The sequence below is a fragment of the Giraffa tippelskirchi genome, chromosome 14 (assembly GCF_054371585.1).
Source record: "Giraffa tippelskirchi isolate mGirTip1 chromosome 14, T2T-mGirTip1v1.2.pri, whole genome shotgun sequence".
NCBI lineage: Eukaryota > Metazoa > Chordata > Mammalia > Artiodactyla > Giraffidae > Giraffa > Giraffa tippelskirchi.
The window spans coordinates 22,869,901-23,446,616 of NC_137288.1; the positions used below are offsets into that span (position 1 = coordinate 22,869,901).

Consider the following 576,716-nt stretch of genomic DNA (forward strand, 5'->3'; position numbering starts at 1 on the left):
GGAGTGTTCCAGTTTCATTCATGTACATGTAGCTTTCCAGTTTTCCCAGCAATACTGATTGAAGAGGCTGCCTTTTCTCCATTGTATATTCTTGCCTTCTTTGTCATAGGTTAGGTGGCCATAGGTGTTTGAGTTTATCTCTGCGCTTTCTGTCTTGTTCCATTGATCTATATTTCTGTTTTTGTGCCAGTGCCACACTTTCTTGATTACTGCAGCTTTGTAGGATAGTGTGAAGTCAGGGAGCTTGTTTTGTCCAGCTCCAGTTTTCTTTAAGATTGCTTTGTCTATTTGGAATCTTTTATGTTTTCCATACAAATTGTAAAATTTTGTTGTTCTAAGTCTGTGAAAAATGCCACTGGTAACTTGACAGGGATTTCTTTCAATCTGTAGATAGCTTTGGGTAGTATAGTCATTTTTACAATATTGGTTCTTCCAATCAAGAACATGGTAAAGCACTTCATCTGTTTGTGTCATCTTTGATTTCTTTGATTAGTATCATGTAGTTTTCTGAGTACATGTCTTTTGCCTCCTTAGGTAGGTTTATTCCTAGGCTTTTTATTCTTTCGGTTGCAATGGTAAATGGAATTGTTTCCTTAATTTCTCTTTCTGATAGTTTGTTGTTAGTGTATAAGAATGCCAGAGATATTTATCCAATTTTGTATCCTGCAACTTCACCAAATTGATTGATTAGCACCAGTAGTATTCTGGTAGTCGCTTTAGGATTTTCTTTCTATAGTATGAATTTGAGCAAACTCTGGGAGATAGTGAAGGACAGGGAAGCCTGGGGTGCTACAGTTCATGGGGTCACAAAGTGTTGGACAGGACTCGGCAACTGAAAAACAACAATATATAGTATCATGTCATTTGCAAAGAGTAACAGCTTTACTTCTTTTCCTGTTTGTATTTTTTTTTAAATTTCTTTTTCTTCTCTAGTTGCTGTAGCTAGGACTTCCAAAACTATATTGAATAATAATGGCAAGAGTGGACATCCTTGTGTTGTTCCTGATCTTAGAGAAAATGCTTTCAGTTTTTCACCATTGTGAATGATGTTCGAGTCTATAGCCATTCCACCCTTAATATGCCTGATCTCAGAAGCAAAGCAGGGTCAGGCCTGGTTAGTACTTAAATGGGTGACCACCAGGGAATACTGGTTGCTGGAGGCTTAAAAAAAAAAAAACACAATGTTTGTTGTGGGGTTTTTTTTTTTTTTTTTTTTATAAATTTATTTATTTTAGTTGGGGGCTAATTACTTTACAATATTGTAATAGTTTTTGCCATACATTGACATGAATCAGCCATGGGTTTACATGTGTTCCCCTTCCTGGACCCCCCACCCACCTCCCTCCCCATCCCATCCTTCTGGATCATCCCATTGCCCCGGCCCTGAGCCCTTGTCTCATGCATCGAACATGGAATGGTGTTCTGTTTCACACATGATAATATACATGTTTCAATGCTATTCTCCCAGAACGTCCCACCCTCACCTTCTCCCTCAGAGTCCATAAAATTGTTCCATGCATCTGTGTCTCTTATTCTGTCTCGCATATAGGGTTATCGTTACCATCTTTCAAATTCCATATATATGCATTAGTATACTGTATTGTTGTTTTTCTTTCTGGCTTACTTCACTCTGTATAATGGGCTCCAGTTTCATCCATCTCAGTAGAACCGATTCAAATGTATTTTTTTTAATGGCTGAGTAATATTCCATTGTGTATATGTACCACAGCTTCCTTATCCATTCGTCTGCTGATGGACATCTAGGTTGCTTCCATGTCCTGGCTATTGTAAACAGTGCTGCGATGAACATTGGGGTACACGCGTCTCTTTCAATTCTGGTTTCCTCGGTGTATATGCCCAGCAGTGGGATTGCTGGGTCATATGGCAGTTCTATTCCCAGTTTTTTAAGGAATCTCCACACTGTTCTCCATAGTGGCTGTACTAGTTTGCATTCCCACCAACAGTGTAAGAGGGTTCCCTTTTCTCCACACCCTCTCCAGCATTTATTGCTTGTAGACTTTTGGATAGCAGCCATTCTGACTGGTGTGAAATGATACCTCATTGTGGTTTTGATTTGCATTTCTCTAATAATGAGTGATGTTGAGCATCTTTTCATGTGTTTGTTAGCCATCTGTATGTCTTCTTTGGAGAAATGTCTGTTTAGTTCTTTGGCCCATTTTTTGATTGGGTCGTTTATTTTTCGGGAATTCAGCTGCAGAAGTTGCTTGTATATTTTTGAGATTAATTGTTTGTCTGTTGCTTCATTTGCTATTATTTTCTCCCATTCTGAAGGCTGTCTTTTCACCTTGTTTATAGTTTCCTTTGTTGTGCAAAAGCTTTTAATTTTAATTAGGTCCCATTTGTTTATTTTTGCTTTTATTTCCAATATTCTAGGATGTGGGTCATGGAGGATCCTGCTGTGATTTATGTCGGAGAGTGTTTTGCCTATGTTTTCCTCTAGGAGTTTTATAGTTTCTGGTCTTACGTTTAGATCTTTAATCCATTTTGAGTTTATTTTTGTGTACGGTGTTAGGAAATGTTCTAGTTTCATTCTTTTACAAGTGGTTGACCAGTTTTCCCAGCACCACTTGTTAAAGAGATTGTCTTTTCTCCATTGTGTATTCTTGCCTCCTTTGTCGAAGATAAGGTGTCCATATGTGCGTGGGTTTATCTCTGGGCTTTCTATTTTGTTCCATTGATCTATATTTCTATCTTTGTGCCAGTACCATACTGTCTTGATGACTGTGGCTTTGGAAGAATTAATATAGTGAAAATGAGTATACTACCCAAAGCAATCTATAGATTCAATGCAATCCCTATCAAGCTACCAATGGTATTTTTCACAGAACTAGAACAAATCATCTCACAATTTGTATGGAAATATAAGAAACCTCGAATAGCCAAAGCAATCTTGAGGAAGAAGAATGGAACTGGAGGAATCAACCTGCCTGACTTCAGGCTCTACTACAAAGCCACAGTCATCAAGACAGTATGGTACTGTTGTGGGTTGTTTTTTTTTTACATGGCCTTTAATATGTTGAGGTAGGTTTCTCTACGCCCACTTTCTGAAGAGGTTTTTTTTTTTTTTTTTATCATAAATGGGTTTCAAATTTTGTCAAAAGCTTTCTCTGCATCTATTGAGATGATCATATGGTTTTTATACTTTAATTTGTTAGTATGGTGTATCACATTGGTTTGCATATATTGAAGAATCCCTGCATCCTTTGGATAAATCCTACTTGATCATGATGTATGATCCTTTGAATGTGTTGTTGGATTCTGCTTTCTAGTATTTTGTGGAGGATTTTAGTGTCTATGTTCATCAGTTGTACTGGTCTATAATTTTCTGTAATTTTGGGGGGAGTATGTTTTTGGTTTTGGTATCAGGGTGATGGTGGCCTTTAGCATGAGCTTGAGAGTATTCCTCCCTCTGCAATTTTTTGAAAGAGTTTGAGAAGGATGGGTATTAACTCCTCTCTAAATTTTTGATATAATTCACCCATGAAGCCATCTGGTCCTGGACTTTTGTTTGTTGGAATATTTTAAATCACAGTTTTCAACTTCATTATGTGTGATTGGTCTGTTTATATTTTCTATTTCTTCCTGGTTCAATCTTATAAGATTGTACCATCCTAAGAATTTGTCCATTTTTGGCAGGTTGTCCATTTTATTGGTATATAGTTGCTTCTAGCTATCTCTTATTAGTAGATTATCAAATAAAAGCATCCACGTTTATGGTTTTATAAATACAATATGAATACAGAAGTCAATACAAGAGTATAGTGATTCTCATTTTGTTATACACTATAAACAATGTAATAAATTGATACACATGGCAAAGTATGAAACATGGAAATTTGGTTGAGGTTTTATGGCTTACAAAAGGAAGTTTGTGCATGCACACACACACACACTCATACACATGAGCTAAATTTAATGAATTTTCAGGAAGAAGTGGTTGGGATCATAGCATGTCTAGCAAATGCCTTTTAGGGAGTTTTCATTCATTTGGTAGGACTTAATGTGGGCTTCCCCAGTGACTCAGTGGTAAAGAATCCACTTGCAAATGCAGGAGATGCAAGAGGCTTGAGTTTGACCCTAGGTGGGGAAGATCCCCTGGAGAAGGAAGTGGTAATCCACTCTAGTATTCTTGCCTGGGAAAGCCCATGAACAGAGGAGACTGGTGGGCTACAGTCCATGAGGTCACACAGAGTCGGACGTGACTAAGCATGCATGCATACACAATGGTTTGTTCTCACTGAGATAAATACCAGCCTTCCTTCTTGCCTTTTGGGAAGAACTAGAAATACTTGAGGCTTAAGTTGTATCCTCCATCTCCTGATATCTGAAAGGATGCATCGTTTGAGTTTATTGTAGTCAAGTATAACCTCTACAGATTTATATGGCAGATGCTCAGTTTTGGCAAGACTTCAATCTAGGTATTCATGGCACTTCATTTGAAAACCTAAAAATGATCTCTTGGTTTGAGCACTAGCAGGCTAAAGATAGAGAAATGACCTCCTAATTTTTGCAGTGAACCTAAGCCTGGGACCCCTGGTAGCTCAAGATCTTAGAGACTTATTGGTACAGTGTCATGGGGAACCAATTATATAATTTATTTATGCTAGAGATTCAGTGTGATGTCTTTTACTGTGGATAGTCTCATTTAATATTTATAACAGACATATGGATATGGTTCTTTTTTATTTTCCTTTTCTTATGAAAAGTCCAGAGTCAGCAAGATTGTCACTAGTCCAAACAGCATGCCAAGAAACAAGAGTTAGAACTTGACTAAGTATTTCACGTAATAAATGCTAGTGCTTTAAAATGCACTATCCATTAATTGTTCATTTGATCATTTGCTTCCTTGTTGTATATTTGCATATTTATTCATTGGTTTATATTATGTTTTGCTGGCTTTCCTAGTGTGATAATTGGATAATCTTTGATACTCAGACAAACACACACACGCACACATATATATTTTAACGAGGGTGGTAGCTTGGTAATTGGGTTCATGTAAAGGGAAATCTCCAAAAGGTGCCCATCCCCAAATATACACATTATAGATATATTTTGTCTAGTTAGAATGTATATGGTGCTTGATTAAAGATTTTTCAGATGACCTGTTTAAAGTTTCCATTCGTGCCCAAGAACAGAGAATAGGTATATAAGGAGAGGTTGTCAGGAGGTTGTCAGGAGGTTTGTCAGAGTTCCCTGGGTACCAGCTGTCAGCCAATAGGATGAGAGGGACCAGGAAGCTGCTCAAAAAGATGCTTCTGTGCCACTCTGCCATGTCCCAAGATAGGAGGTAACATAGGGGCTGTGAAGCAAGGGCCCTGTGGTGCCTTATTATCAGCGTGCAGACCTAGTCTTGGACCAACACTGCCCAAGGCTTACTTGCTTCCTCTAGAACATTCATTAAAAAGGTGCACTGGTTTGAAAGTGTTGTGGGAACTTTTACCAGGGTGCTGTATACAGGATTCAAAAAGAATAATGTGGAAAGGTACTTGGCAAAAGTGTAGGAGCAATAAACTAAACTCAGTTTCCATAAATGGCTACCATCCATTTATAGTATAGTATTTTTATTCCCTGCAGAAGCTGTAATTCAATTTCTTCCACAAGATTCAACACATAAAGGTGGCTGGTTAGCTCAGTTGGCCATCACATGGTGCTAACAACAATATGTAAAAACTTGAGAAAATGATTGAGAATATTTGAGAAGTAATAATCTTTAAAGGCAGTTTGGGGGAAGCTGAAATACTTATTTTTATTAAGTGTACGTGTTGAAGTAAAGAATAATCTTAGAAGAATGGCAATCTTGGTGTTGCAATGAAATTTAGAGGCAAATAAATTTGAAACAAATGCACTTTTTCTATCTTCTAATTAAGATAAAACTCTTAATCAGGAAAATATTACCAAATAGACAAAATTATTTCTATGCAAAGGCTACTTTAAGTTTCTTTTGTGTAATAAATTTTGTGTAAGAAATAGTCCTTAATTACAAGACTGGTTACATGCTTTGTCAGTATCCAAGACCTTTGGCCACTTTTTGCTACTTCCTAAAGCCATTATGGGGTTGTGGGGGTGGGGGGCTGGCAGAAACTGCTTATAAACAACAGTACACAGAAAAAAGAGTGGATAAAACTCAAATTCATCCATTTTGATATTTCATTAAAGATAGCAATAGATTTCTAACAATACAGACAATTGACAGTTTAAATGAATTTTCAGATATTTTGTGACTTTCAGTTTGAAATGAATGGAAGAGAAAATTCCTTCAAATCAGTTTAGAAAAGAGTATTATATAATAAAATATGCAAATATATTTCACATTTGTCATCACTGGTGCTAAGAATTCAACTCAAATGAGTGTTCCTACCTGTGGTTTGACTCTGCACACAGGAATTCAAGCATCTGTTGTTTACAGCAAAGATAATTTTACTCAGAGAATATTAACAAAGTTCATACTTCTCGAAAAATAAATTAGTACAAGTTGCGAACGTTTTATTTTATACTGCCGTATCATTTTTGTCCTTCTCAGTAGCAAAAAAGAACTGTCATAAATAACTTGCGAAATTTTTTATTTTTATGTTTTCCTACTGCAAGGAAGCACTTATCTAAGCAATGGAAACTTCCAATTAATACTAACGCATTTCTAATGAGGAAGTGAACAAATAATGGGGCACAAAAGTTCAAAAAGTGATTAAGTGAGCAGGTAAGGACTGCATTTAAATAAGGGACTACAAGGTCCCCTAAGATATCAAGCAACAACACACATCCCTAAAGGATATCACTACCCCAGTAGTGCTGCTAGGAGTGCCCGGGAACCCTGAGATGCTAGGCGTACAGTAGATGGTAGTTCTTGTCATGTGACAATCCTCCCCCATCTAGAGATGATGGACTTATTGATTCAGTTATTTTCGTTTCATTTTCAACCTTTGTTGATATATAATTAACATGAAACATTGTTTCAATTTAAACAATGGTGTCAATTAAACACAATGAAATGTGTACAACATGATGATTTGATGCATGTATACATTGTGAAATGATTACTGCAGTAAGGTTAGCTAACATCCCAATGAATTTCACTGTCACTAAAACACGGTCAGTTCAGTTCAGTTCAACCGCTCAGTCGTGTCTCTTTGTGACCTCATGGACTGAAGCACGCCAGGTTTACATGGTATTATGGTTCAACCTAGTCCATTGTGTTCCCGTGGCTATGAAACAATTACTCTCAAATTAGTGCCATCAAACAACCATCTATTTTATTCAGATTCCATTGGTTAGGAATTCCAGAAGGGCACAGAGTGGGAATTGTCTCTGTTCCTTGATGTGTGAAGCTCCTTCAGAAGGTGTGAAGACTGAAGAGTGGAATTTTACGACTCACTCACTTGTGTCAACGTCTGGTTCGGTACTGATGTGCTAAGACACAGGTGAAAGCTGGGCTGCTGGGGCATCTGTCTGTGTTTGCGTTGGTCTCGGGATCTCTCCAGCAAGATCGCTACAAGGTCACCAGATTTCTTACACAGTGACTCAGGGGTCAAAGTTGTATTCCGAAAGAGGGAGTCAGGAGGAACCTCAATCACCTTTCCTAACCTGGCCTTAAAGATGGCTCTCCTGTATTTATTAAATAATAATAAAAGATGAGAACAAACACATGAGATGTTTTTCAGTGTTTATAACGTGTGCTCTTTTCCAACCTACTGAAAGAGCAAAAGTAATGGCAGGACATCCCTGACAATCTTCCTGAGATAAAAGTGAGGGCGAGTTATTTTGAGACCAGGAAGCTGTGATTAGATCATGCACAGGGAGAGGAATGCGTTTTTGTCTCTCCTTCCTATCATGAACTTGGGTGGGAGGATAGGAAGCCTCAAGTTCTGCTGGAAATTAAAAAAAAGAAACATTTCAAGGAAAACAGAGGCTTAAGAAATCAGAGTAATATCAGAGACTTATTTTCTGTTACTCAAAACAGAAAATAAAGGGAATTTATTCAAACAAACTTGCCGGACAAATATAACTCCCAACTTTGACTTTTTAATTCATTGTCTTTAAAATGTACCCATTGATTAATTTGTAACTTGACAACTAGACTGGAGTTTCTCTTCATGTTTGGTGGTAAATTCCCATAGAACATGAGGAAGTGTGGCTAATATAAGTATCAAAAATTTGTGCCCAACTTTGGACATTTCTGTGTGTCATGTTTCAATATCTAAGACTTCACCTCTATCTCTTGTGCTATTTAGTAAGTAATCATTGATTACACATGCCTTTCAAGACAGGGAAATGTAGATGTATATCCTGATCATTTTTAAGTTCATTGTTGTTGCTTAGTGGCTCAGCTGTGTCTGACTCTTTTGCAGCCCCATGGACTATAGCCTGCTAGGTTCCTCTGTCCATGGGATTTCCCAGGCAAGAATCCTGGAGTGGGTTACCATTTCCTTCTCCACTCTAAGTAAACATGCTATTATTATTTGGTTAATTTGTATCTCAAAATAAGCAGTAGTATCTGAGAAGCGCTACAAGAGCATGATAGCTTAAAAATTCAAAAATTGCAAGGGCATTGCAAGTAAAAAAAAAAAAAAAGTTAAATGTAGATACATAGGCATTTACACAACTTGAAAATTGATAGCAAGTTCAATTATATGCCCTGATAGTAGAATAAAAGGTAAGATAAATAAAATTAATTTCTTTAAGGAATTTATTAAGAACATAGTTTATCCTCAAAGTGAAATCCTGCTACACAAATATTACAAGTAAAAAAAAAAAAGGGATGCTTAAGGAATTTTAATACAAATTATTGAGTGTAAGTTATTACATAAATGCAGCTTCTAAAAAATCCCTATATAGGTTGTATTTTTAATGTATCATATGGCCTTTGCCATACTAAATTAAATATCAGAAATGTGGATAATTTGGGTCATTTAGTTTTGCTAAAGGAATACCTGTGTATACAAACAGGTGCCAAATATGCCTGTATATGTCAACTTACTTTAAATTACATTTGTTTAAGTGATTTTTAGATTTGTAAAGAATTCATTTTCTTAACTGTCAATTTTCAATTAAATAAAAAATGTAATAGTTTATAAGAAGTCATATTGAAAAATGATACCTCTATAGGAAAGGATAGCATTAGTCCATCTGACACTAAATTGTGGAAACAAAGACCAAAAATCATGGCATTTTTTGCCCACAAAGTGCTAAGTATACAGGAGACAAAATAATATTGAAATGAAAGCATTTTCAATTGAACTCTTTAATTTTATGTAAGGATACAAAGTCTATAATGACTAAAGTAATATTAGATAGTATTAGGTAGTAATCTAATACTAGATTATTAGATAGTAATCTTCCTTTTGATAGAAACAGTGGAAAACTCAACACTTAAAAGGAGAATTTCCAGGATAACTTAAAGTGAGCTGACATAACCCAGGTTGCTTAGTTTTACACAAGGGTAATCTGAGTGTTCCATCTTCCTGGTGGCTCAGATGGTGAAGAATCTGTCTGCAATGCGCTAGACCCGGGTTCAATCCCTAGGTCGGGAAGATCTCCTGGAGGAGGGCATGGCAACCCACCCCAGTATTCTTGCCTGGGGAACCCCATGGACAGAGGAGCCTGGAGGGCTACAGTGCGTAGTGTCACAAAGAGTCAGACGCGACTGATCGACCAGGCACACAACCTGAGGGTTCCTGCAGAACTGACACCCTGCATTTTTAACATAGAGTTCCTCTCCTTCAGTGAGTTGAGATCCAAAAAGTAATAGAAAGTACAACGTTTTTAATGTCAGATCACCTGGTGGTGAATAACTGCTCTCACTGTTATGCACCCATCTCTCCCTGTGTTACCTTCACCTCAATGACCCCTGTCTTTCAGCTTAATGGAGCACTCAGATTTCCTACAAAAAACTAAATTGACCAGATTGAAAACCTCTTTGCAGGTAGAAAGTGAAGTTGCTCAGTCGTGTCTGACTCTTTGCGACCCCGTGGACTGTAGCCCACCAGGCTCCTCCATCCATGGGATTCTCCAGGCAAGAGTACTGGAGTGGGGTGCCATTTCCTTCTCCAGGGGATCTTCCCCATCCAGGGATTGAACCTGGGTCTTGCGCATTGTAGTCAGATGCTTTATTGCTAATAAATACTTATAATGACTACAGAAATAAACTTAAAATTTAGCGTATTGTGAATTCTTATTAGGTTTCTGAACAGAGCTTGGTTTGTTGAAAGTAGTTTATGTGTATATTCACCAGAGATGTTGTCCTATGATTTTTGTTGTTGTTGTTGCAATGTCTTCACCTGGTTTGGTATCAGGGTAATGATGGCTTCATAGAAGGAATTTGGGAGTGTTACCTCCTTTTCAGTTTTTTTGAATACTTTGGGAAGGATAGGTGTTCTTCATGTATTTGGTAGAATTTCCTTGTGAAGCTGTCTGGTCCTGGACTTTTGTTTGCTTGGGATTTTTTTTTATTACAAATTCAATCTCACTGCTAGTGATTGGTCTGTTCTGCTGTCTTATTTCTTCCTGATTCAGGAAGGTTTTATGTTTCTAGAGGTTACATAAAATAAACTGTGTAGTATGAAAACTTGAGCTGAAATTCTGCATCCCCATTTGGAGCACAGAGGAGCGTCTCTGTCAAGGAAATAGCCTTAGGTAGCCCTTCATGAGGAGAAGGCAATGGCACCCCACTCCAGTACTCTTGCCTGGAAAATCCCATGGATGGAGGAGCCTGGTAGGCTACAGTCCATGGGGTCGCTCAGAGTCGGACACGACTGAGCGATTTCACTTTCACTTTTCCCTTTCATGCACTGGAGAAGGAAATGGCAACCCACTCCAGTATTCTTGCCTGGAGAATCCCGGGGACAGCACAGCCTTGTGGGCTGCCGTCTATGGGGTCGTGCAGAGTCGGACACGACTGAAGCGACTTAGCAGCAGCAGCAGCAGCCCTTCATGATGATTACAATGAAACAGTGAATTTTTCAAAAGACCACAAATTGAGCTATCAGTAAAATTTACCTAAATATCATGTTCCTTAACTTATCTCTTTTTTGCTTTCACATAATATGGAATTACTCTTAAATGTCTTTAATAAAAATAAATGGCCAAGTCCATAGCCCAGTGTGGGCTGCAGGCAGAGGTGTTGTTATCATACAGGTCACTGATTCACACAAGGGGATCCCAAAGGACTGTTTCTAGAATTGGAATTTTAAGAAACCAAACTTTTAAATAATTGAATAAATTAATTGCTGATAGATAAAGTAGAAGTGATATTTATGATAGCAATGGGTTTGTTGTCTAAAGCTTTGGATCCTGATACATATTTTACAAAAAAAAACAATGAACAAAATAGATGATTAGAGAAAACTCTCTCTTGTATGTTGTCTTTATATAGGGATAATTCAAAACTACTACTTCAGATTTGGGCAGAAATGTGCATGTGTAATTAAAGACCAAGGATGTTTCCTGATAATAAAATGCTTGGACAGCTTCATTTTTGGTCTGAAACATATTTTAGACACATACACCCATTTCACATTTTTGTTAATTTTAGTTCTATTAGTGGTAGTGAAAGTCGCTCAGTTGTGTCCGACTCTTTGCAACCCCATGGACTGTATAGTCCCTGGAATTCTCCAGGCCAGAATACTGGAGTGGGTAGCATTTCCCTTCTCCAGGAGATCTTCCCAACCCAAGCAAATAGCACCTTAACATATCATCACTCCGCTGTGGCAGTGTTGATTTAGATGCAGACATTTCTTCACCTCTTTTCTTTACCAGGGGATGAAGTAGGATGCTAAATGACCAGCAGTCTTCTAGGAAGGAAATAATGTATGAAGATCAAGTATTTGTATGAAGTGTTTACAGATAATAACAGTTAGTGGGAAAATATCTCAAACTCATCATATTTATCGTATGAGTATCTTATATAAAGAATATCTTATGGTTCCTTCTGACAACTTTCCTGAATTGCGTGGCTGACTTTGACATAGTATCATTTTAACACTCTCTGCAGATAAAGCTCAAGCCTCTTATCTCTTGACCAAAATTTCTTTAAAGGGAAAGAAAGCAGTAGATTCCTTGATTATAGAGCTGACTTGAAAGTATCTGCCAAAGAAAGGCATATATTGTATGACTACATTTCACTCTCATAATTAATAATTCCATAAGTGCTCTGTTGTCATGGGTGTTAAAGCATGGAAGGATAAAGAAATGGCTAAGAGGGAAAATAACCAAAAAGAAAAATTGGGAGTGCTGATAGACTGAAAGGACTTCTCAATGTTCAACATTGAAAATATTGTTCAATCTTTTGAACATTCAAACAATGTTCAATCTTTTCAAATGCTTCCTTCATTCAATCATGTCTGTGAAGACACACACATGCACACATGCATACACACATGCACACATGCATGCACACACATCTGGAATGACATTCACCTGATATTTATAAAATTATCCCTTGATGACAGAATTTGGGTTTTATTTGTTTGGTGTGTCTCAGCATTTTAGAATACTCTTATGATTTTAAAAGTGCAGAAAACTGGTATAAGAAACACATATTTCTCTAAAATTGTATGATTTTATTAATCTTAAAATTTTCATATGAAAGAAGCTTGTTACCCATTATTGTGTGCTAATTTTCATGGTACTGTTCTCTAAAAGTTTTCATAAAAACTAACACAAAATTCATGGACAAGCACAGAACATACCAAACAGGATAAAGATTGTAGTTTTAGAAATCTGTGGACCTTTCAGTGTGCTTGACTTTCAGTGAAATAAATGTGCTTCTATACTTTTGGTTAGTAGAAATCTTGCATATCTAACTAAATGTAGTCTTAACATCTTTGAGATATAATTAACGTATTGTAAACTCATATTTAGATTGTACAACTTAAACTTGTTTTGTCATATGTATACACTTATAAGGCCATTACCACAATCTGCTAAATGAATCTGTATATCATTCCCCCAAATGTCATGCTCCTTCCCCCAAACACCCACCTCTACCCCCAGGCAACCACTCATCTGCTTTATTTCTCCATAGATTAGTTTGACATTCTAGAATTTTATGGAAATGGAATAATATGTACTTCAGTTTGTCCGACTATTTCACTTACCAATATTTAGCATAGGTTAGCAACATTTTTTTCAAGGCAGGCCTTTAATGTTATTGAAATAGACTAATGGTAACCTTATATTGCCAATTGCATATTACTTTTTGTGTGATGGATTTTTGCAGTGGGCAGAAAATGTCATGAAATGTTTTTCTCTTGGACAGAACAAAGTATTGAAATAAAACAGTTTCATAGCTACCTTACAGGCTATAATTACATTAAGAAAAAAATATCAACTCTATTAGGGGGTGAAGGATTCATTTGCCTTATAGCAGTGACTTTTTTTTTTTTCCCCTTAAAGCTCTAAGGTATTTCAGAAAAAGGTATGTTATTGGAAGGCCAACATATATAAATATATTCGGGCTTACTTGACAGTTAAACCCACAAATATATAAATGATGATTAAAGACTCTTCCTATAATCCATAATTTCTGTATAGTTATAATCCTAAATTGAGGCTTGCTGGGTGGCTCAGACAGTAAAGAATCTGCCTGCAGTGCAGGAGACCCAGGTTTGATGTCTGGTTGGGAAGGTCCCCTGGAGAAGGGAATGGCTGCTGCTCTAGTATCTGTGTATCAGTTCTTGTCTTTGCCCTGCTAGCGGGCATTTTCTCCTGCCTTGCCCCAGCAGCATCCCAAATAGACCCTCTGCACCTGCGTTCATCCTCCACGCTCTGTTCTCATGCAGACGAGTCCCTCTAAAATATGTTGTTGGGTCATGTTGCTGCTCAGCTCAAAACTCTGCTACAAGAGCTCTTCATTTTTCTCTGGATAAAAGTCAAATTTTGTCACTACCCTTGCTTTCACCTATATCAGTTGTGGCAATAAGATAGCCAGATTTGACAGAATCATTTTATCCAAAGATGTATGGATCTTAAACAGGGTTGAAGAACTAGTATCATTTCTGTCAGATGAGATTTATTACTTTGTGCTTTTCAGGTGCATTGAAACAAAGCAGAAACATAATTTTACAACTTTCAGAGAATTCCCTTAGCTTGCCCACAGGTGAACAGAAAAGTTCATTATGCAAATCAATTCACTTTTGATTCATATTAAGTATTTTCCCCATTTGCAGAATGTTGGAAGCTAGTTTTAAAGCCATGAATGGTGACCTGGTTTTAAGAACGTTTCCCCAGAAAATGTTGCATTTTCAATGATTTATTAACAGAATACAAGAAAGAAATCAGTGCCCTTTAGAATTAATATGGCCTCTACTATGCTTCTCCCTTGTAAGGCATTTGGAGATTGGTAGCTGCATGTTCATCAGGTTAGCACAATTACTTGGAGGTGAAAATGAAGCATTGAAGTGGAAAAATCAAAGTAAGATCGAAAACCTTAATAGAAAATGCCATGCAGCTTTAAGGTTGTTTATTGCTTGTGTGTTATCAAGGTGTAAAGAAAAACACCAGTTTATGAGTGAAAAGCAAACACCATCTTCCTCCCTAATTTCCATTTATTTACCTCTCAAACGAGATCGGGTGTATTCAGAGTGGTATGCTCTTGTTCAATTGCTCAGTAGTGTCTGACTCTTTGTGACCCCATGGACTGTAATACACTAGGCTTCCCTGTCCTTCACCATCTCCTGGAGTTTGCTCAAATTCATGGCCATTGAACCAGTGATGCCATCCAACCATCTCGTCCCCTTCTCCTGCCTTCAATCTTTCCCAGCACCAGGGTCTTTTCCAACGAGGTGGCCCTTTGTATTAGGTGGCCAAAGGATTGGAGCTTCAGCTTCAGCGTTAGTCCTTCCAATGAATATTCAGGGTTGGTTTCCTTCAGGGTGGTATGGCCATAGACTATTTACTTACCTCTCAGCACACATGCTTTCACATACACACATGTGCTCACACTTAGTATACGAACATGCAGACTGAAACTGGAAGGAACGCAGTTTTCTTCAAGAGGTTTAACTTCACATGTCAGTTGAAGGACTGATACATACAAGCTCACACACACACACACAGAGCTTAATTTTGTCTTTTTACTTTTGACTAACCCTTTTTTCAAAATTCCTCATTTCAGTAATTCACATGATTGTACTAGAACAACAACAGAAAATGCACATAAGAAACATTCAAATGTAAAAATTTACTGTGGTCTCTAATACAACGAAGAGAGAAGTGATTTCTAAAGTTGGTAATTAGAGAAAGAGTGAAAGAGAACTGAGTTCCAGTTTAAGTGAAGTTACAAACCCACAAAATGCTTGAAGTTTGCATGGGTCATTTACTTTCTCTGGGTCTTTGTTTTCATACTGATACACCTTAAATGACGGGGGACAAGTGGTCTCTAAAGTCCAATTCAGCTAGGATACCCTCATGTCCCTGGTTGTGCTGAAAAATGACTTAAAACCTCAGCCTGTGGTCTGCGCGAAAAGTTCCCCAAATTCCTTGACTCCTCTAACTTCCTTGTGATCTTTCTGATCAGAGTAAGCATCTCAGTGATGCTGCCTGAATATATCCATGTCTTCTTTTGTTAAATGTTTTTTTTTTTTATTGGCGTATACTTGCCTTACAATGTTGTGTTAGTGTCGCTGCACACCAAAGTAAATCAGCTGTATGTACACATATATTCCCTCTCCTTGAGCCTCCTCCCCTCAATTCTGACCTTCTAGGTCATCACAGGGCATTGAACTGAGCTCCCTGTACTGTACAGATGGTTCCCATTAGCTATAAATTTTGCACATGGTAAGGTATATATGTCAACCCTAATCTCCCAATTCATCCCACTTCCCACCCCATGTCTGTTCTCCATGTCTGTGTCTCTAATCCTGCCTTACAAATAGATTCATCTGTACCACTTTTTTAGATTTCACATACATGAGTTAATGTACGATATTTGCTTTTCTCTTTCTGACTTACTTCACTTTGTATAACCGATTCTAGTTCCATCCACATCTGTACCGATGACCCAGTTTCATTCTGAGTAGTATCCATTATACATATGTTATATATCTTCTTTATCCATGCACCTGTTAATGGACATTTAGGTTGCTTCCATGTCCTGGCTATTGTAAATATTGCTGCAGTGAACATTGGGATACATGTTTCTTTTTGCTTCTGGTTTTTTCAGGGTATATGCCCAATAGTGGGATTGCTGGGTCACAAACAGTAGTTTTAGTGTTTCGAGGAACCTCCATACTCTTCTCCATAGTGGCTGTTATCAGTTTAGATTCCCACCAACAGTATAAGAGGGTTTCTTTTTCTCCACACCCTCTCCAGCATTTATTGTTTGTAGATTTTTTTGATGATGGCCATTCTGAGTGGTGTGAGATGATACCTCATGGTCATTTTGATTTGCATTTCTCTAGTAATTAATGATGTTGAACATCTTTTCATGTGCCTCTTGGCCATCTGTATGTCTTGTTTGGAGAAATGTCTAGGTCTTCTGCCCATTTCTTTTTTTTAAATTTATTTTTTAATTGGGCGAAATTGCAATGTTGTGTTGGTTTCTGCTGTGCCATTTTTTTATTGGCTTGTTTGTTTTGATATTGGGCTGTATGAGCTATTTATATACTTTGGAGGTTAATCCTTTGTCACTTGCTTCATTTGCAAATGTTTTCTCTCATTCTGAGGGTTGCTTTCATCTTGTTTATGGTTTCCTTTGCTGAGCTGAAGCTTTTAAGTTTAATTAGTCCCATTTGTTTATTTTTCTTTTTATTTTTCATTACTTTAAAAAAGATCTTGGTGTGGTTTATGTCAAAGAGTGCTTTTCCTATGTTTTCATCTAAGAGTACTGTAGTGTCCGAACTTACATTTAGGTCTTTAATCTATTTTGAGTTTATTTTTGTGTATGGTGTTAGTGTTCTAATTTCATTATTTTGCATATAGCAGTCCACTCCTCCCAGCACAACTTATTGAAGAAACTGTTTTCCATTGTATATTCTTGCCTCCTTTGTTATAGATTAGGTGACCATAGGTGCTATCTGTGAACCTTCCAACCTGTTCCATTGATCTGTATTTCTGTTTTTGTGCCAGTACCATACTGTCTTGATCACTGCAGCATTCTAGTATAGACTGAAGTCAGGGAGCCTGATTTGTCCAGCCTTATTTTTTCTTACTCAAGTTTGCTTTGGCTATTCAGGGTCTTCTATGTTTCCATACAAATTGTAAAAAAATGTTTGTTCTATGTGAAAAATGCCTTTGGTAGTTTGATAGAGATTGCATTAAATCTATAGATCGCTTTGGGTGGTATAGTCATTTTCACTATCTTGATTCTTCTAGGCCAGGAACATAGTATATATTTCCATCTGTGTCATCTTTGATTTCTTTCATCAGTGTTTTTTTTTTTTTTTAATAAATTTATTTTAGTTGAGGGCTAATTACTTTACAATATTGTAGTGGTTTTTGCCATACATTGACATGAATCAGCCATGGGTTTACATGTGTTTCCCATCCTGAACCCCCCTCCCACCTCCCTCCCCATCCCATCCCTCTGGGTCATCAGTGTTTTATAATTTTCAGAATACAGGTCTTTTTGCCTCTATAGGTAGGTTTATTACTAGATATTTGATTCCTTCTGTGGCAATGGTAAATGTGATTGTTTCCTTAATTTCTCTTTCTGATCTTTTGTTCTTGTATAGGAATGCCAGAGATTTTTGTGTGTTAATTTTGTATCCTGCAACTTTACCAAATTCACTGAGCTGTAGTAGTTTTCTTGTAGCATATTTAGGATTTTCTGTGGATAGCATCATGTCATCTGCAAACACTGACAGTTTTATGTCTTCTTTAGTCTTATTCTTCTGATTGCCATGGCTAGGACTTCTAAAACTATGTTGAATAATAGTGGAAAGAGTGTACCTCCTTGTTTTTTTCCTTATCATATAGGAAATGCTTTCAGGTTTTTTGAGAATGTTGTTAGTTGGGGGTTTGTCATATGGCCTTTATTATGTTGACGTATGTTCCCTTTATGCCTACTATCTGAAGAGTTCTTTTTTAAATCATAAATGAGTACTGAATTTTATCAAAAGCTTTTCCTGCATCTATTGAGATGATTATATGGTTTTTGTTCTTTAATTTGTTAATATGGTTTATCACATTGCTTTTCATATATTGAAGAGTTTTTGCATCCCTGGGACAAATCTCACTTGATCATGGTAATCATAATTTTAATATGTTATTGGATTCTGTTTGCTAGAATTTTGTTGAGGATTTTTGCATCTGTGTTCATTAGTGATTCTTTTCTGTAATTTCTTTTTCTGTGATATCTTTGTCTGGTTTTGGTATCAGGGTGATGGTGGCCTTGTAGAATGAGTTTGGGAATGTTCCTCCTGTAAATTTTTGGAAGAGTTTGAGAAGGGTACGTGTTACCTCTTCTCAAAATGTTTGATAGAATTCGCCTGTGAAGCCATCTGGTCCTGCACTTATGTTTGTTGGAAGATTTTTTAATCACAGTTTCAATTTCATTACTCATGATTTGTCTACATATATTTTTATTTCTCTGTTCAGTCTTGGAAGGTTGTACCTTTCTAAGAATTTGTCCCTTTCTTGCACGTTGTCCATTTTATTGGCGTATAATCACTTGTAGTAGCCTCCTATGATCCTTTGTATGGTGTCAGTTGTGATTTCTCCTTTTTCATTTCTAATTGTATTGATTTTAATCCTCTCCCTTTTCTTCTTAATGAGTCTGGCTAAAGGTTTATCGGTTTTGCTTATCTTCTCTCAGAGAACCAACTTTTACCTTTATTGATCTCTGCTATTGTTTTCTTCATTTATATTTCATTTATTTCTTCTGTGATCTTTATGGTTTCTTTCTGCTGACTTCGGGATTTTGTTTTATGTTCTTTCTCTAGTTGCTTTAGGTGTAAGTTTAGGTTATTTATTTGAGACATTTATTGTTTCTTGAGGTGAGATTGTATTGCTATAAACTTCCTTCTTTGAACTGCTTTTGCTGTATCCTGTAGGTTTTGGGTTGTCTTTTCATTGTTTATCTGTTTTTATGTACTTTTTATTTCCTCTTTGATTTCTTCAGTGATCTCTGAAGAATAAAATTAGCTTTTATTTAGTAGTGTATAGCTTAGCCTCCATGGGTTTGTGTTTTTTATAGTTTTCCTATGATTGATTTCTAATCGCATAGTGTTGTTGTTGAAACAGATGCTTGATATGATTGCAATTTTCTTAAATTTACCAAGGCTTGATTTGTGATCCAAGATGTGATCTATCCTAGAGAATGTTCCATGTGCACTTGAGAAGAAAGTATATGCTGCCGCTTTCAGAACTGTCCTTTAAGTAACTGGTCTGTTGTTTGCCTATTTATTTTCTGACTGAATGATCTGTCCAGTGGTGTGATGGGGTGTTAAAGTCCCTCACTATTATTGTGTTACTGTCAACTTACCCTGGGTTGGCTGCTAGCATTTGCCTTATGTATTGAGGTGCTCCTGTGTTGGGTACATAGGTATTTACAATTGTTATGTCTTCTTCTAGGCTTGATCTCTTGATCGTTATATAGTGCCCTTTCTTGTCTTTTGTAACAGTCTTTATTTTAAAGCCTACTTTGTCTGATTTGAGTATTGCTATTCCAGCTTTATTTTGATATTTGTATGAAATATCTTTTTTCCATTCCCTCACTTTCTTTCTGTATGTGTCCCTAGGTATGAAGTCCCTATGTCTTGAGCATGTATACAAATCTTGTTTTTGTATCCATTTTGTTTTGTGTCAATTCCATTTTTGTTGGAGCATTTAATCTATTTATATTCATTGTTATTATTGATATGCATGTTCCTATTACCATTTTTTAACTGTTTTGGGATTGTTTTGTGGGTCTTTTTCTTCTCTTGTGTTTCTCATCTAGAGACGTTCATTTAGTATTTGTTATAAACATGATGTGATGGCATTATATTCTCTTGGCTTTTGCTTGTCCATAAAGCTTTTGATTTCTCCAGATCTGAATGAGGTCTTTTTTGGTTGTAGGTTTTTCTGTTTCATCACTTTAATCCTGCCACTCCTTTCTGGTCTGCAGAGTTTCTGCTGAAAAATCAGCTGATTACTTTATGGGGATTCCCCTATATGTTTTTGCTTTTCCTTTGCTGCTTTAAATATTTTTTTCCTTGATTTTAATTTTTTTTTAAATTTGATTCATATGCGTCTTCACATGTTTCTCCTTGGGCTTATCCTGTATGGGACTCTCTGTGCTTCCTGTACTTGGGTGGCTATTTCCTTTCCCATGTTAGAGCAGTTTTCAACTATAATATCTTCAAATACTTTCTCAGACCCTTTCTCTTTCACTTCTTCTTCTGGGACCCCTATATTTCTTTTTATTACTTTCAAGAACTGCTCATTATTATGGCACATGAGGACATGGAGTTGATAGAATTCTATTATTCTAATCTCTGAATTAGAATAATAATATTCTCATGTCTGGGTAGGGCTGTTTCCTTACATAAATCTTCATACTTGAATACCTAATTGTCAGACAATCCACATTCCATATTGTGTCAATGTCACTGGTTGAAAACATTCTTACTGACTCACATCTTTAAGGGACCTATAAAATGTGAGATTCAAAGAAGCATAAAAATGTAAAAAAAAAAAAAAAAAGTAAAAAAACCCCTCAACAAAAAATGTATAGTTTGGCTAAATTTTAGAACCCAGTGTATCTGCAGGAATCACAAAGTCATAAGAACCACTTTTTTGTTCAATTAAAATGATGAAATATATAAGAGTTGACACCTCCTTAGAGGTGGTAGGTGCTGCAGGCATGCTATAATTTTATTAATAGTTGCACTGTGTTACAGATGTAAATTCACTTAGTCTGAGTTCAATATGTATAATGAAGACTTGTAAAAAGTTATATCAAGTTCTCTAAATCCTAGCCTATACTCTTATTCTGAATTTAGATGGCTGTCTCCATTGAGAAATCATTAGATCTAAAACTGATTCAAGAAATGGCATCTTTCTTTGTTTTTGCTTTTGTATGGTTGTTACTTCTTAATGATCATATATATTTTTTAAAAAATTAGAAATCATCCAGAGTAAGCCAATCCATCTCATTTTGCAAACTGGAAAATGAGGCTCCAAGATACAGCTTGGTAACTATTCTGTGTGGCTTGTTCCTAGAATGTGGGCAAGAACCCAAACCTTATGCAGGGACCTTGCTATCATGCTCCCTCACCCTCCCAACATATACATAAGTATTTGTACACATGAGCCATTCTCCTTGGCAACTTTTCTGCTCACACATAGTTTACCTTTATCTATAGCTATAGTTATCTATCAAATATTGTTCTTATATGAATACATTAAATTTGCCAAATGTTTACATACATGTTTAAGATGAACACACTTATGTATTGATCTGCTTTTAAATACTCATCAACTTACCTATTTTCTAGAAGATGCATTTATTTATATGTTTAATCTTATCATAGGAAGTATCCTTGAGGGAAACATTTAAGCCACCTGCAAATATAGGCTGGTGTAATATTTTGTTAAGATTAATACATATTAAATATATAATGTCCCTATGCATATACATATACACAGGAATGCATGCACAATTATAAGCCGGCTATCAAGAAGAGTAATAAAAATGCTGATCATGCTAAGTGGCACTCTATATCAAAGTATATATTCTTAAATTTATTCACACAGATATTTCTAGCATCTGTTTTCTTATAGCAGATCTGCAGAGCAACCCAGCTAGTAGGGTTTGCTTGGATTACTTGGGTTTACTTTGCCTGCTTGGACATTCGCAGACCCTGGGGTACTGTCTTATGTGCACAAAAAAAATCCACATGTTGGATTTACTTAGCTTCAGTGCTGAGGAATGATGAAAAAGCACAGACCCTGTTCATTTTTTTCCCCATTTCATTCTATAAAAACTGAGCACAATAATGCAAAATACTCTCTGCTCTGTGACTAAGTTAAAGGAAAAGATAGCAGAACAGACTTGAAGGAATCAGGAACCCATTCCCTGCTATGTAAACAAACAGGCATGATTGTTCAAAATACATTCATTTTCAGAGCAAAGGGCAAGAAAATCACAGCTTTGAAAGGTGTATGCGTTGATAATTCCCCCATATAGACACATCTCTCTAGTTAAAGCATCCAGAGAGAGACAGAGACCTCAGAGCAAAGAGGGCACATTCTGGCTCATAGGGAAAGGTGTTCGTAGAGATTGTTTATGAGAGATGACATTTCCATTTTGAATTGGAAGAGAGGGAAAGTTATTATTTAAGTGGAAGTAGTGAAATTCTTTGATAACAAAATGTGGGGGTTTGTAACTGATGTGGAAAATTTGGAACCATCTCAAATGTTAGTTGTGATTATGGCATTTTAATATTAATTTTAAAAATGCCAAAATGGAAGAAATAATTCCTTTGTGGTTTTGAATAAGTTTTGATTAAGGTTACCACTACATTTTACAAGCACTGGCTCAGAGAGTAAAGCATCTGCCTGCAATGCAGGAGATCTGGGTTCGATCCCTGGGTCAGGAAGATCCCCTGGAGGAGGAAATGGCAACCCACTCCAGTATTCGTGCCTGGAAAATCCCATAGACAGAGAAGCCTGGTGGGCTACAGTCCATGGGGTGGCAAATAGTCAGACACGACTGAGCGACTTCACTTTCACCACTACTGTATAACAAAAGAAGAGGGGAGCAGAAGACAAGATGGTTGGATGGCATCACCAACTCATTGAACGTGAATTTGAGCGAACTCAGAAATAATGAAGGACAGGGAAGCCTGGTATGCTGCAGTCCATGGGGTCTCAAAGAGTTGGACATGACTGAGCAACTGAACAACAACAACAGATACTAAGAGAAGACATATTTTGGTTGTGTCAGACTGCTGTTGCCTCTCAATATCCATTTTCACTTTCTTTAGTAATAATAATATCCCAGCTCTTATTCCTGTGTGTTACTGCTGTAATGAAGGCAGAATTTCCAGGCCACTTGCTGTTCTCTGTGGCCTGTGTCTAAAATCTGGCCCCTGAGAAGTCTGTACCATTGTCAGGGGTGGTCCTGAGAAGGTCCCTTAGAATAGGGCACCTTCTTTGGCATTTCCCACCTCCTTCTCTATGAGACAGACACACGACAGCTGTGTCTAGCAGCTCTCGAAGATTATAGAGATGGAGAATTTTGGAAGCCTGATTTCCTGTCAACAACATGAAACTACTTTGCCAGGAGTGGACTGCCAATCTGCCAGAGGTTTTCACTGTAAAATGCTCTTTCTTGTTTTCTTATTTGAGGGTTCCCTCCCTGCCTGAAGGTACACCTGTCCTAGTTAGGTGTTACTGTTGGTATCTCAAAAGATATCAACTTACAATCAGATGATAGTAGTTTTATAACAAGTTCATAAAACAACAGGGCTTCCCTGGTGGCTCAAATAGTAAGCATCAGCCTGCAATGTGGGAGACCCAGGTTCGATCCCTGGGTCAGGAAGATCCCCTGGCGAAGGAAATGGCAACCCACTCCAGTACCCTTGCCTGGAAAATTCCATGGACAAAGGAGCCTGATAGGCTACAGTCCATGGGGTCACAAAGAGTCGGACACGACTGAGAGACTTCACTTTCATACAACAATAATATGAGAGTTTATATTTTTATATTTTATATATATATAATTTATAATTATATATAATATATATATTTTATAATTATATATAATATATATTATATATTTTTATGGGGCTTTAGATTTTGAGTTAGGTTACATGTGATATCTTTAAATTCCATATTCAGTCACTATGGGAAACTGGCAATAATACAAATTTATGAAAATGCACTGAAACTTTACAGATTGTTTCTTTGGAAAAAATACCCCTCAGAAGGGAAACTCAAGTCAAATCTGAATAATTTCCTGTTTGTAATATCAAGAGTATTCATTCTAGCAGATAAATCTCAATTATCAAAACTAGGACTTTTTTCCTCTGGAATCTACTAAAAATACCCATTTCTATTCTGTTGGTAATACCATTTAATTTTCAGTATAGTTGCAAATCCCTATAAGTGGAAGGAATTGCCATTCCTTATAGATACAAGTGAATTAGGTCATCATGCACAAAATACTATTTATATAACTGGGATTAAAAAACAAATGCTGAATCTTGTGTCAAGACCCTAGACACTAGGATATTCGTGGATACCAATTCAAGTTAATCATGAGGCATAATATAAAATGTGAATGTTGACTAAAAAGATAAACACTGTGAGAGTGCTAGTTTTATTTGGGGCCAAATGAGGACTTCAGCCCAGGAGGCAGCACCTCAGATAGCTCTGAGAGACTGCTTCAAAGAGACCGTGGGGAAAGGTCAATGAGAAAGATTTTGGTGATGGGAGAGTTCAATACAGTCACATATTTTACCAAAGTTTTTTTTGCTAGTGATGAGGAGCTCATGTCACCATGAAGGGATTTAGTGCTTTTCTAGATATGAAGAGATTCAAGGATTAGGATCATGAAATCATTTCCTGAAAATATCTAATTCTCTAAAGATGTGTTCCACCAGTTTCTTGGAGCAGAGTGCCTCCCTCTCCACCCTGAGTTCCCTCAGGGGGTGTTGAAGGTCAACAGCTGCAGCAGCACAGGATTCAACTCCTGCAGAGGCAGATGGCAAATGCCCTTGGCAAGCGCCAATCTGTAGTTGACATTAAAAAGAAAAACTAGCTCTGATACTAATGGGCCTAGTAAAATAGTAAAATGTGGCTGCCTTATATGCAATTTGCCTGCCCCTATTAAGGATAGCAAAAAATGTTTTGCTGGAGATTCAGTGCAAAAGATAAAAGGGATTTTTGTATTGATTAATCTTAAATCTTCCTATAATATGTTCACCATTATCATTAAGGTTGTTTTTAACACCACGAGCAGAAAATCTCCATCTTTTCTGTTTTAACAAAGAGATCAATATTGTGATGCATATTTACATTTAAATTGACTTCAAAGACCCATCACCACTCAAGTGTTCTTTTACTTAAAAAACTCTTATCTCCTTTTTAATTACTGTGATTCTTGTGCTATTAGGAAAGGAGTACAGTGAATTAATTAGTCACTTTAATAAAATATGACTTTCTTAAAAGTTAATTATTAAATGGAAAATCAGGGCTGTCAGCAAAGTATCAGCTTTTCCTCTTGATATTAATTTTAAAGTTGATATGTGTTAAAAAAGATAACTGAATACTTCATGTTATATTAGTTTTATTGTAATTTCCATTCTAAAATTAGATTAAGTTTTTTAATCCCTCCCTAATATTAATTCAAAGACTGTACATCTTCTTAAAAACACACATTCAGTCTCCTTATCTTTATTGAAAAATTCTGTTTACTAGTTGTACCAAGTGAAGATTTCCAGAAAAACTGGTGAAGGATTAATAGGCATGAAATTTTTTCTGTAGCTTTAAAAATAGTTAATTTTCACTTTTTGGCAAATAAACTAAATTCCTTAACATTCAAATAATTATTTCTGGTCATTCCAATGATTCCTAATGCATATCGACATTTAGAAAAAAATACTTGTTATATAAAATGAAACACTGATTTTTCAAGCTATGAGAACAATATTTAAAGAGAAAAACAAGTGTGTATACCAGTGGTCCCCAACCTTTTTGGCACCAGGGACCAGTTTCATGGATAACAATTTTTCCATGGAGACGGGTCAGGGGATGGTTTAGGGATGATTCAACCACATTGCATTTATTTTGCACTTTATTTCTATCATTATTACATCAGCTCCACCTCAGATCATCAGGCATCCGATCCCGGAGGTTGGAGCCCCTGGTGTACCCAATGAAATTTTTTGTTTCTTGACTTTTTAAAACAACTTTATTGAGGTATAATTAACATGCCATAAATTCTACCACTTGAAGAATAGCAATTCAGATTCAATAATATTTAGTAAATATTGAGTCATGCAACCATGGTTTTATTTGCCAACACAAAAAGAATAATGTGGCCAAGGACCCAGGTTATTTCACATGATATTAATAGAAATACATGTTAAAGTGTAGTCCTGGAGAGATAGGGAACAATCTTCACTTGATAAATCAGTATATCTAATTAGAAGTTGTACTTCAGTGAATGATGCAAACTTAAATTTTATGATGAAAACCTTATGGCCAAGTCTCATTTAAAGATTAAAATTTAAAAAATAAAATCAAATGGTAGACTCCTACTTTCATGTAATGAGCTTGGAAGGGGCCACTTTATCCTAACAATAAGCAGAGAGTTGAACAGACTGGAACATCTGCAACTCTTTTTTGGTTCTGTGAGAAAAGTAGCCATGTACAGATGTGAGATTTGGATCAGAAAGAAGGCTGAGCACTGAATTGATGCTTTTGAACTGTGGTGCTGGAGAAGACTCTTGAGAGTCCCTTGGACTACAAGGAGATCCAACCAGTCCATCCTAAAGGGTAGCCTGGAGTGCTGCAGCGCATGTGGTCTCAAAGAGTTGGACACAACTTAGCGACTGAACAACAAGAAAAGAAAGAGGTGAGGTCAAATCACTGCCCCCAAGACTGAAGAAATCAATGACTACGATGAGTCAGAGCTTCTCAGAACAGAGAGGCAGAGGCAGAAACATTCTGGAAACCCAGGTTGGGGCATTGTACTTGATGAGCCGCTGGAAGTTCAGTGCAGTAAACTCAAGTTTCAAAAACACCAGGAAAACCCAGGCACCAGAGGGTTCAAATAGTATTGTGAGATTTACCTCTGGACTTGACCAGATTCCCCTCAGACTTCCAGGGGGAAAGGGAAAAAGGAAATGTTCAAAGTATACCTGGGGGCACTCTTCTTCCTATCAAATCCTGCCCTCAGGAGAGACTGGTTAGATCCTGACTGCTGGGTGTTATCTGACCCTCATGCACCTTTGGAAAGACAACACCCCACCTCCAGTCTTTCTGTCCCACCTGAGTGGGGAGGAAAAACCTGAGAAAACTGAGTCTTACATTGCAGAGGCCTGTCAGGCTCACTGAGGACTGAGACCTGGTTGCAGGATTATAGAATGTGTCCCCTCCATGCATATCTTGTTGTTGTGCTTAGTCACTCAGTAGTGTCCGACTCTTTGTGACCCTGTGGACTGTAGCCCCCCAGCTCCTCTCTCCATGGGGGTTCTCCAGGCAAGAATACTGAAGTGGGTTGCCATGTCCTCCTCCAGGAGATCTTCCCAACCCAGGAATCAAACTGAGGTCTCCTATATTGCAGGCAGAGTCTTCACCAAGCTGAGCTACCAGGGAAGCCCCTTTGCACATCTCATCACCATGTGACTAAAGGCTTATTTATGGGCTTCCATGGTGACTCAGACAGTAAAGAATCTGCCTGCAATGCGGGAGACCCAAGGTTGATACCTGGGTTGGGAAGATCCCCTGGAGAAGTGAATGGCTACCCACTCCAGTATTCTTACCTGGAGAATTTACCAGTGCATCATGTCCAGTGAGCAATAAAAAATTATAAGGCAATGTGAAGAGGCAGAGCAAGCCTCAGAAACAGATATGGTAGGGATGTTAGGCGTTATCAAAGCAGAGATTTCAAACATCTATGATTAATAGAGTGAGGGCTCTCCCAGAGCAAGCAGACAGCATACAGAGACAGGTGAGAGAGGAGAGGATCCTAAGAAAGAACCAAAAAGATATGCTAGAGATTTATAAATATATATATAAAACAAATGAACAAATTTCATGGGCTTATTACTGATTAGTAGCCTGGACATAGCAAAGAATCTCTGATCTGTAGACTGCATGAAAAAAATCCTCAAACCTAAAAGTAAAGAGAACAAAAACTGTAAAAGCTTGAATAGAAGATCCAAGGACTAGGAGATTAACTGCAAAAGGCTTACTATACTGGTCATGGGAATACAGGAGGAGAAGAGAGAAAGGAAAAGAAGAAAAATATGATAAAATAATGCCTGAGAATTTCCCAAAATTAATGTCAGATATCAAACTACAGATCCAAGAAGCTCAGAGAATACCAAGCAGGATAAATGCCAAAATAATGAAAATAACAAAAACCAACTATACCTGGCTCATAAAGCATAAAGAACTTGCCTCTAGGCAAAAACAGGAAAATACTGATCTTCTGTGTATTTAATATATTCCTATTACATAAATTTAATTTTATATAAAAATGTCAAACTCCAAACCTCAAAATAGTGAAAAATGGTATATTTAATGAGATAGTCCTTTTAAATTATCACACTTAAATAGAGGTGGACAAGTGTTTTTATTAAACAGTTACTGTTCTGATTTCTGGCTCCCATGAGACCCCATGGCTGTTGATAAATGAAAGGGCCCTAATGCACTTTTAATTGATTCTACTAGAGAGGGTTTGTGCACCTGGTGAAATTCTAAGCAACATTTGAATGGTGTGAATCTTCAAGAATACAGATTGACAACAACTGCCTCCAAACACTAGTTATTAAAACAAGCTGATTCACACAATTCTAGCACCTCCGCACTTGTACCACTTGTGTGCTTGTCATTTATTCTTTTTGTAACAAAGTAGATAAAAATAAATTAACATTTCATCCTCTAACTTTGAATTTATAGACTCTGTCCATGTGTCTTATATTATTTAGATACCTCTATTTTAACATCTTGCATAAAACATGATCTAAAGAAGGAAATGGCAAACCACTCCAGTGTTCTTGCCTGGAGAATTCCATGGACAGGGCAGCCTGGCGGGCTATGGACCCTGGAGTCCAAAGAGTTGGACATGACTGGCTAATGCTTTCCCATTTCACAAAGAAACATGTAAGAATTTGAATAGGATGTTATGAACAGCTTCTTAATACATGGACGTTTTTCTTACAGATGTCAACTCAAACATTATGAATATATTTGTGTTCATTGGAATGTGCTTTATAAGTGGAATTGGAAAATATATGCAATCTTGTGTAGATTAAGTAGGGAAATCTCAAAAACAATTAATTAAAAGTGTAGGTAATAATAGGAAACACCAAATAAATTGTTTTGATATAGGTTTGAATTACTGAGAAAATCCTGAGAAGCAAGACTGGGTGTCTTGAGAAAAATACAGGCTAGTTGACCTAAACAGAATAACCTGGAGAAAAGAAGGCAAGGCACAGGAAAGGCTTGATAAACAAAATAGCATAGGGGCTGGCCTGGGTTTCTGAAGACATGGTGGATAGCACCCTAACAGGTGCTAAGAGTGGAAAGATGGAATAACTTGATTGAACAAGCAGAGAAAGTATTTCAGAGAGACCATCTTTACCAGCTGAACCTAACCAAGCAGGTTTCTATGAGTAAAATGTGTCTATTTATGGCTCATAGCACACTTTGTCCATCAAAAAAAAAAAAAAAGAAAAATTGGTTCTTGTGCTCTAAATAAATAACTGCATGAAAAATAAAAAAAATAAATACTACACCTTCTAAATTTGAATTTATAAATCTGGCAATGTGTATTGTGGCTTGTTTGGACCCTCTATTAAAATATGAACTGGGTAAACAAATAAGAACTGAGATGGAGTTGATATTCATTAAGGTTCAGTTTTCTCTTAGGGTAGAGAGAGCTCTGCATGAAAACAGCTCTCCCAATGCAGGGAAATAATTTCTACTTGATTGTTTATGGGGCTGACACTGTTTACAGGCTTCAAGCATTTTAGCATTTAATTAGACAGGTACATAAAAGAAGAAAATGTAGGTGTATTGCTTGATGGCTATTATTGGATGTTTTTATATACCATTCAGTGAAATGATGGAAATGCAGTTAAATTTCAGAAATGATCTGTTATGACTGCATGAAAAGAACAGATGGCAGGTACAGTGTGAATTCATACTGATGCTTCTGAAGGTTGACAATGACTGCTCAGTTTCAGGTTCTGAAGTAAACAGTAATCTAATTACCAAAATGCCTGCCCATTACAATGGGAGAAAATGCAGTGGGACAAAGCGACTTCATTTTCAGTAACAGCTGCAGACGCTAATCGAACCAAACGGTGCTAATTAAAACTGGAATAGAGTAGAGCAGTGACTAAAAAAAAATAAAATAAAATAACTGTAGGATAACAATCACTGAAAAATGGACTCCTGACAAAGAGATAGCCAAAAATATCATATATAGAGGAATAAAGAGTAACATATTTATAAGTGAGTGAAATGGATTGAGCAGTAGTCTATAGGTAGGAAATTCTTTCAAAGAAGACAATACTCATTACAGAAAAAAATTTGAAGATTGAAGATAGCACTAGTTGTAGCTAGAATTCTGTAAGCATTGAGATCATCAGAAGGCTTTAGAGAGTCGTAGAAAGAGAGAGGCTTCAAGAGAATCATGCAAAGAAATTTCAAGTCTTCAATAAACAGCCATGCAATTCTCAATTAGATTTTCTGAAAGCATGATATTCAAATCATGGATTGCAGATTGATGCTGGTCCTTCAGTAAGATAAGAAATTTGTGCCAGAATATAAAGCAACTAAGTATGGTGTTTACTTCAGCTCAAAAAGTAGTTTATTGATAAAGAAATTAGTATGTTGATTTACATCCTAGAAGATCCCTATCTTGCTGCAGAGAATGTTTAAGCAGTTGCCTCAGTAGTAGCTGGTGGGCTGCCGTCTATGGGGTCGCACAGAGTCGGACACGACTGAAGCGACTTAGCAGCAGCAGCAGCAGCAGTACCTTTAGAAGTCATTTTACTTTGTAATGACAGTAATAATACTGAAATATAATGCTCCTTAAAATATAGTCTTTATTTTTAGATAGCCGATTAATGCTTTAGGTACTGTAGCTTTTGTTACCCATCAGGGTTTATTTCAAAAGCCCCATTGTGTGCTGTAAAGAAACAGGATGAGTAGTAAGAGATAACATTTGTTGAATAGGTGTATTGGTTAGAGTCCAGTCAAGAGACAAAAAACACCACCAGTATCTGAACAGGAAATTTAGAAATTCTAAACTTTTATGCAGTATAGAAGTAGGAATAATTTCCTTTTGGGTAACTACAAAGAAAATAATTAGGATATGTAACAAATTTAATTTTTTAAGAAAATATTGACCGTGAGGTTAAAGGTTAAGTACCTTTAACTCCAAAAGTCAGCATCATTGTAGAATAGCTTCTCAGAGAAAATCAGAGTGACACCATTTTCAGTACTGCCTCCCAGGTAAAATTTAGTAGCTATGGAATTAACTTTTAAGATCTTTTCTATGCCATACACTGAGCTTCACTTTTAATACCTTAGTATCTCCCAACCTGGCAATTATTCTCCATCTGCACTTTGCTTTAGTTGGAAGATCCTACTACATAAGGTCAGTGATTCTAGATCCAGCAAAGACATTCATTATATAAACTCAATATCTATTTGAAAACAATCCATGACATTCTCAGTCCTTATACTTTTTAGCTACCTCAGATTTTGTACTGGAGCAGATAACTCATTCACAAACAGAAAACCTTCCATATATTTATTGTAAGCCATCATCAAGCCATATAAAATGAATTTTCAGTGATAGGATTTTTTGACAGACATCTCCTTTGTATCTAATTAATCCTCTTAGATTAGAAATTATCAAGTAAAACTTATGCATATCAAATGAAGTACAAAAAGATTGTTTTGGTTATGCAGTCACTATGACCACATATGTGTAACACCTATTCCTTAACTAAGATATGTATAGACTTGGATCAGCAGGGTTTCTTTTGAAATCAGTTACTGAATGAACATGCAAGTGTGTAACTCATTCTCATGATCTCATCTAACCACACAGAAGAGGAGTGTCCACAATCTTATAATAAAACTAAGAACACATAGGGTAACTGCCTTGTTCCGGTCCATTTGCCCAAGGCTCACTCTTTGTTCAAACACCAGCTGTATTATTCCCTATTGATTCCTGTACATCATCCTTTGATAAATTTACCATCCCCTCACACTTCTTAATTCTTTAAGAATTCTTTGAAACTTTTCTGAAGAGTTTGCATTCTGTGGATCAGAATAGACCATGGGGCTTTTAAGGCTCATATACTTTCTATGTCACATTATCCCCCAAGGAGCTGTGTTGTACATAGTTCACATATGGTAATCATCATAGGGCAAAGCGTTGGACAGATTATCCCACAGCTAAACTCAAACTAAGAACCAAAATACTCTTAGATTTCTATATTGACCTGTATGATGGGAGATACTATACTCATCACAGACAAGTGGATTTTTTTGTTTTTACCCACAATGATAATATGTAGCCACTGCTACAGCCATTGTAAGCACAGTACAAAGCGAAAGAACCTGTGGTGTATCACTAGTCGTCATTACGTTACAGGAACTTGAAGAATAGCAGTAGAAAAAGACAGTAAATAGGGATAATTATCTCTCCATGTAATCAAGCCAAAATGCTTGTGTTAAGCAATGAATTCTGAGTGCTTAAATAATTCCCAGAACTTTCTCATAGCATAAAGGTTCTCTCAAAGCATTCCTTCATATAAAAATCTGTTATCTTTCTAAACACAACAGAATTTAGAGGAATATTTTGAAGTGTTTTTTGATACGTATTAGGTCAGTTTCACTGGTAGCTCAGATGGTAAAGAATCTGCCTGCAATGTAGGAGACGTGGGTTCGATCTCTGGGTCAGGAAGATCCCTTGGAGAAGGGAATAGATACCCACTCCGGTCTTCTTGCCTGGAGAACCCACAGATAGAGAAACCTGGCAGTCTGTAGTCCATGGGGTCACAAAAAGTTGAACACGACTGAGTGACTAACACTAACAGGTGTTATATAAGGGGCTTCCCAGGTGGCGCTACTGGTAAAGAACCCACCTTCCAATGCAGGAGTCATAAGAGACATGGGTTGGATCCCTGGGTTGGGAAGATCCCCTGGAGGAGGGCATGACAACCCACTTCAGTATTTTTGCCTAAATCCCATGGACAGAGGAGCCTGGTGAGCTACACTCCATAGGGTCAGAAAGAGTTGAACACGACTGAAGTTACTTACCATGCACACACAGGTGCTATGTAAACAGGATGAAATCATTGTGTTATTTTCTATTATTGAGAAAAGACAAAAGCAAATTTATTGATGTTAGATATTAGAAACCTAAACCAACCAAGCAAACCCCATCATAGCATGGATTTAATGAGGCCCATTTACCAAGCTTCCCTCCTAGCTCAGTTGGTAAAGAATCTGCCTGCAATGCAGGAGACCCCGGTTTGATTCCTGGGTCAGAAAGATCCCCTGGGGAAGGAATAGGTTACCCACTCCAGTATTCTTGGGCTTCCCTGGTGGCTCAGCTGGTAAAGAAACCACCTGCAATGTGAGAGACCTGGGTTCGATCTCTGGATTGGGAAGATCCCCTGAAGAAGGGAAAGGCTACTCACTCCAATGGTATTCCGGCCTAGAGAATTCCATGGACTGTATAGTCCATGGGGTCCCAAAGATTCAGATACGACTGAGTGACTTTCACATCACTTATTTACCAAGCATTGTTAAGTGTTTTGAAGTGTTTTTGGTTATGTATTAGGTGGGCCTCCCTGGTGGCTCTGACTGAAAAAAATCTGCCTGCAGTGTGGGAGACCTGGGTTCAGTCCCTGGGTCAGGAAGATCCCCTGGAGAAGGGAATGGCAACCCACTCCAGTATTCTTGCCTGGAAAACCCCATGGACTAGAAGCCTGGTGGGCTACAGTCCAGTTCAGTTCATTCCGTTCCGCCGCTCCGTTGTGTCAGAAGTCCATGGAATCACAGGGTCAGACATGACTGAATGACTAACATATCAGTGTGTATGTATTTACCAAGCAACTTCCAGTGTCAGAATACACTGTGGTTTTACGGTAGCCATGGCAGGAACTGCATTACTTGGCGTAGATCAAGCCTGCTGTTTCAGGTTTGGACACTCTGGGAAAGACTCTATAAACTTCTGATCTTTTTTATTAAAGAAATGAAGACAGGATCAGAAAACGGAAGTGATCTCCAGTTTAAACGATGCAGCTTCAGTCCTGTTGATAGTGTGCTGTTTATAGTGACCAAGTCCATCATTTCAGAGTGTGGTCTTATAAGAAACAAAAAGAAAATTAAAAACAACTTGATACCACCCCTCCGTTCTGGGAAGACTTCTGTGGGATACGTGCAGAAGGTATATATTTCGTAGAACAGACTGTATCTCACCCCCAAACACTCTTTCATCTGCTTGTGGGTCTTATGTTTCCAGCTGCATGCTGGAAGTGTTCATAGGACAAATGGACATTTCTAATATCAAGTTGTTATGCATGTGTCCATTCTCCACATAGAACTTCATTTGTTACATCTCCATCCATCTATCCACATCCATTTTGTTGTTCAGTTGCTAAGTCGTGTCTAACTCTTTTGAAACCCCATGGACTATAGGGGCCTAAAATACAGGTTAATAATGTAAGCTTGGTATATTACTTCATTCTGTCATGTTAAAGTATTTTAAAATAATTTGAGTCAGTATTTATTGATGGAGGTAGCAAATACAAAAAAAAAAAGTTTTTTCATTAAACCACCTAAACTAACTGCTGCACGGAAGACTTCTAGCTATATAAATATTATCATCTGTTTTTCCCTCAGTAATCTTCTACTCCTGGGACCAAAACCTTGAGACTGGATAGTTCTTTATAACCAAGTTGCATTGATTACATGGGGATGCTGCCATTATTGAGTATAATAGAGTCAAGAGGATAAGTGTTGATTTAGGAGCACTATATATATTCAGAATCAAAGGCACGTGTGTGTTCTTTATGGGCATTGCAATATAAGATTGGATTTTGCTGTTGGTCAGATATTTTATCTGAAAACTGGAGAACTGGTGGAAAATATACTTTCCTACTTGAGGATATAGGGAAACATAATAAATGCAAATAATTGAAATAGTTACAATATTCTTCCAGTTCTTCATACATAGTTTTATTCTCAAAATAATGTAAGGTGAATTCATAAACTTTGCCTCTAGATATAGAAATTAGATTCTATTACATTCGACATATTTTTGCCAAATATCAGGTATCTTAAGTGCTAAAGTAATACTGTTTAAGTATAATTAAAATGTGAGCAACATGATTTAATTTCACATTAATTGAAATATTATCAGAATGTTGAAACAGAAATGAACTTTAAAGGCTCAAATATCTACTACAAGAAAAATAAGGAAACATTTAAAAAGAGAAGACAGAAATGCCATATGACCCAGCAATCCCACTGCTCGGCATACACACCGAGGAAACCAGAATTGAAAGAGACGCGTGTACCCCAATGTTCATCACAGCACTGTTTACAATAGCCAGGACATGGAAGCAACCTAGATGTCCATCAGCAGACGAATGGATAAGGAAGCTGTGGTACATATACACAATGGAATATTACTCAGCCATTAAAAAAACATTTGAATCGGTTCTATTGAGATGGATGAAACTGGAGCCCATTATACAGAGTGAAGTAAGCCAGAAAGAAAAACACCAATAGAGTATACTAATGCATATATATGGAATTTGAAAGATGGTAACGATAACCCTATATGCGAGACAGAATAAGAGACACAGATGCGTACAACAGTCTTATGGACTCTGAGGGAGAAGGTGAGGGTGGGACATTCTGGGAGAAGAGCATTGAAACATGTATATTATCATATGTGAAACAGAACATCATTCCAGGTTCAGTGCATGAGACAAATGCTCAGGGCTGGGACAATGGGATGACCCAGAGGGATGGGATGGGGAGGGAGGTGGGAGGGGGGTTCAGGATGGGGAACACATGTAAACCCATGGCTGATTCATGTCAATGTATGGCAAAAACCACTACAATATTGTAATTAGCCCCCAACTAAAATAAATAAATTTATTAAAAGAAAAAAAGACAGAAATGATATTATAATCATTATTAATGTATACTTATCGTTAAAAAAGGAAATGACCTGAGGAAGTTAACCCCCAAATCATTGATTCATCTTCTGTCATGTGCAGTCCGAGGTGTGTATTTTGTGAACTCCTTTTATTGGTTTCTGTTCCTTAATTTGATTCCAGCTTCAGCAATACGTGAACCGTGAACTTCCAGATGTTCAAGCTGGTTTTAGAAAAGGCAGAGGAACCAGAGATCAAATTGCCAACATCCGATGGATCATCAAAAAAGCAAGAGAGTACCAGAAAAACATCTATTTCTGCTTTATTGACTATGCCAAAGCCTTTGACTGTGTGGATCACAATAAACTGTGGAAATCACTGAAAGAGATGGGAATACCAGACCACCTGACTTGCCTCTTGAGAAACCTGTATGCAGGTCAGGAAGCAACAGTTAGAACTGGACATGGAACAACAGACTGGTTCCAAATAGGAAAAGAAATATGTCAAGGCTGTATATTGTCACCCTGCTTATTTAACTTATATGCAGAGTACATCATGAGAAACGCTGGGCTGGAGGAAGCACAAGCTGGAATCAAGATTTCCGGGAGAAATATCAATAACCTTAGATATGCAGATGACACCACCCTTATGGCAGAAAGTGAAGAACTAAAGAGCCTCTTGATGAAAGTGAAAGAGGAGAATGAAAAAGTTGGCTTAAAGCTCAACATTCAGAAAACTAAAATCATGGCATCCGGTCCCATCACTTCATGGCAGATAGATGGGGAAACAGTGGAAACAGTGGCTGACTTTATTTTTCTGGGCTCCAAGATCACTGCAGATGGTGATTGCAGCCTTGAAATTAAAAGACGTTTACTCCTTGTAAGGAAAATTGTGACCAACCTAGACAGCATTTAATATGCTTTTTAATAAAGCAGAGACATTACTTTGCCAACTTTGCTGTTGGTCAGATATTTTATCTGAAAACTGGAGAACTGGTGGAAAATATACTTTCCTACTTGAGGATATAGGGAAACATAATAAATGCAAATAATTGAAATAGTTACAATATTCTTCCAGTTCTTCATACATAGTTTTATTCTCAAAATAATGTAAGGTGAATTCATAAACTTTGCCTCTAGATATAGAAATTAGATTCTATTACATTCGACATATTTTTGCCAAATATCAGGTATCTTAAGTGCTAAAGTAATACTGTTTAAGTATAATTAAAATGTGAGCAACATGATTTAATTTCACATTAATTGAAATATTATCAGAATGTTGAAACAGAAATGAACTTTAAAGGCTCAAATATCTACTACAAGAAAAATAAGGAAACATTTAAAAAGAGAAGACAGAAATGCCATATGAAATGCCAGAAATGCCATTACTTTGCCAACAAAGGTCCATTTAGTCAAGGCTATGGTTTTTCCAGTAGTCGTGTACGGATGTGAGAGTTGGACTGTGAAGAAAGCTGAGTGCACAAGAATTGATGCTTTTGAACTGTGCTATTGGAGAAGACTCTTGAGAGTCCCTTGGACTGCAAGGAGATCCAACCAGTCCATCCTAAAGGAGATCAGTCCTGGGTGTTCATTGGAAGGACTGATGTTGAAGCTGAAACTCCAATACTTTGGCCATCTGATGCGAAGAGCTGACTCATTTGAAAAGACCCTGATGCTGGGAAAGATTGAGGGCAGGAGGAGAAGGGGACGACAGAGGATGAGATAGCTGGATGGCATCACCGACTCAGTGGACATGGGTTTGGGTGGAATCAGGGAGTTGGTGATGGACAGGGAGGCCTGGCGTGCTGTGGTTCATGGGGTCGCAAAGAGTCAGACACGACTGAGTGACTGAACTGAACTGAATCATATTTATATAATATAGGAGATACTGAAATACAAGGGGTAAAATAAATTTCCTTAATGTTATACTTCATTTGTTGATTCATCTTATGTCCAAATAAATAAATGATGATTCTTACAAAGTGATAATGGTTTTGTTTAATTACATCTCTGGGGGAAGAAATGTTCTTTGCCGCTAAGCAGTTTGTACAAACCTGGGCTGGGAAGAGAGGGTTTAGTAATAGAAAAGGTGTGGTGTTTGAACTGCATGAGTCCACTGTACAGATTTTTTTCAATAGTACATGATACAGGACTGCCTAATCCATGGTTGGTTGAATCTGCTAGTTCAGAGAGCCAATGTAAGTTACACACATTAACCCAGTGGATGGCTGGTGTCCCTAAGCCCTGGGTTGTTCATGGGACAACTCTGTTTAAAAACACCCCAAGTATAACCAAACACACACAGGTTTGGGACCAGTGTTCTGTGCAGACTTTTTATCACATTTTATTGGAAGTGTTAGATGACATATCTTCTTCTTGCTCTAAACTATGAATTCCAAAAGCATCAACATTTGTTCCCTGTTCCTTCCTCGTATGTAAAAACATCTTGGCTTATTGTAATCTCACAACAGTTATAGAAGGATGAATGGAAGAATGGAACATATGAATAAATGAGTGGAATGTATTATGAATTACTCACAAACCAGATGCTTCCCACATAGTAAGTGTCTAGTAGATTTTTTTTGACCTGTTTTTGGGTCTTTTATCCAAACTGAAAAATCCCAAGTTGCTTATCAAATATGTAAAGAATAGGACATTAAAACACAGCTTTAATTTCATCTTTTTGCTTATTTGTTTTTTAAAATGTTTTTTGGAGTATGGTTGATTTACAATGTTGTATTAGTTACAGGTATACAGCAGAGTAAATCAACTACACATAAACATTTATCCACTGTTATTAAGATTCTTTTCCCATATAGATCAATCAGAGTATTGAGAAGAGTTCCTTGTTCTATACAGTAGGTCCTTACTAGTTGTCTATTTTAGATATAGTAGTGTGCATATGTCAGTCTCAATCTCCCAATTTATCCCTCCCTGCTTCTTACACCCTCGTAACTTATAAGCTTGTTTTCTACATCTGTGGCTCTGTTGCTGTTTGGTAAATAAGTTCATTTGTACCATTTTTCTAGATTCCGCTTATAGGCAATATCATGTATTTGTCTTTTTTATTGCAATATAGTTCCTTTACAGTGTTGTTGTTAGTTTCTGCTATACAGTGAAATGAATCAGCTACATCTGTACATATTCCCCTTCCCTTTTGGGCCTCCCTCCCACACCCCTCAATCCCACTCCTCTAGGTCATCACAGAGCCCTGAGCTGAGCTCCCTGTGCTGTACGGCAGGTTCCCACTAGCTATTTATTTAACACATGAGTGAGTGAAAGTCGCTCAGTCGTGTCTGACTCTTTGTGACCCCACGGACTATACAGTTTATGGAATTCTCCAGGCCAGAGTACTGGAGTGGATAGCCTTTCCCTTTTCCAGGGGACCTTCCCAACCCAGGAATCGAACGCAGGTCTCCTGCATTGCAAGCAGATTCTTTACCAGCTGAGTCACAAGGAAAGCCCAAGAATACTGGAGTGGGTTAGCCTATCCCTTCTCCAGGGGATCGTCCCAACCCAAGAATCAAACTGGGGTCTCCTGCATCTCAGGAGGATTCTTTACCATCTGAGCCACCAGGGAAGCCCTATTTTACACATGATAGTGTATACATATGTCAATCCCAGTCTCTCGGTCCCACCCTCTCCTTCCTTCCGCTGTGTCCACAAGTTTTTCCCTATGTCTGCATCTCAATTTCTGCCCTGCAAATAGTTTCATCAGTACTGTTTTTCTAGATTCCATATATATATATATATATATATATATATATATATGTTAATAAACAATATTTGTTTTTCTGACTTCACGCCATATGACAGACTCTGGGTTCATCCACATCTCTATAAATGACCCAATTTTGTTCCCTTTATGGCTAATATTCCAATATTCCATTGTATATATGCACATTCATCCATTCATCTGTCCATGGACATTTAGGTTGCTTCCACGTCTGGCCTATTGTAAATCGTGCTGCAATTAACATAGGGGTGCATGTGTATTTTTGAACTATGATTTTTCTCAGGGTAGATGCCCAGTAATGGGATTGCTGGGTCATATGGTAGTTTTTAGTTTTTCAATGTCACCTCCATACTGTTCTCCATAGGATCTGTATCAATTTACATTCCCACCCACAGTACAAGAGGGTTCCTTTTTCTCCACATTCTCTCTAGCATTTATTGTTGGTAGATTTTTTATGCTGGCCATTCTGACTGGTGTGACGTGATACCTCATTGTAGTTTTGATTTGTGTTTCTCTCATAATGAGTATTGTTGAGCATCTTTTCATGTTTGTTGGTCATCTGTATGTCTTCTTTGGAGAAATGTCTGTTTCGATCTTCTGCCCATGTATTGATTGCGTTGTTTGTTTTTTCGATATTGAGCTTCATGATGAGCTGCTTGTATATTTTGGATATTAATCCTTTGTCAGTTTCCTCATTTGCAAATATTTTCTCCCATTCTGAGGGTTGTCTTTTCACCTTGTTTATGGCTTCCTTTGCTGTGAAAAAGCCTTTAAGTTTAATTAGGTCCCATTTGTTTATTTATTTATTTATTTTTTATTTTCACTACTCTAGGAGGTGGATCAAACAGGATCTTACTGCAATTTATGTAAAAGCGTGTGCTGCCTATGTTTTCCTCTAAGAGTTCTATAGTGTCTGGCCCTACATTTAGGTCTTTATTTTCTCAGGAATATTTTGCTGAATATAATGTGTATTTTTAAGTGTTGCTGTTGGGTTAGACATCTATTATTTTCTTGGTGCCGTCAATTTATCTGGTTGAGTCTGTAAATTGGAGTGAACGATGATTAAAACTGACTTTTTACAAATGCTTTTTAAGAACAACAATTTAGGTGTTTATATATTAATGTCAGCTTTATCAACTAGCTTGTTAAAAATTATTTACTCTAGCTGGGAGAATGGATAATATGTATTTGGGGAATTAGGAAAAGATGCATAGAAAAGCATTGGCAACATTTTGATTCCAATATTAGGAGGTAAAAATAATGAGTAGAGGGAAATTGTGTAAGTTTATTGTATATGTTCAAAAATTGGGTTTGAGAGAACAAGATGGTGGACGAGTAGGTGGATGTGGAGTATGTCTCTCTTCAGGGATGCATCAGAAATACACCTTCAGAAACAGAAGTGCATGCAGAACAGCTGAGACTGGACAGGAGTACCAGATCCGCAGAAAAGAATATATAGACCCATGCACACCTCGGTACGAGGAAGGAACTAGGGGAAAAGTGAGGAGTGTTAGTAGGACTGGACCTTGGCGGGTGGGGAACTGAAGCAGGGTTGTGATCCCCACAGAGGGGCAATTGTCTGAGTCAGAGGAGAAACGTTTAAAGCTGAGAGTGAAAGAGCTGAGAGATGGATCAAGGGGATGTGAGGGAGGAGATTGTGGTGGGAAATGCCTGTGGAGGAAAGCCAGGCAGCCATGGAAGCAAGGCGATACTGCTGAGTCACATGTAGCGGGTGGAGCCATCAGCATAGCCTCTCTCTCCCAACATGCCAGCATCAGCAGCTGAACAATAGAGAGGATGGCCCAGCAAACACCTGATGCAGTGAATTACAGAGTAGGACCCCAGCCAGGGGGGCCCTCCTATATGCCTGATGCACTGAACAACAGAGAAGAACCCCAGGCAAGGGAGCCCTCTAAGTGCCTGAATGGGCGGAGTTACAGAGAAAGACTGGCCAAAGGGGCCTTCTGATCGCCAGCTACAAGAGGCTCAAAAAAAGACTCTGAGAGGGCCGTAACTCTTGCAGCAGAGACAGTCGTGTCTCTGCACACTTTGTGCTGCCAAGGTCCCCACAAGCCAAGCAGCTGCGCCACAGGCAAAAAAAATCTTGTGTCTATGCGCTCAGGGTCACTTTGGTTGTGTACAACTCTTTGCATCCCTGTAGACTGTGGCCTGCCAGGCTTCTCTGTTAGGGGAGTTCTCCAGGCAAGAATACTGGAGCATATTGGCCAATACTGGTTGCCATATCCTTCTAGAGCACTATATTTCCTGCTGCCCTAGCTGCCAACTCCCCTGAGTACCTGGTGCTGCCACAACCCCTGTGACCCAAGCAGCTGCACCACCTCCATGCCTGGCTGTCACAGGGACAAACCCAAGCCCTCCAGGGCAGCCTCAGGAGCAAACCCCAATGGACAACCCACATGCAGAGGTGGAAATAAAACCACAATTGAAACCCAGGGTCAGTGTGGCTAAGGAAAAAGATCCAAAACCTTCCCGACAGGTGTACAAGCTGCAGATTAAATCCACATGGTCAACTAGACAGGCTCTGTGTCTATGGAACATATAAAAGGACATTGAGAGCTCACACAAAAGAAAACGCGCTAGTTCTGAGATGTGGACATTGGAGGCGAGAACACAGAGGAGTAAGGCCAGATTAGAATCTGAGCTGCCCCCACAGCAGGTCCAGAGATCAGCACAGTGTTGGAGAGCATCCTAGGGAGGTGAGGTGGACTGTGACTCCCAGCGAGGGAAAGGACCCTGATAGCAGTGACTCAAGAAAAACATTTATCCTTATGTTTTGACTTGTTCTGCAAATTCTTTTGGATTTTTTTTTCTTTTTTTCCGTTTTTATGCCCCCTCAGTTGTAGTTGTCGATTTTATTGGCACTATGAAATTAAGTTTTTAAGCTTTTTTTTCCCCTCAGTCACCATATTTTATTGTTGTCATAAACCTCTGCCTCTACATTGGGTTTTGCAGTTCTGTGGACTTTTCCTTTTTTCTTTTCTTTTTTTAATTTAAATTTTTAATTTTTTAAAACCTATTATTTTTTCTACATTTATTCCTTTGTTTGTTTTCCTACTGTTCTTTTCCCCTTGCAGTTAATCTTTAATGTATATAAATCTTCTTTATCTACCTCTATTTAACTTTGCATATCTAATCTTTCTTTCCTTTCCTTTCCTCTCAACATATTTCTTATTTTCATTGCTTCATTCCCCACTTGGCACCTTGCTTTAGTTTTGTTTTCCAGTTTGTGCTTTAGTTAGTTTTATTCTTGACTGGTAGACATAATTTTTGGTTTCCTTTGTTTGCGGGGTCAATCTATTTTGCTTTGTTTTTGTTGGACTGTTTTGATTTTGCTCATGGGTGCATATGTATGTGTGTATATTCAGTGACACTTTTTATTGCTGTTATAAACCTCTGCCTCCACATTGGGCTTTTGCAGTTCTGTGGAGTTTTCCTTTTTTAAAAATTTTTTTTCTTCTTCCTTTTCTTTTTTCTTTTCTCTTTTTTTTTATAATTTTAATTTTTAATTTTTTGAACCTATTATATTTTTCCTACATTTGTTCCTTTGTTTGCCTTTCCTAATGTTCTTTTCTCCTTGCAGTGAATATTTAATGTACATAAGTCTTCTTCATCTATCTCTATTTAACTTTGCATATCTATTCTTTCTTTCTTTCCTTTCCTCTCAACATATTTGTTAGATTTATTTTCATTGCTTTATTCCCCACTTGGCACCTTGCTTTAGTTTTGTATTCTGGTTTGTGCTTTAGTTAGTTTTGTTCTGAACTGGTAAATATAATTTTTTATTTCCTTTGTTTGCCTGCTGTACTTTATTTTAGTTAGACTGTTTTGACTTTGCTTATGAGTGTATATGTATATATTCCATCATTTTAACTATTATTTGCCTGATTTTGTAACTGCCATTTGTCTGGCGTTCATCTTTGGTTTCTCATTTTGGGTATTTGTTTTAATCTCACTTAATGCCATAACACACCACTTGTGGAATCTTTGTTCCTGACCAGAGATCACCCCCTGAGCCGTAAGAGTGGGAGCACTGAATCCAAGACCCTAGACTACCCGAGAACTAACCCTAGGGAGTATCAAATAGTGAGAACTCACACAAAGGAAACCACTTGAATACAAGACCCAGCATCACACAACCACCAGTAGCACCCTGCACAGTATGCCTCATCTAAATAACAAACAAAACTAAAATACAAACTCAATCATCGGCAGACAGGATTACCACCTCACTCAGCCTTGCCCATCACAGCAAAAACAAACAAACAAAAAACCCCAGCACAACATAGGAGCACCACAATATATAAGGCAAATACTAACAAGTATGAAAGGGGAAATTAACAATAACACAATAATAGTGGGAGACTTTAATACTCCACTCACGCATATGGATAGATCAACTAAACAGAAAATTAACAAGGAAACACAAACTTTAAATGATACAATAGACAAATTAGATTTAATTGATATTTACAGGAGTTTCCACCCCAAAACAATCAATTTTACCTTTTTCTCAAGTGCACATGGAACTTTCTCCAGGATAGATCACATCCTGGGCCATAAATCTAGCCTTGGTAAATTCCAAAAAATTGAAATCATCCCAGCCATCTTCTCTGACCACAATGCAGTAAGATTAGACCTCAATTACAGGAAAAAAACTATTAAAAGTTCCAACATATGGAGGCTAAACAACATGCTTCTGAATAACCAACAAATCACAGAAGAAATCAAAAAAGAAATAAAATTATGCATAGAAACGAATGAAAATGAAAACACAACAACCCAAAACCTATGGGACACTGTAAAAGCAATACTAAGGGGAAGGTTCATAGCAATACAGGCGTACCTCAAGAAACAAGAAAAAAATCAAATAAATCAACTAACTCTACACCTAAAGCAACTAGAGAAGGAAGAAATGAAAAACCCCAGGGTCAGTAGAAGGAAAGAAATCTTAAAAATTAGGGCAGAAATAAATGCAAAAGAAACAAAAGAGACCATAGCAAAAATCAACAAAACTAAAAGCTGGTTTTTCGAGAAGATAAACAAAATTGATAAGCCATTAGCCAGACTCATCAAGAAACAAAGGGAGAAGAATCAGATCAACAAAATTAGAAATGAAAATGGAGAGATCACAACAGACTCCACAGAAATACAAAGGATCATAAGAGACTACTGCCAACAGCTATATGCCAATAAAATGGACAACTTGGAAGAAATGGACAAATTCTTAGAAAAGTATAACTTTCCAAAACTGAACCAGGAAGAAATAGAAGATCTTAACAGACCCATCACAAGCACGGAAATCGAAACTGTAATCAGAAATCTTCCAGCAAACAAAAGCCCAGGACCAGACGGCTTCACAGCGGAATTCTACCAAAAATTTAGAGAAGAGCTAACACCTATCCTACTCAAACTCTTCCAGAAAATTGCAGAAGATGGTAAACTTCCAAACTCATTCTATGAGGCCACCATCACCCTAATTCCAAAACCAGACAAAGATGTCACAAAAAAGGAAAACTACAGGCCAATATCACTGATGAACATAGATGCAAAAATCCTTAATAAAATTCTAGCAAACAGAATCCAACATCATATTAAAAAGATCATACATCATGACCAAGTGGGCTTTATCCCAGGAATGCAAGGTTTTTTTAACATCCGCAAATCAATCAATGTAATACACCACATTAACAAATTGAAAGAAAAAAACCATATGGTTATCTCAATAGATGCAGAAAAAGCCTTTGACAAAATTCAGCATCCATTTATGATTAAAACCCTCCAGAAAGCAGGAATAGAAGGAACATATCTCAACATAATAAAAGCTATATATGACAAACCCACAGCAAACATTATCCTCAATGGTGAAAAATTGAAAGCATTTCCCCTAAAGTCAGGAACAAGGCAAGGATGCCCACTTTCACCACTACTATTCAACATAGTTTTGGAAGTTTTGGCCACAGCAATCAGAGCTGAAAAAGAAATAAAAGGAATACAGATAGGAAAAGAAGAAGTAAAACTCTCACTGTTTGCAGATGACATGATCCTCTACATAGAAAACCCTAAAGACTCTACTAGAAAATTACTAGAGTTGATCAATGAATATAGTAAAGTTGCAGGATATAAAATTAACACACAGAAATCCCTTGCATTCCTATACTCCAATAATGAGAAAACAGAAAGAGAAATTAAGGAAACAATACCATTCACCATTGCATCAAAAAGAATAAAATACTTAGGAATATATCTACCTAAAGAAACAAAAGACTTATATATAGAAAACTATAAAACACTGATGAAAGAAATCAAAGAGGACACAAGCAGATGGAGAAATATACCGTGTTCATGGATTGGAAGAATTAATATAGTGAAAATGAGTATTCTACCCAAAGCAATCTACAGATTCAATGCAATCCCTATCAAGCTACCAATGGTATTTTTCACAGAACTAGAACAAATCATCTCACAATTTGTATGGAAATATAAGAAACCTCGAAGAGCCAAAGCAATCTTGAGGAAGAAGAATGGAACTGGAGGAATCAATCTGCCTGACTTCAGGCTCTACTACAAAGCCACAGTCATCAAGACAGTATGGTATTGGCACAAAGATAGAAATATAGATCAATGGAACAAAATAGAAAGCCCAGAGATAAACCCACGCACATATGGACACCTTATCTTCGACAAAGGAGGCAAGAATATACAATGGAGAAAAGACAATCTCTTTAACAAGTGGTGCTGGGAAAACTGGTCAACCACTTGTAAAAGAATGAAACTAGAACACTTCCTAACACCGTACACAAAAATAAACTCAAAATGGATTAAAGATCTAAACGTAAGACCAGAAACAATAAAACTCCTAGAGGAAAACATAGGCAAAACACTCTCCGACATAAATCACAGCAGGATCCTCCATGACCCACCTCCCAGAATATTGGAAATAAAAGCAAAAATAAACAAATGGGACCTAATTAAAATTAAAAGCTTTTGCACAACAAAGGAAACTATAAACAAGGTGAAAAGACAGCCTTCAGAATGGGAGAAAATAATAGCAAATGAAGCAACAGACAAACAATTAATCTCAAAAATATACAAGCAACTTCTGCAGCTGAATTCCCGAAAAATAAACGACCCAATCAAAAAATGGGCCAAAGAACTAAACAGACATTTCTCCAAAGAAGACATACAGATGGCTAACAAACACATGAAAAGATGCTCAACATCACTCATTATTAGAGAAATGCAAATCAAAACCACAATGAGGTATCATTTCACACCAGTCAGAATGGCTGCTATCCAAAAGTCTACAAGCAATAAATGCTGGAGAGGGTGTGGAGAAAAGGGAACCCTCTTACACTGTTGGTGGGAATGCAAACTAGTACAGCCACTATGGAGAACAGTGTGGAGATTCCTTAAAAAACTGGGAATAGAACTGCCATATGACCCAGCAATCCCACTGCTGGGCATATACACCGAGGAGACCAGAATTGAAAGAGACGCGTGTACCCCAATGTTCATCACAGCACTGTTTACAATAGCCAGGACATGGAAGCAACCTAGATGTCCATCAGCAGACGAATGGATAAGGAAGCTGTGGTACATTATACACAATGGAATATTACTCAGCTATTAAAAAAAAATACATTTGAATCGGTTCTACTGAGATGGATGAAACTGGAGCCCATTATACAGAGTGAAGTAAGCCAGAAAGAAAAACAACAATACAGTATACTAATGCATATATATGGAATTTGAAAGATGGTAACGATAACCCTATATGCGAGACAGAATAAGAGACACAGACGCATGGAACAATTTTATGGACTCTGAGGGAGAAGGTGAGGGTGGGACGTTCTGGGAGAATGGCATTGAGACATGTGTATTGTCATATGTGAAACAGAGCACCATTCCATGTTCGATGCATGTGACAAGGGCTCAGGGCCGGGGCAATGGGATGATCCAGAAGGATGGGATGGGGAGGGAGGTGGGTGGGGGGTCCGGGAAGGGGAACACATGTAAACCCATGGCTGATTCATGTCAATGTATGGCAAAAACTATTACAATATTGTAAAGTAATTAGCCCCCAACTAAAATAAATAAATTTATTAAAAAAAAAAAAAAAAAAAACCCAGCACAAATCTCACCCTATATGAAGCTTACACAAACAATGGAACCAAACTTAGGAGGGCAGAAACCAAAAGGAAGAAAGAATTCAACCTTGAAACCTGGGAAAAGGAGACCTCAAGCACAATAAGCTAAAAAAAAAAAAGAAAAGGCAGAGAAACACTACACGAATGAAGGAACAAACTAGAAACACAGAAGTCAAAATAAATGAAGAGGAAATAGGCAAACTTCCTGAAAAAGAATTCAGAATAATGATAGTAAAGATGATCAAAATCCTTGAAAACAAATTGGAGAATATGCAAGAATCAATTAGCAAGACTTAGAAGAATTAAAGAATAAACATACAGAGACAAACAACACAGTGACTGAAATTAAAAAGACTCTGGAAAGAATCAATAGAAGAATATCTGAAGCAGAAGAATGAATCAGTGAGCTGGAAGATAAAATGGTGGAGATAACTTCTGAAGAGCAGAATAAAGCAGAAAGAATGAAAAAAAACTGTGGATGGTCTCAGAGACCTTTGGGACAATATCAAATGCACCAACATTTGAATTATAGGGGTCCCAGGAGAAGAGAAAAAGAAAGGGTATGAGAAAATTTTTGAAGAGATTATAATTGAAAATTTCCCCAACAGGGAAAAGGAAATACTCAATCAAGTCCAAGAGATGCAAAGAGTCCCATACAGGATAAACCCAAGGAGAAACCCGCCAAGACACATGTTAATTAAACTAACCAAGACTAAACATGAAGGAAGAATATTAAAAGCGGCAAGGGAAAAGCAATAAGTAACATACAAGGGAACCCCATATGATTAACAGCTGATCTTTCAGCAGAAACTCTGCAGGCCAGAAGGGAATGACAGGATATATTTAAAGTACTGAAAGGGAAAAATCTACAGCCAAGATTACTGTACCTGGCAAGGATCTCATTCAAAATGGATGGAGAAATAAAAAGCTTTTCAGACAAGTAAAAGTTAAGAGAATTCAGTACCACCAAATCAGCTTTACAACAAATGTTAAAGGGATTTGAATAGTCAAAAAATACAAGAGAAGGAAAAAGATCTACAAAATCAGCCCCAAACAATTAGGAAAATGTCCATAGCAACATGTATATCAATAATTACTTTAAATGTAAATGGATTAAATGCTCCAACCTAAAGACACAGACTGGATACAGAAACAAGACCCATATATATGCTGTCTACAAGAAACCCACTTCAGACCTAAAGACACACATAGACTGAAAGTGAGAGGATGGAAAAATGTATTCCATGCAAATGGAAGCAAAAGAAAGCTGGAGTAGCAATCCTCATATCAGACAAAATAGACCTTAAAATAAAGAAGATTACAAGAGATAAAGAGAAAGTGAAGTTGCTCAGTCGTGTCCGACTCTTTGTGACCCCATGGACTGTAGCCTACCAGGCTTCTCCATCCATGGGATTTTCCAGGCAAGGGTACTGGAGTGGGTTGCCATTCCCTTCTCCAGGGGATCTTCCTGACCCAGGAATTGATCCTGGGTCTCCTACATTGCAGGCAGACGCTTTACCCTCTGAGCCACCAGGGAATGAATAAGGGATCAATCCAAGAGGAAGACATAACAATTGTAAATATCTCTGCACCCAACATAGGAGCATCTCAATACATAAGAAAAACACTAACAGACATAAAAGGAGAAGCTTACAGTAACACAACAATAGTAAGAGACTTCAACACCCCACTCATACCAAAGGACAGATCATCAAAACAGAAAATAAGGAGAAACAAGTCTTAAATGATATATTAGATGAGATGGATTTCATTGATATCTTCAGGACATTCCATCCAAATGCAGAATACACCTTCTTCTCAAGTGCACATGGAACATTCTCCAGGATAGAGCACATCTTGGGTCACAGATCAAACCTCAGTAAATTTAAGAAAACTGAAATCATATCAAGCATCTTCTCTGACCACAATGATATGACACTAGATATCAATTACAAGAAAAACAACTGTAAGAAACACAAGCACATGGAGATTAAACAACACATTTCTAAATAACCAACAGGTTACTGAAGAAATCAAAAAATTTCTAGAAACAAAAGACAATGAAAACACAACAACTCGAAACTTATGGGATGTAGCAAAAGCAGTTCTAAGAGTTTATTGCAATACAATCCTACCTCAAGAAACAAGAAAAACATCAAATAGACAACCTAACTTTACACCCAGAACAACTGGAAAAAGAAGAAGAACAACAACAACAAAAAAAACTAAAATTATTAGAAGGAAAGAAATCATAAAGATCCAAGCAGAAATAAATGAAAAAGAAATGAAAGAAACAATAGTAAAGATTAGTAAAACTAAAAGCTGGTTCTTTGAGAAGATAAACAAAACTGACAAGCTTTTAGCCAAACTCATCAAGAAAAAAAGAGAGAAGGATCAAATCAACAAAATTAGAAATGAAGAAGGAGAAGTTACAACGACAATGCAGAAATACAAAGGATTAGAAGAGACTGTCATGAACAACTATATGGCCATAAGATGGATAACCTGGAAGAAATGGACAGATTCTTAGAAAAGCTCAATCTTCCAAGACTGAACCAGGAAGAAATAGAAATTATGAAGAACCTAATTACAAGCACTGAAATTGAAGCTGTGATCAAAAATCTCCCCAAAAGACAAAAGCCCAAGACCTGATGGCTTCACAGGAGAATTCTACCAAATATTTAGAGAAGAGCTAATGCCTATCCTTCTAAAATTCTTTCTAAAATATGCAGAGGAAGGAACACTTCCAAACTCATACTATGAGGCCACCATCACCCTGATATGAAAACCTGTCAAAAACAATGCACAAAAAGAAAACTACAGGCCAATATCACTGATGAACATGGATGTAAAAATCCTCAACACAATTTTAGCAAACAGAATTCAGCAACACATCAAAGTGTTCAAGTTGGGTTTATTCCAGGGATGCAAGGATTCTTCAATATACACAAATCAAACAATGTGATTCACCATATTAACAAATTGAAAGATAAAAACCATATGATAATCTCAATAGATGCAGAAAAAGCCTTTACAAAATTCAGCACCCATTTACGATTAAAACTCTTCAAAAAATGAACATAGAAGGAACTTACCTGAGCATAGTAAAGGCCATATATGATAAGCCTACAGCAAATGTTATTCTCAATGGTGAAAAACTGAAAGCATTCCTCCTAAGATCAGGAACAAGACAAGAGTGTCCACTTTTACCACTATTATTTAACATAGTTCTGGAAGTCCTAGCTACAGCAATCAGAGAAGAAAAACAAATAAAAAGAATCCAGATTGGAAAAGAAGGAAAGCTCTCACTGTCTGCAGATGACATGATACTGTACATAGAAAACCCTGAAGATAGTAACAGAAAATTATTAAAGCTCATCAGTGAATTTAGCAATGTTGCAGGATACAAAATCAATACATAGAAATCACTTGCATTTCTATACGCTAACAATGAAAAGTCAGAAAGAGAAATTAAGGAATCAATCCAATTCACCTTTTCAACAAAAAGAATAAAATATCTAGGAATAAACTTACCTAAGGAGACAAAAGAACTGTACACAGAAAATTATAAGACACTAATGAAAGAAATTAAAGATGACATAAACAGATGGAGAGACATTCCATGTTCCTGATTAGGAATAATCAGTATTATGAAAATGACTATACTACCAAATACAATCTACAGATTCAATGCAATCCATATCAAATTACCAGTGACATTTTTCACAGAACTAGAACAAAAAATTTCACAATTCATATGGAAACACAAAAGACCCTGAATAGCCAAAGCAGTCTTGAGAAAGAAGAATGGAGCTGGAGGAATCAACCTTCCTGACTTCAGATTATACTACAAAGCTACAGTCATCAAGACAGTATGGTACTGGCACAAAAACAGAAATATAGAACAATGGAACAAGATAGAAAGCCCAGAAATAATCCCATGTACCTATATTTTTGACAAAGGAGGCAAGAAAATACAATGGGGAAAAGAGAGCCACTTCAAGAAATGGTGCTGGGAAAACTGGACAGCTACTTGTAAAAGAATAAAATTAGAACACTTCCTAACACCATACACAAAGACAAACTCAAAATGGATTAAAGACCTAAATGTAAGAGCAGAAACTATAAAACTCTTAGAGGAAAACAGGCAGAACACTCGATGACATAAAGCAAGATCTTCTATGACTCAACTCCTAGAGTAACAGAAATAAAAGCAAAAGTAAAGAAGTGGGGCCTGATTTAACTTAAAAGCTTTTGCACAGCAAAGGAAACTATAAGCAAGTTGAAAAGAGAACCCCCAGAATGGGAGAAAATAATAATAAATGAAACAACTGACAAAGGATTAATTTCCAAAATATACAAGCAGCTCATACAACTCAATACCAGAAAAGCAAACAATCCAATCAAAAAGTAGGAAAAATATCTAAACAGACATTTCTCCAAAGACATACAGGTGGCTAGCAAACACATGAAAACATGCTCAACATCACTTATCGTTAGAGAAATGCAAATCAAAACTACAATGAGATATCACCTCACACTGCTCAGAACGGCCATCATCAAAGTCTACAAAGAATAAATGCTGAAGAGGGAGTGGAGAAAAGAGAGTGCTGTTGCAGTGTTGGTGAGAATGTAAATTGATACAGCCACTATGGAAGATGGTATGGAGATTCCTTAAAAAACTAGGAATAAAAGCACCATATGACCCAGCAATCCCACTCCTAGGCATATACCCTGAGGAAACCAAAATCGAAAAAGACACATGTATCCCATTGTTGACTGCAGCACTATTTACAATAGCTAGAAAATGAAAACAACCTAGATGTCCATCGACAGAGGAATGGATAAAGAAGTAGTGGTGCATATACACAATGGAATATTACTCAGCCATAAAAAGGAACACCTTTGAGTCAGTTCTAATAAGGTGGATGAACATAGAACCTATTATACAGAGTAAAGTAAGTCAGAAAGAGAAAGATAAATATCATATTCTAATGCATATATATGGAATCTAGAAAAATGGTACTGTAGAATTTACATACAGGGCAGCAGTGGAGAAACAGACATAGAGAATAGACTTATGGACGTGGGGAGAGGGGAGGAGAGGGTGAGATGTATGGAAGGAGTAACATGGGAACTTACATTACCATATGTAAAAGAGAGAGCCAATGGGAATTTGCTGCATGGCTCAGGAAACTCAAACAGGGGCTCTGTGTCAATCTAGAGGGGTGGGATGGGGCAGGAGAAGGGAAGGAGGTTCAAAAGGAAGGAGATATATGTATACCTATGACTGATTCATGTTGAGGTTTGACAGAAAACAACAAAATTCTGTAAAGCAATTATCTTTGAATTAAAAAATAAATTAATTTAAAAAATTGGATTCTCTGCTCATTTCCGGCTCCATGTATTTTAAACAGCACGTCTGTGGCCAAATTATAATTCTGAGCCAAACAAATACTGTGGTGGAAAGGTCATTCTGCAGAAATAATATTTTAACTTTCTCTTCTCTGGGTGAATTAATGCCGTGATGTGGATACCTTTCCCATTTAGATAAGAGAAGATAAAAGAAATTATATTGCAATTTTAATATTTCCTTTGTCACTTTGAATAAAACCCATTAATGCTTGGGCTTTACAAAGATGTCCTACGTGAACAAAAAATACAGCCAGGTTATTAACTGAATGTAATTGCCTGATGATAACAGACTCTTTGAGTCTCTATTTGACACTATTTCACTTGAAAAAGGCTATCAATTAGGACCCCACATTTAAAGCAAGTGGGGAAATTATGCACAGACACTTTTAACAGAAAGGTGACGCTTGCATAAAATAGTACATGTCATTTTCAGAATACCAAACTCCTACTGTAGCATTGTTTAAACAAGAAAAACCATAGTGCTTTTTTTTTAATGTGTCCCCAAGTGCCAAAAGACATGAGGTAGCTAAGTATGCCCGGGCCTCAGATGCTGTGTAGAATATGTACCAACAAAGTCGTTTCCCTTTATCCTGGTGAATCTGCTCACATAATTCAGATGATGCCGATAAAATAAAGTGCGTGTGTGTGTTCTAAGGGTTCTTAGTAATGAAGCATACTAATTAGAACACTGAAAGTATTATTGGCTTTGTAAGTCAAATATTTAATTTTGAAGTCTTGAATCCAGAGCATGTTGTGTTCACAGATGTCATTCATATTTGGATTCCTATTGGGGGAGGCAGCAGAAATTCACAGAAAGGCACTGACTCTGGTAGAAACCTGGGCCCAGACTATTAGCTCTACGGAATGCCGTTTTAAAAGTTTTGAGAGATTTGTCTGTTACCAGCACTTTTGTAAACACGTAATAAATATTATATTCTGAATTTAGGTGAGTCTTTCTAAGTATGAGTTTCTTTTTTTATAAAGGTGTAAGGATATGTGAAGGGAGACGTTCTGAGTCCTGCTCAATGTGATTCTTCCTCTTTGCACCTGTTTCCCCCTACCTCCCTGCCCCACCCCATGAAACAGGGAACTTAATCAGACCATCCTGATGGGCAAGCTTCATATTCAATAGACACACTATATGTTTAGAGATCAGTCTGAGGTAATCATTTCCCTCCAATTGTGCCATGTCCTCTATTTATTGTTGCTTTTTTATGACTAGGCATCTTGCTCATCATTGGCTGAACTGTGATGTGATCCATGCCTTCATGGTCTTGGGGTCTCTGTGTCACTCTCTCCCTTGCAATCAGATTACTTAGTTGACCCCTGCACTGTTTCTCTGGGACAGAGCTGGCGTTACTCTTTCTTCTCTCCATCCCACTGAGGTACACAGAGTGAAGGCCACTCCTTCATCATGTGCTCTTTTTATTCTCCACAGGCCAGACCGTGAAAAACAAATCCGAGAATCCTTATCTTGAGCAAGTTTAACAAAAACAAAGATCTTAATAAATATTTTACTCATAAAATTGGTAGTTTTATCAAGCCATAAAAATTGAATGGGCAACATATCAAAGCGGTAGTTTGAGATACATTTTATTCTAAAATCATTTTATGTTATTCTTTCCTTTTCAAATCTAATTTTGGATTGACACAACACCTTCATTTTCTTTATAAGAGAGAAAATAGGGTCTGTAGTTTTGCAGCTGAACAGTTTTAGACTTGGTCACAAAGAAAAGTTATCTTCTGGAGATGTCTAGAAGAACATGTCAGGGTCTTGTAGGGAAGAGCCCTCAATCGAAAGGGGGTTAGCAGCAGCTTCCTGAGCTAATGATGAACATTGTAACATATTACCGTTAAGGGAGCTTAGAAGTGTAAACCATGATGGCCTGCCTATTGGAGAAGGAGCATCCCTTCTTCTTTTCCCAGAAGCCTCTGCAGGGATGCCCAGCCCACATTTAGGAGCAGGATGATCTATGACCTCCATATGCCTTTAACATTCCATCCATACAACCCCATATCCTGCTATTGCTCCAACATCACACTGGAACGGTCTGTCGTCCCTTTGTCATGCTTCTGCATTCTCACCTCATCTTTGCTGCAGGTTTCCATCTTTTTATTTACCTAAAACTTTTCTTATATAAATTTATTTACTTATTTATTTTTGGGTATTTGTTGCTGTGCATGGGATTTCTCTAGTTGCAGAGACTGGGGGCTACTCTCCAGTTGGTGGTACAGGGGATTCTTACTGTGGTGGCTTCTCTTGTTGTGGAGTGAGGGCTCTAGGTGCATGGGTTTCAGTGGTTGCTGTGCACAGACTTTGTTGCCCTGCAGCATGTGGAATCTTCCCAGACCAGGGATCGAACCTGTGTCCCACCCCTGCATTGACAGGCAGGTTCTCAACCACTGGACTGCTAGGGAAGTCCAACCCAAAGCTTGTTGATACTTAAGCATGCCATTTCATCTCCCTTCCTCCATAGATCCTTTCCAAAACTGTCCATTCCACCTCGACCATCTTGTCTCTGAACTCCCATAACACCTGTTCCATTTATTTGACACACAGTAACCTATTTCTGTGTGATGTCTCTTCTCATTCTGCCTCGTGGCAGAGTTGCTGGAATGTCATGGGAACATACACACCCATACAGCTCATCTTCTCTGTCAGCAGCAAAGGAACTCCTCAAATCCTTCAAATGAGTGCCTAGAATACAACTCCACTGTACCCTGAGACTATTGATAGTAATTTTGTTTCTGATTCCAAACAACATGTATCCAACTGTTTTGGATAGGCCATCTTCAGTATTTATTTCAAACATGTGAGAGTCAGGCACAGACTCACAGTCAACATAGTAGCAGAACCAATGCATGCCTGTTTATTATACACTGAGAGAATACAATTCTCTAAACACTAACAGTAAAAACCAACATTTATTGAAAAGGGACCCTGGGCTAAGCTGTTACCCATTTTTAGGAATCTGAAGCTTCATAAACTTTAAGTCATGTCTCTAAGTCATACAAACAAGGAGGAGGCAGGACTCGAACCCAGGTCAGACTTTCTTCAAAGTATTTGCTTCTCCTTGAAAACAGTTCTCTAGGGCATAAACGTGGTGTTGAGACACAGGACACCAGTTCTCCTGCTGACACTCAATCCACTAAATCTGTCTAAAATCCAAGCTGATTTTTTACACTGCTGGCTGTTACTTACTAGTGGCTGCATAGACAGCTATCATTAATGCACTTTTGAACGTGAGGAAACTGAATGATCAAGTAGCCACAGAATATACCTACTCTGACTTTTCAATCTGAGATGAAATCTTTCCATAATTCTATGCAGTTTTTCCAACAAATTGATGTACTTCACGTATGTCAAAAGCCTTTTCCAACCCTGCTTACCCTGACCTAATAATTGCCTCTTAATTCCCAAAAGATTAGTCATTTTCATTTTGTAATTTTTCCTGAACATTTGCTCTACAAAAAAAGTGTCTTATTTATTTTGTATTGTCAGCATACAGCAATTCCGTAATAAGCTTCTTGGGTTAAAAATGATCCTGTAATTTCAACACTGTGTACTTATTTAAAGTTCGTATTTCTTTTTACTTATTTATTTTTGTGGCAAAGTCTTTTCTTAGTCACAGCTTTCAAGTTTAGATGAGGGCTGATTTTCCCCTTTAAACATTACTAACATTTTATTCAGGGATCTTTTCCCTCAGTGAGAAACAGTAGAAATTGGCAGCATACCAAGTAGTCTGATTCAGCAAGAATGCACCTGGCAAACTCCAGTAATTTTGTTTCATCCTTTAAGGTTTTCTGCTCTGAAAGCTATCAAGGGTCACATAGTAGCTGGAGACAGAGTGCTCATGCAAATTTGATTTTAGTTCTTAACTGTCTTATATCAACTATGCTGATTCTTTCATCCATATAGAAGCCATACGTGTCTCTTGGCTATATGAGTCACGTAAGCAAGACTTTTAATTATCTCCCTATATACATTCCTCCCTTTGTAGAATTAAAAATTAAGCCTACACATAGAAGTCAATGGATAGGTAGTTGATTTTAAATATAGAAACACTGTTTTAAATACAGGGTTAACTTCCATAAGAGACTGAGCTTTAAAATACATTTATACAGGCATATTCTAAAAGTCAAAACCCTAAAAAGCATTATCTGTCGTTATTGTATACAATAGTTCAAATATTTTCACCAGCTTTTGGCTACTATATAAGAGTGAGCTATAAGTCCTCAAAATAATCAACAGTAAACTAAAATGTATTGGGTTCCTGCAGTGTCCCAACAATTAGGCTACAATTTTTATATTTTTATACATTTCACTGTCAAAATAATTCATTGTAGTAGATATGATGTTCATATTACAGACAGAGAAGAAGTTAAGATTAACTTCTTAAAATCTTGCATTTTCTAAGTAATCAAGTATGTTGGACTCTCGAGTCTATGCTTTATGCCCTCAGTTTGTTAGAGAAAATGTGATACAGTTGTGAGACTGTTTGAAAAGTTTTTGTTTCATAAGCGTAAAGACTGTGACTCTGAGATTCACCTATTTTTTTGGAAATATGATCCTTAAAATGGTCACATAAGATAGTGATAAACACTATGCCTTGGAATCCCATTATTTCTTTGCTGGAAGAAGTGCAAATTCAGTTAAAGACTCTTAGTTAGCAGCACCACCAGTAGTGCTGAAAGTGACAATGTGTGTGTCACAGAATAAGATGAATGAACCACAGTCTCAACAATATAAAGACTGCTAATAGTTCTTAACATTTCCAATCAGAAGTTAAGTATAGAATGGTGGCTTAAAAGTTAAACCTTTCAAGGTTAGCTGTTTTTTTATTTTTTAAATGTGTCTGAGAGTGATGGTAACAGGTGCTCGGGGCTGGTGCACTGGGATGACCCAGAGGGATGGGATGGGAAGGGAGGTGGGAGGGGGGTTCTGGACGGGGAACACATGTACACCCATGGTGGATTCATGTCAGTGTATGGCAAAACCAATACAATATTGTAAAGTAAAAAAAAAAAATCACAGGGCGATAGGTTTCCATAATGTCTAAACAATTTATGCATTTGGCTTCCTTCACAATGGTCAAATTAACACTTTACATTTTATTATGTAGCTGATAGAGAACTAATACCACTATTTTGGCCTACTTATTTTATATTCATATGTAAATAATCTCCTAAAACAAGGGTCTTGGCCTCTAGCAGACTTGTGAATTGAACAGCAATTCTGAAGAGTGTGGCAAACACTAAAAATATACCAAGTTTACCAAGGAAGTATATCAAGATTCTACTTAGAAAAGTCATAATGTGATATACATATATGCATACACACACAACATAGATAATATATTGACTTTCAAACGTTATGTCCATGTAAAGTCACAAAAGCAAGTGTTTTACATAGACACATTTTGGTGTACCTCCATCAGTAGTACAAAATCACTGTGAAGTAGCCAGACTATGTTTCAAAAATAAAGTACCCCAGTCCTGACTTGCATACATAAAAGCTTCATGCAGCTTAATGCAGCATTTATAAACAGGAACTCTGAGGTCAGAGAGTCCAGGGTTGGAATCCTGGATCAGCCACTATCTTATACCCTGGAGAAGGAAATGGCAACCCACTCCAGTACTCTTGCCTGGAAAATCCCATGGATGGAGGAGCCTGGCAGGCTACAATCCATGGGGTCACAAAGAGTTGGACACAACTGAGTGACTTCACTTCACTTCATACAAATTATTTACCTCTTTGGGTCTTATTTGCCTTAGCTATAAGCCTGGGATAATTATTCTTGTCCCACAACACTGTTGTGAAAATACAATGAGTACAGAAGGCACTTAGCACAGGGCTGAGCAAATATTAATTATTCAATAAATAGTATCTTATTATTACAGATAGAATAGAAATTATTCTAGTTATGATAAACTCACTTATACACTGAAAAATTTTGGTTTATTTGCATTATACTATTGAAGAAATTTCCAAAGTCTAGTCCAACTGAAAATATTTGATGTAGGCTTAATGTGAAAATAATATGAGAAAATCATCTAAAAACAATGTTTTAAAGGAAAAAGATTTTGAAAAAAAAGTAGAGGGATTTAATGTTGGTATCGAAAAGAGCAGGTAACTCCTTGCTACAGGGAAGAGAGGATTTATTTCTGGGCAATGGGAAAGAATGTTGATATATATTTTGGTATTATACTACTGAAGAAAAAAGTGTCAGCTGGTTAAATTTTGAATAAGCAAGCCAATCTTTTTATGGTCCTTAAAAAAAAGTGCCCAATAATGCCATAACTATCAAGTTATTCTTAAGTTTTATCAATATGAATTAAAAACCTCCTTGCCAAAAAAATACATTGATTTCTAAAATCCTTTTTATAAGAAAAAACTTAAACTGAATATAATTTGTTGCTGTTTTATTAAGAAAATCTCCATTTATTTAATGTAACTTCCCTTATGAAGCTTTATGATTTTAAATAGATCCTACGTAAAAGTAATACAGAATGTGAAAATTCTAAAAATAAAAATTTGGTATAAATTAATGTAAAACACCAAGGATTAGCAATGTAAAAGATGATAAAATACCATTTATTAAAATTACTAATCACAGACCTGAATTCCATGCTATTTATATTTTAATAGTTTGCATTACCTAATGTTTTTCTGGCTTGAAATTTTAATGTTGAAATAAAGGCTGTATACATTTTTGTATGTTTATTAAATGTAAATTTTGTTGGTTTAAAAGCAAGATAGAAAAACAAAATCATAGGTGAGCAGCTAAGTCTAATTTTAATGGAGGGTCATATCTATGACAGATTGTTTTCAATAATTAGAAAATATTCTGAATCAAAGTAGAATTTTTTATTCAGTGGCTACAGTGTCACAGGGATGGATACCTCTCATAAAAATAAAACTGAGCATCAGATTTCCCACATTTCTTCCTCACATGGCAGGGTCTTTATACTGGACCCAGAGTTGTAGTACAACAACATGGATAGAAAATGAGCCATGTGGTCTGGAAGACATGGACTTGGAAGTCCAGCTCACAGTGTTCTACCCATCTGTAGCTGGCCAATTCCAGAACATTTGTGAACCTTGATTTATTTGTCTCCATAACTATTATGTTATGTACAGTAGACAGTAGCCTCACTCCATGAAACCTACTGAGTTCAGTGGGCAGCACACAGAGGAATTAAATAAGGGTGGCTGCTTTTAAAGCCTGTTGCAAAGTGGTCTTTTTATGTGATGAGGTCACCTTGCTGCACAGGCATTTCATACCTATGGCAGCTGTGAGAAGCATACAAAGGACTAACTTGGTTACTAGGTGAATTCTTAGTATGATCCTTGTTCCCAGGTCTTGCCATATAAATACATTTTTGTCTGAGTCTTTCTAGTAGAATGTTTATGAGTATAAAGTGAGCTTTATATTTGTATTTGGCATGTGTAGCTGGAAACAATTTCCAGAAAAACCTTTTGGGTCATCTCAAGGCTCGGTGATCTAAAGGGAAGGCAGATCTAATGGAAGCCATGATTGTCTATTGGTTAAGCAATATACATATAATCAAATACCAAGTCAACTGTACTCTGCTTTCAAAGTAATACATGAACAGGCTTATAAATTTTTTAAATGTTATATAAGTGTGTTATGCCGCATGATACAAGATAGAACATCTGCTTTTCCAAGCAGAATAAGATGATTAAAATAATTCAATATGATAGATCCATGGTACCCTTCATAAAATATTATAGAAAGTGAAATAAAATAATAACAATAAAGTTAATTATTGAGACCCTAATATAAATCATTAAACACACAGAAAAACTCTCAACAAGTTATTGAACATAAGTGAAGGGGGCTTCCCTGGTAGCTCAAATGGTAAAGAATCTGTCTGCCAAAGGCATCATCTAAAAAGAAAGAAAAATGTTAATGCACTTAAGCCAAAACATTAATAATGAAGTAGACAAATATAATTTATTGCCTTCATGAGTCAATGTCAAACTAAATTTTGCTGTAGCTTTAGCATGTACATGCTCACAGAGACAGCTAGTGTCTCATCTAGAAAACATTCTCCAACAGGGAATATGGTGGAAGTAACCTGGAGGACATGCTGAATTTTAGATGAATTTATAATTGTCTATTTTGCAGATAGATATATCTAGCTTTGGATTTTAGCTCTCTCAAAATCATGTGTCAGAACAAAACATAATCTTATGCATACATATAAACAGCCTGCTTGTGCTTTTGAATACATCATCCAGGCAGGAGTAAAGCTGCTAGTCAGAAGATGGGCCTGGGACCCTGAGACAGAGGCCCTGTGAGTTCTAGCTGCGTGGTAAGAAGAGATGCGTCAACCCAGAAGTGGCGGTGTCAGAACAGGGCAGGAGTTTGTTTTGGCCTCTCTATTTTGGATCTCAAATGACAGGTCTATTGAACTTCAACTTTAATTGGCATCGTGCAGCTTCTTTGAAACCACTCAGTTTAATGTCGGTCCTGAGGGGTAAGAAAGTAGAATAAGAAACGTTAAATTTAGGGAAGATGTTGCTATGATCTGAATGTTTGTGGCCCCCAAAACTCACATGATGGAATTCTAATGCCTATTGTGATGTATTAGGAGGGGGGACCTTTGGGAGGTGATTGGAGCAGGAGAGTGGAACCTTCATGCGTGGGATTGTTGCATAGTCGCTCAGTTGTGTCCAAATGTTTTGTAACCCTATGTACTGTAGCCCACCAGGCTCCTCTGTCCATGGGATTCTCCAGACAAGAATACTGCGGTGGGTTGCCATTTCCTTCTCCACATGAGTGGGACCACCACCCTCTTGAGAGAGACCTCACATTGCTTCCAGCCCCATCCAGCCCACAAGGAGACAAGTTTGCCTTCCCTTGACCATGTGGGCACTTTCAGTTTTTACTTCTATCTTCCAGAACTGTGACAAATCACATTTTGTTGTTGTTCATGAGCCGCCCAGTCCGTGATCATTGTTATAGCAGGCTGAGCACATTAAGGCAGAAATGGAGGTGGGGCTGTTGAACGTATTTTCAGGAATGAAAGTAGAAAGAAAACGGGATGGAATATATTGATAATTTGTGCTAGCTGGCCTTCCCTGCCCCCCAGGATAGAAACAAAAGCATGAAAAAGGAAAAATGATTTATTTTTAATGATACTAATGCTCTTTCAATTCGATCTCACCTTATTTCTTTACTAAGTTTCACTTTAGATTGAAGAAAACTCTACTCATGTTGTCACTAGAGTGATTTGAACACTGAAATCTGGTTTTTAACTGGAGGATGATTGCTTTACAATGTTGTGTTAGTTTCTGCCATACAACGTGAATCAGCTGCATGTATGTGTGTCGCCTCGCTCTTGTGCCTCTCGTCTACCCCCCATCCCACCCCTCCAGGTCATCACAGAGCACTGAGCTGAGCGCTCCGTGTTACACAGCCTCTTCCCATTACCTAGCTATTTTACACATGGTAGTGTGTATATGTCAGCCTTACTCTTTCAATTTGTCCCACTCTCTTCTTCTCCTACTGTGTCTGGATAAAGAAAATAAAACTAGGAAAGGAATTGGTGTACTAAGACTGATTCTGTAAGGCAGAGCATGTGAGTTTTATAAAGATTAACAATGTCCTGTGTTCTAATGGTACATCCACAAGCTATTCCTTCCTTTAGTTTGATCCAGATTACTTGAATTCTTTACTTTTTGTAGTTCTGTTGTTCTCTATTTTTCTCTGCCTCCCTAAAAAATAATTTCTGTATGCTCAGTCATGGCAGAGTGTAATTTCCTTACAGATGGGAGCTTGTCTTCTGAAGAAATTAAAACGCGCTGAGCAGACTCTCACCCATAATAAAAAGCTACCAGAAGGTCTAACTGCAGTCACATACTTAAGGAAGTAGATGAAGCATCACTTCCTCTTTCCACTTAGTATGTAGGAATCCAGAATAGTTTCTTGCTTCATGACTCTGAACATAAACACCATTTTCCTTTACAAAAAAGTCTACAAAGGAAAAAAAAAACATCGCTTTTCAAAATACTTTTTGGTAGTGGACATTTTATTAGTCTTGGGATGAATGTTTTACTTCCCTTGAATTGGGAAACCACTCTCAGGGAATTTGAAAATAATTATTTCAATACAAGGATGTAGAGCTCCTGAACTTGCATAATTTCCCATAAGAAAAATTAAATCAGGATTATGTAAGTAGATCACTACAAGTCCAGTTGGCCCTGAGGCAATGCCTGGTAAGAAGTAAAGAGGCCTTCAGTGAGCCACCAAAGACAGGCTAGCCTCAAGCTCAGCTTGTCCCCAACAGTCTTACTTCAGTGATCATTTGCAGTAAGACCACAAATACATATACTATCCATGGTGTTGAAAAGATTTAAACATGAAAAGCAATAGACTATTTTAACAAAACCCAAGCATAGTGTAAGAAAATGAAAGGGAAGAAAATCACTATATTAAAAGCAAGAGAGGCTGAATAATACCTAATCCATCTAGACTTGGCCTTCAGTGGAGCCAAGTGATTTGTGGAAGAAAACAAAATCAGCAGTGAGGCTGGGATTACTCGAATCAATAGCCTACATTCATCAGATTTTTCATATGGATGGTCATTTTTCCTTTCCCAAGACACCCCAGGAGGAATTATTAGAAGCCCTTCAGATTTCCTAGCCAAACTATAGTTCTTAGCCATGATATTTGTATGTCAGTACAAGTAATATACGGAGAAGGCAATGGCACCCCACTCCAGTACTCTTGCCTGGAAAATCCCGTGGATGGAGGAGCCTGGTAGGCTGCAGTCCATGGGGTCGCGAAGAGTCGGACATGACTGAGTGACTTCATTTTCACTTTTCACTTTCACGCATTGGAGAAGGAAATGGCAACCCACTCCAGTATTCTTGCCTGGAGAATCCCAGGGACGGCAGAGCCTGGTGGGCTGCTGTCTGTGGGGTCGCGCAGAGTCGGACACAACTGAAGCGACTTAGCAGCAGCAGCAGCAGCAGCACAAGTAATATAAACCATCAGCTAGCTTCTCCTCTCTCACTATTGTCTATTCAGTATACTGATACTTCCTGATACTTCCTCAAATAGTATGGGATCCTACTCATATTTGCATCTATTTTTTTCTCCCTTGCTGCCACCCCCCCACAAATGCCCCCCACACTGACTCACTAAAATACCCAAACCAGTGACTGTGTTTTGTCTCCTCTGTCCCCAGAGTATTCTTGTTAATAATGAAAAATTAGAGCAGAAATTTATATGCATAGATGTTTATTGCAATAATATGTACAATATTTAAAGATTTGAAAGACAAATGTCTAACAATGGAATAGCTTCCAATAATATAATCATACCTTAGAATATTATAATCCAAAAATGGTGCTTTAGTAATTTTAAATAGCAAAATATTTAAAAATAATTTTGGATAAAAAGCAGGATCAAATCTGCATAGATATAATTGTAGTTATATTATGTAATCATGCAATTAGCACATAGATATATATTTAGTATATGCATAAGTCTAAGAGTGTGTGTGTCCGGAGAGAGGTTGTATAGAACAGACATTGTATACATGAGTATGGACTCCGGAGTCTGGCTGCCTGAATGTGAATCCCAGCTTTGTCACTTAATAAGCAAATTACGTAAGCTCTCTTTTCCTCAGTTTCATCCTTTTTGAAATGGGGAAAATAAATACATGGTTGATATTGAGACTAGATGGCTGAATTCTACTTGCTGTTCCTTCGCCAAGTTGTGTCTGACTCTTTGTGACCCCATGGACTGCAGCACAGCAGGCTTCCCTGTCTCTCACTATTTCCTGGAGTTTGCTCAAACTCATGTCCTTTGAGTCAATGATGTTATCTAATCATCTCATCCTCTGTCACCCTCTTGTCCTCCTGCCCTCAGTCTTTCCCAGCATCAGGGTCTTTCCCAATGAGGCAGCTCTTCGTATCAGGTGGCCAAAGTATTGCAGCTTCAGCTTCAGCATCAGTACTTCTGCACAGAATTCTACTTAGAACAATGCATAACAAAGAGTAAATATGCAATTCTTAGCTCTTAGGATCATCCAAATACATACACACATTATAAGTACACAAAATGAACCTATGCATACACATAGACACTTGCAAATCTATGCAAAATCGAGCAAAGTGTTATCAGTATTTCTGACTTTTGAGATTGTGAATAACTTTTGTGATTACATGTTTTTTCTATTTTCTGAGGTTTTCTGGAATGCAAAAATATGCTTTCACAATCAAAAACAATTTTGCATGGTATTTAAGAACAGATGGATTGAGTTACACATATATGGTACATATGCTTAAAATACAATATTGTATTAAAAATACAATACTGCTTAAAGCAATGCTCAGCATATAGGATGCCTTATAGAAACATGTATTAAGTTAATATAAATGGTAAATTGAGGAAATGGACATAGTAATTAGTAACTGGAGAATATTTAGCCTAAGGGATGTGCAAGAAAGGAAGTTAAAAATGGAATTGTAGAAGGCGAAATCAAAGACTTAAGTATATATTTGATAGGCAGCGTCGAAGAAGCTTGTACAAAATCAGAAAATCTGTGACAAAAAAAAAAATAAGCTTCATGGCCAAATTTAGATTCCAGATAAGCTAGGGAAAATAAGATCAGAGTAAATGGGATAAATTTGTTTTAAAAGAGGAAAAACTTTTACATGATCCTGGAATAAGGGATATAGGGTTGGGTGTCGGTATGTAAAAATTTATATTTTAAAAAGCAAAAAGGTAGTTGTATTTTTAATTTTTTGAGGAACCTGCACAGTGTTTTCCATGGTGGCTTCACCAATTACATTCCCAGCAACAGTACTAAGTTTCCTTGTCTCCATATCATTGCCAATGCTTATTATTTCTTGTCTTTTTGAAAATAGGCATCCTGACAACAATGAGTTGCTATATCATTGTGGTTTTGATTTGTGTTTCCTTGATAAACCAACATTTCCACTCCTGGGTATCTATCCAGAGAAAATGAAAACAGTAATTCAAAAAGATATATATATGCCCTGATGTTCATAGCGGCATTATTTGCCATGATCAAGATATGCAAGCAACCTAAGTGTCTGTCAACAGATGAGTGGTAAAGATGTGAAACACACACACACACACACACACACACACATACACACACAGAGGTGTGTATTACTCAACCATAAAAGAGTATGATGCCTGCCATGTATGACCACACAGATGAACCTGGAGGGTACTATGCTTAGGGAAGTAAGTCAAACAGAGAAAGACAAATGCAGTGTATTTTCACTTATATGTGGAATCTAAAACATAATACAAATAAATATATCAGAAACAGACTCACAGAGAACCAACTAGTGGTTACCAGAGATGAGAGTGAGTGTAAAGGGAACACATGTAAACCCATGGCTGATTCATGTCAATGTATGGCAAAAACTATTACAATATTGTAAAGTAATTAGCCCCCAACTAAAATAAATAAATTTATTAAAAAAAAATAAATAAAAAAAAATTAAATAAAAAAAAGGGTGACAAGATAGGCAAAGGGGATTAAGAGGTACAAACTACTAGGTATAAATTAAGATACACGTATATAATATATAGCACAAGGAATATAGCCAGTATTTCATAATAACCTTATAATCTATAAAAAAAAAAAGTCACTGCTATACTCCCTGAGACTAATGTAATAGTATAAGGCAACTGCACTTCAATAAAAATAAATAATAGAGATATTGAAAATGAATAATCCATACACTCTGAGAAATCAAAAGGGAGGTTGATGGGTGCAGGTTGCCTCTGGAGAAGGGCGAACCTGCAGAGAATGCTGGTGGCTCTAGGTGAAGACTGTGGGGAGTGGGCTAAGGATGCATGAAGACCCTCATCTCCAATAAAGGTCACTGGTCTAAACCAATATACTTCAGAAGTGGTAACTCACGGATACATACATACATATGAAGAAAAGACATAAAGGCAAGGCTGGACTTTCACAGGGTGGGTCATTTCATTCCCACTTGTATTTCCCTGATACAGTCATTCTGTAGCTAATAATAGTTTTCAGGCTCTCAATATCTCATATGATGCAATGAAAATTTAGCAAAGTTTGAAATTTTCTCAATAATTCTAATTCTATTTGTTGATATTACTGACAGTATAATATTTTTATAACAAGCAAGTACCTACATGTATTTTACATTTAATCCCCTGTCCAAATAAGTTTCTCTAATATATGACTAGGTATGAAATAATTTCAGGAATTAGATAAAAAATATCAGTTGGCCATCTACAAGTTTTAACATAGTAACGTTATAAAGTCTCTTAGTATCCTAACCAATGTTTATTAGATCTGTAAATATAGTGTTAATAAAATCCACCAGATACCATTGGCCCCTCAATGAAAATATTTGTGGGAATTCATGGGTCCATGAAATTATGTCTGAAAATTTTATTAATGCTAAGTCAACATTTCAGATTTTTAATTTAATAAAAAAATACACAATTTTAGATTCTATGGCAAAACCTTAAAATTTAAATTCTGTGGCCAGAATTAATATTTGATTATATGACTTAAGTGGATGAGATATTTATCTTTATATATACAAAGGTAATAGATTTAATAAATTTAGTAAATAAAGCTAACATTACTAAAAATATTGTGGAGAAAAGGGAACCCTCTGACACTGTTGGTGGGAATGCAAACTAGTACAGCCACTGTGGAGAACAGTGTGGAGATTCCTTAAAAAACTGGGAATAGAACTGCCATATGACCCAGCAATCCCACTGCTCGGCATACACACCGAGGAAACCAGAATTGAAAGAGACGCGTGTACCCCAATGTTCATCACAGCACTGTTTACAATAGCCAGGACATGGAAGCAACCTAGATGTCCATCAGCAGACGAATGGATAAGGAAGCTGTGGTACATATACACAATGGAATATTACTCAGCCATTAAAAAAAATACATTTGAATCGGTTCTACTGAGATGGATGAAACTGGAGCCCATTATACAGAGTGAAGTAAGCCAGAAAGAAAAACACCAATACAGTATACTAATGCATATATATGGAATTTGAAAGATGGTAACGATAACCCCATATGCGAGACAGAATAAGAGACACAGATGCATAGAACAATTTTATGGACTCTGAGGGAGAAGGTGAGGGTGGGACGTTCTGGGAGAATAGCATTGAAACATGTATATTATCATATGTGAAACAGAACACCATTCCATGTTCGATGCATGAGACAAGGGCTCAGGGCCGGGGCAATGGGATGACCCAGAGGGATGGGATGGGGAGGGAGGTGGGTGGGGGGTCCAGGAAGGGGAACACATGTAGACCCATGGCTGATTCATGTCAATGTATGGCAAAAACTATTACAATATTGTAATGTAACTAGCCCCCAACTAAAATAAATAAATTTATTAAAAAAAAAAAAAGTAGAATTCAGGTGCATTTAATGAAATGAGGTATAATAGAAGAAGATTTGGTAGTGTAGGTTGATTTTAATTCTTAAATATCTTAGAGGAGTTAAAAACAACTTAGCTAATCTTCATTCCTTCTCTCTCCCTCCCAGAATCATATTTTGTTCTTTGTTTCTGCACTAGCAATTCTATTGCAAATAGATAAATGAGGCATGAATATTATAGCAATTTGGCTGACCTTATTTTCCATAAAGAGATAAAAAGTAACAAATACAATAAAATACAATTTTGTGGGAGTTCTATCACAAATAAGCTGGCATTTATGAGGTTGGTATTATTTTCAACCAAAGGGGAAATTCAGATTTCTATGGGTCTCTGAGATTTTTCTTTTCTGCTTGCAGTTAAAAAATGCAAATTCTGTCAACTTCCTGCTTACACACATGCAAATCAAACTATATAGCTTAAACTACTTCCTTTTTACCTAATCTCTTTTCAAAATGGGAATTTCTAAAAGCAGAAGACATGTTCTTAAAAGTTGAAATGGTGTGTCATCATTAATTTTTGCTATTTGAGGTTGTCAACTGCATATGTCATAGAAATGATTAATCATCAAAATTTAATAACCAGAAGTAAACACGGAACATCAACTGTGCTACTAGAAAATTATCTGTGATTGAATCAATATTTTTGTCTTCACATTTGAATGTGTAAGCAAGTTTTACAGCCAGAGTTCTATAGTGTTCTTGACAGACGTGGCAATAATAATAAGATAATATTGTAAATCTTGAAGAGTTGTGTGACTCTATTACTCAGTTTCTTAGGCACTAATTCTGAGGTGCCAATTGATGACATAAAACTCAAATACAAATTTGTGCAGTATCAATGTCAAAGTTAAATCTTAAATCATGAAAAACACACCAACAATGGAGATCACTTAAAATGTAAAATTCAACAGAAATAGTATAGCTCATTGACATGATCTGCATTTTCTCCTCATCAGGACAATTTCAATAGAAACATTTTCAAAATTATAATTAAAGTTATCTAGAATGTAGCTATGGAAGGAAGAAAATACCTTATGTAAAATATTTAAATAAGGAAGTTGAAGTCTACACATAAAGGGCATTTTCAAAGTGCAACATATGGAATTTATCAGAAAATGAAATTAGATTGTACAGAGTTTCAGCTTAATTTTAAAAAGATAAAAATATACCAAAAAGATGTTCACAAATATTATATAATGATTGCAATTTAACAATACACATTCTAGATGCCTTAAAGGATGATAAAAAATATTTAGGTGCCAATGATTTATATTAGAATTGAAGAACAACATAGAATCTAATTGTTCCATATCCTGCATAATTTTTAGTTACCTTTATCTGGTTATTGTGAAGAGTTAGACACTTACCCTTGAATTCTTGTCTTTAAAGGTCACAATGGGTACAAAAATGGGGAGATATTCCCTTAGATCAAATGCCATGCTTTCACATTCTGAAGCATATTTCTATGCAAAAATATATCAGTGAACTAAGATATTATAAAAATGAGGATAATATATAGAGCAGTATTTAGTATTTAGAGGACATAAGTAAATGAGAATACCATAGAAGACAAATAATATAAATGATAAATTATATTAATCTAACTATAGAAATGTTACATACTAATTACGTATATAAAGATCTTTTGTTTAAATCTTTTACCTGCCTCCAATCCTTCCATTATTTTCACCAAGTTATGCTTTTATATGTTAAAAGAATATCCTGGCTATTGTAAACAGTACTGCAATGAACATTGGGGTACATGTGTCCTTTTGAGTTATGGTTTTCTCAGGGTATATGCCCATTAGTGGGATTGCTGGATCATAGGGTAGTTTTAGTTTTTCAAGGAGTCTCAATGCTGTTCTTCCTAGTGGCTATATCAATTTACATTCCCACCAAGAGTGCAAGAGGGTTCCCTTTTCTCCACAGCCTTTCTAGCACTTATTGTTTATAAATTTCTTGATTATGGACATTCTGACTGTTGTGAGGTAATACCTCATTGTACTTTTGATTTACATTTCTCTAATAATTAGTGATTTTGAGCATCTTTTCATGTGTTTGCTGGTCATCTGTATATCTTTGGAGATATGTCTATATAGGTCTTTCACTCATTTCTTGATTGGGCTGTTTTTTTGAGACTAAGCTTGTATATTTTGGAAATTAATCTTTTGTCAGTTGCTAAGTTTTCAAAAATGCTTTGGATCTAATGGAAGCAGAAGATATTAAAAAAACAGGTGGCAAGAATACACAGAAGAACCACACAAAAAAGATCTTCATGACCCAGAAAACCATGATGGTGTGATCATTCACTTAGAGCCAGACATCTTGGAATGCAAAGTCAGGTGGGCCTTAGGAAGCATCATTACAAGGAATGGAATTCCATGGAATTCCAAGCATGGAATATCAGTTGAGCTATTTCAAATCTTAAAAGATGATGCTGTGAAAGTGCTGCACTCAATATACCAGCAAATTTGGAAAGCTCAGCAGTGAGCCACAGGACTGGAAAAGGTCAGTTTTCACTCCAATCCCAAATGTCAAAGAATGTTCAAACTACCACACAATTGCACTCATCTCACACGCTAGCAAAGTAATGTTCAATTCTCCAAGCCAAGCTTCAACAGTATGTGAATCGTGAATTTGCAGATGTTCAAGCTGGATTTAAAAAAGGCAGAGGAACCAGAGATCAAATTGCCAACATCCAATGGATCAGCAAAAAAGCAAGAAATTTCCAGAAAAACATCTACTACTGCTTTATTGACTACACCAAAGCCTTTGACTGTCTGGATCACAACAAACTGTGGAAAATTCTTCAAGAGATGGGAATACCAGACCACCTGACCTGCCTCCTGAGAAATGGTCAAGAAGCAACAGTTAGAACTGGATGTGGAACAACATATGGTTCCAAATAGGGAAGTAGTACATCAAGGTTGTATATTGTCATCATGCTTATTTAACTTATATGCAGAGTATATCATGCAAAATGTCGAGATGGATGAAGTACAAGCTGGAATCAAGATTGCCAGGAGAAATATCAATAACCTCAGATATGCAGATGACACCACCCTTATGGCAAAAAGTGAAGAAGAACTAAAGAGCCTCTTGATGAAAGTGAAAGAGGAGAGTGAAAAAGTTGGCTTAAAACTCAACATTCAGAAAACTAAGACCATGGCATCCGGTCCCATCACTTCATGGCCAATAGATAGGGAAACAATGGAAACAGTGAGAGACTTTGTTTTTTTAGGCTCCAAAATCACTGCAGATGGTGACTGCAGCCATGAAATTAAAAGACGCTTGCTCCTTGGAAGAAAAGCTATGACCAACCTAGGCAGCATATTAAAAAGCAGAGACATTACTTTGCCAACAAAGGTCCATCTCGTTTAAGTTATGCTTTTTCCAGTAGTCATGTATGGATGTGAGAGTTAGTCTATAAAGAAAGCTGAGTGCTGAAGAATTGATGCTTTTGAACTGTGGTGTTGGAGAAGACTCGTGAGAGTCCCTTGGACTGCAAGGAGATCCAACCAGTCCACCCTAAAGGAAATCAGTCCTGAATATTCTTTGGAGGGACTGATGTTGAAGCTGAAACTCCAATACTCTGCCACCTGATGCAAAGAACTGACTCCTTAGAAAAGCCCCTGATGTTGGGAAAGATTGAAGACTGGAGGAGAAGGGGATGACAGAGGATGAGATGTTTGGATGGCATTACCGACTCGATGGACATGAGTTTGAGCAAGCTCCAGGAGTTGGTGATGGACAGGGAAGCTTGGCGTGCTGCAGTACATGGGGTCACAAAGAGTCACAGGACTGAGCGACTGAACTGAACTGAAGTTTGCAAATATTTTCTCCCATTCTGAGGGCTATCTTTTCATCTTGTTTATTGTTTCCTTGACTGTGCAAAAGCTTTTAAGTTTAATTAGGTCTCGATTGTTTATTTTTGTTTTTATTTTCATTATTCTAGGGGGTGGGTCAAAAAGGATTTTGCTGTGATTTATGTCAAAGAGTGTTCTCCCTGTGTTTTCCTCTAAGAGTTTTATAATGTGTGACCTTACATTCAGGTCATACAGAGTGAAGTAAATCAGAAAGAAAAAAAACAAATATATTAAAAGAATAGAAGTAATGACCACATGTGTATGTATATTTCTGTATGTCTGAAAACAGAACATTTAAAAGTGTTTCAGTTAGCTGCTTTAAGAATGCTCTTAAAAACATAGCTCCACTGAAGTGTGAATGTGAGTTTCTTAGCTATACTATGAAATACAAGTAAGATAAGATTTAATGTACAGTGTAGTTATTCATTCATGAGGTTGGTGAAATTTAGCTTTAATTTCCTTTTCTCACTGTACCATGAAGAAATAAACAGTCACAGGATGATTTCATATTTTATAACTTCTCATTCATGGAAACAAGAAAAGATTTAGAAATATACAGGTTATATAGAAAAGAGCAGATTAGTTCATTCACATTGAAGTTTGTCATCTCTTAATCAAAATAAGAGAATGATGAAGAAAATCTATTAAGAAATAATTTAAATCAATATTAAATGCAAATAAGTAAGTGAGATGATTACCGGCTCATGTTCTTGTAAACGATGCAAGCGTTTGTGTGCAAACACACACGGCCAAGAAAGACTAGAATCTTTGTTTGCTGTCTTGGAATTCCATCTTTTAAAATGTCAAAGCTTTCGTATCACAATATTCACTTTACCTTCAAAAGTTAAATATAAGGCTTTACTCACATCAGCATTTGGATTCTGAACTCAGAAATAAAAGAACAGAAATTGTGCCGCTATTTCTATAGGTCTTATAAATACTATTACATTTTCAATCTGAATAGGGTAGGTTTCCAATATCTCTTAACTTATAAGTCTAGAAAAATTGGTAAACTGTCACTGAGGTAACATTTCCTTATTCCTACCATCTAAAATGTCTTACTCAGTTTCCCCACCAAAAAAATTACCTTTTGCAAATGTGAAATACACAATATGACCTCTTTTATGAAATTTCAGCACAAAATTATCTAATCCAGATGCCATGATAGTGTTTTTAAATAAAGGGAATGCAGTTAAGTATATAACTTATTTCGTTAATGGTAAATTAGTATTTTTATATTAAAGAAAATATTTCTTATGTATCTGGAATGTTCCAGACATTGTTCTAAGTATTTGGTATAAAGCAATGAGCGAGACAAACAATATTCTTGAAATAATGGAATTACCTTTCTTTCTTTTTCCTTCTACCTGTCTGTCTATCCACCCATCCATTCATTTATCTATGACATATATCTGTGGATAACTGTTTATCAAGATAGCAAAAAGATTACAGTCACAGGAAAAAAGACTGGGTGTTTAGTTATGTTCACTGTATTATTTCACTTTTAAAGTAATATAAATTGTCAGAAGACATAATCTCACCATCTGGCCTTGTTTTTAAATTTGTGATTTCTAAAATAGCTAAAAGAAATGTTTGTTGGACAATGTTGTGGATATTCTTATAATATATTTGATTTTATAAGAAATACTGTTCAGGGTTTTTATCTATGAACAAGTTGAACACATTCTACTTGCTGTGCAGTTTTCCACAAGGTCAAAACATGGCTTATGATCTATGAAGCCAACATCCATTACCTTAATTATCATAGCTCTAAATGATTATCAATATCTGATAATGATTGAAGGCACTTCCTTGTTTTTTTTTTGCTTTCAGAAATAGTATACCTACTTTTGAAACTACTTTCTTTATTCTCTTCTATGTGAATATCAATACAATTTGATAAATTCCATGCAGATTTCTGTTGATATTCTGATTGGAAATGCATGAACTTAAAGATTAGTCTGGAGAGAAATGATATCCTTATTATAACATGTTATCCATTGTTTTGGTTTGTTCAGAGCCATATTTTAAATATTTTGTTCATAGATTTTGAATTGTTATTGGAATTTTTTCTTATATCTTTAGTTAATTGAACTTTTATCAAGAAAATTTAACTTTTTATATAATGGGTCTGTACCTTGTCTTGGATATGTATTTTGTCTGCATATAATAGCAAGATTGCCTCTTTTTTCTTGCTTATTCATCTACTGTGGTACAACTTTGAATAGCAGATTTACTGGTTATTTTTTCTATTTGGTTTGTTTCTGAACTTGTGAGTTTAAATGATTCCCTGTAAATAATAATATTTGATATCTTTTAAGTAGAAATTCTAAGTAGAAAATGGAACTTCTCAGATATTCTTAGTTTTAACCATGAATATGGGTTAACATTTTAAAATTGTTTTATTATTTTTTGTAATAATCATTCCATTTTGTGAGTTGAATTGGTAGAACATATTAATACATTTTTGGTAGAGAACCTTTCTTGAATTTTAAGGATAAATACCATATGGTCATGATGAATATTTTATAACACTTCTAGGTTCCATGTGCCAAAATTATCACTTAGAATTTTTTCACGCATAGTCATACATAAATCTATAATTCTCTTCTCTACTATTTTTATCAAGTTTAAGTTTTAATAATTTCCTGTCTCATAACATATGTTAGGAATTGTGCTCTTTTGAATTTCTCTAAAATGTTTTTTATCTGTTTCTTAAAGTTGATTAAACTCACCTATAAATATAGGTGTTTCCTCCTTTTTCCTTGGTCAGTTTTGTACAGGCTTTTGATAATGATGAGAAATTTGGGAGATTCTTCAGATGTCGTGAATATCTTTTCTCCCTTCTTCCCTTCACTCTATAAGGGGGGAATTTGATTCTTGCCACTCTGAGTCATATTCATCATGGCCCACATTTGGATCCAGAGACAGGCAAACTCTTGCCTGCAGCTACACTGCTGTTTTATGTTTCTCTGTTGTTTCTGGCTAATGGAGAGTTTTATCTGTACCACTAAACATGCTTAGGTTTCTTAATGACTTTATAAAAACAGGTCTTATTTCTTACTGCTATGTTTAGAGAAAGCACGATCAATGTATAATCTTACCATAGCATTTTGAAAAGGACTACTTACATATTCTCATGTCAGCATTTTACATATGAATGTGTAAATGATTGGTGCTATTAGATTTTAGTATGATAGCTAAAACACCATTATATCATATATGGTTTCTATTTTTACTTACCCAGAATCTTAAAAGGACCCATTATGTAATTATACCACCAAACACTTCCATTTCCCCAGATTAATGAAGATCCATTGGCAGAACTTTGGAAAATGTAACTTACTGTGCTGAAACAATAACTTACATAGTGACCCATAAGAGTTAATACAACTTTAGAAGGGCCTAATCTAGTCTCAGAGAAGAGCTGGGAGAAAGTGGGTCACGCTGTCAGCAAGCCCAACAAATACATCCCAAAGAACAGTGGTGATAAAAATGATTCAGAAACAGGGACCACAGTATCAAAACAATTCAGTTTTGCAAATTGCTTCATGCATATAAAAGCAAACAACTGTGTCTATGATTAGTCTTTCATTTTACTTATTTCAAAAATATATATAACAGTTCTTTAAAATTATTTATGATTACTGTGGGCAGTATTAGAACATTTCACTTGAAAGCTAAAAATGCGTTCAAATGTGTTTTCTCATTTGACCATTTTACAATTCTGTGAGACACAGTATAGATGTGTTTCTAAACCATGCACACACACTGAGCTAAAGTGTGTTAAGTAGATTTTCTATGTCACATGAGTCTTCTCATTCAAAAGTTATTGTTTACTGTAATGTATACATATACACAAAGATTTTCATTTCTATTTTGACAATAATGGGCAGATGTGAACATTATAGTTAAAATTTTTCATATATCTTTGTTAATGTTAGCTAAAAGACTCTCCTTCCATAAATTTGTTTTTTTAAGTTTATATTTTGACTCACATTCAAAATTTCTTACTTATAGTGTATGCAAACATGAATCATTAACTATTAACAGTGATAAATAGATCTAATATATAGCTCAAAGAATGCCAATAATGTTAAAGCATCCAAAATGGAATGTCACTTTGTAACACAGTAAGATGTAAGAATAATTTTCATTTTTAATTATGACGTTGAGTAGTTTAATTTCAGAAGAAATATAAAAGGAAAAAAATGTGTGTATCATTGTTGTCAGAATTCTTCTGTGAAAGTGAGAGACCACTTGCCATAAGATTGTAAGTAAAACATTTCAATGGAAGGCTTAAATTATATAAATTTTAATAATTATATAAAATTTAATAAACTATTTAAATTTAAAATAATAAGAATTGTCTGAAAATAGAATATAATTCCTTGTGAAATAGTGAGTCCCTGATTCTGGAATGATTCAAGTATAGGTGATGTTATCAATTTAGTTCAGTTCAGTTCAGTCGCTCAGTCGTGTCCAACTCTCTGCGACCCCATGAATTGCAGCACGCCAGGCCTCTCTGTCCATCACCAACTCCCGGAATCTACCCAAACCCATGTTCATCGAGTCAGTCATGCCATCCAACCATCTCATCCTCTGTCGTCCCCTTCTCCTCCCGCCCCCAATCCTACCCAGCATTAGGGTCTTCTCCAATGAGTCAACCCTTCGCATGAGGTGGCCAAAGTATTGGAGTTTCAGCTTCAACATCAGACCTTCCAATGAACACCCAGGATTGATCTCTTTTAGGATGGATTGATTGGATCTCCTTGCAGTCCAAGGGACTCTCAAGAGTCTTCTCCAACACCACAGTTCAAAAGCATCAATTCTGTGGTGCTCAGCTTTCTTCACCGTCCAACTCTCACATCCATACATGACCACTGGAAAAACCATAGCCTTGACTAGACGGACTTTTGTTGGCAAAGTAATGTATCTGCTTTTAAATATGCTATCTAGGTTGGCCATAACCTTCCTTCCAAGGAGTAAGCGTCTTTTAATTTCATGGCTGCAATCACCATCAGCAGTGATTCTGGAGCCCCCCAAAATAAAGTCTGACACTGTTTCCACTGTTTCCCCATCTATTTCCCATTGAGTGATGGGACCAGATGCCATGATCTTAGTTTTCTGAACGTTGAGCTTTAAGCCAACTTTTTCACTCTCCTCCTTCACCTTCATCAAGAGGCTCTTTAGTTCTTCTTCACTCTCTGAAGAAGAACTAAATGTTATCAAAGGGGTTATTAAATCAGCATGGTGGCTGGATAGGTAATCTTTATGATTTCTTCCAGTTCCAATTCTTAAAGATTCTTTGAACGTTTCAATTACTAAACTTCCAGATGTTGACTTTGAAGCCTACTTCTTTCTGAAGTTAAATATTATATATTTTTCTTTAATTCAGTGAATATTTCTGTAACACCTATTATGTACCACATACCATGTAATATCACTGGGAACAGAGTGGTAATTAAGACAAAGACATAATCCCTGTCTTTATGATGCTTACATAGGGAAAATATAGATATTACAAGCATACACCTGTATATAAGTGGGAAATCACATTATGGTATGTGGCTTGAACTAAAAGATTAGGATGCCGTGAGATTAAGAGTAAAGTTCTATGGGATCAGGAAATGCCTCACCAAGAAAGTGACACTTAAGCTGTCACCTGAAACTAGAGAAAGAAGTCAGGGAAAGAATGATGAGCATGTCACGGTCATAAAAAATAAAATCAGGCTGCTAAAAGTATAGCTGTGGGTAAAATTTTGGAGATGCAGAAATTAAAAAAAAAAAATCAGTATTGCTGAAACATAAAGAAGAAACAGAGATGTGCATAGAAAACCATTTAGAAGGCTTACATCGTCCCAAGTATTGGAAGGAGTCCAAATATTTACTCTCTAGTTTAATGAGAAGCTACTGAAAAATTTCACCCAGAGAGGGACATAATATGTTATATTTCTAGAATTCCACTAAAATATGTGCTGAAACAGGGGCTATGAGTTGAAAGCTAGTGTAGGAATTTAGGGAAGAGTTTATGATAATTTAGACCAGAGTAGTATCAGAAAGATGGGGAGAAAATTTGAACATAAAAGATTTAATTGAATTTTCTGATTTATTGGGAGTGGCTAAAGTATATGTGAAGAACTAATAGTTTCTGAACGAGATGAAGTAGCTGGTATCAAACTTACCCAACTGCTGTAAATAGTTATAAAAATGGGACAGAATGTATAAAATATATATAAAAACACATTTGAAAGCAATGGATTATGCCATGAATTTTAGAAGGGAAGTATTTGAAGTGGGACCTACACTAAACCTGCATTTCTCACGGGGAATATTTTTCAAAATGCTGCACAGAGAAATAGAGCCCAACAGGGAACACGGGTCTCAGTGAGTGCAGGAGACACAGATCAGAGTCTGGGGCTGTGGGAGTGGTGGGGTTTAGGTGGCAAAGTCTCAGGAGAAAACGAGAGAGACACACTCCAGACGTCTGCATAGAATATGTCCTAGGTCCTCTAAGAGGTCCTGTGTTGACCATGTGCAAGACTCGATTCTGGAAGGTCCTGCAGAGAACAGACACTGAGGAGCTGAGAGCTTTAGAGACCCCACTGTTCTGGGGATAAGCTGAGGTTCCTTCCTGGTTGTACTGGAGAAACCTTGATAATACACATTAAGACTTGCACTTGAGACACCAGAAACACTTCCTACAAGCAAAACCATGCGTTAGTAGTAAGTTGTTGTTCAGTCACCAAGTTGTGTCCAACTCTTTGCGACCCCATGGACTGCAGCATGCTAGGCTTCCCTGTCCTTCACCACCTCCTGGAGTTTGCTCTAACTCATGTCCACTGGGTCATCCAAACATCTCATCCTCTGGGGATCAATTAAAATACACTGGAGCTAAAATGGATTAACACCTGGCTCCAGCCATGTCTTAGTCTGTTGTGGCTCCCATAACAAGATACCACAGGGTAGCTTACAAAAAACACAGTTACTGAGATGCCTTATAATGTATGAATATTATACAATTTGAGGGGCATGCAGTAAAATAATGAAATGGAAATACACTTGAGTGTGAGTAACTCAAAATTTAAATAATTCTGCATTTAAATTCGTATTTGTAAGGGATGCACTGTAAAATGTTGTTGACATACATAACTTCCTTTTCCACACAACGTATTTCTGTTTTTCAGAAGACAGACATTCCAGAAATTCACCAGTCACAATCAAACAACTAGAACAGTGTTATGACTGATATTTTCAATAAAATATAAGTAATCTCTACAGAATTTATTTACATGCTCACATTTTGGAGGAAGGGCACTACAGACAAACTTTAACAAAACAATGGCATATTTTTTTTATAAGCGGTAGAAAGGGACCATTTTAAGTTGCCCCAATGGAAGCCAAAATTAATAATAATTAAGGAACATAAACTTTAAAAAGGTAATCCCAGACAATAAACTTCCCAAACAGGAAGGATCAGGTTGTTAAGACTGTGGGTCTCCATCTCTCACCTCTTCAGTTCTTAAATAAGACAGTTCAGTTCAGTTCAGTTCAGTCGCTCAGTCGTGTCCGACTCTCTGAGACCCCATGAATTGCAGCACGCCAGACAAAGGTCAGTTAAATCACAATTGCTGAACAGGGAAAATATATTTTCACCTTATGTCTTGATGATATCCATTTAGTATTAGTGAAAATACATTGTCGACAAAAAATAAGGGGAAAACCTATAATAACATGATCTCCAAAAACATATCTAATTGTGTTCAGTGATGACTGACCCAGAGACTTCTGCTCCACCATAGCTAAAACATAGGAAGAATAAACAATATGTTTCATATATGCATTCACTGAATAGAAATATTTTTAAGTTCTAAAGATTATTAACATTAATTTATATAAAGACATTGCTTCACTGTCTCAATACAGAGCGGACAGTAAGTGTTAGCTCTTACTTCCTCAGTTATAATTGCAATTAATTACATATATTTGAGATTTTAAAATGTGTGCATTTTCCTATTACAGATGCCTAGAAGTACTATAATACTTCAGAAAACCATTTAGTTAATTTAGTTTATCTAGAATGGAAACTGACTGTGCTTTCTCTTATATGGAATATGAGAGTTAGTACAAAATAAATTTTGCTTTTCTTCAAATGTTTATTGCTATTGCTAGAAGGAAAGGATTTAAATACTCTGCCTTACAGCTTACTTCTGCACTTAAAGTAGTGGTCATTAACCCTATTTGTCTTTCAGGCAACAGTCATGAGGTAGTATAAATTGAGATGTATTGCTCTAAGTATAAAGTAAGTATCAAAAATTTACAGCAACCTTTTGTTATTAAGGTACAACTGACATATTAGCTTCAGGTGTACAACCCATGATTCAATATTCATATATATTATGAAGTAATTGCCACAATAAATCTAGTTAGCATCTACAACTACACATAGTTAGAATTTGTTTCTTTTGATGAGAACTTTTAAGATCTATTTTCTTAGCAACTTTATTTATTTTTTGTTTATCTTTATTTTATTTATTTATTTTTTTAATAAATTTATTTATTTTAGTTGGGGGCTAATTACTTTACAATATTACTTACAATATCTTAGCAACTTTAAATGTGCAGTAAGTGTGCAGAATTATTAACCCTAGTCACCATGCTGCACACTGCATGCCCATGGTTATTTTATAATTGAAAGTTTGTACCTTTTGACCCCCTTCACCCACTTGACCCCTTTCCTCACCCTTAGAATCTGTCAACCGCCAGTCTGCTCTCTGTATCTGTGAGCTTCATTTGTTTGTTTAGATTCCCATCTAAGTGAGACCATATGGTTTCTGCCTTTTCTGACTCCTGTCACTTAGCACAGTGCCCTCAAGTTTCATCCATATTGTCCCAAATGGCAAGATTTTATGTTTTATGAATACATGATAGTGGATTGTATATTTGTATATACAGTATTTTCTTTACTGCCTCATCCAGTGATGGACACTTAGGCTATACCCATATCTTGGCTGTGCTTCCCTGGTGACTCAGACGGTAAACAATCTGTCTGCAATGCAGGAGATCCAGGTTTGATCCCTGGGTTGGGAAGATCCCCTGGAGAAACGAACTGCTACCCACTCCAGGATTCTTGCCTGGAGAATTTCATGAACAGAGGAGCCTGGTGGGCTACAGTCCGTAGGTTCACAAAGAGTCGGATACAACCAAGCGACTGACACTTTCTTTTACTTTCCTATCATGGCTACTGAAAATCATGCTGCGGTAAACATAAGGGTGAAGAAATTCTCTTGTTAGTGTTTTCATTTTCTTCAGATAAATAACTGGAAGTAAAATTGTTGGATCACATGGTAGTTCTAAGTTTAATTTTTTGAGGAATGCCATTATTAATTTCCATAGTTTCTGTGCTGATCACATTCCTCATACCAGCAGTGCACAGAACTCCCTTTCCTCCACATCCTTGCTGGCATTTGGTGTTTCTTGTCTTTTTGATGGTACCACTCTAACAGATGTCAGGTGATAACTCACTGAGGCATCTATTTGCATTTCCCTGATGATTAGTGATGTTGAATAGTTTTTCATGCACCTGTTGGCCATCTGTATGTCTTCTTTGGAAAAATGTCTATTCAGATACTCTGCCCATACTTTAATTGGATTGTTTGGTGTTTTGCTATTGAGTTTTACGAGTCCCTTATATGCTTTGGTTATTACCCCTTAACAGAATAATGATTTGCAGATATTTTCTCCCATTCCCAGACTGCCTATTTATTCTGTTGATGGTTTCCTTTGTTCTGCAGAAGCTTTTCAGTTTGATGTAGCCTCATTTGTTTATTTTTGCTTTTGTTGCCTCTGTTCTTGGTGTTAGAATCATTGCCAAGACCAGTGTCAAGGTGGTAACTGCCTATGTTTTCTTTCTAAGAGTTTTATCATTTCAGACACTTACATTCAAGTCTTCCATCCATTTTAAGGTACTTTTTGTGTATGGTGTAAGACAGAGGGAGGAGAAGGGGAAGACAGAGGATGAGATGGTTAGATGGCATCACTGACTCAATGGACATGAGTTTGAGTAAACTCTGGGGGTTGGTGATGGACAGGGAAGCCTGGCGTGCTGCAGTCCATGGGGTCGCAAAGAGTCAGACACGGCTGAGTGAACTGAACTGAAGACAGAGGTCCAATTTCACTCTTGCATTTGACTTCCCAGTTTTCCCAATATCGTGTATGGAAGAGACTGTTCATTCCCAAACATATATTCTTGGCTTCTTTGTTGTAAATTAATTGACCATATATGTGTCAGTTTATTTGTGAGCTCAGTATTCAGTTCCATTGATCTGTGTCTGTTTTTATGTCAAAACCATTTTTTTTGCTTACTATCACTTTAATATAATTTGAAATCAGGAAGTATGATGCTTCCAGCTTTGTTCTTTTTTCTCAAGATGATTTTGGTTATTCAAGGTCTTTTGTGGTTCCGTACTAATTTTAGTTTTCTGGTGTGTATTTCTGTGGAAAATGTCAGCGGAATTTTGATAGAGGTTACATTGAATCTGTAGATTGCTTTGCGTAGGATGGCTGTTTTAACTGTTAATTCTTCTAACCCATGATTTTGGACTATCTTTCCATTTATCTTTTTTATATTTATTGTACGTTGATAGTTGGCAATGTGTTGGATATGTTAGGTTGAGTAAAACATAATTTCAGAAACTATTTCCTTTTTAAAATGCAACTCATATTTGGCTCACATTGTATTTCTGTTGCATGGTGACATTTGAAACTTTAATTTTTAATACTGAAAATAAGGAGAAGCAAGGATAGGTGTTTTTCCGGTCAGCTCCTTTTCAGGAAACTCTTAATATTCTTTAGGAATGCTAATCTGCTGATCTAATCCATTATGGAAGCCACATAAAGTCTTAGAAGCAAGAGCTGATGGTGTACATTAAACAATTTTCTGTATTTATTTTTAAGGTAATTTATTACACTGTTTTATTATCTATTATTTGGTATTGACAATGCACTGCATTAAATCCCAAGTAACATTTAATTTACCTACAGCAACCACAGTACAATTCTAGACCATAAACCACAGAAAAAAAAAAATGTCAGCAGTTGACTGTCATTGCATAACACACATTTATGGCTATAAAAGACTTTTACTCCAAGTACCGACTGGGATTATTATACCATAGTATAGCTGTGGCGGTATAAAGCATACCACAAGGAGAGTCAAATAGAAAACCTTGAAGACAGAGGGTCTAAAGTCAACTATTTATGCCATATATCCTAAAGTCGTTGAGAGTCTTTTTCTTTCTTGCCAAGAGTTCCTGTAAGAATAGGAGAAGAGAATTATTCTGGCAGAAAAAAAAGATAAAAAGCACGGGTGGGAGTTGGAAGCCATTCATTGGGTGAGAGCAGAGCTGCCAAACTAAATGCTGCATATGCTCCTCTGATATAAAGGGTGGAGAAGAAATTAAAAGTAGGGCAGAAAGCAGACAGACTAAGTAGGGCTGTGTGTGAGCCAGAACTACCGAGAAGGAAACCAAAGATCCAGATGATGCTTGGGTGGGCAGCTGGGTCCTGCCATTTCCTAATGGAAACCCTGTCTTCTCTCTGCACCAAACATTACCCTTTTCCAGTGCTGCTGAAATGCTTTAAAATTTTGCAATGTTTAATAGGTATTTTAATAGGAAAGTGTCAGAGTATTTCAAATATGACAAAGACAGTGCTCCCAAATTGCTATAGATCTCCTTGCTTAAAAACCAACAGCTGGAACAATTTTTATTGTTCCCCTCAGTCTCTGTGACTCACTGTTTAAATTGTCAAGGTAACTGTCATTTTGTGATAAGTTGAACTAGTGATGTTTTCTCTATTGTTAGGATCACATGTTATGAAGGCTATGGAACTTTTAGAAAATGAATTGATAATAGTGTAGGTACTTTGACCTGAATTAATATCTCTTTGTATGGGAAAAGTCAACAAAACACTTAACAGAAAAAAAAAAAAAACAAAACAGTGAGAACATTTCATCCAAGGAAAAAATATCAAGAAAAGGAAAGGATATAATATTGTGAGAAGTTAGAATAAAATAAAATAAATACCCAAGGAAGAGTTAAATTTTGAAATTCCATATATGTGTGTTTAATGCTGTTAGGCATCTCCTACAAGATGTGATGTGAGATGACCTTTATGATGGAGACATGGGACATTATTAGGGAAGCTGTTGAAGTTAATGATAAAAATGGGTATAACAAAAAACTGTCTAACAGAAAGACAAAAGCAAACCCATAGAACAGATTTTAAAATTGTCTTGAGTGCAGAGTACTAGCAGCTATGAAAACTGAACAAAGTTGAACAAAGTATCTAAGAGTTAAAAGTGCAGGGAGATAATGTAATTGATACAGTGAAAAAACATGGCAAAGCAGACATCTACTGACATTTCTGAAGGAATAATTAATGATTTTGAAGTGGAAAGAAAACATAGAAAAATAAAAATACATGAGAAATAATATCGCATCTCATCTCTTTCTCAACTGAAATTTAAAGACTTGCACATGCAGATTAAATGTACTCTTCACAATTACAACTAACTTAAATCAACTATACATCAATTAAAAAAAGCTACATCTAACTTATTAGCTACAAATTTACCTTGGAATAGTTTCTTTTCACAGAGTCAAAGAATAAGACTAATGTTAGTACTTTTGCAGCAAAAAAAAAAAAAAAAAGACAAACATTAAATTAATGACAGATATCTCTTGTATAACACCAGCATAGCGGAACGGTGTTTACTGATGGCACTATTTTGTGAACCTAGAATTATATTCAACCCCAAGTTGTTTTTCACGTGTAAAAGCAACTGGAGCTGCTTATCTTTCTTGGACAAATTTTATGAGACCTGTCTCCCAGAAAACTGAGTGAGGAACCAAAATAAAGAGATCAGTAAGAGCCAGATCAAATGTCAGTTAAACTTTAATACTAATTAAGAGTGCAAGTCAAAATAATTAAATATGCTTTCATTTAAAAATGCAAATCTCAAAACATCTTAAAAGTATGGTCAACACAGAAAATATGAATCTGAGTCAAATCCCTGGTAAACAAATTAGCAAATATGAATTGGGAAGCATGACACTTAGTCTAAGTTTAAATATATATGAAATTATGACTTTATTTAGCTGGATGGAAAAGATAAAGGAATCGTCTCTCACACAGAGACCTCAATCACCTGAAAAGTGACATAAATTTAGGGGCTCAGGAATACTGAAAGTGTGGAGTAGGTTGACTAAAAACATCAAAAATGATGAGTCATTGATTTAAATATAAAGTGTAAGAGTTACACGGGCTTCCCTGTTGACTCAGTGGTAAAGAATCTTCCAGCCAAGCAGGAGACACAGGTTTGAGCCCTTGGTCAGGAAGATATCCTGGAGGAGGAAATGGCAACCCACTCCAGTATTCTTACTTGAGAAATCCCATGGACAGAGGAGTCTGGCGGGCTACGGGCCATGGGGTCGCAAGAGTCGGACAAGACTTAATGAGCAAACAACAACAATTATAAACTGAAAATCAGGGTAAATGTATTGAATAAAACTATAAATGTATATCTCTAGTTTATGTATTTTTACTTAAGTAATTTCTAGAAGGGCAGGAGGAACAAAGCCAAATATTAAGACAGACAATTCTTCATGAGGGGGATATTTAAAAATGTAATTTTATTCTTCACTTTAATTATAGAGATGTAATCAAGGGGGTCAAGACTTTAAAAATAACTTAAATGACTTTTGTAGAAGTGAAAGCAGGAAATATAACTCCCAAGCCCAGTGCAGAGGATAAAACATAAAAGCAATACTGCGTGGCATGATCCCTATAGGAAAACACAGAATGCATAGACAACATCAAGCATGCCAAAGTAATAAAGAAAAGAACTCATACTGATTTGGGAGTTATGACATTTTTGATACTATTTCAAAACCTGTGGTAAAGGATGAAACATTGACTTCAAGTAACACCATTTATATTCTGTATAAAAGAGGCACAAGAGTGGATCTGGGGAAAGATGACATCTTACAGAAAAACCCGAACAAACTTTGGGGCCGCCCCAATGTGATGAGACAGGGAAAGAGTGGCTGAAGTTGTGGTGAAGAAGGGATTAAGTCTTCATCCAGTAATGAGTTCTCAAGAGTCAATATAAAAAGAATAGTAGGAAAATAATGTAATATCGGGCTTTTCCTTGTGGCTCAGCCTTTTCATACTGTTCATGGGGTTCTCAAGGCAAGAATACTGAAGTGGTTTGCCATTCTGTTCTCCAAGGAGATCCAACCAGTCCATCCTAAAGGAAATCAGTCCTGAATATTCATTGAATATTCATTGGAAGAACTGATGCTGAAGCTGAAACTCCAATACTTTGGCCACCTGATGCAAAGAACTGACTCATTGGAAAAGATTCTAATGCTGGGCAAGATTGAAGGTGGGAGCAGAAGGGGATGATGGAGGATGAGATGGCTGGATGGCATCACCAACTTGATGGACATGAGTTTGAGTAAACTCCGGGAGTTGGTGATGGACAGGGAGGCCTGATGTGCTGCAGTCCACGGAGCTGCAAAGAGTCGGACACGAATGAGTGACTGAACTGAACTGAACTGTGGCTCAGCTGGTAAAGAATCCACCTGCAATGTGGGAGACCTGGGTTCGATCCGTGGAGGAGGGAAAGGTTATCCACTCCTGTATTCTGGCCTGGAGAATTCTATGGACTGTACAGTCCATGGGGTTGCAAAGTCAGACACGACTGAGAAACTTTCACTTTCACTTTCATGTAGTATAGATACATGAAGATAAGTAGCAGGAAAAGCACCTAAAATACTTAAAAGTAGTTGGCTCTGAGGATTGAGCCTTTGATTAAAATAAATATTAAAATTTCACAAGATCAAATGTCACAATTTATAGCTTCTGAGATGTGCATTTGCTTAAAAAGGCTCATTTTCTTATAATACTTTCACTGTTTACTTTTGTTCTCTCTTTAAAATTTATTTGTAGTTTATTTTGTATGGTTTGTTATTGATGCTTCTTTTAAAAAATTTTATCTAACTCTTTCAGATTTATTTTTAATGTTACTAATTTAAATGATCTTAGGTAGAGGGCTAATGAACTCATTCTCTCTGTCCAAAATCATAACTCCATTATGTTACAATGAGGAAAATATGTAAAATTTATTCTTTAGTGTTCAGCATTATTTTATTGGTATCATAAATATCACCAATGACATTATCATTGCCGAATAGATTTAGTCAAACTAAAGCATATTTTTTTTTTTTTGTAGTTGTGATAGAGTTTGAATTTTTAAAACATAAAGGGAATTTCATACAAGGGGGATTAGTAATCCTTCCTCAGAGGCTTACCTCTAGGTCTCAGTGGATTCCTATACACGTTTCTCACACTGGCCGTCAGTAGAATGATATAATCCTACTGAGATCCGTGTTATTCATACTTTCCTTCTAGATCTTTTCCAGTCTCTGAGATTGGAGCATTTGGCGGCACTGCCAAGCTATCCGGTCACAAGCATTGACACCTCAGCACAGGTGTACTGAAAAACACCAAATTACTTGGAAGCAGTCAACAAATACTTGTACCAACTTTTGCCATTTTGGGTGTGGTCACTGAGATAAAACACCAGGTTATAACTGGAATCAAAGTCCCCAGAAATTATTCTCATTCCTACCATTTGATGAGAAATAAGTACAGTTGATCAAACCAGTCAATCCTAGAGGAAATCAACCCTGAATATTCATTAGAAGGACTGATGCTGAAGCTCCAATCCTTTGGCCATGTGATGCAAAGAGCCAACTCATTGGAAAAGACCCTGGTGCTGGGAAAGATTGAGGGCAAGAAGAGAAGGGGGTGACAGAGGATGAGATGGTTGGATGGCATCACTGACTCAATGAACATGAGTTTGAGCAAACGCTGGGAGATAGTGGAGGACAGAGAAGCCTGGTGTGCTGTAGTCCTTGGGGCTTCAAAGAGTCAGACATGACTTAGCAACTGAACAACAACAACAAAAGTACAGTTGATCCTTAAACAACTCAGATATGAACTATGGGGTCCATTTGTACAAAGAAATTTTTTTTGGTAATGAATAGTATAGAACTACAGGATCAGTGGTTGGTGAAGCTACTGATGATGAGAAACCAGATACAGAGGGCTCACTAAAATTATACATGGATTAACCCTAGAGCTGTTCAAGGGTCAATTCTTACATTTTCAAAAATTACCTCAATATTTGTTACTAATGTGTGTACAATGTGTAGGCTCAGGGTGATTGTAACATTTGAAAGAGTATTTTTTAGCTTCCAAATAAGCATTCATATTTTCCTTTCATAAATAATGAGTCAGATTCTGGAAAACTTAATCCCCTCATACCACTGCAGGAATAACTATTAAAATTATATATCAAAGAACTGAATTCTATTCAACAGTTAGACTGAGAGCTGTTTCTTAGATGTCACATTTAATCTCAGAGAATTTAGGCCAAAATATATTTAATACCTAGAGAAATTGTTAGATTTTGTATAAAAGCAGTATTTTCACTCAATCATAATATTCTGAGTTATCATTCACAGAGAATAAATAGACCTAAAAGCAAGCTAAAGAGAACTGATAAAATCTGATTTTATGTAACTGAATTGATCATACCTCTAAGAGTATAATAAAATGTTCATTCACAAAATTCCAATTTAGAGATCCAAATACTATTATCTATCTATCCTAAATTATAGCTTAATGTTAAAATGTCATTTTAGTTTTTAGTTCAGATTCATCTACTTAATCATCTCTTGCTACAGAGGATTGCCCAGCATCTTTCTGAAAAATATTTCATTTTGTTTGATGGTAACAGACAAATTGGAGAAACTGTTAAAAGTAACGAACTTAATTCCTTCTACTATCCCTTTATAGAAAAATTCTGAAACCTACTCATCATTGCCATTCTTTCTGAGATCCTCTTACATTTATTTGTGGTGACCAGAACCAAACAGTATGGTTAGACTTAAATATTAAAGAAAAATGCATTACATGAATAAATTTAAAAAATTATTACTGAAATCCTGGCCAATGAGAAACATTTCATTGATGTAGTTCTCATCTTTATTTAAAATCTTTAATTTAAACCTCATGAAATAATCATTAAACACGTTGGCCTTCTTTAAAAATGGCACAGTTCAGTTCAGTCGCTCAGTTGTGTCCAATCCTTTGTGACCCCATGGACCGCAGCATGCCAGGCTTCCCTGTCTATCAACTCTCAGAGCTTATTCAAACTTATGTCCATCAAGTCAGTGATGCCATCCAACCATCTCATCCTCTGTTGTCCCCTTCTTTTCCCGCCTTCAATCTTTCCCAGCATCAAGGTCTTTTCAAATGAGTCAGTTCTTCGCGTCAGGTGCCCAAAGTATTGGAGTTTCAGCTTCAGCATCAGTCCTTCCAATGAATATCCAGGGTTGATTTCCTTTAGGATTGTGATCTCTTTGCAGTCCAAGGGACTCTTGAGAGTCTTCTCCAGCACCACAGTTCAAAAGCATCAATTCTTCAGTGCTCAGCCTTCTTTATGGTCCAGCTCTCACATCCATACATGACTACCGGGAAAACCATAGCTTTAACTATATGAACCTTTCTCAGCAAAGTGATGTCTCTACTTTCTAATATGCTAGGTTTGTAATAGCTTATCTTCCAAGCAGCAAGCATCTTTTAATTTTGCGGCTGCAGCCACCATCTGCAGTGTTTGTGGAACCCAAGAAAAAAAAAAGTCTGTCACTGTTTCCACTTTTTCCCCATCTATTTGCCATGAAGTGATGGGACTGGATGACATGATCTTAGTTTTTTGAATGTTGGATTGTAAGCCAGCTTTTTCACTCTCAGCAAGAGGCTGTTTAGTTCCTCTTCTCTTTCTGCCATTAGAGTAGCATCATCTGTATGTTTGAGGTTGTTGATATTTCTCCCGGACATCTTAATTTCAGTTTGTGCTTCATCCAGCCCGGAATTTCGCACAATGTACTCTGCATAGCAGTTAAATAAGCAAGGTGACAATATACAGCCTTGACATACTCCTTTCCCAATTTTGAACCAGTCTGTTGTTCCAAATCTGGGTCTAACAGTTGCTTCTTGTCCTGCATAAAGGTCTCTCAGGAGACAGGTCAGGTGGTCTGGTATTCTCATCTCTTAAGAATTTTCCACAGTTTGTTGTGAGCCTCACAATCACAGGCTTTAGCGTAGTCAATGAAGTAGATGTTTTTTGGAATTCTCTTGCTTTTTCTATGATCCAGCAAATGTTGGCAGTTTGATCTCTGGTTCCTTTGCCTTTTCTAAATCCAGTTTGCACATCTGGAATTTCTCTGCTTACTTACTTACTTCTGAAGCCTAGCTGGAAGGATTTTGAGCCTTACTTTGCTAGCATAGGGTTTACAATAGGATTATTGAATATAGTTCTCTGTGCTGTGCAGTAGGACCTTACTGTTTATCCATTCTATATATAAAAGCTGATATCTGATAACACCAACCTCCCACTCCATTCCTCCTCAATCCTCTTTCCCTTGGGAACCACCAATCTACTCTCTGCATTTGTGATGCTGTTTCATAGATAGATTCATTTGTGTCATACTTTAGATTTCACATATGTAGTATCAATGGTATTCATCTTTTTCTTTTTGACTTACTTCACTTAGAATGATGGTCTCTAGTTGCATTCATGTTGCTGCAAATGACATTATTTCATTATTTTTATGACTGAGTAGTATTCCACTGTATATATGTAGCACATCTTCTTTATCTATTCATCTGTTGGTGGACATTTAATTTGTTTCCATGTTTTGTCTATTGTGAATAGTGTGACTATGAACACAGAGGTGCAAGCTATTTTTTTGAATTATAGTTTTGTATGGATGTATACCCAGGAGTGGGTTTGCTAAGGCATATGGTAATTCTATTATTATATTTCTGAAGAACTTTCATACTGTTTTCCACAGTGGCTATGGGTTACCCTTTCCTCACATCCTCTCTAGCATTTGTTATTTGTAGACGTTTTAATGATAGGCATTATGACTGATGTGAGGTGATAACTCACTGTCATTTTGATTTGCATTTCTCTAATAATTAGCTACGTTGAGCATCTTTGTCTCCTGGCTATCTGTATGTCTTCTTTGGAGAAATGTCTGTTTAGGTCTCCTATCCATTTTTAGATAGGGCTGTTTGGTTTTTTGTCATTCAATTGTCTGAGCTATTTGTATATTTTGGAAATCAAGCCTTTGTCGGTTGCATCATTTGTAAACATTTTCTCCCATTCTGTAGGCTGTCTTTTCATTTTGTTTGTGGTTCCCCTATAGTGCAAAAGCTTGTGAGTTTGATTAGATCTCATTTGTTTTTGTTTTTATTTCTATTGTCTTGGGAGAGCGACCTATGAAAACATAGGTGTGTTTTACGTCAGAGAATGTTTTGCTTATGTTCTCTTCTAGGAGTTTTATGGTGTCATGTCTCAGGTTTAAGTCTTTAAGGCATTTTGAATTTTTTGTGTGTGTGTGTGTATATGATAAGAGGATGTGATTTGCATGTGGCTGTCCAACTTTCCCAGTACCACTTACTGAAGAGACTGTCTTTTTCCTTTTTGTATATTTTTGCCTCCTTTGGTGAAGATTTTGACCATAGGTATGTGGGTTTATTTCTGAGCTCTCTATTCTGTTCCATTGATCCATATGTCTGTTTTTGTGCCAATATCATGCTGTTTTGATTACTGTAATTTTATAACGTAGTCTGAAGTCTGGAAGGGTTATGTTTCTTGCCTTTTTTTTTTTTTCTTCAGAGCTGCTTTGGTAACTCTGGGTCTTTTATGTTTCTACAAGAATTTTAGGATTATTTGCTCTAGTTCTGTGAAAATATCATGGGTAATTTGGCAGAGATCACATTAAATCTGCAGATTGCTTTGGGCAGTATGGCCATTTTAACAATATTTCTCTTCCAATATAAGTGCTTGGGGATATCCTTCTATTTCTTTGAATCAACTTCAGTTTTCTTTATAATGCTTTATAGTTCTTAGTATATAAGTCTTTTACCTCATTGGTCAGGTTTATTCTTAAGTATTTTATTTTGGGGGTGCAGTTTTTAAAAGTTTTTTTTTTTATATTCCCTTTCTAATATTTTATTGTTGGTATAAAAATGCAACCAACTTCTATATGTTAACCTTTATCCTGCTACATGGCTGAATTTATCAGTTTTAGTAGTTTCTATGTAGCGTGTTTAGGGTTTGCCGTACTTAGTATCAAATCATCTACATATAATGACAATTTTACCACTTCCCTTCCAATTTGGAAGCCTTGTCTTTGTCTGATTGCTGTGACTAGGACTTCCAGTACTGTGTTGAATAGAAGAGGTGAGAAGGGCCTCCTTGTCCTGTTCCAGACTTTAGTGGGAAGGCTTTCAACTTTTCACAGCTGAGTATTATATTGGCTGTGGCTCTTCCATAAATAGCTTTTATTATCTTGAGATACGTTTCCACTGTTTCTACTTTGGTAAGCGTTTTTATCATAAATGGATGTTGAATCTTGTCATATGCTTTTTCTGCATTTAGATGATCACATGGCTTTAGCCTTTCCTTTTATTTATGTGGTGCATCACATTGATTATTCTGTGTATGTTGAACAATCCTAGTGAACTTAGGATGAATACCACTTGTTCATGGTGTATGATCTTTTATATATGTTACTGATTTGACTTGCTAATATTTTGTTGAGAATTTTTGCATTTATAGTCAAAGATACTGGCCTGTAATTTTCTTCTTTGGTGATGTCTTTGTCTGGTTTTGATATCAGGGTCATGGCGGCTTCACAGAATGTCTCTGGGAGTGTTCCCTCCTCTTCAGTTCTCTGGATGAGTTTGGGAATGATCAGTATAAGTTCTTTGCATGTTTGGTAGAGTTCGCCTATGAAGCCATCTGGTCCTGGACTTTTGTTTGTAGGGAGTTTTTAGATTACAGGTTCTATTTCATTTTTAGTGATTGGTCTATTCAAATTACCTATTATTGATTCATTTTGATGGACTGTATGTTTCTAGGTACTTGTCCATTTCTTCTAGGTCACTGAACTTCTTGGCATATAATTGCTCATAGTATTCCCTCATAGTTTTTTGTATTTCGGCAGTATCATTCTGTGTCTCCTTTTTCATTTCTTGTTTTATTTGGATTATCTCTTTCCTTCTTGGTTAGTCTGGTGAGAGGTTTGTACATCTTGTTTATCATTTAAAAGAACCAGCTCTTTGTTTTATTGATTTTTTCTCTTGTTCTTTTAATATATATTTTATTCCCTCTCTGATCTTTATCATGTCTTTCCTTTTTTGACTTTAGGTTTTGTTTGTCCTTTTTCTAATTCTTTTAAGTGGTAGGTTAGGTTTAATAGGCATTGTTAACTCCATTTTACAGGTGAGAAAACAGAAACTGCAAAGGATGAAATGAACTGCTTAAATGTCTTATGCATGTCTGACAGTTTCCAACCCTCAGTTCTGTAATTCTGACAGGTCTAAAGTGAAAGGTCTTTTCCAGTCCACAGATTTGCATATGACACTTAAGTCAGTCATGTATTCATTAAAGCCACTGTTTCTCACCTGTAGAATAGAGATTCTAATTTCTGTCTCACAAAGTAGGTAAGATAGTGCCTATAGGGTGAAAAATTAAATCCAATGTTAATATTTTATTTGTGTTTCAGCAGCCCTTTCTTATATCAGTATATTTTATTATGTGATTTATTCTTTAAATTTTGCCTGATTACATTCTCTTCAGAACCATTTTTATTTCTACTTCTAACACAATAATGTAGAATTATATATTTGCTACTTTTGTTTATCTGAGGCATCAAGGTAGCTGCTGAATAGGACAGTCTCTTTCACATTACATTTGCCAAAGATTGACACCTCACTCTAATAATTATGGTTGAAGCTGGACTGAGGAGTTTTTTCCCCCAATAGAATACATTCAAAGGTGAGATATGTTCAAATAAGAACAATATTACATTCAGTATAGAAATTAGTTTCCTAGTTACACTTGACAAGCTGCTTGTAGAAAATAATTATATTGGTCTGTCAGTTTGCTTATGAATAAATCTTTGTAGTGTTTTTGTTTCTTTGGTGGATATATTGCATATAATAGATGTATGAAGACATCTCTAAAAATTATTCTATTTTAACCAGCAGAATCTTCCTCCATGAAACTAGAAATTTTAAAATATTCCTTCACTTGTTATGTTTCAAAATGAATATAAAATTTAGCCTTCATTTGAAGATATAGAAGCCAGATATTTGAAGGTAACGTTAGAAAATATTACTATCTTCACAACAATTTATACGGCAGAGAAAAATAGTCTGTGTATGTCTTTAGAAATGGATCATGCCACCAAGATGAAAATGTATTCAGATTAGAAAGAGTATCCTTCTCGTGCTTTTCACTGCACCATACCTGAAGTTCAGCCACAGTGAAGAGAGTAGTACCAAGGCTATCCCTCCAGTGTTCGGGCCTGGAGAATTCCATGGACTATATAGTCCATGGGGTCACAGAGTTGGACACCGCTGAGCGACTTTCACTTCACTTCACTTTCCAAGGTGACAAGGCTTTGGAGATCATTTCCTTCCCAGACCAGCCACAGTTCTCAATTTTATTCTTAGGAGTAAGTGAGGGCCAGGCCAGGGGGCACACAGAAGTTCTTTGCATTTTAGACAGAAATGTGTACAATGTGTATGTTAGTTGGACACCAATCTTTAAAGTCTACCTTTTAAGCTCCTCTTGGGATCTGAAGACAATATTATATTTTCAAGTTTGATTTAAAATAAGCTAACAACCCATTTCCTATATTTCTATAAACCTCTCCAAGAGCACTGTAATAAGAAGTCATATATTCTGTATATATCATTTCATATTTGACATAAATCAATGGTTTTGCAATATATTACTAAACATTCCCCATTGTGATATAATTTTTTTTAGGTTGTTCAATATAAACTATGCTTAAGTTACTATAGTTCTATTTTTAAATGTTTATATTTAAAACCGGTTGATATTACAATTAATGTAAAGGGGTATTTTTTAAAATAGTACTGAGGTTTCTTCATTAATGTGATTATGAGTGTTCTAATTAATGAAAATATTTATGTTTCAATTTTCTTTTATTCTGAGAGTTTTCTGATACAATTCTAAACTTTTCCCTTACAATGAGAGTTAACAATATTTAAACAGAAAAATTTGACATTTATTTTACTGGTTAATGCTTATCTTTTTATATCATAATATTGTTCCTGGCATTTTTCTAGCCCAACATATGGAGTTTCAGGTATATAATGTCAAGATCATTATTACTATAAATGCTGTCTAGTGAAAATGTGAATAATCTTACAAAGACATTTCAAAATCAGTAAGAAAACATACCCAATAGGACGTTAAGATTTATGTAGTTGAAGTCAAGGGCAAGTAGTATTAGTATTTAACATTTTTTGGGAGGTGTTTCCAAGATTTCTCTCCATAAAAATTTGCTTTCTAAATATATTTTCTCTGGAGGAAATTGCCTCTTAAAAAGTAGAGTGAGAAGAATAAACTAATATTTATTGCATATTTATTAATGTCATGTGCTGTGTCAGATGTTTCTTATACATTATTTTTATTCAGTCCTTAAGGGGGTGTTCTAGAGTTCTATAATAAGTAACATGCTCAAGGTCACAGAAATAATAATAGCAAAGTGTATCTGATTTAGCCAGAGGAATGTGGGTAGGGGCAAAGTCTAATCAGCTGGGGACTAGAACTGTGAGTTTTTGTAGGTCTGATAATGCATATAGTGATTTTGCAGAAAGATGTTTTTTAAAGAGATTTATAAAGTATTTGGGGATAAAATGTCATGATACCTATGCCGATAGAATCTGGAGGAAGGGGCACTGTGAAACTCCCCAGGGCAATTCCTCAGGACAAGGGAGAGACCCAACAAACAGTGGCCATTTCTCACCCCTGCTGAAGTATCAGGTATAGGAGTGAGGTTATTTTGGACATTCTAGCCCCAGAGAGCTCTCTGTGGAATGGAGCTGCCAGAGTAAACCCCACCTCATCTACATGAAGGAGCAAACCCAAAGAACTGTGGTAAATGTTTTAGGCAATTAAATACTGAGGTTAATTCATTTTGCAGCACTAGAGATCTCAGACAGACATTGGTATCTGGAAGTGAGACGCTGCCACAACAAAATAGGTGGCACTGGTTTAGAGACATCAACAAGTAGACACTGGAAAGATGGTGAAGAGGCTATTAGCGCTGGTGTAAAAGCAGTGAAGCCATTGTCACTGGAGCCGGGGAGACATTTATACATTGTTGCAATGATGAGCAACAGCGTCATCTGTGAGCACATGGAAACTAAAACGTGATCAACCTGTGGGTCTAATCAGCAAGATTCCCAGGCAGAATGTCAAAGCCTGTAGGATGAGTGTTTGTAAGAGAAAAATAAGTGAAAAAAAATAAAATTTTAAAGCAGATTTCAGAGGAAATAGAGAAAGCAGTCTCAAAGTAAGAAATTGTCTCCAGGTAAAAATAAAATCAAATTGGCTGAACAGTTTTTGTTAAGAACTAAGCAAGACTTAAGTAAGGCTTAATAGAACTTTACGGGTTGTGGGGGCCCGTCCTGGGACCCCCGCCCTGGCCAGTGCATATGCAGTGGTCAGCAGAAGGCCACTGACTGGCCTCTTCGTCCCTAGGCCTAGAGGTAACAATACAGTCTTTTACAAAAAGACAAACTAGATGATCAGACAAGAGAAAGCTTTATTTACAAATCGATTAGTAAATGTTCATTCCCACTAATGGGAAAGGAGGAAGACCAGGTATACTATTGACAAATTTTACAAGTCTGCTTCTTTGGAAATACCTATGTAGGATTACATAATATCATTTAAGTAAATTTCTTTACCTAAAAACTAAACAAATATGAATGAAGCAGTAACCTATACTATATAAAAGTCTCAAATACTCCTCTATGTGCAATTTTCCACTTTGCTTTTGTTCATACAACTAAAAGGAAATCACAGTTTATTTCCACCTGATTTATACCTAGATACTACTTTCCAATACTGGAGGACTTTTCCACTACTTTACTGCAAACTATTTATCCAGATGAAAGTCAAAAACCCTCTCAGTCTGAGGAACTTTGCTTTTCCTTAATGTCAGTCCCAGGTGATTCATTACTTTTCTGAGATTATTTGTATCAGTTGCAGTGCAAATCCATAGTGTCTGACACCTCTGTCCACTTTTACCTTTTATGAAGAACTCTACCAAATTGATTGATATCTCTCTGGGCTGAAAACATTTTTCACAGAACTTACCACTCCTACCATATAGATTATGCATATGTGTTTATTGTCTATCAGTTACTTAAACCACTGCTTTTCTTAATTACAGTGAATCTTTTATCGACTGTCCAGCAAACTGAATGGTTTATAACTTATATTTTTTTGCAAGTATTATAACTTCTTCTATTTATGTAAAATGTATTGTGAAATCTCCTTTTATCTTTCAGGAATTTTATTCCTTTAGAACTAAAATTGATTTGTGTGATATTTAAATTGTCTTTATCGTAATGTAACATTTATTAGGGAAAATATTCATAATAAGAGCTAAGTAACCTATATATTTAAGTTTCTTTTAATGTTTCTAATATCTATAACATATTACCTTTTTTTACTGGAATATAATTGCTTTACAATGTTAGCGTCTGCTCTATAATGAAGTATACATATGTCCCCTCCCTCTTGGGTCTCCTTCCTTCCCCACCCCATTCCACTCCTCTAGGTCATCACAGAGCACCAAGCGGGGCTCACTGTGTTTATAGCAGGTTCCCACTAGCTAGCTATTTTACACATGGTGGTATGTGTATCTCAATCCCAATCTCCCAGTTTGTCCCACCCTCCCCACCCTGCCTTGCATCCACATGTCCATTCTCTATGCCTGTGTCTCCATTCCTGCCTTGGACATAGGTTCATCTGTACCATTTCTCTAGATTCCACATATATGTCTTCATGTATGACATTTGTTTTTCTCTTTCTGACTTGACTTCATTCTATATGACAGATTCTGGGTCCATCCACACCTCTACTAATGAACCTGTTTCATTCCTTTTAGTGGCTGAGTAATATTCCATTGTATATATGTGCCAAATTTTCTTTATCCATTCATCTGTTGTTGGACATTCAGGTTGTTAAGGAAATACAAGAGAGAAAACATCAAGATTGCCTTATCTAAGATCCCAATCTTGAATTCAACATGTTTTATGAAATAATTACCGATTTTGTAACTGCCTGAGTTTAACTTCCAAGTTTCCATTTGTTTCTTTCTGTTCATTCAAAGATCTCTGGAGCTTATGGATCTGATTCAGGAAATCATCAAGCTGAAAGCAAAATAGAAAAATGCTTCAGGTACGATGACTGAAATAAGAAAATCTCTAAAAACAAGCTCTGTATTTTGTATAACACATTCTTAGGCATGAATTTATTTTGTATATATGCATGAATACATAGTAATAATATTTTTAATTATAAAATAGTTCACATATTTAATAATAAACATCCGCATGGACTCTGGAATATTTGACAGGATCTTTTCTGTCTTGGCAATCTTCCTTGTTTCTAAGCTGCACTCTGCTACCTTATCATCACCATGACCTTGAAAATGGTTTTGTTTTCATGTGTATATTTATACATATGTTTAAGTATAGCGTATGTGTGTGCATATACATATGCTAAGTGTATACAAATAGACATATATATGTGTGTGTGTGCTAAGTTGGGTCTGCCTCTTTATGACCTCATGGACTGTAGCCTGCCAGGCTCCTCTGTCCATGGGATTTCCCAGGCAAGAATACTGGAGTGGATAGTCATTCCCTTCTCCAGGGGATCTTTCTGACCCAGGGATCGAATTTGTGTCTCTTGCATCTCTTGCACTGGCAAGTGGATTCCTGACCACTGCACCACCTGGTAAGTTCATATAGATAAGGTACAAAATGGTACAAACAGAAATATCCTTTAAAATATGTTCTTTTAGTTGTTTTTAACTTACACATAAAAAAAATGGGTATGATGCTGTTTGTAATCATCTGATACTTCAACTGCTAAGACTCATCTACATGAGCATCTCACTGTAGCCTTGGTCTATTTTACACGATTATACTGCACAATAATGCTAAGACAGTAACCACCCTCCTGTTCATGAGTAGTAGACTGTTTGCAGCCTTCAGCTGCTGTGGACTTTTTTGTGTGTAACTCCTAATGTATATGTGCAACATAGTCTCTGAAGACATATGTAGGAGGAGAATTGCCAGGTTATATTTTTTTAATGTTGAATTTTATAAAAGTAAAGCTAAAACGTCTCCCAAAACAGTTTACTAACTTACCTCCCAAAGGCAATTAGATGCTCTCCTGATTGCCAAGTACTGGCAAAGATGTGCTCAATGTGAGATATTAAAACTTTTGCCAATCCTTGCTAAATAAGTTATGGTCAATACCTCTTTATATTTTTATTGGTTCAGTGTTTTTCTCTTCTTCCTTCAGGTCTTCTGCTCACAACTCTATTTGGAGCTCTTTTCTTTTTTTTAACCTGTACATGTTTATGTTGTAATTTGTCAGTTGTAAGTGTTCCAAGTATCTTCAAGTATTATCAAGTTTATAACGTATTTTTTCCATTTTATTTAAAAGATCTTTGGGTGAATAAATGTTATTTTACTAAACATAATTTATCTATTTTCTTTTACAGTTTTAATGACGCTAAAAATACTTTCCTAGTCAAAGACTGGAAAAGGCTATGGCAACCCACTCCAGTACTCTTGCCTGGAAAATCTCATGGACAGAGGAGCCTGGTAGGCTGCAGTCCATGGGGTCACGAAGAGTGAGACACGACTGAGCGACTTCACTTTCACTTTTCACTTTCATGCATTGGAGAAGGAAATGGCAACCCACTCCAGTGTTCTTGCCTGGAGAATCCCAGGGATGGTGGAGCCTGGTGGGCTGCCATCTATGGGGTCGCACAGAGCTGGACACGACTGAAGCGACTTAGCAGCAACAGTATTCAAAGATTAGAAAAATATTAATCTTTATTGTCAGCTAAAATTTGTTAAGGCTTTGTAATTGTTATTTAAGTCCTAGATCAAGGTGGGATTAACTTTTCTATATGATATGGATTATTGTATTATTGATACAATTTTATTTTTTCTCTAAATAAGTACATTTTAATCATCAGTTAATTAAGCTGTCAAGTTGTTAGCCTGAGTGGAGTTTCCATGGGGTAGGTTTTAGATAGTTTTACTGTCATCTTTTCTTCACAAGGTCTAGCAACCATATTCATCCAGTTGAATGTTTGAAAATCTTCTGGACATTTTCATGGATACACATACAACTTTAAGACAAAAATCTTACCCCTCCAAGCAGACTGCTGAGCTATGGCACTATAGTAAAATAAGGTCAGTATGATAATTTTGATTATTCTTACTTTATTAAATACAAAATCTTTCTTAATATGTACAGAGTCAAAATACCACTAAATATGAAAACTGATCCCAATTCTGATTCCTTTGCCAGTGTTATTCAAGTTAAAACATTTTAAACAATAGAATTCTATAGAGTTGAGATGGTGTTACTATCTTCTAGGAGTAAAAAGCTATTTCTTTTCATAACTTCATGGAGTAATACCATTCTATAAACCCTTTCATATCAATTATTTGTGCCCATGAAGTAAACATTGTTAAAGTATATCAAAATTAACTCTGAAATAATTTTTTATATCTGAATGTAAATCATTGAGACAATTTTAGTTAGTAATACCCACACTCTTTTGACATCCACAATTCTTAAGTTTATATAGACACCTAATGGATTAGTGTATAAAAGTAATTCTAAGTTTATTTTCTTACCATAAAAGTTCTCTTATCTAACCTGTGCAGATTTTTGTGGACTTCACTTTTTCTTGTTTCTACTCTATATAAATGTTGAACCAGAAATTTTTTTTTTTACAGATCTTCTACATTTCTCTAGTTCTCATTTTTCTGCAGTTAATGTAACATGTATTTAATATATTAAGCTTATGTTGGATTTAATCATTGTATTTTACTTGAAGTCATTCAAATCAAGACAGTGTTGTCTATTTTGTTAGAAAAATGTTACAGAAGTATTTATTAGAGTATAAATATCTATGTATCACTTAAAAGTTCTTATAAAGTTCTAGTTCAGTTCAGTTGCTCAGTCGTGTCCTACCGTTTGCGACCCCACGGACTGCAGCACGCCAGGCCGCCCTGTCCATCACCAACTCCTGGAGTTTACTCAAACTCATGTCTATCGAGTTGGTGATGCCATCCAACCATCTCATCCTCTGTCGTCCCCTTCTCCTCCTGCTTTCAGTCTTTCCCAGCATCAGGGTCTTTTCCAATGAGTCAGTTCATCACATCAGGTGGCCAAAGTATTGGAGTTTCAGCTTCAGCATCAGTCCTTCCAGTGAAAATTCTAGTAGGCCCAGACTATTAAGCATACAAAATTATTTGCCTCTTCAGATACAGTCTTAAATCATGTCTATCGAGTTGGTGATGCCATCCAACCATCTCATCCTCTGTCGTCCCCTTCTCCTCCTGCTTTCAGTCTTTCCCAGCATCAGGGTCTTTTCCAATGAGTCAGTTCATCACATCAGGTGGCCAAAGTATTGGAGTTTCAGCTTCAGCATCAGTCCTTCCAGTGAAAATTCTAGTAGGCCCAGACTATTAAGCATACAAAATTATTTGCCTCTTCAGATACAGTCTTAAAACCAATTTCTTTAGGGAGGAATCAATGCTCAACATTCATGCCTCATTAAATATTTTCTATCAGGATAAAAATTACAAGAATAAAGTAATAGGCTAATAACGATTGACAATTATTATTCTGGACTATTTGGTTATTTCACATTTTCGTACCCTTTCAAATATCTACTTGGAAAAAACCTGTCTATTTGGCATTACCTGGGGCAATTCCCAGATGATTTAATGAATCAATGAGAAATATTACCTTTTTGTATTTTTTCGGTTTATAAATTTTCAGCTTTTATTCTACCCTTTTGGACTACAGGAATGCCAATGTGGGAATGGATGGGAACTAACTGGAAAATTTAATTACAGATAGGTATTATTAGATATTTAAGGAATATTTTGGTACAACTAAGAATAAAGAGCTTAATGTAATGAAATTGGGATAGTCAGAATAAATCTGTAACGCATTTTGGAAATATATGCCAAAAATCTTGACATTCATGTTTTTAAGAAGTTATCATGTATTGAAATGTCTGAAAAATAATACGAGACACATAAAAGCTCTTTTTGCACAAATATTTTTCATTATGTTCATGAAAAAGTCAAATTGACCTGAATGGTTACTGAAAGTTTCATGTTTAATTATAGTTCATCATTCTGATAGAACATTCTGCTGACATTAAAATGTTTAATTAGGCTTCATAATGCTGTTTTATGATATTTAACTTCAGAAAAAAAGTTCACAATATTATGAGTAATGCATGACATTTCTTATATGAAATAACATATAAAGAAAAAACAAAAGGATACAAAATACTGGCAGAAATGTTGTTTTTCTAAATCTGTGTTAAACTTTTTTATAAAATTTACAATAAAAAAAAGGATGTTGAAAATGCAATGGAAAACGCCCAAGGTGGAATTCAGTCCTTACCTCAAAGACTTGGCTAGCATCTGACTCTAATCACATGTGCTATGCCGCTTCAGTCAGTCTGACTCTTTGCCACCCTATGGACCATAACCCACCAGGCTCCTCTGTCCATGGGATTCTCCAGGCAAGAATACAGGAATGGGTTGCCATGCCCTCCTCCAGGGGATCTTCCAGACTCAGGGATTGAACCCAGGTCTCTTAGTCTCCTGCATTAGCAGATGGGTTCTTTACTACCTGTGCCACCTGGACTCAAAATGGATTAAAGCCCTAAATGTAAGACCTGATACTATAGAACCCTTAAAAGAAAACACAGGCAGAACACTCTTTGACGTAAATCATGGCAAGATCTTTTTTGATCCACCACTGAAAATAGTAAAAATAAACAAATGAGATCTAGTTAAACTTACAAGTTTTTGCATAGCAAAGGAAAAAATAAGCAATAAAAACACAACCCACAAAGTGGGGAAAAATATTTGCAAATGATAGGATGAACAAGAGATTAATCTCCAAAATATACAAACAGCTTATGTACCTCCAGAGCAAAAAAAAAATAAAAAATGGGCAGAAGATCTAAATAGACATTCCTCTAAAGAAGACATACAGATGGCCAAAAAGTAAGCACATGAAAAGATGCTCAACATCTCTAATTATTAGAAATGCAAATCATTACTACCACGAGGCATCACTTCATACTATTCAAAATGGCCATCATCACAAATTCTACCAACACTAAATGCTGGAGAGGGTGTAGAGAAAGGGAACCCCCTTACACTGTTGATGGAAATGTAAACTGATACACCCACTATGGTGACAGAATGGAGGTTCTTTCAGTTCAGTCGCTCAGTCGTGTCCGACTCTTTGCGACCCCATGAATCGCAGCAAACCAGGCCTACCTGTCCATCACCAACTCCCGGAGTTTACCCAAACTCATGTCCATCGAGTTGGTGATGCCATCCAGCCATCTCATCCTCTGTCGTCCCCTTCTCCTCTTTGCCCCCAATCCTTCCCAGCATCAGGGTCTTTTCCAATGAGTAAACTCTTTGCACGAGGTGGCCAAAGTATTGGAGTTTCAGCTTCAACACCAGTCCTTCCAATGAACACCCAGGACTGCTTTCCCTTAGGATGGACTGGCTTGATCTCCTAGAAGTCCAAGGGACTCTCAAGAGTCTTCTCCAACACCACAGTTCAAAAGCATCAATTCTTTGACGCTCAGCTTTTTTCACAGTCCAACTCTCACATCCATACATGACTACTGGAAGAACCATGGCCTTGACTAGACGGACCTTTGTTGGCAAAGTAATGTCTCTGCTGTTTAATATTCTGTCTAGGTTGGTCATAACTTTCCTTCCAAGGAGTAAGCGTCTTTAATTTCATAGCTGCAATCACCATCAGCAGTGATTTTGGAGCCCCAAAAAATAAAGTTTGACATTGTTTCCACTGTTTCCCCATCTATTTCCCATGAAGTGATGGGACCAGATGCCATGATCTTAGTTTTCTGAATGTTCAGCTTTAGGCCAACTTTTTCACTCTCCTCTCTCACTTTCATCAAGAGGCTCTTTAGTTCTTCTTCACTTTCTGCCATAAGGGTGGTGTCATCTACATATCTGAGGTTATTGATATTTCTCCCGGCAATCTTGATTCCACCTTGTCTTTCTTCCAGCCCGGCATTTCTCATGATGTACTCTGCATATAAGTTAAATAAGCAGGGTGACAATATACAGCCTTGCCGTACTCCTTTTCCTTTTTGGAACCAGTCTGTTGTTCCATGTCCAGTCCTAACTGTTGCTTCCTGACTTGCATACAGGTTTCTCAAGAGGTAGGTCAGGTGGTCTGGTATTCCCATCTCTTTCAGAACTTTCCAGTTTATTGTGATCCACACAGTCAAACGCTTTGGTATAGTCAATAAAGCAGAAATAGATGTTTTTCTGGAACTCTCTTGCTTTTTTGATGATCCAGCAGATGTTGGCAATTTGATGTCTGGTTCCTCTGCCTTTTCTAAAACCAGTTTGAACATCTGGAAGTTCACGGTTCATGTATTGCTGAAGCCTGGCTTGGAGAATTTTGAGCATTACTTTACTAGCGTGTGAGATGAGTGCAATTGTGCGGTAGTTTGAGCATTCTTTGGCATTGCCTTTCTTTGGGATTGGAACGAAAACTGACCTTTTCCAGTCCTGTGGCCACTGCTGAGTTTTCCATATTTGCTGGCATAGAGAGTGCAGCACTTTCACAGCATCACCTTTCAGGATTTGAAATCGCTCAGCTGGAATTCCATCACCTCCACTAGCTTTGTTCGTAGTGATGCTTTCTAAGGCCCACTTGACTTCACATTCCAGGATGTCTGGCTCTAGGTGAGTGATCACACCATCGTGATTATCTGGGTCATGAAGATCTTTTTTGTACAGTTCTTCTGTGTATTCTTGCCACCTCTTCTTAATATCTTCTGCTTCTGTTAGGTCCATATCATTTCTGTCCTTTATTGAGGTTCCTTAGGAAACTAAAAACAGAGCTACCAACTGATCCAACAATCCTACTCTCAGGCATATATCCAGAGAAAACGATACTTTGAAAAGATACATGTGCCCCAATGTTCACTGCAGCACTAATTACAATAATCAAGACATGGAAGTAACCTAAATGTCTGTAGGTTTATCCGTAGACAAATGGATCAAGAAGATGTAGTACATATATACAATGGAATATTACTGAGGCATAAAAAGTGAAATAATGCCATTTGCAGCAATATGGATAGATCTAGAGATGATCATATTAAGTGAAGTAAGACAGAGAAAGACAACTATCCTATGATATCACTTGTATGTGGAATCGAAAAAATCATTCCATATACAAATGATTCCACTACAAATGAACTTATTTACAAAATAAAAAGACAGTCCTAGAAAATACACTTATGGTTACCAAATGGGGCAGGGATAAATTAGGTTGGAATTAACATATTTATCCTATTATATATAAAATAGATAATCAACAAGGACCTATTGTATAGCACAGGGAACTCTCCCCTGTAGAACCTATATGGGAAAAGAACCTGAAACAGAGCAGATTAAATACACGTGTATGTGTAACTGAGTCACTTTGCGGTATACCAGAGACACAATATTTAAGTCAAATATGCTCCAATATAAGATTTTTTAAAAGCAAAAGCACTCTAATTAAAAAACAAAATCTCTATCAAATAAAAGTGACAGAAGTTATTTTCCTCATTCGCAGTTATAAATTCTGATATTAAGTAAGGAATGAACTGTTGATGAATCTCTCAGAGACTGTGAGCTTCCTGATGCTGCTGCACGCACACACTCTTTCCCCGTCCCCACTTGTGCACCAGATCCCATCCTCTTTCACCTACTCAAGGACACACACACTTTCATCAATACAGGGTGCTCTGTCATATATTATCCTGTTGTTTTCTCTATTTGATCATTCCCATCAGGGACTTTGTACTCACTGTTCTTTTTTCCTGGAACCCCTGTTCAACAGTTATCTGGATGATTAACTTTCATTAACATCTTCCATGTATTTATTGAATTCTGAGGCCAGACATCATATTTAATATTGCAGCCTGCACCGAAAGCAAGAACACTGCTTTTTTTTCCCCCAGGAGTCATATGATTTATATATGAATTGTCTTGGTCTCTCTCCACTGGAATGAAAATTCCTTGCAGAAGGGATATTCATTTTATTCATGTATAGATTTCAAATGCTTAGCATAGTGTTTGTATGTTTAAAAAAAAATAAATGGATGCTGGGTAGGCTAAAGCAACAGATGCCCTTCTACTTTTGTTAAATATATTTGCCAAGAAAGCCCATAATTTGCAAATTCTATAGCAGTGGTGTCCTGAAACTTCCATATGCCAGATAAATTCAATTCAATATTTACTGTTGAGTACATAATAACTGCATTGTTTCAATTGCTTCTCTGGTAAGGCCCCAACCAGTCTGGCTGAAGTCTGGGTAGATTCCCACAAATTTATGATTCAAGAAAAATATGCTTAAGCCATGTATATAAGCTGATCAAAATGAGAATATAATAAGGTCTGGCTACAGTCTAAGACTTGGTAATATGGAGGCAATGACTTCAACTAAAAAGGACTTGCAATTTATGTAAACTATTTATCTCCATCATTAAAAAGAGAGGAAAATGAAATAAAGGAAAGACCAGAAAAGGAAAGCCTGTTGGATGCTGCAGACAACAGCTCATAGATCCATTTTTATTATAAATCTCTACCTAAATCTAACTGGAAATGATAATCAGTTTTGATTCATCTTTCCATTAGTAATTGAGCAGGACCCATTCCTGTCACAGAAACTGAAGTGACATGTTTAGTATTGGGTCTTCTGGCCAGTCTGCTCCAGGGCATCCATGGTGGAGTGTCTTCATAATCTCTCCAGTTTAGGATTTGATTGAGGTAATGAAGGATGGCACAAATTCCGGTAAGTGTTATTGCTGTTCAGTAACTAAGTTGTGTCTGACTCTTTGAGACCCCATGGACTGTAGCCCACCAAGCTCCTCTCTCCATGGAGTTTTCCAGGCAATAATACTGGATTGGGTCGCCATTTCCTTCTCCAGGGGATCCTCCTGGGCCAGGGACTGAACTTGGGTCTCCAGCATTGGCAAACAGATTCTTTTACCAATGAGCCACCAGGGAAGCCCTCAGGTAAGTGACCTGTTAACAAATTCCCTAAACTCAACTCATGTAATGAAGAGTCTTTGTAAGGAATAAGTGAGCATGACAACTTGCTGACTATAAATGATTAGTACAGACTAATTTTCCAGATATTTTTAATTGGAACTGAAATATTCTGAACCACTTAAGGAATATACCACAATATGCTGTTTACCTGGGAAAAAAAAAGATCAAAATCAATAGGAACATTTTACTGAAACTTCTTGATGATCTCTGATGGAAAGTGGTTGTTGCCTTTTGAGAATTTTGCTAAGGATATAGCTTATGTTACATGATTTTACATATTTTTCAATATCAGAATTAATTTCAACTTATGAAATATTGCTACCTATATGAAAATGAGTACATGATTTACTGCTTACTAGAATTGTTAAATGTTTAAGAAATGTGAAACAAGTAAGCTGTGCATTAATCGTTGAAATAATTTGTTGAACTTTGTGGTCTGTAAGCTATAAATTTGCTAATGAGCTAAGGTAACAGTGCAATTGCTATAGGGTTCACAAAACTAGTATATCTCAAATGAATAACAACTAAACTCTTTAGAGCAAAAGGAATGTTCACTTTTAAGTGAACAGTTCAACTGAGTAATTTAATAGAGTGACACAAGGTTCAGATTTGAGAGATTACCATTTTAAGGAAACTATATTTTGGGAAACCTGGAGACAGTTTCTCTAAGTGAATGAAAAATAAAAATTATATTCCCAGTAAAAAATTATATTCCCAGTGATAAAAATTCATTACAGTGAATGAAAGATAAAAATTATATTCCCAGTAATTTAAATCAGTTACTTCCCCAAAGGCTTTATTGTCATCTTAGTGACAAAAACAGGGGAGCCTGGTGGGCTGCTGTCTATGGGGTCGCACAGAGTCGGACACGACTGAAGTGACTTAGCAGCAGCAGCAGTGACAAAAACAAACAGACCAAAAAAAAAAAAAACCCAACATCCAAAAATACCTACCAAGCCAGAATAACTTTCCAAGTGACTATATTTCTTTCTTTTGGGGAACACATGTGGATATATTGGTGAAAACACTCAATATTCTCAGCAACAAAAAAAGTATAAAAACAGTAATAGAGTTAGAAAAGAATAAATTTGGAGAACTGACACTTTCTGAATTCAGTATTTACTAAAACTGTAGTAATCAAGACAATGCCTTACTGGCAGAAGGACAGACATTTAGGTCAGTGGCATAAAAGTATATCAAGAGACCAGATAAAAAGTATTACATTTAGGGTCAACTTGATTTTGACATGAGTGTCAAGATACTTCAATGGGATAAAGAATTATCTTTATAAAAAATAGCTCCAGGCCAACTAGATATTCACAAGCGTAATTTTGAAGTTGAACTCCTACCTCACCTCAGTTATAAAAATTAACTCAAACAGGCTTCCCTAGTGGCTCAGCAGTAAAAGAATACACCTATGATTCAGGAGACAAGGGTTTGATCCCTGGTTCAGAAAGATCCCCTGGAGAAGGAAATGGCAACACACTCCACTATTCTTGCCTGGAAAACCCATGGACAGAGGAGCCTGGCGGGCTACAGTCCATGGGGTTGCAAAAGAGTTGGATATGACTTAATGACTATTAATAAACAACAACAGCTCAAAATGAGTCATAGACCTAAATATAAGATTCAAAACTATAAAACGCTAGGAAAACAGAGGAGTAAATCTACAGGGCATTGAACTATTCAATCTTCTTTTACACAAAACACCATGAGCAGAAGCAACAAAAGGAAAAAATAAACAAATTGGACTAGATTAAAATTATTTCTAAAAGTTTCATATCAGGTTGAAAAGATACATAACAGAAAATATTTACAAATCATGTATCTGAGAAGGGGCTTACATTTAGAGGATACAAACAAAACAAATCAATTTTTTAAAAATGGGCAAAGAACCTGAATATAAATTGTTCCCAAGAAAATCTACACATAGCCAAAAGTCATTAAGGAAATTCAAATCAAAACCACAATAAGATACCACTTCACTTTCATGAGGTTGGCATAATAAAATAAAAGATGAATTCTGATAAGTGGTAGTGAAAATGTAGAGAAATTGGAACCCTCAAACATTGCTTGTGAGAATGTAAAATGGCACAGTCACTTTGGAAAGGAGTTTGGTGGGCCTTAAAAATGTAAACACAGTTACTATCTGATACAGCAATTCCAAAGGAAATAAAAATGTACATTAACACCAAAGCTTGTAAATAAATGTTCATATTAGCATTATTCACGGTAGCCAAGGTGTATAACAACCCATATACTTACCAACTTAGAAAGGAAAAGCTGTAGTATAGCTATTCAAAAATGAAGTACTGATCTACACTACAATATGGATGAACTTTGAAGATAATACATTATGCAAAGCGAAAGGAGTCAATTACAAAAGACTATCTATTCTCTGACTATATGGAATGTCTAAAATTCCACAGAGATAGAGAGTAGACTGGTGGTTGCCAAGGGCTGGGGATAAAGGGAAGATGGGGAATGACTGATAATGGAAAGTTGGATTACAGTAATTGTTAGACAACTCTATGATTTACTAAAAGCCATGAATTGAACACTTCAAAGTGTAATTTTATGGTATACGAATTAGATCTCAAAAATGTTAAAATAGACAATAAGAGTAAATATGGCATATTCCCATTGCTGTAATATTTATATATTAGGCCAAACAAAAATACTAGGGTAGCTATAATAGAAATAAGTCAATTGAATATATCCGGTAATTCCAGATCTCTTAAGAATGTTATCTTAAATAATTGTATCACTTGAATCTAGAATATTTCATTGCTTTACCTCTATATAATGAACTTTTAAAATATTCAAGAATTGGATGGATTTGATGCCTTAAAAGTCTTATAGTTATTGGCACTGCTTTAAGATGTATTGACCTACATAATCTTATGTGACTATTTATTTATATACAAAGCATTCTACTAAACAGTTCATTTTAGCTCAGTTATTTTTCTTTTCAATAAATTAAAGCCGCATGATGGTCAGTGAGAGCTAAGAGTTTGGCATCCTACAATGCTGATGAGTCTTAATTTATGCCCTGAGGGACTAATACTGAGAATTTGTTCAGAGTACCATAGCAACTGTAGAATCAAAGCCATGATATTATGTGACAAATTTGTAGTTGAGAGAACACTACAGGATTCCATTGGATCACCTGGGGCAGCAATATTACAAGTGTTTACGGTGTAGCATCTTGATAAGGGAGACTTAATTGGTGTTAATTTTTTCCAAATTACAGACAACTATAGAGCATCTATTTCCATAGAGTGGAATAGTCTCATCAAAATGTGTGACAAAACACTAAGGGTATTTAATTTGTAAGCGGTATCTCACAAGGGTTTTGATATGGATCTTTATTAAAATTGACTTCAAGTTGCATTAACCTCACCAATATCTAATGTGCACAGAGAATAATAATATCTTGTCTAACAACAGAGGAAGACAAAACATTGTCAAATAATATTAATTTTCATGACAACAGTGCTTGTACTGGATCAGTGTCTTGATGTATATATTTCCCACTTTCCTCTTTTGAGAATCTCAACAGTTGAAAACATTATTGAAGTACCCAGGGAGCCAACAATCCTTCCCTCCCTATTGTAAGTTACTTAATTAACACACAACAGATGTCTACTTTCAGAAAGAAGCTTTTCAAAAGCAGTGGACTATGTGCCTATTTGCCCTTGGGTATTGGAGTGAATTCCAGCATCATGAAGCTTAATGAAGAAAAGAAATTGCCACTTTTATCCCAAGTTTTAATATCTTATCACAGGTATAGAATCAGCAGGTTTAAACCCCAACTAATGTTGAATATGGGTACAAAAATACAATTATTCCTCATTATTTTAACTGAAAGAAAAGGAAATTGCAGAAACATTAGTTATAGAAATGCAAAGATGAAATGTGATTAGAACTGGAGAACTCTTAAAGTAATATAAGCATTAAGAACAAGAGAATTCAGTACAAAACTGCTCAATTTTACCTAACATCATTTGAAAACTCTTCCTTACCTCTTTATACTCAAGCAATTTAGCCCAACAGTGCCTGCCACCCTATCGGCCACATATACAGGTGACAATCAACTATTAGTCAGAGAAATCTGTTTCTGTTAATACAAATGTGTGGTGAGTCCTTCATAAAACATAGGCAATGGCAATCTTATTAAAAGCCACATGACTTGTATCCAAAAACCCAAAATGAAGAAAAACTGAGAAACTAATGGAATGTTTAAAAACCAGCAAGTACTCTTGGTTAGTTGATTACAACTCAGGTTCAAACTCTTATTAAAAGTAATAGATACCCAAAATTAGAGAAACAATGTTATTTCAAAAGAAAGTTTAATTAGAAAAGAAAAAGCCTTCAAAAGATGTTTTATAAAGACTACAAAAATATATATAGTAAGACTTATAAATTAAGAGGAGAAACAAGTGATATTTTAATTGCTAAACCGAACGACTAATGCTTCATTTTCCACAAAGCGTAGGGGGACTATCAATCTGATAACCAGTTTTGCTAATTTAGAAGAAAACTTCTAAGTGTCTGAAATGGACTACAAGGCTTAGAGAGATAACTATAATGATAGAAACAAGTAATATTTTCCTCTGTGATACAAACACCTTTCCAGATTACAAGTTTTCCAAAAAGACAAAAATGTATGGAGAGGAAGTTACTTATCCTGAAACTTCCCTAAGAATGAAACCAGTTCACCAATATACACCTAACTATATGGGTTGTGTTCCTGGCATAGAAAATATGACCAAACAAATGAAATCCTTCTTTAGTAAGATTCAAATAAAAAACTTTGTAATTAAAATTATACTCTTCCATTAAGGAAAGATTCAAGCTGACTAGGGCATGAACTTGTGCATATATTACCTATAAACATGGTTATTGGCCACTTCTTATGAAAGTGTCAAAGAACTAGAAGAGATTCCAAAAGTGCAGTGTTTCTAAAAATGTTTCTGAAACAGAAATGGACACCTCATTATTTGTTGAATTACATTTAAGTTTCTGAGTTCCAAACTTCTGTAATTGCCTACATTACAATTTTGGTTTATTTTGTAACTGAACCAACAACCATATTGTTCCAGAAATCTCTTCACCAAGAAACTTTAATTTCATCTGAATAATTTTGATGATTATTATCTAAAATAGCAGTTATATCTACAGTTATAGCAGTAGCTGAATTGTTTAACGTAAGAAAAAAGTTTAATGGCACATTAGGATAAGTGTTTAAAACATAGGAAAATATTGTATTTTATGTATTTCCTAGTAGAAAATAAGTTTATGATCAACTTAGCTTCACAATGATGATAGGGAAGTAATTATTTAAATAACAGCAAGGAATAAGTACATGGAGATATAGTCATGATTTACAAAACTTACACAATATTGAAATATAAAGACAACATTTCTTCCATTAAATAGTAAGTAGAATGAAGTTAGCAGATTTTGATTGCAATGCATCATTACCACCATGGCCTTAGTAATACTACAAAAGTCAGTGGAGACTTACGGGTAGTGATGGAACACAGATGGGAAACCGATATTTAAGGCACATTCCTTAAAACAATATTCTAATTCTGTACATATGAAAACCAATAATACAGTAGTAAGCATTCTTCCACTAGAGTAACATTTAGATTCCAAATTTTCAAAATATTTTTTTCACCTTTCTTTGAATAGAATCACTGCCTACCATCTGTGTCACTGAAACCAACTTTAAACAGCTTTACTCTCTCAATCACTGCAGATGGTGACTGCAGCCATGAAATTAAAAGATGCTTGCTCCTTGGAAGAAAAGCTATGACCAACCTAGACAGCATATTAAAAAGCAGAGACATTACTTTGCCAACAAAGGTCCATCTAGTCAAGGCTATGGTTTTCCCAGTAGTCATGTATGGATGTGAGAATTGGACTATAAAGAAAGCTGAGCACCAAAGAATTGATGCTTTTGAGCTATGGTGTTGGAGAAGACTCTTGAGAGTCCCTTGGACTGCAAGGAGATCCAACCAGTCCATCCTAAAGGAAATCAGTCCTGAATATTCATTGGAAGGACTGATGCTGAAGCTGAAACTCCAATACTTTGGCCACCTGATGCAAAGAACTATCACATTGGAAAAGACACTGATGCTGGGAAAGATTGAAGGGAGGAGGAGAGGATGACAGAGGATGAGATGGTTGGATGGCATTACCAACTCAATGGGCATGAGTTTGAGTAAACTCCGCGAGTTGGTGATGGACAGGGAGGCCTGGCATGCTGCAGTCCATGGGGTTGCAAAGAGTCAGACACAACTCAGTGACTGAACTGAACTCTCCATTTATATTGTGCTGGTGGTGGTGTAGTCACTAAGTTGTGTCCAACTCTTGAAACCCCATGGACTGTAGCCTGCTAGGCTCCTCTCAATACAAAGTCATTTTAAAATCCCAAAGATTCTTACATGCTAAAAATCTACAAAGTCTGTAGTCAAATATTTCTAAGTCTTAGGTTAAGACACATGCAGAGCTGAAGACATGAAGAGAAAACAGGATTGAGATCAAGAAGCACAGCAGAAGGTGAAACCCAAGAAACACTGATTTTTCCAGAAGTCTGGAGAGTAAGTTACTTTAAGAATGGGATTGATTGTATCAAATTAGTATGATATTTTGAGGAAGATGAAACCCAAGAATGGAGCTCTGCCTTTAAAAATGTGGAGCACATATGTGACCTTGACAAGTTTGCATTAGTAAAGAGGCAGAGATCAAAAGTATGACTGTTATGATTAGAGAGAGAATGCAGGCTCTGGAGATAAGAAGTTAATATCATATATCTCTTTCAAGGATTTGCTGTAAAGGGAGGGAGTAAAATTTAATAGTAGCAGCAATAAAGTGTGTAAAGGAAGTTGGTTTATTTTAAACATTATATATAGAAAATCTTTATACATGCATATATATATATATGCATGTGAATGTGTACATGTATATATGTATGTGTATATGTAATCTGTTATAATAAGTATATATATAAAATATTTGCTGACCACATATAGAAATTGAGAAATTTCATCCATAGTACCAGATATCTAGTCAGAACGTAAGTGTTCCAGTTGATATAAATTAGTTGAGTAGATGTGATGGTGAGTGCATATTCTGTACTCCACATTCCTGTTTGTCTTTTTCCCTCTGTAAATTCAGTGGAAAGATTATCAGCTCAGAATGTGGAGGAGTGAGGAGGGATTAAGAGAGAGAGAGGAAGTGAAACAGTCATTTAGAAGAGCAGGCTCTACTACAAAGCCACAGTCATCAAGACAGTATGGTACTGGCACAAAGATAGAAATATAGATCAATGGAACAAAATAGAAAGCCCAGAGATAAACCCACGCACATATGGACACCTTATCTTCGACAAAGGAGGCAAGAATATACAATGGAGAAAAGACAATCTCTTTAACAAGTGGTGCTGGGAAAACTGGTCAACCACTTGTAAAAGAATGAAACTAGAACACTTCCTAACACCATACACAAAAATAAACTCAAAATGGATTAAAGATCTAAACGTAAGACCAGAAACTATAAAACTCCTAGAGGAAAACATAGGCAAAACACTCTCCGACATAAATCACAGCAGGATCCTCCATGACCCACCTCCCAGAATATTGGAAATAAAAGCAAAAATAAACAAATGGGACCTAATTAAAATTAAAAGCTTTTGCACAACAAAGGAAACTATAAGCAAGGTGAAAAGACAGCCTTCAGAATGGGAGAAAATAATAGCAAATGAAGCAACAGACAAACAATTAATCTCAAAAATATACAAGCAACTTCTGCAGCTGAATTCCAGAAAAATAAATGACCCAATCAAAAAATGGGCCAAAGAACTAAACAGACATTTCTCCAAAGAAGACATACAGATGGCTAACAAACACATGAAAAGATGCTCAACATCACTCATTATTAGAGAAATGCAAATCAAAACCACAATGAGGTATCATTTCACACCAGTCAGAATGGCTGCTATCCAAAAGTCTACAAGAAATAAATGCTGGAGAGGGTGTGGAGAAAAGGGAACCCTCTTACACTGTCGGTGGGAATGCAAACTAGTACAGCCACTATGGAGAACAGTGTGGAGATTCCTTAAAACCTGGGAATAGAACTGCCACATGACCCAGCAATCCCACTGCTGGGCATATACACCGAGGAAACCAGAATTGAAAGAGATGCGTGTACCCCAATGTTCATCACAGCACTGTTTACAATAGCCAGGACATGGAAGCAACCTAGATGTCCATCAGCAGACGAATGGATAAGGAAGCTGTGGTACATATACACAATGGAATATTACTCAGCCATTAAAAAAATACATTTGAATCGGTTCTACTGAGATGGATGAAACTGGAGCCCATTATACAGAGTGAAGTAAGCCAGAAAGAAAAACAACAATACAGTATACTAATGCATATATATGGAATTTGAGAGATGGTAACGATAACCCTATATGCGAGACAGAATAAGAGACACAGATGCATAGAACAATTTTATGGACTCTGAGGGAGAAGGTGAGGGTGGGACGTTCTGGGAGGGTAGCATTGAAACATGTATATTATCATATGTGAAACAGAACACCATTCCATGTTCGATGCATGAGACAAGGGCTCAGGGCCGGGGCAACGGGATGACCCAGAGGGATGGGATGGGGAGGGAGGTGGGTGGGAGGTCCAGGAAGGGGAACACATGTAAACCCATGGCTGATTCATGTCAATGTATGGCAAAAACTATTACAATATTGTAAAGTAAAAAAAAAAAAAAAAAAAAAAAAAGTACAGAATACAAAAAAAAAAAAAGAAGACTTAATGCTAGAACACTAAGATGCTACTTGAGATGAATTTAAACCAAGACCTGTTAGCATAGCACTAGGTTCTCTAGTGCCATATGCAGCTGCAGACAAAGCAGAGGGTTGCATTCAACCCGAGCTTGAGTTTCACAAGTGAATGTCTGCACAAGATAAGGAGGCAAGGAGATGGAGGTATAATGCAGAGAAAGGACTGTAATGTTGAGACATCACATTTACGCATAAGGATTGAAATAAAAAATGGAGGTGGATAAATGACAATGTAAAGATGGTATCAATAGACTGTATGCTCCAAGGGGTTGAAGTTTTGTGCTTGGTACTGTAGAAATTAAACTGGAAAGATAAGTTTATGTTTGGAGAGTTTGAGACCCTGAAGAAAGTGTAGTAATTGATGAAGGCAATGTCAGGTGTGACCTTGGGAGTAGGTTGGTAAAATCGAGTGAAGGGCAAGATAATCGGAAAGGAAGAATTTGAGGAACTGAGAGGGCAGAGAGCTAAAAGCTGTTGTTTGGGACACTGTACTCAGTGACAGAGTCAAAAAGAAGAGAGGAGTGACATCACCAAGATGGCGACAGAGGGTGTTCCTGATTTCACACCCCCTCACAGGATGAACCACTGGCAACTATTCATGGACAAGGCACCACCAGAGAGAATCCCAGGAACAGAAATGAGGCTGAGGTGTCCCCTGCACTAGAGAGGCCGAGACAGACAGTGCTGGAAGGTGAGAGGACGGGCTGCACACTGCCCTGCCCCCAGGCTGCAGCAATGCCGGGTTCCTGTCATCTGAGGCTGTGACTGGCTCGTGACAACCTTCCCCTTCAAAAGATCTGCCCCCCAAACCCCACCCACATGACTGCAAGGGCATTTTGTGACGGGGATGACTGCGCACCAACTCCAAGGACTCCTGGATGCTTTAGAATCAGGCTTAGAACACGCATTTTGGATTTCTCTGGTGTAGACTCTGTACTAAAATGGTCTAAATCTAGACCTGACATCCTGGTTCTGACTTCCCCCCACCCCAGCCTCCAGAGAAGATTCTGGATCTCAACTCTGGCTCTGCTCTACCTTCTACTGCTCATTAGAGTCCTGTCCCATTGTATTCCGAAATATGATGATCACCTCTGAAACATACAATTCAGGCATTTGATGTACCGATTTAACTCCCAAAAGTGACTGCTTTCAGTCAAACATACGATTCCCAAGAAGGAACAGAATTATACTTCTTCCTTTCCTATGCTAATCAGGTACTTGAAGCAAACAAAACACCAGAACTCTAGTGTGCTTTTTTAAATTTATAACTTTAACCAAAAATAAAATATTTTCTGCTAATTAAAGCAATAAAATATGAAGATATAGTAAGAACATAGATATTATATCTTTAGGGGATGGCTAAATTTATTCATCTTGCATCAAAAAACACTCATTTTTCCTCCATGAAAGGAAAAATAGACCTGTTTGTTGAAAAATAGACCTGTTTGTTGTGCCACTATAAATTTTATTTTTGTATTTATAGTCACTAAGTTTGAAATGCATCAAATTAAAAATTTAAATATGCCTAATTTTGTGTGGTTTATAGTTTATCTGATTTTTGAACTACAGCAGAGCCACCGAAATGAATAGCTATAGATCTGGTTTGTGTATCTTTTTAAGCTTCCCGAGTTGTTAATTTATTATAGCATGATGGAGAAATGACTCATAAGAATTTCATAGCCTTAGAGTTCTGAGTGTTTAAATACAAGTAGTTATTTCTTTTTTGATTATTTTTTTAGAGTTGCTCAAACTGGAATAATTTAACTTTCCACATTAGTAAATAACCAAAATGTCTTATAATAAATGACTTATTAAATGTCTTTTAAATGACAAAAATTCAAAATAAGACAAGTTCAAATATCATAATTCTTATTTTAGAAAGATAAAAAGCATGTATACTTAAAAGTAATATAATTCCACTCTTGACATTTGTTTTTATAAACGTAATGTTAATACCCTAAATATGTCATTTTTCTCATTATATATTCCATATGAGAAAATTTTAAGGATTTTAATTCCTTTGACACAATAGAATGTCCCTTGTTTTAGCTTATCAAAATATTTGGAATGCTTTGCTATTAAGCTCAATTATGATTTTTGCAAGGAAATACTATTCTGATTAGAGCAGAAAAAAAAAAAACTTGTTGCTGAATGTTCCCTTTGAAATGGCTCACCAGGAACTTGCAACACTAAGCTTTTATCAAAATGTTTGGTAGTCCAATATAGAAATCAAGATCCTAAATAAAACTCTCTCTTTGTTAAATGTTTATTTACCGAGAATAATATTGAGTGCAGTGTTGCAAAATTACTGTGCAAAGAATACGAAACTGTATAAAACCAGAGGATTTATTTTTAATATGCATTTTAGCACCTGAGTTGGTATCTTAACTCTTCCTCTCCATGTGTGACTATGGTCTTGTCATTTACTCACTCAGTTTTCTATAATTGCCGTAATTACAGTGTCTAATTTCAGGATTGTAGTAAGATTTATATGAGATAATATAATTATATTAATATCTATATTAATGAATGAGTATAATTGATGTTTTGAAGTTTATAATTAAGATTAAATATTATAACATTATGTTAAATACTGGAACATTCAATTAAGCACTGCTATATACTATAAGATTATAGACTGAATATTTGATATGAGACATAGATCATGCATAATTTTTCACATTTTAAGAAATGGTGTTTTACTTTCCTCAAAGGTTTCATTAAATCAACTACACCCATTTCAGTGGTTGAATTTATGTAATACCACACATTATTCTTCACAGACAAGGAAAGGGTATCCATCCCAGAGAGGCTAAGTGATTAGCTTGAGATCATGCCACTTGTAAATGCACATGTCAGTTTATTTCAAGCTCTGAATCCAATCCTTTATGTTGCCCACTCTACCATACCTGGTATCAAATATTCACACTAGATATGAATAGTGTTAAGAAAGACAGGTGAAAAGGATATACTCAGTCATGGATCAGAAAGATATCTTTTATAAAATCATCTGCATCTCTTTTCATTTCACATGACTTAAGGTCCCTGGGCATTATGGCGGGTTTGTGTCATCTGCTGTTGAGCAGAGTACCCCCCGCTGCCCATCACAGATGTGATGTGTCCACACACCCTGTGACCAAAAGCCCAGATGCTCCTCTTCTCAGCCCCCAGGAACAACTAACACCCTGTACCAATCCCCTCTTAGATCTGTGTGACAACCTCCCTGGGGTATGGACCAGACACCAAGTTAACACAAGTTAAAACACATACACACGACACAAAGAACATAATGTACAAAAAACACGTTTAAACAAAAGCATTCACAAAATCTCATTAAGTGGCTGCATATGGAGAGAAGGGGATGGGAGTGGGATGTCAGTATAAAAGGAAATATGTAAATAGAGAAGATAGATTTGCATGAAGAATGAATGGTGCTGAGAAGTGAGACTAACTCAACCAAAGAGGAACAAGAAAAGTGATGATTCTTTGCTGTGTTGTCTATTGGTATTTTTTTCCTAATGAGGTTTATACCACTTCCATTTTTTAGAGCATAAATGAGTGGAAACAATAGAACTGGATGAAAAATGCTAATAAAGTATCAGACATTGTTCAAAAGAAGAATAAAAATATATTGTTGTTGTTCAGTCACTAAGTCATGTCTGACTCTTGGCGACCCCATGGACTGCAGCACGCCAGGCTTCCCTGCCCTTCACTATCTCCCTGAGTTTGCTTAAACTCATGTCCATTGAGGTGGTGATCTAAGAGTGTTGCCTAGAGTTAAGAGGAGAGGGAAACACTAAAAAATGATCATGCTCTAAAGTCTTCCATATAACCTGTCCTTAAAACATGCTGATTTTACTGAGTTCTTAATCTCACGCTACATTTTCTATACACAAGTCGAAAGAGTTTCAGCTTAGAATATACAACACATGATGCGTTTGGTTTGTTATTAACTTCTGAAGGGGATCTGACTTTCCCTTTTTTATTCCGCTCCTAGTTTTTTGATTGGCAAATAAAATAATAGAAGGTAGTTAACATGAGAAAATACAACTTATAATATGCATGGCACAAATCGACCTAAGTATAAAGAATTCCAAAGCAAGGCAAAGTGAAAGTCACTCAGTCATGTCTGACTCTTTGTGACTCCATGGACTGTAGCCTGCCAGGCTCCTCTGTCCATGGGATTCTCCAGGCCAGAATGCTGGAGTGGGTAGCCATACCCTTCTCCAGGAGATCTTCCTGACCAGGGATCTAAGCTGGGTCTTCTACATTGCAGGGAGATTCTTTACCACTAGTGCCACCTAGAAAGCCCCAAAGCAATGTGAGGTATATATTACTTTGGACTAAGGAGATGGAGCATTACTAAAGTAATGCTCAAAATTCTCCAAGTTAGGCTTCAACAGTACGTGAATCAAGAACTTCCAGATGTTCAAGCTGGATTTAGAAAAGGCAGAGGAAGCAGAGATAAAACTGCCAACATCCATTGGATCACTGAAAAAGCAAGAGAGTTCCAGAAAAACATTTACTTCTGCTTTATTGACTATGCCAAAGCCTTTGACTGTGTGGATCAAAACAAACTGTGGCAAATTCTTCAAAAGATGTGAATACCAGACCACCTGACCTGCCTCCTGAGAAAACTTTTTGCAGGTCAAGAAACAACTCTTAGAGCTGGACATGGAAAAATGGACCGGTTCCAAATTGGGGAAGGAGTACATCAAGGCTGTATATTGTCACCCTGCTTATTTAACTGATATTTATTTTGCATTTTGATATCATGCAAAATGCTGGGATGGATAAAGTACAAGCTGGAATCAAGATTGCTGGGGGAAATATCAATAACCTCAGATATGCAGATGACACCACCCTTATGGCAGAAAAAGAGGAACTAAAGAGCCTCTTGATGAAAGTGAAAGAGGAAAGTGAAAAAGCTGGCTTAAAACTCAACATTCAGAAAACTAAGATCATGACATCTGGTTCCATCACTTCATGGCAAATAGACGGGGAAACAATGGAAGCAGTGACAGACTTTATTTTCTTGGGCTCCAAGATCACTGCAGATGGTGACTGCAGCCATGAAATTAAAAGATGCTTGCTCCTTGGAAGAAAAGCTATGACATACTTAGACAGTGTATTAAAAAGCAGAGACGTTACTTTGCTGACAAAGGTCCATCTAGTCAAAGCTATGGTTTTTCCAGTAGTCATGTACGGATGTGAGAGTTGGACCATAAAGAAAGCTGAGCACCAAAGAATGGATGCTTTTGAACTGTGGTGTTGGAGAAGACTCTTGAGAGTCCCTTGGACTTCAAGGAGATCAAGCCAGTAAATCCTAAAGGAAATCAGGATTTCCTGATTATTCATTGGAATCTGAATATTCATTGGAAGGACTGATGCTGAAGCTGAAGGTCCAGTACTTTGACCACCAGATGCAAAGAACTGACTCATTGGTAAAGACACTGATGCTGGGAAAGATTGAAGGCAGGAGAAGGGAATTACAGAGGATGAGATGGCTGGATGGTTTGAACCTTCTCAAACTCAATGAACATGAGTTTGAGCAGGCTCCAGGAGTTGGTGATGGACAGGGAAGCCTGGTGTGCTGCAGACCATGGGGTCACAAAGAGTCAGACATGACTGAGTGACTGAACTGACTGAAGGAGATGGAGGTAGGTGTCTAAGGCTTCAGGGGAAAGTAAAGCCCAGGAAGAAGCTACGTTATATTCTTTTAGATAGTAAGGGGGCAGTTCAAAATTTCTGAGTCTTTGGGCTTGTTATCAGTTCTAAATAATACACATGCCAGAGTGGCACATCTTGGGATGGCTTGTCCTAAACCCCATTAGAGACAATCTAGGTGGTTGGTAGGGTAAAGAAAGAGCAAGATCATGATAAATGATTGCAGGAAGTGGTACCCTTCAAACTATCCACAGAAAGAGGATTTATTAGGATTTAGATTAGCTGTGTACAGCGACTAGGATGCAAGACTTCTGCTCATGTTATAGTGCCATGATGTCTTTATTTTAGGGGCACTTGAGACAGTTTTGGGCTTCCCTGGTGACTCTGATAATAAAGAATATGCCTGCAATGCAGGACACCTTGGTTCAATCCCTGGGTGAGAAGATCCCCTGGAGAAGGAAATGGACAGTTTTACTGAAAGCTGGCCCAGTTAGGGGCACAAACTATACTGGTCTTTGCCCATATATTACAGTTGAGGTGTCAGATGATAATTAATTAAAATGAACACAAAATTATAAATAGCCCTTAAGCGCTGGAAGGAAAAGAAATATGGCCAATTGCTTCTTGCATCCTATTAATACCACCATCTTGACACTGATTTTGCACATTTAACATCAGACATTTATGTTGGGCTATCCCCAGCGATACTATAAACCTCTTCGGGGGAAGAACTCAAGTGTATTCTAACATCTAACACAGAAATTCAGTTCAGTTGCTCAGTCGTATCTGACTGTTTGCGACCCAATGGACTGCAGCATGCCAGGCTTCCCTGTCCATCACCAACTCCTGGAGCTTGCTCAAACTCATGTTCATCAAGTCAGTGATGCCATCCCACCATCTCATCCAGGAAGTAATAAATGGACTGGGCTGGTTTTTGCAGTTCAGTTCAGATCCTGAGTCAGTGGTCACCGCTTTTGTCCCCACATGAACCTGAAACTGGCCTCTTTATTCTTTATTTTTAACCTTAACCTGAAACACTTACCATATCTTTTTCACAGATAAATGCAAATTTCAGTCTATCACCATTCTCACAGTCTTAAAATTAGCAGAGTGTAAGTTAATGAGATTTCACCAAAATATATTTAGGGCTAGGAAAGAAGGTCTGTATCCTTCCAAATAAAGGCTTATTTAAAAATCAGCTGTTAATTTAGATAATTAATGTTCTGTAGGTTTAAGCCAAGTGTCTCTCACATTCATCATTGTTGATGATATCAGACTTTTGAAAAGAATATACCTTTTTGACACCAAAAACATTAAAATGCAAAGCCAGAATTAGCTAAACTGTAATAAGGTGATTAAGGTGATAATTACTAAGCGTAAAGCCACACCGACAAATGCGTTTAGCAAAACACTAGCATTCTGAGTGTGAACTTACATTGTTCATAGTATCTTATTCTTTTCATCTGTTTACGTGATTTCCCATCTTTTGAACTTCTCTTAAAACTAGAAGATCATATCAATTAGTTTTGCAAATTACTATGATACTGGTACAAACTACAATGGACTAAGAGCCTGGTTTCTGTAACAAGCCGTTTCATTTATACTCTACTGGTAAAATCTGTTACTGTAAATGTATGTATTTGGTGGGGACCAAAGTTATGAATTTGAATTTCAATGGTTGCAGTCTTTTCTCCTTACACCAGTGGTTCTGATAAGTCACTAGAAAACAGAATCATTTAAGAAGTATTTTAAAAATTCTCATGCACAGGCCCCACCCATAAAAATTGACTTGGCTACTAGAGATAAGTCTTGAGTATTAATATTTTTGCAACCCAATCAGAAAATGAGAAGACCTAAATAGACACTTCTCCAAAGAATATGTACAGATGGTCAACAAGCACAAGAAAAGATGCTCAACATCACTAATTATAAGAGAAATGCCAGTAAAAATTACAATGAGATATCACCTCACACCAGTCAGAATGGCCATCATCAACATCTACAGACAACAGATGCTGGAGAGGGTGTGAAAAAAGGAACCCTCTTGCTCTGTTGGTGGGGATGTAAATTGGTGCAGCTGCTCTCAACAGCAGTACGAAGATTCTTTAAGAAACTAAGAAGAGTTACCATGCGATCCAGCAATCCCACTCCTGGACAGTTATCTGGAGAAAACCGTGGTTTGAAAGACTACACGTACCCCAGTGTTCACTGTAGTGCTGTTTACAATACCCAACACATGGGAGCAACCCAAGTGTCCACTGACAGGTGAACAGATAAAGAAGACACGGTATATTTATACAATGGATGTTACTCAGCAATTAAAAAGAATGGAACAATGCCATTTGCAGCAATATAGATGGACCTAAAGATTATCATACCAAGTGAAGTAAGTCAAATATCATATGACATTGTCTCTATGTGGAATCTTAAAAAAAAACAAAACAAAACTTATTTACAAAACAGAAACAGATTTACAGCCTCAGAAAACAAAGTGATTACCAAAGGGAAAGGTTGGGAATTTGACATTGACATAAACACACTATTATATTTAAAATAGATAGCCACCAAGGACCTACTGATGGCTCAGGAAACTCTACTCAATATTCTGTAATAAACTAAATGGGAAAAGATTTGAAAAAGAACAGATACACGTATATGTATAACTGAATCATTTTGCTGTATACCTGAAACACAACATTGTTATTCAACTATACGCCAATATAATTTTTTTAAAAAAGATCTAAGGTTGAAAAAAATAAAATATTCCAAAGGGTTTTTATTGTGCAGACAGGTTAGACAATCATATTAGACTGTGACCTTTACACTGAGAATATATTTGATCTATAGCTGAGTACTTACACCAAATCTTAGTTCAATGAAGAACTCCATGAACTCCCGGAAGCATGAAAGTCATCTTGAAGTTAATTGATTCCTCTTTGTCTCACCACAGAGCTTTTATTTTTCAGTTACCATAGGTTCCTTCTCACCTGCTTTGTTTGTGAATTGTAGGTATCTAGGGTTTCTCTGGTGGCTCAGAAGTAATGAATCTGCTGGCAATGCGAAAGAACTAGATTTGATCCCTGGGTTGGGAAGATCCCCTGGAGAAGGGAATGGCTATCCAACCCAGTATTTTTGCCTGGAGAATTCCATGGACAGAGGAACCTGACAGGCTACAGTCCTTGGGGTCACAAAGAGTCAGACACGACTGAGCAACTAACACACAGGGACTAAGAACTACTTGATCCCTGATTTGCATCTCTTTTAACACAGAGGAGTCACTGAATATTTTCAAAGTCCTCTTGTTAATAGAATCTATTATTAAAATATATATAGAAAGATCAAGAGTAGGTATTGAGCTATAATAAGGGAATAATCACTGCAGATGGTGACTGCAGCCATGAAATTAAAAGACACTTGCTCCTGACAAGAAAAGCTATGACCAAACTGGACAGCATATTAAAAAGCAGAGACATGGGGTTGCAAAGAGTTGGTCACGATGAGCAATGAAATGAATGGAATAATATAATAATAATATATAAAATATATAATATAATGGCCACACTAAGGAAAGAGTTTAACAAAAAGAAGCAGCTTAAATTGAGAATAAATCCAATTAACAACTTGGCAAACTGAGTAATTAAATTCTTAGCTTTATAAATACATCATTTGAGATTTGAACTTACTTTTGCAACAGTTAAGATGCAGTTAAGATTTTACATAACAGCCTATATTTCCATAATTTGACCTATCATTTAGAAGCAAAGAAAATTTGTAATTCTGAATGTATCAAGAGCCATATTTTATTCACATCCTTTAACTCAATAATCCCACTTCTGTTCATTCAGTTCAGTCACTCAGTCATGTCTGACTCTTTGTGACCCCGTGGACTGCAATACGCCAGGTTTCCTTGTCCATCAACAACTCCCGGAGCTTCCTCAAACTCATGTCCAATGAGTCGTTGATGTCATTCAACCATCTCTTCCTCTGTCATCTCCTTCTCCTCCTGTCTTCAATCTTTCCCAATATCAGTGTCTTTTCCAATGAGTCAGTTCTTCCCATCAGGTGGCCAAAGTATTGGAGTTTCAGCCTCAGCATCAGTCCTTCCAATGAATATTTAGGACTGATTCCCTTTAGGATGGACTGGTTGGATCTCCTTGCAGTCCAAGAGACTCTCAAGAGTCTTCTCCAACACCACAGTTCAAAAGCATCAATTCTTCAGCACTCAGCTTTCTTTATAGTCCAACTCTCACATCCATACATGACTACTGGAAAAAGCGTAGCTTTGACTAGACGGACCTCATTGGCAAAGTAACATCTCTGCTTTTTAATATGCTGTCTAGTTTGGTCATAGCTTTTCTTGCAAGGAGCAAGCGGCTTTTAACTTCATGGCTGCAGTCACCATCTCTCACTGTTTCCATTGTTTCCACATCTATTTGCCATGAAGTGATGGGACTGGATACCTTGATCTTAGTTTTTTGAATGTTGAGCTTTAAGCCAACTTTTTCATTTTCCTCTTTCACTTTCATTGAGGCTCTTTAGTTCTTTGCTTCTGCCATAAGGTAGGTGTCATCTGCATATCTGAGGTTATTGGTGTTTCCCCCGGCAATCTTGATTCCAGCTTATGTTTCTTCCAGCCCGGCATTTCGCATGGGTACTCTGCATATAAGTTAAATAAGCAGAGTGACAATATACAGCCTTGACGTACTCCTTTTCCTATTTGTAACCAGTCTGTTGTTCCATGTGCAGTTCTAGCTGTTGCTTCTTGACCTCCATACAGATTTCTCAGGAGGCAGGCAAAGGTGGTCTGGTATTCCCGTCTCTTTAAGAGTTTTCCACATTGTGTTGTGATCCACACAGTCAAAGGCTTTGGCATAGTCAATAAAGCAGATGTTTTTCTGGAATTCTCTTGCTTTTTTGATGATCCACAGATGTTGGCAATTTAATCTCTGGCTCCTCTGCCTTTTCTAAACCCAGCTTGAACATCTGGAAGTTCATGGTTCACATACTGTTGAAGCCTGGCTTGGAGAACTTTAAGCATTACTTTCCTAGTGTGTGAGATGAGTGCAATTGAGCAGTGGTGTGAACATTCTTTGGCAATGAAAACTGAATGAAAACCAACCTTTTCCAGTCCTGTGACCACTGCTGAGTTTTCCAAATTTGCTGGTATATAGAGTGCAGCACTTCAACAGCATCATCTTTCAGGATTTGAAATAGCTCAACTGGAATTCCATCACCTCCACTAGCTTTGTTCGTGTTGATGCTTTGTAAGGCCCACTTGACTTTGCATTCCAGGATATCTGGCTCTAGGTGAGTGATCCCACCATTGTGGTTATCTGGGTCATGTAATCCCACTTAGAAGACTTTTTTTTCCCCAGTGGGGATAAAAGGTCTGTACCTTTGAATCTTGAACTTGGAATTTAATCATCATATAACTTACAGTTGGCCCTATATGTCTGCACTTTCAACCATCCATGGACTGGGTTTTACTGTACTATTTACTACTGAAAAATATCTTCCTATTAAGTGGACCCACACAGTTCAAACCCATGTTGTTCAAGGGTCAACTGTACATGACAATAGTCATGGTAAAGTTATGTGGAGAAAAAAAAAATCCAAATGACATTCAGTAAAGAAGAGTTGGTTTATTAAATTATTTATATCCAAGGAGATAAATATTACACCCTCCCTTGAAATACCAAGTATGAAAACTACACAGCAGCAAGAAAGCTATGGTAACTGACTGAGTATATTATTTGCAAATGATGACTGCAATTCTGCATAAAATTGCCTGGGTGTTTGCAGTTAATATACACTGAAGTAATAGGATATGATGGTAAGATGATAGATGATTTTTTTCCTTTTTTTTCCTTCTTTATATGCTATGGTATTGCTTTGAAAATTTAAAATAGTCCTTGGCAAGCCTTATCTCCTTCAGTCTTCTTGATACTAGTCATACAGTGTAGAGTACCCATGTGTCCTAGTAACTGTTTATATTATACTCCTTGCTGTTTAGGTACTGCCTTTTTTGTCTCTACTAACTTTGGTTATTGCATCATTATATTATTCATTAGGCTACTTTTCACACCATATTTATTACAGTGGCCAGACATTTTGGTATTTTAATGTGGATATATATGTAATTATTTCTGCCTTACAGTAGTGAAGTCTCAGTTAAATTTTACCATCATATAATGTAATATATATATTCACAGAGAGACTTCAATGAAATGATAAGAAAAGAATGTTTAACTTCTAACAAACATATGTCAAATTAGATTTGGGGGGTAAATTTGCTTAAAGAAAACCAACTTGTTCAAAAAAAGAATTTTTTAATTTGCTCTTTCCTTTAATTAGACCCTGGATTTCCCCTCATGGGCCTCCAAATATCTATTTCTCTCTACTATATAGAGGATTAATATCTCATTTTCATTTATTTAAAATTTGTTGACTTGTGGGAGTCGGGAACTTTGTATTTGACAGTTCCAATTAAACATTAATCTCAACTAATTGCAATTTGAAGAATTTGCTACTGTGAAATTAAAAAGCTCAGCAGTGAAACTGACAGAATTTTCTTTGCTTTTCAGTGATAAGTCAAATTATAGAAACATTGACTGCTATCTAATGCGAAACCTTATTTCCACAAGGAATATTTTCATGCCCAGCCATCAGAAAGAGGGATGACCTTTAACCAGAGACAAACTGAAGACTGACAAGAGCAATTAAATAATCCAGATTACAAAACCCATATGAGCTGATCCTGCTTTGGATCAGTCACCTCCAGTGATCAACTGGCTGGATGTAGAGGTGCAGAACATTGAACTATTTTATGTTTTGAACGTGTATTTTTAAGCTTCAAACATGAAATATGTGTAAATACTTATCCACATGGAATTATAGTTCCAAAAGATTCCATTTCAAAACCCCACAAACTCCATTTGCCAAACAAGTCACAGGACCATGCCCACCATTTATGCTTGGGAACTGTATTCCTTGCACAGATGGGCAACAAATAGTAAAATACATACACATATCCTTTCACTCCTTCCCCAAGAGAAATTACCCAAGCAACCTTCCAACCACAGCCTAGGCCTCGAAGAGCTCCTATCTATATCACATCTCAATATGCCTTCTCTTGTTCCAGAATCTGTGTGCTCAAAAGGCAAGTAATTCATACATTCAACAAACTAAAATGCAACTAGAGCAACAAAATTGCAATAAAAACTTTCATATTGATAAGAGAAATAGAAACTATTTATAAAATCTAAATTAGAATTTAATTTAATCTAAATTAAAAGACGCTTACTCCTTGGAAGGAAAGTTATGACCAACCTAGATAGCATATTTAAAAGCAGAGACATTACTTTGCCAACAAAGGTCCGTCTAGTCAAGGCTATGGTTTTTCCAGTTGTCATGTATGGATGTGAGAGTTGGATGATGAAGAAAGCTGAGCACCGAAGAATTGATGCTTTTGAACTGTGGTGTTGGAGAAGACTCTTGAGAGTCCCTTGGATTGCAGGAAGATCCAACCATTCCATCCTAAAGGAGATCGGTCCTGGGTGTTCATTGGAAGGACTGATGTTGAAGCTGAAACTCCAATACTTTGGCCACCTCATGCGAAGAGTTGACTCATTGGAAAAGACCCTAATGCTGGGAAGGATTGGGGGCGGGATGAGAAGGGGATGACAGAGGATGAGATAGTTAGATGGGATCACCGACTCGATGGACGTGGGTTTGGGTAAACTCCGGGAGTTGGTGATGGACAGGGAGGCCTGGTGTGCTGCAATTCATGGGGTTGCAAAGAGTCGGACACGACTGAGCGACTGAACTGAACTTAGCAGATATTTCAAGAAGCTCATATCCTGTTCATGGGGAAAGCTGTTGTGTTTTGCCTGGGCCTTCCCAGGTGGCTCAGTGGTAAAGAACCTGCCTGCCAATGCAGGAGACCCAGGAAACACAGGTTCAATCCCTGGATCGGGAAGATCCCCTGGAGGAGGAAATGGCAACCCACTCCAGTATTCATGCCTGGAGAATCCTGTGGACATAGAAGCCTGTCAGGCTACAGTCCATGGGGTCACAAAGACTTGGATACAACTGAGCAACTAAGCTTAATGCGTGCTGAGCAAGCCTCCTGATGATAGTTGCTGTCACTGGTTTTCTAATGTCCTTGGCTTTGTTCTGTAGTTGGTCCTTCCTCACTATACACTCTGTCCATATTTGAATACAGCTCGTCCCTGTTTCTGGTGTTGACAGCATTGCTCAGCCCACAAACTGTGGAGGAATTGAAGGTTCTTTTAAATCTTGAGAAATCAGTCTCTTTTATCCCAAGCTGGAAAATCATTTGTCAGCATATTTTTCATAAAAACATAAAGCCTTTTTGTTTTTCTTTTGATTTCAGTAAATTCCACAGGTCAGCTGTCCCATGTATAATTCTTTGGGAGACATTGATTATCTCTGAGCTATCAGTAGTTGCCTTGAATCTGTGGGATATTCTGGGAGAGGCAAAATCTGTCTTTGCCCTGTGCCATTTTGTTCAGCTTCAAGGATTTTTAAGAAAACGACCTTAATAAGAGCTTTTAACAACAGGCTTGAAGGCCATACACACACATTGAATTGGCCCTTGCCTAAAAGCTCAACCTTAAATAATGTTCATTATTCAAAACCATGCTAGTTTTCTGTCTTAGCATTTGCAAATGAAAATCAGACCCTGGCAGTCACAGTACAGTACAGTTCAGTTGCTCAGTCATGTCCGACTCTTTGCAACCCCGTGGACTACAGCACACCAGGCTTCCCTGTCCATCACCAACTCCTGGAGTTTACTCAAATTCATGTCCATTGGGTCAGTGATGCCATCCTACCATCTCATCCTCTGTCGTCCCCTTCTTCTCCTGTTTTTAATCTTTCCTAGCAACAGGGTCTTTTCAAATAAGGCAGCTCTTTGCATCAGGTGGCCAAAGTATTGGAGTTTCAGCTTCAACATCAGGCCTTCCAACGAATATTCAGGACTGATCTCCTTTAGGATGGAATGGTGGGATCTCCTTACAGTCCAAGGGACTCTCACGAGTCTTCTCCAACACCACAGTTCAAAAGCATCAGTTCTTTGCCGCTCAGCTTTCTTTATAGTCCAACTCTCACATCCATACATGATTACCGGAAAAACCATAGCTTTGACTAGATGGACCTTTGTTGGTAAAGTAATGTCTCTGCTTTTTAATATGCTGTCTAGGTTGGTCATAACTTTTCTCTCAAGGAATAAGCGTCTTAATTTCATGGCTGCATTCACCATCTGCAGTGATTCTGGAGCCCCAAAAAATAAAGTCTGCCACTGTTTCCACTGTTTCTCCATCTATTTGCCATGAAGTGATGGGACTGGATGCCATGATCTTTGTTTTCTGAATGCTGAGCTTTAAGCCAACTTTTTCACTCTCCTCTTTCACTTTCATCAAGAGGCTCTTTAGCTCTTCTTCACTTTCTGCCATAGGGTGATGTCATCTGCATATCTGAGGTTATTGATATTTCTCCCAGCAATCTTGATTCCAGCTTGTGCTTCATCCAGCCCAGCATTTCTCATGATGTGCTCTGCATATAAGTTAAATAAGCATGGTGACAATATTCAGCCTTGATGTACTCGTTTTCCTATTTGGAACCAGTCTGTTGTTCCATGTCCAGTTCTAACTGTTGCTTCCTGACCTGCATACAGATTTCTCAAGAGGCAGATCAGGTGGTCTGTTATTCCCATCTTCTGCTCTAAGTAGAGACTCTCCTCCTCATATGGCCCTACGCCCTACTCTGGTAGTCACAGAAGTACTTAAATTTCTATATTACCTTGCATATCTCTTTGAAAATTCAACATGTCTTTTTTGAGTTCATCTTTCCTTTGGGCACTTGTAAAATGCAATAGTAGCAAACAAACAAACAAACAAAAATATTAGCCACATACCTATTCATCTAAAAACCACAAGCTCATTCTGTCCTTCATCTGCTTTCTAAGGTATTACAGGAAATAATGTACGAAAGCTTTAGAGACTTCACAAAATGGGCTGTCTTCATTCTCACCTGCAATAAGCTTTCTTACCACCTGCATATAGCACTGGAGCCATTGTCATGTAATTTTAACAGGCTGTTTTTGTTTGAAGGACTATACTAGTCAGCCTTAGCTAAGTTTTCCTATAGTAACAAACAAATCCAAAATGTCAGCGGCTTACCACAGTAAATATTGATTTTTGCTTTACCCGTGTGGATCCATTTGGGTCCATAAGGGCTCTGCTCCATAGCCTTCCTGTTTCAAAATTTGTGCTGAGAGAATGATGTCAATTTTGGACCCGCTGGCCTCATGGCATGAGACATGGCAGGAAAAGACACATGGGTGGAGAGGCATGTTGGGTTCACAAAGCTCTGGATGGTGAGTGGGACACAGAACTTATGCTTCTTGGGCAAAGCAAACATCACACGTGCCAAGACTGACATTGATGATGGAGGAGACTGATTCTCTTACATGGGAGGGGCAACTAAGATAATCCTTCTGAAGACCACAGCTGTTTTTAACATTCCACAATTACACGGCTGAATCGCATCTCTGGGAACTAGTACCTCATTAGCCCTGGAACACTGCGTATTATCACAGTTTCCTTCCTGATGATTCAGTCCCAAGCAATTTCTTAAAGCCAATATTGGCAAACACAAAGGTTTATTTATCACCTCCTGCAACAAATGCATGTATATCAAAACTATTCCCAGGAATAAAGGCTACAACCAAATAAAAACCCCAAACCACTCTCTTGAGACTGCCTCTATTCCTCTCCTGACTTATTCTTCCACAGTCCAGCTACCACCCATGTACATCATTAAAAAGAACACGCACATCTTCATAAAGAGAGACATCAAGGATAAAATGCACACAGACAAGTCAGCCATAGTAAGATTGGCGGGGGGTGGGGGTGATATATGAGCCTCACACTGGTCAAATAATTCTATTTTCATGCATGTTATTAGATAAGAAGATCTGGTTTGCTTGACTGCAACAGATTGGATGAAAAATTAAATCTTCAAAGGGGGATTGTGCTCTGTTATTGAATTACCCCTTGGAAAACAATTTCCATTTTCTTTTCTTAATTTCCAACTGTTTGGCAGTATCTGCAAACACTCTTTTTAACCAGGGAACTAATTATTTTTGCCTTGAAAGTTGGCCGACAGGAGCAGATGCAGCGCCTGGAACCCCATCTGAAGTAGCTGCCACCATGGGTGATGGACGCTCTCACACTGACAGTGGGGACCGTTTCTCTGAAGAAAAATCTCTTTGTTGTTCATAACTGCAGCTGAAATCCTCCCGGTCACAGGTGTACCATCAAGGTACCACATTCTTAAACATGCCATAGACCATTAGGTAGTTGACATTTCACGACAAAACTGAGATGCCTACGTTCTTTGAACATCAGAAAGCACTGGAGAGACTATATATATCATAACATAATCACAACATACATCATGTTTCTATAATATGTAAAATTAAAGCTTAAAACACCTCTTTTTTTTGCAAAACAAATAGGAGATTCTTATTATGTGAATGTTTAGGAAGGATGGGAGGGACTGTAAAAGGGCTATATTTTAGTAGACACATTTGTCTGCAATGTGGGAGACCTGGGTTCGATCCCTAGGTCAGGAAGATCCCCTGGAGAAGGGAATGGCAACCCACTTCAGTATTCTCACTGGAAAATTCCATGGACAGAGGAGCCTGGCGGGCTATAGTCCATGGGGTTGCAAAGAGTTGGATGCAACTGAGCCACTAACACTTTTTGTTCAAAGAGTCCCAAAGATTTTATCTATTATTTGTTCTATTAATAATCTCAGCCAGCCTTGTGGTTTTAATTATTGTGTATTAACACATGACCACCACCAGATTTATATATCCAGCATTAATTGCTCCTCTGGATGCCTCTATAGATCTGATTTCCACTAAAACATCAAGTTTTAATGATACCAATGATACCACGCCCACCCACACACACCCCCAAGCTGAAACGTATTTGAAGCTATAGGGCATATGTAACAAATGCCCAACTAACACTACAAAAAACAAGCATGTTGTCTATGTAATATTTTCCTCTTTCCTTATGCTTTTTAGTTGATTTCAAATTTAAAATGTGAAGTTTTTATATCAAGTAATGCCATTTGTTAGTAAAAAAGAAAATGCTTTCTCTATGCTATAAAATGCTATTTTGAATCTAAAATGTGTTTCACTTAAAAAGTACCTTGTCTTCTTTTTGGTTGAGTCCCCATTTCAGTTCTTCCACTCGAAGTCTCAGTTTCTTCACTTCGGCTTCATTTTGAACCACAAGGTTGTTGGCGTGAGTCAGTTCTGCTGTCTTTGCCTGGTACTGTCTGCTTAGCTTATAGTAGGCATGCTGAAGGTCCAAGAGTTCCTTTCAAAAGAAAACAAGGGTCCCATTATTTATAGCTTGCTCTGATAAAATCAGAGGATGGGCAACTTCTTTTGAAAAAATAGGAAAACACTTGAGGAAGAATTCAGACGGGCATCTTTTCATCTGGAACTCTACATTTCTGCAGTTAAATACTATGATTGTCATCATTCAGTCACCAAGTTGTGTCCAACTCTTTGTGACCCCATGGACTGCAGCATGCCAGGCTTCCCTGTCCTTCACCATCTCCTGGAGTTTGCTCAAACTCCTGTCCATTGAGTCAGTGACACCATCCAACTATCTCATCCTCTGTCACCCTCTTCTCTTCCTGCCTTGAATCTTTTCTAGCATCAGGGTCTTTTCCATATTTTCTCTATTATGATTAGCATATAATGATAGGTGGAAGATGTATTTCTGTATGGATAAAATACAGTGCAACTTTTTATGCACTTGAGCGAATGACCCATTTTTCATGTTATGCAAATTTAGTTTTTATGTATGCTTTCCAAAAGAGGGAATCTTGTACCCATAAATGAAGAATAAGATGTAATAAAAATAAGAACAAGAAGAACTCTTCATCTGATAAATCAGTCTAAGTATTAAAAATTAGCAGACTATCTGCTTTTAATTATTTCTCTAAGAAAAAAGTTTTAGTGCTGCCATATTCATGCTGAAAGCACGTGAATCTGGCTCAGAGATTTGAAGTAAGGGACCCATTTGGGAGGAAACCAGAGTGAATCCACCATGAAGGGACTGATTCCTAATCAACTTTGTTATAATCAATACTGTAAAGAAATGAATTAACAGGTTACATTAACTGGCCTCAGACTGGAATTAAGGTAGCTTTTCATTTTTAGTTCAAGTTTGCTGTGCAAAATTAACAATATTGTTATTGTTGAAAACATCTTTATTAATACTATGAAGAAAAAAAACCCACTAGTTCCTCATAATGTTATAGTACTTTAGGAAAGTCTTAGAACATTTCTTTAACTTCCTGAAAAACACTGTCATAGTACTGATAAAAAATAATGCATACAAAATACAAATAATATATAATACACATAGAAAAGCACAGGAGAGGGCACTAGTTAAAAATGTATGGTCAAGGGAGGCGGTATGCTCTGGGCGAGGACCAGCAGGTGTAGGAAAAGGGTTTGTGTGCATCTTCCGACGTTGACAGTCCCTCTCCCCGTTTCCCTAGATTTGCTGGGGCGAATCTTTCTATGAGGATTTCGAGAAGGAAGGGGGCCGCCGGCTACGCTACTGGGTCAAGTGACTGACACCGGGTCGGCTTCCTGGGCCGCCACCACTTAGACCAGCGCGGGGCCGGGCTCGATTGGCAGTTTAGAAAAAGAGCTATATTATATATAAAAGTGGATATTTTCCATGATAAATGAAAATGGCCAATTCTTTAAGAGGAGAAGTATTGAATCTTTATAAGAATCTGCTATATCTTGGACGAGACTATCCAAAAGGAGCAGACTATTTCAAAAGGCGTCTGAAGAATGTTTTCCTTAAAAACAAAGATGTGAAGGACCCAGAGAAAATCAAAGAACTTATTGAACGGGGAAAATTTGTAATGAAAGAACTAGAAGCATTATACTTCCTTAGGAAATACAGAGCTATGAAACAACGCTATTATTCAGATATCAACAAAACTAAATGATCAGTAGTACTATAATTAGACTGAAGATCAGTGCCAGCTGTTTATGTACCAGCTATGACAAAAATAACTTTAAAGTGTCAAGATATACATTGTGTTAAAAATACCTGAGCCGCCTTACTGAGCTAAAACAAGTTTCAATTTCTATTGCTTTATAAGCAACCTTTATGCTCAATTTTTATATAACAATTAATGTTAAATGTCAATTTTATAGTAATTTAGCTATATAATGTTGCCAACTACTTATTAAAAATTGATGAGCACCCAATTTTGAATGAAAATATAATGTACTTAAGTTTTAATGAAAAATTTGCCAATTATTCTTAGCCCAGTTCTGCATTTTACTGAAAAGAGAATGCTGTTTAATGTACACTTAAGCAGAATAATTTCTTGCAAGTTTATTTCCCTTAACTTTTAAAGGAGGTCATTTTTGACTGCATTTGAAACATTAACGCACATATCCAATGTTCACTGCAAAAGAAGTACAATCTGGTAATGATTTAAGTGCAGTTAGTAGAAATAATGTGTAGAGTTAAGAACTTGAAACACCCTACCAGTGACTGGCATCACATAATATACATATTTAATTACTTCCAGTATTAATTTTGCTATTGGATGCCTTTGGGCCTTAAATCACCCGTTGTATATCAATTACCTTCTTCAACAAAAAGTAATGATTAATGTTATTCTAAAAAAAAAAATGTATGGTCAAAAATTTTGGGGACAACTAAGTAGACATTTGGAGACCTTTACTCATATACTACTACTATTACTATTACTAATAAAAAAGAATCAGATTTAATAGTTTTAAAAAGCCATAAAGTATTGGAAAACACTGGAAAAATATTTAGATACTTGCTTTAAATTACCATATGGGAGAAGGTTTTCTATATACCATCATGAGATCACAGAATAATAAATTTAATCATAATAGGTATACAGTGTGTGTATAGCAAATAAAATAGTCTGTCCTACACAGAAAATGCTGTAACAAAGGACAGGTCTCTTACTAATAAGTTATATGAAGTCTATACCAGTTAACTTGATATCAAATATGGAAGGTCAGAGTTCACAGGAAAGCATACAGAATATCTTAAACATTGAAAGCCATTCATCCTCACCCAAAACTCGGGAAACACCTTTCCAATTTCTGTAACATACTGACAAGACAAAATTATAGAAATGGAGGAGAGATTCATGGCTGCCGGGGATCAAGGGTGGAGGGGAGGGGAGTTTCAGGGGAGCAGGGGGTGTGGTAAGGGGAGATTAGAGATCCTCGCCTTGATGACAAGTTCTGTGTTTTGACTGTATTGATGTCGATATCCTGATTGTAATATCCGACCGTAGTTTTGTCAGGTGATACCATGGGGGGAAACTAGAGAAAATACACCCAGATCTCTCCATACTATGTCTTATGTGAGTGCATGCTAAGATGCTCCATTCGTGTCTGACTCTTTGTGACCCCATGGACTGCAGCACGCCAGGCTTCCCTATCCTTCACCATCTTCCAGAGTTTGCTCAACCTCATGTCCATTGCGTTGGTGATGCCATCCAACCATCTCATCCTCTGTCACCCCCTTCTCCTGAACTCAGTCTACAATTATAAAAAAAAAAAAAGTATAATGAAAAGGAACACATCAAGATGCTATTCCTCATGTCTTCAGACTGGCAGGATTAAGTGTGATAAGATAACCTGTTGGTAAAATGTCAAGAAACCATAATTCGTTAATGGAAAAAGTTACTAAATTCTTTAAAACGAAAAATGTATGTAAACCCCAACCCAGCCATTCTGCTTCCAAGAATGTGTTCTACAGATAGACAACATGGTTGGGTGAAGTGCTGTGTCCATGTGGATTTGTAATACAGCATTCTTTTTAGGTTAATAGTGAATGATTAGAAATTAACATCATATCATCATATAGAGCTAATTCAATAAAAAGCTATTAAGCCATTAAATATAATATGGCAGCCTTTTGTATATGGACATGATATCTCCAAATATTCTATTATGTAAAGGAAAATACAAAAGAGTGTGAAGCAAATGTTATCACAGGGAAGAAAAGCTGATGTGAACTGTGTCATGACACCATTTATTACTGGTGGCCTCTCAGCCTCTATGAGATTTAGAACTCCAAATCAGTTCAGTTCAGTTCAGTCGCTCAGTCGTGTCTGACTCTTTGGGCTACCATGAACGGCAGCACGCCAGGCCTCCCTGTCCATCACCAACTCCCGGAGTCCACCCAAACCCATGTCCATCGAGTCAGTGATGCCATCCAGCCATCTCATCCTCTGTTGACCCCTTCCCCTCAATCTTGCCCAGCATCCAATGAGTCATCTCTTCGCATCAGGTGGCCAAAGTATTGGAGTTTCAGCTTCAACATCAGTCCTTCCAATGAACACCCAGGACTGATCTCCTTGTAGTCCAAGGGACTCTCAAGAGTCTTCTCCAACACCAGTTCAACAGCATCAATTCTTTGGTGCTCAGCTTTCTTTATAGTCCAACTCTCATATCCATACATGACTACTGGAAAAAACACAGCCTTGACTAGATGGACCTTTGTTGGCAAAGTAATGTCTCTGCTTTTTAATATGCTGTCTAGGTTGGTCATAACTTTCCTTCCAAGGAGTAAGCATCTTTTAATTTCATGGCTGCAATCACCAGCTGCAGTGATTTTGGAGCCCAGAAAAATAAAGTCAGCCACTGTTTCCCCGTCTATTTGCCATTAAGTGATGGGACCAGATGCCATGATCTTCGTTTATTCTTTGCAGCCAAAGATGGAGAAGCTCTATACAGTCAGCAAAAACAAGACCAGGAGCAGACTGTGGCTCAGATCATGAACTCCTTATTGCCAAATTCAGACTGAAATTGAAGAAAGTTAAGAAAACCACTAGACCATTCAGGTATGACCTCAATCAAATCCCTTATGACTATACAGTGGAAGTGAGAAATAGATTTAAGGGACTAGATCTGATAGAGTGCCTGATGAAATATGGACGGAGGTTCATGACATTGTACAGGAAACAGGAATCAAGAACATCCCCAAGAAAAAGAAATGCAAAAAAGCAAAATGGCTGTCTGAGGAGGCCTCAGAAATAGCTGTGAAAAGAATGGAAGCAAAAAGCAAAGGAGAGATGGGGGGAGAGGGAAGATGGCGGAGGAATAGGACGGAGAGACCACTCTCTCCTCCACAAATTTATCGAAAGAACATCTGAACGCTGACCAAACTTCACAAAACTACTTCTGAAGGCTGGCTGAGGACGTCAGGCTTCCACAAAAACTGCGCATTATCTTCAAAAGAGGTAGGAGAAATTATAAAAGATAAAAAGAGAGACAAAAGAGTTAGGGACGGAGACCCGTCCCGGGGAGGGAGTCGTAAAAGAGGAGGAATTTCCAAGCACCAGGAAACCCTCTCACCGGCGGGTGTGGGGGAGGATTTTTTATCTCGGAGGGCAACGTAACTGGGAGGAAAAAATAAATAAAATCCACAGATTACGTGCCTAAAGCAACTCCCAGCAAAGAACCCCAGACGCTCGCATCATCCGCCACCAGCAAGTGGGGGCTGAACGGAGAGGAGCGGGCGGCATTGCCTAGGGTAAGGACCGGGCCCGAGTGCCCCGAGGGCAATCTGAGGGAGCTAACGTGAGATAGTAACCTAAACTGTGGGACAGCGAGAGAGAGAGAACTATCCCGCGAAAAGCCCAACTCTAAGGCACTGCCGGCCCGCTCACAGAACAAAGGACTGAGCGATACCAGAGGAGAGCTAGCCGGCTGTGGACCGCCCCATCCCCCGCCGGACACAACGGGCAGGCGGGGCCCGCCAGAGCCTGAAAGGGGCAAACTCCGCTCCAGAGAGGGCACCCCCTACCAAACTGCAAACAGGCTCCCAGTTTCTAAGCAAAGACTGCCTGAGATCCCGGAGGGTCGACAGCCGCTGGGAGGGTCGCAGCCAGAGACCAGCTCCCCAGAACCGACACAAAGCACACCGGAGCCGGGCGCGCCCGTAAACCGAGGCGGGGACCAGGGAGGTGATAAGCCGCACCGCCCCAACAGGGGAGAGCGCCCTCGCCAAACTCCTGGCCGCCTGGGCAGCTCCGACCGGGAACGGCACAAGCCGCGGGCGAAACCGAGTCTGCGCCTTTGTGGAGTAACCGGGAGCCTGAACCTGAGCGGCTTAGACCTGGGAAGTGCACGCAGCTCAGGGCCCGCTCCCCGGCCGAGTAACCTGAAGCCTGAGCAGGGTAGACGGGGAAAAGCACACACGCCGTGAGCGGGGGCGAACCCAGTGCGGCCGAGACACTGCGAGCTTACCACACACACGCCAGAATTGCAGTGTTCCTTCCTCCCCACAGCACGATTGAACAAGCGAACCTAAAGAGATCACCTCCACCGCTTTGTTGCAGGGCGGAAATTAGATACTGAAGAGATCTCCAAACAGAAGCCAAATAAACAGAGGGAAGCGCTTTGGAAGGGACAGGCCAACAGATTAAGATCCCTGTAGTTAATACCGACTGCATTGAAAAGGACCTATAGATCTTGAAAAGTATAAGCAGGAATAAGGATCTATCTAAAACTGAGCAGATCCCACACTGCTCACAACAGCTCCAGAGAAAGTCCGGGATATATGTATTTTTTACTATTTTTTTTTTTTAATTAAAAAAAAAAAATTTTTTTTTCTCTTCTTTCCTTTTTCTTCAAGTCCTCTATTACACCTTTAACTTTCATTTTCATAACCCACTATTAACTTGCAAAAAAAAAAAACCCTATTTTTGAAGCAAACTACATACATATATCTTATACCTTTTGTGTTTTCTTTTTTTTAAGTTTTTTTTCCTGTTCTACATTTTTTTTACTGTTTCTTTTTTTTTTTTACTGTTTTACTGTTTTTTTTTCTTTTTACACTGTTTCCTTTTTTTCTTTTTTCTTTTTTTTTTTAGATTGTAAGTTTTATAAGAGTCTAACCTCTACTCTAGATTTTTAATCTTTGTTTTACATATTTGATATCAACTTTGTACATTTAAGAACCCAATCTTTAGGACCCATTTTTACTCAGGAGTGTGATCACTGGCCTGATCACTCTCTCCCCCTATTGATGCTCTTTCTTCTCCCTCAGGGAACCTCTATCTCCCACCCTCCTCCTTCTCTTCTCAACCCAATTCTGTGAATCTCTGAGGGTGTTCTGGGTACTGGAGAACACTTCAGGAACAGGATACTGCCCAGATCTCTCTCTCCCCTCTTAATTCCTCCCTTTCTACTCATGCTCACCTCTGTTACCTTCCTCCCCCCTCTCTATGTATCTCTGTGAACCACTCTGAGGGTTCCAAACTGTGGAAAGCACAGAGGGAAGTGCTTACTGGCTAGATTGCTCTCTCCACATTTGAATTCCCCTCTTCCCCTCCTGGTCACCTCAACCCACCCCCCCCACCTCATCTCTCCATGTAACTCAGTGAACCTTTCTGGGTATCCCTCACTGTGGAGAATCTTTTCACCATTAACCTAAAAGTTTTATTATTGAGGCTGTATGGAAGGAGAAGTCTTCAGGCTACTGCAAGAATAAGACTGAAAGCCAGGGGAAACATTAATTAATAAGAGACCATCCAATAGCCTCCATAAATTCACTGAAACCAAGCTCCACCCAAGAGACAATAAGTTCCAGAGCAAGACATACCACGCAAATTCTCCAGCAACGCAGGAACATAGACCTGAGCATCAATATACAGGCTGCCCAGAGGCACACCAAATCCATAGACATCTCAAAAATTAATACTGGTCACTCCATTACACTCTAGAGAGCAGAAATCCAGCTCCACCCACCAGAACACCGACACAAGCTCCCCCAACCAGGAAGCCTTGACAAGCCACCTGTCCAACCCCAACCGCAGTGAGGAACCTCCACAACAAAGAGGAACTTCATACTACCAGAATACAGAAGGGCCACGCCTAACACAGCAATCTAAACAAGATGAAAAGGCAGAGAAATACTCAGCAAGTAAAGGAAAATGAGAAATGCCCACAAAGCCAAACAAAAGAGGAGGAGATAGGGAATCTATCTGAAAAAGAATTTAGAATAAGGATAATAAAAATGATCCAAAATCTTGAAAGCAAAATGGAGTTACAGATAAATAGCCTGGAGACAAAGATTGAGAAGATGCAAGAAATGTTTATCAAGGACTTAGAAGAAATAAAAAGGAATCAATATAGAATGAATAATGAAATAAAGGAGATAAAAGACACCCTGGAGGGAACCAACAGTAGAATAACGGAGGCAGAAGATAGGATAAGTGAGGTAGAAGATAGAATGATGGAAATAAACGAAGCAGAGAGGAAAAAAGAAAAAAGAATCAAAAGAAATGAGGAAAACCTCCGGGACCTCTGGGACAATATGAAACGCCCCAACATTCGAATCATAGGAGTCCCAGAAGAAGAAGATAAAAGGAAAGGCCATGAAAAAATACTCGAGGAGATAATAGTTGAGAATTTCCCTAAATTGAGGAAAGAAATAGTCACAGAAGTCCAAGAAACCCAGAGAGTTCCAAACAGGATAAACCCAAGGCGAAACACCCCAAGACACATATTAATCAAATTAACAAAGATCAAACACAAAGAACAAATATTAAAAGCAGCAAGGGAAAAACAACAAATAACACACAAGGGGATCCCCATAAGGATAACAGCTGATCTTTCAATAGAAACCCTTCAGGCTAGAAGGGAATGGCAGGACATACTTAAAGTAATGAAAGAGAATAATCTACAACCCAGATTACTGTACCCAGCAAGGATCTCATTCAGATATGAAGGAGAATTCAAAAGCTTTACAGACAAGCAAGAGCTGAGGGAATTCAGCACCACCAAACCAGCTCTCCAGCAAATGCTAAAGGATCTTCTCTAAACAGGAAACACAGAAAGGATGTTTCAACACGAACTCAAAACAACAAAGTAAATGGCAACGGGATCATACTTATCAATAATTACCTTAAATGTAAATGGGTTGAATGCCCCAACCAAAAGACCAAGGGTTGCTGAATGGATACAAAAACAAGACCCCTATATATGCTGTCTACAAGAGACCCACCTCAAAACTAGAGACACACACAGGCTGAAAGTGAAAGGATGGAAAAACATATTCCATGCAAACGGAGACCAAAAGAAAGCAGGAGTCGCAATACTCATTTCAGATAAAATAGACTTTAAAATAAAGGATGTGAAAAGGGACAAAGAAGGACACTACATAAAGATCAAAGGATCAATTCAAGAAGAAGACGTAACAATCATAAATATATATGCACCCAACATAGGAGCACCACAATATATAAGGCAAATACTAACAAGTATGAAAGGGGAAATTAACAATAACACAATAATAGTGGGAGACTTTAATACTCCACTCACGCATATGGATAGATCAACTAAACAGAAAATTAACAAGGAAACACAAACTTTAAATGATACAATAGACAAATTAGATTTAATTGATATTTACAGGAGTTTCCACCCCAAAACAATCAATTTTACCTTTTTCTCAAGTGCACATGGAACTTTCTCCAGGATAGATCACATCCTGGGCCATAAATCTAGCCTTGGTAAATTCAAAAAAATTGAAATCATCCCAGCCATCTTCTCTGACCACAATGCAGTAAGATTAGACCTCAATTACAGGAAAAAAACTATTAAAAGTTCCAACATATGGAGGCTAAACAACACGCTTCTGAATAACCAACAAATCACAGAAGAAATCAAAAAAGAATAAAATTATGCATAGAAACGAATGAAAATGAAAACACAACAACCCAAAACCTATGGGACACTGTAAAAGCAATACTAAGGGGAAGGTTCATAGCAATACAGGCGTACCTCAAGAAACAAGAAAAAAATCAAATAAATCAACTAACTCTACACCTAAAGCAACTAGAGAAGGAAGAAATGAAAAACCCCAGGGTCAGTAGAAGGAAAGAAATCTTAAAAATTAGGGCAGAAATAAATGCAAAAGAAACAAAAGAGACCATAGCAAAAATCAACAAAACTAAAAGCTGGTTTTTCGAGAAGATAAACAAAATTGATAAGCCATTAGCCAGACTCATCAAGAAACAAAGGGAGAAGAATCAGATCAACAAAATTAGAAATGAAAATGGAGAGATCACAACAGACTCCACAGAAATACAAAGGATCATAAGAGACTACTACCAACAGCTATATGCCAATAAAATGGACAACTTGGAAGAAATGGACAAATTCTTAGAAAAGTATAACTTTCCAAAATTGAACCATGAAGAAATAGAAGATCTTAACAGACCCATCACAAGCACAGAAATCGAAACTGTAATCAGAAATCTTCCAGCAAACAAAAGCCCAGGACCAGACGGCTTCACAGCGGAATTCTACCAAAAATTTAGAGAAGAGCTAACACCTATCCTACTCAAACTCTTCCAGAAAATTGCAGAAGATGGTAAACTTCCAAACTCATTCTATGAGGCCACCATCACCCTAATTCCAAAACCAGACAAAGATGTCACAAAAAAGGAAAACTACAGGCCAATATCACTGATGAACATAGATGCAAAAATCCTTAATAAAATTCTAGCAAACAGAATCCAACATCATATTAAAAAGATCATACATCATGACCAAGTGGGCTTTATCCCAGGAATGCAAGGTTTCTTTAACATCCACAAATCAATCAATGTAATACACCACATTAACAAATTGAAAGAAAAAAACCATATGGTTATCTCAATAGATGCAGAAAAAGCCTTTGACAAAATTCAGCATCCATTTATGATTAAAACCCTCCAGAAAGCAGGAATAGAAGGAACATATCTCAACATAATAAAAGCTATATATGACAAACCCACAGCAAACATTATCCTCAATGGTGAAAAATTGAAAGCATTTCCCCTGAAGTCAGGAACAAGGCAAGGATGCCCACTTTCACCACTACTATTCAACATAGTTTTGGAAGTTTTGGCCACAGCAATCAGAGCTGAAAAAGAAATAAAAGGAATACAGATAGGAAAAGAAGAAGTAAAACTCTCACTGTTTGCAGATGACATGATCCTCTACATAGAAAACCCTAAAGACTCTACTAGAAAATTACTAGAGTTGATCAATGAATATAGTAAAGTTGCAGGATATAAAATTAACACACAGAAATCCCTTGCATTCCTATACTCCAATAATGAGAAAACAGAAAGAGAAATTAAGGAAACAATACCATTCACCATTGCAACAAAAAGAATAAAATATTTAGGAATATATCTACCTAAAGAAACAAAAGACTTATATATAGAAAACTATAAAACACTGATGAAAGAAATCAAAGAGGACACAAACAGATGGAGAAATATACCGTGTTCATGGATTGGAAGAATTAATATAGTGAAAATGAGTATACTACCCAAAGCAATCTATAGATTCAATGCAATCCCTATCAAGCTACCAATGGTATTTTTCACAGAACTGGAAAAAATCATCTCACAATTTGTATGGAAATATAAGAAACCTCGAATAGCCAAAGCAATCTTGAGGAAGAAGAATGGAACTGGAGGAATCAACCTGCCTGACTTCAGGCTCTACTACAAAGCCACAGTCATCAAGACAGTATGGTACTGGCACAAAGATAGAAATATAGATCAATGGAACAAAATAGAAAGCCCAGAGATAAACCCACGCACATATGGACACCTTATCTTCGACAAAGGAGGCAAGAATATACAATGGAGAAAAGACAATCTCTTTAACAAGTGGTGCTGGGAAAACTGGTCAACCACTTGTAAAAGAATGAAACTAGAACACTTCCTAACACCGTACACAAAAATAAACTCAAAATGGATTAAAGATCTAAACGTAAGACCAGAAACAATAAAACTCCTAGAGGAAAACATAGGCAAAACACTCTCCGACATAAATCACAGCAGGATCCTCCATGACCCACCTCCCAGAATATTGGAAATAAAAGCAAAAATAAACAAATGGGACCTAATTAAAATTAAAAGCTTTTGCACAACAAAGGAAACTATAAACAAGGTGAAAAGACAGCCTTCAGAATGGGAGAAAATAATAGCAAATGAAGCAACAGACAAACAATTAATCTCAAAAATATACAAGCAACTTCTGCAGCTGAATTCCCGAAAAATAAACGACCCAATCAAAAAATGGGCCAAAGAACTAAACAGACATTTCTCCAAAGAAGACATACAGATGGCTAACAAACACATGAAAAGATGCTCAACATCACTCATTATTAGAGAAATGCAAATCAAAACCACAATGAGGTATCATTTCACACCAGTCAGAATGGCTGCTATCCAAAAGTCTACAAGCAATAAATGCTGGAGAGGGTGTGGAGAAAAGGGAACCCTCTTACACTGTCGGTGGGAATGCAAACTAGTACAGCCACTATGGAGAACAGTGTGGAGATTCCTTAAAAAACTGGGAATAGAACTGCCATATGACCCAGCAATCCCACTGCTGGGCATATACACCGAGGAAACCAGAATTGAAAGAGACGCGTGTACCACAATGTTCATCGCAGCACTGTTTACAATAGCCAGGACATGGAAGCAACCTAGATGTCCATCAGCAGACGAATGGATAAGGAAGCTGTGGTACATATACACAATGGAATATTACTCAGCCATTAAAAAAAAATACATTTGAATCGGTTCTACTGAGATGGATGAAACTGGAGCCCATTATACAGAGTGAAGTAAGCCAGAAAGAAAAACAACAATACAGTATACTAATGCATATATATGGAATTTGAAAGATGGTAACGATAACCCTATATGCGAGACAGAATAAGAGACACAGATGCATGGAACAATTTTATGGACTCTGAGGGAGAAGGTGAGGGTGGGACGTTCTGGGAGAATAGCATTGAAACATGTATATTATCATATGTGAAACAGAACACCATTCCATGTTCGATGCATGTGACAAGGGCTCAGGGCCGGGGCAATGGGATGATCCAGAAGGATGGAATGGGGAGGGAGGTAGGTGGGGGGTCCAGGAAGGGGAACACATGTAAACCCATGGCTGATTCATGTCAATGTATGGCAAAAACTATTACAATATTGTAAAGTAATTAGCCCCCAACTAAAATAAATAAATTTATAAAAAAAAAAAAAAGCAAAGGAGAAAAGGAAAGATATACTCATTTGAATGCAGAGTTCCAAAGAATAGCAAGGAAGGATAAGAAAGCCTTCCTCAGCGATCAATGCAAAGAAATAGAGGAAAACAATAGAAGGGGAAAGACTAGAGATCTCTTGAAGAAAATTAGAGATACCAAGGGAACATTTTATGCAAAGATGGGCTCAACAAAGGACAGAAATGGTAGGGACCTAACAGAAGCAGAAGATATTAAGACGACGTGGCAAGAATACACAGAAGAACTGTACAAAAAAGATCTTCATGACCCAGAGAACCACGATGGTGTGATCCCTCATCTAGAGCCAGACATCCTGGAATGTGAAGTCAAGTGGGCCTTAGAAAGCATCACTATGAACAAAGCTAGTGGAGGTGATAGAATTCCAGCTGAGCTATTTCAAATCCTGAAAGATGACGCTGTGAAAGTGCTGCACTCAATATGCCAGCAAATCTGGAAAACTCAGCAGTGGCCACAGGACTGGAAAAGGTCAGTTTTCATTCCAATCCCAAAGAAAGGCAATGCCAAAGAATGCTCAAACTACCGCACAATTGCAATCATCGCACATGCTAGTAACGTAATGCTTAAAATTCTCCAAGCCAGGCTTCAGCAATACGTGAACCATGAGCTTCCAGATGTTCTAGCTGGTTTTAGAAAAGGCAGAGGAACCAGACATCAAATTGCCAACATCCGATGGATCATTGAAAAAGCAAGCAAGTTCTGAAAAAACATCTATTCTGTTTTATTGACTATGCCAAAGCTTTTGACTGTGTGGATCACAATAAACTGTGGAAAATTCTGAAAGAGATGGGAATAACAGACCACCTGATCTGCCTCTTGAGAAATCTGTATGCAGGTCAGGAAGCAACAGTTAGAACTGGACACGGAACAACAGACTGGTTCCAAATAGGAAAAGGAGTACACATCAAGGCTGTACATTGTCACTCTGCTTATTTAACTTATATGCAGAGTACATCATGAGAAACGCTAGGCTGGAGGAAGCACAAGCTGGAATCAAGATTGTCGGAGAAATATCAGTAACCTCAGATATGCAGATAACATCACCCTTATGGCAGAAAGTGAAGAACTAAAGAGCCTCTTGATGAAAGTGAAAGACGAGAGTGAAAAAGTTGGCTTAAAGCTCAACATGCAGGAAACTAAGAACTCCAACTAGAACGGTGAAAGTCCTGCAGAGGTGGGAAGAGAGTGTGGACTGCAGGGCAGGACCTGGGGAGAAAGTACTGACCACTCTCAGGAAAAGGCAGCGAAGGGCTCCATGCCAACCAGTCACCCATCACACCTTCCAGGGACCCCTGACAATGGGAAGATCAGACAACTGAGAGATTCTTGCAATCTTGCTGCTGTCCTGCAAACCCTGGCTCCTCATAAGAGTCAGAATCACAACCAGTGATATTTAAACCTGAGCAACGCCAATGGGCAGCTGGAAACAGACCTCGAAGGGCAGCTAGACACCTGCTGACAGGGCAGACCCTCGAGCCCTTCCCCTGCCTCACCGTAACAGTGCAGTTTATGGCTTCACAGCAGTGTTTTATCAAATGATACCCCAAATCACATTTATTAATCGAATGCAAACAGACTTCTCCTTTCTTCTCTTCAGAATACATTTTCCCGATGCTAAATTATATACCTGATGCTTTCACATTGAGATATGCAACAGGGGATGCAATTCTATTATTTGGAATGAAAATGGAGCATTTAATGAAAGATTTTCTTGATCTGTCACAAACATAAAGAATCTGCCACAAAAATAACGCAGAGCTTAATGGAAGAGTTGTCACAAATTTGTAAAAGGATGGCTTTTTCTCAAGAATTATGCAGCTAGGTGCAGCTACCTAAATACCTTTGCAATTTAGTAAAACTATTTCTCCGTCCATGCTGTGGCTTTAGGCTTGTACAGTTCACTTAATTTGGTTTAAATGGAGTTAAGTAAACGTAAGTGGCTTCCCAGGTGGCACTAGTGGTAAAAAATCTGCCTGCCAATGCAGGAGACTTATGAGACACGACCCTGGGTCAGGAAGATCCCCTGGAGGAGGAAATGGCAACCCGCTCCAGTATTCTTGCCTGGAAAATTCCATGGACAGAGGAGCCTGGTGGGCTACAGTACGGGGGTCGCAAAGAGTCAGACACAACTGAAGCCACTTAGCATGCACAAGTAAATATAAACAACCTTTGAGATGTGCATATAGGGAGAAAGGAAAGAAAAACATTGCTGTTTGTCAAGACAAATTCCCCCCAAGCATCTGTCACCCTTGTAGGTAGACATGTGGCCTTCACGCTCCACTGTATGGCCATTTGCTCAGGGAAGGTCACCTTATTCTCAGGCCGAGGAGGTGGCTGTGTTAGTCAGTGTCTATTCTCTGTGAGTGGTCCCCAAGCCTGCAGCATGGGAATTGCATCCAAAATTTACTCAATTATTAATAGAAGCTCAGGACTTGGGACCCAGCAACCTTGGGTTTTAACAAGCCCTCCAGATGTTTATGAGTCAACATCAAGTTTAAGGACAGCTAGTATATGCCAAATGTAGTAAGCTTTACTCTTACCAGTAATTGTTTTAGAAAGGTAGACAAAACGTAAGTGAGCGATGAAACGCGAGCAGTCTCCTCAGATGGGAAGAGGCGATGTAGAATTTTTAGCACTTAGAAGGAAGATATGTGCCTGGAGGTACAGCAGTCTGGGCCAGTAGGAGAATCCTGTTTACAGCTGAGGCCCAGCAAACCCAGCCTGGCCTGGGGACAGTTCATTACAAAAAAATACATCAAGTGGTATCTACAGTCAAAAGATTTTAACTAATTTCATAGGATACATTTTACTTTCTGTTCTAAAAAAAGATGAAAACTGAATTTCACTTTGGGAGAAAAATATTTCATTATTAAAGATATTTTTAAAAAATCGGTTTAAAAATACAAATATAAAAAATCAGTTTAGGGTGACTGTATGCTCAGTCAGGTCCGACTCTTGGTGAGTCCATGGACTGTAACCCACAAGGATCCTCTGTCCATGGAATTTTCCAGGCAAGAATCCTAGAGTTTGTTGCCATTTCCTCCTCCAGGAGATCTTCCCCACCCAGGGATTGAATCCTAGCATCTTGCATCCCCTGCATTAGCAGGTGGATTCTTTACCATTACATCACCTGGGAAACCCAACTCCTAGACTATTTACTTAGGGTGAAAGACTTTAACTACCTCCAGAGAAATCTGTATGCAGGTCAAGAAGCAACAGTTATAACTGGACATGGAAAAACAGACTGGTTCCAAATTGGGAAAGAAGTATGTCAAGACTGTATATTGTCACCCTGCCTATTTAACTTATATGCAGAGTACATCATGAGAAATGCCAGGCTGGATGAAGCACAAGCTGGAGTGAAGACTGCCAGGAGATATATTAATAACCTCAGATATGCAGATGACACCACCCTTATGGAAGAAAGCAAAGAAGAACTAAAGGGCTTCTTGACGAAAGTGAAAGAGGAGAGTGAAAAAGTTGGCTTAAAACTCAACCTTCAAAAAACTAAGATCATAGTATCTGGTCCCACCACTTCATTGCAAATATATGGGGAAACAATGGCAACAGTGAGATATTTTATTTTGGGGGGCTCCAAAATCACTGCAGATGGTGACTGCAGCCATGAAATTGAAAGACACTTGCTCCTTGGAAGAAAAGCTATGACCAACCTAGACAGCATATTAAAAAAAGAGACATTACCTTGCCAACAAAGGTCTGTCTAGTCAAAGCTACGGTTTTTCCAGCAGTCATGTATGGATATGAGAGTTGGACCATAAAGAAAGCTGAGTGCTGAGGAATCGATGCCTTTGAACTGTGGTGCTGGAGAAGACTCTTGAGAGTCCCTTGGACTACAAGGAGATCAAACCAGTCAATTCTAAATGAAACCAGTCCTGAATATTCATTGGAAGGACTGATGCTGAAGCTGAAACTCCAATACCTTGGCCACCTGATGCGAAGAACTAACTCACTGGAAAAGACTCCGGTGCTGGGAAAGATTGAAGGCAATAGGAGAAGCGATGACAGAGGATGAGATGGTTGGATGGCTTCACCGACTTGATGAACATGAGTTTGAGCAAGCTCCGGGAGTTGGTGATGGACAGGGAAGCCTGGTGTGCTACAGTCCATGGGGTAGCAAAGGGTCAGACAGGACTGAGAGACTGACCTGTTATCACTAAATTCTTCACATACCTTCTCCTTTTTGTATTTTCCCTATTCAGTTTCTGAGAGGCTATGCATAGCATAGCAAACTAGCTGTAAATGTCCCCTGCTCTTGTCATTGTTTCAAAATAGTATCTCAGCTGGCTGGCTTTAATCTTGTTATCAGTCCTTATCTTTCTAGACTTCACAAATTCTATGACATTTAATTCCATTAATTCATCACTTCCCCCATTTTACTTTCTGGAGAGAAACTGATTTTTTTCTGTAATTTTCAGAGCTATGACCTTTGCTGCTATAGACTCATACTTATTTTTTTTTCTTGAGATGAGATTCTCCCACCATCTGTTCTCTCTGAATATGTGTTGCAGTAAAGGCACTCAGGATCACAAAGCATATAATCCCATGCATATGTTGTGTTTAATACTTTTAACTGACATCTCAGTTTCCCCTGTGGTTGCTGACAGGCCTTCAGTTGGAAGGCATCCAAATGGATATTCTTTAAAGAGTTAATAATTTGCATATTAAAAGAATAAGTCACTAATAAAGATCCGTATGGACTTTTAGAGCAAGCTTATTCTAATTTATTTTTAAAGGTAGAAATACATAAAAACCTGATGTGATATATTCGTATTTTATTTTGGCAGAGAAAATTCTGAAAGGAAATTAAACATATGTAAAAATATACAGTACTAGCGAATATCTGTCAGTATGTAATCCTCCATAAAGCCAAAGTGATAATACTGAACACTAAATAATTCATGATCGTTTTATAAGTCGATATGATTAATAATGTTGGGTCTCAGTACAGAAAACAAGCATACACAATATTTTTGTATACATATATTTTTGATAGGGTGACATTAGTTCCTCAAATAGATTGACTCTATTTCTAACGGTGTGAAAAATTTGATAGCAAGTTTAACATTTTGTATATGGCTTATAAAATCATACATTAGTTTCTGCTCTTGTAAGTAAGGATATATTGCTTTCTGAAAGTGAAGTGTTAGTTGCTCAGTCATGTCAGACTCTTTGTGACCCCTTGGATTGTAGCCTGCCAGGCTCCTCTGTCCACGGAATTTTCCAGGCAAGAATATTGGAGTGAGTAGCAACTCCCACTGAGAAGAACCAAGGAAGAAGAGCCGGGAAAGAACCAGGAGCTCTTCCCGACCCAGGGATCAAACCCAGGTCTCCTGCATGGCAGGCTGATTCTTTACCATCTGAGCCACCAGAGAAGCCCATAGTGCTTTCTACCTAGCATTAATATTGTAGTTAATACATGAAATGTTGAAGCTTGACTGATTTCTTTTTTTAAGATTTTTTTTTTAATGTGGACCATTTATAAAGTCTTTATTGAATTTGTTACAACATTGCTTCTGTTTATGTTTTGGTTTTTTGGCCATGAGGTATGTGAGATCTTAGTTCCCTGACGAGGGAACCCATGCCTGCTGCATTGGAAGGTGAAGTTCTAACCACTGTACAACCAGGGAAGTCCCTGAAGTTTAACTGATTTTGATTGTGCCAAGCTGACAGAATTGAAATGCATTTTCTTATAATATTAAATAACAAGTGAAAGGCTGGTATAAGCTCATCAATTTGAAGGAAAAACAAAATGACATCGGCAAAATTTTAAAGTATTATATGTTATTTTTGTTTGATTTTTAAAAATAATCATAGAAAATTAGAAATTTTGGCATCTGTAATTTCAAACATGCATAACAATAGTGTATTGATATGTAGAGAACTTGAAATTCACAGTAGAATATATGATTCAACTATATTTAAAAGAGAGAAGCACTTAGAAAATTGGAAATAACTTGCTCCTGGTCTGTTGATAGCCTTGTTAGACTCCAGCTGTGAGTAATAATGCTATCAACAAGGACAGATTCTCTCTTCTCAAAAGTTGACTCAGACACTGGATGGTTATTAATATCAAATCCATCTACTTGAATAAAGAATTCACATGCTCATCCAAATTAAGTACATTATAAAAATATCTTGCACCACCTTCTTTCAGAGACAATCAAACAAGCAAATTTTCCCATTGTGACAAGTGCTAAGAGATAAGCCAATAAGTGGATAAGAGGGGATGATTTATGAAAGGTGGTTGCGAAGCAGGGAAAACCTAGGGTGAGAGGATACTATCGTGGGCCCTCCAGGTCCGCCTTCAGGATGGATTCTACCAGTTACTGGAAATGTCTAATCAATGCCTTTTCCCCTTGGCTGGAAGAAACCTCCTTCCTAAGCCACACCCTCTTCCCGGGGCAGCTGGTCATTTTAGAGTATGAAGAAACCACTCTTCTCACCCCAGTTTGTCACAGCTCCAGAGATCTATGCGCTGCCAGTTGACTCAGATGGTAAAGAATCCACCTGCAATGCAGGAGACCCAGTTTCGATCCCTGGGTCGGGAAGGTCTCCTGGAGAAGGGAACAGCAACCCACTCCAGCATTCTTGCCTGGGAAATCCCATGGACAGAGGAGCCTGGTGGGCTACAGTCCATGACATCACTGACGCAATGGACACGAGTTTGAGGAAACTCTGGGAGACAGTGAAGGACAAGCGTGTTGCAGTCCATGGGGTTGCAAAGAGTCAGACACAAGTTAGTGACTGAACAACCACCACCAAAGATCTACCCCAGCTTCAGAGGTACGCAGAGGTACTACTGTTATCGCTTTACCCTGGTCCTAGTTCTCTCTCTCTGCCCTTTGCCACCTGGTCTCTTTCTCCACAGGTGTTGTACTCCCTAATAAACTTCCTCCATTCTGTTATCTGTCTCATAACCTGCCTTCCAGGTGGCACAAACGCCAACACTCATTTTCCCATAGCTGTCACTTGGGGAGATATGATTATAGTCAAAATACATATTATATACTCAAGGTTGCTAAGAGATGAGATATTAAATTTTCTCACCACAAAAGCTAAACAATTATGTAATATAATGTTGGTGTTAATTAACACTATGGTGGTAATCATATTGCAATACATAAATGCATAAATCAACACATTGTACACCTTAAACTTATGTGAAATTATTAAGTCAATTATATTTCAATAAAAACTACTCTTTCTACAAAAAAGGAAATATAGTACAAACACCATGGATGGAAAATAGATGATGGAAACTTTCCTGAGAAAGTTAGGCACAAAGAGTGCAAAGCCACAGTATAGTAGCTACATGTAACACCAGTCTTTTGTATGTGTAGATGTGTGTGTGTGAGGTCCACGGGTTGAAAATCAAACATTGGGGTTTGTGTGAATTCAATGCCATTTGTGCTTATTCAGTACGACAGATAACTAAGCAACTGTTCAAAAAAAAAAGTGTTTGCTGAGCGTCTATTAATCAGCATCTACTAAATAGTTATGTCAATATCCCCAATATTCATTTTTTTTAGGAAATATAAAAAAGCTTCATTACCTTTGACTTCCTTCTAAATCCTAGTTTCCTCATCTGTAAAATGCATACAACAGCAATTTCACAGAATTGTAACCTTTAAATGACACAATAGGTGTAAGTCAATTGTGAAACATTAAATATAACAGGATAGGAAAACAAATGAAATAATAAGGCGAGGTGTCAGTAATGCAGAGGGAATAGAACAACTCAGTGATTGCCACCAGAGGCTGGGTTCTTTTCATCTTTCTGCTTGGTCACCCTTAGCTCATATGTGGACTTTGTTCTTAAGCTTTATGTATTATAATCCCAAAATATCTGTTGAATCTTGCTGGGAAGGAAAAGAACAGGATAAAGGTGGTTTTCTCCAAGTGAAATTTTGCCTTTTTTTATTGACAGGGCACCCTCTCAATGCTAGGTTATAGAGGGGAAAAATGACCAAAAAAATTTGCACAAAAATACTGAGCAGAATAAAAATATAAAAATATATTCAAAGTTAGTCATATTGTAAACAAACTGAGAAAAAAAAAAGCTAGGAGAGATTATTGAAGCACAGACAGATCGTGGGAAATAAAAACATATAAAGAAATGAAGAGTAGACTTATAATCTGCAGCAACAAGAAACTTTATTACAATAAATACAATAATGTCTTTAGTTGCTGAGTAACCTAGAATTCTAAATCCAGCTAAACTAATATGTGAGAGGCAGGGCAAAATCAATTTAATTTTAGGCAGAGACAGGGTTTTCCATCCACATTTTCTTGACGAAAGAACACAGACAGGATGTTCTTTGGGAATTTATCTTTTCACAGTTCTTGGAATTCATCAAATCCTTTCCTGTCTCAGAGTATTCAGAGATGCTTTTCCTTTTGCCTACAAAGAGCTTTTGCAACTCCATACTCATCTGCCTCCTAATTATCATTCAGGTCCCAGTTTAAATATGATTTACTCTGAAATGCTTTCTTGATTACCCAAATGTGAATAATGACTCACAGTATTATTTTCACTTGTTGTTCATTTCCTTTATAGTTTTTATTGCATGTTGAAACTTATGCCTGTTTTTGCATTTACTTAAGATTCTTTTACCCTACTAGGTAGTCCCTGGTGGCTCAGACAGTAAAGAAGCTGCCTACAGTGCAGGAGACCTGGGTTCGACTCCTGAGTTAGGGAGATTCCCTGGAGAAGGAAATGTCAACCCAATTCAATCCCATGGACGGAGGAGCCTGGTGGGCTACAGTCCATGGTGTTGCAAAGAGTCGGACATGACTGAGCGACTGACACACACAGTCAACATATATGTAATGCATCTATATGTGTAGAAAAGAAACAATTCAGAGTCAGGTGGGAAGGTGAAAATTAGTTGTCAGGTCAACAGAAAACTGGAACTCTAACTGTAAAATTTTGGAAATAATGAAATACAATACAAACTTTTGAGAGAGAGTCAAAGCTGTTACTAACAGAAATATATGATCTTAATTTAACTACAAAAAGATATATATATATACACACACACGTATAAAGGTGTGTGTATATATATATACCTTTGTATATAAAAAGCAATCAATTCACACTGTTGGATACAACATACCAAATCATCTGAGGAAAATTGAAGGAATGAATTATTAAGGACAAAGGTACTCTATTACAACAAAAATACAAAATAATAGATTAATGAATAATTACCATATTCAAAACAAGCAGAATATTACAGAACAAGTATGAGCTAACCTAAAGAAAATTAAAAAAAGAATACCTTGGGAATATTCAAAATTGGAAATGAACTGGTATCTATATCAGCTTAATAAAAATAGCAGTTTTTTGCCTTTCAGTGAGACACCAAGACTAAAGTCTGGCTGATAAAATGTGGAAGGATGTGGTTTCTATCTCTTCTAGCTCTAAAACGGAGACACCCCATGGGAACTTCCTTACCTAAATACCTGGAACTGAAGGGCTATAAAATGATGAAGCTAAGAAGCTGACAATTACAGATTTCTGAGTCACTACATGGGGAAGACACACCAAGGAGAGCCTCCTGACTTCACTGCATTAAGAAATGAGCAAAACGTAGGCTTGTATCAGCTGCAGAGATCTGGGCAGTTGTCATGTTCTGGACTAATGCATGAGTGTGTGCTCAGTCGTGTCCAACTCTTTGCGACCCCTTGGACTATAGCCCACCAGGCTCCTCTGTCCATGGGATTCTCCAGGCAAGAACACTGGAGCAGGTTGCCATTCTTCTCCAGAGGATCTTCCCAACCCAGGGATCGAACCCATGTCTCCTGCTTCTCCTGTAATGGCAGGTGGATTCTTGACTGCTGAGCCAGCTGGGAAGCCTCATCCTTACCAACAGTCTAGCACAATAATATTAAGTGAAACCAACTGACATGTTTAAGAAATTTTTGACTTAATTCACTGGCAGGGAATCAATTTAGTGCACATCAAAAGGTACTAGGCTTTTAGTCCTTTTTAAATTGACTCATTCTACAAAAGAAAAAAATGTCTCTCAGATACACCATCAGGGTTATTAGGAAAGGGCTTTTTCTTTTTGTGGTCTTTCCCTTTTAACTGTCTAGCCCATCAATTATCTGAGGAGTATAAAATAGTGTCTGGAACAAGGAAGGTGCTCAATAAATGATAAATGAGTGTATGAACAAGTGAATATATTTACAATGTCTCATTGATTGATGAAGCAAACAACAAAATGTGTTTTTGATTCTAGACTGTATGCAGGCTGGATTGTACAGTGCAGGGGAAAACAAAGAGGTTTTCTCTTAGATGGTGTGAGGCAAGTCAGAAACAGTTAGGTGGTGTCTATCAAACCTGAAGAGGTTTATACACAGCTGGTCCTAGGCCAAGTGAAAAGAAATAGAAGAAGCAGAAATGAATGTTAAGAGCCCAATCAGAAGGCTTCTGAGCTAATCTAAGAGGTGACTCGGATCATCTCCCTCAGGTTATGTCAATATATTTTTTATTTGGTTTGGCATAAGGATAGCGGCCAATAACCATTCAGTATCTGCAGGAATGAAACCATGAATGAGAGTGATGGAAGTACAGCGGCCCCATTCCTTCCCGTGGGCTTGCCAGGTGGCTCAGTAGAAAAGAACCTGCCCGCAACACAGGAGATGCCAGTTCCATCCCTGGGTCAGGAAGATCCCCTGGAGGAGGAAATGGCAACCCACTCCAGTATTCTTGCCTGGGAAATCCCATGGGCAGAAGAGCCTGGTGGGCTACAGTCCAGGGGGAAAAAAAGGAGTCAGACATGACTGAGTGACTAAACAACAGTGGTGACAGGTAATTATCTTTTAGTCAGAGAACCAAATCAAGGAGAAAGTAGCAAGAAAAAAATATCAAGATATTCTATCTGGAAAAAATAAGGCCTCTGTATTGGTGTTCAAATATACCTAGAAGAGTTGCAGAGAAAAACTGTAGGACCTAGTCAGTAAGAATATACTTATATTTGTATATGTGTACATCCTGAGTATATCTCTAATATAACTCATATGCAGATACAAATTAGTTCTTATGACATAGGCTGAATAAAAATGTCTCCTTAGACTCATTTTCTCTTAATAGCAGGTGCTAATCACCAATTCAATCTACATAAAGTTTTGTAATAGTAGGCAATATAATATCTATTATAACATATCCTAACTCTGTGATATTTAAATATTTCCAAAGTATTGCAAATATGACTATTTAAACCCTAGAGCTAAACCATAAGTTGCAAATATAATTTAGTACTCATACAGCATTTCGTGTCTCTAGAGAACATACAGATATTAAGTTAAACCCTTAATGGTTAGTCACCAAAATTGTAGATGGACTCAGAAGTTCTTTTTCTATTTTACAGGCCCCCATGGGGGAATAAAAAGATCACTGACTCACTCTCAGTGGGGAATGCTCACTCCCACACAGTTTTTTCTTAAAGCCATGCACACTTAGCTAAGTAATGCTTTATAATCAAGTTTCCAACCTTCTCTCTGAGAGCCCTGTAATTGCACAAAGCCACAAGTGTTCAGAGAAAATACTTTCCTGTGGAAAATGTTTAATTTCATTTGATAAATCAGGCTTTCTCCAAGTCCTCCTTGCAGCCCTTTTATATGAAAATGGCTCTGCACAAACTCTCCGGATAGATAAGGCTATTGCTTTTGCTCATAATTCTAGAGAAATAAATTATTTAAATAAAATAAATAGGCTTGTGTTTTGAGATTTATAGGCCCAATAGCCAAACAACTCTTCCTTTCATTTGTGTAAGAGAAAGAGCATAAGAGTCAATAACGGAGAGAAAAAGGAGATGATCAGAAAGGCCAGTAGACCGACGGGAATTTGCTGTGTGGCTCAGGAAACTCAAACAGGGGCTCTGTGTCAGCCTGGAGGGGTGGGGTGGGAGGGAGGCGGGAGGGGGTTCAGGAGGGAGGGGATGTATGTCTACCTATGGCTGATTCATGTTGATGTTTGACAGAACACAGCAAAATTCTGTAAAGCCATTATCCTTCAACAAAATAAATAAATAAATAAAAAGACAGGCGCGGGGAGTCAGAGTCTGTAGTGGATGTGACAACAGAAGCCACACAAGCAGATACCAGGGAGGCGCCACAGTCAAGAAACGGAGCATCTCTAGAAGATGGAAGGACAAGGAAGCAGGTTCTCCCTGGAGCCCTCCGGAGGGACTCAGTCCTGTTGACACTTGATTTTAGCCCTGAAGATGCATTTTTGGACTGTAAGAGGAAATCTGCCTTGAGTCACTAAGTTTGTAGTGATTTGTTACAGCAGCAGTTAACACAACACTGTAAATTAACTATACTTCAATAAAATAAATTGCAAAAAAATAGGAAAGCCCAGGAGAAAGAAAACCATAGTAAGTGTTCATAAAAATTAATAGGAAATAACTTAAGAGTTTAAGATAAAGATAGACAAAGGAAAGAAAATTCTCAGAAGAGGAAATCCAATAATCCAAGAAATGAAAAAGTAGTAATAAGAATGTCAATACAGAAACGGTAAGAAAGACCGTCTCTTACGCTGATGAAGGGAAATGTAAAATATCAGGACATTTTGGGGAGGATAACTTACCAAAATAGATCAGCAGGTCTTAACTCTGTCCTATATTTTATAACAAGAAAATTATTCTAGGAAAATACTATATAATATACATACATATGAATGAATGTGCATATAAATAAAAGGTTTGTGTTCAAAAATATTCACTCTGCATTCGTCCTAACAACAATAATATGCTAGAAATAACCTATATGATTGGGTTCTTATTGAATAAGTAATAATCCTTATACTGTAATATTATGAGCATTTATGGTAATATTATGAGCATATATGGGAAGAATTTTGATGACACTAGACTAATGAGGCTAATAGAATGTGGAATAACAAAGCACAGTGTGTTTTATGTACATAAGGATTCCAATGATGTCTGTATACGCCACAAACACACAGTAATAAGATATACATGAAACAGGGGTTTAACTTTTGTCCAGTTTGGCCTAAGACCTCAACCCTGAGATATTCTTAAGTGCCTTTCTTTCTAAAAGAAATGACCAGAAAGAAAAATAAAAGTGCAGTAGAAAGCTGATCCCACACCCATCAGGCCCTGCCCACCTGGAGGGTCTGTAACCCACCTGGGTGGGTTACAGGTGGGCAGGGAGATGCTGAGAAGGCCTGTTCCCCGTCCCTGGGGCAGTTTCTGTCCTGAGAAGTTCTCTGCCCCACGTGAAGACAGCGCGGGGGTGGGGAAGCAGAGAACCATTTCACATGTGTCACCCAGCGTCTGGGGGACAGAGTGATGCATACTAGAAAAAGTACAAGTGGCCTGTTGCCACGGAGCAGGGAGAAGGTGTCTCGTTGGCAACTGCCTGTGCTTTCGGAATTTCTGGAAGCAGGAAGGCATGAATGTTTGGGATAAGTCTGAGCGAGTGGTTCCCAAGAGAGGAGCTAGAATTGCTTCATTTAAAAAAAAAAAAAATCCCACCAACCCAGTGGGATGAGTGAGATGACACCAGCAAAACAATCCCCCATGAAAGGGACGGCAGGAGCACTCAGGGTGACGGCTGGTCAGGGACTGAGTGAAGAGGATCCGAAGCAGAAAGAGCCGCACGGAGCACCAACTCATAGCCTGCCTGCTCCTCTGTCCTTGCTTCCAGCCCTCCACCACAGCCCTGAGAAGTGTCAGGCAGACTGGCGAGGGGGATGGAGGGGCCACCAGACCTGTCCATCCTCACTGCGGGGACTGTGGCAACGCAGCTCTGACCCCAACAGCTACAAATGGAGGGGATGTTTTTTTCACGTTTTAAAAAATTGGAATATAATTGTTTTGCAATGCTGTTAGTTTCTGCCATACAATGAAGTCAAGTCAGCCATATGGTTCCATATACCCTCCCTCTTGGACCTCCCTACCTCCCCATTCTAGATCATCACAGAGCAAGGAGCTGGGCTTCCTGTGCTTTAGAGCAACTCCCCATCAGCTCTCTGTTTCACACCTGGTCGTGTGTACATGTCAATCCCAATCTCCCAGTTTGCCCCACCCTCCCCTTCCCACTGTGTCTGCCTTGGAAATAGGTTCATCCGTACCATTTTTTCTAGATTCCACATACATGTGCTAATAAATGATACTTGTTTTTCTCTGACTTCCTTCACTCCATATGATAGATTCTAGGTCCATCCATGTCTCTACAAATGGCCCTCTTTCAACCCTTTAAGTGGATGAGTAACATTCCATTGTATATATGTACCACATCTTCTTTACCCACTCATCTCTTTACAGATGGCCAAGAGGCACATGAAAAGATGCTCAACATCATGAATCATTAGAGAAACGCAAATCAAAACTACAACAAGGTATCACTTCATATCTATCAGAATGGCCATCATCAAAAAAATCTATAAACAATAAATGCTGGAAAGGGTGTGGAGAAAAGGGAACCCTCTTGTGCTATTGGTGGGAATGTAAACTGATACAGCCACTGTGGAGAACAGAGAAGAAGTTCCTTAAAAAACTGAAATAGAGCTGCCATATGACACAGCAATCCCATTCTGGGCACACACCCTGAGAAAATCATAATTCAAAAGGACACATGGACCTCAGTGTTCACTGAAGCCCTGTTTGCACTAGCCAGTGCTCTGTGATAACCTGGGATGGGGAGGTGGGGAGGTCCAAGAGGGAGGCAATACATGTATACATATGGCTGACTTACTTCATTGCACAGCAGAAACTAACACGATATTGCAATGGAAGCTACCTAGATGTCCAACAGAGGGGATTTAACAAAGCATTTTCCATCTACTTGGCCAGGCCCTCACGGATACGAAGTGTACATTTTATGACGAAAGTGGTTTCCTTTTAACTCATTTTTGAATTTTTGAAATCTCTTTCAGTGCCTACAATGTATTACATGTGGATGATATTTCAAAAGGTGTCTATCAGGTTGAAAAATGAATTGCTGATGTAGAAAAGACTGAAATGGACTTTTGCTATTGCAGTCCTAAAAATATTGTAAAATTTGTTATTAAATAAATATTACCCTCTAAAGTTTTACTCTTCCCTGGAATACCAATGCACCATCATTTTTGACAGGGTATTTGCTTTAAGAAAGATGAGTGATCACAGGTGTACAAATTGAGTGTGCCTTTTACTTTCTGTTGAAATAACCAATCATAGATAAAGAAGCCCAAAGCTAAACTCAGTTTTCCAATCTGATCTGAGAAAGAGAGCATGTTTTATTCACAACCTCCGATTGTCTCAGAACTCGAGAATTAAACACCTATTCATACCGTTTATTAATATTTAATTCTCAATTGCCTCCAAATCCAGAAATCAATATATATTGACCTACATGAAATTATCAAAACTACCCTATAGGTTAACATTAATTGGCACGTTAAGGTAATCTCACAGGGGGTCAGTAAGTATGAACCTGTTTAATCGGTGATCAATTAAGGCACACAAATAAATCCTTCAGTGTGGAACAACTGAATTGTTTCTCTTCTCTCATTGTGTTGGTGTTTCTAAGAGAGAAGCATTAGAAGCTAAAGTTAGGTACGTTAAAATAAAATTAGGAAAACAAATAAGTTAGCTGATCTAAAACTAAAATTGTCACCATACTTTATCCAAAGGTTGCCTCCTATTCAAAGAAGGTCCCTTTATGGTGGCTGTCGTGGGTCATGAACTCAACAATGCAGTGTTGCATGGGTTAATCAATAGAGTTTCTTGGGGAAGGAGCAAGTTAGAAGGCTTGGATCAAGAACAGAAGAAAAGGCACAGGTCCCACACATATCAAGGGAAACCTCTACAGCTAGCAACACTGTTGGGACAAGTCCTCCAGTCAAGGGATGGCACTTGCTTCTGCCTTACTCAGCGGTGTCTGGCAATAGGAACCTGCGTGCTGGCTGGTGACACAAACAGTAAGTGCCAGTTGCCCAGACATGGCAAGTTTGGGTGTCTCAGAGAGCTAGTTGGTAACTTTGGAAAATGTAGTCAGCCCTAGGTTATACATGTTGCACATTTCTGGCTTAATGGAGCTCACATTCTATTTGAAAAATGAGATGAGTCAACATACATGAAAATAGAATATGGTTGAGAGCTGTGTCAGGGCTGAGAATAAACACAGTGGTCGCTATAAATACAGTGGAGAAAATCTGAATAGCTTTGAGCTTCCTTGGTGGCTTAGACAGTAAAGAATCCACCTGCAATGCAGGAGACCGGGATTCCATCCCTGTGTTGGGAAGATCTCCCTGGAGAAGGGAATGGCAAGCAACTCCAGTATTCTTGCCTGGAGAATTTCATGGATGGAGGAGCCTGAGAATGCTTTCTATAAACACAGTGGAGAAAATCTGAATCACTTTCCTATACAGAGAACTTATTCTAACTCCTGTTACTTATGTTAAATTTACCTCTGTGACTGGTAATAATCATCTCATTTGTTCTTTTTAAATTTTGATGCTAAAAACAGGAATTTGAGTAATTTTAACATCTGTCACCACTACCTGATAAATGTGCTTTCTTTGTACATGTCATCTTTGCAAGATGAACCAGTCCTAAGTCTCAGGAGGGAAAAAGGGATTATGCAAATATGTTCTTGATTTCTATAGGACACTTTAAGTATTCTCCCAAGTTCACAATTGAAAATTAGGCTACAGATATTGTTTTTATGTTCTCTTTTTATATTTTCATGCTATAGCTATTCAACAAAACTCAGGCAAAGCTTATGTAACACACTTTTAAATATAACTCTTTACATGTAACATTGAACAAGGTTCAAGGGTCCCATACTGAACATTATACAAAGCATTCTGAGTTCTGGACACTGCTTTATATGCCCTGTTTATATGAGCCTCCCAGGTGCTGCAGTGGTAAAGAATCCGCCTGCCAATGTAGGAGACAGAAGAGGCTAGGGTTCAATCCCTGGGTGGAAAATATCCCCTGGAGAAGGAAATGGCAGCCCATTCCAGTATTCTTCCCTGGAGAATTCCATGGACAGAGGAGCCTGGCAGGTTACAGTCCATGTGTTTATAGCAACCATTCTCAGGCTCCTCCGTCCTGTTTATATGGCATGTCTTAAATACACATTCTCTGAAAATAATTTCTCAACTAGCTATGTTGTCAATAGACTCAAGATTTTTAATTTCAGTGGAATTCTGTTCATAATTTTTAAATAAGTGAAATATATTAGGAGTTGTAAGCCCAAGTGTTACACATACAGATACTAACACAGTCTAGCACAATTGCAAGAGTTCCTGGTAGGGTAGTTTGAGTCAGCTGTAGTGAGGTGGATGAACCTCATACATGATAAGTGATGATGATATCATACAGAATGATATGACATCATACAGAATAATGTCAGAAAGAGAAAAACAAGTATCAGATACTAACATATATATATATACATACATATATATTCCATATACATGTATGTATATTCCATATGCATATATGGAATCTAGAAAAACGGTACTGATGAACCTATTTGCAGGGCAGGAATAGAGACTCAGATGTAGAGAACAGACTTGGACACAGCCTGGGAAGGAGAGGGTGGGACGAATTGAGACAGTAGCACTGACATATGTATGCACTCTATGTAGTAGCATATACACGACCATATGTAAAACAGACAGGTAGTGGGAAGCTGCTGATTAGCACAGGGAGCTCAGCTCGATGCTCTGTGATGACCTAGAGGGGTGTGATGGGCGTGGGCTGGGAGGGAGGCTCAGCAGGAAAGGGATATGTAACTACTTACAGCTGATTCACACTGTCATACAGCAGAAACTAACATAACATTGTAAAGCAAATATCCTCCAATTAAAAATTTTTAAGAACGGTAAAAAAAGAAAAAAGCTCCTTCTACCATGAAAATGGTATATTCCTGCCAAAGGCATAAATGCCATTACAGATGCAAAAGTAATGCAATGATAAGTGCAATTCTGTTACACAGGAAGGCAGTTTTCCTCTAAACTCCTTTATGTGGAAGATTTTCTTGAAATGCTATAAAATCAATATCATTGGACTCACACTGCTTTGATTATGCCTTTGTGTTCTTCTTCAGAATAATTTTCACTCTTTCAAAAATATAGCTGTAATTGTTCCCCAGTCAATAATTGCACAAAATCAGTTTTGTACCATCCAAAAATCAGACGACCAATTATCTAACATTTTATGAAACTAACTTCAACTTGTAAATATGAAATGAAGTTCATTTTAAGGCTAAAAATAAAAATCAGTGAACAGGTTTTCTCTTGTCAATAATAAATGTTAGCTGCTAGTCAACACCTGTTAATTGAGTATTTTAGGTGATCCCTCCATAATAGATTCTTTTCAGAACTTTTCACTTTAGATCATGAAAGAAGAGAACTGTGTTATGTTGTTTCACATGTAGTTGAAAAAGAAATATGCACATCATTGCAAATGTCCAACTACCCTCATTTTCTGTGAATTTTATAGGGTCAGTTCATCTAAGATTAGGAATAAACTCTCCCTGCAGTTGCATCAAACCATTTGGTCCATTAAGACCTGAGTTTGGCTGCCAAGTGACATTTTTCCCTGCATAATGTTGTCTGGCGTCTGAATTGATCAAATTAACTGGTGACTTGCCAAATGTCCACTTCACTTTGGCACGGAGATAAAGACTATGAGAGTGAGAGAATGATTTACTAAATATCTGAAATTTACTAAACGTCTGAAAGAGTTTATATATTCACCCAGATTACATAAATTAGACTCAAAAATAACGATCACCTGATTAGAGTTTCTCTCAAACTAATGAATGCTTCCAATTCTAAGGAAAAAAATACTAAAAATGGAAATTGAATATTCTGGACACAAACGGATGATAAAAAGTACTTATTTTAAAAACTGTATTTTTTATTTATGGTGCAAATCTTTGTGGTTTGTGACGCTAAGTAGAAAAGACACGCATCCATTTATCTAAGGTGGTTGTTACTGTCGTTATTATTATTCTTTACCAGCGCAAAGGCTACCATTACCATTTAAAATGGGTAAGTTTTGTGGTAATCGCACTTTACTGTTATTATAAGGTTTGTTTCTTTCATCTCTTCCCTTCTCCTCCTTCCCACAATGTCCATGCTGTATTTTACATTATTTCAAAGAGTTTAAGTGCACCTGTATTTTCATCCAAAGCAATTATAAGTTTCAAAGGACTGTAGCTAATCATAATAGAGTCTAAAGAAAATCATGTTATATTAATTCACTAATTTATATAAAACCAAATCATAATTCTCCTTTTCAAAAAAGTAATCAAGTACATTAAAGGGTTGCTATAAATAGTATCTCAGGTACTGTCACATCCAGAGTAAATTTAGCTGTTAATGTGATGATAAAATGCATTTTCTAAGCTATTCAACGAATATTTCACATAAAAATAAGCTTTTCCAGTTGCATATGGAAGTAAATTAAGTACAAATTGATAAATCCAAACTAAAATAGTAGCAAATTGAATTCATCAGTAAATTAAAACATGGCAAAGAAGCGCTTACTCTAGGATGGCAGAAATAGATTATTACTATTAGGAGGTTATTTAATTTATTATATCAAATTCTAAATGTGAAAGAAAAATCCTAAATTATCTAAATATAAGCCCAACAGCATTTGATTAATTTTTTTTTATTTTAGCCATGGACTTTATTGTTTGAATATCTGCAATTATTATTTCTATACACAAATGTTAATTTCTTACAGAACTCTGTATTCCATATTGCTAGGTCATTTCACTCTTCATTTTATGCCACATTTCCATCAAGAATTATTTCTCCAAATCACAATCTGCCTGATTGGGTGTTGTTGTTGTTCAGTTGCTAAGTTGTGTCCAACTCTGGAATGCCACTGACTGTAGCCCACCAGGCTCATCTGTCCATGAGATTTTCCAGGCAAGAATACTGGAGCAGGTTGCAATTTCCTTCTCCAGTGTGATTAAATTTTTTAATGATAGTTTGCACAAACATAAACTCTTTAGTATCAAACAAGCAGGAAAAAAATCCAAATTTCCAGCAAACATTAGAAAGACAGTCTTTTTTGCTTTGTTTACAAAAACAAATCTACATCAAAGGCATCACAAATGCCTATGTTCTAGCATTGTATATACATTAATAGTGATCACTTTTTAGAGAATGATAAAAATTATTTTTTGGGTAAAAATTCCAAAAGCTATTGGCCACAACCTATCAGTTTCCAAATCACTAGACTAGTATAGAAAAGGATATCATGGTAGCCGCAGACCAACAAAACAAAATAAAAAGTCAACGGATGTGGATAAGACAACCCCTTTCAGCAATTAAGAAAATTCCCACAGCAAAACTGATTGTCCTTTACATTAAAAAGGAAATTTAGTAAAATAATTTTCATGCCACCAACTTCTGACATAGCCAACAAATGCAAAACAAATGATTAAAAATCAATATAGTGACTGAGAAATTTGTTCAAAGAAAATACAAGGCATTGTTTCCAGTTTTACTGCTTAGTCTTTAATATAAAGTCCTAATTTAGCACTGAAGCTATTCATTTTCCTTTTTATCTGTTTTGTGTGATCTCATATTTGTCCTATTTCATCAGGATTTCTTTTCTGCACCATCTTGCAGGTGTGAAATTACAAAATTCAAATGACTTGCACTAAAATTCAGTGTCAGTCCAAAATATAAAAATACAGTAAATTAGAAATAGGATATTTAGACTCATAAAATCTCCATAGAGAAAAATGTGTTAGTCACTCAGCCATGACCAACTCTTTGCAACCCCATGGACTGTAGCCTGCCAGGCTCCTCTGTCCTTGGAATTCTCCAGGCAAGAATACTGAAGTGGGTAGCCATTCCCTTCTGTAGGCGATCTCCCAAACCCAGGGATCAAACCTGGGTCTCCTGCATTGCAGATGGATTCTTTACCATCTGAGCCACCAGTTCAGTTCAGTTCAGTCGCACAGTCGTGTCCGGCTCTTTGCGACCCCATGAATCACAGCATGCCAGGCCTCCCTCTCCATCACCACCTCCCAGAGTTTACCCAAACCCATGTCCATTGAGTCGGTGATGCCATCCAACCATCTCATCCTCTGTCGTCCCCTTCTCCTCCTGCCCCCAATCCCTCCCAGCATCAGGGTCTTTTCCAATGAGTCAACTGTTCGCATGAGGTGGCCAAAGTATTGGAGTTTCAGCTTCAACATCAGTCCTTCCAATGAACACCCAGGACTGATCGCCTTTAGCATGGACTGGTTGGATTTTCTTGCAGTCCAAGGGACTCTCAAGAGTTTTCTCCAACACCACAGTTCAAAAGCATCAATTCTTCGGCACTCAGCTTTCTTCACTGTCCAACTCTCACATCCATACATGACCACTGGACAAACCATAGCCTTGACTAGACAGATCTTTGTTGGCAAAGTAATGTCTCTGCCTTTAAATATCAATCATCAAATCACCTCACCATCATATTTGCTAAAACATAGTGGGAGGGAAGCTCAAGAAGGGATATGTGTATATTTATAGTCAATTCACAGTGTTGTACAGCAGAAACTAACCCAATATTGTAAAGCAATTACCCTCCAATTTAAAATGAAAGAAAAAAACATTATAGCTAGCCTGAAATACCAGGGAAAAGCTTAGAATGTCCATTTTCAACCCTAGTAGTATTACCATTTAAACTTTGGCCAAGTAAATATTTAAAAGTTACAAATATTAAAATATGAGGAAAAATCACCATTTTTTTGCCTGAGAGAATAAACCAGCCAACCACAGATTATAAACTGAACAACATGAAAACACATTAGGATCAGTCTGATTATATGTTAGAAAATAAATATATACAAACCATACCATTTCTTGTGATTCTGAACTGACCTGAGAGGAACTATAATTAAAAGAAGATACAATTAATATAAGCCAAAAAGGTATAAAATACCTAAGAATAAATTGAATAGGAAATTCATAGTTTATGAATAAAGAACCTTCTCTAAAGGGGCAAAAAAGACCTGAATAATGTAAACAGTTATTAATGATGTATACAGACAATCTCCAAATTCACAAATTTACTAAACCAGTCAATTCTAAAGGAAGTCAGCACTGAATATTCATTGGAAGGACTGATACTGAAACTGAAGCTCCAATACTTTGGCCACCTGATGTGAAGAGCTAACTCACTCGAAAAGACCCTGACACTGGAAAAGACTGAGGGCAGGAGAAGTGGGTAACAGAGGATGAGATGTTAGATAGCATCACTGACTCAATGGACATGAGTTTGAACAAACTCGGGGAGATAGTGAAGGACAGGGAAACCCGGTGTGCTGCTGTCCATGGGGTCGTAAAGAGTTGGACACAACTGAACAACAACATCCAAACTCTAAATTAATTTACAAACTTAATGTCAACCATATCAAGGGGATCATTGTGGGATTTTCTTTAGAAACATAGAAGGATAATTTGAAAAATTAGCTGCTAATATGAGTTGAGAAAAGAACCAAGAAAATTGAAAAAGAAATACACTGCCACCCTCACCATGAGTTAAAATGTAGTGAAGTCACAGTGTTAAAACCAAGTAGTATTATGACAAAAACAGACAGATGAGTTTAAAGAAAGGAGAAACCCAGAAATATGTCTAAACAGTCATAAGATTTATGTTAGTTGTCTGGTGCTAATGAAAGTAAATTAATACTTTTCAAGTGACAATTTGGCAATGTAAATGTAACTAAAATGGATCCAACTTTTGATTCAGTCATGGCAAAAGTAATAATCAAGTATATGCTAAAGAGAACCTAAATATTAATATCACTTACTGAGCTTTAGTTAAATGCATTACTCTATGCACACTGTGGGGCTTCCCTAGTGGCTCAATATGGTAAAGAATTCGCCTGCAATGGAGGAGACCTGGGTTCGATCCCTGGGTTGGGAAGATCCCCTGGAGAAGGGCATGGCAATCCATTCCAGTATTCTTGCCCGGAGAATCCCATGGACAGAGGAGCCTGGAGGGATACAGTCCATGGGGTTGCAAAGAGTTGGACATGACTGAGCAACTAAGCACAGCATAGCACATGCACACAATAAGGCATTCATTATAAATCATTTTAAAATCATTATAATTTCAGAAGAAAATGCAATGATTTTATAAAATATTCCTTTTAATTAATGTTAGTGATATTTTCTGTATTTTTGAAAAATTTCTATTTGAATTCACATTTCTGTTATCGAAATAAGAAAATTTAAGAGTTGTTTAAAAATAATTACTATTCTGGGGACACTTAAGTAATTTTTTAATGTTGACACTTCAGATTTGTAAAAATGTGTTAGATTTTTAGTACGATATTAAGTTTCATTAGTAAAATAGTTGGCTGTTTTTGTACAGATTATGTGCAAAGTAATAGGAATCCAAAATCAATTATTTGAAAGCTAAACCAAACCCAAAGAGAAAATATTTTATACTTTATAAAATTTATGCCATTTAGCAATGAAGAAAAAATGTGCTTTAACTAAGGAAAGGCAATTTTCTACGGGCAGTGTCTCTTCAGAGCAAACTTCTCTGGAAGGTATCTGTATTTCTACTGGATCTTAAGAACATAACACTTCAATCATTGCTAAATATCCCAGGGAAGAAAAGAAAAAATATTGATTATGAGAAAGTTTGAAGAACTGAGGTCCCATGGAGTTAGTCAACACAGATTCATGGAGGGAATTTTTTTTTTTAATGGGCCACTTTAGGAGATGAGATGTGCTTTTCTTCTGCACATAATAGGTAAAGGGTTATTGAATTACTGAATGAAAGAAATAATTTGTATAACTGCCAAAGATAAGTGAGTGCAAAGTTTCTAGGCAACTGCTTATGAAATCATATTATTAGGTAAAAATGATGGTACACAGAAAGCCCATCAACCTCAGAAAATATTCTCAAACCACATACATGAATTTGGAAACAGACCTGGAGTTCATAGCCTTAATTTATCATGTTAGCATCCTCTCCACAAAAATATCCAAAATATCCCAATGATACACTTCAAAAGACTCAGAATCAGTTTGACTACATCTGTGATAATAACTGTTGGATATTAAGTTAGAAAAATTAATTCAGAGAATTCCCAAACATTATTACAAATTGCACAGTAGGTATCCGCTTCCCTCCTCCAACATTTGGTGAGAGTCCAGATGCACAAGGCTTCCCAGGTAACTCAGTGGTAAACAATTTGCCTGCCGATGCAGGAAATGCCAGAAGCACGGGTTTGACCCCTGGGTCAGGAAGAAGATCCCCTGGAGGAGGAAATGGCAACTCACTCCAGTATTCTTGCCTGTAAAATCCCTTGGGCAGAGGAGCCTGGTGGGCTACAGTCCTTGGGGTTGCAAGGAGTCGGACATGACCGAGCAACTAAAAACTGGATGAATGTACAATGAATTGCTCTATAATCTTATTATTGTTTTCTTAAGACACAAGTAATAAATGAAGTATTTCATAACCAAACTTCTGCTTTCCCTTGACCTATGGAATCCTCATGTGAAAATAGTGACTACAAACTTTAGCAATAAGAAGGCAGAGGCGTTCAAAATTCCCAGAATTAATTAATCATGAAAGATTAATCTCACAGTATAAAAGTATAAATAGAGCTGGCATTGGTGCCTTGGGTAGATGCTTGTACTTCCCATTGTAATTTTGGGGCACTGCTTCTTGTAATCTTTCCACGATGACATGTTTTCAAGTCACAACTAATTTGTATATCCCTGGAGGGATTGTGATGTCTTATAAACCTTTAAATTTCACATAGCTTTTAGCACCATGCTTTACAACATAGTGTAGGGATGAAGGAGATAATTTTGACAGATTATATATATTGTCATTAAAAAAAAGCCTATTTAAATGTTTTAAATGATTTCTGTTAAATTTTACTTTTAATAATGATTTCTGGAAAAATATCTGACTGTTTATTTCAGATCAACAACTTTGATATTTTCTTTTTTTTAAAAAAAGTATCCAGTAGTTGAACTTTATTTTAAATTTTATTAATCAAATGGTTAAATATAAATCAACTTGACAACAAAAATGACGATAAAAGTTTGTAAAGTCAGCAGTGATTCAGAGCTGGTTCCTTGTAATAAGCTTGAGGTTTCTTTCGTATCTTTTATATAGAGTGGCTCAGACCTTGCAAAGATTGGGTGCTGCAGAAGTTAAAGATGCACTGGATTCAATGTTTCTGGATTTTGCAAAACAGCAAAAAGCAAATCTGTGACTATTTTGTGTTAGAAAAAAAAATTGTTAGCGCTCAAAAACTAGTTCCAAAACAGTAGGCATCTTTGTCATGATTTTGAAGGTTTTTTTTTTTTAAAAAAAAAAAAAGAAGTAACCTCTGTGGGGGAAAAAATGCTATTTATGCAAAAATAAAAGGGCTGAAAGAATCTTAAATGTTATATATTTGTGACAACTAGCAATTTAAGGTCTTGTGAAATAATAGTTACAAAAAAATCTTAATAGTGTGTTATATTAAGAAGTGTAACTAAAAGCAGTTTTAGGTCTCCTGGACTGATTGATATCAGATATCTTGCTTTTGGTTGCTCATCTTTATGTTGTTTTCTTCTTAGACTTGTTGAATAAACAACAAGCCAGCTTTGAGACTGGTTAATCCCAGTCAACTACATGCCGCAGTATTATAACTATTGCTAAGATAAAAGCAATTTACTGTATCTTGTGGCTGGATCAAAGAAATATATTATTTATTAAGACCATGTCTAATTCTGGATACAAAGCAAACTGGAAGATAAGGATCAAATATGACTCAGAAATATATAAATGGTTGTATGCTCAGTTGCTAAATTGGATCAGACTTTTTTGCGACCTCATTGACTGTAGCCTGTCAGGCTCCTCTGTCCATGGGATTTCTCAGGCAAGAATACCAGAGTGGGTTGCCATTTCCTCCTCCAGGGTATCTTCCCAGCCCAGGGATGGAACTCATGTCTTCTGCATTGGCAGGAGGATTCTTTACTGCTGAGTGACCAGGGAAACCCATTACCAGACTACTACTATGCAAATCTCACTAAAAGAACATTAGAAGTATACTGCTTGTATATTAAATCACTTTTTAAAATGAACACAGTCCATGACTAAGGAATTCATAAAAGTCCTACATGAGATTGCAAATATATGTTCATTTTCCTTTACTATAGGAGATCTTCTAGTTCTCCCTAACCTTTAAGCAAAGAGACAACCTTTTTGTTCAAAGAGCTAAGAAAACTATACAAAGTAAAGAGATAGTGCTTTCAAAAAGAGCAAAATTCACTGTCAATATTTTTTCAATTCAATACGAATATGATCAATATAGAATCCCTAAAATTTTTATTGTTACTAGCATTAAGTTAAACTTACAGTAATATGTATTATGCCACTAATACTGAATGTCTTTTCATGCATATTTCTGAATCAAAGATCAATTTAGTGAAATCTATTGACAAGTTTGCTCAAAGTATTAGCACTTATTGGGTTAATGGTATTTTTAAGAGGTGTAGGGCTTCCCAGGTGGCTCATTAGGTAATAGGTAACATACCTTTCTCAGTAGTTCACAGCTAACTGAGACTAACAAGTTTGGACAAATGGAAACCAAAATGTTTGAGAACTCTGTTAGGGAATCTGATTTAGTTGTAGGGTGATAATGGAATTCCTAACATATGTGGAAACAAAAGTCCACAGTGTTCCCTTGAACTAGGAAGTGTAAAGGCATGTTCCTTTATGGCTCAGCTGATAGGTCAGGACAAGGGGCTGTGAGGCAGGCAGACCAGGGGAAGGGAGGCAGGGACCTGTGGGTGCCCCTCTCCTGCTGCCAGAAGTGACCATGCGATGACTTTCTCCTCTTCTACGACTATGGAAACTTACAACAAAACATGAACTAAGGATAAAGAGTCCAGATCCCAAATTCCAACACTGTCTTTGAAGAAAGAATTCAAAATACTATTCCAAAGTTTGGCTATGTTTTCAAATATTCACCTTTCTAGTCACCATTCTCACATTTCTAATGACTTTGTTCTGTGACAAAAGGAGGAGCATCACCTGCATGTTGACTTATCTTGGTCTTGGGTACTGCATTAATTTTATCAGCTATATTTGTTGGAGACAGTGTACTGAAGGGGATAGAAAAAAAGGGGAGAGAGGAAGACAGAGAAGAAAAAACTATTTTTACAGAAAGTGATCCTATATTTTCACAATTGGCAGGGTCAAACTTCAAAGTTTTGACTTTTTTCCCATGTGTATTTGTGTGTTTCCTAGTATTTGTGTGTATTTACATGTGAATTTGGGCTTCCCTCATAGCTCAGTCAGTAAAGAATCTGCCTGCAATGCAGGAGACTTGGGTTCAATTCCTGGGTCAGGAAGATCCCCTGGAGAAGGAAATGGCACCCCACTCCAGTATTCTTGCCTGGAGAATCCCATGGACAGAGGAGCCTGGCGGGCTACAGTCCATGGGGTCGCAAGAGTCGGACACAACTGAGTGACTTTCACCACTACTACTACTACATGTGAATTTAACTTCACTAGATAATTGCTGGGAAGGACAGAGAGACAAATAGATGAACATATGAAAGAAAAATTGTAAGCAAGTAGAACGGAATGTTAGTCTAAGAAGCAATAATGAATGAAAACCAGTTTCTTAAAGCAACAGTCAGATGAGGAAGCAATTCTAATTACTTAGAAATTGGTAATTTGAAAATACTATAATTATATAATTTGAAGATACTTTTGCAAGCACACATTTAGGTCCATTTACCAATAACAAAAAGAAGTATGGAAAAATTGGAGCTAATCAGAATGAATTTGATTAAAAGCTCATCAAGAAAAAATTTTGATAAAAGGTATTTTAATATGACATTACTATCCCTACAGTGTTCCTTTTAGAAGTAATGTTTTATATTCCAGGTACTTATTTCACATTGTTTTTCTTGAATATTGCTTCCTTGATTGTAATATTTGTGTTTATATTTATATACATATTTTGCTGCACACTAAAATCACATTTAGTTTACTTCCCCCTTGAGTCAAATTATGAGACTCATACATAACATTTTTAATACTGCACCTTTAAGATGCAAGGATTATCCTAGGTACCTACTGCCAAAATCATTACAAATTCCACACATGTTGCATTTAGCTTATTGAAGTATTTCATATTAAATAATTTTAAAAAGCATATTGCATTCAGAAAATATTAACATTAATATATTATTAATCACTATGTGCTAGAGGCTACTCTATGCTAAATATAAATCGGAAATCATCTAATTCTCAAAAAAGAATCCTGGTACTATTAACATCACAATTTTACAGATGAGGAAACAGGTAAAAACAACTTAAACATTTCCAAGAGAACACTGAAATTTTATAGGAAAGACAGGATTAGAAACCAGCAGAAAAAATAAAGAACACAACTTGAAAGATGAAGTCTATATGTAGACATTTTTAAAGAATAACATATAACAATCTAAGAACATTATTTTCCCAAGTTTGGTGTAAAACAGAAGCATCAGTTGTTTTTCTAACAAGGTATAAAAAATATTTTTAAAAGAAAAAATATGTAAGACAGAAAAACATGAATATTTATACTACTTCTAATTTATAGAAGCTCTTGTTCCTTATGTTTTGATTTATTTAATCTAAAAATATACCCCTAGCTATATTCTTCTCATAAGAAATGGGATATCCAAAGAACCTGAAAGATAAAGAAATAAGTGCTCTTTAAAGATTTATTGCTAATACTGTATCTCTGTTTGCTGTTGAAATACAGTCAGTCTATGATTACCATAGCAATAAATATGCTAAGTATTTCTCATTTGCTAATATATTTTATGAAAATCTCTCATCCTGACAGCTTAAAAGGAACCTAAATTTCTCGTTCTCAAATTCAATAAGGGAAATAGCCAGGGCTGATGGATTTACATGATATAAGATTTGCTGAAAAGTAATGAAATTATATTTCAAGGCTATATAATTTGCTCTTATCAGAATAAACATGTATATGTAAGTTACAAAATATTTTTATTCTTGTTGAATTATATAATTTTTATACCTATGGATAAGGGGGGACACTAATATTTTTGATGATTATATATTTCTCACACTGATAGATGAAAAAGATCATTCATCCAAAAAAAAGTCTTGTTATACAAATTGATAATACAAAAGGAAAATTCTAAAGTACTAAGAATAGTTTTTGTCAACCTATATGTATGGGAAAAAATAAGACCCTGAAAAATAACACCCAAAAAATGAATCTGTGGCACATATTTTATCACTGTATATACTATGGTAATTAAGAGATACTGTTGGGACTACCCTGGCGGTTCAGTGGCTAAGACTATGCTTCCAACGCAGGGGGCTTTCCCCTGGTCAGTGAATGAAGCTCTCACATTCTATGTGAGATCACACACACACACACACACACACACAGACCACACACACAAACACACATACACACCTTATTTACTGGGTTAACAAGTATTTAGGCTGCTACTGTGTACCAAGGCCTGTGTCAGTTCAGTTCAGTCACTCAGTCGTGTCCGACTCTTTGCGACCCCATGAATTGCAGCACACTAGGCCTCCCTGTCCATCACTGACTCCCCGAGTTTACCCAAACCCATGTCCATCGAGTCGGTGATGCCATCCAACCATCTCATTCTCTGTTGTCCCCTTCTCCTCCTGCCCCCAATCCTTCCCAGCATCAAGGTCTTTTCCAATGAGTCAACTCTTCCAATCAGGTGGCCAAAGTATTGGAGTTTTAGCTTCAATATCAATCCTTCCAATGAACACCGAGGACTGATCTCCTTTAGGATGGACTGCTTGGATCTCCTTGTAGTCCAAGGGACTCTCAAGAGTCTTCTCCAACACCACAGTTCAAAAGCATCAATTCTGCAGCGCTCAGCTTTCTTCATCGTCCAACTCTCACATCCATACATGACTACTGGAAAAACCATAGCCTTGACTAGACAGACCTTTGTTGGCAAAGTAATGTCTTTGCTTTTAAATATGCTATCTAGGTTGGTCATAACTTTCCTTTCAAGGAGTAAGCATCTTTTAATTTCATGGCTGCAATCACCATCAGCAGTGATTTTGGAGCCCCCCAAAATAAAGTCTGCCACTGTTTCCCCATCTATTTCCCATGAAGTGATGGGACCAGATGCCATGATCTTAGTTTTCTGAACGTTGAGCTTTAAGCCAACTTTTTCACTCTCCTCTTTCACTTTCATCAAGGCCTGTGTAGTTATGAACAAGATAATAGGAATTGACTTTTTATAGCTAATGGCTGCTGATAGGGAATTGGGAAAAAACAATAAAATACAAATCTCTGCTGAGGGAGAGGCAGGAATACCCGTGACTCCATTGTCTTTGGAGAAAGGACAAGAACCCTAGAAAAAGTCACTTCCCTCATACTGAGTTCTCAGGGTCTACCTGAAACTGAGGTTCAATCAGAACATTACCCTTCCGTTCCTCAATACCACACATAACAAAATAACAGTCAGACACAGCGGCGAGAGCTGAAAAATGCAGACTGTCTCTGGGGAGCAGTTCAGAGGGATGGATCAAAGTCAAGCATTGATTAGATATTGAGATGAACCTTCTGACATATTAACCAGCACCCAAAACACCCCAAATCAGAACAGATTAATATAACACACTATGTATGTATGTGTGTGCACTCACTTGCGTCTGACTCTTTGCAACCGCATGGACTGCAGCCCACCCGGCTCCTCTGTCCATGGGATTTTCCAGGCAAGAACACACTCTGTAGGACTAACCAAAGGAAGGGATTGCTCATCTCCAGACATAAGAAAAACAAGAAGGTATGTGTCTATTGTGCTACACAACTTGTCCATAATTCAACAAAAGATTATGATTTATATAGAATGGCTAAAAACGCAGTCTGGAGAGAGAAAGCAATCATCAGAATGAGACTCAGCTAGGTATGACAGAGTTGTTGGAACTATGGAAAGAATCATGACACTGAAGATAGGTCATTAGAAATTAACTGAACTGAAACAGTAAGATTAAAAATAAAAGTGGGAAAACAACAGAGTATCCAAGAACTGCAGGAAAGTGTCAAACAGTATCAAACATCAAAGTGTCAATGGCAACCACAAGGTATTTGTGTGTGGAAGGGTGGGGTGTGTTCAGTTGTGTCCCACTCTTTGCATCCCTGTGGACTGTAGTCTGCCAGGCTCTGTGGTTCATGGAATTTTCCAGGCAAGAATACTGGAGTGGGTTGCCACTTTCTACTGCAGGGAAAATTCCTGACCCAGGGGTCAAACCCATGTCTCCTTCATCTCCTGCAATGGCAGGCAGATTCTTCACCACTAGCGTCACTTGGGCGGAGAAGGCAATGGCAGCCCACTCCAGTACTCTTGCCTGGAAACTCCCATGGACGGAGGAGCCTGGTGGGCTGCAGTGCATGGGGTCACTAGGAGTCGGGCATGACAGAGAGACTTCACTTTCACTTTTCACTTTCATGCATTGGAGAAGGCAATGGCACCCCACTCCAGTACTCTTGCCAGGAAAATTCCATGGACGGAAGAGCCTGGTAGGCTGCAGTCCATGGGGTCGCTAAGAGTCGGACACAACTGAGCAACTTCACTTTCACTTTTCCCTTTCATGCATTGGAGAAGGAAATGGCAACCCACTCTAGTGTTCTTGCCTGGAGAATCCCAGGGACGGTGGAGCCTGGTGGGCTGCCGTCTATGGGGTCGCACAGAGTCGGACACGACTGAAGCGACTTAGCAGCAGCAGCAGCAGCGTCACTTGGGAAGGCCCATCAACCAGAGTAAAACCTTACCAAAGCATCAATGGAAACCACAGGGTATGTAGTAAAAATGAAACCCTCCACCCATCAGTGGACGCTCACAGAAGAGCCCTTATGGGAAGCCTGAATTTCTACCCCTGCTCAGCAGTAATGTGGAACCTGTCACAATCCCATGTGATAACAGGGGCTGAAAAGGGAAACTGGACTCTCACCGAAACTTGGAAGTACTAAGGTGGTATACCCCTCCACCTCCTGAGGCAGTGAAAGAGAAAGCCAGGTAAAACAAGTTTAAATTGAGATCCAGAGTCTTATAACATGCCTCAAACATTCAGATTTCAATAAAAGAAAAATCACTCATCCTCCCAAGAACCTGGAAAATCTCAACTTGAATGAGAAAAGATCATTAACAGACATTGGTACTGGGATGACAAACAGAATTTTCTGACAAGGGTTTTTAGATACCATCATAAAAATATTTCAATAAGCAATTACATACAGTTGAAACAAGTGGAAAAAAATAGAAACTCTCAATAATAGAAAATCTCAAAAAAGAAATAAAAATATAGAAAATAATCTAATAGAATTGTAAAGTGAAATGTATAATAAGTAAAATTAAACATCAATGGATGGATTTGATGACAGAATACAGGGGAAAAGGGGGGAAAAATTATTGCACTTGAATATGGAACAACAGAAATTGACCCAGTGAACAACAGAGAGAAAACAGACTGGAAAGAAATGAACAGAGCCTCTAGAACTTGTGAGATGAACATGGAAGGTCTAATATTTGTTATCATTGGAAGCCTAGATATGAGGAGAAAGAGATTGAGACTGAAAAATCACTAAAAGGAGTAATGGCAACAGTTATAAACTTAGAGACTCAGGAAGGTGAGCAAAGACCAAACAAGATAAACTCAAAGTAATTCATGCCAAGACACATCATAGTGAAACTTCTGAAAACTAAAGATGGAGAAAACCTTAGGAGCAGCCACAGTAAATAACCCCTTGCCTATCGGGGGAAAACCATACAAATGACAGCAGATTTCTCAGAAGAAATCATTATACAGATAGAACAAGGCTCAACATTTTTCAAGTGCTGAGGATAAAACAAAGATTTGTCAGTCTAGAAATCTATTCTAAGCAAAATTATCCTTCAGGAATGATGAAAAAATTCTCAGATAAAAGAATTTGTGTGCAGTAGACCTATGCTAAAATAAGGCTAACAAAAGTTCTCTGAAAAGAAAGAAAATAATTTTAAAAATAAATCTTAGAACAGGAAGATAGAAGAAACCAAAGAAAGGGGGGAAATGTGAGTAAGTATCATAGACTTTTCTTCTCCTTCTGAGTTTCCTAGATTATGTTTGACAGTTGAAGCAAAAATTATAACTGTCCAATGAGAAAATATTCAGAGTTCTGCTATAAATGGACACTCATACAGGGATGTAAAGGTGAGTTTCTATACCAATTGGACTTTAAATGGTGACACCAATAGATTATGTTATATATGCATATGGTTTTGTTATTGTTGTTTGGTTGCTAAGTCAGGTCTGATTCTTTTTGCAACCCTATGCTCTTCTGTCCATGGGATTTTCCAGGCAAGAATACTGGAGTGGATAGCCATTTCCTTCTCCAGGGGATCTTTCCAACCCAGGGATCGAACCTGCATCCCCTGCGTTGGCAGGCAGATACTTTCCCAATGAGCCCCCAGGGAAGCCCTTTGTTATTGATAATTTCACCCAAATAAAATTATTATGAACCGAATGTTTGTGCACCTCCCTTTCCCAAATTCATATGTTGACACCTTAACCCCTAATGTGATGGTACTTTTAGGCTTAAATGAAGTTAGAGTGAGGCCTCATGATGGGATTGCTGGCCATATAAAAAGAGTAAGGTCTCTCCCCTTGCCCCGAGCCCAGGCAGAGAGGAAAGGTCACATGAAGACAAAAGAAAGCTGCAGTCTGCAAGCCAGAAGAAAGAGTTCTCACCAGACCCCAATCACACTGGCACCCTGATCTGAGACTTCCAGTCTCCGGGGTGATGAGAAACTGGTTTCTGCTATTCGAATCACCCAGTCTATGGTATTTTGTTATGGCAGCCTGAGCTGAATAAGACAAGGATGAAACTGGATATCTTAAAACAAAAACTAAATTCACAACTGATTCAATTTTACTGAATTCAGTAATTTTACTGATTCAAAAATTTTACTGATTCAATAATCAGTAAAAGCCAAATCATATAAAAGAAGCACCACATTAAACACAAAGTATTCCATTCAAAGAAACAGAGTTAAAAGCAGAAAAATTTAGATTAATATTAATAACCTCAGAGAGATGCAAGAGAAATTTGTATCAATAAAAATGCTAACCTGAGATTTTGGAAACTGGGATTTGGTCATAGAGTTTAAAATGATATAACAGATGAGCTGAATAACAAAAAGGTACAGCTGAAGTGTACACTTGTTAGCTAAAAAATCAGGTCAAGGAACTCCCCTAGGATGTCCTGAAAATGACAACTTGTAGAAAGCATAAGGTGAGATTTAAAAGAAACAGAGGGTTATTGTTACCATCTTTCAAATTCCATATATATGCATTAGTATACTGTATTGGTGTTTTTCTTTCTGGCTTACTTCACTCTGTATAATGGGCTCCAGTTTCATCCATCTCAGTAGAACCGATTCAAATGTATTCTTTTTAATGGCTGAGTAATATTCCATTGTGTATATGTACCACAGCTTCCTTATCCATTCATCTGCTGATAGACATCTAGGTTGCTTCCACGTCCTGGCTATTATAAACAGTGCTGCGATGAACATTGGGGTACACGTGTCTCTTTCAATTCTGGTTTCCTTGGTGTGTATGTCCAGCAGTGGGATTGCTGGGTCATATGGCAGTTCTATTCCCAGTTTTTTAAGGAATCTGCACACTGTTCTCCATAGTGGCTATACTAGTTTGCATTCCCACCGACAGTGTAAGAGGGTTCCCTTTTCTCCACACCCTCTCCAGCATTTATTTCTTGTAGACTTTTGGATAGCAGCCATTCTGACTGGCGTGAAATGGTACCTCATCGTGGTTTTGATTTGCATTTCTCTAATAATGAGTGATGTTGAGCATGGTAACGATAACCCTATATGCGAGACAGAATAAGAGACACAGATTCATAGAACAGTCTTATGGACTCTGAGGGAGAAGGTGAGGGTGGGACGTTCTGAGAGAATAGCATTGAAACATGTATATTATCATATGTGAAGCAGAACACCATTCCAGGTCCAATGCATGAGACAAATGCTCATGGCTGGGGCAATGGGATGACCCAGAGGGATGGGATGGGGAGGGAGGTAGAAGAGGTGTTCAGGATGGGGAACACATGTAAACCCATGGCTGACTCATGTCAATGTATGGCAAAAACCACTACTATATTGTAAAGTAATTAGCCCCCAACTAAAATAAATAAAGTTATTAAAAAAAAATAAAATCAAAGTACGTTACCAATAAAAAAAAAGAGGGCATATCAAGAACTTTAAATATCTACCTAATTGAATTTCCAAAAGAAGAAGCATTGGTGGTTATATAACATGTGAAGCAGTAGAGATAGAAGCTTTCTGTAACTGAGTACAGACATTACTTTCTGTTCTGAAAGAACCTTCCACATTTCAGATTTGACATCTCTGCCACAGCATATCTGGTGTTCAGGGCCTGAGAGTCATCAGCAACACCTGAATCTTCTTGGAGCAGTCATTCAGCTCTCAGGTAGAAAAAGAAAGACCTTTGTGAGTACTTAGACTGTACCACCCTGGATGACACCATCTACGTAATTTATCCAGAAAAAGCAGTGGAAGATTTACTAAAGATAGGCACGTGTATGAGAGAGTTTGTATCTCCAAATATAGTTGTTAGATGTTACTGCAACAGCTGCTATTTTTTTTTATTATAAAAATATATTCTCTAAGTAGAATCCCAGATGACTGATGATGAAGAGCAACAGAGAACAATGGAGAGAAAACAGGAAGACGTAAATGATGTCGTGGTGGGCAGGAAATATACTTATTAATTAACATGGGGTAATAAGAAATATACCCTTTATGTTAATATTTAAAGGTGATCACTTATATATATATAGGATATATTATTTGCCTATTGTTAATAAACATATTCTATTTCTATCTTTTTATCTGGCTAACAGGAATTCCCTATATAGTCTATAGACACTTTTTCTTATTGACTTTAAAACGGCAAATATCTTGTCCCAATCTGTGGATGTGTTTTAACTCTCACTGAAGTTTCATCCTACAGAAATCTTTCATTTTTATTCATACAAACAGACCATGTTTTTCCTGTGATTTTTGCTTTATAGTTTTCAGAATTTCCTCCTCATGACAAAGTCATGAATATATTCAACTAGCTTTTTATAACATTATGGTTCTGCTGTTCATAATCAAGTCCACAATAAATCTGGATTTTCATCTTCACATACTGTATGACATGTTTTCCTCCACACCATCTCCTGAAGAATCCTTGCTTGTCCCATATGAATCAACTTATCAATTTTATAATGTCTCAAGTTTCCATATATACATGATCTGTCTCCATTACCTTCAGTCTTCTCTCCAGTCATGAGCCAGCACTGTAGTACCTGACAAAGGACAAAAGCTAATTCTCAAGGAGGGAAAAACAAGACGGGTTGATCTATGCCTGCAGAAAACCCAGTGGATAAGACAGGAAAGAATCCACCCACATACAGGAGATTAATCCCTGGGTTGGGAAGATCCCCTGGAGGAGGGCATGGCAACTCACTCTAGTATTCTTGCCTGGAGAATCCCATGGACAGAGGAGCCTGGTGGGCTACAGTCCATAGGGTTGCCAAGAGCTGGCCACAACCGAGAGACGAACAACTTGTTCAACTTTCAGAGAAGAAAATTCAAATTTACTAGTCATCAGAAAAACCCAAGTAAAACAATGAGATGCAGTTTTTGTTTATATAGAGAAAAGGTCTGAAAAGATGCAAAACAAACTGAAAATAGTGGTCAACTGTTTCTGAAATAAGAATAGAATAAAGAGTATTATCAAGGGTTAACTTTTGTTTAGTCTGTATTATTTGAAGTTCTTAACAAAAAGTGTGGAGAAGGCAATGGCACCCCACTCCAGTACTCTTGCCTAGAAAGTCCCATGAACGGAGGAGCCTGGTAGGCTGCAGTCCATGGGGTCGCTAGGAGTCAGACACGACTGAGCGACTTCACTTTCACTTTTCACTTTCATGCATTGGAGAAGGAAATGGCAACCCACTCCAGTGTTCTTGCCTGGAGAATCGCAGGGACGGGGAAGCCTGGTGGGCCGCCGTCTATGGGGTCGCACAGAGTTGGACACGACTGAAGTGACTTAGCAGCAGCAGCAACAAAAAATGTTGATGTTTGACTTGCTTGATTACATATAATATGAGATTAACTCAGAATTTCTCTCCCTCCCTCTTTCCAATCACCCCTTCCCACCCTACAATTCATCCTCCCTCTAACCTCTCTAGTATGTAAGACTAATACCTATTTTCTCTATATTTACAACGTCTTACCTCCTGGGAGCTCTCCATAAACTCCTGACTTATTTAAGTCACAGCACTCCGGATTTTATGAGCACAACCAATCTCTCTCTGACCGGGACTATGGGTTTACAGATCTTTTCCCCAGTTGAACTGGAAAGTCCCTGAGAAAATATCACCAATCCCCACGCCCGCACCTGACATATGTATATGTACTAAAACAAATGTAACAAATGAATATAAGGACACAAGAATACAGGAGTGAGTCAAGGAAACAATGCCTTTAAAAATAGAAAGGATAATTTGGATATGTTGGCAGGGTAGGAAATAGAGAGCCATATAATGCCTTTGAGGACTGCCCTGGTGGTCCAGTGGTTAAGAATCCGACTGCCAATACAGGCGACATGGGTTCATTCCCTGGTCCGGGAAGATCCTGCAAGCCGAGGAGCAAGTAAGCCCGTGTGCCACAGCTACTGAAACCTGCTCTGCACTCAGAGAGGCCACCACTAGGAGAAGCCTGTGCCCTGCAATTAGAGCAGGACCGCATGCGGCCATGAAGACCTAGTGCAGCCAAAAGTAACGAAATGGCTTAAAATAAATAAATAAATGTTTTTGATTAGAGGAAAAGCACCAAAAACAACTGCTGGAGCCAGAGTGTAGGAATCATCAAAAGCAAGCCTAGATCTTGCCACCATAGATGGGCCTGAATTATTGATGGGAAGATAAAGAAAATTTTGACGATTGACACCTGACATGTAAGGAATATAAAAACAGGATTTGAACTGCACTTCCCTATTTGACTCTAAGTTCCATGAAAGCAATGACTTCATTGGATTTACTATTACGATCAATAGATACCAGGCCTAGTCCAGGACCTAAACGTACGTGGCCAATATATAATTATTGAACACTGACTGGAAAATGTGGATAGATTGGCCAAAATAATCATCAGTAAATCAATACAAATCCAATCAATTTCTGCAGATAGGCAATGGTATAAAAGGATGTTATAACTAAAATATTTTGAGTCTGAAATAAAGAAGAGTATCACTGTCATTGAAAAGCATGTTTTGCATGGAGATAGAAATAAAGAATAGATCGTGTATTCAGGTGTTAGTGAGTCATGCAAGGACATTCACTTCTTGGATAACTTGAGGTAGGGGGTTGACCTGAGCATGAGAAAACCAGACCGAGGACATGGATTTTTAAGTTGCCTTTGTAGAGTTCAGCTTCCCAGGTGGCTCAAATGGTAAAGAATCTAGCTGCCAACGCACGAGACATAAGACTCAGGTTCGATCCCAGGGTCCAGAAGACCCCCTGGAGTAGGAAACAGCAACCCACTCCAATATCCTTGCCTGAAAAATTCTGTGGACAGAGGAGCCTTGTGGCTACAGTCCATGGAGTCACAAAGAGTTGAGAACAATGAGTGACTGAGCACCCGCAACTTGTAGAGTTCAGAGCTAAATCTAAGGGGACTCCAGAGGGTAAATGGAAAAAAGCTGTGTTTGCTTTTCAAAACTACATCACAAAACCAAGGAAACACATTACCTCAAAATACTTAAAAGAAACGAAAGTAAAACAAATCTTAGGATGGGATACATTCTGGAATACATTAGAAAATATGAGAATTTTAGAAATGATTTAGAATATCACTTCAAAATAATACTTATGGCCGCTCTTTGGAAAAGCAAATTCTCCAGGACACTGTAGCAGAAACATCTAGTGAAAGAAATGTTTATATGACATATACTCAATATACAAAAATAATGTTTGCAGTAAAATGTTCAGAGATCCTACATCTTATGAAACTTAAAAATAAGCTTCGAGTCCCACAGAGGGTAGATAAATAAAATCAGGTACAACTCGACTAAAATCAATAAAGAAGTATGTTAGTTGATATCAAATTATACCCTTTTGGAGAATTTAAATTACCATAATATTTCTTCAAAAATGCAATTCTTTTATGTGCATACACATAACACCATAGGCATAGAACATTCTATTTGAAAAGACAGCTACAATTTGTAGAACGATCAAGTATAAGACGAATTTCAAAGCCTCCTATTTAAGAATTCAATTTTGTCGACAGAATAGCTTGATTATTTTATAGGTACATTCTAATTTTTAACAGTAAATGCTATCCTAAAAATTCATATAAATTTAATCACATACTAAGAAAGTATTATGTAAAGAATATTGTTGTAAATTCATTTTAAAGAAATTAATATTTGTCTTAATACCTAAGTGTGAACGTTTGATAATAACTGAAAATTTTCTCATCCTATTTTTATCTGTTTGAAAACATAAACATTGTTATTTCCACGTTCATGTGAATTATCCTGTACACAAACAATTCTGTATGAAAAATAATCCTCATATTTTGAAAGCTCTTTTGAGAAAATCCAAATTTGCATTTATTTCTATGTGTGGCAATGCATTTAACACATCCCTTTTGAGTTAACAGCAAAATACATTTGTTTTATAACATCAGTTAGGTAGTAATTCATTTGTTTTCTAATATTTCAAGCTTAGACAAGAATCTTTCACTCTTAAAAGGCAATGGAATATTTGTTTTGGGGCTTAGTTCAGTGAGGTGAAGTTCAAACAAGGAAAATGATGCATCATCATGTTTTTCTCCACTAATGGAAAATATGGCCTTGTGCTCCTGTGATGAGAGGCAGGTGAGGGTCAGTGTCAAGGAGAAACATCCCAAGTCAGGCACTTCTGCCAAGATTCAGGGCAGTGGCAATATTTATCACTAAAGGGACCCGGCAACTTCATTAACATTTCACTCCCAAGATATTTCAGGAATTCAGTGAAATTCATAAGAACATTTTCCATTTAAGTAAAAAGGTAAAAACTGCCCCCCACCAACTTCTAAAATGGTTAAATAAAATTTGTATCATTATATTCAAATATAGAAGGTTGGGGGTAGAGACATGAAAGAAAGAATTAATTTCCTACATAAGCAGCCAACTGGAGCCCATATATTCACTGCATGAAACTTATGTGTGTGTTCAATCGTCTTCTACTCTCTGCAGCCCCACGATCTGTCACCAAGCTCCTCTATCTATGGAATTTTCCTGGCAAGAATTCTGGAGTGAGTTGCCCCCCATTCCCTACTCCAGATGATTTTCTCCAACCCAGGGACTGAAACTTGAGTCTCTTGTGTCTCCTGCATTTTAGCAGGTGGATTCCTTACCACTAACACCACTTGGGAAGACCCTATTGTATAAAATGAATTGGTAACTGATAATGTGTAATACAAAGCTGCCCTCGTGGCTCAGAAGATAAAGAATCTGCATGCAATGCAGGAGACCTGGGTTTGATCCCTGGGTCTGGAAGATCCAGGGAGAAGATCTGACTGGAGAAGAGAATGGCTTCCCACTCCAGTATTCATTCTTGCCTGGAGAATTCCATCAACAGATGGAAATAATAACTCACTCCAGTATTCTTGCCTGGGAAATCCCATGGACATAGGAGCCTGGTGGGCTACAGTCCATGAGGTCACAAAGAGTTGGACATGACTTAGTGACTAAACAACAACACAATTTACTGATATACCCCATTGACTTTCCTATATGTGCTTTAAAATGCAAAGTAATTGCTTCTCTGCCCCCCTATGCAATCCTCTGAAAGTACACAGATTTTTAAGTAGTATGCTTCCCTAAAATGAAGTACACTTTTGTGTGACTATCTAGAGTACACCTAGTAAGCAAAATCATTTTTTAAAAAGTTGACTTTAAACAGTTTATAAAGAAGCAACATGCTTTGCTACATACCTGAAACTATCACAACACTATTAATCAGCTATCCTCCAATATAAAACAAAAAGTTAAAAAAATAATACTAAATGAAGCAGCAGAATGAGCTTTAAGAATGTTTCTAAATCAATATTTGCTTTACAAACAGGTGACTTTTCCAGTTCTAAATTAAAAGCCGTACAGTATTGGCTGTGCTTTCGAACGAAGAGGAAAGAGAGCTATTAGAGGCATTTAAGTTTGTCTTTGCAGGAGTTATCTTGTCTTATAATATAAACTAATAAAATAGTGAAATATAAACTATAAATGAGTATAATATACTAAATATAAACTATAATATAAATACTAAATATAATGCTATTTATAAATATAAAATGCTATAAATAAAATATGAACTATAATGTAAAATACTAAAATACAAACTATAATATAAACTAATATATACTAATATAATACTGAAATACAAATTAATCCCAAGTAGAGATTCTGGAAAATTATTTTATGCAGCAACAAAGATAGCCTCACAGTGTTTAAAAAGAAGATATACAAATTCTGGTTACTAATATTAAAATCTACATAAATAAATGAAGGGGCTTCCCTGGTGGCTCAAAAGGTAAAGAATCTGCCTGCAATGTGGGAGACCCAGGTTTGAGTCCTGGGTCAGGAAAATCCCTGGAGAAGGGAATGGCAACCCGCTACAGTATTCTTACCTGGAGAATTTCATAGACAGAGGAGCCTGGTGGGCTACAGTCCATGGGGTCACAAAGAGTCAGACATGGCTGAGCGACTAACACTTTCACTTTACTTTCATACATAAATGTACCAGCATTTGGAAATGCTGCTTTAGCCACTGGTTACCATGGTAGGGCAGATGGTAACTAAAGCATTTCAAAAAAAAAAAAAAAAGCTGAAAACATTTAAGTTTATAAATTCCTTAATCAGAAGCGAATTCCAACATCTCTCCCACAGTGGCATGGAGAGCAGAATCCTAATTGGATTTAGCAGGGAAGACTTCGTTCAGATGATTCTTTTTCCATTGTGTGAACAACTGTTCGCATAGGTCATTACTGTCTCTAAATCTCAAGTTTTCATTTTGTAAATCAGACTGTTAACAACAGATCCACAGTGTTATTATAGATTCATAAATATTAAATTATATAACATATGCAAAATGCCTACAACAAAGTATGGAAGACAATGGATGCCTGAAAGTGTCTTAATTTTTATGTCTTCTTCGATGTGAATACTATTTCTGTATTATTGAATGTAAATGTACCTTTGTTATAGTCTTCATGCCTACAAAAGGAATAAATAAAGGTTTATATTTTAATCATTTTAAAGTTAAATATAAATGCTGTTGTTGCTTAGTCACTAAGTCATGTCTGATTCTTTGAGATCCCATGGACTGTAGCCTGCCCATGGGATTTCTCAGGCAAGAACACTGGAGTGGATTGCTATTTCCTTCTCCAGGGTATCTTCCCGACCCAGGGATCGAACCCATGTCTCCTGCTTTTGCTACATTGGCAGGTAGATTCTTTATTACTGCACCACCTGGGAAGCCCCAAAATACAGCCCTTTAAAAGTCATCATATTTGATGTTTCAATTTATAGATATTGTCTAGTATGTTTTTATTAGTTTTCAGACACATGGAGAAAGTGAAATAAAGCTGTGAGAGTTGTTCTAGTCTTTGTTAGAACAGCTGGCAAGATATTTCCCCAGATCAGCATTTCCTGTGGATGTTATGTCATTGCTATAAAGAGGCACTTCATATCAACCCTGTGTCACTGATGGGATTGTACTCAAGGGTTATGATGTTTCCACACAGAAAAAGTACACAAATATCACTGCAAATATTCGAGTAAAGAATGCCAACAAGGAGGCAAAGACGTCATAAGTCAGACATTAAAGGGTGAAGCAATTCAATGAAAACCACAGAATTTTAATGCCATGTAAATAGATTCAGATAATGCTCCAGAAGTTATGAAATTATCCTAGAAGTCAATTTTCTCCTTAGAGCTTCATGAAATCACCATTGTTAATGGTGGGAGATAATCACAGGAAAGTAACATTTCTTCAGGCATCAACTGGTGTTCTTCCCCTTTGAATATCATAACTGGTTCTTCGGAGGAAGCATTTTTATGTTACTTGACTTATTCCACAACAGCTAAGTGGCTCAGATGGTAAAGAATCTGCCTGGAATGCAGGAGACTCGGGTTCAATCCTGGGGATGGGAAGATCCGCTGGAGAAGACAAAGGCTACCCACTGCAGTTTTCTTGCCTGGAGAATTCCATCCACAGGGGACCCACGTGGGCTACTGTCCCTGGAGTTGCAGAGTCTAATACGACTGTGGATGACTAACACTTTCATTTCAACTTACTCTGCAACAGCAAGTAAAGGAATACAAAACAAAATTTTTGTAGGCAAAAATAATGAATCCAATTGATCTAAGCGAAGCTTAGAATAGATCCCAGAACAAGATTTTAATTACTTATTTCATTCTATCTCTTTCCTAGGACACAAAAACTGATCATTTAAACAAAAATGAATTCCTAAATGTAAACATGACTCCCCTTTAGTGAAGACTCAGTTCAGTTCAGTCTCTCAGCTGTGTCCAACTCTTTGTGACCCCGTGGACTGCAGCACGCCAGGCCTCCCTGTCCACCACCAACTCCTGCAGTTTATTCAAACTCATGTCCATCGAGTTGGTAATGCCATCCAACCATCTCATCCTCTGTCATCCCCTTCTCCTCCTGCCTTCAATCTTTCCCAGCACCAGGGTCTTTTCAAATGAGTCAGCTCTTCACATCAGGTGGCCAAAGTATTGGAGCTTCAGCATCAGTCCTTCCAATGAATATTCAGGACTGATCTCCTTTAGGATGGACTGGTTGGATCTCCTTGCAGTCCAAGGGACTCTCAAGAGTCTTCTCCAATATCACAGTTCAAAAGCATCAATTCTTCGGTGCTCAGCTTTATTTATAGCCTAACTCTCACATCCATACATGACTACTGGAAAAACCATAGCCTCGACTAGACGGACCTCTGTTGGCAAAGTAATGTTTCTGCTTTTACATATGCTGTCTAGGTTGGTCATAGCTTTTCTTCCAAGGAGCAAGTGTCTTTTAATTTCATGGCTGCAGTCACCATCTGCAGTGATTTTGGAGGCTAAAAAAATAAAGTCAGCCACTGTTTCCACTGTTTCCCCATCTATTTGACATGAAGTGATGGGACCAGATAACCTGATCGTAGTTTTTTGAATATTGAGTTTTAAGTCAGCTTTTTCACTCTTCTCTTTCACTTTCATCAAGAGGCTCTTTAGTTCCCCTTCACTTTTTGCCAGAGGGGTGGTGTCATCTGCATATCTGAGGTTATTGATATTTTTCCCGGCAATCCTGATTCCATCTTTTGCTTCATCCAGCCTGGCATTTTGCATGATGTACTCTGCATATAAGTTAAATAAGCAGGGTGACAATATACAGCCTTGACGTACTCCTTTCCCGAATTGGAACCAGTCTGTTGTTCCATGTCCAGTTCTAACTATTGCTTCTTGACCTGCATACAGATTTCTCAGGAGGCAGGTTAAGGTGGTCTGGTATTCTCACCTCTGTCAGAATTTTCCACAGTTTGTTGTGATCCACATGGTCAAAGGCTTTTGCATAGTCAATAATTCAGAAGTAGATGTGTTTCTGAAACTCTCTTGCTTTTTGTATGATTCAACGGATGTTGGCAATTTGATCTCTGGTTCCTCTGCCTTTTCTAAATCCAGATTGAACATCTGGAAGTTCACGGTTCACATACTATTGAAGTCTGGCTTGGAGAATTTTGGCATTACATTGCTGGCATGTGAGATGAGTGCAATCGTGCGGTAGTTTGAACATTCTTTGGCATTGCCTTTCTTTGGGATTGGAATGAAAACTGACCTTTTCCAGTTGTGTGGCCACTGCTGACTTTTCCACATTTGCTGGCATATTGAGCGCAGCACTTTCACAGCATCATCTTTGAGGATTTGAAATAGCTCAACTGGAATTCCATCACCTCCACTAGCGTTTTTCATGGTGATGCTTCCTAAAGCACATTTGACTTTGCATTCCAGGATGTCTGGCTCTAGGTAAGTGATCACACCACTGTCGTTAGTAAAGACTATTACACAGTAAATGAAATTCTTTCTACCATTTAAAATGATACATAAATACAACAAGTTCTCCCATGACATTTATGGTGGTCAGTCATGAACCTAATGTGATTTTTTTTAATCTAAATTTTTAAATGTTATATTACTCTTTTAAAATATAGGAAAGATATGATACCAAGGAGATCAAACCCATCAATCCTAAAGGAAATCAACCCTGAATATTCATTGGAAGGATGATGCCTAAGCTGAAGCTCCAATACTTTGGCCATCTGATGTGAAGGGCAGACTCACTGGAAATTATCCTGATGCTGGGAAAGATTGAAGGCAGAGGAGAAGGGGGCAGCAGAGGATGAGATGGTTGGATGGCATCACTGACTCAATGGACTTGAGTTTGAGCAAACTCCAGGAGATAGTGAAGGACAAGGAAGCCTGGCATGTTGCACTTCATGGGATCACAAAGAGGTGTACATGACTGAGCGACTGAGCAATTAATGAAGCATATAATGAAATGAATACTCATGAACTCAACCAGAGGCTTAAGAGCTGGAACATGACCAGTACTTGTATGTTTTTACCTGTGTGCACGTGTGTTCCTTATCCTGTCTGTCCACTTTCTCCCCAAAGTAAACATGACATTCAATTTTATGGTGATCATTCTTAAGGTTTTTAAGCACCAGTTTCTCTCTATGTCTATTACATGTTACTAACAAACACTGCTGATATTGGGTTGACCAAAAAGTTCATTTGGGTTTTTCTGCAACATCTTACAGAAACCCAAAAGAACATTTTGGTCAACCCAATATTTGTAAAACTATAATTATCATGGATGTTGTATTCTGAGACTTGTTTTCTCACTCAATGTGTTTCTAAGATTCATCTATGTTGCTGCACCCAGCTTTAGTTTATTTTGTTCTCAGTAATCTAAAATGTCCTGTTGTATGTCTGTATCACTATTTTTCCACTGTATTTTTAGAGGCGTTGGGGTTGTTTCTATGTTATGCTACTTTATACAGTACTTCCACATCTGCGGTCTCCATGTGCAAGGGTTTTGGTATGACTTGATGTCTAATGCCCTAATTGTTTTCATGAGTAATGCAAACTGAAACAAAATGATGAAAAATTTCTCCCAAGTGGTTGCACAGTTTTAGCTTCCCAACGACAATTATAACAGTTTGTTGACATAAATCCTTGACGGCACTTGGCAATAATTATAAAGCTTGGTAATGCCAAGTCCTGATAATATTGTATCTCACTGGGGTTGACCAGGGAGTAACAATTACCCACAGTTTTTTTTACCAATTGAACTTCAGCTTGAGCAAACTTGAGTCCAACTTCTCTCCTCACCACAAGCACCTAAACTTTGGTTTGTCGCCAAATTTGATCAAGTACTGAATCACGAATGGGGTAGGTCATACCTGCTCCCCACCCTCAACAACAGCTCATTCTGAGAACTTTATTTCTTCCTCAGTGATTATTTTATCTGAGACAGATGTGTACTCTGTTTCTCTGCTCATTTTTGGCAAGTGTCTTAAATGGTAGCTAATACATTAATAAAATGCTTAGAAATATGTTAAGTATATAAAATCTTAAACTCCAAAAGATTATAGGAAGAGAAAACACACAAAAAAAAACCCGCTAAGAAACTGATCTGAAAAAAATTTTATCTATGTGGTGGTTTGACATTTCTTAACAATGGAGTCAAATTATTACATCACTGACAATCAGTATTTTGTTTATGTGTTGATGAACTTAATTCAAAGATGAATTTGGATGAAACAAATTGCTTTTAAGTGAGAAAACAGTGATGTCCTCTTTTTCTTATTAAACTTGATTAATTTCCAGTTATGGAAAAAATACACATAGTATCTCTATAAGTTCAGAACAATTTCACTTTTTAAAAATATGAGCTAAAACTATAGTCCAAGCTTATATATAACAACAACAAAAAAATTTGGTGGGGAGAAGGGGCTTTACAAAAGGACCTTGCTGGGTTTATTTTTTCTTAATACTCTTGCAATTTAAAATTAAAATTTGTAGTTTTAAATTGCTGCAAATAGGGTGATAAAATATTTCATTTCCACCCCTATTGAATGACCTCATCACTATATCTATAGGCATAGATTTAACAGTTGATAATTGGTCCAAAATGCTTAATATAGAATATTAAAGTGAAGCAGTTATCCTCCAATTAAAAATAAATTTAAAAAATAGAATATTAAAATTACTTCATAAAATGTATCCAACATTTCTCTAAAACTGAAACTATAAACACTTTATATTTTTTAAAACAACTTATAATTTAAAATATTTACTAGATTGTCAAAATTTTAAACAGTTAAAGTTAGCTGTGAGTAACCCCCATTTTAAAGAGGGCATACAATCTGCCATCCTTAAAGTTACACAGTTTGCTGAAAACTACTTCATGAGTCAGTGGAGAAGCAGAATTAAAATTCAAGGTGCTTACCTCTTAGCCTAATTGATCTATTACAGTATAACAATATAGTCAGTTTTTTAAAGTTTACATGTATCTATGGATACTGGTAGAAGGGAAATTAAATGATAAAAATCAGTATCTTCCTGACCAAAAAAGAGTTTCAGTAAACATATGAAGAAATTAAATGTATGTACCTCATGTTGTTCTACCTGTCAGTTTTATGGTACAAAAGAGAAAACATTAAATGTTGCATTTTAGAATCATTTACTCTTTTCAAGGGGCTTCCCTGGTGGCTCAGACAGTAAAGAATCTGCCTGCAATGTGGGAGACGCAAATTCAATCCCTGGTTTGGGAAGATCCCCTAGAGAAGAGAATGGCTACCCATTGCAGTATTCTTGCCTGGAGAAATCCATGGTCAGAGGAACCTGGTTGGCTACAGTCCATGGGGTCCGAGAAAACAAAAATCATCCTTGTTTTAAAATATTTTACAAGTGAAATACTTTGAGTGCTTTCAAGTATTGTATTCATTAAGTGGATAAATTAAAACCTGAGGTGTGCTTACCACTCAAATTTAATTTCCCAAGGTAGACTGAATTCTCAAGTAGGACCAAATCCTTAATCAACTGCTTTCCAAACACCCTGTCTGAATTTCTCATTTCTGCTTCTTTCTTTATATTGTACATTTTTTCCTGGGACCCTCTTCCCATCATCTGTGTTTATTTAAATTCTAACCATCCCCCAGGCAAAGTTAAAACTGGCTCCTTAACAAAATCTTTTAGCTAATTCTCTGTGTGCCCATTCCATCCCTACAATGTTCTAACTCGGCACTGTCAACTGCACTCATCTGACTAATCACTCTTTGAAATTTTTAAAATGCTGTCACACATATATTTACATTTCCAATACTAAAAGAGTATCCTTACTTAGCTGATGATGATTGTCTATATTTTATTGTGTGGAAGTATGTAAATAATTCAAATTAGCTTATGCCTTATGTCCATAATTTATCATTAGCATGTTTAATTTTCACATAAAAACATACTACTTAAAGAATGAGTTTGTTCTTTTAGGTGATTAGCACATCACTTCTGTAATAAATCAACCTAGGATCTGTTATTAATATATTGATAAACATATGAGGTTTATGCATATTTTTTTAAGAAAGTAGACAGACTATAAGAAGGATATTGCTTCTTTTACTTTTCCCACACACCTAGTTGTTTTTCAGGTGCTAAGTTGTATCTGACTTTTTGTGATTCCAAGAACTGTAGCCCACCAGGCTCCTCTGTTCATGTGATTCTTAGGCAAGAATACTAGAGTGGGTTGCCATTCCCTTCTCCAGGGGATCTTCCCGACCCAGGGATCAAACCTGGGTCTTCTGAACTGCAGGTAGATTCTGTACCACTGAGCCACCAGAATATATATATTCAATAGTTACCTAACATATAATGGAAAATAATTACATATATATATATATATATATATATATATATGAATCACTTTGTTGTACACTCTAAGTTAACATGATATTGCAAATCAACTTTTTCAAAAATTTTAGTTATCTTGAATACCCTCATAATCTAATGAGCCAAGTAGAAAACTGATTTAGAATAAATAGTAAAAATATCATCATACAGAAATATAACAGAAATTCCAGAAAAGAAAATTAAAAGGCAAACTTTAAAAAAAACAGTTCAGTCCCTCAGTCATGTCTGACTCTTTGCAACCCCATGGACTGCAGCACGCCCAGCTCCCCTGTCCATCACCAGCTTCTGGAGCTTGCTTAAACACATGTCCTTCGAGTTGGTGATGCCATCCAACCATCTCATCCTCTGTCGTTCCCTTTTCCTCCTGCCTTCAACCTTTCCCAGCATCAGGGTCTTGTCCAATGAGTCAGTTCTTTGCATCAGGTGGCCAAAGTATTGGACCTTCAGCTTCAGCATCAGTCCTTCTAATGAATATTCAGGACTGATTTCCTTTAGGATGGACTGGTTGGATCTCCTTGCAGTCCAAGGGACTCTCAACAGACTTCTTTGACACCACAGTTCAAAAGCATCAATACTTCGGCACTCAGCTTTATGGCCCAATTCTCACATCCATACACGACTACTGGAAAAACCATAGCTTTGACTAGACAGACCTTTGTCGGCAAAGTAATGTCTCTGCTTTTTAATATGCTGTCTAGGTTGGTCACAGCTTTTTAAAAGTTATTTAGCTCAAATACATTTTTTTTAAAGTCTGGCATTTATCTAGTAGTATACATGATATCTGGAGAAGGAAATGGCAACCCACTCCAGTATTCTTGCCTGGAGAATCCCATGGACAGAGGAACCTGGTGGGCTACAGTCCACGGGGTCACAGGAATCAGACACGACTTAGCAACTAAAGCACCATACATGCTATCGGGCTTCCCTGGTGGCTCAGTAGTAAAAAGACTGCCTGCCAATGCAGAAGAATCGGGTTTGATCCCTGAGTCAGGAAAATCCCCTGGAGAAGGAATTGGCAACCCACTCCAGTATTCTTGCCTAGAGAATCCCATGAACAGAGGAGCCTGGCAGGTTATAGCCCATGGTGTCACAAGAGCTGGACATGACTCCACAACTAAACAACAACATATATGATATTACACTTTCTTCAGCTTTAACTTTTACTACTTCTATAAGTTATATTGCTAAAACTTTGTCTCTTGATTATAATACAGAAAGAAGTTTTGCAGCTTTCAAATGCTGTGAAAACATACAGAAACCCAGGTATAAAGCCTGTGGATGGAGGCTTTTAGCTTTTGATATTTTGAAATTTACTACTTCTCACATATTAACACCTCTGCACATTCAGAGGTGTATACTTTGAAGTACTTCTACAGTCTGCAAAACTTTCTCATATCTACATTAGATAAAATATTTTTGAATAGAAAACACGGCCAAGAGCATTCAGCAAGATCCAACCACATCCAACCCCTGAAAGTAAGGATCATAGGACTTAATGTCATCTCTCTTGCACAGAAAAGAAAGTGAAGTCACTCAGTCGTGTCTGACTCTTTGCAATCCCATGGACGGTAGCCTGCCAGGCTTCTCCATCCATGAGATTTTCCAGGCAAGAATACTGGAGTGGGTTGACATTTCCTTCTCCAGGGGATCTTCCCGACCCAGGGATTGAAGCTGGGTCTATCCTTGCATAGAAACCAAGTACTTTATAGTTAACGTAACTATTTTCTAGGTTGTCAGCTTCTTAGGTATCATCATGTCATTATGAATTGATAGAAAATCAAAATACTTTGCCAATGACAAAACCAATAAACTGGTTAAGGATATTTCTCTCAGATTTTGACATCAGAAATGCTTCCTGTACTTCAAGAGGCACTTGGAGTTAGTATTTAATGTGAAATATATGTGGTTAGTCGAATGACTTATTTAGTAGCCACAAATTCATAATGGATGCTCAGTCAGAAGTGCAATAGTGTGAACGAGGTATAAGCTTTTTAACATTTTATTTTTATGAAAGGAGCATTAATAGGAAATATAGAGAAGAAGAGGATAGCATATATAAGACAGAGAGAATTACATATGAGTGACACTTCTTAGTTAAAAAATAGAGAGAGAGAGAGAGAGAGAAATAGTATTCCTGGTGGATCATGCCATCTAGTCCCAAAATTTCAAGGCAAACAGAAGGGGAAAAAGTGGAAACAGTGACAGATTTTATTTTCCTGGGCTCCAAAATCACCACAGATGGTGACTGCAGCCATGAAATTAAAAGATGCTTGCTCCTCGGAAGAAAAGCTATGCCAAACCTAAACAGCATATTAAAAAGCGGAGATATCACTTTGCCAAATGTCAAAGTCAAAGCTATGGGTTTTCCAGTAGTCATGTACAGATGTGAGAGCTGGATCATAAAGAAGGCTGAGCGCAGAAGAATTGATACTTTCAAATTCTGATGCTGAAGAAGACTTGAGAGTCCCTTGGACTGCAAGGAGATCTAACCAGTCAATCCTAAAGGAAATCAACCCTGAATATTCATTGGAAGGACTGATGCTGAAGCTCCAATACTTTTGCCACCTTATGAGAAGAGCCAACTCATTGAAAAAGATTCTGATGCTGGGGAAGATTGAAGGCAAAAGGAGAAGGGGATGGCAGAGGATGAAATGGTTAGATAGCATTACCGACTCAATAGATATGAATTTGAGCAAACTCTGGGAGATAATGAAGGACAGGGGAGCCTGGTGTGCTGCAGTTGGACATGACTCGGTAACTGAACAACAACACATTTCTCCTGGAGGGACTGGCTTCTGATGGAAGGGTTCTTCTGTCATCATAGCAGAAGGTAAAGAAGAGAGAGTGGATGGCATCCATCGCGAACTTGGGAGATGAAGAGATGATTAAATACTCACCTGAGGGAGCCTGTTTTCTCTATGAAATATAAAACATCTCCTGTTGCTCAGATAAACCAAGCATGGTCCCACCTCATAGTATCAGTACTTGGCTTCTTTCATATGAAACTACCCAGACCTGGGTAATGGCATGAATTGCTCCCTCCCTTGACAACTGTACTCAAGTGACAAGATGCTTTCCCTCACCCTCCTATGCAAAAGGCATGATCATCTTACCCTATCTCCTATGACTTGTCTTCATCTCCCCTGATTGATCACCACCTAGTATATGAATGGACCATGAATGACCTTATGAATGGACCATGAATGACCTTATGAATGGACCATGATCTGTATGGGAGCACAAACTCCCTACAAAGTTTGAGTCACCCGTATACCCAGCACCCAGAACCATCAATGCCTGACCAATAGGTACTCAATAAATATTCTGCTAATGGTAGAGAGGATACAGAGAGAAGAGAAGGGAGAGGAGGCTGTTCAGAAGAGTTGAAAAGGCTTGAAATGGAAAGGTGTGCAGGCAGTGGGAAAGCAGGAGATCTGGGGTCAGTTTTCCAAGCAATTTGAGGACTGATTTGAGCCCCTGCTGATACAGTGATCACGCATTGATGGTAGCACCATTTTCCATGTTTCATTAATTTCTCCAGATATACTTCAATTATTTGGCTCAGCATGGATAAGGCCAGAAATGGAAGAAAATAACATAAAGTGATAATACAGGATAGCATAGGTTAGATAGCAAATAAAAGAAAAAGGCATTATCACTGAACAGTAAAACCTATAGTTGGTAGAATTTAAGTAGTGCCTTAAAGGAAGTTATGCATTTTAGTTTTAATAGATGAAGGAGACTGGTATCCTGGGTTTAAGGGCAAAAAAATAAACAAGTGCAAAGCAATTTCTCTGTACATCAACAATGGGACTTTTATTGTAATTCTTTTTTTTTTTTTTAAATTTTCACTTGAAAGCAAATGTGCTAACTTCTTTCATATTGTCATGTGACAGTTCAGAAGCCATAAATTTCTAGTTTAGTTTAACACATACACACGCATACTCACACATGTTCTAATTAATCAAAAATAACTTAAAACATGTCGAGCTCCTCTTCTTGCCAAAAGAAAAATAAATATGTGTGAAGTTACTGGTAGCAGGTGTGGGAGCTTACAGAGGAAAGGCTGAAAAATGGTTATTTGTCTATTGAGAGGAAACCATTTAAGCAAATTTATCACACTTAATTTCCTGAATTTTATATGACCAATAAGTAACTGTTCAATAAACATAGAGTCAAGAAAACTGCTGCATCTGCTGTAAACTAGTGACACATGACCATCTCTTGTCTTTTCCTTATTTTTAAGCTCCATAAGGTAATTCCAGTGTGTGTGTAGTCACTATATTTTGGACCCTATAAGCAAGTCAAGTACCAGGCATGTTGCAGTGGGAGCTATAAATTCCATTCAGAACTCCTAACCTTAAGTCTCTTTACTTACTCCAGTGATTCTATGACTTGATCACCTATATCATTGACTGTATGTGAGTGACAGGTAGCATTAGATGAAATGACTGTTTCAGAAAGTGTAGATCACTGATACTCCTCTTTCTCTAGAAGGGTGCAAAACCATATTACCCCAAGGTCAGTTCCGTTGCTCAGCTGAGTCTGACTCTCTGACCCCATGGACTGCAGCACATCCATCTTCCCTGTCCATCACCAACTTGTGGAGCTTGCTCAAACTCATGTCCAGTGAGTTTGAGAAGGCTCACACCATTCACCCATCTCATCCTCTGTCGTCCCCTTCTCCCCCTGCCCTCAATCTTTCCCAATATCAGGGTTTTTTCCAATAAGTCAGTTCTTCACATCATGTAGCCAAAGTATTGGAGTTTCAGCTTCAGCATCAGTCCTTCCAATGAATATTCAGGACTGATTTCCATTAGAACGGACTGGTTGGATCTCCTTGCAGTCCAAGGGACTCTCAAGAGTCTTCTCTAACACCATAGTTCAAAAGCATCAATTCTTCGGCACTCAGCTTTCTTTATAATCCAACTCTCACATCCAAACATGACTACTGGACATGACTACTCTGACCCGAAGCTCAGAGAGAAATACATGCTTTGGTGGTGGTGGTTTAGTTGCTAAGTCATATCCAACTCTTGTGACCCCATGAACTGTACCCCGCCACGCTCTTCTGTCCATGGAATTTCCCAGGCAACAATACTACAGTGGGTATTTGCTCCTTCTCCAGGGGATCTTCCCAACCCAATTATGAAACCCAGGTCTCACGCATTGCAGGCAGATTCTTTACCATCTGAACCACCAGAGAAGCCCATTAAATGCTTTACTTCACGTAAAAATGCCACACTTATTATCAATCCTTTTCTCAAATCAGTGTTAAGGCATTGTTCATATTATGTTTATATAATAATGTGGATTTTTTCCTGAAACACACATTATGTATCTAATTCTACATTTCCCCTAAAAATACTGCATCATGTATAAGAATTGACTGGCCCATGGTGTATCCACCGGGGATTATTATTGCAATAATTAAAGTGTGAAATGCAGATGACACCATCCTTATGGCAGAAAGTGAAGAAGAACTAAAGAGCCTCTTGATGAAAGTGAAAGAGGAGAGTGAAAAAGTTGGCTTAAAACTCAACATTCAGAAAACTAAGATCATGGCATCTGGTCCCATCACTTCATGGCAAACAGATGGGGGAAAAGTGACAGACTTTATTTTGGGGGGCTCCAAAAATCACTTCATATGGTGACTGCAGCCATGAAATTAAAAGACTCTTGCTCCTTGGAAGAAAAGTTATGACCAACCTAGACAGCATATTAAAAAGCAGAAACATTACTTTGCCAACAAAGGCCCATCTAGTCAAGGCTATGGTTTTTCCAGTGGTCATGTATGGATGTGAGAATTGGACGGTGAAGAAAGCTGAGTGCCGAAGAATTGATGCTTTTTAACTGTGGTGTTGGAGAAGCCTCTTGAGAGTCCCTTGGACTGCAAGGAGATCCAACCAGTCCATCCTAAAGGAGATCAGCCCTCGGTGTTCATTGGAAGGACTGATGTTGAAGCTGAAACTCCAATACTTTGGCCACCTGATGCAAAGAGTTGACTCATTGGAAAAGAGTCTGATGCTGGGAAAGATTAAAGGCAGGAGGAGAAGGGGACGACAGAGGATGAGATGGTTGGATGGCATCACCAACTCGGTGGACCTGAGTTTGAGTAAACTCCGGGAGTTGGTGATGGACATGGAGGCCTGGCGTGCTGCGGTTCATGGGGTCTCAAGAGAGTCGGACATGACTCAGTGACTGAACTGAACTGAAAGTGTGAAAGCAAAAGGGTTAGTCGTTCAGTCATGTCCGACTCTCTGTGAGCCTATGGACTTAGCCTGCCAGACTCCTCTGTCCACGGGATTTCCCAGGCAAGAATACTGGAGTGAGTAGCCGTTCCCTTCTCCAGGGGATCGTCCCGACCCAGGGATCAAACTCGGGTCTCCTTCATTGCGAGCAGGTTCTATACTGTCTGAGCCACCAGGGAAGCTCAGGCTCTCCTCCAGAGGATCTTCCTGACCCAGGGATCAAACACACATCTCTTGTGTCTCCTGCATTGGCAGGTAGATTCTTTACCACTAGCACCACCTAGGAAGCTCAATAATTACATATTTGAATACAAAACTACTGAAGCATAATTTCAGTCTCAGAATGGATTTTCCAGGTAAATAGTATATGATTCGGCGGTCCAGTTTGGAATGAAAATCTTTATCTCAGTAGTTTAATTTTTACTTTTAAGAAGCCATACTGATATATAATACAACAAGTATTTCATCTTCAGAGCTCTTATATTCAGCCAGATAACAGTTTATCAGATGGGAACATCTTACCATAGGTATATCCAAAATGTAACCTTGCCATGCTTCAAATAATCAATAATATCTGGTTTGATGGATTATATAAAAATTGAGAAATTTTTCCAAAGTACTTAGATATATTCTCTCTGTAATTTATAAGTTGAGTTGAAAGTTATTTTAAATGGTATTAAAATAAAATGGAAGATCAATTTATACTTGTGTGTGCATATATATATATTTATGTGTGTGTATAAAGCAAGTACATGAATTTTGGTTACAGGAATATATATTGCTAACTGGAAATCAGAGGCTAAACTCTCTAGTTTTTTTTGAGTATGTGTATATGTACATGAGAAATAATTTGTACACGTCAACACAGAAAAGTCCTAATAGCATATATAACAGTTTAATAGTGGTTCGGTCTACATGACAGGATTATGTATGAGTTTCACTTTTGCTTCAGTGTATTCTGATTTTTACTCTGCTATAATTTTGGAATGGAGAAGGCAATGGCACCCCACTCCAGTACTCTTGCCTGGAAAATCCCATGGACGGAGGAGCCTGGTAGGCTACAGCCCATGGGGTCGCTAGGAGTCAGACACGACTGAGCAACTTCACTTTCACTTTTCCCTTTCATGCACTGGAGAAGGAAATGGCAACCCACTCCAGTATTCTTGCCTGGAGAATCCCAGGGACGGGGGAGCCTGGTGGGCTGCCGTCTATGGGGTCGCACAGAGTCGGACACGACTGAAGCGACTTAGCAGCAGCAGCAGCATAATTTTGGAATGTGAAAAGTCATAAAGTCACAGAAAAACTGCAAAGTGTTTATCGGCCAAAAATACTTAAGAGCAACTAAGCCACTAAACCAAAAATTCAATAAAATGTATTGGGGAAAAAAAACAGGAAAATGATTATATACACTGTGTGGTAGAGAAGCAGAAGAGTGATCATTTAGGGAAGCCTATATTTAACAGTGCCTTTCCTCCAAGGCAGCAGTACACAAGGTCAATCGTTTTAATATCTATGAATTAGATCAGAAAATAAAGTGGTATCAGCAATATCAGGGCCCAATTACAATACTGACATTAGAAAGGACAATTCTGAAAGGATCCTCTCATAGGAACAAAGTGTGTGGATGTGCTCTCTAGGGAATAAACAAGGACAAATTGTTCTACTGCTGTTGTACAAGAGGTTTTCCACCACATTTATGAGGGTACCTTGAGGTTACATTGTAACCGCATGCTTCAGTAACCAACACTATTAAAAACAGTTTCAATCCATTATCTACTGAGAATCAACAAACTATAAAATACTCTGCCAGGCCACAAAACAAAGTCAGGTCAAATAAACTGGGTGGCCAACTTTTATATTCGTGTTTCTTAATTGTGGAATTAAAATGGTCAGTAAGCAATGATTTGTTCTGCATCAGAGATGTGGGTGGTGAAAATGAAGATATGGCTTTTAAAATTTTCATTTGCTCATGATAAGCAAACCATACGTGTGACCTTTAAAGTACTCATTTTGCAATTTGTGTTTGATTATTTACACTGATTATTAGATTTTAACTTAGAATAGAGCTTACAAAGCAGATTATTTAGAGTAGTTTTTTAATCAAAAGAATTTTCCCATACTTTTTCCCTAACTCAATTTCATATCTGTGAAATATGATACTAATACTGATTTCACTGTTACTATTGATATGATTAATCTTAGATGATTGAATCTATATAATGCACTAATAGCTGCACTCAGTAAGGTGGATGTATGGTAGCTTTCATTTTTGTGCATAACTCAAAAGGTCTGTTTTATTCAAATTTTTGAATAAATCCGTGTCATGTTATAAAAGAGACACCTATCCCCCCCTAAATTTTATTTATGAATAGCTGTAAAGTAAGCAGGAAATGTGTCCTGACAGTGTAAACATACTCTAGAGCCTAGTAAAGTACCATACTAGACATTCAATAAAAGTTAGAGAAGTGGCAACACAATTGTTGGCACAAAGATATGGGTAATATCTGCCCAGTAATATAACAAGCCACTCGAAAATCAAATTAATGTGTTTCTGATTCTACCAGAAACTTTATAAGTCATTAAGAAATACATGTACCCTTCAAGTTGAAATACTAGTAACTCATTATTTGGTTCAAAAAATATGTCTCTACAAAATCAAGACATCTCTACTGGAAATTGAAATTGCTTTCTGCCTTTTAAATTTTATGTCCACAAAATCATTTCATGCCTACATAGTTCACTCCACTGTATGGTTATTTTAACAAATAGTAGGGGCTTCCCAGGTGGCCCAAGTGGTAAAGAACCTGCCTGCCAATGCAGGAGACATAAGAGACACACGTTTGATTGCTGGGTTGGGAATCCCCTGGAGGAGGGCATGGCAACCCACCTCAGTATTCTTGCCTGGAGGATCCCATGGACAGAGGAGCCTGGTGGGCTATGGTCCACAGGATCGCAGACTCAGACACAACTGAAGTGACGTAGCAGGCACACAGGTGACCTTTTTTAGTAGGACCTGGCAAGTGTAGGGGTCTTCTTTTATGGTAAGAGGCAGAACAATTAACAAGACATTGCCCTTGCCTTAAGTAGACCACAAACCACTGGGAAGGCAGAAAATATACAAACAAAGGTCTAATAAGGTAAAATCAATAAAGGAAACATGGTCTTTTTATCCTTTCATGAATCATCCTCTTGAGTATAAACTGCTGTTATGCTGGTTATCCTGCATTGTGAGAAAACGGGGCAGCTCCTCTGTATTTCACATTTATAAAATTATACTGCATTTTGATTTTTTTGTATCTAATCCATGATTTCTCAGAAGTATCTATGCTGTCTATTGAGTATGCAACAAGTAAATATGTCAATACTGAACATCTATCTAAATTAAAACTAACTTACAAGAGTGACTTCTGAAATACCCAACAGATGCTTGTTCACGGTCAAGTATACTATGATTACCAAGGAGTTCTGCTACCTTGGGAATTAATGCAAGAAACTTGTAGAAGCAGAACTATGTAAGAGGTAACAGATACATTTCACAAGTAGTTTGTTCACACTTTATTATACAAAAACATGTTTGGAAGAAATGAATTTAGATTTAGCTTTTACCACATACTCTATTTAACCTTTGGCTCACATCTTTAATAAGGTAAATTCTAATTTAATTAACTAAATATTATGCAGTGATTTACCTGCCAAGTGAATTTGTAATTATCTGACTTATAATTAAAGCAATGGTTTAAATTTCTAAACTCTTTAAACGTTTGGCTCACCTCGTCATAAATGAATTTCTTAGCTTTCCTCACCTTCCTACAACCAGTTTTAAACACCATGTGCTTTCTTAAATAGAGCTTAGTTAATAGGCCCATGTCTCTCGATTTTTACTTTTTCTTCGTATTAAAAATTACACATAAATATGCATAAAAGTAATGCTAAGCACAGGCCACAGTGACTACTGCTATGATTTGAAGGAACAGAAGATAGCAGATATTTTCTCCAAGTTTCAGAATTTATTTGTTAAATGTAATATAATTATAATGATTATAATGCTCTCTGGTCAGGAGACTTGGCTTTTTTAGCACTTGATCCAACCTGGATGAATCATTAATTTCTTGAAAAAAAGGTTCGGCCTTGGGAAATATACTGACCTCCAGTTTATCTCTGTTATTCAGTCACCTGTGCTTTCTATTTTCTGTAAAATGTACTTCATTAACTACTATAAGCCAAAGAAATTAGCCAATTTATAATAAGTGCAATAAAATTAAACTGTATACTTTGATCCCAAGCTTCTATGTCTCAAGTGTCTTATTATATTTTTTGTCATTATAAAGGTCAGTGTATACCCTTTTCAAATGCCCATTGAAATAATAATTGTCAACTTTATAAATCTATAAATTATAATAATTTAGATTAGGTTATGAATTATAATTTATAAATTATAATTATAAGTTATAAAATTTTATCAATTATAAATTCTGCTCCAAGTTTACAAAAGCAAAGAAAATTCTTATTTAGTGAGGAATGACCAACTCCTAATGAGAATTCATTAATTTATATATCACAAGCTTCTTTTGTGAGACTTTTCAGAGCAAATTTATATATAATCAGAGTTAGTAAGCATTTCCTGTAATGGACTATGTAATAATGTTAGCTTTCATAAGATAACTTTCCTTGTGTACAGTATGATTCATTAATATAAAGAAATAGCTTTGCTGAAAGATGGAATTATCTGTGGAATGCTTTTGACTATAAATAAAAAGATGGAATAGAAAAAGAAAAGATAAAAGTATGACCAGTATTATTTTCTGCTTTACTTGTAATACACTTGAAAATTTAAGCAGTTCATAAATATATTACAAGGGATAAATATTTATGATAATAAATGCTTAATATATAAAATTACATAATTTATGTGCCAAGCAAATATTCAGTAAATCATGATTAAGTGTACTTTAAAAAATTGTGCCTCTTTGTAGAATTCTCATTTCACTATATTTTTTTTGCAAATATTTCTAAATTCCCTTACTTGGTGTCATCTAAGCTTTATTTCTCTATTTCTCCAGAAAGATATCTAAAGAAATATTGAAAATAGTACTTGAATTTTGACCTGGAAAAAACAAAAATAAAACTTATCAGATTATGTCACAAATAATGTTATCCATATGATCACTAAATAAATAGATATATTTTGTGGTAGGCAAAAATATATGTGAGAATTGGCAAGCTGGTATGTTCAAATGATTCATTATTACTCAAGGGTTTATGTACACTAATTGAGGGACTTAGTGAATCCTGCAACTTAATCATAAAATATTAAGAGTTTGCATGTTGAGTGCATTGGGTTAATTTCATTCAAGTTTTAAACTATTGAAAAAGCAACTTAGAAAAAAATGAGACTTCACCTCAAGAATGACTGCCCCAATCTTAAGGACCTGTGGCTAAATAGCCCATCAAAGTTACCCACTTGCCCAAGAAAGTCAAATGTTACCAGTTAAAATACTAAGGGATCTAAAATTTTCTCAGGAGAAAAGTAAAAACCCTATATTATTTTGTTTAAAATTAAGAATATTTGTTCTCCAAAACTCTGGGTAAAAATGAATTTATCTCCTTAAAATTCAACTTTAAATTGTGAAAAATTCACAAAAAAGAAACATGAGAGTTGCCTTTAAGTGCTTACAGAAAGGTTATGGAGGAATCATTCAGAGTTATAGGGAGAGTGGCCTTTAGGATCAACCAGCCTTGAATCCAAGCTTCTCTCCTCTCGCAAGATCTGGGTCTTCCTTCTACCTCACTTTTCTCCTTCATGAAATGATGATGCTCAAAGAAAAATCTCTCCAGAAGATTTTATGAGGAGTAAATAATACTTTTTAAGTATAGAGCTGAGGAAACTGTAGTCATTCAACATACATTGGCAGAAATACAAAACAAAAAAGAAGGTGCACTATATTTTCAGCTGAAAACACTGAATACCTAGCTTAACAAATAAGACTAAATGTCTGCCCTCAAGATGCTTAGTAGGCTCTAAATTTATTTGTCTTACCATCCTAAAGCAGAAAGGAGATTTAGAAAGAGAGGATCTTTCTGTGTCACCTGTCAGTATAGCAGTGTGAGTGTCCTCAGTCATGTCTGATGCTTTGCGATCCCACGGGCTGTAGCCCCCCAGGCTCCTCTGCCCATGGAATTCTCCAGGCAAGAATACTGGAGTGGGATGCCATTTCCTTCTCTAGGGAATCTCCAACCCAGGGATCTAACCCATATCTCCTGAGTCTCCTACATTGGCAGGCAGATTCTTTACCATTCTGCCCCCTGGGAAACCCATTCAATAAAGAGGAAGAGATTATAAAGCTCATCTGAGGAAGGTCCTCCATTTTCTTGAGAAAATTAAGACTGATTTAATGATCTGTATGGTTCATAGTGAAGGCAGGTCTAGAACCAAGGTTTCTTGCTTCTCATAACAGTGTTACTTATTTTTCTCCCCAAACCCCATTACCTCAAATCTAATCCTAAACTTTTTTTTGAAATTGATAGAATTAGTCTCTAAAATTTTTTTCAGAAAATTGTGTTACATAAAATGGAATACAGGAGAAAGAAACATTAGTCCAAGAAATACACTTGAAGCAATTACATGCACCAGTATGCATTTTAAGGCATTCAGGTGGCTTTAACTACAATTCTCTCCAATGTAACTAATCCACAAGTACAATGTGGTATAGGAATTTTTATCATTTGGTTATTGTAAAGAAAAGGACTGCTCCTCCATTCAAAGTGGTTTATCCTATATCTACACAAATATTGGTTCAAAAAATATTTTTAAGAAGAATTCAAGGTGTTTGTACATTTAGTAATAAGAGCCACTTAATAAAAGATAAATGCATATTTAAATATTAAAATAATGTAACTCAAAAATAAGGGACACAAAAAAAATCTAGACTAAACTCACAAAAATACCAACAGATCATGTAGTGTCAATATTGAATAAGAAAGAAAAGTAAAATGGATTCGATTCTCCATAGTTGGTCAAAAACCCACCGACATGCTTTACAGAGCTGGGATCTGAATTATCTTAGAAGGAGCTGACACAGAGATGTACATCAGCTCAGCAAACAGATCAGGAAATATTCACTGAACATCCACCCTGTGATAGGTGCACGTCATTGAACTGAGATTTAAAGGCCACTAGCTCCTCACCAAAATCTGGTTTTGTCTTGTTCCTGGACACACAGCTAGACTGTATTTCCCAGCTTCCCTTGCATTAGCCACAGTCATGTGAATGTTTTAGCCAATGGTTACAGGAAGGCGTGTTCCAGGCCCCTTTCATGCTTGGTCATAAAGCCCTTCTACACATACTCCTGCTCTCTATCATCTTCTGTCACTCAGATGGAAGCAAAAAAAAAACCAAACAAACAAAAAGACAACCCAGGAGCAAAGCCCTAGGATAGTGTTTCTCAAACACCCAGTCCCATTAATACTTTCCCCAAGGAGCCTTTTTAGGCCTCATTTTTTCTTTTAATACCATGGACATATATCTGTTTACATACTGTGGCCATTTAGAGGGCTACAAACTATTTTAATATTTAAAATATTTCACCTCCACTCCCCAAAAACAATTTTTACCACTTTGAGAATGCATACCTTATTAAATCACAAAACGGAAGGTGTCAGAGTCCAAGTTAGATGGCTGGATGAGCATGATGCTCACACCAATAAGTCATTATACTTTTTAGGTCCAATATGTTAGAGCAGTGTAGACTGCCCGAAGTAGGCCAGCACAAATGGGAGAAATACCAACAACCTCAGATATGCAGATGACACTATCCCTACAGCAGAAAGCAAAGAGGAACTAAAGAGCCTCTTAATGAGAGTGAAAAGCGAAAAAGCTGGCTTAAAATTCAACGTTCAAAAAACTAAGATCATGGCATCTGGTCCCATCACTTCATGGGCAGTAGATGGGGAAAAAGTGGAAACAGTGACAGATTTTATTTTCTTGGGCTCCGAAATCACTGTGGACAGTGACTGAAGCTATAAAATTAAAAGACACTTGCTCCTTGGAAGAAAAGCTATGACAAACCTAGACAGTGCATTAAAAAGCATAGACATCACTTTGCTGACAAAGGTCTGTGTAGTCAAAGCTATAGTTTTTCCAGTAGTCAAGTATAGATGTGAGAGTTGGACCATAAAGAAGACTGAGCTCTGAAGAAATGATGCTTTTGAACTGTGGTGTTGGAGAAGACTCTTGAGAGTCCCTTAGACAGCAAGGAGATCCAACCAGTCCATCCTAAAGGAGATCAGTTCTGAATAGTCATTGGGAGGACTGATGCTGACTCCAATACCCTGGCCACCTGATGCAAAGAGCCAACTCACTGAAAAGACGCTAATGCTGACAGAGATCAAGGGCAGGAGGAGAAGGGGGCAACAGAGGATGAGATGGTTGGATGACATCACTGACTCAATGGAGATGAGACTGAGCAGACTCCAGGAGATGGTGAAGGACAGGGGAGTCTGGCATGCTGCAATTCATGCAGTTTTAAAAAAGCTGGACATGAGTTAGTGACTGAACAACAAGAACAAATGTCTTTAAAATGTATTTATATAAAGTGCAATAATATGCCTTGTCTGTTTATTATACAATCTAACAGTTGGCCAAAAATAAACTGTAAAGCCTCTAAATATAAAACAAAGAAAATATAATTTTTCTGGATAATATTGACTTACAGATCACACTGCCCTTTAAAAGTTTAAGTCTGTCTACAATATCATTAGGCTATTAGTTTCTCCATTCAAACATAGAACTCGCTTCAAAACTAATATAAGGGGAAGGTGCTTTGGGAGTGATGAAGGTCTTAATTACTACCCAGTAACTTTGTTAATCTCACTGTCCTCAGAACTGTCTCTATGGAGATGAATCATCATTTCATAGACTTATCCAAGAAATTGTTATCATAGTAGTAAAAATATTCTGCATTCTGAACAGTTAACTTTTATATTTCCATAAAAACATAGAACAAAATTAAATAAACTTATGAATTCTTTAAGTTCACATTTACATTAGTTTTGGAATATAAAATAAATGCAACATTTATAGAGATTATAGAAATGAAAGTAACTTATTATTTTTACAATTTAAATTAAATTGTATAATCTAAGCACAATGAATGCTTTCTGAATACAAATTGTCCTGATAAATTTAATTAGGTAATGAAATATTATATCTTATTACTTTTGACAACTAAATTTCTGTTATTAATGTTTTCCTACATCATTTTAATTTTTCAAATAAATAGGCATATGAAAGTTCAGCTGAAATTCTATCAACTAATGGTAATTTATGTCATTTTTTTAATTGGGAGAGAGGAATGGCAGATTTCCCAATTCATCTATTACGACTTCATGAGTGTGAAAAAAAAATATTCAGCTTAAGAGCATGTGTCACTTAAGGAACTAAATTTATTGAATAAAAGTGACCCTTTGATTTTCCAAGTATACAAAAATGGTGTCAGATTAAGATAAGAAAAATCTATACCAAGAATTTGTGTTATGATGAAGAAAACTGATAATCTCAAGAACAAATGGTAGAACCTACCTTAAATTGTAAGATGGCTGGACTATTGGCATGTAAAAAAACTAAATTGATTGATCATGTTTCTAAATGAGCTATGTGATGTAGATGTAAAGGAAAATCAGAATAATTGGAGGGTTCTCTAACTGGTAAAATAAAATAGGCTTTCCAAATATATCACTTGTTTGAGAAAAATAAAGTGTGTGTATACATGTATACAATTGCTATAGTGATTAGTGTTTTCTATAGATTTCTTGACATTGTACCTAATCAATATTCACTTTTACTAGGCTTTAGTAATACAATACCACTAGTTGTAACCAAAGAGCCATTTCTGGGATATAGAAAAATGAAGTAACCATCCAAAATGCTGATTTCTGATAATTTTCAAAGGAAATCCCTTAGTCAGTGATAAAATATTTTGACCTTTATATTTTTACAATTTGACAGCTATGGACAGGTAGCTGACATGGTGCCTTCACATTGATTAAAACAAGATCTTCCCCAGACAACACAGAGTAGAAGCCCTGAAACCATGACATGAGAAACTCAGTACATCCTTAATTTAAGCCCCTTCACTGCCTGGACCAGGTGTCCTACCACAGAACCCAGCCAGTACAGCGACTCAAAGCAGATCCACCTGCATGTCAGTCATCACCACCTTTTTACAACAGTGGCATTCACTGAATTATTTTCCTCCAGATAGTGACTGTTGTCTGTTTATCATACACTGAACTATTACGATCCACCTTTACTAAAGTCCTGAAAATATCTGTAATTAAAATAACCTGTAAAAATATGAATATATGTCTTGCATACTTAAATGTCATGCAAATATGAATCAAAATATTCAGGTCCTTTGCAGCTTGCATTGCCCTAAGTTTACTCATGGATCTTTCCAGCAAGGCCCGTGTCATAATCACAATTCAGCCCTAGGAAACTTCTAATGTTAGAGGAGAAATTAAAGAGCAAAACAAAAACGATAAACCAGACAAGTAAAAAAACTAATGCTGATGTAGGAGGCAACACGATTATTCTTTTGATTTTCAGAATTGTGTGAAACTATAGTAATAAATTTTGTCACAAAATATTAAAGATATGGTAGATTTGGGGATTCTAGGTATACTATATACACACATAATTTGTTCACTTTTAGAAGCCAAACTATGTTCCATATATTCCACCCCTAGTTGGTCTAACAAAGGTAGGATACAAGAAAATTTTATCGAATTATCAGAAACTCATTGTCTGAAATACTTAGCTATTGAGATGGTTCATGCTTGGAAATTTAAAATCAAATTAAGTCAACGTAATTGACCCACTAACTTCCAGAAGTTTTCAAACAAGGTGGAAAGAAGGATTTAAGTTGAAATACCAACTTAAATTTCACACTGTTTTAATGCTTAAAATACTCAGGTCTCCTGGTGTTTCTGACTTGCTGAGGTGGGAACTGAAGCTTCACCAAGTCCACCAGCAGGGGCTTCCATAAAAGCCACTTTCTTGCCTCAGTAAGGCCAACACAAAGGCAGTCTGATGGAAAAACGGATGCTTTTATTTTATAAAGTGGAAAACTCGGTGGAAGGTTAAAATGGTTCCATTTCAGGTAGAAACTCTTTATACAACCTTTCCATCCATTTGTTCAAAACTGAAGTTTTTAGTCTTCTGAGACACTGAAGGGTGAAATTAAGGCTTTATTAGGGCTTGACACCCCTGCTGGGTGGAATTTTTGAGAGAGAAAAACCTTCTGCTAGGCTAAATTTTCTTCTCAAATTAAGACCTCTGTTCCAACCCAATACTATTTTCACTGAGTTTTCAATGTCCTTCATAGGTTTGAAAAATGTATAACTTTATACCTACTAATCTTTAGTTGTGATGATTTCAGATATATTTGATTAAAATCCTAAATAACTCACTGAAAACCAATTTCTCATCTTCTTGATCTGCCTTATTGCTCTCGCCACCACCACTGAGCACACACCTATTCTGCCATTTCACCATGACCTCTAGCCCATCACCCTGTAATTCCTCCATTTACATTATTAAGCTTAGGTACCAAAAGCCATCAGTTCAACTATGTGCCCTAAAATAACGGTTGTTCCTTCTATTCCACATACTCAGAGAGGCATCAAACTCTTGATGGAAAGATGCCTGCATCAGCAAGGTCTGCTTTTCCTCCCAATTCCTTCAATAGGACAGGTGACAGCATCTGACTGGGGCCAATGCATCCATCTATGTTCAGTAAACTTGAAAGTGAAAGTCATTCAGTCGTGTCCGACTCTTTGCGACCCCATGGACTATACGGTCCATGGAATTCTCCAGGCCAGAATACTGGAGTGGGTAGCCTTTTCCTTCTCCAGGGGATCTTCTCAACCCAGGGATCGAACCCAGGTCTCCCGCATAGCAGATGGATTCTTTACCAGCTGAGTCACAAGGGAAGCCCAGGAATACTGGAGTGGGTAGACTATCCCTTCTCCAGTGGATCTTCCTGACCCAGGAATCAAACCCGTGTCTCCTGCGTCACAGGCAGATTCTTTACCAACTGAGCTACCAAGTTCAGACAACTCGAATTCTTGGTTATCTCCTTTCTGCCCCATAATTCTAAACACTACCTCTCTACACATCAGCATTAAAAAACTCACGTCTCTCATAAAAAGTTACTGTACTACTCAATATAAACTGTTTCATTTCATTTCAAATTGTTTTCATTTGGTAAAACTTCACAATCAAGGGCTTCTCTAGTGGTTCAGTGGTTAAGAATCTGCCTTGCAATGCAAGGGACACCAGTTCGATCCCTGATCCTGGAAGATCCCACATGCCACAAGGCAACTACCCCATGCACCAAAACTATTGAGCCAGTGCTCTAGAACCAGCAAGCTGAAACTACAGAAGCCCAGTCGCCTAGAGCCTGTGCTCTGCAGAAAGAGAAGCCATGGCAATGAACAGCCTGGGTACTGCGACAGAGAAGCCCCCCTCACCTCATCTAGAGAGAGCCAGCATGCGCAACGAATACCCACTGCAGTCAAAAGAAAATCTTTTAAAAAATTTCACAATCAAATATCTTCAAATAGTGGTCTATAGTAGTTTCTTCCACTTCTTCACCTCTGCTCCAGTCTATTCCTTTTCCATTCCAATGACTTCTGCCCCTGCTCACTCTCTGAGAAGCTCCCACCAAGATCACCATGAACTGCTAAGACCTCAATCCAGAGGACATCCTTGGGTCCCCATGTTGTCTCAGCAGCACTTGGCAGAGGTGACCACTTCCATTTCCTGGTATCAGTGTTTTCCAAGCAAACCCACCTTCTTCAGTTTGCTCCTGCTTCTGATGCTCCTTCTTAGTCTCTTTGATCACCTCTACTGCAAAAAGAAAACATCTCCTGCCATATTAACAAACAAGAAATGTCACTGTCATCAGCGATTTCTGGCCTCCAAATGTGAATGAGGGCTTCCAAAACTGTGCTACCAGCCCCCAGGGTGATCGTTGAGAACCTGGGGGGATGCGAGAAGCAGCCATCTACCACTCCTTCAGGTCAACAGGGAAACAGGATTGGCCCCAGATTGCCCCTGAGGTGCATATGAAAGGAATGAATTCAGTGAGCCCAGAGGCTTGCATCTTCCCATATACAGAATGCTAAATTCCTTCATTTGATATATGACCTTTGATGTTCAGACCACCTGCTCCCTTTGTTACAAACTTGGATATAGCCTGACTTCCCCCCTGCCTCCTCAGAGCAGTCTGTCAGGGCTACTGAGATGCTGCTTCCCAGGCTCGGAGTCCTTACCACTCCCACCAAACAATATAACTCTCCACTTGCAGGTTTTGACTGTATTTTTTAGTGGCCATTACCTCCTGTAACTTATCATATATGATTTCTGCAGGATCAGGGTCAGCCTCTTATTTTTGCTTCCTCCATGTCAATTACTAACCTTTTCAACTTCCCATAGAATCATCACCTGTTTGAGTCCAAAATTCTGAAATCCATACTTATCACCGAGACAATACTTCTGATGTCTAAGCCTATATAATACAATGATAACTTCAGAGCCAAAATATTTTGAGCCCTTTGTTTCTGTTTAATCATGAAGTCATGTCCAACTCACTCCGACCCCATGGACTATAACCCTCCAGGCTCCTCCGTCCAAGGAAATCTCCAGGCAAGAATACCAGACTAAGTTGCCATTTCCTCCTCTGTGGAATCTTCCTGACCCCGAGTTTGAACCCACGTCTCCTGCTTTGCAGGCAGATTCTCTACCACTGAGCCCTTCCTCTGTGCTTACTGAGAGGATGAGCGCTCTGAAGTCATCTCGTGTAATCCTCACAAATGCCCTGTAAGGTAAATGCTATTATCCTCCCTTTATAAAGGAGAAAACTGGGGCTCAGATCAAAGATGTTCTGGTGGAGAAATCAGAATTCAGTAGCATCGCAAGTTTGAGTTGTTAACAAAACCTAACCGCCCACTTGTCTGCAAATGAGATGTTTGTTGTACTCCAAACCAAACCCACCTGCCTTGATCCCCTCCCCATTCCCTCAGAAAAAAATCCACTGCCGAGTCCCGTTCTTGCCGACAGACCACTTACTTCTCCATCCTTAAGTTATCTGCAGGTTATATAAGACCCTGCTTCTCTAGCAAGCTTTACTAACCAATAGTGAATTTTCTTTCTTGGTCACCATTATATTCCCAGAGGGAGGGAAAATATTTAGAATTATTTGACTTACAACAAAAAAAAGTCTAAATAATCAACAGACTAACTCTGTTTACTACTGATGTAACTATATACGTGTAACTATAGAAAAGTAGAACTACAAACCTCTCGTCGTTTTTAAGAGCTATCAGGCCATTTCTCAGGCAGGAAAATTTCGGCACAATATATCATACACTAGATAAAATAGACCAGCTACATGAGGACAGGGAACAGGGGAGGTAGAAACCATTGAGTACTGTCCTCTAAATGCTCTTAGGCAGAAACTAAGTTTATCTTATTAACACAGAGCCTTTTGTGCCTGCCACAGGGCTCTTGCATTAGAGACTCTCACATCTATTGAATGAATGAATACATGCTTACACAAGTGAATGAAAGAAACTTTGTGGCAAGCATTACTGGTGTAATAGACATGATCTTATTTCATGCTCACAATATTTCTATAAGAATTTTTAATCAGGTATCTAAGACTTGAGGTTTAAAAAAATCTACCCAGATTCTAAAACTAATATATGTCTGCCTCTCAAGTCTACACCTTCTCAGGCACCACACTGCTTTCCATTCCACATGCTACTCCATTTATCTTACCCAAATATTTCCAGGTAGTAGAAACAATTGAAATGTCAAATAAACTCTAACCTTTGACTTGTTTATCGTGCGGATTTTGTATCGTAAGCCATTGGCAGGAGAATATTATTTGACCTGTAAAAATCTTAAAGAATGAGCTAAAATTGAATGCTTTCCAGATTCGTTTTTTTTTTTTTGATCTTCCAAATGCTTTGTGTAATAATTTGTCATTTAAATTTAGAAACAAGCATACATACTTCACTCTATAAAGAAAGATGAACACAAATTAAACCTGAAAAACCTTAGAAGGAAAAGTATTTCAAAAATGAAATGCACCTTAAAGAAGATATGGAAAAAAGGCAATACCACAAAGATATTCATTACATAAGGAGATTTAATAATAACAAAACTCACTCATGGAAATAAGGGCAATCATTTTCATTATGGAAATATTTTCACAGTACCACAGGTATTTATTTATGACTTTTAATGTATGTGAAATAACACTCAGACACTTTCTAACTTTAAATCAATTGAACAATTATGCCTATTATTGTTCTAAAAGAGAATTATATACTCATTAGCTCTTATCTCCTTTAAAAGAGGTAAGATTATACGTTTATAATCTTATCTTATAATCTTATAAATTTAAAAAATTATACGTTTTTTAAAATTATATGGATACCAAGAGCAAGTCAAAGAAAAAAATAAGAGATTTTAAAACACTCCCTAACATCATACACAGAAACTCAAAATGGAATAAAGATCTAAATGTAAGACCAGACATTATAAAACTCTTTAAGGAAAACATAGGCAGAACATTCTTTGATATAAATCACAGCAATATCTTTTTTGACCCACCTCCTAGAATAATGAAAACAAAACCAAAAATAAATAAATGGGACATAATTAAACTTAAAAGCTTTTGCACAGCAAAGAAAACCGTAAGTGGGACAAAAAGACAACCCTCAGAATGGGAGAAAATACTTGAAAATGAAGCAACTGACAAATTATTAATCTCCAAGATATACAAACAGGTCACGAAACTCAATATCCAGAAAACAACCCAACCAAAAATGAGTGGATGATCTAAATTGACATTCCTCCAAAGAAGATATACAGATGGCCAACACACACATGAAAAGATGCTCAACATCACTAATTATTAGAGAAATGCTGATAAGAGTGACAATGAGGTATCACTTCACACCAGTCAGAATGGCCATCATCAAAACAGTCTAAAAAACAAATGCTAGAGGTTGTATGGAGAAAAGGGTACTCTCTTGCACTGTCGGTGGTAATGTAAATTGATACAGCCACTATAGAAGTTCCTTAAAAACTAAAAATAGAACTACCATATGACTCAGCAATCCTACTATTGGGCATATACCCTGAGAAAAGACAAGTGTACCCCAATGTTCACTGCAGCACTATTTACAATAGCCAGAACATGGAAAGCACAAACATCCATTGACAGATGAATGGAAAAAGGAGATGTGGTACATATATACAATGGAATATTACTCAGCCCTAAAAAGGAACAAAATTGGGTCATTTGTAGTGATGTGGATGGACTTAGAGTCTGTCATACAGAGGGAAGTCAGGAAGAGACAAATATCATATATTAGTGCATGTATGTAGGATCTAGAAAAATGGTACAGATGAACCTATCTGCAGGGCGGGAATAGAGACCCGGATGAGGGGAACAGACATGTGGATACAGGGGCATGGAGAGGGGTGGGATGAACTGGGAGATTGAAACTGATGTATGTGCACTGCCCTGTGTAACACAGAAGGCCAGTGGGAACCTGCTGTACAGCACAGGGAGCTCAGCTGGGGCTCCTTGATGACCTAGAGAGTGGATAGGAGGGGGGGGTCCACATGTACACATACAGCTGATTCACTTTGTTGTATAGCAGAAACTAATGCATAAAGCAACTATACCCCAATAAAAAATAATTAAATCTACTTTTACCTATGCCTGTTTTATATAGGTATTTGACCTCCTAATCTGATTCATTATTGATGATATAAAGAAATAATCACCATTTTAAAAGGTAGAAGCACTAATTAATATAAAATTGTAAAGATGGGGACATTTGACTAAAAGGCAAAAAAAAAAGTTTACATTTCCCCTTAGTTACCTTTCTAGGTTAGAGTTTGAAACTTTTCTAGCCCTTATATATTTAAAAATAGTCTACATTGTTACAGCCATTATTATAATGTACAATATTTAAGAAAATATAATGAAATATTCCTGCACTACATTTCTCACCAAATGTTAGCAAAAGCCATAATATATTTGTCTTGGCTTGCTTTCTTTTCATCCTTATTTTTCATCCAGTTTTAACAACATTTTGTTAATTTATTATTCCCATTGGAGGAAACTCTAAATTTATAAATGTAATATCAGAATGTTTCTGCTTTAAGTGGTTTGTTTATAAAATGCAATGTGTTAAGACATTGGTATTTTATCAGTTCAGTCTTTTAAAAATGTCTCATACCTTTCGTATAGCCAGCACGCTACCAAAATAACTGAATGATTAGAACAGACGTGTGTCCACTGCAATGGCGCTCCCCAGTTTAACCAAAATTAAATAAAACAAAAATAAAACTGTTAAAAAATCAACGTGTCTCATCTGAATTAGTGTAACCAAGGAGGACCCTATGGGACCATCTCAGAAGACTCCCACCCACGTGCTCCCCCTTCCTTTTGTCTGTAGAAAAACATCAGACAAAAATAAACTTGAGAGAAAATGCAGATAGAAGAAAACAGTCAAGCAACCCGAAATAATAATACTTTAGCCATTAACCAAAGTCAAGGGCCTTTACTTCTTCCTCAAGGAGTACAGATAACATTCTGAGCCATGTCCTTTGAGCTATTTTGCAGATGCTAAAACCCCCACCAGGTGGAAGAAGCTCACTGTGTGCTTCTCCAAAGCACGTAGAGCCCAGGTGGATCAGAAGGGAAGGTTGAGGAGGCTGACCCCCTCTTACCTCACCACCAGCCAATCAGAACAATGTCCACGAGCTGATCATGTCCAGCTCCTCCAACACAAGACTCCTCAATACCTGCTCCCGGGTGGGTCATACAACCTTGAGGGCACTAGCTCGCTGGGACTCCCTCTGCCTGGCAAAGCAATGAAACTCTTTCTTCCTACTTCACCCCAAACCCTGTCTTTGAGATTTGACCTGAGACCAGACTGGAGCCGAATTTTGGCAGCATTAATAACCACACATAAATACAAAATGGAATACTTGACGCTACAGTCTGGGGAAATCCTGGCACATAATAGAAGCTCAGGAAACAAGAATAAAGAGATGTTATTAACACACACATAAGGGAGGATGCTTTGGGGTCAAGAACACCATGAATTAAAACTGGAATGAGGACATAGCTTACCTGGGGCTCCGTTTCTTTTTCTGATTTGACGACTCCCCCCATCCCTCAGTGGAGGATGCAGTGAGTAGAGAAAAGCAATTCTGGAGAGGAATAGCGTCTGAAGACGCTCACTCAGAAGAGGGCTGGAGGGACAGGAGAGCCGCGTCCTGGGTTCTTTTCAGCCCTCTCCTGCTCCTCCCTCCCAGTGCGCCTGGAGGGCTGTCTGCTGGGCGTGGTGTGGTGATTGTTAAAATCAAAACAAATGGAGCCCGGCCTCGAAAATTCTCTTGAGCAGACAAAACCAATTTAGTCACACAAACAAGCTTAATGCACCTTATTTGGCCAGATTAGCAAGTCTTGGGTGATTTCTTGTTTATGTGCCTGGAAACCATAAGGAAAACTTAAAACTGTTCCCCCCAAATTGATACAAGGTAACCACTAACCAATTCCCTATCATTTAAGAAAACTCTGACAGTATAACCCACCTCAGTGAAGCATCAACCTTCACCTTCTTCTCACTTACAAGAGCTGCTTTTCAGACGGTAAAGAATCTGCCTGCCAATGCAGGAGATGCGGGTTCGATCCCTGGGTTGGGAAGATCCCCCAGAGGATGGTGTGGCAGCCCACTCCAATACTCTTGCCTGGAGATTCCCATGGACGGAGGAGCCTAGCGGGCTACAGTCCACGGGGTCTCAGAGAGTCAAACACAACTTAGCAACTGAGCATGCATGCATCACAATATACTCCTGAAGCTCCATCCATACTGGTTTGAGGGCTCTTGGTTCATGAATGGTCTCTGGTCTACACAGTAAGCTTTTACTAATTACTTCCTTGGTGATGCATGGGTTTTCTTCTGCTATTACTAGACTTTTGACCTGATATGTGGTTATACCTTTGCAGATGAGCTCTGCACTGAGGAGAGGGGCAGAGTCTCCTTCTGAGGTCATTCACTGCTTCATCCTTTAGGGAAGAAGCATCTCTAGGGAGAGAATAAACAAGTGAAAAGAACATCAGCTTGGGGAAACCTTGGAGGTCTGGGCCACTGTGATGGGAGGAGACCACGGAAGGGCCTCCAGGACAAAGGAGTAGGAGGGCTCATTGCTGGAGGTCCCGGTGTCAAGTCAGGCCTCCGTTTCGGGGTCTACCACCTGGCTGTACACTAACTAGAATCCCTCGGTGGAGGAGGGGTGCTTTAAAAAAAATGATTGACCGGATTGAACTAATGACTATCTGGGGAGCGGTACCTGAAACGTAACCCCTCCAAGTGAGTTTCATATGAAGCTAGGGCTGAAGACTAATGGGATGCAAGACATTTCTCTGAGAGGCTATGGGTTCGTGGAGGGTGGGAGGACTTAAAAGAACGCTTATCTGTGGCAGGATCAGAGAACTGTCACGCGGGGGAACATTTGTTCTTCCTGATTTTTCCATGCTGCCTTCCTGGGTGCTTCAGCTGTAGCAGTGGTTCCTAATGTGTGGTCTTCAGACCAGCAACATCAGTGTCACCTGGGACCTTGTTAAAAACACATGTCCAGTACCCAAGCCCCACTACACACCTGAGCAATCAGCACGCCTGGGGATGGGGACTAGTAATCTGGCTTTCAGGTGCTTCCCCGGTGGCTCAGTGATAAAGAATCTGCCTGCAATGCAGGAGTCGCAGGAGATGCAGTTTTGATCCCTAGATCAGGAAGATCCCCTGGAAAAGGAAATGGCAACTGACTCCAGTATTCTTGCCTGGAGAATTCCACAGACAGAGGAGTCTGGAGGGCTACTGTCTAAAGGGTCTCAAAGAGCCAGACAGGACTGAAGCAACTTAGCATGCACACACGCACAATCTGGGTTTTAATAAGCCCTATGGGTGCTTCTGCAAGGAGATCCAACCAGTCAGTCCTAAAGGAAATCAGTCTTGAATATTCGTTGGAAGGACTGATGCTGAAGCTGGAACTCCAATACTTTGGCCACCTGATGCGAAGAGTTGACTCATTGGAAAAGACCCTGATGCTGGAAAAGATTGAGGGCAGGAGAAGGGGACGACAGAGGATGAGATGGTTGGATGGCATCACCGATGCAATGGACATGAGTTTGAGTAAACTCCGGGAGTTGGTGATGGACAGGGAAGCCCGGTGTGCTGCAGTCCATGGGGTCACAAAGAATTGGGCACGACTGAGTGACTGAACTGGGTGCTTCTGGGCATCACTAAAACTTGAGAATCACTGGTCATAAGTAAGAGGTTGATACAACTCAGCCAGGTTAAGGGAGAATAGGCTCAAGAAAATAGTTCATTTCTGCGGGGCTTGGCCAGAGCTCACAGGTAGGTAAAACCCAGTGCGAGCTAACAGGTAACAGCAGTGGGACTCAACATCAGAGACCAAAGTGGGGGCCTGGTGGATAAGAGTCAGTGGATCTACCTGCATCCTCTTGCATGAAAATGTCCTTTCCAGTTTGAAAAGCTGTTGATCCAACATGTTGTGATGTTTTCCTATTGCTGATGTTGTTGTTTAGTCGCTAAGTTGTGTTTGATTCTGCTATCCCAAGGACTGTAGCCCGCCAGGCTCCTCTGTTCATGGGATTTCCCAGGCAAGAATACTGGAGTGGGTTGCCATTTCCTTCCCTGGGGGATCTTCCTGACCCAGGGATCGAACCCACGTCTCCTGCATTGGCAGGCGGACTCTTTAGCACTGAGCCACCTGGGAAGCCCTTACTATTGTTGGTATCGCCAACCAAATCAGCTATATAAGGAAAAACAGGAATGAGTCAGTAGAAATAGAGAAATCTGGTAAGTGTTGAGGAGAAGGAGGGGGAGAGGAGGGCAGAGACTGTATCAGAAGTTATAAGACTAATTTTAGTAAAGGAGGAAATTCAATAATTTCACTCCTAGGAGAGCTTCCTAATGGTTATGATGCCACCGACAGCAGTTAAACATGGCACAAAACAAGCACGTCATGAAGCTAACTCTGCACAAACAGCAAGTTTTGCTGATGAGCCCTTGTCACGGTCAGTAATTTAAAAGCCTCCCCCTGAATCCACGTATTCATTACTATGAATCCATCCACAGCACATGCAGGCAAGTCAGGTCCCCGGATGCCATGGACTCTGTGTTGGCAGCTACTCATGTGTGATATCATTTTCCAGGTGATATAAACACAGCAAGAATTTTGAATTATGGGATTTTATTAGGAACTCAAGTCATTCTTAAGTGAAGAAGAAAATTCTTTGCCCAAATCATTGAAAATCCCAGGAACATCTTTGTTTAAGTGTGGTGACCTCTGTTCCAGGCCAGAACCTGGGAGACACTCATCTTCTCCTGGGTTAGGGTGAATCCTGACAGTAAGATGCTTGGGGAAGGAGGGCAGACTGCTTTCTTATTTTAATTTTAATTATTTTTAAATTAATTATTTTTGGTCTTGCTCCATGGCATGTAGGATCTTAGTTTCCCAACCAGGGATTGAACCCGTGCCTCCTGCAGTGGAAGCGCTGAGTCTTAGCCACCGGACCCCCACGGAGTCCCCCACAGACATCGTAATGCAGACAACGCTGAGGCCAGAGGCTCAGTATGTCTCCTGGGCAGGTCCCTCTTCCGGCTCCTGCTCTTTCTTTCCCAGGTGGCTCCATGTGATGGTAAGATGCCTTTTACAGCTCTAAATCTACATTTCCTTTCAGGCCTAATTTTAACAGACAAGAAAATGTGTCTCTCTGAAAAATCTAAGCATCATTACACTTAATCGTCTCTGACATGGTTACTTGCTCATACTAGTGTGTGCGCCCAGGAAACTTAAATATTTTAATTAGCTAAACATGAATCACCTACTCAACCTGGAGGAAGAAGGGATACAAGTCCTAATCCCAGGTTTGGGGATGGAGTTGAACCGAGAGGAAAATCAATGCATGTTTTAAGTGGAAGCCGGTGAATAGAGATGTTGTTTACTCGCTAGGTTGTATTTGACTCTTTGGGACCCCATGGACTGTAGCCCACAAGGCCCCTCTGTCTTTGGAATTTCCTAGGCAAGAATACTGGAGTGGGTTGCCATTTCCTTTTCCAGGAGATCGTCTGAACCCAGGGATCAAAAGTGTGTCTCCTGCATTGGCAGGTGGTTTCTTTACCACAGAGCCATTGGGCAAGCCCGAATAGAGGTGAGAGGTCCCAAAATACCAACCATCCCCAAGGCTTTAGAAAATAGAATGGGTGCTGAATCTGCAAATGTTTTTAATTTTGTAATTTTTACTTTGATAAAATAGAGATTTATATGTACATTTTATATCTTCTGATCTCAGATGACAATATCATCCATTATGTTAACAAAAACATTAGGAACTTCCTAATTGTCTTTATCATCTTAGATTTATTAATATTTGGCCTACCGCATTGTCATATGCATATGTGATGATTTCTTGTGTATATGTAGCAGTGCATGTCTGTGTATATAAAGAGAGGGGAAAATGTAATATGTGTTTCCATAGAGTGAGTGTGGCAAACAAAAGGGATGGGCACATTGTTACACAGTAAGTGTCACCCTGTCCATTTTCTACTGGAGATTTATCTTCAGGTTGTATACCAATAAAAACAACTGTATTTTCAGAGTAAGGCAAACACTGATTGTACTTTAGGATGTTTAGAATAAAAATAGATAAGGATTCAGAGCAAAACATAGCCATTCTTACGTAAAGAAATAATCAACAAGTATTTTGCAGAGCATGCTAACAGAAAGCTTTCAAAATAACCATTTGACACAGGCTTGATAACTCAAGAAGCTATGCTATGTCATTATCATACTCCAAGAATAATCTGAATTGATGGAGAAAGTCCCTAAACCAACCCAGAAAGGTGTGCCAATTTCAGTGCTGGTATATTTACACAGAGGAACAACGGGATCTAAGGGTAAAGTAACTTGAAAAGGTCATAAAGTGACAATTCCTTAGCTGCACCAACTAAGTATAACTGCTAGATCCTCCAAGGGGAGCATTTAGGAGCTTAGTTTACAAAATCCCACAATCCTTTCTTTGGGCTTGCCCTCCACTTCCACAGCACGTGAACTTGGCTGAGCTTGTCTCCTCCCTACACTCACCAGCCTTCGCTGAAATTCTGTCACCCACTCGGGGACTTGGGAGGGAGTAGACACAGATTGTAGAGCCTCAGAGCCTCAGTTTTCTTCCAAGTTCAAGTCGTCAGCTTTCTTTGGGGAAAGAGTCCTCAAATCCAGCGCCCTCCCCCTACTCCTGAGACAAAATGATATCAGGAAAGAATATCCGTAGTCTTCAAGGAACTTGTTTTCTCCCCAAAGGTATGAACTTTACCAGTAGCCAAGGAGCTGTTGCCCTTCTTCACTTGGTGTGGAATGCTCTCATATCACTCTTCCAGGTAACTATTTCCTATCATCTTTCTCATCTCCATCTGAATCATCACGTCCCAGGAAGAAGCAATGACATGAATCTACTAATTTGCAGCATTTAACAGAGGTGCCGATTCACCATTGTAGATGTCTTTGTTGAGGATTTGACTTGGCTGTAGTTTTCAGGACAGCTGTAACAGCTGTAACATCGTGTGTCTTGCCACCCTTAAATCCCCATCTAGGCTGTGTCTGTCTGAAACATACAATAGATGATGATACCTACATTTTTTTCCAGACTCCTTCTAGTTCTCCCTTTTGAAATGCCAAACATATGTATTTTCCTCAACCTCTTGTAGCTAGAGCTTCAGATTCAGATTCAGATGCTAGAAAAGAGATGCATTCAAGCCAGACTTGGGTTTGGAGTTGATTTCCATAGAGAGAGAGGCAATAAAAGTTATAAGACTGGCAGGCCCGGTTTTCTGGGAAGTCCTCTGACTTCCAACCCAGCGTGTAGCTAAGTGACTGATCATGGAGGGGGAGGATGAAACAGGGACGTCCCACCCCTGAACCCTCCAGATACCTTCCCAGCAGTGGGGATGGGAGGCCAGGTTTCTAGTTATCTCTGTTGCCTGGTGGTCTACAGGGAGTCTTTCCTGTATATCCATAGCAGACCTGCTTCCTCAATCTTTTAAAATCACCTGATTCCTTGCATTATGTACTTTTCTGTTATTTAATCTATTTTCTGATATCTACATTCAAACTCTGAATGACACAGTATTTGGTAAATGTTTATTGGGTAAATCAATAGATTAATGAAATGGTAGATGCTACCTGACTTAAAATGAAATATACTATACTAGACGAGATGAGATAATTTGAACCTTTTATAAGGTTGTGTCTTAACATTCTTCTTTTATTCTTTGTAAATTATGTCTCAAACACATAAAATAAGTAGTAAGATGGATTACAACATTTGAAATTCGTAGTCTCCACATCACAGAAAAAGCTGAAAATCTTTTAAACGCATTTTTAAAAATTCTTCATTTATAGTTTCCTTACAACCATTAAAACTAAAAGCAGACTGGAGCTGATTTTTTTCTTAAAATGGATTACATGCTAATAAGCAACAAGTGAATAAGACAAATCTAATAAGAAAGAACAAAAGGAATATTTCCATATGGTATGAGTTAGGCTAATAAGCAGTAACTCATTCAAATATAAAGACTAGAAAGCAATAAAACTCAGATAATTATCTGAAGAGTAGGACACATTTGGGTTTTAAAAATTTGTAGATCTGAATTTTTTGCCTATATTGTGTATAGATCCAAATAATAGGTCTAATTATAGGATGCTTGTTAATATCAGTTAAAAAAAACAAGCACTCCAGCTACACCCTTTTCCCAGCCATCATGCCAAATAAAGTTTCTTTGGGGAGAAACTGAATTAATTTTATCTGTCTTAAAGTAGGATAATTAATTTCATCTGGCTTAAGGTAAAGTTATTCTTGTACTACAGACTCTGCCACCGAATTATTTCTCCATACGCTACTGCTCCCCTACACCAGCCTCAGCGTGGCACGGTGGGCGTCTCCCCGTCTCTGCCCGTCCCCCACACTGTCAAGGACACGACGCTGAAACAGCCACTAGCCAGCCTGCTTCCAGTGCAAAGAGAATCGGGTTGTCAAGCAGTGGTGCAGTAGATCAGGGAACAAATTCCATTTGTGGTGTTTATTTCAATTAACCATAACGTGTCTACAATGCCCTTGAAAAGAAATAATTTAAAATCACCATTAACAGAAGATATTTACCCCAACTGCCTTCCTTCCTAAAGTTATACACACACATACACATACATACATACACATAAATACACACACATGCACACACTCTTGCACACACACACACACACACACATTTCAAAATGCCATATCACAAACTACCTGGTCATTTACAGTTATTACAAAGGGTAATATTACAAAGTATCTTGGGAACACTGATGTTAATGGTGATTTTCCAAATCTTAGTGCACATAAAAATCACCTAGTTTATTGTTTTAAAATATATACATTTCTAGTTCCCAAGTCATATGCCTATTAATTCAGGATTTTTATTTTCAGACAGCACCCTATCTGGGACAGATAGGATCAGGATCCAACGTTAAGAAACACTGTTCTAGGAGATCAGGACATCTAATCTATTTTTAAATTCCTTCTTTTCACCATGTAAATTCTACCAAGCATACATGGAATAGCAAGCTTTCAGAATAATAGAAAAGAAGTGAATGTGAAATATGAATGTGATATGTAATTATTGCTTCCTGATTGATTTCCTATTCACTTTGCACTGAAATAGAACCACCCACACAAAAGAAAAAAAAAGGAACTACGTAATGGAAAATTAATCAAAGCTAGTTTAAAAGCAAAGAAATGATTCTTGTTAGTTACTGATGTATTGGTGCTTCCTCTCCTCTTTTTTCCTAGAATTTAGAGAGAATTAGAAAGGCTGCCAAATGCTGTGGATATTTAAACACCATTAAATTAAGCATAATAAAATGATAGGGAAACAAAGTGATGGCCAGTGGCAGAGAAATATGAAATGAAAAATCTCTCAATTATGTCAACAACCATATTAAATTTAACTGTGTGAATTAAAAAGAAATAAATCCAGTAAGTGGAAAGAGTACACTAAATTGTACTAGGAGCCAATAGTTATTTTAGTAAAACTAAACTGAAATTCCAAAGAAATATTACATTGTCCTCATGAATCTGAATTAATGTCTTTATTTAAACCAGTAGCTAAATTTTCAAAAACATAATAGGATCGTGAATTTGGGTGTTGGAAGCATCTCAGGTATTTTTTCCAAACTTTTCTTTTAAAAGTTTAAAAAAAACTAAACCACAAAGATTATTCCTTGATCAAAATCACTCAAATATTGAGCATGGACCCAGGATAAGAGTTTCATTCTTTCACTCTTTAATATTTGGTCCTATTTACCTGTTATATATGAGTTGAATCACACATTTAACAGTTACCACTTTCATTGAATAATAATGCAACATGCTCTCTGGAGCCTCTTTCATAAGGGAAATAATTCCTTTCATGAGGGCTCTGCCCTTGGACCTAATCATCTCCCAAAGGCCCCACTTCCAACACCATCACATCAGAATTTAGGTTTTTATGTCTGAATTTTGGAGAAACACAAATATTCAACAGATCTCAATATTCCCACAAGTCATCTATAGATCCAATGGAGTCCCTATCAAAATCCTTGTGGCATTTTTTTGCAGAAATGGAAAAGCTCATCCTCAAATTCATAAAGAATTTCAACTGTCCTTGAATATACAAAATGATGCTGAAAAAGCAGAACAAAATTGGAGAAACCACATTTCCTGATTTTGAAACTTACTCTAAGGTGAATTCTCTGATATAATGGTAAACTTGTAAACCAATGGGATAGAAGTGAAAATCCAGAAGATAAACCCATACGTGTATTAACAACCGATTTTCAACAAAAAGTGCCAAGATTATTCAATAGGGAAAAAATAGTCTGTTAGACAAGTTGTGCTGAGGTAACTGGAAATCCATATGTAAAACAAATAAGTAGGACCCCTACCTTACAATCATACATAAAAATTAGCTCAAATGAGATCAATGATCTAAACATAAAATGTAAAACTATAAAAGTGTTAGAAGACATAGGAGTAAATTATAACCTTGATTTAGTGATAGATTCTTAGAAATTACACCTTAAAAGTATGAACAACAAAAGAAAAAATAAACTGGCACTCATCAGGATTAAAAACTGCATACATCAGAAGACACTACCAAGAAAATGAAAAGATAAGCTAAAGACTGGTAAAAAATGTTTGCAAATCATATATCTGAGAAGGGTTTAATATCCACAATATACAAAAAGCTCTCACAACTCAACAACAAAAAGGCAAACAGCCTCATTTAAACATGGACTAACGGCCTGAATAGACATTTCTCTGAAGAAAAGACAGAAGTAGCCAAGAAGCCCATGAAATATTTTCAACATTGTTAGTCATGAGGGAAATGCAAATCAAAACCACAGCAAGATTTACCACTTCACACCCAGTAGGATGGGTATAATTTTAAAAAGACAGAAATGAAACCAAAAAAGAACAAGTGTCACTGAGGATATGGGGAAATAATAATTCTCATATGTTGTACTGGAAAAGCAATGGCTCAGTCAATGTGAAAAAAACATTGCTGGTCTCTCCAAAGTTATATAATTACCATATGACCCAGAAATTCTACCCCTATCTATACCAAAAAGAATTGAAAACAGGTACCCAAATAAATACATGTACATTCCTATTCTTAATACCTCTGCTCACCAGAACCAAAAGATGGAAACAATCCAGGTATCCATCAGCCCATGAATGGATGAGCAAATTGTGGTATATCCATACAATCAAATACTATACAGCCAAGAAAGAAAGAAAGTGCTGATGCTTGCTGCACAGTTCAGGGACCTCAGAAACCTTATGTTAAAGAAGCCAGATACAAAAGGTTATATGTTGTAAGTTTCCATTCATATGAAATAGCCAGAATAGGTAAATCCATAGAGACAGAAAGGAAATCTGTGGTTCCTGGGGTCTTGGGAGAATTCCTATATAATACTGGATTTCCTTTGGGAATGATGAAAATGTTTTAGAATCAGAAGTGGTTGTATAACATCATGAATTATCAAATGCCACTAAGTTATTCACTTTAAAATGGTTAACTTCGGGGCGTTCCTGCTGGTCCAGTGGTTGGGACATCGCCTTCCAATGCAGAGGGTGCTGGTTCGTCCCTGGAAGGGAGCTAGGATCCCACATGCCTTGTTGCCAATAAACCAAAAACAGCTAAAGCAGAGACAATATTGTAACAAATATAATGAAGGCTTTAAAAAAATGGTTAGCTTCATGTACTGTGATTTCATTATAAAAAAGAAACGAAATTGGGAATGTCTCAGCCCTATTAAAGCTATTTGAGTTTTCCTCTAGTCTTATAGCTTTATTTTTAATTTGTTTTTTAATTTTAAGAAATATTATAACCATAGCATTTCACCATTTTAAATAAGAAGCTAAATATTATTCTTATCACTGTTTTAAATCAAACTAATATATAAATCAACTGATAACAGCTATGGGAACTGCCAATCATTTTATAATAATATAGCAGATTATTAGTAGTATGCCAGTCATATCAAATACAGAATGAGATATAATTTCATATCTGAATATCACAACCTATAAAATTTCATGAAGTTCTAATTCTGTAAAATATAAGTGCCCTAAAGAGTCAAAATTTGCATCTTAATTTTAATTGGTTATGGGATAAATGTTATTTATCTGATACATAAAAAGGAGGTTTTAAAGGCTGATAAAAGATCCTATTAACCCTACAGACTTTGTTGACCTCTCACATTTGCCTTGTAATAGAATAAAAGAGAGAGGGTGAGAATTAAAAATAAATAAAAATATACAGTAAAAATTTAAATAATGAAAATCAAAGCATAAACACATACTTTCATTTAATGATCTGCCACACATTTGTGAGGATGTGCCAAACACGTGGACTGAGATTTAATATTCATGATTTTAATTTCACAAGACATGACAGCATTTGGTGTTTTAATAAGAGAAAGTAGAACTCCACCCGCAAATAATTTATTCCCAGAAATGCTGCTTCATGCATACAAAATCTTATGTGTGCACTTTTGCTCCAGCAGAGAATCACAAAAGGGGAAGAAAACTAATGCTCCTAGTTTAATATTAATTTTGTAGAAATCAATTCACTGTGTGTGTGTGCACGTATGTGCGTGTGCCTGCATGTGTGTGTGTATTTGAGAGGAGGTGAAAGCAATCATATTATATTAAAGTAAATGCCACCCTATTTTGCAGTATATTGATTTATTTCAATTCAGTGGGGCACTTTCAGTAGATACCATCCTTACGATATTTGTAAATGGTACTTAAGTATCTTTACCTCTTCAATCTACATAATTATATTCACCTTTGTTAAAACGTACACAAAACCGTGGATATGTTTTCCAGTTTCATGAGTAAACAATTTATTTGGAAGAATGTCATCTGTGTAGCCTAGGGTTTAATAGTGTGGTATACATGCTATTCTTCAAAATAAATTATTTTCATTTTTATTAATAAGATATAGCATATTTAACATACTTTTATATTTTTCCATGTGTCTAAACATCTCTATAGTTATATAAGTATTTACATTTGATCTTAGCCAAGGCCGAGAAGCGATACAGTTATATGAGTATTTTCTAATAACTATTTTAAAAGTTGAAATTTCTAGTGTATCTCAGAGCAAAGCGGAGTAAGAACAGCTAAAGAAAAACATAAAAGATAATATAATGAATCTAATAACATCAAATTATAGTGTTGTTTATTTATTACTCTAACAGTAAAAGAATAGGTATAATTATTGTTTGTTCTTAAATGGTTCAACAAATCTATGAGTAGAAGAAGGCTTTGGGAGAATGATAATGAATAGAGGAAAGTTAAGAAAACTGCCTGCTCCACCACTGAATGGAAATAATACGTTTCTGAAGACAAAGTTGCTAAACAAAATATGCATAATGCCATTTCTGTTCAAAGAATGGACACTGTCAGTAAAGTAAATTCATTAGGAATTGACTTTGATGGCCTTTCCACTTTGGGATGAATTCATCATTTTCCCAAGACACATCAATTACCACTCTGTCACATTAACTTTCTGAGAATGACCTCGTATGTGACCTGAATGAAGGGAATCAGTTGCCGGAAAGATTTAAGAAAACAGGCTTCCAAAGCGTTTCATGAGAGGCATGTTGACTAGCCATGGGGCCTTGCTCAGTAGAATACTGACCACTTTTTCCAATAACGTTTCACTTGAAAAAGTATGGTTTGCAATGGAAAATGCATATATGCCCATCAAGAGAATTAAGGCTTCACAGGCACAGAAATCTCTGCCAGACACTGAAGAGACCACATGAGCCCTGCAGGGCAGTCTATTTTCTAAAATTGTTGGGAATTGCAATTCTACGTTTCTCCATTACAGCAAAATCATGACACATTTTGATAAATGTTAGGTAATACGCGCTCGTTTCCTCTTTGGTTGTTTTGTTATGTTTCATCACATCACGGTGGTCAGGAACCCCACTTTCCCTTTCCTTTCCTTCAAGTTCTCTTACCTTATTCTCTGTCCTAAAGTTCAAAGAAGCGAACAGAGCGAGAAACAGGACAGGTAAGAGCCCAGAAAGGGATCTGAATTAGTGAAGTCCTTACAGCTGTTTTTTGTTTTGTTTTTCTTTTCTTTTCACCAAGCCCTGGGAAAGATGGTCCTTTCTAACACCATTCTCGGCCCTGGGTGTTCATTGGAGGGCCTGACGTTGAAGCTGAAACTCCAATACTTTGGCCACCTGATGCGAAGAGCTGACCCATTGGAAAAGACCCTGATGCTGGGAAAGATTGAGGGCAGGAGGAGAAGGGGACGACAGAGGATGAGATGGTTGGATGGCATCACTGACTCAGTGGCATGGGTTTGGGTGGACTCCGGGAGTTGGTGATGGACAGGGAGGCCTGGTGTGCTGTGGTTCATGGGGTTGCAAAGAGTCGGTCACGACTGAGCGATTGAACTGATCTGAACTGAACACCATTCTCCAGCTAGGGTTTTATCACTCTAAAGGGACCTGAAGCTTTCAGTGTCTGTAAGCTATTGTACACATGACCACATAATTTCTAGATAACCCACAGCAATGCATATTATTCTCATCCACAGAGATGCAGACTAATTTTGCCTGGTGGAAGTGCAATCTATTTCTTTATCCCTTGTGGGGAAAAAAAATCAGTTTTGCATCTGATAACCAAATTCATTTATGCATTCCTGGTTGCCCAGTTGTCTTGTTACTCAGAGCCTTCATTCAACTGGCTATATCATCTTACTGGTTGATTCAGGAGTGGATGAATTAAATAAAACCTTTCACAGGTGTTCATTTTATGTTTGTATGAGATTTATCAGTTTAGCATTTTAAAAATGACCATATTGATAATCACTCAGTCATGTCCGACTCTTTGCCACCCCATGGACTGTAGCCCGCCAGGCTCCTCTGTCCACTGGGCTCTCTAGGCAAGAATACTGGAGTGGGTTGCCATGCCCACCTCCAGGGGATCTTCCCGACCCAGGGATCAAACCCAGGTCTCCTGCACTGCAGGTGGATTCTTTACCGTCTGAACCACCAGGGAAGACCAAGAATACTAGAGTGGGTAGCCTATCCCTTCTTCAGGGGATCTTCCTGACCCAGGAATCAAACCAGGGTCTCCTGCATTGCAGGTGGATTCTTTACCAGCTGAGCTACCTGTTAATCTAATTATAGAGAGAGGCTATTCTACTAATTTAAAATATATAATAAGCCATCATAAGATGGAAACTGGAGATGTTGGGGCTAAAAAAAGTAGCAGTAGGTACCTTGCATGCATGAGTGACATTTACAGTTGCACGTCTTATATGTGCTTGCTAAATTGCTTCCGTCATGTCCGACTCTTTGGGACCCAATGGACTGTGGCCTGCCAGTCTCCTCTGTCAATCGAATTCACCAGGCAAAAATACTGGGGTGGGTTGCTGTGCCCTCCTCCAGGGAAACTTCCCCACCCAGGGATTGAATCCGAGTCTCTTATGTTTCTGGCATTGGCAGATGGGTTCTTTACCACTAGTACCACCTGGGACACCTTTCGTTTAAGTAGTGAGTCTGATTTCTTAATGAAGAAAGTTAAAAAAAATTTCACTAACACCTCCTCCCAGCCATCAAAATGATATACACTTAAGGAATAGTCTTGTAATTGATGAGCATACTCAATGAGTTATTCAGATCTTCCAAAATCTTCCTGGTTTCCAAGCTCTGTCTATTTCTAGACCAAAGAACTACATTGGTCCCAAGAGCTCAAGTCTAAACTCAGAGTGGTCTGCTAACATGATAAGGCACGCTGGCATATATACCAGCTCCAAGGGCTTCCCTGGTGGTTCAGTGGTAAAATCCGCGGGCAAAGCAGGAGCTACAGGAGACGTTGGTTTGATCCCTAGGTCAGGAAGATCTCTGCAGGAGAGCATGGCAACCCACTCCAGTACTCTTGCCTGGAGAATCCCATGGACAGAGGGACCTGGTGGGCTACAGTCCACAGGGTCTCAAAGAGTTGAACAAGACTGAAGCGACTTAGCATGCACGCACACACAGCTCCAAACAGGCCCCAATCAGCCCTCATACTTCCTAACTGACACACTTTATGTTGTAACAGCTGGATATAACCAGAAAGGCATCAAAGTGGAGTAGAATGAAGTACTTCTTCTTTCATGTTCCCATTCCACTTTGCTCTTAGCATCATCACAATGTATTATTGATAACAACGGATGTGTAGTATCTTCCAAGACAGACTCTAAGCCCATGCTGGGCAAGGATAATGACACAGTCATCTTCACATCACCAGCATCCAGAGCAGTGACTGGCACAGAGTATAATATAAATAAATGCTTGCTCTGTTCAGTGAATCAAAGGGAAACAGATATTTCGATGATTGAAACTTGCCCCATAATTGAAATAATTCTGTACTTTCATGAGTGGCAAGCTGCAAAACATTCTCTACAGATTTATCAGTTGTGTGTATGTCAAAAGCACACACCATTACGGATGGTTTATGAATCTGTACAATAGCAAATTATGAGCACTGACTATAACATTTAACTTCAGATATTTGCATCACCAAGTCATGAGACACTAGTCCAATTTAATCTTATATTTGCAATAAATCCCTAAAATCACAAAGAATAAAGAAAAGTAACATGGAATTCAATTTTTCTGCCCATTTAGCTTTGACAGCTGATAGGAGTATGAACTACCTATATGACTCAAAAAATATGAACTTTTCAAACTCATTTTTAACTCACTGTTAAAGGAATTGAGTGAAAAAAGCAGAAGGATGCATTAAGGGACCACAGCTACTTTCATGGGAGGAACAGAAAAAAGTTGTATATGTTTTGCACATATTGATGCTAACACATATAAATTACAACTGCCACTGGGAGGACGTTTCAAAAATCTTAAAGCCATGTACCAAAAAATTACATCCACAGCAGTGAATATGTCTGTTGGCTTTAGGACAAAATTCCAAAGCAACCTAACTTTCCCAAAGTCAAAATTTGACTGTAATTCTGGGTTTAACATTTATGTCATAGCCTATAAAGGCTGTTTGTAACATGATGTGTTTAATTGACTTAAAAATAATTTTTCTGAGACTAAAAAGAAACCAAAGAGGAGTGAACTGGCTATGTTTAAATGTTTATGTGGATATTTACCTTAGCCACCAACAAATCCTAATTGTATAGTTGCCCAAACTAATGGAGAAAAACACTCACTGAAAAATAAGATCAACTGCTTAGATAACTGAGACAAAACTATAACAGGAGACCAAACACACAGAGGTCCTTTCCTAACTTCATGCTTTTCTGCCTTTTGGAAAAGCTTGAAACTCTCAGATTTGTCCTACTCTAACATGTTCACACAAAATTTGTCACGCTCTCTTTTCCTATGCATGAACAACATTTTAGATATATTTTATATTACCATGGGAAAAGATCAAACTGTCAGATATGAGATAGCACAAAGAAAAGTGTATTCAGACTTGAGGCTGTGAAAGCTAAGGCAGCACCCACCAGTCCTCAGGGCAGAAATACAAAGGAAGTGAGGACATTTGCTTCCAAAGAGCTCCCATACCTTGTTTTTTCCCTGTAGTTCAATGTCTGATGTCTTGAAAACAGGACCTTCAGAGTTTTCACTTAATCTATGTCTCCTGTGCAGGCGTTCTTCCATTTCTTTCACCTGGACCTTTAGCCTCCTATTTTCTCTCTCCAGTCTTTGTTTTTCTGTCTCGAGTAGCTCCCTCTTGTCCCACTCAGATGTATTTTCAGCCTGCAATCTCTCTAGCTAAACACAGCAAACACAGAAAAGCAACATGTAGCGTTTGCAATTGCCAAAGTGAATATGTCCATTTACACATTAATTTTTCTATTTTTGGCCACACCCAAGGCATGCAGGAAGTTAGTTCCTCGACCAGGGATTGAACCTGTGCTCCCTGCAGTGAAAGTGTGGTGTTTTAACCACTGAACCACCAGGGAAGTCTCTACACAATTTTTAAAAAGAGAACTCTATTTGCCTGAAGAGTTGAGAACAACACAAAAGCCCTAAGACCAGATCACGTGCTAGATAAATTTACCTTTTCTCTTGGTTCATGGGACTATTTCTAGAACCAAACAGACCATATTTGTCAAATAAGTATATTAAGTGAAACACTGATGATATTTTGCCATCAATCTCCACTCAGTTGATGAGCATTTATCAGTTGAGAAGGAACAAAATCATTTCTTGGGCAATTTTGATTGGATGGATACAGTTCATATATTAATTCACCCATTCACTTATTTACCATACCTTTCAACTTCCAGGCACTATGCTAGTCACTGCAAATATAAACAAGTGAATATAATAAAATATCATAAATTCCATGATTAAAGTACTGTACAATATAGTCAAACTCACCTGAATGAATGGACAATTTGATTTTCAGGGGATGGAGGCTGGCAACATGATTAAAATCAGAGGTATTTTAAAACTATTTGTTACGGATCAAGGTTGAAAATTACTTATTTTTACATTGTTAGTTTTAAATGGCTCGATGGCAAAGTATTGAATAGTATTGCACTATTATAAAGTAGTTTCCATGACTTTAAATTTTAAAAGAGAAATCAACATTAAGAAAATGTTAGACTTCAATAATATCTTTGGGAGTTAATTTTGATTAGAAAGTCTAAAAACTGCTTTTTCATACACACATAATTGTGCCATTATTGTAGAAAATGTTCTGTTCCCAAATCTAAGTGAGGCTCTGGGTTTCTAAAAAAAAACAGGAAACTAAAATTACATTCTTGGCACTAGACCTCCTCTATCAATTAAATATAATAAACTAAGGGATCAGGTTTTAGATGATGTGATTTGACATTTGGGGTGCCTGTTTGGGATATGAGGTGAAAACAGTATTTCACAATCCAATTTAGAACATGACATGACTTTAATTATTAGGATTAATGCTTAAAATTTTTGACTAGCATCACATCACTTATCAGAATGAAAATAATAAAGTTGTAATAAAAAGTCATCAACTTAGTGATGAAAAATTAATTTTATGAGAATAAATGTATTCTTGGTCAAGGACAAATAGTATACTATGTCAAGTCTTTGTAAAACTTTAGGCATTTAAAAGACATTGCTGAAGTTGAATTTATACCTAATAACAGATAACAAGCAGAAATAGGATTTTAAATAAATAATAGATGGCTTGAATGAAAAAAATCTGAATTAAAAAAGTTGAAAAAAGGAATTATATTAACAGCAATAACAACAAAACTTGAATAATGATGTGTTATTATTTACTATTTGAAAGTTTTTATTGCCATATCAATTATCTGATAAATTTAGGCATACAATATACATCAAAAAAGTATGGGTTTGTGAAAACTGGACCATAAATTTTAATAGCAGTTTTATTTTTTATTTCATTTTTAAAGATTCTGTCTTGTCAGATTATTCTTCTCTAAGAATCATACAAAATCTACTACCTTAAAAGCCATTCAATTAGATGTGAGTTAAAAGTATGAAAGAAAGATCAGGTACTACTTTAAGCTTTCAGAGTATTTTGTAAGCAGTTCTAACAACTGATCAAATTGAAACGGATTTCTATTGATTCACTTCCAATGATCAACAGAAAAATTCTAAAACATTTTAATTCTAACTATAATACACAATGAATTTGAACTAATATTGAAAGTGAAAGTGTTAGTCTCTTAGTCATGTCCGACTCTTTGCAACCCCACGGACTGTAGGCCACCAGGCTTCTCTGTCCATGGAATTCTCCAGGCAAGGATACTTGAGTGGGCAACCATTCCCTTCTCCAGGGGATCTTCCCAGCCCAGGGATCGAACCTGGGTCTCCTACACTGTAGGCGGATTCTTTACCATCTGAACAGCCAGGGAAGGAGAATCAAGCTAAGAGTATCTCAATAAAAGGAAATGGGAGATAGATGTGAATGTTCTAGGAGCCAAGAGTCTAACCATGACATATTAGGAGCTTAGGAGAGTAGGTATGAAAGCAAGTTAAACAAGCAGATACTTACACTTAGAAGTAAGTGTGATTTAAAGGATCATTTGAGTTTCTTATGAAAAAAGGACCAAATATTGAGTCATTTCTTTCATTCATATGTATGTATGTATGTGTTTATGTATTTGCTTCCTTCCTTTCAGTTTTATTGATATGTGAGAGACATATGTGTATATATCCTAACAATTTGGTCATTTCTAATCATATTCATCTACAAACTCAATCTTCACCAATTGTCATTGCTTAATACTGCTGAAAGGACATCAGTAATAGATTGCAATGAACAAAATAACTAGAACGTAAGTTTTATGAAACCAGAGTTGGGCCATTTTGCTCACCATCTGGCACCTGACATATGTGAGGTCAGTGCTTCACAAGGACCCGTTGAAGGAAGGAAACCAGACATACTGTGTCTCTAGGAAGAAGCTCCTTTGTATTTCAATCATAGCAATTGGGCACAAAGTGAAATTAAGATAGCATCCTAGCAGAGCCAGTTATGCACTCCCCAACTCAATTGCCAATAGAATTTCTCAGCACATTTACCCTTAACTCTTATTACCGTTGTCATAGTTGCTTTGTATTTTGTGATAGAAGTGAGGTAAAGACAGGATTTTTCAGTAGAATGACCTAGAGTTGAGTCCCAATTCTTTTTATCCCAAGACACTATTTTTCATTTATAAAATACGGAAAGTATTTCCTACAACTTAGTATTATGAGACAGGAATGATTTAGGGAAAATAGTTATTAACTTTCAAACTCAACATAAATATTTCTTGTCATAAATATGTTTTCTAAAGAACAAAGTATATCAACAGCCAATTCAAATAATAACAGGTGAAATAGTGTATTATTTTTCAGCATATTTTATCAAGACAACAATCATTTTGTAAATGGACCCTGTTGACTGAGAAAAACTTCCAAGAGAATCCACTATATGGCGTTCTTCAGGCCAGTGAGTGTCGCGTAAAAACAAGGTGCATGTTCAGTAATAGATTTGCAAATATTCAGAGTTTTCACTTCAGACAAGTTAGCTTTAAAACCTCATTACAATCCCTGTGCTTTTGGGAAGAAGTGATAAAAGGCAGGAAGCTTGTCACTCCCTAGCAGTAAAAGATGATCACCTTTTCACTGAGGACCTAGTATGTTCCTGGTAAATTGCTATATGGGTTATTTCTTATCCTTACAACCATCCTGTAAGTTTGTGTTTGCTACACATGAGGAGGGAAACGGGTTCTAACAGTAGAAGTAACGTCAAGGTGGACAGAGTCCAAGCCACGGTTCACCTAAGGTTCCTCTCTGATTTCAATATGAGTTCATCCCACCCACACAAGCCTAACAGACACTCACTTATATATGGATACAACCACATTCGGAATCCACCGTGCTGCACTGTAGTAAGGAGACCAAACCTGTCCATCCTAGAGGAAATCAACCCCGAATATTCACTGCAAGGACTGACGCTGAAGCTGAAGCTCTGATATTTTGGCCCCCTGATTCAAAGAGCCAACTCATGGGAAAACATCCTGATGCTGCGAAAGACTGAAGGAAAAAGGAGAAGGGGGCGACAGAGGATGAGATGGTTGGATGGCATCACTGACTCTATGGACATGAACTTGAGCAAACTCCAGGAGACAGTGAAGGACAGGGAAGCCTGGCATGCTGCAGTCCATGGGGTTGCAAAGAATTGGACACAACTTAGCGACTGAAAAACAACAACTAGGAAAAACTGTGTAAATATAAAATACCTAATAAGAAAGTATGTGGGAGAAAGATTCTGCACTAGGAAATTAAGCAAATCATAAAGGGTAGATCCTCTTTATTTCCAAAATCTCTCCTAAAAGTAATTTTATAAGTAGACAAACTGTCTTGGCCCCAGGGATGGTCTTCTCAGAGATTTTGAGAGTTCTCAGTGTCTAAAGAACTCGAAATCTGTGGAAATTGCCTAAAGTAAGGTTTTCCACTCAACTAAGATTATGTTTCACGTTAATCAATGTATTTATTTTTTCTAAAGGATTACCCACCATTTTAATTAAAAGTTACATTGACTATTGTATTATACTCTGATGGTTCAAATAAAATAGAAACTTAATTATTAACATTGTGCTGTAAAGAAGGAAAAAGTACATAGTACATGATTTATATGAGGGAAATAGTAGAAAAGGAGATGGCAGAATGAATTAGATCTAGAGGATGATGATAAAAATGAAATAGTGGCAAAAGTATTAATGAGAACCCCCTAAATCACTACTTCATGTCAAGAATGACTTAGTGTAACAATTTTATGCTTTAATATTGCTTTTTTAATATCTGCTTTGGGAAGAAATTTGACAAAAGAGATATATTGATGAATTCTTTCAAAAAACTTAGTGAAGAATAAAAAATGAGTTTGTTTCATTGATCAAACTAAAATCACACAAACTTTTTAAGTATTAAAATAAGATTGTTCATTAAAAAGACAAATATTAATATTATAATAAGCAAGTTAATTCCTTCCATTCATCTTTAACCTAAAGTCAGTACTTTTTACTGCCTCCTCTACTTACCACTGGCTTCCAGTGATAGCTGCTGATAGATCACCTGTCCATGTGTGGGTGACTCTGAGTCTGGGCTCTTCCTCTGCTGTTTCTCTAGTCTCCCAATCCTTACCCAGGTACTGCTCTATTTACAATACATATATATTATATTTATAAGTATGATTTTTGCTGTTATATATATATGTATACTTATTTGGTCTTATATTCAGCAGCATCCTTAAATTCTCATGACTTATATTTTATAGGTTAGCTTAAAAAAAAGAAAGAAAGTGAAGTTGCTCAGTCATGTCCAACTCTTTGTGGCCCCATGGACTGTAGCCCACCAGGCTCCTCCATCCATGGAATTTTCCAGGCAAGAGTACTGGTGTGGGTTGCCATTTCCTTTTCCAGGGGATCTTCCTGACCCAGGGATCAAACCCAGGTCTCCCTCCTTGTGGGCAGAGGATTTACCATCTGAGCCACCAGGGAAGCCCATAGATTAGCTTGTGTTCTCTAAACAGATTATTACACCTTCTGCGATCATTACAATTTTGTATCTTTCCAATTCTTATAACTTTATTACTTTTCTTCTTTTGTTGAACTGCCTGGCATCTGAAATAGAATATCAAATAAAAAGTGGTACCATGCTTCTGATTTTGTTGTTCACTCGCTAAGTTGTATCCAACTCTTTGTGACCCCACGGACACACCGGGCTTCCCTGTCATTCACTATCTCCAGGGATTTGCTCAAATTCATGTCCATTGAGTCAGTGATGCTATATAAACATCTCATCCTCTGTCGCCCACTTCTCCTCCTGCCCTCAATCTTTCCCAGCATCTGGATCTTTTCCAATGAGTCAGTTCTTCACATCAAGTGGCCAAAGTATTGGAGCTTCAGCATCAGTCCTTCCAGTGAATGTTCAGGGTTGATTTCCTTTAGGATTTACTAGTTTGATCTCCTTGCAGTCCAGGGGACTCTCATGAGTCTTTTCCAGCACCAGAATTTGAAAACATCAGTTCTTCGGTGCTCAGCCTTCTTCATGGTCCAACTCTAACATCTGTACATGACTATTAGAAAAACCATAGCTTTGACTATACAGACCTTTGTCAGCAAAGTGATGTCTCTGCTTTTTAATATGCTGTCTAGGTTTGTCAAGCTTCTGATACTTCATCATTAAATAAAATATTTGCTCCACAATTTTGTTATTCTATCAGGTTTAAAAAGTTCACTTTGAGTCCTAGTGTGCTAAAATGTTTTTTCCTATAATCATGAATTGAGTTGTAGCAACTGTTTTTTTAAGCAACTTTAGAGATAACCACATAATTGATTTTTTTCTTGTACTCTGTTTTGTGCTGACTTACACAATAAAAGGTCTAATGTTATAGCATACCTTGTATTCCTGTGACAAATTTTTTATTCATCATCATATTAAGACTACTCATATTTGGTTAATACTGTTGCCATTATATTTATCTGTGAAATTGATTATAATCTTCCTTGCTTTTATTACCCTTGTCTAGATGAAGTATAAGGATTAAACTAATACAATAGAAAGAATCAGGAAGTTTTCCCTCTTTTTTTCTCATTTTTGGAAAATGCTCTATAAAATTGGAATTATCTACTCAGATGGTAGAACTTAACCATAAAGTATTCTGATGCTAGAGTTTTATTTTAAAAAGAGTTATAATTCATTAATTTTTTATTTATTTAATGTTATAAATCAATTTCAGCTTTCTATTTTTACAAGAGTCATACTGGGTAAGTTATATTTTCTGGTCAGTAATTCATTCCATGTAAGATTTTATTTTTATTAGCATTCTCTCTGTAACATGGTTCCTTATCTTTATAAACCTCTGCTTTACCTAAAATTTTGTCCCTTTTTATTACTAGAGGTTTTAAATTATAGCTCTTAATTAATTTTGCCTGAATGTTTAAAAAAAAAGCTTCTGTATTTGCAAACTCTATTCTATTTTTTTTTGTATTAATTCCTAATATTGACTTTCCCTCTTTCTACATTCATTGTGTTTTTGTTTGTTTTCTGCTAGGATTTAGTTTGCCAATTTTTGTCTTTGATATTGGGTTAGTCTGGATATTTCAAGAGGCAACTCTTACAACTGGCATTTAAAATACCATAAATTGACTGCGGGGACTGCATATGAGAGAGAATGGGGGAGAGACAGGAAAGGCCGAGAACAATCAGATTGGGATCAGGAATGACTCTGCGTAAGGGAGAGACAGGGAAGGGAGGCAGGTTGGGTCTGATCATCTCAGACATCAGTGTCTTCCTCGGAAAGGTAGGTGAGGACACAGAGGAGTTTTTGAGTCAAAATCATCAGTGAGAAGGGTTGCATGTCCCCCCACCAGGAGGCCTGTCTTTGGCTGGGAATTGTCTACGAGAAGCGCACTGTCATTCCCTGGATTTCAGATGACAGCAGCTGGGGTTCTGGGTTAATTACACTCATTGTAATTGAGATCTGAGAAGCACTGTCCCACGGCAGACATAACTGTTTCCTAATATAGTCACTGATGATAAAAATATCCCTGAATTCTGCAGCATCCCTCAAGATTTCGGTGTTTTTATCCTTCAGCCTTAAATTCCATTAAATTTCTCTCTGACCTATGTTACTTAAATGTCTGTTTTACAATATCAAATAAATGAGTTTCTTAAGGTTATTTTTCTGTAAGCAATGCTATGATAAATGACCACCTGGGGTCAAAAAAGAGTATCCTTTGGGGATCACATCGTTCAGAAACGTGACCATAGACTAAACCTTTCTTTTTCAGCATAGCCTCCAAAAATCAAAAATGGAAAGAAATAAAATCACCTATTCCATGAGTATAATTTAGAGATGGTATAGAAACCTTGATTCACACACAACAGGGGGAATAAATATCCAAGAGTCGCAGAGCATTCTCTGGAGACCAGGTGGCACAGTCAGAGAGAAACCGTGCAGAAGAGAGGCACACCCATCAGGGTGGACATCCTGCAAGAGGAGACACACCCCCTACAGAGGGAAGTACTGATACTGACAAGGGATTTGAGACCTCGAGGATCAGAACTAGCCACTGGTTTCTTGACATGTTTGGCCCTTAAAACGTTATACTCACCAGGTTGTATTAATAGGTACATAGGAAACCAATGTATTTTGAACACATCGTGCATGCTTGCTCAGTTGCTCAGTCAAGTCCGACTCTTCTGCCATCCCATGGACTGTAGCCCACCAGGCTCCTCTGTCCATGGGATTTCCCAGGCAAGAATACTGGAGTAGGTTGCCATTTCCTTCTCCAGGGGATCTTCCTGACCCAGGGATCGAACCCAGGTCTCCTGAATCTCCTGCATTAGCAGGTGGATTCTTTACCACTGCACCACCTGGGAAGCCCATTTTGAACACATTAAATGTAGTCAAATATAAACACATCAAATCATACTCCCAACGAGCACATTATGCTCATTATGCCCTCCTCCCATTTTGATTTATTTTTTTTCTTTCAACCTCGCAGAAGTTTGAAGCAGAAGGCTCTCGTCTTTTTGATATGTACATTGTCTTCTTCTCATCTACTCATCTAGTTTAAGGCACATGTTTCCACAAGGTCTCTCTTGATATGAAAGCATGTTTGCTAAGGGAAGCATTTTTGAGGATGATAACAGGAAAGTTCTCAATCAAATGCCTCTAGCATGAAACAGAATATTTCTCTCTACTGGAGATTTGAATCCTGATTCAGAGGAACTAAACTGTAACACATGTAGTAAAGCCATTTTGAATTTGAAGCATTGAGGGGAATACTTGATATGATGACACAAAAGTGTTAATAGCATTTTAAAATGAATTAGCTAAATTCCGTTATTGCCCCCATGGAAAGCAGTAAGCAGGATCTTGAAAAAACTGTACAGAACCTGCAGGCCAAAGGAACAGAAGTCCCAAAAGCACGCGTGTGAACCAAAGAAAATAAGACCAGAGAGCATCACAGCAGAGATCTTAAGAAGCCAAAGGACACTGAGAAAACCCAAGGTGCCTTGAGGTTGGGATTTCAGAAATGTGCAGGGATCTCTGAGGACATAGGCTGATCCCGAGACTCTAACATTTAAGAGTTTTGACTAACGCAATTTCTTCTATTACCTCCCACATCCCAATCTTCAGTAGACTGTTTTCTACCCCATGAAAGTTAGTAAGAAATTTACAGTTAAAGACATTAAATCTCAGATTGTAATCAAATCACCAGCTCAATGGGTGTGAATTTGAGCATACTCCGGGAGACACTGGGCTTCCCTGGTGGCTCAGACAGTAAAGAATCTGCCTGCAATGCAGGAGACCCTGGTTTAATCCCTGGGTCAGGAAAATCCCCTGGAGAAGGAAATGGCAACCCACTTCAGTATTCTTGCTTGTAGAACTGCATGGACAGAGGAGCCTAGCATGCTGCAGTCCATGGAGTTGCAAAGAATTGGACACAACTTAGTGACTGAACAACAACAATTAAATCATCAATCTAACTTAGCCAGAAAACTTTCCGAAAGACCTAGTCACCCAGAAAAGATATTGCTGTTGAGATACCCAAGCAAAGACATTCAAATCCTGCATTTCACTCCACATCATTTAAAACCCTTTCTGAAAAAATAAAATCTGTTACTTGAGGCACTTAATACTTCCCAGATAAATGATCACTGGTTTTCATCCATTATTCGGTTTTATATTTATCAGCTTTCTGTAACTCCAGGACAAGTGACAGGTTTCATCTTGGATAATTGAACTATTTAGACTTTTATTTGTCTAAATAACCAGAATGCATATCCATGTGTGACAGTTTGATTTTCACTTTTCCCAGAATATTATTTTTCTCTGATGGTTTACTCATATCACATATCTTTTTATAGATTCTGTTTCCTGAGTTTCATCAATAAGAACTCAGAATGTGCCAGAATGCTTAAATCCATAACACTAACAGGCTTCTAAATTAACCTGCTTGCAAACATCAATCTCCTCTTTCAAAATTATATAATCATTTCTGATACATTCATCGTATTCTCAGTAATCTAGGTTTCTTTGCTAGAACATGTAAAGTCAATAAGAGGTATATGATACAAGTGATTTAAATGAATTCAAATCAACACCTATTGTGGCAATCTCAGAAAATTAAATTATGACGGCACCAGATTTCTAATTATATGACACCCTTCTCATTAAAGAAGATTCCATTTAACTATGTCAGTAAATAAAGTCTCAGGCATTTCTTCATCTAAAATTCCTAACTAGCCCAACTCCCCCACCATCACACACATCTACTTTGTAGCTCCCCTAGAGTTGAACATATGCAATTAACTGTATGATTTTTTGATGAATGCTGTGTCTCTCATTGAAGGTAGTTCTCTGAGGTCAGGCTTATTTCTACTTTGGACACCACTGAATTACTATTAATAGATCCTTGTAAAGTGTGTGCTAAGTTGCCTCAGTCCTGTCTGACTCTTTGTGATCCTAAGGACTGTAGCCCACCAGGCTCCTCTGTCCAAGGGATTCTCCAGCAAGAATACTGGAGTGGGTTGCCATTTCCTCCGCTAGGGGAACTTCTTCACCCAGGAAATGAACTAGTGTCTCCTGCCTTGGCAGAAAGATTCTTTACCACCAGCACCACCTGGGAAGCACAATGAAAGTGAAAGGCACTCAGTTGTGTCTTACTCTTGGTGAACCCTTGAACTATACAGTCCATGGAATTCTCCAGGCCAGAATACTGGAGTGGGTAGCTGTTCCCTTCTCCACGGGATCTTCCCAACTCTGGGATGGAACCCAGGTCTCCCTCATTGCAGGCGGATTCTTCACCAGATGAGCCAGGGAAGCACAGGAGGACCGTACAGTATTTCCAGAATTAAAAACAGAATTTATAATTTAAGAAAACACCTTGAAAACATTTTCTCTTTTAAAACAGAGAACAAAACACTCTCTACCCTCTGCATTTCCCCACCGGTCCCCACCCTACCTTGAAAAAAAATTTGGGAATGAATTGCTTATTAGACTATGTTCCTCTCCTAGTAATCAAATTCTTCGCACAAACAACATAATCTATGGTTTAGTAAGAAGAAAAGGAGAAATTTTTTATTTACTGTCAATATCCCAATATGTTAAAAAACAAAACAAAACCCAACTCTTCAGTATATTCTCCTACTCAACAAAAATGCTCTAATTTTTTTTTTACAGGTCAAATTATGAAGTTAGACATGAGCAACACAGGGTGGTCTAACAGAAAAAGATTCAAGATAATCTCTAAACCCTACCCCAGACACCCTGCAATGTGGCCCAGGAGAGCTCATGGATAGGGTATTAATCCAGAATAACCAGAGACTTTTCCAACTCCTCCACTTCCTAGGCACACAGTGGATACAAACTAACCACAGAGGCTTCTCCACCTTGGGCACATGATACCTTGATGCACCGCTGTGTCCTCAAGTGACCTTAGGCATAAAGAGCTCATAAATATTCTATACATGCATACATCTAATTAGAAAAGACTGAATTATGGGAAAGACGTGAGCAATAGAGCCTCTTGCTTGGCAACTTGCAACAATCAATCAAAACTGTCATTCCACGCCCACCTAGATGAATATGTAAAAGCCCTGTCTTGAAAACCATGTATCTCATCATTCCATTGCCAGTCCCTCTCCTGGTTTGGCCCACTTCTTCCTTGAGGTGTTCTTCTGTTCTTTCTTCAATAAACTAGTTTTTGCCACTGGTGAGACTTCAGATTTTTCTTTGCATCCTTACTAAGAACAGAGGCCCAGGAGGAAGGGTCCTCTTTGACCCTCCCTGCTGGGTAACAGTCAGAACATTCTTTAATTACATTTATTTGCTGGCAATCCTGCAGTCTTTGGCTGTCTCACCTGCTACTCCCTTTACCACTCACAGTCCTTACCTCTACCTTTCCTCTTTACGTAAATTAGATGCTATTCATCCTTCACATCTCATCCTCAACACCTTTTCTATGAGCTCACACAGATCACTATTCTCCACCCATCTAAGCACATAACACCCTGGGTTCAACTGTCTGGGTTGGTTGGTTTGCTTCCCAAGGTGGCAACCACTCTATTGAATCCCCAGTACTTAACACCAGTACCAAGCACACTGGATATTGTTGATAAATATTTGCTGAATAAATGATTGAATTAGACAATGAGTGGATGAGCATATAAACTACTATTTCATTGCCTTTTTCACTTCACTGTCATTTTGAGAATCCAGTTGGTACACACACATGGAGAAAATTTCCCTTAAACCCCAACAATGACACAACTGCTAAACACGAAAAAAACTTATATTACAAAATGTTTATGTTTTATCCTGCATAAGCAAAAGAAAGAGGACTACTTATATAATCACAAGTTAAATTTAACATGTTACCCATCTGGGTCTTTTTTTCTTAATAAGCAGCATTTTAAAAGCAGACATTTAATAAGCAGACATTCTTAAAAAGAGAAAAATGAAAATATTTGGTTTCTTCAGCTTATATCATACTGCATTCAGTTAGGATTAGGAAGAAAAAGAAATCATTTAAACAGCATTGGTGGGAGGGAGGCTCTAGAGAGGAGGGATATGTGTATCCTTATGGTTGATTCATGTCGTTGTACTGTGGAAACTAACACAACATTGTAAAGCAATTATCCTCCAATTAAAAATAAAAAATAAGGAGCATATTCTCATATGATGTGAAAAGATTTTTATCCTAATGAAGCATCAGAGACAATGTGTCAAAGGCGTGGGGAGGGGGACACATCCAGTGCCATTGTGGGTAATTCACTAACGTCAGAAAGGGACCCTGTGAAACGAAGGAGTAGGTGGTAAGTTTTTAGGTTCTTTCCAGCTCCAGACTCTCATGGTCTTTGTCCATATAATCACTGAAGATTTGCCTACGTGTCAATGCGTGAAGAGATATAATTCAAAACACTTAGTGATTCAAGAATGGGAGAGGATTCTACTCCTTTGGAAGGTATACAGACTAATTTTGGAGCCAGATTATTCACATAAAAGCCATCTCCCAGCAGTACCCCCAACAAACATTTCCTGGAGACCTATTTGGCACCAGAAACTGTGGTCAGTGCAGTACTGTAAGACAATGCCCTTAAATTCCAAAAAGTTTACAGCTGAGGAGAGGAAGAACACACGCATATTATAGAAGTATTCAGAAGTCTTCTACGGGATATCACAGAATTATCTACAGTGTTACTAATGCGTAAAAATCTGATTGTCATTCCAATATAGGATCTACAAAATGAAACTAGAGTGATAAGAGAGAAAACATGTATTCCTTACATGTCTACTACATATATACAATGTACACTGTTCAGTACTTCACATATATGGATGAATTAATCCTTTAGATGAACTATTACGTAAACTCTATTCTGCAGACAATCAAACAGACTCAGAAAGCCTACGTAGGGACTTCCCTTGTGGCTCAGAGGTAAAGAATCTGCCTGCCAATGCAAGAAGCATTCGTTTGATCCCTGGGTCGAGAAGATCCCACATGCCATGGAACAACAAACACGAGCACCACAACTAATGAGCCTGTGCTTTGGAGCCGGGAGCCGCAGCTACTGAGCCACGTGCTGCAACTACTGAAGCCCGTGGGCCCTGAGCCCATGCTCCGCAACAAGAGAAGCCACTGCACTGAGAAGCCTGTTCACTGCAACTAGAGAAAAGCCCTCGCAGCAACAAAGACCCAGGACAGCCAAATATAGATAAATAAAATGTATTTTCTAAAAACAGAAGAAAACCTATGTAGTTGTTAGGAAGCCAGATGGCAAGAAGGTATCAAGATAAGAATTTGGACTCAGGTCTCTGGGGCCCCCCAAAATGGAAATAAAGCTAAAGATGCCTATTTTCAGAGGAGTATATATAAAGGGTGGAACTTGTCATACATGCTGAGAGAAGACTGGAAGTTTTTAACTGTATTTTTGAGATAATTGTACACTTTTAAGCAGTTGTAAGAAATGATCAAAATAAATCCCAAGTGCCCTATATCCTGTTTGGCCCAGTGGTAACATTTTATAACTCTATAGTTGTAACAATGTAACAACCAGATGTCAACAATAATATAATCAAAATAGGGGTTGTTTTCATCACAAGGATGTATCATGTTGCCTCTTTATAGTCACACACACTCTCCTCCCATCCCTCCTTCATCCCCTGAAACCACTAATCTGCTCTCTGTTTTGAAAATTTTGTAATTTCAGTACTGTAATACAAATGGAATTATGGGCTTATGTTACCTTCTAAGATTGGTATTTTTCACTCAAAATGCTTCTCCAAAGATGCATCCAGATTGCTGTATAGATCAAGAATTCATTCCATTTAACTGCTGACGTGTATCCCAAGGTATGGTTGTAAAGGCTTATTGTTTCCTCATTGAAGGTATTGTTTTTCTATCCAAGTTTTGGCATTTACAAACAAAACTACTTTAAAGATCCATGCATAAGTTTGTGTGGATATACATTTGTGGGTATACATTCTCATTTCTCTGAGAGAAATACCCAGGAGTGCAACCTCTTGGTCGTTCGAAAGTTGTTATTTGGGAACCCACCAGACTGTTTTCCAATGTGATTGTATCATTTACGCTTCGCGCAGAAAGTTGCATGGCCAGTAGCTCTGCATTCTCACCAGCATTGCTGTCGTTGCTAATTTCTATTTTAGCCATTCTGATAAATATGTAGTTACAGGCTCACTGTGGTTTTAATTTGCATTCCCTTGATGGCTCATGTATTGACATCTTTTCATGTGCTTACTTACTGGAGACAATTTATCTTAGTTTTCTTTCATCTGAGAATGTCCTAAAGGACACGTTGACTGGATATAGTACTTTGCGTTGACAATTCTTTTAGAATTTGGACAAGTGTGTGCTACTTTCTTCTGGCCTCCATGATTTCTGATGCAATTTTCACTGTCATTTGGATTATTTCTTCCCTATAGCTCAGGTGTAATTTCCTTCTTGTTGTCAAGACTATTTTTTCTTAATTCTCCACACGTTGACGAATGTGTCTTGATATGGACCTACTTGAGGTTATACTGATTGGGGTTTGCTAAGCAACTTGACTGCAGATTTGATCCTTTTTCTAAATTTGGAAAAATTTCACTCTATTTCTTTGAGTAATATTCAGCCCACATAATTTCTCCTCTCACACTGGCCTCCAGTGGCTTAAGTGTTTGATATTTGTTAGCATCCCACAGGCCCGCTACCACAATCCTTGTTAGCAAAGGCTTTTTCTCTTCCAGACTGCTTCAGACTGGATCCTTTCCCCTCTCCCTTACATTCATAATTTTTTTAAAAATTTTGGTTACTATGCTTTTCCCTTCTAACCTTTCCATTTGTTTCTTTGTATTTTCTATTTCTCTGGTGGGACCAGTGGTAAAGAACTCACCATCAATGCAGGAGACGTAAGACTTGGGTTCGATCCCTGGGTTGGGAAGATCTCTGGAGCAGGGCGTGGCAATTCACTCCAGTATTCTTGCCTGAATACTGGATGGAGGAGCCTGGTGGGCTACAGTCCATGGGGTCGCAAAGAGTCAGACATGACTGAGAGCTAAGCACAAGTAGCTAAGCACGGCTACTTTTTCTGTTTGTTTCAAGCATGGTTACTATTGCTGATTAAAGCATTTTTATGATGGCCACTTTAAAATCCTTGCCAAGGAATGCAAACATCTCTGTCTTTGCAGAATCGGCATTTGTTGCTTGTCTTTTTCATTCACTCTGAGATATTTTGGTTCTTGATATGATGAGTAATATTCAGTTGTGTTCTGAACATATTCGGTATTATCTTATGAGACTCTATTTTATCTAAACATAGATGGGTTCCTCTGACACAGCATTCTGGAAGGTAAAGAGGCAGCACTAACTCATTACTTCCAGATGAAGGTACAAGTCCAGGTTCCCCACAAACCTCCTCTGATACCTGGGTGGGGATGACCTTTGATTCCTGCTGGAGGGGGATGGGAGTTTCCGCTTCCACTAGACCTTGTTAGCTGGGAGAGGATGGAGGTCAAACTACAGGCTCCCCACATGATTTTCACTGACACCAGTGAAAAGGTCTGGGAGTCTTATTACTGCCGAACGGGGATGAGACCCTGGCTCCAACTCAGTCTTCAATGCCACCACTTCAGAAGAAAGTTCTGAGCAACTTTCTACTGCCTTGCAAGAGTGGACGTGTAGGCGCCGCAGTCAGCTTTATTAACGGGAGTTGAGGTAGTGCACCATTGTTTTCTGTAGTTATTTGGTGGGTTAGAACATTTCTCGTCTAGAAGTTTCCTGTCTTGCTAAGCTGGCCACTCCCTAGTCCTTTGACTGGAGCAAACGGATTTCAGCTGTGTTTTGTTTTCATCTGGTTCTATTGTATTTCCAGGTTTCTGGCCTCTTCAGCTCCAGTTCCGGGATATATGCACAGAAAAGAAAATCAGGCAACTCGCCTCGTGTCATTTCTTAGGTTCCCAGGTACCTGGCTGAATGCCACTTCCCTTCAACTTGGAGAGTCCATTATGTGTGCTTTACGTATAGTGTTCAGAGTTTCTATGTGACTTACTGAGTTAAGTAGGGAAAAGTAGGGGAAGATCCCCTGGAGTGTGAAATGCCAACCCACTCCAGTGTCCTTGCTGGGAAATTCCATGGACAGAGGAGCCTGGTAGGTTACAGTTCATGGGGTCACAAAACAGTTGGACACGACTGAGCGACTTAACTACAACAACTAAGGGAAAAGCATATCTACTTGATCTTTCTGAAATGAACCAGGAATAGGATATAAATGTGTGAATAGGTGAGAAGAGAAAACAACAAACCACAGAAAAGAAATATGAAATCAAAACTCCTGAAAATTTGAAACTGAAACATTATTTTTTGGAATAATACGAGATAAACTAACTATTTTCTCTTGGAAAATAATTATCCCAAAAATTTGGCCTAAAAAATGTGATGCAAGTGTTTCCTGATTATGAGTTTGTTTTCAAGCAGGAGCTAGGTTGTAGAAAGAAGTAATGATTTCCTCACTCGGAATGCCAGTCCATGTCCATTCGAAATAAACTCTGCTTTCTAGTTTAAGGGGTGTTGATCTTAAATGTGGAGAAAAGATGAAATACATGCATATATGCATGGTGGTGTTAGTGTCTCAGTCGTGTCCGACTCTTTGTGACCCCATGGACTGCAGCTAACAATATATTAACTATATTACAATAATTATAAAGAACGTATTTATCAAATGACTCCAGGCTTAGAGTATACACCTCATTACAACACTGACCAGAAGAGTCAATTATTTAAATACTGTGGAGCCTTTTTTTAAATCAGGGCTGCATTTTTAATTTCTTTGACCAATCAGATCTCCAAGATCATCATCAAACCACTTCTGAAAGAGGCTGGGCAGATTGAACAAGAAAAACACACTCCTCAAAGAGTCGGACACGACTGAATGACTGAACAACAGCCATCTCTGACTCAGTGGACATGAGTCTGAGCAAACTCAGGGAGAGAGTGGTGGAGAGAGAAGCCTGGTGTGCTGCAGTTAATGGGGTCACAAAGAGTCAGACACGACTTAGTGACTAAACAACAGGTGAAAACAATATTGTTATCAGATTGGTGGGTGTTAGCAACAGTTTCAAAAAAGGTGTCCATGATATGTAAGAATCATCAATGGTTAGAAAATCATGATATTTGATATGAAAATACTAATTTTTAATTCCAACAATTAAAATCAATCACATTTCCAGAGTCATTGCTTTAGTAAATCCACAGGAAGAAGAGAGACCAAAGCAGCAATGTCAGATACTGGCTGCTGCTAACGCTTGGCTTTAGGATTTAACTCAGAGCTAGTAACCTTTGCTAACTAAGCTCCTAACCTACTGAACAATCTGGCCTGAGTGTGCGCTCCTGAGAAATTGGAACTAGAGGAGAACAGAGGTAAAAGACGATCTCAATAACGTTTGAAGTTGTCTTTGTAACCTTGAGCAAGGTTAAGTTCTCTAAGATGCTTTCCGTTAAAAGTAGCTAAGAATACACAGAACCTAAAAGTGTTAAAATATGAAATGAGATTTTATATTTCAACAACCCAGCAATACATATTGATGTATGCAGTAAGTTCTCAGCAAATGGTAGCTATTATAATAAACATTATACCAACAAAAATGAGCAAACAACTAGAAGTGTATATTTAGTTCAATAACATACAAATTAAAATGATCTTTTTGGCCTATCAACCAGGGAAGTATTAAAGAACAATAATAGATATTGTTGGCTATACAGTGAGCCTGCTTATACATTGCAGGTGAGTACGAATATAAATTGATATAATTTTCTAATGGACAGTTTGGCAGTGTGTATAAAATACTGAAAAAAAAAATAAACATTCTTTTGAAAAAGTCTACTATTTCTAGGAATTTAACCTAAGCCATTTTTTAAATGTCTAAAGATGTATCTGCCCATGCATGTTTACTGCAGTGTTGATTACATATGAAAGTGAAAGTGTTAGTCTCTCAGTCGTGTCTCACTCTTTGAGTCCCCATGGACCATAGCCTGCCAGGCTCCTCTGTCCCCAGAATTATCCAGGCAAGAATATTGGAACAGGTAGCTGTTCCCTTCTCCAGGGGATCTTCCCAACCCAGAGACTAAACTCAGGTCTCCCACATTGCAAGCAGATTTATATATCTAATAATAAAAGTAAGCAGATTTTTTAAAAAATAGATTATATTACATTTCAGTATAATCACCCAATGACTTTTACGCAAACATAAAAAGTCATGATATGACCTTAAGACCTAAATAAAACCAGAGTAAAAAGTGAAACAATGCAATGGTTATGTCTTCTTTTCAAAGGAAAGATCATAGCTTCTATCCTGGTTTAAAATTCAAATGAACACATATCTCCACCTACACAACACATACACAGGGGCTCACTGTTTCTCTAAGAATTTGTCCCAATATTTCTTTTGAACAAAGTCTTCTTTCTTCAGTTTAATTCAACTGAATATAGCATTCAAGTGCACACAGCCAAAGACATAGCCAATTCATGTCTACATTAGCTTTCAGCATTAAGAGCTTCACTAAGAATTTCAAAATAGCAAAATTATGTCTCATAGTGCTTGAATGTCTTGTGGGCAAGTGTCTTTAGGTGGGCAAACTGTATACGAATTTAAGATATATAATTGAGCTCTATAGAGGTGAAATGGCTTCCTCAAATGAGTCTCAGAACTGTCTATTACACCAAACTAAAAAAGTTGCGCATCAGAGATCCTGTATTGCTATGGTTCCCAAAATATCCTGAAAATGAGGGTCTAAGACAAAATTGCCAGCTTTTGAGGAGAGTAATAATACCCATATGTGACTTCCATGCATTTGTCTCTGACTCCTAAATAAGCCTGTATTATACGTGCTGTTCAGTGCTTCATCAAAGATGCTTCTCAGATCTCAGGGCCAAGGAGAAGTGGCATTTACCCTGATGGTTTGGTTCCTCTTAGGAAACAAAAGTTAAAAGAGCCATCGTTTTTTTTCCCTTTGACGTAATTGTTAGGAAGAGATGTTTTCAACAGTTCAGTCTTTCTCATCAGGGTGTCTCCATATGCCCTGCCTCACCCAACACCCCTTATATGACTCAGAAGAGGTGACAAGGGAAAAACTAATCTCAGGCAGAGCTAATTATCTCAGCTCATTCCCCACAGTAAACCACGCTGCCTCCAACATTTTTTCCCCTGCAGTGTAATCTTCTGAAAAATCCTGCATGGTAACCAGTATTCCCTCTTATTTCCTTTATTACAATCTGTAAACTGAGACTCAGAGGCTTAAGCAGTGGACCAGGATAAAGTAATCAGTAAGTGATGGAGCCATTTTTGCTCCAAAATCTATGCATTTTCCATTGTGCTATGTTCATCTGATATAAAACATACCATGGTATGAATTTAGTCTTGACAGAATTTTATAAGGGAGAAATCTTCTAATACAAATTACTTTCCTCCCAGTCTATTTTTCACTTGTTTAATTCCATTTCCTGAATTGTTCCTACACATTTGTATCTAAGACATCTTCCAGAATTACCTGTTACAAAATAAATAATTTATGATTTCCCACTTTTAATGCACTAACACAATGTTCTATAAAGTACAAACAATTTATTCTCCCCTCCTAAGGATGATTCCTTCTTTATCAACAAGGCAAATAAAACAGAGTGTATCATCTGAAAATTAATTTGTTGTTGGTGGTGTGGGAGTGGAATATAGATATTTCCACTATTTTACTTGGTATATCTAAGAAATGGATTAACTATAACCAAAATGACATTGTTCTGCGTACAGCTAGTTGCCAAAGGCCATGTGAAATTCAACCAGGAACTACATTCAACAAATCTTGTATGTCATTGTTCCAGACAATACCTTAACATATCAGATCCCAGGCAGCTAATCAAAATTTTAATAAGTGTTTATTTACAGTAAAATGTATCAGCTATAGGGTGGTTTTTTCAGTCAAATAATGTCTTTGTAACATTCAGATAATTCAGACATAGTGTTGGGCCAATATAATTCCACAGCATTTTAAATCACATTTTAAATACTGGACTTCCCTAGTGGTCCAGTGGTTAAGACTCTGTGATTCCACTGCAGAGGGCGTGGGTTCGATCCCTGGACACTGAACTTAAGATTCCGCATGCCTTGCACTGTGGCCAAATAAATAAGTAAATTACATGCAAACTGACGTATTATTTTTTTATTTTCAGCAGCATTCTTTTTCATAAAATAACCAAAGACTCCCCAGTTATACTTCTTAGGACAGCATATCATTTAATAACCTTCAGATATGTTTTAGTACACTAGCCTTTATCCAAAATCTTACCTCTGCTCTTAACTCACAGATCACTCTGTCATTGCTGTTTTGAGATTTTGATTCTTCCCTTATGAGTCCTGATATTTCTTCCATTTCATTTTTATGTTGACCATGAAGAATGTCCAACTGCAAAAAGAAAAAGTCATAATCCCAATCTACAAAGGCTGGTTCCAGGATAATTCATATTAGTCCTTCATTTTGCTTTCAGTTTCTTTTTTTGCTATGTGGAGTCTGATAGGTTTTGTTGTTGCTGTTATAGTTTTTGCAGTTGAACCCTGTATTTTTTTACACTTGCAGCTGAAAAATCCTGTGTTGTTAGAAAAGCAAATCAGCAAATCTTCATTAATCTAAATCCACCAATTGAAAATTAGACAAATCTTCGTTAACTCCACAAATTCTTAATAATTGACCAACTGGATTCTAAACTAATCCAACTAATTCTGATCTTTCAGTCTTGAATATTGGTACCATAGTACTCTTTGTAAACCTACTTATGTACATTTTCTATGAAATATAAATAGTGCATAGGTCGTAGCAGAGATAAATTTTGGCACTGAAAACAATACATCTATATGACACTCAAGTTTGTAAGACATATGTAGAACACCTATAGAACATGCCAATTAATTGCCATAGAAAACTACGGCAGGAAAATAATATAAACAAACTCTGGCACATGCAGACAATGGAATATTGTCCAATACTAAAAAGAAATGAGCTGTCAGACAAATGAAGAGACATGGAGGAAATTTAATGCATATTACTGCGATTCATGGGGTCACAAAGAGTCGGACACGACTGAGCGACTGAACTGAACTGAAGTGAAAGAAGTCTATCTGAAAAGGCTTCATACTGTATGATTCTGACTTTATGACATTCTAGAAAAGCCAAAACTATGGAGACAGTAAAAAGATCAGTGGTTTCCAGGGACTGGGGGAGGAAGGGATGAATCAGTGGAGCATAGAGGATTTTTAGGGCAGAGAAATTATTCTGTATAATACTCTAATGATGGATACACGTTGTTACAATAGTGAAAGTCACTCAGTTGTGTCCAACTCTTTGAAATCCCATGGACTGTAGCCCACCAGGCTCCTCTGTCCATGGGATTCTCCAGGCAAGAATACTAGAGTGGGTTGCCATTCCCTTCTCCAGGGGATCTTCCTGACCCAGAGATCGAACCTGGGTGTCCTGCATTGCAGGCAGATTCTTTAACATCTGATCCACGAGAGAAGCCCATGAAGTTACACATGTGTAACATGTTGCTATATATTTGTCTAAACCAATAGAATGTATAACACTGCTGCTGCTGCTGCTAAGTCGCTTCAGTCGTGTCCAACTCTGTGCGACCCCATAGACGGCAGCCCACCGGGCTCTCCCATCCCTGGGATTCTCCAGGCAAGAACACCGGAGTGGGTTGCCATTTCCTTCTCCAATGCATGAAAGTGAAAAGTGAAAGTGAAGTCGCTCAGTCATGTCCAACTCTTTGCGACCCCATGGACTGCAGCCTACCAGGCTCTTCTGTCCATGGGATTTTCCAGGCAAGAGTACTGGAGTGGGGTGCCATTGCCTTCTCTGGTATAACACTGAGTGAACCTTAAAGTAATTTGGGTGACTCTGTGTCAATAAATGAATAAATGGGGTGAAGGATTTTGATAATGGGGGAAGCCACATACGAAAGTGGGGTGGGAATTATATGTAAGTGTAAGTGAAAGTCACTCAGTGTGTCCGACTCTTTGCAACCCTATGGACCATTGTCTATACAGTCCACGGAATTCTCCAGGCCAGAATACTGGAATGCGTAGCCTTTCCCTTCTACAGGGCATCTTCCCAACCCAGGGATCGAAACCAGGTCTCCCCATTGCAGGTGGATTCTTTACCAGCTGAGCCACAAGGGGAGCCCAAGAATGCTGGAGTAAGTAGCCTATTCCTTCTCCAGGGAATCTTCCTGACCCAGGAATCGAACTGGGGTCTCCTGCATTGCAGGCAGATTCTTTACCAACTGAGCTATCAGGCAACACCACCTTCCATTCAATCTCACTGTAAACCTACAACTACTGGAAAAAAACAGTCTATAAAAAGAAACATAAGAATGAGAAAAATCCTAGAAATGCAAACAATGATTTTTCCCGTAGCTGTTCTTATAATTGGACGTTTTCAGCAGAATCATGACATTTGGTATACATTTAATATGTGGATATACACACATGTGCTTTTTGTTTTATTAACATGTTTTCCCCATAATATGTAGGTAAATGTTTCCAGAATTAAAATTACATAATTGGTGTACAATCAGACAATAAATCAGAATATAAAAGCTATCATTATATCACTTATGTAAAATTTTAAAATAGTGTTACTCATGTTATTATTGTTAATAGTAATATTGCATGCTTAGTCGTTCAGTCATATCCAACTCCTTGTGACCCCATGGACTGCAGCTCACCAGGCTCCTCTGTCCATGGAATTCTCCAGGCAAGGATACTGGAGTGGGTTGCCATTTCCTACTCCAAATAGTAATATTAAGCATATACTAATCTCAAGGAACCAGGCTTGAAATATAGTTCCTTACTTAATGTTGACAGTAATCCTTTGGGTTAGGTCTGATTATTACCCCTTAAAAAAAAATAAACCATATTTTTACTAGGCTTAAGTAACATTCTCAAATTCACAAAGCTAATAACTGGAGGAAGAAAATTTGAGAACATTCCTGCCAAATTCATTACCTGAGTTATTAATCATAAACCAAGGCTTCATCTATAATTATAAAACTAAATGTCTTAATAATTTTCTGAAAGGCAATAAGCTTATAGAAATAGATAACAGAAGGAGCGTAACAGAAGACACCATCACCCCAACATACTAGAAATGGACTACAGTGAAAGGAGAGGCTGATTTGCCAACTACATAGAGGCTTCACGTTCAGAGCTGGTAATGTGGAAAATACACCATGCAAGGCATGAGTGAAACAGGACATCACGCAACAAAGGCCACTAAGAGGCTGTCTCCACATGTTTCCCTCCACTTTCATGTTGGTTAAATAGCGTGGCGTTAATCTCTGGCCAAAATAAAATAAAAGTCACTTTTCTAATAAAAAAATAACAAATTGCAAGCAACAGGTTTGGGACTGTGTTCACCAGAGTAGAATTTAACTCATGCTGATAACTGACTGCCCCTCACTTCACTTCTGAAATCTTAGCCATTACTTCCCAGGGAACTAAATCAATCACGAGCCCTCCCATTGTCAACAGAACTTTCAATAAACCTCTCAAAGGAGAGAAAAGGTAGGAAAATACATTTTCATACACGGCAGTAGAGAGAATCCACATCAATTACCTAAAATAATTCCATTTTCATTCATCTCTCTGAGTGGAAAATCGAGGATCTTTGGACATACGTAGAACCTCAAGAGTATGAAAAAAATGTGACCAGGACTAAGAAATAGAATGTCTGATGGAAAAAACAAAACAGGAAAAATGATACAATGTAAGACATGAAAGAGAATGTTTTATTAAAAATTTAATCACTATCTTGAGGAAACAGTGAAAACATAATTGTTGTTGTTCAGTCCCTAAGTCATGTCCAACTCTTTGTAACCCCATGGACTGAAGCATGCCAGGCTCTTCTGTCCTTCAATATCTCCTGGAGTTTGCTCAGATTCATGTCCATTGAGTCAGTCACGCCATCTAACCATCTCATCCCCTGCCGCCCCCTTCTCCCCTTGTCCTCAGTCTTTCCCAGCATCAGGAAAGAATGCTTTTCCAAGGAGTCAGCTCTTCGCATCAGGTGGTCAAAGCATTGGAGCTTCAGCTTCAGCATCAGTCCTTCCAGGGTTGATTTCCTTTAGGACTGACTGGTTTTTATCTCCTTGCAGTTCAAAGGACACTAAAGAGTCCTCTCCAGCAGCACAATTAGAAAGCATCAATTTTTCAGTGCCCAGCCTTCTTTACGGTCCAATTCTTATACTCATATATGACTACTAGAAAAATCATAGCTTTGACTATATAGACTTTTTGTTGACAAAGTAATGTCTCTGCTTTTTAATATGCTGTCTAGGTTTACATATTTAATATGCTGTCTAGGTTTCAGTTCAGTTCAGTTCAGTCATTCAGTCGTATCTGACTCTTCGCGACCCCATGAATCGCAGCACGCCAGGCCTCCCTGTCCATCACCAACTCCTGGAGCTTACCTAAACCCATGTCCATCGAGTCGGTGATGCCATCCAACCATCTCATCCTCTGTCGTCCCCTTCTCCTCCTGCCCCCAATCCTTCCCAGCATTAGGGTCTTTTCCAATGAGTCAACTCCTCGCATGAGGTGGCCAAAGTATTGGAGTTTCAGCTTCAACATCAGTCCTTCCAATGAACACCCAGGACTGATCTCCTTTAGGATGGACTGGTTGGATCTCCTTGCAGTCCAAAGGACTCTCAAGAGTCTTCTCCAACACCACAGTTCAAAAGCATCAATTCTTTGGCACTCAGCTTTCTTCACCGTCCAACTCTCATATCCATACATGACTACTAGAAAAACCATAGCCTTGACTAGATGGACCTTTGTTGGCAAAGTAATGTCTCTGCTTTTAAATATGCTATCTAGGTTGGTCATAACTTTCCTTCCAAGGAGTAAGCGTCTTTTAATTTCATGGCTGCAATCACCATCTGTAGCGATTTTGGAGCCCCAAAAAATAAAGTCTGACACTGTTTCCACTGTTTCCCCATCTATTTCCCATGAAGTGATGGGACCAGATGCCATGATCTTAGTTTTCTTAATGTTGAGCTTTAAGCCAACATTTTCCACTCTCCTCTTTCACCTTCATCAAGAGGCTTTTTAGTTCTTCTTCGCTTTCTGCCATAAGGGTGGTGTCATCTGCATATCTGAGATTATTGATATTTCTCCTGGCAATCTTGATCCCAGCTTGTGTTTCTTCCAGCCCAGCGTTTCTCATGTTGTACTCTGCATGTAAGTTAAATAAGCAGGGTGACAATATACAGCCTTGATGTACTCCTTTTCCTATTTGGAACAAGTCTGTTGTTCCATGTCCAGTTCTAACTGTTGCTTCCTGACCTGCATACAGGTTTCTCAAGAGACAGGTCAGATGATCTGGTATTCCCATCTCTTTCAGAATTTTCCACAGTTTATTGTGATTCACACAGTCAAAGGCTTTGGCATAGTCAATAAAGCAGAAATAGATGTTTTTCTGGAACTCTCTTGCTTTTTCAATGATCCAGCGGATATTGGCAATTTGATCTCTGGTTCCTCTGCCTTTTCTAAATCCAGCTTGAACATCTGGAAGTTCACAGTTCACGTATTGCTGAAGCCTGGCTTGGAGAATTGAGCATTACTTTGCTAGCGTGTGAGATGAGTGCAATTGTGTGGTAGTTTGAACATTCTTTGGCATTGCCTTTCTTTGGGATTGGAATGAAAACTGACCTTTTCCAGTCCTGTGGCCACTGCTGAGTTTTCCAGATTTGCTGGCATATTGAGTGCAGCACTTTCACAGCATCATCTTTCAGGATCTGAAATAGCTCAATTGGAATTCCATCACCTCCACTAGCTTTGTTCGTAGTGATGCTTTCTAAGGCCCACTTGACTTCACATTCCATGTATAAATACATATTACATTCATAAATTAAGGACAAAGCAATTTCAAATTTTAAAGAACAATAAAACAACATTTTTAGCATATGTTTAGTCATCCTTCCTTCAGATAAAATTTACTAGAAGAGTTAGAAGAAAGAGTTAAATATTGGAGTGAACCCATTCCCTTGATGCATTCGGTCCTTTGGACAGCTCATGCACACTCATGGTATTGCACATCAATCAGAACAACCTCCAAATGTCTAGTTCCATCCTGAAGGTGTTTCCCTGAACTCCTGATCCACACACCCAACTTTCTACTTATCACTTCCATAGGATTGGAAAGCTTAGCACTTTGAAAAGACCAAGTGTGTCTCCTTCAAGTGTTCCTCTGCTGTGCTGTGCTTAGTTGCTCAGTCATGTCCAACTCTTTCCGATCTCACGGACTGTAGCCCTCCAGGCTCTTCTGTCCATGGGATTCTCCAGGCAAGAACACTAGAGAGGTTGCCATGCCCTCCTCCAGGGGATCTTCCCAACCCAGGGATCGAACCCAGATCTCCTGCATCACAAGCGGATTCTTTACCATCCAAGCCTCCAGGGAAGGGCAAGAATACTGGAGTGGGTAGCCTATTCCTTCTCCAGGGGATCTTCCCAACCCAGGAATCGAGCCAGGGTCTCCTGCACTGCAGGTGGATTCTTTACCAGCTGAGCCACCAGGGAAGCCCTGTTCCTCTGCTAGTCTTTGCCATCTCAGCAAATATCACTTCCATCCTTCCCTTTGATCAAGCCCAAAATATTTCATTTATGCTTAATATTTTTTCTTTGATGTGCCACATTCAGACTAAAAACAAATCAACTGAACTTAGCCTTCACATAATTTAATAAATCCATTCACTTTCTGACTTCACCACTACTGCCCTGGTCAATCACCGTGATCTCGGTTATTTTAACAAGCTGCCACCCTCTCCGCTTCTTCTTGTGGATCTGTATTTCCTTTCTCAAAACAGCAGTCAAATAAAGCCTTTTATAAAGTAAGTCAAATTATGTAATTCCTGTATTCAAATCTTTCCTCAGGCTTCCCAATCCATTCAGAATATAAATCAAAATCTTTATTAGCCTCTTGGTTCTATAACACTCAGTTCTGGTCTCCTATTGCAACCCCTGATTCTAAACCAGCCACTCTGACCTCATGGTTCCTACAGACTTCCGACAAGCAAGAACAAAAGAGAAAATAAAAACAACAAGTAAAACATTATAGAGCTAAAGCAATTAAAACAATATAACAGAAAAAAATGATTAGCATATTAATGAAACAACTATACTCCCTCCTATTAAAACAATGAGTTATTTTCCTTAACAGGTTCTTGCTGGAGGCAAGTCACTGAATTCTTCCCAGGCTTGTTTCAAATAATGAAAACAAAAAGAGTGGAAAACAAAACTGAACACTAGATACCTTCCTACTCTAAAAGTTTCTAGAGTCACGGTATTTAAGTTCCCCAACCACTCCTTGCTACATTATAAATATCTTTGTTACACATGTTTAAAAAAACGAGTTATTTTGATCATTTAAAAATATTTTGAATTCAAGACCACCTTAATTTTGCCCCTTAGCTCTTCAACTTAAGGTTTAAAGTAATGGTGTGTGCTTAGTCTTTCAGTCTTGTCCGACTCTCTGCAGCTCCGTGGACTATAGCCCACCAGGCTCGTTCATGGAATTCTCCAGGCTAGAATACTGGAGTGGGTTGCTATCTCCTACTCCAGAGAACTTTCCAGACACAGGGATCGAACCCACATCTCTTGTGTCTCCTCCATTGGCAGGTGGATCCTTTACCACTGGCACCACCTGGAAACCTTTAGATTAATGGAGCTGTAACTAAAAATCTCTATTTAGCAACTGAAAAGTTAAAAGTCATGGACAGGCAGATGCTAAAGGTTATTAATTCAGCAGAATTATGAATGTCATCCACAAATGATATATCACATTAGTTAAATTGGATATGACAGAAATAGGAGGTGTCTGATGAAGTGAATGAGTCAGCATCAGAAAACATTTTCCAAGTTTATGTCCTTTTATGTAAAATTCATTTAAGTGTAGTCTCTTGCTGCAATAGCTTTTTTTTGAAATTGCATCATAATATAATTCCAAAATTCCTCTTTAAAGTTCCTCTTTCATACTGCAGTATTTGTGAAAGGTTAAACCAGGCAACTTATCATATCTCTGACTTCAGAAATATCTGCCATAATTTGCTTCTGGAAAATCAGCAACATTACATGTAAATATTTACTCTAATACATTTAGATTAGCATAGAGTGGAAAATCTTTCTGGGGACGATGTCTAGAAAACAAAAATATTGTGTAACATAAATTAAAATATTTTCTCATTTAATGGGATAATACAGGAGAAGGAAAATGCATTCAATGTTCAGTTAATCACCAAACATGATTTCTTTCACTTGTGTATTTCTCAACTTTCCACATCTATGCACATCCCCCCACCAAGCTTAGGGCATCTGATTATTTCTTTCTGGATTACGTGACAGACTCAGAACCGTTTTTTCATCACCCATGCCTCCCATTCTCTTCTTTACACCTAACTTTGAGTCATTTTTTATTATAATCAGATTGATCTTGGTCAACACATTTCAGTGGCTCTTCCCATTGCCTTCATGTTGATACATACATTTATAATTTGGCTTTGGGGATAAATATTGAGTATCAACTAGTTCAGAATATATGGGTAAGTGTTTGACAGTTAGGCAGGTGAGGATACCAGATTCTCATGAAAAGTGAGGGATGTAGGATGGAGACTGCCCCCAGTAGAAGGTCATGCGGGCACCTCCCTGGTGGTCCAGAGGTAATGACTTCACCTTCCAACGTAGAGGGTGTGGGTTCCATCTCTGGACAGGCAGGTAAGATCCTACATGCCTCAAAGCCAAAAAAAAAAAAAGCAAAACAAAAACAGAAGGAATATTGTGACAAATTGAATGAAGACTGAAAAAAAACTAGAAGGCGGCTCTCCAAATTCCATGGACCCAGGGACAGCTAGCAACAAGGTTCAGCTCATTCAAATAACTTGAACTAACCATAAGCATACAGAGAAACCTCCAAAATTTCATCACTTATAGATTCAAAACTTAGTCAAATATTCTTTCAAGTAAACTTTACCTAATGCCCTCCCTCAACCGGAAAGAATGGTAGTAAACAGACTGAAGAATGTGTAACTACCATTAACACAAAGTTTACTGTACCTTTCAAGTCAAAATAAAACACTGATTTTAGTGGTATTTAAACTCTTTTGCTCTCATGCTAAGGTATCCTTTACCTTTATAAAGTGTGTCTTAAAATATTATATTTATTTAGATTCAAAAAATAAAATTTCTGGCAAATTTTAACTATTGACATTTTAAGTAAAATGGTTGTATCATGCTTCACATAATGACATCTAAAAACCACAGAAATGTTATATTCACTCTCATCTGTTAAAAAAAATTATATCGTTAATTTTATTTCTTAAATTTATATTTCTATTCCATCTCTTTCATGTCATCATACTGTAACATATGTTTATACTTGAAAAGGTTTTTACTCTATAAGATGCAATAGAAATATGTACATAAAATATGTATGCATATATTACAATCATAAGGTTCCAAATGTTAAAAAGTGTATTTTGGATTGAATTATTCTAAAGATTATTTCAGGTACATGGTTTCATAAAACTCAGATCAGAAAGCACATATTGTGATACATAATTGTTAAATATAAATTAATCATTTACTCAGCAGTGGCCACAGGACTGGAAAAGGTCAGTTTTTGTTCCAATCACAAAGAAAGGCAATGCCAAAGAATGCTCAAACTACCGCACAATTGCACTCATCTCACATGCTAGTAAAGTAATGCTCAAAATTCTCCAAGCCAGGCTTCAGCAATACGTGAACCGTGAACTTCCAGATGTTCAAGCTGGTTTTAGAAAAGGCAGAGGAACCAGAGATCAAATTGCCAATATCCGCTGGATCATCGAAAAAGCAAGAGAGTTCCAGAAAAACATCTATTTCTACTTTATTGACTATGCCAAAGCCTTTGACTGTGTGGATCACAATAAACTGTGGAAAATTCTGAAAGAGATGGGAATACCAGACCATCTGACCTGTCTCTTGAGAAACCTGTATGCAGGTCAGGAAGCAACAGTTAGAACTGGACATGGAACAACAGACTTGTTCCAAATAGGAAAAGGAGTACATCAAGGCTGTATATTGTCACCCTGCTTATTTAACTTATATGCAGAGTAAATCATGAGAAACGCTGGGCTGGAAGAAATACAAGCTGGAATCAAGATTGCCGGGAGAAATATCAATAACCTCAGATATGCAGATGACACCACCCTTATGGCAGAAAGCAAAGAAGAACTAAAGAGCCTCTTGATGAAGTTGAAAGAGGAGAGTGAAAAAGTTGGCCTAAAGCTCAACGTTCAGAAAACTAAGATCATGGCATCTGGTCCCATCACTTCATGGGAAATAGATGGGGAAACAGTGGAAACAGTGTCAGACTTTATTTTTGGGGGCTCCAGAATCACTGCTGATGGTGACTGCAGCCATGAAATTAAAAGACGCTTACTCCTTGGAAGGAAGGTTATGGCCAACCTAGATAGCATATTTAAAAGCAGAGACATTACTTTGCCAACAAAAGTCCGTCTAGTCAAGGCTATGGTTTTTCCAGTGGTCATGTATGGATGTGAGAGTTGGACAGTGAAGAAAGCTGAGCGCCGAAGCATTGATGCTTTTGAACTGTGGTGTTGGAGAAGACTCTTGAGAGTCCCTTGGACTGCAAGGAGATCAAATCAATCCATCAGAAAAGAGATCAATCTTGGGTGTTCATTGGAAGGTCTGATGTTGAAGCTGAAACTCCAATACTTTGGCCACCTCATGCGAAGGGTTGACTCATTGGAAAAGACGGTAATGCTGAGTAGAATTGGGGGCGGGAGGAGAAGGGGACGACAGAGGATGAGATGGTTGGATGGCATCACTGACTCGATGGACATGGGTTTGGGTAGACTCCGGGAGTTGGTGATGGACAGAAAGGCCTGGCGTGCTGCAATTCATGGGGTCGCAAAGAGTCGGACACGACTGAGCGACTGAACTGAACTGAATCATTTACTGGCAATGCATCTTTTAATGAGATGGACACATTTTTCCAATTAGTTTGTGTATTCATGGATGAAATTACTTACTGATAGAAACGAAGTAAGAATTATCATCAGTTTTATTTGTTCTTTTTTAAATATGAACCCTGAGAAAGTTGATCACACATCAGTTTGCTAGTGCTACGGGGACATCCAAAAACCATGTGCTTCTTACAGGAAGAACACGCTGCCTGAGAGAACACTCTGGAACAATTACTTACATTCAACTTATTGATCCAACCAACATTTTATGAGAAATACAGAGGACAGAGAAACATATTAAATAGTGCCACAGGATACAATCTCTAAAATCCAAAACAAAATTTTACAAGATAAATGACTTGGATTTTTAAGTAAATTATAAGAAGGAAAAAAGGAGAAAGAAATATAAAGAAAAACCTACATATTAGAACACACTTACAAAGATATATCCAATTAAAATGTCTGAGCTTCATTTGAGTTTTTATTCAAACGAGTCATCTGTGAAAATAAAATTGATGTTTATTTAAGAACTGGACATTTGAACACTGAGTATTTGATATTACCTAAGTAATGTTACGGAGAAGGCAATGGCACCCCACTCCAGTACTCTTGCCTGGAAAATCCCATGGATGGAGGAGCCTGGTGGGCTGCAGTCCATGGGGTCGCTGAGAGTCGGACATGACTGAGCGACTTCACTTTCACTTTTCCCTTTCATGCACTGGAGAAGGAAATGGCAACCCACTCCAGTATTCTTGCCTGGAGAATCCTAGGGACGGCAGAGCCTGGTGGGCTGCCGGCTATGGGGTCGCACAGAGTCGGACACGACTGAAGTGACTTAGCAGCAAGTAATGTTAAATTCTTAGGTTTGAAAATGATATTGCTGTGTTTAACAAAAAAAGAGGCCTTATTTTTTGAGATATAAATGAAAATGCTTCCAGATGGAATAATACAATTAGGAATGGGGATGAAGATCATAAAGGTAAAAAAAGTCTGACCATGAGACAATAATTATTATATATAGTGTATGGGGTTCACTGGGGTTCTTTATAGTATTTTCTGCTTTTGTATATAGAATGTGAAACTACAAAACATTAAAGTTTTTAGGGAGGCAAAAGCATGTTTTAGATTTTTAATTGTAGAAAACAGGATTTTTAAGGATTAGCATTGTTTAATTCTTAATTAAATATTGCCTGAAGCTGCACATAATTACCATAGTGTAAGACTAGGAAAAATCAAATACTCATGTTTGAATAAATTTTATTAGGGTTAAACTGTGATTTAACTTCACCAAGTAAGAAATTAGTACCAACTTTGGTAATAATGAAAGAATATATTATTTTTCTGCAAAGTTTTAGAAATTGAAATGTTTTTCTTTGTTTTCCTGTTTAGTCTCAGTCTCTTGATGACCTATACAGCTTGATGACCTATGTATCTGACCCTGGCAGCTCAGCTAGTAAAGAATTCGCCTGCAATTCAGGAGACCCCAGTTTAATTCCTGGATGGAGAAGATTCCCTGGAGAAGGGATAGGCTACCCACTCCAGTAATCTTGGGCTTCCCTAGTGGCTCAGACGGTAAATAATCCACCTGCAATGCGGGAGATCTGGGTTCAATCCCTGAGTCAGGAAGATCCCCTGGAAGAGGGCATGGCAACCCACTCCAGTATTCTTGCCTGGAGAACCCCCATGGACAGAGGAACCTGGCAGGCTACAGTCCATGGGGTCCCAAAGAGTTGGACACGATTGAGCAACTAAGTATATGCACCCAAACATCTGTCAAAATCAAAGCTTTCATTTAGAAAAATAATATAATTTTAAAATGTTAATCTCTTGCTTCAGACATGCATAAAACAGCTAAATGTTACTATATTTTCTTATGGGAAACAGATGGAGTAGGAAATGGCAACCCACTTCAGTATTCTTGCCTGGAGAATCCCATGGCCAGAGGAGCCTGGCAGATTATGGTCCATGGGATCATAAAGAGTTGGACACGAAAAAAAAAAAAAAAAAGAGTTGGACACAACTGAGCAACTAAGCATGCATGGGAAACAGAAAATTATGCCTCCTAATTTTTTTTCTAAATGAGGTTTCCATTAAAAAAATCAGCATGTTTATGTTCTTTATTGAGTTGTCATAGGAATAATTGGTAGGAAGGCAGATTATAGAAACTCAATTTAAAAATCTACATAAGTTGAAAGAAGCCATTTAAGGTTGCATTTCTATGAGATGTCCAGCATGGGTAAATCTACAATACTACATTAGATCAGTGATTACCTAAAGCTGTGGGGATTTTAGGGAACTAAGAAGTGACTGCTGAAAGATCTGCTTCCTTGGTGGCATAGATGGTAAAGAATCCGGCTGCCAACACGGGAGATGTGGATTCGATCCCTGGGTTGGGAAGATCCCCTGGAGGAGGAAATGGCAACCTACTCCAGTATTCTTGCCTGGAGAATCCCATGGGCAGAGGAGCCTTATGGGCAATAGTCCATGGGGTCACAAAGGGTCAGACAACACTGAGCATGCATGCACGTTAAAGGATCTAGGGTTTCTTTCTAAACTGATGATGATTATGGTGACAGTTGCACAAGTCTGTGAATATATTAAAAACCATTGTATTATGCTCTTTATAATGAATTGCATGGTATGTGAATTATATCTGTTGTTGTTGTTGCTTAGTTGTTAAGTCACATATGACTCCCAGTGGGCTTCAACCTGCCAGGCTCCTCTGTCCATGGGATTCACCAGACAAGAATACTGGAGTGTGATGCCATTTCCTTCTCCAGAGGATCTTCCCAACCCAGGTATTGAACCCACATCTCCTGCATTGGCAGCTGGATTCTTCACCACTGAGCCACCTGGTAAGCCTGAATTATATATAAATAAACCTATTAAAATATGTAAAAAGGAAAGATTAATTTAATCAAAAGAATTACAGCAATTAAATCGTCTAAGTCACAAAGAGCATATGTTAGAAGCATTCTTAATCAAACAATCTGAAACACAATACAAGTTTTCACCTCTTTATTTGTCTCCTTGGCATCCCTATTTTAGGAAGAATCAAGAAGCCTCCTCATCCACTTCTCTTTGTAGATAATTTATCATTGTGAATGTGATTCAAAATCAATTCAAAGATTTCATACTGAAACTCTGTCAATATTAATATGGCACTTGAACTTTTGCAAGTGATGCTGTTTGTAACGTAATTACGCTACTCTTGGAAACATTCCATTTTACATGATTTTTCACTAATTTGGTGACTTGAAACTTGTTAATATGTTCTTCATTCCCCCTAACATATGGCATTTCAAAATCATTGGAGATTTGAACCTGATCTGTATAAGTCTTTCTCATGATGAAAGAGCTGACAAAATCAGTTTTCTTCTTTGGGACTTTGTGGCTTTTGTATAAACAATGCATTATCTAGAATCAGCGAAACCCATCTATATAGTGAAAAAAACGTCAGAACAATGGAAAATAGGCCAGAAGTAAGATGTCATAAACTATATAAAATATTTATTTCTTCTTATTATTGATGTGACTAACTAGGAGTACATGTAGCTCTTTCAATGCCAGTTATATTAATACAACTGGAAAAGAGAAAAAAAAAAAAACACTGAGCAGAAAGGAACTAGGACTTGCAGAGAGAAGATACGGTCAGGTTAGAGCTTTTTTGGTAAAGTTGATGTATTAAGGTTCTTTAGAGAAACAGACCAAGATTTGTGTGTGTGTGTGTGTGCGCACGCACACGTTTAGTCACTCAGTCGTGTCCGACTCTTTTCAACCCCATGGACTATAGCCTGCCAGGCTCTTCTGTCTATGGGGATTCTCCAGGCAAGAATACTGGAGTGGGTTGCTGTTTCCTTCTCCAGGGGATCTTTGTGACCCAGGGATTGAACCCAGGTCTCTTGCATTGCAGGCGGATTCTTTGCCATCTGAGCCACCAGGGAAGTGCAAGAATACTGGAGTGGGTAGCCTATCCCTTCTCCAGGGGAACTGCCCAACCCATGGATCGAACCAGGGTCTCCTGCACTGCAAGCAGATTCTTTACAAGCTACCCTGGGAAGCCTATATATATATATATATATATATGTCCATATAGTCAAAGCTATGATTTTTCTGGTAGTCATGTACAGATATGAGAGTTGGACCATAAAGAAGGCTGAGCACTGAAGAATTGATGCTTTCAAACTGTGGTGCTGGAGAAGACTCTTGAGAGTCCCTTGAACAGCAAGGAGGTCAAACCAGTCAATCCTAAAGGAAATCAACCCTGAACATTCTTTGGAAGAACTGATGCTGAAGCTGAAGCTCCCATCCTTTGGCCACCTGATGCAAAGATCCAACTCATTGGGACAGACTCTGATGCTGGGAAGGATTGAGGGCAGGAGGAGAAATAAGCAACAGATGATGAGATGGTTGGATGGCATCAATGACTCAATGAACATGAGTTTGAGCAAACTCTGGGAGATAGTGAAGGACAGGGAAGACAGACGTGCTACAGCCTTCAGGGGTCTCAAAGAGTCGGACATTACTGAGCAAATGAACTGAACTGATACATACATAGAATTTCATTTATTTTTATTTTCCATAAAAATGTTTATCATATGGAATTGGCTCACTTGATTTTGGAGGCTGACAATTCTCAATATGTACAGTCAGCAAGCTGGAGACCAAGGAGACCCAGTGGTAAAAGCTCCAGTCCAAGTTAAAAGACCTGAGAACCAGGAAGGGTCATGGTGGAGCTCCAATCAGAGTCCAACAGGCTCGAGATCCTGCATGAAAACTGGTTTCCATTTTAGTCCAAAACTAGAGAAGAACTCGGAGAGGGCAGTGGCACCCCACTCCAGTACTCTTGCCTGGAAAATCCCATGGACGGAGGAGCCTGATAGGCTATAGTCCATGGGGTCGCTAGGAGTCGGACACGACTGAGCGACTTCACTTTCACTTTTCCCTTTCATGCATTGGAGAAGGAAATGGCACCCACTCCAGTATTCCTGCCTGGAGAATCCCAGGGACGGCGGAGCCTGGTGGGCTGCCGTCTATGGGGTCACACAGAGTCGGACACGACTGAAGCGACTTAGCAGCAGAGAAGAACTGGTATTCTAGGTCAAAGACAAAGACCAAAGGAATTCCCTCTTACTTGCATGTAGGTCGGACTTTTTGTTCATTTAGGCCCTAAACTTATGAGATGAGGACCATTCACATCAGGAAGGGCCATGTGCTTTACTGAGTCTACTCATTCAAATGCTACTTTCATCTCGAAACACCCTCATGGACACACTCAGAACACCATTTGACCAGACAGATGGGCACGTGGTGGTGGCCAAGCCAAATTGAGCTTTAATGTAAAATGATCACAACAGGTTTTGGGATTTTCACGCTTCCCACCCTCCTCTCCAGGTCATGTTTTAGAGCAGCAGATACCAATTTAAGGTGCACACCAGGATAATGAGCTTCTAAAAACACAGATATATAATCAGCTCTAACCAATTAAATCAAAGCCCTTCAAGAGATACCTGGACATATATATTTTTAAAAAGTATTTTCAGTTGAATCTAACGCATTTTGCTAACTTGGTACAACTGAAGAAAAAGATTATTTACTATTCTTTTTATAATATCCAGATTATTCATGTGAGAACCCTCATGAGATTTCATCAGCACCTCCTTTTGTGTATACTAGATGATGTTAACGTGAATGTAGAATTATATATTCCACTGGCTTTGATCGTAACCTCAGAACTATATTACAAAAGAAAATTGCCTCAAGTGACAATTACACGTTCTAAAGTGCATTTCAAAGAATACTCTTTGTTCTAGTGTGTCATCTGTGCCTTTTCAGTTCTCCCATATGATCTCTGTAAAAATACCAGCTAAAGGAGCCTTCTGTCTTTATGATTTCTCCACTCTCTTTAAAACTACTGGTACTAATTAGGATGCACCAGAGCCCAGAAGAGGAGTGCATGATGCTCTGAGTCTCCACCACGTCCAGAGCCCTTTCTCATCTGAGCAGCTACACTCAGTTCCTCCCACATAACTTGCCAGACTTGGAGCTGCTATCCTGGACACAACCCTGAGGATGCTCATTCAGATGCTGCTGTCTAGAAGGTGATCAGTGACCTAGAAAATAATCTAAGACAGGAACCCATTTCAGCAGGGGGTTATAATTAGGGGACACAGCAGGGGAAGGAGAGGGGGTACCAACTGAGAGAATACCATTGAAATATATACATTATCACGTGTAAAATAGATAGCTTCCCAGGTGGCACTAGTGGTAAAGAACATGCATGCCAATGCAATAGATGTAACAGACTCAGATTCAGTTCTTGGTTGGGAAGATACCATGGAGGAGGGCATGGCAACCCATTCCAGTATTCTTGCCTGGACAATCCCCATGGACAGAGGAGCCTGGAAGGCTACAGTCCACGGGGTTGCAGAGAGTTGGACATGACTGAAGCAATCTTGGCTAGTGGGAAATTGTTGTACGACACAGGAAGCTCAGCCCCACACTCTGTAATGATCTTGAGGGGTGAGATGAGGGGAGTGGGGTGGGAGGGATGATCCAGAGAGAGAGGATATATGTATACTTATGGCTGATTCACGTGTGTTGTACGGCAGAAATCAACACAACACTGTAATTATTCTCCAATTAAAAACAAATTTTTGAAAAATGAAAAGGGATTGTGGAGGTGGTGGTTTAGTTGCTAAGTCATATCCAACTCTTGTGGCCGCATGGACTGTAGCCTACCAGGCTCCTCTGTCCATGGGATTTTCCAGGCAAGAATAATGGAGTGGGTTGCCATTCCTACTCCTGGGGATTTTCCCAATGCAAGGATCAAACATGGGTCTCCTGCACCACAGACAGATTTATCAGTACAGTCCATGGAATTCTCCAGGCCAGAATACTGAAGTGGGTAAGCTGTTCCCTTCTCCAGGGGATAGTCCCAATCCAGGAATCAAACTGGGGTCTCCTGCATTGCAGGTGGATTCTTTACCAGCTAAGCTATCAGGGAAAAGGGATTGAAAACCACATAAAACTGTGGACACCGAAGTTCATACCAGCCTTATCCATAATTGCTAAAACTTGGAAGCAACCAAGATATCCCTCAGCAGGTGATTGATAAACTTTGGTACATCATTTCCATGGAATATTATTTAGCACTAAAAAGAAAGAAGCTATTAATCCATGAGAAGGCATGGAGGAAAGTATATCATTAAATGAAAGAAGTCAATCTAAAAAGGTTCCATACTGTGTGATTCCAACTCTTAAGACATTCTGAAAAGGCAAATCTCTGGAGACAATAAAATATCAGTGGTTACCAGGTGTTGGAAGGGTGGGGCAAGGGAGGATGAGTGCACGGAGCAGAGGGTTTTTAAGACGGTAAAAACACTACATTTGATAGCATTATGGTGGATATATATCTGGACACATTTGTCACAACCCATAGAATGTATCCTAAGGTACATTCACACTGGGTAAATGGTAGACTCTGGGTGATTATGTGTCAATGTACTTTCATCCTTGGTAAAACGTGTATCATTCTGTTGCATGATATTGACCATTGGAAAGGCTTGTATGGGTAGGGACAGGAGGTATATGGGAAATTTCCACTATGAAGAACAGTTCAGGAGTTCCTTCAAAAATTAAAAATACAAGTACCATGTGATCCAGCAATCCCACTTCTGGGTATATAACCAAGATAATTGAAATCAGGGTCTCTGAGAGATATCTGCATGCACACATGTGGATGCATGCGTGCGTACTGCCGCTTCAACAGTGTCTGACTATTTGCGGCCCTAGGGACTGTAGCCCACCAGGTTCCTCTGTCCAAGAACACTGGAGTGGGTCGCCCTGCCTTCCTCCAGGGTATCTACCTGACCCAGGGATCGAACCCACAGCTCCTGGATTGCAGGCGGATTCTCTACTGCTGAGCCACCAGGGAAGGCCATCCTCATGTTTACCGCACCATGATTCACAACAGCCAAGACAAAAAAACAAGCCAAATGTCCATGGACAGTGAATGAATAAAGACAATGAGGTATACACATACAGTGGAATCTCATTCTGCCTTAAAGGTAAGGAAATTCTGCCATTTGCAACAAGATGAACCTAGAGGAAATTATGCTAAGTGAAACAAGTCAATAACAGAAAGACAACTACGGCATGGTGCTCATATGAGGTATATCTAAAACAGCCTGATTTACAGAAATATAGAATAGAATGGTTACCAGGGCCTAAGAGCTGGGCAGGGCAAAATGAGGAACTGTGTTGAACTGAACAGAAAGTTTCTGTTGAGCAAGATGAATAAGTTTGAGAGATCTGCAGTACAACATAGTACATGTAGTTAACAATACAGTATTGCGGTTGTTGTTGTTTAGTTGCTAAGTCATGCCCAACTACTTTGGACTGTGGCCCGCCAGGCTTCTCTGTCCATGGGATTTCCCAGGCAAGAATACTGGAGTGGGTTGCCATTTCCTTCTCCAGGGGATCTTTGTGACCCAGGGATTGAACCCAGATCTCCCACTTGGCAGGTGGATTCTTTACCACTCAGTCACCTGGGAAGCCCAACAATATGGTATTGCGCCCTTTAAAATGTTCAGGTTTAAATCTGAACAAACCTTTAGGCCAACGCAACATGTTAAAAGGATAGATCTCATGTGAAGTGTTCTTACAACAAAGCAAGCACACACACATAAGAACACAAGAAAAATGCTGGGGGTGATGGACAAGTTTAGTGCCATGTTGTCATGACGGTAACATGAATGTGTGTCCAAACTCACCAAAATGTATACATTGTGTGCAGTTTTTTGCATATCAATTATACCTCCATAAAGCTAAACAAAATCATTAGAAATACTTGGAACTCCCCCCACCAAAAAACATGCCACCTTCTACCCCCAAATATCATGAATTCCTAACTCCAGTCCTTGTCTTTAAAGTGTGTATTTTAAAAAAAAGAGAGATGTTTATAGAGTTATGAAATGATAATGTAGATGAAAATAATGGACACAAATTTTTCAGATTTTTTTATATCACAATTTTTTAAATGGTGTACTTCGCGTTCCTGTTTTATAGCTGCTTCTTTCACACAAGTGTATACAATCAATACCTTTGGTGTCACTATATACCTAGCAGAGCTGACATGAGCAGAATGCCTTGATCCAATCTCCTTTTCAACATGAAAACTGCCTTGCAGGTAAAAAAAAAAAAAAAAAAAAAGCTCATGCTATTTACTAAAAGCAGGCTCCTTATCTCCAGAATGGTCTTAACTGAGTATCTCTGTATAGGGATTTCTTCTGGGAAAAGATAAAACCAGAATTTTTGGATTTATGAGGCATGCATCTCTGGAAAGTGTCCTGTCAGCTGGAATAGAGAATAAATATGTTCACAGACAGACTATTCCCCCCTATGTGGGGCCATGGCCACTGTGTAACTCCCTTAGAGACCTTATCTTTTATCTTTTCAACCTAGTTTAATCATTATTCTCAAAGTATTCATTTGTGTCGATTAATTAAATATCAGCTGACTTCTTTGCAGTATATTTAAAATTTTAAAATAGTATTGGTTAACTTAACCAGATGCTAAAACATCTGATTTAAACCTATCATTTTTCTTTACTATTTTATGTTTCTATTAGTACAAGTAAAGTAGGTTCTGAGTAGCCTAATTTTCTTTCATAATACTTATAATAGCCTCAGAGTTAAGTCAGTCATCTCAGTGTTCTGAGGGTTACCTTGACAATGTCTATAAATTATCCACTAGTAGTTCAATTAATTCTGACTTACGTAATTTAGTGCTTACATTATTCTTAACTACATTTGTTTAAAAGGTCTTGAAGGCACTTGTATGAGCAAAGTGGTGTCCCATAGGCTTCATTGTTCTTATACATTTAGAGAATTCTAATATGGTATTTTATCAGTCTCACTCTTTCTCCTGATTAGCTAATTTACGTTTTGCAAAGAACAAGTGGAACAGATTTTCATGATGCATGGGACGATAGATGTGAAGGTTCACTTCAGTGCCCTGGAAAATCTAAAATCTTCAGCAATGTAGGGCAGTAGCCTCTTGGGTAATAAACAAACTAGGCTAGAATTTCACCTCCTCTCCCCAGATGTTGCAGTGTTCAAGAATCTGCCCGCCAGCGCAGCAGGCAGGAGAGACTGGAGTTCTATCCCTGAGTCGGGAAGACTCCCTGGAGAAGGAAATGGCAACCCATTCCAGTATACTTGCCTGGAAAATTCCGTGGACAGAGGAGCCTGGAGGGCTACAGTCCATGAGATCACAAAGAGTCGGACACGACTGAGCGACTAACCCTACAAGTATTTAAACAAATATTTATAAAAGAACACTGTAAACGATAAACTACTAGGAACGTTGCTATTATCACAAGAAGATAGAAGATTTCTAAATAAAGTCCCTAAAAAGACATCAGGTAAAAGAACAAAATTTTCAAAGAAAGATTAAAAAGTTACAATTTCATATTTTAGCTTAAGGCCAATTTTAAAATACTAGCAGTTTTCTCTACATATGATAAAAAAAAAAACAAATTTCAATTATGTAAAGAATCAGTCACTTATTGTTAAAGCAAAGTATCATACTTATTTGTAATTGATAATACTTATCTGAATATTTGATTCTCTATGAGTTCCATAAAAATGGTCATTACAACACTCTTGGAATTCATAATCTAATTTCAAATCAATATTCACAGACTCACAGAGGGAGAGCTGACTGAGTATTAAATAAAGCATGGGAACAGCATTTTGAATATAGCCATCTCTACTGCTGCTCATTGTATAAGTTGCATTTTAAACACCTATTAGATTTTACAATTAAATTCTCGTATTTACTCTTCTCTAAATGTCAGTGATTTAAGAATGATTTCCCTCTAAAGCACACCACACTTTCAAATACATTTTTAAAAAACTTTATCTATTAAGCACATCTGTTTCCAACTCTAAAACCTGCTAATCTCTCCATTAGCAGTTTTTAGCCAGCCATGTATTTGTTGTAAGTTTCAGGCATTTAAAAAGAATTATGCAATATTCAAAAACTTTTATAGATAAAAAGCTACAGTGAAAGGAAGGGTCAATTATCAGAATTGTTGAGAAGTGGAGTAAGAAAGGAGAATTCACATGAAGTTCCAGAGGATGTATCATGCTAACTTTATCTGAATGTCAACCAACTTATTTGAATTTTAAATATTTCACACTTATAACTACTGTACAATGACCTTTCTAAATGTACCATAAGATTCCTGTCTCTTACAATCTATTATAAAACAATTAAACAAAGAATATATAAAAATTACATGTGACTAAATATTTTTATTGTCTAAATTTTTTTAAACATTCTATAATGTCTTATAAAAGTAAATTATATGTGTATACCACATGACTTCCAAAGTCTCTGAGTATCACAAATTCCCTTTTAGGAAGCGGAAAGAAATATTAAAAAAAATAAAATCCCATGTAGGGATTTCTCTGGTGGCCCAGTGGTTAAGACCGCTCCCAAAGCAGGAGGCCTAGGCTCCATCCCTGATCAGGGAACCAGCTCCCACATGTCACAACTAAGGCCTGCCACAGCCAAATAAATAAATAAACACATTGTAGAAAAATAATTCCGTAAATAATTTAAACAATATTTTTTAAATCTCTGTTAACTTTTCATCCTCTGCAATAAAAACTCTTTTTTTCATTCATTGCCACTTTTCTTTATTTTTCAGATTTTTAGTTCATTTACCTGAAAGATGCATTCAAAAGTTCAAACATTTAAACAAATTTTCCTCAACAATTTTGAAACTTCCTCTATTCCAGACATTCTACCATTTTATCTAGTAAAAGGATCACATATGTTTTAATATACATTTCTGCATGGGCATCAAAATATAGACCCTATTTACACTGTGAAATGCTACGTTGGTTTTATTTTTTCTCATCTATAAAGCTGTGTTAAGCAATTTAAAGTAGACATTTTCCAATTTGATACCCTCAAATATCATCTTTGAATAGAAATCATTAAATGTTTTAAAATATAATTATCATTTTGTAAACCAACTGAAAACCATGAGCTTTTTCAAAAACAGTTGCTTTGGAAAAGCTAAACTGATGTTATCAAGTCTACACTGCCCACTAGTGGCAGGAGTCTGTAACTGCATGGTCTCAATTAAAGATGCATTCTATGTCAAGGATTAATTTTCTCAATCAGATTTAGAACTCATTCTAAGGCAAATACACAAACATCTTAAGCATAACATGGTTTCTGCATTATGAGATATTTTTCCTATAGAACATTAATTTATTGTCAGTGTTCACATCCAGAGACATCATGTTCTCATACGTACCCGTGAATATAAATATGGTGAATCCATCATAAATGTGTGTTTGTATACACGCATACATAACATACACACCCACGGTTTAAGATGGAAACAAAACCCCCTGACAGTATAACATGAATTGATAAGGCAGAAATAAACTTTATCTAGCCTAACTTTTAAAAATTTACATCTCATTGAGAAATGTTCCCAAACTGTCTGTGGTTCTCACAGTTCGAAATTATCTTTATTTTAAAAAATGATGTTTAGGCAGGAGATGTTGGGTTGATGCAACAGACTAGTTGTAAACCTGTGAATGATGATAACTATGCTCTACAAATGTCAGGATGCCTGCAAATGACCCATAATAAGGAAGGCTTGCGGGGGCAACAAAGGTTCGTGCATATTCCCTCACTGTGTTTCTGCAGACTTGAGTCGATGACTCTACACTTTATCACTTGCTGAAAACAAACCTGCAGCAACATTCATATGGAATTTCATAAACAGAAACTATTGCTTCCGATACAACTGGTGGAGGAGTGTTTTAGATTAAGGCATGGTTACATAATATTTTGATACACAGCTTCTTTAGACAGCTGTCAGCACACCAACAGATCGTATGTGTATTTGTTGCTGTTCAGTCGCTCAGTCGCTTCCGACTCTTTGTGACCCCATGGACTGCAGCACACCAGGCTTCCTCGTCCTTCACTATCTCCTGGAGCTTGCTCAAACTCATGTCCATTGAGTTGACGATGCCACCCAATCATCTCATCCTCTGTCGTCCCCTTCTCCTTCTGCCTTCAATCCTTCCCAGCACCAGGGAGGGTCTTTTCCAATGAGTCAGCTCTTTGCATCAGGTGGCCAAAGTATTGGAGCTTCAGCTTCAGCATCAGTCTTTCCAATGCGCAGTCAGGGTTGATTTCCTTTAGGATGGACTGATTTGGTCTCCTTGCAGTCCAAGGGACTCTCAAGAGTCTTCTGCACCATATATGTGTATGTATGTATATAGCATACATATGAACTAAAGTGTAATTCATTTGAGAGCATTTAGCGTGTCAGTCGGAGAAGGCGATGGCACCCCACTCCAGTACTCTTGCCTGGAAAATCCCATGGACAGAGGAGCCTGGTGGGCTGCAGTCCATGGGGTCGTGAAGAGTCAGACACGACTGAGTGACTTCACTTTCCCTTTTCCCTTTCATGCATTGGAGAAGGAAATGGCAACCCACTCCAGTGTTCTTGCCTGGAGAATCTCAGGGATGGGGGAGCCTGGCGGGCTGCCATCTCTGGGGTCGCACAGAGTCGGACACAACTGAAGCGACTTAGCAGCAGCAGCAGCAACAGCGTGTCAGTACTTTTGCTCAATATTTTGCTTCACTTTGCTCTGCTTATTATTCTATCTCACACACTTGCCTAGCACAGTGTCTTAGTACACAGAATACACACAATATTATTTAAATAATGAATATTAATAAATCATGGAAAGCATTCATGACAGCATTGTATTGATGAAAGCACAAAGGAATTTTATAAAGGCTAATGGCTAATTCTGAATAACTATAATTCCAATATGGAAAGAATTTAAATACATTTAAGATAAATGAATATTTTCAGACAGCTTTATAAAAAAGATAAAGCTGTTTATTATAGATGCTCTGATAAGACAGAATCTTCAGCTGTCTGTCTCCTCATATGTGCCAGAACTGGATAGTTAATTGTGCCATGTGGTTGATCATTAAAAATGTGTGTTATTTTAAAAATATTATTTAAAATAAAATAAAAATGAATACATTCATTTTTAATGTATTCATTAAAAATGTTGAACAAGATTTCTTATGGCGCAAGTTTGATTCCACTATTGATTCCACTGATTCCACTATTGACACAGGAGTTAAAATCTCTCTCTTATAGAGGCAATTCAATCTGTTAACCTCCTTTTCTCTGTCTACTCAGTCTTCTGCCCACCAGATTACACATGGAACAGAGAAAATACTTCCATGCTCCCTCTACATTGTACACCTCCCTACCTGTTTCAGACTTTTTGCCTTTGATTCTTTCAGCTCTTCATACTTCCATTTCCACACAGACAAAGCCGACTCCAGTCGTTCTATCTCTTTTTCCAAAGATAAGCGCATTCTAAATAGAGAACCAAAAGCAAAATAGTCTTACAATTTAAAAACAGTTTTAGGAATGCATTCAATGTTAGATTTTCTATTTTCCTAATTTTTGATATTTGCATACGATCATTGTCATGACAGAAAACTTTCTTTTAGCTTATTAAAGATTGCAAATATTGGATAAAAGTCAGTTTAATTTGTTTTTCTGCCAATTGGCTTTACAGTGGTTTGAATATGTTTAATTTGGCTTTGCCAGTATCAAATAATTGACTTTCTGCCTACTTTCTCCTGCATTGTTCATTCATTTCTTTCAACGCTTCTTATTCATATTGTTTCCTTACATAGGAGGTATATATGTTTCTAAGTTTAACATGGTTTTAATCCAACTTCATATTGTGACTGTGTACGAAGAATTTTTTGATATGACAGAGAATACTAAGGAGCCCACCTAACGATTTAAGCAATCAATCATTTATTGGAGATACAAAAACACTTTTTAAATATCTGCAATTCTGTTTCAATAAAGCAATGTCCCTGGGATTTTTAGTTAAAATAACTGAAATTAATTTCTCTATTTGTAGAATAAGTGACAAAACTTGAATTAAAATCTGGTCCTTTAGTATCTCATCACTGATTATTTTTCCCACGCCCACATGTCTGTTCGAGTGAATCACTGAAAATAATTGTTTATTTCCGGTTGTAATTAACAAAGGTCAACCTTTGCAAACCCAGTCCTCGTCCATGTAGTAGATTGTATGGGGTGCGTGGTAAATCGCTTCAGTCGTGTCCGACTCTTTGAGACCCTATAGACTGTAGCCCACTGGGCTCCCCTGTCCATGGGATTCTCCAGGCAAGAATACTGGAGTGGGTTGCCGTGCCCTCCTCCAGGGGATCTTCCCCACTCAGGGATCAAACCCTCATCTCTTATGTCTCCTGCATCGGCAGGCACGTTCTTTACCACTAGCGCCACTGCTGCTGCTGCTGCTAAGTCACTTCAGTCGTGTCCGACTCTGTGCGACGCCAAAGACGGCAGCCCACTAGGCTCCGCCGTCCCTGGGATTCCCCAGGCAAGAATACTGGAGTGGGTTGCCATTTCCTTCTCCAGTGCATAAAAGGGAAAAGCGAAAGTGAAGTCGGTCAGTCGTGTCCGACTCTTAGCGACCCCATGAACTGTAGCCTACCAGGCTCCTCCGTCCATGGGATTTTCCAGGCAAGAGTACTGGAGTGGGGTGCCATTGCCTTCTCCTCTAGCGCCACTAGATTACTGTTATAAATACTCATTCTCTCTCCTCTACTTCTATGGACAGAGTTGCTTTCCCCAGCCCTCAGTTCTAGGCTTTGACAATGAGATATTAGCCAAAGTGACGGACTGCAGAAATTTGAACTGAATTTGTGTGGTTAGGCTTCTTGTCTGATGCCTCAGCCATCACTGTGGAAAGAGCTTCCCCGGGAACTTCTGTCCCCCAAATAAACATAGGAAGCAGATCTGAGTCCAACCTTATCAAGAAGCCGAGCCCAGCTGGGCCAGTGGAGGTCAGCTGACCTTGCATCCACCTGAACAAAATACATTGTTGTCTCAAGCCACTGAATCATAATTATCTTTTTATGCAGCTGAAGAGAGCTGATACAGGAAATGATACTTACAGAGGGTGGCTGCAATAACAAAATGAAAAATACCTAGACTTAATTTGGGGATCAGATGGTGGATAGAGGCTGGGAAAAAAACAGTGGTAAAATTTAAGAAGCTAGAAAAATAATGATACATGTTATTTTGTGGTGAACACATGGCAAAATTGTCACTTGCAGTGTCTTGGAAATAGAAAATGTGCCTGACATTACCAACAGAATGTCATTTCCATATTTACAAGAAATATGAATCTTCTAGCTAGCAATACTATGAAAATAATTTAAGATACAACTAGGCTATAAACATATTAGTTTAATTCAGTCAGTGGGTAAGAAGCCCCCTGAGGGTGCTCCCTGATAACTCAGTGATAAAGAATCTGCCTGCCAATGCAGGAGACGCAGGTTCAATCCTTGGGTCAAGAAGATCTGCTGCAGAAGGAAATGGCAACCCACTCCAGTATTCTTACCTGGGAAATTCCATGGACAGAGGAGCCTGGTGGGCTACAGTCCTTAGGGTTGCAAAAGCAAAAGCAACTAAACAACTAAACAGTTGTTCATTATTATGTTTGCATGAATCAAGTCATAAAATAAGAGGACGTAAAAGAATTTGTTATGGCTTTACTTCACCTCAAAAGACTCAACTGTAAAAAAAAAAAAAAAACACCAGCACCATTTATAGGACTATATTTTGGAATCCCTTATTAACATAGCAAGTACATTGCAATGAATAAAGAAAAATGTTCAATATTGAAGTTGAGGTCCCACAAACACTCCAAAAATTCTGACAGATAAACAGACTTAGCCAACTGATGACACCCTAGTTGCTTACCATGCTATGATTTTTGCCTTAGTAACTCTGTCTGGGATTTCAAGAATAGCACTAAGTACAGAAACAATGAACAAGCTTCCAAATACTAATATTTTGTGCTGAATATAGAAAGAATATATAAAAGTCAATTGTACCTCAACATATATGTTTGGCATTTAGCTTTTGAAGTTTTAGATGATAAGGCATATTTAAATATTTAGAAGTATTGACTTGAGCTTGGAAATTTAAGTTGAAAATATAATAAAATTGTACTGTTTATGATTTCATTGAAATGTTTAAGAATCACTGTATTTACAATTTTAATTTATTAGAATTACATGAGTAGAATATGTTTTTGTCAGTAATTGATAATTTTTAAAAGGAAAAGGAAAACCTTAAATTAATAAAATAAGTTTATTAAGGGATATTAATCAACTTTATTTGTGTAATGAAGTGTACAGTGACAAATTTTCTCAAAATTAATTTTGAGAATTATTGTATTTATAAACAGAATATAAAAATTATACTTGAAAATTTGAGAAAAGTCTAAATTTACAAATTCAAAATTACATGTGTTGAGAAATCATTGTCAGCTTGTAACATCATTCTTTAATAAATCAGATTATAATGTTAGTAAAAGAAGCTCATATTAACATTAAAATAATTTATAATTACTGTAGAATAAATGCTGATCCTCAAAAACGTCATCAAAATTATTGGGGTAACTATTCTCTCAAGAGTTTTATAAGAAATTCAAGAAGAGCCTTTCAAATGATATGTCGAACTTTTAATGTTAGTTTGATATATAAAATATAGATATAGTCTAAAGATATAATTATATTTAGATAATATCTAGACTCAGAATATGTAATCAAAGCCAGTTCATGAAAGAAAAATAATTGAATTTTACAAAGTATATTAAAATGAATATATAACCATTTGTATTCTTTATTTAAGGTAGATTAGTCACATTTAAAATACTGCATTATTTCTCTCTTTAGATATGCATCTTAAATAAAAACACTAATATTTATTAAAAGTTATTATTATCTACCTATTATTTAGTAAAAAATATAATAAATAGAATAATAAATTATTTCTATTATTTAGTAAAAGAAAATTATACATTTTATTATGTAAAATGGTACAATTTACTCAGAAAAGTGAGAGAACGGGCAATTCATTAAAATTTATTTAATAGTAATGTGATGCTTGGATTTTTTTTTAGCATAGCTTTATTAAAAAAATCTGTGACTCTTTGTTTCTAGCATTACAACATAAGGGCAGTGAACACTTCAATTTATGCAACAAAGGGCATTCTTTAAATCCTTAATTTTCTGGCCTAATCCATTTAGTCTACATTTCAGAGATTTTTTCAAAATTGATATTTTTCAGAGATTTTTTTCAAAAAAGTGGAATTTAAACTATCATCATATTATTTGAACTACAAAAAGGCGAAAAAGTAAAAAAAACAAACCTAATTTACTTCAAAGGATATTGCATCTTTTATGCACAGATTCTTTAAAAAAACAAAATTACTAAGACAAAGCTCAGAAAAAATACAATATTTTAATATGATATAAACTTTTAAAAATCAAACTGCTAAAATATATAATATTTCATGATCTAAAAATAATATATGAATCAAAAGGGTTTTATAAACATATATGAATATATGTATTTCCATGAAATCTTTTGATATTTTGTTAATTATCCCATGATGATCTCATAATAAGTGAGCATAAATTTTAAACATCTAGATAAGAAGATTAATCAAAATATTTTTCAGAAACAAAATCCTTGAAATATTACTATCTGGCAATAGATATTAATTCATTTTTGAAACCTGTGTGAAATTGCATTGTGAAGTATCTAGTCAGTATTTTCTTAGAGACCTATAAATGTCAATTATTTTGCCAGGCAAAAATAATTAATTTGTAATAAGATCAAGATATCCATTTTCCATTAGTCTAAAAATTAGAGTTAATATTACATGATGAATAATAAAAAATTATACAAGTATACTTTTAATAACCAACATGTTTGTCACTTTGTGATTTCACTAACATTTCTCAATATCTTTCATTTTCAGCATTTTCAGCATCTTTCAACAAACAGCCAAAGCCATATATAGGTAATTTAATTAGAAAAGAGATGACTTTAAAGAATATTGTTAAGCTCGGAGATGCCCAAGAGGATCAGAGACCAAAGCGTGGAGGCCCACAGCCAGGAGAAAAACCCACCTCACATCACAGAACTGGTCCTCAGATGACCCCACTGCCTGTTGCCTTACATTATCCCGATATCAACTATGTGATTGACAAACAATAGGCTCAAATCAGCTCATTTAAGTAGAAAGGGATATTAATAGCACAAGGAATCTCTGGGAGAGCCAGAAAAGCAAATGGGGAACATGTGGAGTTAGGAACACCAGAGATAAAGCCATAGAAAATCTTCCCATCGGCACTACACCGCAGTCACATTTGAGGCACAGACATCACAATACAACCTCAGTGCTCCCAACTCAAGTCACAGGATGCTGTCACCAGACACAAGAGATCACTTTCGGCTCTGAAAACAAGATTGACCACATCCACTGTCTTGCCCCCTCACCAGGTTGGATTTTGTAGCACTCTTTTTGGAGTAATGCCACCTGCTAAAATATCCAGATGGCTATGTCAAGGGCCTGCAGCCTTCCTGCAAAGGAAACTGAGGCAGAAATGCACTGGCATTTTTATAGTCTATCCAGAGAGAGAGATTCTCTCATAGGTACAGGGCTGCCCAGACACAAAAGAGACACTTTACAGTAAAAAACAACAGAAAAAATGCAAAAAAGACACAGGACTGCCCAAACACGAAAGAGACACTTAACAGTAAAAAAAAAAAAAAAAAAATTAACTTGAAATGGATCAAAGGCTCAAATTTAAGTTGAACTTAAAGAAACAGAGATGTACATATATAACCATGGCTGATTCATGTTGAGGTTTGACAGAAAACAACAAAATTCTGTAAAGCGATTATCCTTCAATAAAAAAATAAATTAACAAGAAAAAGAAACAGAGAGGAGAGTGGTGGCTGCCCAGAGCTAGGAGGTGGGCAAAGCACGGTGATGTGGTCAAAGGGCACAATAAAATAGGCTTTCCCTGATGGCTCAGCAGGTAAAGAATCCACCTGCTATGCAGGAGACACAGGAGATGCAGGTTCAGTCTCTAGGTCGGGAAGATCTGCTGGTGGAGGAAATGGCAACCCACTCCAGTATTCTTGCCTGAGAAATCTCATGCACAGAGGAGTTTGGCGGGCTAGAATCCAGGGGGGTCGCAAAGAGTCGAACACAACTAAGCACACACACATTACCAGACTTGCATGAAGTTGTTCATCGTGTTGACTGAGGAACACACATGTATATTCACATCTGTGTGTGTGTGTGTGTCTATATTCCTATCTCATGCTAATCACTGGAGCATTTTCAACTTGGGACACCATCTCACCAAAATTCAAAATCTAATTTTATTAAGGAAAACCACAACATGTAATGAAGCAAAGCAAAACTCTTCTTATATTGAAAACAAATCAAGAAACATGGGTAAAACCTATGGCTGATTCATGTTGATGTTTAGTAGAGACCAACACAGTACTGTAAAGCAATTATCCTTCAATTAAAAATAAATTCGTTAATTAAATTAAATTAAAAGGGAGACTAAAACTCAGATTAATCAACACAAAGCCAGCATTTTCTAAGGGATGCAGGTGCCATCTGCAGTTTAACTTTAGAACTAATTCTAAAAGCTAAAACAGTGCATCAGAATAGTTCATCTCATCGTCTCTCTTACTTACAATGTGATTTGCTAAAGTTCCTCTTCCTAAATGTTTAGGTACATCTACTCTACGCGAGGATCAGTTTTCCCTCTCTCATCTCAAATTTCCTACCTGGGAAGTCATTCTTTAAAAGAGATCATAAATATACAAGTTCTCAGTACACAAGCAACTTCCAGATACTAAGTGACTATCAAACTGAACAATACTCAGAGTACAAATAATAGATAAACGTCAGTGTTTTCGATGAGGGGGTTCTAGTCAGTGACGATGTTGGGAATGAGTCCCTGAGTTCTCTAGGTTAATTGTTGTACTCTAGTCAAGAGAAGTTTCCCACTAAGTGGGAACATAGAAAAAAATACATTCCCATCTTCTAAACTCCAGCCACCCACTCACTGAGATTCCAGGGGGAAGAATTTAAAAGATTAGACAGATTTATTGTAACAGTGTATACTATATCCTTGGGAAACATTCTCTTATATAGAAGAAGAAGAAAAAAAAGACTCTTCAACTTCCTCCTGTGGATTGCTGGCTAATGTTAATTCATGGACTCTTGGGACTATTTCTTAAATGGGAGAGTAAGGAAGCAAAATGGAATCAAAAGTCCTGTTTCCACCTTCATTCTCTCTAGCCTGTCTACAGTTTATATATGGAAGCTGCTGAGAACTGGAGGATTTACTTACCATGGGAATTATTCATTTATCCCAGGAAGTCAAAACATAAACAATGTATACATGAGTACATGTGTACGAGTGAGAGTGTAAAGACACAAAGGTGTATCATTCAAGCTGGCACCTTGGGGAGTTTATATATTGGAAACACCATTTTCACATTATTCCTGTTAAGATATGTTGGTGAAGTAACATTGTGAGTGGGTTGGAGAGAAGTCTATAACCACTAAAAAGTTAAATCCTTCAAGAAATGAAGCCCAGAGGTTAGAGCTTGACTGAGACTTGTAGTTTCAGAGTACATTAATTGTTAATATGGGTGCAGGATTCTTGCCTGGTGAATCCCCATGAACAGAGGAGCCTGGTGGGCTACCGTCCATGGGGTCGCAGAGAGTTAGATGTGATAGAGCGTCTAAGCACAGCACGTGGGTGCAGGCACAAAATTCAATTTTATTCTCTTTTGCTGCTAATGTTGATCACTTCTGTTAGGAATTTACACTTGATAGTAGAATAATAAATATTTATTACCTACACAGATACTTGTGTTATCACAATCTGTGCATACACTGAGATACAGAGAAAGAATCTGAAACAGGGAATAGCGGTAGGAATAAATTTCAGAGGGACTCCCGAGAGACTTGTGGCTGACAGGAAAGGATTGACGGGTATAGAGCTGAGAGTATTTGTGAGAGGTCTGTGTGCATACTCAGCACTGTTTCAATCCATTTAAACCAGGGGAATTAAAACCAATATATAATAGATAGCTGCACACTATAGATGCACACTTAGTCATAATATATATCACTTCCAGTTTTTTTTATTCTGTCCATTAAGAATCTTATAACAAAAGAGAATGGAAAAATAATTGTTTTCAGATCCAGGGGCCACATTTTAAAGTACTATCGAATACTCCACACAATGCTAATAATTCTCTAGGGTAATCAAGAGGGAACAACAACAAAAAACTCATGTGGGGTAATGCATATTAGAGGCTGCTTTCCTAGGCATCCTGTTTGATCCTCATAAGATTTCAGTGCAGAAGGCAGAAGTGATACTATGTGACTTGTGAAGCAAAGTCATTAAAATACCATCTATTTCTCTCTGTGCCCTTCCGATGTTCACTTTCAGCCAAGCCATTATACCACGAGGAAGCCAAGTGGCCTCACAAATAGGCCACGTGAAGATGTTCCAACTAAGACCCAGAGGAGAAAAAAAGATCAACTGCCAGATCTGGGAGTACGTGAGGCTTCTTCAGGTGATATACTACACCCCCACCCACCTAAAGTCATCCTGTCCTTGGAGCCATCCCAGCTGAAGGCACATGTAGCAAGAGATGAGCTGTCCATACAGATTCACGCTCAAGATTCATGAGCAGAATACCTGGTGATTGCTATCTCAGTAATAATCATCACTGGGGAAGTTCTGTTATAAAACAATAGACCGTTGGAACACAGGCATCACTATCCATATTTTTATGAAGCTGACAATAGCACACTCTTGGCTAATCCAATATCACATATTTAGAGTATGTCAGAACAAGATGAATGTCAGGGTATATTAATCTCAAGTCTAGTGTCCTTCCTCTATACCCCAAATGGTCAGTGAAGAAAGCATCTTTTTTTGGCAATCAATACCTCACAAAACTGTGAGCTGTCCATTATGAATATTAACGTATCCAGTTTTACTGACTCACTGAAATCTATGAGTGCTGTAAAAGTTAGACAATACACAGGCTATTTTAACCATATACATTAGTAATTCAAATATAATAAAGGTGAATCTACCAGAGATGATGAGAACAAGGCTATGATAAAAAAATGATAAAAACTAACATGTTATAACTTTTCAAAATTCAAAAAATGAATACAAAATTCAACACATTTTTAAATATTAGTAATTAATATTTTAGTCATAGGTAAAATACTTTACCAAATGGCCAGCTTACAAGACTTCACAATTTTAAGAAGTTTGAAAGACAGACTTGATTAAGGAAGACAGTGATTAGTACTTACTCCCTTTCTTTCCATAAGACTTTCTGGAAATCATCCAAATGCCCCTGCAAAGCTGAAATTTCAGGCACTTCATTCTCCAGAGGCAGATTTATTGCCTGCAGTCTTAATCCCGGTCTCACTGTACAATTTTCAGAACCGCCATTCTTGAATAAATCAGGAGAGTCTAGACTGAGTTTCATCTCCTCACTTAATTTTAATGGGTCAATAATCAAACTTCCTTCCTGAAAGAAAAAAAAATACAAAACAATGATTAGTGTTGAATTTTAAAATTCAATGTAGAGAAATCATGAAAAAACATTTTTGAAAGGAAATAAAATGTTATGATTCAACATCAAATTTTTATTTTCATTTATTTATCATTCTCTAATAGTGGTATATGGTCAAAGTTTAACTTATAATTTCTCAGGCTTTTTTTCCCTTTCAATGTTCTACCTGTTCTAACAAAACAAGTATCCCCACAGTGTTTTAAAAGTTTTATTTACAATGAAATCTGCATTATATCTACCATAAACCCTATACATCATGGAAAAGCTTAACATTTTAGATAGAATCATAGAAGAGCAAGGTATTATTTTATTTTTTTGTTTAAGAGGTAGAATTAAATAGAAGCGAGTAATAATATAAGGAGTAAATTGTATAAACTATTTAAAGAGATAATATGAATTCCTAGTTTCCTTAAGCATGTTCTGTGAGTTGTTAATGAAAGAAAGCGAAAGTGAAAGTCGCTTAGCCAAGTCCGACTCTTTGCAACCCTGTGAACTATACAGTCCATGGAATTCTCCAGGCCAGAACACTGAAGTGGGTAGCCTTTCCCTTCTCCAGAGGATCTTCCCGACCCAGGGATCAAACTCAGGTCTCCTGCATTGCAGACGGATTCTTTCACCAGCTGAGCCAGAAGGGAAGCCCAGTATTTATCAAATTTACCATATGACCCTGCAATCCCACTCCTGGGCATATACCCAGGTAAAAACATGCCCAAAATGATACACCCACCCTGATGTTCACTGCAGCGCTGTTTATGATATCTAAGGCATGGAAGCAACCTAAATGTCCCTCGACAGAGGCATAGATAAAGAAGATACATGTATACAATGGAATATTACTCAACCATTAAAAAGAATGAAATAATGCCATTTGCAGCAACATGGATGGACCTAGAGATTGTCATGAAAAACAATGCAAGTACCTAGAGATTGTCATGAAAAACAATGCAAGTATAACTGAATCACTTTGCTGTACGGTAGATATTAACACAACATTGTAAATCAACTATACCTCAATAAATAAATTTAAAAAAAAAAGAAGAAGAGGAGGAGGAAATTTGGACAACAGACACACACAGAGGAAAAAGGATGTGAAAACACAGGTAGAAGACGACTGTCTGTTAGCCAAGGACGAAGGCCTCAGTGGAAGCCAGCCCTGCTAACACTTTGACCTTGGACTTCTAGCCTCTAGAATGTATGAGAAAATAAATTCCTGTTTCTGAAGTCACCCAGTCTGCTGTACTTAGTTCTAGCAGCCCAAACAACAAATCCAGTCACCACTGGTTTTGCTATCTTCTCCCGCCCCTCCTTGTGACCATACACAGCATTCACATATGCACATAATCTCTGGATTCTTTTCCTGACCTTACTATTTGCGTTCTCCTTGGTGGGAAATTCTCTTTTTCCCAAACACTCTCTGATGGACTCACACGTTTTGGAACCAATTTGCAATGGGTCTCTCTGTGCACGGGCCACTTCGAGGACACCGGGAAGCTTCCGGTCCTGGGTGGCCTCCGCCGCATGCGGCGAATGCTGCTTCTTTTTCAGAGCACTCAGCTCCTTCACGGCCATGTCTAACTTGATTCTGAGTTGCCTGCCTTCCTCCCTGGCGCTGTTCCTTTCGGCTCGAACTTTACTCCACTTTTCTCGCCAGTTAGCGGTGCAGTCCGACCACCACCGCATGGTCTTCTCCATCTGAGCGGCGCGGGCCTTGACCTCCTCCAGCTCCCGCAGGCGGAGCTCCGCGCCGATGTCCCATTCGCTGGTGCTCCAGGAGGGAGCACGGCCCCTGTGAGCGGCAGGAGACTGCGGCCCGAGAGGAGACGAACAGGAGCTACCGGGGTCCCCGGGGGGCCGGGCAGGTGCCGCCAGGTCGCATGGTGATCTGACCCCCGACTGCTGCATCCCGAAGATGTGTGTTTCCTCGATTAACCGATGAATGGACTCTAAATTCATGTTTATCTTTTCAGGCCTAAGAAAGGACAGAGAACATAATTGCATTTGAATTTCCTCTGCAATGATAAGAGCAAGACCTACCTTTAAAACGAACGTTGATGCAAACAAGGCATCTTTTCAACACTGCCTGTTTTTCTTTCCACTGTAACTAAAAATATAGAGAAATTCGTGCATACGTAACTATCCTCAAAGAAACAGAAATTGCTCCCATTTAATTTTGCCGAACAAATACAGATAAATACACAAAGACCCAATTGGGGCTGGCATGGGACATGAATAATTCATTTTAACAAATTCGGTTCTTTTCAGGTAATATTTATTGCAACATACATTGTCCATTAACTGCTCAATGGTCCCCTTTTCTCTGCTAACTAAAGCACGATTTGTTCAAGTAGAAGGCAGAAGCTATTGATCTCTGGAAGGGTAGAACTTCAATCCCAGGGGCTAAATCATGAGTGGTCTAAGTCTCCCATGACAGACCCCCATTTAACTCTTAAAGCAACATATGACTTGGTTCTGGCTGATGAGATGTGAGGGGAAGTCTGCTAGAAAAATGTAAAATATGAGAATGAGAACACTTTCATTCTGCCTTCTTCTTTTTTTTTTTTCTGCCTTCTTCTTACCCGAACAAAGTCATGATCTAGAAAGACAGCAAGTGTAAAAGGCATCCTGCAGCGTTAAAAATGGTGGAACAGAAGGAGAAAAAGCACCTGATGTAATGATGGCGCTGCAGCATGGAACATAGAAGCCATGCCTCTAGTCTCCTTGCTGTGTGAGAAGGATTACCCGTATTTACTTAAGCTATAATGAGTTTTCTGTTACTTGCAGTCATAATGACACCTAACTGATACATGGGTTAATTTCCTACCATGGCTCATATCATTATAAGTTCAAAAAATAAAATATTATGAGTAAGATGTAGTCTTTGTCCTTAAAGATTTTATAGTCCAAATTTAAAATACATAATATGCCTATAAAAATGTTTTTCATCAAATTTAGGATTACACTATGTGTCAAATCAGTGTTAGCCTCCTAGGGTGTTTACAGGGTCGTCCTCTAGGGAGCACCGCTAAAGAAATGATGGACTGTTTTCCAGAAATTAAGAGGCTTCACAGATGACACTGAGCAGAGTCTCAGCAATTTCAAAGCTTTAAAAGGGAATTAAAAACATCTTCATGTATAAATAGCAAAGACAAATTAATTGGTAAATGCAAACCTTTCTTATCAGTATATACACCCATTACCTCATTCAATATAGCAACATAGCCACATTGAGGATTTAGCAAGTGGAACATTTTCTTTAAAATAAATTTTCAGAACATGCAGGTTAATTTACAAATTCATAAAGTTCTGTGTTTGTATAAGATCACCCATTTTTATTATCAAAGAAGATTTTTCTGGTGTAAATAATCTTAGATAACATTTTATATTCATGATATTAGTTACTCCCTTTTTCATTTCCTTTTATATAGTTACAGATCATAAACTGCCTTTTTATGAACCATCTATTTAATCAACTGAAGGGGTTTCATTATCTCAATTAAATTACAAAATAAACTTTGATTCACTGGAAAAAAGACAATATAATATTAAATGCATATTACTTTCAGTTGTAGAAAAAAACACATTTTAATAAGTATTCTGTAGAGATGCCAAATCAATTCACTCCTTATTATAATATTTATGATAATAATACAGATTCATGGTAATTATTTTTGTTAGCGTTAGTATATGTCCAATCATATTTGAATTAGTGCTGACTTGGAGTAAATGTTCCATTCATTCACTATAATTCAGAGGCAATGGTAATATAACTGATCAAATTTCTTGTACCTTTAGTAAACCAAGACCAATATTTAAAAAAAAAAGAACTCTTAATTACAGTCCATGCTCACTTGCTCAGTCGTGTCCGATTCTTTGCAACACCATGGACTGTAGCCCGCCAGGCTCCTCTGTCTGTGGGATTTTCCAGGCGAGAATACTGGAGTGGGTTCCCATTTCCTTCTCCAGGGGATCTTCCCAACCCTGAGACTGTGTCTTGTGTCTCCTGCATTGGCAGGTGTATTCTTTACCACTGAACCACCTTGGTATCTGTATATGTATATTTTTATACATATAAATATTTAATGCTGTGTTTATTTTGGTAGAAATTTCAAAATGAAGACAGAAAATTTATTTCAATATATTAAACTTAAATTTAACCTTACTATTTTAAAAAGTAAATCCATATCATAAAATTGTAATGTCTTTAAAATGTCTCATTAACTTTTATCTCACTAGTTTTTTGAAGACTCGATAATTGGATTCTGGTACATGGAGATCTTACCTGTCAATTAAGTCTGTATTTTTTCACATCTGACTAAACAAAATTGAGTGGGATTTAATTATTCAGCCCTTGAACTTGAACAATATTTCCTGTCCTAAAGTGTCTCTCAAGCAAGTGTAAGTGGTGATATGTAATCCTTATGCGTATTTATTAAAGCATTCATTTTTCTCTATACATTTGTACCAAATCTTCATGTTTTATTTCAGATGACTATGAAAGCATTTGCCAGTGTTTGTAGCACAGAGCCTTTGATATATGGGAAAATATTCTAATGCTATTGAATCTGATTTCTTATATTGATTTTTGCATCGTTTTTACCACAAATAAAGGAGCGGGGAGCACCAGGAAACTCTTGGAGGTGATGGACATGTTTATTATCTTGAAAATGATGGTTTCGTGAGTGCACACATAGAGCCAAGCTCATCAAATTGTGTACAGTAAATACATGCAGTATTTTATACCAGTGACACCTCAGTAAAGCTGTTTTTAAAAATATCAGGCTGCCATGATTACTGCAAGTAGTTTTGAATGCAGGGTATAGCCATACTAATAAAATTTGGTGGGTCCACAATGTATAGATTATATTACTAAATGCATTATTTCTTGCCCATGAGGAGTTTTATGTACGAGACATCGGACTTCAGAGTCTATTGGTGCAAGTTCTGACTGTCATTTCCTAGGTAGGTGATCGTGCACAAATCACACAAATTGCCTTTGACTCATGTCCTTATTTGTAAAGGAAAATAGAAATTATCATGTGCCTTGTTAAGTTCTTGTGACCATTAAATGGGAAACTGCCTACGGATTGGCTAGCCCAGGCTGTCTCTTAAGCAAGGTGACTGTTATTCTCAGTGCCATACAAGTCACTCATATGTCACCGTGGACAGTTGTACTATTTAATTTTTTCAGTTTCTTTCCTCTATTTTGGTTTAGTTAAAAAAAAAAAATTGGCCACATTGTGCGGCATTCAGGATCTTAGGTCCCCCACCATGGATCAAACCCATGACCCTAGTACTGGAAGCAAGGGGCCTTAACCACTGGACTGCCAAGGAAGTCCCCTCCTTCCCTCTCTTCTGAAAGAGAAAAGTGAAAGTGAAAATCGCTCAGTCGTGTCCGACTCTTTGCAAGTCCATGGACTGTAGTCCATGGGATTCTCCAGGCCAGAATACTAGAGTGGGTAGCCTTCCCTTCTCCATGGGATCTTCCCAACCCAGGGATCGAACCCAGATCTCCCACACTGCAGGCGAAAAGCTGTGCTTTAAGATTAGGGATAGCAACAGATAAATGTGATTTATAAAAAAGGTCTGAATATCATGGAATAAGGGTATATAATCTCAATTTTTACAACATATGAATATTATTCAGTGAAATGTTCAGTACTATAATTATCTCTATCCCAGATATGAAGAAACTAGGGCTGAGGGTCCTGATGCAAGTCAGACTTGGTCCCAGTCCAAATCAGACACTCAGAAGGAGTCAGCCACAGAAAAACATACGGTTATCAAAGTGAAAAGAGAGCCAGGGGAGAAATAAATTAGGAGTATGGGATTAGCAATACAAACTACTATACATAAAACAGATAAGCAACAAAAACTTACTGTATAACAGAGGAACAATAGTGAATATTTTATAACAATGTATAGTGGAAAATAATCTGAAAAAATACATGCATATACATATAACTAAATCACTTTGCTGTGTACTTAAAACTAACTCAATATTATAAATCAGCTATACTTTATTAAGTAAAAAAATTAAAGAAAAATTAAAGGAAAGATAAAAAAGATGTCAGTCTGTTTGGGGAATTAAGGAACTTTGAATCCAGGGCCAGTGCCTTTCCATACCCACTCTGTTGAGATCATCTTTTAGGTTAATTCATAAATACGTTGGGCAGAGTTCCATTCTGGATATTTTTATGTTCAGATAGCTCCCATTAAACCATCCTACAAGTAGTCGGCTGATCCTGATGTTGTGTTTCGAGTGAATTCATTCTCTTCCTCATTGCTTAAAGGAGCTGCAAGGTCCGGCCTTGTCCACTGCTCCGTGTTTTGGCCACACTGGTGTGTCTGTTCCTTGCACAAACCTCGCCTCAGTGATCTTCTCTGTGCAACCCCATTGCTAGGCAGGAGCCCGGTCCCCTCTCCCCACACACCCACTACCCCATCCTTTGGGTAGCAGCTCGTGGGACCTATGCTTGCCTCTCTCCCATTGCCTGGAGGCCCTACCTCTGAGGTCCTCCCTTTGGCCTCCTCTGTGATAGTGACAGTTCTTCTGCCATCTTGGGATCTTGTTAATTACCAACACCAACCAATCAAGCTAACCATCATAAATTTTAACTCTTTTTGAAAGAAATAAGCAGTGTATTGTGATTTAACACACACCTACGTACTGAAAAAAGTCTCTCTCATATGATGTCTTATGTTATCAGAAGAATGAGGTGGACCAGAAATAAAAGCATTTTTGGCAGAAGTTACTTTATCAGAACAGAACAAAACCACATCCAAAGAGATTTTTGTTTTATTGTTTATACTTATTGTTTTCCATTAACCTATAGGAAATGATTTCTAAATGAAACCTGTCTTGGGTTTTTTTTTTCCCTAAGAAGTATAGGATCTCTAATGCACATGCAATAATGTTACTAAAAGCCATAAGCAAGGAGAAAATAGATTGATTCAGATACTAAAAATAATGTTAAAGAACATTTGTTGCTATATACATGACGCCATTCACTGTGGTAAAAGAGAAAAAGAAGAACCAGATTTTAATATTCAGGAAAGTAAAACATCATCTTGCACTATAAAATGTGGCCTGTTAAATGTGCACAAGTGGTTAGCAAGAAAACCTATGCAATTTTCACAGGCCAAAGCAGAAAAATATAAACATTTTTAGGAGTGTTTTGCAAGAGAACACTAAATATTAAATGTGAAGGTTGCAGGTGTGATAGTCAGGTAAATGAAACAATTACAGTGAATGACAATATAACATCACATCAAGATAGATCAAGTGTTGCCCACAATATTTTTAAAATATAATATTTAAAAAATCCATACATTGACATGAATCAGCCACGGGTTTACATGTGTTCCCCTTCCTGGACCCCCCTCCCACCTCCCTCCCCATCCCATCCCTCTGGGTCATCCCATTGCCCCGGCCCTGAGCATTTGTCTCATGCATCGAACATGGAATGGTGTTCTGTTTCACATATGATAATATACATGTTTCAATGCTATTCTCCCAGAATGCCCCACCCTCACCTCCCTCAGAGTCCATAAGACTGTTCTATGCATCTGTGTCTCTTATTCTGTCTCACATATATTGTAAAGTAATTAGCCCCCAACTAAAATAAATAAATTTATTAAAAAAAAAAAAAAAAGGAACCAGAAGCAGTCCATAAAACTCTCTGAACATAGAAAGTATTTCATTTAATCTTAAAAAAAAAAAATCCATACACTGTGTCAAATTATACAGACAGTTATAGTCTACATTTGTTGATGTGAATGCAAGATTTTAGAATCATATAGAAGCAAGAAATACTTGCACAAAGAAGGCAACTAAATAATATAAAAGAAATATGTACAGATTGCCTATAAAGCATACTTTATTTTCTAAAATCAGTATAGCATAAAATAAGCACAAATGTAAACATTTTGAAACATGTATATATTTATGTTTTCCAAAAGTCATTATTGAATTTAAATTGCATTATCTGATCAAACAGAAATTATCTTTATTTTAAAGAATTGGAACTCATGTGATAAGCCCTGCCTTTTCTTAGCCAACTATTCATTGCTTCCTATCTTTCTAACTTATTACTATTCCTTAGAATTGTTGAAGCCATGTATGACTGTTTTATGTCAGTGAAATGTCTTTTCTTTAGGTTTTCAGGAAAAATTATTTGAGAAAAATAATGTTTCTAAGATAATGCCCATGATAAAAAAATTAATCTCATTTCTTATAAAATAAATTGAGAATAATCTCTCCACATAGCATCTTGATATTATTGTTACCATTTCCAGACAATATCAATGTTTGCTACATTTTTAGAGGCTAAAAAATGAATTACTGTTACACATTAAAAGAATAACCTTTTGGGTCACAGGTAAACTTATCAATCTTACTTCTTTGGAATGTGATTGTAGAAATAAAGAAAGATCCACAATCCACAATCCCCTTTATAAAGTACCAAGGTATCATTTGTAATGAGTCTTAGAAAAATAAAATTTCTGGGGTTTGGCAGGCTGATCACCTTGAAGTTTTTGTAGTGCTCTGCCTGCCAAGCACAAATTTAGGTTCAGATAATTTAGAATTTCTTGGAGGATATAGCATAATTTAACTACTCTTCTATAGTACTGGGGACATCAATCAGGTTCAAGAAAGTTCTGGTTTAAAATATTTATGAAATGTCTCACTTGTAAACAAATATTAAGATAGATACTTTATCTAAGATTTGAGCTCATAGCTTAAGTATATTTCTTCTAACAATACATGTAAAATCTATGCTACTTACTACGTATTTGTATGGAACCCTGACACTTGTTGAATTCCTTAGCATTTTTTAGTATTTATGCTTATTTCAAGGTTGCAGTGAAGGAAACCACAAACTACCCCAATTTTCTCATGTCATCTAATCCAATTTAATAGTGCCAAATAGATAAGCCAAAATAGCTGTTGAGATTTTGAGCCAAAAACTGAAATTAGTATTAGCTGCAGCAGAACTAGAGAGCCCAGTCAAATTTATTTTCATGTAAGAATAATCTTGCTACAATTTCCAGGTGTCTCCAGTGGCTAACAGGGTGCACATTTTATTGGAAAGAACAGCAAAAACCTGGTCATGTCAAAGATCCTACCACCTTCTAAAGCTGAGCAGGTGACTCTGAATCCAGAATTTACATCGCAATGGACATGAGTTTGAGCAAACTCCAAGGCCTCCTGTCCAGTGAAGGACAGGAAAGCCTGGTGTGCTGTAGTCCATGGAATTGCAAAGAGTCGGACACAAATAAGCAACTGAACAATGGCAACAATGTTTATACCATTTTGTGTAATTTCATAGAGATTAAATAGTGTAGAAGACAATAAAGCTGTGTCTATAAATATTAGTTAGAAAATTAAAATACAATCCAGAAGAGCATGTACCCAACAACTCAAAACTCTAATTATTAAGTCACAATGTGAGAGCAAATGAACCTATGAAATAACTCCTATCAGTTTCATGACAAGCCAAGTGGTACTAAGAGGCCTTATGACTTTGTTTGTTTGTTTTTTCTGTTTGTTCTTTATTTAAAAGCTATCCCTTTGTTAAAATTGTTCTAATAGTTTACATTGTTAAATTTTCTTTAATATAGGCTTCATCAATATTTTCCATTATTTATGTTCATTTTGCAGTGAATAAGACCACAAACATCCCAATTTTGCTGTGTATTTTCTAAGCAAAATTCCTAAGCCATTTATGCCATTCCCATTTGCTCTTAAAGAATGTGTGTGGCTAAATCAAAAATTCTTCATGGATCTGGTTACCAGTTTGTCATGAACAAGAGAAAGCTCTTCTCATGTCAGTAAGATTCAGTATGTTTTCTCACACCCATTTGATGGAATGTGTATAGCTGCCAAATTGCTCTGCATCAGCTGACCAGCAAGTTTTCACAGGCTTAATAATGAAATTTGGAGCATTCAACCCAAATGGCTGTCATATTCACTTTTGAAATGCAGCTATAAAATTGTTTAATAAAAATATTTATTCTTAGTCTGTCTGTTCATCGCTCAGTCATGCCCAACTCTTTGTGACCCCTGTTCAATTTTCCCAACAGTATATTCTTTAATATAACAGTATATTCTTTAATCCAAATTGACTAAAATGTATCCCACTTCAAAAAGCCAAGAGGAAAAATAGAAATCAGAAGCAGAAATGTCCTAATGTGTCTGCATATTTGTGAGCTATACCTATACATGATATTCCCAAATACTTAGTTTCACTCACCCTATTTCTTACTAAAGGCTTCCCAGGTGGCTTAGTGCTAAAGAATCCACATGCAATGCAGGAAATGCAGTAGATGCGGGTTCGATCCCTGGGTCGGAAAGATCCCCTGGAGGAGGACATGGCAACCCACTCCGGTATTCTTGCCTGGAGAATCCCATAGACAGAGGAGCCTGATGGGCTACAGTCCATGGGGTCGCAAAGAGTTGGACACAACTGAAGTGACTGAGCATACTCGCACACACTTCTTACTAAAGCAAAACAATATTCACACAAAAACTTGTATGATATTGTTCGTGAGGCTTTATTTCTTAAACATGACCTGGAATTTAATTTTCAGTGTGAAGATCTATGACCATATTGGTGGCAGAGATTAAACTTCACCCTTTTGAATGATCAAATAAAAAGTCTTAAAAAGTCCAACTCCTGGAAAATACAATACTATCTATTCATCTTATGCTATAGGGAGCATACAGGAGAGATGGGGCAAAATTAAATTTTATTCCGGACAAGAGAAAGGCCAGACTTAAGGAACCCACACCCCCTAGAGTTCAAAAGGTAACTTATCAGCCCTTGAATTTGCAGCTACTCTTTCTAAGAGCTAATGAGGACCTCGTACCCAAAATATTTGCCACAGTAATCTTCAGAAGTTTCAAAATTACCCCCTAAGAAGTTGTCAAAGGTTGGCAAATATTGCCATCTTTACCTTGAGGGTCAAGTAAAGCAATATTTTAAATACAGAACTTTGTATTTAATTTTGGGCTTCCCAGGTGGCACTACTGGTAAAGAATCCACCTGCCAGTGCAGGACACACAAGACACCTGGGTTCGATCCCTGCATCAGGGAGATTCCCTGGAGGAGGAAATGGCACCAGTATTCTTGTATGGAAAATTCCATGTGCAGAGGAGGCCAGTGGGCTCCTGGAGTCCAGGAGTCCAGCCCATGGGGCCACAAAGAGTAGGGCACAGCTGAGCACAATTTATTTACTCAGTATAATCATTAGACAGTGCCATGATAAAATACACTTAAGTTCAGCTAGGGGGTAGTAGACAATTCTTCAAATAACTCCCATAGTAAAGGTGGTATATTGGGGGCTTCTCAGGTGGCTCAGGGGTAAAGAATCCACCTGCCAATGCAGGAATCACAGATTTGATCCCTGGCTCAGGAAGATCGCCTGGAGAAGGAAAAGACAACCCACTTTAGTATTCTTGCCTGGGAAATCCCATGGAGCGAGGAGCCACTGGGCTACAGTTCATATCGCAAAGGAGTCGGACATGACTTACCAACTAAACAACAACAACAAAGGTGGTATATTAGTTTTCTGTTGCTCCTGTAGCAAATTACCACAAACAATGCCTGAAAAACAACACAAACTTATTATCTTACATTTCTAAAGTTCGGAAGCCTGAAATAAATCTCTCTAGCTAAAATTTCCACCCCTATTGGATCGTTCCCTTTCACACACCAATCACGTCTTTACCACCTTCCTCACCAAGTAAGTGTCCTATTTCTCTCACCCCAGGACCAAAGAGACAATTAATCACATGTGTTTGTTTCCACTCTTTTCATCTCCTCACATCCCGTTTCCCACCTACACATTTCAACTGGAAATCTGTACACACCACTCCATAGAAATCCCACTTGTCAAGATCACAATTGCCAAGTCAGATAATCATCTTTTCCCTTGCCTAATGTGACTTCAGTAACTGTGAGTGGAATGCACTTCCCTAAATCCTTGGCTCTCAATATGTGCTGCACTGAACATTTAAAATTTTAAAGGCATTGAAGCGTGTATACACACACACACATACATACATGTTATACATATATATACGCATATAATAAAATGATTTTAAAAACACTTTTTTTAATGCTAACTTTGTTTTTTTTTTAATTAGTTTATTTTCTATTTTTTAACTTTACAATATTGTATTTGTCTTGCCATACATTGACATGAATCCACCATGGGTGTACATGTTTTCCCCTTCCAGAACCCCCTTCCACCTCCCTTCCCATCCCATCTCTCCAGGTCATCCCAGTGCACCAGCCCTGAGCACACTGTATCATGCATTGAACCTGGACTGGCAATTCATTTCACGTATGATAATTTACATGCTTCCATGCCATTCTCCCATATCTTCCCGCCCTCGCCCTCTCCCATAGAGTCCATAACACTGTTCTGTTTATCTGTGTCTCTTTTGATGTCTCGCATACAGGGTTATCTTTACCGATTGACCAAATACCATATATATGCATTAGTATACTGTATTGGTGTTTTTCTTTCTGGCTTACTTCACTCTGTATAATAGGCTCCAGTTTCATCCACCTCATTAGAACTGATTCAAATGTATTCTTTTTAATGGCTGAGTAATGTTCCATTGTGTATATGTACCACAGCTTCCTTATCCATTCATCTGCTGATGGGCATCTAGGCTGCTTCCATGTCCTGGCTATTATAAACAGTGCTGCGATGAACACTGGGGTACACGTGTCTCTTTCAAGTCTGGTTTCCTCAGTGTGTATGCCCAGCAGTGAGATTGCTGGTCCTAGAGGAAAACATAGGCAAGACACTCTCCAACATAAACCACAGCAGGATGCTCTATGACCCACCTCCCAGAATATTGGAAATAAAAGCAAAAATAAACAAATGGGATCTAATTAAAATTAAAAGCTTTTGCACAACAAAGGAAACTATAAGCAAGGTGGAAAGACAGCCTTCGGAATGGGAGAAAATAATAGCAAATGAAGCAACGGACAAACAATTAATCTCAAAAATATACAAGCAACTCCTGCAGCTCAATTCCAGAAAAATAAACGACCCAATCAAAAAGTGGGCCAAAGAACTAAACAGGCACTGCTCCAAAGAAGACATACAGATGGCTAACAAACATATGAAAAGATGCTCAACATCACTCATTATCAGAGAAATGCAAATCAAAAACCACAATGAGGTACCATTTCACGCCAGTCAGAATGGCTGCTATCCAAAAGGCTACAAGCAATAAATGCTGGAGAGGGTGTGGAGAAAAGGGAACCCTCTTACACTGTTGGTGGGAATGCAAACTAGTACAGCCACTATGGAGAACAGTGTGGAGATTCCTCAAAAAACTGGAAATAAAAACACTTTTAAGGTATGTTTTACATGATGCTTATGGAAGTTCTATTCAGTAGGTATGGGTGTCTTGACCAATGTCAAAAAACCCGATAAGTTGAAGCTGCTGCTGCTAAGTCACTTCAGTCGTGTCCGCTCGGTGTGACCCATAGACAACCTTTACCCACCAGGCTCCTCCGTCCCTGGGATTCTCCAGGCAAGAACACTGGAGTGCCATTTCCTTCTCCAATGCATGAAAGTGAAAAGTGAAAGTAAAGTCACTCAGTCGTGTCCAACTCTTCGTGACCCCATGGACTGCAGCCTACCAGGCTCCTCCGTCCATGGGAGTTTCCAGGCAAGAGCACTGGAGTGGGGTGCCATTGCCTTCTCTGGATAAGTCAAAGACACAGGACTTAATTGAGATCTTTCATCTCAAAGTGCAGCACTATTGCCACTATATTGAATTGTTTCTTTCACAAACGTTCAGGATAAACATCAGCACCCGACCCAAACACCACAGCAAAAGTGTGATCACATTTAAGAAGGCTGAGGGCTCGGGGGAAGAATTTAGTTTCAACCCACTGAGCCATCCACAAGGCTACAGAACTTAGCAGCCAATATCACTTTCTGTGTTACTTGTAACAGAAAGATCTAAACACCAGGAGGACTGTTTGAAGAAGAAGGCTGGGTCGTGAACACTCCAAGCCCCGTTCTCACAGCCTAAGTCTCAAAACAAGATTTTCTTTTGGAACTCAGCTTTCCACCATCAATGTTGCTTTAAATTGCTTGTTCAAAAGAAGAAAATTAAGGTATTTAGGCCTCAATACCTTAAGGTGCTTTTACAAGCCACCTCCAAAAATATATACCATATACGTGAGTGTTTATGTATATACATGTGTACATGTGTTCATATACATATATGTGTACACATGTGTGTACATGTATACACAATGTACATATGCATATCTATACATACAGAAAGCACATATTTTAACTGCATTGTGTATGATTTTAATAGTGGTATTTAGGAACTTGGACTACAATTTTGTGTGTATTTAGGTATATCAACAGTACTTGGAGAAAATGATTTCTTCATGACAAATCACTTTTCTGTTTAATATATTTTAGCTATAATTATACAGGGGCAAAGACTTAAGGGAAAATCAAAGTTACTTTCAGTATATTTTGGATATGAGTTTCTGTTTCACTATTGTTTCCAAAGTTTATTTCACATGCTTATAAAGTCTTTTTCAGATTAAAAAAATAGAGAGCAACTGCAGAATCTGCAAAGACTATCAAACTTAAAGAAAGGCAATGCCAAAGAATGCTCAAACTACCACACAATTGCACTCATCTCACACTCTAATAAAGTAATGCTCAAAATTCTCCAAGTCAGGCTTCAGCAATACGTGAACCGTGAACTTCCAGATGTTCAAGCTGGTTTTAGAAAAGACAGAGGAACCAGAGATCAAATTGCCAACATTCGCTGGATCATTGAAAAAGCAATAGTTTCAGAAAAACATCTATTTCTGCTTTATTGACTATGTCAAAGCCTTTGACTGTGTGGATCACAATAAACTGTGGAAAATTCTGAAAGAGATGGGAATACCAGACCATCTGACCTGTTTCTTGAGAAACCTGTATGCAGGTCAGGAAGTAACAGTTAGAACTGGACATGGAACAACAGACTGGTTCCAAATAGGAAAAGGAGTACGTCAAGGCTGTATATTGTCACCCTGCTTATTTAACTTATATGCAGAGTACATCAAGAGAAACACTGGGTTGGAAGAAACACAAGCTGGAATCAAGATTGCTGGGAGAAATATCAATAACCTCAGATATGTAGATGATACCACCCTTATGGCAGAAAGTGAAGAAGAACTAAAGAGCCTCTTGATGAAGGTGAAAGAGGAGAGTGAAAAAGTTGGCTTAAAGCTCAGCATTCAGAAAACTAAGATCATGGCATCTGGTCCCATCACTTCATGGGAAGTAGATGGGGAAACAGTGGAAACAGTGGCAGACTTTATTTTTTTGGGCTCCAAAATCACTGCTGATGGTGATTGCAGCCATGAAATTAAAAGACGCTTACTCCTTGGAAGGAAAGTTATGACCAACCTAGATAGCATATTTAAAAGCAGAGACATTACTTTGCCAACAAAGGTCTGTCTAGTCAAGGCTATGGTTTTTCCAGTGGTCATTATGGATGTGAGAGTTGGACGGTGAAGAAAGCTGAGCACCAAAGAATTGATGCTTTTGAACTGTGGTGTTGGAGAAGACTCTTGAGAGTCCCTTGGACTGCAAGGAGATCCAACCAGTCCATCCTAAAGGAGATCAGTCCTGAGTGTTCATTGGAAGGACTGATGTTGAAGCTGAAACTCCAATACTTTGGCCACCTCGTGCGAAGAATTGACTCACTGGAAAAGACCCTAATGCTGGGAAGGATTGGGGGCAGGAGGAGAAGGGGACGACAGAGGATGAGATAGTTGGATGGCATCACCGACTCGATGGACATGGGTTTGGGTAAACTCCGGGAGTTGGTGATGGACAGGGAGGCCTGGCGTGCTGCGATTCATCGGGTCGCAAATTGTCAGACATGACTAAGTGACTGAACTGAACTGAATATACACTAAGATTATATTTTACATCCAAACCCTACATGTTTACTAAGCGTAGTTTATGCTATGATAGAAAAGAGAAGGGCTTATTTGAGAAGAGTAGACTTTTAAAAATTACTTGACAGATCCGGTTAAATAGAGGCAGATGTGCAGTTGAGATAGTTTGCTGAACATTCATTTCTGTTAAATAGTAAGTGATAAGACACAAATTATTTTAAGAATTAATAAGAAACCTAACAAATTTCAAAAATCAAGTATAACTTAAGATTAAGAAAGTTTATTGACTCTAAATTAACATTAACCGGAACTGTTTTCAGTGTCTTTCAATGCCACTGTTTATCTTCAACTCTGCATTGATGGCATTTAGATTCGAAATGAGAAAAATTCTTGGCATGATACAGAATATACACATTATTGATGTATGTTGAAATCCAAACTGAAAACTTTGGTTTCTGACTTAGTCTAATCTTGCCAAAAGATCCTTGAAAGAAGTAGTTCAAGAGAGTTCTCAGACATCAAATATAATAAAGAAAAGAAAAAAGAAGTCTAACATATTAAATTATAAACATGTGGATGGAATTTCGTTTAAATTACTCCTGAGTCTAAACCTTAAGGGAAAAAAATTTTTAAAAAACACATTTGAGGTTTCCATAACACAAAACACTTGAAAGTTAGACAGGGAATTCAACTACCCTAAAGACAGGAGAGATTTCCACTCTAATATTGAGTAAACTGAACCTTATTGCCTAGTATTTTGAAATATCTGTACTTTACAATTAAAATGTCAATCCCTATTATGTAACTTTGTAATAAATATTAATGAATCTCTATGTTAGTTGAGAGGCTTCTATTTGTTATTTGCTTTTACATTCTGGAGCCAGAAAAACTAAGAAATCAAGAGAAAATGCAAAATAAGAAAGGTATATACTTTGTTTATAATTGGATTTTTATTGAGATAATTGTAAATTCATATACAGTTAAAGAAACAATACCAAGATAACCCACATACTTGTGAACTAATTTCACCTACTGATGACATCTTCCAAAACCATGTGCAATGTCCCAAACAGGATACTGAAATCAAAACAATTCACTGATCTTATTCAGGTTTTCTCAATTTAGCTTGTACCCATTTGGAAATCAATCCTGAACATTTATTGGAAAGACTGTTGCTGAAGCTTAAGCTCCAATACTTTGGCCACCTGATGCAAAGAGCCTACTCATTAGAAAAGACCTTGATGCTGGAAAAGATTGAAGGCAAAAGGAGAAGGGGGCAGCATAGGATGAGATGGTTAGATAGCATCACTGCCTCAATGGACATGAATCTGAGAAAACTCTGGGAGATAGTGAAGGACAGAGGAGCCTGGCGTGCTGAAGTCCATGGAGTTGCAAAGATTTGGACATGAATTAGCAACTGAACAATAATTTTGTTTGTGTGTTTTTTCTATACAATTTTATCACATATATGGTTTGTATATCCACTCCAGTCAAGACACAACCCACCATCTTCATGTCCTTCACCCTGTCCCCAATCCTTGTAAACCACTAAATTATTTCCACTTCTAAATGTTCTCATTTCTGAAAGTTTCTCATCACCAAAACATTATGAAAGTTTGAGGATGCATCATGCAATCTTTAGAGACTGACAGTTTCACTCATTTACTCTGTGCAATAGTTTATGAATTCTCCAAGCTGCTGCAATTGTGCATACTCTGGGTTTGGGTTTTTGTTTGTTTTTATTGCTGAGGAGTATCCTATGGTAAGTATGGGCCACTGTTTGTTTACCCTGCTGACCTACTAAAAGACATCTGAGCTGTGTTCAGTTTTTGGTTATTAGAGACAAAGCAGCTATAAACTTTGATATACATAGTTTTGTAAGATCATAAATTTTCATTTCTCTAGTATAAATGGCCATGAGTTCAACCATTGGGAAATAAAGTAATAGATATTTAGTTTTATCAGAAACTGCTAAGCTGTTTTCCAGAGTGTTTGTACCATTTTACACTTTCATCCTCTCTAGCATAGGTGTTGTCACTAATTTTTTTTTCATTTTAGCCTTTCTGATAGGCATATCTTAGTGTCATTTTAATCTGCATTTCCTTGATAGGTAAAAAATGTATTTTTGTGTGTTTATATACTATAATGTATATAAATTTTGATGAAACTTCCTTTCATATCTTTTGTTGTTGTTGTTCAGTTGCTCAGTCATGTCGGACTCTGCGGCCCCATGGACTGCAGCACACCAGGCTTCCCTGTCCTTCAGCAGCTCCTGAGCTTGTTCAAACTCATGTCCATCAAGTCGGTGATGCCATCCAACCATCTCATCCTCTGTCATCCCCCTCTCCTCCTTTCTTCAATCTTTCCCAGCATCAGGGCCTTTTCTAATGAGTTGGCTCTTCACATCAGGTGGCCAAAGTATTGGAGCTTCAGCATCAGTCTTTCCAATGAATATTCAGGACTGATTTCCTTTAGGATTGACTGGCTGAATCTCCTTGCTGTCCTAGGGACTCTCAAGAGTCTTCGCCAACACCACAGTTCAAAAGCATCAATTCTTCAGTGCTCAGCCTTCTTTACGGTCCAACTCTCACATCCATATATGACTACTGGAAAAACCATAGCTTAAACTATACAAATCTTTGTCAGCCAAATAATGTCTCTGCTTTTTCATATGCTCTCTAAGTTTGTCATGGCTTTTCTTCCAAGGAGCAAGTGTCTTTTAATTTCATGGCTGCAGTCACCATCTGCAGTGATTTTGGAGCCCAAGAAAATGTCTTCACTGTTTTCACTGTTTCCTCATCTATTTGCCATGAAGAGATGGGACCAGATGCCATGATCTTTGCTTTCTGAATGTTGAGTTTTAAGCCAGCTTTTCACTCTCCTCTTTCACTTTCATCAAGAGGTTCTTTAGTTTCTCTTCGCTTTCTGCCATAGGGTGTTGATAGTCATAACTATATGTAATTCCTTCCCATGCACTGGACCTAACCCTAATGACCTCATTCTAGTAAATATAACCTTGTAAAAGTGATGGGGTACCACTTCTGAAATTATGTTAGGAAAGGACACCACCTCCATCTTGGTAGCTCTCTACCAACCCCTTTCTTGGTCATTCTGATGAAGCCAAGAGCCACAACATAAGCTTTCCTGCAGAGGGACTCACACAGCAAGGAACTGGGGGCTCATCCTGGTCATCAGTTCATGAAAAATTTAACCCTGCCCACAACACTTTGAGGGAGCTTGGAAGCAGATCCACCCCAAGTTGAACCTAAATATCACTGCAGCCCTGGATGACACTTTAACTGAAGCCCTTTGAGAGACTCAGAGACAGGACACAACTGAGCCACACCTGATTTCGAAGCCACAGAAACGGTGAGACAATAAATGCTGTTTTAAGTCACAAAATTTTGGTACAGTTTGTCACGCAGCAATACAGAAAGACAACCCATGACTATTAAATCCCTTCCTCAAATCATCAATTATTATGGCCATCCATGACAATTCAGTGTAACCTCACACAAAAGTTTAAGTACTTAAGAAATAAAATGTTAAATTTTACCAATTAAAGTCAGTATTAATGGAAAATTTAAATCATATAAATGAGGGAAAAGAAAACAGTAAATATTAATCCAAATGCCAATCATATGCTAAGAGAAAACACATTTTATGATGTTTCTTCAGATAGTGCTAAAATGCAAAGAGTTTTACAGTACAGATGGCAGTACAGATATATTGTATTTAAGGAAATAAATGTAACAAATATTATATTATGTTTTTCCTATTATACTTCAATTGAAACAGTGCAACTTTAGAACCTATAGACAGCTTCAGTTTATTAATCACTTTTCTAAAGTTTTGGTGTTAGTTTGACAGCAGAGAAAAGTTTCTTTACAGATTACATTGAAATAGCTAAAAGACTGCAGTCGGCACAAAAAAATATTGAATTGTCTGAAAAATCAATTTTTAGTCTCTGTTGATATTTGGGAAGTCAAAAACCACAAGGGAGAAATATTTGGGGTTTTCGGGTTAGTATATTTTGGCCCTTTGAAGAGGTAATGGTAAAAGGAAATATAAACTGACATTCAACAATGTCTTTAACAAGTTAAAATTAGAAAATGAGGGCAGAGTACAATTCACTTTCCTAAAACGTTTCTCAAGAGCACATGACTGTCTACAATTACAGAAGACTTGAAGTTGCTAGCACGTTTAATTCAGTGCACATAATTTTCTTCTCTAGTGATAAGTAAAAATGGGCATGCTCATTTTTACATTGTAATATGCTGATAAGTTAAATTATTAAAAGTATCTTTTCCAATTGACAGCAAGATATTGTTTTGCTTTTGGAGAAAGAAAAATTGTCTACTAGTTGTTTAGAATTTTTCTTTCTTTTCTTTTTACCACACCATGCAGCATACAGGGTCCTAGTTCCCTAACCAGGCATCCAACCTGTGCCCCCTGCAGCGGAGGCACAGAGTTTTAACCACTGGACCACCAGGGAAGTCTCATCCATTTTTTGAGTGTGAAGTACAACCATATGAGAAAATCTTTCTATTCGATAGCACTTTTTAAAGTCCTGTAGTGCTTATTTTGAATGCATAAGGCAGCATTAAAACCATGAAGTTTTGCAATTTCATTCATCAAATTTGATTTGAGGATAATTGGTTCTCTAATTACTAACCACTTAAAATATTTTATAATTATCTTTAAATAAGAAAAATTTTTGCAAATCAAATGATAGATAAACTAAATTATTTGCATCTTAAATTGAAATTTGGAGACAGAAAAAGAGAAAATGTGAAATTGTCAAGAATTTTCCTAAGTGTTGCACATATATTAGCCTTTTTAGTTTGACTATTCTGTATTATTAAAACGATGACTCGGGCACACTTCAATATTTTTATTTTTCTGGATCAACTTTTTCCAATAAAATCTACTATATTTTAGGAATGTGATTAAAAATCAGTTTTTTAAAATTCCCTATTTCTAACTAAAATGCCAATTTCACATGATAAATATTTTTCCATTTGCATCTGTAGAATCTGTTTTAAACAATAAAAATATCCATTGTTGGAAAACCTCACAGCAGTTTTTGTGATATTTGGAATGGCTCCACAGAAAATGACTATCCACGCTGGGTAATCAGTTATTCTCATTTATAGCATTCTAACTGTATGAATTAGATGCCAGTTCAAATTAATTGATCTATTTCTGACTATTGGCTTCCTCAGGAAGCTTCCATAATCATGACTTTTATCATGTCCCCTCCTGTGATTTCTGAACTTTGATGCTCATCCTTCATAAATGTATAACAGAAGTGTGGTCCATGTTTTAAAATGACTTGATCACTCTCTATCTCCCCCACTTCCCTGGTGGCTCAGATAATAAAGAATCTGTCTGCAATGCAGGAGACCCAAGTCCAATCCCTGGGTCAGAAAGATCCCCTGGAGAAGGGAATGGCAACCCACTCCAATATTCTTGCCTGGAGAGTCCCTGGACAGAGGAGCGTGGCAGGCTACAGTCCATGGGGTGGCAAAGAGTTGGACACGACTAAGTACTAACACTTTCTTTATTATCTCTCCCACTGAATAAGCTGTGAGTTCACTATGGTTAAGGACCATATTTGCTTATCATTCCATTCCCAGGGGCTAGCACAATGCCTGAGTTAGAATGGATTTTAAGTAAATATGTATTGTATGAATGAATGAATGAATGAGAGATATTTAAGAGAAAAGAGTCTCTAAAATCCAGCAAAGTTTATTTACGATTAATTTATAAAGACAATATATTCATACCAGGAAATGACACTAATTTTTCACAAACTTTTCCAGATAAAAGAAACTAAGTGAAGACACCCCAATAACTTTATGAGGTCAAAACAACCTTGATATGAAGACCTGATAAGAACTTTATGACAGATAGCTCCCACGAAAAACATACACAAAAACATTAGCAAGAAAACCCTGGGGGTTAACAGGACTTATATAAAGCAAAGGAGTTGATCATATTCCAAGAATATAAAAGTGACTTAGCATTTGATTACCAATCATTGCAATTCATGTAATAAGTCATATTAACAAAATAAACAAGAACAATCTCAAAAGATAAATAAAATGCATTTGAAAAAAAATTGAACATCAGTTGATATTCTTTTAAAACTTCAGCAAACCAAAAATAGAAGGGAAAATATATGAGATGACGGTTATCTGTCAAACCTAAAGCAATAATCTTTAGTGGTGAATTATTGAAAGCATTCCCTGGCAAATCATAAATGAGATAGGGGTACCTGCAAAAACTACTACTGCTCAGTATAACACAAGAGAAGAGGTCTTAGCAAGTGGAAAAGAAATCAAACAGAAGTAGAAAGGCAGAAATGAAACTGTCATTTTCCTACAATATAATGTATTATAAGAAATTCTCAAAGCAGCCCACAAACTATAGAAATAATAAGTGAAATTAGTAAGGTTACTGGATATAAAGTCAACACATGTATTTCTCAATTCTAGAAACTAATACTTATATATGGAATATCCAATGTTAAAAACCAATATTATTTTACAATAACATCAAATACATCAAAATAGGGATAGAACAGAAGATGGTAAAGCATATGTTCTATAAACTGCAATATATTATTGGGAGAAGCTAAAGGCTAACTAAATAAATAGAGGAATATATCATGTTTATGAATTGGGAAGCTCAAAATTGTAAAAATAGCACAATTCATACAATTTAACCTGTAGATTCAATGGAATTCCAATCAAAACCCTCAGAAGGTTTATTTTTTTGGAAATTGAAAAGTTGATTCTAACACTCATTTGGAAATACCAAGAGTTAAAAATAGCCAAGAAAAAGTTAAAGGAGAATAAACTTTGAGGAATTAAATGACTGGATGTCAGAACAATATCAACCTATAGTAATTATGACAGTGAGGTTGTTGGCCAGAGGGAAGACAGATGAATGGAAGAGAGAGGGTCCAAATACAGACCCAGACCAGTGTGGTCCATGATTTATGGCAGTTCTGTTTGGAAATTTATTTCCTTTTCTTCAAAAAAAGTGCCAGCTCAAACATCTATCCACAATGAACTAATTCCTACATCACACCAAATAAAAGATCAATTTCAAATAAAGCACCGACCTATAAATGTAGGAGAAAACAATAAAGCTCTGAAAGTTAACTCAGAAAAATCATTACCTTTAAGTAAGCAAAGATTTCCGACTAAGACAGTCAACACTGACCATAAGGTAAGTAATTAAAAATAAAGCTTTATTAAAACTAAGAATTCCTGTTTAAGAAAAGATACTGCCAACAGAATGAAAAATGCAAACAATAGCTTGGGAGAAGGTATTACCCTTAGGTATTCTTACTAGGGATTCACATCTAGAATGAATAATGAATTACTATAAATCTTCAAGAGAAAGTTAATGTGATTTCTTGAGATGTGCTAGCTGGGAAAGATTGAGGGCAAGAGAAGAGGGTGACAGAGGATGAGATGGTTGGATAGTATTGACTCAATGGACATGAGTCTGAGCAAACTCCAGGAGATAGTGAAGGACAGGGAAGCCTGGCATACTGCAGCTCATGGGGTTGCAAAGAGTCAGACACGACTTAGTGACTGAACAGCAATGGGAAATTTAAAAATATATACTTCATGAAAGATAATATTCACATAGACAATAAACACATGGAATGGTCTGACATCATTAGTTATCAAGGAAATGCAAATTAAAACCACACTATAAAACCACTACCCATAAGAATAATTATACATTATTCCTAAACACTGAAGCTTCCCTGGTGGCTCAGATGGTAAAGAATCTGCCTGCAATGCAGGAGACTGGGGTTCAATCCCTGGGTCAGGAAGATTCCCTGGAGATGGGAATGGTAACCCACCCCAGGATTCTTGCCTGGAGAATCCCATGGACAGGGGAGTCTGGTGGGCTACAGTCCATAGGGTTGCAAAGACTGAAGCAACTTGCACACATGCACAACAGCTCAAAAGTGATCTTGTTTATAGTCTGCAAACTAAAAATGGATACATAAATTTTGCTATAGTCATGTGATAGAATGCTGTATAAGGGTAAAAATGGATTCATGAGTGCCAGGGAAAGAGGCATCTTACAAAATGGTAAGTGAAAAGAAGCTGGTACAAAATGATCTGTTCTGCATGATCCCATTTATAATAAATTCAAAAAGAAGTAAAGCTACACTCATGACAGGGGTCAGAATAGTGTTTACCTCTGGGGAGAGTGGGAATGACAAGCAGCAGGCATGAGGGAAGGTTAGAGAATGCGTACAAGTACCTGTTGTTTATTTGAGCTGGATGGTGGCTAGATAGGTATGTCCTTTCTAAAAATTCATTGAGTGGCTTATGGTTACAGTTTGTCCACTTAACATGAAGTCATCAAGGCCGAACGCCATCATTCAGATAATCAGAAAGAAGCCAGTGGCCAGGTGCTATCTTTCTACATCTACCTAGAGTTCTAGGTGTCAGGAAGCAGCTTTTAGGTGAGGCAGCAGAAGAAACACAACAAAGAGAATATTATCATCACAACAGAGTAACATGAGCTCTAACGGGAGTACGGGAGTACGGAGCACAGGGACAGCATAGGAGAGGGGACATGTCACTCTAGTTGCTGGCTGAGGAAGGAGTATTATTGGGTGAGTAAGAATTTGTCAGTCATACAAGGGGAAGGAAATGACAACACGGACCAGTCCATGTGGTTCACAGCCCTCGCAAATGTTTTAGTGTGGAGATTTAAAATGGGCCTAAAATACAGAAATGTCCTGTAAAGTCACTGTTTAATACCAATGAAGCGGTTGATGACGTTTGTACCTATAGAATACAACTAAGGCGTTCGCCTGTTTTTTTCCCCTCAATCATGGCTCTTTATTACAAGGGGACATACTTAGTAATGCACTAGTTGACTCCTAGTTTAGTTACCTAACTATTCAGATTAAGTTCTTCAGATGTTTCCTTGCCTTAAGAAACCAAGTCTCATTAAAGCAATCATGTTCAGATGATCAGAATTTCATTATCAATGGGAACAAAGACACAAGTGAGAGAAAACAAATGGTTTGTAAAGTCCTTAGCAAGTCGCATGACAGAGTAGTCATTCAGCCTTTTTCCCCCCCATACACACACATACATACACACACAACCCCCCACACCCTTATGATCATTTGCTTGATAACATCTCCTCAGTTATCTTTCTTGCATTTTTAAACTATTCAATTTAAATAGATCACCAATGAAATTATCTAGGCCTGCTTTGAACTGGTGTGTGTTAGCAGCCCAAAGATAACTGGACTCGAGGGAAAAAGAAGAAAAAGCAAACTCAAGCACTTCCTCCATCTTCTTGGAACACACTTCCTTTCTCAAACATTTGGGAAACATAAAAACAGAATCCAGATAATTATTTTGCTATTCAAATGCTAAAATCAAAATGGAAAATGTGAAAAAGAAAGTAACTGATATTTTGGAAGAAGACTAAATTCAGATGTCAATTTCCGTTTGTTCATCGTGTTTACGATGGCCAGATCTACTTTTAAATTTCTAGTAATCTTTAACAGCATAAAAAAAAATCTAATCTCAGAGTCCCTGGTTTCCTGGATCTCTGTTGAATAAAATCTAGAGAACTAACTCATATTCTTTTCCACTTTGAGACTATCTGTACTATTACAAGTCAAAAGAATTCTCAAACATAATAAGCATTTCATAAAAGTAATAATAAACAGAAGTAGAAAATAGAAAAACACATGCAACATTTTATAGTAACAGATTGTCCCTACTAGTAAAATAAATTCAAGATAACAATTTTAAAAAACTGCTTTTTTTTTTCTAAACAGCAAAGGAATGTGTTCTGATTACCTTGGGAACTGTGCTGGCTTGAATACAATGCACAGTTTTTTGGGTTTTTTTTTTTTTCTGCCACAATTGGGAAACAAAAGAGGAGTCAAGCACATCTTGTTAATCATAACAGAAGAAGTTAACATGAATACAAAAACATTTTCTTTCTAATTTTGCTATACAATAAAGTCAGACCCACCTCTTTTCCCTATTTCCTGCTGCTTTTAGCCATTATTCCTGATTTTAAAATAACTATTGGCTCTCAAAGAAAATTTCTGCAATTTCTTTTGTTACTATAAAAGTGAGAAGGAAACAGGCCAAAAGGTAGTGAAAAAGGACTTGACTTAAGTTCTGACTGGGTGTTAAAATTTTGGAGAATTAATTAACTTTTCTCAGATTCAGTTTTAGCAACAAACCTGAAGAATACCTTATCAATTTTCTGTGAGAATGCAACACTATCATAATATGTAAAGATCTAGGCATGATGTTGACATTCAATAAATGGTAGCTATTATTTTATGATTCTTTTTACTACATAAAATTTCCTTTCTGTATGTCATGAATTTGTGACTGAAATGAAGATGCATGATATAGAACACATTTCTATATTCACACATTTCTAATCGCTTAGTACCAAAACTTCAGTTGAAGCTGGAGGATATTATCTTGAGAATCAGTTTTTTGAACAATCTATTTTCTATGCTTCCTTTGAGCAATAACATATCTGGTAAAATGAAATCAGGGGAAATGATTAAAATTGAGAAAGCAAAGCACTTAAAGACGAAACAAAGAACAAAATATAGGAACGTAAATAATCCCACTTCTGAATTACCGGAAGCTATGGGAACAACAAAATGATAAATTGAAGTAAGTTAACTCAAACTGTTTTTTCCTTGGTTCCTGCCCAGATAAAATTCATGTTTCTCAGAGAGTGTATAAACAGAGGCAAGGCTACCCTAATCCTGTCATCAACAATCAGCTTACACTTGTACTCTATGAGGTATGCTGTCTAGATAAAGATACAGGTTTTGTGCATTTAAAAAATGTGGATGAAGAAGTTGACAATAAACATAGAGACATAGAGTTCCCTTGTCTGTGTGTGTAATGATGGTGAAGGCTGGCTAATATAATGAGAGAACAATGATCTACACTAGATTTCATTGTCAGACTATTCTTCCTTTATTGGTGGCCCCACACACTGGTTAATTACTTTATTCTGGATTTATGATACCACAGAATAATTTTAATACATTTGTTTCTACCACTGTCTATGAGCTTGCATCTTATTTATTCTTGTCCTTATAGTGACTAGAATATAGAACATATTCATCTAATTATTCCAGAGGGGACTAATGCTACTCTTTTCATTCTATTAGGAACGAGTTTACAACAGCCAAAATGCATATGCATGCGATTATGTTTATGCATGTCCACTGTGCCACAACAAATCTTATTTCATTAATATGGAATCCTCAGGCTTGTTGGAAATGAAAAGTGTATTTCTTGTGTGTGTATGTGTGTGTATTTATGTGGAAATGGAAAGTGTGAATTTTCCTGCTTCAGGGAGGTTAGAGAAAACTCGATATTTCTTATTCTGTAGAAGATTAACTCTGGCTCTCCTCCATTTTTTCCTGTTAGTTAATGTCACCAATACCCCTTCAGTTGTGCAAACCAAAAATTCAGACTTCCTTACTAATTGTTCGTCATCATCCCCTATACTCAATCAATTACCACATCCGGCTCATTTTACTTTCTAAGAAGTTTTACGTCTATGTTCACTTTTCTCCATCTCAGTCCCCTTGGTCCAAGTACAGTCATCTCACTCTTAGGTTACTGAAATAGATTTGTGACTGTTTTCCCTTTCACCACTGTTCACCGCTCAATAACCGGAGAGATATTTTTATATTTTCCATTTGATTATTTCAGCTTTGCTAAAAATCTTTCAATTGCTTTCCCATTATTTTGCATTGAAGTATAACTGATTTACAGTGTTGTGTAGGTGCTTTCCCATTACAGTAAGACCCCTTACATATGAATGGGTTCTGTTCTGAGATTGCATTTGCTTGAAAGTCTGATTTGTTTATAAGTCCAACAAAGTTAGCCTAGGTACCCAACTAACACAATAGGCTAGGTAGCACCGTACTATAACAGGTTTATAATGCTTGTTGCACAAATAATATGTAACAAGCACACACACAAAAAGAAAACACATTTATTCTTACAGTACAGTACAGTACCTTTAGAAGTACCATAATACAGAACAACAACTGGCATCCAGGGGCTGGGATCGAGGGAACACGTAAGAAAAGTTACTGACAGGAGGAAAAAGAGGAGGTTGGAGATGACAGAGCTGAAGGAACGTCAGCAACAGGAGACAGAGGGCAAGCTGCAGTTTCACTCACACGGGAAGTGACTGGACATACGAAGACATGCTTGCATCTTTGAAAGTTTTCAACTTGAAGGTTCATAGGTAGGGGACTTACTGTATTCTTAGGATTAAGTTCAAAGTCCCTTGTACAGCTGCACCTGTCTTGCCTGCTTGTCTCCTTTCTATTCCTCTCCTTTTCATAATTTCCAAGTTTCCTTGGCTTGATTTCACTTCTCATTCTAGCCAAGCTTTTGGTCTTGGATTATTAAAATAAATTCCTGTATGTCATCTGTATGAAGACATACAGATGGCTAACAAACACATGAAAAGATGCTCAACATCACTCATTATTAGAGAAATGCAAATCAAAACCACAATGAGGTATCATTTCACACCAGTCAGAATGGCTGCTATCCAAAAGTCTACAAGCAATAAATGCTGGAGAGGGTGTGGAGAAAAGGGAACCCTCTTACACTGTTGGTGGGAATGCAAACTAGTACAGCCACTATGGAGAACAGTGTGGAGATCCCTTAAAAAACTGGGAATAGAACTGCCATATGACCCAGCAATCCCACTGCTGGGCATATACACCGAGGAAACCAGAATTGAAAGAGACGTGTGTACCCCAATGTTCATCGCAGCACTGTTTACAATAGCCAGGACATGGAAGCAACCTAGATGTCCATCAGCAGACGAATGGATAAGGAAGCTGTGATACATATACACAATGGAATATTACTCAGCCATTAAAAAAAAATACATTTGAATCGGTTCTACTGAGATGGATGAAACTGGAGCCCATTATACAGAGTGAAGTAAGCCAGAAATAAAAACACCAATACAGTATACTAATGCATATATATGGAATTTGAAAGATGGTAACGATAACCCTATATGCGAGACAGAATAAGAGACACAGATGCATAGAACAATTTTATGGACTCTGAGGGAGAAGGTAAGGGTGGGACGTTCTGGGAGAATAGCATTGAAACATGTATATTATCATATGTGAAACAGAACACCATTCCATGTTCGATGCATGAGACAAGGGCTCAGGGCCGGGGCACTGGGATGACCCAGAGGGATGGGATGGGGAGGGAGGTGGGTGGAGGGTCCAGGAAGGGGAACACATGTAAACCCATGGCTGATTCATGTCAATGTATGGCAAAAACTATTACAATATTGTAAAGTAATTAGCCCCCAACTAAAATAAATAAATTTATTAAAAATAAATAAATAAATAAATTCCTCTGGTGTCAATGCTCAATTCGTATATGTTGATTCTTCAGAAGGAATATTTCTTGTATGAGAAATGCAGTTCTAGTTTGAACTAAGATATGCATGTTTCATAATTTCAAAATAGAAAATTATGCACAGATTATGCAGGATGTTTGCTTTAGTTTTTGCTTTTATGCATGTCCCCCAATATTCTGTAGCAAACAAAAGCAGAAAAAGCCTGGTGAGTCATTAGTATTAATGTTCTTCCTTTTTGTATTTTGTGCTAAGTTACTTCTGTCGTGTCTGACTCTTTGTCACTCCATGGACTGTAGCCCACCAGGCTCCCCTGTCCACGGGATTTCCCAGGCAAGAATACTGGAGTGGGTTGCCATTTCCCCCTCCAGGGGATCTTCCCAACCCAGGGATGGAACCCAGGTCTCTTTTGTCTCCTGCATTGACGGGCAGGCTCTTTCCCACTAGCGCCACCTGGGACAAATTTATTCAAAACATTAATCTACTCAGTTAATACTCATCATCTGAAAGACATAACAGGTTCTACATATATGTGATACTAACATGTAGAGAGACTATTCAAATTATTTATTCTGTTCTTTAAAACCTCTTCTATTATTTTAACCTCACCACCACATGAAAGTTATTTTCTAATGTTTTGTAACATCTATAGTCCAGTGATCAGATATAGTCATCATTTCTAAATGAATATAAAGCTCAGTGAACTTAAAAGGAAAAATTTTTCTGAAATAAATGCTTTGGTTAACATTTAAATTTTTGTCACAACATACATTTTAAAATATAATACTTATCATAAAGTAGAACAAAGACTATTTGACATGTTAATGTAATGCAGATTTTGAATCTATTTTAAATGAAATTATATTTTCCCGTTAAAATACTGAACCTTCCTCATGGAAATATGGAAAGCTTCTTTTCCTTTCTATAAACCCCAACCATGACTTAAGCTTTTGCAATCTTCTTTATTTTCTACACTAGAGTGTTGAAGAATAAGAGATTAAGCGTTCATCATGTGATGATGAAAATCTAATACTATATTTTTGCCTATACCTCATGAGAGTTTTACTTTCATCTGGGGTCAGTAGGAGAATCTTATATTTATTTCCATCATGGAAAACTTAAAACGTACCTACATTTGGTGACTGAATCATTTACCTATTTACGTGAATATGCTCAGTTATTTAAAGCCAAGCGCAGTCTACTATTTGTCTCTTCCAGATCCACACACTCATTATCTGATTCAGCTTCTCTCTCTACCTGTGAGAGTCAGATGACTGTCCTTCATGCTCCAAGAAACCCTGTCATCTCTCCCAAAAGCCTTGTACCTTTCAGTCACTTAATCACCTTGGCTATTCCTTTCAAAACTCCCCCTTTCTTAAAGCTTACATCATATCAACACAGAAAGAAAACTCTTCTCCTGAACCTTTCCGTGGGGCTCTATACAGTTTTATACATTTAGTCTTCCTAATGAAGAAAATTCTTTAAAATAGTCTCTCTAAAAATTGCTCAATTTATACGTACCCAGAGAGTCACCTGCACTCACTAAGCACCCCAAAATATTGCAGAACTAAAACATGCTTGGGAGAGATTGAGAGCAGCAGGAGAAGGGGCGACAGAGGATGAGATGGTTGGACGTCTTCACAGACTCAGTAGACATGAGTCTGAGCAAACTCTGGGAGATACTAAAGGACAGGTGGGCTACGGTCCAAGGGGTCGCAAAAAGTTGGACACGACTTAGCAACTGAATAACAATAAAACACACTAACACTAGAGATTTTATTTTCTAGGTTGTTAAAGCAGATTGGGAGTAAATTCTGCCTCAATTTTCTTTCTAATGACATTGTAGAACTGAAAAAAAAGACAAAAAACTTTGGGGAATTTTGTTGTCCCATTTTCATTTTAAACAGATAAAAGCCATATGTGATGCATAACCACCTCTGAACAGGGCTTCACCACCTGCTGAGTACGTTGATGCAATCGCCTGTTCATTATGAAAGTTCTTCACTGAAGTTTACAAATAATTTCCTTGGTTAAAAAAATAGGTACGTAGAATCTAATTCCTCTGAAAGATGCTGCTCACTACTTCTTTCCAAAGTTTTGGTCCTATTAGGGTTTTGTCTGTTTTTTGTATATTTTCAGCGTGACACACCCTGTTCCAAAATGAACACTCTCCCAACAGCTCTAAATGTGACTGGAAAATTATTACACAATCTAAAATACACATAATTAAAAACAAGCAGTGGTACATAAACAGTGTTAAAAGATAAACTGAAGCATATTAAAAATGTTAAGACTTTATCTGAGCAAAATTTAATTCCAGTCAGGTAGTACAAAACCAGAAGATTTCACAGACAGAGGCTGAGGAGAGACTTTTATGAACAAAAAGTGGAAGCAAAATAAGGAAATGATTGATTAGCTGTAGTTTATCCCAAGTTGCCTGTTTGTGATTAGTTGTCCTTATGTTTCAATTCAGTGACCTTGAGGTATTAATGGGCTTAGATTTTGTTTGACGTCCATAGGCCACCACGGCATTTGAACCCCTTCATCTAAAGACCTCCTTGTTTAATTAATTTAATGATAGTAATTTTAAGATTTCTGAAGTACCATATTTATTTCCAGTTGGCCTTACTTTTATTTTCATTCAGTTAAAGGTTTTAAAATTATTTCTGCAACTTATATGAAGCAAAGGCAAAATGAGACACACAAACCAGTAAATGGATGTGAAGCAATACACTTTGAGGATCGTTTTACTAAAAACATACACATGCTTATGCAGTAATGTCTACTTATTTATGCATGCTGCTAAAGTAGAACAAGGTAATTTTTTAGCTTTTGAGCCTTGAATATTCAGGCATTCACTCACCTAACTGAAGTGTTAGTCGCTCAGTCATTTCCGACTCTTTGTGACCCCATGAACTATATAGCTTGCCAGGTTCCTCTGTCCTTGGAATTCTCCAGGCAAGAATACTGGAGTGAGTAGCCATTTCCTTCTCCAGGGGATCTTCCCAATCCAGGGATCAAACCCAGGTCTTTTGCATTGCAGGCAGATTCTTTACCGACTGAGCCACAAGGGAAGCCCATCCATTTACCTAATATTTACTGAATTTCTACCAGGTGCCAGGCACACTGTTCCAGGGGTTGAAGATGTATCAGTAAATAAATAGATTTAAATGTCCATCCTCATGGAACTTACATTCTGATTACACGTGAAATATGCTCATGGAAATTCAAGTCAAATTCAAGTATATTAAATTTTTGTCTCCAAAGATTTACTTGTAGCAAGTGACGTAGATGCTTCCACTCTTTTTAATATAACAAAAAGTAGGTCGTGAACCAAACAAAACTAATTACTTTGAATATGTTGAAAGAACTGGAAATAATAGAATTGCATAAACTATAACACAGACCAACCCAATTCTTGGAGTTTAATCACATATTCCTGATTAATCTTCCAAATATAAATATTTACACGTGTTCAGTTCTTCTTTCTTGATGGAAAATGAAGAAACTTTGGGATGAGAATGAACTGAACTTTCAAAAGTTCTCAAAATATTTTAAACAGGAAACCAGCTGCCTCCACCCACCCATGGCAATATGTTCAAAGTGCAGAACTGCAGGAGTTTAGTGAAGGCTCTGACGGCTCCAAATTACTACAAGTCAGATGTAGTCCTTGAATTGTATGCCCATGCAAATAAGATTACAAAAGACACTGAGAAAATAAAATTATTAGTGAATATGGACCCCTCTACTTTCACAATGATGTTGTTTTCTTAGAACACATGATTAATTTGGTTTGAAATCACAAGGTTCTGAATAGGAGTACTGTAAACTGCAGAGAGTATATTATACCTCTTATGATATGAATGGAAAAAATATAAAAGGAACATGAAAAATTGATTTTGTATATAATTAAAACTATGCATTTATAGTACTATATTTATTTATGGTGTTAAGGATGTTAAACCAACTGTTTTTTCTTGCTAAGGAGTATTTTAACTCTAAGAAAAACTGAATTGAAATAATATGTGGTTTAGTCACTAACTCGTGTCCAACTCTTGCGACCTCATGGACTATAGCCTGCAAGGCTCCTCTGTCCATGGGATTCTCCAGGCAAGGATACTGGAGTGGGTTCCCATTTCCTTCTCTAGGGGATCATCCTGACCGAGGCATCAAACCAGGGTCTCCTGCATTGCAGGCAGACTCTTTACTGACTGAGCTACACGGGAAGCCCCTGAAATAATATAGAAAAAGCAAAGCAATGAATTTGCTCAAAACTGAACATTCTTATGTAACAAACTGAGATATATTAATGTAGGCATATATTTCATCACAAATTATCGAAACAGCAGCTAATAAGATGTTGACGTTTAGAAAAAATGTTGACTTCTTTCTTAGTCACTGTCACTAGATTTATAGCCTATAGATCTATGGACTAAACTAAGATAAAAATAATATCAATCATACATTTTGTTCTAATTCTTTAAATTTTAATTAGTATAAAACAAGTAATCAGTTTTCAGATATATCATTGGGGGGAAAAACCCTTAGCCTCAAAAAACAGATATGGTGGTTGTATAATACTTAAGCTACTCTTACAATAATATATCCAAAATCTTGATTTCACTGAGAATATTTCATTTATAAGGTTCTGTAATCTTAAGAGGGGCTATGCAGTGGCTCAGCGGTAAAGAAACCACCTGTCAAGTAGGAGAAGCAAGAGATGTGAGTTCGATCTCTGGGTCGGGAAGATCTTCTGGAGGAGGAAATGGCAACCCATTCCAGTGTTCTTGCCTGGAGAATCCCATGAACAGAAGACCCTGGCAGGATACAGTCGATAGGGTCCCAAAAAGTGGGATGTGAGTGAGGATGCACGCAAGTAATCTTAAGAAAGAAAAGACATGAACTATTTAAAGATATAAATATTAGATTTGTATTTGAAGATCAGTTACTCTATGAGATTGTGTAACTTCTTGCCTGGCTACACTTTCTCCATTTTAGCCAAAATGTATTAGTGATTTGTTTAGACATAGAGTCTCTCAACTTCTCCAATTATCTTTCTAAGGGTTGATGATTCTCATTTTTTTTTTTTTTTGCTCCTTTGGCACAAAAACAGATAACACTAAAGAAAGAAACAATTTAACCATAAAACAGTTCTTAGCACAATTGCTAATTGATCCAGAATCAGTTTTCATGTGTTTATTTTATTGTATGCTTAGCTTTCTTACTTCCTTAGTAAAGATAAGTAAGGAATTAGATTAAAAATGTCAAAATAACAGGAAGTTAATAGCCAGTGTTTATATTTCTCAAAAGATCTGGCATTCCAGCCCCTAAAATAGAAAATGTAAGACATATGCAAGGAAAACTGCAAAGAGCTGAAACCAGATTAAACTCATTTTTTTTAAACTTGCTTTGTTTATATTTATCTTTCAATCATATAAAAATTTTTTTCTTCAACTCTTTCCCAGGTAATCCTGATGATGCCACAATTTTAGATCTTCCTCAAAAACTCTATTGTTACTTTTTTTTTCTTCTCTCTGCTTTCCCACATTTTTCTCTTTTGCTTAATTCATAAAAAGAAGGAAAAAAAACTAAGAAATGTGTGGATTCCTAGAAACTGTGTTTCATCGTTTTTATCATTTCCTGCTCTTCACACCAATTAGGTTTTCTTAAATTGTGGCAAGGAAAGAACATACTGGCACCAGTTATTTCCATGGGTCACCATATGTCACATACTTCTCAGCATAACAAAAATATAGCTATGGGACATCGTCAGAATGGTATAGTGAAACCCAGAGAATACTGGGTTCAGAAACAGAAAACCTAAGGTAAACCTGTTCCTTGAGGTCACCCAAAGACACATCTTCAGTTGTTTACAACACAGACATAAATATAATGCCTAAATATGACCTAAATAATGCCTAAAAATGAAATAAATATGGTTGCTATGGGAACACTTGGTTTATACTTTGAGGCCTGCGCTGTCCAACATGGCAGTCATTTGGCCAGACAGAGCTGACAAACCCTTGAAATGAGGGTCATCTGTACAGAGATGTACTGTTTGTGTAAATTAGGCACAGCATAGAAAATTAAAATGTAAAATATCTCATTCAAAATTTTGTATTGATTATATTTTAGAATAATATTTTAACATATGAGTTACAGAATTTCCCACATTTAGCAAATTAGGACTTTCCTGGTGGCTCTGTCCATGATGTGGGAGACACAGGTTTGATCCTGAGTCTGGAAGATCCCCTGGAGAAAGGAATGGCTACCTACTCCAGTGTTCATGTCTATAGAATTCCATAGACAGAGGAGCCTGGTAGTCTGAAGTCCATGGGGTCTCAAAGAGCTAGACACGACTGAACAACTAACAAATTCACTTCCATTAAGTAAACTATACTATTAAATTACTTCTATGTTTATTTTATGACTTTTTAATGTGACTTTAAATTCTATATGTTGCTTGAATGATATTCCAATTAGACGGTTCTACTCTAAAATATCTAAAAAAAATCTAAGGGGTTTCTTTTACATAGAGAATTGTACAGGAGTAGAAAATCACATTTCAACTTTTTTTTAATTAAAAAAAATATGTTCTGTGCCTTTTGGCAATGTTTTTCTATCTTACAGAGGTTTCCAACCTATGCTTCAAGTTACACGATTAATAACAATGGTATTTACAAATATATGCTTAGAAACTGCATTCTATCGATAGTGGAAATACAGATGAAAGAACTAATGCCTGTTGTTGCTCAGTTGCTCAGTCATGTTCGACTCTTTGTGATCTGATGAACTATAGGACACTAAGCTTCCCTGTCCATCACCAACTCCTGGAGCTTGCTCAAACTCATGTCCATTGACATGAGTTGGTGATGGCATCAGTGATGCCATCCAACCATCTCATCCTCTGTCATCCCCTTCTCCTCCTGCCTTCCATCTTTCCCAGCATCAGGGTCTTTTCCAATGAGTCAGTTCTTCGCATCAGGTGGTCAAATTTGGAGCTTCAGCTTCAACAATATGCAAGCCTAGATCTCTACAAAAACAATGACTTCCACATTGCTAAACCTAATTAATGTTTAATTCCAGGCTTGAAATTCCTGTCTTACTTGACCAGTTAGTAGCATTTGTATAACTGGCCATTCCAACTTTCCAGATCACTCATTTACTTGGCTTCTAGAAAACCCGTTTCTCATGGTTTTCTACCTTGCTGATGGTATGTGCTCAGTCATGCCTGACTCTTTGTGACCCCATGGACTATATAGCCCACAAATCTCCTCTGATCATGGGATTTTTCAGGCAAAAATAGTGGAGTGGGTTGTCATTTTCTCCTCCAGAGGATCTTCCCGACCCAGGGATCGAACCCACATCTCCTGCATTGGCAGGTGGATTCATCACCATTGAGTCACCTGGGAAGCCCCCCCTTGCTGCTTCTTATCCCACTTTAGCGAGTCTGTCCCATCACACACTCCTGAGGCGGAAGTGCTCCAGTGCTGAGCCTGCATACTCTTTCCTCTTCCCCAGCGGCAGTCGGTGTAGCTGAATGCATCCAGTCCTTTGCCTTCAAATCCACCTACTTCCTGATGTGTACCATAATTATTTCTCCATCCTGAGATCTTTTAGCTCTTGATTCATGTATCCAGCTGACAACATCAGCATTTCATTATTTAATTGGCATCTCAGACTTCACACGTCCAAAAACAAATTCTTATCTAACCTACTCTTCCTCCTGGTCTCCCTCTGTCAACAAACATTTTATTATTCCAGCATCTTGGATCAAGCCAAGAGATCATCTCTGATTCCTCTTTTTTTCCTCCTGCACATGTAAGAGTGTGGTCCTGCTTATGGCTGCATGAATACTGGAGTCTTTCCCATCAAGCTGCACTAATGGGTCAAATTTATTGTAGTCCCACATCCAAGGTTCAGAAGCTGGTAAGTAGATTCATACAGTGTCAACATCCTTAGATCCATTTATTAAGTCATAGTTGCCACAGTCAGTATTTTCAGTCCACGCAATCGTAAGTTTTATAACTTAATCTTTGTCGTTGTAAAAAGAACAGAGAAGCCTGGGCAGCAGCTGAGAATGAGATGAGAGTAGCTCTATGCTGTCTGGTTTGGGCCGGACTCAGCTCTGCCGTTAGGTTAACCTCCAGGAGATCCTGAACTAAGGATGAAATGAAGGGCAGTCCAGTGGTTAAGAGTCTGTCTTGCAATGCAGGAGACGCTTCGGCCCCTGGTCAGGGAAGATCCCACAGAGCAACTGAGCCCATGCACCACAGCTACTGAGCCCACGCTCTAGAGCCTGTGCTCTGCAATGAGAAGCCCACTCACTGCAACTAGAGAGCAGCCCCTGCTCACCGCAACTAGAGAAAGTCCACACACAGCAATGAAGACCCAGGGCAGCCAAAAATAAATAAATAATTAAAAAAAAAAAAAAGATGGAATGAAGCACACCTGAATCCTTACACAATGCCTGCAATTACTCAAGCTTCTACCTAGGAAAAGCTTACACATAGAACCTTCCAGAACTATGTTAAACTCCAGGGCTTGGCTGTTGCTACCACTGTCACCCCCCGTCTTTGCTACAAAGGGTTACTATCCTCCAAGCACTTAAAATATGTGAGTTATGTTTTTACCTCGTTCAGATGATGAGCAAACAGAAGAAAGGAATCTATGAATATACACTGAATAATAAAACCATTAGATCTTTGGCAGCCATCATAAATTCAACTTTTGACATAATGCCTTCATAATCCTAAATTCACTAAGGGAGGAAATGAAAGACTGTGAAAAACCCTCAGAACTATTTCCATAAAAACTAAAGTTGTTTCAGGCTCCTCTTCATTGAAATATTGTCACTTTACCTCCTGTTACATTTCTGAATGGTTCCTGCATCTTAGAAACATATGTTCATGAGTCAGTGGCTGAAAGACTCACTTCTATTTTTTTTGAAACTTCAATTCTACAAATTAAAAGCAAGCATTGGGATAAAATATCATTTGTAAGTTCTGCAATGAGCATCTTTTTCCTACCCAATACTAAGGATATCTCTGTCTTCACATATCAAAAAAATGCTTCTATCAGAATTTTAATTTCAAATGTCTTTATATCTTTGTTACACCTAATAGCAATTCTTGGCAAATGCCATTGACTATAAATCATCCAGGTAATATTTACACATAAAGATGAATAATCCTCTGCAAAGCTATGATTTCAGTGAAATGACCTTGAGCCCAACCCATCTTCTCTTTGATGGTCTGATTTTCTCCAATAAAATACCTATTTAATTTTCTTTTTTTTTATAACCAAATTCTCCATTCACAGTTGATCACAGATGAGCATCTATAACTGGTGAGGCCACAGAGGATGGGGCTATACAAAATCCCCTCTTTGAGAAACAGTCTTGGAAGTCAGCCTAGATCTAGTTACTTAATTAAATTAAATAATTATAATATCATAAAGCCAGTGACCAAAGCATTTGAAATGACAAATTATTTTAACAGTGAAAAGTTTAAAAGGATGAATCTTTACATTTCAACTATCTTTATCTCTTTGGATGCTTGGCAAAAGATATTACTTCAATAAAGCCTACTTAAGTGATAGCAAGTTTCTAAAATAGTACATTTCTAAAATGATATCATAGAAATTATACATATATATTCAAAATTCATTATTATAACATAAGGAACTTTTATAATTTTATTTCATTAAAAATTATGAAAAATAGAAAAGAAGAAAATGAATGCTATTGAAGAGACTAGTTCTGTGATTTTCAGAGGAAAAGCAAAATAATACATTTAAGGTTTGGCTATTTGAAGGGGAAAGTGTTGCTAATATGTTCTATTCTTTTTACTACCTGTACACTGTTCTCAACATAATCTATTAGCATAAATTTTATATATGCTCTTCACCCACTGAAATAAAACTTACAGGATAATTTTCTTTAGTAATAATTGTGTCTCCATAATTTTAGGAAGATGTGGTCACTAGGCATTCATTCATAGCACACATCAAGAAAAAAAAAGGAATGGCAGTGTGTTCCCAATATCATTTCATTTCCAGTCACTTCATTTATTTCATTTGTGAATAAGTAATATTAGATGAAAATCAGAGATGAAATTTCCTTTGAGAAATCAAAGTATATCTTCTTTGAGTATGAATACAACATTCAAGAAAATAACAGAGATAAATAAAAGAGCTGAATACGAGAACAGCCAACTTAAATGTAAAGACTGCTTATTTTTTTCTTTCTATTCCGAAGGCGAGAGCAGGCCACCTGAGGGGGCTGTGATTGGCTTGGTCTACAGTTGCTGGAACTGATCTGCCTGTGGTCTCACCACCCGCTCCTGGGGCTCGCTTACCCCAAAGCCCACTCCCCACCATCTCGCTAACTCCTGCCAGATTCACATTCCTAAAATACCAGTGCAGCAGAGTGGAAGGACTCTGGAGCCAGAAAGACATTGTTTGGAATCCTGCCTCACTTACTATATCTGTGGCTTTAAAGAAATCATCTAACATTTTTGAACATCAGATTCTTCATGTATAACATGAAGATACTGTGTAAAATGAAACTCATTTGATTGCATAGCTGTCAAGATTGTAGACATGTATGTAATTACCTTGTACACAGAAGCACACTTATATGTTGAAAGTATTCCAATGATGAAGAAGAAGCTGATGGTTAAGAAGAAAAAGATGATGAAGAAGAAGGAAGAGGATGAGTAGAAGAAATTTGCATCTTCAGAAATTTGTAATTGCCATCTCTGTGTATTATACAAGGACAAATTTAATGTGTGAGTTGTAAGATGCTCCATAGCTCTGTCCTGCTCTTTCTATGAAGCACAGTGTCTACTATTCACAAGGTGTACTTTTTTCTGCTCCAGTGAGATGGGTTACTCATCCCTAGCCTACCTGGCTCCATATTAATTTTTGCCTCAAAACCCCTTGCTCCAACCACTTCTACATCGTAGAGGAGTTTTTTGGGTTTTTAGCAACTGTTCAAGTTCCACTGATTATTTTTCCTTTATAGATTATGAAATTATGATAACAGATTTACAGGAGACTTGGAAAATACAGAACAAAGTTACATGTAGTTCCACTATATATTACAATCATTTGTTTAAGTAGATAAGATTTTTAATTGGAGTCTCATTATCAAATGTTCAAAAATTAACAGAAAGAAAAGTAGAAGGAGACAGTAGACCTGAAAAGTACTCTGAACCAATTCAACATAATTAAGGTTTATACAATTGTCTCACAACAGTAGGATACAAATTCTACTCAAGTTCCCATAGACTATAAACTAGGAAACACTGGAACATATCCAGGGAGATAAAACAAGGTGCAAAAATTTCATGGTTTAAAGGTATTAAAATCCTACATAGTCTGCTCTCTTATCACTGTGGAAGTTCCACTGATTTTTCAAACCTCAGCTCAGGCATCCAGACATTTCTTTCAAGGTGTCTCCAAAATCTTGCTAAAAGGGGGGATTTAGAAGGTTTTGGCTTTATGGCAGAATTCAACTGATCTTGTAATACAAGTAGAGGAGAGACGATGCTTCTCCAAATAGAAGTGACCTGAGATCATTTTCAGTTGTAAAGAATTGCTGCCATTATGAGTATAGCTCTAATAACTAGATGAAACCCTCATACATTTCAAGGCTACACCCATAGTGAGGCACCAAGAGCTATGTCCCCATGTCAAGCAAATACTGAATCCAATGAAAACACATGAAAGCTTCAAAAGAGACCCACTAAATGATGTTATCTCACAAGGGAACTATTTTTTAAAGTTTTTGGGGGAAATGCAGTTCATATAAAGCATTTTTCCAAATACTCAAATAGACATTGATATTTTAAATCAATATTGCAAAATTACACAAAACTTATACAACTGTTGTATCACTAGCTTTTCAAGACTCCTTTCTAATCTAATGCTTCTGTAAAAATATGGAGAAAAGTCAGAATTAGAAACTAATTTATATGTGAGAATATTTGACAATAAAATGATTAACAACAAAATATTTAATCAAAAGTTGTAACAATAGTCTATCCCACAAAAATATTAGCAAAAGTGTATTCAGATGATTGTAGAAAACAGGAAAACTAGTGCTTCTGTAAGCAAGAATATCTCCGTGCATTTCAAAGCTATGTTACACATTTATAATTATATTTTTAAAAGAATATCTCCTTTTTATTTCTATTTAACAGCTTTGTCCACTCAACCTTCATTTCATAATTTATCTTTGCAGGAAACATTAGCAAATACTTCCCAGAGGCTATGTTCTCTTCAGTTCTGTAATGACTTTCTCTAAATATCCATTTCCTTTTATTTTATATAGCATTGTATTATTTTATGTCTCTTCTCCTCCACACTACCCAGGTAAGTTACATAGAGAAATCAATATTAATGCTAAGTTTAAAGTATACTTTTCTGCTAACAGTGACAGGAATTCAGCACAAGGACCAGCAAAATGAAAATAACTCTAAATGCATGAGACATACGTAGGAGGATTTGCATAGCAATTCTACTTTATTTTTACTCTAAGAGTATAAACTACTTCAAATACATTGGCTAACTCATACTCTTTTGGAACTACAAAACAAGGTCTTATTATCAACATATTATCTTACTGTCTAAATTTACAGTTGAAAAATCTTACCTGAGTTTTGTTAGTATACAGTTATTCTTTTTTTTTTTTTTTTTACAAAACTGGAAATGTATGACAAGCTGCCAGGAGAAATAATACCAACGTGGGAAATAGAAGAGGGAGGGAAGAAATCACGTCCACTTTAAGAAGACACATCCATTCTGTTTCCCAGACCTATGGTAGTTTTGTTCTGGATCTTATAAGCAACTATCTTTTTCTTTGCTCCGAGAACAACACAGGTTCTGCCCCAGCAGGAAAATATAAAAATTAAATAAAAAGCCACAAGGTTATTAAGCATCTTACCCTCTGGGCTGGCTGGGCTGCTCCGGCGGCTCAGAGTTACAGACACATGTGTAAACAGGAGAATTCCCTGTATCCTTTTCTCATCTGTATGGCTCTGGGGTCCAGGCCAACAGGATTATTTCCAGCATTAAGGCCACTCCGCACTAACTCGAAGAAGATTCCCATTGGTTGTGAAGTTTTATCAAAACCAATACCACAACACCCTCCGTGGATCATAAGTGAGCGATCCAAAAGGAAATCGGTTTATTGTTCCCTAACTCAGCACAGTAATCCAATGCTTCTACACAAGCTATTTGAAATTTTACTGTGCATAATAAAGGGAGAAACATTCACCCCTTCATCATCCACCAGTGTGTTTAATGTTTAATAGCAATTTGCATAACTTGCTGCAGTAACAGAAAAATTGGCAAAGCAAAAAGAATCTATATGCAAAAGATTTAAAGAAAGATTATAATGCAGATGACAGGAACAATAGGAAGCATCATTGGTTCAATCTGATCTTTATTAGATTGTGCCCCCAAAGAAAAAAGAATATGTAATTAACTACTTGGGTATAGAAATCAAGATATAGAAACTGTATGTCAGAACCTTTGATTTCAGTCGTGTAGGCAAAAACTGTGAGCTGCAGTCTCCTGGGCCCCCAAAGAGAGCTCTCCGGCCCTTGCCCTGGGGGGGTGGGGAACAAACGGAGTGACCTTCCAGCGACGTGATGCAGCTGTCAGGAAATGTCCTGATGAATGGGTGATGGCAGACCACACACACACACACAAAGAGTTTTTCTAGTTGAACTAACAGCATAGAATGTCCGAAGTTTTTTCAGAGGAGAGGGCAGAAGAAACAGTCACTGTATTTTTATATTAATAAAGAGCATGAAAACAGCATTTGAAAGTTAGGGAGTTAATGCTTTCAAATGATTTTATTCTTTCTCCCTTTTCAATCCAGAGAAATATTCTTGGCTGTATAACCTGCTTGTGCTTAGCTGCTCAGCCATGTCCGACTCTTTGTGACCCCATGGACTGTAGCCCGCCAGGCTCCTCTGTCCATGGGATTTTCCAGCCCAGAATACTGGACTGGGTTGCCATTTCCTTCTGCGGGGGATCTTCCCGACCCAGGGATCAATCTTGCATCTGGTGTGTCTCCTGGATTGCAGGCAGATTCTTTACCTGCTGAGCCATCGGGGAAGTCCCAGCTGTATAACAGATCCGTCGCCTATTTTCTAGTGAAGAGCATCTGTTCGTTCTTCCTGATACGGTGGAGGGGTGACCGCTCCCCCACAGAAAGTGGACCCTCTGAGGTTCCCTTTTGTCCTGTCTTTTTAGAAGATGTGCTCAGTTACTATACCCTTCTCTCACTGAACTCTCCTTTCCTCTGGGTTTTCCCCATGAGATCTTAAACACCATCAGTTCTTCGGTGAGTTTCAGGTATGCCAATGGATCTTGCTTTCAGCTGGGTCATTTTCCCTTATAGTTAGCGTTCTCTTCTGTTTCATGGTGAGATGACTGAAAGACCTCTTTCCAGCCAAGAACTCCACTTAATCTGCCCACTACTCCCTTTAGCTCACCAAAGGGACTGTCTCTGCAAACACACACTTGTCCCTCCACACACACAGGCACATGCATTCACACACAGGCACACGCATTCACACACAGGCACTATTTTTCTTTTTATTTCATAGACTCCTCTCAGCCTCCACGCTATTGGCATCTATGCAGCCTTTGATATTGTTCACAACAGCACTGACATGAAGACTTCTCGGAGCTCAGCACTACATCCTCCTGGTCTCCCTTGTGACCACTCACTTTTCTCTCCCCTCTCTGGAGGTGTCCCTTTCCCCCTCATCCTAACACCCTTCAGTGTGTCTTCATGTAAATCTATTACCTCTCTGGATAATGTCACCCATTCTAATGGTTTCAATGATCACCTTTCCTTCCAACTGATTTCCAAATACTTACATTTGGATCCAATCCTCTTCAGAGTCTACAACACTTATACATATCAACACACTGTACTCTGCTACTAGAAAAGATGACAATATAGCATCAAGGTATTTAAAACTGAAATCATCATCTCTCCATGGACTAGCTGCATTGTTTGTCTCAGTAATGCCAACTTGTCTTACACTTTGCTAAAAAAAAAAAAAATCTTCTGGATGTCATCCTTGACTTCTATCTGTATTCAATGCAGCATCACTTGCTTTTGATTTTACTTCAGTAATTTGCCCAATCCTCTCCTCCCTGCAACAATCCTGATTCAGGCAACCATCATAACCTGTCTGGATCACTGCAGTATCTTCCTAAATGATCTCTCTTCCTCCAAGCTTGTTCCTCTACATCTTTAGTAAGAGTTCATGTTGTGTGTGCTAAGTCACTTCAGTCGTGTTTGACTCTTTGCAACCCAGTGGGCTGTAGCCCACCAGGATCCTCTGTCCATGGGATTCTCCAGGCATGAAAGCTGGAGTGGGTTGCCATGCCCTCTTCCAGGGGATCTTCCTGACCCAGGGATCAAACCTATATTTTTTATATCTCCTGAGTTGACAAGTGGGTTCTTTACCACGAATGCCACCTGGGAAGCCGTTAGTAAGAGTTACAGTTGCTTATTTATTAGTTACAGTTGCTTATACTCCTGCTACTTGAAATCTCTAATGATTTTTAACTGTTTTATCAAATTCCTTCTTCAAAATACATTTGCCAGAATGCAACTTTTCTTGATTAATTTTTACATCTTGCACACCACCATGCAGTCTCTGAAACAATTTTATTATTCCTAAGTCCTCATTCCTCTTCACCCTTTCAATATAACAACACAGTTTCACGGCAAATCCTGAAAGAATGTCTGTTTGTCTATCTCCACTTCCTCTCCCCCAGCTCTTTCGAATTCACACCAATCAGATTTATGCTTTAACACATCAATTTTTTTACTTGCAAATTTGTAAATTAAGCCAGTAAAATCTGGCTGTGTATGGAGGGCACTGTCCAAGTTTGAACTGTCAAGTGAAGGCCCTTTTGTTCCACACAGCTTTACTTTCCTTGGGGTCAGAAAGTGGAGTAGGTGTCCTGCTTTGTCCTTATGGCCAAACCTGGCTCACAAATGCTTTGTTGACTGATAGCATAGTACCTTTTAGCATTGTAGAAACCAGGTTATCCCTCACCTCCGTCTTAGTTCAGAGAGTGCACTGCCACGATGACTTATCACACACACACACACACCCCATTATGCTAACATTCCATATCCCATAAAAAGGAAGAGGCACCTAATTAAAAACTAAGAGAAAATTCAGCCTTGGAGTTTTCATAATTTGCTGGCCAGTTCACAATAGCTTAAGGCACTCTATACACATCATTGAAAGCTGATTTTTGTGCTCATTCCAGTTTCACTTCATATGTTAGGTCTTCCCTGTGAATTCTGATATGTGCTCACCAGTATTATTTCTCTACTTCCTCCCTATGAACCGAATTTTTATTTTTGTTTGGGGCACAGTGTGGTCATCTTAAAAAGCAGAACAAAAAAAAACACCTTATGTTACGAAGACTCCCAGTATAAACACGCTCAGCCACATGGTACAGTTTTACCAGTGAGATGCAAGTGAGAGTCTGAAGAACGTTTTGGGGAAGCTTTGTCTTGCTGATGGGGCTGCCTCTTCATTCTTTCCTCTTCTTCCTTCAGCGAACAAGGACAGGAGGCTCGAAGTGGAGAAGCAGTCTTTTTTTTTTTTTAATTTTTACCTATTTATTTAATTTTAGCTGTGCTGGGTCTTCTCTGCTGCCCAGGCCTCTCTCAAGTTTCGGGGAGCAGGGGCTTCTCGGGGCTGGCTTCTCTTGCTGTGGACCCGGGGTGCTAGCGCACACGGGCTCAGGAGCTGCGGCTCGCGGGCTCTAGAGCACAGGCTCAGTAGTTGTGGCGCTTGGGCTTAGCTGCTCTGAAGCTTGGGGGAATCTTCCTGGATCAGGGATCAAACCTGTGTCTCCTGCATCGGCAGTGGGATTCTTTGCCACTGAGCCACCAGGGAAGCCCGGAGAAGCCTTCTTTAACCGATTGTAAGGTCACGAGGTCAGGACTTGGATGGAAGTCACAGTGGGAAGGGCAGGAGGAGCGAGGACCACGGTTGGCTCGTGTCGACTTTGGGGATGGGAGGAAAAGAGAAGTCATCTGTGCAAACCACTGGTATCAGGTTTCTCCTCCAGCCTTCTTTATGAGCGTGGGAGCTGCAAGCCAATAAAGAGCTGCAACGGCATCTAACTGCAGGAACCATGGGGAATAAGTCCTCATCAGAACGGACTTTCCTTGGGATCCTTATCACCTAGTCGAGGAAGGCTGAAGAAACCATGAAACTGAAAACCCCCGCAGCAACCTTTACCCAGTTTTACAGCTGTTTCTCACCGTCTCTGCGAGGCCTTCCCTGATTCCCACGGAAAGAGTTGACGCTACAGCCAAAGGCAATGTTCATGACATTTACAAGTGTGTTTCCTCAGCGAACTGTGAACTTTTTTAAAGAATTAGTTTTTCTTTATTTTTTAAAACATTTTGTTTATTTCTGTCGTGCTGGGTCTTCTTTGTTGCGCACGGGCTTTCTCCTGTTGAGGTGAACAGGATCTACTCTAGTTGCGGTGGGTGGGCTTCTCATTGTGGTGGCTTCTCTTGTTGCAGAGCAGGAGCTCCAGAACGTGGGCTCAATAGTTGTGCGGCATGGGCTTAGTGTCCCCAGGGCATGTGGGATCCTCCCCGACCAGGGGTCGAACCCATGACCCCTGTGTTGGGGGGTGGATTCTTAACCACTGGATCACCAAGGCAGTCTTGTAAATTTCTTAAGGATATAATGCTGTGTTTGTCTTCCAATCTTTTGCAAACAGGAAAATAAGTCAATGAGTAAATGAACGAAGGTATAAATGGGTAGGTGAATAAATGTATGGATGATCTATAAAAGCAATGAAGAAAACAAAATTAATGAGGTTATCTCAAGATGGGGCCACTTGTAGAGAAAATGAATTAGAAAGATATACTTTAAAACACTGAACTAGTGTTTGGTGATTTAAAATTTTTTTCCTAACTTTTTTTCTGTTTTTATAATTGAAAAAATAGTGCCAAACATTACACGTGTATGCCTCTCACTGACCGAGTAAGAAAAATAGAAAATTGACAAAGTATGACAAATGGAAAAGATTCTCCTGTGGACCTTGGATTCAGCTCTTAACTTTAAAATGTTACAATTTTAATATCATTAACAGTATTTGTAGATTACCCTAAAGCAACATATAATTGCCTCAGTAAGGTTTTATGAATGAAGGGACTCGTAAAATTCAGAGATGTGACTTTGAGGTCTGTCTGATATCAGGGCCTCTTCTTTTTCAAATATATTCTATCAGGGATCTGATTTACTTTTATTACATCTTTTGCCTTAACTTTTCCCTCAATTGAAAAAAATATAAATAGAGTTGTCTTTGTATTACAAATTGTACATTGTGCTTGTAAAGAAATTCTGGACAGTGAGACAGTAATTTCCATTTCTAAAATAATGAGAGAGAAGTAATACTTTCTCTAACTCAGCAGTGAGACTCACACACTGACATGCAGATTTATGTGACTGATGGATGTGGGTAGGCACAAGTTAGTCTAATAAAAGATGCGGCTTCCCAGCCTGTCTCTTGATTGATGGAAGGTGTATTTGTGAAGTGACAGTGCGCTCCATGATTTTGTGCATACACGTTTCTAATCTGTGATTTCAAATCACCTAGTGCATTTCAATCAAAACCAAAATTGGCTTCCTTGCAAAAAAAGGACACTGTATATAAAGTGCTTAAAACAGACCCAACATTAAATAATTAAAGCTATCATTCGTGCTAATTATTTTTTAAACCTTTTATTTTCTATTGGGGTATAGCTGATTAACCAACAATGTCGTGATAGTTTTAGGAGACCAGGGAAGGGACTCAGCCATACACATACCTGGATCCATTGTGCCCCAAACTCCCCTCCCATCCAGGCTGGCACATAACACTGAGCAGAGTTCCACGGGCTATACAGTAGGCCCTTGTAGGTGATCCATTTTAAATATAGTAGTGTGTACATGTTCATCCCAAACTCCCTAAATATCCCCCTTGTTAATTATTTTTTAAAGTAGTCTGTTGACTTAATTCCAATGTCTTCAAAATATTTTAAAGCAATTTTTTATACTCTAAATAGGAGCGGGAAGCAGACATGAGCACAGATCAGTTTGATGATATAATTTATTTTGTTGCTTCTCTGCACAGGAGCTTCATGGTCATGATCTTGCTCTGGTGCCCAACTCATAGGCCTAATGAAAACGATTAGATATATTACTTGGGCTTGTATTAAGAATGTGGTGAACTTCTCAGTGAGACTTTGTGAAATTATAATAAATTCATCTTTGTGAGACTTTGAGCAGTCCTTGGGAATGCCTACTTATGAGACAATGGTCCAGAGACAATACTTTCCTTTTAATCATCAGATATATCTTATATAATTAGGATTAAACATTCAGTCATTGGATTTTGATCAAGCTTATAGTAGAAGTCAGTTTGTCACCTCTTCTTACTTAATCACAGTGTGATGTACTTCATATTTTGGAAGGATTTCTCAAACTCAGCACTGTTGACATTTGGACCAAAAAACTGTTACGTGGGGCGGTCTTGTGCACTGTAGGGTGTTTAGCAGCATCCCTGGCTTCTGCCTATTAGTTACCAGTAGAACATCCAAATTATAATGACCAAGAATGTTTCCAGACATTGCCAAATGTCCCCTAAGGGGCAAAAATTCTGTTGGTGGAGATTCTTTGTTTAGAGCGATGGAGCAGTGGGAGGGTGAGACTAAGACATGGCTTTGCCCTGCGAATAACGAGCTGTCAGCTGTGGATAAAGGGACTCTCTCATTCTGAGCCTTGTTTTCCCTATATATACAGCCAGGAAATTAGATACTCTCATTAAGCTTCTTAATCTCTTTCTCTCTCACACACAGAGACACACACACACACACACCCCACCACTCTGCTCACAGTCTTCAAACATAGTCCCTTATGCAATCTGTGCATGTTAGGGTATCAAATGCAAAGGGAATGAAAACAAAAATGTTTCAATGTTACAGAAGACATTTTTACTGCAGGGAACCCATTTCTAATTAGTTTTACAATTCTATGATCAATTTTTCTTGGTAAATTCAACTCCAGAATGACTACATATTCAAAAACTAAAAAGCTTCTCCTTGCTGCATCTAAACCGATAATGCCAAGAATCACTTTTTCTTGAAAGAGCACACTTCAGCGAGTGAAGTGTAGCAAAGTGTAAAATATGTGGCAAAGCTTCAGGAAAGTCCGAGACCCTGAAGAATGAAGAAAAGAGATCCCACTGGTAGTGAAATACACTGAAATAACCCACTCAAAAATAAGACTTAAAGAAAAGAGCCTGTGGTATCTAGAGTTTGCTTCCTGCTCTCTACCCACACACCACAGTGGGAAACCTCCTGGATCAGGCTCACAAAGTCCTTGTCTGAGGGTCCCTTCAGGGGCCAGGTCTGCTGGGTAAACAAATGTCCCCTCTACAGCAACCTCCACTGATAGCAGCACCTCACCTGCAACACGGGGAGGTAAGGATTCTTCTGAATCTGCAAAAACAGAATCCAACAGAGCCTGGTATATGCGTGCGTGCTAAGTCACTTCAGTAGCGTCCATCTCTTAGTGACCCCATGGACTGTAGCCCGCCAGGCTCCTCTGTCCATTGGATTCTCCAGGCAAGAATACTGGAGTGGGTTGCCATGCCCTCCTCCAGGGGATCTTCCCAATCCAGGGATCGAACCTGCATCTCCTGCAACTACTTCATTGTAGGTGGACTGTTTACTGCTGAGCCACCAGGGATGCCCCTGGCATATAGCATACACTCAATCAAATGGCAGGTATAAAAATAACAGTAACATCATCACCACCATCATCATATAGATTTGATTATACAGCAAACATGAGAAAAGTGAATATTCTTTTTATTCTAAACACTTTACAGGAGTAAATGTCCCTCAGGATTTTATTTAATTCTGGCAAATCACTATTGCAGAATTCAAATCTTTTTTTATTTCCAGCTATTGTAAATTAGAGTGTTACAGTGGCATCTCTGAACTGCCAGAGGGGAATTAACCTCTGATAAAGATCAAGCGTGACTGAGAATATTAAACTCTAACACAGAAGCAAAAGATAAACAAAAACATTGGTTTAGCTTAAGTAAAAATGAACTATGTAGAACCACTAGCTAATTAAATAAAGGCACTGATATATTCAATACATATATCCTATTACCCAGGCTTAACTTCTACTGACTTTGGAAAACTATGGGAGAAAAGAAACAAGGAATTGAAGTTCATATTTTTTTAATATTTTTGAAAGGCAATTTTATTTTGGTATATTCCTACATAATGAGTATGCAGAGCTGTATATGTTAATTTTTTCATGAATTTTAAAATGTCCAAAATCAATAAAAACAAACAATTTGGTGATGAGTCAAATAAAAATGTATAGTTTAATCCAATCCTGGAAGTTCAAAAATAAAAATATGCTAAAATTGTGCCTATAAACATGATTAAACATCTTCCCAAGAGAATTCAATGATGACAATGTATTTGGTAGGATAGTATAAGAACAGGACTATAATTGTTTCTTCAAGCAGAAATTGCATTGTTACTGATTCAGATTGGAAAATTCAGACCAGAAAATTTATCTTTCTGGTTACACAAAAGGAAATTAACAAAAGATAACTGTAATAAAGGAAGTTTGTGTTTTTATAATCTTTTATTTGTTGATTTTTTTAAACATTAAAAATATCTCAAGGACTATTCTAATATCTCTTAGATCTCAAAATTAAAATTACTGTATATTATCACTTTACTTGAAATAATATATAAGACTTGGCAATAAGTGTTGTTATAAAAAACTTTTAAAATACCCATATGGGATACTTTTGCCTTCTATTTATTCCCCAAATCTTTATACAGGCCAAAGTCAAATGACACTGCCAGCTATTTAAAAAAATAACAATTGTATTTTAGTATTTTGACAGTTTATAGTCAGAATTAACCCAAGAAATCATTTTTCACATTGGCTTTCAAAATGTTTTTAACGTAGTAGAAGCCTTTAAGAATAAAAAATACAGTATATATCACCCAGAAGTCTTGTATGTCAAAAGTGGAACTTCTTCCATTAATGCTTAGAGGAAGTCTTGGATATCTGCCCACTTGGAAAGTCTCCTCATATCTAATTTCCTCCAACAATGGCCCTTGGAGGTCATCCACAGACTCCCTAGACTCTAAGGAGCACTTTGGAAAACAACTAATATAATAAAGTCATTATTTTACAGATAAAGAATCTTGACTTCAGCAAAGAAAAATTACATGTCCAGATTTTTTTGTCCACCCACTCAGCCTTCTCATATTAATTTCTTGAGTACTTAAATATGTTTTGGTCAAAAACATTTATTACATAATTAGTGGATATTTCTTTTTAGAGATTAGAAAATACAAATAAGCACAAATAAGACTATTACTCCTAACCCCCATGATCAAATAAGTAATGAAGGCATCTTGTTATGTACCATTCATGAGATCATTAATTAATCACTACAGATGACCAGTAGATAATTTGTGTTTCCTTTATCATGGTGGTATTGCCCTGTATACCTAAAACTTTTACTGATGTAGAGTTTCTCTTCAATTCTTGGTAGAGCACGTGCCTCATCAAGGTCATCAATGCACTAGCTACTGCTCCCTCATCGGATGTGATTAGCATAAAGTTATTTTTCTGACACTGGTCCAGGTCTCTTCAGAACATATTATGACAGAAAATAGATGAATTAACATATATCTATGGCAAAATTGTCCATTCCAAGAGAATACAAAGTGTTTTTGTCTCAAATAACATCAGCAAAATGGTGGGGTAGGCAATTTTTGGAGTTTAAAAACACTGACAACATGTTAAAATTATCAGAATCAACCTACTGGAACTCTGGAAGATAGGCAAAGGTTTATGGTAACCAAGCAAATAATTAACCAGGAGAACGTCCCCTGAAACACAGTAGGAGATCTTTGTGGCTCCAATCAATAACATTACACCTTATGGAAATTTATAAAGAAAAGAAACTAAACCCAAAGCTAGCAGAAAGAATACAAGAAAGATTAGATCAGAGATAAACAGTATAAAGAATAAACAAGCATAGAGCATGAACAAAAGTCTGTTCTTTAAAAGGTCAACAAAATTGAAACCTTTAGTCAGATTAATGAGAAAGAAAAGAATGTAATCATATTAATGGAATATAAATAAAAAGTGGGACATTTCTACCAAACAAACAAGTTTTTAAACAGGATTGTAAGAAAGTACTATGAGCAATTATACATCAACAAACTAGATAGCCTAAATGAAATCGACAGATTCCTATAAATTCACAAACTACCAAAACTGACTCAGGAAACAATAGAATATCTTGCAGACCTATAATTAATAAAGAACAATGAATCATCAAAGACCTCCAAACAAAATAAAGCCCAGGACCAGAAGATGGATTCTAAGAAACCATTGAAAGAATTAATATCAATCCTTCTCAAGCCCTTCCAAAAATAGAAGAGGTAACACTGCCTAACTGATTCAAGAAAGCCAGCATTACCCTAATACCAAAGCCAAACAAAGACATCACAATAAAATACAGCAGAATGTCCCTTATAAGTGTGAGTAAATGATTCCCTGAATAAAATTATAAAAATTAGAATTTAATGCATATTAAAAAGATTGTATACCATAAGCAAGTGATATATACCCTAGGAATACAAAGAAATTTCAACATATGGAAAACAATCAATGTAATATACTACTAATAATAGAAAGAAGGACAAAGTACATATGATCATGTCAATAGATACCAGAAAAAGCAGTTTGCAAAATCCAACAGTCTTTTATGATAGAAACACTCAGTAAACTAGGAATAGAAAGGAATATCTTCAACATGATAAATAGCATATATGAAAAACCCATACCGAACATAAAGCTCAATCATAAAACACTGAAAGTTTTCCTTCTACTATCTCTCTAATATAATGAGAAAGAATGCTCACTTTCACCACTTCCGTTCAATATTGTGCTGGAAGTCCTAGCCAGGGTAGTTAGGCAGGAAAACTAAACTGAAAGGCATCAAAATTGGATATAAACTATATCTCTATTCATAGGTGAAATGATCGTATAAGCAGCAAATCCTAAAGAACTCATATTAAAACTGTTGGAGCACAAAAACAAATTCTGCAAATTTTCAGGCTACAAGATTAACACAAATATCACTTAGTTTTCTACAGAGTAGCAACAAACAATCTGAAAGGATATTAAGAAAACAATTCCATTTACAACAGCATCCAAAAGAAAAAAACTAATAATAAATTTGAACAAGAAAGTACAAGTACTGTATACTAAAAACCAAAAAGCATTGATGTCAAAACAGAAAAAAAAATTTTTAAATTGATGACAGATATTAACAAATATATAAATAAGTGGAAAGAATATCTCATGCTCAAACTTAGACGCCTTGGACTTCCCTGGTGGCTCAGAGGTTAAAGCATCTGCCTCCAATGCAGGAGACCCGGGTTCGATCCCTGGGTCGGGAAGATCCCCTGGAGAAGGAAATGGCAACCCACTCCAGTATTCTTGCCTGGCGAATCCCATGGACGGAGGAGCCTGGTAGGCTACAGTCCATGGGGTCTCAAAGAGTTGGACACGACTGAGAGACTTCACTTTCACTTAATATTGTTAAATGGCAATGCTTCTCAAAATGATCTACAGATTTAATGCAGTTACTATCAAATCAAATCACAGCAGCCTTTTTTTTCCTGAAGAAGTGGAAAATATAATCTTAAAATTCATATGTAATTGCAAGGTATTCAAACAGCCAAATAATATTGAAAAAAGAAAAATAAAGTTGGGAGACATATACATCTCAATTTTAAAATTCACTACAAAGCTATCCTTATCAAAACAGTGTGGTGCTAGAATAAAGATAAACATATAGATCAGTGAAGTAGAATTGAGAATCCAAAAAGGAAGTTACACGTCGATGGCCAATGAGTTTTGTCAAGAGTGCTAAGGTGGGGAAAGGAAAATCTGTTGAACCAATAGGACTGGGACAAGTAGATACCCGTATGCAAAGAAATGAAACTGGACCTTTATCTCACACCAAACATACAAATAAAACCCCCCAAAATGTACCAAATACTTACATTTAAGAGTCAAAACTATAAAACACTTAGAAATAAACATAGGGATGAATCTTCATTTCCATGGATTTTGGCAGTGGCTTCTTTAAAGTGACACCAAGCATAAGCAATAACAAAATAGACAAATTGAACTTAACCAGAATTTAAAATTTTGTGTTCATGAAAAGACACTATGGAGAAAAAGAAAATAAAAAACCCAGAGTATGAGAAAAAATATTTGCAAATCACATATGTGATAATGACCAAGCATCCCGGATATATAAAGAAGTTTTACAACTCAACAACAGAGACAGACAACCCAATTAATAAATGTTCAAAGAACTTGAATAGACATATCTTCAAAAACAATATACAAACAGATAAAAGCACATGGAAAGATGCTCAGCATCTTAGTCATTAGGAAACACAAATCATAGCCATAAGGAGAGACTACTTTATATCCACCAAGATAGCTAATATCAAAAAGACATATAACAACAGGTACTGGTGAGGATGTGAAGAAATAGGATCCTCATATTTTGTTAGTAGGAATGTGAAATGGTGCAGCTGCTTTAGAAAACAATCTGTTATTTCCTCAGAATGCTGAACACAGAACTTCCATATGACCCAGTGATTCTATTACTAAGTATATCTGCAACTGTAATAAAATCCTCAGTCAGTTCAGTTGCTCAGTCTTGTCCAACTCTTTGCAACCCAATGGACTGCAGCACGTCAGGCTGCCCTGTCCATCACCAACTCCCGGAGCTTGCTCAAACTCATGTCCATCAAGTCGGTGATGCCATTCAACCATCTCATCTTCTGTTGTCCCCTTCTCCTCCTGCCTTCAATCTTTGCCAGCATCAGGGCCTTTTCAAATGAGTCACTTCTTCACATCAGGTGGCCAAAGTATTGCAGGTTCAGCATCAGTCCTTCCAATGAATATTCAGGACTTATTTCTTTTAGGATTGGCTGGTTTGATCTCCTTGCAGTCCAAGGGACTCTCAACAGTCTTCTCCAACACCACAGTTCAAAAGCATCAATTCTTTAGCACTCAGCTTTATTTATAGTCCAACACTCACATCCATACTGGAAAAACCATAGCTTTGACTAGACGGACCTTTGTTGGCAAAGTAATGTCTCTGCTTTTTAATATGCTGTCCAGGTTGGTCATAGCTTTTCTTCCAAGGAGCAAGTGTCTTTTAATTTCATGGCTGCAGTCACCACCTGCAGTGATTTTGGAGCCCAAGAAAATAAAGTCTCTCACTGTTTCCATTCTTTCCCACTCACACAAAAACTTGTACTCAAATGTTCACATCAGCCTTATTTATAATAGCCAAAAATATTTTTAAAATGCTCATTGACTGATAAATGTATAAACAAAGTTTGGTATACCTCTCTGTTGGAATATCACTTAGCAAAGAAAAATAATGAAATGCTGGTACCTGCTATAACACTGAGGAAGCCTGAAACATTATGTCAAGTAAAAGAAGGCAGAAAAAGACAAGTTGCATGATTGCATTTCTATGAAATGTCCAGAATTGGAAAATATATAGAAAGTATATTTTGCATATAGGTGAGGTTGGAGGGAAATGAAGACTAACTGCTAAAGGGAATAAAATTATTTTCTTTCCTTCATCTTAGGTGATAAGAACATTTTAAAACTGATCATGATGATGGGTACACAACTGTGAATCAACTAAAGCCACTGAATTATACATTTTAATTGAGTGAACTGTATGGAACATGAATTATATCTCAACAAAGCTGTTTTATTAAAAAAGAAAATCAGTCCATGTGTAAGGCAGCAACTTTGCCGAGGTTATCAGAGCTCCTTATAATCAATAGTAAGATACTGTAGAATTACTAATATAACTCATCTGTATAGTTGGCTACATTTTTATTGCTTTTTTCCTTCCCTCACTGCATGATTGTCTGTTTCTCTGCATTAGTCATCTGCAAGCATTTTGATTATGCAATCACCAACAAGTCATATTCAATGTGAACCCACAATATATGAATTCATCTGTGAAATATAGATTTCTACCACTGTGGCAATATATGATGTGCATTATTAGATTACTCTGAAAACACAAATTTAATAAAAAATAAAATTTTTAAATGTAAATAACTATTTATTATTCTCTTCCTACTTTCCAGTCACCTTAAGCAATCTACCCACATAGTACGTGGAAAAAACATAATTTCCAAGATGCACTGCTAGTAGCTTTTACATTTTTACACTGTTATAATTCTTTCATGATGAAGACTATACTTTTCATAATTTCTTGTTACACTGCAAGCTCACACACCTCTATAAAGACACAAACACATGTGTGTGCATAAAACTTTCCTACCAGGTAAATTGTTGGCATTTGCATTCTTTGTGTACCACAGTACTCGGGGATGAGGGAAAGGTATGTGGAAACAACCTCTGTCATCAACGTAGAAACGCACTCAAGAGTGGCTGCCCAGTTTTCTGGATGCTTCAGTCATTTCAGTCACTCAGTCGTGTCCAACTCTTTGCAACCCCATGGACTGTAGCACACAAGGCTTCCCTGTCCATCACCAACTCCCAGAGCTTGCTCAAACTAATGTCTATCGAGTTGGTGATGCCCTCCAACCATCTCATTCTCTGTCATGCCATTCTCCTCCTGCCTTCAATCTTTCCCAGCGTAAGGGTCTTTTCCAATGAGTCGGTTCTTCACAACAGGTGGCCAAAATATTGGAGTTTCAGCTTCAGTCCTTCCAATGAACACCCAGGACTGATCTCCTTTAGGATGGACTGGTTGGATCTCCTTGCAGTCCAAGGGACTCTCAAGAGTCTGCTCTAACACCACAGTTCAAAAGCATCAATTCTTCAGCACTCAGCTTTCTTTATAGTCCAACTCTCACATCCATACATGATCACTGGAAAAACCATAGCCTTGACTAGACGGACCTTTGTTGGCAAAGTTAACGTCTCTGCTTTTTAATATGCTGTCTAGGTTGATCATAGCTTTTCTTCCAAGGAGCAAACTTCTTTTAATTTCAAGGCTGTAGTCACCATCTGCAGTGATTTTGGAGCCCAAGAAAAGAAAGTCTCTCACCGTGTTCATTGTTTCCCCATCTATTTGCCATGAAGTGACAGGACCAGACGCCATGATCTTAGTTTTCTGAATGTTGAGTTTTAAGCATCTCTGGATGCTTAGTATGTCACTAACCAGGGACATGGAAAGCATCCTCATTTTATTATTCAGAATAACCTGTATCAAAATTTAGGATAAGTCAGATGCTTAAGATTAGTTTTTCACATACACACCGTATCTACCTTATAAAACTGTCTTTGATTCTTCAAGATTCCAGCACAAGATTTTCTCAGTTTCTGTTTCATTCTGGTGCTTCCTTGAGTTTTCTCCTTTTTCTTCTTTGCTATGATAAATCTTGAAGGCCAGAACTAGAAAGTGTTTTGACCAGAAGTCTAAACTATTTCTTTACAGTTATACTCCTCTGACTGAATTCCTTGAGAGCAGTTCCCATGCCTTGCTTACACTTTATCTCCAATTTCCAGTACACTGCTTGAAAGGGACTAGGTTTTCAATAAAACAGTACAAATGAGCATATGATTTACTTCTTCAGTTATGCATCAGGGATTTGATCGGTTTTTACATAGAAACACATTTAAGTAAATGACTTCGGAAAAAGTTCTTCAAATCAATCACTGTGACTTGGTCTTTTTTTCTTTGCTGTTTGTTTTGTATTTTTTTCTTAAGGATTTGGTTAATATCCTCAGTCCTATTCGTCTCTGACATTTGATGAGGTAGTAAACTGAAACTGAGTAAATCTCACACCAAATGGTAGCAGCTACCCAATTACAAATCCAAGATTGTCAGAGGTAAAAGAAGTCATTCTTGGATATCCGATTCATACAAAAATGGTAGATAGACAATATGAATTCCAAAAGAGTGTATTGGTTGATGAAAAGGAATGGCAAAATTTAGATAAGGCTAAATGATGTTATATGTGGAATATTAATCAAGAAAATTCCTTTGGAAAATAAAGATTTTGGGGCTCAGGAATTGGTAACTTTTGTCATTAATTAAAGGACAGTTACACATATGGAAAGGGGAAATGTTGCTTAAAATTCTCAAGTACATCAAACTGCAGTTAAGTTGTTTTTCTACTGTTAGACTATAGCTGCAAACATCGTGAATTGTATCTCTCCCTTTCTTGCCAGGAAGGGTTGCTGCCCTTGTTAAACCTGTGCATCAGTGGTTTAATTACAATAAGCCCCTCACACAAGCCCTATCATTTCTAGTTTCTAATCTAGTACCTTTAACATGCCAGCAAATGATAACTTACGAATAAGAATTTTTCTTTAAAATAGTAAAGAAAAATTTTCATTGAGTTCAGAGCAATATGCTTGTCAGCCCTGAAGCTTTCTTTTGTCCCTAGAGAGTCAAACAATAGGATTAACCATGTTTGATGTATTTAGGAAACTGTTCTTAGCATTTCTTTGTTTGTTTTTTACTTCCAGGCAAGAAATTCTTCCTAACCTGCTTACTTTAAATTTCTGTATACCATGAAATAGTGCTCCCTGGCAGCATGGAGATCTAAATATCCCCTGAAGACTACTAATGATAAGATTTTAAATAGCTGGTATGATGCTGGGAAAGACTGAAGGCAGGAAGAGAAGGGGATGACAGAGGGCGAGATGGTTGGATGGCATCACTGACTCAATGGACATACGTTTGAGCAAGCTCCAGGAGATGGTAAAGGACAGGGTAGCCTGGCGTGCTGCAGTCCATAGAGTCACAAAGACTTGGACTCAACCGAGCAAATGAACAACAGTAAAAAGAAACAATGTTTTGCTGGACTGTAAAACAACTCAGAAATATTAGGCCAAATGAGATGTGAAAGTTAGAAATCAAGGAATAAAATGGTAATGTCGGCTTTTATTGTGAGATTATTTTCCAAAAACCAGTAAACTTGAGCCTAGAACCTGTCAAGGTGGGGGTCCATTAGCATAGACCGTCACATTGAGCTGGAACTCCACACAGCTATCATTTCAATTAGCCGGCTGCGCAGGATGTAAACATTCAATTAACCTCTGCATCTCTTGAACTTGTGTTAAATGTTAGAGGTGGAAATAACCCTGGAACATCTGGAAGCAGAACTGGACCTGTATGAGTTAACTGTGAGCCTTCCCATGACCTGCTTAGTCTAAAATTTCTCAGCAAATCTATTTTAAAATGATTCTGACTTGAAAATACTCCTAGGGCCTCAAACAGCTCTCACAGACAAAGTTTGAAGGAAAATGACCTGCATACACACACGTGTGTACAGGAAGCACAGTGCATAAACGTACACGATGTGTGAAACCAGGAAGGAGAAATGAAGAAGCATAAAAACCACAAAGCCTTCTGTCACAGAACGACTGAGACAGACACAAAACAAGTACGTCCAAAGTGCGTCAATATCTTAAAACTATAAGCAAAATCAAGCTATGAAAGTTGTCCACATAGTTTTAAAATAAAAAGACATTCTAAGTGCAAACCTAAATGACTGAATATTTAAACCTTCATTGGAAGTGGTTAACCAGCAGATTAGACTCAGCTGAGGTGACAATTAGTGAACTTGAAAACAGAATCAAAAGAAAATCTAGAATACACCCCAGAAATAAAAGATATGGAGAATATGAAGTAGAGGTTACAAAATATACACAATAATGAGGGGACATAGAACATACATCTAATCCTAATTCCAGAAAGAGAACACTGGGAGAATGGAGCAAATAATCACAAATATATGACAATAGCATTGGAATATCATTCTGTGAGTCACTAATAATGAATCCAGGAAATTGTTATCAATGACTGTCAACATCACAACATCACAAAGAGAGCCATTTAGTTGTTACATATTTCCTTGTGGAAATACCCAACACCTTTTGTATAGAAGTTTTTGGCACTTCATGACGAAAAAAGAAAACCTAAATCAAATCAAACCTTTAAATCAACCAGTGAGTTTATAAGAAATACAGGGAAGAGAAGAAAATTAAATTCTATACATGGTGACATCCATAAATACATTTTCAAGGGAAAAAGAAAGAACAGAGACACATAGATTAAGAGACATAAAATACATATCAACCCAATGTAGCACATGAATCTTATCTAGATTTAATTCCAGAAGAACATAAAAAATGAGTTCACATATAATAAAGAGAACGTGACACTATTAGCAAAATTAAAGATACCTTTTATCTTTTCATACAGCAGCAATGCCCCTTTTATAAATATATACGGGAGATAAACTAGTAACAATACAAAAAGTTACATACCCAATGCCATTGATTATAAGAATGATTTTAAAAGCATTGATTGGAAATAGCACAAATATGTGTCAATATTAGAATGCCAAGTAGTAGCATATTAACACAATAAGGTACTGTCCAGTTATAAAAAGGAATGAAGGGATATTTCTATACATGACTATAAAGTGATACCTAGAATCTAGTGCTTAAAATATGAAATAAAAACCAGAAAAGAAAATATTGTATGCTACAAATTACCTGGGAAGGATATGTATACATATAATTTTTATGATATATGTATATATTATATATTAAAAATAAATAGATAAAGTAGACTATTTAAGTGACAAAATATGAGTAGTATTGCTTGAAAGTGAAAGTCGCTCAGTCATGTCCTACTGTTTGAAACCCCATGAACCGCAGAATGCTAGGCCTCCCTGTCCATCACCAACTCCCAGAGTCCACCCAAACCCATGTCCATAGTCGGTGATGCCATCCAACCATCTCATCCTCTGTCGTTCCCTTCTCCTGCCCTCAATCTTTCCCAGCATCAGGGTCTTTTCAAATGAGTCAGCTCTTTGCATCAGGTGGCCAAAGTATTGGAGTTTCAGCTTCAACATCAGTCCTTCCAATGAACACCCAGGACTGATCTCCTTTAGGATGGACTGGTTGGATCTCCTTGCAGTGCAAGGGACTCTCAAGAGTCTTCTCCAACACCACAGAGCCCATGGAATTCTCTAGGCCAGAATACTGGAGTGGGTAGCCTTTCCCTTCTCCAGGGGATCTTCCCAACCCAGGGATCGAACCCACGTCTCCTGCATTGCAGGCAGATTCTTTACCAGCTGAGCCACAAGGGAAGTCCAATATGCATATATTGTATATTAAAAATAAATAAAGTAGACTATTTAAGTGACAAAATATGAGTAGTATTGCTTATACAGTCAAATATATTAAAAATGAAAGGATAAATAAGGTTTTTAAAATGACAGCTACTGGGGTTCTTGGATGAAGAGGACAGAATTTAAAGTTGTTTGCATAGTCTTTGGTTAGTAGATTCAACTTTGGGAACATGTTACAATAAATGAAAAAGTAATCAATCTCTAAACTCCAAAGTAAAATGGAACACATGAATGAACATGTATATCCAGTTAGAGTTATAACCACAGAGTAATAAATGATTCCAAGATATTTAAATCTTGATAATTTGACCCCCCAAAAAAACTGCAAACATTTTAAACTGTTTTCAGTCATCAAATTCTTGATGGTAGTTAATATTGTTATTCTGAGACTGTTACGTGTGTATTGTGCATAAAGTGAAAAATTATGTCATCTGTGATATACTTGTTATTATTCCAGGAATTGTAAAATGGGAAAAGAGTGATACGAATGCAAGATGGAAGAGGTTAGTATAAATCCCAGTCCTGATTGTTAATGAATATATCAGTGAAAACTTATTCTGTATTTTATATAAAGTGAAAGTCCCTCAGTTGTGTCCAACTCTTTTCGACCCCATGGACTATACAGTCCACGGAATTCTCCAGGCCAGAGTACAGGAGTGGGTAGCCTTTCCCTTCTCCAGGGGATCTTCCCAACCCAGGGATTGAACCCAGGTCTCCCACATTGCAGGCAGATTCTTTACCAGCTGAGCCAAAAGGGAAGCCCTTAACAAACAATAGATATCATTTAAAGAAAAGGTGTGCATTTCGGCAAATATGTTTTTCTCTTAACTACAAGCAAAATTTCAATCATGGTTAAAATTTGTACTGAGTTAATATAATATTTGGTTACCTTAACTGGGGTATTATTATTATTGGTTTTATTGTTCAAAGAAAGGAATGGATGTTTGAAGAGACTATTTAGTCAAAACTAAGTATATGTCTATGAGAAAATCAGTTATAACATCTTAGTTTTTCCACTCAAATATTTTAATACCAATCACATCAAACATGCTTATATTTCAGGCAATTATTTTTAAAATGAATGTTTTTACACTTCTCAGAATCTTCACCCTTCATGGCAGCCAGTGTAGAATATGCTTTATATTTTTATATATTTGAAAAGTGTATTTTTACTAGAGAAAATTGTATTGAATTTTAAGAAATAAAATTATTCTAAGGAAAGCAGCTTAAAAACAATCATACTTCATTATTAATTTACTATTAAGATAAATTTATATTAGGTTATTATGCAACAAAGAGTTTCAGTCATTTAACTTCTTAAAAATTCCTGTGGGTACGTTTAAATTAAAACTTTATGGAAAAAATAAGATATAGAAGATTAACTTTAAAAATATTTATTTTGGGTAGATTTGTATCTGCTTTTACTGCACATGAAGTCAACGTTCTGGATCCTGCAAGACGTATCAAATTAACCTTCCCTTTCTCCCCAGCTCCCTTCCAGGGTCACTAGCACTTCACGCTGCCTCATTCTTAGCACTTTTAGAGTACAAATTATTTATAGCTGTACATATCCTCTTACCCTGAAAGCAATGATCTGGTTTAACATTTAAGGGACAGGACACACAATCTGATTCCGTTGTCTTGGCATTTTTTTTCTTCTAGTTATGAAAATATTACTTCCAAGAATGAAAGAGTGTTTCACTACAAAAGTAGAAAGTATTAGTCCTTCAGTCTTGTCTGACTCTCTGTGACCCCATGGACTGTAGCTCGCCAGCTCCTCTGTCCATGGAATTATCCAGGCAAGAATACTGGAGTGGGTTGCCATTCCCTTCTCCAGGGGATCTTCCCAATCCAGGGATTGAACCTTTGCCTCCTGCATTGCAGGCAGATTCTTTACCATCTGAGCCACCAGGGGAACCCTTCAAGAATGGAAACACACTCTATTACTTTGGAAGAAGTTCTCATAGCTAATGATACATGTTTGAGTGCATATTGGTGTTAACTCAATTCTTTTCTTCACTTGATAATTCTCTTTTAGAATCCATCTTTCATGGTCTCTGTCCCCAGAATCAAAATTCTGTAACATTCATTTGCCCTTTCTTCACTTACCAGAGAGTTTTCACTCCCTTTTCCAGACTCATGCTAGTTATTTTTTTCTCACTCTCTTTCTCCCTTAAATAAATTTTTCATGTATTTTATATTCTTTCTTCCAGAAATTTTTTCTGTTAAACTATTGAATGCTCTGGCAATCTGCACTAGCTGGCTCTCCCAAAGAAAATAATAAGCGTATTCTTTTAATTGGTCTGTTTAGAGTGATCAAGACAAAACTGGCTCCAGTGTTAACATTCCTTCTTTCCTTGGACTGGACAAATTATTTCCAAATCTCTACTTCCAAATAAACCTAAAATTAATATTTTGATTATTCCAATCATTTATCAAGAGACAGTATATCTCAATGAATAATAAATGACTTGTTAAATAGTTCAGCTTTGTTTTACAGAATTAAGCACAAAATTATCCCATTTCTTAGCTGTCCAGATTTTGCCCAAGTCCATAAAGTAGAAAGCAAAATGGAAAGTTGGCCATCACGCTTGGGGAGAGAGCCAAGCCAGACAGTTTGGGTCAAAAAAGTAAAAATTTTACCCAAAGCTTAAATAGTAGAAGTTATTCACAGCTGCAGATAATTTGTATTGTATGAATTCTAACAATATGGTGCTGAGTGTGGCTCTCTCCTAATTATCTGGTTTGGCTGCCTCTGCAGACCAGCTTTACAGGTTTACTTCCAATGTTCCATTTCACCTTGTGCTGGCAACACAAAGAGATTTCAGTAAAATATCAATAAATCCATTTCAGTGGACAAGACTTCCTTCTGTTGAATGGTACTAGACTGTGTACAACACTCTGGCTGGCTGTTACTTTCATAGTCGAGCCAGCATGTTCAGATTTGGGGTCAAGAAGTCTTGGATCTTTGGCTGACACCACGGGAGAAGAATTTGATTCTGCTCCTCATTACATTGGGTTGTATACTTTGTTACATTAATCTCTAACCTTGGAAATGAAACAACAGAAATTAAAACAACTGCACATAATCCTAAAAGCATTACAAAACAGGAGAGACCTATTTACCTTCAGAGGCTCTGACCAGACATTTAGGAACTCAGCAACTTGGGGATTCTTATTTCCAAATGGTATGTGTGTGTTTATATGTCATCGTAACAACTCACATGTGCAGAAATGTGACTTTCTCTCTAATGAAGAAACTCAGCTTCCAAGAGACTTCAGTTTTGACCTCTACCTCCACTCATGACAGAAAGCTCTTATTAATATTTTTCCCAGTTCAAGGTAACTCAGTAAATTCCAGGTTGAAACTTTAGATTCTGTTGGTTGATATCCAAATGTGTTATGACCACATGTCTGCACAGCTCCAAAGCTCGTGCTCCCCGGACACCACCCTGCCTCATTCTACAGAGCAAGTGGTCCCATCGGCCCCTGTTTTACAAGCTGGCCTCATGTAACACAAGCATGAAAAAGCTGTGCTCAGGATTTCTCCAAATTTCCTTCTCCTTTCCTTTTCTCTAGGAGTTACCTAAATCACAGAGAGCAAGAGGTAAGGAGAGGTAGTCTAAAGGTGTGTGACTTGCATTTCTCCTGCATGGAGAGCTCTTTTAGGTATTGCTGTTCGGTGGCCTGACATAGTACATCATTGATGATTTTCAGTATTTAGAAGAGGTACGGGCTTCCCAGGTGGCGCTAGTGGTAAAGAATCAGCCTGTCAATTCAGGAGATTCAAGAAACAAAGGCTTAAGCCCTGGGTCAGGAAGATCCCTTGGAAGAGAGCAGGCAACCTACTCCAGTATTGTTGCCTGGAGAATCCCATGGGCAGAGGAGCCTAGTGGGCTACAGTCCATGGGGTCCTAAAGAGTCAGACAGGACTGAGCGACTGAGCACATATTCACAATGAGTATCACCACTCCCTTATGGCTGCTTGTCTTGACTAGTCTTACATTCTACATTTTTTCATTTGGATTCAAGGTCTCACCTAAGGATTTCTTCTCCCCTTTATGGGGCTCAGGAACTCCTTGGCTACTTTGAACACACGCCCTTGGAGTATGACGAATTCTATGAGACTATCTCCGAGTCCATTTGCCTAAACACCATCCCTCAGCTGTTGCTAGTTTAAACAGATTTTGTTTTGCCCCCTGTGGTCTGGAAGGCCAGGCCCAAAACCTCTAGTCTATAAGCCCCCCAAACCTGACACCTCACTCAGAGGCCTTCTTAACCTACTAGCATTGACACCAGTCTAGGTACCCTCAGAACCATCTCTTCTAACCTACTGACAACTAACTGTTCTTTCTTTCAAGGTACAGCAATTCGTCTTTTGTGTAGAAGCCTATGCTCCAGACTCTGGACTTGGCTCTCCATTTTTAAAACATAGCTTTCTAAAATCACAGAAAATCCTTTCTGCTTTCTACAAAGCCTGGCTCTAAGGAATCAAAATATATTTGTCTTTGCAACGGTTGTTGCAAACTCAAATCTGAGAAACACCTTACAAAAGTACATAGACTTCCCTGTGAAAGAATTTATCAACCATCCCTTTAAGAAAAACATACACAGAAAAGAACCCCTTTTGACTACTTTAGCCATCTGATGAGAAGAGCCAACTCATTGGAAAAGATCCTGATGCTGGGAAAGATTGAGGACAGGAGAAGGGGACGACAGAGGATGAGATGTTTGGGTGGCATCACCGACTCAACGGACATGAGTTTGAGCAAGCTCCAGGAGTTGGTGATGGACAGGGAAGCCTGGCGTGCTGCAGTCCATGGGGTCACAAAGAGTCAGACATGACTCAGTGACCGAACAACAACCACAAGGAATTGGAGTAAAGGAAACTGTCAAAATTCTTTCAGGTTGTGTGGGGAAGAAGAGGACCTCGTTTCATTTCTGTGAAGGGCTGGTATCAGCCGCAACCCTCCCCTCCCAATAAGGGCAGTCTGCGTCCACAACTTGCCTTGACCTCTCAGAGATGGAGTATGGTTTCCCCAACTCACTGGAACTGGTCTTCACCTTGAAACCCGGTTTCTCCAGCAGAAAACGGTAGAAGCTTCAGTTATTTCTTCTATGTGCTTCTGTCGCTGCCACGAAGCGTCTCTCCCTGGGTGGCCGCTCCAACTGCAGACAGACCTTTAAATGCAGATTATTCATGGATCACACCTGTGAACCCAACCCCCGGGCAGGCTCCAAATCCAGACAGATACACACCTTGAAGGAGAAACCACAGCTGAGCCTTGGCGAGATCAGCTGACCACCAGCTGACACACGGATGCACAAAAAAAAAACACTTAACTGCTGTATGCTCCTGGAGAGGCTTGGGGGCTGGTTAAGCAGGCTGACGATTCTATTTAGAATGGAGAAATACAGATATTGTTTTCCTTGTGTTGTACCAACTAGTAGAGATTTAACAGCACAATAAAACTGAAGAAATCAGGATTTTTATTAAACGATTTTCTTGCCTGGAGAATCTCATGGATGGAGGAGCCTGGTAGGCTACAGTCCATGGGGTCGCAGAGTCGGACAAGACTGAGCGACTTTCACTTCTTGCTTTTGAGTGAAATAAGCAGTCTCTCAAAGGGTATTCAAAGGAGGGGCTCACAGTCAAATTGTCCATTAAAGGTAGAAATGTCTGTTCTTTTTAAAATTGAGGCAAAGTTCCTATGGCCTCTGCTTCCCACCGACCTCCTTGTCTGAGCTACCACCTTGTCTCAACTGGACTCATTAATCCCTCTAAACTCACCTCCAGCACCCACTCTCATCACCACTTACCCTTTTCTAGTCTGTTCCTCATACTAACATGGGCTTCTCAGGTGGCAAAGAACCAGTGGTAAAGAACCCATCTGCCAATGTAGGAGACACCAGAGACACGAGTTCAATCCCTGGGCCAGAAAAATCCCCTGGAGGAGGGCATAGCAACCCACTCCAGTATTCTTGCCTGGAGAATACTATAGACAAAGGAGTCTGGAGGGATACAGCCCATTGAGTTGCAAAGAGTCAGACATCACTGAAGCAACTTGGCACGCATGCACACATGCAAACATGTTCAATGCAAATATGACCACGTTGCTCCACAGCTTAAGATCCTTCAGCACTTTCCCATTTGCTTTAGGAGAAAGACCAAACTGAAACCTGTCCTTTAAGGATCAGCATCTCTGGCCCCATGCTGCCTCTCCAGCCTTGGCTCTTGAGCTCAGCCATGCTCAGTGCAGACCAGCCAGGATAATCACTGTCAGTTCCTTGAACAGATCTTGCCTCTTTTTGACTAATAGCCTTCACTCACCACTAGCCAGAGTCTTCTTGCCAGTTGGGGAGCAAGTTCCTCAATTCGACTGCTGTTTCCTTAGGCCTGATGCAAAGAGCCAACTCATTGGAAAATGATGCTGGGAAAGATTGAAGGTAAAAGGACAAAGGAGCAGTAGAGGATGAGATGGTTGGATGGCATCACCAACTCCATGGACATGCGTTTGAGCCAATTCCAGGAGATAGTGGAAGACAGAGGAGCCTGACATGCTGCAGTCCATGGGGCCACAGAGTCAGACACACTTAGCCACTGAATAACAACTCCTTAGTCCGGATTCCTGTAGAAAACAGAAAGAAAAAAAGTAAATTCACTCAGTCATGTCCGACTCTTTGGGACTCCACGGACTGTAGCCTGCCAGGCTCCTCCATCCATGGGATTTTCCAGGCAAGGATACTGGAGTGGGTTGCCATTTTCTCCTCCAGGAGATCTTCCTGACCCAGGGATCAAACCTGGGTCTCCCACACTGAGAGTAGACTCTTTACCATCTGAGCCACCAGGGAAGCCCAGAACTTGAGACAAAAGTTTGGGAGCAGTTAGGTTATCTGGGCAAGATTCCAGCAGCAAGAGGAGGTGTAGCGAGAATGAGAGGTACGAAATGGAAAGTAGGCTATGCTCTGAACCGGTCGTGTCCCTTTCAAAATTTGTATGTTGAGGCCCTAACCCCGAGTGTGACAGCACCCAGAGATGGAGTCTTTGAGAGGTAATTAGATTCAGATGAGGTCATGGAGATGGGGCTCCTGATGGTGGGGTTGGTGACCTTATAAGGAGAGACACCAGGGACCTTGCTTCCTTTCTCTCTCCACCGTGGTGAGGACACGGCCGGAAGAGGGCCACCTGAAGCCGAGGTACACTCACTGGGGGAGTCAGACCAGCCACATCTTCGTGTTGGACTTCACAGCCTCCAGAACTCGGGAAAAAATAAATTGGCATTGCTTAAGTCATCCAGTATATAGTATTTTGTTATGGCAACCTAAGTCGACTGACAATTTTTAATCATTGAAAATCTGGTATGTTTTTAATATACATTTAACAATATTCTCCTTCTTATTGGAAATTTTTATGTCTTGTTTAGGAAATCCTGCCCTGACATGGGCTTCCCTGGTGGCTCAGACGGTAAAGAATTCACCTGCAGTACAGGACACCTGGGTTCAGTCCCTGGGTTGGGAAGATCCCCTGGAGAAGGGAATGGCTACCCACTCCAGTATTCCTGCCTGGAGAATCCCACGGACAGAGGGGCCTGGCAGGCTCCAGTCCATGGGGTCGCAAGGAGTTAGACACGACTGAAACGAGTTAGCACAGCACATACAAAATTTCAATAAAATGTTCAAAACAACATAAATGAACCTGGAGGACATTGCGCTAAGGGAAATAAGCCAGTCATAGAAGGACAAATACTGTTTCTACCTAGCTAAGGAATCTAAAATAGTCAAACTCACAGAAACAAGAATCGAATAGTGCTTCCAGGAGATGGACAGGGTGTGGGAGAAATGGGAGTTGCTGTTTAATGGATATAAAGTTTCAGCTTGCTCCATGAATAAGTTCTAGAGATCTGCCGTGTAACCTAGAACCTACCATTGACAATACGGTATTGTGCACTTTAAAACTTGCTAAGAGGTAAATCTTGTGTTAAGTGTTTGTGTGTGTGCATGTGTGTGCACGTGCGCTTGTGAGTGTGTGCGTGTGTGTGTGTGTGCGCTCCAGCACTCAGCTGTGTCTTCTGACTCTTTGTGACTCTGTTGACTATAGTCTACCAGGTTCCTCTGTCCATGGGTTTTTTTCAGGGAAGAATACTAGAGTGGGTAGCATTTTCTCCTCCATAGAACCTTCATGACCCAGGGATCAAACCCGGATCTCCTGCACTGGCAGGTGATTCTTTACCACCGGGCCCATAAGTGTTCTTACCACCAGAAAAAGCAAAAGGGAGGTGGAGACCTAAGAAAACCCACAAAGATGTGGGAAATACCTGTTCTTTTGATGCTGGTGTTTGCCTGTGTCCAAACTCATCAAATTGTACACATTAAATAAAGTTTGGCTCTTTGTGTATCAGTTATTCCTATGAAAAGCTGTTAAAATTGTATGAATTATTTAAGATTTACATTTAAGAAAGAACCAAATATATTAGCAATTGCTTTTTAAAATAAAAGATGATAACCTTGAAATGCTATAGATTCTGTGGGGCTAAAGAGAGAAAAAAAACAAGCAGGTAATTTAAGGGCTAGAGTATAAAACCAAACACTCAGAAAGAGAATTTCAGAAGAACATTTTTGCCTATAGATGTAAAAATTTCATGCTGGCATTTACCTTAAAACCAAAGAAGACACTGGGCTCTTGCTAGTTCTGAAGCCAGACCATCACTGCTCCTCAGAAATGCTGTGATCAGGGACCTTGTCGTTCCTTTGTGCAGTCTCAGCATGGTTTGGGTTAGAAAAGAAGCATAGCCCATTGGGTAAGATGCTTTCCTGAGAAGAAGTTAATAAATCTTCCAACAGTCCTTTGAAATTTCTTTTTGATAGAATAGGATTTTCAGCTAAAAAGACTTAACAAGTCTTTTTTGTAATCTCCAAATGTTTCATCACCTCTTCGGGTGATGAATTGTATTCAGATACAGTGGCCATAAGGGTAAGTCTAAGGGCCCAGAAATAACGCAAAGTTTGGTTCTTTTGAAAAGAAGCTCTTAATATGGTGCTAATAAATCCAGAGTCTGGTTTCAAGTGTACATCTGGATCCCATTTTAAAGGATTAAGACAAGATGTTGCACACAATATATATATTTTAAAATTTGCTATAAGTTAGTAAAAACATGAAAGGCCTCTTCTGCCTTGTGTTAGGTAACTCACATGACACTGTAAATAATAGGATTGAGTGTATGAGATAAACACAGAGGATCTTAAGAGAGCCCAATAAATAGCCCCCTTCATTCCCATCTGGTAAAGAACCTGCTTGCCAACGCAGGAGATGTAAGAGACATGGGTTTGATCCCTGGGTTGGGAAGATCCCCTGGAGAAGGGCATGGCAACCCACTCGAGTACTCCTGCCTGGAGAATTCCATGGACAGAGGAGTCATGGGGGGCTACAGTCCATAGGGTCATAAAGAGTGGGACAGGACTGAAGTGACTGAGCATGCATGCATACAGGCTGCACTGTTGAATATGACAGCCACCAGCCACAAGGGGCTACCGAGCTCCTGAGATGAGACACGCTGTTCACATGTGGGATTTCAAAGATTTAGTACAAAAAAAATGGAAGCTATTCCATCAATAGGTTTAATATTGACATACACTGAAATGACAATATTTGATTTAAGTAAAATCTGTTTAAACCATCTGTTTCTTTTTACCTTTTATGTGTGGCTACTAGACAAGCTTAAAATTACATACGCAGCATGCAGTGTATTTAATGTATTTCTTCTGGACAGTGTTGCTCCAGAGCTTTCCCGTGAGATCAGTCTGAGTCACGTCTCCAGCTAGGACCACACTGCCCTGGATTCTCCTGCTCTGTCCCTCCTCCCAGTGCTCTTCTCCAGGGAACACTCCTTCACTATGTCATGGAAACAGAACCCCCATCTCAGGCTCTCCTAGGAGCCAAATCTAAAACATGTGATGTCTTGTATGACTTAAGTTTGTGGTGCTCTGTAAAGAAACAGCTATGATGTATATTGTCGAGATAAAAAATGTATGAATAAAACAATGCAAATTAAGTAACTAGGACTAAGGCATCAAGAAAAGCTTCCCTGAGAACGATGTGCTTAACCCACAGCATTAGGACACAATGCCAAGTACACTGACATGAATATGGTTTTGGCCAGAGCGCTACAAAAACACTACTTAAATCAGACAGGTCTTATGTTTGGTCACACTCAGTTAGCATAAACTGGAGAGAGATCTCAATTTGGGGAGAAATTTTGTGTTTTACAGATGTCATTCCTGGGCTCAATATTTAAGATTATTGTTGTTTTTATGAACAAATAAAAATCTGCACTTCTTTGGGTACTCATAGAATAAGATGGGACTAGGTTTTAAATTTTAAATAACCTTAATTTTAAGGCTTTCTCAAACGTGATATCCACTGGAGTGTTTTAATCTTTTGATCGGTGTTTGTCCTAGGACAGCCTTTTGTTACTCCAAATGTTTATTTCAAAAAAAAAAACCAGTTTCTAAAAATTCTTGTTCCATTTTACTGTATTATGCAGTGATAAAATATTGTTTAGGTATAAAAGGTTAATGCATTTGTCATGAAAAAGCTGTTAATAATAGGAGAAGTGTATCAGATCACTACATTAAACAAGTGATGTTGCCAACAAGCCCTTCCCTGGTGGCCCAGGTGGTAAAGAACAAGACTGCCTGCATTACCTCGTATCAACACATGGTGGCGCTCTAATGCGAGGTTCAAAGGACGGAAATAAAATCTTCAGAAAAAACGTCAAAAGACACTTTGCAAATAAAAATGTTCAGTGAGAACTATTGTAAGCAACACAGATGCTAACAACATTAGCCATTTCTATTGGTGAGTTTATCCGTAATCTCACATATCACTTATCTAAAGAGGACTTCTTTTTTAGATCCCTGTGAACATGGGAGGGCCTTGGGGGTCAGTTCTTGGAGAATGCACTCCAGGGGAAGAGGGTGAATGAGGGGCCACTAGGTCCTAGCTGCTGCTTGCGGCCCTTTGATGCAACTGAGGATGCAGGGTCAAGGCAGAGGCCTGGGTGGGGTGATGAACAGGGCCTCACCAAGCACAGTCCCTGGCAATGGGTTACAAACCAGTAGCAGCTGCCAGACGGGTTCAGATGCTTACCTTCTGGGAGCCGTCGTAGGGTCACTGATTCTGTTTTCACTGGGCCAGGAATGGTCCTCTTGCTGTCCACTATTGACAGGGTCTGCTTGGAGGGGAGCAGGGGGCCGGGTGATGAGGGCTTCTGGGCCTTTGCAGCAGAGCCTTTGAGCAAATTGACCTGTGGAGGTAAGACGCCTCAGATTGGAGCGGGGCAGACACGCCTGGCCTCACTTGTAGAGAGCATGCAACGTCTCTGCAGGGGGCCCAGATGGACAGCCCTCTTCCCAGAATCTGTCAGGAACGGTTTGCCTTGGATAGGAGGGAGAGGTAGAGCATTGCCTTTGAGAAAACAGCAGCACTTCCTCAGCCAAACCACCCGTCTGTTTCTGTCTTGGTCTGATTGGTTGGACTAGGCCATGGGCTGAGGGAGATGGCTGGTCCCTGACATCTCACCGGCCCTGGGAAGCCAGAAGCTCCTGTTCCTAGGCAGGCCTGTGCTCCTTGCTCTTGCTGCTGGGAAGCTTGTGGGCCGGATGGACTAGACTCTTCCCCAGGACCCTCACAATGGGCGCTGTGGGTCAGGCTGCCCCCTCCAGAGATCAGAGGCAAATTGGTGACCAATGTACCAGGGCGGGCAATGGCATTCCGTGACTGCTAACAGAAACACGTCAACTGACCATTTCTTCTCCAAGGAACATAAATAGAAGATGTGCAGACCAGCATATTAAAAAGCAGAGACATTACCTTGCCAACAAAGGTCTGTTTAGTCAAAGCTATTGTTTTTCCACTAGTCATGTATGGATGTGAGTTGGAGTATAAAGAAAGCTGAGCACCAAAGAATTGATGTTTTTGAACTGTGGTGTTGGAGGAGACTCTTGAGAGTCCCTTGGACTGCAAGGAGATCCAACCAGTCCATCCTAAAGGAGATCAGTCCTTAACATTCATTGGGAGGACTGATGCTGAAGCTGAAACTCCAATACTCTGGCTACCTGATGTGAAGAACCGACTCATTTGAAAAGACTCTGATGCTGGGAAAGATTGACGGTGGGAGGAGAAGGGCATGACAGCGGATTAGACGGTTGGATGGCATCACTGACTCAATGGACATGAGTTTGGGTAAACTCCGGGAGTTGGTGATGGACAGGGAGGCCTGGCGTGCTGCAGTCCATGGGGTCGCAAAGAGTTGGACGCGACTGAACGGAACTGAACTGAGACCAGCAGGGCTAGTGGCAGAGGCTGGCTGTGCATTGGTTTTGATGCCTCTCAGCTTTGGCTGCCCCCAGGCCCGGGGTCAAAAAACAACAACAACAAAAAAACGAGAGCTAATGAGGTGACCTGGAGTGAGGACGGTGCTTCGTCTCCCCCTTGGGAACCAGACTTCAGCGTCTCTGCCTCTGCACATTGCTCACTAACACACAGGGTAGAAACCACTAGCTCTTCCCGAGAGAACAGAACACGCAGCCTCCACCTTGTCCCCAGAAACAGCCGCAGACTTGAGCTCGCTGCATCAAGGGCACCACCTCACTGCGCTCCAAGGAGCAGCTACAAGCACAGAGACAGAGGCAGACAGAGACAAAGAAAGAGGCGCAACATGGCAGCAGACACTGCATTTTCACTGAACATTTTTTTAAAAAAGTCAAAATCCAAGCAAACTTGAACCTGAAAATGTACACAGAAGTAGGAAACACAGAGAACAGAGCTCTCCCAGCCAGCCAGGGGCGCTCTTTTCAGGGAACGATTCATAGACTGAAGTAGATTCCATGAGCCTCCAAGACAATAGGATCCTCTCTATCCCTTGCCACGTGGGTTTGGTTTTTTTTGTTTGTTTTTTAAGTCCTTTGGTTTGGGGTGGGTCTTCTTTGTTTTTCTTTTGTGTTTTGATTTCTTTTTTTTTTTTTTTCCGCAGTCATCAGCTGCCAACATAATCTGCACCAGCTGAAGATCAGAAACCAAAAAAAAAAAAAAATTAGAAAGCCAAAACAGACCTAAAAGCAAACAGCTCAGAGGTACACAGTTTCCTGCTGGCGGGTAACCAGGCGCGCTCCCAAGGCCGAAAGTGCGGGCATAGTGGAGCCATTGGCACACCTCACAACCAGGAGACGCACACAGACACTACACAGCCAGAAGCACCGCACTGCAGCACGCAGTGTGAGGAGATGAGTACACGGAGGGACACTACCCATACACCTTTATTTTCCACTTTTCTGATATCTTCTGAGGACAGAACATCTGTGAGCCATTTTGACTTCATCGAAACATTGACTTTTAAAACAATTCCTTTTTTAAAAACAATTGTAGCAGATGTGTACCATAACTTGTATTTATGACTGACCGTAAAACCGTATGATGTAGGGTCGCAGTGTATGTTTGGTGGGACGCCATCTTTCAGAACTGTGCTAACTCACTGTTGAAGCGGTCAATGGTAAGAGAAAATACACCTTTGTTTTTTTGTGACAAATAAAAAGAAAACAGGAAGTAGAATTATTGTTAATAGTTAAGGAAGAGAGTTTTGGATATAAAATGATATACCCAAGTAAATGTCCTTTTAAATATGTTGCTATAATAATATATATATATATCTCAACAAGATAAGGCTTCAGAAAACTGTCCAAATTAGGAAGCCCTTTATAAACACTCATGAAGGAAATACTAAAATGAACTGCTTCAGAGCTATGGGGATGATGACCGCTTGATACAGTCAAGTACTGTGTAAAAAACCAGAAGCCAGAGAAATTCAAAAGAAAAAATAGTCCTGAAAACTCTGTTCTAAATTCTAGAAAATATGACAAGGAAGAAGACAATGTAACTACTTGTACCTTTCTCTTGCTCCGTTTTTGTCCTGCCAGGCTGTGGTAAATAAGATAGAACTGTATTTAGAGAATGGTACCCAAAATGATCGAGCGTTTCTTTCAAGAAAATGCACGTAAATGGTTGTGCTCTTTGGCCTGAAGAAGTATCTGAAAAGGCTGACGTTGCTGAAAGTCTGCGTGTAAATAAATGGGAGAGACTCATTTTGAGAAGACTGAGTGAGGAGGCATGGCTTTAAATCTAAAACAGTCTGAAAATTGTGACGTTTGATTCACTCCACATATAACCCTTGGCATTTGTGGATTCCTGTTTGGGGTTTTAATATATGTGATGCATGAAATGTCTCCCTAAGCAAGGTGATGACAGTAATCTGTTGCTGTTGTCATCTTGTGGCATTCAAAACATACTGCATTGCACTGACCCTAAAATGCAGGCTGGATTTAAAATAACACATATATCAGTTCCCTGCTGTTTTGGCGAACCTTGACCTCTGATGCTGCCGCCATGTGGAATAAACAAACCCACAGGGGACACTTCTCTAGTTGTCTGTCTTTTCAAAGCCACGTCTCTCCTGTCACCCTGGGCTCCTTAATGAGCCCTGAAAACAACCCCCAGGGGCAGCAAACGATTCTTTTCAGTTTTTCCCAGAGGACAGGTTTATTTTTGTAACTATAGCAACAGCTGCTGTTTTCTTTCTGAGTTTTTAAGCTTCTTAGTATTATGGGTCTCTTTGCAAAGATATTGTAGAAGCTTTCAGGTCTTTCAAAATCTTGCCTTAAAAAGTCAGGCTTCGTCCATAAGAAATCTTTATTATAACTAAAGCTGGACTTCGTTATTCACCATTTATTTGCATGTGTGTCTGTTGTCTCTCCTGGGAAACGCAGGCACGGCTTTGGCAAATCCGCGGTCAGTCGCTCTTTGATGCTGAAACCCATGTCTCCAGCAGATGTCGCTATTCTCATGCTTAACCAAAATTTGAGCCTAAGGGTTCTTCAGTGTGGAAAAAAACACCTTAACTTACTAGAAGGAATTATCACAAAAGAGAAGTAAACATGTGCAATCAAGTACAAAATTTCTTTTTTATAATTGAAATTATAGAGACGGTTGGTTGGAAGGCCTCTTAGGCAAGTTCTCATTTTAAGAAAGTTACTGTTAGTTTATTTTCTACATCTCCGTTTACTCACCTTTAAAGAAGTTACTGACACAAAACACTTGAAGCTGCTGTAAGTGTTACATGGGTTTCCCTGGTAGCTCAGATGGTAAAGAATCTGCCTGCAATGCAGGAGACCTGAGTTTGATCCCTGGTGTTGGGAAGATCCCCTGGAGAACAGAATGGCAACCCACTCCAGTATTCTTGCCTGGGAAATCCCATGGACAGAGGAGCCTAGCGGGCTACAGATCCATAGGGTCGCAAAGAGTCAAAACACTTGAAGTTGCCGTGTTACACAGTAACACATACGATGATCCCAGGATGCCTTTGACAAAGGCAAATTTGTTGTGCTTCAAAGTAGGACTTGCAAGGCAAACACAAATTATTAAGAACTCGACCCCTAGAACAGCCAGTATTTTGAGCAATTTGAGCAACACAGTCTCAACAAAATGATAGTTCCTTAATATTTTATTAGAAAACCTTTTTGACCCCATTGGAATCTACATTTTCAGTGCCTGTTTCAAAGAACTTTTTGAAGTTCCTGAATTTTTGAAATTTCTAACTCAGAGTTCAGCCTTCCCCTCCCTTGATTACTAGCACAGCATCTCCTCTTTGCTGCCTGCTCCTGGTAACCAGAAGGTGATCCTCAAAGGGACTTGATCAGATTTGTAATTTTGGTACATTAGGAACCAATATGTAACACATATTCCACTCCTTTCCTTCATTTACTTTTTCATGTGTCTCTTAGCAAACACTACTTATTTTAAGTCTGAGTCTGTGGTCTCATTTTCCAGGAAAAAGACAAAGTGCCAGAGGTATGAGTAATTGGTATCTCCTTTCAGGCCCATTTCATTATCTCCCCTTCACTGTCCAGGGCTGACCTGACCAGCCTTTGACCTCATTTCTAAGCTGCTTTTGTTCAGAAAGACTTGGGAATTCCCATAAGGATCACAAATTGAGTTCGTTTAGCCTCTGCATAACCTTTTCCCCAGTTCTTACGTCTCTGTGTCCTTCTCCTTATAAAATGGATGTCTTCTTTGCGTCTCTAGTCTAGATCACTCCAGGGAAGGTACCATGGTCCAAAGATCAGGTCAGATCAGGCCCTGGGCCTGCTCCATTGATGTTGAACCTTTAAAGAGCCAGGTTTGTAAACGTGCAGCTGGCATGGCAGGAGGGCTCAAAATGACGGTTTCTATGCCCGATTCTGGGAGCCACGATATTCTGAAACATAAAGGAGAAAACTGCAAAATTTCAACCCTGAATAGATGGAATCATATTATCTGTGAGAGTTTTAAAAGAAAGATAACATAGGGATGTTTCATAGGAGACATTCCTATGAAAAGCTCTCAAGAAATGCCAAGCACCCATTTATAGGAAATAAGACCTCAAGGTATGATTACTATCACCTGAGCTCTTTGTGGGGTCCATCCTAGAAATACCAGACACGCTTAGAATACGCAGGGTGCTTGTGCTTAGTCACTCAGTCATGTCCTACCTTTTGCGACTCTTTGGACTGTAACCTACCTGGTTCCTCTGTCCATGGAATTTCCCAGCAAGGATACGGGAGTGGGTTGCCATTTCCTCTAGGGGATCTTCCCAACCCAAGGGTCAAACTCATGTCTCTGGTGGCTCCTACATTGCAGTCAGATTCTTTACTCGAAGAGCCACTAGAGCTTTAAATACACAGGGTACTCCACATAAAAGCCCTGAACTCCAATAAACTCTGCCTGGCCCACATAAAAGAGATTCAGAATCTCTTCCTTGAAGCAATATATTTTATTGAAATTAACTCTTCTTTAATGTTTGAGTGACTGAACATGTACCAAAATGGAGATAGTTCCTCCAACTGATCCTAGAACACTAAAGTCAGAGGCTTGAGAAATTATTTTTATTTGAAAGAAAAATAATAGGAGGTATATGTATATATATTTCCTCCAAAAGAGCCTGGACTACAATTCAAATAATTTTCTGAATTTTAATTGAAATGCAAACAGTGTTTAGAGTTTCAAGTGTTAACAATTGTCTGTTTGAACTTTCCTTTAAATGAATTTGACAATTGATATATGCCTGAATTAATATTATTATGTACTGTATTATATAACAGATATATATTTACATATATAATTATTAATAAAATTAATAGTTTCTCCTTCTGTCCAGTGAAATGTCATAGAGGCAACATCATCTCAGATGGGACCAGCTTAATATGTAAATTAAAGCCCAGATTATAGTTTCTAAAATTAACTTTCCATGGAAAGGAAGCAGGATTTTTTGGGAAAGATAACTGATTCTATGTCTAGGAAAGGAAGGTATGAAAGAACACAGAACTTCTTTATCAGAAACCAAGGTTTTATTCAAGGGTTAGTGAAATCAGATCAAAAGAGAACTCGTCGTCATCTGAGCCACCAGGGAAACCAAACTTCTGCAGACTTCTGTGAGCAGACAGAATTATATCCATCCTCTGTTGTAATTAGGAAGGAACTGTCATAATATCTAAAAGCTTTAAAGTATTTCTTCAGAGAGATGAGAATCTAAATTTGTTCCCCTGGGGAAACTCTCTAGAAGCAAACAACCTAATTAACTGGACTATTAACTGACTTCCATAATTGGGTTAGCACCTCTTAACCCTAGGGATATTTGGAAGTAAATATAGGTATTTTTGTGAAAATTATAATAGAGCATTGATTTTTTTTTCATTTCTAATGGATAAAAGAATCTGACCTATTATAATGATAGCCTGGAATCTAATCTGAGATATGCAATCAAGGAGTTTACTTAGATGAAACCTTACATTTAATTTTTTAAAGCTTTTGTTAGAGTATAATTGCTTTACAATGTTGTGCTACTTTCTGGTGTACAACAAGGTGAATCAGCTGTAGGTATACATATCCCCCCTCCTTCTCAAGCATCCCTCCCATGCCACCCCCATCCCAACCCTCTAGGTCATCACAGAGCACTGAGCTAGGATCGCTGCACTATGCTGTAAATTTCCCCTCGCTATTGAGTAACGTGTTAGTTGTTTAGTCCTGTCCGACTCTGTGTGACCCTATGGACGGTAGCCCGCCAGACTCCTCTGTCCATGAAATTCTCCAGGCAAGAATACTGGAGTGGGCTGCCATTTCCTTTTCCAGGGGATCTTCCCAACCCAGGGACTGAACCTTGGTCTCCTGCGTTACAGGCAGACTGTTTACCATAATATATTTTACATAGTGTATTTATGTCAATGCTAGTCTCTCAATTCATCCCACCTTCCCTGTCCCCCAAAACTTTACATTTTATAATTCAGTATTAAAACATCTAAGAGAACTTTAGGTCCCCATAAATATAAATTTTACTTGTAGCGTGTGAGAATTCCCTATGTTCCACAGCCACATTCAAAAAGAAAGTCAAATGATACACCAATGAAGTTAATTCCTTAATATGAAGAAGAGCATTTTGCAAATTGTTTGGTATTTGTGTTTCCTTTTCTGCAAAATGCCTGGTCATATATTTTATACATCATTATGTGCTTTGTATTTTCTCCTATTGATTTTTTAACTAACTCATCCTTAGTTACCTATGTTGCACATAACGTTTCCAACTGTTGCTTGTCTTTCCACTTCACTTTCTCTAGAGTGTCTTTCAGTCATTGTATCAATGTTTTCCTTTGGACTAGCAATTTTGAAGAAATCCTTTGAATCGAAGTTCTTGTATATTCTTCTAAAGGTTTTAAAGTATTGCTTGTCCATTTGTCTCCTTTCAGGCTGGAGTTCATTTTTGTTAACCGTGTAAGATTTGAATCCAAACTGTTTTGTCTTTATGGATATGAAACTGGCACAGAGCGATGCATTCTTTTCAGTGTTCTCTCTGTCACATGTGCTTTCCATTCATACACAGTCTGTTTTTGGGTTGTCTATTCTATTCCTTTGATCAATAGTCCCTGTCCTGATACCATGTCATCCTCCGATGGCTTTAACTCTTGATATCTAGCAGAATACGTTCTCTCACCTTAATCTTTTTCCGTATGAACAACTTAGGTATACTTGGAGGTTTGCTCTTCTGAACAAATTTTTAAATCAGCTTGTCAAGGTCCTTATAAAACACTTGAGATTTTCAATGAAATGTCAATGAATGGATAGGTAATCTGTGGATCACAGATACCTGTGTAATGCTGAGTTTTCTATCCACTAAATTGTTTTATCTTTCCATTTATTTGTGTCTTGTTTAGATTATTTAAATAAGGTTTGTAATTTTCTCCATATGGTTGTCACATCTCTTAGTTTTATTACAAGGCAACATTTTTGTTACTAATAGAAATAATATGTCTTTTAAATGTATGCTTTCTCTTTTTGCTAGTTTAAAGAAATACTGTAGATTTTTGCATAAATATCTTAACCTAGACACTTTGCTGAACCTCGACTAGAGCTAACAATTTTCATGAGATCTTTTTAAAATTTTTAATATAGATAATCCACGATTAATTACTATTTCCTTCTCTTCCCATCCTTATGCTATCCCCTTTTCTTCTTTATTTTACTACATGAGCCAGGACTTCCAGTGAAATATTTAATGTGCTGTATGTGCTCAGTCGTGTCCAACTCTGCAACCCCATGGACTGTAGCCAACAGTCTCCTCTGTCCATGAAATGTTTCAGGCAAGAATACTGGAGTGGGTTGCCATTTCCTCCTCTGGGGGATCTTCCTGACCCAGGGATTGAAGCTGCATCTCTTGCATCTCCTACATTGGCAGGCGGATTCTTTACCACTGTGCTACCTGAGAAGCCCACAATATTTAATAGGTGTGGTAATAATAAACTTTAAATCTGGTTCCTGATATTCAAGAAAAGTCTTCTGTTTTTTGTTTTTATTTACACTTACAGCCTCTGCAGTTTCAGGAAGGCTTGTGTTAATCAAGCTTCTAACCAAGAATGATCTTTCCCAGGTAATAAAAATTAATTGGGCCCAGTAGTGTCCTTAAGTGGGGGATATGATTTCTCCAAAAGCAAGAAAGGCTTTAGGCTTCTTATTTAGTCTAAAAAGGGAAGTGGGGAGCAAGAAGGTTTCATTTCTATTGGTCTGCAGTGTATCACAGGGCATGCCAGCCCATGGAATCCTCCAAAAGTTTACAGTCTATGAAGGTTCTGGATTTTTTCGGGGGTTCATAAACCATTTTCTATCAGTCATATGATCATTGTAAATTTGCTTTTAGGTTGATTCTCAGGTTCAGAAATTATCATAATGTCATCTGTATCATGTACTACAACAGTATAATCTAGTAATATCACACCAGGTCTGCCTCATTGGACTGTGACAGTACACAGGGAAGTTCAAATATCCTCCAGGCAAAAGTACATTGGGAACCATTCCACATGAATGCACACTGTTGATGACTCTCCCTAGCAACCAACATAGAAAAAAGGCGTTAGCCAAGTCAACTACAGAAAACTGGTCATCTTTAGCTTGTGGAATAATCTGTGTAGCAGCTGAATACTCTGGACCATATAGGGACTGCAGAAGCTACTAGGGGTGCTGTTTACTGGCATCCCCTGTAGTCCAGGGTCAACCTCCACAATCCATCTGTCTTCCTCACCAGCATCATCTTGTTACGGTAGAATGAGGGTGCAGGGCCCACTCGCCTGCATCTAACATGTCCTTCATTAGGGCAGTAATTTTTTGTGGCCGTAGGTATAGGATAGTGATTATAATTAACCGTTTGAAAACTCTTAAGGGCTCCCATCAGGCTTCTCTAGTGGCTCAGATGTTAAAGAATCTGCCTGCAATGCAGGAGACCCAGGTTCAATCTCTGGGTCGGGAAGATCCCTTGGAGTAGGAAATGGCAACCCACTTGGCTACCCAAGTATTCTTGCCCAGGGAGGTTCATGGTCAGCTGGCCAGCTACAGTCCATGGGGTCACAAAGAATTGGACATGACTGAGTAACTCACACACACACGTACACAAGGGCTCCCATTATTGAAATCCAATTAGTACTGGATTTAGGACAGATTTACGAGTTGTTTCTTTTTGTTAGTTTCCTCAGCACCGGGAAGGAGTTTCAGCCAATCATTATATTGATAGCAATTAGACATTCAGGTAAGGAAGACACTCCCACAGTAGACTTTTATTAAAAATCACTTATTTCAACTTTTAACGAGAGTTTAATTTTTATTCTTAGAGGAGCATCTCCATGTGCACCTAAATTAATTTTACCCCCTGTGTAAGGGGCTCAGGAGCAGGCCAGGCTGTGTTCCTGTGTCCCCCTGACCCCAGAGAGCTTCTTCTCCATCTGCAGGCCACTTCACCCACGCATTTATAAAAGGCCTTGGTCCTCGCACAGGAATTGGTCAGGAGACCGTATCCCTCATGTCGTGCCCTTTCTCTATTACTGTCTGTGGTTGGCAGACTTCTAAAGATGTCCTACCAACCTTCCCTGATGACTCATAGGAGGAAGTCGAGATTAAAGATCCCAAACTGCCTCTTTTCCATCCTCTGAGGTCTCAAGAGCAAAATCACATGTTGGGTCCATGGGTGGCGGTCCTTCTCTCATGACCTGGGTGAGGGGCACTGAATAGGAAGCTCATTCCACTGTCACAAAGCCAGCTCGGCAGCGCCTGCATCAGCAGCATTTCTGCAGCTTCAGTAGATACTGACATTTCAATGACAAGGGAAGGACAGAGCAATTACCCTTCTCTGGGAATGAACAGCCTCTGTCCTAATCCATTCTAGTCAGCAAGGATTTTTCCTCGAACTGTCCCCACAAAGGCAGCAGCCGCAGGGGATCCGGGGTGAGTGCAAACATCCCCCTCTACTCGACAGTGTCCACAGCCAGAAACACTGAAACTTGATCCAAAATTCTCAGGAGGGGCTTCCCTGGTGGCTCAGTGGTAAAGAATCCGCCTGCCAATGCAGGAGACACGGGTTCCATCCCTGGTCCAGGAAGATCCCACTGAGCCCACGCACCGCAACTACTGAGCGTGTTCTCTAGAGCCCTGGGAGCCACAACTACTGAAAGCAGCGTGTGCTGGAGCCTGTGCTGTGCAATGAGAAGCCAGCAAAATGAGAAGCCCAAGCGCTGCAGCCACAGAGTAGCCCCCACCTAGAGAAAGCCTGTGTATAGCAACAAAGAACAGCCCCCACCTGCCGCAACTAGGGAAAAGCCCGTACAGCAACAAAGACCCAGAACAGCCAAAATAAAAAATAAATAAATGAAATTCTCAGGAGCCGTATTATAACAAGGGTCATCAGGACCATGCTTGTGACCATCCTCTGCTTCATCATTGACAGTCACCCCACTGGTTTCCTGATCTCCATCATCAACTGGCCCAGCCTGGATTATCTTCTTAGCCGTAGCAGGTCTCCTAGGCTAAGTTGACCCATCAGAAGTTACACGCCCAGGTTCCTGTGGTTGGAGCTCCACTTGCCGGTCAGAGAAGATAAAACCCAACCAAAAGTTATCCTGAACCTCTACTTTTGCTAACCCAAAAAGTGTCAACTGCAATGGATTTAGCCAACTTGCCAGCAGTTTGCTCTTGTCTGCTAATTTTGCTAGCTCCTGGTGCTTAGGTGCTAATGCTTCTAGGCTGCAATGGAAAGTCTTGTAATCAGTAACAGATTTCAAAACCTGTGCAACTTCAAACCGAGTGTAGCTTGGAAACCGCTTCAGCATCAGTAGTTTATTTTCATTCTCTTTACTGAAATCCTCCTTTTTCTTTCTAAATTATGCCTTAGGAACATTGAGTCGGAAGTCTTCTAAGCCATTACACCTCTAATGCCAGTTGTACTAAAAGAATGTTTGATTGGTAAAGATTGCTTATCTTGGTGCCAGTGGTAAAGAACCCACCTGCCAATGCAGGAGATGTAAGAGACTCAGGTTTGATCCCTGGGTCAGGAAGGAGGAGGACATGGCAACCCATTCCAGTATTCTTGTCCAGAGAATCCCATGGACAAAGGAGCCTGGCAGGATATGGTCCATGGGGTCGCAGAGTCAGACACAGCTGAAGCAACTGAGCGCGCACACACACAATCAAAATACTGTACTCCCACCATCCCATCCCATTGGACACTTTCTCTTCTCCCTCTATGAAAATACTAACAAGGCCATTTGGATCACAGTCCTAACTAACTTCAAGCTGCAAACATGATCTAATAATTTGCATACCCAGTCCTAGTATTAATCAAAATTCTGAACTAGATTTACCAGCAAACATTTTCTTCTTCCCTCCAAGAGACTGTTTCAGGCTGGAAACTAGCAGTGGGATAGAGAGTGTTGACTTACTTTCTCTCTTTCGCCTTTCCCAGCCAGCTAACTGGGCCTGGACCCTTCAAGGGGTGGTATGTAGGCAATCAGAATGGGATGAATGAAGGTGCTATCTTACTTTAACAGGTCTGGGCCTGAAGTGTGATTCAGCCTGTATCCTGGTGATTTCTGGATGCTTTCGATGTTTTCTCATTTCTTCCTTCTCTTTCACATGTTCTCTGTTTCTGGATTCACTATAACAGGAAATATATGCATTTTATTGACTGTTTCAAAAAACATACTTTAGGACTTCTTTGAGTCTCTGGTCTTTTTTTTGCCTCTCTCTCTCTCTCTAAATGAGTTAATGTATGTAAAGCATTTAGAACATGGCCTGACTATTCATTTGCCATAGAGGTCATAATTCTTATAAGCCACTAGGACATAAACTGCACTGGAGTCCACTTTATCCAATGGTGTGTTCTCAGTGTCTAGAACAGTTTCTGGTACAATAAAATAAAATGAATGTGCTTTCCTTTTGTGCTTTCCTTCTTTTTCTGTTTCTCCCACTTCTTAAAGAGAATGTTTCACTAATTTTCATTTCTTAATCCTAAAATAAAAATATGTCTATACATTTCTCTAAGTGTACAGATTTTTCTGCATCCTACAATTTTAATAAGCATATTTTCCTTTCTTATTTGGTTCTAAGTATATATTTTATTAATAATTCCTAAATTATTTTTTATAAACATGTTATTTGTGCTTTTAAATTTCCAGATTTTGGTATTATTTTCTTTTGTTGCAGATTTATAAACTCATTGTGTTGTGGTCAGAGAATATATTGATAATAACACATTTTTTCAACGTGTTGAAACTTACTTAGCACATGATTTTCTCCTACCTTTTCTATGTGTGTGTATTCCCTGCTTGTTGAATTACGAGTTCTATAAATGTCCACTTTGTTTTCAAACTTCTGTTCTCAGGACCTCTGTATATTCTTAAAAATATACTGAGGACACCACACAACTTTCTTTTTTTCTGTGGGTTCTGTCTAACAAGATTTCCCATATTAGACATTAAAACTAAGGCATATCAGTTCAGTTCAGTCACTCAGTCATATCCGACTCTTTGCAACCCCATGAACCGTAGCATGCCAGGCCTCCCTGTCCATCACCAACTCCCAGAGTTTACCCAAACTCATGTCCATTGAGTCAGTGATGCCACCCAACCATCTCATCCTCTGCCGTCCCCTGTTCCTCCTGCCCTCAATCTTGCCCAGCATCAGGGTCTTTTCAAATGAGTCAGCTCTTCGCGTCAGGTTCATTTAAAATTAATAAGAAAACCATTATATACAACATCAAGAAATAACAACTATAAAAAATTAATTTTTTCTAGTTTTCCTCATGTATGTTATGCAAAGCGATCTAAAAATAAACAGCATATTCTGAATTTATTTTCCCTCAACACCACTAAATGGGACCTAAAGACAGAAGCAAAAGCATCAGCCAGGAACTTGTGAGACATGCAAATGCAGAACTACTGACTCAGATTCTGCAAGGAGTAGTTAGCTCATTTGAGAAGCACTACTTTAATGATCTTTACATTAAAAATATAGTTTTATTCTTATTTTTAAACATTTATTGATAGAGTCTACAGAGAAAAGTATAGTAACCATAAAGGTAGAGCTCAGTGCTTGTTTACAAAGTGAACATGTCTGTGTAACAGCACTCAGATCAGGAAGGAAAACACCACCTATACTGTTGACTTTTAATACTCGAGATTAATTTGCCTGTTGTTTGCACTTTATGTTCAAACCATACCATACAGTGAGTACCCTTCTTTGGTTTCTCATTTTTGCTCAATATTTTGTTCATGAGATACATCCATGTAGTGCCCTCCACACAAGTTGATTCATTCTCATTGCCATAGCAATATAGCACATTGCTATAGCAGCCATCTGGAGGAGGAAATGGCTGCCCACTCTAGTATTCTTGCCTGGAAAATCCCATGGACACAGGAGCCTGGTGGGCTACAGTCTGTGGGGTCACAGAGAGTCAGACACAACTGAGCAACTGAACACACACACACATAGTATCCATCCTGCTATTAGACATTTGAGTTGTTCAGTTTTTCACAAGCAGACTTGTTACAGACATTCTTGTACTTGCCTTTTGGTGAGAATGTGTACGCATAATACATAAGGCATATCTATATATAATATGTAGTTCACTTGAAAAACTTTCTAAGAACATGTCATATTTAATGCAGAATCTTCTACATGTCAAGGAAATTCATCACCATTGGTGACACATAAGCAGGAAAAACACACTTTTTATTAATATTTAAAATGTACTCCATATTATACTGTGAGCTCACTAAATACAAGTTTTAGCATTTGTAAATTTAGCCTGTTTTCTTTTAATTTTTTTTGTATTGGGGTGTGTCCGATTAACAAGGTTGTGATAGTTTCAGGTGAGCAGCAAGGGGCCTCAGCCACACATATACACGTATCCATTCTCCCCCAAGCCCCGCTCCCATCCAGGCTGCCACATCACACTGAGCAGAGTTCCCTGTGCTCTACAGCAGGTCCTTGTTGGTGATCCATTTTAAATATGGCAGCCTGTTTTCCATACAAAAAAACTTTTTACAGGTTTGTTTGGGCCACTTTCAGTCAATGCTCTATTCTAATCATTTTCAGATTGTCTAGGTCAGTGGTGTGCAATGGAAATATAACAGTTTTAAATTTTCTAGTAGTCACTGAAAAATAAAAAGAAACATGAAATTAATTTTAATGTATTTTATGAATTCATACTCAAAATATTATAATTTCAACATAATTAAGATGAGAAACTTTACTGTCTTTATAGTCCAATGCATATTTACATTTTTCCAGCCACATAAACATTTTCCAGTAACTGAATCAAGTATCGGTTTTAACATTTATTAAAATTAAATAGAACTAGCTAACTCCATCACACTAGCCACATGTGACTAGTGGTTACGTTACTGGAAAGAACAGGCCTCGGTCAAGCGTGGTTTTGTTGTCCTCCCCACGCTAACTTAAGCTGTGATAAAAATTAAAGAATCTTTTCTTTTACATCCTGTGGAAGGCAAAATTTTGAAATAGACCGAGAATTGTTTAGTCTACTTCTTTTGGGAAGATTCCTTTGTACATTCCTCTCAATTATGCTGTGCACTTAAAACTGCTCTTAAAAACTAAAGCCTTTAAAAAAAGAAATGCAACATAGGTTTTTGCTCGTGGCACACACGCTGATGGTAGTAACGTTCAATCCAATGATGAAGTTTGTTTTACACAAGGTACAGGAGATGAAAACGGCACGGCTAGTTCACCGGGGAACAGTTGCTAGTGGTGCCTCGTGAGGGGAGGATGGGACTAATGGGCGCGGTTAGAGGAAACAGCAGACGGTGAAAGTCCTAGCATGGAGCGTAGAGCTGTAATTTTATCCTGTATCCCAGTGAGCAGTGGTAAAGCTAAAGTAATCCGACTTTGCATTAAAATTCTAAATGGTATTTCGGAAACATTCATCTAGCAAGTGATGCACAGAGCGCCTTAGGAGGGAAACTCAAGGCTAGGAGTCCAATTATTCAAGCAAGAGAAGGTGAGGCCCTGACCTGGGGATAATAGAGATGGAGAAAATGGGGGCGGACTGAAGAGACATTGAAGTAAGAAAAGCAACAAGATGTTGTGAGCAGTCGGATCTGGAAAATATTAAGTAGGGAAGTACCTAGCCTAACTTCCAGGAAAACTGGCCAAACATTTGTACCATTAGCCAAAATAAGGTGAGTGAAAAAGGAGACAAGGGAAAGAGGAAGAAAATTCTGGAGTGGAAAGGAATCCTAAGAGGTAGTGTCCTTTTACAGGAATCAGAGACTTGGTTTCCAACAGCATTTCCATCATTTTCAATTATTAAGCAAATTACCTCTGAGCCTCTAGACCCTCATTTATACTATTTCTTACTTTGAGAACTTTCAAGAGGAATGAATATTTATGTATGTTAAACTCTTAGAATAAATTACTCAATTTAAAAGTATATGTATTTGGATCTGCTGAATGCCTGCACTGGATACTATGCTGACTGCATAAACAAGATGAGACCCAGAGTTTGCTCTCAATCAGATCATAACTTAATTTTCTGGTCTTTAGTAGTAATAGTGTTTTATTTTCTTTGGCTCCAAAAATCACTGCAGATGGTGTCAGCAGCCATGAAATTAAAAGACACTTGCTCCTTGGAAGAAAAGCTATGACAAACCTAGACAGCATATTAAAAAGCAGAGACATTACCTCCAAAGCTCTGTTTAGTGAAAGCTGTTGTTTTTCCAGTGGTCATGTATGGATGTCAGTTGGACCACAAAGAAAGCTGAGCGCCAGAAGAACTGATGCTTTTCAACTGTGGCATTGGAGAAGACTCTTGAGAGTCTCTTGGACGGCAAGGAGATCAAACCAATCCATCCTAAAGGAAATTAGTCCTGAATATTCATTGAAAGGACTGATGCTGAAGCTGAAGCTCCAATACTTTGGCCACCTGATGTGAAGAACTGACTCACTGGAAAAGGCCTTGATTCTTGGAAAGATTGAAGGCGGGAAGAGAAGGGGAGAACAGGATGAGATGGTTGGATGGCATCACCAACTTGATGGACATGAGTTTGAGAAAGCTCCGGGAGTTAAGGATGGACAGGGAAGCCTGGTGTACTGCAATCCCTGGGGTCGCAAAGAGTCCGGCACGAATGAGTGAACTGAACTGAGCCTTCTGCCTCATAGAATTTTGAACCTATGGTGGTGAATGGGCTGACATCATAATCCATTTTTGTTCTCATAACACCCATTCAATAATCGGTAGAAGTAGTTCCTGCAGCGACCACTATCATAGAAAACCAGATAGCTTTTACGAATAACCTGTATGTAGAAAACCACACAGCAATATAAAAATTTTATAGCAGGTAGTTTACTTATTTCAAAAATCAGGAAACTGGAACAAATCATCAAAAAATTACATCCCATGATCAACTTCATGTTTGCAAGTTTCAAGGGAAACACTTTTTAAAAGGAAGTCTTAGTTGGCAAAAACACATTAATGGAGTTTACTACTGTGAAACAGATCTCGCATTTTGCAAAGGGGGGGGTCAAAGAAAACTCCAAATTCATTCTGCAAATACATGTAGGGTCACTCAACATCCAGAGTCTTCCATCTTTCTGCCCACTGTTAAGACCCACCTTTTTTCACGAATTTTTAACTACTAACTGAATAAGAGCAGCAGGTGAAAGAGATGGCAGGATTAAACCTCTAGCGTTGCCAGTCTACCTCGTCTTCCGTTCAAAGTCTGGCGCGCATTTAACTTCCGGGAAAGGCCCCCTGGCGCCCACGCCCCAACGCCCGCACCCTAGGTTCCCACGCTCCCGGAGGCGGTCTCGGGCACAGGGGCTTCGAGGCGGCGATCGCGCATGCGTGCCAGCTCCGCGCCTGCGTGCCAGCCCCGTGCAGGCGCCGCGGCTCCGCGCATGCTCAGAGGCGGAGGTTGGCGGGGCCTGGGCGGGTGGCGGACGCCTGCTCGCCCCGCCCGCGCCTGCTGCCCCGCGCTTTCCTTCCGCGGCCCGGCCGGCCGGCCGGCTTCCCTTTCCGGGCGCGCAGGCGGCGGCCGCCGGCGCTCGTTTCTGATCCGGGCGCCGAGTCGGCTCTGGCAGCGCCTGTGCGGCGAGCATGGCAGCTCGGAGGCCCGGGCCCGCCCTGCGGCTCTGCGCCGCAGGTAGAGGCCGCGGGGGCGGTGCGGGCGGGACGGGCCCCGGGGAGCGGAGAGGCCTGCGCGGCCGCCGAGATGCCTTCCCGGTCCCGGCTCCCGACACCGAGCGGGCGCCGTGGGGCCCTTAACCCGGCGCGGCCCCGGCGGAGACGCGCGCCCTCCGCCCGGCCGTCGGGGCGGCAGGGGTTCGCGGAGCGCGGGCTCCGTCGGCGGGCGTCGGGGGCGCTCCTCCCCGGCGGGCGGGCACACCTGCTCGGCGCTGGGCTCTGAGCCTTGTCTGCTCCGAGGCATCCTCGCCCGCGCGGGCGCCGGGACGCGGGGTGTCCCGGGCGCATCCTGGCCGGACCCCGGGGCTGCGCGGTGTGGCCTGGGGGCCGGCTGGTCCTGCTCAGTCTCGGGGCCGCGTCGCCGTCCTCCCCACGACGGGGCCACTCGCACCATTTAGCTCCCACCGCGTACCCGGCGCTGCTCTGTGATCAGTGTTAGGAGTCCAACCCAATTTTGTTTCTATCAGTTTGGAGGGGGGGGAGGTCAGTATTTTGAACGGCGTTTTAAGTTTATTACTGAGAAGATAATTGCTTCTAGGGGAAAAGAAATATAGACGGTGTTCACATCTACCCCAAAACGATGAGATGGTGAAAAACAGGATGAAAGTAAAAATATATTTAAAAGGAACTTCCGTGCTTTAGAATTACTGGCCTAGGTAGAGCTTGCTGTCACCATATGGTTATAAATATTTGTTAAACAGGTGAACGACTTACGCTTTTGCCTAGTTTGTGCCCTCGGAGGGATGAATGGTGTGTTTTGGGGGAGGTTGTAAAAAACCGGAAACGTTTTCAAGGTGAATAAGCATATAATGTAAGCCACAAGATAAATTAGCACGTATTTTACTGTATACATTTTGTCTTTTGTTTTCAGTTTTTCTACTGGATCTGGCTTTCTGTAAAGGACACGTGGAAGATCTAGATGATTCGTGAGTATATCTGTTTTTAAATAGTATCTTCATTTCTTCCAGCTGTGATGTTATCTGAATACTGGTATGAGTCCAATATTTTTTAAAATAACACTTGTTTTATTGAGCACATAAATCTGTGGTACATAATTTGCTAATTTTGTTTGGAGGTAAATTTTTTTTTCTTTGATGTGTAGTTGACTTATTATATTAGTTTCAAGTGTACTATGTTGTGTGAATCTAATCTGTTAAGCACAGACAACAATGGCCAGTGCTTACCTAGCACCAGTTTTGCTCCAGGAGTTGCACTAAGTGCTGTATATGCACAAAATGGGATTGCACTCAGCAGAATTTTATGAGCAGTCATAAGAGTAAAAACTGGCAGAGTCTTCTGTTTTACCTGTACATTGTTAGTCACTGCTGAGTAGGTGCTGAAGTTTGGTAACCACCAGTAACACAGCGTGAATCACCAGGCCTTGCTTGTCGCAGGTGAGGAGTCCGGCTTTCAGACCAGAATCCTTCGTGTGGCTTTCGGGCCTGAGCGTGGGCAGTGAGCCGGCTTTTCCTGGCAGGGTCCTGGGGGAAGCTGCCCTCCCCGCCCCAGACTTGGCCACGGACAGTGCCCCGTGGTCTCTGGGGTGGGGTGAGTCCTAGTCATGGACTCGGGCCCCCCAGCCATCTCCTGTGTGTGCGTCTGCATTCTCAGCCTGGGGGCCCCTTGTGGAGACCTGCTGGTGGGGGCCTCAGGCGTTTCTTAGGGAAACCTCCTTCTTGAGGGGCTTGGCTGAGACCCTTTCTGCACGTGGACTCAGTACCTCTCCTCTCCTATCCCTTCCCTCCTCCCTCCTCTCTGCGCGTGGATCCTCGAGGCAGACGCCTTTGGTTTGGGCCTCCTCTGGGGTGAGATGACTCTCTCAGTGCTGAGGAGGTGGTAGCCTGCACTGGCGCAGTGAGTGAGTCAGGTCGTGACTCTCAGTGTGGCTGGTCGTCCTCGTTCACCAGCCCTGCCCACAGCAGGCTGCTCTGACGAGCAGAGAGCCGAGGGTCCCGCGGGGCGCTCAGCAGCCTTCCTGGAGGGTATTGGGCGCTCTCCTCGATTGTTCATAGGTGCTTCGATTCTTAGAGGAGCCGCTATTAACTCAGAGGTGACTTTGTTAAAGTTCGTGGTGCCTAGAAGGGTGTGGCACCCCAGACCTGCTCCTTTTGGAGGAGGAGGCAGCGGGGCTGAGCCGGTACCCGTGTCTGGGACCCTGACTTGCCTCAGCGGGGTGCTGCTGAACTGACAGGGTTGGCCCTCCTGTAATGCGCTTCCCAGGTGGTAAAGAAGCTGCCTGGCAGTACAGGAGACGCAGATTCGATCCCTGGGTCAGGAGGATCCCCTGGAGAAGGGAATGGCAAGCCACTCCAGGATTCTTGCCTGGGCAGTTCTTACAGAGGAGCCTGGCAGGATACAGTCCTTGGGGTCGCAAAAAGTAGGGCACGACTGAGCAACCAAACAACAACAGCAACAACAGAGTCTCCTGTAAGTGAGAAGCCTGTCTGGCCCGCCTTCCTAGCGTACGTGGCCGCCCGGCGGGCCTCCTGTGGGCTCCTGGGTCTGTGTGAGGGATCGAGGACACTGGGCAAGGAGGCCGTTAACTGGGCCCGGGTTCTGGGTTTGTGCTTTCTGCTCCTGCCTGTGGCTGGACCCCTGTGACGATGAGACACGGGTTCTGATAGGCGTTCTGTTCTGTCCACGATGCTCACCAGAGTGGCCCTGTGCTGACTAAGGGAAGTAGCCAACGAGCATGCCGTGCTTGTCAGCTGAACACGGGGACTGAATTATTCTTCATCCCAGAGCGAGCGGACGTGGAGCTAATTGCCTCCCGGGCACGCAAGACGATGGCCCTTGGAAATTCAGGCACCGTCCTAGGTTGGGCTGGTGAGCAGGGATTGCCACGGCTGAAGAAGACTGAACTGGAGTGAGAAGGCTGCCCTGTTTGTCTAACCCTGGCTGGGGCTAAAATAACTCCCCAGGGACTGACGACTTCATGTCGGGCCAGAGTGTTCTCAGCAGATGGAGTGCCTTGGCTCCTCATCCCCCCATAGGGACCCCCTGGATCCTGACTGCAGATGACACTTTCTCTAGGTTGGGTCCAGCCATCCCCATGCCTTGCACTGACTTGGGCCGCACTGTCAGGGCCTGTAAGACCATCTTTGTTTGCTGTGCACATTCCCCGAGGCATTGGATCTGGTGATGGCCTAAAGTTTGCAGCCCAAGCCACGCATCAGTGAGTGCATCATGGGTGTACAGTGGACCCTGCGTATTAGCCCTGATCGTCAGGGGTGCTGAGCATCTTAGTGAACAGTTAGAGGACAGGTCTAACCAGCTGATGTAGGGGGCAGGGTCACCACGGCCAGGATCACACATCTCAGGTGAGCAGTCCGGGGTCTCAGCAGTTTCCCAGTCAGGTGCTTCTCGTCAGCCCTGCATGTTTGAACACGCTGTCTGCCCCCTTCCTTTTCTTGTTGCCCGTTTTTCAGTTACTGACACCTTCCTCTCCATGTGGGGCCCTGTCTGGGATTCTGTACCAGTCAGCTCCTTCCCATTGACGGGAGAGGAGAGAGGCTATTAAGCATCAAATGATGGGAGACAGTGGCCCCCGCCATTTACCTCTGGGTGCAGAGCTGATGCCTGCAAAGACATCAAGAATAATGACCATCAGTTAGAGCGTTCTGGATGAACAGTTTGCTTAAGGTGGCCGTGACACTTTCCTGGGTAGCCCCACAAGATGAATATAAAATAGAACTTTTTACTGTAAACCCCAAGGGAGCAGAGCGAAAATATTCGGGTTCACCAACCTGGGAGCTGATTAAAGGCCTGTCCTTGTCCGCAGATGGTTGCAGCTGGGTAGATGTGAACACCTGGGAGCTCCGGTCTGGGGGGTGTGTTCTCTCTGTCTTACCTGTAAGGTTGAGAATCTTACTAAAATATTCCCCTAGAGAGTTTCTGTCATTCATCCAGTATATATTGAATACAGACCACTGTGCGAGGCACGAGGGGATGAAAACAAATGTACTTCTTGATTAGTGTGTCTGTGGTTTGATAACATGTATATAACCGCAACGTGTGGAAATTGATGAGAATCATAAAGAGGGTAAAGGTGACACGGAGAGATTGTTTCTAGCTTTGAGGAGTTCAGGAAGGCATTATGGAGTTAGCAGTGCTTTTGGCTGCTAGGATTTGAATATGAAAAACTACTGTAGAAACTCAAATAAATATTGTGAGTTTGTCTGCGGTAGGTACCACAGTCTGAAAATCTTAGGGGGTGTCTGTTTGAGTGGAAAGGTAAGCTGGAGCCAGATTAGTGTAGCCGTTTGTACTTTTTTTTTGTAGATGGTGGGAAGGGACCTAGAAGATAACAAGAGTAACATGGTCAGAACTGGGTTTTAGGAGACTTCTTTGACTGTAGAGTGTTGTGTTGGGGTTGCCAAGGCACCCCGAGGCTCAGCGGTTGACTGGGAGCCCTCACGGGACCCAGTCGGCGTGAGAGAACACAAAGCGCAGTCAGCAAAGGGAAAGGGCTCGTGGGGCGGATTCCAGGGGAACCAGGAATGACTTTCCAAGAGTCGGCTCTCAGTAGAGTCACATGGGACACGCTTCATTTCTCCACTAGGAGTTGCAACCACGCGTGACATGGTACCCACCAGGGAGGCTCAGTGGAGACTCTGCCCAGGAACTTTTCTTGGGGATTGGCCGTCAGCTCCCCTCTGCCTAGCTGTTACCAGGCTCCCTGAAGGAAGGTGGCTGTTCATCACGAAAACACGTTGTTTGTGCAGTGGCGGACCAGAGAGCCAGCCTTAACAGGAAATGGGGGAACCCTCCTGAGAGTCAGGTTCCCAGCTCCCACCCAGGGACCAGGCCTGCCAGCAGGCCTTCCGAAGGCTCACCCCCCGCCCCGCTCCGTTCGCTCTCAGGCACCGATGTGACGAGGGGGGCTCCAAGCTGAAGCATTTCTGTTTCTACAGAGTCCCGCTTGAGTTTTTACTCCTAATTTATCATTGCTCTTGTTTTATTAAGGTGTTTAATGGATAAGATCTAGAGGTCCCTGAGTAAAACTTTTAAAGTAAAACTTATTGAAAAATTTGTCCTGTGCCCCTGTATTTATCAATTTATCTTTACCTCTGCTATTCTGTTGTAAAGTGGAAACCTACAGTCAAGATCTGTGTTCTTGTTTTTTAGGTTTAAAGAAAATCGAAAAGATGACATTTGGCTTGTAGATGTGAGTATGTAAATATTTTGTACAGATCAACCATCCCTCCCATTTTAAATGTGACTCTCCATTCTCCTCACCCAGATATGGAAGCAGACAGTACCAGTGTGTATTACCCACTTCGTCCTCTCAGGTAGTACTATCGGGGTTTTTATATTAAAGTGAACCTCACCGCCTTAGGATATCTGGCAGGGGAACCTGTTTTTGATGAAATTCTCATAAGGCCCACTTGTACGTGATGTCTGAGGGAGATAACGGTATGGCTTTATCACAGAGTTCACTCTCGGTATTTCATTTCCTCCAAGAGGTTGAGTATATTAGTATCACTTGGCAATCAAAGTCATATTTTCATCTTGGTAAAGAGAATCAGCTTTTCATCTTTTCCTCACTGTGACGTTTTGAATGTGTTTAAACCGTGTGATGTCTGGAGTGCATTTTGACATGCCTCAGTGAAAAAGCTGCATGAGTGGCAGCGAGAGAGATGGATGAGACTGGCAGAGCTGACGGTCACTGAAGCCAGGCAGCGAGGCATAAAGGTCCCTGGTTTGTCTGTCTCCTTTGATATACATTTGAACGTTTCCATAGGCTGATACTACAAGAGAGTTAAATCTTATTTCATAAAAGTACAACAAACACTTTTTGTTATGCTACCTAATGAGAGGCACCTAAGTGCCACCCCAACCATCTGGTGATTCTGAAGAAGGAAGAACCAGGATTTTAGTTTCATCAGCCTGACTTGTCACTGTGCCAAACTGTCTTACCAGTGGTTATACTTACAGGAGCAGAGTCACCTACTGTGTTGCAGTTTTTGCAATAAAAATAAGCTGATGTTTATTATTAACACTTAAGGGGTGTGCATGTGATATATGAAGTGTATTTGGTGGTTTAATTTTATATTTAATATGGACATACTCATTTGGGAGCAAAGATGTTTTTAATTGTGAATCATCTATTTTAAATAGATATCAGTAGCCATTTAAAATGACCTTAAAGTAATATCAGTGTTGAGTTGTATCCTGGAAGCTGACATGTCTAGGTTTGTGTGTGTGTGTTTATTTTTTAGCCACTTTAAAAATTATATTTAGACTTTTGGTCCAAAATAGATTATTATCCAATCATTTAGGGAAAAAGATTCTTCTGCAGTTAAGGTTGACATCCACAGTAGTACAACATCTTAGTGGTTTTCTGTCTCTTTTTTTTTCAAAAAAGTTTTATGCACCGTGGTGTGGCCATTGTAAAAAGCTGGAACCAATTTGGAATGAAGTTGGACTTGAGATGAAAAGCATCGGTTCTCCAGTGAAAGTGGGAAAGATGGATGCTACTTCCTATTCCAGTAAGCAGCTACTCAGTTTATTATTTTTCTGTTTCGTAACACAAGTGTTTTAATTACAGGAAGCAGTATTTAAGGTAACAGGAAGAAGAGATTTCAGGCTGTGTATTTTACAAGTTAGATGGGTTAACCGTTGAGTGGGGGTTTGCAATCTGTGTTAATCTTACAGTTAATACTGATGTAGAAGCCCCTGTTCCTACTGAGAGCCCACTTGAGATAATCAGTTGCCTGAGACAACTACAGGAGATGGAGTGTTGAGCTCTTGAGGTCACTGTGAGGGTGAAGGAGGAGAGTTTGTTGTCTGAGCAGCCCGAGCAGCATGGTAGAGGAGTTCAGGGGAGCTCGAAGGATGAGCCGAGCTCACATACATGCAGGTGGGGATCGGGAGAGTGCTCACGTTAGAGAGGGTATTACAGCGAAATCGTAGAGCTGAAAATGAGTTCAGCGAGTCTGTACCAGAGTCTAGAATGTCTTCAGGCAGAGGCTGGCATACCGCAGCCCTGGACAGTCTGGCCCCCGCCCCTTTGTGCCTGGAGCTCCGCTGGACCGGAGTCACTCCTGTGTGTACTGTTGTCTGTGTGGCTGTTTTTGTGACCCAGAGGCAGAATCAAGCAGTTACAACAGAGACTCGCCCCACAAAGCCTAAAATACTTATTATCAGACCTGTGCAGGTAAAGTTTACCAATATCTTGTCTTAAAGGATTTGGGAAAAGGCAGAATTAAGTTCAGAGAACATGAGGTGTCGCACAGACTTGAGGAGAGCGCAGCTCAGAAAGTAGATCAGATCCCACTCTGCCTGCTGCTGTTTCCCGTAGCCCGGGGAACGTTTCTTAACATTTAACAAATCGCTAAACTTTGATTTCTACACCAGTAAATGTTTAATTATGATGCATTTTATATTGGTTGTTTTGAGATTAAAATGATACAGCACACGTACAGTCCCTTGTAGTGTGCAATAAAATGTAGGTTCCTTTTTCCATTAATTAATGAAGAAAGTGGAAGTATGACATACGAAATGCGTATTTCGTTTTAGGAAGTCAGCATTGTACTCTGGGTGTAAATTTAGAAGCAGACAGACCTATGTTTTAAATCCAAGTCAGTCATCTCCTGCTTTTGTGGCTTTGGAGAAGCTCTTAACCTCTCTGAATGTTAGTTCCCTTGTCTGTAAATGAGAGAGTGATAATTCTCAAGGTTGTGAGGATTGTATTAATATTTCTTATTCAAAAGCCCTAGCACAGTGGCCCGCCCTTGTCAAGTGCTGAGAGATAGTACCGGACTTGAGGAGCCTCTCAGGTGGGACAAGGCATTTTGGGTTTTGTCAGTTGTCAATAGAGTACTAACACATTTTTGAGAAGGCAGATGATATGATAAAAATGCTTTTGGCAGAAACATATAGGATGAAAAGAGCAGTTATAGACAAAAAGATTATCGAAGCTGACTTTTGTATGCATCTTGATGTAGGATACTGGGAGGCCAGACTTGGGTGGTTGGCAGGGGAGTAAAGAGACAGTAATTCTTAATAGACATTTGCGGGGGTTAAATCACAGATGTGGTAGATTGGCTCTGGTATAAGGAAAAACAATTGAAAATAATAGTGTAAGAGTCTTAGCAAAACTCACACTGAACTATACTACCGTTACCAGGAAAAAACAATTACATTTAGTTCTGTGTTTTTGTGTTAGTAGCTGTTTCAACTTGGTGGTATTTTGCTTTATTCATGCTTGGGATTATGGGTAACTAGAGTGCAGGTGAGCTATTAGAACTACAATTGTTGAGTCACACAAGTGAACTGCTGCGACTTTAGGAGGAGGGTAACTGTTGTGAAAATAAATACTTATGTCTAGGCGTGTATGTTGATTAGACGTGCATACACGTACGTTTGTCTATATAGTAATTTCATTCATTTCACTGAGTGAAGGGGTAGTCAGTAAACATAAGTAAATTGTCTGGTAGTGTTTGATGTCAGCAATGGATGCATTTTTCACCTTATAGAATCAAGATGATGTTTTTTGTGCTATGGAGAAAAGAAATACCATCTTCCTTAAAAAAAAAAAGTTGTTAAGTATTCAAAAACTACTGTTCAGAGATTACAAATAGATTTTTGGCATATAATTCTTAAAGCTTTCTTGAATATTTCAGGGCAGCTCAAATACAGCCGTTTTAGTAGAACTTGGAATCAGACAGGTGAAGAAACTGAATTTCCTTTTCAGGCCAGCTGTGGGCAGTGTTCTGCCTCTGACAGTGGAACACTGGAGGACTGGCAGTTTCCTGCGTGTCTCCTCCGTCTCCAGAGGTGGCTTTTCACCTCTGAAATGGTGAAGAGGTGATGGTCACGGCATCCGTGTTTCCTAGCGTTTAGTCTGCAGGCTGCCTGTGTTAGGATACCTGGGTGCTCAGTCTGAATTCAGATTGCAAAGGCTCACACCTCCCCTACCAAATGAAAATCAGATTGAGTCCTGAGACTCTGTATTTTTAACATGGACTTTGGGTGATTCTGCTGCATACTTGAGTTAAAGAATCATGAAGTAAAGTATAATTTTGATGGATCGCTATAGGATTTCAGTTTGGCATCGGATAGGATTATTCAGTGATCAAGTAGAGAACATCTCTTAGACTACTTGAGGGTAGCTTATTTCTCAATCATGTAATTGCAGTGATTGAAATAAACACCATCATATTCAGTCCAGCAAGTCTCTGTGTATAGAATTGTTGAATGGGGGAGATTTGGACTTTGCTGATTTATCTTGCAATATGTATTTGGATACATCAAGATATTTCTTGATGGTGTGGTTTTAATTAATGATACAACGTTTTAATGTTATTTGATGTGTTGTGTCCAGTGTAAATTCAGATGTTATTTTGGCCTTTCTTTTTCTATATATTACTTTAAAAATGAGGACAAAAAGATTCTCATCCAAAAGTTGAAATGTTAGTATGTTACCTGTAATCACATACTGATTTCTATTATGAAACCACTGAAAATTCCACTTATTCCTCTGCCTGAGTGTAACATCATTTTATATAAAGATCATATTTTACCTCTCTGGGATGCATAAACTTTCAGGGGCATTTTGCCAATGAGATTCTTATTCTCATTCCGTGATTCCAGATATATTTGCAAATCAGTTGTACGTTTCTAGATTATAAGCCCTTTTAGTCAGTGGCTGTATGTCAAGGTTGTTCCGACTTGGTCCGGTGGACATTTGGGGCCAGATAACGTTTTGAGGGGAGAAGAGTTTCCTGTGCATTGTCGGATTTCAGCAGCGTCCTTTGCCTCCCTTCTCCTCCCTCCCCCATCACTGTCAGCTGAAATTCTGTCAGGGATGGAAGTTAATGTTCAAAGAACCGAGTGGCTAAAGGGTGGGTGATGTCAACTCCATCTTACAGGCAAGAAAACTGAGGTCGAGGAGACTAAATGATGGCACGAAGTGTGAGCTGGGATTCTCTCACTGCAGCCTGTTAGAGAACCACAACATCAGCTGTAAAACTCCACTACCATTTTTCTCATTGATTGCATATTTCATTTTCTTTATTTGATTTGTGTACAGATTTTACAGTGAGTTATGTAAGCAGTTGCTACTAGCTATACCCTTCCTCTCCAGATCAGTTACGTTTGTCTCTATATTTTGGCACTTCTTAATGAGGTGCAGTTGAAGGTAATCAGGGGTTATGTTTGCCTGCCTTCTTAATTTGAGGTGAGGAGTATTAAGAACATATTTACTCATATCATCTATATTTTTACTTGGAAGAGGGCTATCTCAATAACAACAGTATTCAGTTAAAATATCCTTGACCCGGAAGTATTTGCAAATGATATGACCAATAAGGCTTTAATATCAAAATAGAGAAACAGCTTATATCAAAAAAACTCAATATCAAAAAAAACTATCTGATTAAAAAATAGGCAGAAGACCTAGATAGACATTTCTCCAGAAAAGACATACAAATGGCTAACAGGCACGTGAAAAGATGCTTAACATCACTATTAGAGAAATGCAAATCAAAGCCACAAAGGCATGTCTCCTCTCACCTCTCAGAATGGCCATTATCGAAAAGTCGACAAATAACTAATGTTGGCGAGGATGTGGAGAAAACAGTTGTGTACTGTAGGTGGGAATTAAATTGATGTAGCCCGTTTGGAAAACAGTATGGAGGTTCCTTAAAAAACTAAAACTAGAACTACCCTATGATCCAGCAATCCCACTCCTGGGTATATATCCTGAAAAAATGAAAACTCTAATTTGAAAAGCTACATGCACCCCAACAGCAGCACTGTTTATAATATCTTAGCCATGGAGACAGTCCAGGTGCCCATCCACAGATGATTGGTTTAAGGAGATGTGATATATATATAGACACACACAGAGACACACACACACATATATATATATACAGTGGGATGTTTAGTCATAAAAAAGAATGAAATTCTGCCATTTGCAGCAACATGAATGGACCTAAAAAGTAGTATGCTTAGTGAAATAAGTCAGACAAAAAATGATAAATATTGTATGTTATCACTTGTTTGTGGAATCTGACAAATAAAACCAATGTATATGTTAATATCAAAACTGAAATGGACTCACAGATAATAGAAAACCAAATAGGGATGCCAGTAGGGAGAGGGAAGCAAAGAGGAGCAATATAGGAATGTGGGGTTAAGAGCTACAAACCAGTGTGTAAATAAGCAACAAGGTTATATTGTACAGCACAGGGAAATACAGCCATGTTTTGTAATAACCTTAGCTAGAGTATAATCTATAAAAATATTGAGTCACTATGCTGTAACTAATATAATATTGAAAGCCAACTATACTTCAACTATATATATGTATGTGTGTAACACTTGACAGAATTAAGTCCTAAGTTAGAGATAGGTGCAGATAAATTATATAATTGGTCTAAGCTCACAGGGCTATTCAAAGACAGGACCTGTATCTTCATATGTGTTGTGGTCCTTTAATGGACCGGAACTTGGGGGTACAGCGTCGACCGATAAGAAACGAAGGAAGAAAAGAGGCTGATATTCCCTGGTTTACACAGTATGCCAATGTAACTCTAGGACAAAGAGCTAGCACCGTCTACGTAGGCTCAGGGCGCCCTCTCGAAGAGGTCTTGAAAGCCCGGGCAAATAAGTAGACACGGTGGACACCTGTGCTCCGTGGAAGCAGCCTGAAACAGAGAGAGGGAGAGAGCGAGAGAGAGAGAGAGAAAATGAGGAAAGACACGGGACCAGTGCTCTGGTGGAACAAAGGCATTTATTCAACATATTGTGGGCATATATATACTCTCTTACCAGATAGCCCTTTTTAGCAGAGATAGGGATCAAAGATCTAACAAGTCATCTAGAAAGCTGGAGGCTAGAATTATTCTCTGGAGACGGGGTTGTAAAAGTAACTTTACGTATCAGAAAGGAGGAGACTTGTAAATGGCTGCTGTTCACCATATGGAATTTCCATACGAATGAGATACATGAATTTCTATTATCCCCAAAAGCCGGCTTGCCAGCTCTCTGGCACCTGTATTCAGGTGCTGTTAAGGAACATAGAATTCATGCAAGACTGAAAACAGCACACAGGAAGCCTCCTGTTAAATATATCCTGACACATATGTATACAGCAAGTTCTTATTTTTGTCACCCCTGTTGTTTGTGTCACCTCTAATAAAAACCACTGTTGATCACTGGCCAGAACCTTGGAGATGGTCACCTCTCCATGTTTAAGGGAGAAGGTCTAGAGTTGAAAAAGGAAGGAGGAGAGATTTTTGGTACTATTTGCCACAAATTCACTTTGTCTTTTTCTTGTGTATTGGTGCTGGGTGGCGGGGGGTTGGCGGGGGGAGAAACCAAAATTAACGATTACTAAAGTGATTGGTAAATCAGCACTGAGTTTTTTTACACCCAACTGTCAAAAGAAACTATTCTGGAAATAAAATGAACAGAGGGAGCGATTATGTGAGTAAATACAGTATACTTTGCATAAACTAGGATAGTTGTATAAATATATTGTATTTTGTCTACTAACTGAGAATATTTTAATTCTTTTTTCCTGTCCTTGTTGCCTTAAATCTGTAAAGTAGTATAGTTTTGATTTTCTGTAGTGATTACTAGGCCTCTTAAAGTCCTCTAATTCTCTATTGTTTCCTTATTTTTGTTACTGTTTTTTGTTTTCCTTAAAAAGATGTCATTGTAGTGACTGTATCTCATTTTAATTAACGTGAAGATTTCACAATAATCTCTGAAGTAACTGAAATTATTAATACTCTAGGTTATTACAAAAGCAGACTTTTAAAACAAGTAACGTTGCTTTTAGATCATAAATTATTTTTGCAATCACAATTCATGTTTTTAAAATTAAAGTACAAAGCAGTTCTTTTAAGACTCAGAAACACTAAAGGAAGAGATGGGCTTTTTTTTGGAGAACTCTGTGTCCTGTAAATGAAGTCAAATGAAGAGTGAGACTTTATTTATATATGCGTGGGTGGGTGGGTGTGTGTGTGTGTGTGTGTGTGTATATATATATATATATATAATTTTTTAAAAAACAAGAACATCTTTTAAAATAAGTACTTTAGAGATAAAATTTACTCTTTTGGAATTTATTTTTTATTTTGTCATAGTATTTTTGTGTAAGTCATAAGTTGGATTATCAAGTAATTATTTTGTATGAGAATGTCATGTTTTTTCCTTTTTGTGTGTTTACGTTATTTTTTAAGAGTTAAGAACAAGATATCTATATGGATGTGTATAAGTGTATTTTAAGTAAAAGGCTCATTTATTACCTAGTTTCTTATTTTTAAAAAATTTAGAATTATTTATTCTTTTTCTTATCAAGGCATTGCTTCAGAGTTTGGAGTTCGAGGTTATCCAACAATTAAGCTGTAAGTTGAGTGTTGTATGTTTATATGTGTATTTTTATTAGTTCACTCTACTTACATTTTATTACATTAATTTCTAGTAGCTTCCTTGGAGAATTGAAGACTTGGGTTCAGCAGTTCTTTCTAGGTGCAGTGTGGTCCAGGGAGAGGGATCCATCTGTGCTTTTCTTTGCACTTAAGTTAATGTGTGGTTTAAGGCTAATTCACCAAGTGTGTTTTGAGTTGGACTGTGAGAGACGCTTAGCAGGACACGGTGTACAGTTGTAAATTACAACAGGTCTTTTACCCCTCAGGTGCTCAAGTGTGTATTCTGTTTAACTTGTGAACCCTGTTACGTAACAGATTTTACTTTTCTATAATTAAAATAGACCTATCTCATTAGAGGTGAAAGAAAAAGAGAATAAAATTGATGGATGTTAGTTATGACTTCTGACACAGCATATACAGTAAAAAATATCTTGTGATAATTCTAAAGGCCTTGTTTTGTAATCATGATTTTATTGAATTTTTCTCATGAGTTTAATCCTGATCTCATCCTTATTTTGGTAATATGAAGAGTTGAGGAATTACTTGGAAACTTAGTTTTGTAATAAAGTAAGTTGTTTTAATACCTTGGATCCTGTGTTGGCTTCCCTCCTTCTCCCACTGCTTAAAAATGTTTGCTAGGCCTCTTAGTTTCCTGTGTTCAGTTAATTATCTTTTTTTATTCTTTTGGTTTAATTATAGGTGTTCTGTTGCGCTTTCACAACTTTTTAAATTTCAGTTAGTTGGACACAATTCATTGGCAAGGTTTTAGAAGATTATCTAACTTTCTAGAAGAGGTGTTTTTAATGCATTGTTTTACTCTGTAATCTTGGCGCATTTATCACGTTACTCTGTTGTATTGCTTAAAATTGGTTTTATCTTTACCAAAATATTTTTAATTCCCTGTCTTTTCACTGACCTTTTAATAGAGAAGATAGTAAGACTTACGCTTTGAGTTCCTTACCATGAATGTGTATGTTTTTCATTTATTAGAAGGCATAAATATGTGCAGCTATCAAACATAGAATGAAATATTTTCACATAATTTTAGAAAACTATAGTCTTTTTCTTTGCATTTTGAGTTGTTGATCCCCTGAAGGCAGTGTTCAGCTGTTTTTTTCCCCATAATTATGCTGCTTCTAAAACTCCTTTTACTATTTCGTATGCTGTAATTTGTATAACAATAGAGAGTGATTATCATTAAATATGAAAACAGTTAATGTAAACTTTTATCTTGTTTTCTTCTTTTAAGATTAAAAGGGGACCTAGCATATAATTATAGAGGACCACGAACAAAAGATGATATAATTGAGTTTGCTCACAGAGTGTCAGGGTAAGTTTGTATTATAACGGGCCTTTATGATATCAGTATTTGAAAATTAAATGTATTTTAATAAACCACACTGAATATACATATTTTTAGGTTTTTAAATAAAATTTGTCTATGAGGAAAGATAGAGTTGCATAGCATATGCAAAGAGCTTCTCTAGAAAAATAAAGGGGTCCATGATTTATGTTACATACTTGTTGACCTCACTCACATTTAAATTTATTTTGTGTATAGAAGAGCTTTTCCCCAATGGATTTTTAAATACATTTTCAACACTTGATTACTTCTAACAGCTTTGTGAATCGTAATTTTTATTTTATGATGATTTTGCCTTTGTACTACCTGGTTTACATTATTTTTCTCATTGTTTCCCTCATCTTTCACATGCTCCTGTATGCCAGCTGTGAGGTATTGTTGCACATTTTGCTTAGAATATAATGTAATTAGAACCCAGAGATCTTTTTGAGTTACAGATCTCTGAAGTTTTACTGCTAAGAAAACAAATTTTGTCTTTCCTTTTGGTTTGAATTTGGTGATTTTTTTTTTAATCTACATCTTGCTGGCATATATAGAAAGTTGGTGCATATAATTACTTAGTGGCATTATGTATAATTTCTTGAAGAGAACATTTATCAAAGTAGGTTATTTTGAAAGTATAGTCGCTTATGAGTTTGACAGGATGTAATATATTGATAGCTCTAAATATTTTTAAGTTAAATTGAAATACTGGGATGGATTTGTTGGGTGGCATGATACTATCTAGCTTCAATTATCTGAGAAAAGACACAGAATTAGGAATGATCTTTGAATATTAAAGTTTGCAAAGTTTTGATAAAGTATAATTTTTACTGTATTTTCTTATTGATTGCATGTTTCATTTTATTTGCTTTGTGAATAATTTTGAGGTAACTTTATATTACATGAGGGGGTCTCTAGTAGGATTACTTTATTCCCCTATGGTTTAGATTAGTCTTAACGTTGTGGCAATTTTAAGATGGTCTTCTCCTGATGTAACTAGGACTGAATCTACTGCAAAGGAAATTTCAAGCATCGTTTCTGGAGTTGCGTCACTTGCCAGCTAATTACTCACGCATTAAAATAGAGACTAGAATAGAGTGATGCAATGCATTTAAAGAACTGTACATTTAAAAAATATGCTTGCCTTTTCATAATACATCTTTTTCTTTTTGCAAATGTGATGGAATAATAATCTTATAGACCACATTTAGAAGAAGACTGCCTCTTAGCTTTTAATAATATTTCATAAGTCATATGTTTTATACTCACCTTTGATGTAGTTCATTTTGTCAGTTTATTTGGCTTTGAAATATATAATAAAACTTCTTATATAATAAATATATACTAAAACTTCTTACTTGTTTTCATAAAATTCTTATATGCTACCATTTTCCATTTTATTTTTCCTAAGAAGAATAACATACTTAGGAACATTTTAGATATTAATCTTTATGCTGCTGTTGCTGCTAAGTTGCTTCAGTCATGTCTGACTCTGTGCTACCCCATAGATGGCAGCCCACCAGGCTCCATCATCCCTGGGATTCTCCAGGCAAGAATACTGGAGTGGGTTGCCATTTCCTTCTCCAATGCATGAAAGGGAAAAGTGAAAGTGAAGTCGCTTAGTCGTGTCCGACTCTTAGCGACCCCATGGACTGTAGCCTACCCGGCTCCTCCGTTCATGGGACTTTCCAGGCAAGAGTACTGGAGTGGGGTGCCATTGCCTTCTCCATTAATCTTTATAGGGTGTTTTAAAACTATGTAGCATTTAAATAGAGTAAGACATAAATATTCTAAATATAAAGTTATTAACTCCTGGAATAGTATTTCACAGTGTGTTTGTATGGATGGTCTTTTGAAAGGGAGAAAAAAAATTACCTCTCAAGTGGATGGTTTTGTTTTTAGCTGAGGATTCTAAATGGATTATAGTCCCATCTTTACCTATCCAAACATTGGTTAAGGTGATATTCTCCAGAGGGACATATTTAAAGCTTATTTTTTAAACTGGTAGATCAAATTGTAGATACCGTGTTTTTATTATATGGGTTTAATAGTGGTCATGAGCTATAGTTTATAAGATTTATGTGGATTGAATGATATACTTAAAATGCAATTCATACAGTAATAAAAGTTTGTGACATTAGACATGCTGGGCTGACCTAAATAGAAATAAAGTATGTACTAGTCTTAGTTCAAGTACAAGGTTTTTTTCATTTGTTCTATTTTCAAACAGGGCTCTAATTCGGCCACTTCCGAGTCAGCAAATGTTTGAACATATGCAGAAGAGACATCGTGTATTTTTTGTTTATATAGGTGGAGAGTCACCTCTGAAGGTATCAAGTGATTTTATTTTTTAATGCATAAGCACAGAGGTATTGTAATTTAATTTTCTTATAATGAAGACTTTGATGAAAAACTCAGGACTTATTTCACCCTTATTAGGAATACTTTAGTTCAATCTAAGTATTTTTATAATAAAAGCACTTTGTCATATACCCTCCACATGAAAAGATTTAAGGTAACAAATTGTCATGATCTGTTAATACTTAGCAATGATACTACTTGCACTGAATGTTTAATGAGGAATGAATTTTGATCTTGGTTAATATTTAAAAGTCACCTTTTTTCTGTTTGTATCTTCACAGGAGAAATACATTGATGCTGCTTCAGAATTAATTGTATATACATACTTCTTTTCCGCCTCAGAAGACGTCGTTCCTACGGTAATATTTAAAGTTGAATTTGAAGTAGTGTGTTAATACGTATATTCAACAACTATTTATTGTCCTTTAATTGTTGTGGCATGCACAGTTTTAACTCTTGGATTATTGATGACAACCAAAGAGGACCCTCATACGGTAGAGGTTATGTTCTTGTGGGTGGGGAAGTGGATTAAATTTTAGTGTCATAGATGAGTCTTTCTCTGCTTGGGTCCTCGGGAAACAAAGCTATAAACAAAATATCATAACTGCTGTAAAAAAAAAAATAATAAAGCAACAGTGTGGCCATTTAGAGGTGGGATGGCTGCTCTTGATTAGTTGATAAAGAAGTGTCTGTCTGTGGAGAAAATATATTTGAGCTGGGACTTACGGAATGTGAAGGAGCCACATACACATCTGTGGCCAAAGTAAACCGGAAACAAGGACCAGGTGATACAGATGCCCAAGGTGAGAGCCTGCCCGGCATAGTGAGTAACAGCAGCCGCCAGCGGCTGTACTGCAGTGAGAACAGAGATGAGAGGCAGGCAGAGGCCAGTGGCTCCTGGCCACGTGTGCAAAGGGCTACGAAGGACTCGGTCTCAAGTTGGTTTTAAGGACATGCCTCTGCTAAGTGTAGAAAGAACTGGATCAGGGTGAGACTCAGGAAGATTAGTTGAGCTCTTGAAACAATCTAGGATTTAGGCTTGAAGTAAAAGAATTAGGGCGAAGGGAAAGAATTATGTTTGCAGATGGAATTGTTTGAGCTTGTTCTAGAGGAAAAGAGATGAATAAGAAGTCATACGTGTTCTCTTGGCTGTAATTCATTTTGATTGAGAAATAGTTGTTCAGGTTCAAACGTGAGAAAACTCTAGCTGTGACTTTGAATTGTTCAATTGCAAAATAAAGATGTGCTTTAGTAATTTAATAAAAGGATGACTCTAGGTTTTTGGTTTGAACAACTGGGTAGGTAGATGGTGGTGTTACTTAATGAGCTTGGGAATAGTGGGGAAGGAACAAGTTAAGAGTATGGGAGGAATGATTGAGTTTTGAAGGTTTACTTTAAAGTTGACATATTAAGCATCCAGGTACAAACATCAAATAAGTTGTTGGATATAAGGGTTGGGAGTTAAGTCATAGCTGCATAAATAATAAACTTCTCAGACATGGAGTGCAAATTTGGGGAGGGTGGTGGGTAAAAGGTCCCAGGTCCTAAAGATAGCAGAGAACAATGAGAAAAACTCACCAGTAAAGTAGGAAAACAGGTGAAAGGGAAGCCGGGATACAAGGTGTTTAAGAGAGGAGTGGCCAGTTGTGCAAGATGCTTGTGAAACACCAAGATGAGGAGAGGATGGAACCGTGGTGTTTGTCCCCGTGGAGGTAGTTGATGGTTTTAAGAGAAACAGTTTCAGAGGAGTCATGAGGACAGGTGCCTCACTGGTGTGTGATTTCAGAGAATGGCTCACTCAAGGATGCCCTTGGAAGGGAGAGATGGGATATTCTGAAATGCTCCGAGAGCGTCAGTGTGGATGGGTGACTAGCGGCGTGCTTGATGGCAGAGCCTTTCCTGAGGGCTTTACCTCTGCCCTTCCATGGGTGTCTTCATGGTGCTGTGGCATTTTTTAATGTGGTGTAACCAGATCATTCTGTATCACCTGAGACATACCTCCCTCCCTTTTAATCATTCCAGGACAGCTGTCCTTCCTTTAATTATTTTTATTTTGTTAGTTACCTACTGATTTGTTCATTGTTACATTCAGCATTGCCACACTCATGTAGTAATTCTTTGTGGCTTACCCAAGTTACATCTTTCCTGCTCTGATGCTGATTTCTCTGTTGTAATTTTACTCTTTTGAAATTAGTACAACACAGCTCCCCTGGTAGCTCAGCGGGTAGAGAATCCGCCGCCGTGCAGGAGACCTGGGTTCAATCCCTGGGTTGGGAAGATCCCCTGGAGGAGGGCACAGCAACCCATTCTAGTATTCTCGCTTGGAGAATCCCCATGGACAGAGGAGCCTGGCGGGCTGCAGTCCATGGGGTCACAGAGAGTCAGACATGACTAAGCACAGCACAGGGATTAGAAGCAGGCACCCACTGAATGAACTTCTTCTTATTAATTGCCATTGTGAGTTCTCATTCATGAAGCAGGTTACCATCTAAGCCTGCTCTGTCCTCTCCCGGATGTTAGCAGCTCTCACTCTCCAATGAGGTGGTGATGCATCCTGGAGTCACAGGAAGCCGACTCCCAGATGCAGTGATGGAGTCTTTGTCACACACCCTGGGAGTTAGGGGGAGGACGTGGCTGTGTTGCCTGCTACCTCCGCTCCAGTTCCTCTGCCATTTCAGAGTGCCACCTGGACCCCACTTCTTGTGATATCTCTGTCTAAGAATATCCCATGGTTCCCCCATAGCAGACAGGGCACTGTACCAGGGGATGTATCAAGAGGTAACAAGTCCAGTCACTGGATGAACTTTTTATTTGCTGTGTTCTTTTTAACCACTTGTAACTTTTTTGCTAGCATTGTGAGTTTTCCCCCAAGTATCTTTCAATGTTTTAAACTCATGATGACCAACTGAAAAATTTTAACTGTCAAACTTACTTACTCTTCTGGTTTATGCAGTATGTGACCCTGAAAGAGATGCCCGCCGTGCTGGTTTTCAAAGATGAAACCTATTTTGTTTATGATGGTAAGTTCCAGAGTTTTAACTGATGTAAAACACCTTATAATTAAAATGCTGTGGCTATTACAGGCCTTAGATGTTGATGTCAGATGCAGCTGCTGTTTACAAAACCCATTAGTTCAGTGACTGCTGGGTTTTTCTTACCCTTCAACTTCATGTTTTCCACTCAGTGGTCTTTCATTCTGAGTTTCCTTACAATAAATTTCTTTTTCTTTTTTTGATCAGATCATTTGCCTTCTTTAGAAATGAGCCCTATGCAATTTCTCTACGTTACTTTAAAATATTCAGAATTCATTTTAAAAAGGTCTGACATTTGAGACACACAAAGAAGTGGAAGAAATAATCCATCTTCCACAGTGAAGCCTGCTTGTCCTGCCTTTTCATTGTTGATAATGTCAGGAGCATGGGGATGAAGCTCAGGAGGGTAGTTTATTTCCTGATAAATTTTAGTTTTATCACTCTCGTGTATAATCTTCAGAAAATTTGACCTGGAGTGGAAATTGTGACCCAATAATCAACTTCTAGTTTTATGTTTACTCTCCTAAGTCATCAATCTGAATCCATAAATACTTTCAGATTTGCATTATATTACTTATTTTATAGGTATGATAAGTTGAAAATGTTCAGTTTAGCAAGTGACAGAAAAAGCACACCTTTCAAGAAGTCAATAAAATCCAGTCTTCCTCCAAACACATTGGTAGGCGTTTCCATCAGCTGCTTTTTCATGTAGTTGTGATCATTTTTCAGAATTGTATTTCTAATCAGGACATAATTCTCTTGGATATTATGTTTCCTGTCAGAGGAAGTATATGATGTTAGAAAAGGGCTAAAATAGTATGTTTGACATTATATGTGATTTTGTTTTACATAAGAAAAAGGATATCATAAAATACAGAAGAGCAAAGAAATTATAGTAAAAAATTGCCCATAAGGACATCATCCAAGAGTAATCATCAGCCCAGGAAAACTCTGTAGTAGGAGTTTCCCTTCAATTTATCCTGTCAGTTTTCTTTCATACTTCATTTTTTGCATATTACAGTCATGTTGTATTATTTCATCACCTGCTTTACCCCTTAATTAGCATAATTTTTAAAAATCTATAAATGGCCTTCCTCAATATGTACCATAATGATTTAAATTACTTCCTATTTAGGGTATTTCAGTTATTTTCTATATTTTTATTTATTTATCTTTTGCTGTGTTGATGCTGTAATGATGAATTGTTTTGTGTATTAATCCGTTTTTTACATTTGATTGCTTTGAATAGCTTTCTAAAAATGAAATTTATGAATTTAAGATTATGGTCATGTGTCAGGCATTTTATAAATATTGCTAGATTAAACATTGTAAACATTTTAACGTCATACTTACACTCTGATTTATTGACTTTGTTTTAAAGAGTATGAAGATGGTGATCTGTCATCTTGGATCAACAGGGAGAGGTTTCAGAATTACCTTACAATGGACGGCTTCCTCTTGTATGAACTTGGAGACACTGGTAACAGCATATGTACAACTCTCCATCACTCTACAAAGCTTTTCCTTAACTGATTACATAAATCTGTAGGAAATGAGTTTTTAATTTCTATTTCATAATATCATTCCTTCTTTCAGACCTGAATGCCAGTTCAACTTTATGAGAATATAGATGAATATTACCAAAGAACATACATGTGGAATAAAGATTAGCTAGAAAGGGTTCGTTAAAGAATCAATAGTGACAGGGAAAACAGAGCCTGGATAATAAGGAAATAAGAAAAAAATAACCACCAGAAACCTGTCCTCAGAAGACTGATTTTGTAATAGAATTTGGAATACAAGTTATCACAACCTTTGAAAGCATACTTCTACTTGTGCGGAAAGTAAGGGTGTCAGGTTGGCGTGGTTTCTTGAAGTTACATGCTCGAAAATGATAAGCAGAGCAAATATAAATATAGATGCAAAAAGAAAGCTGTAAGAAACGAGCTGAATGGTCTCAAATAGATGTAAACTACAAAAATTGTAAGAAGCCAACCATGTAAGTGTTAGGAAGAAGTGCTTTGTTAGTTTGTATTAATTTTCAACAAAATACTTTCGTTAGCTTGTGACTTGTGTGAAAGAATATAGTTTGAGTATATGAATTGTTGAATATTTATCATTATTAGGGCTTTCCTGATAGCTCAGTTGGTAAAGAATCCACCTGCAATGCAGGAGACCCCGGTTCGATTCCTGGATCAGGAAGATTCGCTGGGGAAGGGATAGGCTACCCTCTCGAGTATTCTTGGGCTTCTCTTGTGGCTCAGCTGGTAAAGAATCTGCCTACAATGAAGGAGACCTAGGTTTGATCTCTGGGTTGAGAAGATCTCCTGGAGAAGGGAAAGACTACCCAGTCCAGTATTCTGGCCTGGAGAATTCCATGGACTGTATAGTCCATGGAGTCGCAAAGAGTCGGACGCAACTGAGTGACTTTCACTCGCTAATTGATATTTACATTTTGGGGGTGGGATGTAGGTTGGAGTTTATCACTTGATGTTAAATAATTCAGGGCTTCACTCTGCTAAACATAATATGTTTAAAATAATTGGAATTGGATTTAGAAGCTACATACTATTTTCCTGTTTGTAAGTACATTAATAATTGGAAAGTTTGTATAATGAGGATTATTAAATTTAGATATATCATTCTTCATTTCAGGAAAGCTTGTGGCTATCGCAGTAATTGATGAGAAAAATACATCTGTTGAACATACCAGGTATAGTGCCTTGAAATAGTTTTAAGCTTCAGCTATCATCCAGTTCAGACTTTACATGGCCTTCAGATAAACTTGATACAGTATCTTACTTTTTCTGCAGCGTTAAACATTAGATAAAGCAGCAGATACTATAATTGAAGAATTATATTTTTTCAAGTTGACAAGATGGAATGTTCATGTGTTTTTCATTTTCTTACAGATTAAAATCAATTATTCAGGAAGTTGCTAGAGATTACAGAGACCAGTTCCACAGGTACGTGTTTGCATTCTGGAAAGCTCCATTATCTGTTTCATTATGTTTTGTAATACAGTAAAGCAAAAGTAAGGAGTATTCCATACTTTCAAAGATGAATCAAGGAGCTAAAATGAATTACAGCATGTTGCATTTCATTATGAATTGTTCGGGGCTTGAAGTTTGTTATATGTCTTACAAATTAGGGGAAAAAAAAACATAATTTGAATTATACCTGCGTCTTTTTAGGATTTAGGGTAAGTTTGTGGTAAGAAAACATGCCCATATACAAGCATATATTTCAGAGGTGTTGTGAACTTGGCTCCAGACCACTGCAATAGAGCAAGTCACAGGAAATTTCTGTTTCCCTAGTACATATAAAATTACGTTTGGATACAGACTGTGGTCTCTTTAGTGTGCAGCAGCACGTGTCTAAAAAACATCCATTCTTTAAACATGCCAGTCATCACCCGCGCCTTCAGCGAGCTGTATAATCTTTTTGCTGGTGGAAGGTCTTGCCCCCATGTTGAAGGCTGCTGACTGACCAGGATGGTCGAGATTGGGGTGGCCGTGGCTTTTTCTTAAAATAGAATAACAGTGACATCTGCCTCATGGATTGCCTCTTCCTTTCCTGAACAATTTCTCCATAGCATTGACAGCATTTTGCCCACAGTAGTACATCTTTTAGAATCTGAGGTGATCCTCTCAAACCCTGCTCCTTTGTCAGCCAAGTTTATGTAATATTCTGAATCTTCTAAATGCTGTGATTTCAACAGTCTTCGCAGCCTCTTCCCCAGGAGTAGATTTCCTGGAACCGCTTTCTCTGCTCATCCATAAGAAGCGACTCCTCATCCACTCATATGTTATCACAGGATTGTAGCAGTTCAGGCTCCATTCCTAACTCGTTTTCTGACTGTTCACTACATCTGTAGTCTACATCTGTAGTCATTTCCTTCTCTGAAATCTTGAACGATTCAGAATCATCCACAAGGGTTGGAATCTGCTTCTTCCATACTCCCCTCAGTGTTGACATGTGACCTCTCCCCGTGGATCATGAATGCTCTTAGTGGCATCTGGGGTTGTGACTCCCTGCCGGAGGTTTGCAGTTGACTCTGCCCAGATCCACCAGAGCTGTCGCTGTCTGGGGCAGCTGTGGCCTTAGGAGATGTGCTTCTTCAATAATGAGACTTGAGAGTCAGAATGATTTCTTGATCCACGGGCTGCAGAATGGGTGTGGTGTTACGTTAGCAGGAGGGAACACAACATTCATCTCCTTGTACCTCTTCATCAGAGCTCTTGGGGCACCCAAGTGCGTTGTTGACGAGCAGATAGTTTGAAAGGAATCTTGGTTTTTTGTTTTTTTTTCCTGAGCAGTAGGTCTCAACAGTAGGGCTTAAAATATTATTAAACCATGTTATAAATAGATATGCTGTACCCAGGCTACATTGTCATAAAAAGGCAGGGTAGATTTAGCATAATTCAGCATAACTCTTAAGGACTTTTAATGTTTTTAAAATGATAAATGAGCATTGGTTTCAACTTAAAGTCACGAACTACGTTTGCCCCTAACAAGAGAGTCAGCCTGTCCTTTGAAGGTTTAAAAGCCAGGCATTGATGTCTCCTCTCTGGCTCAAAAAAAGTCCTAGATGGCGTCTTCTTCCAATAGAACGCTGTTTCATCTACACTGAGAATCTCTTCTTTAATGTGGCCACGTTCATTAATGATCTGAGCTGGATCTTCTGGAGAGCTTGCTGCGGCTTCTACATCAGCTCTTGCTGCCTCACCTTGCACTTTGCTGTTATGGGGAAGGCTTCTGTCCTTAAGTCTCATAAACCACCCTCTGCTGGCTTCAGATTTTCTCCCCAGCTTCCTCGCCTCTCTCAGCCTCCGTAGAACTGAAGAGAGTTAGGGTCTTGCTCTGGGTTAGGCTTTGGCTTAAGGAAATGCTATAGCTGCTTTGATCTTCTATCCAGAACCCCCAAAACTTTCTGCATGTTAATAATAAGGCTGTTTTACTTGCTTGCCATTTGTGTATTCACTGGAGTAGCACCTTTAATTTCCTTCAAGAACTTTTTCTTTGTCATTCACAACTTGGCTAACTGTTTTGGTGCAAGAGGCCTAGCTTTCAGCCTATCTCAACTTTCAACTTCCCTCCCTTTCTGAACTGGATCTTTTATAGCTTTTGATTTAAAGTGAGAGACACGGGACTCTTTCACTTGAACATTTAGAGGCCATTGTAGGGTGATTACCCCATCTGATTTCAACATTGTTGTGACTCAGAGAAAAGGAGGCCAGAGGAGAGGGAGGAGATGGGAGAATGGCTGGTTGGTGGAGAAGTCAGAACATGCACAACATTTATTACTTAAATTGGAAGTCTTACATGGGCGCAGTTCATGGCACCCCAGAATCACAGTAGTAACATTATAGATCACTGCCCATGGATCATCAGAGCAGATATAAAAATAATGAAAAAGTTTGCAATATTCTGAAAATTATCAAAAATGTGAAACAGTGACACAAAATGAGCAAATACTGTTGGTACAATAGCACCGATAGACTCACTCAACAGAGTTGCCAGAAACCTTCAATTTGTTAAGGGAAAAAAAAAAAAAAAAGCATACTATCTGGGAACTACAGTAAAGCAGAGCCCAGTAAAATGAGGTTGCCTGTTTAGTCATGCATTTGAGGTACAGTTCAGTGAGCAGCCACAAGTCAGATGCAGATAGATGATGATTTTAACAGGAACTCAGAGAAAATGGAATGTAAAAAATAGGTAGTATTTTTCCTATGTGCTGAGTCAGTTTGTTACCGTCTATAAGACGGTCGGTGTAAATCTGTCACATTACTTGCTTATTATGCCCTTTTTATGCTGAATCTCTTAATGATGTGTCGAGATATATATATATTTCTTCTATTACATAGAATGAAGCAAAATAGAAATGTCTTAAAATTTGATTGTTACATTGTGTTTATATCTCCAAAGCCAGTAGAATTTAAACTTTTTAATATATATTGTATATAATTTATATGTTATATGTTCACAGTATTTACATGGTTAGCAAACAAATTCAGTGCTTTGTATTTATTCTTTTTTTGTATTTAATATTGCTCTTTTTTTCTCTCTTCTTTTTGGTTGTTGATTAGGGATTTTCAGTTTGGCCATATGGATGGAAATGACTATATAAATACCTTGCTGATGGAGTAAGTAAAATGCTAAATGACTAAATGATTTTTCTGCCAACTCTTCTTTGTTTTTTTTGGCCACACTGTGTGGCTTACAGGATTTTAGTTCTTCAATCAATGTTTGAATGCATGCCCCCTGCAGTAGGAGTGTGGGGTCCTAACCATTAGACCGCCAGGGCAGTCCTAACTATCAGTTTTTAAATTTCTGTTTTTCAAAGACAGGCAGAAGGACTAATAGCCGAAAGAAAGCAAACCTTTGTATATGTTAATAAAGAAACACTTCCATTAAATATTTTACTTTAGTTTTAAAATCTGTATTTGAAACTAACTAAACTTTAAAATTCTCTATTCTAAAAATATACTCGCATTTTAATGTTGATAACATAGTATTTTGGAAAGAAATCATTCAAAAATTTGTAAACTTTGTAGTTTCTAGTATGCACCTTAGTTCAGTTTTAATGAATAAAACTTAATTAGAAAATGTTTAGCATTCAGGGATTAATTACTATGCTAAAAGAATTTATTTTAACAGACTAACTTTATAGGAAAATATGCAGTTTTAAAATAATACTGATTATGCTTATGGTATTAAGATATGATTTGTCACTTCAGAAAGTTGATTTTAGAAAACATTTACCAAATCTATACCAAATTAATAAATTTCAAATGAAAGCCTATTTTATTCAGTGGACATTTAGTGAGTATTTGCTGTATGTCACACGCTGTGTTTGGCACTGCACTGTTGATGCAAAAAGGTGAGTAGATTTATAGAGTCCCCGTCTTCAAATGTTTCCAGTTTGCTAGGTTAGACAGGATGATGGTTGCAGACTGTCTGAAAACGTGAGAGACCGCAACTGCCGCCCTCACCCCAATGCACAGAAGGTGCAGGGGCTCAGAAGACACTTGCCAGAGGAGGCAGTAATTAAGAGAAGTTCTAAAGAATGAGAAGGTAGCTGAGTGAAGAACACAGAGAGGTCATTTCAGGCAGGGAGTGATAGCAGACACACGAGTGTTTGGAAGATGGGTCTTAAAAAGAGCAGGTGTGAAAATGGGGAAATCCCTCAAGAGCCTAAAATCACAGTTCAGTTCAGTTCAGTTCAGTTGCTTGACTCTTTGGCCCCCATGGACTAAGAAATTGAAATTTCTTAGAAGGAACTCAAGGAAGTTAACTGATAAGCCAAATGATGCCCAACAAGTAAGTCAAAGAGACCCAGGCCCCAAATCCAGATCTGTCTGACTCCAAAAGCGCCTCACGACTGTACCATCAGTACTGACACATAAGTTAGTGGAATTTAATCAGTATTTATGCCTAGAAGTTTTTAACTTAGGGTAAGATACATGATATTATATGATAGTGTAACACGGTAGCTTTGGCTGTGATTGTTACTTTTTCTCCAAGGAAATAGGGCCCTCTCAGACCTTGGTCTGTTAAAGTATTTTGTGTGAGGTCTCTGTGAGCGTTGTTAAGAGGCAGAAGGATGAGGTGTTACTGTTCATCGTTATTCAAATTGAATTATCTCACAAAATATTGTTTCTAGTTCAACTTCTTTATAAAGTATATATTTGTAGGAAGACCAGCTTCTTAATTCATTCCATAAAAATAAATTTTGCTACTGATACAGTATAATGATAATTGCCATAAGTCACAAAGTTGTTTCCTGTTTTTGTGAGCAAGAATGAAGCTAAGATTATTTTTTAATTACACAGTTAATTATTGCCTAATAATGCTGGATAATAAAGTACCCTAGCACTCATTGGTGTAAAACAGGAATCATTTATTCTCTCTCACTTGTCTGGGTTTGGCTGACCTTGTCGGCACAGTCCCGCGTGGCTCCAGGCTGCCGGTTAGGTCCAGGCCTTCCCCTGCCTGTCACCCCCATCCTTGGCGGGTATTTTCCCGGGGGATCCTCTGCGCGTGGCAGTCACGGAGACGTGAAGATGCGCACGTTGTCTCCCTGGGAGAAGCGTGTGGTGCAGGGAGAGGTTGAGGAACATTAAAGCAGCCTCCTGGACTCGGTTCCTCCTGTGGTGATCCTACAGGGCTGTGGATTGTTTCTACTGTAGAGTTCTGTGCTTTTGCATAATACGAGACACACGAATAACCATAAACTGATACAAACAGACATACGAATAACCCTAACCTGATACGTAGGTGGCATACAGAATGAAGCCCCTTTCTATAATTATGCAAAATCCTATCCTTGACGGGAAAAAAAATGAAAGTTACTTGAAGTAAATGACACATTAGTAATATTGTATCACGGTTTTTGTCTGCAAACTGAATTGACATCTAGTACGTCCCTGGAGCACCCAGGAGGATGGGGTGATTGTACTGTGGGGTGGTGGCGAGTTGAGAGGCTTTGGAATCGTGTTTATTGAACCACTGTTACATACACGGGATGTGCTGGATATTTAACTTGAACTTTCTCATTTAACTTCTTTTACAAGATAAGTCCCCACACCCCCACCTCTATTCACTTTTAAATGAAAAATATTAGATTGAAGTCTCTAGGGAGTGACTCTGGAGACGACATTCTTCCCCCTCTGGGTGCCTGCTCGCCCTTTTAACTGAAGTGGGCTGCGTGCAATTAACAGTGATGGTATTTAACATGGACTTGTGCAAGGAATTAAACTACCCAGAAACAGGCACTTCATACATACTAACTTTTATCTTAAGGTTTAATCATGAATATTTAATTGTCTGGTATTGTATGCTAGTAGTTCTCATAAATGTTAATTTAGCTATTTTTTAAATTGATGCACAATTTGAAATTTTCTTTATATAAGCAGAGGAAGGCAAAACTTATTATAGCTCCCTTATGTACTTTTAGTTATTTGGATTTAATTCAAACAAACATCAGAATATCTGTTGTCTCTGTGTTTAACATGTATTTTGACTTCTCTGTTTTTCTGCTTTCAGTGAATTGAAAGTCCCAACTGTGGTTGTACTGAATACTTCAAACCAACAGTACTTTTTACTAGACAGACAGATTAAGAATGCAGAAGACATGGTCCAGTTCATTAATAACATCTTGGATGGCACAGTAGATGTGAGTTGTTCACTGTAATTTCAAAGGGGTGATGGGAGGACGTAGAGGAGAAATGAGTTCCTTTCCTCTGATTCTGAGAAGGTTTGGCCACCCCGAGGGTGGGGCAGACCTCTGTCCTCCCCAGGTCTCTCACACTGTAGGCGGAATCCGTTCCGCAGGCTGTCGGTGGCAGAGGGCACTGATGGGCGGAGTGCTGTTAGGAGGGCATGTCAGGTTGTCATAGTGATGGGGAGGTGCTGGACATGTAGAGTCAGAGTCGGGGGCTGTGGAGGCTGAGAGGTCTGCGGGGTACAGAGCCATCCGATGGGGAACTTCTTGATTCTTAGTACCTCTCTGGATTCACAAATACAATTGAATAAAGTCACTTGGATTAGTTTTCTTAAAAAACCCTGTGAATAACACCACAGTTTCTTAAAAGATCAGGAAATGTATTTAGAACCAGCCTGACTGGACTATTCCAAATATAATTCTATAAAACATTTCTCAGAACGATGAACGAATAATCTAAACTTTTTTTTTTTAAGAGAAAATATGAGATTTCTGTGCTTTCGAGAAGCTTGATTATTTTATGAGACTGGTTTCAGCTTCACACAAACTGTATTTGAAAGTTGGCTCACAGAGTCACACGTATTTCTTCTTTGGGAACACTCTTAACCACACAGTAGGAGTCTTATGTTTGTAAAGGTAACAGTTGTTCAGGTGAGGCTCACCTGTAGGCATGAGAGCCCTTCTGTGTCAGTAGTGAGATTGGGGAAGGAAACAGACTTCAGGGGTTGCTGAACACAGGAGCCGAGTGGGCTTCCCTCAGGAATTCTGCCCCCTCTGCCTTCCAGCCCTGTTTCCCTTTGGTTTCATCACTAGGGAGACTCCCCTGTAGGACAGGAAGGATACCTTGCAGCAGCTCTTCCACGCTCAGCTAAACTCAGCAACGGGGCAGGCCTGACCCGGGGTGGGTCGGCCGAAGCCAGCGTGCTAGGGAGGACGCGTTTGCAGAGGAGAAGCAGACTGTTCACACTGGGGAACAGAGCGGGGTGGGCCGGAAAGACAGCACGTATTTACTCCATGCCTCTTTCAGGTGCTCTTTGTGGCCTTTTGTAGTCAACTCTTGACCTCCCGTTCTAAGAACGATCACCTAACAGATAAATGATAGTACTGAAATAACAATTTGTTTTTTCCTGTTCAATTTAAGGCCCAAGGAGGTGATAGCATTTTGCAGAGATTGAAACGAATAGTATTTGATGCCAAATCTACTGTTGTGGTAAGTTGTGACAATGTGTTTAGTGTCACTGATGATTGAGAACATAGGGATATGGGTTATGTCTAACTAAGATATTAATAAAATCTGGAGTTTCAAAGGATTTGATAAAAATACATCTTAGAAGATGAGATCTAAACATGAGTACATGTTTATGTTAAGAAAAGATACTGATCAGATGGAAATTAAGTTTCTCCAGTTGTTGATTTCTGTATGACTGGTGAGTTAACAGGAACTCAGCATCACTTAACTTGGTAGCGTAACTTGGTGTTTTTCAGAGTGTCTTTCCTCCTCCTGCCCTTCTCAGTCCTTGAATCTGAAACCCTCTCGCTGAGAAGTCTAGGAAATCTCTCTTACTGCCCCAGCTTCAGCTGTCAGCTTGGCTGCAGAGTAGCCCTAAATTTGCTGGAGCCGTAAACGTAACTCTCGCTGTCTGTCTTGAGCTGCTCCATGGGTGTTTTCATTGACTGTGGCCTAAAGCAACTAAAACAGAACTGATCTTCCACTGCTGAGAAGTAGCCGCTAATAATCCTTGACCTACTCTTGCGCCTTCGTTTGTCGTGACCTTCTGTCCGTGGGTTGGGCCCTGGTCACACACGTGTGACTGGCCTCCACGTGGTTTGCTGCTCACTTCCTCCTGCCCCGTCTCCAAGTCCTCTCTGTGCACCTCTGCGTAATTAGTGCTACTGCAACAGTCGGTTCTGATCACTCTCCTCCCCTTTTCCAGTGACTCACGTCACGGTTCTCTGTCCGTCTCACATTTTCTCCTCGGTCTGAGCCCACACTGTGCCCTGGCCTGCCTTGTTCTCACTCACACTTAATCTCTGCCTCACAACACCTCGACTCTGTGATGCCGTTTTCCATTACCTCACTCCCAAGGGACCTGCTCTGCCTTGAATTTGTTCAGTTCTCAAGAGTTACAGTCACAGTCCATAGACTATAGTGTAGTTGAGAAACTCAGTCACGTTGCTTTTACTTTTCTGGGATCTGAGGGAAATTACTAAGTTAATTTTCGTAATTTCTAACCAGACAAGTAAAAAAATGTTACATGAAGAGAGTATTACCTTCCTTATGGTAAATAACCAGCCTTCTCAAGGCCGGATACGGCTGTAAAGCTGTTGGCACGTAACAACCACCTCAAAGAGCTTTGTGATTAATGTGAGGAAAACAGACGTCTTTTGAAAAGGTGATGGATTGGTGTCCACCTGAGACTATCGGCAGTGTTGTTAATCAGCTATCCTCCAATACAAAACAAAAAGTTTTAATTAAAAAAAAAAGATAATGGAGGATTTGGTGCCCTTTTTTGCTGCCGATAGCTTGGCTCCACATACTCACATACACGGATATAAAATGTCTAAAGTGTCTTTCACGGGGTAGTTACTGCAGAAAAACTGACATTGATTCATTGGAACTGAAAGCAGGTTGGACAGCCGCAGGAGGAAGAAATCTGTAGCGGCTTTCGAGTTCCTTGACGGTTTCTGTATCAGGCTGCGTCTCAGGGGCCTCCTTTTTCTCCACAGTCCATATTCAGGAGCTCCCCACTGATGGGCTGCTTCCTCTTCGGCCTGCCCCTGGGCGTCATCAGCATCATGTGCTACGGCATCTACACGGCCGACGCGGACGGAGGTTACATAGAGGAGCGGTACGAAGTGTCCAAGACTGAGCCCGACAGCCCAGAACCGGTGGGAGAGAGCCAGGAACCCCCAGAGCCCAGGAGTGGGGCGTCTCCGCTGCCCGCCCCGCAGGAACCCAAAGACGTGTTAGAAAAGAAGAAAGATTGAGACTTGACTCGGATAGACTGATAGGATTTCACATTATTAAAGAGTCTATTTATTGAATTTAGACATTTAATCATGACCTTTCCAGAAGAGAATGTGGTATTTGTATTTTGCTAATATCAACTGCATGGGTTATAAAATAGTCCTTCCACAAACGGGGAGATGTTTGGAGCAAAGAGATGGAAAGTTTGTCTAAAACCAGTCAATCAAAACACTCTGTCAGAGTTTACCTTGTAGATGTTGTTCGACCAGACAGTTCTATTTGCATGTTTCTCTATCTGAATATTCTGTGACAGAATTAAGATTCTTGGGCAGAATATTTAAATCGGCCAGTCAGGTAGAAGATACATGTGTGATAGAGAAAAATAACACCTCCACCTCCCACCATGCATTCTCCTTGTGTTTTGGATAAGATTTATATGGACAAAATTAAGTCTTTGAAGTTTAGGCACTTTAAAGAGAACTAGTAACTTTTTCCAAGGATCAAATTAAGATTATGACATAAAACAATTTGGTTTTATATAGCATAGTGATTTTATTTTGTTATTATTTTTAAAGGAGAGGAAATGTTACTTTTTACCTTTGTACTCAGTTGCATTATAAAACTTTCATAGGGGCCTATATTGTGGGCCTTTATTGTCTTACGTTTAATCTTTGCCACATAAACAGGATTTACTTGGATCAGTGATTTCAGATGATGGCCCAGACACTTAGTTGGTGTCTCAGCCAACACTGCGGGAAGGGCGGGGGTCTCTGTTACTCCTGCCTACTCTGCTTTAGCCAGAACAGCCTACTCTTGTTTCTCTGTTTTATATATTGGGATTTCATCTAAAATTTTTCTCTGATAAAAAAAGCTCCTGCTGCTTTTTAAAAGTAATATATGTCATATTTTTATGTTTATGGTATAGTAAATTTATGGTAACTTATGATCTAATGTGTGTGTATGTGGGTGTGTGTGTATATATATACACATACATATGCACATATAGAATTTATTGACATCTGTTATGTAATACTATGGGCGTGCCTGTTCATAATGAGTGACATGATCAGCCTATGAAGATAATTCACGTCTGGTGATTAAAGATCTGCCAGTTGCTTTCTGCATCCTCCCAGGTGTTGACCCATTTCAACCAGTGACCCCTCATCTCTCCATAATGGAATAACAGGAATTCTATCCTAAGTAATGTGCAAAATTGGTATTTTTTTAAAATAATAGTATGGTATGTTTATCATAGATTAGCTTATTTTTGAGACCTTTATTTTTGAGCTAAGTTTAGGATTTTTATTAAGTGACTATAATTTGAGTGGTTATTCATTGAACTGTTAAACATTTTAAAATGTTTCATCACTTTAACAATACGTAACTTATGGTCTGATACTGAAGCTGTTCAGGGCTGTGGTCCCCAGGGCGGCCTGGGGTTATTTCTGATGCCATGCTGATCACTACTAGCCTGAAGCTCTTGCGTCTTAAGTCCTAAGGAGTCACTAGTAATTGTTTTCTTGTACCTTTTAGTATATAATCATTATTTATTAAACTTGGTACTTCATCATTATCATTTTTATAAAGGAAGCACATAGGCAGTCACAGGAAATTGCAGGAAACACTAGAATGAAATGGTATTCTTAAATGGAAATTGAATATAAATACTGTTATTTAACAAGGAAATTTCTCTCTAATGAGTGAGTCTTTTGGAAAATAGGTATTAATGTTGGCACTGGTCAGGCTTTTTTTGTTTTATGGGTGTGGAAGTCTTAGCTAAACACAGATCCTCAGGCTCAGCGTGGCAGAGAAGTTACAGCTTAGCCACTACCAGTGACAAGAGGAGGTTGTGAGAATGTCATGGCTTTTTTCTTCATGTTTATCAGGTCTGTCATCTGCGTGGTTTTGTCTTTTGTCAAGCACACCTATAAATTAAACAGCAAAACAGGAAAAAGAAAAAGAGCAAAGCTCAGTATATATCAACACAGTTCAGTGATCTTTGTATTCTGAGATTTTTCTCATCTGTTAAAGCCTTAGTTCTTTGTTACCTTTTTCACAACTCTGTACTATTGCCTCATATTCTGTTTGTTTCAAAATGTGATGTTGGGGAAACAAAGTATAGATGGTTTGTAAGTGATTTTTTTTTTTAATTTTGCTTTTTAGTTGTCTCTAAGATACTGTCACAGTATCCTCACAAAACAAATCGAAAATTTTTGCTCACTAGTCTGGTTTTCCCTTCAGTGTGATAGCAGGGTTTACTAGGAATGTTGTTTTCATTTTAGGAAAAATTACTTCAAAATAAAGGTAGGTTTCATAATGAATCTTGCAGAACATAGATACACTGAACATGCTAATTCAGTGACGAATCTTACTGTCATCACATGTCAGTAGGGGGAATATCCTTTAGTAAGTTGGACTTCTGCCTTCTCTTTCAGTTGCAATAAAGTTCTCTTTCTAACTTGTGAAATCCAGGATCCTAGATGCGTTCCGTTGCTTAATCTGGTGCTCACAGTTTTTAAAGATGTTTCAGCGAGAGAGTGTTTTTTATTAGCAGCGCACTTCATTGTAGCTGGCTTTCATTGCATGCATTAATGTTTCTGAAACTGCCATCTGAAATCTAGGTGGATTAGACCGGGGATTTCCATGTTCTTCACACGTGTGCTCCCTGGTGTCTGAAGTAGAAATAACATGAAGAGCCAGATGTCTAGAGGCTGAAGGACGGGTCGGTATGAAGAGTAAACCAATTAGTTATACTGTTTTTATTTAGTGGATATTTGTTCTTACTGTTTCTTGTGTTTTGTTTCAGGGATGTTTTTGATTTTGCAAAAAGTAAATATTTTCATCATCACTTCATATGATATGGAGGTAGGGCAGGGAAAAAATCACTCAGCTATTCTTATTACACAGAGGTTGTTCAGACAAATTGATATTAAGACTATCAGTTCATTGGTGGGATTAGGTTTGCCATTTTATTTTTATAAATATATATTTTTTCTGAATGTGTCTGAGTCCAAGAGTGGGCAGAAAATAATTTTCTACTTTGGACTAATCTATAAAGGTTTTTGAAAGTCTGTATTATTAATACTAACTTGTTGAACTCATGATCTCCTGCCTTAAGGCACCAATTGTAAACCTTCCTTTTTCTAAATAAATTAATTGAAAACATGTAACCATTTTATTTTTACTATTTATCTTTTAGTTGTCTGGGATGTAAGTTTTTCTCTGAGCAATAAAAAGGGCAGTTGAGACTCATCTTCCACAAAGTAATTTTTTTTCCCTCTTGTTAATTGTAAGTTATTTGTAATTATAGAAACATAGTTTTTAAAAATTTAAACAAATATGATAGAGATCAGGTTGTAATTAATTCTTTCATATAGAAGATAAAAAACCTGAGATTCATGAGTTTGATATATTTTGTATTTGTAAAACCTGATCGTATTAAGTATTAATTGCAGAGTTTAAAGCTAGAATAATTGGGTTTGAGTCCTTGATCCAACTGCTAAATTGTAGTCTTAGACCCAGCACTTCACTCTCACTATCAGTAAAGTGGAAATCTAGAGCCTCAAGGTTTCTTCTCTAGAGTAGCATCAAATGGGGAGAGTGTTTTACTGAAAAAACAGAACTTTATTTTGATCATGTATTTTTCACACTGGATACACCAGGAGCATATCTCTTGGTGAGAATGTCTCTGGCGCAGGAATGACCCACCTCGGTTCAGGCTGCCGTGTCCAGGCCCGTCACCAGGCTTGGCTGCTCCATCCTTGCCTGACTGTAGCCCAGCATCAAAGGAGCAGCTAAAGGCATCCTCTTATAATTTAAGGGGGATCCTGGCTTTTGTCTGCTCGTAACATTCCAATGGCTTCTCTCATCCGGCAGTAACAGCCATGTTACTGATTGAAATATGTCCCCCCTCAAATTCATAGAATGAAGTTGCAACGCCTGGTACGTCAGAATGTGACCTTATTTGGAAGTAGGGTTGTTGCAGACATTATTAGCATAAGTGTGTGTGTGTAAGTCAGTCATGTCTGACTCTACGACACCATGAACTGTAGCCTTCCAGGCTCCTCTGTCCATAGGATTCCCCAGGCAAGAATACTGGAGTGGGTTGCCATGCCCTCCTCCAGGGGATCTTCCTGACCCAGGATCAAATCCAGGTCTCCTGCATTTCAGGCAGATTCTTGACCACCTGAGGGGAAGCGCCAGTCATACTGAAATGGGGTGAGTCCTAATTCCGTGTGACCGGTGTCTTCACAAAAGGGAAATCGAGACAGACACGTACATGAATGCCAAGTGAAGATGAAGGCAGAGGTTGGGGTGAGGCTTCTGCAAGTCAAGGAAGGCCAGCGATCACACCCGCAGACCTCCAGACGCGGGGACAGAGACATGGGGCGGAAGCTGTCTCATAGCCTCAGGAACTAACCTTTATCTTGGACTGCTGACCTCCGGGGACAGTGAGAATAAAATCCTGTTGTTTACGTCAGCCTGGGTGTGATTCTCCGACAGCTTCTGGCACTTTCCCACAGCCCCCAGGTAGTCCCACTTGCAGCTGCCTGTCTCCCAGCTGCTTGTTCACTCCATAACAGCCTTCTGCCCCTTCCTGTTCCCAGACCCCCCTTTGCCTGGAATAATCTGGATGTCCTCAGGGCTCACTCCCTATTTTAAGTCACCTCCTCTAACACCAGTATTAATGAGTCTGTATCAGTTACACCTGCTGGCCGCCCACTCCCCCAACCCCTCTATCCTGCAGCTTTATTTTGTATAAGCTCTTTATCATACGTGTTTGTTGACTGCTTCCCCTCTCAAATACACAATAAAGTAAGCTCTGAATGGCCAGACTCTTTTCAAGGCTATACTCCCTGTTGCTAAAACATGCTTGGCAAAAAGTATGCATTCAGTAAGTGCTTGTAGAATGAGTGAATGAGCAACAAATATAGTGTATTTATATAATAATGTATTTATCACTAGTGTGTTTTAGAGTTGAAGGTTTCTGGTTTTTTTAAAAACGCTGTTTTAGTTGATTTTAAATGCATATTGCAAAAGTATATAAGTACTTAATGATTAACCAATAAAATAACAATCAAGCTTTGGAAATTTTTTTGTATTTATAAAATATGTATTAATGTGGAAAATTGTTATATTAGCTGAGGATCTAAAATCTTAAAATCTATATAGTCACTGACAATAAGAATAGATTAGGGGTCAGGAACTATGTGAAATTTTAGGTAATCTTATTCTCCGTCCCTCAGTAACAATGGGAAAATAATTATCTATTTTGCACATGTCCGTCTAAAATTGTTAGCCTTTGTAATAATTACTATGGGCTTCCCTGGTGACTCAAGACAGTAAAGAATCTACCTGCAATGCAGGAGACCTGGGTTCGATCCCTCAGCCAGGAAGATCCCCTGGAGGAGGGCATGGGAACCCACTCCAGTATTCTTGCCTGGAGAATTCCATGGACAGAGGAGCCTGGTGGGCTACAGTCCATGGTCTCGCAGAGTCATATTTTTAAGTTAAAGATTCTTAACCAGTAGGGCTTATCAGGGACTCTTAACCAGCAAACTTATCAGAATTACAAGAGCATCAATTGCCTCTAATGAAACACGTATAAATGCTAGAAAATCTATTTTGCTGGTCTTGGATGAACATCTGCTTGAAGCCAGAACAAAGTGAAAAAACCTTCCCTGGTTTTGACATGTCTTCCATGTGGTGAACCAATGGCTTAACTGATTACTAGAAGGGGTCAGAGTGTCAGTGCCTTTGAGAGGAAGTTGTAGTTTTTGTGATTTCCGTGTGAGCTTTCAGAAGTCAAAAACGATGCCAGAGCGTGAGGTGCTTCAGTAGCCCCCGTCTGACCCCTCGGCCCCGGCCGACCAGGAGTCAACTTGCCAGCGTAACTGTAGCAGCTTCAGAAAGGTGTTTTTTATTCTTGAAGATAAGGAAGTAGGTTATGTCCAGCTGAGATCATTGAACTCTCATTTCCCCTCGAGATGAGCAATGGCACAATGTACTGAAATCAGCCTCTGATGGCGAGGGCGTGTGAGACGAGGGAGCTCGGAGAGGTGTGACCTTCCCGGCAAGGTTTCAGACTTCCTGGCTTCATCATCATGAGTCGTTTGTGTGGAAAATGTTTGTATGTATGTTTGTATGGAATGTAAAATGCAAATGTGTATTCACAGTGGCGCTTCTTGCTTCTACACTGTCTAATGTAGAACGAGATTTTATGTGACCAGTAACTGGTCCCAAATATAAATTGGGTGCCAAGATGTTCACTTAGCAATGTAAGACCAAAATTCAGAAATAGCCAACGCACAGTTCTGCAGGAGGGCATCTCTGCTGGACCATCTAGAGTGCACTTCCCTGGTGGCTCAGTCAGTAAAGAATCTGACTGCAGTGCGGGAGACCTGGGTTCTATCCCTGAGTTGGGAAGATCCCCTGGAGGAGGACCTGGCAACCCACTCCAGTATTCTTGCCTGGAGAATCCTCATGGACAGAGGAGCCAGGTGGGCTACAGTGCATGGGGTTGCAGAGAGTCGGACACAACTGAGCGACTTAGCACAGCACATCCAAGAGTGCAGTTCAGTTCTAGACAGTGGGATTTTGTGATCAGAGCAGTTTCTTCACTAGGAAATTGAGTTATTTGACTCTAGATTGTAGAATAATAAGAGAACGAGAAGAACTAAATTTCCACGTGCCCATGGAGTGATACCCACCAGAAGGGAAGAGATGGTGCCACGGATTTGTCCCATCCATTTTGCTTTTTATCAGGTTTATGTGTTCTAGCATTTTTTTTTTTTTTTTACAAAACCATGTTATAAAGACTTCTTATTGTGTATATATAGAGGAAAATAAGTAAAGCAAATATGGCTCAATGTTTACAACTGGTAATTCTAGGTAAAGGATATATAGATGTTATGTATCCTTCACCTAGGATGACCGATTGTACTATTTTGGCAACTTTTATGTAGGTTTAAACTTTTTAAAAATAAATGTTAAGGGACAAAACAGAGTAAGCATTATAGTAAACTCTTGTTTCCTTGTCACAATCTTGGAAATACAGCCAGAGGGTTTTGTGTTTTTTGTTTTTTCTAAACACTCATAAATTACCTTCCAACACTTGTTTTCAGCTCACTGCCCAAGTCTGAGTAAAATTGGCTCCGAAAGTCCTCAAAACACAGCAATATAGAAACATTTTCTTTAAAGCCCCACAAGGGGTCAGCAAACTTTGTTTTCTGTAAAGGGCCAGATGATAAATAATTTAGGCTTGGAGGACCACATAATGGACTCTGTCACATATTCTTTACATTTTTTTTAAACTCAGAAAAATGTAAAAATATTTTTTTTAGCTCAAAGCCTCTTCAAAAACAAACTGCAGGCTGGATCTGGCCAGCATGCCACAGCTTCCCTGGTAGAGAGTAGTTACCAGATCAACAGCTACATTCCAGATACGAGGGGGTGTGTTCTGTACTCCAGCCAAGAAGCCACATCTGGAACAGAAGCTGCAGGTGGAGTCGCCACCTGATTAAATTTTCAATAATCCACTTTCATTCTTCAACACCCATCTGTTTTCTATATAGGCACAGCAGGCGATTTGAATGGAACCAACACCTCTGCATTTTTTATGTCCTTGATGATGGCAATAAGTCCTGCAGTCCTTCCAGGAATGTGGTATTGCCTTTGGTTTACTATTTTTCAAAGGCAGAGCCTTTGAATCAGGGGAGGGAAGGATTGGGAATTTGGGATTAGCATATGCAAACTATTATATACAGGATGGATAAACAACAAGCCCAGAGAACTGTATTCACTATCCTGTGATAAACCATAAAGGAAAAGACTGTGAAAAAGAATATGTATATAAATGTATAAATGAACCACTTTGCTATATGGCAGAAATTAATAAAACACTGTAGATCAAGTATACTTCAATAAAATGTGGGAAAAAAAAGCAAAGGCAGAGCCAGTTTCAGGGACTTCCATTTAACTCTCCCTGTTAAATGGCCCTCATGCCATGTTCAGGTGACATGTGGAAATCCTGAGAAGTGCTATACATTATTTCTAACTACCCATTCCAGAGCCAGGAAAATAATCACAGAGATGGGAGAGCTGCTGTGAGATGGACTTGAGACCAAATCCTATGGCTTATCTGACCTGCTAGCTCCTTGCTCTTTCTGATGGACCACAGGAAGTACTGTAAATTTTGAGCCAATGTCCATAAATCCTTAATATCTGATTATTGTTTCTTCCCCAAAACTTTCATCCTGGTAAATGACAACAGGACATTTAAAGTCCAGCAACGATGATTTACAATCATTTTTTTTCTTTGCTGTGTAGTAGCATCTTTTCATCAATGGGACCTGGTTTCCTCTGAATTTGAGGGTCTCTTGATGTGTGAACTGGGAATTGATTGAGGGCCATTGGCCCTCTTTTGGAGGATTCAATTCAGACTTCAGTTTGTCAGGCTTGCGTGCATGCTGTATCACTCAGTCATGTCCAATTCTTTGTGACCCCATGGACTGTAGCCCTCCAGGCTCCTCTGTCCATGGGATTCTCCAGGCAAGAATACTGGAGTGGGTTGTCATGCCCTCCTCCAGGGGATCTTCCAGACCCAGAGATTGAACCCATGTCACCTGCATTGGCAGGTGGATTCTTTACCACTGAACCAGGCCTGCAGCTGGAACTAATGGAAAACATACAGAAAAAAGAATTCTGGAAAATGCTTTTCAGCCTAGTCCAGTAGATGCATAACAAAACCATCTCATGTGGTTATTCACACAAAGCAGCACTGTCCCGAATTGCATGTTTCACTCCTTCACACTTTAAAAAATGATTTGTCATATATATCCCTACACAATGTTATTTAGTTTTGCATGTCTCTAAGATCTGTATAATACTCTGTGAACTCTTCTGCAACTTTTTTTTCAATCAAAACTGTTTTTGAGATTAATTATCCTAGTTTTGATTCTCTCAGAAGCAGACCCTGAAACAGGGTCTGAGTGAAAGCAGTTTTTGTGGAAATTTCTGAGAACACTAGTGGATAAATGTGGGACCGATAGAGGTGGGCAGAGGCAGCCGATAAAGGCTGTGTATTACAGCATCAACCGCAGTGGGTGACTGAGACTTAATCATGTAGGAACACAGACACTTTACTGCAGAAGGCAGACTCTGGCAGCTGAAACCTGGCTGAACTCTCTCTCTCTCTGAATGACTGAGACAACCTTGAGAGGACAAGTAACTAAAGTTTATTTCTCCTCAGAGAACGAAATGAAACATTAAAGGATAACACTTGGAACTTTTGACTTCAGGTGACACTACTTGGGCTCCCCAGGTGGTGCTAGTGGTAAAGAATCCACCTGTCAATGCAGCGGACATTAAGAGACGCCGGTTCAATCCCTGGGTAGGGAAGATCCCCTGGAGAAGGGCATGGCAACCCACTCCAGTATTCTTGCCTGGAGAATCCCATGGACAGAGGAGCCTTGTGGGCTACAGTCCAAGGGGTTGAAAAGAGCTGGATACGACTGAAGCAACTTAGCATGTCACTACTTACTGGAAAAAAAAATAGACTAATCTATTTGAATGTGTCTGTTTTCTCATATGCAATATGGAGGTGTTAGTCACACTTATATCATGGGGTAATTATGAGAATTAAGCATGGTCATCAGTGTGCAACACGCTCCATATGTGTCAGAGTGCATCTCTGTCTGTGTTGCCCTCCTGCCAGCACACATCTGGGCTCCCTTCCCAGCCACACTCTGTAGCTGGGACACTGCGACACACCAGCCAATGGGATGTGAATGAAAAATGACTTGTAACATTTCCAAGCCTGGTTCAGAAGAAGAGTATGGTTCGTCCCATGCTCTGTGCCCATTCCAGCAGGCTGGAAGAGAGATAACCCCTAGGGAAAACTTGGAAAGTAAAGATAGCAGAAACTTTCTTATCTTGGGTCCAGAAATGACTGCATGAGAGTGAACCGCATTATGCTGTTAGCTGACAAGAAACGTTGGGCAGGCTAGAAACAAACGTATCTGTTTTTTTTTTTTTAACTTTATACATTTGGGGACTAATTACAATTATAGCAGCTTGCATTAAACTAAATAAAACTCTATTTATTATTTTGAAATTCATGACTGGAGGCAAGTTTCTTATGCCAAACCCTAGAGAGAGTCTTTTTATTTATGACTTACTGAATTACAACATAATGGATTATGAAAAATGTTCACTGCATATCTACTTTGTGTATAATGAAAATACATACAGGATTTTGGAATTTAGTTTGTAAAAGCAAGCATTAAAAAAGTACAGGAAGTTCAGCTCAATGCTCTGTGATGGCTTATAAGGGTGGGATGGGGGGATGGTGCTGGGAAGTCGGTCCCAGAGGGAGGGGATGTATGTATGCGTGTAACTGATTCACTTCATTGTATAGCAGAAACCAACACAATGTTGTAAAGTAATTATACTCCAAATATATATATATATGAAGAGTCCCTTGGAGAGCAAGGAAATCAAACCAGTCAATCCTAGAGGAAATCAACCCTGAATATACATTGGAAGGACTGATGCTGAAGCCAAAGCTCCAATCCTTTTGCCACCTGATGCAAAGAGCTGACTCATTGGAAAAGACCCTGATGCTGGGAAAGACTGAAGGCAAGAAGAGAAGGGGAAACAGAGGATGAGATGGTTGGATGGCATCACTGATTCAGTGGACATGAGTTTGAGCAAACTCCGGGAGACAGTGAAGGACAGGGAAGCCTGGTGTGCTGCAGTTCACGGGGTCGCCAGAGAGTCAGACACAACTTAGCAACTGAACAGCAACAGCAAAGGACAATTAAGCAGTATCTCAATTGTTTATTATAATTTGCTTCTCAGAGTTTATAATGTTCATGATTATGCCAGTGAACTACCCAAAGGATATTGGTATGCCAGAGAATGAACCCAGGACAAATACTGTGTGATCTCCTTTATAAGTGGAATCTGACTAAAGTGGAGAGTAGAATGCTGGTTTCCAGGTGCTGGGGAGTGGAGGAAACGGGGAGATTAGTCAAAAGGGACCAAGTTTCAATTATGCAGGATGAATAAGTTCTGGGGAGCTAATGTATTGCATGGTGACTATCATTAATAATAATGTATTATATACTATAAATTTGCCGAGAGAGTAGATTTTAAGTGTTATCCCCACACACAGAAGGCAACTATACAAGGTGATGGATGTGTTAACTAGTTGACTGTGATAATCATTCCACAATGTATACACATATCAAAACATCACCTTGTATATCTTACAGACATACAATGTTTATTTGTCAACTACACCTTGATAAAGCCAGGAAAAATTTTTGCTTTTTAGTTACAGAACAGCTACTGATGGTGCCTGCAGGAGTTATCCTCAGGAAAGATGTTGATTTATTCCTATATCCAGTTTCTTCACTTATCCCCAAGTTAGTCTTGGTAATCCAATTTTCCTTGCCAGTGATTGAAACCACCCACCCATTAGAAATGGGCTTGGGGCATATTTCCTGTCATTTCTCCCCTCAGAATACTTACTCTCAGAACAGAAGACACACAGGAAGAAATGTCTTATCTTCCTGCTGATTGTTGTGGAGTCAGCATGAGACTACTGGAACTCTGGCATCCATCTTGTGTCTATAAGTCACTATGCTCAGAGCCAGGCAGGCAGTGTGAAAGGATGAAGAGAACTTTGAGCTTAAGCTTAAGCTCACTGAGCCCTCCAACTGCTCTCCTCAGAACTTCTTGCTATGTGAGATAAAGCATTTTTATCACTGTTTAAATTTGCTTGGGATGAAATTTTCCGTTACTGTGAGCTGTATGCATCGTAAAGCTTCCACTATCTTCAAAATGTTTATGAAGAACAGGTAGATGCAAATAAAACACAAATACTTATTTTTGAATAAAACTTCCAAATCTATTCTCATTTAACCTCTATTTTCTAGTATTTAAATAAAGAGGAGAAAAAAATCATTCAAACAGGCATGTTTAAGAAAATAAAACTTGTAGTCATGTCCGACTCTTTGCGACCCCATGGACTCTAGCCCGCCAGGCTCCTCTGTCCATGGGATTTCCCAGGCAAGAATGCTGGAGTGGTTACCATTCTTTCTTCAGGGGATCTTCCCAGCCAAGGGATTAAACCTGCGTTCTGTGTGTCTCCTGCACTGCAAGTGGATTCTTTACCTCTGAGCCACCAGGGAAGCCCTTTGTACAGATATGTGATATAAATTATACAGTAACTATTTCCAAACAATTCCGCAGTCTGTTTTATCAGATTAAAAAGTAAATTTTTATTTTAATACACCACAAAAATTATTTTTGAGAATAAAACTTAACATGTAAGTATACAGAAGTGGATTAAATTTACCCTTTTTGAGAAAATAGGTGAGTACCATCTAAATACATTTTTGCCATACTCTAGTTAATGCCAAGAAATGGGCCCAGAATTTTTACTGCTGTATTCTTTCAAGTTAAATAGAGACAGGATACAGCCAGGAATCAAAACCAGAGCAATAAGAGAGAGTTACATGGGTTGCAATCAGGTTAGGATGGGCATGGAAACAGGGAATTTGAAAACCGATTTTTTAAAAGGCTGCAAACAGGAATGAGATCAGGTATAAAGAAGGCTGGACACAGTGGGGTTAAGGAAGTAAATGTTTCATGTTCACAGGTGAAACCGGACGGACTGTGTGGAACCTTCGTGACCTCTGGGACCCGGTCTTCTCTTTCATCCAACTCAAGTTCAGATGTTAACTTTCAACATAACTAGCTTGGCATTTGTCTTGAAGTTATCAATGATTTATACTTATCTGTGCCTCTCCAGATGTCTTACTAGAGTTTTTTAAAACAAACAAACATATGTTCCCTATGTACACCCATGGTGGATTCATGTCAATGTATGGCAAAACAAATACAATATTGTAAAATTAAAAAATAGATAAATAAACTAATTAAAAAAAAAGAAAATAAAAAAATAAAACTGTATTTTTAGACCTGTATTTTAGACACATATTTTAAACTGTATTTTTAGAACTGTATTTTAGTTTCAGGTTCACAGCAGAACTGAGTGGTGAATATGGAGAATTCCTGTCCACTCTCTCCCCCTCACAAGAGCACAGTCTCCCCTGTTATCCACATTCCCAACCAGAGTGGTACATTGGGCTTCCCTGGTGGCTCAGATGGTAAAATGTCTGCCTACAATGCAGGAGACCTGGGTTTGATCCCTGGGTTGGGAAGATCCCCTGGAGAAGGAAATAGCAACCCACTCCAGTATTCTTGCCTGGAGAATTCCATGGACCGAGGAGCCTGGTGGGCTACAGTCCATGGGGTCGCAAAGAGTTGGACACGACTGAACGACTAAGCACAGATATTTAAAAACAATTTACATGTTATATAACTTCTGATGATTACTTGTTTTAAATTATTTCATTATAGAATAACTGTATACTTGAGAAATAGGTATAATTACCGTTCAGTTTTACAAATGAGGAATCTGAGGCTAAAGTGAAATAAATGAGGTGCCCAGTTATAGGAGTAAACATTTAAGTCAGGACTCAATTGCAAAGCTTTTCATTATGTTTTCATTGCACACTTCTGAAGAATTTCATGGATTACAACAGTTGGGGTAGGTTTTTGAAGTGAATATTGGATAAGAAATGATTTCTGGGATTTAAATGAGCATTGGTAACAAGGAAAGAAACCCAAGATCATAGAATAAAATAAAGCAGGTCATGAATCAATGTGCTGCTAGTAATACGTGAATTATTGTGCAAAGTCTGAAGGGTTTATGACTGAGAGTAATGGTGAATAATACTGTATTGTACAAACAGCAATCAACACTGGTTGTTGATTTGCAGTTTCAGTTTGTAGCACTATGTCGTTTACTGCTTTTGAATTCTTGAGATGTATTGATATATAATCTGAGTATATATAAGCAAATGATGCTGAAAATTGCTAAAGGCAACATGATTCATGGCTGATATATTTCTGAAACAGTGTAATTACTGAAATGTACATTCTATTTATTCAGATTTTTATTCTTTCTTTAGTTGAAGGTGAAATATGATTATCTCAAGGGACCCAGAGTGATGTGATATAAACAAAGAGAAAAAAAAAGTCATAGAATCTGAAAAGTCATCAGTGGATTAGTGATTTACTAATAAGTCTGATTTGGCAGAAAGTTGGCTTTAGGAGGTTGGGTATCCAGCAGCTTCACATGAATAATAATAAATCTAAATTATAGGAAAGGAATGATGACTTAATTCACATTATACTACTTGTTCCAAAGTTTTCCGCTTGGTTGAAATATTAATACTCTGAATAAAAACTCTGAAGCTAATATTGTTCAAGGACATCCCCTCTGATTCCTTATTTCTCCTCCTTAGTGATGTGTGTGTGTGTATTAGTCGCTCAGTCGTGTCCAATTCTTCATGACCCCATGGACTATAGTCCATCAGGTTCCTCTGTCCATGGGATTCTCCAGGCAAGAATACTGGAGTGGGTTCCCATTCCCTCTCCAGGGGATGGATCTTCCCGACCCAGGGATCGAACCCAGGTCTTGCACATTGCAGGCAGATTCTTTACCATCTGAGCCACCAGGGAAGACTAGAAGCAACTATAAGGAAAGTACATTTTAAATATGGTTACTCCTCAAGAATATGATAGCCTAGAGAATAAAAATTATTTTAAAACCCTTGGCAAATCCAAAGCACTATAAGAATACCAAGTGATTGGGCAAAGCTTGCTGGTGGGGAGGAGGAGGGCAGTGACTATAATTTGTGAAGCGATTCAGAATGTATTTCATTCTTTGCAAACCAAATGGGCATAAGTAGTTGAATTCAAAGTATATCAGAGGGCTATAAAAAGAGGATGTGGGTTGTGTGTTTGTATGTGTTTGGGCCATGTTGATGAAAATGCGTAGAAAAAAATAAACAATTTCAGTTATTTTATTTTAAAAGTCTGTATAATGAATAAATTGGGTAGATTGAATTCAAGTAGACTTTATCATCCTCTACACATTAAATGCTATGTTTGGTATTAAGAAATTTTAAAGATTTAGACATTAAGGGCCCTTCTCAGTTTTGAGGGGGAAACATATGTGGGAAAATTATATAATCAAGGTGGTTAAGACTATAAGGTGATTCTTCAGCTATCAAAGCACAGAGAGCTTCCCTGACCGACACCTGTGCCCACTTTTAGGCGCATGAATGGGTGTTGAAAATTGCTTTGGGGTTTGTTGTTGTTTTTGGGGTACTGTTTTCATGATCTCTTTAAACTGTTTCTGTTCAAACTGTTGAAATTGTACCTTGGTGATAATTTTGAAGGTAAGAAAATACTTATCACAAATATTAGAACAAATTGTGAAAAGCTTACGTTTACAGATAGACCCAGGACCAAGAAAATCTAGAACTATAACTTGCTATTATTCTGGTTGCTTGTGTGACTTAGAGGACACAACTTACCAAAAATGTTTATCAACTAAGCATTTTTAGAGTAGAAAGGACCTCCCCCCAGCCCTCTTTTTTGTATACAGCACAGAGGATATGTTTTGCACTATGACATAGTAGTGTTTTTTCCCTACAGTTACCCGTTTTGCATGTCACATAGCTTGCTATTAACCTGGCTATTGAAATAAGATGAATAGAATACTCTCAGCCTTCTGAAGAGGAAAGGAAATGCTTCAAAGTAATTCTTTAATATTTAACTAAAAATCTCCTCATTGGTAATAAATGATAAGTAATTTTTAATAGCTTGCCATATTTTATATTTTTCTCTCCACATCCAGGAGCTGGACCTTATAATAAAACAGATTGTTATTATCTTATAATCTAATTGATAAATATATCATTTAATTGTAGCCTTTTGTCAATAAAAATGATCAAAATTTGATTTCTTTGTCATTGGTCTTAAATCATAAAGAAATGCATTCTAATAACTTCCATTCTTTATTCCTTGCAATTATTTCGGTCTTATCATTTGCCGCTCATTTTGATCCTACTTGAAATTTTAGGATCAGCCCTTGGCATCTGATTAATTAAAAATCAGAGGTGCAGCTTATGTTATTTTCAAGAGGAAAGGAACTCTCTGGGGTGCTCAGAATTTCCTCCTGTTGTTTATACTCATTTTAAAAAATGGAATCCTGGCAGCAAATAATACCACAATCTGTAAGTAATAACCTGTTGGGATGGCTGGAGGGGCAGCAAATTGATGACAATGATGATAATCAATACTGTGGGAGTTGGTAATGTTATATGAATTATTTAGTTTTATATTTATTTCTTAGGAAAAAAAAAAAGTTCAGTGGTTGAGCAAACAAATGTTCTCATTACATCCTGTCAGTGATCTATAACCACACATTGTTGGGTGGTTATTTAGAGAAAGATTATATCTGGAGGAACAAGTACCAACTCAGTGACTTTCCAATAAAACACAGCAAAACTTTGAAAGCGCAGGTTTCTGGGGACAAATCAGCCCCTGTGGCTCCCCAGTAAAGTTTATTATCTCTGAGCCATGCTGAGCAATATTTCTTAAATAAAAGGGTAGCTCTGCACAGGTCCTCTTGAAAGAGTAGATACGATACCAGGCCCGTGTGCTGACCTATGGTGACCAGCTCTATTTAAAATTATGAATTTGGCTATGAGTGTGCAAACTCCGGGTGGCTTCAGCTACCTTCCAGTTCCTCTCCAGCTCTCCAGCCAGCTCAGGGTGTTCTGCTGAGAACCAAAGGAAACAGATTATTAAGAGAGACAACTCCTGGTAAGAGGCAAGAGATCTCTCTGGAGGACATTCATGACGACGCTACCCTCACGACCTTGGCGCCTCCCAAAGGCCCTACCTCCTAATGCCCATCAACTCTAGACTTAGGATTTCGATGCTTGAATTGGCGGTGTGGGAAGGGCACAAACATTCAGAGCATAGGGCATTCAAAGGAAGATGAAAGCAATTCTGGCCTACAGCATCAGCTGGCTCTGTCTGAGGAATGGGAATACAGTAATAAGGCTCAGGGAAAGGGACCAGTTGATCTCTTTCCTGCATTTCGATGAGACCAGCTCTCTGGAACGGTAAAATTTACAGACTACCATATTTCTCCTGGAGAAGGCAATGGCACCCCACTCCAGTACTCTTGCCTGGAAAATCCCATGGACGGAGGAGCCTGGTAGGCTTCCGTCTATGGGGTCGCACAGAGTCGGACACGACTGAAGCGACTTAGCAGCAGCAGCATATTTCTCTAGATGTGACCAAAACGACATTTTTATTAGGCAAGGAATGACCATTTCCAAGGAAGTCAGTTCCTGCTGACATTCCTTGTAACAGCATAGTTATGCTGTGATCAAATTAGTAGATAATTCTGTTTGTTTCACCTAAAAATCAGTCTCAGCTATTAAACACAAATTCTTAGTTAAAAAATCACAGTATTTTTATATTCCAATGTAATATGGTTGATAGTACATGGATAGGCTATTTGTCCATGACAGTTGGTAAAAAGAATTGTAAAAGCCTTAACTAAAATGCTAAGAAAAATACTTCCACTAATTTTCTGTAGAAATAGCAAATATCAAGGCTTATCCCGTAATGTAACCAGCTGAATCATTTTCACACTTTTTGTGGTTTTATTTCTCTGGGGCGGGCTGCCATTTCCTTCTCCAAGGGATTTTCCCAACCCAGGGATTGAACCGGCGTCTCTTGCATCTCTTGCGCTGGCAGGCAGATTCTTTACCAACAGTGCCATCTGGGAAGCGTGTAACTGGTTTTATCCTCTTAACAGGGCCTTCCACCGAGCAAAAGTTTGAAGTCGTAATTAGATACAGCTTTACAGTTTTTCCTTGCTTATTGTGCTTTGGGTGTCACATGGAAGGTCTTTTTGCCTAGTCCTAAATCATGAAGTTTTCTCTATCTTTTTTTTGAAAGTCTTATATTTTACATTTGTCCAGGATTTATTTTAAAGTAGTTTTAAAATAAAATGTGAGGTGTTGGTCCAGGTAATATTTTTTTTTTTTTTTGCCTGCTGCTGCTGCTGCTGCTAAGTCGCTTCAGTCATGTCCGACTCTGTGCGACCCCATAGACGGCAGCCCACCAGGCTCCGCCATCCCTGGGATTCTCCAGGCAGGAATACTGGAGTGGGTTGCCATTTCCTTCTCCAGTGCATGAAAGGGAAAAGTGAAAGTGAAGTCGCTCAGTCGTGTCCGACTCTTAGCGACCCCATGGACTGTAGCCTACCAGGCTCCTCCGTCCATGGGATTTTCCAAGCAAGAGTACTGGAGTGGGGTGCCATTGCCTTCTCCTATGGATGTTCAATTGCAGCAGCATCATTTATTGAAAAGACTATTCTTTGTCGAATTGCTGTTGCATCTTTGTCAAAAATCATTTGGGTACATTTGGTGGATCTGTCTCTAGATTCTCTCTTCTGTTTCACTGATCTCTGAATCTGTCAATACTACACTGTCTTGATTACTGTGGCTAAATTGTAAACCATGGCATTGGGAGGAGAGATTCCCCTCACTTTCATTCTTCCATTTCAAGATTGCTCTACTTGTTCTAGAATGTGTGCTTTTCCACATAGATTTCTGAATAAGTTTCTGTATTTCTATTAAATTGAGTCACTGATTTTTATTTCCAGCCTCTAGTCTATGTGTGGGAAAGGGGAGGGTATTGGTGCTTTCATTTCCTTGTAGCTGCTTTAACTGAAGCTGATAAATTGAGTTCTTCTTTGAAACAGTTTCATACATCGTTTCTGCCACTTGTTTTGCTTCACTCTTCTTGGAAGACTTGTCCAAGGTAATGAAATGTAAGCTAATACTGTGGGTGTAGAGGTTAAGTTCTGTATGTCATCTTCATCACTATAAATGTTATGACCAGCTTAATTTTCTTTTCTTCATTTTAAAATTGATTTCCTTATTTAATCGCATTTCTCCTCTTTTCCCTTATCTTCTTGAGCCCACTTTAAAGGATTACGTGAATAAAGAGTTAGCAATAACAATAATGATAATTATAAATCACAAAATTTTAAAAGGACTATGCAGACACAGCCTATTGCTTTAAATGTATTAGATATTCACTCAATAATATTATGAGGTAAATATCATTATTATAAATATATTATTCAAGATTTTTATTATGACTCAGTAACAGACTGAAAGGTTAAATACAAGCTCCCACTGGCTTCATACACTGAGTTTTATCTCTTGCTTATAGTACATAAGCAACTTGGGTCAGCAAATGGAAAGCTCTGCTCTAGGTAATGGCTCAGGAGCCCAGACTATTGGAGACTTTGCTGTCCTGTTCTACACCATCTTAAATAAGAGGACTCCTTGGTTGCCAAAGCAATTTATGCTCATCGACAACTGGTGAGGACCAGTTCTACAGTCCTGATCTTTTTCAGGGTTAGAAAAAAATAATCTGACTACATACCAAAATGAGAAAAGAATTGGTGTGGCTAATGACTAGACATCTCTACACACTCTATTTTACAGTTTAAAAATGTGTTTTAGTGACTAGGTAATTCTCCAAAATCTAAATGTTCAGTGTGTGACCTTCAGTTCTGGTAAGCTAACCATTTCAGCAAATTGAGCTACTGGAACTTGAACACGAGTCTGGCTATACTTAAGATGTGACTACTTATTATGGTTTAGGAACAACTATGGTATTAATAGAAGAATTTGTAATGTGACTTCTACTGAAGAATTTAAGATAAACTTTCTAACACTTCTACATATTCTGAGACAGGGTAATGAGAATTCCAAAGATCTTCATCTAGAATAACACTGTCAAGTCACTGTATCTGTCCAATATACTTCCAATGAATAGTATAAATTTTGGTTGCTAGATCACGTGTCCTGGCACAAATTCTAGTTCTTTGTAGTCATTTCAATATTGGAGTCAATTAAAAGCCACAAATACAGTTTTTTGCAAGCATTTGCATGCAAAAAATTTAAGGTGCATTCTTAAATTTTTAAGCCACATTCTTAACGTAGGTAACATGATAACTCCAGGAAATAATACCTGCCTTCTAAAATATATTTTTATGGCAGGTAACACATAACACATGGTTATAACTTGCAGATTCATGCATTCAATTTATTTATTCAACAACTATTTAGTGAGTTCCAAACATTGCTAGGATCTGGGAGTATAGTAATAAAAATAAAGTCCTTCTATCATTGAATGTATGTACTGGTGGGGAAGACAGACAATAAATAAGATAAGTAAGTAAAATACAGAATGTTAGCGAAAGTTAAAGATTAAAAAAGGAAACAGGTAAGAGGGCTGAGAAATATGGGCTCTGATATGTCCAGGAATAGTTGGCCCTTCTCAGGGAGCTGTCTACAAGCCAAACCCCTGAGTCAAGGAATTAGCATGTCATGTTTTTCTTTCGAGTCTACAGGAACGTCCTCCAGAGTCAAGCGGATGACATAGGAATGGTCATGGAAATATTTATTAAAGTTCTAGTCACTGGCAGTAATAGATTAGGAAAAAAACATATCAATTAGTTTCATGCTCTACCAGATAATTTTATTATTGAGTAGTAAACAGTTGGTATAAGTGTCACTGAGTGCAGCAAAATGTCAAAGAGACAATGATAAAAAAGGATAGTTGAGAATGACTTACGTTTATCATATCAGACCCGGCTGTTAGTAACAGGTCAACACACCATCGTGTAGGGGTTAATGCCGCGGATTCCTTTTCTTTCCTAAAATGTAATCTTTTGGTTCAGCAACGATTGCCTTTTCATGAAAATGGACACTGTAAAAACTGAATAGGTTTCTAGAAGCCCTGAGATTCTTCCTTCACCATTATGTGGTTTCCTTTGGGATGAATAACAAATTTAGGATAAATATTAACTTCTTTTAAGCAATTATTTTTTAAAAAATGTGATAAGAACTTTCATATATACAGTTTTAAACTGTAAGTACAAAATTATTTCTCCTGAATTTCCATATGGATCTGAAGGAATAGATGAAATTCAGGAAAATGCTTTATGATAGGAGAGATTATTTTCTAAGCAATTCCTCCCAATTTAAGAACAAAGGCTATGAACAAAATTGGAGGAGGTTAGAGTCAATTAATGACTAGAGACATGTCTGCTGTCTCATTATGAAAAATGGGGAAATCAATGTACTTCTACTTCCTCCAACATTCAGTCTCCTAAACTATTGATTTTGTTGCATTCTACTTTTTAATAAACTTTATAATTTTTACATTCTGTTCTGTAACTATAGTTGCAAGAGTTGTTTAGTTATGGTTTTATATGTAAATCAATTTAATGCTCACCCCCAATCCATTTACCACAGATTTCCTTTCCTGAGTTCTTTGTTTTATAACTGCTCTGGGTTGACTGGATTTCACGTTAAAATAGATCTTTCTTTTCAAGAAGAGCTCATGGGTCCTATGTTCCCTGAGTTATATGTGCTTGAAAATGAATATCTATTTCCTTAATGCATTTAGAGAAAAAAAATGAGTAGGAATAAAACTCTCTCTTCACACTTTCTTTTACTTCAAAACTTTGCTGACATTGGCAGGTCAGAGGAACAGTCTGAGATACTTGATTTTTTTCCTTCTCATAAAAATTTTTTTTTCTACCTCCACCCCAATATCAGTTAAGTATATGTACTAGAATGTTATTCTTTACCATTTTTTTCCTCTTTTAAGATGAAAATTCAAAAATTTATTTTAGAAAATTTACATACTTTTTAAAGTTGAAGTATGGTTGATTTACAATATTTTATTAGTTTCACATGTACAACAGAGTGAGTCAACTTTCTAAAAAAATGATTTATTTATTTAGCTGCATAGAGTTTGAGATGCAGCACTCACAGTCTTCGTTGTGTGATCTCTACTTGAGGACCGTGGGCTCAGTGGTTGCCACACAGACTTAGTTGACCAGCGGCATGTGGGCTTTCAGTTTCCCGACCGGGAATCGAAACCACGTCCCCTGCATTGCAAGCTGGATTCTTAACAACTGGACTACCAGGGAAGTCCCTGATTCAGTATTTTTATAGATTATACTCCATTTAAAGCTTTTATAAAATACTGACTATATTCCCTGTGCTGTACAATACATCCTTGTAGCTTATTTATTTTATACATACTAGTCTGTATCTCTTAATCCCATACCCCTGTCTTGCTCCTTCCTGTTTCCTTTTCCCTTCTGCTAATCACTAGTTTGGTTTCTAGATCTGTGAGCTTGCATCTGTTTTGTTGTATTCATTCTTTTGTTGTATTTTTTTTTTTTAAAGATTTCACATCTAAGTGATAACACAGAGCATTTGTCTTTCTCTGTCTGACTTATTTCAGTTAGCATAATGCCCTCCAAGTTCATCCATGTTGTGGCAAATGGCAAAATCTCATTCTTTTTTATGGCTGAGTAATAGTCTATTATATATATGTCCAACATATTCTTTTCCATTAATCTGTTGATTAATCAGTTTGCTTTCATATCTTGGCTAATAATGTACCTTTTTGAGTTAGTGATTTTCATTTTCTTCAGATATATGCTCAGGAGTGAAATTGTTGGACCATACGGTAGTTCTATTTTTAGCTTTTTGCAGAACTTCCACAGTTTTCCATAGTAGCCGCACTGGTACACATTCCTATCAACTCTACATCCTCTCCAATATTTGTTATTAGCAGTCTTTTTGATGATAACCATCTTGAGAGAGGTGAGGTGATATCTTATCGTGGCTTTGACTTGCCTTTCTCTGATGATTAGAGATATTGAGTATCTTTTATGTGCTGTTAACCATCTGTATATTTTCTCTGGAAAAATATCTATTCAGGTCTTCTACCCAGTTTTTGACTAGGTTTTTTGATATTGAATTGTGTGAACTGTTTATATATTCTGGCTATTAACCTATTATATCATTTGCATATATTTCTTCCCATTCAGTAGGCTGTCTTTTCATTTTGTTGATGGTTTCCTTAGTTGTACAAAAGCTTTTAAGTTTAATTAGATCCCGTTTGTTTAGTTTTTCCTTTACTTCTTTTGCTTTAGTAGATAGATCCAAAAAACTATTGTGAAGATTTATGCTTGTTCGACATGTGAACTGTAAACAGAGGAGAGAACTCCTTTTTTAAAAAAATTGTATTTTCTTGCTTGTGTTCTTATCTCTTTTTGTGTCAGTCCTGACTTTGGCTTTATTAACTTCTCTTTTACTTGCTGCTTCTCTATTTCTTATACAGCTCTTTATATGTCTTGTAAGTTATTTAATCACCTTTCAAGATGAGGCGCTTTTCTGGTGCACTTTTGTATAGAATTTCTATCACACAGTCTAATTTGTGCAGACTGTATAGATGGTTGTCATCATTAGGGAGTCTTGGCTCTAGAGCCTCAAGGATCCCACTAAAAGGGTAACTTTATATACCACGTAAATTTCCCTTTGAAATGTTTTACAATCAAACACTTTTAATTTTGCTTTTTAAATGCTTTGTATGTTTTTTTTTTTTAATCCTATTTCTGTAAAGTCCGACAGAGGGCAGCAAACCCTCTTGAGAGAGGAAACCAACCCCAAATAGTGCTGTCTGTCTGCAGTTTATGGGTCTTTTATTTTTTGTCTTGACATTTCAGTTCCTTTCCCATTATTTTTTTAAAAATAAGGCTTGAATCTTTAAAATGATCAACTTTTATTTCTTTTCATACATGCTTACTTTGCCTTTGTAATATTAAAATTTGTGTGCCTGTTTTCTACACAAATTTGGATTTGATAGATTTGGATCTTGGAATCTGATCAGGAAAGAAAGAGTTCATGTATAAGATAACTAGGTAATTTTCTGTCAGAGGACCTTTATTTTAGAAAGGAGGCTTTGAATCATAGCTACAATTCTGAAATCATAATGCTTGGATAAAACACAGATTCATGATCTAGATTTCTACAAGAATATTTTAAATAAATTTAAGATAGAAAAGATACTTTGGTTAACTTTTAAAAAATGAAATGAACATTTCATTTTTCCATTAGCATAATTTTGCCATAGGTTTTATTATTTTATGAAAAGGATAAAAGAAGACAGAGTGAGAGAGTGAGGGAACAAGGATGAGAAAGAGAAAAAGAGAAAAGAAAAACTACTCTTAAAATACTTCGAGACATCAAAAGAGACACAGATAAATAGAACAGTATTATGGACTCTGTGGGAGAGGGCGAGGGTGGGATGCTATGGGAGAATGGCACTGAAGCATGTAAATTATCACATGTAAACGAACCGCTAGTCCAGGTTCAATGCATGATACAGGGTGCGCGGGGCTGGTGCACCGGGATGACGTGGAGGGATGGGATGGGGAGGGAGGTGGGAGGGGGGATCTGGAGGGGGAAAACATGTACACCCATGGTGGATTCATGTCAATGTATGGCAAAACAAATACAATATTGTAAAGTTAAAAAATAGATAAATAAACTAATTTAAAAAAATACTTAGATACTTTAAAATATCAGATTTGGCAATATTATATTATAACATAGGGTTTGATATTAAAAACATTTAAAAGTCCAGAGAGATATTTCATATTGACAGAATATAAAATCTAACAGGAGAGTATAAAATCATTGATGTTTGTGTGAATTACAAGTTTGAAATATCTGAAATAGAAAATGATGAAAATATAAGAATATGAAAACAATGTGATTAGGCTGAGAAACTTGAAGTAGTTTCTGGGCAATGGATAGACTGAATAGAGGATTAAGGATACTATGGACTTAAATCACGCAATTAAGAAGTTTAAGCATCCATAAAAATAAACATCTAAAAGACACTGAATATCATTTTCAAAAATTGATAGAACAATCACAGAAACTGACTCTATAATATCAACAACCTTAGATATGTAGATGATACCACTCTAATGGCAGAAAGTGAAGAGGAACTAAAAAGCCTCTTGATGAGGGTGAAAGAGAAGAGTGAAAAAGCTGGCTTAAAACTCAACATTCAAAAATAAGATCACGGCATCTGGTCCTATCACTTCATGGCAAATAGAAGGGGAAAAAGTAGAGACAGTGACAGATTTTATTTTCTTGGGCTCCAAAATCACTGTGGACAATGACTATAGCCATGTAAATAAAAGATGCTTGCTCCTTGGAAGGAAAGCTATACCAAAGTTAGACAGCATATTAAAAAGCAGAGACATCACTTTGCCAACAAAGGTCCATCTAGTCAAAGTTATGGTTTTACCATTAGTCATGTATGGATGTGAGAGTTGGACCATAAAGAAGGCTGAATGCCAAAGAATTGATACTTTTGATTAAGGTGCTGGAGAAGACTCTTGAGAGTCCCGTGGCCTGCAAGGAAATCAAACCAGTCAATCCTAAAGGAAATCAACTCTGATATTCACTGGAAGGACTGATGCTGAAGCTGAAACTCCAATACTTAAGGCACCTGATGAGAAGAGTCGACTTATTGGAAAAGACCCTGAAGCTGGGAAAGATTGAAAGATTGAAGGCAGGAGAACAAGGCGACATAGGATGAGATGTTTAGATGGTATCACTGACTCAGTGAATGTGAATTTGAGCAAACTCCAGGAGATAGTGAAGAACAGGGGAGCCTGGTGCAGAGTCGGACACAGCTGAGCAACTAAGCATGATGCACTATATTTAAAATATTTTTCTAAAAATACTGTCTTACAGTTTATCAAATTAAAAACTCCAAGCTATTTAATTGCAGACAACAGAGATAGGACTAGAAGAAATTATAGAGTGTGATCAAACTGATACTGAGAAGAAACTGTCCAGTTATAAATACAGTTTTTGAAAAGGAAGGATGAAAGTATATAAAGTAAGTATTCAATTTAACAAAGTAATAAATGCACAAGAATAAGTCCTAAGAAAGTATAATGTCTAAATTAATAGGGAGAGAAGCAGAAATGAATGAAACGGAAAATAGACAATTACAAAATTCAAATAGCAAACTGAGCCAAAAAGAAAAATAAAAGACCTTAAAAATAATTGGTGTTAGGAGAGGAAATGCAATGCTTGGTAACAGAAAGATGTTAGTTAAATATATGGTTATTTGCGGGAAAAAAAGGATTGGGTAATCTTATTTTGACTATTATATTAATATATTTGGATTTTATAATTTTAGATCAAATGGATAATTTCTAAGAAAATGCAAAGTACCAAAAACAGCATAAAATATGCCAAGCTTAAGCAGCCAAAAATAGGAAGATACTTTAAAAGTATTCTAGTTTGATCTAAAATTATGGAAATTGGTTTGTAACTTAAAGAGAAAGTTTTATCAAACTTTTAAGTAAAGTTAATTGCAGTGTGATTTAGTCTTCTTGATGATACAAAAAGTTAGAAATTTTCTCAGTCTGGCTTGTTTGTTGGCCTATCTCTAATCCCAAAACTGAAACAATGGCAAAATTAATAGTAAAAATATAGTCCACACTTAATTCTATACAGATGTAAATTCAGTTACACATTTAAAGAATTACACACTGGCAAAGTAAAGGTTATCCCAGTAACGATTTCCTTTTTGTTTCCTGAAATTTCTTAACCCTTTTCTTAACCTTAACCATTTTTTAAAACACTTTGTCCAGTTTCTATGCCACCTGCTCAGTGATTTTCACTCTTCATCATGTAACCCATATACATGATTCCTTTCATATCACTGTTTTACCTCTAAATAGTAAGTGGAGGAACTTACCATTATTTATTATATTTTAGATGATACATGTGTGTATTTGTCTTCCTGCAATATTGTACTCCATTTGAGGATAGAGATATAGTTCTATATACTTTTGTATTATTATAATATCTTGTATGGGATCTGGTAATATAGTAGCTATTTAAGTAATGCTTGCTGAGTTTAATTAGGTTGAAAATTAGAAAAGGAAAAGAAGGAAAATATTTAATTAAAAAGGTCATAGAAAAGAAGAGGAGAGAGGATAAGAGTTCATAACGATGTTTCCTAAGGATGTGGCACATAAGTGCCTGAAACTTCATAAATGTCCATATGAGTAAGCGAATATTATGCAGGAGTTAAAGTAAAATTATTTTCCCCTCCCCTCAGTGCTCATGAAGATAACCACAGCTAAAAGCATTATATCCTTATATAAATATTTTATTAGAAGCTTTTTGCCATTGTTTTCTAACAGTATGAAATGAAGAAGCTGAAACATGTGAAATTGGCTAGAAAACAAGAGACAGTCCCTTCTTTCCTGAGTGCCATTATTGCTGAGGCCTCCTAAGTAAAAATGGATAGAAACCTAGGCACAAAACCCAGTTGACATCATTTAATTTCCCACAAAGAACATGATACTTGTTTTCAATCTCAATCCTAATAAGTATTTCATTACAGTACCATAGAGATAGTTACATTGTCTTAAAAATCCCATGCTCCACCTATTCATCCCCCCAGCCCCAAATTTCCTCAAATCCCTGTCAACCCACTGATTTTACTTGCCTTCATGGTTTTGCCCTTTTTAGAATGTCATATAAATGAATCATACTGTACGTTGCATTTTCAGATGGGCTTCTTTCACTTTGCAATGTGCATTTAGATTTCCTCCACGTTTTATGGTTTGTTCTTTCATGGCTGGGCAGCTCATTTCTTTTTGTTGTTGAATATCCTGTTGTCTGGATATACCCAAGCTTGTTTACCCACTCACCTTCATCACCGAGATTAAGGACATCTTGGTTGCTTTCAAACTTTGGCAATTACAGATAAAGTCGCTGTAAAATTTCAGTACAGATTTTCGAGTGGACATAAATTTTCAACCAACTTGGACAGTTGCTGGATCATATGGTAAAAATATATTTAGTTCTGCAAGAAACTATCAAATGGTCTTTCAAACTTTCCCAGTAGCAATGAGTTAGCATTTCTATTGTTCCACATCCTTGCCAGCATTTGGTGTTAATGTTTTGGATGTGAGCTGTTCTGACAGATGTGTAGTGGTAATTCACTGCTGTTTTAATATGCAAATTGCTAATGACATAATATTGAGGATCTTTTCATATACTTATTTGCCATCTGTATATCTTCTTTGGTGGGGTGTCTGTTCAAATTTGTGGTTCATTTTTAAATTGAGTTGTTCATTTTCTTGTCATTGAGTATTATGATTTCTTTGTATATTTTGGATATTGGTCCTTTATTACAAATATGTTTTGAAAACATTTTCTCCCAGTCTATGGCTTGTCTTTTCATTCTCCTAACAATGTCTTTTATACAGCAGAACTGTGTTTTTAAAACACAATTTTAAGACAATTTTTAGAGCAGTTTTAGGTTCAGAGTAAAATGAGAGGAGGGTGCAGATTTCTCATTCACCCCCTGAAACTGTGTATTTTTAAACAATATAATTTATAGGCAAATAGGGTCCAGACCCAGGGTCCTATCTCATGGGGATGTGATGAGGTCCATCAAGTCACTTGGGTGCTTGTCAGCAGAATCAGTGACCCCACACTAATGGCTGTACATGTCTGTCTATGTTTCCTTTGGGTTTTTCCTTTGTCAGCAAAATGAACTAAATTAGGGTATTACTCTAAAAACTGGCTTCCAGCCCAAATTTGTAAGAGATTTTTGCTTGCAGTTTTACTGTTTCCCTTTTCTTCTTTCTTTTTGAATAAATTCCAGGTGAACTTTTTGTATTCACTAACTCTAGGTGTGACTGGAAGCAGAAAATACCTAACAGGAAAAGAGCTATTAATGTTCTTACCAGTCTGCCGGCAGCAGGAAATGTCATGTCATGCGGCAGACTCGAAAACTCCCCTAAGGTGCGGGAGGACGCGTGTCACTGTCAGTGCACCTGCATCCCACCCGAGAAGCCAAAGATGAAACCATCTGACTCTTAAGTATTAAAATCATGCAAAATAGAGCCAGCAACACAAGCTAGTCCCTTCCAGCTGAATACATTTGATTTGCAAAGTGTATAAAATGTTTTCACACTCTGAAGTCATTTTCAGAGATTATATTCAACAATTTCCTGAAATGGTTAGCAGTTCCTTTAAAGAGATAATCACCAGCCCTTGAGCTGTATGGCATGAAAATATGTATATACAAGGACTATTTCAAAGGGCATAATACAAATAGATCCGGTCGTGTCCCACACATCATCAAACAATTGCTTCCTCCCAATACATATTCTCCTACTGGGGGAAGGCACACAACCCTTGTCTGCTCTATGATATATTTCAGATGACTCACTCCAGTCTCATCTTACAGCTTCTGAAATGAATAATACATTTAAGGGCAATTACAGGAGTAAATATGTATTTGTACCATTTAATTTTAGTTACAATGTTGAGCTTTCTGTTTAGAAACGGCATGACAGTCCTTCTTTTGATGCATGTAGTAACTAACTCTGCTTTTTTTTTTCTTCTTAATATGAAGATAGCAAAATGTGGTTTTATCACTAAATGGTTTCTCTCTGTGTTTCTGCATCTACATCTACTTTTTATAATTACATAATTTTCCGTACCTCATTGCCCCTACATGAATATGTAGTTTTATCTTTTATGTAGATGCTGTCCCAAGGTTCCAGGCATTAATGCCAATATTCTGGACATCAATTGTGGCTGTGAAGAAACCGCCATTTTGGACTAAGATGTGACTCAGCCCTTGTATGTTTTGCTAAGGCTGCCATAAGTAAGTGCCACAGACCGGGCGGCTTAAACAACCTAAGTGTATTTTCCCACAGTTCTGGAGGCTAGAAGTCTAAGATCAAGATGTCAGCAGGGTTGATTCCTTCGGAGGGACATGAGAAACAATTTCTTGCAGGTCTCCTTCTTTGCTTTAGAGATGGTTGTGCTAACTGTTTCCATATCAGCTTCCCTCCATCTGTACCTTTATCCAAATAGTTCTATTCTTATAAGGACACCAATCATATTGGATTAAAGCAAACAAACACAAGTGACCTTATCTTAATTACCTCTACAAAAATCCTATCTTCAATACTGTCACATTCCAAGGTACCTGGGGTTAGGATTTCAACCTATGAATTTCCTGCTAGGCTATTGTTACAGGGCATTGGTGGGGGGGATCTCTGAATAGGGCCTGACAGATTTGACACCAGGGTGGAATGGTCTTTCCTTCCTGGTGGAGCACAGCACTAGTAGGTTAACACTCTCGCTCGTAAGCGTGTTTGGTGTGGTCCTTATGTCTTTCTTAAAACACAATTGCAATATAGGCACTGAGAGTGAATCAAATCTGCAAATTGCTTGTTTAAATTCCCCCCTTTTTTAGGAATCTGTTTTTGGTTTTGTGTCTTTAATGACAGATGCTTTTTGCTTTATGTTCCAAATAACACAAAACAAAATCCTAGTGGGATTCCAGCATGGGTTCCCAGGTTTTTGTTTTCTTCAAGGAATGAACTATAATATGAATAAACTTTGTCACTTGTCACACAAATAACCTACAGGAAATTGCAATGGGATGCCTTTATTAATCACTAGAGTTACGATACAGGATCCTGGCAACTTCCAGTAGTGGCTGAATAGTTTATTTACTATTATTGGTAGTAATAATAATAATAAAAATAGCTCATGTACTTTAGCATCTTTGATATTTTAATCCCTGCCATCATCATTCTTTCTGATGTTCATGTATCCATCTCTCTATCCATCTATCCAGCTTGATTGAGGTATAACTGACAAATAAAATGGTAAGATATTTGTGTCTATAACATAATTATCTTATACAGAGAAACATCATAACAGAAGTACTTCCATGGAATTAACTAACACATCATACATCACGTATTTATCTTTCTCTCTTTTTTTTGCCATGGCACGCAGTATGTAGCATCTTAGTTCCCAACCAGGGATTGAACCCGTGCCCCCTGAACTGGAAGTGCAGAGTCTTAACCACTGGATTGCCAGAGAGGTCTCTATCTCCTTTTGTTTGTGTGTGGACTTTTGTTGTTGTTGTTGTCTCTGCTTTTTATTTTTATTTCATTTATTTTTTTTTGTAAATTAATTAATTTATTTTAATTGGAGGCTAATTGCTTTACAATATTGTAGTGGTTTTTGCCATACATTCACATGAATCAGCCATGGGTGTACATGGTGTTCCCCATCCTGAAACTCCCTGCCACCTTCCTCCCTATCCCATCCCTCAGGGTCATCCCAGTGCACTGGCCCTGAGCACCCTGTCTCATGCATCAAACCTGGACTGGTGATCTATTTCACATACGGTAATATACATGTTTCAATGCTATTCTCTCACATCATTCCACCCTCGCCTTCTCCCACAGAGTCCAAAAGTCTGCTCTTTACATGTGTGTCTCTTTTGCTGCCTCGCATATAGGGTCGTCATTACCATCTTTCTAAGTTCCATATATATGCACTATTATACTGTATTGGTGTTTTTCTTTCTGACTTACTTCACTCTGTATAATAGGCTCCAGTTTCCTCCACCTCATTAGAACTGATTCAAATGCATTTTTTTAAATAGCTGAGTAATATTCCATTGTGCACATGTACCACAGCTTTCTTATCCATTCGTCTGCTGATGGACATCTAGGTTGCTTCCATGTCCTACTATTGTAAACAGTGCTGCGATGAACACTGGGGTACATGTGTCTCTTTCAATTCTGGTTTCCTCGGTTTTGTGTGTGAACTTTTAAAGTCTACTCTCTCAGCAAATTTCAATTAAACGACACCATATTATCTGCTATAGTCACCGTGTTATACATCAGACCCTCAGAACTTACTCATCTTATAAACAAAAGTCTGTACCCATTTACCAACTTCTTCCTTTACCCACACCCCTCACAACTAGTTTTTTACTCTCTGTTTTTGCGAGTTGACTTTTTTTTAGATTCCAAGATAAGTGATACCATTTAGATTATATTAAAACTTAAGAAATAGATAATAATGGCTTGTTCTCAGAAGACAAGAGACTGGGTCACAGAGAAGTTAGTTGTCTCAGCCTATTGCACACAGAGTTGAGACTTGAATTTGGTGCGTCTCCCTCCAAAGCCCGTGCCCTAACATATTAATATACTGGCTTCCAGAGTTCTGCTTAGTTGGGAGTCAAAAGATATGCATTTAAATAGCAATTATGTAATTATGTTGCTGTAAACCATAAGCCACTATACAAATGCAAAGTATCACAAGCCACACTGTCATATAAAGTTGGCAAATGATTTTTTACCAGTTTGTCATCTTTTAAATTTGTCTGTATCACTTATTGCTATGTGAAGATTTGTTTTATTTCTGAATTATGTGACCATATTAGTCTCTTTTTTCTCATTGCTTATGGTATGGTGGTACTATGATGTGTGCTGACTTCCACATGGAAAAACAAACTTTTCTGAACATGACATTATAATACTTAAAACCTGAAATCAAGTTGAAAACAACATAAATAGGGACTAAAGCTGAGTAGAGTTAGCACAAACAAGTGCAAAAGCCCACAAAGAGAGTTACTTACTTCTAAGATTAGAACGATGTGACGAAAATAGTTTGGGAGTGAAACATCCTTATTGTGCTAACGAGGGAAAAATGAAGTGAAAATACCAGCAACTGTACCTTTGGGGCTCCGTAAAGTTAACTAACTGCAGAATACGTTAAAACGATAAATCACTCTGCAAACACAGGGTGTTATAACTCACAGTGTCAGATGAAGGTGCTATCTTGAGATATATCTGCTAATGTTTCACATGGTTCCGATCAGGCATTTATTTCCCCTAAAGGGACAGAAAACAGAGATAGAGGTAAGTTGTACTCCTTCTTCGGCATGTTTTTTTGCATCAGTCAAAATCTATCAAACAGCCGAGTGCAGTGAGAGGCCACGTGCACCAGAACAAAGGAGGATTTGCTAGAACTCTTTTATCTGAACTCCACTTAGAGGGAGAGTTTGTTGTGTGACTTCATGGTAACCCCACAACAGCTGTACTCAATGTGTTTGCATGCTTTCTCTCCAGGTTTGGCCTTGAATAAATTTTCATCATCTTCAGAAATCACATCCATTTTTAAAAGATGAGAATGTCTCAGTTTCACAAATGCAAAAAAAAAAAAAAAGTTACACAGATTGTGAAGAAACTGTCCACTGAGAGTTTGAAAAATAAACAGCATTGGAATACTTGAAATACACAAAGGATTTTCTGAGACTTTCTTGAATTGAAGATTTATCTAGAGACAAAACTTTACTCTTTTATTTATTAAAGACATATGGAGCTTTCCGTTAAGCACAGAGAATGCAAAACAATAATTCAGAGTTACAAATTTGGTGCAGTTTGTTCTGGGTATGTTTATGAAAATCCTTGCATGTATACTGAAAAATCTCTTGCTACATTATGGTCAGTACCTGGGCAGTAAAGTGAAGACAAGTGGGTCTGACATGTATAAACCCTGTTACTTGGCCTTTCTAAGCCTTAAATTTGATCTCTGTAAATTTATTCACAGATTGGTTTTGAAAGGTACATAAGGTGATATCAAATTCCTCAGCCTAGTGCCAGGCACACAGTAAGCCCTCAATAAGAAACCAGTATGAGAACTATTCATTATCCTTTTTAGATTTTTTAATCATAATATTTTTTATCCACTCATATTTTTGTGTTCTATTTATTTTTTGGAAGCAACAATTAACTTACTTGTTTTAATGAAGTCTTTTGTTTTAATGAAGGTGATATATACATATATATCACTTTCGTAATTTCAAACGGATCAAAAGATTCATTCATTCTTTCAGTAATGTTTAATTCCATTAGTAACGTTTACTTACTCAGTGTAAGTAAACTTTGCATATATTACATTAGTTAAGCCTCTCCAGTAATCTAAGAAGTAGATAGTAAGGACTTCATTTCATGGCTGCAGTCACCATCTGCAGTGATTTTGGAGCCCAAGAAATAAAGTCTGTCACTCTATCCATTGTTTCCCCATACTGATGCTGAAGCTGAAACTCCAATACTTTGGCCACCTGATGTGAAGAACCGACTCATTGGAAGAGACCCTGATGCTGGGAAAGATTGAAGGTGGGAGGAGAAGGGGACGACAGAGAATGAGATTGTTGGATGGCATCACTGATGCAATGGACATGAGTTTGAATAAGCTCCGGGAGTTGGTGATGGACAGGGAAGCCTGGCATGCTGCAGTCCATGGGGTCCAAATAGTGGGACATGACTGAGCAACTGAACTGAACTGAACCCACTCCAGTATTCTTGGGCTTCCCTGGTGGCTCAGACGTAAAGAATTTGCCTGCAATGCAGGAGACCTGGGTTCGATCCCTGGGTTGGGAAGATGCCCTGGAGGAGGGCATGGCAAACCACTCCAGCATTCTTGCCTGCAGAATCCCCATGGACACAGGAGCCTGGTGGGCTACAGTCCATGTGCTCACAGAGTTGGACACAACTGAGCGACTTAGCACAGCACAGCAAAGGGAGGGGAATGATGCTGGGTGGAGTGTTAACAGAGGAGAGTTTGAGTTAGTCTGTGGGACCTGTTGGTTGGGGAGGATAGAGCAAGGAGAATGGAGGGCACTTTCCATGAATGCATGTTTGAGACAGACCAGATGGCTTGAGTAATTCCTCCACATGGCTAGAGAAAATAATACCAGATGGTAATCTGCAGCCCGATTTCTTGAATCAAAGTGGGTTGACATTACCCTGTAGAGATGGGGGGTGGAACTAAAAAGGGAGTCCATGGAATTCTCCAGGCAAGAATACTGGAATACGTAGCCATTTTCTTCTTCAGGGTATTTTCCTGATCCAGGGATCAAACCTGGGTCTGCTGCATTGCAGGCAGATTCTTTATCATCTGAGCTACCAGGGAAGCCCAGAAAGGGAGTGCAGGAATCAAATGGTTAATCAGAGTCTTTAGAGCAAGCTTCTTTCTTTGACCTAATGTGCTCTGGTATTGTGTCAGTATAATCTAGGGATGCTCACTATTAGTTCTATTGATACAGATGCCTAGTATCATCTATAAATACTGAGACATGAAGTGATGCAAATATCTTCAAAGAAACCAGGAAGGGCAATGGTTTCCTTACCCCTTGCAGAGCTTTCTTTCTGTTCAAGGGGAAGGATTCCTTGTAGTTATTTGTGATGCAGTTTTTCTGAGGAAGGATGGGCTGGGAGATCAAACTGCTCATATTTTGTTGGGCAAAGCACTGCCCACAGGGGCTATGCTGGGCCTTGGGGCTTCTTTCACACCCACAGAGGTTGGGGCTCTTTGCTTCCAGGAGTGTGGCACCGCTTCTGCAGAAGTACAGCAATGCTCCTTGGCAAGCGCCTGTTCTGAGCAGGAAATCCGGATGGAGAAGGAGAATTATCTTTGTGAAAATAAGTAGGTTACACCGATCATGCAGAAGACAAGGGGTGTAAAATCCTGAACACTAATTCATTTTGATCTGTCTGATTGTATGTTTCTTAGAGTGTGTTTAGTGCCTTGTGGCTAGAATATTCTGGGTTACTTCGTGATTTACAAAATGTGCTGTAATATTTACTGAAGTTATTTGCTTGTCTCTCCTATCTTAAGAAAATATGCATTTGTCCATCTAGACCTCACTCACACCTGCTGTCACTGTCAAGTTCATGGATATGGAGTCTTTCTTAACTCAGGAACGCTCCTTGTTAACACACTGCAGTCACCAGTCACAGGGAGGTTCAGTTAGTTTCCCAGGATGGCTAGCAATCTCTTTTTCTCTACTCTGAATCCCAAAGATAATTTCCATGCCTTTTTTATTTGTCACTTATAGTAGTAGTTCCTTGACTTTTTTTTTTATTTCTTTTTCACCTTCTCTGCTGCTACATTCTCCATGTATCCCACATGCTGGCGCTATTCTCTTCCAGTCTCTGCAGCTGCTTTTTTTTTATCTCCACTCCTTAAATGCTGGTATTCTTTAGGGTTCCCTCTCTGGTTCTCTGACTCCTCATGGGGAACCCCATTTGCCTCTGCATGCTACTAACTTCCAAATCCCTGTTTAGACTTATCTGATTTATCTCCTAAAGTCCTATAGACAAAGGAGCACATTATTTCTAATTTTAGCTCACTTTTTTTTTCTTTACTCTAGTTGATATTTCTATTTCTTTAACTCATGGATATAATTTTCCTAGCTGTACTACACAGATCCAGAGAATCTTTTTAACTCTTTCAATCTCTTCACCCACCTACCCATTCCCTCCATATACCATCATGAGCTCAGCTATGTGGAATACCTTTCTAAGATATTTTTATACTATAACTACAGTTATCTTCCTTTTTTACTATTATCTTCCAGATCTCAAATCTTTGGTAGCTTCCTTTTGCTTCAGGATAAGTCCTGACATCTTAAAATTCCTTTCTATGCCTATCCTTACACTTATGATTTCACATTCTACCTTCTGGCCACATTCAACATCTCTTAACATGTTACTCTTACTTCAAATACCTCTGCCTCCCACCATAACCATTCAGGTTTGCGTGAGGAGCCTGTGGTTGCCATCATGGTGTTCTTCTTCCTGAAATCTTGCTATCATTCTCCAGTGCTGTGCAGTTTGGGAAACTGTACCTAACTCTAGGGTTGGACCCTGATAGATCTAAGCTCTTGTGGCTCACTCCTCCGGGAATCCTCCATTGGCCAGTCATAAAATAAATTTAGTTTGTGGTGGCCAGAATGTTCTAAAAAGGGAGATAGAATTGAAAATAAGTGTTCTATTATCATCAATACACTAGTTCCCTTATAGTCTTTATTATACTGTGATAACTACTCTTTTGTTTGTCTGTGATGTCCACCAGCTACAACACAGTGGTTGGGACACAAAAGGCTCTCAAAAAATACTACCACACACAAATATGAGGATACAGTGTGGAAAAGGGAGAATAAATAAACTCACTTTAAAAGGTACCAAATATTGATTGTTTAGGGACAGAACACTGGGTACACAGAACAGTGATAAAAGAGAATCTGATAGCTTTAATGTATACATTAAAAAAGAAGAAAGATCTTAAATCAACAAACTAACTTTCAACTCAAGAAACCAGAAAAAGAACAAACTAAACTCAAAGCTAACAGAAAGAAGGAAATAAAGATTATAGCGGAAATAAATAAAATAGAGAATAGAAAAAAAATCAATGAAACTGAGTTGATTTGTTGAAAAGATCAACAAAATTGAAAAACTCTTAGCTAGACTACCTAGTAAAACAGGGAGAAGACTCAGGCAACTAAAATCAGAAAAGAATATGTATAATGAACAATTGTATGCCAATGAATTGGACAATTGAGAGGAAATGAATAAATTGCTAAGAACACACAATCTATCTAGATACTCATGAAGAAATAGAAAACTGGAACATGCCAATAACAAAAAAAGAAACTGAATTGGTAATCAAAAACGTCCCAACACAGAAAAGTTCAGGGTCAGTTTGACCTCACTAGAGAAGACTACGACATTTAAAGAAGAATTAACACCAATCCTCCTGAAACTCTTCAAAAATAATACTGGAGAGGAGGGAATAATTTCAAGCTCATTCTGCAAGACCAGTATTACCCTGACACTAAAGTCAGACACAGACACTGCAAAAAAGGGAAAAAAAACCTACAGACTAATCACCTTGATTATATTTAGGCAAAAGTCCTCAACAAAATACTATCAAACTAATTCTGACAGCATATTAAAAGATTATACACCATAACCAAATTGGATTAATTCAAGGAGCCTGGTAGCAGTTAGACATTTTAAAATGCAATTACTGTTGTAGGATAAGTTATAAAGCTATTAGCTACCATTCATTGAATAGTGTGTTCAGATTTAATGGATGGTTAATATATTATAAATAACATTTTTATTATTCTAAATGTAGAGTATGCTCATAGTTGAAAACTAAAGAAATGTAGTGAGCTTTAGAGAAGAAAATATGACTTCCCTTCCTCTGAAATGTAGGCTAGATTACAGTGTTGATTTTCCTCAAATGAACAAGAATGCTTTATTTCCCATCAGGCAGGAAAGGTAATGGAAATTAAAACTGAGGGAAGAAAGGTCCCACTCTTCCTCTGGGAGTCAAATTTGATGTTGGTGAAGATTCAAATGCCAGCACATGCTGGTTGATTCCTGTCAGAAACTGAAACTAGCTTTTGTCCTGCCTTAACTTATGTAGGGCTTCTTTCTGGATTTGCTCTTTTAAGGCCCCCAAAGTAGTAACTCCTTACAGTGATAGTATTCAGGTATGTGGGGGCTTCCCAGGTGGTGCTAGTGGTAAAGAACCTGGCTGCCAATGCAAGAAACATGGGTTTGTTCCCTGGGTTGGGATGATCCCCTGGAGGAGGGCACGGCGACCCACTCCAGTATTCTTGCCCAGAGAATCCCGTGGACAGAGGAGCCTGGCAGGCTACAGTCCATGGGGTCACAGAGAGTCAGACACGACAGAGTGCACTCACGTACCTGAATGTGCGTGCTTGTTGGGCTGTTGGTTAAGTTGTGTCTTACTCTTTGCAACCCTATGGATGTAGCCCACCAGGCTCCTCTGTCCATGGGATTCTCCAGACAAGAACACTGGAGTGGGTTGCCATTTCCTTCTCCAGGGGATCTTTCCAACCCAGGGATTGAACCTGCATCTATTGCATCTCCTGCAGTAGCTCATGGTGGTTAATGTTTATTTTCTCAAACATAATATAAATGAATAAAATATAATATATAAATATTCATCTACATATGTACATATGAGGGATACCTGATAGAAAAACAAGCTTCTGAACAGAAGGATGAAAAGTTAGCCAGGTTTTGTTTCTCAGTTATCCAAGTAACCAGGTTGTATATGATTATTAATTTTTCACACTTTATGTATGATTGTAACAATCTCAAGCTTAGAAAGAAAAACTGCAAGAATAGCAAATAGAACTTATTTTAAAGTAGCTGGCAATGCAATGCTCCATCACCCCTCCACACGAATGCTGTTTCCTGTAAACACGGGCATTTTCCTACATGACTATGATTTAGTCATCAAAATAAGGAAGTTAACAGATAATCACTACTGTCCAGATCTCAGATGCCACTCAAATTTTTCCATTTTTTTCCATAACGTTCTATATAGTAAAAGGATACACGTCCAGAGTCTTGTGTTGTATTTGTCAGTTGCCTTTAGTTGCCTTCAATTTGTGACACTTCCTCAACTTACTTTTGATTTTCTTGACCTTGCTACTTTAAGATTACAGGCTCGTCAGATTATTGAGTGTTCCTCAATTTGGGTTTGCCTGGTGTTTCCTCATGACAAGATCCAGGTTATGAATGGTTTGCAGGTAGGTCAGAGGAGGGATGCCAAGCTCTCCTTGTTACATCCTATCAGAAGACATTTATTTTGATTTGTCTTATTATAGTAGAGCACTTGGTTAAGGTGAATTCTGCCCAGCTTCTCTATAAAACTACCATTCTCCCCTAATTAAATAATCATTACATTTACTTTGCAAGTGCAAGTTAGTCACTCAGTCGTATCCGACTCTTTGTGACCCCATGGACTGTAACCCACCAGGCTCCTCAGTCCATGGAATTCTCCAGGCAAGAATAATGGAGTGGGCTGCCATTTCCTTCTCCGAGGGGATCTTCCCAACCCAGGGATCGAACCCAGGTCTCCTGCACTGCAGGCAGACTCTTTACTGACTGAGCCACCAGGGAAGCCACGTTTACTTTGAACAACAGTGCTTATTTTTTCACTAAATATTGCACTATCACGGAGAAGGCATTGGCACCCCACTCCAGTACTCTTGCCTGGAAAATCCCATGGACAGAGGAGCCTGGTAGGCTGCTGTCCATGGGGTCACTAAGAGTCGGACACGACTGAGTGACTTCACTTTCACTTTTCACTTTCATGCATTGGAGAAGGAAATGGCAACCCACTCCAGTGTTCTTGCCTGGAGAATCCCAGGGATGGCGGAGCCTGGTGGGCTGCCGTCTACGGGGTCGCACAGAGTCAGACACGACTGAAGTGACTTAGCAGCAGCAGCAGCATTGCACTATCAACATTTTTCATGACATTAACATTCTTAAATTTTTAATGCTGTGTAACATTCTATTGTATACCTTTGTATGCCATTATATATATGTGCGTGTGTGTATTACTATCTATATTGTTTTTAGCATAACAATGTATTATCACCATTTATGTTAGGGTGTTGAACATATCACTAGTATTGATTTTTACCTGTAATTCTCATTTTAAAGCAGGCATGTTTTTAGTGTTAATTTTTTTGTGTAAAGTGATACAGTTGCATAAAGACACTAAAATATAATTAATGGATTGTAAAACGAGGCTTCTAAGGATTGTTAAAGGAAGCTTCAAAGTTATTAGATGTATGAAACACTGTAGATGAATAAAATCAATTTTGTCTTCACAGTATATCCCCCCAAATATTAGGAAAATCCAATTAGAAAAAAATAAGGGATACATGATTACTCTAAAGAAAAAGGTTTTCATGATCATTATTACAAACACTTCATTGACATCTTACAGTTATGCCAATGTATGAGAGTTTTGTAGGCTAAGGTTATGTGATGGGGACATCTCATGTGCAGGCTTGTCATCAGCAGAATCAGAAAGCAATTCTACACACCCATCTCTTGATGTTATTGCACTAACTTACAACACTGCTGGGAGCTTTTCATCTCCTCACTGAGACCACTGCTGAGTTATTAGCTATTGCCACAGGCCACACACTAAATGAAACGGTTTTATGTCAGAGGGTAACTATAGAAAATTTCAGAAACAAAGAGGGTTGCAGAATTTCCTTTATGTAAATCACTGTACACTTAGAAGTTTTTTGTCTGAAATAACAAAGGAGTACATGAAAATTGGGCATTTCATTAAAAGATGTAAAGGTTTATGTATGAAAACAGCATTCAGTTTATGTTAATAGGGAAACAGTATAAAGGAGAAGAATAATAAGATTACCATTTTTAACCTTTGGAACGTCAATTTTGAATATTAAGTATTCCTTTTATAAATAATACCTTCGTACTTTTTTCTTAAAGGTAACATACACATTTTAAAATCAGGGCATTTCTATGTGAAATAACATAGCACATAATGAATTTTTTTATGTAAAAGAAAGAGGTGCAATGAAAGGATCTGTTTAGGGTGTTATCCTTAGTTTGTATTGTATTTTTAAGTATTTGATCATTCAAACTTACCAAAGCAGATATTTATTTTTCCTTATAAATGAAATAAAAATTTTCTAAACTATAATATTAGGGCTTTAATGGTTAGATCTTGCTCTGAAATATAGAAACCTGTCTGTTTTAATTGCTGGTTATCACTTTTAGGATAACTCTATTGTTAAAAATTGAATTAATCTAGATTTGGGTATATTCTGAGTCAAACCACAGTTCCCAGCTCACTAAATACATATGTATATATTTTCAATTTATATAATTTTATTATCCTTGTAGGACTTTTGTTAAACTTACAGACTTTTTTTGTGAAATATAAATTTCCTTTTAAAAGGCCATCATTAATTTCAGCTGACCATAAATATCTGAAGTTAATTCAAAGTTATATGAGCCATTGGACTATAAATAATACACAGGTCTTATTCCTCTCTCTGTACTAATTAACATATTTTTGAATAAAGAATCTTCCTTTCTCATATCTCTGGCTGATGTAGTGTCTGAGAAGCACAATTAGCAAGAGAAATATACAATTACCATTCAATCTCATTTGCTTGAGGTAAAAATATTTGGGAATTCAGTCTTAAATTTCCTTACAATGGGAAAGGATAATTGTGGTAGGGAAATTTCTGCTCCTATGTTAATCAAATAGGTGGATCCTACAACATATTCTTGGTCTTCCCAGGTGGTGCAGTGGTAAAAAATCTGCCTGCCCATGCAGGAGATGCAAGCAACACAGGTTCAATCCCTGGGTCGGGAAGATCCCCAGGAGGAGGAAATGGCAACCCACTCCAGTGTTCTTGTCTGGAGAATCCCATGGACCAAGGAGCCTGGTGTGCTATGGTCTGTAGGGTTGCAAAAAGTCAGACACAACTGAAGCGGCTTAGCACAGCATATAGCACAGTACAGGTAACTGCTCAGGAAAGAGACTAATTTCTGCATATGAGATGATATGGTCAATTTCAGGTCTGGCCTTTTAGGGTATCTCTTACAGCACCCACAGCCATATCCTAACTACTACTAATATACACAATATGTATCATTCATAACTTAACACTAAATGCCAGAGTAGAGTGTTGGATGCTGTACACACTATCTTTATGCTTCATAAAGTTTGGTATCATTACTTCCATTTTTCAAACAATCAGATAGATTTACAGGTGTTGGATAGTTTGCTCAAGGTCACGCTATAGAATGAACAGATTCCAGGGACTTCCCTGGTGGGTCAGTGGTTAAGAGTTTGTGTCCCAACACAGACAAGGTGCAGGTTCAGTCCGTGTCCGGGGAGCTAAGATCCTACATGCCTCACAGCCAAAAGAGAAAAACATAAAACAAATTCAATAACGACTTTAAAAATGGTCCACAAAAAAAATCTTCAAAAGAAGAATAAGCATATTCCAATATGGTATGGGACATCCTTACACTGCTATAGCACTACCTTTTTTTTTCATCTTATCTTCTAGGATAATTTTTCCTTCTAGTTTTATTGAGATATAATTGAATAGCACTGGATAAGTTTAAGATGTACAACATAATGATTTGGCTTACCAACATCATGAAATGTTTATCACAGCAAGTTTAGCGAACATTTATCATCTCATATAGACACAAAAATTTTAAAAATACAAAAAATATTTTTTCCTTGTGATTGGAGCTCTTAGGATTTACTCTTAACAACTTTCATATACTGCATGTAACAGTGTTATTTATAATTATCACGTGCATTACATCCCTAGTACTTATTAATCTAATAACTGGGAGTTTGTACCTTTTCATGACTTTCACTCAATCCCCCCTCTACTCACCCTCCACCTCTGGTAGTCACAAATCTGATCTCTTTTTCCATGAATGCTTGTTTATTCACTTTTGAAGCACAATTGACCTTTAACACTATGTTAGTTCCTGGTACATGAGAAATGTATTTCTATACATTACAAAATGATCACCACATTAAGTCTAGTTACCCTTTGTCACCATACAACAGTATCATGTGATTACTGACTACATTTCAGACTCTACATTTCATACCTGTAACTCAGTGATTTTGTAACTGAAAGTTTGGACCTCTTAGTCCCCCTCACCTATTTCTCTCCTCCTCCTACCGCTTCCCCTCTCACAACCACCATTTGCTCTCTGTCTCTATGACTGTTTCGGTTTTGTTAAGTCTGTTTGATTTTTCAGGGTTCACATATAAGTGATAACAGAATATTTGTCTTTCTCTCTCTGGCTTATTTCACTTAGCATAATACCCTCTAGGTCAGTCCATGTTGTCATAAATACAGGATTTCATTCTTTGCATGGCTGAATAATATTCCATATACATAATAGATAGGTAGACAGATAGATGCCAAATCTTTATTCACTCATCTGTCAATGGACACTTACGTTGCTTCCATATCTTGGCTGTTGTAAATAATGCTGCAAGGAATATAACGGTGCATATACACTTTTTCAAATTAGTGTTTTCCTTTTCTTCAGACAAATACCCAGGAGTGAACTGCTCAATCAAATGCTAGCCCTATTTTTAATTTTTTGAGGATCTATTCTGCTTTCCATAGTGGCTGCACCAACTTACATCCCATGCTTTAACCAATTCTTAGGGTTGGTTATTTTAGAGGAATTCTTCCAGCTTCTTTCCACTATCCAACCAGTACAAAGTCTTATAAATTCCATCTCTAAAAAAGCGCTGGATTCTATGCTTTTCTCTCCTTACCAATTGCCACTTCTCCCTTTCTTCTACTATTTCTGTTACCAGCATCTTCATCCTCATCACCCTCAGTGGGATCTCTGAATGAGCTCTTCTTTCTGTCTGAAATGATTGCTTTTCTACCTTGCTAATTCTCCTTTTGTTTTTTCATTCTTGTCCCAAATGTTCCCTCCTGGGACACCTCCTTTAACACTAGCTATACCATACAAATTTATACCACAGATCGTTTCTCAGTATAATTCTTCCCAGTTTTGTTTAGTTACTATGAACAAATAAAAATGTGTATGCTTAACGTTTAACAAGTGAAATTTTTATAAGTCTACATTGTGAAATGATTCCACAATCATATTAATTAACATATCTGTCACCTCACATAGTTACTGTTTTTGTTGTGGTGGTGGTGGTGGTGAAAACACTTAAGATCTACTCTCTTAGCAAATTTCAAGTATACAATACAGTATTATTAACTATAGTCACCATACCGGACATCAGCTCTCCAGAGTTTATTCTTTCTGCCTAACTGAAACTTGATACCCTTTGACCAACATCTCCCCATTTCCCTGACACCCCAGCCCCTAGCCACTGTCGTTCAATTTTCTGCTTTCATGAGTTTGACTGTTAGATCATTTGGTGTTTAAATTTTTGCTTCGGCTTATTCTGCTTACCATAATGTCCTTCAGGTTCATAGGTTCATTAACATTATTGTAAATGACAAAGTTTCCTTCTTTTCAGTCCATTTTTTTAATTGGGTTGTTTGTTGTTTGGTTTGATATTGAGTTGTATGAGCTGTTTGTATATTTTGGATGTTAACCTCTTATCAGTCATATTATTTGCAAATATTTTCTATCATGTGGGTTTTTATTTTGTTGATGATTTCTATTGCTGTGCAAAAGCTTTTAAGTTTAATTAGGATCCATTTACTTATTTTTGCTTTTATTTCTTTTGTCTTAGGAGACAGATTCAAAAAAATCATTCCTACAATTTATGTCAAAGAGTGCTCTGCTTATGTTCTCTACTAGGAATTTTATAGTTTCAGCTCTTACATTTACATCTTTAATCCATTTGAGTTTGTTTTTGTATATGATGTGAGAAAATGTAGTCTCATTTTTTCACATGTAAGTGTCTGATTTTCCCAGAACCACTTATTGAAGAGAATGTCTTTTCCCCATTGTATATTTTTGTCTCCTTTGTCATAGATTAATTGACCATAAATGTGTGGGTTTATTTCTGGGTTCTCTATCCATTCCATTGATCTGTGTCTCTGTTTTTACACCTCTACCAAACTGTTGATTACTGTAGCTTTATAGCACACTCTGAAGTCAGGGAGTATGATGCCTTCAGCTTTTTTTTTTTCCTCAATATTGCTTTGGCAATTCAAGATCAAGTATTAGCATTTTAGCAATGTTAATTTTTTATATCCATGAAAATAGGATATCTTTCCGTTTATTTGCATGTTATTTAATTTCTTTTTATCAGTGTTTAATAGCTTTCAGCCTATAGCTTTTTCATCTCCTTGGTTAAATGTATTCCTGAGTGTTTTATTCTACTTGCTTCTGCCGTAAATTAGATGGTTTTCTTAATTTCTTTTTTTGGCTAGTTTGTTGTTGGTGTACAGAAGTGCAACTGATTTCTATACGTTGATTTTGTATCCTGCAACTTTATTGAGATCATTTATTAATTCTAACAAATGAGTGCTGAAAATATCTATTCTGTCTTCTTGATGACATGACTCTTTTCTGCTTACCCCAATATAATTTTGAGTTTTATGTCTGTATCCATGTAGACAGTATATTTCTCCAGAGAAGGGAGAGTGTGCCTGCTTCTTAACCTTAGAGTTGAGCACAAGTCCTTAAACCATTGTTAAATCAAGATTTCAGAAACTAAAGATTCCCTATTTCTGTCCTTATAAATTATGTTGTGAAAAAGACTGCTTGTATAATCTCTAATAACATCTAATTCACTGACCCTAAGAATATATGATTGGTGTGTGTATGTGTGTGTGTGTTCAGTTGTGTCTGATTTGTTATGACCCTATGGACCGTAGCCAGCCAGACTCCACTGCCAATGGGATTTTCCCAGCAAGAATACTGGAGCGTGTTGCCATTTCCTCTTCTAGGGGATCTTCTCAACCCAGGGGTAGAACCTGTGTCTCCTGCATCTCCTCCTTTGCCGATGGATTCTTTTACTGCTGAATGACTGGGGAAGCCAGTACAATTGGTACCACTGGATAATTATTTTCAGGAGCAGACAGTGATTTCATAGTGAGATGAATAATGCTGATGATATACAATTTGGAAGCTTCAGTTCAGTTCACTCACTCAATCGTGTCTGACTCTTTGTGACCCCCATGAACCGCAGCACGCCAGGCCTCCCTGTCCATCACCAACTCCCGGAGTCCACCCAAACCCACGTCCATTGAGTCAGTGATGCCATCCAACCATCTCGTCCTCTGTCGTCCCCTTCTTCTCCTGCTCTCAATCTTTCCCCGCGTCAGAGTCTTTTCCAACGAGTCAACTCTTCGCATCAGGTGGCCAAAACATCAGAGTTTCAGCTTCAGCATCAGTCCTTCCAATGAATATTCAGGACTGATTTCCTTCAGGATTGACTGGTTGAATCTCTTTGCTGTCCAAGGGACTCTCAAGAGTCTTCTCCAACACCACAGTTCAAAAGCATCAATTCTTCTGTTCTCATCTTTCCTTATAGTTCAACACTCACATCCATATATGACCACTGGAAAAACCATAGCCTTGACGAGACAGACCTTTGTTGGAAAAGTAATGTCTCTGCTTTTTAATATGCTGTCTAGGTTGGTCATAACTTTCCTTCCAAGGAGTAAGTGTCTTTTAATTTCATGGCTGCAATCACCATCTGCAGTGATTTTGGAGTCTAGAAAAATAAAGTCAGCCACTGTTTCCACTGTTTCCCCATCTATCTGCCATGAAGTGATGGGACCGGATGCCATGATCTTAGTTTTCTGAATGTTGAGCTTTAAGCCAACTTTTTCACTCTCCTCTTTCACTTTCATCAAGAGGCTCTTTAGCTCTTCTTCACTTTCTGCCATAAGGGTGGTGTCATCTGCATATCTGAGGTTATTGATATTTCTCCCAGCAATCTTGATTCCAGCTTGTGCTTCCTCCAGCCCAGCGTTTCTCATGAGGTACTCTGCATATAAGTTAAATAAGCAGGGTGACAATATACAGCCTTGATGTACTCCTTTTCCTCTTTGGAACCAGTCTGTTGTTCCATGTCCAGTTCTAACTGTTGCTTCCTGACTTGCATACAGATTTCTCAAGAGGCAGGTCACGTGGTCTGGTATTCCCATCCCTTTCAGGATTTTCCACAGTTTGTTGTGATCCACACAGTCAAAGGCTTTGGCATAGTCAATAAGCAGAAATAGATATTTTTCTGGAACTCTCTTGCTTTTTCGATGATCTAGCGGATGTTGGCAATTTGATCTCTGGTTCCTCTGCCTTTTCTAAAACCAGCTTGAACATCTGGAAGTTCACGGTTCATGTACTGCTGAAGCCTGGCTTGGAGAATTTTAAGCATTACTTTACTAGTGTGTGAGATGAGTGCAATTGTGTTGTAGTTTGAGCATTCTTTGGCATTGCCTTTCTTTGGGTTTGGAATGAAAACTGACCTTTTCCAGTCCTGTGGCCACTGCTGAGTTTTCCAAATTTGCTGGCATATCGAGTGCAGCACTTTCACAGCATCATCTTTCAGGATTTGAAATAGCTCAATTGGAATTCCATCACTTCCACTAGCTTTGTTCGTAGTGATGCTTCCTAAGGCCCACTTGACTTCACATTCCAGGATGTATGGCTCTAGGTGAGTGATCACACCATTGTGATTATCTGGGTCGTGAAGATCTTTTTTGTATAGTTCTTCTGTGTATTCTTGCCCCCTCTTCTTAATATCTTCTGCTTCTGTTAGGTCCATACCATTTCTATCCTTTATTGAGCCTATCTTTGCTTGAAATGTTCCCTTGGTATCTCTAATTTTCTTGAAGAGATCTCTAGTCTTTTCCATTCTATTGTTTTCCTCTTCATCTTTGCATTGATCACTAAGGAAGGCTTTCTTATTTCTGCTTGCTCTTCTTTGGAATTCTGCGTTCAAATGGGTATATCTTTCCTTTTCTCCTTTGCTTTTCACTTCCCGTCTTTTACAGCTATTTGTAAGGCCTCCTCAGACAGTCATTTTGCTTTGTTGCATTTCTTTTTCTTGGGGATGGTCTTGATTCCTGTCTTCTGCACAACATCACAAACCTCCGTCCATAGTTCATCAGGCAGTCTGTCTATCAGATCTAGTCCCTTAAATCTAATTCTTACTTCCACTGTACAGTCATAAGGGATTTGATTTAGGTCATACCTGAATGGTGTAGTGGTTTGGAAGCTTACATTTTACAAGTTATATTTTTAGGAAGATTTATTTATTTTTAATGGAAAAGGGTGATATTCCCATCTCATTTTGTTAGACTCTCCTGGTTATAGTATCTTTTGAACAGTTTAATCAGTTTGTTTCTTTATTTCATGAAAGAGTGAGTTAACATCTTGGTTTTTCAATTCCATGAATTTTCTGTGGCTGTAAATATGCTTCTGACATGCTTACATCACAGCAAGTGGAAGTGCAAGTATGCTCCAAGTAAGCATAATCTGTGATATCAAAGCAACATTAAATGCAATCGACGTCTACTGACAGTGGTTAAATAGGGCCGAAAAAAAATGTTGAACTAGAATTACCAACCAATAGTTGAGGCACCTTTTCTTTTTCCAGATTTGAAGGTACAAAGACACGAAGGAAAGACATCATTCACTTTAGTTAGTAAAGTATACAGAAACAAACTGGAATGAAGTTTCTTGATTTTTTCTTTTTAACTCCATATTTTATATTCAAAACACAATGCCTCTAAGTCCAAATAAGGGAAACATTCTCTGATAGTAAATGATCACCACTGCATTTGCCCCACCCTATATCTATTAATACAAAATATTAAACGAGGAAATGAAAAAAACCTCAGATCCACACATTTTCATGGAAAACATTTGCCTCTTGCACTATATATTTTTTTCAAAAATAACTGCATAATGCATACCTATTTGAGGAAAATACTGTCTTAAAGTACATACTAGAGTGTGAATTAAGCTCTCCCAAGCAATCCCAAGTTTTTAATTCTCATTCTCCTTTAAGCACAACTCTTGGTTGTCTGCAAGTTAATATTTAAATCTTACTTCACTATGTTTAATTAATGCTCCATCTTTAATATTTTAAGGTGACATTGAAATAAAGTTAAAAGCCCCAGGGTTCTTTTGTAATCAAGTGCCTTTACTTCCAGGGACAACATTTATTTTATTTAATGAAATGCAAGTCTCTGTAGCAACAAAATGTTGCAAGAATTCTACTAATTTTGCACAAAAATTCTCCTGTTCTAGATAGAGGTTTTATTAACAGGCACGGAATTCTTATCATGTACTTATCTATTCATCCATATGGTTTTCTTCTTTAATGTGTTGCTGTGGTAAAATGTGCTAAATAGTTTCCAACGTTGAACAAATCCTGCAGACGTGATAAGGCACTGCATATGTATTTTTATAATTCTTGTATGTTTCCACTAATATTTTTTATTATAGCTGTGTATTTACTCTTATTTCATAGTAATCTTTGGCATTACTTTTGTCAGGTTTGTGGTATGTTACAATCATAGAACAAATAAGGAGTTTTTAGGTTAGTTTATAGTTTTTCCCATGGCCTGGAATATTGTAAACAATATTGGAATTATCTGCTCTTTAGGAAACAGAAACTCATTTGTGAATCCATTTGTTCCTAGTGCCCTTTTCAATGGAAAAGCTCTAAGAACTTACAATTTTGGCAGTTGTAAATGGCTTATTTACTTTCTCCTATTTTTCAAACTTGACTCCGGTAACTTGTATTTTGCTAAGATATATTTTTTCCTCAATTTTCAAACTGACAATCATATAGTGCACAGTATTTGTCTCTAATCCCTGTACTTTCTTCTATACGTACTCTTCCAATTCCTAGTTCATTACTGATCTTGCCCTTTAAGCTCACTATCTTTTTGCCTTGTTAAGTGTTCATGGAGTTAATCTCTTATTAATCTTTTCAAAGCATCATATTTCAGATTTATTTAGTTTTTTGAATAGTTTTTGTTTATATTTTTGTTTGTATTAGCTTTTATCTTTTTAAATTTTATATTACTAGTTCTGCTTGTTTACTTGTTAAAATTAATTTACTTTAAAAATTTTAATTAATTTACTTTTTACCACTCCATGTAGCATATGGGATCTTAATTCCCCAACCAGGGATTGAACTTGTGCCCCCTGCACTGAGGGCAGAGAGTCGTAACCACTGGACCACCAGGAAAGTCCTCGCTTTGTTTTTTCAAAATTGTTCTTCTAATTTCTCAAGATAAAAATTAACTTCCTTACTTTTCATCTTTAGGCTATATAAGCTAAAGTATTTGGGATATATAACTTATTTTAAATTCATCTTTCTCTGTGTATTATAGGTTATGGTATTAAGCATTCTTTTTTATTTTTTCTTAATATTAATGTGTTCAGTCAGCTGTTAGGATTAACTAATATATTTTGAGTCTGCATTAAATATTCAAGGTAGATTCTAGGCTTATTATTAGTAACTAATTTAGGGACATGTATAGTTTCACTTCATTCCTACATAGTTTTTCTTTGTGTTATTTATATTTTTCTGACTGTTTTTCAATACAGTTAAGTATTATTCTTGATTGTTGTGGTTGTTGTTAAGTCACCGATTTCTGTCTGACTCTTTTGTGACCCCATGGACAGTAGCCCGCCAGGCTCCTCTGTCCACAGGATTTCCCAGGCAAGAGTACTGGAGTGGGTTGCCATTTCCTGCCAGGGGATCTTCTCGACCTGTGTTTCCTGCACTGCAGGTGGATTCTTTACCACTGAGCCACCTGGAAAGCCTAGAGTTAAGTATATGCTTTAATAAATAGTATTGCTACATTTGGCCTCTTTGTTCCCCTCCTTTGACTCATCTATGCTTTAATCACAGATCTGTAGTTGTTTGCTCTTAATCTATCCCATTTGTATGTAATAGAGTTGCTAGCATGTGGTATTTAGTATATTCTGGGTTCTCTTCTAACTCATATCATTGCAGGGAAATTGTTCTGGAGCCTCAGGTTCAGGTCCTACCTGGAACTGTTTCACAGCTTCCATTCAGATCCACACACATCACCAGGTCTGTACTATGGGTATTAGGGGCCTTGATGGCTCAAAAGTGGGACTCTAAATGTTGAGAAGGGGGATGTAGGAAGACATAAGTCAGACTGAAAACCGGGAACCCTCCCAAACCTTAAATCTTCCTCGCTGGAGAAAACCATCTACCACATCCTCCACCACTTTCACCCTTGACTCCTGTCTGAAAAACAAGAGCTCACCTTGTCAAAATTCTCAATGATTGCATTTGAAGACTAATTTCATAAAAGGGTAGATATTGTTTCAGGGCTAAATCCTCCCCACTTCACACTACATTACTACCATGGATACTAGAACTATCCTCATCTATAGGATCTTATAATAAGTGAGATAGCTTATGCACTGAAATGGTTGCAAGACCCTGACAGTTTGGACTCTTGAGCACTATCTTAATGAGAGTCGATTCTAAAGGTATTAAGTAATGTGAAATCTCAGACTAAAACAACTGAATTTATTGACATGAGTCTACTCTCCTGGGATGCAAGATTTAGTATTTTATTTCTCAGCACCTGGCAGTTTCTCAACAGTTTGCATGGATAATTTATTGAATACATGTCTCAGAAGGATTTCTAATTTCCTTTCTCCTTTATTTAAATGTTGTTCCAGATTCCTTGTATCTCAAGGGGATACCTACCACTGATAGAGACTTTTGTATGTATACTAAAAGTTAAAGTGAAATACTAAGTTTTTCTTTATATAGCATAAGTTGTATTTTTTGAAATATTTTGCCTGTATATTATTAAGATTACATCATTATTCACTTGAGAAGAGAGCAGACTATTTCCTACTCAGTTTTCTTTACTCTTTCTTAATTTTTAAATTATGAAAGTATGATAACACATTTACATATGACTTGGGAGATACAGACCAAAGTTAAATATAGTTCCAGTGTATATTACAATTATTTTTTAAGTAGGTAAATTAAAATTTTTAGTTGGAGTTTCAATATCAAACTCTCAAAAATTAATAGAATGAATACACAGAAAAGTGGAATACAGTAGACCCAAAAAGTACCATGAACCAATTCAACATAATTAAGATTTATACAATTTTCACACAGCAGTATATTTCCTACCCATTTTTAAAAAAATCCCTGCAATCTAAAATCTTCCATAAATAAACTGTCAAAACTAAATAAATGTTAGTCAGGTGATCGTTTGATTATTTTTAATCTGATCTTCAAATTACTTGTATACTTGCTTGAGTCACCTTAATTGTTCTAACAATTGACATAAATTTATTGGAAGTTGTCTCTACCCTCAACAAACTTATATCCCCAAAGAGAGCAATATATTTATATAAAAATCTGTATTATGAAATAGTGTTAGTACAAGCCAAATAAACAAGACAGATGATAAGTTAACGGGGGGTTTGACAAGAGAGACATCACTAAACCATGTGGTCCTAATGTTCATCACGGGCTTCCCTGGTGGCTCAGATGGTAAAGAACCTGCCTGCAATGCAGGAGACCTGGGTTTGATCTCTGGGTCAGGATGATCCCCTGGAAAAGGGAATGGATACCAACTCCAGTATTCTTGCCTAGAGAATTCCATAGACAGAAGATCCTAGGGGGCTACCGTCCATGGGCTCTCAGAGTCAGACACGACTGGGAAACTAACACTTTCACTTTTTCAACCTTCATCACAATGTGGGGATTGGTTGGAAGGAAAGGTAGGTGTAGACAAGGAGAATGGTTATTTATGCAATAAAATCTTGAGGGCCTGGAAAAATATTTTAAATGTTTGCTAAAAGACCAGTTCAGGAGTATGGAGATTTCTTATAGGAGACTAGTAGAAACAGTTTAGCAAACAATTTGTTATTTGATCATGGAAGAGTCTTGGACATCTTGTTTTGACAGAACTGTATTTTATAGAAAATAATAGAGCATGAAGTACAAGACCTGAAAGTTAGCCTCAACAGAGGGGATTTTAGGAAGACCTCTGTGATGATAGTGTTGAGGATGAGTTGAAGAATGATGAACGTGGAGACAGAGATGAGGAAAGTGCAGAAATGTGGCCAAGAGATGAGGGAGGCCAGGATTAGCCTGTTGAGAATGGACTTTCCTTTCTGGGCTACCTTCTCATCACCTGTGTGATGGTGACAGACATCAATTGTTTGTCTTCAGAATAAAATACCTTTTGGCATATATACCACTGTACTTTCAAAGTTTTAGACAAGTAAGAGGAATTAAATCTAGATTGGCAAATTTAACATCTATGAAATGTCAGAATTGTCAGAACTCCATGTGATCATCAAGAGTTCTCTAATGTGGTGCTTGAAGATGCACATGGCATCAACTGCAGAAAGGGGCTTACTATTATCATCCAGGTGGCTAGAGGCCCATGAAGAGGAGTTGGTCAGAATGAAGTAGTTAATTAAAGGAAGGATTGAGGAGTTGGAAAGATACATGGAGGGGTTCAATAGATTTGTTCTTGCATGGTAAGTAGGAGAGTGTGGGAAGTTGCAAAAAAGTTAAAAATGAGAGACTACAATATAGAGGGAACAGAGGTAGCAGGAAGGAGCAGGTAGGGACTGATCAGGCTTCTCTTGGCTTTATGCTGTGAGCTAATCACATCTCAACTGTTGCCATTCAATTTCCTGCAACAAATTTTAATTGGTAAGCAAACCCCTTAGTCCCGTTTTCAAAAGTGTTGGTTTTCAGTTATGTTAAATGTCTAATATATGAAATGCTTATCATCTTAAAATAGCCAACTATTTTTGTGTAGAACAAGCTTAAGAATTTATTTTTTTAATTTTGTAAAAAAAACCCCACAAAACCAAACAAACCCTTGGAGGTTACAGAGATTAAAAATAGCAGCAGTCTTTTTTTTTTTTTTTAAGTAAATGTTTTAGCTTTTTGCTTTTTTCTATTCTTATCTATGATCCACCACCAAATGTAATATAGTGGACCAAAATGTCATTTATTTAAGCATTTTCCATTACCTGGAAGAAAAAAACATATTGAATTTCACAATTTGATGAACAGAACTCATACTGCACAACACTTAAAAGCAAATGAAATTCAATATAATATGTCAGGTTTCAAGTTTAAAGATACGTGGCATTCAGTTTATTCTTTCTGTGTAAATATACCACACATTTCAAAAAACCAAAATGAAAAGAGCAAACCTAAGATAAGAAATTTTAATACATAGTCTAGCAAGAGACATTTTATTTTGTATTTTTCTTTGTACTTTTCATTATAAGTGAGGGCTCAAAATAACTTGTGCTTTCAAATAATCATCTTTTCTCTAATTTCTTTATAATTTTAAAATAAAAAAATGTGGTTTAAAGCTGTTAGCATAGAATGTTGGAAACAGCACAGGCTTTAGTGTGCTGATACTATCCCTAGCTATATATATGCTACATCATAAATTATATATTATTCAGTTCAGTTCAGTCAGTCGTGTCCAACTCTTTGTGACCCCATGAATCATAGCACGCCAGGCCTCCCTGTCCATCACCAACTTCCGGAGTTTACCCAAACTCATGTCCATCAAGTCGCTGATGCCATCCAGCCATCTCATCCTCTGTCGTCCACTTCTCCTCCTGCCCCCAATTCTTCCCAGCATCAGGGTCTTTTCCAATGAGTCAACTTTTCGCATGAGGTGGCCAAAGTATTGGATTTTCAGCTTCAACATCAGTCCTTCCAATGAACACCCAGAACTGATCTCCTTTAGGATGGACTGGTTGGGTCTCCGTGCAGTCCAAGGGACATGCAAGTCTTCTCCAACACCACAGTTTAAAAGCACTAATTCTTCAGTGCTCAGCTTTCTTCACAGTCCTACTCTCACATTCATACATGACTACTGGAAAAACCATAGCCTTGACTAGACGGACCTTTGTTGGCAAAGTAATGTCTCTGCTTTTAAATATGCTGTCTAGGTTGGTCATAACTTTTCTTCCAAGGAGTAAGCGTCTTTTAATTTCATGGCTGCAATCACCATCTGCAGTGATTTTGGAGCCCAGAAAAATAAAGTCTGACACTGTTTCCCCATCTATTTCCCATGAAGTGATGAGACCAGATGCCATGATCTTTGTTTTCTGAATGTTGAGCTTTAAGCCAAATTTTTCACTCTCCTCTTTCACTTTCATCAAGAGGCTTTTTAGTTCTTCTTCACTTTCTGCCATAAGGGTGGTGTCATCTGCATATCTGAGGTTATTGGTATTTCTTCTGGCAATCTTGATTCCAGCTTGTGCTTATTCCAGCCCAGCGTTTCTCATGATGTACTCTGCATATAAGTTAAATAAGCAGGGTGACAATATACAGCCTTGACGTACTCCTTTTTCTATTTGGAACCAGTCTGTTGTTCCATGTCCAGTTCCAACTGTAATATATATTATTAGAACTACATAAAATTTATTGATATATTATATATGATGTACTAATATCTAAACATATATTAATATCATTATAATATACTGTATAATAAACAATGTATAGTAATTATATATATATTTAATTATACATTGTATATTGTATACATTGAGCAGAGACATCACTTTACCAACATAGGTCCATCTAGTCAAAGCTATGGTTTTTCTAGTAGTCATGTATGGGTGTGAGAGTTGGACCATAAAGAAGGCTGAGTGCTAAAGAACTGATGCTTTCAAATTGTGGTGCTGGAGAAAACTCTTGAGAGTCCCTTGGACAGCATAGAGATCAAACCAGTCAATCCTAAAGGAAATCAATCCTTAATATCACTGGAAGGACTGATGCTGAAGCTGAATCTCCAATATTTTGGCTACCTGATGCAAAGAGCTGACTCATTGGAAAAGACCCTGATGCTGGAAAAGATTAAGGGCAGGAGGAGAAGGGGACAACAGAGGATGAGATGGTTAGATAGGATCACTGACAGGAGTTTGAGCAACCTCACAGAGACAGTGAAGGAAAGGGAAGCCTGGCATGCTGCAGCTCATGGGGTCACAAAGAGTTGGACACAACTTAGCGACTGAACAACAACAACAATAATTATATATTTTATAATTATTGTATATATATATATATAAAATCTTCAGAAATTTAATTCCAATACTTTTGAACTTTATCTGTCTCCTTTCCAAATGAAGTCCTTGTATCAATGTGACAGAACTTTTGTAAAGATACAAGAGTGTAGGAAAGCATCCAAAGCAAAGCATTAGCAAACACTAGGACCATGATTAGTGTAATATGAAGATACTTTTATTTACTTCTTGTTCTCTTTAAATCTCACAGACAGTGTTGCGAATAATTTTTCCCCACAGTCAACACAGTAGCAAATTAAAGTGCCCTCAGGACTCTATTGATAAGGTCAAAGCTTGAAGACGTTGCTACAATGAAAACATCATGAGTTGGTTGGTACTTGTTTATTTACCTCAAATCCAGACCCATAGGTGATAATAATTGAGAGCACTGGGGGTCATATTCTATCTCCTTTCATTTTTAGGTCTGTAAGATGTGGTCCAGGGTGAAAGGGACTTCTCCAGTTTCACACAACTACATATACATTAGTTTGCTGTTTGTTTTTAATAGCTATATAGATTTTCAGATATATCTGTACAATAATGCAGTGCAAAGATCGTATAGTCTTTTTCAGAAAATTAGGGTTGCAAACTCAGTCTTAAATTCTCAGAGAGGTGACTACTTCATCAATTCATACATACAGACAGGTAATTCTATTAGTAAAATCTGGCTTTGTTCAAATTATAGAATTTTTATAATTTCAATTCACTATATTAATTGTTACAGTGAATGTGCAGGATATAGAATACATGGGGTTTACAAAACCAAATGTATTTCTTCTCATCCAAAAATTTTATCCTAATATCTGTGACAAGATAGCTATAAGAATAGATATAGTGCCCTAGAATTAGGCAAAAATGAATTCTACATGTGGTGGGGGAGTGCAAGTGATATCTCATTTTGGATCAGTGTATTAGTCAAGTCAGATTGCCAAAACAAAATACCATAGTATGGGTGGCTTAAACAACAGAAATGCATTTTCTCACAGTTTTGGGGGCTGAAAATCCAAGATGAAGTTTATGTGGAATTGGCTTTCTGATGAGAGTTCTTTTTTACAGGTCTCCTCTGAACTCACATGGCCTTTCCTCTGAGTGCTTGCAGAAATCTCTCTCTCTTCCTTATCCAGCATAGATAAGCTTGGATAGAGACCCTGTCTTTATGATGGCATTTAACCTTAATAACCTCCTAAAGACACTATTAGGGGCTTCCCAGAAGGCACTAGCAGTAAAGAATCTGCCTGCCAATGCAGGAGATGTCACAGATGTGGATTCAATCCCTGGGATGGGAAGATCCCCTGGAGGAAGGCACGACAACCCACTCCAGTATTCTTGCCTGGAGAATCCCATGGACAGAGAAGCCTGGTGGGCTATGGTCCATAGGGTTGCAAAGGGTCAGCCACAGCTGAAGCGATGGAGCACACATGCACGCAAAGACCCTATCACCTCCAAATATACCAGACATTAGGGCTTCAACATATGCATTTGGGGGGAACATAGTCTGTAGCCATCAGGAAAGGTTAGATAAAGAACGCACCACTTGGGAAAGGGTGGAAGCATACCTAAGAATGTAGAACATGGATCTGGAAGTCTTACTCAAAACTAAGGGGAAGAAACACCAGGAATGATTAGTAACTTGAAAGTTCAGGGATATTTGCTGAATAACAAATATTACAACTCTGGTGTAGCACAGAATATGTGTTGGGGAGCAGTAGAGAATAAATGGGAAATCATACTATTTATTTTATATGTTGAAGGGCCATGAAGCCGAGTGTGAAGAATTTTATATAATTTAAACTACACAAAGAAGTTGTCAGTATGTTTGAAAAAGGAAGTTACTATTTGATCTTCACATTGGAAATATTGCTAAAATGAGGTGTTTAGGATAGATTCAAATGAGAAAAGTCTGGCATATAGGAAACATATTTGGAAAAGTATTCCAATAGACTTTATTGAGATTAAATAACATCATGGCTGGGATAATTGTTTTATTTCCTTTTCACTGTCAAATTGCCTGACAACATGACTCACACCTTTCTTTACTGTTTAAGCAATTTAATTTCCACCTACACCTCTCCATAGAAATCTCTCTTTTAAATTTCGTGGTTGGATTCTTAGTCCCAAAATTTAAAGGTCTTTTCTAACTTATCATTGGTTTCTCTTCAGTCTCAGTGAGTTACTTTGTCCCAAATGCACTTTCACTTTCATCAAGAGGCTCTTTGGTTCTTCTTCACTTTCTGCAAAAAGGGTGGTGTCATCTGCATATCTGAGGTTACTGATATTTATCCCAGCAATCTTGATTCCAGCTTGTGCTTCAGTGAAAGAGGATAGTGAAAAAGTTGGCTTAAAACTCAACATTCAGAAAATGAAGATCGTGGTGTCTGGTCCCATCACTTCATGGCAAATAGATGGGGAAACAATGAAAACAGTGACAGACTTTATTTTGGGGGGCTCCAAAATCGCTGCAGATGGTGACTGCAGCCATGAAATTAAAAGATGCTTGCTCCTTAAAGAAAAGTTATGACCAACCTAGACAGCATATTAAAAAGCAGAGACATTACTTTGCCAACAAAGGTCCGTCTAGTCAAAGCTATGATTGTTCCAGTAGTCATGTATGGATGTGAGAGTTGGATTATAAAAACAAAGCTGAGCACCAAAGAATTGATGCTTTTGAACTGTGGTGTTAGAGAAGACTCCTGAGAGTCCCTTGGACTGCAAGGAATTCCAACTAGTCAATTCTAATGGATATTAGTCCTGATTATTCATTGGAAGGACTGATGCTCAAGCTGAAGCTCCAATACTGTGGCCACCTGATTAGAAGAACTGACTGACTGGAAAAGACTCTGATGCTGGGAAAGATTGAAGGTGGGAGGAGAAGGGGATGACAGAGGATAAGATGGGTGGATGGCATCACCGACTCGATGGACATGAGTTTGAGCAAGTTCTGGGAGTTGGTGGTGGACAGGGAAGACTGGGATGCTGCAGTCCATGGAGTTGCAGAGTTGGACACAACTGAGCAACTGAACTGAACTGAAACTCACTTTGGGAACTTCTCTCTCCCTCCTTGCTTCCTGTACCATTGTCACTGTCACTTGTTCTTTTTTCAAACCCACAGAATGCCTGTTTGCCTAGTGTTTTCATTTGGACTTTGTTACCTTCCATCTGTTGGTAAAACCACCCGTACTCTACTTTGAGAGTTACCACAAAATTAATTTCATCCATAATTATCTGCCATGTGAATTGCACCTGTATCTCAAGCACCGAGTTTTAGCCAGATAATTGAGGAGAGTGGAATTCAGGATCCAGTTCAATTTATGGATACATAACAAAACCTCAAAGACAATGAGCAGACTAGAACAGACATCCACAGGTTGTTTTTACAATTTTCTATTGAAACATAGTTTTTTTCCTCAGTCTAATCACCCTCATTTTAATCAAATATGATCACAGTAAGACTAATTTGTTTTAAGAATAAATTGAATCTCATTAAACTTGGCCTAATTATTTATATAATTTATGTTACATTTATATAATTATTTATATAAGTGCAGCAAGTGATTGACCATATAAGGCTGTATAAAAATCAACCTGGCAGAACTTCTCACAATGAATCTTAGATTGAACTTTTAAGACAGACATATCATACATCCATACATGTATGTATGCATATACATACAGAAACATACAGACAGAAAGCAGAGATCTTACAGCTTTCATTTTAAAATTTTAGGCATAAGACGGGCACAAGAATGCAAAGCTGACTAGTTTATAAAAGAACAGTGGAATATAGATTGTGTTCTGGCAGATCGCATAACTTACATATAACTGCTTAGATGACTTTAATGTTTTACTAGTATTTGTGGAGCTTTTTAATATTTTTCATTCACCTAGTTTTCAAATAGCTTTTCCTTTTTCTTTTTTTCTTCTGATAATGGATGGTTCTCAGTTTCTAAAGAAATTTGGGTAAAACGTTTACATCTCAAAAGCACTGGGAAAGAATTTGAGTTCCCCCAAGGACCTTTGTTACCTAAACCCAGAATTTTAATAGTACCTACAAGCTTTTTAAGATGACAGGGTTGGGGATTGGTAAAAAATGATAGAAGGGATTTGAACTGTTTCTAGAGCTCCATTTCTGTTCTTGTAAAAACTTGATTCTTAAGAAGAGTGCAGGTGGCGCTAGTGGTAAAGGACTTGCCTGCCAATGCGGGAGATGTAACAGGCTACAGTTCAATCCCTGGGTCAAGGAAAGATCCCCTGGAGGAAGAAATGGCAATCCACTGCAGTATTCTTGCCTGGAGAATTCCATGGACAGAGGAGCCTGGCTGGCTACAGTCCATGGGGTTGGATAGAGTCCAAGACGACTGAAGTGACAGCACCCAGGCATGCAAGAACAGTGCAGTTATTTTTTTAAATTTCTCAAGGAATTGAGTTGCAACCTGAAAGCTACCTAGGTTGATCTGCCATCTAGCTACTTATTCTTCAGTTTGCTTCTTTACATCAGGGAGAAAATCTTCAACTATGATAGAAGTCTAAGCTGGAAAGCTTCCTAATTCCTATGTTCTAGATTTAGATATATTTGTCTTCAGAAACTTTTTCTTTCTCTCTGGGTGCGTAGTTTTATTTTAGCTCAGGGGAGAATGCAAAAAAAAAAAAAAAAAAAAATCCTATCAGGCTGTTGAATATCAGCTTGCAATTTTGCCAGCTTCTGATCTTAGTGCTACAATAAATAAATAAATAAATAAATTTTTGTCAAGTGTCAGCCAGGAGAAACAGGAAATATTCCTAGCAGTATTAAACAACTCCATGGACACAGGAAGTGTCTCCAAAGAGGGTGAAAAGATTCCACCCTCCCAAGATTCAGAAATGCTTTCAAAAATAACTGAAAGAAAGAAAAACTCAGGCGATCCCGGAGAGCTGATGGAAGTTGGTAGGATTCTAGCTGCAAATGGGGTATAAACCATACTTCTTTTCAGCCATATTCTGGGGGCCCCCAATCTGACAGTTGCCAAGCTAAGTTCTCAGACACAAAACAAGACCAACTAGAAGGTAACAATGTTTCTGAGAGAGAAAGAAGACAACCAACGGATACCCATATGGAAATCCATAAATCACAATTCAAAGATCTAATTCTTAGAAATGCCTTTTGCCAGACAATCTGAATTTGGAAAGGAAAGGACAATGTTAAATTTTACCTTCTTCTCTCAGTCACCCAGGCAGAGGTTTAGGAGAGCAGGCCTTGGTAAGAATTCTTACCTTTCCTGGGCTTCGCCAGTTTGCCCGGTATGCGGTCTGCATAGTGAGTGGGGTTTCCCACCGACTCTCTTGGGCCCCAGAAACTGCAGGGAAGGAAAAATAATCCTCTTTCTACCCTTCACAGTGATGGTTGACCTAGCCCTTTTCCTAAAGGGCTGCACCTAAATGGACACGGTTACGAGTTTTCTCGGTTACCAGGTCTCCGCTGTGACCACTGTGATTCAAGATCATCGTTGGTGGTTTCCAGCTGTTCAGGCTTAAAATCAAATTTTAGTCCCCTGAGATCTCACGCAGGCCCAGCCCAGTTTTAGTCAGACCTGACAGAGACCCCGTCAGAACCAGAACCCGGACTCCTTTCTAAGTTGGACCAGGTCCGACCCTGGAAGTAGTCCGGTTTCTAAGTCGGACCTCAGCCAACTCCAGCCAGTTTCAAGCGCCATTTTTCAGAAAAAGTTCAGACTTTTGTCCAAGTGTGAAAGCTCCTGACGCAAAGCTGCTAAACGAGGACCGGGATCCGAGGGGAGGGAACGTTCCCACGACCTCCGCAGGTACCTCCGCCTGATCGCTCGGGGTTCCTGGGGGCCGTTGGGGGTCCCTTTAGCTTGTTTTTCTGATGATAGGATTTTTAAAAGATAAACGCAGGCATATTCAAACTTTTAAAAGTTTATTTGATCAAAAATCCATCCCAATAAAGTAGCATGCACCTGGAAGCGGTTAGGCCCACTCCACTAAATGAGCAGAGAACCGAGATTTTATGGGGAAAGTGCTGAAGTGAAGTAAGAGCGTTATTGATTGGCTGTAATTTAAAACCTAGCTGGCTCTTTGTGATTGGTTGGCCTTAGCTTAGTTAGCTGTTTGTGATTGGTTGTCTTTAACCTAGTTACCTCTTTGTGATTGGTTGTCCTCAGCGTTAGCGTCTTATAACCTAACGCGTTTACAGGCTTCGGTATTGGTTTGCTTACCGAGGCTTCCGCGTTGTTAGAGCCGCGTGAGTCGAATAGTCTTGTTTCACTAATTTAACAGATCCCACCCCTCAGGTTCGAAAAGCTGGTACAAATTTTGGTGCAGTCTTTAAGGAAAATAATGCATAGTTTTGAATACATAAAGGACGTGTGTAACGGGTTCTGAAGCTTAAACTTCCTGATCTTCATGGAGCTTCAAGGGATTTCTGAAGTTTAACATGATTTACAAATGTGGAACAGTCTTGGGTAAGCTTATTGAAGTATTTAAACGCCGAGAGCCGCAGACCCTCCGTTTCGGTTAGGGTATACTGGAGTGGGTTACCGTTCCCTTCTCCAGGGCATCTTCCTCCTAGGGATTGAACCGTCGCAGGTAGATTCTTTACCGTCTGAGCCACCAGCGAAGCCTTTCCTGTGCAAAGCCTAACTCTTTTGGAGCCTCTGGAAACTTTAAGCAAATAGACCAGATAAAGTGAAGGTGATGGATTACAGAGTGCCGGGCCTGGCAGTTTACTGGGTGGTCACCACCCCTACCCCGCAGTCCACTCTTCATTATCTTGTAAAGTATTTCCCAAGCGTTACGATCCTATAACTTGAAGGAACCCAGTTATGGTTCCACAGTATAGATTCCAGAGGACTCTCTTCTTATAACCAATTTACATATAATGACAGTTTTTACTGAAAGGTTTTTATTATGTTTTGCATGAAAAAAAATAGTGTGATTTAAATTGATAAAGACTTAAGAAATGCTAGCGTATTATATCTTACTGAAACTTATCTTGTTATTGATGTCTGGATTTCCTGCTGATCTGCTTCTTGCTTTGATGATCTGGTATTATTTTATTTTGATGTTTTCATCCCCCTATTTGGAGCAAGTTTGTCAGTCAAGCTGTAATTTAAGTAGATACTTTTCATATGCAAATATCCATGTGATTATTACATCAAGCTATTATATTTAGTCTGGAAGGAAGTGAAAAATTCAAAAGTTTGGAGAAAATAGCAAGATTTCCAAATCTCTCTCTCTGAGTAAATGAATTTTTTAATATAAAGATACCAATAGATAAATACCTTTCTATTTCAGATCATTCCGGTTCACATTCCCCTGTTGAGGTTCTGTGTTGAAAGTAATAAAAATGCCAGGGACATTAACTATGCAATTATGTTTCTGAGTAAATATGTATTATACTGTTGGTCCCCACAAAAGAAAATATTCTGTGATATTTTGTGTGCCGAATTTATAAACAAGACTTAGATGAAAGGTTAAAGAAGAAAGAGTTAAATTAAAACAAATTATTTTAGGGGCTTTGATCTTGGAATATGATTCCATCTTTTTCTTTATTTTTGTTTCTGTTCTCCCCTGGCAAAATGGCATCTTTAAGTGTTAGTGTCATTTCAAATGACAGTGAAATATGATCTCTTTTTCCTGTTTCAGTATTCCTATTTCTCCTGTCCCATGGTAAACAATTATATAGTGTTTCATCTGTATCCTTATTTTGCGTGAGTCCTTCAGAAAGATGGTAGCATTGTGGGTGTCTGTTTTTAAAATTTGTTGCATTTATTTGTAAAATAAACAAAGCTATAGAAATGTTGAAAGGTGAATAAAATGAAGAACTTAGATTAGCAGTTGTTAGCATGTCCCCTTTGGTCTGTCATCTTCTTAGTATGTCTCTTGGGAGTTGCAAAGCAATTATTTTCTAACTATTTTCCTAGCATTTATCTGTAAAGAAGAGTTTTCATCACTCTACCTCTGCCTCTTTTTTTTTTTTTAAGTATAGTTGTTGTAAAATATTGTGTTAGTTTCAGATGTACAGAAAAGTGGTTTATATGTATATTCTGTTTCAGATATCCCCTCCTCTTTTGATCCATTCATTTTTTAAGATTCATTGTGTCAAAATCCCTTGCTATAATTTTTCTTCTTAATGTTCAAATTGACCTAAATTTGGAATGTGGAATCCCTTCAGGTGGCTCCTAGGTGCTTTTGATATGACTCTGTCATCTCTTTAAGTGTTTTCTGGTTCAACAAGTTACTGTACTTTCACTTATTCATCAGTACTTTCTCTGTCCCAGAGAAATTTCTCCAAGGAGCCTTGGTTTATTTTGTTAAAAAGTGGGCATAGGCACCAAGATCCAGGTTTGTTAGTTGCCATTAAGGTCTTGTCACTCCTGGGCTATTTCTGTGGACAACACTAAAATATACACATATTTTAGAAAATATGAGTTCATGTTAATACCAGTAATTAAAATTCAATGCTAAATTCTTTCTCACCATTTTCCCTTCTACATTTATATCTCCCTTCTTTCCCAATGAAAATGCTCACGCCCAATAATATATATTATTCATTTGCTCAGTAATATAATATATAAATGTAATTTGAGAAATACAACCACGGTATCACTATCAGTGCTTGATAAGTTCAGTATTTTTTTGCAATTTGTGTTGTCCCATCCAAATATATATATATATGTGTGTGTGTGTGTGTGTGTGTGTGTTGTGTATATATATACATATATATATATTGTTCATGCCTTTTTAATCTTCAGGTGTATAAGTTTTCCTTATGTAAATGTTGATGGGCATTTATTTGTAATTAAAATATATTATTGTGGTATAGGCTTCCTTTTGTTTCCCACTTGTTCCAACTGTGTTTATATTAAAATCATTTCATGAAAGTTCATTCATAAGGTATGTTCAATATTTTCTGGAAATATGGGGAAATCTTCATGCCAGGTATATTTGCTTACTGTAAAATTTTTTGACCATTCTCTTATTGAAGTATAGTTAATTTATAATGTAAAACTTTAAATATGCACTTACGCCTGGGAAGAGCTAACTTTATTTTTTTCTCTATTTTAATTAACACATGAAAAGAAACAAGTGAAAGTGTTAGTTGCTCAGTAGTGTCTGACTCTTTGTGGCTGCATGTACTGTAGCCCACCAGGTTCCTCTGTCCATAGAATTCTCCAAGTAAGAATACTGGAGTGGGTAGCCGTTCCCTTCTCCAGAAGATCTTCCTGACCCAGGAATCAAACCCTGGTCTCCTACACTGCAGGCAGATTCTTTACTGTCTGAGCCACCAGGGTAGCCCCATATAATGTAGTGTTTTTTCCATAACTCATTGAGCATTGTATAAGTCAAAGTTCTATTCATGACACGACTAGTTAACAAGGACAAGGTTTCCATGTCTGTTTCTTTTGTACAATTGGAATCATCTACTGGGAACTCTTAGGGAACAAAACTAGGATGTGTGTTGCTCAGTCATGTCCGACTCTCTGTGACCCCATGGACTATAGCCCACCCACCAAGTTCCTCTGTCCATGGAATTTTCCAGGCAAGAATACTGGAATGTGTGGCCATTTTCTACTCTGGGGGATCTTCCCTACTCTGGGGGATCTTCCCTACCCAGGGATCGAACCTGAGTCTCCTGTGTTGCTAGATGGATTCTTTACCACTGTACCACCTGGGAAGCCCCCAAACTAGGATATCTAGGTATTAATGTAATGTGCCTGGAAGGTGAGGTGAACATAATTCAGAAGCATAGCCACTTCCACTTTATGAACCACTCATGACAAACGTCATATGCTATAACCCTTAGCCTAAATTGGAGAAATGATAGATTTAATGAGGGAAAAGTTGTTTAACATACACATCAGAGCATTATATATGGTTATGCTTTGGTATTTATTCCCCAGTACTTGCTCCTCATAGTTTCTGGGATATTTTTAAAAGAATGTAAACTGAGTGGTCTTAATAAAAATTGTTCATGATAAAAAGAAATATTCAATTGAAGGGTTTAAATAAATTATTACACAGATAAAAGTTAACATTGCATATTTATGTATTGTTTTACACTGTAGGTATATATTACTAAAATAGTGTAGTAAACAGTGTGAGGGAGCATTATACTTCATCTACATCCCTAAAATTTAATCTATTCAAATTGATCCAAAAATTGCATTAGGAAAAGAACAGATCATATAATATTCAGATTCTCATTATATTTAGCCATTTAATGTAGGTGAAAATAATAGACTGATTAAAACTTAAAAAAATTATCTGTATGAGTTATATATTTGTTGAAAAGTCACAATTCATTGGAGGTATAATCATATTTTTTTTTTTTTTGGTTTCAAATAATTTTTTCAAATAATGTGTTCCAGGGGTTCATCTTCTTCTCGTCACTTGATATTGTCCAGGGAGTGTGTAATTTCCTTGGTTCTGTCTCCCCGCAGCAAAGATTTGAAACAGCAGACCAGTGTTACACCTCAGTTACATCTCAGTTTTATTTGGCAAGCAAAGGAAAATAAATCCTCGAGGTGTGAGGGTGGGCTGACCCAAAAGAAGAGAGGGGCTCAATTTTGACTCCTCTTTATATGTGAGCCTGCCCCTATGCAAATTGGGCTAGCCAGGAGGGCTGTTTGTTTCACCTGAGTTTCTCACTCTATTCCTCAGATTTACTTTTGTTCCATTTTCACAGGCTTCTCCTTTCTTTGTCTTTTAGCCACCACCATCTTGGACTCCTTTTTCCTATTCTAACTACCTAGCAATATCATTTTAGGGCAAATTCTAGAATATTCCAGTAATTTTTGTTTCCAGTCTAGTTTGAGATTTCTGTCTCATACTTTTCAAAGTTTCTTCTCTCTACTATATTAAAGTAGGCTTCAGTTTGAACTCTTGTTTAAGGTTGAAGAGTGTGTGTGAGAGAGAGAGAGGAGAGAACATACATGTTTTTCTAAGTGAAAGAAGTTTAAAAGTTCCCTGCATTATCATATGCCACATGGAATGTTGTTTGTGGTCTGGAGAATAAAATATGGAATATTCAAATTCAAGCATACTACAGGGTCAAGTAAACAGAAATATACCTGAGTAAGGTGAATAATTAAAACAACTGTCAATGATTTACACCCAAAAAAGATGCCCTTTTCATTATAGGGGAATGGAATGCAAAAGTAGGAAGTCAAGCGATACCTGGAGTAATAGGCAAATTTGGCCTTGAAGTACAAAATGAAGGGGAAAGGCTAACAGGGTTTGCCAAGAGAACTCACTGGTCATAGCAAACACTCTTTTCCAACAATACAAGAGAAGACTCTACACATGGACATCACCAGATGGTCAGTACTGAAATCAGATTGATAATATTCTTTGCAGACAAAGATGGAGAAGCTCTATACAGTCAGCAAAAACAAGACTTTGAGCTTACTGTGGCTCAGATCACGAACTCCTTATCGCCAAATTCAGACTTAAATTGAAGACAGTAGAGCAAATCACTAGACCATTCAGGTATGACCTAAATCAAATCCCTTACGATTATACAGTGGAAGTGACAGATAGATTCAAGAGATTAGATCTGATAGACAGAGTGCCTGATGAACTGTGGACTGAGGTTCATGGCATTGTACAGGAGGCAGTGATCAAGACTATACCCAAGGAAAAGAAATGCAAAAAGGCAAAATGGTTGTCTGAGGAGGCCTAATAGCTGAGAAAAGATAAGTGAAAGGCAAAGGAGAAAAGGAAAGATATACCCATTTGAATGCAGGGTTCCAAAGAATAGCAAGGAGAGATGAGAAAGCCTTCCAGTGATCAGTGCAAAGAAATAGAGGAAAATAATAGAATGGGAAAGACTAGAGATCTTTTCAAGAAAATTAGAGATACCAAGGGAACATTTCATGCAAAGATGGGCTCAATAAAGGACAGAAATGGCATAGACGTAACAGAAGCAGAAGATATTAAGAAGAGGTGGCAAGAATACACAGAAGAACTAGACAAAAAAGATCTTCATGACCCAGATAATCACAATGATGTGATCACTCACCTAGAGCCAGACATCCTGGAATGCAAAGTTAAGGGGCCTTAGGAAGCATCACTACGAACAAAGCTAGCGGAGGTGATGGAATTCCAGTTGAGCCATTTCAAATCCTAAGAGATGATGCTGTGGAAGTGCTTCACTCAATATGCCAGCAAATCTGGAAAGCTCAGCAGTGGCCACAGGACTGGAAAAGGTCAGTTTTCATTCCAATCCCAAAGAAACGCATTGCCAAAGAATGTTCAAGCTACAGCACAATAGCACTCATTTCACTCGCTAGCAAAGTAATGCTCAAAATTCTCCAAGCCAGGCTTCAACAGTATATGAACCATGAACTTCCGTATGTTCAAGCTGGATTTCGAAAAGGCGGAGGAACCAGAGATCAAATTGCCAACATCTGTTGGATCATTGAAAAAGCGAGAGGGTTCCAGAAAAACATCTATTTCTGCTTTATCAACTATGTCAAAGCCTTTGACTGTGTGGATCAAAACTGTGGAAAATCCTGAAAGAGATGGGAACACCAGACCACCTGACCTGCCTCCTGAGAAATCTGTATGCAGGTCAAGAAGCAACAGTTAGACCTGGACATGGAACAACAGACTGGTTCCAAATTGGGAAAGGGGTATGTCAAGGATGTATATTGTCACCTTGCTTATTTAACTTATATGCAGAGTACATCATGAGAAATGCTGGGCTGGAATAAGCACAAGCTGGAATCAAGATTGCTGGGAGAAATATCAATAACATCAGATACGCAGATGACACCACCCTTATAGCAGAAAGTGAAGAAAAACTAAAGAGCCTCTTGATGAAAGTGAAAGAGGAGAGTGAAAAAGTTGGCTTAAAACTCAGCATTCAGAAAACTAAGATCATAGCGTGTGGTCCCATCACTCCATGGCAAATAGATGGAGAAACAGTGGAAACAGTGACAGACTTTATTTTTTGGGCTCCAAAATCACTGCAGATGGTGACTGCAGCCATGAAATTAAAAACACTTGCTCCTTTGAAGAAAAGTTATGACCAACCTAGACAACATATTAAAAAGTAGAGACATTATATTGCCAACAAAGGTCCATCTAGTCAAGGCTGTGGTTTTTCCAGTAGTCATGTATGGATGTGAGATTTGGACTATAAAGAAAGCTGAGCCCCGAAGAATTGATGCTTTTGAACTGTGGTGTTGAAGAAGACTCTTGAGAGTCCCTTGGACTGCAAGGAGATCCAACCAGTCCATCCTAAAGGAAATCAGTCCTGAATATTCATTGGAAGCTGAAACTCCAATACTTTGGCCACCTGATGCAAAGAGCTGGCTCATTTGAAAAAACCCTGATGCTGGGAAAGATTGACGGCAGGAGGAGAAGGGGACGACAGAGGATGAGATGGTTGGATGGCATCACCGGCTCAACGGACATGGGTTTGCCGTGATTCCGGGAGTTGGTGACGGACAGAGAAGCCTGGCATGCTGCGGTTTGTGGGGTCGCAAAGAATCAGACACGACTGAGCAACTGAACTGAACTGGATGCATTTTACTGTAATCATCTTTAAAAATCTTCAGGAGAGACCATCTTATTTTCTTGTGTCATTTCGGATTAGTCTGTCTGTGAAGTTTCTGGATGAGTTCACCATCTGAATCAGTAGACTGAGTAGGGCAGGTTGCTCTCCCCAATGTGGGTGTGCCCCTCTGAGGAAGAGAATCTTCCTTCCTGACTCTCTGGAGCTGGGAGACTTGTTGTTTCTCCCAGCCTTTGGAAGCAAAGTGAGACATCCACTCCTCTAAGGTCTGAAATCTGGCTTTCATACTGGAGCTCGCATTGTTGGGTTTCTTGCTTCTCAGGCCTTTGAGCCTGGACTAGAACTAAAACATAAACACTCCCATGTCTCCAAATTGCTGACTGCAGATCTTGAGACTTGTTAACTTCTCTAATTGCCAATTACTTTTAATAGATTTTCGTTCTATACAATACATACATCCTATGGACTCTGTTAGATGCCAGGAATAGAGCCAGGAATGGGTTCAGTTAGATGCCAGGAAAAGACAAATGGCCAAATCCTAAGCAATTCCAAGGTAGTAGCATTATTACCTGATAATTTCATAAGTTCAAAAATAGTAAATTTGTCCCAGATGTCTAAAGGAAATTCATTCTTTATTTTTTGTAGTTTTTTCGGAAGGAGATAATGTTTTATAATAAGGCATTTTTCTGACTGATACAGATATTTCAGTAATACGAGTTCCCAAGTATTCTTTATCATATGCTTTCCATATTAGCTATTTAATCCAAATTTCCCCAGGTTTAAATTTGAACCAAAATTTTAATCTTTGCATTGATAGAATAATTCTCTATCCTAATGAAAATTCAGATTTGATGCTATTCTAAAAATGGGAATGTTTTAAATTTACATTTTGGGGAAATATGGCCCTAGAATGAGCAAAACCATAAAAGAGATGGAAGAAGTTTCTGACTTCTGTGTAACAAAAAATAAGTCTGTAGTTCACATTCTGTTGCTGATGTTAGCCAACTCAGTAACCTTTAATGATTCACTTTGTTTCTGAATTTATAGTAATGAGATTTTACTCTTTTCTGAATTTTTTTTTTATGCCTCAAGAAGGTAGACTTATTTCCCCGTTGGTGTATTTCTGTACCACTTATTGGCCTATATAACTGTGCTGTGCTTAGTCGCTCAGTCCTGTCTGACTTTGCAACCCCATGGACTGTAGCCCTCTAGTCTCCTCTGTCCATGGGGATTCTCCAGGCAAGAATACTGGAGTGGGTTGCCATTTCCTTCAACAGGGGATCGTCCCAACCTAGGGATCAAACCCCGGCCTCCCACATTTCAGGCAGGTTCTTTACCATCTGAGCCACCAGGGAGGCCCTTTATAGTTAGATGTCTTTATGTGTTTATGTGTCCTGTGTGCCTCAGGGGAGCTGGGGTTTCTCCAGGCAGCCAGCGTTCACACTCACTCTGTTTCCTGTCTCCAGAGACCAGGAGAACCGGGCCCACATTAGATGTGCCAGACGTGCTGCTGGCACTAACCTGAATGGGAAAGATCCCTTCAAGTCTTGACAGTGGGATTAGGACCTACATGACACTTCAGATTTAGCAACAGCATCTCCCACTACTCTGGTGCCTGAGCTCCTTTGGATTCCTTGTGAATGTTGTATGTTCTTTCTGACCCTTTTCTTGTTTTGATTACCTTTTTCATGAAGGTGGAACAGTCAGAATATAATTACCTAGATGCTTTTCATATGTAAATATCACAGTGATTACAATACCAAACTTCCCTGGGTGTCAGAGAGAATGACTCCTTTATACACAGAGATTCAAAGGTTAGATAAAGTTGCTATGACTTTCAGATTTCTTTTATCCTTTCCTGTGGGAAAATCCTGTCTCCTCTCACCCCCCACCCCTACTTTTTTTTTCTCTTTTGAACACACATACTACTTTGTAAGGAATCTCTTTCCAGTCTCCCGGCTCTTCACATATTCCCTTCCTGTGCTTTGTAAGGGGCCATCTGCCAAGCTGGAGTCTGTTCCTGAGGGATCTCATGTTCAAAACAAGTATCCTGACACTAATAGTCAGGGAAAGTTCAAGAATAAAGAAGGGTGACACATTTTATAAGTAGCTGCTGATCCTGTCACTCTCCCCTCGCCTCAGGTCAGCTTTTTAGCATAACTAGTGCTGACTTCCCAAAGTAAAATGAATCGTGGAAATAGCATCGACTCTGCCAAGTGCTCACCGCTATTCTAGGTATGCTTGTTGTTGTTCAGTTGTTAAGTCATGTCCGATTCTTTATGACCCCGCCAGGCTCCTCTGTCCATGGGATTTTCTAGGCAAGAATACTAGAGTGGGTTGCCATTTCCTTCTCCAGGGGATCTTGCCAACCCAGGGATCAAACCCCAGTCTCCTGCATTGCCGGCAGACGCTTTACCGCTGAGCCACCTGAGAAGTTCTCTGAGGATGCTCCAGGTATTAATTCACTTCATCTTCAAGGCAAACTTATCTCTAAAAATAATGTCAGTAGCTGCACATTAGGAAATGAAGGTGAAGTGAGCAAGCCTTCCAAGGTGAGACCCACAGCAAGGAGCCTAACACCTTCAAATCCTGTCTAAGAGGCCATAACTGATCTATACAATCAACGCAAATGTGTAAGAAACCCACTTTCCCCACGCCCCTCGTGTTGTAAGCCCGTCGGTTCTCAGCGGCTGCTTTATTCCCCTCAGCCCGGCTGAAGGCGTGTCCTCTGCTGAGGATGTCGTCAGTCTCAAAGCAGAGGGAAGATGGGGTCTCGGCAGCAAGCTGGCTCCCGGAGCTCCTCCTGGAAGTGACACGCTGCACTTCTGTTTACATGTCATTTTCCACAGCAAGTCACGTGGCCACTCCTGAAGTCAAGGGTCTGGCCAAGGGTCATGACTCATTGTCCCTTAGCATGGGGCCCGCTTCCCGTGGCTAAGCCTGACATCAGGGAGGGACTCACTAAGCCACACATCGGTTCACGTCACATACCAAGCCCAGCATCAGTGGGACAAATATGCTCCTCTGTTAGCAGAAGGGAAGCATATTTTGAACAGAGTATAATCTGTTACTCTTATGACATTCATACCTATGAAATGGTATCTCGTTGGGTGTCTTTTTATATGTCTAGTGGTTATTGAAATTTTGTTTTTTTGTGAGTGTCATAGGTGTAGCATTTGTCTATTTTCCCATTGGTTTGGTTGCTTATTGAAGATCTAGATTTTCTATCTTTTTTTATTTTTTGTATTTTATACAAAATAAAAAGGGCTGTATTTTTAAAATGGGGACAATAGTGAACTTAATTATATGGCTATAGTAAGGAATACATGATAAGTGGAAGAATCTGATCATACCTGGCAAAGTGTAAATGAGTTATTATTATTTTATTTTTATTGTTAAAAGTCATTATTATTCTCAATAAATGAGTTATTAAAAAAAAAAATACTGTCAGATTTCAGGTCACCAAACCACAACCTGTGACAAAATCTGGCTTTTGTGTATTTTTGTAAATAAAGTTTTATTGCAGCACAGCCACACTCATTTGTTCAGATATTATCTATGGCTGCTTTGGGTTACAAAGGCAGAGCTGAATGATTATGGCAGAGACTGAAGTATATACTAATCTGTTCCTTTAGAGGAAAACTTTGCCAACTGCTGTGTACCTCAGTGAATTAAATGGAGGAATAATGGAGTGCATCACTCCAGTAAGCTTTAGGTCCTAAAGGTTGGTGTAGATCCCTAACCTAGACCCAGGATGCAGTCTAATGTTTGGCATCTTGGCAGAAGAGGGTGGGAATGGTTTTGAAAGCTTCCACCTGGTCTTTCCTACTATGAGAAGACAATGCAGCTAACCAAGCTAACTCCTAATATATCCAGTCCACTAGTAGAGTGCATTGTCCCAGTGGACACAATATGAGTTGGACTTAGGCTCAGTGTCCATTTATTACCTGGCCTACATATTCCTTCTACTGTCTCATAAAGGGACTTGGTGATGCTTTGTGTTCCCAAGTCTCAGTGACTATTCAGGTCCTCTGCCCAATAGACCTCACAGTGTATGAACTTCTCCTTTTAGAAATACGTGGTTACCTGAGTAAGTGGCCAAAGGTCTTCTGGGGATGAACTGGAGGGATTATTACCTGATACACATACCATAAGGGGCTTCCCAGGTGGCTTAGCAGTAACAAATTTGTTGCCTGCCAATGCAGGAGATGGAGGTTCCATCCCTGGGTCTGGAAGATCCCCTGGAGAAGGAAATGTCAATCCACTTCAGTATTCTTGCCTGGGAAATCCCATGGACAGAGGAGCATTGGGCTGCAGTCCATGGGGTTGCAGAGTTGGACATGACTGAGCACGCAGACTTATCATGGTGTTTCAGGGGCCATCCTGCTTGAGACTCAGCCTCTTCTTCAGAAAATGGGCTCCAGACTTGAAAACTGGCTCATGTTCAGCAACTAGGCAAGAGGTGTGTCTTCTCACAGAATTAGTTGCCCACAGCATCCATGCCTTAATAGTTGTTATTGTATAAATTGACAGTATCCTTTTCTGATGCCCATATATCTGGAAAGGTCATCTGTTACCAGTTCAAATACTCCTGCAACTCACGTGGCTGCCACATCATTTTGTCTGCTCATTATGATTGTCCCACCTGTGGAGGTCGATCTGTCCACCTACTTTGAAATCCTATTATTCCCACTGCTATCAGAGAGCTTAGTTCTGTTATTATTCTCATTGCTCTCAGGGAGCTTAGTTCTGTAACAGCCTCTTCTACCATCATCCCTACCTTAAGAAGACAGGTACCAGTACTTAGTGATGCTGGTAAGATATCGTATATTCCTTGTTACTCTGATAAACTGAGATAAACATCCCTTACTGCCTGGATAGGGGGAGCATCAGGCAGGTCCTTCTCATCACAGGGTTATTTGGGAGGTATTTAGATCTCATTGAGCAGAGCCAGTTCAGCAAGCCCTCTTCAACAAGCCTTTTGATTGCATCCTGCAGAGTTTGCCACTGCAGTTTTACCATTTTAACTCCATTTAATATGAGCTGTCACTTTTTCTAAGCCTCCAATTGTCCTCGAGCAGTAGTATTAAAAATGTCTCCTGAAACCTCTTCTATGGAGCTAAATTCCATCCCTTGAGAATGCTCCCATATTGAAACATTCCCTTGTCTGGCTGTCAATTCTTCTCCTACTGATCCACCATTCTAAGATTTACTCCAGGCTCACACAAGTTCCTACGGTTTATCTTAACCATGTCCTGTGGCTCTTCTGGTAGGTGGCCCTGTCTCGCTTAGCAGATCCCACAGTCCCTTTGTTGGTTATTGATCTGTTGTCTAGGAGAGACAAGGCACTGAACTAAGGATAGAGTTGCTGAAGAAATACAGTGAAAACCAAAATTTCCTTCCAACCCAGAAATCCTCTCTGTAAAGGCAGAAGGGAAAGAAACAATTTTATTATTGAGTAAGCATTATAACAGAATGTAATGTGCATCAGAGGAAATCCATTAAGAGGTTGCCAAGGTGGGAAATCACATCCTTTCATAGAGCCAAGCAAATACAAACCATTACACATGTTACTAAGATAAACTATAACTAGATCAAGTCAGAGGACATGACAGACAGTTTGTCACACATAGTTCATCTCAGATTCACCTGGTAATTGGAGCCATCATCTGTGTTTGTTGGTTGACTTTATCCAAGGGGACAAATAAGCTCCTTATATCCTTGAGACTAGAGGTAGTTTTGCAGCTTGGAGTGGGGGCCTCTGAAGTTAGGTTCCTTCTCTTTCACAGAAACTGGGAGATGAGGGAGCTATATTCCTTGAAGATTACATTTCAAAGAGATGGTTTGGGGTGGGGGGGGTTCTTAAAAAAGACATTACTGGGTTGTAAAGCAGACGAGGCTTTTTTAGTTTTTAAAAAGATTTACATACATTTCAAAGTGATAGAGAAAGACTTTACAAGATTCCTTAAAGTCAATGCTCTAAGAAACGGAAGTGGAGGAAACTTGCCTATTTTAGCAGGCATAATTAAGTCTTATTTTTCACCTGTGTTTGTCCCTACATTACCACCTATTTACCTGCAAGGCAGAGTCCATCTTGTGTTCAAGCCGTGGTCAATGTGGCAGGACTAGAGGATTCAAAGGCGTCGGGGAATTTGTGTTTTTTGAATGCCTCAACCCAGATGCCCTAGCTTTTAACCCATAGTGCCAGTCCTCATTTGGGATTCTGACCTTGGTACAGAAACCTTCCAGAGCTGGGAATCCAAAATTTTCTTCAGTTCTGCTACTCCTATGATGAAGTCCTGGGATTCAGTCTTTTCTGTTTTCAAATGCTGCCATCATTTCTGACTTTCACCTTGAACCTTATTTGCTAACCTCAGGCTTTCTCAAGACATCTGTTACTCCCAGCAACAGTCACTCAAGTCCACCATCTTCTGAATTACTCTTTACCTCTCCGACTTCCCAGATGCCTGCTAACTTTCTCCATCCTGTGCATCTTCTTACACACGTTTGCCGTCTCAGTTTACTACTGGTGAATGTATTAACAGTTATGCAACTACTGTGTGCAGAGGTCTATCAGTACCCCACCTACCAGCAGGACGTGGCTGTCACTACCAGTCACTGGAGTGTGACTCTGTTCTGAAATGTCATGTTAGAGTCTGTTGCTCAAACCACACCTGGCACCAACTTTTATAGTCAGAGTTTCTTGGAAGCTGACTCTGAGATGGAAATTTGCATGTTAAGGAGCTTTATTGGAGAACCATGGCATCAGGATAGAGCAGAGGCGGGAGTGTTGGGCTACTGGGAAGTCACATTAAGGATCTCACCTGTGCATGAGCTCTGGCACTGGGTTACTTCTATGTGTTGTCTCTGAGTAAGATGAAAACATGAAAGTCAAAGTGTTAGCTGCATCAGTTGTGTCTGACTCTTTGAAACCCCAAGAGCTATAGCTTGCCTGGCTCCTCTGCCCAGTGCAACTCTCCAGGCAAGAATACTGGAGTGGGTAGCCATTCCCTTCTCCAGGGGATCTTCCCAACCCAGAGATCGAACCTGGGTAACCTGTAATGCAGGCAGATTCTTTACTGTCTGAGCCACCAGAGAAGCCCAAAATAAGGTGAAGGGGGTGCATTTTCAGTTCAGTTAAGTTGCTCAGTCGTGTCCGACTCTTTGCGACCCCATGGACTGCAGCACGCCAGGCTTCCCTGTCCGTCACCAACTCCTGGAGCTTTCTTAAACTCATGTCCATCGAGTTGGGGATGCCATCCAACCAGCTCATCCTCTGTCGTGGCCAGAGTATTGGAGTTTCAGCTTCAGCATCAGTCCTTCCAATGAACATCCAGGACTGATCTCCTTTAGGATGGACTGGTTGGATCTCCTTGCAGTCCAAGGGACTCCCAAGAGTCTTCTCCAACACCACAGTTCAAAAGTATCAGTTCTTCTGCGCTTAGCTTTCTTTATAGTCCAACTCTCACATCCATACATGACTACTGGAAAAACCATAACTTTGACTAGATGGACCTTTGTTGGCAAAGTAATGTCTCTGCTTTTAAATATGCTGTCTAGGTTGGTTGTAGCTTTTCTTTCAAGGAACAAGCATCTTTTAATTTCATGGCTGCAGTAACTATCTGCAGTGATTTTGGAGGCCCTAAAAATTTTGGATGCGTAGCCAGTTAGATACGGGATTCTTTTAGAAAGAGGACATGACCTTGACGAAGGTAGTTTGTTAATTATGGGAAGAGGGGCTCAGCTGTGAGCTGCTGTGTCTGAAGTCTCTCTGTTTCAATCCTGAAAGGGAGAGGGTTTCCACTGCTCATCACTTGGCTTTTGAATCGATTTCTTTTCTCTGAGGTTTTTTAATGTGAGTAGACACTGATTTTTAAAAAATAATACATTGCAACTAATATTTACATAGTTCTTGTCATGTGCTTGGAATTGTGCAAATTCTTTGTTATGATTACTCAAGCGCACAATAACCCTATAGGTTAGGTGGTATTATTATAATTATTGTATTATTATTTTAAGAAGTTTTTGCATAAGTATGAGCCAGTCACCATTCTAGGCATTTGGGATCTATCAGTGAAAAATGAGACAATAAAATTTTAAGGCTTTCATTCTGATGGAGAAAGAAAGTGAATAAACAATAACAGTAATTAGAATACTAGTTATACTTATTAGTATACTGTTTATATAGTGATAAATAGATGAATAGTGTGAATAAATACAGAAAGTCATATGTAATGCATGGGTCTGGAGTGATGGAGAATTGGGACTTCTGAGCAGAAACTTAATGGAGGTGAGAGAAAGGACAATGCATATATTCCAAAAGAAGTGATATCTAAGCTGGAATTTGCAGAGTGATTAGGGAAGACTGGACAGGTGAAGATTTGCAGAAGTTCGTTCAAAGGGCAGAAGGTATTGGTGGCTTCTCGATAGAGCAGGATGTGTGTGAGCTCTGTGTGACTTCTCGAGAGGGCACCATGTAGGTGTGAGTGAGGAAGACGAGAGAGAAGTGACCAGGGAGATAAACAAGGGTGAGACCATATGGCGCCTTATCCTAAGGCAGATGGGGGATCATTGATCCATTTCATGGGAGGAAGAAAACATGTTCCCACTAAAGTTTCAGAAAGCTTTCTGATTGTAGAGAATGGAACACAATAACTATTTTTTAAATATCCCACAATACCTAGCAGAGTACTATGTACCTAAAAAGATGCTAACTATGCTCATATAAATCTACCTGTTCATCTACATACGTGTCTATTTCTCCATTTACAAAAGAGCCTCCTGATGAAAGTGAAACAGGAGAATGGGAAAAGTTGGCTTAAAACTCCATTATTCGGAAAACTAAGATCATGGCATTTGGTCCCATCACTTCATGGCAAATAGATGGGGAAACAATGGAAACAGTGAGAGACTATTTTTTGGGGCTCAAAAATCACTGCAGATGGTGACTGCAGCCATGAAATTAAAAGACGCTTGCTCCTTGGAAGAAAAGCTATGACCAACCTAGACAGCATATTAAAAAGCAGAGACATTACTTTGCCAACAAATGTCTGTCTAGTCACTGCTATGGTTTTTCCAGTAGTCACGTATGGATGTGAGAGTTGGACTATAAAGAAAGTTGAGTGCCGAAGAATTGATGCTTTTGAACTGTGGTACTGGAGAACACTCTTGAGAGTCCCTTGGACTGCAAGGAGATCTAATCAGTTCATCCTAAAGGAAATCAGTTCTGAATATCCATTGGAAGGACTGATGCTGAAGCTGAAACTCCAATACTTTGGCCACCTGATTCAAAGAACTGACTCATTTGAAAAGACCCTGATGCTGGGAAAGATTGAAGGCAGGAGGAGAAGGGGACAATAGAGGATAAGGTGGTTGGATGGCATCACTGACTCAATGGACATAAGTTTGGGTAAGCTTCAGGTGTTGGTGATGGACAGGGAAGCTGGTGTGCTGCAGCCCATGGGGTCACAAAGAGTCAGACATGACTGAGCGACTGAACTGAAATAAGCTAGTTTGATGAATAAAATGCTGTCAGAAGCTCTGGTCTCCCTTTTTTTACTAGCCCCTCATCGTTGCATTGTGTGCATCTTCAGTCGTGTTGGACTCTGTGGCCCCATGGATTGTAGCCCTCAGGGCTCATCTCTCCATGGGGATTTTCAAGGCAAGAATGCTGGAGTGGATTGCCATTTCCTACTCCAGAGCCCCACATCAGCAATGCCACACCCTTTTATAAGACCTGCATACTCTTCTAAGGTCAATTCATTACAAGAAATTTGTTCCTATAATTGCATTTATACCTTAGATTAATAATTTTCTTCTAAGGAAATTCTTCACACTTTTTGAAATATTACCTTATTTATCTTTCCAACTACTCAAGAAGGACAGAGTTAATCTTATTGCTTTCCTATATGTGTAGAAACTGGCTCACAAAGTAGAGAAAGAATTTGCTGGAGTCATAGAACATCAACAAGTGAGGTAGATTTATAGTTCCAGTTAGCAAATTGTCTTCAATCCAAGATGAAGGAATTTTTTTGTGTATTGAAATAGAGTTTATCTTTGCTATTATTTGTGCCCTTGCCAGGTGTTTAGCTGTGTGTTCAAATCTTTCCTAAAAGGATTCAGCCTCTGACTCAGGCCGCACTCCCTTCCCTCATAGCTTAAATTTGCTCTCTATCTTCTTCTGAAATAAAAATCAATGATGGAACAAAGGTTGTCTCTCTGGGCACTAAATATCAGTAAACAGACAAAGACAGAGCTGTCACTCTATGGGGCCTTGTTTTAGTTCAAGTATTCTTTGTAAATGCTGGGATAACTCCATCAAGCTTAAGACAACATGTGACCAATACCTGGGCCCTAGAAGAGAAAAAAAATCAGCAAAGTAATTAGAAATATTATAGGGGTTTATACCAACAGGTCTTTCTATGCACCTGTTTCCTTGTTACCAACCCAGCCTCTCAAACCCAATATCCTGCTCCATAGAAAAGGCTGCCCTAAATGCAGTAACTAGCACTCACTGCATCACCTTCTGTATTTTATCTTTGAATTTTCCACTTGGCCATCCTCAGATCCACTATGCGTGTGTGCTAAGTTGCTTCAGTTGTGTCTGACTCTTTGCGACTCTATGGGCTGCAGACTGCCAGGCTCCTCTCTCCATGGGATTCTCCAGGCAAGAATACTGGAGTGGGTTGCCATGCCCTCCTCTGGGGGATCTTCCCAACTCAGGGATCAAACCTGAATGTCTTCCATTTTCTCCTACATTGCAAGCAGATTCTTTACCACTGAGCCGCCACCAGGGAATCCCTAGATCCTCTAAGAGAATGAACAAATGTTGGTAAATGCTGAAGCTGTGAAGTCAGAGGCCATTTTTAAATGTCTTGAGGAGTGAAAAATAGGAACAGATGATTTGAGAGAATAGCATTGAAACATGTATATTATCATATGTGAAACAGATTGCCAGTCCAGGTTTGACACATGAGACAGGGTGCTTAGGGCTGGGGCACTGGGATGATCCTGAGAGATGGGATGGGGAGGGAAGATGGGAGGGGGGTTCAGGATGGGGAACACATGTACACCCATGGCTGATTCATGTCAATGTATGGCAAAAACCACTACAATATTGTAAAGTAATTAGCCTCCAATTAAAATAAAAATTTAAAAAAAAAGGGAAAAAAGAAAAGTAGGAAGAGACAACTTTCTGAAGACTTGCTGAAAAGGTAAAGTGAAAGAGAGAGAGACAGATATCTGAAAGAACCAGTAGGATTCAGGATCCCTTTTTGTTTTTAACATGGAAATGACTGGCGACTGTGAAAATGTGGGTGAAAAGAGAACAGTTCCAGAGAAGGGGTGAAGATGTACCCTGACATCTAATTCATAGTATTCACATGCAAAAGTAAATTTTTGAGAATCCAAACAGTTAACCAAGTTGTTGATGGACTCATTGATATATTTATCGGCCATGCTTGTAGTTGCTAAGTAATAGACACAAGTGGTTCTGACCCAGGGATCTGTAACAGAACGACACCGGGGATTGAGAAGCCCACATGTGCATACGTATTGGGAAAACCTTCCTAGTAGGTGCTGACCGACCGATGCCTTAAGATGACAGCTCAGACCAGGTTCTACACAAATTCGAAGTCTTTGATCCTCACAAGTCTCTATTTAACATGACAGTTTTGGTTTAAAAAGAAAAAAAAATAATAACATCAAAACAAAAACCTTAATTGAGGGAAGTGAAAAATTCAGAAAAAAGTCGGTTGATCATTTGATATATTTGTAAACATTGGATTGCATTTACTTTTCCCTGTAAAAGCAAGCTGAATCATTTTCTGTTGTTCTCTTGGATTTGAATGTAGCTGTCAGCTGTTCCTCTCTTGAGAGTTTTGATTTTAAAGGTAGAAAGCATGGGGTAGGATAAACATTTTATTTGTAAGAAGCTTTTGCTGATGGAACTTGTGAGCCTTGCTGCGAAGTTAATTAGAAACTTTCTCACTAATATCAATTATACATATTTCTTGGCTTGCTTTTCTGTCTTGGCCCAGATTGAAAAGGTTGGCAGAATACTTAGTGTTTTCTTACTCTAACCCCAGAAGGTAAGTTCGTCCTACTCTCTGTGGACTGAGCCTAGGTGGGATTACATACTGTGTGTATACCTTATATTTGCAAATACCCTTGACCCTTGAGAAATGCACAGATTAGTGATGGGGACCTTTCCCACAATCAAAACTCTGCCTATCTTTATAGTTAGCTCTCCATATCTGTGGTTTCTCTGTTTCTTTGGTTCCGCCTCTAATAGTTCAACCAACCTCAGAATGTGTTGTACTGTAGTATTTACTTTTGAATAAAATTTATGCATAAGTGGTTACATGCAGTTCAGACTCATGTTTCTCAAGGGTCAACTGTGTATAAAACTGTGTATGTGTGTGCTCGGTTGCTCAGTTGTGTCTAACTCTTTGCGACCCCATGAACCGCAGCACGCCAGGCCTCCCTGTCCATCACTAACTACCAGAGTCCACCCAAACCCATGTCCATCGAGTCGGTGATGCCATCCACCCATCTCATCCTCTGTTGTCCCCTTCTTCTCCTGCCCTCAATCTTTCCCAGCATCAGGGTCTTTTCAAATGAGTCAGCTCTTCACATCAGGTGGCCAAAGTATTGGAGTTTCAGCTTCAACATCAGTCCTTCCAATGAACACCCAGGACTGATCTCCTTTAGGATGGACTGGTTGGATCTCCTTGCAGTTCAAGGGACTCACAAGAGTCTTTCCCAACACCACAGTTCAAAAGCATCAATTCTTCGATGCTCAGCTTTCCTTATAGTCTAACTCTCACATCTATACATGACCACCGGAAAAACAATAACTTTGACTAGAAGGACCTTTGTTGGCAAAGTAATGTCTCTGCTTTTTAAGTCTAGGTTGGTCATAACTTTCCTTCCAAGGAGTAAGCATCTTTTAATTTCATGGCTGCATTCACCATCTGCAGTGATTTTGGAGCCCCCAAAAATAAAGTCAGCCACTATTTCCACTGTTTCCCCATCTATTTGCCATGAAGTGATGGGACTACACTTAAAAGTCTTTTAGAGATCTTTGATCATTTTTTCCTCTCATAGACATTGGACACTGATTACTACTTCTTGTTTAGACTTTCTTTTAACTTCCTCAGTGCTATATTATCTTTCTATCTCTTTGAAATCTTCTGTCTTCTTTGGCTCCCTTTTCTGTTTCCATTCCCTAAATGTGGGTGTTCTAGTTCTCAAACTCATCACACATCTAAGAAGCGTATCTCCTCTGTGTGGTACTTTATTGATGCTGCAGTGAAAACAAAATGAATAAGACATGACTTTGGCTCCCAGAACTTAAAACATGGTGAGGAAATAGTTCATGTCCTTGTACAAAGTCAAATTCAAACAACCTTGTATCGACCCGAATGGACCCTTTTCTGGCTAAAAGCACTTAATTACTCTTTTGTGAAATGGTTTTGTTTATGCTGTTGGCTTTTTATTTGCCTAGATGGATGCTCAGTCTTGTCTATCTTTTCAAATACTGTGTCTCTGGAGTGTATTTGATCTATCCAGGTGATCATAGAAAACAGTCATGAAGGTGGAGAGTCTTCTAATTAGATCCAGGGCACCATGAGGCGTTGACCTGGGGGTAGGTGCCCAAGAGAAGGAACAGATTCTGGGAACCCTGGTGACCAGTCTTCTCCTTGGTCACTGAATGGATTTAACCAGTTTATTTATCTTCTCTGTGCTTAATTTCTTCACCAGAAATAGTTCTCAATTCAAATGGCTGTGAGAGTGAAGTGAGATAATATACATTCATTTTCCAACTTGAGGAGTCATATTTTCATTAAGTTCTGGAAAATTCTCAAATGCTATTTTATTTTATTTTCTTTGAAATTTCTTTTAGATAAATATTGAGGATTTTTGATTTAATATTTTTCTAATAACTGAAAATTTTCATTCTTTTCATATATCTATGTGTGGCATTCTGGTAATTTCTTTCTATCTACCTAATTTAGACCCTACTTCTCTTTTTAACTATGTGTGGTCTATCTACAAGCTATCTGTCGTCATTTTTGTTTCAATGACTATATTTTTACTTTTAGGGTTTTTAGTTTGTCCTTTCATTATCTCCCACTTCTGTTTTATGGTTCAATTATTCCTTTTATATCTTTAGACATTTTAAACCTCTTTCATTTAAAATCTCTTTCAACACATTTTAGCTGTGAGAGTCAGGTCAGTTCACAAATATCAGGGGCTGCTTTTTTTTAATCTTAGTCAAGAATTATAGTAGAATTTAAGCTGAGACTGCTACTGGTACACGGATCCTTTTACAAAACTAGAGTTGTAACGTCAGTGGTAAGAAAATGATTCTTTGTAATCTCATGTATTTTTAGGTGAATAAATAATAGCAATAAAATGCTCATGGTTTCTTGTTTAGCTAGACCAGTTATAGAGTATCCTTTGCCATGACAAAATAAACAATTGTTAATACTTTCTTGTAGTAAGGGATTGCCAGGCCTTTATAAGTATTTATTACTTGGGGATTCAAGTACCTTTGAGACTGTGAGTTAACATCCATTATTTTATTTTACAATCAAATTAAGTGACTCCTACAACAAACTAAGACTGGTTCCAAATAGGAAAAGGAGTACGTCAAGGCTGTATATTGTCACCCTGCTTGTTTAACTTATATGCAGAGTACATCATGAGAAACGCTGGGCTGGAAGAAACACAAGCTGGAATCAAGATTGCCGGGAGAAATATCAATAACCTCAGATATGCAGATGACATCACCCTTATGGCAGGAAGCGAAGAAGAACTAAAGAGCCTCTTGATGAAAGTGAAAGAGGAGAGTGAAAAAGTTGGCTTAAAGCTCAACGTTCAGAAAACTAAGATCATGGCATCTGGTCCCATCACTTCATGGGAAATAGATGGGGAAACAGTGGAAACAGTGTCAGACTTTATTTTTTTGGGCTCCAAGATCACTGCAGATGGTGATTGCAGCCATGAAATTAAAAGACGCTTACTCCTTGGAAGGAAGGTTATGGCCAACCTAGACAGCATATTTAAAAGCAGAGACATTACTTTGCCAACAAAGGTCCGTCTAGTCAAGGCTATGGTTTTTCCAGTGGTCATGTATGGATGTGAGAGTTGGATGGTGAAGAAAGCTGAGCACTGCAGAACTGATGCTTTTGAACTGTGGTGTTGGAGAAGACTCTTGAGAGTCTCCTGGACTGCAAGGAGATCCAATCAATCCATCCTAAAGGAGATCAATCCTGGGTGTTCATTGGAAGGACTGATGTTGAAACTGAAACTCCAATACTTTGGCCACCTCATGCGAAGAGTTGACTCATTGGAAAAGACCCTAATGCTGGGTAGGATTGGGGGCAGGAGGAGAAGGGGACAACAGAGGATGAAATGGTTGGATGGCATCACCGACTCGATGGACATGGGTTTGGGTAGACTCCGGGAGTTGGTGATGGACAGAGAGGCCTGGCGTGCTGCTATTCATGGGGTCGCAAACAGTCGGACACGACTGAGCGACTGAACTGAACTGAACCGCAAACTAACGGGAAGATAAATCTTAACATTTTATGTGATCTAGTCCTATAATAGTCTTGCTAACAAGTAACACGTGTTACCAGCTCCTGAGGGGTATGTGTGTATTAGTTTATAACTTTTTCCAGGAGTTAAGAAAGTGTTGAAATCCGTTTAGTCACCTCTACTGCTTACCTAGTGAAAATCATTATCTTTGAAAAGCAATATTACACCAAAGAATGCTCAAGCATAATTTATTATTCTCACATCATAACAAAAATAAAGAAAGACAGGAAAACTACCATTATCTTCATTTTTCTAGGTAGCAATTTATGATTGTATGTTTTGAAAGAATAAATTTTCCTTTATCCAATATAACCAGTTATCTGTGATTAATAGAATTTCATCATATACCATGCTATCTATGGATAAATGATTTGTGAAAATATAAAATAAAGTGCAGAAAATAGTAAAATGGCCTTTAACATGATTTCTTCTTTCTCTGGATATTCAGAACGTATTTTGTGGTAATCCAAGACCTCATTGGCATCATCAAGAAAAATAATTTTTACTGAATTCTTATTGTAGAAGCAAGGTCGATAGATTTTTGATGGTTAGGCTAACAGATAGCCCTACTTTAATTTTGGTACAATAGGTTCTTATATTTCATTATTTCTTCATCTCTGCAGAAAGCTCACAAATGCTCTAAAGGAATTTCCAGGGAAGAATGCTCCTTCCAGGCATCAGTCTTTTCATGCGGAGGGAAGTAGCCACACTGCACATGTTCCTGGTAAGTTGGAGTGCAGATCACTCTCTGTGCTGACTCCACTCCAGGGATGTGCTTGACGGAGTTTTTCATACATAGGATGGATCGTGTTCAATGATGCACTCATACAAATCTTATGTGGAAGCAAATTCTAGCCAATGCAGTACTGCTAAGTGTCTAAAAGCCACCAGAAGGGGGAAAGGCAAGGTTCTGCTGGGTAGGTTTGATGATTGTGTATGTGTGTGCATGCTCAGCGGTGTTTGACTCTTTGTGAGCTTATGGACTGTAGCCCTCCAGGCTCTACTGTCCGTGGAATTTTCCAGGAAAGAATACTAAAGTGGATCCTACTCAAGGGGATCTTCTCAACCCAGGGATTGAACCTGCATCTCCTGCACTGGCAGGCAGATTCTTAACCATCTGGAAACTGTGGTGCAAATTCTCTCACAATAGCTAATTTCAACCACCAATGATTTAACAATCAGTTTACAAAATTCCTGAAAATTTAATATTTGACTCTAGCAAGTCAGTACAAGCCAGCTCCAACACTCCCCTGAAATTATTCCCTGTGTAAGTGTAGTACAGAAAAAAATAAATCAACTTGATTTGCAGTGATTCCCTTAACTAACCGGAAATCACTTGAAAATAAAGACTAAGTTTTGTACCCAGAAAGCTATATCCTCACAAAAGGACAAAGATGAAAGAAAAAAAAAAAAGAAGAAACCAACAACAACAAGGATATGGATCTTCTTTGTTTCGTAGTGGCTTATGTGGTTTGTTTTATTGCTTTTATCTGACTTTATATAGAGACAGTATGAGTGTTGTGTATCTGAGTCTTTTTTTTTTTTTTAGTACCTAAAAGAAAATTCCGTCTGCTTCAACAGGGGCAAATCAACAGAATCACTATAATTCCTTTCTACCTCCTTAACTCTAGTAGCTCAGAGACTGACAAAAAGATATTTCTGCCAATAATTAAATGACCTAAAAATATAAACAACTTTAAAAAAATTATATGACATTATTTGAATTATGACAAACTTATTTTTTAAAAATTTCAGAGAACGCAGGAAAACCACTTCTCATTTGTATGACATTCTATCTCTTGTTTACATTCTTCCAAGTTTAGTTACAGAATAGTTACAATAGTTCTACAATTTTACCAATATTTCTATTGTTAGTAACACTATTTTAGTAGCATTCATTAAAATGTTAAGACAATGATTAACTCATAATTTTACCATTGTAGGTGAGATATTACATATTTCTTTCTTGTCATTTTAAATGCGTATTTTTATATTGCTAAATATCATTAACATTAGATCACTGAACTTTTTTTCTTATTGTTAGCTTTCATAATATTATCATGGCTCACAGCTGTAAATGACATTGAGCCAATATATATTATTTGGTCACTTATGATTTAGTTTTACTATTATAGATATACAGTAATGAATATTTTCCCAGATGGAATAGATTTTTAAGTAATTTATTTTAATTTACCAAATGGAATTATTTAGACTAGAGCTTGTCATCATATGATGAAATCATTCAGTGGCATCTATTTGTCAGCACTTAGGTAACAATGCCGGAGAAGGCAATGGCACCCCACTCCAGTACTCTTGCCTGGAAAATCCCATGGATGGAGGAGCCTGGTAGGCTGCAGTCCATGGGATCGCTAAGAGTCGGACACGACTGAGCGACTTCACTTTCACTTTTCCCTTTCATGCACTGGAGAAGGAAATGGCAACCCACTCCAGTATTCTTGCCTGGAGAATCCCAGGGACGGCGGAGCCTGGTGGGCTGCCGCCTATGGGGTCGCACAGAGTCGGACACGACTGAAGCCACTTAGCAGCAGTAGCAGCAGGTAACAATGCAGATAGTTTTATCAAGTTCTCAGAATCACATTTCTCTGGAAAAATAAATATTTTTTTCAAGAGGCATTATCTCTTATGTAAGATTCTTCCTCAAAAGCAAGATTCTTCTATAATTCACGAAAACTTATAATCTTAGTTAAAATATTGAAAATTTGAATTAAAAGAATACCCCAATAAAATATTTCATAAATGTCACTGAACATTCTTCCATTTTAAATAACATTAATAATGATATAAATGTGTATAAAAACGTAATATATTAGCCCTTTCCCTTCAATTTTCACCATATTAGGTGAGTAGTAATATTAGCCCCATTTTCAAATGAGAAATCAGAGGCACAGAGCAGTTGGTTAGCACAGTCCAGTGTTCCCACTAGCTGCTGACAGAAGTAAGATTTCAGCAGGGTCCTCCCTTACATGGGGGCTTTACCAATCCATGTCATTTAACCTCATAGCTATATATTGAAACAATCTCAGGAAATATACTGCTAGACTTTGGCTGTATTTTCAAAAAGCTCTAAGTCAAAGATCATAAATGTGAATGATGCACTCACATGAAGATGTTATTCTTTGTAAAATTTTTGTTGATGGGTTTATTATTGTTTTATACTTATGAATGTTTGGGAATTCCTAGCTGTGTTCTGTTCTACTAGAATGCCGGCAAAACACTGCTATAGATGAGTGTTATGACAGTGTTGGGTAGTATCCCAGGGGATCACAGCTTGTGGGTGTGTTAGCAAAGATCTTTCTGCCTGAAGGATTCTAGTTTCACCTAGTAAGCATCTCACCTCTAAATAATTTACTAGATTGCTCTTCTGAACAGTCCCAATGTTGCCTGTGTAAAGACATAAAAGTTACAATGGGTCAGTCCCTAAGAACTGAGCTTGGGGAAACACTGCTTTATTCAAAATCAATATTGGAGAATGGCACAGTTGTCGTTTTATGACTGCATCCACATCTCTTTAGAAATTTCATAAAGGAGGTGATTTCCTTAAAAATACAGTTTTTACCACTTAAAGAACTTAGATTAGTTTCTATTTAAAAACTTTGGACCATATGTTGACTTATATTAATAACTAAGTCTTTGCTAATTAGATTTATGCCAATGTTACTAAAAATAATTGATCACTGTTAGTACTTATGTATTCAACTTTCTTTGGATCACCTTCTCTCTGAGTTGCCTTAAAAATTATAAATGTTTAGAGCCCAAGTTACTCTAGTTTCTAATTTCTGCTAGGTGATTGACTGACCTGCCACATAATTTTCTAACATAATAAGTTTAACAGGGCTTTTTAACTCTGTGTTAGCATGTATTTTATACATGGTTCAGCTTTAATAATTATTTTATAAAAACATTCATAGTAAAATGTGCATATTAGCTAAATAACATATAGCTTATTTATTGGCCAATCATCTATCTATTCAGAAACATCACAGCTGGAATGAACAACGATAGGTCAGGATTGCATGAATTAAACCTCAGGTTTTATTTTTGTATTAAATTTTTTTTTTTAATTTAGAAGAACATGAGGTTTTATATACTACATCAACAGAAAGTAAAAATGGTGAAAGAGACCATTTCTGTGACTTAATGATAAGCTGCATCTGAGTGCCTAACACAGTCAGTATTATTTTTAAATTTTTTTTGGTGTGTGTGGAGAATAAATTTTTTGTATTAACCTAAGGTTATTGAAAGGTTTTGTATTAACCTAAGCATTATCAAAAAAGCAAGAGAGTTCCAGAAAAACATCTACCTCTGCTTTATTGACTATGCCAAAGCCTTTGACTGTGTGGATCACAATAAACTGTGGAAAATTCTGAAAGAGATGGGAATACCAGACCACCTGACCTGCCTCTTGAGAAACCTGTATGCAGGTCAGGAAACAATAGTTAGAACTGGACATGGAACAACAGGCTGGTTTCAAATAGGAAAAGGAGTACGTCAAGGCTGTATATTGTCACCCTGCTTATTTAACTTATATGCAGAGTACATCATGAGAAACCCTGGGCTGGACGAAACATGAGTTTGAATCAAGATTGCCAGGAGAAATATCAGTAACCTCAGATATGCAGATGACACCACCCTTATGGCAGAAAGTGAAGAAGAACTAAATAGCCTCTTGATGAAAGTGAAAGAGGAGAGTGAAAAAGTTGGCTTAAACCTCAACATTCAGAAAATTAAGATCATGACATCTGGTCCCATCACTTCATGGGATATAGATGGGGAAACAGTAACAGACTTTATTATTTTGGGCTCCAAAATCATTGCAGATGGTGACTGCAGCCATAAAATTAAAAGACACTTGCTCCTTTGAAGAAAAGTTATGACCAACCTAGACAGCATATTTAAAAGCAGAGACATTATTTTGCCAACAAAGGTCCATGTAGTCAAGGCTATGGTTTTTCCAGTGGTCATGTATGGATGTGAGAGTTGGACTGCAAAGAAAGCGAGCACCGAAGAATTGATGCTTTTGAACTGTGGTGTTGGAAAAGACTCTTGAGAGTCCCTTGGACTGCGAGGAGTTCCAACCAGTCCATCCTAAAGGAAATCAGTCCTGAATATTTATGACTGATGCCGAAGCTGAAACTCCAATACACTAGCCACCTGATGCGAAAAACTGACTCATTGGAAAAGACCCTGATGCTGGGAAAGATCGAAGGCGAGAGGGGAAGGGGCCGACAGAGGATGAGATGGTTGGATGGCATCGCCAACTCGATGAACATGAGTTTGAGTAAACTCTGGGAGTTGGTGAAGGACAGGGAGGCCTGGTGTACTGTGGTTCATAGGGTCGCAAAGAGTTGGACATGACTGAGTGACTGAACTAAAGTGACTGAAGGTTAAAACAAAAATGACCCTTCTCATATCATGATATTCTCTTCTTGTATCTACCTACTGCAAAGCCAATGGTCATTGTGTGGCACCTGTTGAGATATTTTTGTCTGTACTATATAGAATGTATAATGCATACACTTAGTTCTTTGTTTTCTGTGTAATACTCCTTAGTATGTATATGTAGAAAAGTTATTCTTTATTGCATAAAAGTTAAACATGAGACACTTTTTGTTGTGTTTTTAGAAGACACATTGAAGTTAATTTGTCTCCTGAGGGATCTTGAAAAGTAATGTGTGTGAACTAATTTTAGGTGGTTTGATAATAGTAAAGCAATGTAAAAGTATTACAGATAATAAAGGTTGCATAGAAATCTGACAAGGAAAAATTCTTTTTTGCAACTTTAGAAGGAAGGAAAAGGACAAAGCAAAGTTAAAAATAAGCCAAACATAAGGGACAAGATGAAGATTTAAACAAGATAGATTCATTTATAATAATTTTGAATACAATATCATTCCCAAATTACTTCATTTTATATTTTTTAAAACATGTTTATTAAAATCTAACTTCCATATTATTGTATTGATTCTCTTGGGTACCAATGACAGAAGAATAATATATGGAGTATAGGAATACAGTTCACTACACTAACAGTGTTTACAACTGAGCCATTTGTTCCCATGTCTGGATCCCTTTTGTTTCCCCCCACCCTCCACATGGGCTCCTTTTGTATGTTAAAAAAAAGTGGTTTACTTAGCTTCAGTTCAGTTCAGTTCAGTCGCTCAGTCATGTCCAACTCTTTGAGACCCCGTGAACCATAGCATGCCAGGCCTCCCTGTCCATCACCAACTCCCAGAATTTACTCAAATCATGTCCATTGAGTCCGTGATGCCATCCAACCATCTCATCCTCTGTTGTCCTCTTCTCCTCCCACCCTCAATCTTTCCCAGCATCAGGGTCTTTTCAAACAAGTCAGCTCTTTGCATCAGGTGGCCAAAGTATTGGAGTTTCAGCTTCAACATCAGTCCTTCTAATGAACACCCAGCACTGATCTCCTTTAGGATGGACTGGTTGGATCTCCTTGCAGTCCAAGGGACTCTCAAGAGTCTTCTCCAACACCACAGTTCAAAAGTATCAATTCTTCTGCTCTCAGCTTTGTTTATGGTCCAACTCTCACATCCATACATGACTACTAGAAAAACCATAGCTTTGACCAGACAGAACTTTGTTGGCAAAGTAATGTCTCTGCTTTTTAATATGCTGTCTAGGTTGCTTAGCTTAATATCTGTTAAATATTTTGGTTAACATATAGCAGTTTTTCAGGAAATACTTTGATGATGAATGTTCATATCAGTAAAATCTTCTTGAAAAATGACCATTGTGACTCAGATGGTAAAGAATCCATTTGCAATCAGGAGTCCTGAATTCGATCCCTAGGTTGGGAAGATCTCCTGGAGAAGGGAATGGTACCGACTCCAGTATTCTTGCCTGAAGAATTCCATGAACGGAGGAACCTGGTGGGCTACAGACCACAGGGTTGCAAAGAGTTGGACACAACGGAGCGACTTTCAGTTTTACTTTCAGATAAAATTGAAAAGGTATACTAAGACATTTTCTAAAATGTGGGCAAGTTTTCCTGGATCAGTAGTTTTGATGCTGTACAACTTCCCAAGAGACAGTCAGCTAGCCATAAATCCCTTTAGACTCCTTTAGAGTTCCTTCAGAAGATAACCCCTTTTTGAATAGAGAAAAACTTCAAATCTTTGGAAAATTATTCATCCTAGTTTTATATCCCACTTACTTGAGCTGCTGATTTTTATGTACACGGTTCAGTTATGTCTTACTGTGTTACTTGTTAATGTTCACATCTGTGAGAGTGTTATCCTGTATGTATGTGTATAGTGGTCATTGTAAACAGATTACCTCAAATTCTGTTTGAAATTGGGTGGAGTAATTTCTAAAAAATAAGCATATGTGATAAAGCATATTGGAATTTATAAGAATCCATATTTTCCATCAGTTTAATGGCAGCTGTATTATTATATTGCATTGATTCCTTTCAAAAGATTCTTCTCTATTTTGAAAGGAATCAATGCCAAAAATGCGTGCTGTAGTCCATGGGGTCACAAAGGGTCCGACACGACTGAGTGACTGAACAACAACAACAGCAATAACAATGCCAAAAAGAATCAGTATCATCAAAACATGTATTGGTCTGTGGCAAAGGCAGCCAGAGTTGTCAGTTTCTTTCCTTTATTTTTTTTTTTTTTTTTAATATACTGCAATGTACTTTCAGTTATACATAGAAGAGTGGGTGGGGTACCGACCTTGCTTCTTGTGTCTATATAAGGCAGTGTAACTCTTGAGTTTTGGAATGGGAATAAATAGGGCAAACTTTGTGTCTGATAGAATGTTCAGTTGCCAAATCATTTTCTGCATAATTTGATTTTGTATGGTATTACCTCTATGGGCTTAATTACTGGATTTTTCTTTGCACGGTATGGGACTAAAGATGAATAGTTTAAACGAGAAAACCTGCAACCTATGTTATTCCTTCAAGTTTAAGATTTCAAAGATCCTTGAGAGAAGTAAAACTCCCCCAGTGAGTCTAGCTGAGAAACTATTCTCATTCAAACTTCCTTCCACCCATTACCTCTTATCCTTTATTTATTTATTTATTTTTACCAATCTAATACAAAGCCATTTCTCTCGAATAAAATACCTTAGTTTTCAAAAAAAATTTTTTTTTTAACTTTCTTTTCTTTGTACTCCCAAATGGAAACTGAACCCGCCATCAGAGTTAATCTTTCACTCATTAATAATCCGTGTATCTTTTTTCTTCCTTCTAACAGAATCAGTCCTGTGCTTGGTTGAATTTAAAGTGAGAATTTTAAACAGTTTCTAGAAAGTAATGTATTTTGTACTAAATAAGGCCAATTGGGGCAACATATGGTTTGAATGCAGTTCTATAAGTCTCCTGTCAAAAAGTTATATTTTATCAGAGTAGTCCCAAGAAATTCACATACTCATTTATTATTTGTCTTTAGTTCAAAGTGAGTTCCTTTAAACAAAAAGCTCTACTTTTTCCTATATAATATTAGAGATCTATTTACTCTACATAAGGCAAAGTATATGGTTGTTTATTTTCATTATTAATCATTTTGTTGAAAACTGTGCCTCAATTTCCTCATCTATGAAGAAACCTAGGTTACTTGCATTGAATGATTTTTAAGTTTTCTTTGAGTCTAAAATTATTCCATGTACTATGTGGGTAGTTAAAGACCACTGTGAAAATAATACAAAGAGTCTTCTTAGGAAATTAAAAACGCAAGACTTAAGACATTTTTAAGTCTTAAGTGCTAGAAATAAATTGAGTGGAAAATCTTAGAGACAATCAAGCGCGTGTGTGGAAGGGAAACGGCCGGAGGAGAGGAGCTGGCTTTATTAGGTAACGCTCGAGCGCTTCCCAGTGCTAAATCCCTTCTGCACTCACAGAACAGCCATGTTCTTGAAAGACTGTTGTGTTAAGCTGTGAATATTTGCAGTGTTGTTGACTCTCCACATCAGACGACACTCAGTCTCCCTTTTCTAGCTTTGCCTTCCACGATTTCCTAGACGCAGGGCTCTAGCAGCACCAGGCAGCATCCTGTTCTAATGGTATATCCCGCACATCTCAGATTACATCAAGCTGTTCCCTTTGTTTGAAATTTGTACTCACTCTGTCCCAACCTTTCAGGTTTCTAGCCATTAGTCAGTCCTGGCTAAAATGCCACCTCCTTCATAAAGCCTGGCATGACATGATTCCTCTCTCCAGACCAACTCATATGATTTTGCTTCATGATTATTTGTGCCTTGTTTTTATTCCCCTTTGTAAAATTCAAGTTTTTATTTCCCCGGGACTGTAAAAGTGTATCTTACTCATTTTTGTCTTCTCTCTCCTCCCTTGCTTTATAGTTCCTAATACCAAGCAGGTAGATTAAAGATTTGTTCAGAGAATATATGTCCTTCAGATCTTCTCTTCTTTAATGATTTTTCTCCCCTGAATTTTATAGGCATGAGAGATCACAGCAGGGCAGATTGCATCTAGTAGGATGGAGTGAATGGCTGGTATTTTAACAAGTTCTAGAACTAACCATATTTTCTCTAGATAGAATGTATATTTTCCAGTTAATCGTATAGCTTACACATCTTTTCATATAGACAATGAGTTTTACTTTCTTTCTAGATTTTATGGTATGACTTTCGACATAGCATTTAAAGATTGTGCTATTTATAGATATGACTTCAAAAAGTTTTGATTTTGCACACTATATACAGTGAACATTTTTTTGTGTGTGTGTAAAAGAGATTTCCAAAAGGGGACGTAGTGGATCTAAAGTCATATATATATTTTATTGACAGATTTTGTTAAATTGTCCATTCAGAAGTCTTAGTAATGGTGGGTGAATGTTCCCATTTCCTTACCTATTACCAACCCCAGTTATTATCAGCCTTCAAACTTTTTGCAATCTGATGGACAAGACATTGTGTCTCATTGTGGTGTCACTACGCAGATGTCTAATTACTTATGATAATTATTTCTTTTTCTGAGTTGTTCCTGTTATGAATTTCCTCTTGTAACTTGCCGTTTTTTTTCTTCTCAATTTTAAGATTATTTATCTACTATGGATATCTTTTTTTGTTAATGTGTTGTACATACCTCTCCACACTTTTTTCTTTTAATTTTGTTTGTAATTTTTTTTAAAGCATGAGAGTTTCCATATTATTATGAACTAAAATTTGTCAGTATTTCACTTATGACTTTTGCCATGAATCTTCCATAAGAAAAGAGATTAGACTAGTGTTTTTCACTGCTTTCATCTAATATTTTTAGAGTATAAAAATATTTAGCTCATTTTTCTGCCTGTAATTCACTTTTACAGACAGTGTGACTGTATGATCTACATTGCACATGTATGTGTATATGACCTCCAACAGTCCCAATTCTATTACTGAAGTCCACTTATTTGAAATAACACCTTTACCCATATTTATATAAAATTCTATATATCCTTGGGTCTGTTTTTGTGCTTTCAATTCTGTTACATTGCTATATTTGTCTATTCTTATGTCAATATCACATCTTAACTTTTTCCAATAACTTTTGAGTATATTTTTTAAAATGATAGGACAAATCATTCCTTGTAGTTCTTACAAAATAAAATTGATAATCTCAATTACTTTTTTCAAGTGAAATTTGACATCATCTTGTCAAGTTCTGTTTTAAAAATTCTGTGGAGGTTTTCATTTGAAGAAAAAATTCAGAGAAGACTGATATATTAATCAGGCTGAATGTTTTCACACACAAACATAATATGTCTTTGTTTGTATTCAACCCTTTTAAATTTCCCAATGAAATTTTATAATTTTCCTCTTAAAAGTCTTGAACATTTCTGATTTTTGTCATTCCTATGTGTTAATGCAACTTAATTTTTGCTATTATAAATTGGGTTTTCCCTTTTATTGTTTTTAAATTAAATATTGCCATTTTATAGGATAATTATAGATTTCCATTTGTTGATTTTGTACCTGGTTACATTATTCTTATTTATTATGATTATCTTGGTCAATTTTCTTGGATTTTAGGTAGGCAATTAAAATGGTTACCAGCTATGCCAATTTGGACTTTTTTTTCATAATTTAAATTTTTTCTATTTTTATATTCTTATTGCACTTGTTGCAGTTCTAGAGAAATGCAAGATAATGATGGTAATAATGGGCATCCTTAATTCTTCCCTTAACTTTAATAAAATTCTTCTAATTTCTGCAAGTAGTTATATTGTTTGTAACTAGACTTTGCTATTAAACCTTTATCAAATTAAGGAAATACATTTTTTTGAGTTGGGAGTGTTGGTTGAATTTCACCAAATACTGTCATGTCATTTAGGAGACTATCATATGCTTTTCCCTTAAAATTGACTAATGAATATAGTAAATTACAGTAATGAAATTTTTAAACCTTTAAAAAATCTTTGTACCTTTGCTTAACTTTTTCAATCCTGATATGTTTTTCTTTTAATATGTTCCTGGATTTGATGTTTTACTGTATTATATTTAAGATTTTTGCCTCTGCACTCATAAATGAGATTTGTTTAGGGTATTTTGTTTGTGTTTGTATGTGCCATTATTGCTTGGCTTTGTGCCAGAGTTTAGTGAAACTTACAGAATGAATTAGAAAGTTTTTATAATTTTGAAAATTCTGATCTGCTTGTGTCTTAGCCTGGCCAAAGATTATTTGCTTCTGTATAATAAAGTCTCTCAGGGGTGCGTTAGTTTATGTTGCTAGTTCATCACATAATTCTGTTATTTCCTTCAGTTCAGTTCAGTCGCTCAGTTGTGTCCGACTCTGTGACCCCACGAGCTGCAGCACGCCAGGCCTCCCTGTCCAACACCAACTCCCAGAGCCCACCCAAACTCATGTCCATTGAGTTGGTGATGCCATCCAACCATCTCGTCCTCTGCCGTCCCCTTCTTCTCCTGCCTTCAATCTTACCCAGCATCAGGGTCTTTTCAAATGAATCAGCTCTTCGCATCAGGTGGCCAAAGTATTGGAGTTTCAACTTCAACATCAGACCCTCCAATGAACACGCTTTCCTTAGCTGCATATAATTATGGTCAATGTTGATGTGTAGGAATGTACTTATATTTTACAGGTAGCATATAATTAACTTGCTTTTTAATATTTCAAGACAGATCAAATCTTAGGTTGCTTGTTTATAATAAAAAGTAAGAAAATTAACATTTTGGCATAATGTGCTAATTTAGTCGTTGTATATATTGAATTGAATTGTGGTATTTACAAAAATATTATTGCAAAATATGTTAAAATGATATGTGATGCATTACCATGCCTTGTGGTGACAAGTGTTTCTGTCTCCCTTTTCATTTGTTGTTTTTCTTTTTTAAGTCAAGTGGAGTGATAATTAATTTAAGTACATAGCAATAGCTCCTTGGACTTGACTCTATACTGAGGTTATCTCCCTGATCTCTAATTGAGTTGCTCATAGTAACCAATTGTCTGATTGTTTTAGGAGTAGCTTCACTTGGAATAATTTATCCAAGTATTAAGACTACCAGCACAATGTGATGTGATCCTCATGGATCTTTGCTTCATCATTACATTCCTTCTGCCTCTTTCTCCCCATTCTCAACTAGAATCTCAAGTGGGAGGTGCTAAGTATACTGCTTATTATCAAAGGAGAATTTTCTTAATTTGTGTTGAGTATCTAAGATGTAGAACCAAAATTAGTATTGATTTTTGTATTAATTTAAAATGTATCTGTAATATGTATGAACTTTGAATGAAGAAAACCATTTTAATTCCTTGGAAGCTTTATAATATTATTAAACACAGAAGTCTGTCTCTTTACTTGTACAAAAGTTATACAGTTATTCTTTTTTGTAGGGTGAAAATCTTGCCTTTGTCATCTTCAAAGCTAGGCACTAATCCTCTCTAGATTTTTGACTGTGGATTTTGGGAAAGAAAAAAATGTATGTACTTTTGAGGTTTGTGCAAAAATAAGAAATAGACATATTAACTGCTTAAATAAATCCGATGTCAATGCTTAATAAAAAGACTAGATGTTAATTTAAGTGAAAAGTGAGATAGAAAGCAACAATAGAAACATGACTATAAATATTATAGAGACTATATATGGGAAGTGAGAAATAGATCTCCAGGGATTTTAGGGAGATATTTGAAAAATCAGTCAATTTGGGGAAAATATTAGTGAAATGGAATTAATATTTCTTTACATATCACTTAAAATGAGATTGTCTATTTAAATACATTAAATAATTTATTTTAAAATATTCAATTATCCCCCAATTAAAAAATAGATTATTTAAATTTGGAAAGTGAAAGTCACTCAGTCATGTCTGACTCTTTGCGACCCCGTGGACTATGCAGTCCATGGAATTCTCTAGGCCAGAATACTGGAGTGGGTAGCCTTTCACTTCTTCAGGGGATCTTCCCAATGCAGAAATCAAACCAGGATCTTCTGCATTGCAGGTGGATTCTTTACCAACTAAGCTATCAGGGAAGCCCAATTTGGGGATGTTTATAAATGTGATATACATGTAATTTATATACAGCAATTTATATATATATATATATGTTACCTCAACTCAAATATACTACCTTCACCCAACCATCACTGTATCTTTGTACTGGGCATTGCTTTTGGTATGACCTAAACTAAAAAAAGGGCTTCCCTGATGGCTTAACGGGTAAAGAATCTAGCTGTAGTGCAGGAGACACCGGAGACTCAGGTTTGATCCCTGGGTCAGGAAGATCCCCCTGGAGGAAGAAATGGCAACCCATTTCAGTATTCTTGCCTGGAGAATCTCATGAACAGAGGAGCCTGGTGGGCTACAGTCCACAGGGTTGCAAAGAGTCAGACACAACTGAGCACAAGCACAAACTAAAAGATAAAAACATAGAAAAGATCAATTTAGATGGATTCAGTCTTAGAATATATATTTATGTGTATGAATAGGAACCCATTTCATAAATGTATATATTTACAAAATATATATGCTTTGTGAGAATATCTATATAGAAAAAGATATTATAAAAGATACTCTGGCTATAACCTCTGTCATTATTGCATTTGTCTCAAGGGTTGGCCAAATTTAACTCAAGTTTCTCCTAGATTATACTGATTGTCTTGAAGTTGTTCAGTCAATAAAACACAGTACCCTTTTTTCCTGTCTCTACAGATTGCACTCATGCTCTTACCACCATTTATAATCCCATCATAAAACTACACATATAATCCAATCTGATGCTTATTTTTTGCCAGAAATCAGGAAATTCTTTTGCCAAGTATGAAAAGAATAGTTTGTAATTCTTTTATGCCTCCAGTACTTTCTCTCATGAAAGAAATCTTACCTACACGTGTAAAGAATTTTTCACACAAGTCATGAAGCATTCTCTCCACTCTTGTTATTTTTGGAAAGATAGCTGTTTTAAATATGAAAAGATGTGCTGAAATTCCTCCACTCATCCTCTTTATCCTCATGGTTGAAATTCTTCAGTTATAAATCATTCACTACAAGATCAGAAAAACAGTAACTGCAAAGTCTAAATTATCCGGTTTGCAGGTTGCAGATCTCAGTGTAAGAATTGGGGTGCACACTTCATTGAAAGACCAGATTAGACAACACTGTTGGTGGGCAAGATGAGGAAGCTGAAGGTCAGAAACCTCGAGGTGGGCAAGATGAGGAAGCTGAAGGTCAGAAACCTCGAGCCTCGGGCAGATGCAACTCTACCCTTCTCCACCCTGGAAGTGTGTGAAGTTGAGTCATGAGTTGTCCATCTTGGTTGCACTCTGATGTGGATCACTAACCCATAGTGACCCCATATCAGTATCATTCGCTTGATGTGAAAGGATATTTGTCTGTGCCCTGAAATGCTGCACAGGCATTTGTGGAGCTGTGCAGAGAGCCCCTCAGTCACCAGTTCAAGGACACATACACACATTCTCCAGGACTGAGGGTGGGCACTCCAGGCAACTTGAGGCACATGGGGACATGCAGAGGAAGATGGATTCAGCAGGTATAGTTCATGACTTAATAGTCGTGATCTATATAATGAGGCTCTTTTTGGCAAAAAGTTACTAATTATTGGGCTTTCCATTTGGTCCCTGAGTCGGGAAGATCCTCTGAAGAAGGGAGTGGTGAGTCACTTCAGTATTCTTGTCTGGAAAATCCCATGGATACAGGAGCCTGGCAGGTTACAGTCCTTAGGGTCGCAAAGAGCTGGACACGACTGAGTGAGTTTCACTTTCACTAGTAATTATAAGAGGGTTTCTTTTTTATTATTGGTAGCTAATTTTTTTCTACAATGAATATGTATTGCTTTTTTTAAATTTTATTATTATTTTTTAATTTATTTATTTTAGTTGGGGGCTAATTACTTTACAATATTGTAGTGGTTTTTGCCATACAATGACATGAATCAGCCTTGGGTTTACATGTGTTCCACATCCTGAACCCCCCTCCCACCTCCCTCCCCATCCCATCCCTCTGGGTCATCCCATTACCCCAGCCCTGAGCATTTGTCTCATGCATCGAACCTGGAATGGTGTTCTGTTTCACATATGATAATATACATGTTTCAATGCTATTCTCTCAGAACATCCCACCCTCACCTTCTCCCTCAGAGTCCATAAGACTGTTCTATGCATCTGTGTCTCTTACTCTGTCTCACATATAGGGTTATCGTTACCATCTTTCAAATTCCATATATATATGCATTAGTATACTGTATTGGTGTTTTTCTTTCTGGCTTACTTCACTCTGTATAATGGACTCCAGTTTCATCCATCTCAATAGAACTGATTCAAATGTATTCTTTTTAATGGCTGAGTAATATTCCATTGTGTATATGTACCACAGCTTCCTTATCCATTCGTCTGATGATGGACATCTAGGTTGCTTCCATGTCTTGGCTATTATAAACAGTGCTGCGATGAACATTGGTGTACACATGTCTCTTTCAATTCTGGTTTCCTCAGTGTGTATGCCCAGCAGTGGGATTGCTGGGTCATATGGCAGTTCTATTCCCAGTTTTTTAAGGAATCTCCACACTGTCCTCCATAGTGGCTGTACTAGTTTGCATTCCCACCAACAGTGTAAGAGGGTTCCCTTTTCTCCACACCCTCTCCAGCATTTATGGCTTGTAGACTTTTGTACAGCAGCCATTCTGACTGGCGTGAAATGGTTCCTCATTGTGGTTTTGATTTGCATTTCTCTAATAATGAGAGATGTTGAGCATCTTTTCATGTGTTTGTTAGCCATCTGTATGTCTTCTTTGGAGAAATGTCTGTATAGTTCTTTGGCCCATTTTTTGATTGGGCCGTTTATTTTTCTGAAATTCAGCTGCGGGAGTTGCTTGTATATTTTTGAGATTAATTGTTTGTCTGTTGCTTCGTTTGCTATTATTTTCTCCCATTCTGAAGGCTGTCTTTTCACCTTTCTTATAGTTTCCTTTGTTGTGCAAAAGCTTTTAATTTTAATTAGGTCCCATTTGTTTATTTTTGCTTTTATTTCCAATATTCTTGGAGGTGGGTCATAGAGAATCCTGCTGTGATTTATGTTGGAGAGTGTTTTGCCTATGTTTTACAATGAATATGTATTGAATTTGAACCTAGAAAAAATTAGAACTAAAATATAAAGCTATTATATATCAGCAACAAAATTAACTACAAGGTTTTACTTTTTAATGATTTCATGCTACAGTTGAGTGATCTATAGGCAAAAGAGGTTTATGTAGACATTCCCAATCTGAAACAGCTTTCCAAAACTCAGTCTATGTCACATTATTGTAATTAATAACTATTGAGGTTTTATACAGTATTTTCAAAAAGTAAAGGAAAGGTAGATACAAGTACAAATGATTCTTTTCTGAAATCTATAAAAGGGGGTCTGAGAACTTATCTCAGATTTGCTACTGGTGGTAAAGAATCTGCCTGCAATGCGGGAGACCTGGGTTTGATTCCTGGGTTGACAAGGTCCCCTGGAGAAGGGAACACCTACCCACTCCAATATTCTGGCCTGGAGAATTCCATGGACTGTATAGTCCATGGGGTTGCAAAGAGTCGAACAAGACTGAGTACCTTTCACTTTCACTTTGCTATATACTGGACAAATAATTCCCTGTACTATCATTGTTTCTCTAACAAGGCCCTCACGGCCCCAGTCACTCATTTATTTCAACTTCATATTTGTAGAGTAAATGAAAAATTGTTAAGCAAATTGATATTACTTTGAAAGAGAATCGAATAGAAATTCCAATTCTATTAATTATAAAGCTACTATTTTATATGAAAATTTTGATGCTAACAAATTATAGCAGTGTTCTAAGTAAGTTGAAGACACTTGTTTAATAAGACACAAAGTGTGTCAAAAGTAACTGGAGTACATGTGGGAAACGTAAAGCCATCTGCCAGTGGAGCCTGCCAGGGGCCCAGATGCTGCCACTGGAAGAGCCGCCCTTAGAGCCTTGGCTTCTGGACACACTCATCTGATGAGCTGCCACGTTGGATCATATTGAACTTTGCCATTTTCTTGGCCACTTATCCTAGGATGAGCACAGGCCAGCAGACATGGAGGAATATGTGAACATGCCTCTAAGTAATCCAGAATTGGTGTACAGAAATGGAAAGCACCCCCTGTCTTATTTCAATTGGGCATATGACACTGAAAAAGATACCTGAATTATAAATTTAGTATTTCTTCTCTGTATTTACATTCTTTATAGCTGCACGAGTATATTTTTAACTCAAATATCCTTGTCACTATCTTTACACATGTATAAAATAATAGAACATACAGAAATTAAAATCACCAGCATTTTATAATTATTAAAATATTAAATGATTAGTAAGTAAAATAAGTAATATTTGAATATTAACAGTAAAATCTATATGGAATAATTAAATAATGAAAGATATGTGAATAGTAATAAATTATAATATCTGTAATATTTAATAATGATTACATACAATATCTTAAATCTGTAATAACTAATAATAATTAAAAATATATATGGAACTGAATATTTTGGTGATATTTTCTGTAAGGTAAAGAGCTCTTGAGGTGAATGAGGCATGTTGATCTATTTCTTTGAATATACTTGCTGGCATGTGGTTAATTTAATAGTCAATACTGTATTTTATCTTTTTATGTTTCATAAAATATGATCTTTTGAACAAATTTTTGCTTCTTACATTATATACACAATCTTAGATACATTTTAATATTTTCTTCCACTTATACAAGTGTTTATTTTATGTATTTCAAGTAGATGTGGTTGTTATGGGGGTACTCACTCAATAGCCATTTCTTTTCTGTAAAAAAATTTTTATTGAAGCATAGTTGGTTTGCAATGTTGTGTTAGTTTCAGATGTACAGCAAAGTGAGTCAGTTATGCATATACATATGTCCACTCTTTTTAAGATTCTTCTCCCATATAGGTCATTACAGAGTACTGAGGCGAGTTCCCAGTGCCATGCAATAGATTTTCATTGTGTGTGTTCTCAGTCACTCAGTTGTATCCGACTCTTTGTGACTCCATGGACTGCAGCCCACCAGGCTTCCCTCTTCATAGAATACAGGAATGGGTTGTCATTTCCTATTCCAGGACTTGAACCTGCATCTCCTGAGACTCCTGCATTGCAGGTGGATTCTTTACTGCTGAGCTACCGGGGGAAGCCTGTTTTTCATCATAGGTTTATTCAAGTCAGTGGTAGTATTTTGAGGGCTTTAAAAAATGTTATTTTCTAAGTAGCCTGTGGACTATGCTACCTACAAAGTTGCGTCCTAAGAGGCAGGGCTGGGGCCAGCCTGTGTTCCATGCCGAGATCAGAGCTTGGGAGCAGCCAGTGGAAGTGGCCACACAGGAATTCTGAGGCTGCTCCGCTGAAGGAAAAGCTGAGAAAGATAGAGGCTGCATTATATGCCTCTAGGCTGTCAACTGATCTTGGTGGAGCCTCCTCTCCCACAGTTCCCATGCTATTAGATCAGTTCCATATTTACTGAACATCTTGTAGGTGCAAGATATTTGAGCTATGACCGTCCAAAAAAGCTGTAATCTATTAAAACTCACAGGTCACTGGCTTTTTCTTCACTCGTCAGTAAAATCAGTGAGGAATTTTTCATTCCTTTCTGATTTCCCTGTCTCCCTTTGTCCTTTCTTCTGTGAATAAACACAGCCCCACACATTTCTTGTCATCAGATCTTTGGAAGGGGATGGTAAGATACCTCCATCCAAGGGGAGTCGTAAGCTTCCCTGGTGGCTCAGATGGTAAAAAATCTGCCTGCAATGCAGGAGACCCAGGTTCGATCACTGGGTCAAGAAGATCCCTTGGAGAAGGAAATGACAGCCCACTCCAGTACTCTTGCCTGGTGAATCCCATGGACAGAGGAGCCTGGTGGGCTGCAGTCCATGGGGTGGCAAAGAGTTGAACACAGCTGAGCAACTGACACTTTCACTTTGACCTAGGGGCTAGTAGTGGATCTGGCATGCAGGCAATGGAGACAAGAGCCTGTGAAAGTATCAGGAGAAGACTGCTCAACGTACCTTCAAAAGAAGAATTTGGGGCAGAAAAGAGGACACAGTGGATTAAATGAAACAGAGATGGCTTGGGTCATGTCTTTTTTTTATATGTCTGAATTTTCAAATACAGATGCTTTGTCGTCGGTATATCACTGAGACCTCACAAGATGCCTGGTCCGTAGCAGCTACTCAGTAACATCTGACACATTGAATTAAATTGAACTGATCAACTCACGTAAGTCGGATGAAAAGTTCAAGTTGACAGCACTGGAGAAAAACAAGATACGAAGTACGTGACAAGATTTTCTTGAATTATTCGGAAGAACGCACTGGGGAAATCAGTAGAAATGATGTTGATGAGATGGTAGCCTGGAGTTTAATGAAAGTCTTGAGAGTCATACAACTGTTTGCATTTAATATGATCCACAGTGGGTTCCAGGACAGGAAATTTGTCATACCTGTGAGTCCATTTCACTGCATAACTGATGGGTTCCACAAAGGATGTGTAAGGAGGCGACGGCAGTGATGAGTTGTGGGTTTTTTCCTGTCATAGGCTGGCTGATGGAGATGAGCCAGCCACCAGGATTTTAAAAGAGCAACCCTTCACTAAGAACAAACTTTGCATTCTAATCACTGTGTTCCTCTGGGCCTTCTATTAGCGTTTTCTCTTCAGTTATTTACTGAGTGTATAAAGAGTTGTCAAAATATGGACATGTGTTTGTAAAGCATTTCTAAGCCAAATTATCCAGCCTCAAGAACTGGTTTACAGAATTTGAACACCAAATTCAAGTGGCTGTGAGAAATTTTCTCTCTCCTGTGGGCACTGGGTATGTTTTGCAAATGGGCCATCGTTCTGAAATACAATATTTCATGTCTTCCACAGAAAATTATTGAGTATGCTGTAAAGAAGTCAGGGATGCTGCTTTTAAATGAAAACATATTTTATTTATAAAATTTAAATGCAATGAATTTTTTGAGGTTTGGGGGGAAAGTAACAAGATTTCCATAGCTTTAAGAGCTGATATTCTAAATTTTAAAATAAACATTGGGATTATTTTTACATTAAATATGATATTTAGATTGTGATAGATATGAGTTGATTCATTGGAAAAGACCCTGATGTCTGGAAAGAGTGAAGGCAGGAGGAGAAGGGGTGACAGAGGACAAGATGGTTGGATGGCATCACCGATTCCATGGACATGAGTTTGAGCAAGCTCCGGGAGAGGGTGAAGGACAGGGAAGCCTGGTGTGCTGCAGTTCGTGGGGTCATGAAGAGTCAGACACGACTTAGCAACTGAACAACGATATGAGTATTCAAACTTTGAATGCTGTAGATGAAAATTAGTTCTAATTAAAAAGTAGGATAAGGTAGATAATTCAAGATATTGGCAAAAGTCAACTAAAATCTGAGTGAAATGAGTAGCACTATTAGATGTACCCTCGCTGAGTATTCTTCCATGGTGGCTCAGTGGTAAAGAATGTGCCTGCCCATGCAGGAGTTATGGGTTCCATCCCTGGGTCCAAAAGGTTTGCTTGAGGAGGAAACCCACTCTAGTAATCTTGCCTGGGAAATTGCATGGACAATAGAGCCTGCTGGGCTGCAGTCCATGGGGTTGCAAATGAGTCAGACACAGCAACTGAAACAGCGAAACCAACAACAAAACATTAGTTGCATAAACATTTTTAAAGTAAGAGCATCCGTAGTGACACCTGAAACACAATGGCCTGGAAACAAGGGCATTTAGTTCTGTCCTCAGCTTGGCTATGTGATGGTGGGAAATGGAAATCTCTTAGCTGAGTTTCCTTATTTGTGAAATTAGAATAAAACCAGATTCGTAAGAATAGAATGAGGATCAAATGAAACATTGATACGCCTTGACATATTCCAAGCACCAGGAATAGTTCTTAATCATAACAATAGCCGTGTCTTTAATACTAATATAAAAGTGGTCCTGTATAAACTAGGAAGTCTCTCCTCCATTTGATATGCTAAAATCGTAATGGGATTTCTTTCATATTTGCAAATATATTTAATGTGCTTCCTTTATATTCATATATAGGATTTCTTACCCGTTATATATATTTCACTAAGACTGGCACGAGTGTGTGTTGAGGGAGCGTTTCCAGTGCGGTTAAGAAGAATGTTGTCTTTTCTAGTGTGATCTTCACTTTCATGGTCTAGTCCCTCGATACAGTGAGTGGTTTCACAAGGAGGATGAATTGTTAATCAGCAAATTTTTACAAAGGGTTTTCTGAGGGTGTCATGCTTTACTGAGCCCACTCATGGCAATGTAGTCACTGTAATAAACTTTGGTATTTAAAATTACAGAATGAAAGTATTTCACCTTTCTGAAGGTCAGTTTTATCCAATAGGTTAGAGAAAAGGTTAAATATTAAAATACAGTTTTAAATATCAAGCAAGATGAGAGCATTGTGAAATAAAATTTAAAAATTATATATATGATAAAGCATGAGGCTAAGATTAACCTTAGGACTCCTGAATGACAGTCACTGCTGGCTTCCTGCTCCATGAGCAACTCTGGGATATTCATCCAAAAATTATGACACACAGGTAGGCTTCTAAATCCAGTTTCAGATTTTTTTGAGGTTCTTTTAATTCTTAGATAATATTCCTCTAAGGATCTGCAATCAAAAGTTTGCTAAATTCACTTGAAGTCATACTTTTGCCTGGATTGTTGAATTATTAGCTTCATATACAGTGAGCTTTATTCATTTCAGTTTCTTTTCAATTTTTAGTGATTGATTTTTTTCATTTCTTAAAAGCAGAAACCTTTTGTGTATTTTGAAAAGCAAAACGATATCCACAAGGTACATTTAAAAGAATTCTTGCTTCTAGCTTGTCCTCTGCTGTACTTCCTGTCTCTGCCTTTAGGGAAACATTTTAGAGTTTTTTATTTCTCCTTCCAGTATTTATTTTCAAATATTATAAGCGCTGCTCTATTTTGTTTTTGTTTGACTTTTTCCCCTCAATATTTATGGTCTTGATGGTGGTGAGATTACATGGGTGCATACTTATCCCCCAAGTTCATTAAGTGTGTGCAGCTTTTTGCACGTCAGTCATGTCTCAATAAAGTAGTTAAGACAATAATACATAAAGAAGAAGAAAGATAGTAAACGAGTACTTTTAAATTAAAAGATTTAGTCTAAAGATCATTCTATATCAGCACACAGATATTTTCACCATTTTGAGTCTACATAGTATTCAGTTGTACTGATGTTCTATATTTTACATAACCATTTTCCTGTTGATGGACATTTTAGTTTTTTCCTAATAGTTTGCTTTTGGAAATAATGCTGCGATAAAGGCCTTATTATTTCCTACTTGAACATTTTATATTTGGAATTGTTGCGTCAGCGGGTACATTCGCATGTTTATCGTTCTCTTAACAATATTTAACGGTTGCTTCACATTACATAGTTACGCCTGAAAAATGTACTGTTTGTTTTAGTGGCTTTGATATCTATTGATGAAGAATGTCAAACTGTTTTAAATATTTTAGGACATTGTATCAGTAAAACTCATTTTGCTTTGAGTTTTTATAGTTTGTTTGTTTTTATAGTCTGAGCTGTTGTTGCTATGAATACTCTTGTGCCTCTGTCTGGTGCACATTTGCAAGAATTACCGTGTGTGTGTGTGTGTGCACACAAACCCTTGTGTAGACATTGTAACCATCCTCTGCTTAATATATAGTGATGTAGTTTACTATCTACCAGATTATATAGTAAATTATAATATGGCAAACGTGACTGATTATTGTTTTCAGCCATTCTCCCATGAACATTATTGGTAAACTTTGCCATGCTATTTCCCATCTCTGTTACTTGGGACACGCCAGCTCCTTTGCCTGAAATGTGCTTTCTTTAAAGTCGCTCATTCATGTCTGACTCTCTGCAACCCCATGGACTGTACAGTCCATGGAATTCTCCAGGCCAGAATAATTAATACTAATCTTCTACTCATCTTTCAACACTCAGTTTAAATATCTCTCTCACCATTTTCAAAGCTGAGATACTTAACCTTTCTTGACTGTTCTTGTGTTGAAGCCCCCATTTGAATTCTAAGCACCCTGTGTTGTTTGTATATGTAGCTGCCTCTACCACTTAACCGGGAGTCACTGAAGGATAGGAGCAGTTTCTAGTTTTTACGGCATTACTAACATCTAGCACAGTGTTTGGCTTATAGCAGGCACTCAAAATATTTTTTTAATTGATGAATCAGTATTTTAAAAATACTGAATTTGCATTATGTGACATAAGATCTTAAATATTTACCTGAAAATTTCTCTCAATTGTCTGATCCTGAGAGGAAGCAAATAGCCAGTAAAGAGTTAAATATTGAGCTAATACAAAGTTAGAGAAAAATGAACCTTTCCTGGTAAATAAGGCCCTTGCAGAGTCTGGAAAAGAATTGGAGTTTCTAGAAAAAAGTCAGTGTTAGTCGCTCAGTTGTGTTGTGTTTATATCTCTTTGTGACTCCATGAACTGTAGCCCACCAGGCTTCTCTGTCCATGAAATTCTCCAGGCAAGAATACTGGAGTGGGTTGCCATTTTCTTAGAGATAGCACTTAAAAACTTTTTGTTTTCCTTCTCTTTTTAACTACTTACAGTATTAGGATTTATCTTTCTAATAAGGAAAAATGTTTTTCCTTTACAATGACCCTGAGAAATTAGTATTATTATTCACATTTTTCTCATAAGAAAACTGAAGCTTAGAGAGTTTAACTCACTGAGTCAAAGTCATACATCTAGTCACTGGTTGAAACAGAGATTGAAACTCGCTGTTGTCTGGCATTATTCCAGATTTATGTTAAATTCTCCCCCTTGAGTTAAATAAAAAAGTGATGAGATGCTTAGTGACAGCACAGCCATTCGCCGTGCTGGGGGCACTCAGACCACCGCTTATCTGCGTAGAACGCATCAGCAGGTGACGTGCGAAGACTTAATGTGTTTTGCTTTAGACTTAGCTGTGTGTTCCCTGACAGAAAGTGACTTTTCCTATTCCTTTAGAAATGGACTATTAAACAGAGGGAAGAGAAGCACCTGGGTTTAGACACTGGGAAATTGGAGAGTGTTTGGCTGACCTGACTTTTTGAGGGCTGAGGGACCCACCTCTGGTTCTTATGCTCCTCATCCAAAGAGAAGATACAGTATGAGTTGATTTCACATTTTGTGGTGGTCAAGTGAGATGGTGTCCATAAAACCACTGTGACCATAAAGCAGGGAATTAAAGTTAAATTCATTCAACACATTTATTTTAGCTACAGATTTATTAATTGACTACAAACGTGAATCATATGCATTGGCCTCAAAATGCTTTATTCCATGATCATGACAGGACATGCAGAGAAATAACTATGAAAAAAGATGAATAATCAACAGAGATGAAAGAAAGCAAATAAGAAATAAACATGTTAGAATAGCTCTCATGAAACTGTGAGGAAAATGACTCACTTATAATGTAAATCTTGTTAGTATTTAAAATGTCTATGTGGCAAAAGGGCAAAGTTATTATTTTTACATAATAAATAGGCTACCATTGAGAAAAACTATTTCCTGTAATAAGACTGATGGGCGTCTAACTGTTGCCACATCAAAGAAATGCCATGATTTAAATATCTTACATTCTTGAAATACCAAGCCTAGGAAATTTCTACTCTTAGCGTTATTAACATTGTATAATAATGTTAATGATATTTTAAATTAATTGAAGATATTTTCTGTTAGCTCTTACAAAATTGATAATTTATAGAAGTGACAATTTACTTGCATGTCAGTATTGCTGACAGTGAAGGCAGTGAAAGGTTTTGCTAATTTTTCAGTGGAACAAATGCAAATGGCTATGAGGATTAGTTGTTAAAGCACAATATGCCATGTCCTTCATGGAGACTTTTTATGAGTTATTGATTTTTTAATCTCAATGATATATTTATTTTGAAATCAAAGTATGTGTGTGTTGGGGGGTGTTGCAATTTTGCCGAGTGGTAAGGGGAATGAGAATAAAAGTAAAACAAAAAATTAGTTGTTGACATTTCAGCAACTAATGTTCAACTCAGTGATTTGAATCCAATTCTCACCTTGTGCCTCTGAGCCAGCAGTAATCCCAGTTGTTTTTCACCCGGCTTCTCTATGCCCACAGGTAGCAGTTGTAGCATCCGATTCAGTGATATAATTAAAGACAGTAAGTCAATAAAATCAGATAAAAACAAAATTGCTATTTCACTTGGTAAAATTTCTCTTGAGGAATCAGCATTGGATTTTATAGAACTTTGAAAATTCCAACCCATGCCTTTCTTTTGACAGAAGCCTGAGGCTTCTTTCTTCTGTGTTACATTTTAATTTAAAATCACATGTCTTAGAACAATATTAAAATTTTGTGAGTATCTTAAAATTGCATTCTTTCATTTTAACTCATCAACTTAGGTTACGTGTAGGTTTGTGTGTTTGAGAGACAATGGTAGGGAGAGAAACCCATGTACTGACCTCTTCATGATTCTGGGGAAATCCGCATAAAGGCATATTTTTATGAATTTATTATTTAGAATAAACAGATTTGTAAACTGGTTTTCCATTTCTGCCTTAAAAAAAGCTTTTACCCAAGACTCTGAAATTCTTTCTGTGTTAGTTTTCTCACCTCAAATATGAAGTAGTAATAGTGATTTCATTAATCTTATCTTCACTGAATTCTTAGAACAAGGTAATTCATGTTTACAGGATATTTTGAAACTTCTCAAGGAAATATTTCATGGTTGCAAGATATAATTTTAAGATGTTTTTCTTTGAAATTTACTCATTGCTTAAAAAATTCTCTTATGTTTTTGAGAACAATTCTATTTTCCTGTCACTTGAAAATATATTATTTTCCTGGCATAAAAATTTCTATGGGTTATATTAGTGAATATCTTATTTTCTGCTTCAGTTGATATTTCTTATTCTTTTGGGAAGATAAAACTATTACTTAATTATTATTTTTTAAAAAGTGTTCAATATTTTCTACGCATGCATTGTATTGAGCAAATACTTGTCTGTTTACTTAAGAGGCAAAGGAAGTACTTAGTGAAAGCAGAAAGCAGAAAAAACTTATTTTTAAGAAGAACAAATATCTTAATGTAAAAAGTAAGTAAAAGAGTATTTATCTTTCACTAAACATAGTTCTATCCTGACTACACCAGCAATTTTCTTGAAAATTAAAAAGTTAAAATATGATAATGCCAATTTTGTAACAAGTGATACATAAATGATGAGTCAATAATTATTAATAAATATAGCAATGATATGCTTTATTAATGTTAAAAATTAATATGGTCAAGTGAGATATCTCTATTTAACCACTACTGTTGTCATTCTTTAGTGGCTAAATCACGTCTGACTCTTTTGTGACCCCATGGACTATAAGCCCTCCAGGCTCCTCTGTCCATGGGATTTCCCAGGCAAGAATACTGGAGTGGGTTGCCATTTCCTCCTCCAGGAGATCTTCCCAATCCAGTGATCGAACCTGCGTTTCCTACATTGGTGGGAGATTCTTTACCACTGAGCCACCAAGTAAGCCCATACATAATCACTATGGGCAATATTAAAGATTTTAATAAAAAGAAAAAGCATACTAGAAGAAAATAATACCAAAATCTAAATTCAGTCTTGATAGTGGATATTTAGAATTGAAGAGACAAAGAGTTTAGCGTTGTTTTTTCTCTGGCTTTCTAAAAAGTCAGGAATCATGTATATCTTAAGACAGGAAAGGAGTCCCTTGGAGACTCAACAGGAAGTGTTTCAAAATAGCCCACTGCTGGCAAAGTGGTGTGGAGGAGGATTTGTCTTCTAACATTTTGCTGACAATTCCAACATTTTCTGTTTGTCTCATAACCTTCTCCCTGATCCTGAGTAGAACCATGTTTTTTGCTTTGCCTCACAGTTTCAGCTACCTTTGATACTCTTGGCTACTGTCCAGTATTGCCTTTAAGGCAAATCATACTGTGGCATATGTAAAACAAATTCCTGGGAAAATATCCAGGCTATATGAAATACATTCAAAAACTGTTCCCAGTATCACTTGCTCCTATCACATTTATTTCTTGTTTGACTTTGTTTGGTCTTGTTTAGTCTTCAGTTTATCTTTTGCCTATTCATTCCACCTTCAGGGGACTACAAAATGAAAGTTTATGTATTTATTAATTAAACTAATGGAATTTTTTATATCCAGCAAAAATATTTATTAAAAAATTCATGTGCAAAATTTTCATCTGGAGGTATGGAATAGTTGTACTTTTTCCTATTCCTTCTAAATACAACTAAAAACAGGAACGTGATGTATAAAATAAACATAAGACTCTGAAATGTAGAGAGAAAAAACAGGCCAGATAAGACTCTAGAACCTGGGTAACGGTCATGAGTTGTCTGGATTTTCTTTTTACCAAATGTTTCCTAGATTTGGAGCTGAAGAAGCTGGCAACCTGGAAAAGCCAATGGATGTGTGGTAGGGGGTGGAGGGAACGTTGCTTTCTCTAATCAAAGAATCAGAAAATGGAACAAAATAGCAAGATGGGCAACTTTGAGACAATCGCTACTCTATTCCAACCAAAAAACACAGAGAAAGTGTAACCTTACCCCACTCATGCCAGGAGAAGCCAAGTAAGGTGCCTGACAAGTTGTAAAGTTGTAGAGAGGTGTCCAGACGTACCCTTTAGGGTGGTGTTAGGAGGCCAGGTAGGGGTTAGGACTTTCGCCACCAGCTGGAAGGAAGCCCCTCTGCGGCTCACCTGCCCCACATGGCAGTAAAGAGGTACTCTTCCCTTAGAGTGAAAACCCTACCCTAGCTTATCGCTACCCTTTGTACACAAGCATCCTTCAATCTGTTAATCCTGTTATCGATGGTTAGATAGCATCACTGACTCAATGGACATGAATTTGAGCAAATTTCGGGAGACGGTGGAGGACAGGAAAGCCTGGCAAACTGTAGTCCATGGGTTTGCAGAGAATTGGAGGTGACTTAACAACTGAGCAACAACAGCAAAATCCTTTTATCCACACGTATCAATTTATTATTACGAAAGAGAAGAAAATAAACTTGATAACTTTCCAATGAATAATGATAGACACCAGAAAGCAGAAGTGTTTTCCTGAAATAAATCAATCCATTGAAATCTAAATATTGATGGAATAACATGTGTCTAGGAAAATCTAACCAGAGCAAACAACACGGATATATGTCCTGATGAACCTATTGGTCTTTAAATAAAGGGGAAAAAAATCCTTTACTTATTCAGACAGAATATCCAAGGGAAAGAAATAAGATAATTTTTAGAATTTACTCAGTTTTATGCCAGAATGGGGGAAAAATACATTTTAAAACACTCAAGGAAAGAACATTAAAAAAATCCTAAGTATATCAGCAAATACATATCAGTCAAATAAATGCAAATAAACAGAACAGAATAGATCACAGTCTTGATTAGATAGAATTAGGGTCATAAAAGCATTTTACAAGACAAAGAAGTACAGTTTATAGTCCTATACCAAAAATTCATATTGATGAGAAATCAGTTATCTGTATTTGTGAAATAACACAGCAGACACTTGCATACAACATAATTTAAGGATTGCAAGGAGAAAGAGATTGAACCACCATCAATAACAGAGGATTTAACATATTTGTCACAGACCTAAACAGATCACTGGACAAAAATTTAGTAAGGGCATAGAAGATCCAAACAACTTAGTCACTAAAAGTTGATAAAGAAGGTGAATACATGTACACACAGAAAAGGCAGGAATGAGAGATGCTTGATGTGAAAAACATATGTTTATACATATATTTAAAAATAACTGGGGAAATTATGGCAGAATTTTAGGTGATCCTAAGGGATTCTTCATTTTGTTAGGTGTGAAAATGACATTGTGGTGACATGTGAAGGTGTTTGTGGTTTTCAGAAATGCATACTGGAGCTTGTATTGAAATAACCTGACAACTCATTTAAACTACCTTTAAAAAGGCATAGATAAAACAAATGTTCAATTATTGATAATTATTTTACATTGGCTATACGGAGGATTGCTTAAATTCCAGTCTATGTCTTTCTAACTGTAAGATCTTGTCTTTCAAACTGTGATTTTATTTATACTCACTCTTCTAGACTGAAAAATGGCTTCAGTATAAACATGCAACTCTTTGGATGGTTGTGGTTACTCTCCTAGACAGCAGGTTACCTGCTCACAAGGTACCTCACATGCTTTGCTGAGGACGTTGCTTCCAGTAAGAGAAACTGCCAGCAAAGAACAACCTCTGAATTCTGTCTCAGGTTACACCATGGGCTTCCTTTCCATTGACCTTTCTTGGTTTTAATATAACTTTTATTAGATTAAAGAAAACAGACACTTTGGTGCCATGACACCTTCTTGATCTTCCAAGCAGCACAGTTCTGTAGGTGGTTTGACCTCTCATTTTAGTAGCTGACGAGTTCTCCAAGCAGACCATGAAAACTTGTGCCGCGTTTCAGAGCCAGAGCACCTCAGTCTTAGAGCTTTGGTTCCAGTTACTGCTTTGTTTTTTCTTCTTTTATTCATGAGAGTTTACATTCCTCTGGGTAGTGCTTCCGAAAAATATCTGATGTAGGTCCGGGACTAAGGTTGACTGAACTGGGTCTGGGGCAGGAACTAAAATAAAAATCTGAGATTTGCTATTCTAGGGCTATGACTAATATCAAATTAATTACCTGAGACACGCAGCAAGGAGAAGCAGAAGTACCTCAGCCAGGACATGGGTGAGTCAACCCGCCCCAGCTGAGCAGTGATCAGTGACTTCCTGACAACCATTCTGAATGAGGGCTCCACGCTGCTGTCTGAGAAGTGTTCCTGACTTGGGGGGAGGGTCTTAGATTTTGGGAGGAGGCAAGACAGGTCCAGGCAGGCAGAGAGGCAGAAAATTAAATAAAACCCATCCCATAAAGGAGTAAATGTAAAAAGTATAAAGAAAACTAAGAAAGACTCCTGTTGTACCTTGCTCTGAAAAGATAAAAATAAACTAAGGAAAGTAATCTGGTGGTTTTGTTGTTTTAGTCTCTAAGTCATGTCCAACTCTTCTGCAACCCCATGGACTCTCGCTCTGCCAGGCTTCTCTGTCCCTGGGATTTTCCTGGCATGGATACTGGAGTGGGTTGCTGTTTCATTCTCCAAGGGATCTTCCCGACTCAGAGATCAAACCCAAATCGCCTGCTTTGCAGATGGATTCTTAACTACTGCGCCACCTGGGAAGCCCAAGGAAAGTAATCTAAACATGACTTTAAGAACGGTTAGTATCCTTGAGGAGACATTAATAAAATAAAGAACTTATGTAATGAAATGATGAATGGATGTGAAAATCTAATGGAAATCCTGAAAAAAATTCTGTATATAAATCTTTCAAAAGGCAAGTTGCCCTCTGAGTAGAGTTAAACAGACAGGTAGTGAACCTGAAGGAATTAGAATGAAACATACCAAATGTGGTAAAGATGGAGGAAAAGATGAAGGCAATGACTTTAGACTCTTAAGCCAGGGGAGAGGTGGATGGAGAAGCTCGTATATAAGTCAAGCAAAAGTTTAAAAAATAATAGATTTAAGAAAGTCGGAAAGAAATAGACACTTGCCAAAAGCCACAATAACATAAAAATTCTTGTACTTTTATGTGAGAGGAGGACCAGCATACACTTTTGGCTCCAGCAGGGTGTGGCCCTAGGCTGTTGGAGGATGAATGTCAGGTTTGTTTCCTGGCTGAGACCAGGGAGCTTCCCCATCAGGGCATCTTCCCCACCTCAGTTTTGTCTGGCAAGGGCTCCCCATCCCACTTCTGTGTGTCTTGGAGAACTGGAGAACGGTTTGACGTTGTCAGTGTGAACAACCTGTCACCAGAAGAAACTAGGAAAGTAGGTAGCATTTTCCACCTGGGTTCCTAACCCCTTTATCCTTAGACCTGAGATTTACCCCTGGATCTCCAGTGCCCAGTGAACCATGTGAAGGGGTACCGTTGACTGGACTTCCTACCATTTAGCTGCTCTTTTCAGAGATGTGGTTTTTTGCCAAGTGTGGGGTTGTCTTTACCAGGCTTTTCCTTTCTAGGATTCAGACTAATGACCCATTCTAGCCAAGACTTGTTAATTGCTCCATTCTCTTCCACATTCCCTAGCCTTACATTCTGGAGATTCTATGTCTGTTTTTTTCCCCTGATAGCAGAAACAGGCATTTCTGACATATGTCCTGGGTTTTAGTACCCAGAAGCTTATATCCATCCTTTAGAGGCAGTCATGTCTCGAATAATTAATGGAAGACATTTCCTATCAAAGCTGGTTCTTGGAAACTTTTTCTTGAGAGAAGGGAGACCTTCTTACCCAGGCTTCTCAGGAAGCTCCTCTACCTGAATCACAGCTGCCACGCCGGCCCCCACATCTTAACAGAAAGCCTCTGAATCCAGCTCCTCTCCTTGGTTTTATTCTCCAGGGCGGTCAATGTGACCTCTTCCTATTCATCCTCCCAATTAGTTTCACTAATGCTGAAAGTCCTTGAGTCTCCTTGGCTTGCTATGAAGTCAAAGTTGCCTCTGCAAGGCTTCCCTCTAAATCAATGCTGTAGCAACTTCCATCCCCCAGGTCTGATTTTTCCCAACTCCGTCACACTGTGCTGTATTTTACAGCTCACAAAAGAGTTTGTATAAAATCTCAATACACACAAACAGGTCTTTTCTCCTTCCTATAGATGTATGGTGAGAAAGATGTATGACGAGAAAGTTGACTTCCAAATCTCAGCGATGTCTCGTATAAACAAATGCCTGTCCCAGTCCTGGTAGTCATTCATCTGGAGATCAAGGGATCTGCTGGTTGTGACTGTAAGTCTTAGCTTCAAGACCTGTGTGAAAGTTTCCACGAATCTGTGCCTCCTCCAAGGCCCATCATCCCTCTTACATTTCAGCAGCATCTCTAACTAGAACTTGAATCCTCTTGTCTTGTCTCAGAGGCCTGCATGATATTCTTTTTAGCTGAAGGCTTTACTGCAGAGTAGTAGATACTGGGACCTCAGTCCACACCTGATCCTCACCTGGTGTTGACCACTCAGCACTGAGCCCTGCACTAGGAATTACCCAGATCATAGATAACCCCCTCCCTCAAACATGGGCCTCCCCCCAGGGGTACTGTGGCCATTGATTGCTTCATATGATGGAAAAGGCCCTGGCCCTTTGCCTCAATGTAGGGTAACTCGTCATCTCAGCTCCCAAGTTCCCTGGAGGAGCATCTTAAGCTTCCTCTGTAATCACACAATGAGTTGATTTCTCCCTCTTCTGAGTACTACCTTATTCATTCCCTCACTCGTATTCTCCACCAAAAAAATCCCCAGGGAGCTTTCTCAATGGAATTTTCCATTTCAGTATTTATTAGGAACCCAGTCTGAGACAGGTGATATCAGAAGGGTTAGCCTGCTCAAAACCAGGAGACTGGAGATGGGTCACTCCGTGGTTAGTAGGCAGGAGGAGCAGCGTGGCGTGGAGGTAGATGAAGCGTTGGTAGCGAACGGCTGCTGTGGCGGGGCAGGAGGTGGTGAACAGCTGCTGCACTGTCTCCGGCAGAAATAAGAGGGAAGTGGTAACTAAGGATTGTGGAATTGCATGACGGATGCTAAATATCACCGGCTCTTTGTTGGAGAAAGATAATGAATAGTTCAAGGCAAAATGTGGAAGCCAGATAACCTTCTTGATTACATTTAATAAACCCCTAATATCCTGCATCTAGAGGGCAGATGGAACAAAGGAAATCTCAGCATCTAATTAGGAGGGAGACTTAGGGTCTAATGGTGAGGGTGGTAGAACCTTAGAGAAGGTTGAAATAGCCCCAGCTAAGCTCTTGTACCAAGGTCGTGACCTTGAAACTTAAAATGGGGAAGCTGGGTAATGTAGGCAAGAGCCTTTAACAGTGTCCATGGCACTCTTGCCTCAGGATTATGTTAACTTTCCTTCCCTCTCTCACAATATAGTCCACAGGCACCTGGGCCATCTGGAGAGTCTGCTGAACATCTTATTGGTCCATTGTATCTGTGCCATCATGCTGCCTTAATCACACTGCTGGACAATAAGTGACCGGTATGCTGGAGGTCTTGATATACACACTACAGAGTGTAGGAAATAAACCCGAGGATGATTCAGGGTGTTCTCACATCAGTGAGGGTCATAAGAATTCAACAGGTTTGCAGCCTATGGGACTTTTCTTCCCAGGTAGTGCTGCAGCTGACACCACTCAAAACTAAAACAAGAAGCAGGGACAGCGACAGACCTCTTTGGGCTTGCACTGCGGCACGTTTGGCACGTAGACCTTCTGCTCCAGCCTGTTTAGTGGGTACACAGACCTTCTGCTCCAGCCTGGTTTAGGTTTGATTGGGACCAAGAAAAGGCTAGGCAATGTGAGTCCTTTGTTCCAAAGGCTGGTGGAGAGCAAGTTCCATGTTATCAGTGCAGTCTCCTGGGAGCTCTGCGTCCACGGGAGCAGCAGGGCAGGGCCCCACACCTAGTTTGCACATCAGACCACAACCATGTTTCCTCTTTAAGGAAACATTTGGCTTTTTCTAAAGTTGTGTGAGGCTAAGGTTAAACTTTTAAGTTCCAGTTGATTATTCTATAAGGAAATGCCCTGCCTCTACTCAATCCTATGAAAGTGTTAGCCGCTCAGTCGTGTCCGACTCTTTGCCACCCCGTGGACTGTAGCCCGCCAGGCTCCCCTGTCCATGGAATTCTCCAGGCAAGAATACTGGAGTGGGTTGCCATGCCCTTCTCCAGGGGATCTTCTCGACCCAGGAATTGAAGCGGGGTCTCCCGCATTGTAGGTAGATTCTTTACCATCTGAGCCACTAGGGAAGCCTCACTCAATCTAGAAGTTCATGTAACAGTGCTTTATCTGAAATATCCAAGTATATCCAGATTGCAGATTAAAAATCTGGGCATCTGAGGAGAGAAATGTACCACTGAGACTAGGTAGCAAGTGGAGCTTCTACTGAGGTGGAGTTTGTACTTGATCTTTGTCAAAGTTCATTATGCGTGCATTTAATCAGGAAAATTGTACAAGGAAGAGAGAAGAATGCAGCACCAGTCACAATGGACCTAAGAAAACCATTGTAATGCCAGGGATTCTATGAAAACTCTCTGGGTTCTGCATCAGTCTTCAGAGGTTAACTCATCCTTTGTATTGTTGAAGGAAATGCTTTGGGTGCAAAATGAGCTTTGAACAGGTGAAATATTTCCTGGGTTTAGTTTAAATACATAGAACCTCAAGCTTGCTTATCACTGGAGTCTTCACAGATTAATCCTAATCCATGTTCTGAAATTTAAAGGACTATGTACTTTATTTTCAAACACTTAATACTAAAATACAGCAATCAAGACAAAATTATCTCAAAATGAGAAATAAAATGATTTTTTTCAGAAAGATGATGCATTTTTGCTCACTTTCTTTTTGAAAATGTCATCAGTCTATTAGCTAACTGACAAAGCTGGGAGTGAAAATTATAATCCTATCATATGTATTAATGACTCAGCATGAGGTAAACATGAATATAAAAAATGTCATGAAGAGGTTTTTTTAAATGGTAATAGGAACTGAAGCATAAAGAAAAAACTTTGATATTTCTTTGCATTGGTAACCACAAACATCGTTTTTTTAAATGGTCTGTATTGTTTTTTTATTAAGATGGCATGTTATTTGGAGAGAAATAATGACCTGTTAGAAAATCAATTTATTGAAAAAAATGCTTCAAATTGATAGATATGAAAGTCTTTAAAAAAGGCTGAGAGAATAATCAGCAAAGTCACACATGATAGTATTTGAGATGGAACATTAACCTATAGACTTAGGATTTTCATACACATCTCATTTCTCTACATCTGAAGTAAAATTTCTCTAGTTGCATTTCAGTTTTATCATCTTCCTACTTTTGAACTTCACTACAGTATCTCACCCTGGAGAAGGAAATGGCAACCCACTCCAGTATTCTTTCCTGGGAAATCCCATGGACAGGGGAGCCTGGCAGCTATAATCCACAGGGTCACAGAGAGTCAGACAGGACTGAGCGACTTAGCACAGCACAGCACTGTATTTCACAGACTCACTTAATATATATTATCACCCAATTGTTGTTGTTATGACTTCGTAGAAGAAAGATCACTATGCACAAGAATTTGTTTACATGTAATCTTTTCACATTTAATCAATATTATCCAGTCCATTTATTTTCTTTAACTGCAACTCTCTTCCAGATGTCATTTTTAATTTATTTTATTAAAAAAAAATGTTCTTCTACACAGAATTAGTGTTCATATCTTCGTTAATCTCAAAAGACACAAAATTTTTGCAAGGTGTAAGTCAAGACAAAATTCAGGCAGTATGAATATGTTATTTCTTTTTGCAGTTGTGAGAATTACTGTGGTTTTGCTGAAATGCATCCCATTTTGAGAGACTGCCAAATTGGGATTGTTTTTTGATGGTTTTCAAATAAATGAGGCACTTTCAGAGAAGTGCTCCAGATTCCAGAAGCACTAAATAGACAAATTAGAGAGGACACTCCTGTCACTGTATAGTGAAAATAGACTCACATTTGTGCTTGCTTGCTTATTTATTTATAACTTGCCCACTTTAGCAAAGATTTAAGGCAGTTTGATTAAGATGTATGCTACTTCAGAAGAGGGCATTTGAACATCTCCAAAATGTAATGTATTGGAACCAGCTGGAGTGAACATGTTAGATGGGACAAATCATTCTCCCTGGAGGAGATTAGCAATTTAATATTTTGATATTAGTCTGTGGCAATTTGTTTTCTGGTTCAGAATGACCTTCTTCCCTGCCCCGCCCTTCACTTTCTTTTTTTTTTTGAAACAGATTTGTGAGTAAAAAGTGGAAGAAATAGCTTCACATTTAATAAATGTTCTCTCTTCCATCAAGTAAAAATTTTAAAAGCCCTCCTTACTCTTGAGAGCATGAGAGGGACATGGAGTTTGGTTTCTTTAATTAAACTCTCAGGAGTTAAGATGGGGGCCTGTTTTATTTAACGTGTTCAGAAGAATTTTTACTGCTCTTGAGAATAAGGGGAATGGAGCTGGCTAAGAAAACCAGACTCTGAGGAGTTAGTGGAGACTGTTACTTGACGTGTCAAGAGAAGGCTTGTATAAGTTGAGGTATCTCTTCCAGCTTCTCACTCAACGGGCCTTTGAAAACAAGCCCTTTGGGGATCAATGGAGTGAGGAGACAGCCTTAGTTCGTTTAGAGTTGTCCTGCATCTACTTAGTGAAACTGGAACTGTATCTTCCAAAATTCTCTTCTCTTCAGAGTTCTGGGGGAATTGGGGTTTCCTTCTTTGTTTGCATCTTTTGCCTCAGGAACGGGAGGAACCACCAGTCTAGTTTGCTTGTGTGCTGGTGCAGGAAGCAAGGCGTTGCTGCTGGTCCTCACCCTTGCCGTCTGCCGCACTTGTCACCTTGTGGCTATCTCAGCTGCCACAGATCCCTCTTCCGCTTGCCTGTCTTCAGGGCCAAGTGGATTATGTGATGCAGTTGCAGGCTGCGAGGTCATCAGAGACCCACATACTTTCGTCCTCTTGGTTTCCAGCTTCTTTTCATAGTTTTCTACTATAGAAACAAATGTATATTTATTACAGAAAATTTAGAACACACAGAAAGCTAATACAGCAGTCATCTGTGACCCCGAAGCCCCATCGAATGTGCATCAGTTGCTCAGTCCAGTCCCACTCTGAGACCCCATGGACTGTGGCCCGCCAGGCTCCTCTGTCCATGGGATTCTCCAGGTAAGAACACTGGAGTGGATTGCCATTTTCCTCCTCCAAGGAATCTTCCCAGCCCAGGGGTCAAATCCACATCTCCTGTGTCTCCTGCATTATAGGGAGATTCTTTACTGCTGAGTCATTAGAGAAGCCAGTGCCACATCAAATGTCTCGTAGTATTTTCATGTATATTATCTTGACAGTCATACATATGTGCATGTATATATGTATATATTCATATATATGCACTTCTTTAAGCATATGATACATAAAATATGAGACTATATACAAAAATATATATGTTTACAGTAGAATATATAAAAATGTTCAGTTCAGTCGCACCGTTGGGTCTGACTCTTTGCAGCCCCATGGACTGCAGCACGCCAGGCCTCCCTGTCCATCACCAACTCCCGGACTTGACTCAAACTCCTGTCCATTGTGTCGGTGATGCCATCCATCTCATCCTCTGTCGTCCCCTTCTCCCACCTTCAATCTTTCCCAGCATCAGGATCTTTTCCAATGAGTCAGTTCTTCGCATCAGGTGGCCAAAGTATTGGAGTTTCAGCTTCAACACCAGTCCTTGCAATGAACACCCAGGACTGATCTCCTTTAGGATGGACTGGTTGGATCTCCTTGCAGTCCAAGGGACTCTCAAGAGTCTTCTCCAACACCACAGTTCAAAAGCATCAATTCTTCGGCACTCAGCTTTCCTTATAGTCCAACTCTCACATCCATACATGACTACTGGAAAAGCCATAGCCTTGACTAGATGGACCTTTGTTGGCAAAGGAATGTCTGTGCTTTTTAACATGCTGTCTAGGTTGGTCATAACTTTTCTTCCAAGGAGCAAGCGTCTTTTAATTTCATTGCTGCAGTCACCATCTGCAGTGATTTTATATAAAAAAGACTATAACATATTGGTATATGTATAACATTTTTAAAAATTGGGGGTTATATTGCCTATATAGTTATTTAATTCGCACTTTTCTCTTTGTAATTTGTTAGTAACATTTCCTCAATTGCTTAAATATTATTGAAAGTATATTTAAATAATTGTCTACTATTTCATCCTTTACTTACCCAGTCATCAGCTGAATGGGTATTCATACACTCTTATTTTTTTTTTTATTACAAGCAACATTAATTAAGAAAAAACTTTTAGGTAATATTTTGTGTCAACGTTTGTTTCCTGAGCATAGTTTCCAGGACTTAGAATTTCTGATTTAATGGACATTTTTTTAATGTTTTTGATACTTAAGACTAAATTGCTCTTGATAAGGACTGAATGTTTGTGTTTCCCCCCAATTCACATGTAATTGATTATGTGGTAATTGATTGTTTGCCCCTCATATGCTTATTTCTCATTTTTATTTATTTTGTTGGTTGTCTATACATGTCATTCTGTTTCGTATTGGTGTGTTCTCTCTATACTGAAAGGTATTTTTATACAAAGAAAGATGTAGGCAGTCTGATTATCCATTTTTACTTACTGTGTCCCTTGTGCTTGACCTTGGTTGATGTTTGATTTTATTCAACATTTTATTATTTTTATTCAATAAAAAAGAAAGTGAAACACAGGAGCTTCAAATATATAAAACTTTGTAAAAGTGAGCAAAGTATAGAATATACTGTTACTTTTTAAAATAAAATATAATTTGATACGTATTTCTTCTAAAATATATGGCTTCCTTTCTTCCTTCCTTACTCCCTTGATTGACAGGGCAAATCAAAGTAAATCAAAATATTTATTATATGAAAATTAGTATGTGGTGAAATTTAGATAGACTTAGGTAGTGTAAGTTGCAACTGAATTTGAAAATAGTTTGGCAGAGATCATATAGACATAAATACTTGGAGAGTTTGAGGTTTGTGCTGAAATTATCCTGGTCAGCAAGATAAGAAGAAAGAATAATTGGCTGACAGAAAGTGAGATAAAGACTAAGACTCCATTAGGTTTATGGATAAACTAAGGACATAATAGGATTTCTGTTCAGTGGGAACAAGGTTCACAGGATTAAATTGTGAAGCCTCTGGTGTAGTTGCTCTGGTCTGGGGCTTATCCTCATGACGATGGGAATAACATGCAAATGAGGTCAAGATGAAATATATTTACATGATGCATCCCTAAAGAAGTATTTCCACAAGTTTTGTAGAGGAAAAATATTTGTGGTTGAAAATTAAAGTTGCTGTGCTAAGCTATATATTCTAGACTTCCTTAACATCTGTTCTAGACTTCCTTAAAATCTTGGGTGATGGGTGCAAAAATAATTCTTTGTGTACCTAGGATGCTTCACCCATTCTACTTGAGGTATTAATACGTGACTGCATAGGAGAAAATCACGGGACTGGGGTCATCCCTTCTGTAACACGGGTCCCTGGATTATTTGCAAGGGTAGACATCCAGTGCTTCTCCTGCTCTCCTCAGCCTCACTTCCAGGAAGAACTGAATTCCTTAAAATGATGAATATTTAGACAAGTAAGTTAACAATACATTGCAAATACTTATTTTTTCCAAATTCCATTTGTTTCTATCTTCTTTATAGTTTGGTAGCTATTTATTTCTTTATTAGTTTATTGTTATGTTTCAATTGTGCAGCATTTACATGTGTGGGGGGTCAAATTTTTCTGTATGTTGCCTTTCTTTATGATATCCTTCCTTAGTTATATTTTTCTACTCATTGATCATTTAAATGTTAGCCTACAGTTATCTCTTTGGTTTCTGTTTCTATGTCATCTCTATATTATTATCAGTTCAGTTCAGTTCAGTCAGTCATGTCCGACTCTTTGCGACCCCATAGACTGCAGCTCACCAAGCTTCCCTGTCCATCACCAACTCCCAGAGTTTACTCAGAGTCATGTCCATCGAGTTGGTGATGCCATCCAACCATCTCACCCTCTGTCGTCCCCATCTCCTCCCACCTTAAATCTTTCCCAGCATCAGGGTCTTTTCCAATGAGTCACTTCTTTGCATCAGGTAACCAAACTATTGGAGTTTCAGCTTCAACATCAGTCCTTCCAATGAATATTCAGGAATCATTTCCTTTAGGATGGACTAGATGGATTTCCTTGCAGTCCAAGGGACTCTCAAGAGTCTTCTCCAATACCACAGTTCAAAAGCATCAATTCTTCGGCGCTCAGCTTTCTTCACCGTCCAACTCTCACATCCATACATGACTACTGGAAAAACCATAGCCTTGACTAGACGGACTTTTGTTGGCAAAGTAATGTCTCTGCTTTTAAATATGCTATCTAGGTTGGCCATAACCTTCCTTCCAAGGAGTAGGCGTCTTTTAATTTCATGGCTGCAGTCACCATCAGCAGTGATTTTGGAACCCCAAAAATAAAGTCTGACACTGTTTCCACTGTTTCCCCATCTATTTCCCATGAAGTGATGGGACCAGATGCCATGATCTTAGTTTTCTGAACGTTGAGCTTTAAGCCAACTTTTTCACTCTCCTCTTTCACTTTCATCAAGAGGCTCTTTAGTTCTTCTTCACTTTCTGCCATAAGGGTGATGTCATCTGCATATCTGAGGTTATTGATATTTCTCCCGGCAATCTTGATTCCAGCTTGTGTTTCTTCCAGCCCAGCGTTTCTCATGATGTCCTCTGCATATAAGTTAAATAAGCAGGGTGACAATATACAGCCTTGACGTACTCCTTTTCCTATTTGGAACCAGTCTGTTGTTCCATGTCCAGTTTTAACTGTTGCTTCCTGACCTGCATACAGGTTTCTCAAGAGGCAGGTCAGATGGTCTGGTATTCCCATCTCTTTCAGAATTTTCCACAGTTTATTGTGATCCACACAGTCAAAGGCTTTGTCATAGTCAATAAAACAGAAATAGATGTTTTTCTGCAACTCTCTTGCTTTTTCGATGATCCAGCGGATGTTGGCAATTTGATCTCTGGTTCCTCTGCCTTTTCTAAATCCAGCTTGAACATCTGGTAGTTCACGGTTCACGTATTGCTGAAGCCTGGCTTGGAGAATTTTGAGCATTCCTTTACTAGCATGTGAGATGAATGCAATTGTGCGGTAGTTTGAGCATTCTTTGGCATTGCCATTCTTTGTGATTGGAATGACAACTGAGCTTTTCCAGTCCTGTGGCCACTGCTGAGTTTTCCAAATTTGCTGGCATACCAAGTGCAGCACTTTCACAGCATCACCTTTCAGGATTTGACATAGCTCAACTGAAATTCCATCAAATTGTCCTTAGCATCTTAAATAACATTCTTTGTTAGTTTATCATAAATTAATATACATAATATACTTGAGTATTTATTTTTTATTGTTTTTTTTTTTATTCTGTTCTTTGGCTTTTTTTTTTTTTTCCATTTGTAGTTTTCTACTGCACTAGAATAGGGAAGAAACTCTTCTTCAATATTTTAGTTGTATAAGCAAAGGAGAGAAAAAGAAAAGACAGCCCATCTTTTGAAGCATACTTGGTGTTTCAACACAGCTTATCTTGCTCTATTCTTATGTGCTTGGGTCTCACAGAGAGCCAGATTTGTATCTCAGGATGGAGTAACCTCAGGTTGAGCTTCTTAAATATCAGTGAGCTTAGAAATCATCTTGCTGAAGCTAAGTTGCTTCAGTCATGTCCGACTCTGTGCGACCCCATGTACTGTATAGCCTGACAGGCTCCTCTGTCCATGGGATTTTCCAGGCAAGAATACTGGAGTAGGTGGCCATTTCTTCTCCTGGGGGTCTTCCCAACCCTGGGATCAAACCTTTGTCTCTTATGTCTCCTGCACTGGAAGGGAAGTTGTTTACCACTCTCACCACCTGGGAAGCCCCAGAAATCATCTTGGGTGCACATAAAATGTACAGATTCTCAGCTGAGGTGCCAGGGATTTCTAGCCAAACAGTCTGGGATGGGCCCTGAGGCCTACACCTTTCATAAGTATCTAGATAATTGTGATCTAGACACTCATGTGACCAAAACCTTAAGAAAATTGATCCAAAGTTTGGTTGATTTTTATAAATTAAAGTATGTATTGGGAAAAAAATTCTGGAAACTGATTTCATGGTTGAAATCTAACAATAGAATTATTTTATTTTATGATTTATTTTGTTCCAAATAATTTGTTTGGACATAGGGATATTAGCCTATTGCTTCTGAAAGTAAAATTGACTCCAAGCTTAAAGGCAAATTCCCTTTTATCTTTACCAACAGTGTTAAGGCCAGCTGATTTTTAGTTCATGGCTTGAGGAATGGATAAAAATGGCTAAAATGCATCATCTAGCATTATTTAATAGTTGTCTCCAGACAGCTGTGAGAAGAATACATGTGAAATATTAGTAGAAGCCATAATTACTGAACTTCTCGAGATCAATTTTAGAGCAGCTAGGATTCCTGAGGGGGATACAGGTGGGGAGCAGCTCAAAAATGACTGGTTGTATATTTGTCATGCGAGCCAATGACAAGGTTAAGTTGATGTTAGGCAGGTAGAACTTTCCATAAAAGTGTTATAGTTTTACAAAACTTAATAAAGTGGCTATATACTGTATATGAAATATGTGAGTAAGTTATACTTTTGTCCATATGAGAGAGTAGAGTTGCTGAAGAGCTACTTTTCACAAAGGAGTCCAGAAGAAGAAATCCAAAATTAATGAGAGAGAGAGAGACAGAGAGAGAACCCACTCAGAGTAGGGATAGTAGAGAACAGGCCTGCGTATCGCTCAGTGAAAGGCAGCAGGAATAGCCCAACATACACCACGGTTAGAGCCAAGTTGTACCAGATAAGAGTTAAACAGTCCAGGGAGACTTTATTGAAGCCTATTGCAGTTGTGTATGTAACTTTCTACCACAGGATCAATTATGAGTTCCCCTTTGCCCCTTGTTTCTCCAGACATGCAATACTCAGATATCTCAACAGTTTGAAAGTAGTTTTGTAAACTTTTAGTAAAAAAAAAAATATTAAGTATTATTTTGCATTCTTGTAAAAATTATGTTCAGATGTGCATTAAATATGGGCTTCCCAGGTGGCAGAGTGGTAATGAATTCCCCTGCCAATGCAGGAGATGCAAGAGACGTGAGTTTAATCCCTGAGTTGGGAAGACCCCTGGAGAAGGAAAAGGCATCCCACTTCAGTATTCTTGTTTGGAAAATTCCATGGGCAGAGGAGCCCGGTGGCCTACAGTCACTGGGGCCACAAAGAGTCAGACATGACTGAGCACATAATTCCTATTTCAGTCGATGTCAGGATTATTGCAATATGTGAGAGATGTACCCTGCTGAAATAAAGACAAGAGAGTTTTCAACTGCTGGCAAAGTCCTGGAGGATTGAAGAGAGAATTTGGTCAATGTAACCAGGCCATCTGTGCTTACTGTTAGGCTCCTACCTCCCACAGGGACTGGAAGATCTTTTTTGGATGATGACATTACAGAGACAACCTCCCAGATCCTTGTAAAAGACAGTTTTATTGTTGGTAATATCAGCAACAAAAAATACTTGATGTGTAAATGATATGTTTTGTATTTTGCTGTATACCTTGAACTTCTTTGTAATCAGCATCAAACCTTAGAGCTGCCTCTATCTCTGTCTTTTTCCTTTGGTATCAGATGTTGTGGGTTTCCCTGGTGGCTCAGTGGTAAGAATCCGCCTGCCAATGCAGGAGATCCATGTTCGATCCCTGAATCAGGAAGATCCCTTGGAGAAGGAAATGGCAACCCATTCCAATATTCTTGTCTGGGGAATCCCATGGACACAGGAGCCTGGTGGGCTATAGTCCATGGGGTCACAAAAGAGTCGGATATGAGTGAGCAACTAAACAACAACAGTCAGATATTGAGCTAACTGCTTTCTGTATTTGTGGTTTCTCTATGTATTCCTTGCCTTCTTCCCCATCTCCTTCCTTCCCCATCTACTTTCATTATACTATTAATGTTTTCTTGCAATATGCTATATTTTCATTTCTCACATAGACCCTGAAAGGTTATCCTTAATGCTTAATTATCTATGCATTTAAAACAAACAATGTAATAAGCAAGTATTTGATTCACAATTGCCTCAAATTCAAATTAGAAAAAGAAAAGTTTCTGTAGAGTCACGTACCCTTGAGATGGGAGAAAAAACGTTCTCCAAATCTGTGTAAATAAATTTTTTGAGTAGCTTTAATATTTACACTTAAAAAGATATTCAGAGCTGTTGAAAGAATAATGATTGCTGTAGAGCACTTTTAAATAAACTTGACACCTAATAAGCCCTTGTTTTTACTAACACTAACCTTGATATCTCTTTCAGTCATTTAGCAAAGGAGTCAATGCTTGATTATGGAGTAAGGGAGATATATCTTAAATGCTTCTCAGGTTTACTTAACAAGAACAAAGAAACTAGGGACAGGACGTATTTCAGTTGAAGTAAATACAATGCTTAAAGTACAATGATGCAGGATAAAAAAAAAATCTTTCTAAAAGTTTCTTTCTTCTTTAATTGCCTCATTTTCTTTTATATTTAATTTTTCTACTTTGAAAAGTCATTTGAAAAATTGCAGTAATAATGCATGCTTATTATAGTATCTTAAGCAATGAGGAGAAGTTAATAGTCTCCTTTATCAGTCAGGCATGCTTTGGAATGCAAATAATAGAAAACTGAACTGATAGTGATGAATAGTTTATTTTTCTCATATAAACAGAAGTCTTTATGTGAGCAGTGGATGGTCTTGATTATATCTCTGAAGTTTTGGGGGGATGTTTCTTATGGTTGCAGTACAATTGCTGAAGCTCCAAGAATCGTATTTGAGTGTGTAGCAGAGGAAAAACCATTTTCCCTCTGCCCTTCTTAGTCCTGCGCAGAGACCTCTGTAATAAAAGACAGATAAACAAGAGAAAAACTAATAGAAGTTTATTAACAAATATGCTTCATGTATACATGATGCGTGTTGGAGAAGACTCTTGAAAGTCCCTTGGACAACAAGTCGATCCAACCAGTCCATCCAAAAGGAAATCAGTCCTGAATATTCATTGGAAGAACTGATGCTGAAGCTGGAACTCCAATACTTTGGCCGCCTGATGCGAAGAACGGACTCATTTGAAAAGACCCTGATGCTAGGAAAGATTAAAGGTGGGAGGAGAAGGGGTCGACAGAGGATGAGATTGTTGGATGGCATCACCAACTCGATGGACATGAGTTTGAGTAAGCTCCGGGAGTTGGTGATGGACAGGGAAGCCTGGCGTGCTGCAGGCCATGGGGTCGCAAAGAGTCGGACACAACTGAGCGACTGAACTGAACTGATACTTCATGTATATATGGGAGATACCCCACAGGAAATGTGTAACTCAAGGTAGCCTAAGCCTCTGGCTTAAATATTATCTTCAGATACTGATAAAAGTGTGAGGAGATTACTGGGAGGAGGGTAAATAGGTAGGGTATGTTGTGCAGATTTAAGTCTCTATGCTTACCACTGTATAGGCTTTCCAGGTGGCACAGTGGTAAAGCATCTTCCTGTCAATGCAGGAGACTCAAGAGACGTGGGTTTGATCCCTGGGTTGGAAAGATCCCTGGAGAAGGAAATGGCAACCCACTCCAGTATTCTTGCCTGGAAAATTCCATGGACAGAGGAGCCTAGTGGGCTAAAATCCATGGGATTACAAAAGGGTTGGATCTGACTTAGTGGCTAAACAACAACAACAATATGTTTCATGTACATAAAACATGCATACATATACTTCTAACATTATACACATATATTACATTTTTTTAACAACAAAAACTGGGTAATATTGAGATATTACTTTGGCACTTTTTCTCTATGTAATGTTTTATCTATTTAATATAAACGAGGATTTGTGTATGCATAGATGATATGTTTGATATTAACTAATGTATTAATATAGTATGTAATATATTATGAGATATATATATGTATATTATATGTATATCAAAGCTTTCCAAATCTGTGTGTATACATAAATGTAGGTATATTTTTAATATATATATCTGTATATTTGTATGTGTGTGCATGTACATATACATGGAACAAACATTTGCTTTTATGTATGTATTCTATATACATGTGAGTATATATATGTCTATACATATATACAAATGTATGTACTTCTGTAGATTCATCCATATAGGCAAGTTTTCCATTTCCATAAATAAGATTCGTTTACAGTTATATATTTACATCAAAAGACATAAACATTATTGCTTCAAAGAAATACTAAAAAAGACTGTAGCAACTTATACTTGCACAAGAGAGACTTTCTCTCTCTCTCCACTTTGTCTGACTCAGATGGTCATGGTATTTTAATGACTGGCGATCTGATGAGGTACATCAACAGATTTATCATACACATCTACAAAGGGTGGAACCAGCGCTCAGAGCGGCTGACTGACCAGCTCAAGGTAGGAGATCACTAAGCGTCAGGCAGTCCCTCTCCTTTGTCTCGGACCTGAGCACTGAGAAAGTCAGCACAGTTCCTCTTTTGTTTCCGTTTCCCTTTTGGTCCACTCTTTCTAAACAAGCGCGTGTTATCCTCGGGTACCGATGATTACCTTAGGTCTCAACTTGTTCTTTCTTCACTGTTTTCTTTTTTACATGAAGAACCATAACTTATTCTACTCCCTCTTTCTCTAAAACAGCGGTGCTTATTAGGACCCTCCCTCTCCTTCCTTCACCTAAACCCTCTTCTCCATCATGGGTATGGATTCTTGTCTTAATTTTGGCATCTGAGAAAGTTTTTTGGCTGTGCATTCCTGCCATGACTCAATTTATGCTGTTGCTATTCTGTGTGCAGGTAAAAATTGACTGGATCGCTTTTCATTAGGTCAGTGTGCTCTCTGACCCTCTTTTGTAGTGTGCAGAATGTTTGAGCAAGTTATTCCTGTTCTTCAGGGGTACACTGGCTGGGTATTTATAGATCAAAACCGCTGCAGGTTGAAAGAGTTAATGATGGAATAAATAGGCTGAAAAAGTATTGTTTCCCTGATCTTAAGGCTTGACACATACAGATAATAAAATGTTGTGTCAAGTTGCTGGTTTTTTCGCAGATGTCTTGTACACAGAAGGATTTTCCATAGGCTGGTAATTTTAGGAGCTTCTATGACGTGTGCTAAGTCGCTAAGTAGTGTCCCACTCTTGCAATCCCATGGACTGTAGCCCACTAGGCTCCTCTGTCTGTGGAATTCTCCAGGTAAGAATACTGGAGTGGATTGCCATTTCCTTCTCCAAGGGATCTTCCTGACCCAGGGATGGAACCCACATTTCTTATGTCTCTTGCATTGGCAGGTGGGTTCTTTACCACTAGCACCGTCTGGGAAGCCCATACAGCTTGTAGCTGTGTCGTATTTATTTAAAAGTTTATTGTTATATTTAAATTGTACAGAATATACAGAAATTGCAAATGTTAATTTTAATAGTGCATGCATGCTTGAAATGTAATATTCTGATATATACTATTTTCTTGTGAAAAAAATATTTACACAGATGTCAAATGCAGTTTATTGTAAGATTAACCTTCTCAGGTTAGAGACACTTCTTTCTGTTTGAATTTCTTTAGCTTCTCTGTCAGGTGCAAGTCAGGAGAAATCACACGTGTTAGACCATAAAGATATCAATTTATATTTGTTCCAGGTCCATCTCCTTGATAACAGTATCACTTACTCAGATGGAGTAAAAAAAATAATGAAAAACTGGTGGATTTTATGAGATGTACAATGAAGTGAAGGTCATTTTAAAAAATCTGGTATACCATACCAACATTATTGCATCATTAAAATTTTCAGTATATATTACATCATAAAAATTTAAAAATAAGTATTTTTACATGCCAAAATATAGATGCAAACATTTTAAAACTTATAAACCCCCAAATTATTGACATACTGTTTCTTCTCTGTAAGGAACAAATCAAATTTACAATAAATGCATTTGAGTTACCCTGATTTTGTATAAGTTTACATAGTAATTCATGAGTATAACTTTACAACTTTTTATAATAAGAATCATGTTTCACTTCACAAATACAATATGAAAAAATCAATATCCAATTTTATTTTTAGGGTGATCCATGAAAAGGAGTTTCAAGATTTATAGAATTTTAAAATTCCAAGTTACATTAAAATGTTCAAGTCTAATGATCCCCGTCCAGAGCAGAATTTTCTCTAAAGTATTCCACTTCTGCTTGATTATTTTTAGAGACAATCTTTAGATAGCAGCTGATTCCAATTTCAGGAAGTTTAAAGTGTGAGAAAGTTTTCTTTGTTGTTCTGTCAAAGTTGGCATCATGGTATTTTCACACACTGGTCTATTTCTATTCCCTGGAGCCTCGTGGGATGTATTTCATCCTCTTCCCTGTGACAGTCCTTCAGATATTTGTGAGTAATTCTTCCCATAAGACATTTCTGCTCCAGCTAAACATTCCACTTAATTAAGCCTTTCCTCATATAACAAGCTGTCCAACTCTTTTATCATCATGGTTACCCATCTCAGCACACAAGCTGATTTTTTAAATGTTATGACCAAAATTCCTAAGCAATGTTACTGATTGTCCTCATGGCATGTGAATCCACCAGAGTGCAGTGAGTGAATCTGGGAATGAACTGCAAACAACACTTCAGATGACATCTGACCAAAGAGAGTATCCTCATGAAGGGAGTCGATAGCTCCCTTCATATGAACATTTCCACTTTTATCAGTGTAGCTCAGGGCTCATCAGTACTTAGGAAAGGATCAGTAGAATGGAAGTTCATATTGAGTTTTCAGTTGTCTAAAGTCCTCAGTTGCTCAGTCCTGTCCCACTCTTTGCGACCCCACGGACTGTAGGCCATCAGGCTCCTCTGTCCATGGGATTCTCCAGGAGATCTTCCCGACCCAGGGATCAGATTCCTGTCTCCTGCATTGCAGGCAGACATACTTTTACTGCTGAACCACCAGGGAAGCTCTGTGTGTGTCACTGAGCCTTTGCCAAAGCAGAGGTCAAGGGAAACATGAAGTGATTACTTTTAGAGCTGATGGTGGAGGTGACTAGCACTTACCAATGTGCTCAGAGAATCCCTGTGGTGGTATTCTGGGGAAAACGTATTTTAAAATGAGAAAGTGGTAAAACCTGGAGCACAATATGCAGCAGAATAATATTGCTGGTTTTGAAATTTACACTGTGCTCCTGGGCAAGGTCTCTAGGCATTTTCTGCTTTACTTTCTTCCTAATTAAAATGCCAAGATATCCTGTAACATTTACTCATATGTATGTCAGGGAATGTGATGGCAATTTTAGAACCAGGTAGAAGTTTGTGGTGAATTGTTATACATCATTACTACCTAAAAAGAGAAAAAAAATCCATGTACATATCAGCATCTTTGAGGTACTATCCCACCAAAGGGTGGTGACATCTCAGAAAGTAATGGAGAGGTTGTGACATGAGTATCATTTTTTTAATTAAATATAATTGCTTTACACTTCTTAAGCCAACCATTCCAGCTTTATCATGTATGCATATACGTTGGAAAATCCTAGTGGTGAAATCTGGAATATTTGAAGGTGATGACCTCTGTTAATATAAACTTCATTGTTATAAATTGCTCCATTATTAATTTGATCTTGGGTAATAGCATAGAGCAAGCCTAATTAGCTGCAATTAGTGAAATAATCATCTTAAGTCTTTAATCCAGAAAGGAAAACAGTTTTCTTAGCTTTCAGTTCATTTAATACTTGAATAATAATTGTTTTTCTCCTCCTTCTTTTTAATCAAGAAATAACTGCTTCAATAGTTAAGTAAATAGTCTTAAAGGATTGTAAGCTCCTACTCTGGGAGAAAAATGACAGAAACAGGGCAAAAGAATGAGACACTAATCAGCATATCACCCTGCAGTATCTAGGATGACAGACCTCATTAAAACTTTCTTAGAGAAAGCAGGACTATCTTTCTTGACCTCAATTTTAGTTTTCATTCTGCATATATTTAATATGGCACATTACTTTTCATTTAACTTTTTTGCTTAGGATGCACATCTGAGTATAAAACAAGAGAAATAACTTGTGATAATGAGTTGAGGTTGTGAAAAAGCAAACAGGCAGATTGGAGAAATCTTTCAGAAACAGGTATAATAAATATTAAGTAGTAGCATAGCCATCTAAGTACTTCAGAATTAATTTCTCTATAATTCCTGCTAATGCTTTAATCGCTATAACAATTCATGCAACAGGTTTCCTGGATCACTGGAAAACCATATGTGTTTGTGCAAATTCAGCACTGTGGTTTGCAAAGAACTGTTAACTCTCCCGGAGAAGGCAATGGCACCCTACTCCAGTACTCTTGCCTGGAAAATCCCATGGACGGAGGAGCCTGGTAGGCTACAGTCCACGGGGTCGCTAAGAGTTGGACAACTGAGCGACTTCACTTTCACTTTTCCCTTTCATGCACTGGAGAAGGAAATGGCAACCCACTTCAGTATTCTTGCCTGGAGAATCCCAGGGACGGCGGAGCCTGGTGGGCTGCCGTCTATGGGGTAGCACAGGGTCGGACACGACTGAAGCGACTTAGCAGCAGCAGCAGCAGTTAACTCTCCAGTCCGTTCGTTTTGAATTTCTGTATACATGGTTATACTGGAGCATCACGCACACTGAGCTGTGCTGGGATCTCTTATCCCAGATCCCAAAGCATGAATCTAGGTGTCCTTCGGAGCATCTAATTCACTCTCCATTTGTTGTTGTTGTTGTTTAGTTGCTAAGTCATGTCCATCTCTTTGCAACCCATAAACTGTAGCTCAACAGGCTCCTCTATCTATGGAATTTCCCAGGCAATAATACTGGAATGGGTTGCCATTTCCTTCTCCAGATCTTCCCTACCCAATGGAACGTGCATCTCATGCTTGGCAGGCAGATTCTTTACCAAGTCCACTCTCCGTAATCCACTTTTAACAGCTGCCTCTCTTAAATACTCTCATATTTTGTGCCATTTGATGTCTCTCATTTTCCTGCCATAGACAAAACTTAGAGGGGGGAAAGGGTATCTTTTATTTTTCATTTATTGTGTTAAGTTTTTAATTGGAGAAAAGACTATCTTTGGCATAAATTTAGCCCATGGGGTCGCAAAGAGTTGGACATGACTGAGTGACTAACACTTTCACTTATATTCCCGTTATCTTATAAAATTCTCTGAGGTTTTTGGACCCTCTTCTACCTTTGAAGTCTCTTACCTAAAATGTCTATCAAGTATAAATGGTCCCAGGAAATTAACTGTTTATCATTTCACCTTTCCCACTCCATGGATAGGATCTCTTTGCTTCCACTTTCTCCTCATACAGTTTTCCATTATTGTACAAGATAGATATCTTTCTGTAGTACAATTTTATTCTCACTTAAGAAACAATGGGAAAAAGAAGAATCACCTGGAATTTTGAGGCCTTATACAGTAATCAAAATAAGAGTTCAGCAGATGGGCTCAACAGCAGAGCAGAAGGAACAGGAAAATCAGTGAGAAGACAGAATTATGGTAATCATGCCATCTGAACAACACAGATAAGATAGACAGGTTGATTGATCGTCTCCATATCTATTATTATTTACTTGCAAGATTAAAGACTAGAAGGAATTGGGGTTACTTCATCTTGGCCAGAAGTCCAGATCAAAAAAATCTGTTTTAAATCCTAAGCAGTTTGATAGAACTACCCAATCTCTTTCTTGCATAATTCATACTACATCACTTGTCATTTATGGTTTCAGGTTATTTGAAGTATAAAGAGAATGTACCAGTGCCCGCAGAACAACTTGAATGCAGGGTACTTCTGATTTTTAAAAATGTTGAGTTTTTCTCTCACATCTAGGACAATCACATTTTTTAAGAAATTTGCATTTACTGAGAATTTCAAAGGATTCAAATTAGCTCTAAAGAATGTAACTCTTTTATTGTGCTTGTTATACATACACATTTAAATTGTGTAATTAAGAAAAACATAAAACTTCTTAATCCTGTGAAACTTATACTGAAATTTACTGTTGTAATCACTTGGAACACTTGTAAAAAATGCCTTGTATAAGCCTACCCTGATCCCATTAATTCAGATTCCTTGAGCCCAAAGAGGCTGAACCAGAGCAAAAAGGCACAGGAAGGGTGAGTTCTCGCTCTGCTTGAATTGGGACATCCATCTCCTGTCTCTGGGCATCAGTGCTCCGGTTCTCACGTTGTCAAGACTTCCCTGGTTCTCCATTTTGGAGCTGACATGACTTAGCGACTGAACAAAAACAGCAACCATTTTGCAGAGGGCAGAGTGTGGGACTTCTCAACATTCCTAACTAAGTGAACTGATTTTAGTTCTGCTGGTTCTGTTTCTCTGGAGAACCCTGACTAGTAAAATTATGTACCTATAATGAGAGAACATATAATTCTAAGGAAATTATAAATGATACCTTAATTGAGCTTGAAAAAAAATCACCCTGACACACCAGTAGGCAATATCTGGTGAATAACTAAATTTTTTACATTGTTTTTATTTGAGATGTTCTTTATATGAATTCTGCTACATGTTAATTGTCATGTGGTTTTAAACTCGAGAGTAGCAATTGGTAGATTTTTGTTGCTGTTATTGTTTGTTTAAAGAGTGCCACTTAAATTAGAGAATATTAATCTTTGCCAACAAGACATTAATGATTCTTATATTTACTAAGATGAACTTGGCAACAATTTATTCTGATTCAGAAGTTTTATTTCTAGTCTATTTTATTTCTAGAGTTAAATGTACATAAAACACTGGCAATTGGCTAACACAGCACATAAATGGGGCAAGTTCAAGAACACTGATTTGAATGACTTGAGCAAGATTTTTTTCTGCTACAATTATCTTTCTAATGAAAGGTGCTTTTGAGTGACCGTAAACACATGCTAAGGACTAATTAGTGTAAACCCCATCATCATATATTACTAAGCTAACAGAATTAATGTGGAATTCTTGGGCCAATGATCTGCTACTTCCAGTTCATGCATCTTGTTGTTGTTCAGTCCCCAAGTGGTGTCTGATCTTTGTGACCCTTTGTACTGAAGCACACCAGGCCTCCTTGTCCTTCAATATCTCCCAGAGTTTGCTCAAACTCATGTCCATTGAGTCAGTGATGCTATTCAACCATCTCATCCTCTGTCGCCCTCTTCTCTCACCTTCAATTTTTCCCAGCTTCAGGGTCTTTCTCCAGTGAGTCAGCTCTTTGTATTAGTGGTGAGGGTATTGGAGCTTCAGCTTCAGCATCAGTCCTTCCAGTGAATCTTGGGGGTTGATTTCTTTTAGGATTGACTGGCTTGCAGTCCAGTGGACTCTCAAGAGTCTTCTCGGGCACCGCAATTCAAAAGTATTGATTCCTTTGTGTTCAGCCTTCTTTATGGACCAATTCTCACATCTGTACATGCCTACTACTGGGAAAACCATAGCTTTGACTAGGCAGACCTTTGTTGACAAAATGATGTCTCTGCTTTTTAATACGCTGGCTAGGTTTGTCACAGCTTTCCTTTCAAAGGCATCTTTTAATTTTATGGCTGCAGTCACCATCCACAGTGATTTTGGAGAACAAGAAAATAAAATCTGTCACTACTTTCACTTTTTTCCCACTGGTGCATGCATCTAATTCTATCAATAAACCATATATAACAATCCACAAAGAATTTGTACAGTGGTACATTTATTTTTCAATAGATATGTGTCTGTCTCTGATATTTCAAATATCAATAAAATTCAGCTTTTAGAATAATGGTTTTAAAATCCAGATCTACAATGGGAAGGGAACTTTGAGACGAAGAGTTTCTGATCATCTCCCCCATTCTTCTGAGTGGTTTTCAAGGTACACCACCTTCAGCAATGAGCTTCTGGAAGACCAATTTTTTCAGTGATTTTAAAAAAGAAATTATATCTTTAAATATTGTTTTTAAAGTGCCTAAATGATTGTGATAATGCTAGTTTCCATAACAGAAGAGAATATATAGGTGTTTCTCTAATTTTAATTGGTTTGATATAATTATCTTCAGAATATTCTGATGAAATTTGTTTATATTGTATAAAGATCATATTGTATTTCTCATAGAAGGCTCAGATACTACTCTGAAGGTAAAAGATATTCTTTATGTGAGTCTGCATGGACAGGTTTGTCCAATATAAATAAAGCTTGTGTAAAAATAATTATTAAGAAGGGCTTTACTTAAAAAATTGAACATGGTTCATTGGTAAATGAGTATTATAGGCATATAACTAATACTCAAAGTAACCCAATATTTTATAATTGTATGTTTTAATAATAATTATTTAATAATCATGTTAAAGAAACTAAAAAACGGCTAAGAAAACAGAATATAAAAACATAAATAGTATACAGTGAACTCCTATAAATGACCTCTGGTCACAAATAATTTGATTTGCTAGAGTTAGGAAGTTTCCTTTGCCGAGTCTTGGCAACCAAAATTACATTTTCAAAATCAACATCAATGTTGCTTATATGGATCTTAGATTTTAAAGATCCAAAATAGGTGCACCTGTGGTAAATTTATAAATGAAAATAGATATTCCCAAATGACAGCTTTTAAAGGCAGAATATCTCGTAATTCATTCTTGAATACCAAATGTTTGTAAACCAGTGTCATTACTGAGATACTTTTCTCACAACTTCAGTGAGAAAATAGACATCCTCGTTAGTGTTCTTGCAGTTTCATTCACATGGGAAGGAATTCTGGAGCTCTAAGCTCTGTGAATGGGTGGAGGATGTGGAGGTGGGCCTGAGCAAGCTGGAGAAGAAGTGGGAAAGCCCCCAACACAGGTATTCATTCCTGAGGGTCTGAAAAGGCCATATTGCTACTGGAAGTGACCCAAAATGGGAGGGGTTTGTAAGGCATGTCCATGGGTTACTTTGCTGGCTCCAAAGAGAAGCAACAGAAAGAGTTTCCACTGGGGGGTCAGGTTGGGGTTGAGGAGGTCAACACAATAAGATAGAAATTAAAGGAGAGTATCTTAACATCAGGGAGGAGAATGGAGGAAATATACACCTTTCATTATGTTCTCACTGAGCAGAAATATAGTGTACCCTGCCAGGAAATACAGTTGGAACCAATGCTTTGTGAGCTGGAAGCAGCTGCAGAAACTAACTTTGAACTGAAACCCAGTTCTTTGAGTTTGAATGAAGAGTCGGCTCAGGCAAAGAACTTAAAAAAAAAAAAAAAAACTCAGCATACCTGATTTTGTTCTTTCTTTTATTATTTTTTTCTTTTCACAAAGTGCAGGATTTTACTGTTTCAAAGGGAGATGCCTTAATGCAGTTGGAGAAGAGACAACATGGCTTTATCAGGAAGCCTGGTGAACTTAAGAACTCTGAAGAGAAGCTAGAACAAAGAAGGGAGGGGTACTGCTCAGCCTTCTATTAAATTGCAGTTAAGGATGGTCTTGTTCCCCGCCTTTGAAACAGGAAGCTCTCAATTCATCTCTAGGCAAAAAGAGTGGAGTTGAGAAGTGGTTCTTTTATATATACATATATATATATATATATATATATATATACACACACACATATATATATATATACATATATATATAATTTTTGTTTATGAAATCTTTTACCAAAGAGGAAATAATATCTCAGTGACGTTGCACTGTGTGTAACCTGATGCACCCAGGGTGAGGAGGTGGCCCGGTGTGCCTATGTGAACCCGACCATTTTTAAGTCCTCAGACATGGTGGGTGCAGTCTTGGCTCTGCAATGCTGAATAGCTGTGAGACTCTGTTCATATCATTTAACCTCGCTGTTCCTCAAGTTTTTTTCTCTGCAACATTATGACCTTCGATTGGATCATTTCTATCATTTTCCTATCCAAAATCATGTGACTGAATCTCTTCCATTTTACTTACTGGGCCATTTCTTCTGACATTTGCCATCCCAGAAATGAAGTGTCTGCGTGGACATGTCCTGAAAGATTTGAGAATGACGGTAGGGCTTTTGCTCTGTCATTCAGCTTGTCAACAGCCAATGGAGTTGTTAGTTTAGCGTTGATTGAAGGAGCAAATGTCTCCTCTGGCTTTGATTACCAAAATAAGAAAGTCACACAACCCATCATGGCTGATTTTTGTTTTTGTTTTTTCTTTTGCTAATCAAACAAATTAAACTATTTGGTACAAAGAGTGTCTTTTTAAACTTCACATTTTCTAAACAAGGTTTATAATAGGTGATGAAATACCATTCTAAAACTAAAAGCATATGTAGTATTTCTTGATCATGTGAGATGTGCTGGGCACACATACTGTAGGTATATTCCATCTGTTAACTCACATATTCCACAGTCACCTGTGAGTTAAGGGGCATCTTTCCCCAATTTACAAATACTTAAATATTCAACCCACAGAATATTACCAAGGTCCTCAGTCAAGAACTCTCACTTATATTATCTTTCTTTTTATATCCAGCACATCACCCACAGTGAGATTTTTTAGTGTCTGCTTTTATCTTTTGACCTGGTTGCTCTGGTGATGCAGTCTCAGAATTACCATGAAGCCTTATATGTGTCAAGTTTTAAAATTAATTTTCTTCCAAACTCTAACTAATGGCTTTATTTTTTTCCCCAGCGGCCGCAACCAGTTCTGCCGCATGTTGATTCTCATTAAACTGAACAAGAAGTTTTTACTACAATTGTTCTTTCCCTCTTCCCACACTTCTTTTCTTCCCTGTTGCTTCCTGACATTGCTCTCCTGCTTTCACTGGCTTTATCTCTGCAGTTTTAACACACCCTGCAGAAAAGCCCTGCTCAGATTGCTTCTGTATTTCAGGCTGTTTTCCTTCATGACCCTAGAGGGGAGTTTTCTGCCTCTTTGTCTCTGGGAGGCAGCACTGGCTGTCAATCAGTGACTATCGACAAGTTGCCTTCTAATGGGACCAAAAAAAAAAAAGAAAAATCCCTTTTAACAGAACATAACTTTGGAAGACAATTATGCGAAACTACCATTTCTCTCTACTTCCAGACCGACAGTAATGGCATTTTAAAAGTAGATGCCTGCAGAGGGACTGCTCACAAAGAATGACCCCAGACCATGAAATGACAGATCATCAGGAGAGATATTTTTGGGCAGACAGGCTGTTTGGTGCTCCTGTAACCATAGTCGATGTATATCCCTATCTATCAAAGGCACTTTGATAGAACATCTGTACATAAAAGACTTCGTATTGAAAAAAAGAAAACCTGTCCATACTATAGAATCTTCGTTTAAATGAAAAGTACATTATATTGTGGGTTTTCACTTTGTATCTAAGCTAACAAAGGGATCTGCGTGCATGTGGGGTTTTATATGCTTAACATAGATTGCCTGATTTTGTTCTTAAGCCTAGAAGAGAAAATTGTGTATTTCCTTGTGAAGTATTCAAAAAAAATTAAATAATCTATGACACATAATTTAATTTCTGTAAACTAATATTTTCAATGGAGCCCAGAACATTGTAGTAATAAATTTCATGAAAGGAAACTTTTAGTAAAATATAACATTTCTCATTTGGATGATAAGGTTTGTTTTTAGTTTAAATGCTATTTAATGCTTTGTAAGTATTTTTGAAATTCTTTTCTTCATGTTTGAAAACATGCATTTTAAATATATATGTATATATATATATGTATAATTTCATTGTGGGTATTACCATAATTCACCTAGATATTTTTTTAGAGGCTGTGGATAGCTTTCCAGTGGTATATCAGCCGAGTAAACTTGTATGGAAAATTTTGTGTGAACATGAAATTCTTTGGATAAAATGTTAATAGCTTTGAAAAGGCTCGTAATGAAACTTATGAGCCAAAAATTAAGAACCAGCAATTCAGATGAAGCACTTCCAAATCACTGTTTATAGTATTCCATTGCAATACGTGGTTTCCTCCACTTTCCCAAACTCTGGGACAGATATTTCTGGGCTTTGTCTTAGGGATGATTACATTACAATAAAATGAATATAACCAACCCATCTTGAGAAAGGGTATCTGTTATAAGGAATCAGAAGATCGTAAAGAACTCAAAGACAGGAAACATAGTCATGCTTGGAGAGGAACTAGAACCAGGATTTGCTGAAGCCATGAGACACGTTTGCTCTCTTGTTCTCCCTGCCTCATCTCTGCTTCAGTTCAGTTCAGTTCAGTTGCTCAGTCGTGTCTGACTCTTTGTGACCCCACGGACTGCAGCACGCCAGGCCTTCCTGTCCATCACAAACTCGCGGAGTCTACTCAAACTCATGTCCATTGAGTCGGTGATGCCATCCAACTATTGTCTCATCTCTATTGTCCCCTTCTCCTCCTGCCCCCAATCCTTCCCAGCATTAGGGTCTTTTCAAATGAGTCAGCTCTTTGCATCAGGTGGCCAAACTACTGGAGTTTCAACTTCAGCATCAGTCTTTCCAATGAATATTCAGGACTGATTTCTTTTAGGATGGACTGGTTGGATCTCCTTGCTGTCCAAGGGACTCTCAAGAGTCTTCTCCAACACCACAGTTCAAAAGCATCAGTTCTTTGGTGCTCAGCTTTCTTTATAGTCCAACTCTCACATCCATACATGACTACTGGAAAAACCATAGCCTTGACTACTAGATGGACCTTTGTTGCTAAAGTAATGTCTCTGCTTTTTAATATGCTGTCTTGGTTGGTCATAACTTCTTCCAAGAAGCAAGCATCTTTTAATTTCATGGCTGCAATCACAATCTGCAGTGATTTTGGAGCCCTAAAAAATAAAGTCTGTCACTGTTTCCACTGTTTCCCTATCTATTTGCCATGAAGTGATGGGACCGGATGCCATGATCTTAGTTTTCTGAATGTTGAGCTTTAAGCCAACTTTTTCACTCTCCTCTTTCACTTTCATCAAGAGGCTCTTTAGTTCTTCTTTGCTTTCTGTCATAAGGGGGTGGTGTCATTTGCATATCTGATGTTATTGATATTTTTCCTGGCAATCTTGATTCCAGCTTGTGCTTCATCCAGCCCGGAATTTCTGATGATGTACTCTGCATATAAGTTAAATAAACAGGGTGACAATATACAGCCTTGACATACTCCTTTCCCAGTTTGGAACCAGTCTGTTGTTCCATGTCCAGTTTAATCGTTGCTTCCTGACCTGCATACAGATTTCTCAAGAGGCAGGTCAGAAGGTTTGGTATTCCCATCTCTTGAAGAATTTCCCACGTTTCTACTTCTTCAAGTGTTTATTTCAACTCACCCTACATGTGTCCCTTTATGTCTTTCGGTTTGAAGCAGGCTCATTTCTAAGAATCAGTGTTAAACGTCTTTATAGACTATTATCCTGCATCAGTAGCTTATTAACTTGAGTTTCTAACTATCAATACCCAATTCCTGGGAGACAAAATATGGTCGGATTAACAGATGTCACTTCTGGCTCCAGGGTATGGGTCACCTGGGTGCTTGTCCATGAAGGAGGGACTGTGAGTCTATTCTAATTGTCATTAATAATTAAACCTGTACTAAATGTGATTGATTAGAACTCAGGCAAGGGGCATGTCTGAGAATAATTATGGTCTGCACAAATAGCTGAGTAGAGTAAATAAATGCCAATTTTTCGAGCCTGCTAATACTCTGACCCTACGTAGCTAGCTCAACACTTAGGGCATGCCACATCGCCCATCAGTTAATCCAACCAAATTCTCTCTCCCAGGAATTGGGTATTGATAGTTAGAAACTCAAGTTAATAAGCTACTGATGCAGGACAATAGTCTATAAAGATGTTTAACAATGATTCTTAGCAATGAGCCTGGTTCAAAATGAAAGACATAAAGGGACACATGTAGGATGAGATGTACAAAAAAGATCTTCATGACCAAGATGATCAGGATGGTGTGATCACTCACCTAGAGCCAGATATCCTGGAATGTGAAGCCAAGTGGACCTTAGAAAGCATCACTATGAATGAAGCTAGTGGAGGTGATGGAATTCCAGTTGAGCTATTTCAAAACCTGAAGGATGATGCTGTGAAAGTGCTGCACTCAAATTTGGAAAACTCAGCAGTGGCCACGGGACTGGAAAAGGTCAGTTTTCATCCCGATCCCAAAGAAAGGCAATACCAAAGAATGCTCAAACTACCGCACAATTGCACTCATCTCACACGCTGGTAAAGTAATGCTCAAAATTCTCCAAGCCAGGCTTCAGCAATATGTGAACCATGAACTTCCAGATGTTCAAGCTGGTTTTAGAAAAAGCAGAGGAACCAGAGATCAAATTGCCAACATCCGCTGGATCATCGAAAAAGCAAGAGAGTTCCAGAAAAACATCTATTTCTGTTTTATTGACTATGCCAAAGCCTTTGACTGTGTGGATCACAATAAACTGTGGAAAATTCTGAAAGAGATGGGAATACCAGACCATCTGACCTGTCTCTTGAGAAACCTGTATGCAGGTCAGGAAGCAACAGTTAGAACTGGACATGGAACAACAGACTGGTTCCAAAGAGGAAATGGAGTACATCAAGGCTGTATATTGTCACCCTGCTTATTTAACTTATATGCAGAGTACATCATGAGAAATGCTGGGCTGGAGGAAACACAAGCTGGAATCAAGATTGCCAGGAGAAATATCAATAACCTCAGATATGCATATGACACCACCCTTATGGCAGAAAGCAAAGAAGAACTGAAGAGCCTCTTGATGAAAGTGAAAGAGGAGAGTGAAAAAGTTGGCTTAAAGCTCAACATTCAGAAAACTAAGATCATGACATCTGGTCCCATCACTTCATGGGAATAGATGGGGAAACAGTGGAAACAGTGTCAGATTTTATTTTTGGGGGCTCCAGAATCACTGCAGATGGTGATTGTAGCCATGAAATTAAAAGACGCCTACTCCTTGGAAGGAAAGTTATGACCAACTTAGATAGCATATTTAAAAACAGAGACTTTACTTTGCCAACAATGGTCCATCTAGTCAAGGGTATGGTTTTTCCAGTAGTCGTGTATGGATGTGAGAGTTGGATGGTAAAGAAAGCTGAGCGCCGAAGAATTGATGCTTTTGAACTGTGGTGTTGGAGAAGCCTCTTGAGAGTCCCTTGGACTGCAAGAAGATCCAGCCAGTCCATCCTAAAGGAGATCAGTCCTGAGTGTTCATTGGAAGGACTGATGTTGAAGCTGAAACTCCAATACTTTGGGCACCTCATGCAAAGAGTTGACTCATTGGAAAAGTCCCTAATGCTGGGAGGGATTGGGGGCAGGAAGAGAAGGGGATGACAGGGAATGAGATGGCTGGATGGCATCACCGACTTGATGGACATGGGTTTTGGTGGACTCCAGGCGTTGGTGATGAACAGGGAGGCCTGGTATGCTGCGATTCATGGGGTCACAAAGAGTCAGACACGACTGAGTGACTTAACTGAACTGAACTGAGAAGAGAATTAATAAAATGAATAGATTATAATGAAAACTCATATATTAGCACACATGGATAGCATACATCAATTAGCGTACTTACAAACATATATGATAATCATACAATAAACATATATGAAAATTATTTCAAAGGGAGTTTGAGAATCTTGAATAATAAGAATTTCAAACAAACATCTAATGGAAGTTCTAGAAGGAGAATATGGAGAAAATAGAATGTAAGCATGAGGTTTGGGTCGAAGAATCCTAAGAATAATCTGAAAATATCACTAGACTGATAAAAGATACAAAGTCTCCAATTCAGTAATCCTGAATAAGAATGAAAATAAATATGGACCTAGGCAAAACAATGTGAACCTGTGGAACTTGAGAAAGAAAAAAGACTCTCAACATTTCTGGCAGAGGAAAGACAATACCTACAACAGAATAATAATAATTCCATGTCTTGAAGGTTATAACCTATTCTTATTCTTTACTTTGAAGAAACTAGAGGTTGTAGCAATTTTTCTGTCCTGAAAATGTATTCTTCCAGGAGCCTCTATACATGTCTATATTTGCAAAATATATTTGTAATGTCAGGCTGTTATCTGTTTCTCTTTAGACCATGAGGTCTGTCAAGGAAAGTATTTTGTTATTCAACTTTGTCTGTAATGTGTCCAACACAGGGCCTGGCATCTATCTGAAGCTCTTTCAGTGGTTGGATCAATGAATGAATGACCAATTCCAGGGAATTTGCTCAGATCTGCTTAATGAAGATAGTTCAAAATTTTCATAAGCACCAACAGTAGGATTCCTTTCCTTATAAGAAACTGGTGTGACATGACATAGAGGGGATATTTAGGAAGATGGTCTCTTATCAGTTTTCTCATCGGCTAAGGCTTAAATTGGATGATCCACAAATATTTATTCACTTTTTTCATAGTTGTGGTCCTTTCTGAGTATTTCATACTGTGAGAGAGCCAAAATATGAAGCATTTTACCCTTAGGGTGAGTTTATATGTAACCTATATATATATATATATATATATATATGTATACACACACACACACACACACACATATATATATATATTTGGCACTCTGAACACAGTGAATAACAAATGAGATTGATAAAGAAGTAAAGAAACCAGATGGACTGGAAAAGCTAAAGGTCACATTTTCCTACTTCATAATTTTGTATAGAAAGTTTGGCTCCTTGGTAATCACAATTTTCCATATAATTATATTGTCTTAAAGTCTCTTTCTGACTAGTTTCTGTGAAAAACAAACAAAAAGTTATTGAGGTGGGACATTGGAGTGAAGCAGGTTATCTTGACATATTATTATTCTAATAAAATTATAGATTCAAATGTAGTAATTATGTTTAGTATCATTGAATTCATGAGCAGGTGATTCCTTATTTATAACTCAGTAGGGGACAATTGTTTAGCTGTGTCTTTGTTTTGTTCCTAACCACTCTATCCAATGATAGCCCAGAAGCATCTCATAAATTTTGAAAGTCCTGTTGACTAGATACTCTTTCTGATTTTCAAAATGTCAATTTATCCCAGTGTCCAGGCAGAGGTGGCCCACTCTTTCAAGAATTCATATCTCAAAAAGCTATTTAGGCTTCTAGTGCTATTATTTATTTTATTATAAACAAAGATTCTCAGCTATAAAATATTACCTCTCTGAGTTTCATCAGTTTTAGGAAATTAAAATATTTATCTGTTCTTGGCTGATGTTTTATGTATTAATTAAAAAAAAATAGAGAAATTAGATTCTTTATATTTCAGTGAAGGCCAGGTGTGCTTTTTAAAAGTGCCTCAGAACTTCAGCACTTTCTCCACCATGCTCAATTTTATCTGGGTAATTTACATTTTATCTTTGGACAATCAGCATGGAAATGCTTCCATTTACAAGTGGCCTAGATGGTGAAAATTACAGAAACATATGCGACTGTGGAGACGTGCATGTTTTAGTGACTATCTGATATAATGTTCCTTATGTTTCATTCAGCAAAAGCCACCCATGAAAGAAAGAGGATCTTCTCCTGTGTCTTTAAGTATGGGGTTCAAACTGGCAGTGCTTGGGACCAACGTTCGTTATTTACATCCAGTGCAGCTGTTAGCACTTTGAAAAAGTTATCTACTTTAAACAAACAAGCAAAAAAGCTTAATTGGTTTTCTGTTTTCATTTAAACAGCTAAACGAAAATAAAGCTATATGAGGATGGGAGGAAATTGCATTGAAAGAGCCTGTGAACATAATACAGGTTTTTTTTTGTTTTACAATTTATAACCATATTTACTATCATTTATGCCTTAATAGAAATTTTATCCCAAGTTGTAATAGCTCTGTTAAAACCACAGATTTAACTTTGCTGTAACCTTTGCTATTTTCAAGTCAGCCAAATGTGACTGTAGGGAGCAGATCCTGCAGTTCTTTCTCTTTTAGCACAAATTTGAGTCTCACTGTGAGACTGTGTTCACTTCTACTTCCAGTCTGTTCAGATTTGAATCCATTTACCTCCAGCCAACCTAGAAATGGATGAGGTCTCTCTTTCTCTCTCTCTCTGTCTCTCTTTCTCAACAGTACTTCACTTACTTTTGCAAACATATGGAAAAGAATATATCACTGCAGCAAGCCCTACTTATAGTATGAATAGGCAGATTTCATCTTTGCCACCTATTTCTTTTGAAATCTTCTTCGCTAGGACCCTCCAGTATCTGGGCTTCACATCCTTCTGCTGATATTTCGGGATTCTCCACTGTAATTCTCCTATTTTAGAATCTCATGCACTCTTCCCTTTCACTGAAACCACGTCTAATGATATTCTAATCCAAAGGGACACAGTGAAAGTTAACAGAGAAATGAGATGCTGTAATATTGCCTAATAGAGTTCATGCTCTTAATTCAAAATGCATGCTTTTCCAAGCTTTCCAAAGAGAACAATCATTAACATCTGGGGACTGTGACAATACACTTGCAGAATATTCCAGGGGAACATGAGTCTCTGAATATCCTTAAAACATATAGATTTGGCATATGTACGTTCTGTTTCTATCAGTGTATTTCTATATAATTCAAACTCAGATGAGGAAATCTTTGGCTGCAGCTGATACAGAGAAGGGTCAGCTTGCTTTTTTTCAGTACGTTATACATGCTATTCCCTTATTTGTACTATGTTGACTGCTCTCAAGAGATTTTCTGTATCTTTGGTTTTCATCAGTTTTTCTATGATATGTCTCAGCACAGCTTTCCTGATTTACAGTCTTCTTGGAGGCTACTGATATTCTTAAATCTATGAATGTATGTCTTTCAACAAATTTTCGACATTTTCAGGCATTATTTCTTCAACTATTTTCTGTCTTATTTACTTTTCTTTCCTTTTGAGACTAATTACACTTGTGTTAGACATTTTGAAACTGTGTTATAATGATTATTGTAATAGTGCACAAAAATATAAAGAACAATGAATGGTAAAAGCTATATTTCTGATTTGCTAAGAACTGAAAATAAAAGAGCACCCGTCAGGGTACTCTGTGGTGCTAACAAGTATCTTTATAGTAACTAAAATGGTCTTGATCTAAAGACATAAGGAGTCATTATGAGGGTATATTTTCCTTACCCTCTGCCTTCTACATCCTCCATGACTATTGAATTAGTATATAAGTGTGTGTGTGTGTGTGTGTGTGTGTGTGTGTGTGTTTGCTTTATGGTGTTTTAATAGGTTGCTTTGTAGTTTTCTTTTCCCCCCTTCCTGTGTTAGCTGTCAATATGCCCAGAATGTTGAGATGTTAGACTTGAGCAACATTGAAGAAATATTTTTCTTGATAGAAAACAAAAAAGAGAAGTCCTGCTAGAGATACAGTGCTCTTCCCTGTGAATATAAAAGGTATCCAGTTGGAAACAGACAAACACAGAGGAGCACCTGATATTAGCTGCTTTTTAGACTAAATGATATCAGATCACAAGTGAGCTGTTATCATGAGTCAGTTCATGCCCGTAGATTGCACATTCATCGGGCGGGTCTGGATAACGGGACCAGCTCAAGACTAAAGACTGCTCAGTCATCAGTTGACCAATATCAGTACTCAGAGCTGGTAAGATTTTCTTCAACGAGGGTGAAAAACACTAGCATTTCAATATCAATTTCAATTGTCCTAATGTTTTTGATAGTACAGCAAAAGCTCCTCACTCTGGACTCTGACTATAGGTTGACTAACTTGCTCAGAGCCTGATTTGACCTTCTTTCTATTCAGGACCTTTAACAGTTTTAGAGGAATTTCGCTTATAATTTGATGTATTTCTGCGATTATATTCACACTGCAGAACTACTTTAAATAAAAAGTTCACATTAGGTCACATTCGTTTCCTAGGGCTGCTGTACAAAGCCACCAAACTGAGTGGGTTGAACAACTGGAATTTATTGTCTCACAACTTGGAGGCTAGTCATTCAAAATCAGAGTGTGGATAGGGCCCTGCTGCTCTGAAGGCTTAGAGAAGGATGTCCCATGCCTCGCTCCTAGCTTCTGGTTGGCCATTATTCTGTGACATCCTTGGTCTATAGCATCATAATAGCAATCTTCATATGTTTTTTTTCCTATGTGTGTCTGTGTCCAAATTTCCCTTTTTTTTAAGGACATTGGTCATTTTGTGTTAGGGGCTCATTCTACTCCAGCACCATCTCATCTTAACCTAACTAGTTACATCCACAACTACCCTATGAGGTCACATTTTAAGGTTCCGGGGATGAAGACTTCAACATATGAATTTGGGATACAAGATTCAACCCATAACAATCATTAACACAATGTTGTTTAGTCATTAAGTTGTGTCTGACTCTTTGCCACCCCCTGGACTGTAGGCCACCAGGCTCCTCTGTCCATGGGATTTCCCAGGCAAGAATACCAGAGTGGGTTGCCATTTGCTCCTCCAGGGGATCTTCCCAACTCAGGGATCAAACCAGAGTCTCCTGCATTGCAGGTGGATTCTTTACCACTGAGCCATCAGGGAAGCCACACATTTCGAAGGTACCCACCCCTAAAATTCAGCCGTCTCACACTCTGAAGTGGCAACCACAAGATCTTACTCTCTCAAGGATGGAAAGTGAAACATCCTTGATAGTAGGACAGTCCAGTGTTTGGGGAGAGAAGTGGCAAAGCTTCCCTGTATCTCAATAGAGACTTGAAAGTCTGACGTACGAGGAAACACAAATCCCCGTTTCTGGGAATAATCTCAAGTTGTATTGTTTGTTTGTTTCACGTTTCAAACAGCCAGACAGTAATTACTCAGATCTGCACTTATGTCTTTGAAGGGTCAGGTGTTCAAGGTCAGAGTTTCTTTTCAACATCTATGGTTGAAGCCCAGAGAATTAGAGCCAGTTCACAAAGATAAAAATACTGATAGAAATGCTACCACGTTGGTGGGGAAACAGCAATGTATTAACCCTCACAATAACACAAGCCCTCACAATTAACACAATAACCCTCATTTAAAACCAGCTTGTGATGAGACTCATCTGTGTTCTCAAAGCTGAGAATTGTGAAAATCAGAGAATCTTCTAGAAGATAATTTTCAATCTAAACAAGAAGAGTTATTTAGGAGGTAGTTTAGGGTGAGAATTACTGTGTCAGATTAAAAGTTGGAATCTTGTGGATTTTTTTAATTGTATGCTTTTTGTTGATAAAAAAAAGAAAAAAAAATAAAGCCTCTCTTTGCCAAGGAGGCTTATTATGAAGGAAATTTGGACTTTAGATTACTTTAATTCTTTTTAAGAGTTTTTGTCTTTAAGCTAGAAATGTTTATGCTTTAAAAATTGTTCTTTGTATCCCTTCGTTTTGAAGTACAATTGTTATTCTTGTCCAATACAGACCTCTGTGCTGGAAAGATATGTGGTATATTCTTTTCTTCTGGGTTCAAAGGGTATTTACAGCTTTTCGATGTTGACATAATACTGTGAGTAGCACGATTTTAAAAATGGTGTAGACTTAATTTAAAAGGAAACCATAAGAGCTTCATTTAAAAATACTTCTATTATGCACAGTTCAGAATTTGAAGAGAATGGAAATAATGTTGTAAGAGAATGGAAATTCTATCCTTGAATAAAAATTATGCCAAAAGTAACATGAATTTTGCCGTGTATCTCTTGCTTTCCAACACATACGTTATTGACTGGAAAGAAAAGAGATAGCTTTTGTGTGGCAATCCTTGAATGATAGATCTTTTAGAAGATACAATTTTGTAAAATTAAAATGATGTAATTTCATTTTTCTTTTTATTTTTGGTTGTAATATTGATCAGTGAAAAAGTTCAAGAACAGTTAAACAACGAAGGACTTATTTTGGATAGCTCAAATGAAACCAAATTCATTCTTTAGGTAATTGATGTCACCAATATTTACTGAGCCCCTGCATGCCTATATCATTGTGTTGACTTGTGAACTGTAATGATCTAGAAGAATGTCACAAAATTCATAAATAAGAAACTGTAATGCAATGCTATATTTCACATATAAAGAGAAAACTGAAAACATTTTCTTTTTTTCCTCTTTTCTCTAAATTCTATGAGTTTAGGAATATCAAGGGTCATTTCATCTGAGATCAGAGAAATCCCATGGGATTGATCGTGTTGGAATTTGCAGATCAAGTATAATTTTAGCAAATGATGGAAAGAATCCATTTCAGGGGACTTAATAGCATTACCCAAAGTCTAGAAACTAAAAAGTGGTGAGTATAGCAAGGAATATAATTTTCACGAAGGGTCAGAAATTGATGATAAGACTCCAGGGGCTGTAGGGGCATGGAATAGAGAGCTGTGAAGACCCGACTGGAATGTTTGGACTCTACTGGAAAACAGTATGGCCACAAGTATTTTCTAATAGGGGGGTGATATATTTATTAACAGCAGTTTTAAGGATGACTGTGTTAGCTCACAAGCACTGACTGTGTGCTACATGTGTATTTAAGACAGACTTGTCGCTGGCTAACATCAGAGTCCTGTGATTGTCACCTGTGGCTTGAGGATTCCCAGAAGTTTGGGGGAAACGTCCTTAAATCACGTGGCAGCCTAGAGTGCTTCCACTGGGACTTCTCTCTCTTTCTCTCAAGTTTAGACACGGCTCATCAAGATGTCAACACCTGGAAAAGGCAAGGAACAGATTATCCCCCTGGAGCTTCTAGAGGGGGCACATCTAGGAGACATGTTGATTCTGGCCCAGCTGATACTGATTTTGGACCTCAGGTATACGGAAAAATAAAACAATAAATCTCTGTTATTTGAAGGCCCCAAGATTGTGACGCTTTGTTACAGAAGCCTTAGGAAACTGATCTAGGCCCTGACTCCTGTTCTCTGCGGTCCGCTGACAGCTTTGCTCCCAGAAAGTAACAGGTGTGGCCCCCAAACTCAGGCAGCTCATAGATCTGGGAGCCTGGGACTCCTCTGATGGCTGATCTGGGCTCCAGCTCTCTCTGCTCACGTTACTGAATTTTTCTTAGACCCACAGAATGTTGGCTGCCTTTCATCCAACTTTATCTCCCTCTCTTCACTTGGGGTCATACTTGCTTGGCAGCCTGATGACTCTCCCAGCCTCAAGTAACTGCCTTGCTGTTTTCTTTCACACACCCATTTTCTCCAATAAAACCTGTGGGTTTAAATCTCTTCCCATCTCCTGCTTTTAGAAGGACCTGGATTAACAAGCAAGAATTCCAAGATTTTAATTTAAAAACTGAAGAATAAGTGTAATTTTTTTCAGCCCGAATTTTTTTCCAGACATATATATATATATGTATATATATATACATACATACACATACTGGGCTTCCCTGTTGGCAGATATGGTAAAAAAAAAAAAAAAAAAATCTGCCTGCAATGCTGGAGACCCAGGTTTGATACCTGGATCAGGTAGATCCCCTGGAGAAGGGAATGGCAACCCACTCCAGTATTCTTGCCTGGGGAATTCCATGGACAGAGGAGTCCATGGGGTTGCAAAGAGTTGGACACAACTGAGCGACTAACACCTTCACTTTTTCATATGTATTATTGTCCAATCTGTATAAATTTCTCTGAGATCTTCATGTTATGTCATGTCCAAAGTGTTCTCAGTGAATCCCCACAAAAGTATACATACACACCCCTGCACACACCTCTACTATTTTTAGCCTCAAAAAATAGCACCATCTGTTACATACCCACTGCCCAGACAAATATTTGTCTTCTTGACTCTTGACCTCTTGACTTTCTTCGTACACCATATTAGTAAAATTCAAGCTCTATCAATTCTACCCTAAATTTTGCTCAAATGCCGCATGTTTCTCCTTCCCCGATGCTAGTGTGCATCCCGAAACATCACCATTTCATATTTATTTACCTCCTCAACTCCCTTGTTAAGCTTCACTACATATAGTCTTGTTTGCCTGTAATGCATTGAAAGCCCTGAATTTGGGGCAATGAAGCTGAAATACAGATCTGCTCATGTTACTGTTGTCCCTGTCAAAAGTCCTTTCCGTACCGTAATTCATTGCCACCATTAGCATAGAGTTTAAATTCCTAGTGGGACTTACACGAGCATTCCTGCCCTTGCTCCTGCATTCCTGCGGGTGCTTCATTCCCAGCTGTCATGCTTTCTCCCCTCGTACTGTAACACCTGCCATTACAAAGCACATACCTGTATCATACAGCGCACTCTATCTTGCCTTCCTGGCTGTTCACATGTAGTTCTCTCTGCCTAGAACACTCAGATTTTAACTTAAATGCTTTGTCTTTCCAGAAGCCATTCATAATAAACCTCTAAATCTGTCCCTTTCACATGTAACAGAAGTGATATTGCCCCCCCTCCCCACATCCCCAGAATATTTAATAATGTCTGGAGATGTTTTATGTTGTCACAACTGGGAGGTGCTACTGGTATCTAATGGGTAGAGGTCGGGGATGCCGCTGAATGTCAGACAAGGCACAGGCAGTCATACTGAGGAAGATCTTGAGAGTCCCTTGGACAGCAAGGAGATCAAACCCATCAATCCTAAAGGAAATCAACCCTGAATATTCACTGGAAGGACTGATGCTGAAACTGAAGCTGCAGTACTCTGGCCACCTGATGCAAAGAACTGGCTCACTGGAAAAGACCCTGATGCTGGGAAAGATTGAAGACAAAAGGAGAAAGGGGTGGCGGAGGATTAGATGGTTAGGTAGCATCACCAACTCAATGGGCATGAATTTGAGCAAACTCTGGGAGATAGTGATGAACGGGGAAGCCTGGTGTGCTGCAGTTCATGGGGTCACAAAAGTCGGACACAACTTAGTGACTGAACAACAACAACAAATGATTTGTGTAAGTGCAGCAAGAAAAGTGATTGACCATACAAGGCTTTTTAAAAATTTATTTGCAGAACTTCTCACAATGAAAGTTAGATTGAACTTTTAAGACACACATAATATTATATACCCATAACATATACACACAGACATACAGAAATATGCAGACAGATAGCAAACAGAGATCTAATAGCTTTTGTTTAAAATTACAGCCATGAGATGGGCAGGTTAATGCAAAACTCACTAGTTTATAAAAGAATAGTGGGATACAGATTGTGTTTGTGGCAGATAGTATAACTTACATATACATGCTTAGATGTCTTAAACTTTTTACTAATATTTGTGGAGCTTTTAAAGATTTTTCATTCACTTAGTTTCCAAATAGCTTTTCCTTTTGTGTGTGACTACTTAGTGGGATCCTGACAGAAATGTCGGGATCAAGACGCCAAGCTGCCATGTCACTTGGCTCAGTGTGACCAAGGGTTAGTTTCGTATCTGTGGATGACCTGAAAGAGAAATACTAGCTTGACTTTCAAGGAATGAGGGTATTCCCTCAAGTCTGAGAGAAAATCATCTAGGCAGCAGCTTTTGATGAATTTAAGAATCCTCCCTGGAAAGCCTCACATTCCTGGCAAAATGCTTGAGCAGGCTTTGATATGATTGGAATTGAGTGCTCTCTGGGAAGTGAGATTTCACACACTTCTCTCCCTTTAAAGGACATTCATTTTTAGCCAGCTTTGTGACTATGCCAATAGTCCTAATCAGAAACCGTTTTGTGTATCAAGTCTAAAAAATGAGTATCTAGCCAACATTTTTTTTTTTTTCCCTAGAACGTTTCTCTGCCAAGAGGAAATCTTTTCCTTGACTTTCTCAGGAGCATCTCTGTTAATTATAAGCTTGAACTGAGACTCTGACACGTGCTCACAAACAATTCTTCTTTGAGAAGTCCTTCAGCAGGAGCTGTTACCAGCCTCTGGACACCAGCCAGCTTCAGGTGGGCGGGATCCATAGTCTACCCTTAACGCAAAGGAGTACATTTCTCAGAATTTCACTAGGCCCACTTTTGATATTGTAGCATCTTCTTCCAGTTTATCCTCCCCTCACCAATAAAACAACAGACTAAGCCATGTCCCTTAATCCTTAGTCGGCGACATTTTTGATATTGGCAGAATATACTGTGGGCACTTTGGTTTAAAAGCTCCAGACACACCTGTGCTTCCTTAGGTGCCGCAGTATGTCAGCTGAGACTGTAATGTGACCCTGCCTCGCTACATGCAGCAAAGGTGTATCAGAATCCTCTGCTACACAATTCCTGCAGAGCGAACTGGAGAATACAGGCTCCATCACTCAAAGGGTGGAACCAAATCTTTTGGGTTAGCAAATAAGATCATCTCAGCTGGCTCTTCTTATGCAATTAAAGAAGCTAGTACGTACTGAATTTTACTAAATCTTTGAAAGGAAATGAAAAGTCTGAGAAAGAAATAATACAGGAGGGTAGCATTAAGTCAGGGAAGTCAGTTCAGCTCTGTAGATATTTGCTGCTTATATGGAAGATCCAGAACAGCTCTTCTTAATTGTTTGTAAATAGCTTTAAAGTTAGTAGAATAAAGTGGAATATATTATGCAGTCCTAAAGAGGGTCCTCAAAGTTTTAGAGAATAGCTTATACACCATGTCTATCTATATATCTATATCTGTGCATCTATCATCTGTTTACCTAACATCCATCTATCTACCTATCAATCATCTATTACATATCTATCATCTATAACATAATCTATCTATCATCTATTATCTATCTCCCTATCTATCTATCACCTACCTATTATCTATCTGGCATTGCCATGTGTCACCTGAAACCTCTCCCTAACGCCATGCTTATGACTTCTGTAATTCACTTTAATCTGGAGCTGTACTGAAAATCACTAGCTATTTACTAAAATCTATGCTTTCTTCTTCCTGAGCCCAAAGCTAGACTACATTTCTCTTCTTCCCTTGAAGTTACCTTTGACCAATGCCATATGAACAAAAGAATGTATGTCATTTCCAAGAAAACAAAAGGTGTTTGTGACTTGAGTATTGGGTGAAACAGAGCTTTTCTCCTTGTACTGACTGGACCAATGAGCCATCTTATCTCCCCAAGACCAAGCAATGACTAACTTCTCCTGAGTCAGCTGCTGACATCTGTCTACATGTTACCAGGGGCAAGTCTACCCTAGCCCATGAGTTTGAGGGCTTGATTTCTCCAGTTGTAATTTTTCCTCCTTTGACGTTTTTTTCTCCTCTTTGTGTCTCCACTTCTCTTCTTTGTGGCTTCTTAGCTGCTTCTCTTCACCAATTCCCTCACTGATTTTCTCTCATTTTTCTGAAATTTTGTCTTCATTCTCTCCTTTCTTGACAAGCAAATCTCTTAGTCTCAAGGCCACAGTACAAAAAAGGCTGGAACATTTTTTTGAGCAAAAATGTTGGAATCATGTTGGAATAAATGTGCAAAGTTCAGGTTTTGAGATACCTTTACTGTCACATATTTCTTTCATATTTTAGTAGACTAAAGAGATTCCATGGGGAAAGTGTTAGATGAGCATCTATTTGACTCTGCATCCCTAATAAAGTTTCCTTCCTGGTGAGAAATCAAAACATAATGAGATTTAGAGAAGAGGTATATCCTATAACTGCAAAAGTAAAAACTCTTCTTTAATCAACTTGTGGTGTTAATATTATTAATTCCTTTCTATGAATTTGAAGCAATTTTGCTACAAAAAATATGCAACCAGATGTATAAGAAATTTTAGGAAACCATATTTTAGATTAGTAAACCTTATTACCAAATAGCATAATATGAAATTAAATTTTATAGGTACTACATATATTTTTATATCATTATGATATTTGATATTGATTACATATTTTTAATTTTATAGCAACTTACTTTTATATTCTGTTTTTGTGGCGATGTTTTTAGAAAACCCAGTTTCATGCAGACAGGAGTGTGAAGTTCGATGTTACAGAAAGCTTATTCTGCCATATGTGGGAAATTGTGGTCTGTTTTTGCTCAGAATTTGATCAAGTCAGCACTTGAAAAACCTAGATTTAAATCTCCTCTGTTCACACATCTCCCATTACTCAACACTCTGTTTTTTAACAACTTCACAGCACAGAGTCTGTGCTGTCAAGTGAATTGAGAATATAGACACAATATTTAGTTCAGAAGACAAATATTCACAAAATAGATTGAAGTCTAGACATGCAAAGCATTATGTAATTCCACACTGAGCCATCAATCTAAAGATGATGCCCTGAGAAGTTGTCAGGTGACAAAGTGACGGATTTGACCATTCTCTGTATTTTAGAGTGTTTGTGATGATACTGTTGAAAGTAAGGCTGACTTTTCCCTGTTTCTCTATTCTTTCCATGGTTTCTCTTTCCTTTTCTTTTTCTGAGATAACTTCTCTTATCTTTCAGGTGGCAACTCATTTTTCTTACTTCCTTAGGAATGACTTTCCTGTTTTAGCCTGTCAGGACAAATTCTCCGTTCTCTTTTGTCCTGTCTCTTCTGTAGCATGTTGTCATAACTATAATCTTACATTTTGTTTGTTTAGTTATATGGTTAGTGTCAATCTCTTATACTGGATCATTTCTACTTAGTGTGTGGTTTATGTATATAACATCGTTGGCACCACCTGAGATCCTGTTAGAAAAGCAGAATATTTGATCTCGTCCTTATACAATCAATCTACTTTTTAACAGTGACCCAGTGATTCATATGCATATTCAGTTTTGAGAAGTGGTGCACTAGACTCTAAACTTCATGAGGCTATGGTCTGCCAAACCCCTGGTGCTGAACACAGAACGAGGAATATATTTATTAAGCAAATTCTTTTATAGAATTAATATTTATGGAATGTGCCAAAAGCATGTGGGCTTATTGCAAAATTTAAAAAAATTGTACAGCTAAACATGATTCTTTTAAAATTTTCCTATTCATTGATTTGACACATATTTAATTAACACAAACCACAGTCCAGGAATGGTAACATTAATAGGTTCTTGCTGTTTATTCATTCATTAAATTATCAGCTAGCTCTTGCTAACAGGTAACTATTGATATATGCTGAAAGTTTAACAAAAATGTGTCTGAGAGGTGCTTAAATTTTGTCAGTCAACCTAATTTTCTACTAACTATCAAAAGAGTATCATAACATGGTTTTAGTAATGAAACACCTTGACTGATCTTTATAGAGCAACAGTGTTAACCAAGAGCATGGTTTATGGACCACCTTTCCAATCTGTGAGTTCTCGACAGTAGAACCATGATGGATGCATTTGTCAACATCTTTAGCCTGTTGCAAGGTACTGAGAGCTCATTTTCTGGGATGGGGTAGGATGAGGTATAGCAAAGGAGGATAAGGTGAAGTAATTTAAAAATTGTCTAAATTGATGTTAAAATAGAAATTCTTCAACTTACCTTATAAATCATTTAAAAAATAGTTATTAAACTGTCTGTCATCCATCTACTCTGGGGAACAATGCCAGGTCCATAACTTTTTCAAATAACTAAGTCTTTTAAATTCAAATAATGAAGTCTCAGAGGTTACAGCTTAGGGAAAAGACTGAGCCAAGGTGTGTGTGATGGCAATTGATACATACTTCTTGGTTACACTGCAGCTATGCAGTGTAATAATATCAGTACAAGGAATATACTCCAAACTACAGGTGTGATGGAACTACTAATCTTTGGCTCTCATTAAGTTGGTGTATGGAAAACTTTTGTAAAGGTTTGCTGTAAATTTATATAATTAGATCTTCTCCTATTCTCCTTGTAGAAAAGTTGTCTGTGTGGTGCACCTTCAAAATTGTACATACAACCATTTATCATTGCTCAAAATGTAAATTTGCCTCAAAGGATCTAATTAAAGTTCTGGACATTTATCCTTTTGATTTAATAGAGATTCTGAGATTGAAGGGGGTATGGACATGGCCAATAAAGTTTCTAAAAACATTTCAACAGTGTGATATCATTTTGAGCAGCCCATTTTTAATTAGCTGAAAAGAAAATTTAGTAAAACTACTTGAAAGAAAATATATTCT

The 576,716-nt window shown here is 38.0% G+C and overlaps 3 protein-coding genes and 1 non-coding gene across 15 annotated transcripts; 3 read left to right on the forward strand and 1 right to left on the reverse strand.

Annotated features, from left to right (window-relative positions):
- Positions 1 to 57,974: 57,974 nt before the first annotated feature.
- CCDC102B (coiled-coil domain containing 102B) lies at positions 57,975 to 382,971 on the reverse strand. 11 transcript variants are annotated; one of them, XM_081562702.1, is made up of 16 exons: positions 381,845 to 382,303; positions 377,684 to 377,798; positions 370,332 to 370,553; positions 369,023 to 369,172; positions 368,191 to 368,357; positions 365,396 to 365,552; positions 360,581 to 360,878; positions 359,509 to 359,644; positions 359,258 to 359,430; positions 293,839 to 294,445; positions 292,211 to 292,431; positions 283,194 to 283,302; positions 258,134 to 258,250; positions 237,348 to 237,557; positions 134,680 to 134,850; positions 98,738 to 98,883 (listed from the first exon to the last, which is right to left on the reverse strand). In XM_081562702.1, the coding sequence occupies exons 10-16, from the start codon at positions 294,427 to 294,429 to the stop codon at positions 98,776 to 98,778; spliced, it is 1,527 nt and encodes a 508-aa protein (XP_081418828.1). In that variant the 5' UTR covers positions 294,430 to 294,445; positions 359,258 to 359,430; positions 359,509 to 359,644; positions 360,581 to 360,878; positions 365,396 to 365,552; positions 368,191 to 368,357; positions 369,023 to 369,172; positions 370,332 to 370,553; positions 377,684 to 377,798; positions 381,845 to 382,303; the 3' UTR covers positions 98,738 to 98,775. The 11 variants fall into 11 exon arrangements, 10 of the variants coding, with proteins under 10 accessions (XP_081418827.1, XP_081418826.1, XP_081418824.1 ...); XM_081562701.1 differs by lacking the exons at positions 368,191 to 368,357; positions 369,023 to 369,172 and adding an exon at positions 57,975 to 61,632 and having other exon boundaries at positions 98,780 to 98,883; positions 359,258 to 359,418; XM_081562700.1 differs by lacking the exons at positions 368,191 to 368,357; positions 369,023 to 369,172 and adding an exon at positions 57,975 to 61,632 and having other exon boundaries at positions 98,780 to 98,883.
- LOC145534668 (electron transfer flavoprotein regulatory factor 1) lies at positions 136,241 to 136,513 on the forward strand. Its single transcript, XM_081562713.1, has one exon. The coding sequence runs from the start codon at positions 136,241 to 136,243 to the stop codon at positions 136,511 to 136,513; it is 273 nt and encodes a 90-aa protein (XP_081418839.1).
- Positions 346,402 to 346,473, forward strand: TRNAW-CCA (transfer RNA tryptophan (anticodon CCA)). Its single transcript has one exon. It is a non-coding gene; the product is annotated as a tRNA-Trp (tRNA).
- A 94-nt stretch (positions 382,972 to 383,065) lies between the features above and the next one.
- TMX3 (thioredoxin related transmembrane protein 3) lies at positions 383,066 to 418,835 on the forward strand. 2 transcript variants are annotated; one of them, XM_081562710.1, is made up of 16 exons: positions 383,066 to 383,304; positions 384,217 to 384,271; positions 388,473 to 388,512; positions 389,713 to 389,836; positions 396,664 to 396,709; positions 397,983 to 398,063; positions 400,309 to 400,408; positions 400,721 to 400,798; positions 403,393 to 403,459; positions 404,853 to 404,951; positions 406,127 to 406,184; positions 406,384 to 406,437; positions 409,561 to 409,617; positions 412,520 to 412,649; positions 413,839 to 413,907; positions 415,425 to 418,835. In XM_081562710.1, the coding sequence occupies exons 1-16, from the start codon at positions 383,259 to 383,261 to the stop codon at positions 415,683 to 415,685; spliced, it is 1,365 nt and encodes a 454-aa protein (XP_081418836.1). In that variant the 5' UTR covers positions 383,066 to 383,258; the 3' UTR covers positions 415,686 to 418,835. The 2 variants fall into 2 exon arrangements, with proteins under 2 accessions (XP_081418836.1, XP_081418837.1); XM_081562711.1 differs by lacking the exon at positions 397,983 to 398,063.
- The last annotated feature ends 157,881 nt before the right edge of the window (positions 418,836 to 576,716 follow it).

Bases quoted from the DNA above. Each gene is read 5' to 3' on its own strand.
- LOC145534668 (XM_081562713.1), top strand. From the start codon at position 136,241: ATGAAAATGGCCAATTCTTTAAGAGGAGAAGTATTGAATCTTTATAAG.
- CCDC102B (XM_081562698.1), bottom strand. From the start codon at position 294,429: ATGAATTTAGAGTCCATTCATCGGTTAATCGAGGAAACACACATCTTC. The intron at 237,558-258,133 runs GTAAGATTTTGG...TGCTGTGTTTAG, and splicing joins TCTGTGAGTTAAGAGCAGAG to CTAGAGAGATTGCAGGCTGA. The intron at 98,884-134,679 runs GTACTTTTTAAG...TTTTGCTTTCAG, and splicing joins TCAACCAAAAAGAAGACAAG to CTTGATGATTTCCTGAATCA.
- TMX3 (XM_081562710.1), top strand. From the start codon at position 383,259: ATGGCAGCTCGGAGGCCCGGGCCCGCCCTGCGGCTCTGCGCCGCAG. The intron at 383,305-384,216 runs GTAGAGGCCGCG...TTTTGTTTTCAG, and splicing joins CCTGCGGCTCTGCGCCGCAG to TTTTTCTACTGGATCTGGCT. The intron at 406,185-406,383 runs GTATAGTGCCTT...ATTTTCTTACAG, and splicing joins ACATCTGTTGAACATACCAG to ATTAAAATCAATTATTCAGG.